The sequence below is a fragment of the Argiope bruennichi genome, chromosome 2, assembly GCF_947563725.1.
Source record: "Argiope bruennichi chromosome 2, qqArgBrue1.1, whole genome shotgun sequence".
In the NCBI taxonomy this organism is placed as follows: Eukaryota; Metazoa; Arthropoda; class Arachnida; order Araneae; family Araneidae; genus Argiope; species Argiope bruennichi.
Genome location: NC_079152.1, coordinates 83,264,539 through 83,841,254, shown reverse-complemented (window position 1 = coordinate 83,841,254; position 576,716 = coordinate 83,264,539). Strand labels below are relative to the sequence as shown.

Below are 576,716 nucleotides of genomic sequence, written 5' to 3'. Positions count from 1 at the left end.
AAAACAAAAATTCCATAACTTATAAAATATTAAGATAATGTTAACATTGTTAACAGAAATTCTCAGCTAAAATGAATCCTTAACACGTTAAAAATACAATGAAATGCGAAATTAAATTAACCCTTTTTTTTTAATGTTAGGGGCCTTATAATGCGGGCTTTCTACACCCACAGTGTACCTAAACCCGCAAATGACTAAGTTAATTTCTTAAACCAATAAGAGATATTCGTCAAAGAAAAAAATAACCAGAAAATATTAGATATTAGTATAAGTTACGATTTCAACACATTTATAACTGACGCAGCAAAAAGTTGAATTACGAATGGTCAAACAAACTATAATAAATCGAAGTTTGATTGCGATTAGCATCTTGCAACAGATTATAGCAACACCAGGTAATCAATCAATAGTGAGCTTAAAATATAATAAATACCTATGTTCTTTGTAAATAAAAACATACTTTTACCAAAGTTACTAGTATAATTTATTTATTTTAGTTAACAATAAACTTTTTTTAAGAACCAAATAAATATTGCGACGATCTCTAGAACTAACTTTATCTCTAGATTATATATATATATATATATATATACTTTTGTTTCTGGTATTGCAGTTGAATGTTTTTCCTTGATACTTTATTAGCATCTCCATGCAAATATTAAGACAGTAAAATGCATTAATGTTAATTAATGGTACAGGATAAAAAAAAACGCTTAAAAAAGGTACGTCGATTATCCATTATTTGACAGAGAGCTAAGTCTAGACGATTTCATCACATCTTAAAAACAGATATCAACTAAGATTTACCAATTCAATAGTACATAAATAAAAAACTTTTTAAAACAATAAACTTTTTTAAGAACCAAATAAATATCGCGACGATCTCTAGTACTAACTTTATCTCTAGATTATATATATATATACTTTTGTTTCTGGTATTGCAGTTGGATGTTTTTCCTTGATACTTTATTAGCATCTCCATGCAAATATTAAGACAGTAAAATGCATTAATGTTAATTAATGGTACAGGAGAAAAAAACGCTTAAAAAAGGTACGTCGATTATCCGTTATTTGACAGAGAGCTAATTCTAGACGATTTCATCACATCTTAAAAAGAGATATCAACTAAGACTTACCAATAAAGTAGTACATAAAACTTTTCCAAACATAAAAAAAAAAATTAATATCGCCTGCAATTTTTGTCATCATACCAAAAAAATGTTGTTTTATTCAACTACGACATTTGAATTTGTAAATTAAACACCACAATAACCGAATGCCAAACGATAAAAGGACGTGGTTAAAAAATTTGGAATGTAAAATAATGATTAATTTATTTCTTACTGAAGGAGAGGAAGTTTAGAGTTGTGTGCATGTACATTATAGTGACCTTTGATGACTTCCGGCAGCCATCTGTTTCGTCTTCTTAGAATAAGTTAATCCTTCGAAGAACTCAGTATAACAGCGGAGTTATTTTTATTTTTCATAAAGAGTTACGTATATCTGCATTGCTTATGTTTTGAGAATTTTTCGAATCTTTCTCAATATATATATAATAAATAATAAGGCATAGTCGCAAAAGCTTACGCGAAAAAAGTTTTAATTCAAAATTGTCTGTTAAATATATAACTTTTTTCACGTAAATGTTTGCAATTATGTCATCGAATTTCCTAAGTGTATTTGAGAATTTTTCTCTTAATATATATAAAGAAAATAGATAGAGCTATAGATAGAAGCTAGAATAGCTATCAGAATTCATCTAGTTCTAATAAAATGAAAAAAAAATCAAAGCATCATATTTAGAGCGTTTTTATTTAGAACTGTTCATGTATAAAATAAAAGCCTCTTGCAGTTAAAAAAAATATTATAGTTAAAGTAATACGCAATTTTTCTAAAAAATCGGGTTTATCGAACCTATTATTCTCTCTAAGGAATGATTTCTGAAGGAAAAGAAAAAAACTTTCAGTCTGTAATGTGGCCTCTTACCCCACTCATCCTTTCTTGCACTAGAAGACTAGAAATAGAGTGTATTGATGTGTTCTTCATTTTTAGTTATATCAGCATAATTTCAGTTGCATTATGTTCAGTATTTATTTCTGCACCGCAACCCGAAATTCTACAGTTCAATGCTCAACCCATGCAATTTTGGCTCTGTTCGACGTTAAAAAAATTATGTGATCAACAATTCTCAACATATTCCATGGTCCGAATTCTGTGCAAAAGATCCGAATTCCTAAAAAGTGTAAAAGCGTTCCCAAGAACATGTTAAGAAAACATTTCCCATTAGATGGCAAGAATGGATGCGGTCGTTTGTCAAAAGCTCTGCCGGGCTTTACACGAGGGGCAAAAATGCAATAATATTAATAACAATAAGAAATATTTGCTAACATATTCATTAAATATACCTGAATCATCAAATTCTATCTTAACTATCTCGTAGTCCGCCCTATCTTAAATTAATGAGCATCGTAATAATGCCGCCAGAAAATGTTAAGATCCTAGGGATCTTTTAGAATAGCCTATGAACATTTAGCAGCAACAAAGGTATTCTTTTCTTTTATAAACAAAATAGTTATGTAATGAATTTAAACTATGTAATACAGAGAATACCACAGAAAGAACTTATCTCCCCAGAGTTCACTTCCCACGGGGCACCTAACTGCTTACGATGGAGTCAAGCGAAGCGAAAGGCGAGTGTGAAAGATGCTGAACCGAGCCGACATGCTCTCCTAGTCACAGATGATGCATTTTTTTTCCTTGTCGCAACTCCACTTTGGAGTTAATTCTTTTTCTTTTTTTCTCATAAATAAAGTTATTCGAGTTAAAGGTTATTCACCGAACTGAAAATGTCGATAGTCCTGATTTTGGGGGATTTTCTCATCGACTTCAACCCAAAGGATAGTCCTCGCTAAAGGCCAAAAACATGGATAGAGATGCGCTTGATCGCGTGACTTATGGATTTGATAATGAAGATAAAGCATCCGTGAAAGATTTCTATAAACTCTTTATCTTGTATAATATAGGTAATATGATGGAGATGAGCAAATATTAGAAGAATTTGAAGAAAACGACAATTTAGGAAGAGCTGCATGAGTGCAGTTAATGGAATTATACCAATTAATTTATACACATGGATTATTCAAAATAGTTGTTTAATAAATTGTAAAGACGACTAGAATGTAAAAGCAAACAATTATATTAAATATGGGTCTACTAATGCAATGGTCATGGTTAGGGATTGCAATATCGGACCAAAATTTCAATACCGGTATTCGGTATTTTTTAGATCTTAATACCGGGATACCGGTTTTAATACCGGAATTATAAATTTTAGAAAAAGAAAGAAAATACAGGTGTTTCTTTGTTTTATTTGCTAATTTTATTAGAAAGGATAAATATCACAAAAAATAATTTGTAACTTATAAATCATAACAATATATAAAAAATCACAAAAAAGTAAAGGAACAACTTATTTATTTAAATCACAAAAATATCACTATTCAGTCTGTGGTAATAATACAAATTTTTGAAATGTGATCTTAAAAAACATAACGCATCAATTGTACTGTCTTTAAGCCTGAAAAGTAATTTTGTGCAAAAATTACTAGCTGTCGAAAACGCTGTTTCGGCATCTATGAAAGTTAGTGGTACTGTTAGCAATGCACGATATACTTTTTTCAAGTATTTACCTCTAAATCCCTCATCTTCAAATAAATCGATTTCTTATCGGATGGTTTTGGATATAGCTGATTTCTGTATTGTATTTTGGTTCGTTGAAATTTTCTTATTTATCGCTAATTGTAATTTTTGTTCAAGAGACAATTCCTTTTCACTATCGACATTAGTGTCATCATAATCCTCGATAACTGAACCGAATTTTTTTGAATGCGGAAAGGTTTGTGAATAAAAAATTTTAAGAAAATGTACTGTAAACTTAATCAGATTTGAATTGGTTATTTTCTTTTCTTCTTTTTCATTTTCATTTTTAAAATCATTATAATTATGTAAATACCATAAGACATTTTCTGTTTTGATATGCCTTTCTTCTGTGCGATTTTTCAATTTAATATATAATCTTCAGATAGTGATGTGTGCCTTTCTAGTGTAATGTGTGCTGTTAGGAGTAAACGGTTCCAACGTGTTTTAAAATCTAATATTAACATATATTCTGTTTTATTTTCAGTTAGTATGTATTTTATTAATATGTCATCTTTTATAGGGGAACGTTTAAATATCTTAACAATTTTTCGATCTTTATAAATTATAGGAAGCAATTCTTGATGTGTTAATATTTCATTATTATTAGCAATATCTTCTTCAACAATTACATTGTCATTATCTTCATTGTCAATATCACTATCACTCTTACTCTCTTCAAAATTGGAATTCAAAGTTTCTATATCCACAGTATTTGGATTCTTCTGTTCTTTATTTTTTTGGTATAATACATCTATTACTCCTAACTGAACTCTATGATCATAGCACAATTGCTGATTTGCACCAATCAACTTTCCAATTTTTTTCATAACTGTTGCACTGTTTCTCCATCAGTCATTATGGATACAATTTCTTCTTTCAGCGATAATCCATGTTTCGCTAATTTAGTTTTAAGCAATTAATTAAACCATTAATTAGTTAATTAATTTCGCCCGTTAGGGAGACATAAAAACAAAAACGTATACTGTTTTGCTATGTTGGCGATCCCTGAACATATAGTGGAGACAATTTTAAAAACTTCTAGTAAATACCGAAAAACCGGTATTTAAACTTGTGAATACCGGTATTACAAAATTGTACAAATGGCTCAAAATACCGGTATTCGGTATCCCGGTATACCGGTATTCGGTATCCCGGTATACCGGTATTGCAATCCCTAGTCATGGTGATTAAACTGGTGTAATGCGAGCTAAGATTTTCCAATCTACATTTGTCTGTGTCAATAAAATTACATTTTCAATGGATGCTGTGATCATTATGTTTACTTGCTACTTGTAGACACTTAAAATCCGACGAGCAATAAGATAAAAAGGTATACAACCATATTTCGGCATCTAAGTTCGAGAAACTCGTAGTTCTGTCTTTACTACTATCGACACGATTGTATAACAAATGGAACCTATCAAATAACGTTGCAGAAAATGTGCCCAAAGATATTTATGGTAGCATGATGTTTTTGCAATCACTTATTTATACATTAACCAGAAAAACTGGTCTCCCCCAAAGTTTCTCACACACTCTCCAGTAAAAATGTTATCCCTTTTTCTTCGTAAATTTTGACTTCCTATTTCTTCTAAGGCTGACTTTTAGAATTGTTTGCTAAGATTGGAGAACGCGTGAAAGCGTTGAAAAAGGCATTAAAAGTTTTTAATACAATCATCGCTTTAATGTTTGAAACTCAAAATTCGGATGAGATTAATTTTTTAAAATCAGATTTGGTGTATTCTACTTCGTAAGCGTTTTGAGAACAACGAATGCGAGGCTGTGTAGTATCTCTAATGAACGTTGAAACATAGAAAGAAGATGTCAAATAAGTGGCGGATCTTTGTTTTTAAATTTCTAAAGGAAGATTGCTTTTGCACTGTAATGAAATAAATAAGCAATTGATTAAGCAGCATTTTAGACAGCTCTAAATCCATTGGGAATTGGCAACCAGCCAAAATTTTAAAAGTTAGCTGTAATGTTTTTATTTTGAGAGCCGCAGATAAAATGGTGATTTCTAAAGTGAAAAATAAACAGTCCAAAATTTCAATTCGAGTTGATTCCATTTTCTATCGATAATCACGTTAATTAGCCAATTTTCATTACTTCCTTTTCATAAATCGAATTCATTAATCTCTCATTCTTGTTAAAATGAATTCCATAATCTATGGAGATGTCGAATTGAAAATTACGCGCCCAACTGGCAACAAAAGACAAGGAAGACGAAAAATTTTCCACTTGGATGAAATGCAATATTGTGTTTCATTTGCTGACTTCACATTCTAAAAGAATTTCGAATAAATTAAATGATCTTAGTTAGCCAAAACAAAAGAGAAATTTGAAGCGGAATTAATTCAAACACCAAGAGACGCAGAGAAAAAAATCGTATGCATTGGATTTTGTTTAATAAAAAAAAAAGAAATTTGTCTAGCATTTAAAAAACAATTTTAATTCAAATACTTAACACAAAAACATGTTATAGGCCTCTTTGGTTTAAATATATATTCTATTAGATAATCCAAAATCATTTTTTACAGGAATAAAATGAACGCAACACATTGATAAAATTTTCCTTAAATAACCAAAATGCCTAATAAATAAAATAACATTTTGAATTGAATAATAAATGCTTATAAACTATTAGTTGATATATCCGGTGCTTGTCCGCATTGAATCCGTTCATATATAATATTTTTTTTATTTTACTTAAAAGCTACCTTTGTATAAAATATTCTAATATACAAATCTTTTTATCGTCTAAAATTTTTATTACCTGCTTTTAATCTACTGATAGCTAATTTTCTCCTTAAGTTAGTAATATTTTCTATATTAAAAACTGCAAATTTTATTTCCAAATGCAGAAGAGAAAGATAAGTTGTCTTCGCTTTAATTTAATTTCAAGAATAGTTACATAACTATTCAAATATTAAGTAACTATATATATTAAAATCAAAGAAAATTTTTCAAAAATAGTGGTAAAGTAGTTCGAAATGCAAAGAAAATAATTTTTTAAAAAAGTAATAAAATTATAATTTTTATATATAAAAATATAATTTTTTAAAAATTAATAAATTTTTTTTATTAATTTTTGTATTTTGAAAAAAAATAATGTTTTTTCCCCTGTCTTATATAATAAGTGATCAAAAATTGGTTAAATTTGAACTATTTGTTTAATAGAAGATATACAGATCTCATGTGTCGTAAAAAATTATTTAGTTTTATTTATTTATTTGTCATTATTTTTACTCTACTGATCATAAAACTTTTTTTCATTTTTATTTAATTCAGTTTGAATATTTCGAGAAATATTACAAACTAGAAACATATGAAATAGAAACATTTACATGTACTGCTATATAACATCTTGTAAAAGGTTAAAACTAAAATTGTACAATAAAGGAAAAGTCAAAATTAGATTTTAGAACCTACTGTGATTTTTTAAAAGAGTCGCAGAAAGGATGAGAATTTCCGCATAAAAAAGACATACATAAAATGAAACTTTCTGTTTCATATGTTGTCTCTGAAGTCCTAAAAACTAAAATTCTTTTTTGTCTGTGCTTGTTCCCTATTACAGTAGAGACTAAACATTTTATAACTCAATAAAATTCCGATGCGTGGCATTGATAATAAACAAAGATTTCGACGTATTTTTCAAGTGTGTTTTTTTAAATTGAAAGTTTTCATTATATACTATTATTTTCACCATTTGTTTTATGTTCCGATGTGTAAAGTTTTCAAAACACTTATTCTGTTCTTAAAATAATTTCAGCGTCGAATTTTCTCCAATTGTGGTTTTTTCATATTTCCTACAGAGGAAAGACTGGCTGGCCAGTTATAATAATCCCTGTATATAAGGCTTAATTCTGTAGTAACAGGGTGACTGGCTGTAATTAAAAAAAATTGTAAAAAAAAAAATTAAGTTTGATATTTTAGTCCCAAAATAGGTTATAAAAGTAACTTATATCTGATCGATTTCACCTTCATTATATCAATAACCCACTTTAAAGCAACATACAGGTTATTTTAGAATGAAGCTCCTAATTATTAGTAATTCTCATATGATAAGATAAAGGCTGATTTGACAGGCCTCCAAGCTTTTATGCTTTAGTAATGAGAGGATGTTTTGTTTTTTCAAAAATGTTTTTTCCACCATGACAACTACATAGCGGATTTTTGGCAAGATTCGATTTCGAGCCCGGAAATTTCCTGGATCGAAGGCGGAACCTTGCCACTGTGCTATTGCAACCTTATATCAAAATGAGATCAATATACCGTAGAACATGAATTTTAAAAACAGAAATATAATTCAAGATTACATAGTTCATTGATGCTACCACAACTTTCTTTCTGACAGTGATGTGAAACCTTTTTTGTGTGTGTGTGTGTGTGTGTGTGTTGCTAGTTAGTGCGTCACTTTGCCTTGGTTCCAATTTATTCCTATTCCTTTCAATATTCAAAAAGTCGGATACACTCGATTGTATTCTTAAAACTGTAGGAAATAAGCTTTAAAGATAATCCATAGCAATTTATTAAGAATTCAAACTAGCACATTACAACAACAACAACAAAAAAAAGATTGGGGGTGAAGAGGGGGGGATAATTTTAGCAATATATAAATTTAGCAGTTTCCTTAGAGAAAAAAAGATTCATTCATTAAAAATAGTTATTTAATTTTTATTTATTGTAATGAAATCATTTAATGTATTACAATATATTCAATAAAAATAATTACATTTTACAAAATATTCAGTAATAAAATGTTTCGAAAAAATATCTTTAAATGCTCATATAAGAAGGTTATTTTTGTTATTACCATTGCATATTGTAAAAAAATCCGAGTATTTAACCCTTTAAAGGGCCATTTTTTTTCTAGTCATATTATGTTTAAATATTTTTAGGCTTGAAATTAGAATAAGAAAAGGGATTCATTTAGCTTATTAGATAAATTTAATTTGATTAATTAATTAATTTGGTTCATTAATAATTAAGTAACAAATCAAGACGCGTCATTTTGAGATAAAAAACTGAAGCATCTAAGTTTCTGACTTACTAAAAAAATTTGTCAGAACTTATGCCAACCTACATAATTTCATACAAAGATTGATAAATTTGGTGGGAAGCATACTTCCCACGGCATTAGAAAGAGTTAATATATTCAAAAATTCTCTTAATATTGCTTGAAATTATAAGGACAATAAAATTTTTATATGATACTAAATTCTTATTAGTTTTAAAACTATTGTTTATAACAATACAGTTTAACTTTATAAGAAAATTATATCATTCTATTTTACTGATTGCAATCCGAACCAAAATTCATTAGTGCGCATGCTCTTCTTAGTGCATCGTTTTGAAGCGTGTGTTTTATTTAAACTTTTTTACAGTATAAAGGAGGATAATATTGACGAAAAAATGTTTTCCATAAAAAACGTTGGCCAAGTTTTTTATCCTTAATAAATATTTGCATTTAACAAAAAAAAATTAATTAATCTAATATAATGTTGCTAAATATTTTCTAATGAAAATTCAAGTAATTTGCATGCGGAATCCTCTCCATAAACTATATTTTTTGAGAAACCAACAGAAGTAGTCTTCCTGAAACTTTCCCGTATACTCTGTAATAAATGTACTTATATGGTGGATTGAAGATCATTATGATCCGTGCAGTGGAAGCAAGAGGGTATATGTTTTCTTGAACATTTCTTTAATGATCACATTTCGCACAAAACAAACACAAAGACAAGACATTTACGCAAGCACCTCTCTAACAGAACAGAAACTCCTCTCATTTTTAATTACAACCGCAATGCACTATGGGATGCGTACCTAATCAGGCATCGCCATCTGTTATCCAAAACAGAAGATGGAATAATGCAATTGCTACACTTATGTATTATAAACGCGCGACATTCTCGAATAATAATTATAAAAAAGACTATTAAAATGTGATTTTGGCGGTTAATAGCCAGCATGTGGTTAATATACAAGCACCTAGCAACTTGTATTTTGGAACCTTTTTTTCCAATCGATTAAAATCAAAATCTGATACAGAGTTACAATTACAATCACATAACAAATTTCATTTACTTAAATTCTTGTGCTTTTGAATTATAGTGTTTACAAACTTTTAGAAGTGCTGGCAGAGGGTCAACACTTACATGGATTTGGTTCCTAATTCGTTGCAACTAGAATTTAGCTATTAAAATAACATACCAAAATTTAACTATCTAGCTGTCTTCATTTTGTAGTTATTATGTTGACATATTCAAAGAGTTGGACAGATTTACTTTGAATGTATTTCGTTCAGAATTTGATAAAAATCTACAAATTTGTTGTAAAGATTATGTACCAAATTTTATCTGTCTAGCTCAAAATGTTTTTGAATGATTGTGTATTCTTCGGTCTTGGGGAAGTCCGAAATATAATGTGTCGACATTTCGAATTCGAGTATCATATTTTCTCTTTATATATTTCATATATTAGAAAATAAAAATATCCCATTAATCGGGAAAAAAAAGTTTAAGAAACTTTCACAAATCACCAAAGGACCGCCACACTGGATTAAAAAAAAATCGCTTTATCTCACTTTAAAATTCAGTATAAACATATTTAATATTCATAACACAAGCAGAACCTTTTCTCTCTTCTTAACAGCTTCTCACTACAAAATTATTATGCAAATGTTTCCAAATTTCCTTTTTTTTCCAAATATAGGAAATAGGTATCATATTCACATACTTAGTTAAGTGTTTTAATATTTGAGTTGTCACTCACGGAACAAGCTTAATCCTCGGCTTAATCATAAAAATAATGCGGGGAACGAATTATCTGTGATTCGCTCAATTAAAAGTGAAGCAATGCGTGAAAACTACGGGGAAAAGGGCGGAAAATAACAAAAAGGTGAATTTAAAGCGTAGAAATAAAGCGAGTGAAGAAAAAAAAATTATCAGCTACTTTTCGGACGGAATGCGCTTACGCCCCACCGGTAAAGCGTAAAACAATTTATTCCTTTTTATTTATTTTTTTCTGAAACTTGTTGCACGGAAGGTTCGATGAGTATTTCATCAACGAATTAATTAGCTGCTACGAGTGGTTGAACCTGCATGGTGACATGTGACGGCCCGGGTCAAGGAAGATGTTTCTGTTTTTTTTTTTATGTGCGAGTTGGGTGCCCATAAAGGAAGGGTAGGGATGCCAAATAGAAGGACAAATTCAACATTTGTTATTCATTCATATTCTAATGACGGTAACAAAATAAATTTTATTATATAGTGAGTCATATAATCCGTTCAAATATGGTGTTTGTTAACCAATCCTGGATTTAATGAGTTAGATTTTTATGAAAACTTGATTAATCCAGTCTGGGCACACGCGCACATAAAAATAACTGTTTGGTTTACAAATTGTATATTTTTATAATAATTTACATTTATATTATTTGCGTTTGCATATACATAATACACTTATAATGTATCACTTGCTTCGCTTCTATGGGAAACAAGATTATGAACACTGAAAAGTTTAAGAACCTAAAATTTAAAAATAATCGAGTATTGGGGTTTTTTCCAAAAACTTACAGGCTTTTTTAAATAACAGAAAAGCGTGTTTCAAATTCTGATATTCGAAATCCACTGTAAGAAAGTGATTTATGCAACTGTCAGAATGTCGTTCCACAAATATTCATAAACATATTCGAATTAATATTTCTCATCTTAGATTGCTATCTTCCGTTTCGCCATGTACATTCTCTGCTGTTGCTGGCTTAGGTTACTGCATTCTCTTGCTTCTGGATCTAATTTAAAATTTTATTTCCGTCGGTTAATCAGTTCCATGATCGCAGCAATGTCTTCCCGCTGGTGTGGTGTGGAATTTTGGAAAGGCGAGTGCTAGCTCAGGTGTCTTCCGCATCATCTGACTGTGGTTCGAAATTAAGAGGTCCGTCCCAGAATAGCTATAGCGTTTCTTTGAAAACAGGACATTAAAATAACAACTAACTAACCCATGATAGTGCCAGCTCAAACCAGGGGAGTAGTTTCCCTTAAACTTTCTCGCATGCTTGCCAATAAAATCCCCCCCCCCGCTGCATAAAAATATGAATCTTAGATAAACCCGCGAATTCCTTGCATAGCATTGGCGAACAATCGTTTCGAAATACAGATCATTGGTGTGAATAAAACATTTTTACTGAATCCATCGGGGAATATGTAACTGATTGAAACCAGAATTTGATATGGAACTATGTTTGAAGTCGCAAGAACACATACCATATTTCAAAATTTTAAATTATTGCCTTTATGAGGTAACTACTTTTATATGTATGCGAAAATACCGACTGACAAATGGGCAAACTTTTAACAGATTTGGTACAAAATTTTATGAGTCTACATTTTAGATTCTGTATGTATATACCAAATTTTTTCTATATAACTCTTGATGTTTTGTAATTATCGAATTGAAATGTACTCAAACAACCAGACAGGCTTCTTCTAATGAGATTCCATACAAAATGTGATAAAAATCCACAAATTCGATTTTAAGTCCATATACTGAATTTCGTTTGTCTACCTGAAAGCGCGTTTGCATGATCAGTTAGAAAGACATAATTCCAAAAATATAGACTCAGAGAGGTCTAAAACATGAAAATTCATCAAAAATTTCGAATTTGAATTTTTTTTACTTTTGCAGTAGTTTCTCTATACTTAGTATATGAGAAAATAAAAATCCTACATCACTACATCACACGCTTCTGTTAAATATTTTTGCTTAGTAGTATTGAAAAATCTAACTTAGACAACATTTGTTAAAATTTTCTTGATTATCCAAATTTTTTTTGGAAAATTATTTTATTTCCCTCCAATAATTTATGTAGTATTACTATATAGAGAAAATTTGGCAAAATTGTGTATATGAATATGGTTGATATAAATTTTGGTACCACAGAAATGTAAGTTAAAGCTCATTAATTATTTTTTTCTAGCAATAAAAAAAATTATTTTCCCACTATGTTGAAATTATTTAATAATTAATCGCTCTTTGTAAGCTTTTTGTTTATATTTAATTATGATTTTGAGTTCATTCACTTTTTTAATTGTATTATGCATTAGAAAATATCAAATCAGTCTTTTTTTACCAAAAAAAATTTTTTTTTCTGTTACGTGATTAACTTTTTGGGCATAACGACCACTGCAGATATTGAGCATTTCCTATAATATTTTAATAGGGAAATAGGAAGTTTATGGAACGAGTCTTGAAAGTTTATGGCTACGAAATCCTTGATAATTAAAATATTATAGATTTACTAGATTCACTATTCATTAGATTCACTTTTACTAGATTCACTATTCATTAGATTCACTTTTACTAGATTCACTATTCATTAGATTCACTTTTACTAGATTCACTATTCATTAGATTCACTTTTACTAGATTCACTATTCATTAGATTCACTTTTACTTTTTTCATAATATGTTGATGCATTTAGCCTGAATATGTCAAAAATTGAAAAACTTATTTGATGAAAAATGATGACTCACAAGATCATACGAGGAGAAAAAAATACTTAAATGTCTCCTTTAGTTAAAAAAAAATTAAATCTTTGTAAAAATTATTTATTTAATTTGGAAATGGTTTATTAAATAACTAATACTCACAAATAAAGAATATTCTCATCGTGAAAATTATTCCAGATACTAGAATTATATTTATTTAACTTAACGTTAAATCTCAATATATATCGAAGAAATTACTCTCAGTAAGTACCGTTGAAAATGATTTCAACATTGTATATACGCAATATATGATTCCTGCTTTATAGCATATTTGCTGCTGCATTTCAAATCCTTACATCCAACATTGCTGCCCAATTCTACAGATTTTAATTCTCTTTGGCCCTCCTGTGCTTCCTACGGATGGAACCCATCCTCTCCGTCCATTCAGATCCCAGGCAATTAGCATAAGCAACGAGCGTTTCATTTATCACTGCAACCAAATGCAAATCTGGTGGTATCTCCCCGGCACAGAGCCCTTTCCCTCCCCTCAAGTTAACATAAACCCAGCCTTTAATGATGGCCAAAAAGACATTAAACACGCTCAAGACGGACAACCGTAAACCCTTGAGGTCAAGTATCCAGCTGATGGTGTAATATGGGGTGGGCATAGCCTTCTGGCCAGCACTTCGTGATCTCCTGATGAAAGCCCCCGCTAAATTTGACGCAATTAGCCATCGCGGTCACACGAGGTCGCACATTCCTCCGAGCAGAACGGCAAGGCACGAAATGTTGACTAGAAAGTTAATAGTCGGAACTGAATTAGCGAGACGGTTTGTTTGCGGCGGAAAAGCGTGTCCGGGCCTACCTTTTCGACATCACCTCGCTGTCCGGCCAAATGGAATTGTACTTGCCGGATTTGTTCGGTTTATTTGAGGATTAGATGATCCCTATTTGTGCACAGTTTTCGCAGGAAGACAAGGAGTTTTCTTTGGAGGGTTTAGAGTCGCATTTGTTGGCTATAAGAATTTTTCACTTTGATCGTTAATATAGAAATGATAAATTTCCGTCTATAGTAATGGGATTCCTAAAAAAAAAATGTTTCGTTATCTCCGAATGTATGAATATATTAGAAACCAAAATAAGATAAAAGAAGATTAAATATTAATTAGCATAAAAAAATTTTAATTGCTTTATTATCGAAATTTATTATTTTGAAATACTTTCAATCAAATATTTATCATTGGTCTTGCTTGTTAACACAGGAAAACATGAAGAAATATTTACTGTCAGTGATTTCTCGGTTCTGAAGTATCACTAAGCTGCGACGCAAATTTCAAAAACGTTCTGCAGTATATTTTTATCTCTTAATTTAAATGACTCTTTCCTGATAAAATTAGGCAGATAAATTTGGAGTAGAAGAGAAGTAAAGGTGCATACTTATATCGAATTTTATAAAATCGGGAACAAAATTAATTGAGTAGTCGTTTTGATTTCAATACATCTAAAAACTAAATTTCTTTATATGGGATTATATTTAAGATCCAATTTTTCTTCAAACATATGAGAAAAAAAACAAAATTTTCTGTATATAAATGGAGACCGAGAATTGGAGAAAATTAAGACCTACCCATCACAGTTTTTCAAAGATGATAATGTAAATTGCGTCATGCAACATTATGATGAAAAAAAATCGCACACAATACTCTACAAGACATAAGATTGGATCCAAAGTTGCTAAATTTTGTATATGATTAATTCTTAGATAGAAAGTGCTCATTAAAAAAGCATTTTTTTAAGTATTATTTAAGTATTTTTTTAAGTATTCCTATCCTTCTCAATACACATTTAATATAATCATTTTAGGGAATGTTATATAACAATTTTTATTAAAAAATCAAATGAAATGTTTAAGTTTTTCCTCAATAATTTCGAACGATACTATCCCTCTGAAACTCTTTTTACATCTCTTAAAAAGTCAAGAAATAAGCATTTTATTTATACCAGTATTATCTCTGGTTCTTCTGTCTTTCCTAATTTTCATAAATTTTTATAGATAATTTTGAAGATAAGTATATTTTAAAACAATACATTTCATTATTCTATTTACTGCATCTACACAACGTTGTAGTGATATTAAATGATTTTTTACGAGCACGTTATTGGTGCAATATAACTAGGAGCAAATTTTAAAAAATCAAATTTATATAAAATGGATCCAATCTATTATCATGCTGCATTGTCACATATAGAAGTTTCAATGCTGTATCTTTCCTTTCGATTCTTGTTCTAATTTTTATAAAATGAAAAGTTTCTAGAAATTTTTCATTGGCCGCTAAGTTGAAAATAAGAGATTTAATGATTGACATAAAATATTTTGTTTAGATTGGGTAAAATATCTAACGTTTTTAATCTGTAAACCAAATAGATAATTTAAACACCAAAAATTAATGCAACACAGTTTTTTTTTTTTTTCAAATTTTACAAAAAAACAAAAAATGATATTTGGCATCAATTAAGATCTTTGTCTTTTGATGATAATATTCTATTTGCTATCTAATATTCTGTAAACATTGAATATTGCTATTGTACTTTTAGATGTGCAACAGCAATATTAACAATAATTATTAATATGCAATAATTATTGAAGTACAACAGCAATAATTATTAATATAACAGCAATATACTTATTCTAGCACGGTAATTTAGGTTTATGTTTAGGAATCAAGAACAGTAAACGTATTAGTCGATTCGGCTATAATTTTCAAGTGTAATTATCCCACATTTTTCTAAACAGTCATGATTAAGTCGTTCATTAAAAAAATCTGTAAAAAATTACCTAAAAATATTTAAATTAAAAAAAAATAGAACAGTTCTGAAAAATTCAATTTCCTATCCTTCTCAATACACATTTAATATAATCATTTTAGGGAATGTTATATAACAATATATTAACATAACATTTTTAATATTATTAAGCTTTGTTATATTTTCAATCGTATTATAATTTTTGTCAATAATAAAATGACCATATAGTCTATATTAAGCAAGTCAGTTGCAATTTTTTTTTATCTTCCTCTCCTCCCCCCTTTCTTCAATATCCAGGTAGCCCGGATTAAAATTAAAAAAAGAATTATCACTTTCTATTAGATGAAATATTGAATGGGAAAATTGAATATATGGAATATATTCAATTGAGAAGAATGGGCAAAATAATTATATGGAATATAAAATAAATTTTCTACCATTTCTACTTTTCAGAATGGTGTTTTACAAGGTTGAACTCTAAGTTAATACTACAGTTGACATTTAGTAGTAGGCTGCTCTATTTTTTAGTTATATGATTACTATTTTATTTAAATATTGGAATGTTAAATGTCATCACAAAGAATAGTCATAAGCAATAAAACAGGAAAATTTTACATCAGATTTACAGTTATTATTTATATGTTATGATCAATGTAATTAATCAATTATTGTTGTTATATAATCATGGTTAATATTAATTATAATTGAACTTTTCATTGGTTATTATAAACAAAAACTGTTGTTATTATTAATAGTATATTAATCATATTGATCATAAGTGACGAGTCAATTTGACGTATACATCAAATTTAAAATTTATGAAAAGGAAATTTAATTTAATTTAAAATAAATCCTTCATTGTGTAAATTTTTATAGAAAACATTTTTAATAGACCAACTCCGTTTTTATATATTTTATGTTTATTATATTGTAGGCATTTTTATTACACTTACCATAAATGATCTTAGTTCCACATGAATATTCTCGCAACTTATAGCATTAAAGGATAATTTTATTTTCAACTAATTAAATAATTGGACAAGTTAATGCATCCGCTTTTTAAAAAATTTTATAAAATATTTCAGATTTTTATAGGTAAGACATAAATTTCCTGTATTTGAAACAACTAATTAAAAATTAAGTGTATTTCATTCGAAATTATAAAAAAGAGTAGATAGAAACATGAATTCATATTTACATATATTTAATTGCTCAATCAAAGATATGTTATTATGTAAGATAAGTTGCAACATAATGTAATTTTTTTTTTAATTTTCTACCTATATAGAATACATTCTTAAATGAGACGAAATGAAACTTTTCTTAAATCTAATGTTAAAAAAAATAATTGAAGTACCTGATGCGAAAATGTTATATCAAATGTCACAGAAAATCAAAGAAAATAATAATTTTTTTTCATATATGCTTGATACATTATATCTTCGTAAAAGAAAACTGAAAACAAGAAGAGAAAAAAAATGGGGGGGGGGGGAATTTTCGTTTACATTGAGTGGGAAAATTCATTGCTATCAAGATACGATCTTTTTTAAGATAAAAAAAAATATATATTAGTTTTTTTTTCAGCCTTGTGAAACGCAATAGCAATAGTTCGATGCGGGCGTTCTAGACCAAAAGGTGGAACAGGAAAAAAAAATAAGGTCCATTGTTGTTATTCGATGCCCAAATACTTGAATAACTAGTCCTTTATCGCCTCAAAGAGGACAATAAAAGGAATGCCATAGAAAAATTCAGAAATTTTCAAAATGCTCAGTGCTTTCTTGAGTTTAATATTTCTGTATTCAACCTATTCAAAAGCAAATTCTATCTTAGAAAGATTGAATTCAGAAAACGCTTTTGACAAAGAACATGTGCTTATGTGTATTTGATTACGTAAGAATAAAATTCGTATTCCATTCCTACCCATATATTCGTTTTCATAGCAACATTTCAAGGCCAGTTAATTTACTTCATAAAAAACAAAATTCTTTCCTTCGAGTATTCTTCCCTTGAACTAAAATATTCTCCTTTATGAGAACTCTGCTTTGTCTTAAAAGTATTTATTTATTTCTCTTAAAAGTAAAGTATTTAAAAGTATTTTATTCTTAAAAGTATTAAAAAGTATTATGGTATATGGTCAAAAATGGCCATGTTAATTCGTGAAGCAACAAAAGATCTCGATTGATAACAATTAAATTTTTTTGAAAATATCCAAAATTATGTTTTTTTGTAACAGTTTGTCGTCGTTCCTTTTAATATCGTTATCATGCGGTTCTCTAGAGATAATTTTCAGAAAAATTATCAAAAGAATCATTTTTTTGCGCCATCTTGTAGATCAAAATATTTACTTTTACAATAATGTCTCCAGTCTCATCAATAGGCAATATTTATTTTGCCTTCCTTCATAACATTAAAAATTACATTTCGTTATAACTAGTATACAGATTATAATAGAGAAACTAGTATACAGATAATAAAATATGTTATTGCCATGTAAATAAATGCAATATTTAATGAAAATACAAATAATATTTGCAATTAAAGGGGAATGATAGTATTTCCAGTCATACTAGCAGTTTGTGTTTTATTATTTAAACAATCGGTAATTGGATTTTAAATTCTGTCCAAATACATCAATCCCTCCCTCTCTTTCTCTCTCTCTCTATTATTTTTTTATTTTGGAACCAATAGTCACACAGGCCACGAAAACAAGAAAATGTTTCATTACAATTTTATTGGCTGAAGTTGTTGAGCTAGATATCCAAGACATGTCACAAATTTTATTTGTGACGGTACATGTTGCCTCATAAGGGAATGGTGAAAGATTTAACATCGATTTTCCTCGACTAAATACAAAATTATTAATTTCAAAGAGAGGGTATTAAAAATACATATATAATGAGATATAAAACTTAATAATAACTAAATCAGATCAGCAATGAATTTTACAAAGTGCTGATTTGGAAATATTTAAATTTTTTAACTTATACTCTTTTTTTGAAATGCAGCTTAAGTTTGCATTGTTTAGAAAGAAATAACTAGTAAAAATTAATATCTACATTACTTTTTGAAAACTTTTACAATGTTCTAAAATGTAAAGTTGTTGAAAATGGAAGTTAAACTGAAAAGGAAAATTAAAACTTAAAAGGAAAACTTTTTTCTTTTTGTAATGTCTGATTCTGGGAAAATGTTAAAAAGCTGGACTCTTGACCATAAGAATCTTCGGAAGAGGATTCCAGGTTTGATAATTGAGACAAAAGGCTAACTTCTTTAAAATCGAACTGATAAAAAGAAATATTTATAGGGATTTCTTGAAGGCACATCTTCTCCCCCGGTTTAATAAAGTCACTTTTAAAAAAAATAATTCAGATATTGATTTAAAATTTTTATATTAATTTTTTCTAAATAGTGCATATTTATTTAAGGTGTACGTACACACTAGAAGATTTTTTTTTGAATTTTAACTTTAAAAATTCAATTTTCTCACAGTAGGCCATTAATATATGTTTAATGTCATTTTCGTGAGAAAAAACCTTATTACTCTAATTATTAATTAATTAATTAATATTTAATGAGCTCATTAACATTTTTTTAAACATGATATCTTAAATTCTAATTTGTACAGACACACAATTCTAGTTGGAAATTATGCCTAATATTAGTCTTCATGTTGTCTGCCTCAATCAAGTTATAAAAATATATAGTTTTTTTTTAACAATTTTTTTCATCAACCATGAATAGAAAAAGCCATATTTTTTCTGCAATTTTAACTTTTAAATAGCTATTAAAAATTTATTTCTGTAAATATAACTTTCATTGAGGCACAAAACATCTATTGTTTGATACAGATGATATATAAATAATTGTATTTGGTTAATTTCTTGTTGAGTTATGATTACTTGAATGAAGCAATATAGTGGAAAAATATCATTCTTTATAAAATGAGTTTAAAAAAACCGAAACTAGAGTTTTTAGTGAAAGTACCTCAACAAAAATAATTGTAACTCGAGAAATATTCCGAATATTGACAACATCTTAGTATCGTTTAAAAGCTAAAGGATCAGAGAACATCTTCAAGCAATAAAAAAATATTCGATATTTTGAACGATTTTCGAAGTTTCAAGCGTGTACGTACACCTTAAGAGGAATTTCAAAAATTTCATTCAAATTAAAAATAAATAAAGAATATTTTCCATAATTAGAATTTTTTTTAAAAAAATTTACTCTCCATTTGATTAAATGTTCTTTAGATTCAGCTTGCTAAGCTATTATTTCTGAAATTCTTAACTGTGTGAAACACTTCTTCAGTCTGGAACAGAGACTCAAAATTCAGGATTTTGCAGGTTATTATGGAACGATATGTTGTTTTTTAATAAAACTCCACATTGAAAAATTTCGCATCTTTTAATATGATCAATCAGAAGTCAAAAATCCATCACAGTATATCAAGAAGAAAAGCAAAAAGGCATGAAAGGATCAAAAAGGTAAATTATCTGGACTGTCGAAATAAACGCAAACACCCCCACATTTTTCTTTTCGGCACAAAATATGTTGAGCTATATTGTTTTCGAAAAGAGGAGTGAAAAAAAAGAAGAGAGAGTCCACATATGGCAGAATTTTTAGCCTGGTTAAATCACAGTGATTTGTGAGTTGATGATCGTGAATGGAAGAGACACTAGATAAGGACAATGCGAGTTATTCCCGGGTCTCCCTAATTATCCGGAGACAATGTTTTAAAGTCATTTACTTTTCCTCCCGCATGCAGATTTGGGGCGATCAGGCGAATAGGGGGCGTACACAAATTTCGATCTTTTTTACAGGTACAAAAAAGATGATAAATATTTACTAATTTCTGAAATGCTCTAAAGTTTTTCTGTAAACCTAAAAGATATGTCTCGAAGTTACTGAAAACATTCTTGCTTTTGACTCTTCTTCTGAATTTTCCTTTTTTATTTAAAATGGAAATATCTCCTATCAAAGATTTTAAAAAGATATTAATTTTATCTACTTTTTAAGAAATAACCCCTGAGGAATTATTATTCCTTAATATTTTTACACATTTATTATCAAATAAACTTATTTTGATGAATAATTCCACTTTCATACATGAATTTAGTAACTCTCATGGTTATGTTTGTACTATCCTTAAGGGTAAATGGTAAATTGACCAGGTGATCTTGGATAATCCTAATTTTGACTTGTTAGCACTATTTGAAATCTCCTCTCACCTCAATGTCTTGTGCACCCTGGATTAAACAATCAAAAAATCTTGTCAACAAACATATGCCAAATAATATATGAAAATTACACAAAACTTGAATTTTTATAAATTAAAATTATTTCTATGTTATCACGAAAATTCTAATAAATTTACAATTACTTTTTTCCTTGCTTATTTCTTAAATTATAATTGTATAATGTAAAGAAAAACTTATATCATTATCAAAACTTATATCTGATTTTAACAATGAAACCCAGGCTTAACCACGAGAAATCGGTTAAAATTGCTTCAAATAAAGGGGGGGGGGCGGGAACGAAGTTTGAATTTAAAGATCATTATATTTTTTTCAGAATTAATAATTAATTTAGAAAGAATTTTTTAATTACTAAGCATATAAAGATGTTATAATAGTACCATAAAACCAAGATTTGTTATTTTTCATTTGACGCCTTACTAATTCTTCTCAGAAATATTCTTTTGGTTTGTTTTAAAATTATACAAGTTTTAAAACTTTTTCAGTAATTCTAAAGAGTAAAATTTCTATTTGAATGAATTTGAAATAAACCTGAGCCTTCAACATTCTGAAATGTTTTATTTCATTTTCAAATTCGGGAGTTTATTTACCAAAGAAAACATGATGCATTTTATCTAAATATGAATACTTGTTGTGCTTCTTGATTAAATTCTCAGCAATTCTAAATAAGAAAAAGTTTCTTCTCTAAAATGACATTTACATTTTATCACAAGTTTATTTTCCAGATCTTTTCAAGAATATTCCTGTAATTCAACATCTAGTTCTATATCATTTAATACTAAATATACTCCCTACCTTTATTTTTTCGTGTAAGTTAAGATAACCGCATTCGCTTTTTTAAATATAAATGAAGGCATGCTCTATTCATAAAACAAAAGACATTCCTATTTTATATTTGACGATGGTCCCTTCAGTACAATACCGGAACCCCAAAAGATCCATTCCGAGCAGGATATAACTTAGTAGGCTACTCGCAAACACTCAATTATATACCCTCTATCACAATAGATCCGACGCAGGTAGTTTCGTCTCTTTAGATTACTTTTGCGCAACATTTCTAGTTAGACGAATGAAGATTTTTGTTGAAGCACTTGCCCCGTCTCTCCCAAGTGGTGCTAGGAACTCAAAACGTTGTTGTTTTAGTAATGTATTTCTCTTGTATCCATTTCGTTCCAAAGTGCAATACCAGGGAATAAGAAAATAATCATGAGACAGGCAAAATATACGCTATGGAAGGTCAAAGGGAGGCAGTGCCAACAAGAAAAAAAAGCAATGCAGTTCTACCCTTGATGAGGTGGGCATGCCCGCCGCTGGATGGACGCTGTTTTTTATTGTTCTTCGGGTATTAAAAAATCATTTACATCTCTGGAGGAGGAATGGTCCGAGGTTGGCATGTAGTTATTTATCACAAAATGAACTATTAGTTGTTTTCTTTGAAACAGACAATACAGTTTGAAATCAACAAACAGTATTTTGAATGCTAAGAATACGCTGCAGAATGGCGAGGAGGGGAAAAGTTTATGTGTGGTTTCTAAAAATGTTGATGGAATATTTCAGCATGAAGAAAATAATGAAATGATTTTTTTTGTATTCATTTAACCTCTTTGCCTGTAATGGTGTCTAATTCGTGTTTGGAATTCAAGAATTTTTTATATCTGCATCTGCAACTACTGGAAGTAACAATTAATTTCAAAACAAAAATCACTTAGAGACGCTTAAGCGTCTCAGGAATTCTTTATGTCCTTATATCGATTGAAATAACAATGTCTAAAAGAAGATATAATTCATAATTTTATTAAATTTGTAGGTTAAAAGATTAGTAAAGCATCTGAAAGGCAACAGCAAAGCATGTTTATTCCTTTGAAATGAGTTTACTTTAAAATTTCGCTATTGTAAAATCTGTGGAGAATGTAAATAATTTTTGTGCTCTTTACAAATACTTATTTTTCATCATAGGAATGTTAAAAATTGATATAAAAATATTAAATTAAAATTATTAGATATTAAATTGAAAATTTCTGTTAACGACAAAGATCTACTAAGAGAAAAATTGTTACCTTCAAAGAAAAAATCTAGGCAAGGAACTAAGTGCAGATATACAATAAATTCTTTGCCGATTGCAGGAATTACGATAGTAAAACATTTGTGTTTGCAAAAACATGTTCCACGAAGTCTAATTTCTAAGAAAAATGTGTGCTGGTACACTTAATGATAAAAATAAATAAGTACGTCCTGAGTATAGCTATCATTTGAAGGAAAAAGAATTTATGGTAAGTTGCATAAAAACATGATATATTTCCATAACAGTAAAATTATGCTTTATTTCAAAGTAAAAGAAAATATTTAAAATATAAACATTTAATTTTAAAAACAAACTTAATTTAAACTTGTATGCACTTTGTGGAGAGTTGTATGTCAAAACTCTATGTATTTTGTGGACATAAAAGTATGCAATGAAAACAAAAGGAGTGAGGAAATAAAATTAACACATTTCTATAGTAAATTAACAAGGTTTCAGATAGCCTTTGACCTTAATTAAGACCTTCAATCCTGGTGACATTTAATTGATTAAATTTTGAGGAAAAAGATATACATTCTCTGCAGCTTCTGCTAAAAATACTTATTAAAATCAAGTTAAGTTTTGATGTATAGTTTTCTGATTTATTGATATAAATAATCAATAAATTGTCAATGGGGGCTATATCTGGTGGGAGATGTAGTAATTCTGAGTCTTTTCTATTTTTTTTTTTTTTTTTTTTTTTAAGAGCTGCAATTTTTGTAAAATGTAAGCAATATGTTTGGTGTCATTATTTTATTGGTCTCAAATCCTAATACGGAGACACTTTTGCGGGCATATTCTTTCAAAATATCCAGATAGATAAAAATATTAATTACTCACTTGCTTAGAATCAACCTTATTCAGGAACTATTACGCTAGCCCAAACTAAAATCAAATCACAATTGTTTCATAGTTTTTCTCATATTCATCGTTTCGAGGGCTGTTTTAGCTCGCTTTTTTTAATTTTTTTTAATATATAATCATGTAAATTTGTTCATTCAAACTCCATTCATCAATTAGATAATCTTTTTGCCTTTCCATCTCGCTATCCTAAAAGAAAAAAAAAATTACAGTATTTTAAAACTGGAAACTTATTTTGCATCAACTTCTTTTTCAAGATAAACTTTCTAAATGAATATTTTTTTTTTCAGATTTCTGATCACGATATCCTTCCTAACTTTCTTAATATATTTCAAATTATTTCAAAATTACAAGATTTCAAAAAAAAAATTCTACATGAGCCAATTTTCTATTTGTGCAATTATCCGATATTTTAGATTCGTGAAAGGGATGATCGTCCTGCCTTTTGGCTATTTTTTCGAGTATCCTCCTCGGCTCAAAATCTTTCAATGGCTTTTTGCACTGCTAGGAACCTTTCAGGGTTGTGGGAACGTTAAAACTACTACAATTATTAAATTAAAAAGTCTATTTATTTTTGCGAAAATATGAACACATTTTTATTTAATATGCTTAATGTTTGAACAGTTGTCTTTATAAACCATCCAAACTTTAGTACTAAGCCTTTTTGAAAAGTTAAACTGAGTTTTATATTTGTATTTATATACATTTGAATACTATTTTACATCTTTAAATGCTATTTTCTAAAATTCTAATCTTTGGTGGAACTTTGATATTACTTTTTTTTAATAAAAAATCTTATAATTTAAAACCTAATACATACTTTTTGTTTAAATTTCGTCGTAATTTCTCAATATGCTCAGCAATTTCTGAACTAAAATTAAATAGCCTGCTTATTTAGAAATATTCTGTAGTTGTGTTATTGCTTAAAAATGTGGAAAAAAAAAGAAAATTTCACGTTATTTATCTGTCGAACTACATTGTTTAAAGAGTGGATATAAATACAACTGATTTTTTAGTTCAGGAATTAGGCACTATATTTCTTAAGCTATGTGCAAAATTTTAAGCAAATCCTTTGATAAACCTCAAAATTAAAAGATTTTTATGCTCCTTTTTAACCAAATAAAACTACTTTTTTTTTTCTAATTTTTAAACCAGTTTTGGCGTTTAATTAGTATATTTGGGTTTCATAGATGGGTTTTTTTTTTCAATCTTTTTCCATTTTAAAAACATTTAGAATCAAAACATGATTATTTTAGAGCGTTTTTCAAAAGATTTATCCAAAACGAAGTCTATACCTTAAACAATTTTCTATTGAAATTTGTTTCCCTCATAGAGTTTTATATTAAAATCTTTCAAGTCTTACAATAATTTATTTTCACTTGCAGTCATTGATAAAAAATGAAACTTAAATTCTTAACTAGCAAAAATTCCCATTAAACTTTCTTAAAAATTCAAGAAAATACAAAAATTATCCTTTTTAATCTTTTCAGAAACTTTTGAAGTTGTGAACTCTCAGAGCGCATATATTCTTTAGTGATGCAAATTTTAGAAAAGTAAAGGGAAATAAATTAAAAAAATTATTATTTTGATATTTGCTATTTAATTTTATTCTTGAAATTCTAAGTTATAAATTAGACCTTTCTGAAAACATTTTTATATTGTTAAATGGGTGTCGCTTAGTGTGACGATTATCATTCGCTTTCTTTTGAGATAGCTGAGCAGACAAATTTCTGCATCTAACCAATAGGAAGACGTTTGCCCCACGATATTAAATTTAATGTAGCCAACGCCATACATATGGCAAATCTTTTAGTGAAGTCGTGTTTCGAGTTGTCCGGAGTCAACGTCGCGACCTTTTAATAAGTCAGTATGTCACTTACTAGACATACGAAAAAATTTGTTTTCTAAATTTTCCAAGAAAAATGCTTGTCCGTAAATAAGGAAAAGATAATTACTTCGAAAAGTGTTCCAAATTCTACTGTGAGAAATCTATCTTATTCTGATTGAGAAGGAAAAATAATCGATGTGCAAAAAATAAATTAAAATAAATATTAAACATAAGTATTTGGTGAAATTAGAACTTATGGATTTACGATCAAATCAAATAATAAATATCTTTTTAAATATTTTTTATCAAACTTGATTTATTTCATATTTGTAAAGACAAAATTTTGCAGTCGGCTTTACATACATTCCTTTATATGCAAAGAAATTGAAATTTTGAACACTTAAGTATTCTCAGTTAAAATATAGTATTTTAATACTTTCAGAATTAAACTGTCAGTTAGTCGATTGATTTAATTACTTTGTTCTATACAAGTGGCGACATCTGAAATTGAATTCAGAAAAATGAATGATGAATTAAAAAGAATGGTTTTAAAATACCGTAAAATTCATAATAACAAATTATAAATTAAAGACTAAAAAGATGGCAATAATTATAATTTTAAAAAGATTAAGTATACACACTATTAAAAATGAGGATTTAAAAATAAAAATTAGTAAATTCATTTGATAGTAAAAATAACAAAGTTTTCTTTTTTAAGAAAATATATAGAATCATACATCCAAAATATTTATTAAATGAGAATTTGCGCTGTCTTTATTACGGAAAGAAATACAAATCGTAATAAGCAATCTTCTTTTGTGCGCTAAATTAAGTTCATGTGTTTGACCACTCCCCAAGCGAAAAATACTTTTCTAAAACATGCAGGCCACGTGCCTTTACAGTATTTTCCTCTCTGGACAATGGCCTTTCTAAAGGACTGGTCATTACCTGAGCCTTAATCTTTCATGGGTGCATAATCAGATCACAAAGACAAAGGCCAAAAATTGCTTCTATCGAGATTGGTTTGCAGATAAGGAGGGAAAATGTGGTTATGCTTGACAGAGGATTGCGACAAAAATTTCTGAGCGACTTTCTAATTTTAAAAAGAAAAAAGAGCACGACTTATTTCAAAGACAATATAGGTGTTTTCAGACACGCCCCCTCCCCTGTCTTGATCGTACTATTATCTGAATACTCGATGCGTCAAACGCGAAAAATCGGTGGAGGTTGAAATGTCATAAAGGTACTAGATGACGAATTTCTGAGATTTTTCGGTTGTGCTAGTGTATTTTGATGCATTAAAAACTGGCTACAGCCGGTGCCAGTTTATATAGACTGTACATAGTGAGAACCCGATTTAATACAGCCGTTGTTATATCACAATATCGTATGTCAAAAATTCCTCACAGCACATTTTGTGAGAACATACGACAATCACCTATTATATATAGCAATTTAAGCCTATTCAAAATGTCCAGAATCAGCAAAATATTTTAGAAAATTTATTATATGACTTTTTAATATGATAGTGACGTTATATGTTCTTCCTGCATATTCCAAAATTATAGAAAACTTTGTGAATTCTAACAGTTTTCATTTACTTTTATTTAAATAACACAAGCATTTTTTATATAAATAATACAATCATTTTTTTTATATAAATAACACGATGAGAAAGTATTATAATCGTCAATACTTGTGACCTCGAAATTTTTATGGATTTCTTCTTTTTAAATCTCCTTGAAGAAGAAAATATAATGTAATTGCGTCTGAATGAAATATGGTGTATGGTGTAACATTTACACCACATTTGTATATTTATGTATAATTTTGAACTAAATTTATCACAATTCAAATTATTTGTTTATCCTTACATGTGAAGACGATAATTATCCAAACACTAAAAACGGGTAATAATGGTAAATATAAAATACAGCCGAGGAGAAGGAAAAAGATCCAATACGTATACTCGATTTTTTATTGTTAAAGTTAAAACGTACTTTATTGTTTAAATACCCAAGAAAATTCTTGGTGTCAAACACTATCGCTGGTTTTAAATATCGATTGTAATATTTATTGAAATATTGATATTATTTAAAACTAAATTCAAGTATATAAATGGGTTATATTGATGGTTATTAAATTTTTATCTATCTTAATTTAGCCCATATTAACTTCATTCTAAAATGCTCTCTTATTTCCTGATCCAATTTCTACTTTTTTTATTTAATGAATGCTACACGCGTTGTAGAAAATTGAAGACTTCAGCATTTTCTCACGCTCCAAGTGAAGGGATAAAAATCTTTAATGCTTCAATAATCTTTTAAAAGATAGCTATATTTCTCTTTCCTAAGTCTACATGTGTCAAAGAAATCCCTATCAAAATTTCATTAGAAAATCACTGAGAGAAAGATTTCGGTCCCTGGCGCTCTCTTTTTGCATTTGTATCGCGATGTGAGCGGACGTCAGTTTCATCGTCACTTCTTGTACATAATATGCCTCCCGGATGAAATAAATCGAAGTTAAAAATTCAAAAGTGTCTTCTCTTCTCAGTCACACATCTGTTAAAAATGTGTGTGTGTGTGTGTAATATGCCATTTTTGCAAGACGTTATCAACAAAAATTTTAATGTAAATTTTTTTTCAAAATTAAATACTGCCTTTTGTATATAAAATGTGTTACATTTAAAGTAAATGAGATTTGGAGGATTCAAGCGAGTGTAAAATTTTAGTATGTGAAAGTTGAAAATAAAATTTTAGGCATAATTGGTCAAAGATAGAGCATTTATTTAACTTGCGCATTCGATTTTCTTCAACAGGCTACGATGTCAGAGATAAAACATGAAATGAAGGTAAAAGACAAAGAAATAATTCTTTTGAATCTATACGTGATAAATTATTTTTAAGTTGAGCATAGTACTTCGATGTTTATTTCTCCCACTTTTTTTAAGAACGTTTTTAACGCAACGTTACATAATTTAATTTCATTCAAGTTAATGTGCTGGGTGATTCATTGAACCTTATTTCTGTTTTTGAGCATTTCTTGAAAAAGGATACTCTGCATATCAAAGACAAGAGTGATCACAAAAGATCATAGGAGACCATCCTCAGCCCACGCATACCCGAGAATTGTCCCACATGACACGTGCGACCCGTCTCTCGCATCCAACCCTATAAAAAGGGGTCGTCACCCTGCGGGCGCAAAACTTCCAATCCAGTCAACATTGTCTCGGACCGAGATGGCGAGTACCGATAGCAACCGCAATTGGCTCGCTTTTATTCCGGGTAGACACGACGGTAGTCAGCCACAGGAAGAAGTGCAATGCAAGAATAAAACTAATAGTAAGGTTGCCGATAGTAATAATAATGGGTCTGAGGAAAAACTAGTGAAAATCAGGCTATGTCAAGTAGTGCGTGAAGAATACTTGAGTTGTCAAGTGTCGTTATGGGCTTAGGAATTACTCTTCTTTTTTTGTGGAGTCTGGAATGAAAAATCATTGACTGACTCACTGTCCTGTTCTGTTTCAGGATTTCAAATTCAGATTGTACCTGGATTTAATCATTAAATTCTGAATGAAGATTTATTCTCTTGAGTTCAAATTTTGCATGCTAAAAACATTTTAAGGTTATTTCATTTATTTTGGGCGGCGTCTGTCATACACGAGATACGGTGATTCGTCGAAGAATATTCTTACATTATAGCTTATAATTGCACTTTAGATATATTTTTACTTGATCGTCGGTTAACTGACAATATGAAAGACACTTACTTCACTGGAGTAAAAAGTGTTAATAATTTTTAATATAAAATTGATGATTAATTAATATAAATTTAATTAAAAATTAATCATAAAATCTTTTTATTAAGGAACCAATTTACTTTCAACAATAGTTTATTTCTATATGAAAAATTTGCTTCTATTTCTTGTCTTTTACACCATAAATTCAGATCTCCTAACAGTGGAGATTTGCTTACATTATTTTGAAAATTATTTCTTTTTGTGCTTTCATTTGATTATTAAAACGTTGTAATCGAACTTATTCAAATGAAAAAGTTGTGTTTAAATTACTTTTGTAGCAAAATTAATAATTTGAAAGTTTTATTTTATGTTATTATATTAGTTTTCAAAAAAATACTAGAAAATTAATGCTTTATAATTTAAAAAATATATTAAAATTTTAAAATTATTAAATAAATTATTCTCATTATTTTGAGTTATCGTTTTAAAAAAAAAGGAAAGACAGTCATAATTCCAAAAAGTTTAGGGAGATCTGCAAAGTGGAGATACAAGTATTGAGGTCAAATTTTTTGACAATTACAGTATTTTAGTTTTGTATATTTAACTGACAATATACGTACACGTGAAAGTAATAAAGCCGAAGTTTATGCAGATCACAAAAATAAAAATTAGTTATAACAAAAATTAAATTTTTGTCCAAAACATTGTAAAGCAGAAGAGCCAATTAAAGTTACTGTTTTCTACTCGGCTACCATATTTCCTACATCGACAGATACATCATCCACGGTACTTTCAAAACTAAACCAAGGTGAATGTAAGTAACTTTGGATCTTTCAGGAGATTTATTTCCTTTCATAAATGATAATAATTGCTCGATAAGTGCTTTTAAGTCAGTCGCTCTATGATGCGCTTCACTTCGTTTCATTCCGCAAAAATAGTAAAATTCTAAAGGTAAAAGGCTCCTAATATTTTATTATCGGCTCTAACATATTCTCCATTGTATGGAGAGAAATGGTGCGTGGCTGTAATAAATATGATTAGTTGTCAGTTATAGGTATATGTTGAGGGTTCGTTGTAAACAATTATATATAATTAGAATACAGTAGCCTCCCGATTATCCGCGGGCGGGTTATCCACGGTGCGGATTATCCGCGCCTGCCGAACAAAGTTTTTTTTATTTTTTCTTGACTGATTTTTTCAAAAAGGCGCAGTTTTACAGTTATGCTTTTGTAATTACATAATACATTACAGTATTAAAACAGTACATATGTATTAATTTTTCTGTGTATCCTTGATGCCTCTCGTAAATACTAAGCACTTTTCTGTTTTCATTAACAAAATGCATTTCAGGTTCGTTTTGAGTGATATACTAAAATATTAAGCGTTAGTTAAACATTTCCTGCTGTTTATTTGACGTTTTATTGTACATAAAATGATTTTTCAAAGTTGGAATGACTATTTTCTTTTTTGCTATACCCGTTTTTAGCTTTTTTCGGATTATCCGCGATTTTTGTTATCCGCGGCGGCCGCGCCGGCCGCGCCACCCAATTCCGCGGATAATCGGGAGTGTACTGTATATATAATTAGGAATTTCCAAAACTAAACACAGAAACTTTTATTGAAAATCTTATTTATTATTATATTTGTTGACTAGACTTTCACACTCTTGGCTAATATTTTTTATTTGTATAGTGTGTTATATTTATGTATTGATTAATAATATGAAAATTATGCAAATTCCCCCCCCCCGGGGCAACGCAATCTGTATATAATAATTTCAATAATTTTTAGTTTTATAATAAAAAAATTTTATAAGTTTATATTTCAAAACTCTCAGAACGAATTGCATGCTTTTAAATTAGTTTACTTTGCTGTGCATAAAAGACATTGAAGCAGTCTAACTCGTCCATTCTTCTCAGGAGTGTATGTTTTTGATTTGAGCTTGGATTAAAACGCAAGCACAGGTTTAGCATATAACGTGCTAAAACTCGGATTGTTCACTGCTATTGTTCACGCATGTGATGCGGATCATCGCTCTAATCAGATGACCCCCTTCTCTATCCTTTATCTATAAAAGACAAGGAATCATTTAATTAGATGTGGATGTGAACTAATAAGATCACAGTGTGTGAATCACTGTCAAGACGTGCAATGGAACCAACGATATATGAATGCAGCTCATTCGTTGGATTATGTTCTAAAATTTAATAAGAATCTTCTTAGCTAGTGGAAGCATGGAATTTTTTTTATATAGTGATAAAAAAATATTAAAAATTTTGAATAATTAATATTTTCACTAAATTAATTTGAGAAAAAAAAATAAAGTCATCTAAAAATACGATATTCAAAACCATTTGAATGACTTAACCTCTTCGTCACCCGTAACGCGTCTAGTGCGTTCAAGTTAAACTTCTGCAGGGCGATCTTCAAGTGTTCTTCTACATTTTAAAACTTTTTAACGTTTAAAACGATTTGTAAATGTTTACTTGTTTCAGTTTTTTTTTTTTTTTATTTTTGTATGTTCTAATGTGGCGAAAAAGTTAGGAAAAACAGAAATTTTCTCTGACAAGAGAGGACGGCGAAAGGGTTAAAGCAACTGAAGTTACAACAAAAGCAATTTTTAATAAGAATAAATGAAAACGTGCTGTAAATAGGCCAGAATAAAACTAACAACATGAAGCAATAACTATAGTCTTTATTTCAGAAATCACCACCTTGAAATCAGCTTATGACAAACTTCTCTAAAGTGGACATCCTAACTGGACCCATTTCTATTTAGTTGCCGTGAGTCTTATGATACCAATTGCAAAATATTTTGTCAGGAAATCAGTAAAAAAAATTTCAGAAATGCTACAATATGGATTAAGGATATTTAAAGGATAATTTATCAAGCTTTGTTTTATATTATTTGAGAATCAGATTTCGAAATGCTCCATTTCAAATGCTTAATGCTCAACATTTAAAAATGGTAGTAATTTCAACTCTTTAAAATAGAAGAGATAGATATCAATTCTTCGTATTTGAGATTTAAAGTATGTGATTAAGTTAGAGATTAAGTTTTGAAAAATATCAAGTATTTATATTTTCGAATTTTTCAATAGATTAAATTGAAAAGAAATATATTACCTAGTTCCTAAGCTAAGAAATGAGCCATATTTCTATCCTAAAGACTAGAGGGGTTTTTTTTTCGAATTATGAAACGTAAAAACAACTGTAAAATACCTTTAAATAAACAGATAGTTTATTTTTTTAAGTTCAGAAATTATAGAATAAATTGAGGACTAATTATACCAAATTTAAACATAAAAAATAAGCCTTACATTTTATTTGTTTTTTTTTTGTAAGAATATTGTGACAAAATTTAGAATTAAGGGAAAATAGTCCTTAACTTTTTACTGACTGTGTTAATAATGCTGCTTTTCCCAACTCTAAAATCTGCTTGGTACAATGTAATCAAATAATTGCATATACTCTATAAACCATCAACTCATAATGCACAGATAAATTATTTATTATAAAAGAAACGAAAAACTTTGCAATATTTTATACATTAAATTTAAAATATTTGCAATTCAAAAATAATTATTCATGGCAGATTTATAAATGATATTACTTACTGTTAGAGGAGAAGAATAGGGCTATGTATTTGTTTCCTATGAATAAATAATCAAAGTTAGTCTTTAATGTGAATAATTTATTTTCAAGTTAAATTTTTTCTTTAAATTAAAAGTTTCTTAACACCGTCTTTCTAATTCGTTTAACATTTTAAATGTAAATTTCAGATAAAATAAAATAAAAACAGATATATATATATTCACTGATTTCTTTAATTCTCTGATGCAAACAAAAAAAATTAAACATGTAAGTTTCACAGAGAAACACCATTTGTATTAATATTATAAAATCTATTTAATCAACTAGTTAAGCCAAGTACATACGGCAAAGAAAAGGATATTTCCTAATATTTTCAAATGGACTCATGTATCTTAGAACCTTACTCAAAAGATATAGTTAACACATGAGTTTGCGTATCATCACCGAATTTTTCACTGGTTTGACTGCATTTGGCCACAATTTCATCAAATTTAACGCACACCAGTCCGTATCTGGAACAGTGTAATTGCTTGATCCGGAACTTAGTTCATTAGTAAGATAAATTTGCTATTTTGAAGCTATCTGAAGATTAATTGGAGATAAATTCTACGCTTTTTATCCATTATCTGACAACAAGGGAAGCATCTGAGGCGGCAATATTCCAAACTTCTTTCTCTTTGATCTGGAATCAGCAATTCTCTGGTCCTAAAACTAATTACTGGATTACTGTGGGCATTTCCTGCAAATTTCGAAGTTAAAACACTGCGGATGCTTCTTTTCAAATAATTAGATTGTATTTCGTAAATCAAGAATAAGGTAAATGAAGTAAATTTAAATTCTTTTCTCCAATAAATTGTAATTTAACAGACTCTCGCCATTGTATAATATATTTTGCATTTCGAAACTCAGCGATTTTTTTTTATATTGTGTTTATAGTAAAATCAACTATTTCGAAATTCAGTGAATCTTTTTTTTATATATTGTACTTATAGTAAAATTAACTATTTAGTCTGAAACATGTTTTGTAAAAGAGCCTGGATGTCTTGAGTTAACCGAAGCGGATCTGGGTTGATTCTTTTTTTAATTAAATGAACCAGATCGTCCCAATTCTTAAATAACAGTATATAGTTCTTTTTTAAAAAAATAAGAAAAAGATGCAGCTTGGTCTTTAAAAAGAAATATGCATCTAAAGAATTTATCTTTTTCACTTTAACTCTACAAATAAGAGTCCTAATATGAAGAATCAAGCAAAAGGGCAAGTATTAAATGAAATATCAACTGTATCATTTAGACTTCTTTATCTCTTCTAGTTACTTTAACCCTTAACTGGGGACGTGCGGTCTGTGAGACCACTAGCGATGGATTTTCTGTCACCCCTATTCTATTTTTAGGTCAATTGACTTGATTGACCCTGTAGCTTCCTGTTTTGTGACCTTCAATACACGTGCACTTTTTCAACCGATTTCAGCAGATGCTTTTTAAAATAATTCAGTTATTTCTTCGAGTGCGGTCTCTAAGACCGCATCTCCCTGTTAGTGTTCCAGTGATAAACAAGGCTTATCAGATGGCGCTAAAACGTGGGCCCGAAATATCATTCAGTTTACTGATCCTATTATGAAGCAGTGCTCCAGACACTTTTAAATGAAGCCGAAAGTGGTTTTAGTGATAAGAATAATTGTACAGAAGAGTTTTTTGATGAAAGTTCGCATTCAACTGATTTTGATATGTATGTTCAAACATAATTAATTTTTCTAGTGATAGTGTATTTTGAAAAATTTATAAAATATATATTAATATAACAAGAGATATATATACAGAATTTATAGGTTGATTTTTATACTAGTTCTTAACTTATATGTTTAAAATGCCCTAGAAAACCGCGCTATGAAAGTCACACAAGCCGATAAAAAAAGGGCCAATTTTACCTATTGTCAATTTTTTTTTATTTTTCATATAATTGCCGATTTTTACATTATATTGTTTTCTATATACCTTCATATACTGTAAAAATAAATGATTTAAAAAGTAAAAAATAATATACTTTTTCACGAATATTATTTATTGTAACATGTAATTTGAGAAGAAAATGTATGTTACAACGCATTTACATTTTTTAATGATGATATATTTTGAAAAATTTCTAAAACATATCTATATATCAAGAAAAATATCTGCAAAATATATTGGCAGTTTTTCATGCTAATACATTCATTAAAAAATTTAATTTGAGTGTAAATGAAATGCGGGCTCGTAGACCGCACCTCCCCAGTTAAGGGTTAAAAAAATTTTGATAGTTATATACATCAGTTTTTGAATTGTTTAAAATTATTTTGTTTATTAGCTTATAATTACTGAGGATTTACTCAATGTCTCTCTGCCACCACACACACGGATAGTGTTCTAGACTGGACAACAAAAATGCTGCCCACTTCAGTTTAAAAGACAAATCTGTCCCACTGATGCCAAGTTTAAATGGTATTGTTTAATGATGAGTGACGCTTTTTAAAAGAGGCCCATAAATAACGAATCATTTGCATTGAGTGATAAAAATTATGGCGATCTCCTTCCTCTCGCTGAGGTCAGATCGGACAAAAAAAGTGCTGTAGGCATTAACTCATGTCAGTATCAGCACGAACGGAAATGGCTCTCAAGATATCGAGGCGATTGAAGATGCGACAGAATATAAAAGCAAACAATCCTATTCGGAAGGCAATCAGTGTCTTCGAGCTGCACTACCTGAGTGAAGAAGAACAATGGAACGGATGAAAATAATACAAAAAGGAGGGGAGTTGAAGGGTAATTTCGGGCCTTTATGGGATAAAGCACCGGAGCAGATTGGGCATCGAAAGGTGCGGATGCGATTTTGTTTTCAATGTTGTTATTTTGTATGAAGTCCTTAAGGTTTGATGACCTTGAAATGATGATAAGGTCCGATTTGAGGGCGGTTTTCTTTTCTTCGAGTTTGTGGCGCATTGTTTTATGTAAATTTAAGAGAGGAAAGAAATATGTAGAATTTATGTCATTGCCTAGTTATTCCACCGAATTTGAACTCCTCTGAGAAACATTGTATCTCATTGAGAAAGATTCGATTCAAATGCTCATATTTGAAGAAAAGTGAAACAAAAGACAAGTGGCTTACTGTAATTAAACAGAAGTAACAAAACATAGAAGGTATGTAATTTTTAACTGCGCAAGAATCTAGTCTGACAATGCCGTGACAAAAAAAAAAGTGCAACATTTTAGAATAATCATTAAGTTTCATATGAATACAATTTATCAAAGCTGCAGTTCCAGAGGCTCAAGTTAATGATCTAAACGGTTTAAAATTAATAAATAATCCGATTTAATTTAAAAAGAGATAGACACATAAAATTTAAAATCCTAAACAAAACAATTGGAGATTCCAAAGGGGAAAAAATTGGGGATTAATCAGATGAGGAATTTTAACCACTAGGTCCTTGAAAAATAAAAATGCAATTATAAAAAAATATCTACAGCACAGGTTAAATACTTGGTACTCAATTGAAATACAAAATAATAAGCAATAACTAATAAATTAGTTAATAATCAGTAATATAACTAAATAATAATATAACTAATCAATAATTAATTAATTAGTTATTAGCAATATTTAATAACTAATTAATTATTAATAAAATAATAATCATAATACGCAGTTTTATTAAAATCAAAAATTAGGACAATGAGTAACGTAAAATTTAAACATTATTAGCTGCTCAACCTTTTTTCTTAGGACTCAGAATAGTTAAAGATTAAGAAAATAATATAATTTTACTACATAAAAAATAGTGAGAAAAGTTCATTTCTCACATTAAAGCTTCGTCTTACACTTTAAAATATCTAAATCAATTCTTTCTATCTGATAGATTAACTAAAAATGAACTTTTAACTAATTAAAAGCACGATAAAAAGCACGTTAAAAGCACGTTTGCTAAAAAGTTGTTAAATAGATTTTAAATAATTTTTTTAGTTAAATTATAATATAAAATCCTTAAAATTTTTATTCCTTCTAAATACTTTTTTAAAATATTTGAAAACTTTAAATGAATTTCGAAAATATTTACTTTCGTAATCTACAATTAAAGAAATAATTGAATAATTCCGATTCTAAAATAACGCTAGATTTGAACTCTTTATGAAATAGCATTCTGTTGAAAATAATGTCATTCAATCGAGTAGTTACAAATTTTTAAACTGAGATACTTTTGCCAACTGAAATTACTGAAAACGGAAATTTCGCATCATTTCAAACCAACGGAACTCGATACAGAAACTTATACACGGTGTACAAAAAAACTAAAAATATTAAACTAGACATATTTAAAAAAAAAAGTATCCATAGTGTTGAATAACTTATTAATTACAGAATACTTCAAACTTCACTGAGCACTATTTTAGCTCCCTCACTACTTCTTCCTAGGTGCACCATCTTTGAGCATGAAGACCAGCATACTTATTTCTCCAGAAATAACAAAGAGCCTTCCCGTTGCGTGGTTAAAGAATATCATCATTTGGTGTGGAAAAGCCATTACCTCATTACGTAAGGCAGCCGTTAATGGCTTGACACTGGGGTGCAGGGAGGTCCCTTTCCTGTGACGTCAGTGTCGCGCCCGGATGTTGCAAGATGGGTCGATTGGGATCGACTCCTTCCCCACCAAATATTACATTGAGTTGTCAAATTGAAGAGTGATGAACTGTATCTGCATCGGTCAGAGTTCAGAACTTGAGAGATTCTTTCCATCCCGGTCAGGAAGACTGGGTCTGCATTACTTAGCTTCTTCCCAACTGAAGTTAACAGATGTTCAATTGCAAATGGACTACTCGGCCAGGTTGAACAACATACAAACATAGCGACAGGATTAGTTTCTTTTATTCCAGCAAAATTGGAACATATTCAGCTCTCGTAATCAGATTCAGTTAGAGATGCTTGAAAATTTACCCAAAAAAATGATAGTTTAAAAATTAGTTTACTTTTTTTATAAGAACGAAATTAACCTTCTTTACATCGTGTTTTTCAACATTGTTATATGTCAGATCTAGAAACATACACAAAAAAGCTAAAAAGATCAAAATTTCTGCATCCTTATATAAGTCATAACAGGTCGCCCGCATTCTATGAATAAATATCTAGAAGACCGACTTCGCAGGGTGATTTTTTCTTTTTTAGTAAAATAGTAAAAAAATTCTTCGCTATGGCTCGTTTGAAGTTATAAGCGAAATCTTATTGAATAGCAAAAGCGGTATCGAACATGAGAAAAAGGCATAGGTGCCCAAAGCCCTATTCACTACTCCCTCTTTGATACTCATAATGCAGGTCATGTATAGACACATGTCAATATTCAGTTATAATTTTTTTTTTTCAGAAAAGACATTTATATGGATAAACTTAAAAAACAAAACCTTATCTCAATATAAAATTTGATCCAAATTCTTAGAGCCGTTTCGGAGATACAGGAAATAAATTTATATTTAAACAAGAATTGCTCGTTTAAAGTTATAAGATATAGATGAAAAGACTTTTTTCAGAAGCTGATTTGAACTTTAAACCTAGTTAATTTTTTAAATATAAACTATGAAATAAAAATCCAAACAATTCTGAACATTAAATTTAAAATCGAGAAACTTTATTTTTAATCTTTGGCAAAGTTTCGAAAGTCGGAACTTCTCCGGGATTATACTAGGCATTTAGTCATATAAATAAAACTGAATCAACCAACTAAAATATCCGCTATAGGTGCCGTGTATGCAATCCTGAATACTAGCCGAAGAGAAGTTATACTAGACAAGATCCAACTAATAAAAAGACCAGAAACAATGAAATATTTTTTAAAAAATTCAAAGGGAAATAAAGAAGCATGACAAAAGGATTTTGCTGTTTCTTTTATTCCCTGTTTTCTTCAGATTAATTCTTCTAGAAACATTGTATCTTTTTAGAATGATAATATACTATGAGAAGTAAAATTTGGAAAAGCGGCTTATTTAGAAGTTAAATATGAAAAAAAAAAATGAATTTTGAATCTTTTAATATTAATGCAGAACAATTGTAGACTGTTTCATTTTAGAAATCCCGTTGTTTTAGCATCTAACTGCCTTATCTTCAGTTTATGCTGCATCGGGTGAATACTTTGTCCCGAAATGTGTGGGAGCATAAGGTGAACAAGTAAATTTTCGACTAAATAGAAAAATTACAAAAAAGTCTTTTGAAAAATCAGGAATTTGCCAGAACATTTTTCATTTTTTTATTTTTAATAATTTTTTATCATTAATAATTTTTTTATTTAAAAAGTGAATAAAAAATTTAGCAGTCTTTCGCGTTTTTAAATCAGTTTTGGGTTTCTATATTTAGCGTATTTTCACAGAAAAGATTATAAAAAAATATCAAAGCAGTCAGCTAGGGATATATAAACCAACTGAACCCAGCAAACCAAAGATAATTTTCTTTTTTGCAACCTAATCAGCAAACCTTTCGATACTTTAAATAAAATATAAAAAGAAAAAAAAATTACATATATACAAATTAAGGTATATAAGTTCGCATATCCTTTTTGATCATCAAACACTGATTAACATCTAATATTTACAAATATTTTTGTTAAATTGAACAGTTTGCTGAGATTTGATAAACAGATGACTCTTATTCTTCATTTGCTGATTAAAGTTAACAAAAGCTGTTATTATTTTGAAACAATGGATTTAAGACATAATAAAAATATGCAAATTAGTATAACGGACTAAATAGACAAAATGTGATAAATGATTAGTAACAAATTGCTACTCTAACTAACCTGGCTATATGTTGATCTTCCTTCAGACAAAATGTAATTAGAGACAAATTTTTGCCATCTAAGTTCTCAAAGGTAGATTTGCTTAACAGAAGATATATTTCTTTATTATAAGTTCTTGATTCATGAGCACAGCTTTACACATCATTAAGTCGACCATCATCGATAGTATTAGATCCACAATCAAGAATAGGATTATAAAAAGAACTAATAAGCCACTGAGTTTTTATTGTTATTGTTTGCATGTACACTTCACAGAATGAATGTAAAAACCGTCATTTCTCGGGTTCCATCAAAAATTGTGCCACGTTTATGAATTTATGATTTTCATTATTAATCAGTACAGTTCATATATAGGTAAAAAAAAATTGGCACATTTATGTTCCACTTTACACTTTCCCATCTCATTCCAAAGCAACAGCATTAAAAATAAGTTGATTATGTTATATGATTGCATCATATTAGAGAACTTTGGAAGGAAAAGGTTCGCCGTGACAGCTGAAACATTCTAAACAATCAATGGCGTAAGCTTCAATATTTGACACCTTAGTCAAATTGTTGCAATAGGCTGTGGCGCAGCTTAACCATATTTGCGCTCTAGCACGATGAAATCTCAAAAATCATTCACTTCATCATATTCAGAGAGAAATGTAAGAACCTAAGTTTCTCTAAATTTTCAGACCATTGGTTGTCATCTCTTTCATGAGAAAAATTTTGAAATGGCAATGGTAAGCATTTCAAAATAAAAGAAAATATGTTTGAAACAGTATAACAATAAATCGCTTGAACTTGAGGAATTCATTCATAGATCTGAAGTTCAAATGCAGTATTAAGAGAAAAATGCTTATTTAAATACAATAGCTCTTAAATTAAAAATTTCATAACAGGAAAAGTTACAGAAATTTTACTTTGATCCTGTTGTTGTTGCTGTAATAATTTTTGAGAGCTTATTGAAGCTGCTCATTATGTCTTTTTAACTTTCCATATTGATTAGTTTTTCTTATAATTTTAGCATGAAAAATATAAACGACTAGAAATTTGAGACATATCAAAAAATAAACCGAATTTCTGCTCCAAATTGGGAAGAAATGGAACAGAATAGAACGGAAGTTCCTATATTTGGAGCAGGCACAAAATAAATTATTCACTTTGATAGCACTTGTATCTATTAGAAAGTCCAAATTTTTGAAATGCTATATCATTTCAAAATTTGGACCTTGAAAGGTTATTTATAAATAACCTTTCAAGTGGAACGAAAAAATATATTTCTTAAAAAAATTTGTAACTCAGGAGAAGATATATCAAAAGGGCACAAATAATGTTATTGTTGTTGTTGTTGTTTCCACGTAGATTTATTCAATTTAGTCACATTGTAGCAATTGTATTCTTTGTATAATAAAGCTGAGAAGGAACATTTTTCAGAAATTAATCTTTAGATAAATTAAATTCTAATTAACCGATATGAATGCTTTTTCTGCTGATGACCACGCTAATAATTATTATAATTCCAATAATAAAAAAAAATTGAAAGCCTTTGAAATTAGAAGAAAAAAATTTATACAGTACAAATCGGTTCACTTTATTCATTAAATGCGCATTAAAATCTTGAAAATTACTGTTCTTTCATGTTTTCCGAAATTATCAATGTAAGTTTTGTTTCCTTTTTTTATAAGCAACATAAAATTTATATATATATATATATATATATATATATATATATATATATATATATATATATATATATATATAATGTCTGACCTTCAAAAGTGAAGTAAATCATTGGGTAAGATTTCACTTAAAATTAAGATCATTCTAAAAATCCATCTATGATGATATAATCATAAATAATATATCTAGCAATTACGGTAAAGCGCAGATTTCAATGATATTTTATAAGAATGTTTTTGCCAAATTTCATGATTATTCAGTAGCAAAACTTCAGTTTCGTTTTTGCCAAATCAATACAAAGGCGAACTGATTCAGGTTAATTAGCATCTTATCGGTACTTTCAAGATTCAGTCGATCCATTTATCGATGATGTAGACGGATTGAAGGTCCATCTTTGGAGAGGGAGGACAATTATCTTTTGGGAAAGGAAACGGCCCAAAGAGAAAGGGGTTGACATCCTTCAAATCAGATAAAGCATCTACTGGACACATATTGTTCGGAGGAAGTGGTCTTGCGCTGGGGAGGGAAAGGGGGAATGGACTGACATCCGGAGATTGTTATTGCCACGTGACGATCGGTCATGACATCTGGTTAGGTATCCCGATCTTTTATCTCTATGTGATTGGGTCATTTCATTAAAAGTGAATTTATTTCATCAGTGATGATTTTTAGTTCTCAATATTTTTCTTTTAAGTTTCAGAAAACTTTTTAAAGTTTTCCAAAAGAGATAAAGCTTACGTGGTCAAACGTCTCAGATTGACGAGGGCATTTTCTGAGTTTTGATTTAGAATTGTAAAAGTTCCGGATTTGAATAAAATGTTTCTCAAATTTTTCCGTGTTTTTACTTATCAGCAAACAAGTAAACATAGGAAAGGTTTCTTATTTGCTTTTGAATTGAAATAAAAACGATTACCTAACAATAGGTGCAAAAGAAAACAAAAATTGATTTTCCGATATATAAAATTTTACCTTTTAAATTTACCTTTACCTTAAATATATATAGATTATTTTTTCTTCTTAAATTAGCTTTTAAACATTTCATTTTATTTCTTTAATAACCAGAAAATTATTTCACAAACAATGCACTACATTTTAACATTGTATAAAATCCAAAAGTTTTAGAATTGAAAAGAAAAGTTTTAGAAGTGAAAAAATTGAAGTTCCATTATGTTACAATCAAAGGCACATAGTGGTATTTTAGATTATAGAAGTTCCATCTTTCTGAAACATTCTATGACATTAGCGATATTATGCATTCTATTTAAGAATATATCATTTTGCAAATCTTACCGAATTTCAAAATTTTTATGAAGTGAGATGCAATTAGAATTCCACCGAAGCCCTTTTTAACCAAATAATATATATTATGTGTATCTAGTAAAAGATATAGTTTTAAATACGATTTTATTATTAGATTTTGGCTTTATGGATCTTAAGAACAAAGTTAATGTATTGTAGTCATCTCTGTTTTTTTTATCCGCACTTTTTTTATCCGTATATTTTATGACTACTCTAAAGCCTCTTTCAACGAGCATAGTCTATTCTCATTTTGCGAAACTACTATATTTTCTATATGAATCCATGTAAATTGAGTGCAAAAAAATTTATAATAACGTAATTTATTATTAATAATGCATTTTTTTTATTTACTATAAAGTTGTGTAAAGATATTTGTATTTGACTATGATTCAAAATTTGGCGAAAATTAGACATAGCATTATCGTTAAATGAATATGTAATACGCATATTTAGTGCATTGCTTCTCAACATATGATGCATTAATTTCCTATTCTTTCAACATTTTCCATATTCACAGAAAACCGTATTCTGCATATTTTTAAGTAAATTTTGGTATACCTGTATGTGTGTGAGTATTTTCATGTTCTTTTAAGTCTTTGTGTGTTTGAAGATTCAAGACACAATTTTTTAAAATATTTTTCCGTTAATTATCATGCAGACTCAATTTTTGCGATTTATAAAAATTCGTTACTCCAAAGATCATTTTTTTTTTCGCTCTACTCCATTATTTTACTATTTCAATGAAGAAGTAAAGGCTCAAACCAGGCTAAAATTCAGATGAATTTTATTTTTGCATGCTATTTTCAATTTATCTAATGAAATGTTTTGGAAAATATAATCATGATACTAGTCAAATGACAATGATAAAATTTGGATAGCGCAACTGAGATTTTCAATACAATATTGATAAGTTGAATACAGTTACAACGTAATCTTACATCTAATTATCGGTAAATGAAAATAATATGTTCGACTACGAGAATTGTTTGTATACTGATCATGAATTTATCATAAATTTTAATTGAAATCCATTGAATTGTTTAATAAATAGATAGGCAACTACATTTTTAAGTAATGATTAAACATTTTTGTATAATAATGTTTAGCATAGCATAAGAATTTCTATTACAATTCGTGAGTGACATGTGGCCCTTAAATTAAAAACGTAGATTTTCATAAAAGCTTGAAGGGAATTTGCAAATTTCCAGAGAAACTAAGGCTTCAAAAAATATGCTTCATTTTTATTTATTTATTATTATTTTATTTTATTTTTTACTGTTCTTTCTGTTTCTGTTCGAAACTACACATATTTAAGGAAAACCATACCATTATCTTTAAAGTACTAGATGCATATTAAAATATTGGATTTTTTTTTTTTTTTTTTTTTTTTTTTTTGTTTAGCGCTCTACTAACGTTTAAGAGAACATTGCGCTCATTTTCAAGTATTATGCTTATTCATTCAAACGCAATACCTTTGTTTAATGAAGGCTATTAATCATATTTGTATTCCAATAAGATGACTTGGTTAAAATTGAAAATGAATCTTTTTGAAGTATTGTGGAAACCAGAAAAAAATTACCCGACAGAAACTGATGCCGATGAAAATAAATATATCATTTTCATTTTTAGATGGTTTATAATTTGCTAAATTATCACCCCAAATTATTAAACTGTTAAAAAAATCAAGGCTCAATTGTCAATGAAAAACATAATTATGGATACTTTCCAAGCAATTTTATCGGTGTTAATTGCGAATGTTCATTCAACTTCCATTCAAGTAAATTTGCATTTTCTCTGAAGATGCAATGAAAAAATCTCATCATAAAAATTTTCCGTAATCATTTTTCGTCGTTTTTTCTATTTTTCCTTATAAAATATCGCTTTTCACTATGTGCATTTACAAACTCGGAAAAATGTAATAAACAATTAGGGATTGAGTACATAATTCAAAAATTATAATGAAATGAATAAAACTTCAAGTGAAGCAATAAACATTTGGTTGCATAGAATCTAATTGAAACTAATTTTAATAAATGGTTACGAAGCAGATTCTTTTGAGCAAGTATATATGAAAAAATCCAGTGAAACCATTCCTTATGCATATTTTCATATTAATATAAAAATTTTAACTAACGATTAACGCTAATTTATTGATTTGATATCAGAAAAGTGTAATACGATCTACCAAACTAGTATCGTATTACCAAAACTAGTAATACTATCTACCGCTGAGAAATAATAATGTTGAAAACTGAATCTTACTTACATGCAGATAACTCAAAATGCAGGGAAAGCATCAAAAAATAAAGAATTTATTAGTTACCAAAAGCCGAAAATGAAAATAACAGTCACAATGCTTAAAGCATCATATAATTTATGGAGCTAAAGAAAACCTCAAGCTGATGAAATAAAAAGAAAAAAAAATCCACCTGTCAAGAGAGTATATCATAAAAGATAATATACATATTTCTGACCCTAACCAGATACATTTTAGTTAATAATTTCCATCTATTCAATCTCTATGCTTTCCAGACTCCATCCACCAGCCATGGATTTACTTTTAATTCGTTGAACTTTGGACACTTAAGGTCATGTTGATATATGTTCAACCGTTCATCGCGGGCAAGAAAAAAAAAATTAAAAATAATTCACAGCATTTAATTGGGGTATGCAATGCAGTTTTTCTATCGTATTTCACTTGCAGCAGAAGCATTTTATAGGTGTAATTCCATTTAATATCGTCCCAAGGCTATGCCGTTGATTGAATTTTGCGAATACCAGCATTTAATTGATACCATATACTGTCTGCAAAGTCGTAGCATGAAGCTTGAGATTTATTGATGCCAGGTAGGCCCAGCTGATGGAAAATTATTTAGGTGTCGTGTTTAAAAGGATTTTGCAGGGATTATAAATTGTGGAACTCCGCCTACATGAAAATTGAACATTTAACAAGCTCGCATTTCGGAACTCAACAGATTGCTTGGAATTAATTACTGTCTATGTTTATGAAAAGTGTAACAAATTTGGCAATTGTCTATCAATACTTCATAAACAAGCTTAATTTGCTTCTTGCATGTATAAAAATGATCTACGTCTAATATTAACACTAAACTATCAAAAGTGAAGAATTATAATTTTTTTTTATGAAAAGAGTAATTAATTTGATAATTACCCTATAAAACATGTACAAACTACCCATTATTTTTAAGTAGCTAAAAATGTCATGTAATCAGTAAGGTGAAAGCTTTTTAATAAGTCATTTTGCTTCTGATTCGTTGCAATCTATTACAACATTTAAAAAAAATCATAACAGCGTCGCAGATATAAGATATTGCGTTGGCTAAAACAAAGTGAAAAAGTTTTAAGGATATAAATTCTATTTACTGTGTTTTCCTTAAAATTCATAAACATCCCAATTCGAAATTAAAACTTTTTGTAATTAAATTATTAATGATAAATTCCCATGCAGAATTTACTGAAATGAAAAATCAGAAGTGATCACTGCAATTACGATAAACATTTAACTCCTATCTATTGCAATGAAATTATATTAAATATAATTTGAGTATACAGTAATGCGAATTTATTAAATGGATATTAAAATTTTGTTATTATACAAATTTTATTTTACTAACTGTTAAAATTAGTATGAAATTAAGAAGACTAATTTCATTATATTGCAAGACTAAATTTAGTGGTTTAGCATTTTTTAAATCAAGTTTCAATAGAAACATCATTCGTGTTCTTTGAAGGGCTTATTAAAAAGCTATTATTACAAAACATTACTTCTCTATTAATTCCTTTTTTAAAACTAATGCAATGAAAGCAATCTGATATGCAATGAAATCTAGTTCGATGGATAATGATGCATTAGATTGATATGTTCTAGTTTTTTAAGCGTAATGAACGAGCAGACGAAATTCTAAATTGGTTTCATAATTTTGTTTTGTTTCGCTTTCTTATGCGATAGCATCCTATATTAAAAAGCAATGTTCTAATGCTATTCAATAGCTTTAGTTTTGCATGAGTTATTTGTTAGAGGAATCATGATGTTTTTTTATACGTTGCAGATATTTTTTCTGATATGCTACATCATGATTCACTTATAAAATAATGACAGAATATATTTCGATTATTTGGTTTGCTATTTCTATTACTGCTATGAGGAACTTAATTTGAAATAGAGAATCCGTTAAATAATCTTTAGAATAAATACATATTTATTTCATATTTTAATTAGGAGATTGTTGCACAATTTTCCCCCTCGTACCCCACTCTTAGATTAAAGGGGGTCACGTGACAATTTTGGTTGGAAGAATTTTAGTAAAATCAAAATGTTTATATCTTGGTAGGAAAATAAAAATTAAAAAAAAAAAATAGAAAAATCGTTCAGACTAAATGAGAAAATGTTTAAGTTCGCAAAACGAATTTCAAAGAAAATTAAAAATCATGAAAATATCACCTAAAATAATACAATATACAAGTCTTCCCGATTTAAAAATCATCCAGAATACGTATATTTTATAAATTATTTTAAAAAGAAAGCAATGTGAAAGAAGAAATTTTTGTCAAGAATAGTTATAAAAATCGCATAAATCAATTGATTAAAAATAAACTATTATGGATGTCTTGTGTCATCTCCATTGATATATTTTTATTCCTCGTGTCCATACCATCATATCTATGTTTTTGTATATATAAATAAGGATATTGGTTGCAACTCAATATAATAAAAAAACATTTTATTGCACATTAACAAGGAATTGATAACTAACATCCACGCCTGGGCGTTTTCTGTAATATATTCTGTAACATTATTCTGCAATATATAAAGTGTGGCAGAGAAATTATATAAGCATTCTTATGAATATTTACTATCTAAACAATTAATAACATCATTAAGTTTAAATAACTCAAATTAGCTTATAGAAATAAATAAAAAAATTGCCACTTAACACACAACAGCTATTGTAATATTGCAGAAAATAACATCATATTGAATTTGTGATACTCTTTTTTTTTTAAATTAATCGATCGGAATGAGATTTGAAATAATGCGATTACTGTACTATCTTTCTGTCTAATTGTAAATTCATGAGAATTTAACGAAGACAGGGCCTCAAGGTGCGATCGCAATGCTGAGGTGCTCCGTTTTGCTGGAACTGTTCTTCATTTCCAAGTATTTGCTGATGCATCGAATAACACTTTGCTATTTCATTTCCGATAAGCATAAGTGGTCACAGTATTCTCAAAGAGGAAATGAATATTTATTCCACAAATGGATAGAATATCCTCACAAACGAGGATTATCATTTGCCAAGTAATAATTATTGCTGGTTATTAAATAATTATTTATTGAAAATTATTGTTTTATTGATCAAAAAATGCAAAAAAAAAAAAAAATTATTATATTCACTGGAAGTGCCCTTTTAATCATTGTTAATCTCAGATATGATTGTTACGGATTAGCTAATAATTATTTATTAGCTAATTTATATAATTATTTATTAGATATTTAATAGAAAATATCATGCACAATGGTAGAATGCTTAAGAAATAAAAAAAAAAATCATTATTTATGCTTTGCCCTTCAGGTGTAAATAAATAATGTCATTTGAAGTTTCCTTGCTGTAGGATTTTCTCTGTCCATATTATTCACGAACAATATGGACACTAAAATATAACAATATAATCACTAAAATTGAACTGAAAGAAGTAATGATCCATTATCAGAAAAAAATGGCAAATAAAGAATGGCGAATAAAATATAAAAAAATTAACTGGAAGAAAATATAAGCAATCATTTTCAATTTCATCTGTGAAAGGAGAATATAATGCATTATTATAAATATTATTTATTCATGCTTAAGTTTATTTTCAAATAGATAAATCAATCATTTTAAACAGAACTCGCTGAGTTGCCTGATGCCAAAACAGAAGTTGGGATTTGTGCATCCGATGATGACTCAGATAAAAAAGCCGGAGATATTTTTAAACTCCTCCGAAAATTAGAGATGGCAGTGGAAGATTTCATATACTGATTAATTATTTAACTTCTGACAAGTAAAACGATTCTACATTTGTATGCTGTAGTTATATCATTATTACACTATAAAACACAAAAATTTATACTATAAAACACATGCATGTGAAAATCTGAGGATTCTTGGCATTCATGGCCTTTCCCGAGATCCGCAATTTTATGCGTTTGGAAGGAGGTTCTTTAATGGAGAATATGGTAAAAACTTTGGGAAGATCTCTCCCCCCACCACACTGCTTTTTATTTAATGTTTCACATATTCTTCTTTCATTCATATATTGGATATGCGCATTGAAGACTTTCTTTAAAAAAAAAGCATAAACAATTATCTAAGAAGAAATTAAATAATATGAGAGAAAACATGTATGATATCCTGTTCAGTGGCCATCTATAAGAGTCCAGTGAATGTAGGGTCAACTTCGAACAATAATTTTTAAAGAAGTTTATCGCAAATCAGTGCATTAAACTGTGAGCATTATTAAGGACTTATGTGAGCAATATTAAGGATGTGCAAGGAAAAAATAATCGTTGTTATATCCGTAAAAAAGGAAAAATAACAAAGTATTTGCATGATCAGATTTTAAAATAATTTTAGATATAAGAGTTGCAAATAGTATCAAGATTTATCCAATTAATTTTCATCTGAAACTAATATTTTCTGATTTCATTTTGTAACAATAGCATTTATTAATTTAATTTTCTTTCCTAATAAGAAAAGTTATTTTCTTATTACAGACTTTTTCTTTTTTATGAAGAGCATGCATTATTACTCTGTTACTATTAAAATATGGTTTCTCTTTTTTATCTGTTTTTATAGACCAACAACCGCTTTTGTTTTTCACTCCAAATCATTTTTCAGTTATTAACATGTAACTTTCTTTTTGGACGAACAAATGTTTCTAACTAGTTACTATATATTTTTAAGAAAACAAGTTTTTTTAGTTTTGATATTGTTTAACAGTTATATAGATCTAAATAATACGCAATGATATTAAAAAGTTTAATATTGTACAAAATCAAATTTCAAATTATTATATTTTTTCCCCTTGACTAAGGTATACCAAGGAATTGGATAAGATATAACACAAAGTTGTATTTTGGCAAAAAGTAAAATGTTATACATTTTTTAAATTTTACATAATTCTGTTGTCTGTAAGAGGAAAAAATTAAAGAAGGTTAAAAATTTAATAGGCTCATATTCCTAAATTATCTAAAATATTTTAGTTTTTAAATTTAAGTTCATTTATTTAAACAAAAAAAAGTCAAGGTTTGCAGCCTTTTTTTTTATGTTTGAGTAAATTTTACTTAAAATATAAATGAAAATTTGTGATAACTATTTATATCATTATAAACTGTTCATTTAAATCTACGAGTTATAGGAACGAAATTCATAACTCTATTCAAAAGAAAGAAAATAGTATGCAGGAAAAGTGACTCAGATATTATGAGGTAAATAAATCTCAGCTAATCTTTATTTTCTGGCTGAGTACACGATGAATATCGAAGTTTGTCTGTATCTGCGAAAATACGAATAAAAACTCCACACCTCGCCATCCGGCGGCAGTTAACCAACACCTGTTGACCTATCATGGTTCTTGGAGGTCAGCAACCCGTGCACAGACTTCAGAGGTCGCATTGACTAACTTATTGCTCAATCATCTGTTAGAAACTCTCTACAGGAATAACTGATATTAGAAAGTACGTTATGGACGAATAAAAGATATCGGGAAAAAGAATTACACCACACGAAAGTTAAAGTTACGGTCGTTAAGTCTGAAGATTCCGAATTTTTACAGTGCTCTGATCATGTCGAGTGCTAAAGCTGGATTTTATGACTTTGTTTTCGTTTTATGCGCGGATTTGTAATTATTTTTTTTTCTCTAGTCGGTTCCAAAGTTTTAAGTATTGAAGTCATAAAATCACCAGGAAACTTTTGAGGTGATTCTTTACATGTTCTTTGTTGCGAAATTGCCTTTCAATCTATTATAGGTTAAGGGATGATAGAGTGGAATTCTGTCGCGTTTGACTCTCTTTAAAAGTAATTGATGTGTGTCGTCGATTGAAAGGAGCTGGTTTTTCGATTTTCTTTGGCATTTCATCGTTTGATTAACCTGATATAAACGATCACTGGATAGATGTTAAGTTTAATGGACTTAAGTCCCTGGAAATAGAATTTCAGTTGGCAATATATTAAAAACTGTTATCTATTGCAACTAAATTTTATGTTTTCTTCGTGTATAGTACAATAAATTGAGATCGAATTAAATAGAATTGGGAATACAATAAATTATGATCGAATTAAATAGTATTGGTGATACAATAAATTGAGATCGAATTAAATAGCATTAGGAATTAAAATATTATCATTGGAATTATATTCTTTCGAAATATAAGTTCTGTTTGTCTTTTTGTTTCTCTCTTTCTCTCTCTCTTCAAATCTAGAATTAAATCTAGTGTTTCGACATTTTTAAAAATGAAACTGATTTATTACCGTCAATGAATTAACATCGTTTATTTACTGTAGTATCTCGAACAGTTTATCTTTAATAAATTGGATTGGAATTGGATGTTGGCTTTTAATGTACAAGAGTCCAAACTGCCCATGCTGTGCCAGATATATGGTAAATGTATGAGCATAAGATAACATAAGTTTATGGTGAAAAGTTCTAAATTATAATCCACACATTTTGACAGAAATGTCTAATGTGGTTAAAATTGTGACAGGCAAGAAAATCAGTTTATATGATGTAAAATGCCGAAATTGCAAAAATAGAAGTCATTAACCTGAGGATTTTCTACCACTATATTGTTAAGAGTTAACACTGTTGCACTAAAAGAAAAAAAAAGATTCATGTTGGAAGCTAAAACGGTTAAAGTCTTTAATAAAGATTGTCATAATAAATTATTTTTGAAATGAAAAAATATTAATATTGAAATTTGAAGACTGCTGCGTAGTTTATTTTTGTCCCAATAACTTAATATCGGATTTAAAATAATTTATCATTTTATATGATGAAATTATTACTTTTTTTATCAATTATTTTTAACACACATACAATGATTTCTGGTAAAATCCTCAAAAATATCTTGCAGTTGTTTTTATTGCGTTGTATTTATTAGATTTTTAATTACAATTACACTAGTAAAGGGCGAAAGATTGGGACCCGATTCACTCCAACATAAGGCTATAATAGCCTAAGGTCTCGGGTTTGAAACCTGTTCACGTAAAGGTTCCTCCATGTAAATAGGCAAGGTCCATTTGAAATTCGATTTGAATTTTTTAAAAATTTAATTAAATAGCCATCCATTGGTTTGGCTAAGTTTAATAACAGCATGCCACTTCAGTCGTTTCCTTCTTTATTTGACCATTGATAAAAATTGCGAAGATTTACCACGTATGCAAGCCTGGTGCACGTTAATTTGCTTGGATCAAGTAGCTTCCCTGTCGTCGCAGAAAGCTGGAGAAAATGGTGCAGGCACAGATTCGTCTTCATCATCTGATCATGGTTCAAAATTGCGCAGTCATACGCAGAATAGACCTGATATAGTTTTAAAACAAGGAGCTAAGGAAAGAAATCTAACCTAAGGAAAATTTTCTTCTTCGCCATATTCATTTGTATTCATAAGTTAAAATTTTTATATGATTAACATATCCTATCAAATATTAGACAATTTATAAATAATATATAGCTCCTCTGGTATTTTTTAATTAAATATAAGGAGACATTTAATAGCATTGAAAGTTGAGCTTTTTTTTAAAAAAAAATAACTGGTGTGATTCAAGATTTTTAATTATTGAATAGTCTAATATAACTAGGATAAACAACGAATAAAAGCAACATATGTGTGTCAGAGGTAAATAAAAATCTAATAAACAATTTATTAATAACGAAAAAATGTGTAATAATTATTTTTTATTCCATTGTCATTCCTAAAAGTAATTTAATGCTTAACTTCTCAGTTCGATTTCTTTTTCGACTTAAGGTATAATTTTTCCTTACAAATGTAATTGCATTTTATGTTTTAAAAACCCGATAATCATAAAATTGAACAACAATTACAACACGTTATTCCCGAGGAAAAATTATCACTGGCAAGCGTAAATTAAAAAAAAAATAATAATAAAGGAAATGAGAAAGCTCAACACTCTTAAATTCATTACAAGACATAAACATAATTGTTCCGTTGTTGTAACAAGACTTCTGACATCATGCATTAAGAAAAACCGACATGATAACGCGCACAATAGCGCGCGAGTAGGAACGAAAAAACAAGTAAAAAATAAAAAGAAAGTGGAAACGCGTCGAAGCTTGACCTTAAAACTCAGCTCGTTTTTGTTTATCCTTTGCTGCGAAGAAAAAAATAACAATAATAAAATCGAAACATGCTGTGTGAGACATCAAAGGAAGCACAATGAAACTTCTGTGCCTTATTTTCTGCACGACTGGTCCCACTCTGTCTGATAGGACGAGTTTTCATTCTGAGCCGTCTACGTGCAACTCAACTCAATCGCGGTCTGCTGACAGAAGGCAGCGCCACCTCACGGCAAATTACACTTTCGCAACGCTGACCTCTCTTTTTTAATTCTTCTGAAGTAGTTCCGTTTTAAGGTATTTTCCTTCTTTCTTCAATAATAGAACTCAAAAGAAAGGTCACTCACTCCCTGTGAGGTCATTGGCTACTCTTGAATTTTGAAGGGGGGGGATGGAAATAGCGGATCAGTGAAGTCAACTTTTCAGCAAAGGTTAATTACCAGGTTATTTTTTTTACAACTAAGCATGTAATTTAAATTCCAATTTTCATTTAAAAAAAACATACGAGATTTTAAAAATGCTCCACAAAGTAATTTTCGAAAAAGGGTTAAGGATCATTGATGAATTAATTATCAATATATTTGGTGAATAACGAAACGAATTAAAAACAATAATGATACAGGAAAATATAGTGAATAACCTAAATTAAAGATTAATGGTTACCGTTTTGAGAAAAACAGTTCTGGAATTCATTTTATAATTAATTACTTAAACGATGGTCAGTAAAAGAGTCAATTAGCAATTGAAACAAGTTTGAAAGATCCTTCATAAGTTATTATACTCTTTTGTTTAAAAAAAATTACCTTTTTTTAATTTCTAATTTATGTGAGAAAGATAAATGAATTTTGAAATGATGTAATAAAAATAATTTTTGAAATATGCTTTCATGTAATCATTCTAGAAGTGAGACATAAATTAAAGTTTTCTATGAAAAGAAATGGAAACTTTACAGAGCCTCATCCATTAAGTAATCTTTTACTGCGTTCATAACGCGTGTTTAGATGTTTTAATTCTATTACTTATTCAAAAAATTTTAATTTCAGGTTATGATCATGTGTTTAACTAATTTTAGTTACAGTGTTGAAGGACAGCCATTATTCATTGAATTAGTTTTGTTGTGATTGACTAAATAGGTTAAATCAATGTAGCAAGTAAACTAAATACTCAGAATGGTGGCAAAATTCAGTGGCACTGAAGTATAAACACTGAAAATTCAATGTCATATCAAGGATACGAGATGTAAAAATTCAATTGAAGAAGTACACGAAAAAAAATTTATTTTGATATTAAACTTAGGTTATGTTAGATCAATGTTTCTGAATCAGTAAGGCGGATTCATTTAAGAAAATATAGAATAATAAAATAAGGAATGGAATAAATTAGCTAAATAAACGGATCTGGGAAAGCAATATGAAAAGAAAAATTCCTTTCATTAATACAAAACAAAATGTCAAACTTCAAAGCAAGTAATTGAGTACTAAATAATTCATAAATTATTACTTATTTATTAATCATTGAAGTTACAGAAAATATTGAAATGAATAATATTATATCTGATAAGAAATTCTATGTTTCAAACATTGGGCGCCTGAAATCATTGTTTTAAAACAATCTCTCTTAAAGGATTGAATCATATGATTTTATCTCCCTATTGAGAAACAGGATGTATCTGCGATGGCATGGCAGGCTTGTTATTGTTTAAAAAAAACAACCTTAATGTAATGACTGAATCATTTTTGGATTTCGCGTTTGAGGCAATATACAATACATTGCGGTTTAAAGTATTCTCAAGATGGCCAGGGAAGTAATTTTACAGAAATATGAGCTATGGTTCAAAATCAGACATCGTTGATCATCTTATTAATGGGCATCTTTTCTATAATGTTTTTTTTTTTTTTTTTTTTTTTGGCAAATCAAATTAAACTAGGAATTGAAGAATCTGCTGTAAGGCAATTCGAAATTAGCAATTCGGCCAATACTTCAGTGCCACTGAATTTTGCCACCATTCTGAGTATTTAGTTTACTTGCTACATTGATTTAGCCTATTTAGTCAATCACAACAAAACTAATTCAATGAATAATGGCTGTTCTTCAACACTGTAACTAAAATTAGTTAAACACATGATAAGAACCAGAAATTAAAATTTTTTGAATAAGTAATAGAATTAAAACATCTAAACACGCGTTATGAACGCAGTAAAAGATTACTTAATAGATAACATGATTAAAAAAGGCAAGAAATTCAAATCTTAGTGCAATGTGTCCATGTGGATGTATGTTCAGATATAAGGTTCATGTATCATCAAGATTAAAAAAATAGAGTTTTTTATGAATCAACGATTTTTAAAAAAATCCATTAAAAAAAGCAAGGTTAGACGTTCATGAATAGCGCCGAATACAAAAAGTTCAAATCGAGTATGTAAACAATGTTTTTCTTTTAGAATCTCTCACTAAGCTTTGCTATTTATCAATACCATTGGCAACTTTAAACTAACATCTCGTGAGCATTTTCAATTCATATGGCATATCTGTTCAGTAAAACAACCAATAATGAAAAATCTTTATCTTCAACAATACAGTTAATGAATTTTAGAAGGCATTCAAACATGCATTCATCATGTACAGGCAAAATACAAATAAATATATATATGTGCGATTTTTTTTTTCCTTTTCTCATCGATCTATGTAAAACCACTTTGAGTTTCTTAATTGTTTGACCTCTGTGGAATTCTGAACTAAAAATTTAAAGACAATTTTGCTTTCTATGCCGATACTCTCTCTCTCTCTCTTTTCAGCAGCTTTCTTCTATCACCAAATGTGTGCTTTTCTTCTATTACCATCTTTGTTTTATATACAGAGAGGTAACTGTTTCGTAAAACCCTTTGTTATCCATTTGCTTTCTTTTACTCTTTTTTCTTTTAATCAGCTTAACAACATTATTTCATGATCATTCACTATAAATCAGCCAAACATCAAAAACCGTCTACAACTTATTTTTCAACTGTCTCTATCCAAAAATAAACATCGTTTTGAAGAGACGCATTTGATGACAAAATGTCACAACTGCGTTTCAACGAGGAAATCCGCATTTAAGCAGCAAGCCGAAACTTTTCAATTAAGCGAACGATCTCGCCCTGTGACACAAAGGGAAACAAGCAACTGGTAATCTTAAAGAAGGAAGCGCCAACTCGTCCATCCACACTCGGGATGTGCTTAAAACAAAACGGAATGTAAATAGGAGATTTTTTCCTGAAGAGGATTGATACTCTTTTTCAATTTCCCGCAGAAAATTTAGTGAAGAGAGCGAAGCAAGTAAATGGGCCGGTGTTTATCGGGCAACTGACTTCCTAGAGGCAGGCAACTCACCTGGAACCATTGCTCGGATTCGCTGAACCGCGACAGGTATGTCCAGCTCGCGAAGATGACTAGGAGGAAGGTGCGGCCGAAGAGGTGAAGTCACGGGTGGATGGCCTGAAACGAGATGCTGTTTAACCTCCTCCGGACTATTAATACTTACTTTTGCGAAAGGAAAAAAAAGTGTTCTTGGTATGATTCTTTTTCCTAATTTCGCACTCAGTGTAGATGAATCTTGAATGGGTCCACTTTTCAAAGAATTCGAAATGCTACCAATTATCCGATAACACAACGATATTATATAATGTTTTACGATATTGTACGATATTTATAACTAATGGGATGTTCCATTCTTGTCATTACGAAATGCGACGTGTTTTGCGTTGTCGTTATGTGAGCAGAATAGATTATGCCTTTTGGGTTGTTTCCTTTGACCATTTAATATAAATCTATAATTTTGAAGAAATTTTATTATTTTTTAAAATTTTATTTTATTTTTATGTACATACTTATTTTGCTTGCTGCGGTTCTGAATCTTCACGATCACATGCGCTCGAATAGATGGATCAATAGACAATCAATCTTTTGAAGTATTTGGTCCAAACTTAGATATACATTTTTATTAATGAAACCATACCCTGGATTTCATCTATCTTGCTCGTTTTGTGCTGATTATCATGTTTGCATGTGTATGGAAAAGAAAACTATCAGACATTGTAATCTGGACAAATTCCGTTGAAAGATTGCTAAAAATTGATCATTATGGTGTGAAGACTACACGTTTGAGTTATCACAAACAAAATGTTTTTTTCCCGCTTTTAACTGCAGGAGATCTAAAACGCGATTACTCATTAAAATCCGGAGACCAAATTTGACGACTGCAATACCTTCTTATGTGCTTCATATTATAGAAAGTAATAAGTAAATATAATACCAAGAGTCGAGTGATGTATGATCCAGTTTTTGAGGTTTGGATGTTATCATGGTGAATTTAACACATTTTCAGTTTTTTAACATCACAACGATAATATGCGGTGCTTTAAGATAGTGTACAATATTCCACGATCCAACTGTCAAAGTTTTAGGTCTCTTTCATTCTCGGAAAAGAAATATGAATTATACTTGTCTGTTCATTTAAACAAAATAATAGCCAAATTGATTAAAATTTTCATGTTTTCTCCCCAAAGAATTATATATTTATGTCGATTTTTGTATTGGATTCATCAAATGTAAAAAGGTGTCGAATCTACGGGAAAATGACAACTACAAAATGCATTGAGATAGGTAAATGAAATTTAAAGCAAGATCTTCCCACTAAAATTCTAAATTTTAAAAAATTATGAAGTAAATCTGTCGAAGTAAAGCCTATATGTGTATATATCTATACATGTGTATGGAAATACAATAAATCAAAAGTGGAACAATTTTGAAGAGCAAAGCATGTAAAAAAACATTTATTACATGCTTACAACCAAGATTGTAAGCATGTAATAAATAAGGAGAGTACACTATCCTCTCCTTATTTCTTAGTATTCTCCGATTTCTTAATATTTTAGCGCAAGAAACATGAACAATAATTATTTTCCATGTAACAATCAGGTAAAGACAACATTTGTATTTCCTATCAGCCGGATGTATGCATTAAATTTTAACTGAACAATCCTTAACGGCAAAATATGGCAGAAGCGATTATCAGAGTGAAAAACATAAATTGCAAATGGACATTTCTCTTGATGGATTCTCGCAATGGATTCTTTCTCTTCCGCAGAACTAATCAGCGACCATTTTATTTAATCGAAATAGAAACTGGCCCATAATTATTATTTTCAGAAATTTCTATATGTATAGCGTCAAATAGCTATCAATATATTTCATGCTTCTGATCATATCTCCGGCCTTGTGCCACTAGTTCTTGTCTAGCGAAAATAGGATGGGAATTCCATGTCATATATCCTTTAACCACGATATATTTTTATTTGTCCAGAGACATAACTAGAGAAATAAAACTTTCTGATGCTAATCCAGCAAACCAAAATAAATGTAATTTTCCTATTACTCGTCATTGCATTTGAGCATTTTGATATCATTATGAAGATTATCAATTAATAAAGCAATAATAAGTCTTTTAAATGAAACATTCTTTTGAATTAGAAAAAAAAAGCCACGATCGCTTGCATCGACACATCCATTAAGCAACTAATCACTTGATAGGGCACAGAAGGCTTTTGAAGAAGGAAAAAAAAAAAAGAGCGTGCCTTTTTCAACAGCTCAATTAGACAATTAGACAATGAAGCTATCGCTTTTTCACCCTCTCTTTTCTTTGTTGTGCTCGCTGGAGTGGGGTAACATTGAAACAGCCTCTTCTTGCAGATGATTGGCGGTGCGTGGGCGTGAAATGTTCTTATTGTCGTACAGGAGTGACGTTAATCACCTAATAGACACTTTCCCATAAGATCTCTAGGAAGTGCCCATGTCATTAATCTTAAGTTTGAAGCTGCTTTTTTTTGTGCTTGTGTGAGTGTTGCGAATATGACTTTTTTTTTTTTTTTCGTTTCATTGCTTAATTTTGTAATTCTAATTGGTATGATTGGTAGACATATTTTGCTTGCATCAAAACTGCCAAAATGCTGGGCATTTTATTATTTTTCTTGAATGCTTATTTGCCAGTTTATTGGAGCTTGGAAATTAATCACTGTTACTTTTATTTTAAAGAAATATTTTAACAAATGTTCAGGGAAGTTAAGCAAATCTTATTTGATTTCAATTTTATAATTTTTTTTTTCAAATATGCCTTATTTATATTACAAACGAAGATTCATTCAAAAATATTCTAAGTATCTAATTTGACAATCTGTAACCAATCTCGCGTTAAACCAGCTTTAAAATTGAAAAAAAAAAAAAAAAAAAAAAAAAAAACCTTCAGATTCTTTTTTTTTTCATAGTGTTTTCTATAAATATACAGTTCATTCTTGAAAAAAAACCCAGCTTTATGTTTAAATCGTTTAAATTTATCTGTACCTCATTGGAAACATGGCACGTTTATCAACATAACAGCATTTTTTAAAATGTAGTTGTAATAATGTCGCCAATTAAATCTCGCGTAGATGACAAAGTCAGCGTGTAATTAATCATCATCACGTCATTATGTATATTATGTGGTTCAACAAATAATTGGTGATATTTAAAGCAAGTTTATTTTAAGACGAAACGAGAATGCATAATTTTTCTTATTATAAAGTTTCAAGTACACGATGGGTGGTTGGTTTCAGGTTTAATGGCGCAAGAGCCAAAGGTAGGCTATACAGCGCCTTCAAGTACACGAAGAGCCACTAAAACTTTGACGACGATCTTTAAAGGCTATGGTTACTAATGTAATATGAAACTTATCCAACCATTTCATTTTTTTTTTCTATTTTAATTCCATCGGAATGATTGAATTTTTCCAAAGTTAGATACTACAGACATACAGAGTTAGAAAAATTTGCATAATGTTATAAATCGTAAGTAATCGTAATTGTACTATAAAATTGCATTGTACATGCAACAAATTTTCTAAACTCTGATAGCAATATTTTGAGACAGATGCATTCTGAAACTAAAGATCTCTATCCCAAATACAGTTTCATGAAAAGAGACAAAATTAATTTTAAACGTAATAATGAACATTAAAAATAATTGGAAAAGCTATCTTAAATTTATAGATGATTCCAAATTTTCCATAATTTGTTAACCAATTTATTGAAAGAAAGATATGGTTCAGAAGTCAAATTTAAAAAGCCTGTTTTGTATTTGGTTACCAGACTCGACTTCAATTACAGCCAAAAAACAATTGTTATTTAAACTTTGTTCGAAACCACTACCAAAACGGTTCCGGAAGCGGTGCGTCACATGATAGATCTCTTTAGGGCTCACATCCTCGAACTTGGCTAGGACCAAACTAAATTTAAAACAAAAACAAACCAATCAATAACGTTAAATACCCCTTTCTCACGCCCGGGTTTACAATAGATTCTGAAAAACCATTTCCTATTCAGAAGCATCCCACAATTATCTTCCTACAAAGAAAAAAAGACAATCGTCATTAGCGGGTGCCAACTCAACACTCCGATTCCCCTTTAGAATACGAGACGCATAATGATCGTCGACTGATTAAATAAATATGTACGCGAGTTGTGTATACATATCCGTCCATCGCCACTGGGAATGAAATAAATAGGAAATGTTCCGATTAACGCGATCCCATGTCTAGCTTTCCGGCCTTCGAGACTCGTGAGAATTCCTATTGATTTATGTACGCGGAGGATTTCAATGAACTTTGCGGATTTGTCTGTTTGTGGTAGTGCATTTGTTGAAATGAATGAATCACGTATGCGGAAGGTGATATGGGTGAGGTATGGTGTCAAGTCGAGATCGTGTTTTCCGAATTTTAACCCCTTTGAGGACATCAGTGCCCCCGGAAACTGGAAATTTTGTACTCGAATGCACCTTGTACTCTCCTGACATGGATGAATTGCCCTTAAACTGACCATGTTCGGCTTGTTAGGTGAACTGATATGTAGCTAATGTTGGAACAGGGTATACGTTATGTCCCTATGTTGAAAAATGCTGTAGGGCGGAATTTTGTGCTAAAAATTGTCATGGGCCAGTTCATTTCTAATAACTTCTGGAAATCCTGACAAAAGATGTGGAGATCAGTGCTATTTCCTGGTAAACTGAACTGTTAGGCTTCTCTAAAACTTGCTACATCCAATTTTAGTTGTTCTGTTTGCCATTTTCTTCTGGTCCGAAATTGGACACTTGATTTGCCGAAAATTCAAGATATGCATTGTTCAATTCGAAAAGTATGAAAACAAACAAAATTAATACATTCGTTCTGTGGTGAACATTAAAATTCATCATTCATTGTTACTATATTATGTTGCATCTTTGATGCCAGTTTTAATCACAAAATATTGCTGAAGAGAATGGGTCCTTTCCTGCAAGATTGTATTTTGCCATATGAGCAAATGATAACGATAATTTTCCTTTAATCTTTTCCTACATTTTTTCATTTTTTACTATTTACAGTACAAAAAAAATGTATCTCCAATAAATTTATTATAGAAATGAGAAAACTATATCATCTACCAAAATTCTTCAATTAGTAAACTTGGTAAATGCATGAAAAAAACGTACATACGCTGCTATTCAAACGAAGTTTTTGCTTATTTGCCTTTGCCTTTTTCTTGATTTAGTAGAAAAGTGAATCTGGCAATTAACTTTGGATGTAAGGAGCATCAGATTAGATGATACATTGTGTCGATGAAATAAGATGTCATGCTGATTCGACTGATAATCCACAAAATGCCAGAGATATTTGATTCTACGTATTATTTGTACCGAATAAAAACGCATAAGAATTATTTAATTTATGTTTAAAAGTATAATTTGATACATATATTACGTCTACTAATCCAATTAATCAGTATTATTACAATCGTCTTAACGTAAAATAACAAAAATTGATAACACCATTACAGAAAACAATTCAACTAATATTCAGTTTTCTTTATTCCTTTTTGAAGTATTTATTGTTATAAAAGGCGCTTATCCTGCAAGGTATTAGCTAGAAAGTTTGAATCCTTTGATAATACTAGGTATTTAACAATTTTTTCGGATTATTTCAATTTTTACTTCCTTGTATACTAGGAATAATTGAATAAAGACGAATAATTCGAATTCGACATTTTGACGATCTTCAAGTTTTCAAACCTCCGTGAATTCGAAAAATATGATTTAAGCATTATATCTAGCTGTCTGTGAAACGATAACTCAAAACTCTTTAAGATAGATGGAGGAAATCTGGTACAAGAACTTGAGACCAAATTCATAGATTTCGGTCATAACTTGAAAGATATCCATTCAGAAGTGTGTCTATCTAGCTGAACTCGATAATAATAAAACGTAAAGAAATAGAAAAATAAAATTTGGTACATACGTTTAACACCTAAAATATAGATTTTTATCAAATTTTGAACTAAATCTCTCAAAGAGTTTTCCATCTATTGGTCTGTATTTTTGCATGTATTTAAACGCAATAACCCATAAACACAATGACATAGATCAATGAAATGATCTATGATGATCAGTACATGATCTTATAATTACAGCTACAGTTAGTTCCATATCAGATTTTTGTCTCGGAAAAATCGGAAAACGGCTCCAAAAAGCATCTATCTATATTATTGTTCATCATAGGCGGCAAGGGCGGCTGGTTTTAAATACATTTACTTTGTGGAAATATAATAAGTACAAAACTAATCAACCGGCATGTAGATATCTCTTGTAGATATAAAAATCTATTCCGATTTATAATTTAGAAATAAACACAAATTCAAAAAAAAAACTCTTTCAATTTTAGAACCGATGTCTTAATGACATTCTTATAAAACAATTGCTTTTCTGAATCATGCACTCTTGAACTTTAGTATAGCCTGCCACAACAGCAACTGCGCACATATGAATGTCAATCCGACATCTATTGGAAAAACTGCCTCACGTACCACAAGCAAAATAGGCTAGCACAAGTCTTAAGGAACGATTCTGACTATGGCCGGTCAGTATGACACATGGAGAAAGGAAAATCTTTAAACAATTCCGTCAGAGGAACAATCAATATGGCTACTTAACTTAGTGGTGGAATGAAAATCACTATTATAGGTGCAGTGGAAACAAGAGAATCCATGTTTTAGGAAACATTTATCATATTTCACACAAAACAAACACAAAAATGAAGACAAGGCATGTACGCGCACACACCTTAACAGAAGAGCATCACATCTCATTATTTACAATCGCAATGCACTATGGGATGCGTACCTAATCAGGCATCGCCATCTATTATCCAAAAGAGAAGATAGAGTAATGCAACTGCTACGACATGCTATTTTCAAAATCGTACTCAAGGTACCAATCAAGTGAGGTCCAGAAACACATAAATAATGTGGTGTGCATTTTGTTTCATTTGTGTAAAGCCTATTCCTGATTTTTATCATGAATATCTTTCGCTAAAAAGTACGATTTAAAATTTTCAAACTGGATATTAGGGAAGTTATTTAAAAATTCATTAAATAGGTAAATAATAAACTAAATCCTGATTTTTATCATGAATATCTTTCGCTAAAAAGTACGATTTAAAATTTTCAAACTGGATATTAGGGAAGTTATTTAAAAATTCATTAAATAGGTAAATAATAAACTAAATCCTGATTTTTATCATGAATATCTTTCGCTAAAAAGTACGATTTAAAATTTTCAAATTGGATATTAGGGAAGTTATTTAAAAATTCATTAAATAGATAAATAATAAACTAATTCAAATCCCTATATACTTATTAAATATTTTATTCAATATTTTATATTATAGGTCTGATTTAATAAACATTTATTCAAGATATTCAAAGTATTACATCAATCTAACGAATCAAATGAATAATATATCACTAGTTTAAATGTATGATCTATTACTCAGAATCAATTTATTGAATCTTTTTTTTTTAAAGAAAAGTTTTAAAATAATTTTTGAGCATATATTGCCCAGTTTGTTTCTTTCTTTTAAATTTAATAATTTTAGTAATTATTGAATTATTAATTAATTAAGTCTAAGTTTCATTTTATAAATGCATGGTCTGAAAGTCAAACGTTCTGTTATGTAATTCTGTGGTTTCCACTGACTTTTTCACGATTAGAATATTAGCCATAATAAATATTTAAAAATGCTTTTATAGTGAATTAAAAAAGAAAAACCATTTTTTCATGAAGAAACAGGGAGATGAAAACAAAAATTGTGAAAGAGTGAAGCGCATAAAATAAAGATAGGGTATAAATCTGCTGCAAATATTATAAAAAAAATAAAAAAAATACCAGTCATTCATTATATAAAATTAAAATGCACTATAGATGAAAGTAAGTTTTCAATTTAAAGGTTTTTTTTTATATACTTCCCTCTTTTACGATTTTTATTTTGATCCCTAGATTTTAAAATAGGAAATTATGATTTCTTTTTAAAATACTGATAAAGGCACGTTTCTTCAAAGTTTTATATTTACTATATATGAACTTCAATGCTTAAAAATAATGCAGAAATTATAATTTTTTATAAATATTATATTAATATTTATTATTCTATGTAGCTACACTATTTTTACCGGAGATGAGGGGATATGAGATTTCAAAAATATCGACTAATGAATTTCTGGTTTAAATAACAAGTATTTCTATAGTGCTTAGTATATTGTGATTTGGAGGCATTATAATTATAGATAATGCTGAAGAAAAACCGATCTTCAAAAATCCACACTGAAAAAACTTAGACCAGCAAATGCGCTGTTGTACCCTATCCTCAATCAGAAGCTCTGATCTTTCAATGAAAAATATACTCGTTCTCTATAAATCATTTTTATGACCATTGATAAGCTATGTTTTCTCAATATGGGGAGAAATTACAATAAGCACTTCAAAGTATCTAAAGAGTGGAATCTCAAAAAGTAGAAGCTCTTTAAAATGTCATCGCAAGATAAATTTCATAAGAAGGCTGATAGATCAGAAACTGAAATGTTCTCAAGAACTCGAAACTTACAATCATTTAGGACTTCTTGCAAAAATATTTTTACAAAATGAAATAACTAAAAAGTTAAAGAAATCCCAAAAGATTATCTAAGAATAACAAGAGTAGATGTAAAGTAAGAGCAACTCTGCGTAGATAAATCATCTTTATCCAAAACTTTCTCTACTGCTACAAATCATGACTGAAATACGTAGAGCTTAATTCAACCAATGTATTAAAAAATAAACAGTACAGTTCATTTTTTTCATATTGTAACTAATATTTTTATCCTTATAATAACTACCAACAGGCTGTCTCCCTGCGAATATGATATCTCAAAAACGTATTGAGTTAGACGGATAAAATTTGGTATGAACATGATGAAGTTTCGTATCCAAATGATAAATTTCTATCAAATTTTGAACGAAATCTAGTCGCAGGTTGTCTGTCTACCCATTTACAGATAAGCATTAAAACTATAAAACGCATTGAGCAAAGTGGATAAAATTAGGTGTACAAATTTAGCCTCTCAAATGCAGATCCGTATCAGATTTTGAACCAAATCCATCAAGTGGTTTGATTATTTGTCGATATGTGTATTTGTATGCATTTGCAACGATTTACTTAAATGAAATCAAGCTTGGAAATCTGAATCTTACGAGTACAATTGCAATTCTGTGCTAAATCGTGATTTAAATAGGCTGGAAAAAAATTTTAAATGCATATTCGGATCTTCCTTTTCCTATTCTGCGAAGCACAACACTCTCATATGCGAGTCTTCGAATAAAAATCTAAACATGCATGACGTCCACGTCCATTCCCAAATTCCCCAAATTTTATGCAAGGAAGGACGGATGTACATATCAGAAAGCATGAGAGAAAGTTTCAGGGTTCATTCCCGAGGATTTAAAATTTAGAATAGAACAATGTTTTTAATTTAAGCTATCTAGGAAGTAACTTTTGTCGACTAACTTTAGAAATAGCATAAAGTTTAAAGGAGCAAAAGATTTTATTGTTAATTTAGGTTCATGTTTTGAACTCAATTTTGAAATATACTTGCCATCCCTACTAAGATACTTTTCATAACGAGGCATTATATTTTGCTTCCCAGTATCGAAGAGCGAAGATGTTAGTGAAGATAACCAGATGGTAAACAGCTTCTTTCAAATAATTTTTATTTTAGAATCTTTCTTAAGAAACGAATTGGCAACGAAATCTGAAAATCAGAGATGAGTTATAGGCTGTAAGAAGTATGAAGGAAATATTTTGCAATCGAAGTCTATAATGAGTTGTGTTGCGTTTGTCGTTTCTGGAAATAGGGTTATTAAAGATTTTCATTAACTTCAGTGTAACCCAGCACGACACATTTACATTTCTGTCTTCCCTAACAAATATGTTTCAATATTACAAACGATTTGAACTAATCGACGAATTTCACATTTTAGCGATTGTTACGGATGTTCCGAAATTAATACAAGATTTGAATTTGATCCCATTCTTGCAGTAAAGTGTTGGCAACCTTTTTTAAAAAAACTATTTGACAGCTGATAGTTTAGGGTTAGTAAAAATGGAGTGTTACAAGACAGGTCAACATGTTAACGCAAGATTTGAATTAAATAAAAAACACAATTTATTTTCCGCTTTAAATTGTTATATTTTTTTAATCGTGAAGTACGCAGGATAGGGTTATGTATGGAATAACACATAGGACAAATGGTCTCCACGGCTTTGATGGCACAACATATGCCCTTTTTAGTGGTTTTTGCATAAATGTGAATTTTGTTGATGCAGTGTTGAATTGCTTCCTTTAATTCTCGTGTGCTTGTGGACTTGTTAGCATAGACCTTTGATTTCAAATAATCCCATAAAAAGAAATCCGATGGTGTTAAATCACACGATCTAGGGGGTTAATTCTCAAATTTTCGAAATGTGGCCACCAGACTTTCATTATTTTTGAAATATTGTTCAACAATGAAAATACGTTGTTCTATCGTTAACACTCATTTTTACTGAGCCTAAACTATCAGCTGTCAAATGAATTTTTTTAATAGGTTTGCCAGCACTTTACTGCACGAATGGTGGCAAATTCAAATCTTGCTTTAATTTATTACATCCTTTAGATTATGCACCGCTGGAATGAAGGATGATTGAAAGTGAGTAAATAATTTCCTTTTACTTAAATGAATTTTATTTATTTTCATTAATTAGTACCTAACCTACTTTTTAAAGGCTACAGTTTTAAGTATTTTAACTATACACTATTTTTTTTCAAAATCGAAATATTTAAGCAATCATAATGATGGAAATCTTACATTGAAATTCCAATCCTTTTAACAATTAGAAACACCAATAATTAGTAGGAAATTCTAAATTACACATAAGTAAACTTTTATTTCATATTTCTATTTTTAATTCAACTTACTTCGTACAAATGAATGTCTCTTCAATGTGTATGCAAAATAATTGCACCGAAATGCATTTTAAATATCAACCAACGAATGAAATATTTCTTTCGTTGTAAATTTTCGTCAGTAAATTGTTCTAATAATCGTCTAATGGTTTTTTTATGCAAAACATATAAAAATAAAGAACAATTTATTTCTATAAAAACGACTACCTATTTCACGTCTAGCAAACAATATTTTTTATCAAGCTGTATAAAACGCAGGTAAATTAAACGAGGAAATACTCTTTTAATTAAATTGTGTATTTTTGATAACTTTCTTAATAAGAATAAGAATTAATACAAGAATGGTCTTTTATCTTATAATTGCACATTTTGTAAAGTTTACAAAAAATAATTAAATAAAATAAACATTACTTAATAGGCGGTTGTGATATTTCGGTATTCTTTCAGATCTACTTTGTATATATTTCTATATACATTGAAGACACTGAACTAATAAAATATAAGTACCTTCAATAAAAGTTATTTTTATAACATAAGCATTGCATTTTTAATCATTTAATTCAAAAAAAAAAAAAAAGATTTGCATCTAAGGTGAAACTAATGAATGAAAATGGTGTTTCAAGTATCTATTAAGAATTTAAAGATGAAAAGATAGCACCGAGCAACAATAAACTCTATTCTTGAATTCACGATGCATATTATTTCCCCCTATATTAAGTTTTTTGCGTTTCTTACAATTAACCTAGAAAACGTATCTCAGAATCTATTATTTAGATTACCGTAATGTTTCTTTGGCAATAACGGTTTTAGTTCATAGTTTTTTTATGCATTTAATGCTTGAGAAGATTGTAATAGCAAACTATTCAAAAGCAATTATTTATTTTTATTTTTACAGTGACGTGATTGAATTTTCTAACTGATAAAAAATTACATCAAATATTTGTTTCGGCTTTCAGTTTGGAAATTGAAAAGCATGTTATATTATCATGAAAGTCATTACCACTAAGCAATAATATAGATTCCAAAGTTTTACTATAATAGTACAATAATGGAAACTTTGGTTTCCATAGCAACAATGTTCGAAATAAAAATGTTTTAATATTACACCGCAATGATGCTCATTATTAAAGAAATAAATACGATTACATTTCAAGTCAATGCTAAAAATATAAAGGATAATTATCCATTTATTTATTTACCAAATACTAGCAATATGCATTCGCTAAGAAATAATGCTTAAAGTCTGCTCATAAGTCATATGACAATTCTTATTCGCATTTAACATAATTATAGAATGTACTTGTAAATCTCGTTCATTCGTACTCGTACAGTGTGCACTTGAAAATCTCGTTCATTCTACTCGCACAGTGTGCACTTGAAAATATCGTTCATTCGTACTCGTACAGTTTGCACTTGAAAACCTCGTTCATTCTACTCGCACAGTGTGCACTTGAAAATCTCGTTCATTCTACTCGCACAGTGTGCACTTGAAAATCTCGTTCACTCGTACTCGTACAGTGTGCACTTGAAAATCTCGTTCATTCTACTCGCACAGTGTGCACTTGAAAATCTCGTTCTTTCGTACTCGTACAGTGTGCACTTGAAAATCTCGTTCATTCTACTCGCACAGTGTGCACTTGAAAATCTCGTTCATAAATCATTTTAGTTATTGCATATAAGTAGGGATTTTGTTAGTTAAAAACGATTCAAAAAGACGTTCAAAGACAAGTTAGACAAAAAACGTTAACGCGGAAGCTATATAATTAACAATCATGTTCAAAAAGATCTTCTAATCGCATCTGAAAATGAATCGATGAATTCAAATATTTTCATAAATTTCCTTAATTATGGGATATTATATACTTATCATGATTTGTCACGTTCTATTTCGTAAATTATATCTTTGAGTTTGCTTGATTCAGACAGATGACACAGAAACAAAAATCTAAAGGAAATGTATTGTTAAACTATAAATAACATTTTTAATTTACTTCTAAACATAAAATATCGACTTTTAAAGGGAAAAAAATGTGGGGAGGTTTACAAAAAAAATTGAAAATTTTATTAAATTTTGAAAAAAATTTTAAACTGTGATAAAGAAGAAAATATGATATATTAGTATAAGAATAATATTATAAGAAAATTTTATAAATAAGTTGCATCAGTTAGATACATTTGATAGAAATTTTATGACATCCGGTATATGGTTGATATACTTTATTAAATCTTCCATTCATTAAATTACTCCACCTGAATTTCTTCTTCCATTATAGCTTTTAGTTGAATTTAATATAATAATTAAAGTTTTATAGCAAGTTCAAAGCTATTCAGAATTTGCAATTTTATCCAATTATATTACTTATTCGGGACTATGTGAAATATGAAAATTGCATCCATTTATAAAGGCAAAGATGAAACGGGAAGCATATCAAACTCGCTAAAAAAGATCAGTCTAATGATTTTTAAAGAAAAGAATATGACGACTCGAGACAGTGTGAAGCACCATAATAGATTATAATAATCGGCACTAAGTAATCATTTTTCAATGCCAACATAGGCAGTTCTTTCACTGTCATAACATCAAGTGCCATGGGGAATCATGAAAATTGTTCAAAACTTACTTTAGTCAGTCATAAAACAAATTAACAAAGAACATAATTAAAACAATCAATATTAAATTAATATATTTATTCTAGAAAAATAATAGTTGCCATTATATTTAGAAGACATCTTTTACCAAGGAAGTTGATTACTTGTCTTGGATTGTTTGGATTTTATAACTAAAGAGCCATGGAGTTTCTATTACAGCGCTAATGATGTCTTCAATAATGATATGAGTTTGTAGGTCTGATTTAAATATCAATGAATCTGTTTATTCCAGAAAGACAAAAATTTTCATGAAACAAAAATGACGTTATTTGCAAGGACCTTCAATACAACATTCTTACAAATGATGTCTTCTATCATATTCAGTGATGCCGTAAGTAACCGTAGTTTAAATATTAATTTAAATAGAATATGTTAATTCCTGAAATATAAAATGTGTCGATAACAAACTTGCTTGATAAAGAACTCTTGCAAATGAGGGCTTTCACCATGTCCAATAATGCCTGCATTGACCCATATGAATTTGTAACCATAGTTTATATATTAATGTAAATAGAACATCTTAATTTCAGAAAAATAGCATTTGTCATTGTCAAGGACGCTTATTATAGAGCTTTTAGGAATGCTGTCTTCTATCATGCACTCTGAAGCATATGAAATTGTAAACAATGGTTATTAAAACTAAGAATATGCCATTGTTTAGAAAATGGCAATATTCCAATGGCTATCAGGGCAACAAAAATTGTGATGTTTATTAAAAACTCAATGTAGTTATAAAAATATTTGTGGTGAATTACTACTTGGCAAGTAGTAGTAATAATTAAAAAGTAGACTGCACTCAACTTTATTATTGATTTTTATTCTTTCAATAAGAATACTAATGTGGAATAAAGAAGTTTCTTTTCTATTCTACTTATTTGAAACATCAATATTTATTACATATAAATCTGACTACTACTTACTTAACTTCGATGGTATTTTTTTTTCTTCTAAATTTTCTTTGTATTTTAGTATTCAGGAACCTATAATTTAAAGAAATACATAGATTTTAAGCAGCTTCAGCTTGATGAAAGCCATTATTTTCGATTTCTATATCTTCTATTGTTTTACCACTACTAAAAGCCATTATCTATGACATTCCATTCAAATTTATTCAACATCTATGTATAGTAAACATCGATGCGGAAACGGGAATAAAGAATTCACAGTCTGATGAAATGAATGTAAACTTGAAAGTGATTTCTAAAATATTTATTACGAAATTTATTGATGGATTCGTGCTTTGTTTTCAGCTGAATGCAAATAGTTATCAGATTTATGAATACATTGTCTTATTTTAATCTCAGTATGGGCTACTGTTTAGAAACTTCATTTCATGCTCAATAAACGAGATTTTCTCAACCATCTATTGATTCACTATTTTAAATGATTTTCACCTTTTGAGATAAAGACATTACCAATTTTCTCAATAGTTTTACAATACAAATCTTGTCATTAGTTTTCTATTTCCCAAGAAATTGGAATAGTCCACTGAAAACTATTTATGTGTATGCGAAATGTTTAGTCTTTCCCCTTTTCTGTTTAATCTTTATCTTCTTCTTATCGAAGTACTATGAAGAGAAAACATTGCTAAAATGTTAAAAGCCTGGAGTATGCCTTTTTTTTTTCTTCTGGTTAAGTTAGTCACATATGTTATGTATAAACTGTTATGAAAAAGCAGACCAGGTATCCTGCACAAATCTGAACTCTATCAAACTTCAATTGCTTATCTTGGATTGAAAGGTATTCCAAATCCAAAAATTCTTCTTCTAGTTTACGATAATTTTTACATGTAACTAATATATCTTTGGAGGTTTAAATAGTTTACATCCTCTTTGACTGATAATAGTGACTTTCAATTTCACAAAAACTAAAGAAGTTGATTACGTTTTAATCAATATATTGAAGCACCTCTACTATAAGATGCATTTTGTGGATGAATAGAAAAAAACAGTAGAGATAATTTGTTTTTATACTTTCTGAAGTGCAAAAGAGCAATGGACCTCGACCCCACATGGTAGACGGCATCCAATTTGGAAAGGCTGGCATTTTCATTTAGCTTGCCATATTGTTTTGCAGATCTGCCTCCCTTTAAATAAAGTCTTAGTTTTCTTTTAAAGTGCTGTCAAGGTCCTTCTTTCATATGATATCCATATAATTTCAGTAGAAAGAAAGAATACTGACTGAGGAAATAGAAAAAAATTCATATTTTTTTCCCTGTTTTCTCGTATATATAAAACTATATAGAGTGCCTAATATTTTAAGTTGTTCATTTAAGAAAAATACATCTTAGAGAAATATAAGAAAAAGAACTTTTATATTCCAAATTAAAAAAGAATACAAATAATGCATATATGTGTATTTTTGCTTTCAATACAAACGTTTTAAAAAGTCATTTTCAGAAAAAAATTAGATCCAAAATTTAAAGTTTCTCTTAAGATGGCTCACATCTATTTTTATAGAGAATTCAGTCACGACAAAAAATGGGTGTCGCTAAATCCTTTTTTTAAAAAAATTACATTTATTTTTTCAGATCCGTTGGTTGAATCTCCAAGGTTTTTCCGTTGTTCTATATAATTACGTACAGTTACATCACTAAGGAAGCTATTGGTCTTGTATCTGAAGATAAGTCTTCTGTACAAAGAAAGGCATAACTTTTGTTTGCCTCCCCGAGAGCCATACCATACCATAACCATAACCGAATACTGCGACCTGCCTAAAGGGGAATGGAAGAGCCAGACCTCTGCGACAGCCACACTGTCCAGAACTATGATTGAGTTCTAAAGGCCGTCACCGGCCACGGTATAACCCTTCCGATGGAAAGTAGCACCTTCATCGATAGGAGGTAACTGACCCCACCTCACAATTTATGTCCCCACGTAGGTAGCAAGAACCAATCATTATACCGGAAGCTGAATACCACCATTTCTGAGGTACCCCAGTATGTGCCTCCTTGAGAACAAATCATCAAAAACAGTTTAACAAAAGCATCACTTTTTTAGAGAAACCAACAAAATCATTTGGGAAGTTTATCAAATGTTGGATGCAAAAAAAAAAAAAAAAAATATTTAGAAGCAAGTCGGTTCATTTCAGCGACTCATTAAGTCATATTTTGCATCAACTTATACTGAATGTGTAAAATAAAACATCTGATCAGATATTATGGGTTTACAGAATTTGATACTTGATACTGTAAATGTACTTAATAATTAATTTAAATCAAAGAAATTATTTTAGGATATTTTGGGATTTTATTGCAGATTATTTATGAACTTTTATAATTAATTATATTTCTATTGCTTAATGACTCGAATTTTGAATTTAACAAATTTTTCATTATAAACTTATTTTCGATCATTACGCAAACAAAATGGAAAAAAGAAAGAGAAATTTATAAATTAAACTTCTTAAAAATTAACTGAAAAGGGAGATGAACGTCTAAAAAAGGAGATTCGACTGAAAAGAGAGATTGAACGTCAAATCTCACTTTGATTTTTAAAATCAAATTAAACTTTTTGAACATAATTAGTAATAAATTGTCAATATGACAGAATTAAAATTTCCTAGCATGGATATATTTGTTTGATTAATTTTAGTATTCTTGTCATGAAAGGGCGTAAGCATACGTTAAAATCTAAGATAAAATTTTTATTCCTAAAAATCATAACGACGATTTTGATGTAATTAAGATATTAAAAGGAAGATTATCGATATATTGTAATTTTGCCATTTTATAAATTTTCTGAAGATTTCGTTTGTAGATATTTATTATTGATAATATGATAAACCACAGAAGGATTAAAAAGTAAACTATGATGCAATCATTAAAGTAAACAATAAAAATCACAGCATATTATCAATAGAAAATCTTTATTGTAATTTTAATTATTTATTGCAATATTAGAATTACTTTTTTGTACATTTCGCCTTCAGAAGACTATCAATATATAATACAAAGATAACTTTTTTCAGAAAGTACATTAAAAAAAACTATAAAATTAAATATTGTAAAATAAACTTGCTCCGATTTTAATTAATTAAAATTGAAGCAACAAATTACCTCTATTTTAATTAGATAAAAATAAAGCAACTTATTTTCAGAGAACAATCATAAACAGGAAATAAATCAAAAGGAAATGCACGCAGTAGACTTATTTCGCTTTTATTGACATTGTTTTAAAACTTTTTTAATCATTCATCTTTTCAATTAGTCTCATAGACTTGTAAAAGAGGCGAATCATAGGCAACATAATTGTTACGATTTGGGAGGTAAGAGTATTAACTCTTTATGGCAGTCTATTATTAGTATTCGAGGCACAAGTCACTTTTGAATCTTTTTTTTTTATCTTATGTGTTTCTATTTTTTAAACTTTGGAAGTCTTCTCAGATTTTAATTCATTTTTTTTTTTATTAAAAGCAACATTTTTATATTTTGGTGTGGCAGTTCAATATTATAAAATCAATAAAATGAACAATTATATATATATATGTGTGTGTGTGTGTGTGTGTGTGTGTGTGTGTGTGTGTGTGTGTGTGTGTGTGTGTGTGTGTGTGTGTGTGTGTGTGTGTGTGTGGTAAATTGACCCCACGAGAGGGCGCTCTGCATTTTTCCGGTGATAGCCAGCAGTCGGAGGGCAGAGTTCAGAGTTCATTAGACTGGAGGAAAGAACGAACGTCCACCGAGAAGGGTTCGACCGGAAATCGAGAAGACATGATACTCTAAAAAAAGGCCGAAACTGGAATTCTTGCGAAGAAGAATTCCTCTGCAAATGCCAGTGTACCATGCGAAGGTGGGAAAGATCCTTTAAGCACCATCAACTGTCCATCTTCACGTAATATCTTCATCATTGAATTCTCATTTGTAAGAATCTTCATTTGTTAATCAAGAATAAAAGATTAAGCTAACCCATGACTGATGCATTCAAACCCATCACACACACACATATATATATATATACATGTAATGATATTTTAACTCTAATTTCAATTTAATTAATTTTCAAGATTTTATCTAAATTTAGCCCATAGTAACTTTTTTCTAAAATATTCTCTCATTTCGTGATCCAATTCCACTGTCTCTACTTAATTAATTCAATAGAAGCTTTGTTAAACTGCTGAATCAGCTGAAACTAACTTTCCCACACTCCGCGTGAAGAGATAAAATACCGCTGATCGGGCAAATTCTTTTTTAAAATCTCCCTGTGTTTCCCCTACCTTGTCCACACGTGTAACGAAAAACCCTATCGAAATCTCATAATAAATTAGCACTGTAAAGAAATATTTTCCCTATCAAAATCATAGGTTATATAAGACTAGGGATAAAATGTCCAAGAGCTTTTTCCTCATTCCTTTTCTGTGTCGTTCTGTGTGCTCATCGCTTGTACACATGCCTGATTCTTCAATATATATATATATATATTGAAACAGCCTAAGTTGTCGGTAGACGTAAGCAAAAATTTAAATTATAAAATACACAAATCTTTAAAGTTTTAACGGCTGTAGTGCTTTAATCTCTCTCTCTCTCTCTCTTGCTTTTCAACAACTAATTGTGTAGATCTTTAGACAAAGAGATAAATCTAACTATTTTGAGGAGGGAGGAATTGGATGGTTTACTACCCTTGAAATAAATTTTTAAATTAAAAAAAAAGCAAAATTCATTGCTTAACAAAATTACTTTTTTAAAACCAAATTGTTTGCCTTTTGCGTCAAAATTATGTCATAAAGCGTTTATCAAAATGAAATGATTTAATAGAAATACATACTTAAAAAGTTTATCAACTAAAAAGGCATCAAATTTTTAATTCGAAGCCGTGAATGATAATTATTTTCGACCAAGTGACGGAACCAAGATCGGTTTGAAGAGGCCAACTATAAATTTGTTTTCTCTCTTGCTGTTGGTTTTAAGATCGTTTGTATAATCTAGATATAAATTCAAATTTCTAGTCTTTTGATACAGTCAAATAAAGCTAAATGTCATTAAACGAAGCAAGACATTTACCACAGAGCAGATTTAATTCAAGAAACAATGGTTTGATATGAGAATTGCAGAACAAAAGTGTTTATCTTCAAAAGTGTAAATTTTTCAAAATAATAAACAGGCTTCCGCTTCAATTATAACATTTAATTTTTTAAGAGCAAAAATTCAAAATATTTATGTATTTAAAAGTTAAGTAATGTAAGTTATGTAATTTATATTTATGTAATGTAAGTTTCTTTTAGTTCTTTCTTCTAAGAATTTTTTTCTTGTTCTTGTTATCCCCTTTTTGAAAGATATTATTAGTAAGTTGAGATATAAAAGCAAGCATGTGGTCCCTAAAGTTTCTAAAAATATTTTGTAGTTAAATTATCATTTACGAATTTGAAATTTTCACATTTAATTCCTCCATCTCTTGGACATTTAAATTTAATATAATGTATATTTTTCTTACTTATAACTCTGGTACATTATGTGCTTAATATTAACATATTATACTACATGGAACGAAACTTTTTTCTTTCATTAATAATGTTTAATCACCATTCAGAACTTTTTTGATATAAAAATTCACAAGTACTGATCACAGAGAAAGTGAAAACATATTTTACATTGGGATTTACCGAGTATTTACTTTATTAATTCTTTTAGCAATCATAAGGAGCAAATTAAAGCATTCTTCTTGCATTTCTTAGCTGTGCTTTGCAGGATGCCTGACTTCTATGAATCACAAGAAATGTTAGTGCAGTCTCTATAATCAGTTAAAGATAAGTAGAGTTAACTTTACTGAATCCTCAACTTTTATTATTGTCTTTCTAGTTAATAATTTCCAAGCACGCGAACGAATTTCTATTCAAACATCAAAATATTATACCCTAGTTACAGGTTTCAAATAGAGATATAAAACTATGAATCCAGTTATCCCTCGGGTGATGTACTGATTCATAATCTGGCCTCAGGGCACTTATCCAGCACTGCCCACTGTTAAATAGGGTTAAAGCACACACCGACCTTCATATCCATAAACCGATGGCGATTAAAACCCTGGGTTAAACACCTATTCATTTCCAGGTCTGCAATAATGCATGCACTGTCCATTCCTAATAACATTTCTTATATGCCAATGGAAAGCTCGGGTTTTATTGTATGTCTTGCCCTAGGGACTTCAGGGGGAGGGGGTACCACAATCATACATATTGCAATAAAGGCCTGTATGGAAAAGTTAGGCCAAAATAACAGCATAAAAAATTGTTACGGGGAAAAGGTCTGAATGAGGGGATGCAGGGTGAAGTCCAGATAGCACGACAGATGGCTCCTCTGCGGATTCTGTCGTTTTAGCAGGGCGGAGTCCAAAAAATGCAGACCCCTGCTTAGATCGATGACTTGCATTAGCTGCCTGCTTCCCCCTCTTTGGGTCCCCAATCTCTTGTCCCTCAGCATCATCTTTCTACAGACCTCCCTTCCCCCACGTCCCCCTCCTGCCTTCATCCAGAACCAAAAAACTCATATCGGCATGATGTTGCGGGGAGTGGAATTCACCCGCATCAGTTTTGTGGTGAGTCATATTTAGGGGGTGGTTGAGGTTTCCCGCAAGAACCGAACGACTCATTAACCATTGAGCGATGGAAATGGGGGGGAGTCTTTCATTTCTGGTCCCCCACCCTTCTCCAATCGAGTCCTTCGCCCCCCTGCCGGCCAGAATCGCCCAAAAACGACTTTTTGGAGATGTAACTTCGTTGAGTTTTAATTTGCCAGCTCGGAGTTTACTGTTATTTCAATTGGGGATGTCGAAATCACGTGGTTTCTCTTTTTGGTCACGTGGCCTGTTGTGTCACAAGCAAAACGGTGTAGTTACTTTGGAGGGATGTCCATCAAATCTTTCAGCGAACGATTGCACGTCACGAGCGCTGCATTTGTACAATTTGTCAGGTGTAACTGCCAGTAAAATAGGTACCTAGTGATTCGATAAATGAGGAATAAAGCTAGCGCTACAAGATTTTTTTTTAAACGATAAGAATGCATGTTTATTGAAAAGCAATTAACATGTGTATCATTGCAAAATAAATACTACATTAGAAAAGTGATTTATAAAAACATTTCTTTTTCTAAAAAGCCTTATTTTTGTAATTTCTTTTTTAATTGGAAAGGCTTTACATAATGTAAAGTTTAAAATCCTTCTTCAGATAAAGATTTGATTAAAGGAAGAAGACTTCTATTGTTATCTTTGTTTAATTCTGATATGAATCAATACGTCAAAGAGAGTATTAATCATAAATTAAATTATATTTTGTCGCTGAAATAGAAAATATTGTGAAACTTGAAATTATAACTACCGTTATTAAATATCATGTGACTTTTCTGCAAAAAATAATAATAATAATAAATAAATAAACAAATAAATAAAGAAAAGAGAAGGAAATATATATATATATATATATGAAATTAAAAAAGTTTATTATTCGGTTTTTCTTAAATCTAAATGAACTTATATTTTAATGTTTTAAATCAATTATTTTTCATTTTCCTAGAAATTGCTATCAATTTATTTTGTATTATAATGATATATTTGTGAGCTTGTTTATATTAATGAAAAAAGAGAAGAAAGTTTCATTAAAAAAAATTAAATCTTTTTATTGAAATAAGAACACATGCTTTTGACTAATTAAATTAATCATTATATATAAATATTTTTTTAACTCTAGGATAAAACTTATTGATACACCTTAATACAAGATGCTCCAAAACCAATGTTGGCAGCTCCGTTTTATTTAAGTGCTAATTGATTATGCTGATTTTCTTTTAACTTTGCTAAAAAATTTTTGCCTAATTTTAATTTTAAATATGTTAAAAACCAAAATTTAATTAAGATGGAACAGCCATAGATTTCACAATGATGCGTAAAACTCCATATCAATTAAATAATATTCCCACAGTCAAGTAAGAAAACCATCACCGTGTGTATAATAAGCGTAATTATCTATATTATCATTGATAAAGTAGTTATATACTGATATTTAATACAACAATAAATGAATGCAATTTTCAATATTACAATTTATGAATGTAGTACTATTTTAAGTGCAAAAATGTTATTTGTATTGAGAGTACTTATAACTTACTGATTTTTTTTGGCTTAAACATCCATAAATACGTCACAGTTAATGGTATTAGTCGGTTATTGTTAATGATAACGGATTATTAATACCACATAAATGTTAAGCACAAAATTTTTGATAAATCATTTTATGAATAACATAATGGAATTCATAGATCAGAGATAACTGAATCAGGGAAAAAATGGTTTACAAAATTCTATTTTGAAAAGGCAACACATTGCAAAATTTTAAGGCTTTAATAAAGGAACAGGCAACTTTTTTTATCTTTTATTTTATTTTATTTTTATTATTAAATTGTTTTATTAGATATTTAATTTTGTTATACAGATGTCATATTCCTTGTTGCGATTCTTATGGTGAGCCAAATTTTCTGGTCAGGGGCACTCAAAGATGTTAATATAATCCTGAGTGTTACTAGCTCTGTTTTCCCTACCACCTATTTGGCAACACAGCAACGCTATAGACTTGAACTCGTCTCATCATTTGAGGTAAGCAGAGTTTTGAAATAGTTTAAATGCAGATGTTTGAATCAAGACGGAATATTTTTTCTACTAAATGAGCAAATTTACAACGATTATTCATTATCGCTTGCTTTGGAGAAGGTAAAAAAAAAAAAAAAAAAATGTGTTCAGTGCTAAAATGTAAGACAGTACTTCAAAAAGTAATCGAAATGTAAAGACAGTGGCAGAGATAGCTCATAAAATAAATTTAGGGATAAAAAAATTTTGTGATTTTTTCAAACATCTCTTCTTTCTTTCTTTCCCTTCACTGCTTCACAGCTCACTTTATCTCTAGCTAAGGAATCCATGTGTCTAAATCGTCTTTGGCTTGACATAGCGTTGTTCGAAATTCAGGTGATTAAAACGAATTATTTCTTGGACAATTTTTTTGTTTGCGACAACTTATGTAACTGCCTTAAACTTCAGCTGATTAATTGCTCACGCCTTCGAATCATATGGAGTCTAACTATTAACGCAGAAAAGCCATGATAAATAAAAGTAATTTTAAAAATGCTTTATCCTATTATTATTTTTTTCGGAAAGATTAGAGCATCCTGTTTGAACTTGAAATAATTTCCAGGAAGCAGCAAAATCTCTCTCCAAGCCGAGCATCGCGAGAAAATCCTGACTGCTTATCCCAGTATCTTCCCAACCATATGCCTGTCTTGTCGGAAGTAGATTACCCGACCAACCTGGTGCACCACCGATTACACTTTCTCTGCAAAATCCATCGGAAGTGAGACCGCTTTAACTTCGTTTGGCAGAAGTTATCCGTGCTCCGAACAAAAGGGGTTGACGAGAGGCTGGGCTGATCCTTATCCTGGCACCCTCAAACAATGATCGAGGTGGCGAACTATTGAAACCGCTGGAGATTATTACCGCTCGGCTGGAAGCTCTGAATCATGGATCACCCCCACTGTTTTTGTACGGGATAGGAGATGGGATAAAAAAAGGGGGCTGTTGGGGAGCCTGCTTAAATACTACTTGATGAGTTAAGAGAGGAGGTGCTTTCGCTTTTGGCCTTGATTTGGAGGCACTTTGGTGATAGAGAAGTCAATAGAGTATTGAATTTTTCAACCTCTTTTTATTTCATTTAATTTTAGTTAAAAGTAGTTATTAAAATTTCGTCTGATGCTGATCCCTTTAAAGCCTGAAAAAATTTACCCACCTTCATTTTTTTTACTGCTCTCCCCTTGTTTTCTAATATATATATAATATAATTGGACTGAATTAAAGAAACTAAGTTTATAATTTTTGTATGCATTACATTAAAAGATGAGGATCTTTATAATGATTTTTTTTTTAAATTAAACTCAGCATTACATAAAAAAGTCTTTTTTTCATTCAAATATATTTTTTAATAAAATCTGATAGTCTTTCTGTGCATTACCCTTGTTTAGCTCATATTAAATAGAAGATTTAAAAGTTACTCCAGATTTAAATATATACTCTAACTCTGAAAGTAAAAATAAAAGCATGTTGCTATTAACAGATTTCAAAATTTGTAAAGAATATGTGATGGGATGATATGAAAATGTAGAACTCGTGATAATTATTTCATGATTATTTCCTTCTAGTGATGTTTTTTACTCCAAAACTTGAATTGGAGAAGAATTTATATAAATTAAAAAGTTTCTTGTCATCATAATTGGTCTCCAAAACAGTTGCATAAATATATGTCAATACCTCAATGGTATTGATGGGCGGTTTTTCTCATTCATAAATAAGAGGGGGAAAAAGTAATTCAGCTTAAATAAGTTCGTGTCATGTAATTACTTTATCTCAGTTCATAATATAAACATAATCATTCTCTTTGTTAAGTTTTTATGCAGTTTTATTGTCTCATAATTATATATCAGAAATTTGCGTCAAATTTTATCACAATAAAAAGTAATAATAGTACGCAAAAAATTATTCAAAATAGAAGGGAGAAATACAAAATAATCAACATACATTCTGCTTTTTTCTCACCATTTAATTTTTATTGCAATTATAAATATAATAATATCTTAATAATTATAAACTTGTAAATATTTCTATGATTTATTCCTTTTCAAAGCTTTTAGAGTTGTAATTTTTCCCAATAAAATCATATTTGCGTGAAATTATCTAATTGAACCTTAAAAAATGAATTTCAGAAAACTGAAATTTACACATCTTGCTAAAGGAAGAGTACTTCACTTAATAGATATAACTGCTGAGATATTTTTTAGAAGTCTTGCATAACTATATTTATTATGCGACCGTCATTAAATTATTACCATCATGTCTGTGAGAGATCTATCATCTATTGTCAGTTACATTTCCAAACCAAGAGGAGTATAAAGATAGTACTCCACCTGGGAAGGAAATTATGTCAAGCATCCAACTTCTAATGCAAATAATAGTCAAATTCGTTTAGTTATTCTCTTTAAAAGTATGAATTCATGAATTCTCCCATTTGTTTTAGTTTAATTATGGCCATAAAACTTTTCTAATTGTTTCCATTAATTTCTTTCATCATGCATTTAATAAAAAGTATGAAAAATGATACCATTTGCGATTGTTTGGAGCATTATATAAGATTTGAAAATGTTTTCTAATCATTTCTTGGCAAAGGTAAACAAAAATAAAATTATTAAAAATTTGTATATTTATGTAAACAATTTAATAAAAGAATAATAATTATCAAAAGTTAGCATCCAACACTTCATATTTGTGAATGCAAATACAAATATTATTTTACTCATTTAATAAAAATAAAAATGATTGATGTCATTTCAAAATCGCAGTTTAATTGGTATTGATAATGGTGATATAATGAAAAAAAAAGTGTTCTATTTTCTATTTAAAATCGTTCTTATATTTTATTTAATAATTTTTTTGAAGTAAAACAAAATTTTTTATTTGGAGGAATAATTTTTTTGGTAATAAACTTTTTCTAATTTATTTAATATCGCTTTGTATTTGCATTGTCATCGTCCATATCCAACGAAAAGGGACAAAAGCGAAATACCGAGCAATGGACAACTCTGCTATTTTCGATAGTAAAAATGATCTTATCCATCTGTCTACATGATGGAAGGGAAACGTGTTAGAATAAACTTCTTCATCTCCTACTTTTTAATTTTCATTAGAACATTCTGGAATTGAAAGAATTCGACGTTTTTTCTGTAATGTCGTGCCCCATTTTTTATAAGACAGCACTTCTTTTTTCTAAGGAAAAAAAAACAACTTCCATCTGCAAATGTTGTGTGATCCTTGGTTTTTCAACACAACAGGCCATTTTTTTAGTCGATTAGCGTATTTTAACTAACTGGTTGAATTAAACTTGTTGAATGAAAAAATTCCGTGTAGGGCAATTCTTTACAATGTGGCAACTGGTGCGCCGAATTGCCAAGTACAAAAAATCCTTTACTTATTGGCTAGCTTCTTCATTTTATAGAAGTTTCGAAATCATACACGAAATACAAATAAAGAATCTTGTAACAGGCTCAATTAAAAACAGTTATTAAAGCTGCTTTACAAAAAGTCTGAAAAATCTGGAAAATGTCTAATTATTGAAGCTGTTTTACAGAAGGCCCGAAAAGTCAGAGAAATTTGAAACTTCTGGAATCACTAAATCTCCCTTATATGAAACAAATTTCTATAATTTAATATTTCGAAAAATCACATTAGAGGGAAGCCGGGTTTTTTTCAGTGTTCTAAGAACTCGCTCAACACGTTATTTTGTTAGCATCCGAAAATCGGTGTACAATTTTTCTGACACTAACAAACTCAAAATAATTTCAGTAAAACGAAAAATAGTCATGCTTTCTGTCCAATTCATTAAAAAAAGGAACAAATAAAAACTGCATTGAAGATTTTAATTAAGAGGAAGTCTAAAAGTTAACAAGCAATTTTAGAAAAGTACGAATTAATCGAAAAATAAATCTTGAATATAGATAAACCAACTATCAAAGGCCTGTAAAGCTTTGTAAATTTTAACTTTTTTTATCTGAATTTATTTAATAATCCTAATTATTTTTTTTCTTCATTTTAATAGAATATGCGAATTTTACATCAGAATGGATTAATAATTACAATTATGTTTATAGAATTCATAAGAAATAGTGCCTTCTGATTTACAAAATTTCAGCTCAAAGCAACACAAGCGGAATTACCCACCGTAGATGGTAATTTAGATGCAAATATGCTTTTTAGAAAATTAGTTATTTAAAAAGAGAGAGAGAGAGAGAATAGATACGAAAGGGCGTCACTTAATGAATATGAAAAATTATTGAGCGAAATATCATTACTAAATATACTATTAGAAAAATCCATTGGATGAGTGGAATTCTCCTTAATTCTCCCCAATTACATTAATTGTTCTAATTTAATTTATATTAGATAAATAATATTTTTATTTATATCATTTTAACTTTTCTTAAATTAACTCTTATATTGTTTTTTATGAGTTAGTTAGTAAATGTATATGCTAGTAAATGTATAATACATCAGCATATTATAAAGCCTTTATACCTGAAAGAACACAATATTATGTACTTTTAAGAACTTACTTTCGAATTTTCATTTTTCGGGGAGGGAAATGACGAATTGTTCGGAAAAAATGTCCTTATAAATTTTAAATATATTTGACAAATGTTTGCATTTATGTATGATAAAATATTAAGTTATTTCATTCAAATTAAAACAAGTAGAAAATGTATTTTTAGTGAAAGTTAATACCTTCGAACAAAAAAAGCCTTTTACGAATTCCAATCTTGATCAAAACTGGAAGGCAAAGGCGCCTGAAAGTCTTAAATAATTTAGATAATGTTCATAAACAAAAAAAAAAAAAGGCTTATTCACAATCATTCATTTGGTGTTGTATAAAGAAATTGTTTACATCGAAAAAGAAAAATGTTTTAGAAAATCTTCATTTATATAATGTTATATAAATATGACAACTCCTTTTGTTTCTTTTATTTGTTGGTAAGAAACAATTTAAATATCCTAGAGTTTTAAGTAGTGATAAAACTACCTAAGAGTTAAGCATTATTTCCCTGTCACAACTTTTAATTGAAATCTTTAGCTGCGTCTTTATCTACTGAAAATTTCAAAAATTTATTTTCAAAATTCATCGTAAGGGAAAATGGAATTAGTTGTCGAATTATTTGCTTTTGCTTGGAAATTTATTCATTTGTCACAAAATTATCACAAAATTTTCCTTGTTATTCATCTTTATTATTATTATTTACTAAACTAAATGCTTATTAAAAATTACAAAAAAAAGACTAAATATTTAGAATTATTTACAATCAATTATGAAAAATAAATTGTCATTTAAAAATTATTTATTTTGGTATTGTTAGAATGCATTGTATTGGAAGCTTCTGCAATAATTATAATATTCATGTCTTTGTAAGAATCATTTGACTCTTTTTTTTATCTTATTGTTGTAAATTAATTTAGAACCCTGATTGTTACAGTGGCTCACCTGATGTAAGGATAGAGTATTCGGATCGGTCATGTTGTTCAATGGAAAATAAATAAATAATGAGTATAAATTACTTCTTTATTTATATAATGTTCATAATTCTATAATTATTTGATTTTGTTCTAAAAACGGAGAAATCTTTAAAAAACTTTATTAATATGATTATTATTGGCATTATACACATTTATAGATGATTCAAATATTTTTCAAAATCTTAAAAGCCTTCCTTAACAAAAATAGAAAAAGAATAATTTATTAATTTCTACAGCAATTTCAAATAATTTAAGATTATCGAATTTTTAACCATATTAGTAAACAATTGATTATATATCCTTTATAAAAATATATTCCATGACATGTCATTGATCTCTTTTTGAAGGTGATAGTTTTCCCTTCAGCTTAAAATTTAAAAAAGATTTTTTTTTAAAAAAAAGATAATAACAAAATTTTTCTTGTGGTCTTTACCTGATTTGTTTTTAAGGACCAGTAAGTTCCAATCTTTTCTTTTTAACATCTTAGATCTTGCTACTTTCAGAAATTTTATTTGGCAACAAATATACTTATAAGCTTTAAATAAAAAGAAAAATATGAATTCTCAGAAAAACTTTGGATTGGAAAAAATAAAATCATCATTATTTTTTCTTTTTTATTTCTTTGCAAATTCATAACAATTTTTTATTATTTCTTCTAGTTAATAGAATAATTATTTCAATTAACAACTTTTTTTTTATTTTGAAGGCGAATAAATTGATTTTAAAAGTGATATAATGAATCATTTTAACTGATTTATCATATGCAATATAAATCAACAACTTAATCGCTCGGATTTGATAACAATTGCTTAAAACTATATACACACGAGCTCCGTGACAAGCCATTATTCTATAGGAAGCGCAAAAATATATATATTTAATCATACATCTGTGTGTCATTGTGTTTAAAAACTAAGTTGGAAAAAATAATATTAATCGTTTTCATTTCTCATTACTATAGATTTTTCTTTATGCTATTCTCTTTATATTGTTTATTTATATATTCTCTTTATACACCAGGTGTGCAAAATTTAAGCAACAATGTAAATTTTAAGCAGGTAGTCATGAAATTGCAGAAAAGGGGTTATTGCTATCGGTACAATGAGCTCGCACTTCAGTAGAAAGGGGATGCGTATACAAATATCAGAACAAAACATCATAGGTGACCTGAGTGTATGCGAAACGCGTACAGTCGGAGCGCGCAACTCAAGACTACAAGGAAAGAAAGAACGGAGACGCAATTAAAGACATTCGCTGCAAGTGCAATTGAGTTCTTTCGTGAAATATGGCTAGAAGAAATAACGTGGACAACTTCACAGTGGAAGAATGATCAGAAAGTTGGAGGAGGGGCACAGCTGAAGAGTTCGGAATCAACAAAAGTGTCGTTTCGCACGTTTGAAAAGCCTTCCAAACCACAGGTACAGTTATTAGAAAAGTTGGTGGTTACCGTCCTAGAAAATCAATCGCAATGGATGACCGATGTATCGTCCTGCAGGGGAAAAAAGCCCGATAAAAGTCAGCAAGCACCACTGCTCAGCAACTATGTACAGCAACAGGACGACTAGTGTCGCGGTTTACTGTGACCAGACGTCTTCACAAAGGTGGTCTATTTTCCCACCGTCCTGAACGCTGCATCCCTTTGAAAGTTGGTCATCAGAACGGTATAAGGAGCACAAAAACTGGACATCTCATCTGTGGAGTGATGTCCTCTTTACCGATGAGAGTCGTTTCAGTACCACAAGTGATTCTCAACTCCAATTGATTTAGAGAGAGGTCGGGACACGCTTTCATCCCAGTAACATCACGGAAAGAGACCGCTACGGTGGTCCTGGAGTTGTCGTCGGGAAGGCATTATGCTGAACGGGCGGACTGAGTTACACGTTTTCGACAGATGTTCTGTAACCGGAGATCGCTATTGTAAGGAGGTGATCTTTCGGATGTACCTGTGTTCCGAGTTCGTTTTTATGGATGACAATGCACGGCCATACTGGACTGCTGATGTTAGTGGCTACTGGAAAATGAAGATATCACTCGAATGGATTGGCTAGCATTCTTTTCTGATTTAAATCCAATAGAACATGTGTGGGAATGCTTTGGGGAGATGCCTTGGGACACGATTGCATCCACCGGGGAACATCCAATGATTGAAACAAATGCTGATTGAGGAATGGGAATTCTTACCACAAGAACTGTTGGACAATCTGGTGTGGCGTATGAAGAGATGGTGCGAAGCAACCATTGCAGTAAGGAGAGGGCATATCCCATACTAAGGAACATCTTGTTGCTCTTCCTCTTGGACAATCATTTGTAGTGATACTATGAATTAATAAATCTTTTTTTTTGTTTTATTCCATATTATATGAATTGTATTCATTTTTGCGCAACTATGCTTTCGTCATCGTTTAAGTACAAAATGCTGTCTCTCATTTCTGAATTTCATGTCTCTCAGATAATTTCTCGTGAAATTATGGCAAAAAAAAAAGCATCTGTTGCTTAAGTTTTGCACACCAGTGTACTATTGTTCAGCTCAGTGCTGATATCTGTTTAATATTGTGTGGAAAAGACAAAATTTTAAAAAGAATAAAAGGAAATTCAAATATCTAATCCGAACCTAGCATAGTAATGTTTTGGGCTTGATTCATTTTGCTTTATTTTGTTTATTAATTTTGCTCTTAATAATACAGCTGTGATAACTTGCGAACAAATTCTGTATTTTAATATCGTCGTAGTGGGCGTACTTTTAAATCCAGTAACTAAAGTAACGATAAGTATTGCTTTAAAATGTACTTAAAAATAAAAAAATTATAAAAATTTGAAGAAAACAAATCATATTGAAATTAGATTAATATCACTGGAAAACTTTTTAGTAAAAAAAAAAAAATGTTTTTTATGCAAAAATGTTCCGAGAAATTATAGAGGAAAAACATTAAAATTTGGATCATTTTTTAATTATATAATTAAAAATGTTAAAAAAAACCTTTTTTAGTAAACTTCTATTATCTAAGAAATAAGTAACTTCCTACCAAAATTAGTAGCTCTAGGCCTAATGATCTGTCTACAGAGCGTTTTGCGTATTTACATCACGTAGTTTACGAACAGGATGTCAGAATATAAATATTATTACGTTTAAAAAAAATCCTTGCTCGCACTATTATGTCTAATATCCATATAAATATCAAGAATGGTTTGCATTACGATTTATATATTTAAATTATATGCTAAAGAAGTTATTCGATGGTTGCTTAAACCTGAAGAAACAGATAGTAAAATATCTGAGGAAGAAAATACTTGAAGTCATTCTGTTGATGTTTTTTTAAAGTTCTTTTATCGAATAGAGGAAATAAAGAATTCAAGAAAAGGAATTTGGCAATTTTTAAACACCTTAAGGCAGCCACATTTTTACCGTCATTGCGTAATTATCAGGATTCACTGAGAAAGGTGAAAGCAATTTCGTGTTAACAAAGTTGGAAGAACTAGTTTTATCTGTTCTAACACCAATGAGGAAATAATTGGCCTTGTAGAAGAATGTACAGATTCAGCTGTTGATATACGTGATGAAAGGGCGATGTCGGATTAAGAAATGTATAGATTATTTATAGATCCTTTTGTTGAAGGTGCATTGTAACTGAAAAGGGAGGGAGGGGGTCTATAAATAGGATTGGTAATAAAAGAGTTCGATGAGAAAAATCAATAAGATTACGGGAGTGGGGGATTTCAGTTAGCTGAATATCTATCTTTTTTTCTTTTGAGAATTATGCAACTTGTAAATCACTTGTTTATCTGCCAGGTGAATGTATTATTTGAATCTTCCATTCCTAAAATTTTATGTGTTTTTAAAAATGAAAAGCAGCAAAAAATACAGTATATTCAAAAGGGGAAAAAAAAAAAAAAGGAATTTTAAATGTGATATGAAGGGGCTTTCAATCACACATTTCTTGTGTCGAAAATATTATTACCCAAATATCAGAACTTATACTAATTATTACTATTCAGTAAAAGTATGTTTATTCTTGTTTTTATGTTTAGTTATCAGTACCATTAAATGCAAAAGAAATGTTGCCGTGATTTTTCAGACTAAAAAAGTAATAAAAATGTAACATGAAATGATCATATTAAGCAACAAAACTGCAGTATTATAGAAAAAAAAACAAAAATGAAATTATTTTAAAATTCTATTTCTAAAAAAAAGTAGATGCTTATTCTGATGTATTGATTTGGCAACTGCTATGATTTGTATAGCTATATAAATATATATTTTAATTATGACGAAAAAATTTAAATACTTAATTGAGATAAAAAATTAAATATTTTTATTTTTAATCAGCGGTCTTTGGTGGTTTGCGGATTCAACTGGTTTCGTTTACAAGCATCAGATTATGACCAATATTAAAGCCAAAAGTCATTTTAATTAAGTTATATTAATTTAAAATAATTCTAAAAATTCAAATTCAAAAAAAATAATAATAATTCATTCAAAATATTTTAATTGCCTTGCAAATGTGTTTGTTTGTGTATACGAACTATCCTAACAGAATCAAGTTCCATGATTCAAATTCAAGTTTGTTGTTTGGATTCAATTCTTCGGATAATCTAATTTTTGCAATGCTGTAACTCCACTTTTTTATTCCTCAAGTAGAATCCTTCTTCCTTAGCTTTCAACAATCAAATAATAGCATGCGAATAAATATTTGACGGAACAATGAAAATTGTTTAAATTTACGCTCAAAATGAAATCGCCTGTTAAAAGATGGTAAAAGATACTTTTAAAAAAATGTCCAAAATACAGGAAAAATTTACATGGCAATTAAATTAAAATCCTTAGACAGAGATTTTTTTTTTTAATTAATGGAGCAAAAATTAATTTTGCGCTGCAATAAATTTTAAAGTAACGGCGAAAAAACGTAAAAACTTCGCTTCTTCGCTTCTTCTTCGCAATTAATTAAAATTATAATTAAGATATATTCAAAAATATTAGCCTTGTATTACACATTCTCACTTTCCACAGAATATATGTGTCCAATTTGGTAGCTGTAGGTTAAGTGACCTTGCCTCTAGAGCATCAACACACGCACAAACACACACATTTTCTTCTTTATTAATAATAGAGAAGATATTAACCACACAATTTTTTTATTTTATTTATTCTGTCTGTCTTTATATTCATTTGACTTTACTTTTCACCATTATTTTAAACGTAAAAGGATTATTTTTTTTTTTTTTTTTGTCTTTTTTAAGTTTTGAAGTGTTTCTTATTTAATTATCCTTTACGCCTAATTAATTCATCATAATTCTAACTTGACTTATTTATAATAATTCTCATTCCTACTTAATGAGTATAAAATTCTCTACAACCGTTTAAAAAACTGAGAGAAAGCAAGAGAGAGAAAATGAAAAAAAAAAAAATGACATTTAATATGTTCTAATTTTTTTCAACTTATGCCTGACGAAGATAAGCGAATTATTCAAATTAGCAATTTGGTTTACAAGAAAAAATAGAATAAAAGAAAAAAAAAAGAATGTCCCTCGTCGCATTATTAAACAATTATTTAGATCACGCACTGCATAATCTAATTATACCTGGAACACACGTAAAAGTCTATCTAATCCCTTCATGAGCCCAATGCATGCCATTTATAACAAAATGAATTTCAATTCTTTCAATTGAATCCGATATTGTTTGTGACGGTCGAAAAGGAAACAATTAAGACCGTCTTTTGGCTCGATGACGAACATGCAAGCCTGCTCGACCAATTAGCGTCATTTATGGTGCATTGTCCGCGAGCCACTAAAAGACGGAAGCCGCTGCGCGTTTTGATTGAGGAGAAGGATAGTGGACAGTGGATGGCCTTAGGCGGAGTCGGGTATTGTCCTTGTCCAGCCAAGCAAGGCCGATTGCTCTTTTTATATCGCAAGGAGTATGCCCTCAATAGCTCAAACTGATTGGTGAGTGTTAGAATGTTATAGTTTCTCGACGTTCACTTGCCCTCAGATGCAAATGGAAGAAAGCGCTTTTTGCCTCTTGCTCCTTTTCTTTCTTTTTTTTTTCAAAGTGTGCTGAAAGGATGCTTCATTTTATATAGATTTGAATTCATTTCTTAAGCAACATAAATATTCATAAAGCGTGAACCACAATGCAATACTCGAATTTTATTATCAAAACCTATCAGTCTGAACCTGTAAACATTAACGATAAGTCTTCACATAGAATTTTAAAATTATCAACAAAATGAAATAATTATATACGATTACACATATATGCGTACATATGCATTTTATAATTTTTTTTTTTATTCAACCAGGATCTATCTAGTTTGCGGGTTTTAATGCGAAGCATGGTAATTAAACAAGAATTTTTGACATGGTAATAACAAGTATTCGGTATAAAGTACCGCATTATTCTCTCTAATGTGAAGCACTGCTATTTGGAAAACCTGCTTCTTTGTGAGCTCTGAATGACATTAAATTGAATTGAGAATTTAGTTATCTAAATTAAATAAGTTTGGTTTTCCTACATCTTAAATAGGTTTTTGATTTAATGTTGTGAGTTCCTTTCTAATAATTCTTCGAGTTCATTTCTAATAATAATTATTTTATTTAATGTTCAGTTTGATCATTATCTTCACTGAAAAGAGCAAAAAACATGTATTTCTTTCAAACAAACATTTATAATATTGTTATTGTTTATAATATTGTTCTGGATATCTTTATAAGTTACTACCAAAAGAACTTATTCTTGTTATCAAATATTTTTATATTTATTAATTTTCGAAATAAGGTACATATGAAAATAAACTGTAATGAATTTATATGAAAATTAATAAAATATATATGTTTGAATCTAGGAGATATCTAGTTTAGCAGTTTTAATTCAAAAAATAGCAATAAAATTGGAATTTGTGGCAAGATAATAACAAATAATTTGTACTATGCATTGAATTATTCTCCCTTCTGTTATTTAATAACTAGTCTAATAATTCTAAAATTCCAAAAATTATCCACTTTAAACAAAAACACTTCCTGTATATGAACAGCTTAAAATTACTGAGTTTTGTAATGTTGCAAAATTTAATGCTCTTAATTTTAAGAATCTAATTAAGTTCGTTTTTTTTTTTTTTAAAGTGTTATGATTGTAATAGGAAAGATTCAATAATTCTGAAATAGATTTGAAATATATTTCATATGCATAACAGTATTTGATAGAATAGAGACCCATACTCGTATTCATTTAGTACATGTCCAATTTCTGTGCCATAGTTCTTTTTTTAACTTTAACCATCCAAGTGCTTATCCCGCGATTTCGGCGGATTTGCAAGAAATCCATTTTCTGATGTATCTCGCGTCTTTCGCAGTATAGAGTGTTTCTTTTTACGTTTACAGATTTTTATTATATCCTATTGTTATCGTGTAACATACAGTATCAGTTCACTTTGTTTAAAAAATATTTGAACTTATTTGCAAACATCGCATCTCAATAGTGATTTTAAAAAATTACAGTCAAAGGATTAATTTTAAATAAACAAAAATAAGACTTTTTAAAAATGTATTTTGTATATTTATAGTTCTTGATATTGATTACTTTAATTTGTTATTGGTTTTACCTATTATTTTATTTAGATGCTACTCTTAAATACCCACAAATTTCATGCTCAACAGTTCTAAAAAGAATTCTTCGCCGCATAAAGTGAAAGCTTATGTTTGTAATTATTTTTTTTTTTTAATTTTTCACTTAAATAAAATTAGATTTTTACAAAAAAAAAAGTCCCTTTTTTTTAGTTCAAGTCATTTAATTGTTTGAAAGTTCAAAATTTCAAATAGACGTTATCGTTTTTAAATAATAATATAGTGCATAACACTGTTACAATCTAACTGTAATTCTATTGTAATCTAGTCTGCATCATCTAGTTGCATAATTCTATCATTGTTTAAATGTTTCATTAACAATGAAAGCTCCTAATCATGAAACTGATTCATGGAAATTTATATATGAAAAAAAGATATATTGATTCATGAAAGCCAATGTCTGAAGGAAATTTTATTCCGAATATTATATTTTTATTATATTTATTGCGTATCAAAATGAAATTTCGACAAATATGTACCACTCGAATCATTCTACTTATTTGTTTCTTAATTTTGATCATGTCTTACAAGGCAGTAGTAATGTTATCCAATCGATACTTTAAAATAAATGGGTAGGGGATGGGCGTCCTCAAGGGCAAACCCGTCCCTATCTCTTCTCCTGACAACACCCATTTACTTGCGGGCCGTTCGGTAAAAAGATGAAGAAACTGCTCTCCTGGGAAAAGGGGACACTTACGGGTAGGCAGTAAAAGCTCTATCGAGATCAAAGGTGGGATTTTCTTTTATGTTTATCTCGAAGACGAGAACGCTAACAGAATGGTGTTCTTAACGACAAGTTATATATTTGTTTCTTTAGTATGCATCTAGAATAAAAATAGCAAATGTGTAAATAATATTATTAACAGACAAAGAAATGCTAAATAGTTTTGTACTGGAATTATTTTCAGTCTAAAACGTTTCTGATACTAGAAATGTAGGGATAAGTAATAAAACAACAATAACAAAAATGTATAATCAATTAATTAATTGATAAAAATTAATTCTAATTAATTTTATAATCGCTGGTGCATAAGAATCTAAAAGTAATTCGTATTGCCAAAATTTGCACCTTCCCAAATCGTTTTCCAAAAAGTACCTGATTCTATCATGATCCATGCTTTATGAACTCTATTTAAGGAAAGGTGGGTTGCATCATTTTTTCCCGAAAATTATTGATTTAGAGTTATGAAATTTTAATGAATTACATGTTACAGTAAAAATATAACAAATAACTTTTTTTTTTGTGAATACATAATTTCGAAGGTTTAAAACTATAATTTTTAAATATTGAAAATGTTTCAGGTGCTACAGCTTCTAATTTATACACTTAATTTTTCGTTACTATTACATAGAAAAAAGTAAACAAATCTAGATATTAATTTGTAATTTCGTTTAAAAATATTTCTGAAATAATTTTCATGATCAATTTTCATTTTTCATAAAAATTCTACATTTTTCCGAACTAAAATTGACTTTTAAAAATATAGGAAAATCAAAATCTAAAATGCATTTATTTTAATACGTAACAGGTGTTCTAATTATAAATTTTACGTAATTTTTTCAAAAACTAAGAATCATAGAGCATTTCAAATGCATTCAAAACCGACATTTTAACCTTTTCTAGAGCCGTGGGAAGTATGCTTCCCACCAAATTTATCAATCTTCGTATGAATTTATGTAGATTGGCATAAGTTCTCACAAATTTTTTTAGAAAGACAGAAACTTAGATGCTTTAGTTCTTTATTTTACACAAAATGATGTGTATTGATTTGATTCTTAATTATTAATTAACTAAATTAATTAATTAATCAAATTAAATTTATCTAATAAGCTAAATGAATCCCTTTTCTTATTCTAATTTCAAGCCTAAAAATATTTTAACATAATATGACTAGAAAAAAATGGCTCTTTAAAGGTTAAAACAAATTATTAATCTAATTATTGCTGTGAAATGATTCAGTATCCATTCTGTTTAACAATACATACTTTAATAAAATTTTACTTCCATACTAGTCACTTTTGGTGGCCAGTTGGCTCACCGGGATATTGGCTATATTTAATTTCAAATAAATTGCTTAGACGTAATTTCATATCATTTATTCTTTCAAATTGTCAGACATTAATTTTATTATGTTCTATTTATTGTGTACTTAAATATTCTTAACGGATTCCTCCATATTGCCATTGCGCTATTAAAAACACAATTGTTCAGTTTATCTCTCTGGTAAATTTCATAGCATTGCAATTGCACTTTTTATTCGTCTCGTAATTACACAGAATCTGTTTTTCTTAACTTTTAAATAATTCATTAGCTTTTATTTAATTATATGAATAAAATCCAGTGATTAAATATTTGAATATATAATATAAACATTTTGAATTTCAGGTCAACAATTGTTATTGTTAAAATTAGGCAAAAAGTATTTTTTTCAAAAATTCCAAAAAAAAATAATAAAAAATATACACGGGTATTAAACATTATTAAAAAGACGAAACATTGTTAAAAGAAAGTATTAGACATCATTAAAAGATCATTTACACGAGTAACACATCATTAAAAAGAAAAAAAAATTAGATTTTGAAGCGGTATTTGTTTAATTTTTTAATTGATTAAAATTCAATTAAAATTTCAATCACATTGCTCCGAGGTGAATGTTCCCACTTTCTAAGATGCATACATAGACATAGACAAATTTGGTACCTGTAGATCAAACTGTCTGACATCTGACCTGCAGAACATTAGCACGCACGCACACACACACACATCTTTATTATTAGAAGAGATAAACTTTGATGGGAGTATACGAATTTTGAGGTCCACCATCCCCTCAAAATACAATGCATTTATATAATTTACAATTTGTTGTAATCCCTAAAATTATAATAGGTGACGAAATAGATCGATAATTGGGAGAAAACTATGAATTATAACATTAATTTACACAATCCCAATAGTTCAAAATAATATATTTGAGTGTATTAGAAGTATATATTTAGGAATATGTTTCGGAACTCCGGCATTCTATGTTAAATTCAAATATTATTTAATTACATAAATATCTGCTGAGAAGAATAAGATCATGCCATTCTTCATTAATGTTGCAACCAATTACTTTCTACTGCCAACTTAAGCCTTAACTGACAATCATAAGCAGATTTTATTCATCCAGGACTTCTGACCTATAAAACATTAGCACGCACGCACACACACACGCTTAATAAACAAAATAAATAAGATAATTGAAATTAATATGACTAATATGATCAAATTTCTGCTGCAATGCCATGATAGAAGGGAAAACAATTTCAAAAGTTGGGACAATTTTACTTTCTGGAAATTATATGACACAGAGTCGTGCCCTACATTTCCATCAAAAACGAATATTTGCTTTTAGAAACGTCAAAAATTATATCTATTGTGTATGGATTAGAAATGCTCCAAATTGAAACGTTGATCAATTATCGCTCTTAAAATACTATTCACCGGTGTTCTGGCATATGAGTAGCTCGTCTTCCCTGTGATCTGGGCGCCCTGGGTTCGAGTCCTGGTTCGAGTATGGTTGTTCTTCTGTGAGGTGTGTGAATGTGCCCCTCTGTAAAAAGGGGTTGTGCAAGCGAATGTGACGTATGAAGTAGCTAAGTCGCACTCTTGGCCCTAATTGGCGCTACTGAAAAAACAAAAGACGCTCACTCTCCTTAAATCGCCGACAGATAACTGTTAGCGGGCTTGTCAAGTGCCATAAGTCACAACAAAATAATATTCAATTTATTTATCGATATAAATTTATTCAATACACTTCTTCTCAATTCTGTGGGATTAGTTTCTATTAAAATTATTCAACTATTTTCTTGTGGAATAATATTTTAAAATAGCTTCTTATTGTTTCAGACTCATTTTGCTTCTTAAATGTTGCATAAAGTAAAACACGGCACTTATTGAAAGTTCTTAACTCATTTTGAATAATTTAGCCTTTCACTACAAAACCTTCGAGAATGTTTAGTCACGCAGTTAATTATAATTCATTTAAAGTAACTACTTTCTTGTCTCTCGAGGAAAATAACAATTAGCACAAGCTAGCGAAAATAACTAAACTGATGACAGAATGCTTATTTTTAGATATTCTTATTTCGGAATTGTATATTGTATTTATTAATCGTGCTTCATTTATTTTTCAGTATACAAAACTATTGCGAGTAGTAGAAAATAAATCTTATAGCAATACGATTTATTTGAAAATTCTTCCTGCAAATAGAAAATGAGATTTTTATGTTTCGGAGTAATTCAGTTGAGAAATTTTGTTGCTATTGAATTTTTTTTCTCTTTATTAAAAGGAATCGTAATTATCGCCAAAAGATATAAACAAAAATAATTTTACATCAAATCGATCATTGTCTTACTATGATTCTATTTTGAAATTATCCTTAGAAAAGATTAATTAAACATTAGATAAAAGAAATTAGTGATTAAAGCATCAGTTAAGATTCTCTAGCTAGAAACTTAGCACAGAAGACTTGATTAAAGAAAAATTTTCCGATTCTTTTTGCTGGGATTCCTCGAAAAGAGAGTTTCTTGAATTAAATTCAAATAATCTGTTTATCGGTTTTAAAAAAAATCGACTTACTCAAATTCAGATTATCAAAGCTGCAATTCGGTGCAATCCAGTAAAATTAGAAAAGTAAAAATCTCTAATGAAAGATTTTTCGAACAGTATAATACGATGATGACTGTCTTCTTAATTTTCTGAAATATGAAAGTTTCATATTTGTTTTAATTTAGATAACATTGTATCAGATGGTCGGTTGATGTACGACAAGAAAACTGTTGTTGGAAAAATTCTTTAATTTTCTGTTTTGAAAAACCCTCTTTAGCAAATTATGCCATTCTAACATGCATAAGATGTTAGAATAACAAATCTAATTATCATAGCATAGCATGTTATACCATGATTATTAGATTTTCTTTATCATGATTATTAGATTTTGAAAATTGGGAAATATTTTTAATGTGTTGTGTTCGTGCATCAACAAAAATAAAATGCAGACAAACGTACTATAAAACTAAATATTACATATAGATAATATTATCAAATTTACATCAACTTATTTTCATTCAACATTCTAGCATCGTTTTTAAACAACAAGTTCCAAAAGTATCACTGTTGCCAATCTGAATTTTACAACTATTTACAAAATAAAATTTATAATTATTAAAATAATCGTTAGCTACTTTTAAATAAAATATTTGCGATTTATGCCGCAACAAATGCATTTCAAATCAAACAAAATTTTAATATTAAAGGCTGCATTTTATCATCATCATCAGTTAGTTCTTCCCCTCCAAAATGATATATAAAATTTTATCAATTCAGAAAATAATATTTCCAAGTATAATTATTCATTATTACCTTATGTTTCGAAGTCATGGTTATCTAATTTTTATAATTCGTTGATTCTATTTTTTAAATCACAATTATAGTATTATTTCTGTATGACAGGACTTTTACTCAGATTTATTTTCCCATAGCTAATTTCAAAATCAACTTTAACAAATTCTTTTAACGCTAATTTTTTTTTTAATTCTTATCAGCTGAAGGACTTTTCTTTTCAAAATTAAAGAAATAGAAGCCATTGTAGTAAGAGCAATATATCTATCCTTTGAAGTAAGTATTTTAAGCTATTCTCATCATAAAGTAGAATTGTAAATGAATTGAAAATGATATAGTAATCGCTTGCAATAAGTAAAAGCTATAGATGTCTTATTAAGTAAATGAAGCAAAAATGTATGTGAGTTAAAACTGCCTTATTTCAAATTTTTACGTAATTCTTATTTCGGTTCCTTATAGCCCCATAAAAGGTCAGAAAAAGGGAGTTCGAAGGCATTATGCAATTAGATAGCATTCAGGGACTCTTCAGGGACAGGATTCAAAACTCTATTAAATCTGCAGATATTCCATTCTTTTAAGCAATTTATTTTATATTTTTTGAAGTATCAGAATATATGAGATTTAATGAAAAGTAAAAAATATTTTCCCTGTCTATTCATGTTTTATTCCAAAAATACTTCTCTGCTCCCTTTATATGACCTATCACAATAAAAGTTCTATTTTCTTTCGCCTTCCCCCCCCCCAATCTGCACCGTTAAAATGTCGGCGTAATTGAAAATACCTATTATAGATTAGCATCTTTATACATTTTCCCCTCAAACACCATCAGCTTAGATTTAAAACCTACTTCTCTCAGACCGTTTTTCTTTTTATATCTTTATAGCGAAACGTGACATATTCCAACCCAAACAAAATGATCGTCTTTTCCAAGTAAAAAAAAGTACATACTACAGTTGATCCAGTGTACACTGAAGGAGATAAGAGGCATAGCCGTTTTTTCCTTCATTCCACCTGCAAAGAAAGCAGAAAAGGAGTTCCCTGTCCTCCTTTCTTGGGGGACCCTGTCTGACCCCAGACATATTTCGCTGCAGAAAGGTGTCGAATAGCTCCCGTCTGAGAATCGAGCCCCCTCCTTTTAAATTGCCGTAAACACGTCGTAGAGAAGGTCACAGGGTTCACTGAACTTGAACTCGGAGTCCTTTCTCCTAAGCCAGCACCCAAGTCTAGCCCCATTCCAATATGTTCTTTTTTTTTCTCTTTCGGGCCCTCAATACGTGCTTGTGGCGGGATTGGAATCATTACAGAAACTTTGGTGCCTGGGGATGCAATTGACGAAAATAACTTAACATCTCAATATTTGAATATCAAAGAAAAAGTATTAACTGAATAAAATAAATTAATATATTTAACGGTTTTTTTGTTTACTAAAAAGAGTACAGATAAAACCTAAATATTTTATAGATAACAGATATTTTCCAAAATTACTAAAATGAGTACAGATAAAACATGAATATTTTATAGATAATAGATATTTTCCTATATTACTAAAAAGAATATAGATAAAACCTAAATATTTTACAGATAATAGATATTTTCCTAAATTACTTAGATACAGATAAAACTTAAATTTTTTATAGATAGATATTTTATAGATAATAGATATTTTCCCAAATTACTAATAAGAATATAGATAAAACCTAAATATTTTTTACATAATAAATATTTTCTTAAATTACTAAAAACACTACAGATAAAACTTAAATATTTTATAGATAATAGATATTTTCTTGGAGATAGTTCGTGTAACCAATCTGCAAGATTAGTATAGAACAGAATATTTGTTTATAAGAAGTTCTACAAAAATCTTTCGTACTTGACAATTCAACTTACTTTCAATATTTCAAGTTTCATTTTCACTAATCGATTTTTGTTAAACTTAATAATTGAATTATATTTTCATTTGCTTGGTTTCATAACCGATATATTTCTTGCTATTTTTTAAAACAAACTAAAAAGTGTATTTAGTTTTATTTCTTAGACCAAGCATTAGTCTTAAAAAGGAATGCAATAAACTGATATACAAACAAGAAAAAGGGACGGAAAAATAGCACAACATAAAGTTTTATAGAACAATAACCAAATTTGGATATTATGTAGAGAAAATCTGAAACCATTTGTTACAGTGTATGCAATTTTTCTTTCGCCTTTTCCATCGAAATTAAAGTATTAAGTTTCAAATAATAGGGTTTGTTAAAAAAGAAATTAATTAAATGTTATCACTTCTTCTTTTTAAAACCAATGACAATCGATACATTAGCTTTCTGAATGTGAATAGTTTTTCTTTTATAAATTTGTGTATTCATGCTGTGTTTCAAAAGACATAAAAAATAAAAAAACACTTTATTTATTTTTTTTTTTTGAAATTATTTTAGGGCTTATTAACCATTTTCTGAAAAAAATAAAGCCCCAAGAAAGAATCCAGAAAAATTTAATTCAATTTAAAGAAATGTATCTATATATTTAAATAAAACATATATACAAATAAAACAGCCAGATGTCTATGATTAGAATTAACCCAGATTTTTTATATCTTGAAAAGTTGGCTCGGATTCATCCAATTTTTAATAAAATGTCCCTGATAATTATTTAAACAAATGGTAAATAAATGATAAATAAACGCTTCATATTAAAAAAATAATACGGTTGTAAACAATTCACATTTAAAGAAAAAAAAAGAGGATAATCTGGATGTAATTTCAATAATTACCTTTGGGAGAGATCTCATAATCATCTTCTAATTTCATAGATTTACGATTTCTCTATTTTAACCATAAACTGCATACTGTATCGCTAATTTCTTTCAAATATTATCAAGTTCTATTATGTGCAAACATGACATCAAAACAAAAATGACCAAGTATCTTAGTTTGAAAATTTTCCAGATTTGTTTGTTTTAATACAATTCACAAATAACAAACATAAATATTATAAATAGGTTACTGGATGGAATGAAATGTATAAAAATTCATTTGGCAGCATTATCAAATTGCATTTCTTTAACATGGCATTTTATTGATTATCAAATTCTAAAATCTGGATTCATTTTAACTTGGTCGCTGCAGAACTTCAAAAATCTCTTTTTAAAGAAAACTGTGGCAACATTTTTCTTTTCATTTTTTAATATTTATTTTTTACCACTTATTTTGAAGTTACCACAGAATTTTAGATTTATATATTAATTGGTACTGCTTCACTTTGTAATTATCAACTAAGCAATTGAATTGAAAACTGTGGCAAAAATTATAAACTTTAATGTTTTCAAACTAATTCTCTGAAATTTTCAGTTATCTTTAGAAAGAACACTGTCAGTATGTAAAGGCCATTCAATTATATAAACATCACCAACTATAGTGGAATTGTTTTTAAGGTCTAGTTAAACCTTTTCTAAAAATTGGAAAAAGTAATTATTAAAGTGTTTTAACAATCGTCGAATGCATGCAATTGCTTTGAATTTTTATTCTGAAGTCTTTCGTAACTGTCTTTCAGATGCTTTGAATCATTTTTCTTTTTCTTTTACAATCATATCATATTTCGCTATATTCTGATATTCCTTTTTTAGAAACAACGAATCATTCTTCACATTCGAGAAAAGCATATACCCCCTCCCCTCATCCCATCTTACTAACAGAACGCAATGCCTTTCAGAGCAAGCAGGCTTGTGGTTATGCACCGCAAATAGCAACTAGAGACCTTGCTAACTGTTGATACTAATGTAAATGCAGGCGGTTGCCCAAGCCCCACCGACGCAATTAGGGCATGACTGAAACGCGACCCTGCCTCCTATCTCCGCTGGCATCATCGCTCCCTCTTCCCCCGGATGGGAGAGCTGGGTTGGAAAAAATTATTCTCGGAAAGGAAGAACTTTGTAAGTTCAACCAGAATATTACTCGAATCTTGGACTTGATGGATGAGGGATGTGGGTGTCACCAGGAATGAATGAAATTGCGGAGAACGCGATGCTTTTCAGAGAATTCAGATTTTATTTATTACAGGTTACGTTTGTGGCTGTGTCCAAATCGATGGAAGTCAAGTTGATGATTTCAACCAGCGTTCCACCACCTTCTATGCTCAGCATGTCTCCTAGAATTGCAAAGGCATGGTGGTTGCAAACAGAACCGGATTAACCCTTGTAGAAACCCTTAGGCAACGCAAGATACAAGCAGATTTTTATGTATTACATATTGTGACAAACTTAAATAAACAATACTTCTAATTGTAGGTCATCATCAAGAGATTTGTTTTCATTGTCCCGCATTTAAAAAGAATATAAATTTAAAACAAAACACTAAAACAATTACAAAAGTTTTTAAACAGAATCTATATACTCTAATAAAAATTTGCTAGAACTGTAGAGTTGTAAATCAGCTACCTAACTACAAAAAACACCATAAGAAGGAGGTTATCTTTAATTCTATTTCCTAAGATTATGTACATAAATCTATCCTTAAATAAAATAAATATAATGCAGGGAATGCCATATATATTCTAAAAATACTACGCTTGCATAAAATAACTCCAAATCTGAAATTCTAATTTTTTTTTTTTCTTTCTTCCTGTGACATTTCCCTTTCTTTGAGCACATACATTATCGTTAGGGATTGCAATACCGGTATACCGGGATACCGAATACCGGTATTTTGAGATATTTGTACGATTTTGTAATACCGGTATTCACAAGTTTAAATACCGGTTTTTCGGTATTTACTAGAAATTTTTAAAATTGTCTCCACTAAATGTTCAGGAATCGCCAACATAGCAAAATAGTATACGTTTTTGCTTTTATATCTCCCTAATGGACAAAATTAATGGCTTAATTAATTGCTTAAATCTAAATTAGCGAAACATGGATTATCCCTGAAAGAAAATATTGTATCCATAACGACTGATGGAGAAACAGTTATGAACAAAGTTAGAAAGTTGATTGGTGCAAATCAGCAATTGTTTTATGCTGATGGAATTCAATTAGGAGTAATAGTTATCAAAAAATAAAGAACAGAAGAATCCAAATACTGTGGATATAGAAACTTCGGATTCCAACTTTGAAGAGAGTAAGAGTGAGAGTGAGTGATATTGACAATGAAAATAATGACAATCTCGTTGCTGAAGAAGATATTTCTAATGAGGATGAAATATTAACCCATCACGAATTGCTTCCTATAGTTTATAAAGTTCAAAAAATTGTTAAGATATTTAAACGTTCCCCTATAAAAAATGACATATTGCTAAAATATATACTAACTGAAAATAAAACAGAATATATGTTAATATTAGATTCTAAAACACGTTGAAACAGTTTACTCCTAATGATGGAACGATTTTTGAAACTGAGAAATCCAATTCAAAAAGCAATAATCGACTTCAACTCGTAAATTAATTTTTCAGATAGTGGAATTCGACTCAATATCCAGAACTGCATCAGCTCTATTTCCAATAAAACTGACTGTTGAGGCATTATGTCAGAGAGATTCTAATTTATTAACAGCTAATGCAACAATAAATTTCATTTTGCAGTCACTGAAAGAACAGCACACATCACTATCTGAAGAATTATATATTACATTGAAAAATCACACAGTTGAAAGGCATACCGAAATAGAAAATGTCTTATGGTATTTACTTAATTATAATGATTTTAAAAATGAAAATGAAAAAGAAGAAAAGAACCAATTCAAATCTGATTAAGTTTATAGTAAATTTTCTTAAATGTTTTTACCCACAAACCTATACACATTCAGAAGAATACGGTTAACTTATCGAAGATTATGATGACATCAATGTCGATTGTGAAAATGAATTGTCTCTTGAACAAAAATTAGAATTAGCGATAGATAAAAAAAAATTCAAAGAACCAAACTACAGTACAGAAATCAGCTATATCAAAAACCACCCGACGAGAAATCGATTTAGTTGAAGATGAGGGATATATAGGTAAATACTTGGAAAAAGTATATAGCGCATTGCTAACAGTACCACCAACTAGCGTAGATGCCGAAAGCGCGTTTTTGACAGCTGGTCATTTTTGCACAAAATTACTTTTCAGGCTTAATGATAGTACAATTAATGCATTGTTTTTTTATTATCAAATTTCAAAAAATTTTAATAGTACCACAGACTGAATAGTGATATTTACACTTTTTTTATGATTTAAATAAATAAGATGTTCCCTTACTTTTTTGCGACTCTTTATATACTGTTATATTTTATAAGTTACAAATTATTTTTTGTAACATTTACACTCTCTAATGAAACTGGCAAATAAAACAAAGAAACACCTGTGTTTTCTTTATTTTTCTAAAATTTCTAATACCGGTATTAAAACCGGTATCCCGGTATTAAGATCTGAAAAATACCGAATACCGGTATTGAAATTTTGGTCCGGTATTGCAATCCCTAATTATCGTTACTGATTATTCATTACAAATTTTATAGAAATCGTTTTCTTGAATATTGGCTTCATTTTAACGAAAGGTTATTGAAATTTACTGGACAGAAAACCATTTTTGATTATACTGTGCTAAAAGTATAATACAGGTTAAAGTGCCATTTTAACGGTGAATTTGGTTTTAAAAGTGCGGAAGTTAAAGATAATAATAAATACAAACACTTATTCAAATATGTGATACAGATACTAATGATTTTTCTTGTTGTAGTAAACAAACATAATTTTCCAGGAACAAATTTTACCTCTTGCATATCTTTATCATTGATTTGATACCAAATTATTTTTTCCAGTGGCTCAATAATAAATAATTAATAACATAACCATTATTTGATTTTTACAAATTAACATTTATACACTAAAACTTGGCAATTCTACAGGAATTACCAAATTCCCTTATCAATTCTACAGGGAAAATTGGTCCTAACGTTAAGACTGGAATTAAGAAATTCTACTGGAATTACCAAGTTGCCTTACCAGTTCTACAAGGAAAATTGAACCTAACATTATGATAGAAATTCATTTTGTCTATTACAGAGGCATCCAAGCCCTCACTGTGTTACACTTGAACTTTGCATCAATAATTGACCTATGAAATAGGAGAAAACATTTCTCTTCCACTTATACGATCCATATTTGTCCTGCTAATTGGTCTACTCATGAAGCGGAGAGCATATTCACAAGATTCTTTATCGGATCAAGTAATCTTTTTTCTGTCAACATAAATCATCTAGGCATTCCTATCTTAGTCATCCGAGACAACATATCCACGGACTGGGAACTCTGTTATGGACAGGGGACAACATGCCTTCCCTTCTGATCGGTTCCATATCGCTTTTAGGGTTTATTAACAACAACACATCGAACTGAAATGTTAGAACGATTTAGTTGAAAATTTTTCTTCTTTCTGTATGAATATTGATGTACATTTCTGTTTCTCCTATTATTTAAGTCATGTTGACTCTATAAATAAGAAAAAAATCAACAATTATGTTTTCCTTTGTTTGTTTGGTTCATTAATTCTTCGAAGCTGTCATTTGATTATGTACATGGAACAAACTGTGTCATCTTACTTCAGATATTAAGCATTATAGGAAAGTAATATAGGATATACAGAGTGTTCTCACTAATTGTAGTTCAAAAGCTAATTTCTCAAGCGTTAAAGATAGACTTAGAATTACAGTCAGAGACGGATCAAGCATTTTATAGGTCATTGGACGTAGCAAATTTTGAAGCCGTCGTACCCTTTAAAACTTCTAAAAACAGGTGGGGTTCTTTTTATCGTTTTTCATTTAATATATACAAGCAGTTTTTAGATATCAAACATTACATCAATCAGAAATAACAAAACATACAACATTTTATTTGATCGAGCATATTTGCTAACGTTATCTCTCTTGTAAATTTTTTTCAATTGAAAATTAAACGTAATTGTAAACTAAATTATAAAAAAGAATAAATTGAAACTTTCTTAACGCTTTCTAAATATTTTAACAAACATATTGACTCGTGCACCAGTCAGACAGATTAAAAGCAAAAAATATAGGCTATTCTGATCTGTGCTCAAATTTAGAAGTATGCAACAAAAATCTTAAAAATAATTTTCGGTGATTTAAAGGAGATTTAATTTTAACAAGAAACGTACTGCAAGCGGTCAATTGATCATTTTCCAACGGTGTTCCATCATATTGGTGAAATTTCAATACATTTAGTGTTAATTTTAATATTATAGAGTTCATGACGCTTTAAATCTCATCGAATTTAAATTTATTCGATTTTCTGAAAAAGAAAAAGCACCTAAATTTCGACGCCTTGCCCTTTTCTGAATGTTGTGGGCCTCATAAGCAATTTCCTATTTTGCCTGATTGATAATCTGGCTCTGTTTCATTTTGGAAAACTGCTTTAAATTACAAAAAGTTTAATATTTTATTGTGTTTAAATTACAAAAAGTTTAATATTTTATTGTGTTTAAAACAGTAATTGTACTTCTGAAAAAACAAGAAATATAAAAAATACGTCTACACTATTTTTTTTAGTAAATTTTATTCTTCCACGACTGGAATTTTTTTGAATAACACTATTTAGACAATTTTAGATAATTTTAGTGGCCACTTTGTAGAGGATCATTATTTTTGAAGTATATCCTCAAAGCGACTACGGATTGGGGAAAAATAATGAAATTCAAAACTTCTTAAACCGCTCAGTTTTGGTCGTTAAAAGAAGGAACTTTTTCAAAATATTTTTTAATTATAATTTATATTTTTTATATAACTATAATGAATATTTTTTATATTTCAAGAATTTTTTCAAAATATGACTGATAGGAAAAGGAAAGTGTACAAAAATTTAGTACAATACATTTTTCAGCAGGGCATTTATTGATTCAAACCAGAAAAAGAATAATTCGTTAATTTTTATGATTAGCAAAAATATATTCTTAATTTTTGAATTTTCAAAATATTAATTATTTTTGAAACTATGTGATATTTCTAAGGATACAAAAATTGGTACTGGTATTGATTAAAGAGGTTATCTTGTATAATACTCCTATAATTTTAGATTGCAATATTTATTTAATTATATTTATATAATCTTGCATTTCTTTATTTTACATTAAAAACTTTCCACTAGTGAGGAGTGGAAAAAAAATTCTAAGTGTAAATATTTGGCAAAGAAATATTACCCACAAAAAATAAAGCATACATATTTGAAACTTTCCGTTAATGATATACTATCGGTAAAAGTTATGCATAACCATAAATCACAATAATTTATTTTATTACTATAAAGAAATAATTTATAATTACTAATATAATGAAAACTGAATATCATTTACAACATTAACAATCGGGTATAAAATAACTGAAATATTATAAACAATAAAGGAAAGGAATTTCAAAATGAAAGAAGTTATAAGAATTGATAAAGAAACAATATATTATTTATGCCAACGAATAAATTATTTAAAAGGGAATTAGTAAATAAATGAAAAAAAAAACAATTATGATTATAAGATTATTGATATTTTCCAAAGTAGATCATTTTTCAAATTTCTTAATGCATTTTTTTTTTTTTTTACAAAATTTAAGTATTTTTATTTACATAATTAATATTAAGTTTCAACACGGTATCTTTGTTTCAAGTGCAATTTGCCAACTTTTCTTTAGAATTCTCCCTTCTCATTCTACGAATTATATAAACAAAGAAATGCAAAACTAAACTCATCACTTTCTTTTCAGTAAATACTCATATTTTTTTTAATTTCTTTTTATTCAATTGTGCTTCAGATAGTTAAGAAAATAGTTAAAATAATAAATTCAATAACCATAAAAAGAATTTTGATATCATCTTTTTGCATATATTGTTTATCTACTTTTGTCGTTCCCTGCCGCTATTTATCCTATTCATCTTACTATTTATCCATCTTCTCCCTATGATGTTCTCATTCATACAGAATGTTCTGTCATGGAAGTTTGGATAAGATGTCAAAAATGTAGGACATATCCATGTCTGTTAGCAATTACAAAATATTGGGATTTCCAAAATCAGCATTTGATGCGTATCGTAAATGCTCTGCGGTGTGCCAGACAGTAAGTTTCAGATAATGATTCAAGAATTTAGTCAATTTTACGCCATACGAAAGATATTTCACTTTTCTTCTTTCAAAAACTACCCTAGACTCTTAAAGAATTATTCAACTTATGTCCCAACTTAATCCCAATTCAAAGAAAATCTCTTTGCCGCTTTAAATTCTACATTCAAAAATGTTTCATCTTTCTAGGAAGATAGTTCGACTATCAACAGTCATTACAAATATAGATTATTAAACACTTTCACAAATTGTTCCTTATTTTATATTCAAATGCTGTACTTTGTTCATTACCCGATCATTTACATGGTCTCTACTTCTAAATGCATCTACATATATTCATTTTACTTATCTCAAAAGTGTCCCTGTACCGATCTCCCCCACCCCCCCACCCGAAGTCTTAGTTTAATTCAGTTTACTTTTTAATCAATTAGCGTTTTTATAACTATCTGTATTTCCTACGACTTTTTAAAAATTGTTTCAAATTAAAATTGTATCAAAATTTACTTATTGTTTAGGAAATTTTTTTAACAATAAATGAAGATCCTTGAACTTTTTAAAAATTATGTAAACTAGAAAAATATAGCGTTTTAAAAATCAGGTGAAAAACTTAAATTCTATCTCATTGTTCACAACCATATCAAAAATAAAATTAGATGATGCATGAGAAACATGGAGTTCTTAAAAAAATATTTTTTATTATTTCATGATTATAGGAAATGATCCATTTTTAAAGCACGTTTGTAAAAATTCATTGCCAGCGGTACCATGATCAGCGGATCATGGAAAGGAGGAAAAGAGACTACGTAAAAGCCTGCACAACTCAGAAATTAAAATCAAAGTGAAGCCTGAATTTAAGTGAATAGAAAATCATTATACGCAAATGGATTGAAATAACACATGCACATATCTATATAACAATTTAATTTAGTAATATTATCGTCTTGTTTTGAAGCGATACGTGGGTTGATTTGAGATGGACGTCATAATTTGAACCGTGGTCAGTGAGGTGACCGATGTCTACCATCACTTACACCAGCGATAAAACATTTTACCTCAGTCTCCTATTTCTCTTGAAAAATGAGACCTCATTACCAAACCTTTAGGTTTGATTAATAGAAAAAATTAATAAATAAAATAAAAAACGTAATAAAGTTAAATAAATAATTTATAAAATTAAAAGGCGACTTAATGCTAATATTATCAATGAAAAAAAAAAAACCCTAAAAGTTGCAATTTTGTAAATATGGTTAGTATAATGCTAAAAGTAACCAATCGAGGAAAAAAAAAAGGAAAAAATGAGCTGATGTATTATTTTTTAAACGAGACTAAAAGCGAGTTGATGTGTAATAGAAAAACATCTATTGTACTAATGTTTCATACAACACATTGTATATTAAATGACAATATAATCATACTCTGTATTTTTCCTATTACAGAAATTACATTTTAAAACAGTAAGAAAATAATATATTTCTTTTCTTTTCGACATGACTATTTTTAGCAGCATGTAATATATTGTACACCTTAAACTTTTACACTTTTTTGTCGATGAGTATGAAGGATGCATCGTTTTCACATTCTTATTAGATAATATGATAAAAATAGTATATTATTAGCTGAAACACTCATATTGATTTTTAGCAATTATAAAAAACCTTTAACTCTATTTTTGAACTTAACTCTATTAAAAGAAAACCTTAACTCTATTTTTATATTTTAGAAATGTTTAGATATTTCTTCATAATTTTGAGTGAATTATTATTAACTCCTAAAACATTTAAATGGTCAGACCCACAAATTGTGACTAGCCATAGTGGTGAAGTCTTGACTAAGGGACCGGAGATTCAGGTTCGAAATCTTTCTCGCTGAAGAACTGCAGTGCAAGCACGTACAGTGTACGTTAAATCTATCAGAATCACTTGCCCTCCCGTTGCTTGAAGTAGAAGAGAGATATGCCGATTCAGGTGTCGTCCTCGTCATCCGAGTCCAGTTCAAAATTCGTCCACAGCAACCCTTGAGATGCTTCTAAAAGGAAGTAAATATACCTAAACTATTTCGAAGCAAATTATGAGCAAGTTCGCTTTTGTTAAGAATTGTTTCAAATCTATAAATATAACTAAATTGTGCTTAACATGTCTTTTATTAAAATTGTGAATCACGAATACAAATATAAAATACTCGTGTTTATTAAATGACTCTAGCATATGAAATTTGAAAAACCATATTGCCCCAGTTGAAATAACATGCAACAGATTTATTACAAAAACGAAAAAATCGTTATTTATTACTCCCCACTAGATGTCAGCACTACAAATTTTAGTAGTTAAGTTAAAATTTGTTAAGTATGCTAAAACTTACTATCACCACAAGATTAAGATCAACGATGCAATTCTGATTATGATACATGATATGGTTCTTAGATGAGCGTGGCCGTAAGAAATCATTTTATAGTATTTTATTTGTGTATCATAAAATTTCAGTTACTTATGCTAAATAAGTTTTTAAAGAGAGTTATTTATCTATGAAGTAATCATATCATATATAGATAACAATTACATTGCTACGCAATACATTTTGAGTTTTTTTTTTTTTTTTTTGTGTATTTCTGTTAGGCTTCCAGACGGAATTAAGAAACGTATAAAATACATGCTTTCAAAATGATAATTTTAATGAAAAGAAATATATTTTTCGAAATTTTGACGATATTTTTTTTAATGATAGTAAAAAAAAATTAAATCAATATTTCCTAAAATGAACATATTTCTTCGTTCATGTTTTAAAATTTAATAATCTCAGGAACAGCGAAATCGTTTAAAAATATGTATATATACTCGACGAACAGTCAAATGTATGAGTCATTTTGCAAAGTTTCAGGAAGAAATATTCTGGAAGTCAAAACAGGTGGAATAACATTTTCTTTCGGAACGATGCTTTCGCGAGACGAAATAGCAGTGGTAAATAAAAAAAGAAACACCGCCAACCATCAACAAAGAAAACGTGGAACGCGCAAGCGAAAAGGCATGGTAGGTATCAACATAATTTTTACGAGAGGGCAGAACCTTTATCGTTTGCGCCAGTGAACACTGGGCGAAGAGGGGGAGTAAGTAAGTTAGAGCGAGTGAGGTGAACCTGTCAACAGTGGCACTCGCTGCACTGGGAGAAAAGGTTCAACCAGGTTTTCGCGCGCATCTGAGGTCGAGAGTGAGGGGGGAAGGGCAAAGTCACGTGACACGATCGCCAGGCCATACCCCACCCCTCCTCACCCAATCTCCTTTTCCCATCCGCGGTTAGTGTGCAGTCAGCTCTTTGCCAGGCGGCGGGTGGACTTGGATCTCCGAAGGGCTGACTTAAAAAAAAAAAAAAAGGAAGGACAGTGCGTGTGTGGTTGTTTGTGGTGTGTGTTGTGTTCGGACGTGAAGATGGCGGCGCTGGCCGTAACGCCCTGGCGAGACGGCGGCGCCGATTTGGCCAGCGGTCCGCCCCAGGCCGTCACCCCGTCCAGCTCGGACAAGAACAACGGTCAGCAGCAGCACATAGAGTGCGTGGTGTGCGGCGATAAGTCCAGCGGTAAGCACTACGGACAGTTCACGTGCGAAGGATGCAAGTCGTTCTTCAAAAGGAGCGTGCGGCGGAATCTGACGTACACGTGCCGGGGCAACAGAAACTGCCCCATTGACCAGCACCACCGGAACCAGTGCCAGTATTGCCGGCTCAAGAAATGCCTCAAGATGGGAATGCGAAGGGAGGGTAGGTGCACAGGTCAGCTCCGTTACCTTTATGAGAACGACCCCCCACTCCCTTGTTGTTGTTGTTTCCACGTGCCCCTAGCGTAGTCTTGTCACATGGAGTTTGGAGAGTGATGCATTTTTTGAAAGGAGGGTATTTTTACTCCCACACCTCAAGTTCACGAGATGAATTTTTCCAGGCGATATAATTTTTAAATCTTTTGTCTTTACGTTTTTAAGTTTCAGATGAAAAATATTGAGGTGACGTAATTTTAAACAAGGTTGGGAAATTTTAGTAAATTGTCAGCGTCGCAGTTTTTACTATTTTGAGAAGAGTAAGATCAGTTTATGACAAAATAAACATGACAGCTTACGGACAATTGTATTAAATACTTTTTAATTAAAGAAAAATGAATGTCTTTCTAATATGAGAGAAAAACAAAAAGTTATTTTATATCTCTTCAGGGATTTTTTTCACGAATTATTGATAAAAAAGATGATTTTAATAACAAATTTGTTTTGACATGCCGTCAAAAATCTTTTTCTCACTGAAATCTCATTAAGTTAATTATTTGATAATTATTCACCAGTAAGATGATTGGAAACATCAATATGATTGGAAGGAGTTTCATTTCAAATAAATTTATTAAGGCAAAAATTTTGATTGAAAAAAATTTTTAAATAGACATTTTCGGATTTGTCCTAATGTCAAATTTTTAAACCATCTTAAGATGAAAATGTTCAAAATTAGAAAAGTATTTGCATTTGGAAGTGCAATTATTCATATTAAGAATTAATAATCTGTTTAAAAGAATGCATTAATTTAAAATTATATATATATAATTTAGCTGACTGAATGAAATAATTTTTTAAAATTTCAGAGAAATTTATCTTTACAAATTATATCATCCCTTCTTAGATCATCATTGCCAAGCATATTTATTATAAACAAAGCATATGTTTTGATAATTTCAAACACATTGTAAACAAGCATTGAATTCTTTGTACGTGCTTTCTATTTTAAATAATTTACGTGCATAAAAGTATTAAGTATATAAAAGTATTTAAGTATTTAAAACTAAGTATATAAGAGAGTAAAATAACACGAGGAAAATATAAGACAAATGTTTTTCGAGACATATCATTCATTCTATGTGATCGTAAACATTGTAAACAAATGTGCATTTCCCTGCCTTCACAATCATATGTTTTCCTCATCCTTCTTTAACAATCAATTAAAAATTTTTATATATAGCAACATACTAAAGGTTTCCATCAAAATTTGCGAAGTAGAATAATATATTTTAGAAGTTAAATTAGATTTTTCGCGATATTAAAAATATTTACTTACTTCTTATTTCTTAATGCAAAAATGAGTTCGAAAAAAAAATTTTTAAAAGGAAAAAATTTATTAAGAAAAAAAAATATTTTGAATAAAAAATATTAAAAATGTTAAATTCAGGAATAAATAAAAATTCATAAGTTTTTCTTAACTTTTTTAGTTGCTACGCTAGTGGTCAGAATGTGCATCTTCTTTTTACCGTCCCATTTCCCCTTAATTTCTTGGATATTTATTTAGTTTGCAAATATATGTGTATTTGACATCTTTTGAATACTATATATATTAATGATCCGATTAATATTTAACGCAAGTAAGATTTTTAGGCTGTATTATACTAAGAGTTCGCAATTTCTCAAAGAGAATTGAAAAAAATATCCCAAACTTAATAATAATTATGTCGTATTGTAATTAAATTAGCTGTGTGTAAAAGTTTATATGCATGATGTTTATGATAATTACATTTTAGAAGCTTGATTTCTGTTGTATAGCATTTTTATATATACTTTCTTTTTAAAATGTTGCTACTATATGAGAGTGAGAGAATATTGAATATATATAATTTTTTCAGCTTCTTTAGTATTTTTATTAGCTTAAAATATATATAAATTAATAACCCTTTTCAAAATCTCCCTGTGATAAGATTTCTTTGACGCTGGTTTGTTCTAGTTCTTACAATGATAATACTTTCTGTGCTTTTTAATATTTTATCATTTTATTTTATGAACATTTCTCCCTGATATTGGCTTTACACAATTTTGTTCTTTATAAATCAATACCTAGCAGCCGCGTTTAATAATGAACTTAAATTTGAAATAATTCATTATTAATAATATAATAACAGAAAAATTTGAAAATAATGCTAAATAATGCGAAAGCTATTATTGGTATCTTTTCCTAACTTTTGAAAAATTGAAAAAAAATTTCATAATTAAATTATATTCATGTGCCATGATGATAAAATTAAATTATATTCATGTGTCAAGTCTTTTTAATATGTATATATTATCACTGCTAGTCATATATTAGTTGACTAAAAAATTAATTTAAATTTCTCTTAAATTTCATTTGTATTTTAAAATCTTCTGCGACTTAGAATGTAAATTTTGTAATGTTTTTGTTTTTTTTTACTTTTCATAGAACATGGGGAATCACTATAGATTCTGTTTATTGGTCATTAATACAATATAGTTGCCTTTTTATACGTCTTGAAGCAAACTGACCATTATTATAGTTCTTTTTTGTAAAGAATATCATGTATCCTGACCATCTATAGCAAGAGACGGTCTTTTATTTTAAATTTAGTCGTTTGGATCTAAAAATAATTAATTGATTGAGCACATAAACTTTTTTAATTTATTAAAATAAAATATTCATAATTAGATTTAAAACGATGTGATAAAAATAAGCAAATAATTTCAAACTAAATATTTTGTCTCTTGATTTTATGCGAGCGAACTGAAACTGTGGAAGACAAGTAAGCAAGTATTTTGAATTAAACGGCGAGCATATGTAAAAAGTTTCAGTAGGTCAGGAAATAAAGTTCAGAGAAACTGCTGTAAATGATACGAATTTGGCCTGAAGTGATCATGCACTCATGAAAAGCAATATGTTTTATTGTATTTTGTAAATTTAGTTTTTATATAATCACAGAAATCAAAAAAAGTACAAAAGTACAGAGAAATCCCGCTTATTACCTATTGAACATTTAGGAAATCGAACACATTAAATAAAATGAAGGATCTGTTTTTACAAATCGTAAATTGAACGTCATGACAGCATTAGCTTGATATCCAATAAAAACCCAATCAAACAATACTATTCTCCTAACTGTTTATTTTGTTAGGGGTCTAATCCAGTAGAGACCCGTTCACTTGCTGAACTTGACAGGAGGTCAAATGCAGGGAAGGGCAAAACGTGCCTGCTTCCCCTGTTTAGAAAGCTGAGGCCCCATGAAGGTACTGGAGGCCTCTGAGGGTCCGTACAAAAGGAATATAAAATAAACAAATTAGATATATATGGTGTAAAGGGACCAGACGTTTAGTTAGATTAGGATTAGACTTTTATAAAAGAATTATCTGCGAGTTGGAATCGAGTGTCTTTTGAGAACATCTTCAGAAATGCAGGCTTTAATTTATTTGATTATGTTCAATAGTGTTACCAGTTTGAGTAGAAACATTTATTTTAAAAAAGTACTTAAAATGTTATATTAAATTCAAATAAATTTATTTCGAAAAGAATGCGATTGATGTTCAGGCAATTAGCTTTTGGAACTCATCAAGCTTACTGGATTCCTAGAGAAATTTTGTGAAACCCACTCAGATTGAAATGAAACTCAGATTTTATGATGGATTTTTGCGTAATTTGAAAGACAAAGCTTATGGTTTTGAAAATTTCCTAAGTTTTTCCGTTTCTTCTTTTTAATCTTGAAATCCAATGGAAAAATGATTAAATATCACTATACAAACCATATTTACTGTCTAGAACGTTTATGGATTAAATAATAGTTGTCTGCGACCAGTTTCCGAAGAACTCGAAAACGTTGCACCATTGACATCCTTGGCATTTCGAGCCGTTTTAGTCATTTCAGACGATTGCTTATCGAACCATGAAAAGTTAAATAACTTACCAACGGCACCGATTGTGTTTTTGTAAAATTTTAAAATGCATCTTTCATATTCACTCATTTATAATATTCATAACAAAGCTGCAAAAGTTTTTTTTTTTTAAATTATTAATTTTTTTTTTTTTTTTTTTTTTTTTTTTGCATGCTTGTTTGAAAAATTTCTCAACTTTCTGAACTTTCGGTCAAGAACTAAGGTGGCGAGTAATTATTTTCCTTGCAAAACTTTTTAAGAATTACAGATTTATTTTTCCAATGAAAACAAATTTCCATTGAAAATACTGTTTGCATCAAAGTCTGGCTTTTAATTATTATTAATTAAATAGTTAATCAGTTGTTATTAATCAGTCAATAATTAATCAATTATTATTAATTAAGTAATTAATAACATAAAAATATTATATTAAATTTGCATGATTTACTTAGGACAGTTGTCTGCAGGAAACGTCGTTTATGCCTTGTTTCGTTTTTTAGGCGTAATTACTGAAAAATATTATATATCTGCTGAGACACTTAAAAATTATCGTTTCAGTATGAATAAAATTTTTAAAAAAATCAATCAACAAATTAAATGTTATTAAATACCGAAACAAGGGTAAAAAGATTAAAATTCTAAATAGCTCACTTTTTTCAGAGAATAAAATTTTTAACATTCTCTGAGCGTTATTATAATACACGAATAAATCATTTAAATTCAAATTTATTTAAATTACTCTTTGTTTTTAAGAACAAGTAGGTATTAAATTATAGCTAGTATACGTGATTGTTTTTTGCTGTAAGCTACGGTGACTTAATAGGTCATAATAGTGTGACAAACATGTAATGTTTTGACCCTCATGACCCGGCCATAATATTATATTCACGACTTCATTTTAAATCTGTACTCACGAAATGCGCCTTTTAGCTCACCTTTGGTTCTTAATACCGATCTCGGGTCATAACATTACATCATTTTGGCTGATCGGATCTGTAATTTTCGTTATATAGCATCACTAACTGAAACATTTTCTGCATTCTGAAAGACAACCCGCAGTTAAAAACAAAGCAGATATGGACGTAAATTAGAAAGATAATTGCATTTTTGAATTTTTCCCCCCTTAATTTTAGTTTTTCTCATAGTTTTGGATAATTGAGGAACAATTTTAACGTTGATAGGAAACAGAAAAAGATGAAAGGAAAAAATATGATAATAAATAAAGGAAAAATATTCAAAAAATCTCTAGTCTCATTTTAAAATTATCTCATTTATATGTATGTATATGTGTATATTAATTGTTGGATTTTATTGAAATCTCGTATAATTAAAAAATCAGTAAAAATTTTAATTATTTATTTTTCATATCCACCATATTCGATGCTTTATTTATATAAATACAGTAACTTAAGTTTTTATGAATTTTGTATTAAACTGCCACAAAAATTTGGTAAAATTAAAAATTCATAAATGGCAGTGCCATATTAACATTATTTATATTTTTGTTTATTAATTCCAACTAGTGTTATGCTAAAATTACTAAAAATCAATTGATTATTAAAATTCTGAGACATGATATACTTCTGAGGAAAAACGAATTTCAGCGTTTTCAGAATTAAATTTTATCTGTTGAATCGATTAATTTTTTATGCATTTATTTTTAATATCTCAAGCGCTTTTTATATCAGTTAATGTTATTGTTCAATTAAGCGTACTTAATTTACTTCTCGGTGTTTGTGTTTTGCAGAATTCAACATTTTATGAAGTTCAACATCTTTTGCTCCAAGCTTGTGCCATGTCTGAATTCTGTTATTTACTTTTTGTTTTAGCAGTTTCATTAGTTGCTTGTATGAATCGACATGCAACATTTATTTTAAATTCTAAAAGTTTATTGATAGAGGCAGAGATATAGTGATTCCTTGTAGCAGGCAATAAAAATTAACGCCAAATTTTACTCTTAAAATTACTTAGAGTGGTATTTATTGGTCATGTTTTTGTTGTATCTCTTCAATAAAGAAAATAATCATATCTGTAGATAAAGTCTAAATATCCTTTGGCATTTTTTAAGATAATGGTATGTACAAGATTCAATTGTAGGAAGGACAGCTTGAGTAATTTTTGATCGTTGAATTTCCCTATATTGTATAAGAAAGTTTTATATTACTTTTTTATGTCATCTTCAATCCTATCATTATAATGCGATCAAAAGATGAGGATGAGTATGAAGATCTAAGAACGCAATAAAAATGGATTCGTAAAATTAAGTGAAATTACAGCAATGTTACTGTATTTTTAAAAGATTGAAATGGATGCCGATATAATTAACACAAATATGACTTTGAATTGTGAATTTTAAATTGCCTATTTAGCAGTTAGTGTGATTCTAGCAGAAACTGACTGGTATTAGCTCGCATTCAAACAATTGTTTTTTTTTTCACCCCCTTTCTACTTCAAAAGAATGAAGGTCACATTCATGATATAATTTTCGCGTGCGCTGAACTTATTTTCATCTTCCTATACTAAATAGGTTAAAATATACCTGATAAAAGTCATGCATATAGTTAATGACAGATGCTTCAAATGATAATTTAAATAGAGTGCATTATCTTTATATATATTTTTTAAATGCCTAACGATTGTTTCAGGAGTGTTTTTGCATAGTAAGTGTATATAGGAACCGCATTGTGATCTATATTTAAGTATTTTGAATAGCAGATTAGTCATAAACTCGATGAAGTACATAGACTTGCAAATTCAGAATCGAATACGTACATTGTTAGGATTGGGTATTTACGTTTTCTAAGTTTTTAAAAAGAGATTATCCATAGTATCTAAGACAAAATAATGTTTTGTGTAAATAATATGGGCTATCATTAAAAAATCAGTAATATTTATCTTAAACTAAACTTTCTTTGTCTGCTATTTTTAAAAAGTTAAATGAAATTGTCCCATGCATAATTGTAAGTACATTATTTTCTCATGTTTTTTATATGCATTAATCATATAATGTTCATTTCTTTCGATTATATGTAAGTTACAGATAATTAAAAACCGGTAATTTCTTTTAATTTATCTTAAAATATTTAAACATAGTGATGCAACCAAAACTGCGACTTTATTACGTTCTTCGTTAAATTTCAAGTTTAACTATTGAATTTTAAATATTTTTTTTGAATAAATTAGGAAAATGTAAAACATGAACCAAAAGGAATAAATGATTTAAATTTTAAGTCAAAGTCAGCTCACAAAATTTAGCAAAAATATTTAAATAATCATAATTTTTTATTTTTACTTTTTTTGATTGTTTATTAATTAAAATATGACAGAAAAATAATTTTGAATGTTACCAAATAGCTATAAATAGCGACTAGTATAAAAAAGATCAAGGATAGGGTTAACGTAGACAAATTCCAGATAGTATTCTTTTTTTAATTTTTCCGATGAATACATGAAAAAAGCCTTAAATAATAGAAATTATACTCTTTATTTACCTTGATAATTCGATTTACTTCTATTCTTTCTGGTGTTTATGTTGATTGCATGTAAGTGACTAATTATCGAACTTTAAACCGCCATTGACACGTTTTCTCATTGTTAACGTTAATAATAATAATTTTTAAAAAGGAGCAGCGAACTTAATAAAAAAAAATTGAGTGTAGCGCGAAGTGTAAAGGGGGCGTCCACGGCAGCCGATGAAAAAGAACCTCCTGTCGTCCAACCCCGCAGACGGCCGTCTGCTTGAGGGGTGGAGATCGGGAAAAGCTGCGCACTCGCACACCCCATCCATACTTTTTCTCCCACTGGAAGATCTATCTTCTCCTGCAAGCCTCTCCGGAAAATCTCTCAAGAGAGGAATGCGGTTTGTTTGATTTGTTAGTTCTGGCTATTCTGTGCCGCCAATTCGGCCAGTAATATTGCCCAGGAAAAGTAGGAATGACATCATCGACGTCTTAAAAGGGCCCTTGAGCTGCTCGGCGATGAAACAGTCTTGCACTAAAACTTTTATTCCGTTTCTTTTCTTTATCGTTTGCGTGATGTTTACTCCTCCTTAAAGTAAGATAATTAGCAACTTTCAAAATATTGCTTTACTCTTCAGTGTATGGACAAGAAAATTGTAAATTTACTTCAAAGTATTTTACTCTAAAGAAATGTAGAAGATGTGTGAAATTATAAATATTGAGATTCAAAGTTTCCCTCAAACTCCTTGATTTGCTAGTTCGGCCATTTTGTGCCACTAATCTATAATACAGTTCCGAACTTAGAAAAAGAGACATACAAATTCTTGAATTATTTAGATATGAAGCCGTCTTGCTTTAATGCATTACTTTAATTCACAGTTTTTAATACAATGCGTTGTTTGAATTTTTCAATCTGTAAAAATTGCTGTATTCTTTATAAAAATTGAATCAAAATGTTGTAGGAAAAAGAGCAAAGAAATTTTCTTTAGAAGATTGTCATATGGATATGAACAATTAAAGCTCTGAAGAATTTAGTCCATAAAGAACATGAAGTATTTAGTCCATAAAGCTCTGAAGTCCATAAAGAACTATTAATAAAGACTGGAGAAGAAGCATACTTACTTCAAGTTAAATTTCGATAAATTTCTGGATGAATTTTAGGCTCCTGGTGAACATATATTGTCTGTAGGTAATCATCCAATAGCAGAGACAATGCAGACAGATTGCATGAAAATATGCATAAGACGGAATCAAGAAATATTTATTTGCTGATTATATTATTGACAGGAATTGTTTGCGGTTGTTTTTCAACTCTTAAATCTCTAATGAGTTCTAGAAGGATATATTCCTGAAATAATTCAAGAGAATATCGCAATGTAATTCTAGGAAAAAGAAATAATTGAGCTATTGATAAGATCAACTACTATTACGTTTTCTTTACTATCATTTATAAATAATTCTTCAGGCAAAATTTCATAAATAAGAGAACGAAAATTAATTTTTTTAAATTAAATTAATCCAATTTTTTTGATTGAATCATATTCGTAACTTATGTGAACGAAAAATTCTTATGGTTTTAATTCCTCTTTTAAAGGAAACTTCACGGAATTTCTACATATATTTTCATAGCATTGCAAATTAAACTATAATTTAAGACTGAAACAAAATTATTCTAATTTTAGTAAATAACTTCTATCCCAGAGCAGAAAGAACCAGAAATGAATTTTAAGTGAATAATTTAATTCTAGAAATAAAATAGATATTTTTAATTCTATAACTATGCAAGAGTGAATAATCAATCAACTGCTCATCTTTACTGCTGAGTCCGACAAATATTTTAAAACATTCTCTTTTATCATCGATAATTACTCTCCATATCTCAAAGATAGTCCCATCATTTACCAGGATAATTTTTGATTATGAAAGAAGAAAAATCTAGTCAGCTGTCGGTTACAATCATGTTTACATAGACAGATGCACTTTGACTTTTCGATAAGATGGGCATATTGCATCGTGATTACTGAGCCTTAACTCGGAGTGTGTTAATACAGTTGGCTTCTACATCTACATTTGCATCTACTGATAATATTGGTTTCGTTCCGATAAGAGTCGGGCTTTTTTTAAAGTGCTTTCTTTTTATTCGATCTCCGCTGACAATCAGAAGCTTATCTTCTCAGAAATAAGAAGCAAATATTTAGTTGCATTTCCACTTGGAACAACGCTACACTTTATATTCAGCGTTAAGCCATTCATGGACAGAAGCGAGAAATGGAATGCGTCGATAATAAGCATGTTTAAGTGAGCATATAGTCTAACAAATAATGCGAAGATTGCAGAGCAGTTTTATATTTAATTTCTTTTCCCGCAGTAATAATTAGGCAACTCGAGGCTATGTTCTTGTCACTTAGTATGCCATTTGACTATAACTTTTCAATTGACTATACAAGGAAGGATAATTTGCCTCGTTTTAGAAGAATAGAACATATATTTTGTCATTAATATTTCAGTTGAAGGTTGCAATCTGTAATTTTGGTGAGTGTAAGGAAAATGACCGCGACTTAAGAGGATTATTTTAGAATATTAGCCCAACTTACACTGCTTATAAAATAACTTGACTCTGATAACAAATCTTTGTTCTAGAATATAGTTCAAGATAAAAATTTATTTGCTAAAGAACTATCTTGGGATAAATCAATGAGACATTTAAAATAGTCCATTTCTGTGAAAAGTAGCTGCTGCAAAAAACTATAAATTCCTTGTCAAAATAATTTCTTGCTGTAAATACAATTAAGAAACTTGTCACACTATCGATTCAAATTCAATATTCTCACACCAGCTCATTAGATTTTAGCAATTTATTAATTCATTAAGAAATAACTTAAGAAATAAATAAAAAATATTTCATGTTAAATATTAAATACTTATACATATTTTATTGAGTGAATATTTAATCATTGCATATAGTATCAACTTCATTCATATAATAATGCAATTCGTATCGTGTGAAGTGTGTCGCAAATTTGGATCTACATGTTGTCTCTTGTGTCCCCCCGCAGCGGTACAGAGGGGGCGGGTCCCCCCAAGCCAGCATGGCCTCCCTGGACAGATGACTCTGACCAACGGAGATGCTCTGAATGGCACCCATTCCTCCTACCTGTCCAGCTTCATCTCACTATTGCTGAGGGCCGAGCCTTATCCGTCATCTCGGTATGCCCAGTGTATGCAACCGAATAACATTATGGGCATCGACAATATTTGTGAACTTGCAGCGAGACTGCTCTTCAGTGCCGTCGAATGGGCTCGGAACATTCCATTCTTTCCCGACCTCCAAGTGACTGACCAGGTGGCACTTCTGAGGTTGGTCTGGAGCGAACTATTCGTGCTCAACGCCTCACAGTGTTCCATGCCCTTGCATGTGGCGCCCTTGCTGGCAGCGGCGGGGCTTCATGCATCCCCTATGGCTGCGGACAGAGTGGTGGCTTTCATGGACCATATACGAATCTTCCAAGAGCAAGTCGAGAAACTGAAAGCGCTACATGTTGATGCAGCGGAATACAGTTGCCTCAAAGCCATAGTCCTCTTCACAACAGGTAAGACTATTTTTTATTTTTTTTATTTCCTATGCGATTGTAATAGAAACATACTAGAACAGCCTCCTTGAATAATTGGAATTCGTCTATCTCTGAATCATCACCTTAAGTGATTTTCGAATTTAAATGAGCAGCAGTTGTGCAACTCATTAAAATTCGACGAAGCAGATCACATCTTGGTCATCGTTTATAAAAGTTATAAGGTTCTGTATTAAGCTATAGCTTATGTGCAGCTACAAAACTATCTAATTTGCTACATTAAGCCGAATTAGTAAATTTATTATAAAAATGACAATATAATTTAGTATATTTAATTTGTTGGGTAGCAAAAAACAAATTATGAGAATGTTATAATGCAATGACCTGTTATTATTATATTAAAAAAATTCGAAAAAAATGGAACTACTTTTTTTTTTATTATTACTCCTGCATTTTTATTGCATATTTTGCTATTTGCGCTCAAATGCTTAAGTAATTTGGGAGAAAAGTGTAATGAAATGTTGAATTAAATAAATTCATTATTTTTTTGCACCGAAATTACTCTTTTTTGTCAGAAATCATTTCTTGGATTCTATTGTTTAGGCTATAAGAACATTATTTATCATAATTCTTAACAATAGTTCTTTAACTGGGAATATCAAGTTTAATTCTTTATTCGGAATAAGATTAAAAATAAAGAAAACAGCTCTAGAAAAATTATTGTATACTAAGTTAAATATTTCTTCGATAACTCAGAATGTCAAAATTTTAAATTTAAAATATTTTAATTGTTTATAAAGCAATAGCTTCAACGCTCACAATGTCCATCAATATTTTTGTACATCTATGAATACGCTAGTAGTGTCTGTATACTTTTGTATAACAAACTATTTGAATCGAATGTCAAAAACAGATCATGTAAATGTCAGAATTTAAACGCGAATAAATTTTCGAAAATGAGCATGCACGATTTACTTACTATACAGGTTCCAATATACATAAAAATAAACTGCAATTGCAATTTTATTTGAATGCAGTGCAAACAGTATGGATTTTAATCTCTCAGCAAAGTAGAATAGAACTGAAATATTTGAAATCATAGTATATATTTACTTGTATGCACACAAATCTACATTCAAATTCCATCACTTTGCAAAGCTTACAAATTCTTATCGGACTCGGAATTTATTACTTCCCCCCTCTTGACTGACTTGAATATGGAAAAAGAGCAATGCAATTGTTTCCCGGTGACTTATGCATAAAGTGTTCTGTCCATCCACCCCTTCCCCACCGATTCTTCCAATCCACCAAAGTGGAGATTTTCCCTTTAAAGCAAAAGTGGTTGAGAGCGAGAGCTGGAGGAAAAAATTTGATAGAGAGATCACAAATTCCAGAAACACCGCGAGTACTCGGGAAATAAAAATATTCTTCACCAGAAAGTCATAAATATTCCTCTTTAACATCTTCTCGAGAGGGAAGGAGGAATTTTGCATATGACGCATCACTTGATGACATCAAAGTGAGAACGGGAAGTGAGTCTGTGGTTTTCAGCCCCTTTCCTTCGGTACCATCCATTCTGCACTACAGATTAGGAGACCCGTCGCATAAAAGAAAGAAAATATATGTAGATGTGCCTGAGATCGGAGGACTTTTAATAATGAATTTTGCTCTTCTTTCTCTCTCTCTCTCCTCCCCCATTCTTTGGCCTTTTTCTTGCTTCCTAACGGCTGGGGTGGAGGAGGGTCGAGTCATAAGGGTCTCAATCAATTGAGGTCTGGTGGTTTTCGACAATTCGGCATAATCAATTCGCACTTGTTTATTAGTGTGATTTGGAGAGGTGGGCGTCTCTCTTCAGATTAACTGCTTTATTGTGGAATTTAAACCTTTTCTTTGTTTTTCACTGGAGGCAAAGGAATTATTTGATGGAATTTCCAGTAGTATCTGATCCAGATCATGTGTTTGACATATGCACAAATGCGTGTTATAATCAAAATCAAAACTATTGCACTATATATCATGACTTTGTGATTGGGTCCTTCGTAAAACTTGAGGTCTTTACTTAAAAATTTGTAAATATTATTAAAAAAGAATTTTTCTGACCTGAGAGTTCCCTTGGCGTAAATTTTAAAAACTATATTCTCAAATCTCTGCATGAATCTTTCGTTCTTTTTTGTTTTATATTATTTCATTTCTCTTCGCTTTGGAGTTTTGGAAATATAGTACTCAACTCTACAAAGGATTTTAACATTATTGCATTTTATTAGCAGTGCTTAAATAGCAATTATAATATCGCTATATCAGATAAAGTAATGTGAAAAGAAGTTTTGATAGTAATCATTTTATAGAACAAATCTTCACTGTAATTAATAACGTAAAATATCGATTATTGTAATTAATTATTTTGCACATGAATGTCTTTTAAAAGAGTTTCAGTTTTTTTTCAGAGTTCCATAAAACGAAAGGGAGTTAGTTGTTCAGTGTATCAATTTAAAAATAAGGATAATCAGTTGTACCAAAGTTTTCTCTTATTCATCTTTATATATATATATATATATATATATATATATACTATTCATTTGAGGCAACCTTATGTTTACATGTACAAAAATGATTAATGCATCATTACGTGCCTGTATGTTGTTGTTTCTTATGCTACTTGTTAGCGAAGTCAGCGATTTTAAGCCGAGAGAACGTCTCTTGTTTTCAGTAGAGCCATCTAGGGCCATGAGTGCTGCTTAGCTACTTATGCGACACAATCGCTAGCACACACCCTTTTTACAGGAGGACACATTCACTCACTTAGCAGATAAAACACAGATGAAGAACAACCATGCCGGAAGCGGGGACTCGAACCCGGGACGCACGCGGAAGACGCGCTACCCTTATGCCAGGACGCCGGCTCTCACGTGCCAGTATGTAAATGGGAGAATGTGGGGGAAGAAAAAAAAAAAAAAAGAGAGAGAGACGGATAGTTTTGATATATTGCAACAATATGTTTTATTTCGCTCTTTCATTTAAAACAATATATCTTAATTTCACTGATCTTTAATATCGGCCGGTTAAGCGAGATTAGCAGGCATTAGTCTGAAATATTTTTAATTCTAAATTATATTGCTATTTATAATAATGATAATGCATAAATGATAAATGGCAATAATTCTTGTGTATGCATTTGTCTTAGGCATCATTTAAAATTTGTCAATTGTATTATATTAAATGGACCTAGATCCATATCTTCCAATGAAACCAGTTTATATGTTGATATTGTCTAAAAGATTTACTTCTTTGTATATTGGTAATAACGTCACAGCAAAGCAGTACGACAAAATAAATTATCAAATCGTAAAATAAATTGCAATTTATTATCTTTAATTTGATTTTCTCATTTTTGTTTTCTTTATTTAAAAAAAAAAAATTTAATAAGTATATAAATGAAAAAGGAAATATTCAGCTTTTTAAAATGGGGTTGTTTATAAGATGTGGGGATCACAAGAGAAGCAAGCTCATCTACTAAATATCCTGTTCCACTTTTAATCATTTTATTTTTTGTAAATGTCGGTGGCAACTTCTCTGAAATCATAAATTGGCTAATTTAGTTATTTTATTTAGATAAATAGTGCCAAAGCAGTGATGCGTATATTATAAATTCATCAATTTCTGTGACAATCACCAGTCCTCCATGGTTGACTGATTTTGTGATAAATCTATTGAGAATAATGATTGCTAAAATTGTACGTTTTAATCATTTACATTTTATTCGTAATTTGTAAAATTTCATTCGTAATGGCAATATTTATTCAAAAAATTCAAAAGAATATTTTGTATTTTTAAGAATGTATATTTTTAGGAAATTTTTTTGTTTAATAGATATGTAGATGTCAAAATTAAAAAAATATATATATTTATATGCTTGTGACGACGATGGTTATTGACTTCAGCTAAATCTCGCGAGAACATCTAACTGAATTCATCCATTTTCTATAGAATTCCTTTGTGAATTAATATGAGTAATGTTATTTTATTCTTTGAGAAAAGAGTTTATTCATTTATGGTTGAAAAACAAATTTGACTTCAGATATTTTTTTATTTCTTCGTAATTTTCTTCCTTATATTAAATACGATTCGGGAAAAAATCACTTAGAACATCTACTTTGTATTTTCTTTATTGATAAAGGAAAATTTTTACTTATCGTTTGAATTATATTCAAAATATCTCTTTCAGAAAAATTAGTATTTGATTTATGGCAAAATTTTACTAGTTCTGTCTTATTCTAAATATGCAATATGCAATGCATTTACTATTGCTGTTAGTTAATTCTCACTTACTTATAGTTACTTATTCTCATTTAATATATCATTCTATATTTATTTAAATTAAATTAACTCTGGTCATAGAACCCTTAATTTTTCTTTTTACTTTTTTTTAATGAATTGTTAGATGATTTCAAGGGAGCGAAATAAGCTATAACAAGACCCAAATCCGTTTATATCAATTAAAGAAAGTATCGAATGACATTTTTTTCTATTTGACTTTAAAATTTCAATTCCACCAAATTAAGTTAGCATTTAGATAATTGATCTGGGCTTGCCATTTATATAATCCTATCATTATATAAATGGCGTGCATATTTAAGTTGTTCTTTCAAGTCACTTAAATGCTCGCGTCACAGAAGACTTCGTTTTTAATTTTCTCTCTTTTAAATTCAACTCATAAAACTCTAATTATTTTATTGGATTATCTTTATTATTACAAACTATAATATTAATTAATATTTTAATTTACAATATTAAACATTTTTCTTTCGTAAATATTTGTCACTTCGTTTAATAGTCTTACTTATTTATTTAATAGGGTTAAAAAGAATGCAATTGGCACATTTTGAAATATTTAAAAAAAAGTATCAAAATTTATACTTGATGGTTAATTTAGTAATCTTTAAATGAATAATGAATAATAAAGTTCTGTGTTCATAATTCGATGCATAAGTATTTTCCTTCTTTTTCTTTATAAATATTTTAAACATCTATTTTATAAAAAGAGACAAATTCCTTTTCATTAATCAGAATTATTAAATGAATTTCCATTTTTATATTAAAGTTACTAATGATATTTCTGAAAACTAAAATTAGTCATTTGACTTCTATATCATGCCATCATCTGAATGCATATATATATTCTGTTTTTACCTTGGGATGTAAGGAAATTGCTTTTGTCATGTGAAAAGACTTTTCGTATATACTACGGTAAAATTAAGATTACTCAACGTTGGAGTTCTCAGTGCTTGGAATGCGGCGAGGCGTATCTAATATCGATAATGGTTAAGCCACCAGCGGAATATAGAAACAACTTGACCTGTCGGACGTAATGGTCTGTGACTTAAAGATTCGTTCCTCTTTTGCTGAGGTTTTCGAAATCTCGCTTGTTTGAATCACTTTGTAGTAATTGTCATTCCACTGTTGCTTAGGTTAAATAATAAAATAGTTTCAGTTGCGCTCATTATTGTTATAATTTACTTGGAGTTTTAGCGAGCTTCAACTTTATTAGCGCGTACATTTTATGAGGTTATGGATGGACGGGAAAGGGGCTTTAAAATAAATGCTAATATTCTTTCAATTTTGCGAATTAAAAGTTAAATTTTTAAAATTTTTTATAATTATTTTCCCTTTGTGAAATATATACAATGATACGGCAACTTACACGGACCTGAAAGTATACGGCTTCTGATTTCCCCTCCCCTCTTTCTGTGAATATTTCACATTTTAGAATATAATATAAATGCTGATTTCTAAAGTCAATACAATAAAAAAATATTGTATATCTATTCTTTTTTTCTTTTTTTTCAAAAATGAGCTAATGTAATGCCAGAAACGAATCAAATTGCTCTAATAATAGAAGAAGCTGATACATTACAGGGAATTCCGTTTGGCAGTTGATATTAATAATGATGTCAATGCGCTGTCGGATTTGCATAACAAAAACTGATTGCCTATTTTATTATAGAAATTTGTGAGCAATTCCTTGCTTTTGAAGCCAATCTAGACTAGATATACTCGATTGTCTTGAAAAAGGATTAGAAATTTTGAAGATAAAAAATTATAATATGAAAGCTTTCTAGCAATACGGCAAGAAATTAAAAAGAAATTGCTAATTTGCTGTGAAGATATTTTATTTAAAAAACAATATTTGAAAATACTGAGAAAATTAGATTTTATACAGCTCTTGACATTGAAATAACTACATTTCGTGTTAGGATTTTAAAATGTATATAGAATCTGAGGTGTCAAAAGTCATGGAATATCTCCTAATAATGTGTCGGACATTCTATTACTCTGCGAAGGGAAACAAATTGACGTGGCATGGACTCAATAAGTCGTTGAAAGTTCCCTGTAGAAATATTAAGCCATGCTGTCTTTATAGGCGTCCATAATTGTGAGAGCGTTCGCGGTGCTGGATTTTGTGCCCACGAACTGACTTCTAAATTATGTCTCATAAATACTCGATGGGATTCATGTAAGGTACTCAAAGTGGCCAAATAATTCGCTGGATTTATCCAGAATGTTTTCCCAACCAAATCGCGAACAGTTGTGACCCGGTGACTTGACGCATTGTCATCCATAAAAATTTCATTTTTGCTTTGGTACATGAAGTCCATGAATGGCTGGCTGCAAGTGGTCTCCAAGTAGCTGAACATCATTTCCAGTTAATAATCGCTTCATATGAACCAAAGAACCTTGCCCATTCGATGTAAAAACAGCACACACCATTATGGAGCCACTACCAGCTCGCACTGCGCCCTGTTGACAACTTAGTTTCATGGCCCCGTCTGGTCTCGCCTGGTCTGCGGCAGACTATATCGAGTCTCACCATTAGTTCTTACCAACTAAAATCATGACTCATCTGATCAAGACATAGTTTTCTAGCCATCTGGGGCTCAACCGATATAGCCGCGAATCCAGAAGAAGCGCTGCAAGCGATGTCATGTTATTAATAAAGACATTCGAGTCGGTCTCCTGCTGCCATAGTCCAGTAAAGTCAAATTTCGCCGCATTGTCTTAACGGGCACGTCCGTCGTACGTCCTGCATTTATTCATGCTGTTATTTCACGTAGTATTGATAGTCTGTTAAATCTCACGATTCTACGCACACATGCTGATCATTAAGTGCAGGCGATCGGCCTTTGCGTTGTCCATAGTGAAAGGTTATGCCTAAAATTAGGTGTTTTAGACACACTCTTGTTACTGTGGATTTCAGAATGTTGAATTTCCGAAATGGAATATCCCCTGCTCCTAACTTCAACTACCATTCCGCGTTCAAAGTCTGTTATTCCCATCGTGTGGCCATAATCATGTCAGAAACATTTTCACTTCAATCACTTGAATACAAATGAAAACCCTGCCAATTTACTGCCCATTTATACATTTTTCACTCATAACTATTGTTATCTGTATATCTGCATATTGGTATCCCATGACTATGTGTATCGTATCGATGTATAAAGAATTTTTTCATTTTTTATTATGTAATTTTCTTCCATTTCGGAAATTTACATGTATTTGTATTCAGAATTAGACTCCAATTTACACAAAAGTGACTTACAGTCCCACTTATTTCAGCAACTTCGGAGTATTATAATATGCGAATGGCAAAACAGGATTTTGTCGTTTTAATCAGGATAGTGGATAAAACAGAATTTAATCCATGAAATTCTTCAAGGTAAAAGTAATTCTTCGAAATGATCAGATTCTCTTATCAAATCTTAAAGGAAAAAACTTTAAACAAGTATTTTTATGTAACAGAAATATCTGATGAGGATATTATTGCTATTATATTAAAATGCAATATGTTAGATACAGCACACAGAAAGGCATGTAAAATTTTAATTAACTGGAACCGCAACGTGTGGCATTGTATGATAACGTACAACAATCACGTATCACAAATAATGACAGATATGGCTAAATTATACAAATGTTTTAGATCAATAAAATGTTTCGTGAAAACAAACTAACGGTGTTTCCATGTAACAATAACTATACATTTTAAATCACGCACTGAAATCTAATAATAATAGTATAAACAAGGAATATAAGATAATTTTTTTAAAAAATACATTTAAATGGCGTCATCGGAAAAAATTATTTCCTCCACTTCTGTCTCTCTCTCTTTTAAAACTGATAACTTTTGAATTAGAATTTTCAGTGTAATGTGAAGCGAGCAAATTTCCCATAGCGTTTGCAAATAAAGAGTACATAGAATAAAGAAGAAAAAATATTATTTAAATTCCTTCTATTAAAATTATATTTGATGCAATTTTATTAATAGTGCCTGTGAGGCCAATTATGTCTAACTTAGTATTTGTCGTGTTTTAGAGACGTATACAAAAATAGGTTAAATTATTTATTAAAAACAAATTATATCTTTAATATTTTTTTTATCTTTTGAGATTCGTTTCTAATTAAATTTAAATATCAAATTCCATCGAATTTCGAGTGTATATGAAATAGTATATAAATTCATTCAAGTAATAATCAGTTAAATTAAAATTCTGTTTGAAGACTTTTTGTATTCAGTATTTACCTCTCTCTTCAATTCAATTAGCATTTCGTAATTTTAATGAATTTCTTAATAAATTATAATATTGGTATTTGGATTACATGATTGGATAACATAAAGAAGCTAACTACATAACAAATAAAATCGTTTGTTTGAACATATTGATAAATGCCTACTTAAAGAAAATATATTCGTATTTTTTCATATAAATTCAAAATTATTAAGGGTGCAACGTTTTAATTTTTTTTTCTATTATGATTGTGCTTATACTTCTGTATTAAATACTTTTATATGTTTTTGACTAAATCTTAATCAGTATTTATTTATATAGTTTAAAAATTATTTATAATGAATAACTATAATCATCAAGTCATTTTTAATTGATGGAACATTTCTCCTAATGTGATCAATTTAAAGTTCTTTCATTAATAATTAAAATTAATGCTCCTTTGGAAACCGAGATTGATAAAATTATTTTACAAAGAAACACATCAGCAATATTCCTGAACAATTTAATTTTTTTTAGGAATTTTCTTCTTTTTCGAACAAACTCGGGTGAAAGTTCCATTTCTACTTTCTTTTATCTAATTAAGGCAGCGGCGTCTATCGTAAGCTACCGAAACGGGACTCGCCGGCAGTGTTTCTTAGCTAATGATCTCGCTTGCTGATTTATTTCCGTATTAAATGCTGTGAAAAAGGTATACTAAGTCGACGACTGCGTGCTTCCAGTCTCACCATGGGTCCGCTATTAAAGAGATAGGGTTTTGACCTTTTAAATTTGGTTCGTAAAGAAGCGGCTTCTTTTTTTCTTTTTTGACGTCTTTTTTGCATGCTTGGTTTGTTGGGAAGTTAAATATTTCTCTTCGGAAGCGAACCGTCGTATGTGTGCTTTGGTTTGCATATTTCAAGAATTTGTATAAAACCTTTTGTTTTATTGGCGTTTTGAAAGGGAATTTACTTTTGTTTAATTGTTCTTTCATAATGACTAAGGAAAATACATTTCTTTTTTCTTATATTAAATGCATTTGTTTATTTAATTATGTGAAAGAATTGTGTCTAGTTTTTAATTTTTTTAGCTATGTCTGACTTTACAATTTTTTTGTTGTTGTCATTCTGGTACGAACTCTGTACAGATTTTCCAGTTAGTTTTAAGAATTCACATTCTGTCCGATATATCAATATGAGTTTCTTTTTCTTCTTCTTCATTCTGGCACGAACTCTGTACAGATTTTCCAGTTAGTTTTAAGAATTCACATTCTGCCCGAAATATCAATATCCTAGTTTCTTTTTCTTTTTCATTCTGGTACGAACTCTGTACAGATATTACAGTTAGTTTTTAAAATTCACATTCTGCCCGAAATATGCTAGTTCTTTCTTCTTCTTTTTTTATGCTATAGTTGTGGACAATTCTTAGGGTTATGGACAATTCTTTCCCACAGTTCCATGGAAATAGCATTAATGATAATATATTTAAATTAATGGCAAAACCTTAAAACCAGAAAACCAGCCACCCAGCTCCAACTACTACAACTTTTACCGTTTTTTATTTTATATGAAAGTAAAGTTCATAACCTCTAGATATATACAGTACACTCCCGATTATCCGCGGAATTGGGTGGCGTGGCCGCCGCGGATAACAAAAATCGCGGATAATCCGAAAAAACCTAAAAACGGGTAATAGCAAAAGAGAAAACAGTCATTCCAACTTTGAAAAATCGTTTTATGTACAATAAAACGTAAAATAAACAGCAGGAAATGTTTAACTAACGCTTAGTATTTTAGTATATCACTCAAAACTAACCTAAAATGCATTTTGTTAATGAAAACAGAAAAGAGCTTACTTACTATAGGCGTCAAGGATACACATAAAAATTAATACATATGTACTGTTTTAATACTGTAATGCATTATGTAATTACAAAAACATAACTGTAAAACTACACCTTTCTGAAGAAATCAATCATTTGTGTTTGCTTCTTGCTTTGGAAGCATTTTCTCTTTGCTTGGAAGCAAAAACAAAAACAAAAACAAAAACAAAAAAAACAAAAAACTTAGTGCGGCAGGCGCGGATAACCCGCCCGCGGATAATCGGGAGTCTACTGTAATCAGTTCTCACCTCTCTTTATCACCCACGACTTTCAAAAGAAATCACACAAAATACTATTTCACTGTATTCTGTATGGGACAAAAATTTCCAACTAGAAGCCACGCAGGCATAAACATTGTGCAGAGGTACCATGTTTCGTTTCATGCATAAGCTTCTGACACTTAGATGTATCATCAAAGGTGACTGACTTCCCGAGATATTGCAAAATAAAACTTTTAAACCTTCTAATCCAACTACTGGGTTGATTTCGCGTATAAATTCCGACACAAAACGAGTAGTTAACCAGTCAGAATGTTCTATGTTTGTTATACTTGTATAGTTTTAAAATAATACCGTCTTTTATTGAAATAGCATGTAACTCATCAAAGTTGAATAGCATGACTAATTTAATGTTATAAATATATATATCGTCAAAAGCCACTGGTAATATCTAGAAGTTAATTTTTTATATGTTCCCAGATAGTTCTTAAATACATATCAATCGGTCCTCACTGTAGATTTCCACAAAATACAGTACACTCCCGATTATCCGCAGAATTGGGTGGCGTGGCCGCCGCGGATAACAAAAATCGCGGATAATACGAAAAAAACTAAAAACGGGTGTAGCAAAAGAGAAAACAGTCATTTCAACTTTGAAAAATCGTTTTATGTACAATAAAACGTAAAATAAACAGCAGGAAATGTTTAACTAACGCTTAATATTTTAGTATATCACTCAAAACTAACCTAAAATGCATTTTGTTAATGAAAACAGAAAAGTGCTTTGTACTTACGAGAGGTGTCAAGGATACACAGAAAAATTAATACATATGTACTGTTTTAATACTGTAATGTATTATATAATTACAAAAGCATAACTGCAAAACTACACCTTTTTGAAGAAATCTGTCATTTGTGTTTGCTTCTTGCTTTGGAAGCATTTTCTCTTTGCTTGGGAAAAAAAAAAAAGAAAAAAAAGTGCAGCAGGCGCGGATAATCGGGAGTCTACTGTAGCACTTTTTGGGTTAGCGAAGTGAGAAATGTAAATTACTGTTTACATTATTAAAATTATATCTAAAATATCGATATAAAGATAATATAAATATAAATAAAATGAAAAGATGAATCCAATCTATAATTTCGTTTGTAACAAACACTCTATTTTATTTACTTATCACGAATATGACATCGACTTCCCTCGAAGAAAGGCGCAGGCGGAAAGATAGCGATTATAGTTTGCGATAGAACGTATTTAAAAGCGCTTAAGAGATTCAAGAGTTTCTGAAAGCCAGAGAGATTATGCAGCGAACTTCATACTATTGAAAGAACTTCATTTTTGCAAAAAGGATTGAAAAATTTTGATTAATGAGTATTCATTAATGAATGGGGTAAGAAGTAAGAATTCGATTTTTAGAGATAAGATGTAATTCATCTAAATTTAGCATAAAAGTAATTCAAAGCGTCAGTTAACATACTTTTAAGGTAAAATTTTTATAATTTTTATGTTGTATTTATAATATACGAAACATTCCACCAAATCACATCCGATCCTTTTTTCCTTTAAATTTTCATATTGTTATTAAAGTCGTATAATATTTCACAAGATCTCCTATAGTGGTATTTTTTAAGGTTTATGGTGAAATAAATGGCATTTTACATTTGGTAATATTGTTCTAAAAGACGGTGCTATTTCTCAGATAAAGAAATCTCTTTTTAACATAATTAGCTATAATTTTAGAATGAAAAATACATGGAAACAAAAATATTTTCTTGTATTTTTAGGCTTTATTTTTATGACATTTCTGTAGCTATAGTTCGAAATAATTTTATATTTATTTTTATATAGCATCTTTCTTAAAAAATAACGAACCCACTTCGAGAGCATTTGCCATTTTTCCCCCCTTATTTCATTTATTTTATTATTTATTTTTGTAAGAAATAAAATACTGGATTCCGAATTATTTAAACCGTAAAAAATATTGAACTAATGTTCCATGGGCAATCAAACTAAAAATTTTATGAACTGGCATTGCTATAGAGAAACAACTGTTCTCCAGATTTTTTTTTTCTATGAGTGTATCCCATTTTTGAGAATCTTAGTTGAAATCATTGCATTGGGCTGAAAAACTTTGTCCTCAATGTCCATTGGTCATCTTTATACGCATCATTTATTGCAGAATTCATTGACAAATTTTCTGCCTCACTGTTTGGTGAATTGTTGCTCATTTCTTTCCTTTTTATTTCCTTCAATGACAATGGAAGCATAAGGGATAATACTATCAAACATTTTTATGTTTTTATTCTGATTTCTGTTTAGCCGAGGCATTTTACAAATATACTTTGTATACTGATTATTTTCTCTTGCAAAATAATTTTTAAACTTTAAAAATAAATTTCTAAATAAGTAATTAAAAAAAAAGATTTTTAAAAAATCAAAATAATGTTATTTTTAATGAATTACTTCTGTTTAGAAGTATATCAATCATTGTCACTTTTTGTTTATGTAAACAATTTTATTAATTCATGAAGTTTAATAGCGCTATTTCCTCATTTTCGATCATTAGAAAAAAGTTATTGAAATGTCCATCAGACTACGTGTAATTGTGCTCTTTTTAAATATCATCATAATTCGAAAACTGTAAATTTTATCAGCAGAATTTTCAAACACGATATAGGACATGGTTCTTGAAATAGATAAATTTCATAAGCATCTCAAAACAATTTATAATGGAAATTTTCTAAACAGCACTGGCAAAATGTATATAATTTTTTAATAAACAAATTGGTACTTAGGTGGAAATGTTATCAATATTTTTTGAATTATAACATTTTTTTTAAAAAATAAAGCATTAATATTTAAATCGAATTGCTGCCTGATTCGTGAATAAATAATACTAATTTTTTTTTTAATTTTCGTTTCTTTAATTATTATATATGTTATGCTGCAAATTTTGTTTTATTTGAATGTGAAAATGTTTTACTTTTAAAACTAATATGGGAAATGGGTCCCCATGGCTAATATGAGAAAAAATAATGCATATGGTTACTTTTAAGGCTAATATAGGGAAATGGTAACTTCTTATCTAATAGAAAAAGTTTTTAAAAAGATTTTTTTAGTTATTTAATGGATGAAATTTTAATTGTAAAGTAAATTATTTTTTTCATATGTAGGGAAATCATATTTCATTTTAAAAATATGTTTCTTTTGTATGCTAAAGTTTTGTATTTTTTTAAAAACAGAACTAAAAAAAATTGATATTTAGGAAGAGATATGTTTCGTTGAAATTATAAAAATTTTCTTTGAAATTCTCATTTTTTAAACATAAAAAAATTATATCTGCAAATAGAACTGCTGTAAAATGTTTTTCGAGAGTCATAAAACAGCACAAGTTATTTAAGGTAATTTTTTAGACAGTTTGAATTTTTAGATATAGATAGAGAAATAGAAATACTTATAGATGTATATAAATTAAAATCTTCAAATTATATACAAAAATATTTCATTGTCTGGGAAAAGCAAATGACTAATTAAGTATTCTAAGAAATTTTGTTTGATAAAATCAAAATTTTTTCTTTCTTGGAACGCTGTTGAATGGTTATCTTGCTTTAAAATCGCATTCATCGCATTTATCTGCTTTTCAAAATACCGCTACGACATTTTTCCGGTGACGACTCTAAGTGTTCAAATGAATATTAAAACCATCTGTGTCATGACACATCAACTTGAATTTCATCTCACGCATTTTTTAATAGGGCAATTTATCATGACTCCGATAAGAAAAGGAGTTTCGAGTCAACTTTTATTTGAATTTTTAAAATAATACCGTAAACAAAGAAGAGAAAAGTGAAATATAAACTGCGCCTCTGGTAGATAAATGGCTTGTGTGAAGTAATTGCTATTTTTATATAATGTGATACAAATTGAATTTCTGTTTCTTTGAAATTAAAAGGAAGTTTTTGTATTTGATATTTATTGAATAAAAATTTTCTCTAAAAATCGTCTGGATGGGTCGTATCAATTCCTTACTTCTCAATAGATGTCTATGGACTGCCATAAAAAAAGTGGAAGTTATTAAATAGAATCATCATGCAGTTTTAATGATTGTTTTGTTTTTATGAACTAACTATTTTCAACTAAAATATTTCTTGAATTTTTCCCTTTCCTTTTTCATGTGTTCATGGCATATGATCATGAATGCAGTGGTGAAAACAAATGTGTGAAATCACTAAGAATTATGCATACCAGTCATAAAATGATGGTTAAATTCTTATTGCTTAAAAGAGTAGAAATTCTACAATTCCTTTAGACCCATTCAAATACTGCATATATCCGACAATTTTCTGCCTTTCAAGTAGATTAGCAGTTCTAAAAAATTATATAGGGTGTCCAGAATTTTTGGGTACATTACAGAATTATGTAAAATTATAGTTAGGAAAAATGCTTAGGATTAATTTTTTCTTTGCTAATATTTCCGATATGAGTCATAAAATTTTGTTTTTCACTGGTATTTCCTAGAATACGATAGATAGCGCTTTGAATGGTTAGGTGATTTAATGAGAAAATTTCACGTTGTAATTATATCATGCGATTTTCAAAATTAAGTTCTTTAGATTTTTTTCATGTGGAGATATGGAATGATTATTTATATCAAATGTTTTGCAGTAATTTGCAGGCTTTCAAATAGCATATCGTAGCTACTATTCAGTTTATAACTCCTTATGCGCTTTCAAATACATAGCGTAGAATTGAGTATCGCTTTGACATACTATGCACAATTAAAGAATCCAGAATTTAGTCTTAATTTTTCCGATATGCTTGCTACTTCAAGTAGATTAGCAGTTCTGATTTAAGTAATTAAAATTTTTTTGTCTGTGCGTTATAATTTTTGTTTTACATATTTTTGTAGTCGGTTAATTATTCGGCTAATTTTGTTCGGTCAATTTATGTATCTCATGAAAAAAGGCATAATCTATTACGGTTGAAAAAAATTTAATGACAGGTAACCACTCATGCTGGAAACAAATGTTCTAATTGCCTAAAAAAAAATTCGAAAAAACACGATGCTACTTCTGATCAATGAAAAGTTGTTATCGATTTTTAAACAGTCAAATAACTCACTGCCTAAAACGAATCAGATCAATCCAATGAAAAGTTAAACTAGCCCGTTTTGTTGCAGTTTTTCAAGTTTGATTAAATGCGAAAGAAACGAGGGGAAAATTTCTAATTTGAAACTTTTAAACTGCCGCATTTGTTTATAGTTTAGTAATGGAGCTTTTTATAAAACTCTTTATTTTAGAATTATTCAAGGTTTGTTTTGATGTTAAGAAGATTTGCTGATTCAAATTAGGTCAAGTTTAAGTTTATTTGGTAAATAACTTACCCAATAAAATAAGACGCCACCATTTCTGTTTCGAAGTAATTCAGCTCAGCATATTTATATTATTGTGTGTTAAATTTTAGCTTTCCATATCTTGATTTGATACAATTATTATTTAATTGAAACTAATTGTTTTTCTGTGTGAATATCAGAAACACAAAATTCCCATACATTTTTCATAGATCTAGAAATATCATAAAAGCATCTACAGTTTCAAAAAAATATGTGAAAAGTTTACATTGACCGATGAAAACTTTATGTCTAAAGTTTAAAAGTTAAAAGGAAACTATTTATGTCTAAAGTTTAAAAGTTAAAAGGAAACTATTTATGTCTAAAGTTTAAGAGTTAAAAGAAAACTATTTATTTCGTAGTTTAAAAAGCTTTATTTCCCGTATGACTATAATGAAAACTTTAATTTATTTATTTATTTATTTCAAAATTCAACTAAAAAGCAGTGTTGCTATGTTTTCCAAGTAACGATATGATAATTTATAATTACTTTGAAATTATTCAGCAGATAAATAGCTTTCAAAAAGAGAGAGGGAGACGATATAGGATTTTTTTTATAGGCCATTTTTTCAGCACCTGATTTTTTTTAAATTTTATATTTTGAAAGCAAAAAATAGCAGTTTTTAATAATCTTTAACACGAGAGGATGTTCGGCAACATTGTTTTTTCTTTAGGTTTTATAATTTTTCCTGTTCAAAAATTTTTAAAAAATCCGCTGTTGTCGTACCAGAATAAAAGCCTTTGTCTTAAGGTACCTATTCATATGTTTTTTTTTGACGTTCTCTCTAATAATACTATATTTTTATAATTTTTTTAAATCTAACCAATCATTTAGAGATACCCTATATTGTTGAGGAAATCATGCATTAAAAGTTTTGAATCATCTAACATTATTATTATGGTATCCGAACTCTCCGCTGTCCCCACTTTTGTATGGAGATTCCTTCTTTCTTTCCCTCCCAAGTATTTTTTTTCCTTTCTTATTTTTACCCTCAAAAACCGAGTAGATCACTAAAGGTAAGTAAATCCCTCACATTTCATCTGGAAACTAGTTTGAATCTATTGTTGATACGATGAAGGTCACATTTTTGTTTTTGTTGCTCTGTGGGGAACTTTGCTACCTTGTTCAATAGTAATAGTTCCTGGTATTCCAGTTATCTGCAAGGGAGGGGATATTTGACTCTTGAAAAGAACCGCCTTTTGTACTACCTTTGCTCTTTTCTTCAAAAATTACTTTCCGTCTACCCCATATAGCTTATGCGAGTGGTTGTTAAAATTAATCGTTTCTCTTTAAATAATATTGTAAACTCTGTGCAATAATATATTGCTTTTATTTGAATGTTTAAGTGATCATATTTTCTTACGTTTATTACCATATTTAAAATATTGTGTTAATTAGGTCCGGGTTATGTCCTGTAGAGATCTTGGGTTATGCAAGAGGGTTCCTTTTTTCCTTCCAAGACCAGACAAATTTAGTATATGTTTGTATAAGAAGTGTTTTTAAATAACAAATATTACAACAAACTGATGTTATAAAACAATTGTGGTTCATCATATAATTAATTACTGCAACTGGTGTATTTTAGTAATTGGACTTACCTTAGAGATGTACAGATTTAGGCCGCTAGAATTCGAAAAAATGTCAGTATAAGCGATATTTAATATACTATAATCTGAAATACAATATTCCTTTATAATGTGTATGTTAAAATAAAGCGGTTGATGTCACAAATGTTCTGAAGGTTGTACTCAATACCCACTCTCCTATACGCCTTTTTTGATTAGCACATAGTTTACTATTTGAGTAACAGGTATTCACTAAGTAAAGTTTTTCGTCAAAAGTTTAATTAAAAATCTGTCAACATTAAAAAAAATTAAAATATGTTACTACACAAAAGTTATCTCGGACCAAATTACAACAATAATAATTATAATAATAATCCTTTAAATGATATCAATTTTATATCCTTACAATTTTTCTTCAATTTTAATTATTCTATAAAAAGATTTTTAAGTATATTTTATATCAATAAGTTTCATCGTTTTAGTTATTGGATTTGCATTCACGCTCATTTAGTGTATAGTGTTCAAGTTATTTGATTAGTGCATAGTGTTCAGTTATTGGATTTGCATTCTCGATATTTAGTGCATAGTGTTCAACATTATCACTACTCTGTAATTAAGAGTGATTTATAAGAATAAATAAAAATAGTCAAGTTATTATACTCCATAAAATCACTGGATTTTGTTTTTAATTTGTTGCATTTTAATCACGTTTGAGTCTGAACTTATCGCAATAATTGTTGCGCATATAAAGTTTCTATAAGGTTTCAACCACTTAAAACAATATTTAACCCTATAAAATGACCGTGTCCATAAAATAGTCAGATCTCTCAGACAATGCAACAACATTCTGTAAATCAAATTTTATTGGTAATGGATATCATCGATTGTGTCTTTTTTTCCCCAGAAATTTTACTTATCAAATATTTATGTTTATTTCAATTGCTCTTTATGTTGCACATATTCTTGAGAAAGAAAACTAATTTAATTATCTTTTTGTTGCATATTTTCACATTTTGGACACATTCTGTTAAATCATGCTAGTAGCATAGAGAATTGTATGAAATAAAGTATTTACTCCTGATCAAATTTAATAATGCAGATCTGTAATCGAATTCTGATTTTTTTATTTACTAAGATAAATTTAAGAGATTGTTGTTAAAATGGGTAATCAAAATGCTCAAAAAAATACAATATGTTCTATTGTAAGAACAGTTGCTTTATGATATTTTGTCGCTTTACTAATTAAAACATTTGTTAAAGCAACTTTTAATAAAGAGTTGAGTAAGTAGTTTATTATCCTAAATCTTTGTTTGGAAAAAAATGAATTTGATAATGTAAATGTGAAATATTTTTTTAAAGGAATAATGGATTGGGATACGTATTTTCTGTTTGATAGAAACATCTTTTGTTTTGTTTATTGAAATGTGACTTTAATTAAGCATCGTTTTAGAAAAACTGAAATCTGGTAACGTTTTATTATTTTTTTTCTAGTATTGTTGATTTGAAATCTGTACTTAAAGTATCCAAGAATTTGTAATATTTTTTAAATTCATATTGTTAATATTTATGTCAGTATTAATAAATATGAAAATGATTAATGTAATAAATAATTCTAGGCAATTAGATTTAAAGCATGTCTATAGTTTATTTAGCGAGTAACATTACTTGACTTATAGATGCTAATGTGACATAGCATTCCTTTTTATATATTCTAGCAGCAGGTTAACGCTATTTTTAAATTATTGCCTTACGCATTCAATATATATATATTCATTTTATTGTTCAACTATTATTTACTTATTTTGTTTGTGTTTGACTTAAATGAAATTCAGCTTAAGTTCTGAAGCCCATTTTCATAATACATCTCTTTTAACTCTAGAAAAACTTAGTTTTTATAATTAATTCTTTAATACATAAAATTAAAATTTCCGATTAATCTGAATATTCGATACACATTAATTTTTAGCAGATTAGTTAAAAATTTATTAGCAGCGGATGTTAATATATTCACATATAGAAGTGTATTTTAATTCGTTGTCGGTCTTCCCAAAAGAATTTATCATATCTCTAGAGATCTAAGTGATCGACCCCTTCTCCTTTCGGCGGGGCAGATCCAAGGGCAAAAGGGCCACCCAGTTTCACCGAAATAACGCATGAGTGACGTTTAAGATCCCCTCCCAAGTCAGCGTTCTCGTGGAAAAAGCTCAAATGTTCTGGAACAGAGTGTCTGCTTGGAGATTATATTTTTTTTCTCTTCACATTTGATGATAAAATCTATTTTTATTATAAAATAATCTTTACGAAGTTTCTTTATTCGTAAATTGATGCTTGGTAGCATTTTATTACTGAGCGATTATTCTTTTCCTTTCCCATTGAAAATGTCATGCCTTGTAATAATTTAAACTAATCCTCAAAAAGTTTTAATATTTGAAAAATTTCATTGCGATATTGATCTTCTGGAAAATGTTTCCATTGGTGACCCTTATTTTGCCAGCAAATTTCATTAAACCATTGTTTCTCGAAAATATTTCCGTTGGCTACCCGCATTTTTCGCATATGAAGTATTATAATCGTCGTAAAATACGAACTCCAGATTTGATGATTCCTGAGGTTATAGACCTTCCTGAGTTTGAGAAACATGATTTTGGAATTTGTCTATCTATCTACACCAAAAATAACTCAAAAATGGTTTGAGATAGACTGATGAAAATTTGGTATATACACCAAATATGTAGACTTCTATCCAATTTTGGACAGAATCTATTCAGTAGAAATCTGTCTATCCGGCTGTTCGAATTTAAGTTGACACGACAACTACAAAACGAAGCAAGTTAAATGAGTAAAATTTGGTACTCAGATTTAACATCCATATTATAGACACCTATTAAATTTTGAACCAAATCCATCGAGGAGTGGACCGTCTGTCGGTCAGTATTTTCAGAAGTATGTAAACTCGGTTACTCAAAAAGGCAATGACTTAAATATATCAAATTTGGTATGTGATTTTGTTACTGCAATTTTAGTTCTTTGTCAAATTTTGGTTTCAATCGGTTGGGAAAATGCTTCTAAAACACAAATTCGATTTTAGGATACTATTAACCACATTTTGGCTATTCTTAAACACCAAATGACTCACCGAAGATCACACGATAGATTCAGTAAAAATGCCAAATTCACTTAACAGGTGTGGATTTATTTCGTAACTGTTGTACGCCAATGCCACGCAAGGCGTTCTTTGGGATGACTCCATTATTGGAGAGTATGCGAGAAAGTTTTGGGGAGATGACTCCCGCTAGTTTTCCTATTTACCGGAATTAAACCAATTCAGAACGTCTGTCGCGGTAACTTCATAAGCCAGATAACAACCTTCGGAAAGGTGTGTACACTTTTGTCTAGTGGCTTTGTTACTTGGTACCACATTATTATTCTCCTTATTGAATTTATTTTATGCTTAATAGCGAATTTTGTCCATTCCTTTCACATCCATTGCTATCGAATACTTAATTCGAATTTCCCAATGTTCTCTTCAGAAGACGATTGTGACAGGTCACGTCAATTCCGAATAAATCCATCTTTAGGCAGTTAGGGAAATAAGCAATTATCACAAGGGTTGTATTTGAATGGATTTTTGTTTCATAATTCTTGATTAAACGAAAAATTATGTATCCAAAAAAAAATCATTCAAATTGCTAGCATTTTTTCATTAAATTGTTCGTACCTAAATAACCGTTTAATGTTTGCTGCTATAAGAATGATTATATTTAATATATATTTTTATATAAAAAATTTCCCATCATTTGATATTTATTATATTAAAAGTGAAATCATCCATACAATTTTAATTTCTAATACAGTACACTCCCGAGTATGTGGTTCGTAACTATCCGGCCTAGTTTTCTTTTAGCGTAATTAAATCAGGAAGGCAAGGCGATGCAAAAGTAGTCATCAAAGACTTTTCCAAAAACTAAAAACTGTAAGTTTTGACTCATATCTTAGGAGTACTTTTTTTATATCTGTGCAATCATTTATCAGAGAAAAATAAAATCAGTTTACGTCAATTTTCTTAAGAATTAAACCAGCGATTTGCTTTTAACGTTTTGTTTAGGTTTCCTGCATTTAAGTTAGGCATTACAGAATTTATGCTAAAATGTGAACAATTTATATCCTTTAACTTTCTTTTTCTCTAATAAATTCTTGAAACGTGCAGTGCAATATTTAAACTACTAGTACAGAATTCTCTATTTTAATTCGACACGTTACCGGAAGTTGCTTCTATGATTCACCGAGCCGCAGCCGCGTTCACATTCTACGTGGCTTGAGATAAATGGAGGGCTTAGTACTCAATAAGAAGTGAAAAAATGTGTATTACGTAGTATGTTTAGTATAAAAATTTTGTCTTCCGGTATAGGAAGGCAAAGAAATGAGTTCATAGAACTCCGGTTTATCCGATATTTTTGTTATCCGGCCTGTCCTTCCGCCACATTAGGCGGGATACTCGGAAGTGTACAGTACTCAACTGCCGTATTCCACCGAATTTCTTGTAAAAGTTGTATTACTATGCCAATCTTCGTCAGAAAATTAATGAATATAATTTTATTTTATTATAGGAAATAGTTTTCTTTAATGCTTGCTTCTGTACTTTAAAAACGTAGACTGGACTTTAAAATATTTTGCTTGAAGTCTTTGCTGTATGCGGCATTCAATGCAAAGAACCAATTTTTTTTTTAAATCTAAAGTAAATTTTATTATAAATTAACATTAAATTAAGGAAAAGTATTTTCCCAACTACAGACTGAACGATTAATTTTTCTTCTAAATTTTGCCATTTCTGAATCAGAATAACATTTACAAACAACTCCAGGTGAACAGAAGACAGCAAAAACAACAAAAACAGTTGCTTTACCGTGATGTATAATAATTGTGTGAATACACTCTGGAGTGGAAGAAAATGCTCCGCGGTATTGACCCCGTTCATCACACCCAGAATTTACTCTCGTTTTTCTCCCACGACAAAGATTAGCATGCGAAATTTCTTTTTTGCTTGAGTGAGCAGGAGGTCAATTACTATGACTGGAAATTAAATCGATGCTCCCATCGCGCAGGTCGTTTTGTCTCGCTTTCGTGGCTTACGTGGGAATACTTGCTGTGATTGAAGAATCCTCGAAAACTTGGCTTGGAAGTGGACAGAAACCTGAATGCGCAAGGCGGAGGTAGAGATTTGCATTGGTATGCGATAGGAAAAAGGTTTGTTTAAACTAACTATGCGTTAAAAAGTTCCAATAAATTTTTCTTACTTAGTTTTTTTTTTTTTCTTTTTTTTTTCTAAAAGTATTATTTAGCAAGACTCCTCGATTGTTTCAAATAAAAATTAACTATCAAGAATTTCACGCGTTTCATTTTTTTTTTCTTGTTTGTAGCTTATTATTATGGACGTTTTTGTTTTTGTTGGTTGTATCTTTTGTACTTGTCTCTATTTGTTACTTAGACTTTATTGAATATAAAGGGAAACGATAATAAAAAGAAGCTGTTAAAAATCAATGAAAAAAGGTTCTTTACTACGATATTTCGAAATGATTATAATTTGAATTAGAAATAAAATCTCTAATTGAGTTTGCAGTGCTTTATCTTCTTTTACTTTCTAGTATAAAAAGTAGTACATGGAATAACAAGCTTGGCTCAGCCCTTTTTTTTAAAAATCGTAAATAAAATCCTATCCTATATCTGGATTAAAATTATAAGCGAAATAACAGAATTTCAAACGGGGGATCGAATATGAGAAAAAGTATGAGAATGCGAAGTCCTAACCACTACTCCATCTCTGATACCTTTATGCAGCTCATATATAGCTACATGCCAATATTCAGTTATAAAAAATAAATTTGTATAATGCGTCTTTTTTTTTTTAGAAAGAAAAACATTATCTAATTTAAAATTCGATACAAATCGTTAGAACTTTTTCCGAGATACACGAAATAAATTTGTATATATGCAAGAATCGCTGGTTTAGTTATAAGATTGAGAAAATATTGTAATCGTCAAAAAATTCGAACTCGAAATTTTGACGAATTTCCATGTTTCACACCTGTTTGAGGTCAGAAAATACATTTTTGGCATTATCTTTGGCTATCAGTCCTTCTGTCTACCTGTGAACGCCATAACCCAAAAACGCGCTTCGAGCTAGAACAGATGAAATTTGGCATATGAACTTTAGACCAAATGTGTTGATTTTAGTCAAATTTTGAACAAAATCCTTTCAAAGGAAATCTTTCTCGCTGTCTGTTCGAGTGAATGGATTTGGATAATTGCAAAACGTAATGAGCTAAGTAAATAAAATTTGGTGCACAGATTTAACACCTAAAATATACATTCTTATCAAATTTTGAATCAGATATTTCAAATATGGCCATCTGCCAGTCTATAATTTCGCAATGAAATGCAGTGATTCATAGATGCAATGAGTTGAAGTAGTGAAATTCAGTGTGATCTTAAAATAAAAACTCTAGTTCGGTTTCAATCGGCTTTGATTTCAATAAAAAAAAAAATCGCCCAAAATACGCATACGACCGATACATTCAATAAAAATGCTAGAATCATGCTAAAATCTATATTTATAAATATTGTTTTCAATTCCATGCAAAGTTTAAAGTTTATAAGTTTTAGGAAGAAGAGGGATTTTCCGGCGAGTATGAAAGAATGCTTCAGGCAGACTACTCCCGCTGATTTGTTTTCTTAGATAGTGTTATATTAATAGTTACTTCTCTTAGCAATTAAATTATGTCAGAAATATTGTGATCTTTTTTCTTTTTTTGCTGATTTTGATTTATTCCGCAGGTTTTATTTGAAAGCAAATCATAATATATGCATGGATAATCCAATATTTCAAATTTTTGACAGTACCAAACAGGTAATGACAGGCTGCCTGTATTATTACTATTATAAGACAAAGTTACGACATAGTTCAAGTTTCATCAATACTTTGCTAATTAATGCAAGTCAGTTTAAAAGGATTCATTCATTAATTACTTTTAACTAAAAAATCAAATCCTCAAAGTTTGTTGTATGAAACAAGCTGAAGTTTATTAGACCAGGACAAAGTTTACGGCAAAATAAGAGGTACTTGCCCTGCTAGTGACAACAAAACAGGTTCGATTTGGAAACATTTCTCTTTCGTAATAACGAGAAGGAACCAACCATGTGTGTAAGCGACTTTAGCCGTCAACCGTGCACAACAGGTAGGGAGAAATGGGGGAGGAAAAAAAAGTAAGAGAGCAGTTGGGGCTCCTTTCGGGTTCTGCATATTTCTTCCAACTTCCATTTTATGCTGTTGCTCTCTCTCTCTCTCTTCCAGTCCCCCCCCCATGTTTCGCTACCATCACCCCTCCTTTCACTGCGCATTCCCTTGTTGCACAGTCTTCTCTGGTGTCTCATACTTCGTATATCTGTCAGCTTGCGATCTGCTTAATGGTTGATATACCATGGTTTTATACTGCTCGATTGCCGTTTGATCAAAAACGAACTTGAAAGTGCGTGAAGATGAAACTCACGATAGAGTTTAGAGGTATTTTATTGCTGGAGTGTTCTGTACCTGTGCTTTTTCTTTTTAGATTTTAATACGTTTGGGATGTTGGAAGCATGTCATAGATATTTCCATTTTGATTCCAGAGTGAAATTTCCGCAGGGGTTCTGCAGGTGTTTTCGTTATGTTACTGTCTTTGAAAAATCTTAGATTGAATCTGACGTTTTTATTATTTAGAATCTGTGGTTATCTTTTGAGCACTGTCTGACTTAAATTTGAAGCTAAATAACGCCTTGTCTTGTATGTATTGTGTAATAAATATGCGTGAAATATTACTGTTAAAAATGCATTAGAACTATTAAATTACATGACACTATTAAAAATGATTTATTTACTGAACATTTATTTTTTAACTTTCAATCATAAATACTTATTACATGCAATCCCGTGTATCCAGCTTAATGTGGCAGAAGGGCAGGACAAATAACAAAAAGCCGGATAGGCCGGAGTTCTAGAAACTTATTTCTTTGCTCACCAATATCAGAAGACAAAAGTTTTATACCAAACTTCTCTGTTATAATACGTATTTTCTAATTTCTTATTGAGTACTTATTTCTCCATTTATTTGAAGCCATATAGAATTTGAGCGCGGCCGTTGCCCGGTGAATCATAGAAGCATTTGCCGGTAACGTGTCGAGTTAAAATGGAAGATTCTGTATTGGTAGTTTATATATGTTTTCTACACTGCATTGCACGTTTCAAGAATTTATTAGAGAAGAAGTTAGCTAAAGGGCATAAACTGTCTACATTTTAACATAAATTTTGTTATGCCTAATGTAAATGCAGGAAACAAACAAAACTTTAACGCAAATCGTAGGCCTAATTCCAGCAAAACGTTGCTCTTTTCCTATCACAACTTGTAATTTGTTCACGACACGTAGTTGAATCGTAGCAGTTGCCGTTTCCAACACCTTGGCAATTGTTACCATTGCAACGTCTTGCCTTCCTAATTTAATTACAATAAAAAAAAAAAAAAAAAAAAAAAAAAAACTAGACTGAATAGTACGAAAGCCGGATAGTCGCAGATCTTCCATTTGTGACTTAGCGAATCTCTTTTAAAGAACCTTTAATTAGTATCAGTGTCAATTTTTCCATTTAATCAAAAAAAAAAAAAAAAAAAAAAATGCTAGAAATGACTATTTCCTTGAAAATTCTGAAATTGAAAACATGAAATCTGACTTTTGATATCACTTGTTTGTTGTTCAAAAGCATAATTGAGAGTTTCTTATACGTCTGAAGACTTCACTTTTATAATCATTTTAAACTCAAAATAATAATAATAATGATAGTTCAAGGATATTAGTAGCCTTTTAATATCCAGAATGATTTTAGTTATAATTTTGTACAAAACTATATATCAGATATTCCAAATCGTTGATGCACCTAATATTTTTTTTGTCATTTATTATTTATTTAGAATGAACGATTATTTTTATTTGGAATAAACGCAGCATAACATACAATTAAAATTGAAATTTATCGAAATTTCTGGCTGATCTAACAGAGAAGTCTCGTTGTATTGGGATATCGGAATGAAGTAATGAGACTGAAGACCAACCAAATGAATCGTGCCGGACTTTCTCCGGCTGGATCGGCCCTTCCACTTCTTTAGCGGAAGATTTTGAAATCTCCTCACGTAGCTCTTGAAGCACGTATTTCGTCTTTACACGATCTCAATCTTTTTAAGATTCATGATCTTGACAGGGTCCATACTGTTTCTCAATATCCCCACCCCTCGTTTTCTATTAAAGTAACAATAAAATTTCGCCAGTCTGCTATAATGAAAACACGGTCGTGATCTATAACACCTATCTTGCCTTTTAGCATGGTGGTAGCTGCATTAAAAACAGAAATACAAACCATCTTTAATACCAGTAATTGGTTGATTCAAACCACAGCATCTGATCTAATGATTATAATTGGTCCGTTTACAGGTCACGTGGTGGAGTCAAACGATCTTAATTGGAAGTTATATGTCACGTGCTCTGTACATGAAATTCCGCTTCGCACGTTTTCCTCTCTCATACCAGTTATTATGATGTAGTATCCGCTATTAAAAATAAATTTCAAAAATGCCAAATTGGCCTAGTGGTTGCAAATGTCAGATTCTCTGCTATCTTACTTTTTTCAGCATAGGGAAATTTTTTATGGTATTTTTATACGATAATGAAACAGCTGAAGTCATAAAACAAAAAAACAAAAACAAAGTAGTGTTGTTTCTTCTAAAATTTTATCAAGAATCATCGTTTTTTGTGCTCTATTTAAAAACAGGATCTTGAAACCATTGTCTGAAAATAGCCTCATTTTGTAGAAAACTGCTTCTTTTAATGGCATTATTTTCTTTCTTCTATAGACATATCGATGAAAAGAAATCCTTTATAGAAAAATTACGTAATTATACTTCAGTAGCATGTATTAAGTATTTGAAGAAAAAAAAAAGATAGTTCTTTTAACTACTGGAATTTTTTTCTTAAATCTTTCTTGTGTTTCACATTGCTATCAGAAAAGCTAAAGTACTTAAAGTATTAATCTTCGAATAGGTGTATTATGTAACTGATCAGGTATTGAGATTCCTGTACATATTTGTATGCTGAAACTCAAAAACCTTTTTTTCCCTGGCCTAAATTTAAGAAAGTTTTCCTTCACATTGCTTATTTGATTAATTAAGTATTTGATTAATTTTAAATGAGTGTTTAATCCAGAGATTTAAATATGATTTTCTTTTTTAAGGTACCGCATTCATATTCCTGTCTTACATTACATACTAATTGCTGTGATATGACATGTGCAAACACATAAAATTATGTCAGATTAATTTCACTATTAGCGCGTTCTATACAGTGGAAAACTCCTTGAAACTGCGCCGAATATATTTATTCATAGGAAAATGTCGTTGTTAAATAAAGAAATTTATTCCGTGAAGGAACATAAGAAGTTGTAGCAGGAGACTTGTTGTAATTATCTTTATTCTATTAATATGATGGAAAGGTAATATTTTTTATTTGAATAACTCGTCATTACAAGAGTTTAAAATATCACGGTATCAGCAACTACTGTTATATACACTCTTCCAGATGCAAGATTATTCAATTTTCGAAGTATTAAATTACAGACCCTTTATATACATGCATCATTAATTATTTTCGAAGGCAAAAAGGTTTTGATCAAGCTGTGAAATTTTGTGTTATTCATGAATTGAATGCAAAATAGTGCTAAAGGTATCGAGTTATTTTTACTTTAAAAGAAAAAATTCATAATGCAAAAATTGTAATAAACTAATAGAATTAATAAAAATTTTTAAAAATCGTCTGTTGTCATTATGACTCATACATCAAAAGAACGTAGGTAATTGATTTATATTTGTAAAACTGAAATTACATCCCAGCAATGTATATTCCGCCTACCACCAGAAAAACATATGTTCAAAAAGGATGAGGGCGGCTTTAAGATGATCGAATTTACAGTTCTGGTTTTGAAATTAAAAATCTTTTTTCGCATTAAAAAAATTTAATTCATATTTTTTATTTTTTACTTCTTTATTTAATTTCCTATTAAGGATTTTTTAATATAATAATAAAATGTTTTCAAAATTTTCTCTCATTTTCATTTAGTGAAACGTTTCAGTAAATGAAAAACAAAATTTGTTTGAAGAATCCATAACTATTATTTTTATTTATTTAACCTTTTATGCAATCCATACTCAATCAGCTGTGTAGAATTTTCCTGATTTCAAAACTTAATCAAGTCTGTTTTAAATTTTTGTTTTTTCCAAATATAAATAGTTTATTTGATATTTTAACCTCGGATCGTATTTCCGATTACGATTTTTGAGAGCATATGTACAAAAACTGTTTCTTTTAATGTATTATTTAGTTAATTCGCATTTTCCTTGGATATATTGAAGTTGATTTTCGTAGTATATATTATCTTTTTGCTCTTTTAGGAAAATATTTGTATTTAGATCGACAAATAATTGATTAATTTATTTCGAAATCTAAACAGGATGTATATATTTTACAGCCTGAGAACTGGTCTTGTCTCATATAAGACGTAAAGCCTCCTTTATTTAATGAATTTCCTTATTTTCTAACGTATACCTTTTATATTATATATTTATCTTTGGCCTTTTCAATCAGTAAATTAAAGTGTACACTTTTAAAGGGTAGAAAAAAATCAAATGGAACAAATCGAAACCACCTGAAGATCAAAGAAAAGGAGCCAAATAATTAATTCTGTGAAGAAAATGCTTTCATTTCCACATAAATGAAAAGAATATAACAAAATCAAAAATGTTTTTTAGTATCTGCATGACACTCTATAAGATCTAGAACTACATGGTTGTTTATATATATATATATATATATATATATATATATATATATATATATATATATATATATATATGCAAAATGCTTTTGCAGTTCACATTTCTTTATGAAAAATCCATTTTAACATTAAATATGTTTTATTCGCAATATTTTTTGAAAGCCAGAAGGTAACCTAAACCAGGCGATGATGATTTTGCGCAAAAAGCTGTGCTTTTAACCAATGAATCAAATATTAGATGAAGCGCACTGATTCAGTTGCGAGATTTTTAAAAAAATAATTTGAAGAATAGAGTTCTTTTTCTAGTTCCATTTTAAAGTAGTTATTGAAGTTTATGGAAAACAGACAACCGATGTTACAATAGTTTTATCCGAAATGTGCTCTTTAAATAAAAAGTAATTATCACTTATGTCTGCATGAAATAAAATCCAAAGATACATGATTGCTTTCTTGTACATAAACTTAAACTTTACTTTAATAATTCAAACACTTATTAATCCTATTTTGTTCAGATTACTAAAGTTCACTGGAAATTTTCAAATCGCATTAATAGGCAAATTCAAATAAGTTAAGTACCAACTTAAGTTTAAATTTAATAATTGAAACAATCGTTAGTTCTATTTTGTTCAGATTACTAAAGTTCACTGGAAATTTTAAAATTGCATTAATATGCCAATTCAAATACCAAGCTTGCGTCATCTTTAATTGCCGATTCTATTAGCATGATATTCTGCAAAGTAATTCCATTAAAATGTGCTTTTTATTTGATTGGCCGCGACTCTTGAAGGCCGAAGAACGATGGGTACTATTTCCATCGCGCTGTTCTTCACGAATTGGCTTACACGCATGACAACACCCGCAGATGCATCAAAAGTAATGAAGGTTATGGCAGTCAAAAAAGTCGCTCGCCACAATCGGATTATGACCTAGAAATTGCAAAGAAGATGAAGCTTAGCATTAATATCCCTATCGTGAGCGGATCGCCTTCTGCAGCAGAATAAGAAAGCTGTCTACGAAAGCTATAATTAGGCTTTGTGCAGTATGATGCACAAAGAAAACAATTAGGACATCGGTGATGCGTCTTGGGAGAGGAAGGAACGGACGTAATCAGCTGTGTAGAACGTATTTAATCATCTCTCTCTTCTTATTTTGTTTTACATCTGTCTGCCGGCTATCTCATTAGGGGTGGATTGCGCTGCTCGCAACAAATCCTGGTTTTGTTGAAAACGCACTCTGATTTTAGAGGAGGTTGAAAAAAATAAGAAAGGAAGGAGGAAGAGAATACTGATTGGGAAAAAGAAGAATTAGAAGAAGAAAAATATTTAAACTTGCTTCATTGAGTCTGGACTTACTTCCTTTTCAACAATGTGAAGATGCATCACGGCACCATGTCATCGTCATTGTGATTATTGAAAAGTTTGATTCCGCATTGTGTTTTGAGTCAAAATTATAGGCAGGCTATGTAATTAATTTAGGATTTCTTTTTTTATGTCATAAAGAATTTATAAAAAATTATTTACGTGCCGGAATTAAAGATTAAAAAAAAACAGTAATAAGACGGGAAATAAATTTCCTGTACTGGTTTACTATTCAAACGTGCGGTTAAAAAAATATGTGATGGAAAAAATAATATATAATGTGGTCGTAAAATAACTTTCTTTGTTCGAAAGTCTGTACTACTAAAAAAACAATGAATGGAATGGGGCTTGATTTCATTTGTAGATTGTCAAAGGCATGATGAAATGAATTCGGGGAAAAAAAAACACAGTGAGAGGAAGAAAAGAAAAAAAAAAAAAAATGAGACAAAAATTTTCATGAAAAAAATCATAACAAAACTCACTGATAGGAGAATTCAGACTTTGCCTGAATGGAAACTCTGAAATTAATAATTATAATGAATGAAAAAAATTAAGTTATGCAAACTTTTATTTAAGTCCGAGCGCATAGAGAAATGAATGACACGTAATATGAAACTCATGAGTATTTTTTTATCATTACGAGGATTATATTTTCAGTATGCTGATCGTATCATTGTGTATAAGATATTATATTAGCAATTTTTTTCTTCGGAGTTATTTCTCTATCTTTCCACAGTCTGTCTATGGAATTATTTCATTCCGCTCATTAGTTTTAGCTGCAGATACTTTTAAGCAAATAAAATTATTTTGTGGCTATCTTTCATTACATCTGATGTACGCCATTATTTTTATATATCAAATCAATTTTTAGTAATTTACTAATAACACGTTTAATGTTGAACTAAATAATAATTTTTGTAAATGTTACGTTTCTTTTTTTTTTCTGTTACAATATTCTGTTATACAGAAATAAATAATCTGATTTGAGATATAAACTGTGCTGGTCCCTTTTTATTATTTTTTATGGGGGAGGGACTGCTTTCTTTGATTGTTAACTAGTCATACAAATTAAAAAGAAAATGCGAAATGGCATTTTTTTTCTCTGGTGATTCAACGGAATATATGTAAGGGATTTTAACTATTGTCGTGATTTAAAGAAGTTCTTTATCATTTATTTGTAACGAAACAAATAATACTACTTTATTTTTATTTATTTATTTATTTTGTTAATTCAGCGTTAATTTACTACATAAAGTTAATTTATATCATATTGTTGGCCAGAAGTATGTATTATTTTATTTTGTAAGTGAATAAATTTGAATTTAAACAACGTACTCAGCATATGGATAAAATGCATACGGCGCAAAATTAAAAATAAAGCAAACCGCAAATAATTTTAAAAAATATAAAACATGTTAAGAAAATTAATTAGATTAAAAAAAATAACGTGCTTTTTCTTGCCAAATGATGATGAGGTTTAAAAAAAAATTCCTCTTCCTCCAATGGAAATAATTATCGCTATTTTTAAACTATGAAAATCATTTTTTTAATAATATTGTTAAGAATTTTTATTCTTTATTGGAAGTTCTGCTTTACATTTTGACGCAATTAGCCATTTTAATCAATCATTTGTATTTTAATTGAATTTTCGAACCACATTTATAAAATAGAAACGAATATACAGAAGAATAACTAGCATATATAAATCGTCAACCCATTCTTCCAAAACTCTCTTTAAAAAAAACTAATTCTGAAGAATCAATAGTGGAACTAATTCTAGAAACCTTACTTTGACTTCAATTGTAAATTGAATTATCAACTAATAGATCGTTTCCTTTTATTTTTATGCATCTCGAGATTATGAAAATGAGGCACCATTGCTCATCAAGGAAATTTAATTTTCGTTCAACCACCGCGCATGTACACCTGCCACCCATAAAATTTGTGTTTTATTTCCTTGTCGAGAAACTAGCGTCCACTGAACATGACAGCAGGTGTCAAAAGACTCTACCTACCATCACACCTGCGAAGTCGAAACATTGTTATTATCAATTGTTTACGCTTGACATGTCATCCAGGTCCAAGTGACTATTTATCGTATTTCCATGTGAAAGAGTATGGCGTTTTTTTATTACATTTGCTTAATGAGTTATTATATGATTTATTGAAATGAGTTGATATCAGTATATTTTCTAAATTTTTGGCATACTTCTATTAAAATCAATTGTATTGAAAAACAATAGATTCTAAGAGCTCATAAATTTGATTTGTGTTCAGTTGTTTGAAATATATTCTAAGAAGAGCGATAATATAATTTTTTGCTAAATTCCTTCATTAGCTAAATATTATGTATTATTGTGCAAAATTTTCTATTAATATCATTTAAAATGTAAATTAAAGGTTTTTTCTTTCTGGTCGACATTAGGATAAACATGATTAATTATTTACTGATGTAAAAGAAAGATGTGAATTTTAATACTTATTATGATGTAAAGATTGAAAATCAAGTTAGAAATATGTAAATATTATTTTTTTCATCTTGGATATTACTGTAAATATAAATTAAAATATTTTTCTGTAGATCACATAATAAAAAAAAAAAAAAAATGGTTTCTTTGACGAAAAGGTCTCTTTGACCTATTCTTTGAGATATATTAATTCTGCCTTTGATTCCTGTCTTTAAAGGCCTGTGAATTAAATATTTTATGAGACAATTTCATTAAATGATAAATTTATTTATATATAAGGGTTATTTTACTCTGAACTCTCTAAATTATGCTTAGTTAATTATGTTTAAAGAATTAATATCTGGGTTTACACCTTTTGTTTGATTCTTTGGATATATTTGTACACTTCCAAGTTAAAGTTTTCTCATTTGCTTTATCGCCCTTAATTTTTTTTCATAGCTCCATATTTTTTAGCAATATCATTAAAGTACTTCGCGACAGTTCTGCAAAATATTGTAGAGACTTTTAATAAAAATAATTTCCTTTCAAAATTATCATTGGGTTCTTCTGTCTTTTTTTAAAATTTAGCTAGTCGTTTGTTGAAGAAAACGATTAATCCAAGTTAATGATCAAATAAAAATTTGATTGATTTGCTATTTTGAATAAACTAGGATTTTTTTTTTGAAAAAATTTAGTAATTATGAATTACAGCAAAACAATCCAACTTTAATTTCAGATAGAAAAAAGAATATTTTATTAAAACACATTGCGGTTGAAAAAAATTATTAAATACTGATTACTGCGTTTCTAGTACAGTATGGCATTATAATTTCTTGCTGACAAAATAATTATAAAAGAAAAGCTTGTTGCACTGTTTTTTTATACTATGGGTCAAACAAATGACGGTATCCTATCCCACCCCTGTGGGAGCACTTTGAAAAATGTTGTGTCATGAAAAGTTTCATAAAACTACTTTTTTTTACCTCAACATTTGCATATTTTTATTGTTATTTCAGTTCTACAAGTTGTAGAAATCATATTGATATTTATTTTGAAAGGTTCTTTAAAATTTATTGGATATTCCAGTTTCCTCTCTGTTATTTAATGTTTGAAAGTCCATTCTTTAAATCTATTCACATATTACATTCCAGGTTTCGAGTCTCGGTAAAATTTTTCTGATAAAAATTGGGCTTGAAAAATCTCTGTTTAATAAAGTATCACAGTTAGAAAGATCTGAGAGAATAAAGTTTATATATATTTGTCTACTTTTAATGAAAAATAATTTACCGATTGTTTCTTTATAAGTAATTTTTTCTCTCTTTCAAAAGTGGATTCTGTTTTATATCTTTAAGTTCTAAGAAGATTAATTAAAGTTATTTTTAATTAATCTTCTCCTGTGGCAATTAATTAATCTTGTCCTGTGGCAATAGTCTATTTTATTTTACCCATTCGCCTAGCTTTGTAGTCAGTCACATTTTGCTCTTTCAGTCATACTTTGTGCTCTTTTCTTTGCGCTCTTTCAAAAGAAAAGATGAAAGGATTCGCCCCCAAGAATTCTTACCAATGACATTTTGACCTTGGTCCTCCAAAATCCGGTTTGGCATTTTGACCCAACAACAATAGTAAGTGTAACATTCTTGTTTGGTTAGCACATTGGAACTAAAGTAATATTTAGTTGCAGAAAAGTGTCTTCTTTTTCCCCCGCATCTGGAGATAGTTCAAAATATTTTCTCGAATTTTCGTTTCTAATTAATCTATAATTACTTTTTAATGTTGCTTTCATTAAAATAAACTTAAATTAAAAAAAAAAGTTGACGCTCTGAAAAGTCTTTTCTTCTTTAGTGAATTTTATTTGTATTTCTGCTGTATATAAATTTTGTTTATGCCAACTAATGCAACTTTTATTTTATTTATATATTTTTTTTCTATTAAAAGGAAAAAAAAGTTTAGTTAATAGTTTATTTCTTGTATAAGTTACATTTAGAAAGCGTTAATCGTAAGTGCAATGTATGAATATATTTTTGCATTGTTCTCTTTTTTTGTTTGTCTATTAACATTATTTAATTTTGTTTCCTCTGTATTTATTTCGTACAGGACAAGAACTCATATTAAACTACAGTTGAAACTTTTATGTGAAATGAAAATAGACTGTTATTCAACATTGATAGTGAACAGTCTATTTTTTAATAGTCTAACAGCCTATTTAATAATTCATGTAAGTTATATTAGTATTAAGCATAATATCTGTATAGTTTTTGAATAATTTGTATTTATGTTGTTTATTAATTTTGTTTATGCTAACTAATACTGTAATTTATTTAATATTTTCCATTTTTTTTATTTTATTAAAAGATAAAAAATGTTTAGTTAATATTATTTTTCTTGTAGATGTTAGATTTCGAAAGCGTTAATTTTAAGTATAATGCATGAATATATTTTTCATAATTCACTTTTTTGCTTGTTTATTAAAATTTAATTACTTAATTTTGTGTTTTCTCTGTGTTTATTTCATGTATGACAAGAACTTAAATTTAATTGCAATTTAAATCTTCATATGAAATTAAAAAAAAATATATTGTTATGCAACAATCTCAGTGAACAGTCTAAATTCTAATGATCTGTTTAATAATTTATGTACAGTACACTCCCGATTATCCGCGGAATTGGGTGGCGCGGCCGCCGCGGATAACAAAAATCGCGGATAATCCGAAAAAAGCTAAAAACGGGTATAGCAAAAAAGAAAACAGTCATTCCAACTTTGAAAAATCGTTTTATGTACAATACAACGTAAAATAAACAGCAGGAAATGTTTAACTAACGCTTCATATTTTAGTATATCACTCAAAACTAACCTAAAATGCATTTTGTTAATGAAAACAGAAAAGTGCTTAGTATTTACGAGAGGCGTCAAGGATACACAGAAAAATGAATACATATGTACTGTTTTAATACTGTAATGTATTATGTAATTACAAAAGCATAGCTGTAAAACTGCACCTTTTTGAAAAAATCAGTCAAAAAAAAAAAAAAAAAACTTTGTGCGGCAGGCGCGGATAAACCGCCCGCGGATAATCGGGAGTCTACTGTAATTTATATTTAGAAAGCATTAGTCTTAAGCACAGTACATAAATAATTTTTGCATTTTTTTTTGTTTTTTTTAACATTATTTAATTTTATTTTTTCTGTATTTATTTTATACAAGGTGAAAACTTACATTAAGTTATGCAACACTGACTTTGAATAACTGATTTTCATTAAATCTTTTGTAAATAGTTTCTGCGATTTATATTAATTAATCTTAAGCATAATTTAGCAATATTTTTACATTATTCACTTGTTAATTTGTTTATTAGAATTTTTAAATTTTATTTTCGCCATATATATATATATATATATATATATATATATATATATATATATTCCGTATAGGCAAGAAGTTACTTTAAACTACAGTTAGAATCTTCAAATAAAATTAAAATAATAATTTTATGCAATATTAGCAATGCAATAAGGTATATATTTATATTAAAAAAAGTCTTTATGTGGACGCAAACACAAGCCGAATTTGTTAATCGTCATTTAGCACTGGCTCGTACATTCGAATTGTTTTAATGCTTTTATCAGCGAGGAATATTATTTTTTTGAAGTTAAATAATGTTTTTAAAAAATGAAGTCGAGCAGTTTCAATTATAAATCGAAAGCGAAACAAGAATTTAGGGTAATTGAAAGTGTTTAGTAATCATTCGTAAGAAGACCCAATCGAGGTGAATCGATGTAAAGAGTTTTTGTGTACTTGGGGCAGTTTCCAAACTACAGGAGCGTAATTGTGGGGCTATGACAGATCTCTCTCTCTTATTTTATTTATTATTATTATTTTACTTTCACATTTCTGGGAAAGAATCCGTCAAAAAAATTCCCGTGGAATATACTCGAAATGTTACCATGATAATAATAATAAAAATGTTTTGAAAAAATATGTTGAATCTGTCAGAAGTATTGAAGGATTTTTAACCACCTAATGGACGAGATAAATTACTTTGGCGACGAAAATTAGCAAAACCTTTTGGAAACCCATCACGTCTCTTAGGGAAGTTTTAAATTACAGATTTTAGATTAATGTAAATAATTTTGACTTTTACAAATATTGGAATTCTATGTATTTTCCTTTCTACCATTTACATGTATATCTTTTTAGTGCCAAAAAAAATTTATTTGTTTTGTTTTTAGTAATTGATAAAAAAATAATGTAGACAACTCATTTAATTTAAAATAATTTAAATTAATCGTTAGTAATAGATGCATTAATAATTTAGTATTATTAGCAACAATGCGTTACTGTATAGAGAGCAAGCGAATCGAATTGGGATCCTGTAATGATCCTTTTTGATTCTGTGGGCTAGTGAGCTGGATGAGCAGGGGGTGTAACCCCTTAGTTTCTATTATTTCAACTGTCTGGTGGTAATGTTATTCGTAAAATTTAGAACTGAAAAATTACTTAATTTTTGAATCAAAACTGTAGGTCTCTTCTGTTTCTTTTAATTACATTGGCACATATGTGACCAGTAAGGACCGGTACCTGGAAGCAACATTGGCAAATGCTGTAAAATTTTATTTATTTTGATGAATAAAGCAATTTTTTTATATTTATTTTGTATTCAGTTAAAAAAACTGAATATTGAAAATTAACATCTAAGCAAATTATTTTTTTCTATAAATATATTCGATACTTCCAATGATATTGCTTCTTCAGTGCTAGTTTTATAATAGTTTCTAACTGTAGGTGTCAAGACCCAGGGACAAATGAATACCTTCTCACTTTAATAATTTACTGGTACATTTCTACTAGTTCTGAAAATATGAAAAAGAATGACATATCTAAAATATTCGTCAGTCCAAATTCCTCTATTTCCCCTCCCCTCAAAAACAAAACATACCATAAAATTAAATGTCACAGTCATTTTTCCCTAAAAAGCGTTATATTTTCCTTTGCGACATATTTATTCAATAAATCTTCTAGATCAAAAACCTCTATCTATAAACTGTCTTGAATATTTTCATTTTCCAAGTAACCTTTTAAGACCTGATTCCTTAGCAGATACATTGTTTAATAGCTAATATTAATTTACATTAATTCGCAGCACGACTCAGAGTTTAATGGACAACTTAATTAAACTCTTTATTACTCGATTGATTAAAAACAAAACAAAACAAAAAAATACACGTGCATTCATCGTGAAAAATTAGATAAAAACTGTTAAATCGGACTACTAAAGAAGTAAGCTGATAATCCACGTAACTTGTCCGTCCTTATCTGTAACGTACTCTCCCTTCGCCACGTCTATCTTCTCTTAAAGAGTTGAATATAAGAAATGATGACATTTATCCTGCTTTCCATGGAAATTTTATCTCCATCGACATTCTTGCGCGCGCTGAAGTGTTTCTTCAGATTAAAGAGTCTTGACCTTTCATTGACACCTCCGTGCTCTAAGTGAAAGAGTGGTGTATGTTCTCTCTCGTTTCACTTAACTCCTCACCGTTAATGGACGAGAATTTTTAATTTTTGTTTTGTCGAGTAAAAAGTGAAAAACGAGACTGATTTATGCAGTGTCATTTTAGATAAGTTTTATATGATTTTTTTTCTTCTCCTCTTTCTTAAATGTTGTTGGTCCTTATAATTTTTTTTTTTATTTCATAGATTGAATAATCACATTTTTTTTCTTCTTTTTACTGATATGTTCAATTTAAAAAAAAAATTGAAATAAATAAAAAAAAATAGCAAAAACTAATTAAAGAAATTTGATAGCTTTTATCAGTATTATCTATCTGATGGTTCTGCGATAGACTTTTTTAAAGCTTTCCTCTGGGCTAATTGGGCTCTAGTTCAAGGGCACCACGGATCTAAGGGCGATTAAAAATTTACTACATTCATTTTAATTTTGAAATAAAGATATGATTTTCAATGTATTAAAAATATTAATATGACTAAGATGTGCCGCGAGACTGCCTATATTTATAATATAGTCTTTAGAATTTATTATGTATGTGAACCAAGGTGATGAGAATTGACTTGCAAAATCCTACTGTGGAAAGGCGTAGATTAGCAGAATTGTAGGCAGGAAACTTGATGCTTTTTTCCCTTGTATCTTAATTATTTTATTAGCGTATTTTCATTGGACTAAAAACTCTTAAGATTCCTAATTGAATCCTGACAGGCCACCAAACTGTCCTTGCCCAAGTTACTCATATTTTCTAAGACATCTTCCCAAAACTCCAGTTTATTCCACTTTTTTATTTATGATTCCAGTTTTGTTCCATTCAGTCATCGCTACATTCCAGTGATTGGCAGCTCATAGTTGTAAAAGTTCTGGTATATTAAATAGAAGAAACCTGCCTTTTTATGATATGAAATTGCAATTTTAATTTTAGTTGAGTTATATTAACATTCCATTTGAAAGCAACACTAAGACTTTTTTGGGAAGGATCTCGTCATTTTGAACCCGTTCAGATGATGAAGACGACACCTGAGCTGGCACCTCCTTTCCAAACTTTCGCGACACACTAACGAGAAAGGCCACAACATCAGAGTTAGAGTGCACCAGGCCTGCATACGAGACGGGTTTCGAGCCTGAAGCCCTCAGGCCTCGAGTCCGAGACCTTATGACTAGGCCATCAGATCGCTTATAAAACTGCAAGAATATATTGTGAAAATACTTTTATTTATGGATTGTTTAGAGTATAATAAATAAATATATATACTTTGTTCATCAAAAAGTCTAGTTTTATGAATACCGGAAATTAAAATTCAACAAATAAACCATTGTAGTGTATTTAAAGAAGTTCTTAAGTTACTTGTAGAAATAATTAGCTATTATGAAATGGGTAGATATTTTTCTTTTTAGTATAATCGTAATTTAAAGTAATCAAAAGAAACGTGTTGTTTGTGAATATGAACTGATGTGTTGTTCTGCATACGAAGATGTCTCTTTTCATAAACTGAATTTCTTAACTCTAGCAGTAGCAACGAAAAACAGGAAATTTGTGAAAAATACATCGTTTGAAAATACGAGTATTTTGTAAGATAAAGAATTGTTTATTAGAACTCTTCGTATTCCGCGTTTATAAATAACTTTATTTATTTGTGCCAGATCATGTTTTCTTAACTGCGAAGTAAAATTCCGGAATAAAAAAACAAAACAAATCTAAACATAATTGTGAAGTTTACTTAAGAATTATCGCAAAATTATTGCAGCCGCTGATTACGTTACGTTATTTGTGCGAAACTTAAACTAATAAGGAATTCTTGTTGTAGTTAAAAGGAAGGAAAAAAAATTAAACTAATGAAATGGAAATTAAAAAGATATGATCGTTGGTTCCACATCCAGTAAAAGAAAGAATGCAATTTCTGTTTGTTAGTTTAAAGATATTGACGACTTTAGATTATTTAAATTGACTCCGTTTATAATAGTATGTGGCGGTAAGTATTCTTTTTTAATGGAAAAGACTGAAAATAAATTCGAAATAATGCTTAGAAGTTTTTTTTTTCTTTCTTTTTTTTAAATCGTAAATAAGATAGATACATTAATCCAAGCACCAGTACTGTAAATCAAAATTTCGTTCTTTGTATTGCTTTTTTATGAATTATTTTGCTCTGTGACCAGCGGAACATTTCGTACATAGACAGTCAATAATAATTTTAATAGATCTATAGCTACCTCTTAAAAATATAAATTCATATATTATGGGTTCATAAAAGGGCGAACCTATTTGTAGAATCGCATACACAATATTTTTATAGTGGACCGTCATCTTCTCAAACTCCACTAATAATTCAGAAAAGTTACAATTGAAGTTTACAGGATTTTGGATGGGTGTAGAAAAGGAGAGAGAGACAACTACCGGATTTTATTTATTTATTTTTTGTTTCTGAAGAAGCTACATCAAGGTCATTATTTTCTTGAAAACTAATTATTGCAGACAAATGTCCGCGGTTACGTAATTAAGTGGAAGCAACTAGTTGGAAAAACATTCTTTAAACTGGTCACTTTTTTTTTTAATCTTTATTGCCATATTCGGAAAAACTTCTTATTAATTTAAACCACAAAAATAAATATGCGGGTATGTCTTTCTTTTTCTTTCTTTCCGTCCTATAGAAGCTCTTTGTATGTGTTTAAATTGTTTCTTACATGAAGACTGTATCTTGTTTAATATCTTTTTTGATATTGCGTCGGAAAAAAGAATCACAGCTAGAGGGTTTACCCTACGAGTTTTCCTTTAAGAGCAGTGGCTTTTTTTTTTTTTTTTTTTCCTTTCAGATTGCACATATGACGAGATATTTCTGTCTGTTTTTTTAATTCTCTTTCTCTAATAGCATATTACATATATATATCGTTAGGTCAACCTGAACTAAACGGTTAACTCATGAACTAAAAGTTTGAGTTAGATTTACAAAAAAAAAAAAAAAAAAAAAACACATTGAGAATGTCTATATTTGTAAGAAACGTGTCGCTGAGTGCAGTTCTGAAACTGGAAATCAATTACCATTTGGTAGATTTCGAGTTCACTTTGAAAATTATGACTAAGTTCTCGTTGTTTTGATATGGAATTAATAATAGTAATTAAAAAAGCCCTTCAATTTTAAATGTTCAACATCTAAGTTTTTCCTATAATTTCTTTTCAATGAATACAGCTGTAGCTTCATACGTTTTCTTTGTATTTGGCCGTTTATTGCCTAATTATATACTAACTTTTTTTTTTGGTGAGTATTTAGAAATTTTATATTTTTAGGAATAATCATTCCTAAATTTATTTTATGAATATTCGAATGTTTTTCTTGATATTAAATTTGACTTTCAAATATAGTGGACAGCATACAAATTTTATGCCATGATTATTTATATTGCCATAATTCTTGGCATTCCCTGGAGATTTTAAAGTATCAGCCAGTAAATAGTTTGCTTATATTCTGCTTTACTTTTCAAAAATATTAGCTCGCTAACATTAAGAATTTTTTTTAAAGATATTTTTTAAAAAAAATAATGGACTATAGAGTTATTTTATAAACTGAATTAAGTGTATTCAAATTTACATGGAAATTACTTTGAATATATCCTTAACGGACTTCCTTGAATTTATTTTTCTTATTCTTCCTGAAGTGATAGCACGGTTTAATAAGAACAAGAACTTTCTAACGGCTCTTAAATGCGGAGTAAAACCATTATCCAGATCAGGCAAAAATGGATCATCTGAAGGTTCCATTTTCCCTCAAGAGTTACCACTTACAGGAGGCATTAGATATTGAGCAATTAATTATGAATATGGTTTCATAGATATTTTCATCTCTTAGTGCCACTTTAGAAAGGTCAATGTTTCAACGAAGAAAAGGTTAAGAGCCTTCTGTGTAGCAAAAGGATTGAGATGACCTGGAAAAGCACCTGGGAAAGCTTATCAATGGGAAGCATTATTTTAGTTGAAGCAGTTTATTGTTATTATTGATTTAATTTATTTACAAGCAGAGACGTGGACAAGGCATGTCCGCCACAACTCGGCACAAAAGCAGAAGTGGGGAAGAAGAGAGAAATAAATTATCCCTCGTCTTATATAATATGAGATATGGATAGGGAAAATACTTTTTTTACAGAGCTAATATATTATTAAGATTCTGATAGGGATTTCTGTCGCAAGTCAATCACATGTAAAGGAAACACGGGGATCTTTTAAAAAGAATGAGCTTACTGGACAGTTTTCTATACCTTCACGCGGAGCGTGTGAATGTGTCGGCGTTTAGCCGATTCAGCAATTTTTTAAAGCTTCTCTTGAATTAATTAAGTAGAGAAAGTGGAATCGGATCACGAAATAAGAGAATATTTTAGAATGAAGTTACTATGGACTAAATTAAGACAAAACCTTGGAAATTAATTAAATTGAAATTAAAGTTTAAAATATCATTACACACACACACACACACACACACACACATATATATATATATATATATATTATCTTCAAGGATAGAAAATTAAAATACCCACAGGTTCCTTTCTGAATGATTATAGTATATTATATTACCGAAAGTTACATGATGGAAAAGATTGACGGAAATCATTCAAGTCGGGTTTTTATTTTATCTATAAACACATACGGATTTTTATTGAAAGGTAGGTCTTCAAAAACGGATATTTAGAAGAAAAGCATGTAATAAAAAACATTTGCAAAATTAAAATAAAAAGTATTCTACAGATCAAATTTATTGGATGTCGATTGAATTCAGAAAATTTAACAAATTCTTGTGACTGGACAATTTTTTTTTCTCTTGCAAAATTTCTTGATAATATTCTTATCCCTCTGATTGTATCTAGAATAAATGTTTCTCATTAGGTGCTATCATTGTTCTACCCAAAATTGGTATTTCTATTTCAACAGAGCGGATACCTTTTATCATTATTTTCTTCTCTCGAAAATCTGTGTTTCGAGATATCAGTTTCTTAAGTAGCTGTTTGCTCACTCTTTTGTATAAGTTCATCGACTATCAGATGTTTTCTACATGAGTCTAGCAGTTGATTGATACCATTGATAAATGTTGTTTTATGACAGGATTGATGACTTTGAATACATGAGTGGCGATGTTGTTCTGGCGTTTCTTCCGCCTGATTTTCAGTATTATTTCTTTTAATATTTTCATTTCCGAATTTGAACCTTCTGTAATGAAAAATATTCAAGGTTAGAAACATCGCCACTACATAACATCAAATTCACGTAGAAGTGAAGCGGAACTCGAGTTGCTGCAGTATGTTGCTTTTTGTTAGTGTGGATTGTGTCAGAAAGTTGTGACAGAACACCCAATTGCAAATTCAATGTAATTTATCCGGAATGAAAATCAATTACAAATACACATACACACACACGATAAGTACATACACACACATACACACATTTATTATTACTTCATATTGATGGAGGTCGTACCTAACGTAAAGTAATAGTGGATCTTATTTTTATTATTGGATACAAGTGATGTTATGAATGTGAGAGGATATATGGCTTAGAAATTAATGTTTTTCAATGCTAACATGCTGCATGGGTCCAAACCCAGAGTACCATATTGAATTTTAAAGGATATCGTGCAGAAGTTTTATTGCCTGTACTTGCAAGATTAATCCATGGGAAAGTTATGAGATCCACTACCCATACAATGTAAGAAAAAGGAAATATCGCAAAAAGACCATTAAAAAAAAGAAGAGAAAAATATGTAAAAAAGCTAAGCATACAAATTTAAATAGTGGTTTTCGTTATTTATTATTATGCTTGAATTCAAAAATCATGTTTAAGTTTTCATCGGGGAAGAAAACTAAGAACATGTTAGAAGTGAAGAATATTGTTATCACTTCTAGTATGCATAATATGATTATTACCAGAGATCCCATTACGTGTGTTTATTTATTTATCTTACCATCTTTTTAACATTTCAATTGTTTGCAGTGATGACTTGATTCGGTTTCCTTTTCAGCTCCGATGTTAATGACTGCAGGGTCGTGTCTGTGGTGCCTTGCCCGAGGGCATCATTGGAAATAGGATTGGGCCATAGTAGAAAGCCGCTAACAAGGTGGCTGTGGTATTGGAACGAGTCCTCTCGTTTCATGAAGGAGAAGCGTGGCGCAATTAGTTTTTAGGTTTTGGCAACAGTTTCGGAGGGATCATTTTGGCTGTAGTGTAAAGTGATTCTTCTTTTTTGTGTGCTCACTTCCTTCTGTTCTTTTTCGAGAGGTTAAGGTGAGTGACCTGTCATGTTCCTGTCGGTGTTGGGTGGTCGAATTGAGAGGTCTGCCGGACACGTGGGACCCTCAGGGGATGATTTCGAACGACTGCACTTGGTATTCACTTCCAGTCTCGTTTTGCCGCCCTTTTTCCGAAGATCTATCACGCAATTATTCTCTTCTTTATTATGGCCCATGGGATTTGGTAATTAAATCATGATTTGAAGCTTGGTATAACTAATTTGTTTACATCCTATCAGGAAATGCATCGAAGTGTTATCACATGCTAAAGAGTTGACCTGTAAAATTTTGTATTTTCTTGTACATTTTATCATTCATCTTGCACATTATCTATTCGTTAATTTAAAGTTTTAAGTCATGTAATTGAAATTAGATAAATAATTTTACTTTTCCTTATGATAAATAATTTTGTATATTTATAAAACAATTCTTACAGTTCTTGTAATCGGAATTGAAATTTTTTGAAAAAATAGATTGAATGTATTTATAAATTTTCGCTTATAATTTCGGTTATTAGGAATCAAGTTTAAAATATTTTTAAAGAATAAATTTAAAATTTAAAAATAAAACATAGCGGAAAATAATAGATATCATTGAAAAAAATATTTTTTAATAAAGAAGAGTATGTAATATTATATTGCGCAAAAATATCAGTTTTATTTAAATGTTAATTTTAATTCTAATTACGATTTTTTTAAAAAGTTGCTCCAATGTTACATTCCCACCGTCTAAAATATAGTTTTATCAAATTTGGTAGCTTTAGGTCAGGCAATCAAGCTTGTAAAGTGTCGACACAAAACCACTTCATCTTTATTTTCAATAAAGATATCTTATTTACGCAACTTATTACTAATTGGAGTCTTCTAAAGAATAAAAGTAAATTATGATGTACATTTTAAATTCTGTTACCTAATTTTTTTTTTTTTTTTTTTCGTATTCTAAAAGTTGGTGTGATGTGGCTTCTTCTTTTAATGATTCATGAGTATACAATCATAGTCATGTAGAAGTTACTTATTTTCTACGCACTGAAGACCAAAAATCGCATGAGAGAAGGTAAAATTCAGCAGAAGTCCTTTGAAATGATCATGAAATTCTAACATTATCGTAAGTTTTTTCTTTCGCATTATATACTTTTTTTTAGCAATCAGATTGGATATCGTTGAATATATATAAACTTATATGACTTCTATTGATGTACCCATTGATCTTTTACGGTTAACAGTTTGGTTGGTGTCTTCTATGGAAGGCGCACTCATGAGGTTCATTAGCTGGTGAAATTGCAGCACGGAGTGGACATTTTTATTGCCCGCTACATGTATCTTTTGCGACGATTGTATCTTTAGAATTGCTGACATCATAATGGACGGCATAAGTGTCCAAATCCGAGAATTATCGCAGCTACCACCTGTCGTTTCCATTTCTTTTGTTATTCGAAAACGCCTTCGAGTTCCCAGCAAAATATAATTGTACTCCCGATTATTTAGCAGTAAACTGTTAACTCGATGTTTTGATACAAAGTCTATACAAAGAGGGGCAGTAATGCATAAAACTTAAAAGGGTTTCACTTCATAGAAAAGTGTGAAAGGCCCGTGGGACACTATTGATTTAGTTTATCTAACCTTTTTGTGTTGATTTTTGCACATCTCAATGGTTCTTTCCTTTGAAGCGCCAAAATTTATTGGATCCCATTCTCTCATCCCATACACCTGCTCTTTCTGATCACAGGTGGCTTTTTTTGTTGGAAGAGATTCCATATTTTTTTAAAATTACAGGGTTGATTGAAGAGAGAAAAGAAAAAGAAAATTTTTGTTTGATAGGAAAATATATGGTTATATTAGATTTACTCTATCCTATGCGCATTCGGAAATATTTATACATAAAGTTTGAAAATTATAATTATAATTTAAGAATGATAATTATAAAATAATTTTAAAAAATTGAATATAAAACTAATCAAAATATTGATTTAAAAAATAAAAAAAATATCGATACGATAAAATTGAGAAAAATTGTAGTGTCTTTCAGCAATAAAATATTATTGCAAATAATAATTTAATAATCGTGCAATATTTTTCACAAATTTTGACAATTTTAAAAAAAAAATGTTTTTGCATAATTTTCCACAGTACATTTTCATTGTTGCAAAGAAATTCGGACCATTTTCATTGTTTCATTAAATATTTAATCACGCGATTATTTTCCCACTGTTGAAAATTAGCGAAGATAGATTCAGTTTACTATTCTCACTGTGTGTGAGAGAGAAATGAAAAAGGTGAAATTACAGAATTACGATAAACAGTGTGCTATTACGAGATAGATTATCCAGAAAGTCTTGTTTTTAATGCCATTATGATGTCATGGGACTCGACTTCATAGAGAAAGTTCATTTCTACAATAAACAGAAAAGGCTTAAGATTATTAAAATAACACAGATTTAATACCATTCACAATTAGATCCTTAAAAATACTATGTTGAAAAAATCATGAACATTTCGTTATGCATTTTAGGATATATATATATCTGTGTGTGTGTGTGTGTGTGTGTGTGTGTGTGTGTGTGTGTGTGTGTGTGTGTGTGTATGTGTGTGTGTGAAAATAAACATATTCAATATTACCAGCAAACTAGTTGGTCTCCAAATATTATTAGTTTCAAGTAAAAGGAATGTATTAAAATATAATTATATTTAATATCCTTTTCATATCTTCATAAAAGCTATCCTAAATTTTATTTTGCGCCATGTTTATTTAAATTATTTGCCCAGAAATTATTATAAACTAAATAAATTTTGCGAAACACAATAGAAGTCTTTTTTTTTTTTTTTTTTTTTTAAGTTTGTCGAACGTAGAAGGCAAATACATCAATCAGTAAATTTTTTATACAAATCCTTGCCGCTGCCATTTCGAATGAAGTTCCTTCGATTCCGTATATTATTTTCTACCGCTTTGAAGCTTCCTGAAACCGCAAATTCGATTTCAAAAAAACCACTTCTTTTAATAACCGCTTTCTTTGGAAGCTGGTTTTACCGTGCCGATAATTCGCAACTGAAGGCCGACCTAATCATATTCTGGCGTTCCGTGCTTCTGTGGCCTTAGGCCGCTTAACAATAAAAGTTTGTTAATAAGATAGATGAAGAGATGAAAAAAAGCGAAGAGAGAACTTGATTTCGTTTATTCCATTCGTGGTGGGTTAAGGTTGAGCGACCTTTTGAACGGCACGTTCTGTTGCTCACTATACGGGAATGGAATGTCTCTTAAGGAAATATTTGTTTACTTCGAATTTGCATGCTTTTTTAGAGCCATTTTTCTTTCTCCAGCTGTCAAGTTTTATTAATGAAAAAAAAAAATCGTTTTGTATTAAGAAATTAGATGAGATCGTTCGATTCTTGATTATTCTTCAAATTGTTTATATTTGTATCAAAAATATGAGCTTACCTGGCAGATGCTAAATTGTTTAGTTCTGACTGCTTAGCATTCAAGGGGTACCCTCTCCTGACACTCTACAATGTTATATCAGCGATCATGTTGCGATAATGTTCTCGCGAAGTACTTTTCGTGTTTTCTAAACCATAAGTTACTTTCTTTGAGTTTTATTTTCTTTTGTTAATGAATAGACACGTGAGCAGCATTCATGAAATCGTTATCATAACCCATATTGTGAACATAAAATGACTGAATTAACAAGCTGTGTATTTTTTCTTCTTTTTTGCTCTGAAGTGTGCACAGCGAAAGTATGTTACGGTTAAAAAAAAATCGAGCTCAAGATTTTTACGAATCTGCTTATTCCAGATGTTTCCGAGCCTTAAAGTAACCTATTTAGTATTATGCTTGTCCGTTTGTAGTCAAGATAATTCGAAAACACTTTGAGCTAGAGGGGTGAAATTTGGTCTTTAGACTAGATTTGTAGATTTTTAATTTTGAACGAAATCATCCACTCAGTGGAAATCTCTGTATTCGGCTGTCCAAATGCAAGTGAACGCGATTACGCCGAAACGTAAAGAACTAGGTATATATAAAATTTGGTGTACAGATTTAATCCCTAATATACAGACTCTTATCAAATTTTAAACCAAATCTGTCGTAGAATTCGCTGTCTGTCAGTCTTTATTTTTACATGCATGTCAGCTGCGTCCTGGCATAAGGGTAATAGGGTCTTCCTCGTGATCTGATATTCCCAGATTCGAGTCCCGGTTCGGGCATGGTTGTTCTTCTTCTGCGTTCTATCTTTGCACAGTATAACCGGAGGGCCCTCAGAACCATTTCACACCACAATTTAACTACGCCCCAGCCAGCGTTCACAAGCTTGACCCAACCAACTGAGAGTTCCAACTCACGAAGAATAACTCCGAAAGGTCCTTCGACCTAAGCCTTGAGACCCTTAGTCATCATTCTATCTGTGAGGTGTGTGCAAGCGGATGTGACGCATAAAGTAGCTAGTCGCACTCTTAGCCCTAATTGGCGCTACAGAAAAAACAAGAGACGCTCACTTGGCTTAAATCGCTGACAAATCTGTCAGAGGGTTTGCAAAGTGCCATAAGTAGCAACAACATGATGTCAATGCCATAATTCATAAATGCACTGGCTTAAATCAATCATCTGACTATAATTATCGTTCTTTGTCAAGTTTTGATTTCAATCGGGGTTGGGAAAAACGTGTCGAAATTATATATTCGATTTTCTGGTACTTGTGTGAGTGATTAATCTCTAATGATAGCACGGTAGATTCAGTAAAAGTGCTGAATTCACATGGCATGTTGTTATTATATAAGTGCCAGTTTTCTTTACTGTACTATGAAGTACTTAGCTTTTATGTGCTAAAATAAAAATCTGAGCACCCATGGTGTTCACGTCCTTGCTTAAAATCCACAAGTGTTTGTGGGAGAGGATAACATCGTTATTAGAAAGTAAGCAAGAAAGTTCCGTTAATACTACTCTCGCTGATTTTTTTTTATAGGATTATGATTTTTTTACGGTTTAATTCCAGAAGGTTAAGCGACTGATATAATTGTACATATAAGTGTATTAATTGCAATGTATGTATGCTGTTGTAAATATGTAAAAAGTAACTAACTCTTGTATACCCATCTGAACAAGAATGGGATATAAATCTGAGATTAAATAAAAAAATAATATTTATTTAAGATTTCAAAAGACCAGAATTAAAATAAATCGAATAAAAAATTATTTTAATGTCACTGTTTATCTGTGTAAAATAAGAATTTTTTTTTTTTTTACTTATAATTAATTATGTAATCTCAAAATCCGTAAAATTATCATAAGTTAAAAAATGATTTAACGTATAGTAAAATTCTGAAAATTTTGAAATAGTGTAAAATCATCAAAAATGCTTAAAACGTACAAAATTTGATTTAATTTGTCAACAAGTTGTACCATTTTTAAAAACGTGGAAGAAGGCAAGGTGAATGCTAAAACTTCTGTTTTGTAAAAACAGGATTTTCGAGGAATAATTTTTAAGTATCGAAAGTCAATAACTGATATAGAAGTTATTCGTCACTAATATAGAAAAAAATTTATTCAGATTTCCAGATAATTTGTTACATTTTAAAGCAATTATTTTTTAAAATTTAAAATGACGAAATGATCAGTTTTGTGTAAAATATTTTCGGGAATTATTGCGAGAAAATTCCAAAATCTCTTTTGAATTTTAATCAGTAATAATTCTAAATAAAAAAATTTAAAAAATCACGCAGAATACTCATTTTCCGTTACCTAAAGTTTATTTGTACCAAATTTTGTAGCTCTAAGTAAAACTGTCTAGCCTGTAAAGCTCCAACAAATATAGTCTCATTTATTATCAATGGAAAAGTAGCTTAATCAGTAACGTTAACCTTTGAACGTTTGATCAAAACACTGATTTCAGATTTCTTCCAAAATTTCGGCAGTGAATATGCATGCGAATTCTGTGATTAAAACTTGTCTTCAGTTTTAAATAAATAAATATTATTATTAGGTCAACTTTGTTGGAGAAAAATAGTAACCATTATTTTATTATTTAGTTTTTTAGATTCAAAGAGGCTATTTAATTCTTTGCAGGCTGCTTTTAAAATATCAATGGCGTAAATTAGGTCTTATTAAAACTATCTGCCTGAAAAGCATCAACAGACACATTCTTGTTTATTATTAATGGAAAAGTAGCTTAATTAGTAACGTTAACGTTTGAACAAAACACTGATTTCAGATTTTAATTGCAGAATTTCGACTGTGAACATATTGAAATTTCTCTTTAGTGTTAAAAAAAAATACATATTACTATTAGGTCAACTCTGTTGGGGAAAAAAATAATAACCATTATTTTTTATTTAATCTTTTAGATTCAAAGAAGCTTATTTAATTCTTTGCAGGCCTGCTTTAAAAATATCAGTGGCGTAAAAGAAGTCGCAAGTAGCCAATTAAGCGTGAAGCCGATAACGTGGTTGTATTAATCTGTAAGAGGACGCGCATACGCTGCAAGCTGCTGAATCTTCCGAAGATAAATAACGAATTAAAAGTCCAGAAAGATTTTTTTTTCTCAATATTATTCTCCGTAGGGATGAAAGGAAACTGGAAGGGAGAAGGGGAAAAAAAGTATTTTTAGACTTTAATTAAAAACTTCCGCACAATTTTTTTTAACTCCCCAGCATTCTTTAGTTCCAAGAAGGGAATGCTTAGGTTTTTTATTTATTTACTTATTATTTTTTAATTCTGTGTCCATTTTTCTCCCTGCTTATGCTTTCTTTGGAGTTCATAATTTTTGTGGGGTAAATATTGTGTAAAAGTGTTATCAAAAAATTACGCTTGAAAAAATTGTATTTTTTTTAGTTCCCTTCCCTTTCCCGCTCTCTTGAGATAGTGTGCGTCTATTTTTTATTTTTTTTTTCTACTTAATTTTATTTTCTAGCAAAAAGAAGGGATTTTTTTTAATACTACTATAAGGGCTTTTTTTTTTCATTTATATATTTATATATTAGGTAGAATACTTAAATTTTCCCCATGAACGAGTTTTCACAGAATGTCAACTTCGTGGGTTTAGTTAAATTCTTTGCCATCGAAAAATATTTTTTCAAATGTCCTAGCGTTGGATAAAGCTAGCTCTTGTAAATTATAAATTATTTTATAATTTTTTTAAAGAGTTCAGTCTATAGCATAGTAATTCCTTTCATTTGTCTTTATCAGGAAATAAACTTTCTCACTTTTTTTATTTCGTTAAAATTTTTAAAAAGTTGATTGGTAGCTAATTTTTTTTCATTGAAATTCTTAAATAAATTAATTAAAAGGATTTAAATAATTCATTTGATTTCATCTTCGATTTCATTTATCTATTCGATGTGTTGTGTAAAAAAAATAATGAATAAAAAGGAGTAAGCAGTTCACATTTATGCAATCGCTTTCAATTAAAGTTCATAAAATTTCGTATGGAGATTGTAATTTCTCCATTTCATAAACTGATTCTAGAGCTGAAATCAAATAATCAGGACAAATGAGTCTTGGCCAACATATGTTTCGGGGTCTATTGTCTCCATTCAGATTTCAAAACCATATTTATTGATCTTAATTTAATTTCTCTGTAAGCATCTTTTAAATGACACTTATTATGACAAACAGCTGTAACAAAGCATTGCCTTCCATAAAGTTGATTTCTTTATCAAATGTATAGGAGTTGAATTTAAAAATTAAATTTTAAGTTTTGTGAAATAAAATTGTAAAAGATGTTATAAAAACCTTTTAAAATATTTTGAATACTTAGATATAAAGTTTACTGAAATTCATGAAAAAAAATAACATATAAAAAATTGATCTGCAAGCGATTTTCAGAAAGAGGAGGAAAAAGAAAAACATTTAATAATTATATTCTAAAACCAAATTAGAAATAAATATTGTTTAAATGCTAAAAATGAATTAAATGTAATAAAAAGAAAGAAATGATGAATCCGGCCTGTAGACTTTATCAAGGGTCATCCACAGGCACGAATTCAAAAAATCTCAATTTCTTGGGATTTTCGGGTCACGATGGGTCAACACTTGGATGAAAGTCAAATCCCTCACAGAATAAATCTCTGGTTTGAATCCCTGCCTGAGGGTGACCCTTCATCAAGTCTTCATACCGGATTCATCATTTCCTTCTTTTTATTCGTTTTAATTCATTTTTTGCATTTAAACTTAAAATTTATTTCTAAATTGATTAAGTTCATTTGTGTTTTAGATATAGCAACATTAGTACGCTCTAAATACAATGTAGATTCCTATTAATTTGACTCTTAACTTAGGAAATATTTAGTTTTAAGTTAGTTTCATTAAAACTGCTTTTATTTTTGGTTTGATATATATATATATATATATATATATATATAATAGATTTTTATTTCCATTTGAATATCTTCAAGTGCATTATTGGGATAAATCATACGAGAGCACAAAATGAGATAACTATAAAAATACCGCAACACCCCCCCCCCCTATGTTTCATGCTTCAGAAGTTCAGGCCTCTAGGCAAATTCTACCTTTCTATCAATTGTAAATACTTCTAAATATTGAATCATTTAGCAGCTAATTTGCGTTAGACTTTTGCTTCATGTTTTCATTGGAAAATGTATATCCATTAAAATGATTTCAGAATTCGTCGCCTCTTCCAAGGTTTTACAGTACCCGCTCCCCCACCTTTCATCCTTTCTATACACTAAAGCTTTGGAAGAAAAGAAGAGGGAAAAGAAAAAGAAAATAAAAAATAACGAAGTCCGCAAAGAAGAGAGGGCCTGTGTTTAAGCAGGACCTCTGGCGCCGATCGCCATGTTGTTGACCTTCAGGACCTTTCTGCGGACCCCATGAGGAAAAAAAAATCACTGCGAAGGCTTCAGTTGCTAGGCTCCGCTGACGCTGAATTAAGAAGTTCTTAGAAAGTAGGTTTAGATGGTGGAAATAATTTTTTTTTTTCAAAAAGGACAGCTCTGTTGTACGTAGCAGTCCAGCTGCTTTTAAACAAAACGTCACTTTTTATATTATTGTTTTTTTATTTTGAATTTCAATTCGTTGACGCAATGCATGTCTTCTTTTATTTGTTGACAGAGAAATAAATGTGTAGAAGTGTGATTGGTAGTTGGCTTGGGATTGATAGAAATCAGGGAAGTTGATATAATCAACCTCATTTTAAAAATAATTTTCTTTGGGAAGCGAACAATTTAAACGTAGCATTGAAAAATAAATGAATCTTGTGTATATAGTAACTTAATGAAAATACAAATTCTAGTTATTTATAAATATTATAATAGAAAATATATCTTATTTTCAATCCTATATCTTATTGCCTATAAATAAAAAAATAATTTTTGTGCAGAAAGATATTACTAATAAAGGCATTAGATGTTAATTTATTTTAATACATCAACTACAGTATTTTTCAAATGTCTTTTAATATTCGCCAGAGGTAAAACGAGAAATGCAATAATCGCGTATTATAAACATAACTGATATTGAATTTTTTAAAAAATTTTCTAAAGATGTATTTTACTTAAATGAAACAGTTGATTGTAATTTGTTCATTATATTGTAATGTATCATTTTTCGAGCTGAAGCATTTTTAAGAACCCGTTTTGAAATTCTATTTATAATCCTGGCAAGATATCCGTAGATAATTCTACGTGTTTTTGATAAAAACTGCTAAAGTTAAAAATTTCATTTCAGTAACAACCAAATTCCTTTTTTTTTTTGTCTTTGTTTTTCAATATATTAAAATTCTATTCTTTTGAAATACATATTAGACACTTTTTTTTCGAATAATAATAGTACAAAATGGTTAAACTGGAAATCACTAAGTATTTTTCCCTTCTTATCAATAATTAGCGTAACATTTTTTATTGTAGTGCTAATGAGTTTTCAAAAAAAATTATTCATCAATTTTTAATTAAGAAATAATGTAAATGAAGAGATTTCTGATTGTTTTTGAAATATTGAATCATAGATTGCTTTAAATAAATTGAACTGAATCTCTGAATCTCGCAGGGATCTGTAGAGGGGCTTTCGAAACGTAGCAATTAAATTTGAATCGCAATCTGGTAAAGAAAAAAATTAGGAGACCGTACATGACTTATAAGTTGTCAGGTCTGAATAAAATTTATTGTCTTCTAAAGAATTATTGAATGTTTCTTGTTGTTCTTTATGTGTGTGTTAAATACATATCTAATATGTCTATAATCATAGAATTTATTACAAGACGTTTAAAGAACAACAAAACTAATTTGCGTTTTGTAATTTAAGTTCCGTTCATTAACGGTTTTAAAAAAAAATTTCTCTCAAGTTTTTTTGTAATTTTGTAGTATACATGTTCCTAGATTATTTTAATTTATTTATGTATTAATTTATTATGTATTATTATGTATTAAAGAAATTGGTATTTTTTAAATAATATTATTCTTTTAATATGAAGCCATTGGTTCAAAGCAAGCGGCTTACAGGACATTGTTTTAGAATTAAAACAGTTCGTTTTGGCACTTTCTTTTACTATAGCGTCTGTTCTGTCAATAGTTATAATAGGGCTTGTTCTGATAATTCAAAACTTGAACGAGCTGATGAGTGAAATTTTATATGTAATATTTACATCAAAAGTATAGATTTCTATTAAATTTCTGATGAAATTCTTAAAGGTAATTTTAAAGGCAAGGCTCTTTGTCCGAACGTACGTTTCTGGGCAAATATCTTTGTCAAATTTTGGGACCGACTCGGTTTAAGAGGAACGTTTCAAATTCCATACTCGATTTTTTTTGTCACTCTACTCTGAAGCTATATATAAAATGCTTTTGATTAAATTTATTTAAAGTTCATTAAAGTACGATGCATATACATACCATAAATACATATGGTATTTTCGGATTCAAATAAAAGCTTATTTCGGTAACAATCGGAAGATTTTTTTTTTTTTTTTTTTGCTAGATTAAGAAGTTATTAAGCTGCTTATAATGTATTTTCAATCAGTTCTGAGAACAATCCCTTGAAAAGCAAGCTGTGATTGATTTTCTTATCTTCCTCTATGACAGTAATTTATTTACAGATATTTATTTATAATAATGTTCTCTATGAGAAGCTTTTCAGATTTTTTTAATGGTTGTAATATTTAATTGTTCCACAATGCTTTTATGTGTAGAAACTGTCTCAAGGCTTGTAACATACATCATTATTTCATGAATTTTTAACGTGCATCATTATTTCTTGTATTTGTAGCATACAATTTTTATTTCGAGTGTCCTGAATCTTTTACGGTTTTGTTTGTGTACATACAGAATTTTCATAATCGTGGTTTCGAATTTACTGTTTATATTTTAATAAGAATGCTTGATAACAAGTTTGGATTATTTTTATCTTTTTTTAATGACAATTTTATATTTAATATGAAATAATATTATTTTAGTTATATTTTTATTACTGTAAAGAAATGTAAAATCTAAATTTATTTTGCATCAAGTAGTTTTTATAATATCCATTTAACTCTATTTCAATTAAATAATGCGCTGTCATTTTAATTAAATTTCTTCAAAATATTCATAGTATGAAACAATGAATTCTTACTTAAGTGAGAATATTTTGTTTTTATAATCACTTTTATTCGTATATAACAAAATCATCTCTTCAGATAAAAAAAATATGAGTAATATATAAAAATAAAACAGCATATAAATGTGTACTATCGAACCTTTTTATATCAAACTTGAATTGGTATAGAAAAATTCGATGTATAGAAATTTAATATATACTGAAATATATATTGCAAAATATTCATCTTTTTTTATAGAAATAACTAACTTTTTAGAACTTAATTTTTAAAAAAATATGCAGATGGCAGCAATCTTTAAAAATTGTTGCAACCTTATTTATAGAAATTTCAAAATTTTTTACTTTGTCTTTTTTTCCCAACATCTTTCAATGTCTTTATTCTGTTTGATTACCCTCTTTGAAAGCCTTCTTTCTTTTACTTGCTACCCTTTCATATTTCCAATTATGGTTATATTCATTTTAAAAATTCAGAATAGAGCAGAATTTAAAATAAATATCTCTCTTTTAATTATGAAAAAAAAAATCCTAAAACAGAAGCTAAAATTAACACACAACTGAACGGCAAAAGTTTCTTGCATTTTCTTGGCTTCCGAGAATTTCTCTTGCAATAAAAATCTCTGAAACAAAAATTTTTTCTGATTTAATTTAAATTGAACCGAAATTAGTGCTCACTTTTTAAATATGATAGTTTTGCATAACAACTTTATGTGAAAATTTTTATTCAATATGAAGAAATATTATACTATTGGATGTTAGCTATTTTTCTATAGAAAATTCGATTCTTTAAAAAAGTACTAAATAGAGATTTTTCAATCTATAGTAGTTCCCCTAAATATATAAACTTATATGGCTTAGTAATAAATAGTTGGACAATTTGCAATCCATTTAGTGTACTGATTGTCTGCCGCTTTTTAATTACCCTAGCAGTTTAAAAAACATTTTATAAAACAATCTTTACGTGTATTACGAATCAAACATACACGGATGCTTTGTCTTTCCATATTCTTTTTTTCCTTGCCTGAACTTTTTATACATATTTTTCTCCACTTTCCCCTTTTTTGTGTCCTTTTTGAAAAAAAAAAATGTTGAGCAAAAAGAGCTCATCATTTGTGCTTTGTAAAGCAAGATATTTCCCTCTTCAAATCTATCTATTCTTGCCTAAAGAGAGGCGAGGGGGAGGGCCGAGATGTGAAAAGAAAGACACCTGTAAATGAGCTCATTACGTCGTAATTAGAGCTGTGACCGCCAGGGGGCGGGTTCGTGAAAGAGCCTCTTTAAAAGCTGATGCTTTAAATGGTCTCGGAATGATTTTTTTGCAGGCTCATTATAATTTTTTTTTCTTGCCTTCTCTTCCTTCTTAGCGTCATGGGCTCACTTTTCGGGGCTTTTGAAATATTAAAATGGAATGACTGTTGCTGATGGAGAAAAGAGCAAATGCAGGGTTACTTTTTTCTTTTTCTTTTCAAGACGTACATAATAAGAGAAATATTTTACCGTGAAATGAGTGTTGTCTGTAATTAGAATTATCAGTGGCGGATTATGATTATTACGAGACTTTTTTTTGTGTGTTGCCTTCCTCTTTTTGAACTGTTTTGATAAAGACAATTTAAACTTTTCAAACTTGAACTGGACTAGTCGAGAGCATTAACAAGTCAGAATTTTTATGGGGGAAAAAAACGGAAATAATCTGAAAAAATGCATTTGAAAAATTAAAAAAAAAATAGCGTGATTAAGTGTTTAAGAGTTGAATATATAAACTTGAAATTCCCGAAGAAAAAAGTTGTTGAATTTTTATAAAAATTACCTCTGCCACATAATATAAATCTGTAACTTTTCTGAGAATTTTGAATGTACCGGAAATCGAAGAATTTATCGTTGGAAGTTAAGTTTATCTTTAGCTGTTTTAAGTTTATCTATTTTGTATGAATGAATTAAGAAATTTTTATATGAACTAGCCACTCTGCCTTTGGTAATGTGTATATTGTGTGTTAGTATAAAATTTATAATGTATTTAAATAACATTGCATGAACCATTTTGCGAACTATAATGCTGGAAAAATAAGGAAAAATCTCTTCCATTTCTCAGGTACTTTACGGGTATATACTCTATATACTTAACAATAGAAAAATAAAGACTTTGAAGCCATTGTAAAATTTTAATTATACTATTAATGTAAGAATGATTGGCAAGACCTCAATCAAAAAATTATTGTCAAGAAGGAAAATGAAATGAAGAGAGAGTAACAGTTAAGCGAGAGACAAGTCAAATATATATATATATATATATATATATATATATATATATATATTGGTAGGAGCTTCAAATGGGGTCTCCGTAATATGAATATTAAATTTAATTTTAAGAACTCTATGTAAATAAATTATCGTTATTTATTCCAGATAATACAATAAATTGGTGTTGTCAAACAAAACATTATCCCTCATGTCAACTTTTATGTCAATGATATAAAAGTAAATTCCTTACCATATTTTTTTAAAAAATGTACAACAAAATGTTTTTATTTATTTATTTACAAAACTGAATATTTCAGTTCGTGATTTGACATGAGGTTCAGCAGTGAACTTTCTATGTCAATGCCTTAAAGGTTTTGCTATAAAAGTAAATTTCTAAAATGAACTGAAAATATTTTTATTATTATTAATTTAAGATTTGTTGTGGCTATTTAATAACTAATATTTTTAAATTCAAAATATTGAACTATCTAATTTTAAGAAGAAATAGTGATCTTTTTCCATTCTTCGAGTTGTTCTTTTTAAAAATATTTTTACTTAATGTTAGGTTGGATTGACTTTTAATATTTTTTATAGGAATGCCTATCAGTTCGTGAGTAACTGACTAACCGTTACCTAATACTTAAAAACCATTGAAAACCGATCTTTGAAACGCCATCCACACCTACTCTTTTGAAAAGTGGGAGAAAAAAAAATCTTTTCTTAGACAAAGCGCTTCGATTATAAAAAGAAGGGTATGGCACAATTGTTCGAGTTATGAGGGTGGAACTAGTTTTAGATCGAATGCTATAAAGAAAGTCGAAGAAAGACTAGAAGAGGGGTCTCTAATCATATAAAGTCGAGCAGTGAAGAGTCACGGATGTAGCAAATTACCGCAGACGATTATAGAGTTCCCGCGGAAATTGCTCCCCCAACGGCCTCAAATACAATGAGAGAAATGCTGTTGCCACTAACGGCGGCTTATCTCTATCGTCTGCTGGCATCGTCCTCACAAACTCCTTTTTGCGCGCGAAATAAATAAATAAGGCACTTAATGCTGAAAGCGCATTTCTATACAGAATAACTATTTAGCAGGATCCATTCAGTTCCTGCATATAATTTTGCAAGTATTAGTATTGTTTATTTACTTGAAAATAATGAGTTTCATACAATATTGTTCTTTTATACAATATTATGAAAAGGTTTTTAAAGTTTTAGTTCTTTTCTATTTGTATAGTTTGAATTAAAGAAATTGATATAAATATTATCCTCAAAATAAAAATTTATCTTCTCAATAGAAAATAATTAGGTTAAAAAAATGGTTTTGTATATTGCTGATAGTCTGTTTTTTTCCCTCTTCTGAATTAGTTTAAAATTTTGATAATAGTTTTACGTTTCCATTCGGAACTTATTTTTCTCTTTTATCATTCACCGAATTATGTTCAGAATTTTGATCGTTATTTTGAGTTAATAAAGAATAATTTGCATCAATGAATAAAAATCTTTTTATTCACAAGATCTAAATTAAATTTATCCTGTAAGTTAAAAAGCGATTAATTTATTTTTAGAACTTTTTATATATTCTGAGACTCGTTTTTATATTGATAAAATTATATTTCTTATTTTATTTTCAAGCATTCAATTTTTTTTTTCATTACACAAAAAGTGGTGATTTTTATTAAATAGATTTTTGATCGATTAAAGATCCACTTACTTCCTCTGCAAATTATGCAAAAAATTATCATTCATTATTTGTTAATAATTTTACATTGTTCAGATATCTTCATTTTAATCTTGTCAGCTTCTCATGTGAAACTTGACTTATAACTATCGTTTGGAATTTATATGTTTAACTATTTAAATGAGGGAAAATAATATTTTTAATGTATTATTTAAATATCGGTATATGTTACTGTATAAAGAAGTTCTTTCTAAAGGAATTATTTAGGAACTTTTGAATAATGCAATCATGAAACCTTGTAAAAGTATTCAATTATATATTTCTGTTTTCAAGAACAATTTTGAGCGTAAATTATTAATATCAATATAATATGTTTTTTTATTAAATCGCATTTTGTTTGAAAAATTAACTGGTATTTAAATCAATGATTGATTAATTGATGGCAATATTTCCATGCATTCTGTTTAAAGAATATAATTGAATACTTGAAAATTCTCTAGAATATTAAAAGAAATAATAGAATTCTTTAAAAAAATCTTTAGAGTACTGGAGAATGAATCGAATATTAGAAATATACCAGAAAATATTTAAAATATCTGCGATATAATTTATATTTATTTCTATTCTCTATTGATCTGTTTCAATTTTAATGAAAAATTATGCTCTTTTTATTTACTTTTGAATAATATATGCTTTGTTATACTACGATTGCCAGAAACCAGATTGTTTACAAATAACTTAGTAGCGAGCAGTTGTTCAAATTGAAAAATAAACACAAAATTATATAAAACTTTTCTGGAGTTTCTTATTGTATGAGGCTTCATATCTTATAAACTATCACTGATACTAAACTCAGATGTTCTACCTGTAATTATAAAGTGTCTGCTAATTTCTCTACCCGGAGGTACTTCTTGAAAGCACAATGTTGTTCTGATCCATAATAGAAACCCGTTCACGAATATAGACTAATATTTCTTTACCTGGAATTATAAATTACTTATCTTAGGTTTGAGAATAATTTTGTGGTTTCCATTAGACTTCTTTCCCGATTTTACCGATCTTATCTTAAAATAATTACGCACGAAGTTACGAATTAGAAACCCACCCTAGAATCCGATGCCATCACTCCCGAGGAGTGATAGAGGAAGAATCTTCCCCTAATTAGCCTAGAAAGGCACAGTGACTGGAACCGCATCCGAACATTTCCCCCGCTATCATTAACAGCTTCACTGATGTGCGGAGTTAGCCATGCTTGACGAACTTGGCGAATATTTGGGAAGTGAGCTAGCTGTCTTCGGCAAATCCTGTTTTAGTCTTTGACACGGGCATCTTTTAAGGATGATGCCGAGTTCTGCAGCGGTCGAAGTGATTAGAGCTGAGGTATTAGGAATCACTTCGCTCATTTGGATTCTGTGCTGGAAGTGTCAAAGAAGGCTAACCGTTACTCACCAGGGCTTGACGTCAACGTCTTAACGATGCTCCAACATTGCTGATCCAACACATGAGCCTTGGAATAAATGAAATTTTCCTTCCTTTTTTTTTTTTCTTTCTCCATCCACTCCCGTCTTTATACTTTAGAACCACTCAAAAGTTTAGTTGTAAATTTCATAAGTTGAACAAGGCTCTATGTTTTTACAAAGTGAAAGATTTTGGTCGTTCGTTGTATATATATGCACAAAAAATATTAACCCAAGTTGTAATACAGTGCTCTTTCTACATTGATTTCCATGCCATGAAATAATTTTATTCATGCCCGAAACTACTTATTTTTACAGACGGTTTGTTCTAGTTTTGGGAATACAAAACTTGGTACTTACGTATTAACGCCACCGCAGCTACAAATTTGGCGGTTTTTGCGCTAATGCGCCAATTAAAAGCTTTATCTGTAGCTGCGGTGGCGTTGAATTTTGAATGATTGGCGACACTTAAAAATTGCCAAATCTGTAGCTGCGGTGGCGTTAATACGCAAGTACCCAAAACTTATGTATTCCATAAAATATTGTAGTCTTATGTACACTATGTCTCCATATTATGTTTAAAAGTTGCAGTTTATTATTGTTCAAATATCATTTAAGAAAATCTGCCAATAAACAAAATAATTTGTGGTTTTTATAGCACTATATAATACGGCCTACTATACAAATAAAACCATACTGTTTACAACCGCTATAATCAGTATTCATAGAATTTTTTCAGATAATAAATATTCCGTGTATTCTACTACCATGAAAATAGCATAAAAACTTGCTACCCTAATTCTCTGATCAATTCAAACTAAACCTAGAAATATAACTTTGAAGATATATTAAAATTAATCTCAGATTAAAAAAGATTACAATAGTGGTGATTACAATTACAATTACAATTTAGAGAAGTTTCAAAGTGTACTTTCGGCAATTCTGATCGCATATAAATGTTCATCACTAATGTACTTTACTTTTATTTTGTGTAATCTTAGAAATATTCTAACAAATTTTAATATTTATTATAAAAAAATTGGATGCATATGTAAGATTAAGAAGATATAATTTCTCACTTTAGATACGCTTCTTTTAAAATATTTAAAAGTTATACTTACGACTCATGAATCATTCGGCGATTAGAATCATAAAATGTGAGAAAAAATTTTACGCAATAATTTTTTTTTGCTACCCTCTGAAGATTATTATCAAGCATAAATGTTGCATACAAACAGTATGCTTGTTTTGAAATCTGAAGGAAAGTTAATGGCATTTGAAATTATGCAAGCCTCATTTCTTTTAGTTACTTATTACTTTCATTGATTTAAGTCGAGTTGTACTTGAAGAATATCCTTAATTCTACAAAGACATAATAATGATTTAAACAAGTTTTGTAGTGTAATCTGGGTATATTTCTGCAAGATAGGAATTTAGATGTCATTGGTAACCGGAAATAATTCTTTAGTAAAGAATTTCGGTAATACATTTCATACTTCATTCGAAACCATTCCTGAAAACTTTCGTTATCAAATATGTAAAAGTATTGCGTATGAGAAGTAGTTACTTTAACAGATTTTTTAAAGTTAATGTTAATTTTTTATGGTTCGAAATAAAATTACCTTTCGTTGAACGTAATTTGACGTGTTTCATTAAATTCTAAAAATTCCTTGTAAATTAAGTAGAATTTTAAATTTATGAATCTAGCAATGCAATTAAATCATTCTCTCATTTTTCCATTCTATTTTAATATTTGAATCTATGTTCATTTTACGAAGGACATTTACATTCTAATGCAAGATAATGTGCGATTAAATGCAGAAATATATGCGTATTTTTGAGGTTGTACGTCTGAGGACTGTACATTAATCGACGTCATTGTCATTATGTTGACTTTTGTAATAAAATAAAAATAATTGCGAGCTAAGCCTAAAATTTTTTCAAAATTTAGAACTCACAAATTTGAATTTTCTATGTTGAATAACTAACATAATACATTAATCTTCGTTTTGAAGATCGTTGCCATTCAAGAATTCCTTTAAACAAAATTCGATATTAATTTGCATAATTTTTAAAAAATGAAAATAATTTAATAGTTTTCAAATGTAAATTATTTATGTTTGAGGAATTAAAAATATGATTCCCAGACAGTCATCTACTATGTATAATAGAGTTTTATATTCGCTTTCCGAATTAAGTATCCATCAAATATAAAACGTTAGTTTTCAACTTATTTTTAGCAGAATTAAAAAACGCGAATGACGCGAATGATGTGTCTTCTCTCCCTTGCTGCTAGTCAAAACAAAATAAATGTCTAGGAAACGTCATAACAATACGACGAAGGCATTTTTTCTGCCCCCCCCCCCCAGTGAAACCTTGAGCAGCGTCGTTAATGTTGTCCTAACAACATTCGATAAGAATTTTTATCTCATTGACAGCGAGTGATAATTCGAAGACATTTTTCAAAAAAATTTTTAAAGGAAGATAAATAATTAGATTAGAATTTGTGAATAAATGGTTACCACTGCAAATGCTTTTTAAAGGATGTAAATAAATAAATAGAAGGTAAACTAAAACACTAATTTATGACATCTCCACTTTCCTGCGTTTGCTTTTCTGAATGTTTTTATGATCCGAAATTACACTATGCAAAATCTTTTAATAGATGCTTAAAATGTTTTATTAAATCTGTTATATATCTTTACATAATAAACAATGGTTAAATTGTTCTGCATGAAATCCCAGCAGAAAGGACTGAAAAAGAAATCATTAGATCTTCATTTGCAATGCTCCATTTGCTGCTCTGAAAGTGTGACACACAACAGTTTTCTGAAGATTTTTATCGACAGTTTTCCAGGCATAGAAATGTTTTACTAGGATATTTTCGCACTGTATCTGGTTATTTTTGAACATTTAATTCCAGTAAATCCTGTTGTTTGCGCGTTGAAATTCTATTAAAAATCTAAATTTGTTCATTTTCTGTAATGTTTTGTAAACTATTAGATTTCTTAAGGATACAAGTTTATTCTTTGTTTAGCCCTTAGGTCTGATTCGTGCTCAGATGTTTCTTTTTTTAAAAAGTATCCCCTGTATAACCAGTGGGTTGAGTTGACCCTCTAGAGTAATGGATGGAATGGAATCATTAATTAAGCAGACATGTGTTAGATTTCTTTCTTCCATTTATGATACACATAATTACATTCGTTACTGCTAATGATGGATCCAAAAGTTTTCTTACTCCAAAACGAGATTTTTAAAAATTATGACTTAATTCTTTCTTTCAGCTGATCAGAAACAATACTTAAAGTTTCCTAATAATCTTATGCTATTCGTTTCAAAAGATTATTATGAAGGACGAATCTCTTGTTATTTTCATTCCTAAAGGGATGTTATTACGTAAAAACTTTACCAGATACCAATGAATTTCTGATTGTTAACACTTATTTACTAAATGCAGGAATACCATGTTAATAATAAGTGCGCATGGGTATTTGATTCCTTTCCGTTCCCATCTTATCTAGTCAGATTTTCGAATCAAGAATTTTTATGAAAATAAAGACATAGGCTTTTGGTCAAAGCGACCCCTAATATATGAAGTGACAACCTGAATTTGGCTTCTATACGTATATAAAAGAGGGGAGATGTAAGTTGTTCCTGAAGGAATCTCAAGAGAAACCGCCTACATTTGGTTGCTCTTGGAGAAAAATCGCCAGCACTCTGCCAGATCATAGCCAATGATGTGATACTAAAATACGTATGAATTTACCATTATAAATGCGGAAAAGAGCCCTATAATTATCGCCTTCATATTTTATGTTTCTATCTATGACATCTCCTAACTGGTTTCAACTTCATCTCCTATGTAGGCAAACGGTTTCAATTTTCTTTCGGTTATTCATATAAGTGTACAGAACAAGAACATGGTTTAGTACTTATGAATTTGCAAAACCTTTTATGTCTTTATTTATATATTTATAGTTTGTGTTCGTTTGTTGAAAATTTACAAACTAACTTAATTTCAACAGTTATGACAACAATCATTTAACTGGATTTTTCATTAATAAATTAATTTACATCATCTTTTAATTGAAAAGATAATTTCATATATATAAAACGTGAAATTGTTTGAACAGTTTAATAATCATAAAGGAAGATAACGAAAAGGAAAAAAAAAAAAAAACTGCAATGAAACATAAATAAAGAATTATTTCGCCTTCCCTTATCATATATATCATGATATTTTGAAAAATTTAATTTAATTTTTTCAATAAAAGCATCATAAAATAAATTTTCGGAAAAGATAAATGCTGGAAGAAATTATGATTTCTTTACTTCTCTAAAAATATATTATGATACACAAAAGTAGCGAAACTACAAGAAATTGTTTTATTTCATTTTCGAAAGATGTAATATATTTTGTTATGTTACTTATAATTTTTCGTTATATAACGTTAGTATAAAAGAATGCGTAACAGTAAAATTGTTTCATTTTATTCATTCATCAAAAAGTACTGTTTATGAAACACATCAGGAATTTAACATTCGGTCTGTGTTCTTATTCATCAGTTTATTATAACTACGTCCCATTCTGACACCTCACTTTAATCACAAAGCATCCACCCACATTCCTAGATACATCTCTATACACACATCTTCTCCGAACCCTCCCATCCAGTAAAAGTGAGCATCTTGTTAATCCGAAGAGATCGGGGCTTAACTTTAATGGACATCGCTGTGACTTGGAATCCATTATCACTGATTGGTTCGCTCTCTCGTTCTCTTAGCTGTTCGCGCTTTTGCAGGCTTGCCTTGTTTGGCTAATAAGCTGACTTTTGGCGAAGAAAGTTTGGCGCATTTTTCATTTCAGTCTGCTGTTTATAGTTAATGAATTCGAGGATATCATAAACTATATTTCATTTTAGTTCTTAAGCGTATAGAACTTTGTAAGAATACCAGTTTTTTTTTTACTAGTAATTGGTTAAACGTACATACAATATTATAAAATTACTTAATATTTGTATACTGAAATAGGAAAATGATATGATATGAAGAAAATTTTCAATTAAATACGAATTGATTATGAACTTATAGATTTAAGTATTGTTCTAATTTTTCATTACGTATTTGTGTTTAACACATAGGTACAGGCAATGCAATTAACGTATAGGAATGTTCGTTTTACTTTTAATAATTACCTTCTTTTTGAAAAAATGTTCTATTTATTTACAAAAATTATATAAAGTAAAATTCATAGAATTTCAAACTGTCCTTCTGCATTTTATAAATGAAATTGATACAAAAGATGTTGCTCAAATTTTCCACTTAAAAAATTATATATTCTTTAATAGGACCTTTCTATTTTTTTATTTTATTACATATTTTACAAAACTAACTGTTGAAATAGATATAACCATTGCAAATCAGATTTTTTTTTTCTAAGTATTGCGAAAGAAAAGCTGTTGTTTGGGTTAAATAAAGTTTAACTTACAGCTACGTAATGTGTTGTTTATATATGCAATCTAATCATTCTAATTTTGTTTGCTCTTTCCGATACTTTCTCTCAATTGAGAATATTTTACAATAAACGTAGAGTAAAAAAAGATCTTAATTAAAGGAAAAATTCTGGCGAAATAAATGTCAATATTCTTCAGAATAAACAACAGTTTTTCTACAATTTTACTAAATGAAATAATAATAATAATTACTAATATACTAAAAATTACTAATACTAAATAATTTTAATACTAAAAATTACAATAATACTAAATGAAATAAGATCTTAATTAAAGGAAAAATTCTGGCAAAATAAATGTCAATATTCTTCAGAATAAACAACAGTTTTTCTACAATTTTACTAAATGAAATAATAATAATAATTACTAATATACTAAAAATTACTAATACTAAATAATTTTAATACTAAAAATTACAATAATACTAAATGAAATAAGATCTTAATTAAAGGAAAAATTCTGGCAAAATAAATGTCAATATTCTTCAGAATAAACAACAGTTTTTCTACAATTTTACTAAATGAAATAATAATAATAATTACTAATATACTAAAAATTACTAATACTAAATAATTTTAATACTAAAAATTACAATAATACTAAATGAAATAAGATCTTAATTAAAGGAAAAATTCTGGCAAAATAAATGTCAATATTCTTCAGAATAAACAACAGTTTTTCTACAATTTTACTAAATGAAATAATAATAATAATTACTAATATACTAAAAATTACTAATACTAAATAATTTTAATACTAAAAATTACAATAATACTAAATGAAATAAGATCTTAATTAAAGGAAAAATTCTGGCAAAATAAATGTCAATATTCTTCAGAATAAACAACAGTTTTTCTACAATTTTACTAAATGAAATAATAATAATAATTACTAATATACTAAAAATTACTAATACTAAATAATTTTAATACTAAAAATTACAATAATACTAAATGAAATAAGATCTTAATTAAAGGAAAAATTCTGGCAAAATAAATGTCAATATTCTTCAGAATAAACAACGGTTTTTCTACAATTTTACTAAATGAAATAAAAATTTAAAACCTTTACTCTAAAAATAATTTGTCAATTTTTCTAGGCTACTAAATAGTATGCGTTACTAATCCGTATAAAATTAAATACATACTTTGGTTTACCTCTATGATTTTAAACCTCTTTAATGATTTTTTAAACTCTGTTTACTAATTGATTAAAAATATGAATCATTGATGCTGTATAATTTTAAATTATTTTTATTTGTTATTTCATCTTTTCCCCCCCTTCTTTTACTGACTGTAATATAGTAGAAAGGCTATGTTAATATACAAGCAGTTTCATTTTCATATCTGCTTTTACAGACATGAATTGCTTTTTTTCTTACATATTTTTTTCTAATAATTAACACGTTCGCTTCCACAATGACGTCTGTGATCCAGACTATCTTTTTAATAAAAAGACTCCTTCTTTATTAATTTATAACTGGCATAAAGATGGGGTCATATAATTAGAAAATAGGTATGAATCATAGGCATTACACGCTACAGTTAAGGTATTAGTTTTTATTTCATTATTTTAAACTCAATCTCTTTTTTATCGATATTTTACGTAAATAAAATTACCTCGATTTAAGACTTCATATTCTTTTTATTCATTTAACTATTATCCAATTTTGTTTATTTATGCTGTGGAATATTAATAAAAAAAAGTATATGATGAATGAATGCATTCAAAAATCAAGATTTATATGTATAGAATGGTTTTCACAAATAAGTAATCGATTTTTAAGCATCTCAAACGAATTACTTACTGTAAGGTTGCATTTATTTGCTTCGTGCTTCTAAATGCTTTGCTGCATAATATCAAAAACTGCCAGCTGATTCATGTTGAAAGACTTTGTTTTGGCGAATCCAATTAATCAAACTCGCCAATTTTGGCGAGAAAGATTTTTTTTCTTCTTTTTTTTTTTTCATTCTCTCCCTCGAATCCACAGCACCCCTGTTCAATTGGCGCCCAACCTGCTAAAAGCGACGAGGCCGGATGAAAGGAAACAATCCTCGTTTTTCACCCACCAAATGCGACACTTCTAATTTTCCGTTCCATTTGTTATTAAGGAATGGCTGATCTCAAATGCTCCCTTTTCCCCTCTAGAGTCTCCATGGAGAGGAAGCCCGGATGCTTTTTTTTCCCTCACCCAATCTCACTTTTTCTTAATATTGTTCTAAATGTTTTTTATTTCTTTAATAAAACTTTTATTATATTCAAAAATATGAAGGAGTAAGTGTAATGCAAAATTCTGTTTTATCAAGTTTACAAACGTCTGTTTTGGTTATGAATCTGTCATCTATTTGTAGGAATATATATCCCCCCCCCAGTCCTTAGATATGGGAGGAGCAACATTGCATATTTATACTATCTTTCTTATTTTTGTGTGATTTATTTTATTTACATGAATAGGATTAGTTGCTTGTTATTAAGGTTCATACATCAAAGATTAAGAATATTTCCGTATAAAATTCTTCACATGGTGGAGACAAAAGTAATGAAAATTTTATCTAATATACTTGTAAAGCATCAATGGTTAAGCGTATTTAGATTCATACATCGAACAGATTATGAGTATTTTCAAATATATTTCTTAATATGCCGGAGACAAAACAAAAATAATGAAAGCTTTATCTAAAACACTTGTAAAGCATCGATGATTAAGCATTTCAAAGTGCGGTCTGAACTTATTGGCCTTTAATCGTCGCATTTTTCAATGCTAGAAAAGTGAATTTTGCAGCGTAGACTATGGACTCAATCTGGATATAATTAATTGCTAAAAATACAAAAATAGGTTGAACAAACGATTTTAGAAATGGGCTTCATGCATTTTAGTTAGTATGAAATAAAATTTAAAATTGCAAGCAAATAGTTTAAAATAAATAGTATGATAATGTGTTGTGTATTCATGGTTTTACCAAGTGGTTTTCTATATCGCATGTATCACGATTTGAAAAATTCTGTCTTTGAAATTAAAGTTCTTCCTAGGCAATCAACAAAGATGAAAAAATAAAAAATTATTTTCGATTGCGTATTTTAAATCATCAGTTATAGAAATTTTCGGAATAGGTTTTTATTTGAAGGTAAGAGAAACAATTATATGTATCCTCCTGTCATTGTTCACCTGATGTTTTTCCTTGAAAAGAAAGTGAAAGAAAATTTATACACTTCATAAAGTAGACGAAATGAGGACTAAAAAAAATGCCCAAGTTATTCATCCGAATTCTTCCATAGCAACCCTACAAAAGAAAAGACCCTAGAATAGACAGGAGGGGTGGAAAGGGAGGAATGAAGGGAAGAATAATTGGCCCGTGACCACCCGATCAGCCGGAATTATAATTTTCTGAACGACCTTCGAGTCAGTTTCTTCTTTCTCTCTTGATGTTCGACACCCCCTGACCATCAAAACCGCCAAACGATCTGACCTTCGAATGCGTGTGCTCTATCCAGACGGAGAAACGAGTCGGCCCCTAGTTTTTGCGGGCCCCCAGTTTACTTCTAACTTTTTTATATCATTTTCGCGATCCCTGCGGCTCTATCGAAATGTACAACACGATGGAATGCGGAACACGAGGCACTGGAGAAGCTTTTGAAGGGGGCAGACACAAATTAATTTTGCGTTAGCTTTTGGTTTGGAAGCTTGAAATGCTTAAATGTGTTAGGGTTTGCTTATCTAATCAAGTCAGCCATTGTCCAAACGTGTTTCCATGTGAAAACTTAAAGAGTTTCTTAAAATTTTAAAGCTGTTTAAGGTCAACATTTTTTTTTTTTTAACTTCTGACATTTTTTTAAAGATAAATATAAGACTTTTGTGATATGAATCTGGTTTTCTTTCCGAAAATAAAATTTAAAAATGTTAAAATTGTCATTAAATAATACGGAATATTTATGAAAGTCAATTGTTGATACTTAAAGGTTTGTTTATTTATCATAGTTTTCTAGCTGATTTAGCTTATTGTTTATATTTAAAACTTATAAAATTCAAGATAATATTTACATTTTTTTTTTTTAAATCAGCGATTCTACTTGGATTAACGTGAACACTTAATTCACAATAACCTAATTCACTGATCTAAGCAATTTAAATTAGAATTTAAGGACGAGTATTTATACCACGCAATTGGAAGCTAGAGTTTTTTTTCTTCAGTCAAATTTATCATTGATTGGTAATTTTTAGTGATTTCCGTAATGAGGGTAAAACACCAAAAATTGCGAATTAAATTTAAATAGACATGGATTAATTTTTTAATTGCTCACAATTTTGAAAAGAGCTTATTATTTTCGTCCAATTTAATGTGAGATGCATATGTTAGTTATGCCTCGTGTATAAGAAATATACAAAAACTATATATTATTATTATTTTTTACAAAAAAAAAAAAATAAACAACAACAACCCTAGTAATAATTTTTTTAAAAAAATGTACAAATTTTCCTTTTTTTTTTTTTTCCCCAGCTAGGGTGTAATAATTGTAAGTCGCAATTTATTTTGCTCGAAACGCAGGAAAAACTTAAAATACAGATGCTTGTATTGTTCTAAATTTTTAATTCCCTTCACGATGACACACAAAAGTCTATTATCTAAATATTGATATATCTAAAATAATGAATTCGTAAATGAAATTTTAAAAAAAATGTTAGAAAACTCCTTTAATACATTAAGAAATTAATACTCACTAATTTACAGCGATATTTTTTAACTTGATTACAATCCTGTATTGTAAATTAAATTCTACTCCTTGGATGGCGCTAAATTTTTTTCCTTCGGGATAACAAACCTGGCCATTTACATTATTTTAAAAATAATATCATTTTCCTTAAATGGATCATTGGAATGAAAATCTAACGCAGAAGGTTGGTGGCAATGTAACTGAAATTGCATTGCAGGTAAATAAATTTGATAAATAAATAAATTTTTATTCTCTCGTATACAAAGTATAGAGGAAGTTTTGTAAACGTCAAAAAATTCGAGCTCGTGATTTTGACGAATCTCCTTATTTTAGATCTTCCTGATTTTTTTTTTTTTAATTTTTTTTTTTATTTGCATTACATTTGTTTGTAAACACGACAATTCAAAAGCGATTTGAGAAGGAAATCTGTCAAAAAGTTGACCGTCTGTCGTTTTTCTGTATTTTCTGTAATCTGTATTTTCGCATGTAAATTACTGCAACAATTTATAAACGCAATGACTTAAAACAATGAAATTCGGTATGTTATTGTATGACTTAAACGACAATTTTGTGTCAAATTTTGGTGTTAATAGGCCGGCAAAAAAAAGGCATCCAAAATACGTAACTCACGTGATAGATTCTGGAAAAATATTATTCACGTCAAAGATCTGTATTTCGTAACTATTGTTCTGCAATGCCATTCAAGATATTTATGCCCTTACCCAAGTTCCACTATTTTATGTGGAAAAAAGATAATAAGACCTCAACTCTATTGGAGAGTATGCGAGAAAGTTTCGGTGAGACCACATCCGCTGGTTTCTCTTAATTACCATGTTCATAATAGTATTTTCATAAATAAAACTTTATTATAACCACGATAATAACATTTTGATGACAGCATATAACGGTTAAATTAATAATAAAATGGATTGACGGAAACAGATTTTCCAATAAAAAAATCCTTCAATATATATATATTTAATTTAGCATTAGACGCTAGAAAATTTAAAATAATAAAAACTGTGCGTTTCAGGATCACGGGGCTAGCTCTTTTCGACGATTGTACTTCGGTAAGGGGTTTTATGCAGAAAGATGAGTGGTTATTATGCCTCTTAATTCCATGATAATTTGAGATCGCCCTATTGCTAATTCTAAACATGTACTCCTTTTATCTTACCTGTCATCCCTTTTCTGACAAAATAAACCTCTCTGACAAATGCGTAAAAACGCGGAAACCAGCAGTAATTGGATATATCTTATTTTATAACATATAAATAGTCCTGAGGTAATCAAAACTACGAAACGCATATCATATCTAACATAAAAAATATATTTCACGACTTTAGTTTTGTATATCACAGCAATGATATTTCTTTTCTAAAACTTGGTTTGTGAAATCAGAACACTTATTAAGATATGGAATTTAAATTTTATGAAAAACTTATAGAGAAGAAACAGTTTCCGTTTTATTGAAACGAATAAGAATACTGAACAATTCAATTGTATAATTATTCATCCATAAAAATATAATAAGATTTTAAAATAATGTCATCCAATTTTTCTCTCTTGTTCTAATCTTTTATATTTTTGAAATATTTTTAGGAGGTTTTTGTTTTTAAAAGGAAATGCAAACTTTTAAACAATGCAAATAGCAACTAATACCTACAATAGCACTTTTCTTCTTCTTTTTCTTTCTGTTCTTTTTTCACCGTTTTAAAAGAAGAATGGTTAAAACAAAATTTTAGTTTAAGAATACTGATTATTCCACCTAAATGTAGTTATTTTTAGCTACATTTAAATCACGTGTAACTTCCAACGGATATCTACTATAGCGAGTTTTCAACATACAATTAACTCACTGAATAGTTAGAGTATCTATGAAGCCCTTCAATAACTTGACACATAAAGATGACTAATAAAAGCCGACTGTGTGCAATGTGTCTGTTCCATAACTGACTGCCCAAAATTGCGTAACAGATAAAATCTATTTTCTGAAGATGAAGTGTGAAAAAAAAAGTCACTGTCTAATTGTTTTTTCTCGGGGTTCAAGCATCCGGGATTCTAAGAAGGACATAGTTTACTTAATCAGCATGAAGGCTTCTTAAAGAGGTGTTTGTTCGGGTCGAACGGATGAGAACTATATCCGGCTCGTGGCAAGACTTCGTCGCGCATCGCGGGAGGTATCAGTTGTAGTAATTTGCACTCTTCTTATGCGTTTTGCAATGATCTTTTTTTATTGTTTTCCACCATTTCAATACGATCGAATTCTTTTTTTTTTCTTTCCCTCCTTCTTTCATTTGAGAAGTCTCTCTTTGTTATCACTGATATGACCATTTTGTGGAAGTTATCATTAAGTTCTCAAATGGAACATTTCCTTGGAAGATGTGTACGAAAAAAAAAAAAAAAAAAAAAAAAAACAGCATTCTTTCTTTCGTTTTTCCTTGTTTTGGGTGATATAACAAGATCAATTCTTATTCCGGTCTCTATTTTCTTACTCGCATGAAAAAAAAAAAAAAAAAAAAAAAAAAAAACATATATATATTACTTAACTATATACAAGTATATCAGAAATAAATATTAAAAAAATATTAAAACAAATGATATTATGGCTTTTATATTTTACATTATTGCTATCTTCTGATATGAAGAATGGGGGGGGGGATTCGGAAAGGGGATAATTTTATTCTTCATATCCAGTTAGGAACAATTGGAGCGAAGGCATTTTACTATGTGAAATGTTTGAATAAAGGTTTATTCCATAATTATATTATTGTTAAACACGTGATTAATAAAATACTTTTTATTTCCTTTTTTATGTACTATATATGAGTGTAATGTTGTGTGACCTATTCTTTATATTATCATTTTAAAATAAATGTTCAGTGTTATTGGTTTACTGATTTTATTAAATGCCTGTTTTTCTTCTTTGTAGGTAAGAATTTTTTACTGGTGGCAATATGAATTGATGATTGTTGACTTGAAGTAAGTTTCCTGAAAGATTGATTTAATTTAGTATTAAAAATTATACGTTCTTTTGGAAAAAAAAGTTACTGAAATCAGTATTTATTTTATTTTTTGATTGATTTATAATCATTAACAAAATTGTAACAGATGGCTGAATGGAGGCTGTTATAAAAATAATTCTTCTTCAAGTGATTCCCCCCCCCCTCTTCATGTACCCTGAATTTTGAATTTGCATTTCATTAATAGAATGCTAAATAATGAACACTATTGGTTTCATATCAAAGAGGGGTATCTTCTAAAGCGGTAAAAATTGCTGGTACAACTTATTCAATTTTGTTTACTGTTGTTTTTTCCTAGGTACTAAGTTTAAAATCAGTTTTGTTTACCATTGCTTTTCCCTAGGTACTAAGTTTAAAATCAGTTTTGTTTACCATTGCTTTTCCCTAGGTACTAAGTTTAAAATCATGTTTTTACCTAGGTACTAATTTTAAAATCAGTTTTGTTTACCGTTGTTACCTAAGTTAGTACCCTAAGTACTAACTTTAAACTGTAAATTTTCACTGATTTGAGGTAATATAATGAATAACAACGAATTTTACTGCATTATGATAAGGATAATTTTCACACAGTGTGTCAATTATCATTTTGATTCAAAAGCTAATTTCTTCAAGGAATAGGCATATATTTCCAACCGAAAAATTTTCGCCAGTGATGTAGAGAACCATATTTTATTTTCCTTAAATTAGTGAATGTACTATTGAGAAACTTACGAAAAATAAATGTTTATATAATACTCCAGTGCTATTAATTGTATTATTAAAATATTTCCAGCACTCTAACATTGAAACTGACTAAATTAAGAAGCTTTAAATATAGCTACACAACTCGACTCATTTTAGACAATTTTAATGACTTCGTTCAAAGAAGTTCATCCAATAAAGAAATTTCATTTTCCCGTGGCGATCATTGATTGATCGAAAAGAATGGAATTCATAGCTCTACATATCGATCAGATTTGATCACAGAGGAACGATAGTTTTATTATTCAAAATGTTAGATTTTTATAAAATAATTTACTGAAGTTGATTATTACGATTAGAAAACAGTATTAAAATTAAGATTTCAATTTATCAGATTATATTTATTGACTAGGACAATATAAAATATAATTAATACTCTATGCTATTTTAAACAGTTTCTCAGCTAAGCAATTTCCTCACAGCCACGATTATAATGGATATCTAATGTAATCCTCATTATTTTTGCCTCATCTTTGCCTCATCTCATCATGTATTTTTTGTATAACTAGTATACTAAATTACTTCAATGTTATAATTCCTAAATCATTTCATTGTTAAATGTTATAATTTCATTATTAAAAGTAATGCAGTTATTTTGTATTTTTTAATAACGAATTTATAGTTCCTCAATTAAAACTGAGGTGAATGTTATTCAAGATGTGACTATACCACATTACATAATTTTGATTTTATTTTCAAATAAATGAATATCTAAATTTTTCTCGAAATGATAAATTAAATTAAATATTACATGATGATTACCATTGTACTTTCAAGTGATAGGTTAGTAATAACATCTACTAGTAATAAAAACATCATGGTTTGGATTCATAATTTTACAGACCTTTTTTTTTTTTGTTAGCTACTATATTAAAACATAAAACCAGCGGCATTGGTCTCTTTGAAACTTTCTTACCTATTCGCCAGTGAAGGTCTAATCCATCCTCCCTCCACCACATAAAATTGTGGAGTTTTGATAACGCCATGGATACCTTGCATAGCATTGGAGAAAGGTGCGAAATACAGACCTTTGGCGTCAGTCTAGTATTTTTTTCTAGTATCTCACTGCTGACCGATTGACACCAAATTTTGCCACAGCACTACAGTTGTTGTCGCAAGATAATATACAGAATTTCAATGATGCAAGTCATTGCGTATGCGAGTTATACCATTTATATGTATGCAAAAGTACAGACCGACAAATAAGTGGACTACTTTTAACCGAATTTTGTGTTCTTGTAAGACACGAGAAAGAATTCTATATTTGTCCCAAAGTATAAAAATTAATTAAATATTCAATTAATTAGAAATTAAAAATTGTCGCAGTTTTTATACTTTAAACTACTCTACCACTTTTTTTAAAAAAAATTTCTCCTCTATTTTAATTCGTCTTTTGACAATGATTGTATTGATCTTAAAATAGTAATTTAACCATAATTAAAATTAAACTTCAGTCAAGCGCTCAAGCGAAAATTCTTTTCTTACATTTCAGCATTTTTGAATAAAATTTCAATGCTGACACAGCAAATATTAATATCTTACAGGGAAAATTAGCTAGCAGTGGTTTTTAAATATCATCTGGTTCATTAGAACACTCTTTTATTTGAAAGTAGATGATAAAAAATGATTTTTTATATTACATGTTATTCAAAAGTAGTGTAGTTTTTATGTTAAAACTTTTATATATTTAATTTCTGACCTATTAGGATTAAAATAATATAATACTGATAAGTTAGATACATGAATTAGTTTATTATAAGCCAAAATTCTCAAGGTTTGTTCTGTTATTTATTTCAAAATACATTATTTCGGCCCCTATTCTTATGCAAACGCTGGATTTTTTGATAAAGTCCAGATCTACAACATAATTGTGAACTTTTATTGTTTCAGTGAATAAGTCTCACATAAAAACTTAATGGTGTTATTATAATTATTACAAGTGCGCTCTGAACTACACTTGAGAATTCCTTTCATATGCTGAAATGTAATCATATAATTGAAGTGTGGTGATAGTAGGTAGGGTGCATTATTTCTTCTTTTCTAAATCATTAAAAAGAAAACGAAGGCAAAGCGAATTAAAAACTCAACTATTTTATATTTTCTTAAATCAATGTTTGCAATTTTTTACGTGATCCATTTATCTGAGCCCAGGAAAAGTGCTATCCCAATTGTGTATGTACAGAATAAATTATTGGGGTAGTAAAAATGAAGTCTTTCGCGAATAAACATAAGTTTAATGGTTAAATTGTTTTCTTAAATTTAAAACTTAAATTTTTAATTAGATAAATCATCAAACTTTAAATTAAACTTTAAGTTAAACAATAAAGTGTCTTTGTTTGACTTACTAAGACAGTTTCATCGATGCCTTTCACTTGTTTCAGAGCAAAAATGGACCATCTGTTTTCTGTCGTATAAATAAATATTAACTCTTTCTAGGGCCGTGGGAAGTATGCTTCTCGCCAAATTTATCAATCTTTGTATGAAATTTTGTAGGTTGGCATAAGTTCTGACAATTTTTTTTAGAAAGACAGAAATTCAGATGCTTCAGTTCTTTATCTCAATCAAAATGATGTGTCTCGATTTGTTATTTAATTATTAACCAAATTAATTAATCAATCAAATTAAATTTATCTAATAAGCTAAATGAATCCCTTTTCTTATTCTAATTGCAAGCCTAAAAATATTTTAACATAATATGACTAGAAAAAAATGGCCCTTTAAAGGGTTAATATATAATAATTGCAATACATTTTAAAATATGATAGTCAAAAACATTAAAGAGTTCTATTCATAATTTAGAAGAAACTGCTGAAGTTTCATCATTCTTATGATAGATTTTCTTTGTTTATTTGCATCTCTTTTTAGTCACATGAAGATCAAAATTGCTCCTGGAAGTATTATTATTCAAGCAAAAGATACTCTTTAACTTTGGAATAGAATAAACAGTTTGCCGAATAAGTTTTTTTTCCTCCCTTTAACGCTTAATATATTTTTAGAATGAATTCTTTTGAGACTAATCATTGAGATAGATGATCGACGCACACTCTACAAATGCATTTTTCAGAAAAAAATAGAAGAAAAAAATGCATAAGAGTAAAAGAAATTTCTATCTAGAAACTTTCTTCCTCGCAGACGATTTCTTGGTGCTCTGTCTTTGGAATTCTCCATCAGTTGACTTAGAAATATTTAAAGAGAGATTTAGCCAAGAGACTTAAAAGTGAGGGCGACTTTCCCCCCTTCTTTCTTTAAATGCTTGAAAGCATTTTAGCATATTATCGGAAGATGAAAACAAAAATGAGAAACGTCAGCATGTCAACATATCCGAAATACACTCGGGATTTTGCATTTAATGACACGCACGCTTTGCCTCCTAGTTTTACGCGGGAATTCCAGTTAAATGTAAGTTCAAAACATTTTTCTCATGAAAATAAAAAAAAGAAGTGTATATTTGCTTTCTACTTAGAAATTCACGATTTTTCTTTTCGTAATGGATTCTAAGTTTTTTTCGTTTGCTGTGTGTGATTTAATGGAGGAGCTATTTATGTAAAACATCCGACAAAGTCGAAAAAGAAGACCGGGTAAATATTTATAAACACAAATGTAAAATGTTACCTCCCGCTTTTGCAACAAATCGCTCGAATCGAAGCAAAACACGAGTAAGAAAATGTTTGTAAATAAATAAAATATTCCATTAACAGTACTTAGAAATGTGAAGTGAAAATGGTGCAATAGAGGATTGCGTTGTCTTTAATAATTTTTGTTACCTGCTGGGAACGGTTGAATTTTCTTCTTCGTACATTTGCGAGTATTAAATTTTTTTTCCTTTTATCTAACACTTTTATGGATCTAATATTTTTTGAGATTAATTTTACCTTTTTACCATGACCTAAACTAAATGAGCAAGTTTCTCAACTTTATTCTGGTATGACAGAGTGCGTGTGCAGTGGCGATTTTCGGCCCTAGGCCGCTGGTTTGGCCCGTTAATCAGAGAAGCGACTGCAGTCATGTCTATGGAAAACTTTATTTTCACATTTGTCGAATAAATAATTTTGTAAAAAAAAATATGAATTCTATTAATTATAAAATTTTAAGGATATATAAATACTTCATAAAGTATAATTGATTAGTCTCCGGTAAGATTCAATACATTTACTTAGTTATGACAGTACCAAACTTTACTGCGATGACATTTTATACAAAAAGGGCTGTCTTGCAGTCTTGAGTTCTGATAACTAAATAAAAAGATTCAAATAAGGAAATTAAAAAGATTAACCAAAAATATACCTTTAACATTAGTTAATATAAATCATTAATTTTCGATTAAATTAAAAATGTGTTGAAATGTGAAACTAAGCAGACTATTTTTTAACAGATGGGCATCATAATTTAATATAATACTAGATCCGCAAGATGCATAAATCTGCCACTGTTTATGTGTGATAATGGTGGTGGTTGAGTTGTGACTTTAAGCTGTTGAAATTTGAAGTCCAGTAATAAATAATTTATAAAATAATGATAATATAAATAATTCATAAAATATACGTTTAGTAAATAATAATTTATAAAATCTTTCACATGACTGAAACTAAAAGCGATATTAAGCAAAGCAGAAAAAATGTGAGAATTAATGAGTATTTTTAGAAATTTAATTAAATTTCTGACCGTAGAATTGGAATTATAATACGGTGCGAAATAAGAAACACGGGAAATAAACCTCACAGACATTTCAGTTATGAAAGAAATGTTCCTACTATTAAGACGAGTAATTACAAAGTGCATTCGTTTCAAAATTTGTATAGTCGAAGATTATTTTACAGCTATGACGTGAACATGAAATGATCCATTAAACATTATTCCTCGATATTTCAAACAGAATTCTTAATTGCTTAGTAAACATTTTAATATGGGACCAATAATTATTTCTTGGCTCAGTATTCACCTTGAGAATGTTATAATTTAAATCATACGTATATTCAAAAACGCTGCCAAACTAAGTAACACCGATTACAAGTTCACTTTTAAATAAATTTGCCCCTTTTATTATTGCATCTGCATGAATTGCTAACAATAAAATTGCTGGTTGTTTCCTCACAGTCAGATTACATCATTTGCAAAGGCAGTTGTTTTTATTTTGTTGTAAACGAAAGGAAAATTAAGTCGCCCTTTTCTTAAAAGGCTCGGTTAAAAAAGCAAACAGCTGTTGAGCACACTTACAGCAATGTTTAAGTTATTAATGAGACAGGATTCTTATTTATTTTGCTCTTTTTCCTTTTCTTTTGGCGGAAAGTCAAGAAAGCTTGAGAGATGTGTTGAAGAGGCCAACACCATTGATTTTACTCGAGTCTAGTTATTCTGTTGCTGCTGGAAATTAAGACATTATACAGCTTGATAAGATTTGCATATTATGTTTAAATGTTCTTTTATGGTAATGAGTCATTTCATAAATTTAAAATTTTAGTTATTAGATGTCATAATTTTGTGTCCGAGGTGATTATGGCTAGATATAAATGAATTCTTATACACAATAAGCTTGTTTCATTCTCTAATCTAGTACTTGAAAAGACTAATGTCTAAAATCAAGGAATTGTTAAGTTATCAAAAAAAATGAATAAAATTAAAATATACTATTGAAAAAAGGGAATTACTTACCTTTTAATTTCGAGAAATAAAAAGGTAAGTAACTTTGTGAATATCAACTAATAATAAAGGTGTGTGTGTGTCTGTCTCTGTGTGTTGGTGTTTCTCTCTCTCTCTCTCTCTCTGTCTTTGTGTGTGTGTGTGTGTGTGTGTGTGTGTGTGTGTGTGTGTGTGTGTGTGTGTGTGTGTCTGTCTGTCTGTGGGTTTTATTTATGACCTACAGCTTTATGTTTATGACCTACAACCTTGATAGATATATACCTTGGAGTGTAGAAATGTGCGCCTCGAAGCGGCGTTTTTAAAATTCTAATTAATTAAAAATTAAGCTGAATTTTGGCTTTTTCCACAATAACTTCCAAAAATATTATTGCACAAAAATGATATTTACACCGTTTGGAAAAAAATGTGTTGTTAATGATACTAATTTAAAAGTTAGGTAAATTTTTCCTAAATTTAAGCAATTTTCTAAATTTATCATTTTTTTTTGTCTAAATTTCAATAATAGATTGCATTGTTTTCTTGAAAATCATTTTATTTTCATATTTGCTTCAAATATTTAATTACAGGATTTTTTTCAATAGTTAAAAGCTAGAGAATAACTTTTGTATTTGTATAGTTTATAAAATGAATAAATATTTTATTATTATTATTAAATTTTTAAAATAATTATCTCGTAAATTAGAAGACAGAAATCAAACTTCAACGTTTTTAATAGGTTTACAATGCCACGAGGAAAACGTTCATATGTACAATCAACAAGACATATTAAATAACACAATTTTAATGCCTAATATTTGAGGGTTTCGTGGTCGTAAAGTTATATTTAAATGATTTAATTGAAATTAATTCTAACCAATATACCCATCGAACCAACTGTTCACCAAGGGAGATTAATGATCTAATAAAGGCTTGAATTATTTTTTAATTAATAAAAGTAAAATTTTTGGTTTCATTAATTTAATTATTTTAAAATTATATTTACATATATAAATCTTGTATCATATTGATACCTTAAGTTGATTTAAATTAACATATTTATTCTTAGATAGCTTTCAAAATGTCCAAACAGGGTCGCAATCACATCTAATTGTTCCGAATCCCAATTTATAACTTCTGAAAATTTAAAGTTATAATAGTGTCATTGAATAAGTATGAGATAGTGTCAACACTAAGATAGGTCTAAATAAATTGCAATTATAGCCATGGTTATAAAGTAAATTTATATTATTTTACTTTAATCGCAGCAGAACTTGCAAACCTCTTTTAATTCGAACATTTTGTGTAAAGATTTTGTTATATTTCTTGGGAACCCCTTTGATTCTAATAATTTTTTTTAATAAAATAGAGAAAGATAGAGCTAGCTCTTAACTTTCAGTGATTACATGTAAAATTATTCTTTTTTGAAAAAATGAAATTGTTTAGAAGTTAATATCTGTAAATTGGGTCATGCGCAAAGAAAATATCCCTCCTGACGTTTTATAAAGACTTCATACTGTCAAATTGCTTGGAAATAAGTCTCACTATGAAAGATTTTTAAAAAAAAATTAATGGATTTTTAAATAAAGATTAATCAAAATTTTAACGTGTTTCCTTAGTAACTTTGAAGCATATCGTAGCAACACTTTGAAGTGAAAAAAATAAGCTTTTGAATAATGCAGCTTTATTTCGTGTAACTCCTTTCCTAATCTTAATTAAATTTTTAAAAATATTGTAATTATGAATTTTTTAAAAAATTTCAATGTTTTAATTATTGAGTTTATATTCTTACGTGCTGCGATGACATTAAATATATAGTGTATGTGTGTGTCTGCTTCTGTGTGAATTTTCAATTTCCTTGATTTCTTTTATGTGTGTATATATACGTTTAAGATATTCTTAGATATTGGATTCGTTGGAGAGTATCTGCGATTTTTCAGGCAAAATGAAAATAATTCTTTTCCATTAGATTCTTTACCATCAATTGCACTTTCTGAGCTTCCTTCAGAATCGCTTTAAATCTATCGTAATGAAAAAAAAATGTGTCCGTTGGCGAGTTTTCTTAATCATATAAAATTATAAGATAAAGTGAAACATAATGCAATTATGATGAGTACGTAAAGTTCTTAAAAACAGGAAAAACTTCGTAACTTCTATTTCGCTTCTCAAAATACTTCCCTGCATAGTTTATCTTTCTTATTTATAGAACCTAGTTTTTAAATTAAACTGGTATGTTTTTATTTTGTTTAAAACAAGTATGGCTCAATGCGATGTTTTTATAAAATTACGGTAATATTTTTCTTCATGAAGTTGTTTAATATTTTCTTTTTTCTTTTTAAACAGCAGTTTTACTGAAAGAGAAGACTTGTACAAACGATTCAATAATTTGTTTACAGCTGATTACTTATGACAACATCATTCTAAATGCGCTTATTAATTTTTTAATGTTTATTGTTCTCATTTTAAAGTACGTTTTTGCAAGTTATGTGTAATTATGTGCAGCAGTTCTCAATTATTTTTTTTTATCTACACATGTTTATTTTGCCATTACATTTTTTTTTTCATTCTTAAAGATTATCTGATTTTAAAAACAACATTCTGCGAAGGATTGCTTAATTTATTTCAATTCAATCAGCTTTGAATGGTGTCATTCCAAATTTGCTCATTGTTCTCATTCACATTAGAAAACATACGCACTAGTTATTTCATGGTGGAATAAATATAATGTTATTCAGAAAGTTCCACCGTGAGGAGTCGAAAATTTAATTATGTTGAATCAATGTTCGTTATTAGGAGCTAAACAAGAACTATTTTGGGGTCGGACCTCGTAATTCTGCGAAGTGATTTGTTAATTACGAAGAAGACTTTTAAACTAGTATCCTCGTCTCCAAACTTCTATGTCACATGGAGGAATGTTTGATATAGACGAATATGATAGCCATCAGTTCGCTTACATGGCAGATACTTGGCGAAATCGAATGTCGGACACTTCTTTTTTCCAGTTATGAAGCATAAACTCTGCCCCAAACAAATGGCCAAAATCGAATTTTTCTAGCTTATCTAAGAAATTTGACCACTTTATACGTGTTTTGCTCTAGAAGAATGCATTAAAAAAAAGAGATACTACACAAAAACTAAAGGTGTTGTATTATTTCTCCCATTCCTTCCATTTCAAATCATGCAGCGTGTATACAACATAATACTTTTCTCATTTTTCTCCTCTGACACATATTTGTACGATCAGAAAGCAAAGAAGTTTTGCTGTATATTTTCTTTCCAACAAATGAGAGCTACTGTGCTCTTCATGTAATACAAGTTGGGTTGCAGAATCTTCAGAAATTAACTTTAAAAAAATAATCTTCTTAAAATTTTTGTAATGGAAAATATGGGAGAATTTTGGATACTCAATACAAATTCGAGACAATCAGAAGTGTGTACTTCATCGGCTAATCTGGGGCGTTTAGTCATCTTTAAGTAAATGCATTATTAGCAATTATCGTTATACGTGAGACTTGGATATTATGAATTTTATGGGCATTTTGAAAAAGAAATTGGGTTAGAAGTAGGGTGGATAGTGAATAAGTGAATAGATATATCAACGGAAAATGTTTTGATTAATACCGGAGGTCCGGTATAGAATGGACTAATTCTTTGTTTTAGCTAAACTGTAATACGTAGCTAAAATTTGTTACATAGTTCATAAACGTTGAAAGTGAGTCATTTAACATACGTTTACGATCCAATATAGGATAGCTAAAACTTTTTGGCTTACTTTGGTTCTAAAAAGAAATGCTTGATTTCATGTCATATCTCCATTTCAATAAAATACCTAGTGTAGTTTTTCTAAAATTATGGGTTGTCACCACTTGATTCTTATCATGTCGTATAATGATTATTGATTTGAAAAGATAGATTCAAATGATTTTCATTCCTTAACTGGGATGTTTTTTCTTCTCTTTTGGAAATATGCTAATTGTATTGATTCAATTAATAGTCCATAGTATTAGAAATGATTATAAATTACCTGTCTCCTTTGTGTACCTATCTAATTGTAACTTCTATGAATCATTTAATTTTTAAATTGTAAGTTTAAAATTTCAATAATTTAATGCATGGATCGGATTCGGGTAGTCCACTTAAAGGTTTAATTTTATATGTGTCATATTGTTTATAAGACTTAATAACAAAATTAAAGTAGTGAAAATTTAATATAACCTATTTTTAAATAAAGTTATAGTTGGTTTTGTATCATTGAATATTTACTCATTGTAACAATGAATAAAAACTATCAGTCTGATTATTTCACAAATATAATCTATTACTTTCGGATTGTTACAAAATATTTATTTCTTTAGGACATGTGAAGTAATAATCGTGTTTGTTACATTACTATCGGAGATACAAACTTCCATCCAAGCCGAAAACCTTTAGTAAAGGATACTTATGATTTAGATGTTATATTCACCTTAAAAGCTTATTTAATACTCTGTTTTCTCCTTTGAAAACTTTGAGAAATATTCAGGACTTAAAGATTGAAAAATATTTAGGTAGTATTTGTAAGTTCGATTTTTTTTAATTGCATTCTATTGAATGCCATTTATGTTTGTGTGTTAAACGGGGAAAAAGTGGAATTTAATAATGATCAGTTTCCATGTAGTAGACTCAGATTCTTTATAATTATTTTCAACTACATTATTGTTTTTATTTTTAATATGAAATTGCAATTTTAATATGCAAACTACCAAGAAATCTAAACATTAGTAAAATTCGGTGTACTGTTTATATTTTATCGTTCCATTTATAAATAGGAATCACAAATCAATAGCTATTCGAATTTCTATGAATACAATATATCAGTAATAAAATATATTAATAATTATATAAACAATATTTTATATCATTCAAATAGCGAATTATTTTGATAAAAAATAACTAATGCTAATACTTAACCTAAGTTTGAAAAAACAAATATTCACCGTTCTAATTACATTACAACCATCACTAAGCAATCTTTTGTTGTTAATATATATCCCCGGTCATTTGTTTCAATCTTATGGGCTAATCTGTAGACATCCTTCTTAATTTACTAACTGCTTACTCATCCGGAATCCTTTTAATGAATGTTTTCTTAAACAAAAACGTAACGCGGAGAAACATTATAGCTCCGAAAAATTCCTCTCCAATAGCCAGAGGACAGTTACTAACAGCAACTATAGATAAAAGTTCGGAGAAATGTAAAAAATAGCTTGAAAAAAAAAAAGAAAGGTCCCAAATGCATGACTTTAATACGTGTTATTTATGAGGATAACCTACCACAACGAATCTGGAAAAAAAGATTTTCTCGTGCAATAAAAAGAGTGGCAACCACTCAATGCACAGAGGTTAGCAAGAAATAAATAACGCGTTAATGAAAAGGAGGAAACCATTAAAAAGGGTTTCCTTCATAGACTCATAAAAGGATTAAGAGAGGGTACATCAGGATTTTGAATTTGGGTTAATGCTCTTTGATTTCGAGGTCTACCGTTCCATAAGGGCCTTTTTTTCTGTTATTTAAATGCAATTCTTGATAAGGTGGATTGTATTCTTCTTTATGACTTCACCTTGGATTAGTATGTTACTTGATATGTTTTGGACAGTTCTGCTACCTTCTCGGTTGAATGGATTGTAACATAGTTAATTTCTTTTCATCGTGAGGATCTGCTGCTGTGCTATTGTACGATTGGTGAAGTTTCTGGAATCAATAAAAGGATCATTTGGTAGCTGGTGATTTTATTTTTGTTGTGAAATAGAAATGATGTGCAATTTGTATTTTTATAAATTGACTGTTGGATAAATATAGAAAAAAAATTTATATACACGAATTGTACTATGGCGTTTAGTTTCTTTAATATCTGATAGGAAATAATAATTCAGATGGCCAATTAAAACAAAGATCATCTAAAATTTAATATATTATTCTTACTTCATGCCGTTAACCCCCGGGGGGGGCACCTCGAAATGAGGATGAGATGCTTTCGGCATGATGGTTGGATCTCACCACCCAGGAGGGTACACAAATAGGTGGGGGATCTGACTTCTCCCATTGATGACGGGACGTACTTCCTTCTGGGAGGGTTGTACCGTAGCCGGTGATGACCCTTAGGACTCAACCACAGTTCCCACCAGTGTTGCTGTTGCGGCGGTCCGGTCATTCAGTTTTATGGTTTAAATCCGTGTGCCTTCGTGGCGGGTCGAAGAGTCAGATGGCTGACTTACTTCATGCCGTTATTATCTTTTTTATTCGAATTCTTACAGGTACATGGAATTTAGAAATATTTAGATTAAACTTAAAAATTTTAATGATTTTTTTGTGTGTGTGTGTGTGTGTGTGTGTATTCAAAATAAAATCGAAGACAGATTTGTATAAAGTATTATCAAGAAAATTCTGAATGTTTTATTTTTTGGCTCTTATTCTTGTATTTTTTTTTCTTTTTGACGGTTTGATTTTTTCTTATTAAAAAAGCCTCTTTTTTTTTTTTTTTTTTTTTTTTGCAGATTTATTATGTCTATTGTTACTTTTTAAAACATTAATGTAAACGCCATTTTGCGAATCTTAGTATATTAATATATTAATTTTTCCGTAATCAGCACTTATGGCTAACCATTGAGTTCATAAAATCTAGTTTCCATTATAATTCAAACTTATTTTGTCAGAATAAATGGTGCTATTTAATACTTTCATTGTTTCATGGTAGATTCTCTTTGTTAAGTATACCCCCCCCCCACTATTAATGAATTAATCAGTTTCTTACATTCTATTTCTTTGAATCATGAGTTTCGTAACTTTATCTAGATCTTTAAGGAAAACAAACTGGACAATGTTAAAATCGTCTAGAAATCCAAATATTTCTCATTCAACAACTTTAAATTTGATTAATTATAATAAATTTTCATATTAACTTTTTCATTTTATTATTAAAATGCATTTCATAATGAAAACATTGCTATCCTCAGTACAATTTCAGTCAATAAGAAATGTTAAAGAACTTACAGACTAGGTTATTCGTTTAGATTTCAGAAATGATTTTGTGAATTTATATAAAACAAGTACTTTCCTTCTGTAGGATCGATTCTCTCTCCGTGTTAAGTTCTGTTTTATTGTCTCATGGTAGATAGTTGAAAGCACCTCAGTTCCACCAACCTCAAAGCACTTTTGAAAATAAGAAATTTAAAACTTTGTCTCCATACATTTGAGCTTAAACCAGAGCGTTCTGGATATGATCTCCGCAATCTTCCTAAATCCAAGGGTCGATCCAACTGACTGGGCTTGATGAACGGCAAGCGGAACCGGATTGAACTGAAATCCTTCACCACGTCCCTACCTCAAGCCAGATCTAGCGCATAAACGGACCATTTGTTTGGCACAGCCTCTAAATCGCCCCTAAGACTCCCGGATCAACTCTAGATCTGTCCGGCATCGCTTTCCTCGATCTTTTTTTCTCTTCATCATCTACTTTTTTCTATATGTAGGTATATAAAGCGATGGATGGATATATTCTATATATATTTCCCTTTTTTTTTTTTTTTTCTTCTCTCTTTCTCTCCTGTCTAATGCGTTGCTGATGCCTCATGGTTTGTAAGTTGATTTTTTTTCTTCTTGTTTGTAGCGAGGGAGAGGTTTGACGCGGTGTTGGAGAGAAGAAAAATGTTTTATTCTGTCTTGATGGATATTTTTTCCCTCTCTCTGTTTGTCACTTTTCTAAATCCTTGATGATACCAAGAACAAATGTGATATATCGAAAACGGTGGCGATGGATGCTGTTTTTTTTTCACTTAAGTTTTTAGTTAAGAGTATTTTATACAAAATGTTTTTTTTTTTCACTCTCGCATTGTTGATTTTGTGTCTCCTGTATTCTGTAGCGTTTGATTTTCGCATTGAATCGATTTGTTAAAAATAATAAGAAGAGACGCTCTTTATGTTGTTGTCGATAACTTAACACTATTATGTTATATTTTACTTTCTAATTTACTTAAGAGAAAATATTTCAATCGTCAAAAAATTCGAACTCACGATTTTGACGCTTCTCCACGTTTCAAACCTCTCTGAATCTGAAAAATACATTTGTGTTCGTATTTTGTACACATATTGTGTTCGTCTGTGAACGTGATAATTTAAAAACAGTTTCAGCTAGAAAAATGAAATTTGGAATTACATCGATTTGGCACTAGATTTGTAAATTCCTATTGAATTTTGGACGAAATGCATTCAAAGCAAATCTGTTCTACTGTCCGGGGGAAAGTGGATACTTACAGAACTTATAGGGCTAGATAAATAAATTTTAATACAAAAGTCAAGCATCTGAAATGTAGATTTTTATCAAATTCTGAATGAAATCTGTCCAAATATTGATTGTTTCTTGATCGGTACTTTTTTATGCATGTAAGCTTAATAACTTAAATCAATGAAATTTGGTATGTGGCAATTTGATTGTAGCTATTTGTCATTTTGCAGCTCTATGTCAAATTTTGATCGTAATTAGTTGGAAAAAGGCATCCAAACTACAAATTCTGTTCCTAGGTACTTCTGTATTAATCTTATGCCAGAGATTAATATTTCGTAACAATTGTATGTCAAAACCATGCTAAAGATTCGTGGCTTTGTCCAAGACCCAGAATTTTTATTAGTTGTAACCGTGATATGACCTGTATTAATTTAATTTATTTTACAAAACCTTATACGGATAAAATTATTATTTGGGACTTTTTACAAAGTTATATTATAGTACAAAAATAATGCTAATTAAGTATGCATTTTTAATATATTGATTGTTACATTCGAATACTGTATCATTGCATAGCATATTCATGGGACATAAAAATATTTCAGTTCATTAGTAATGCAACTTATTCGATATTTCTTCAAAAATGCGCTATTTTGCTCATTATTTAGGTTTATTTTTGGATATTAGTTACTTTATGCATTAATGCGAATTCAACATTTGTAAGTTTTATTTTAACTTTGCCTTCTCATCAGTTTAGTATTCCTTAATTTCTTTTCAAAGATTTCTTAGAAAATAACTATATATCAGATTAAAATTATTTGTATTCGTTTTAATTTTTTATCAATATTATTTTAGTCAAAAATATGATGCATGCTTTTCTCTTCCACCATTTTGTTGTTTCCCTTTAACAAGATTATATATATTATCTGAGCAATGTAATGAATGAGGTACAGCAGTTTTAATGAAGTATTCAGCGCGGATTCGAATCGTGATCGAAATAAGTTATCGTTGTTCAGCTCAACAAATGATACATAGCACTTCCTTAACCTCTGACCCGATAGAAGGAACAGATCGAAGAAACTACTTCATGTTTTCCTTCAGAACAGAATAAATAGACATCACCAACACCGCACGCTAGCAATCCATCTGAAGAGACTGGCCATTATCTATCTTTATTCATGAAAAACACTAAAAACAAATAGGAGCGCGATGGAACGCTTAGCTCGCTACAGTTTTGCCATACCGTGCCTGTCTAAAATAAGCTCAATTCCTAAGTTCAAGGATCGCACTTTCAACTCAGACATGACCAATCAATTACTAGTTCTAACCGAAACGCTACAACCAATGAGGTCCACGACCAACTCCAGTCGTTTTTCATTTCCTCTTTTAATGTTTATACCGTGCCATTTAAAATTATGGCGTACCATTTTGCGTGTTGAGCAAAACTGGTGGTGGTGAAGTTTTCAAAGCAGCTCATATTTTTCCAAAGGTGAATTTGTCGTACGAGATATAAGGGGAGGTTGTAGAGGTCATACTTAAACACTGTTTCTTAGTTGCTCATTCTTCTGAATTTTTTTTATACGTGACTTATTTTTCAGCCCTCCCCCTTCCGCCCCTTAGATGAATGAAGTTTATGTAGTGTTGTCTGACAGTTGAAAAGGCCACCAAAGTTTGGGTTTTCAGTAAAAAGAACGCGCCCATGACTTCTGAAAATTAATGCTATGGTGTAAGTTACAGTTTTCGTAGTGTTGGAACTGGTGTGAGATATCACGCAGAATAAGATATCACGCATAGTGTTGAAGTACAGGTGATAAGACAATTGCAGGTCGTACAAAACTATGCAATTTTTTTATCCTTATCATCATTTTGCATTATCATGATATTTGTTTCATAATTTATTAATTCTGATTGATAGATAACCATTTACGTCTAATATGCTTTTAAAAATGAATATTTTTGTACTGTAAAAAATATTTGTCAATTTTAACTTTAAAATATTCGTTTTAAAGTTTAAAAAATTGAAAGCGAATTCAATTACAATTACCACTTTCAACTTAATAAAAAGTGATTTTTACAAAGTTTTCTTAAAGTTGTTTACAAAATTCTCTAAAGTGCAATTTCGTAAAATTCTATTAACAAGCATTTGAATTTTCTGTCATTCGTCTCGAAAAGATAATACGAAAAGACAATTGCTATTGTTTTAAAACTTTGTTAGATATATGCCCGTGAAATGTTTCAGTTTTGGTAGAAAAAAATACTTTGCTCTTTTATTGCAAAAAAGAAAAATAAATAAAATATTTTTCAAATAAGTTGCAACTTTTTTGCTAAGTCAATGGTTTGCATTTAGTTTTAAATTAATCAAGTAATCTATAAATAAATTTGCCATTGGAAGTATATTAAAAATTTTGTAATTTTTGTATAATTATTGAATACAAAATTAATACGAACATTTATTTGTTAGATGCGAAAAATTCTCTTTACGAAATTCTTAATATAGTCCGAGCTACTTGAAAAGTAAATTATAAAGTATCACACTTTAAAGCTTAAACAAAATTAATATGAACGTTTATTTGTTAGATGCGAAAAATTCTCTTTACTAAACTCTTAATACATTCTAAGCTACTTTAAAGGTAAATTACAAAATCTTAAACATTTGATGTTTTTGAATATGATAATGCTATTTTCTGTCTATTCAGAATCAAACCTTTTACCACGAAAATTCTTTTAAAAAAATGTATTACATTTTAGTAGCAAATACTATTATGTTTTGATTGGTTTAAAAAAACCCTCATACAAGTCACCTTTTTGATCCTGAGAATGACCACTAAAGTCATCTTGAATATTTCATCACTTAATCATTGGCATCATCTATGCCATGAGAAGCTCACCTTCGTGTCGCAGTGAGCTCGCCCAACATGATTTCCTTTTAAAAAGATTCATGTTGAACCAACTCGCTCATCCATTTTTCCCATTTCTCCACGGGAATAAATGTAGCAGGCCTCGCGTCCTTTGACCCACACTGACTCCCGTTTCGAACAACCACCCCTCCCTCAGAATCCGGGGGCTCCTACGATACCCTGGAGAACGCCTATTCCCTGTTCGAAAGGAACATTAGGAATTCAAGTGTCAGGTCCGACTGATGATCTTCGTTTCAGTCCGCCAAGACCCCGACGTAATTCGTCTTAGAGTAATTAGGGAAATTGGCAATTGGTGTTGGAACTCAGTCGAGTGTTTAGTAATTTATGATCTGGTAGAGAATTAGGGTTCGCTAATTGTGCTGCCGAGCATGTTGGAGATCTCAGAAGTTAAGGATTCATCATATAGAGCCGATGATTTGTAATTGTATTAGTTGATGAGTTTTTATACTGCTTAATTTGTTGTACATACCTCTTTGGCCTACTTTAGTTTCCTGCTAGTTAATTTCAGTTTCTCAGTTCCGTGGGAGTGAAATGTAATTGGGATGTTTGGTATAATGTCGTCATTCGGTTCGTGCATAATTCACAAGTTGAAATTCAATAACGGTCCAGTTGCTGTGAAATGCAGGGAAATGAAGACTTTTCATATTTACTGAACAATTGAAACTAAAAATGTTCTCAAGTTGTTATATTTAAAAGAAACAGCAAGAAGTAGCTTCCTATGTGTGTCTATCATATTCTTACATTGCTATTGTTTTGTACAAAATAGTGGCAACGTGAATATGTCTTTCTGTATTTGAAATGCTTTTGTAAAAATGTCTTTTTCTATCCATGCGATAGAAAATATATTAATAAAATAATTATTTATAGTTTGTTAAATTACGAGAGTTGGTATAATTATTCAGGGCTTATTGTTCTCAAGAAAATCCACGAAATTAATCATCTGTAGAAAAGTGTCATTTAATTGCATTATACAAAACAGAATTATTTCTTTGACGGGTTTTTTTCCCCTTTGTTGAAAATTGCCTATAATCATTTCGTTTTTCTTTTCTTTTCATTTTTAAAAAATTAAAATACATATTTCCTTACGCAGCTGTATTTTGATCTTTTTAACCGAATATACCTGTGTTTTAGTATTAGTAAAATAATTAGTGCAAAACTTATGTGGCATAAAATTGTAATCTATTAGTTGAAATCGCTTAATTTTTTTTCCTTTAAACGATATTTCTGAAAATACATTTCTAAAAATCACGAGACAAATTTAAAAGATGGATCAGACTTATAATTAAAAAAAAAAAAAACACGCGGTAGCAAACGCAAAGTTACTACACAAGATTAGTGAAATACATATATGCAATAGTACAGCAAAGAGTTACGTGAACAACAGCATGCGAAGAAGAGTGTAGAGCTTCGAACAATAACACCTTTGAACATTTATTTTAAGCACACCAAGAATCAACTGTTTGTAATGCGTCTTACTTACCATTATGGTTACAGCATTATGATGTCTGTTAGGCTGCTTAACACTTGTAAAATTGTTTCTCAAACAACTATGCTGTTGCACTATTGTTGGTTTCCATTCATTCTGCATTTCACAATTTTTCTTGTGTACCGATTTCTTTTATTTAATTCATTGGCAAGACATACCCTATAGTGCTCCCCCCTTCCGATTTACAGTCCCATATTATTTTGTAAAAATGTATTTTTTCTGTATTCGTGGTCGAGTTTTAAAGTCAGGTCGCATGATTTTAGAAACACCCTTTATATTACAAGCAATTTTTACAATACTGCTTTGTAAAACTCGGCTTTACCTAGATGATGGTCTATTTCAAATGAAAAAAAAAATGACATTTTTTTTTAAAGCTATGTAAACGTTTTCGAATCTAAATTAAATTATTTTGTTGAGCATTGTTTGTCTATAAGACGAACGACTAGAAAAAAATATCTCATTTTGTATCATTCTACTCGAAATGTTTAAAGAATAGTAAATGGCCCATGAATATCCAATTAACCGATTCTTCACTATACTGCAAGGAAGGACCTTGACCTCAAACAAAAACTGTCGCGACATGTGTGAGATTTATTTGCATTGGCATCGTTTGATTAACGGTTTTAATTCAATGAAATGTTTGTGAAGCTTATTAAGATATTCCGTTGAGGATTTACATTAGAGTTCATTGAAATTTCTTTTCATTATCGTTTTCTTAATATGATCGTGATATTTTCTTTAATTATTGTTTTCCCTAACAATGAAAGAGAGTAGAATAAAAAACAAACCCGTAATGTACCTCTTACGTTGTTTATTGCAGATTATTGATGTGAAGTATGATGCATAAATTCATTGAATCATGAATAATAATTTTAAAAAGACCCTAAAAATGATCGATGAATTTTATTTATAATTATGAATTCAAATGAGAAAAAACATATTACTGATCTTTATCTCACTTCACGAACACCAAAGTATATTTCACCTAAGCAATTCATTCTTATCTCTTGCATGCATCTTTTCCGCACCTATTAAACTAGTAACACTCTTTTCTATAAAAGAAAAAAACAACTTGGTTGCAATATTTGTTTCGCGACCTTGGAACCAAAAGAAACCTGTTCCAAAACTGGGGTCTTATGTCGACAGCAGGAGATGGAACGAAGAAAACGAAAGAAAAAAAAATCATCCATTGTTATATTCAATTATATCTAAAGATGCATTATTATTTTGTTATTGTTTTTACTCTGAGTAAGTTTTAAAAAAAATTAAGCTTGAGTTAAATGGATATCCTACCTTGGGTGTACGGTGGAAAGCACACCTGTACTTGTCACTCAGAACTGGATGGGGTGTGAGTAAAACCATGTTTTTACTCTCGGCATGCTTTGGAATTATCATATAGATAGCAACTTTGGAAAAGACGGAGGATTAAAATTCTGAGAGCGTTGTTTTCTTCTTTATCTGGCTGCCACTTATTAGGAGGATTAGATCATTTAATGTCTGCCAAGGACTTTTTCATGGAAAGAACATTTTTCATTGTTGTTTTCATTCTTTAATGCTCATAATTTCAGTGGCCTGCAATGAAAAGAAAATATATAAGGAATAACCACAAAGTGAACATATGCTTCAATAATATTTCAGCATGACAATTTAAGAATTGTCTCCATTTTTTATTCACACGCCTCTTCACACGTTTACTGCCATGCTTTTCATTTGTGATTTAAATCATCTATGTAATTTGATAATTTTCTTGGCTATTTTATCTGTAATAGAGAAAGGTTATATAAATAGACAGTAGATATGAATCTGAGAGGAGTCATGCGACAGCCCAACTTGTTGAAACAGCTGAATTTATTGTTAGTTGCAGTGGTACCCATATTAATACATGCTTTATTTTAAAAATAAACCAGTAACCAAATAAATATTTAGAAATTTTAAAACGTATTTCATAAGTTTTTCCATTTGCGCAGAATCTATGGTAGCAAAGGTCTTATGCCATAAAGAAATTGTAATAAATTCAATTTATCCGCATTTTTATAATTAATTATTTTTAACCACTTAAATGCAAACTTGAACTTCAATTTTTTTTTTTTTTTTCAATTTATGAATGCGTTTGAACTTTTCAGTTGTTGGACTACTGCCTTTCCTTATTATTCTCAAGATCTAATCTCTACAAAAAAAGATTTTTTTTTTTTTTTAACGCAGAACAGTAAAAGATAATACAGTGATCAATTAGTACATTGATGAGTTATTTCAATTGCTCTGTGAGGGTAATTAATCGATGATCGGCAGAATAGGCTAGACTTTCGTTCAGTGCCGCCGGTCACACACTGTATTTCACTATAAAGTGACCGGCACAGTCCTTCTATATATTGCTGCTATTTGGCACGAGAATATTATTTGAAAGAAAGATAATAGTATATGTTCATATTTCATAAAAATATTTCATTAGCATCGTAACACCGCTTAAATAAGTTAAAAATACACTAAAATAATAAGACACTAATTATGTTTATGTTAGCTAACAGAATACGTCTGAAAACTAATAATTATTTTTCAGCCAAATTTTATAAAATTCTGCGGCTATCAATGATTTATTCAAATTTAGATACTTTTCGGTTAATAATAGGAGATGCAAGGCAATTATATGAAAAGTTATTAAAATTATAATCTCTTTCTGTTATTAGTCAAAAGCTATATAATGTATACTGAGAAATAAATTTATTTAATATTTTTGCTTGTTTCATTTATTGTATTTATACCCACACTCGTTGAGGAGATATTGAATGCCTTTTGAACGAGTATCTGTGCACGTTATTTTCGTTATATAATTAAAAATCAAATTTAAAACATTGCCAAGTTACGATTTTCAATCTCTTTGAAATTTTCTTTGAGTGTCAATAAGATTTTAATTAAAAGTTTAAAAAATAAGATGTCTTCCATGAGCAATTTTTACAACAACAATTAAACAATAGGAAAAAAGGGCACAGGTTTTATAAAAAATTATAGTATCCTTAAATTCATGTATGTAAACCCTACAAAATGGTGATTATATCTAGAAAAATATCTTTTAAAAGAAGGTAGCTTTATAAATGAAATCCTTATTAATGAATGCAATTATTATTTTATTAATTAATTTCATAAACTTCCATTATCTGGGGCTAGTTTTATGATTTTAACTGGGCACAATAGAATAGGAATAGACGTTAATAAAATCAAATTCATGAATTTCAAATTAATATGAGATTTGTATAATTATTATTAACTTTTTTGCTCATTTTTTTATTTCAAATATATTTGTATGCACTTTTATACTTAGTTGATTCTACTTAAAAGCAATTTTTAAAAATCAGTGTTATTTATTTGTTAAGATTCCATTTCTTTTAATATCGAAAACATGCACTAATATTTTAGCAAAAACACCTATAATTAACTTTATTAATGATTTCTTTTTTCTAAACAAAATGTGGCTGCTAATGATTCATTATCTGAATGCACTGATTAGAATAATTGTTATAATTATAATGAAGCCGCCGTCTTACGACAAAGCTTACGTTGCAGAACTGACTTGTTATCTGCTGGAAACGGTCATTAGGTTTAGTTTTAAAACTGAAATGGAGCGTTTTCTTCTGTTTTTGTAATAGCAGATAAGGCACTGATTAGCGAAACTTTGTTCCGGCTAACATTTGTTTCCTTTATTAGTAATTAAGACTTTAATTAGCAAAAGAATATCCCCTTCCCCTTTTTGCCATCTGATATTCAACAAACATCTAAACAAATCAAAACAAAAGATATAAAAAAATATTAATTAGAGATGAAGCAGCAAAAATAATTTATTCGGACAGGAAATAAAATCCCGGTCCTGAAAAAATACGTAAATAAAGAAGTAAAATGAAGGAGATAAATAAAATGAAAAAAAAATCGTTTGCCCATTGTACAAGTTGGAAAGAAAATAACTAGCGTCATTACATGAGTTTTGCCTTAAGCTACCCTAAAATGAATGCACTTCATCCAATCAGGATGCCATGCATTTGACAGCAGGGTAATTTTATTATTTTAGGCCTTCATTTACAGTAGATGCTCTGTTCTTGATTGACATTTGTTATTGAATGAAAACCCGTTTTCTAAATAAGCCTCGTTTTTAAATATTAGATACTTTTTTAACTGGGGAAGACCTTACACATTCTTCTTTTCCCCCTCTTTCTGTGTTTATTTATTTATTTTTTCTTTCTTCTTTTACATCCATGTATACAATTTTGATGTTTGATGAACCTTCAGTTGTGATTTTAGAATGATATGAGGAAAATAGTAGCAAATAAGTATGTGTTATGCGAATACGATTGAGCTAATAATTCATGTTTTTCCCAGTGACAAATTTTCCTTAAACATGATTATCAACACTTCTTTGGGGAAGAATTTGGATATTATTGGAAACTAATTTTCTATCATTACGTTTGAATACACAAAATAGTGATTATATTTAGCAAGCATTTTCCTATTTTTAAGTGCGGTTTTATGCCATTTTTTAAAGGAGAATATTTAATGAAACTTGTTGCTTTTTAATTAGTTTGTTTTGGAAAAAGTTGAAGTATTGTCAGCTTTGCTTAAGAACCATGTAAATAGAAAAAGAGAAATCTTTTCAGGAGACACTAATAACGATTTAAAATGTCCACTGTGAGCCCTGGATCGATGAATTGACTTACGATGGTACATATATATATATATATATATATATATATATATATATATATATATATATATATATATTCTATTACAATCTAAGGAAATCGTATTCATTTTATCTTTAATTTTGCAACATGTCACTGACGTGTTAATTATTCATTGCTATTAGTAAGCTTATTTTTTTTTAAAGCTGTGAAATTTTAAGAGTTAAAATTGATTTCTTTTCCTATGTTTCTTGAAGCACATTTGTAGAGTTATATTTTATAAAAAAGAAAGTAGATACATTTTTTTTATAAATCTTTTATTTTTAGAAATACAATTTAAAAAACTCTTTTCTATATTTTTTATTAAAAAATTGAAATCCATTTCTGAGAAAGGCTTCCATTAACACATTCATACTAGAATGTTTTTTTCTTTCTTTTAAAATATGTTAGTGTATGTAAATTTTTTAAGGTATAGATTTTATGGAATTTTTTTAAAACAGAACTATGTTTTCTTTTTAATGAAATTTATCAAATTCAGCTTCAGTATTAAAAGAGGAAATATTTAAATATAGTTACTTCTAAAAAACTTACATTTAAGAAAATTCACCTCAGCTAAACTCATTGTAAATTACAAGTTAATAATTTTCCTATTGTGTACCAAGTGTCTTCACTTTGAATTTATTTTCTAGAGACTTGATTTAATTATTCTGAACTATAATTCTCTGTCAGAAAGTTCCAAAAACTATAAAATCAGCTCTACTACGTTTTTTAATTAAGCTCTACGAAGCTATTTGTGAAGATTGCAATGGAATTCTTCTATTTGCATTCTTACAAGAAACATTTTTTTGAGATGCATATTTCTTTTTTTTTTTTTCGATTCTGGCGATATTTAGAAAAACAACGATTGATTTATGGTTAAAAAATGCACTTTTCTTCCACTAGAGCATCCAGCAACATCCTGATGTTATTGAAAACTAATATTTAAATTCTGAGTTAAATCATTTGAATGCTAAATCAAAGAATCCTTTTTATTCTATTTTATTACGATGTCACAGATTTTCACAATTGATGAAAATGGCTTAATTTTCAGACATAGATCTCGAATTTGATATCTGATGTTTATATGTAATTTTAGACTTATGGCTAAAAAAAGAATTTTTGCTGAATTGCATAGCCAAGATTCAAATTCGTGACCAATAGCCTACATTGCAAATTTTGATGTTACTACTTGATCTCACTTAGATCGTCTGACTGCATAATAATTGCAGAATTTTGGGGTATTTTTAAAGATGTATTTTGTTCACCTATATCATTAACTCTTATTAGATTCCTTATTTAATTTTTTTTTCTTTTTCTTACAGATGCTTGTGGATTGTCAGACGTGGCCCACATCGAAGGCCTTCAAGAGAAATCTCAGTGTGCCCTGGAAGAATACTGTCGCACCCAGTACCCTAACCAACCCACGCGGTTCGGCAAACTGTTGCTTCGCTTGCCATCTCTCAGGACTGTCTCATCCCAAGTCATAGAGCAACTATTTTTCGTCAGACTGGTGGGCAAGACACCCATAGAAACGCTCATAAGGGACATGCTTTTAAGTGGTAGTTCTTTCAATTGGCCATACATGCCCCTGCAGTGACCCAGAGATTTGCTCAACCAGGGGCCGCAGTTTTCGGTGGCGTGGACCGCCACTGGTTGGTTGTGACACTTCCTGGCCCATCTCTGGGCGAAGGAAAGCATCGACCATTCCAATCAGAGTCTCACCATTCTCGGGTCGAAGGACAATGTTCTAGAACGACCGTCTGTTAGAAAAGTTGGTTACTGGGCTGTGTGTATAAAGAACAGGAGATGATTATTTTGTTGAATGTGAATCTATTGTTTGCTCATTTACATTCAGATGTTGGTTTTCATTCATTAATTCATCGATATTTCTTTATTTCCTTTTTTTTTATTTGCTTGATACCATTTGTACAGTATTATGAGCAAAAACTTCTCAAGATCCTGTTTTAATATTATATCTGTAAATTGTTTTTTGAGAGGTTTTATTTCTCTATCTGTGTTATGTTGTCATGGTTATCTTTACGACTGAAACGGTGAAGCATCGACAAAAATTTGATGTCAGAAAATAAAATTGTCCTCTGACAATATAGTTCAATCCAATTTAACGTTTTTTACTTTTATTAACTGTACTTCATAACTTTACATATAAATTTCATATTAATTAACTTTACATGTTACCCAGTTTTATTTTAAATGTTAATTACATTTTGATATCATTTTACTGAATTTCATACATTCGTTTGCTCAAAATTTTCAATATCTGTAGCCATAAAAAGAATTAAGGTTATTATTTTTTTTTTATTTCTTAATTTGACCAAAAGGTTAGGACAATTTTCTTTTCTGACATATTAATTTGTTATTATGCCATCTTGCAGAGGTGAAAACAGCGCATCGGTCAATGGTATTAAAAATGTTTTCATGCGTACTCAATAATTTTATATTTGAAATAGCTGGGTTTTTTTTTCTTTTATTTTTCCCATTAAGTTAAAAATAATTATCATTTTTAATTAATTGCTCAAATGATTATTAATTTTTTAACTTTCATTTTAAAGCTATCTCAAATATAAATTTTTGAGTAATTGGTTCTTGCCATTGGCTGATGGATAGGTTATATAATAAACTATTCGTCAGACGAATCCAAAGACTTTAATGTCTGTTTCATTGGTTCACTTTGGCCAGTGCTTGTACGTATTTGTATATACATCAAATGTAGTTATATCAGCATTCAAAGTACCGACGCTAAAGTGATAGCATTAGTTTAATTTTGCAATTAAAGAATTTATTTTGTTTTTGCCTTTTCATACATTTTATCATAGTTTGTTCATATTACTTTTTGTGATATCTTTAAAATTATGAGCATAATTTTATGCGCAGTTGCAACTTGTAGCAGTTGAACATCGTAAAAAAATATTTTCATTCACTGTGGTATGCCATTTTATTTTATACATAGGAAAAAAATAATACCAGAAAGGTAACTATAATGCATTTGTGAGAACCAAAATGGTCTAATGATATAATTTAAAAAAATATATATATGGTTAATTGAACTTGGAAATAAGAAGTTTATTTGTTTGGCTGAACAATAGTTGAAAAATTAATAATTAATTTAATAAAAATGATTTTATGAAGGCGTATTTGTGTATGGGGAGAACAATAGTTATGTCTTCATTAATAATTATGAATCAGTGTCCCCCCAGATAAATAGCCATGACTGTAATTATTTATGCCTAAAATTTAACACCTTGTAACTAAATAACTATCAGTTTGGTAAAGTATTATAAGCATGCATATCAGTTCAAAAACATTTTCATACAAAGACAGCCAGTGAAAAAGTAGGTGGGCGCATTTTAATACCTAATAAAAATAACGAATCAGATAAAATTATAAAGCGTTATATTAAAAATATTATTGCTGTACTACACTTTGCAAACATTAAAACCGTTTATATATGAGCGTGTATAATTTTCAGAATCATTTAGCTGACTTGTGCAATTTCATTTCGTAAAAAAGGACCGATTTGCAAAATTGTAAGACTTTTAGAAAACAATTGCCACCTTTTTTTTTCTTTGACCTGAATTATTTTTATTGGGTAGGTATTTATATTGAACCATAAGCATTGGAATTCTTAGTTATGGCTCTAATGAGACTTGAAATTATGATTGTTCAAGATCTTATCAAATTCTAAAACAGCCCTGGTCCCAGTGATGTTCAATGTTTATATCCTCTCTGTCACTAAGCCACTGCCATGAATCTCATTATTTATCTGCATGTGCTCTAGAAATAATAATAACAGACACAAATAGATCTTTAAAAAGTGCCAAAGTGGCAAGCAGTTAACCTAACTAAATATAATGTAAAATTCTTGCGTTGGACCGCAATCAAATAAATAACTTATTACATCTTTTGCTTAAAAGTAAAAAAATAAATAAATAACTTCGTAAAAAGGTATTACCTAGGCAAAAAAAAAAAAAAAAAAAAAAATCATTACTATTTAGTTTTCTTGCGCAAAATAATTTTGTTCCCCCTTCCTCTTTTACAACAAACAAATCCGATTTGTTTTACTAGATTCTAAAGTGTAACACAGCGCCATCTATCGAATTCGAAGAATACGAGAAAGTTTAAAGATAAATATTTTTTTTTTTTTTAAATAGTTGTTTTCATTGATGACCAAGAAAACTTTTGATAGTACAAAACTCTTTAAACTTTTTTTTTCTATATGTACATAATTGCATCGTCGCTGATTTTAAAATAATCATATATGCGTCGGTACTTAAAATGATCTATAAATAAATATATACAAACAAATGCGTATACATTTTCAGCAGTGCATTATATAAATAATTCATCAAGTAGAAGTTATTTTTTGAAGATCTTTCCAAAATATGTATTTTAATATTTCTCGTTTCCTTTTTTCCTCATGTTTGTAAAAATAAACAAAGTGTTATTAATTTAATCTGTAAATGTCACTTGTTAGTTTTGCACTTGCAAATGCGAGTTTAAAATAAATTCCCGTATTCCAAAGAAAATATAATTTCCCCTATTGTGATAATATTAACTGAGGAAAATGAGGAGTTTTTTTTTATATGTCGTTATTTTTATAAGTGTAATTTTATTTATATAAAAAAAAATTGAAAAGTTTTTCCGAATGACTTAATTTGTGGTATTTTTGTAGTCACGGCATATGTTGTATATCATTAGTATAATAATTAATTATCTCTTACAATTAAATACAAAAAGTATTCATTTCTTATGATTTTAATTTAATTGGTATTTTTAATATACGTATGTAAAACTCTTTAAATTTTACTTAGCTTTAAATTTTAATTTCAACCTTTGAATTTCATTAAAATAAAACTTCATGATAATGATGGAAAGTTTGAAAGATCATTGACAAATAACTTTTCTACTTTGTCGTGCTGTACAGCTGTCATTCGCCATTGTATTGTGTTCAGTCACGTGGCTTTTGGTGAAATGTCACGTGGTTTATCACGAGGAACTTGATCTTACATGAGTCCTGTATGAAACTGTGTAAAAATTCTAAAGAGTTACTGGCCTACTAAAGGATCTAGTTACGAGAGTTGCTTCGACTTTTTTTTAAATACATATAATATTCGTTTCTGATTTGAAAACTCTAATTTCTATCAAAATACATGTATTCTCCTTTCTAATGGGGATATATGTTTTAACTCTTCGGTTTCATTGGTTCTCTTCGGGTTTCATTTTATTCAATAAATATCATTGATTAAATTAAATATTGTGGAATCATCAATAAATATTAAGTATCTCATCTGTTCATTCATCATTTTTTTTAATTTACTACATTAATTTGAAACTATATTATTGGAACGTAGTGCAATTTAAAAGTTTTTCTTCTGTTGAACAAGCAGATTATTCTATCACATGCAACAATTAAACATGAGTAAATATAATGATTCATATTTAATTGAATAATTATAATAACTAATAGTTATTATATAGCTATTATTTTTTATAAGTTCGACTCGAAGTAATGCAGTATAGATTTTATCATTTGTTTTCATTTTTTTAATTCTATGTGATTGAATTTAAAATTATTAATAAAAAGTTGAATGTGTAACATTTTTTTTCTCGAAAAATCAAAGAACTATGCACAACTTTTTAAAAAAATAATCACTTATATGTATCCTCTTAAATGTATATTGAATAAGTTATTTGTTAACAATTTTGCCTTTACTATATTTTTACGTTTCTTTAAAATTTATTTTATATTCAGAAACTTTTTTTTAAAAAAAATCAGATAATGAAATGGAGTTATTTTATGCTATATCATATATCATGACAGACGTAATTACCCTATTTCTAACTGCATAATTCATTTTCTTCCTGCTAGATTAAGAATGGGTTAAAAATTTTAATTGATTCGGCTGAATTTACATGCTTCAATTAAACTGAATCGACTCTATTCCTTTAGTTTCTGAATATATATATATATATATACCTTTTCTTCTTATACAAAATTGATATATGTATTTTATTCTTCAAGCATGTCAAAGTATATTACTGTTCTTGTATGTTTAATGCAAGATTTTCTAAGCTGTGTTATTTAAAAGATTACGAAAAGTAAATAATCAAAACTGTTTTCCTGAATTTGTTATTTTGATCATTCTTTTACATTTTATTTATCTGAAAAACAGTTTGTACAGGACTGCCAAGAGAGGATCATTTTGTGAATACAACACATGAGAAAATAAAAAGTATTGTTGACAAATAAGTTTTTTGCATTTTTTTAATTGTTTTCTTTATATTTTAAGTCTCTTCTAAATACTTAAGAATTATAATTTTCGTTTTGTAATAATCACATTTTACTTTACATTTCATCCTTTCGCTTTAATTTTGAATTATTTCATATTTCTTTAATACTAAAGTAGTATTAACTAAAACAAATATTGAAAACTTTTTCAATATTTATTAAAGTTCTTACTTTTTTTACTTTTTCAATAGTAATTAAATTTCACATCTAGATGTCTTTTCATTTGTAGGGTAAAAATTTATGGACTGTTTTTGAAAGATTGATATAATGAAACGGTCTCCCTTAAGTATTTATCATTAAAGTAAAATATTTGTGTTTTAATCAGTCCATGAAATAACTTAAAAAATAACATCTCTTTAAGATATTAAATTGAAATACTCAGTGTAGTGGTCTAATTGCACACTTTCTATTGCAAAGAAAATTTATTTAATCTGACATAAAACAATTATAAAAGTGAAAAGTTGATACAATACAATAAAATGTACTGTACAGTAAAATGCACAATACAATAAATATTGCTTTAAGTTTATATTATTAAGTATTTAATCATCCCCTTTTTTCAAAAAATACCAGAAAACAAACGCAGTGATTTTTTTTATTTGTTTAATGAAATTTTTAAAAAAAAATTAAAGAAAATTCATATATCGACATTTCTACGTATAAAAAAGCTTTACTATTTAATTTCATTAGAATTATGATGATTTACCTAATGGCGATATAACTAATTAAAGATAATTTATAAAAAGATGGTTTAGTGTGCGAACAAATAAGACAAAATATATTAACACCAGAAATGTATCAATAAATGTAATACAGGAATACACACTTCTGTCTGAAATTTATCCAAATCGGACTAGAAGTCTCAGAATTATTGAGACTTTGTAATTAGAATTTCGTCCCCATTCTTTTTCACTCATTAATAAGTAGATCATTAAAAATAAATAACTGATTCATTTTGAATACGCATTCATTAAAACGCATTTCGGATTGAAATTCAAAAAATTTTGTCGGTTGATTTGAGATTCTAAGAAATATTATTCATTTTGTCAAAAAAATTATTTTCTTAAGAAAAATATTCGTTCCTACTATTATCGGATGATCCACAGGCAATTCAATTTCACATTTGTTTATGTAGTTCATAAATAATTTATTTTTTAATGTCTAATTCATAACAAATAGAAGCAATAGTCGCGAATGCGGTTTTTTAAAAATGTTACAAAATTCTTTCTTTCTTTCTTTTTTTTTTTTTTTTTTTTTTTTCGAACGTGATTCTTTGGTGTGCGGTTTTCATAAAAATTTAAAGCAAAATCCATTTCCCCTTTTATTTTTTTACATTAACAATGTTCCTTCATTTTGAATGCGATAGATAGATACCATGATGACCAGGAGACATGTTTCGATTATTGATTTATGTATATTGCTATTTTATTTAGTTCTTTTGCTTTCAATGAATCATTAATAATTTTTCGATAAACGACAAATACAAAAACTGTCTATATGAAAAATATATACAAAATAAGGTGAAATAAAAGCTTTTATAATTTTTTTTTTATTGAAAATCTACTTTCACTGTCCTAATATGTAACTGACAGGAGATTAAAATATCTAAAAAAAATTATTCACACTTTTAATTTGTATGGAATAAATTATTGTTTAAAAATCTTTTATTTTGTTTTTTAAAGCTAAAAAAAACATTATGTTAACTATACTTTTCCAAACCAAATCAAAAATTTGTACCCGAATAAAACATAATAGTATAATGTCACTGGAATCACTGAATAGATCCATGTGCATTTCAAAAATATAGAAAGATCAAAATGTGGATTTTTTTCCTCTCAAAGAATTCAGATAAAGAAATTGTAGTAATTTTTTTCAAAAGTTGGAAATTAAAATGTAAAAGTTCTAAAAAGCATATTGCAAAACGTAAAATAATATGAACATAAATGATGGACTATTAAAAGAGAACAAAATAACAATTTTGTTCATCGGAAATCAAAAATAACATCTGGAAGTTTCAATTCAACGTAGTTATAAATGTTCAATGTGATTCTCTATGCAAATGAATATCCCAAATTTACAGGGTTGTTAAAAGGAAACAAAGCAAAGTACAACCTTGGTGTTCATTGGAAATCAAATATAACTAAAAAGATGTAATTCAACTGAATTATAAGTATTCAATTCATAATTTTAAATTCATCTGATTTATAAGTATTCAATGTAAGTCCCTCTAGAAACAAGAAGGATATCAGGATCACACAACAACTCATCCCACACTTTTAAAACTATATTTGATGTAAAGTGTGTTAAGTGAGCATGTGTTAAGTTCGAAAAACATAAGTTGATAATGGAGGAATAAACACTTGTTTGTACTGAACGCTTATATCCTTGCTAAATTTAAATTTTCAACTGATATTTTGGATTTCCTATAAACAATATTGCACTTTGATTTGTTTCCCTGTAATACATCTCTGTAAAGTTGACATATTCATTCTGCAGTGCGAGTATATTAGTGTTTGCTTTGTAAGCAGGAAATGGCGATACTTAATTTAATATACCATACATGTTGTCGAAGAACACCAGCTTTTCTGTTAGTAGATCAGAATTATACAGAAGGTTTGATCGCGTGGGTTTTGTTTCTTATCTAAATTCAATTGCCCCTACCACTTAGAATAAAACGATACTTTAATTTTCTTTTTTGAATCATGAAGAAGGATAGTACTTATTAGAGAAATACTTGATGATTTGGCAATTCTCTCTGTCCGATCATTACCTACTATTCCAACAGTGATGAGTTATTTCAAATGATACCAAACAAAAAAAGTATTATAAAACACCGAAAAGTGAATTTTTCTGTAAGATCTATTGCCTAAAAGCAATATGGTGTTAGAGAATTTAAAACACTTTAAAAATTTATGTCTTTTCTTTTAATCCTTACATATACGAAATATAGAAAAGATTTGTTCTATTAAAAAACTCTCGATAGTTTAGTATTTTTCGGAATCTGAAAAAAAAAAAATGAAATACGTCTGTATTTGAACTTTTTACTCAAGATCGGAACTAATAAGGTGAAAGAAATTTGGTAAATGGTGATACCAAAATCATAAATTGCTTTCAGTCTGTAATAAGGTGAAAGAAATTTGGTAAATGGTGATATCAAAATCATAAATTGCTTTCAGTCTGAATGAGAAGTATTCCTGTCTGTCCGCCCATGTACATGCGAACACAATAACCCAAAACGTAACTAGCTAAATAAATGAAAAAGGGACTTATCACTAGGAAAAAAGGTCGGTATTAAATTTAGAATCAAATGTAAAAACGGGTTGCAAATCTGTCGGTATATATTTATTGTAGAGAAAAAAATTATCTGTATAACTATCAATTGTCTGTGTAATATGTATAAAAACTATATTTATTCATATTACATACATTATATTATATATATATATATATATGGATTTTCTAGAAAGTCCATATCTATATTTATGTGTCATTCATACGCATCAATCATAGCAAATTTTAAAAACCTGATAACAAAAAAGTAAGCCAAAACATCAAGTTATCTTAAAACATTTAAGTTTCGTTTCATATTTTTAATTTAGTAATAATGACTGAAAATGTTTTTCAGTAAATCTTCAGAATTAAGGAGGCTGAGATTTTAAAATTTGCTTGCAGAAAATTGAATGATTCAATAAAAAATAATTATTATTAAACAAGTTTTTGTTCAGTTAGGAAATTTATTGTTTTGAAACCCAGATTACATTAAGTTAAATTAATAATTTAAAGTTCAAACTATTGTCTTGAGACTGAATAAAAATATCTGTGATATGCAGTTGAAAATAAAAAAATCAGAAATCTTTTGACCCAAACTTGGAGAAGTATGAATAGAGAAAAAAAAATTATTATAGCAGAGAAAAACGAATTCGTTTTCCTCAGAGTAAGTATTTTTGAATTGCGAAACAAATATTAAATTAAGATAAAGGTTGAAATGAAATTTTCTTTAAGAAATATAATCCTTCTCAGGCTCATAAATAAGATATTAAATTTTGGAGGGTTAAGAAATCTTCAATTAATACTCTACTAATTAATTCTTTTTAAAAATAAATAAAATTCTTCCAACTGTTTCTCAAAATAGGGTAAAAATATTAGACAACGTTTCGTCATTTCTTTCCGAACCTGCTCAAATAAAACCAGCAATTCTGAGTCTTTCGCAAAAAAGGCTCCTAATTTGAACGCATTTAGTAATGAAAATAGGAACGAAAGTCATTTCAAAGAAAAATTGCTTAATGGTAGACATTTTAACTCTCCAACATGTATATGCATATATGCCAAGCTTGACAGCTCAAGATCAAATCGCCTGGCCTGTAGAGCGACAACACACACACACACATATTCATCTTTATTATTAGCTTTACTTTATTATTTTCAACACTATGTATTTCAAAAATTATTTTCCAATTTTCAAGCCACCTTCGGCAACTAGTTGGTTCGCAGGGATATTAATTATATTTAATTTCAATTAAATATATTTTAGACATAACTTTTTCCGTGATTCCATCAATAATCTGTTTCTAACCATGAAATTATCAGACCCTAAAGACATGTTATTTTAATTGTTAATATGCTAACATGTTTGTTAACATGTTTTTCCCATCGTGTACGTGAACCTTTCTAATGGAGAGAAATCAAATAATATCAAAGCTCTGTTTAAAATATAGCTGTCCTGTTCATCTACCTTTTACTTTTGAAATATCGTAACTTCACTTTTATATTTGTCTTTTGAAATATGCAGATATCAAATAGAGGCCTTTTTCTTCAGATTTCGGTAATGAAAGAAAATAACATGATTAAATATCTGATGGAGCAATCAAATCGATTTGAATTTCAAGTCAACAATGCAGTCTTTATTAAAAACTATTTTTAAAAAAATTAAAAAATTTAGGAAAAATTTACATGATTATCAAACTAGCATGTTTAAGAGAATTTTTTAAATTTTGAAAGGATGAAATATTTATTTTTATATAGTCGTATTTACGGTACTTACTATGAAAAAAAAAGAGAGACGATTTCAATTAATTTTTAATAAATTAAAAATTTAATAAATATTTCTTAAAAATCTTTCGGATGTGCACATTCCCAAATAGATTCCAGTCGAATGTACCAAATTTGGTTGCTCTATGCCCCATTATTTGATATGACGAGCAACAATACACATGCAAATATATTTATTATTAGTAGAGTTAGAAATGACTTGTTTATAGGATCTTCAACAAAGATAAACATCTTCGAACAAAATTCCTAACATTGTACAAAAGGAAGATAATTGAAAATAATTCGACATTTTAATTGGTTTCTGCCTTAAAGGTATACAAAGGTGTTGATGAAAAAACACACTCATTGTTTTAAACAAATAACAATGTTTTTAATTAATGTGTTTGTAGCAACTCCATAAGATCAATGACCGACATTTTTTAAATTCTTAACGCTGAGAGAAGATTTGTTTTTAAGCTCGTAGTAATTCTTAAAAAATCGGAAACACTTGAGGAATTTTCCAAGTTGATCAAACTGCCTGGCCCAGGTGGAGCAGTCCCCGTACTTTGACTTTTGTTCCAATTTAAAGCATGGTCCAAATATTTTCCTGAATTTCAATTAAATGATCTAGGTTTTATTTATAAGAGAATATATCCCATTTAAAAAAGAGGATTTAAAAATTAATTAAAATACTGAATTTGAAAAAAAAAAATTGAAGTGAATTCTCCATTTTTCAACTTTTATTAGACTTTCCAACCTTTTATTCTTAAAGATGAGGGATTTTCACTATTTGGTCCGAAGGTTTTTGAAAATATTTTTAAGTCTATTTTTTTTTTAACTCCAAAATCTAATTTTTTTTTTTTTTTTTTAGTTTATAGAGCTTGACTAGTCTTGAGCATATAGAAGAATTTCTACATTAAAGTTTACAAATGATATTTGAACTTGCATATGCTGTTTGGAACCAGATAATCAAAAGCGGTTTTTACAAAAGAAATTAATGTATAATATTAAAACAATGCATCAATTCAAATAATAATGATAATCAACAGACATATGAATATAGCCGAAAAATTCCCAAATTCCACCCTTTGTTTCACCCAGAACAATAGTTATGGATTAAAAAAAATAAACCGCATTTGAATAAAATATCACTGATTGTCCCGCTTTATACTTGTTAATTTGTAATTCGTATTTAAAAAATTATTTGTATTAATTATTTAAGATGTGTTTCTGAAAATTAGTATTTTCGACTTTCATTATATGCAAAATAGTCTCTCATTATTATGGGCAAAACTCTTGAATTAAAAAAAATAAATACTGACCGGTTTTGGCGACCTACTTATTCGTAAAGATTATTGACTTCTGAGGCTGCTGAATATTGATTTATTGAATTATTATGAATATTGAGAGAATATGAATATTATGAATGAGAATAATATGAGAGAATATGAATATTATGAATATTGAGAGACAATATATGAGATGAATATTGAATTATTATTTTTTTTTAAAATTTCACTAAAGCATTCGTTACGCCTGAAAAATGCGAATTTAATCCACTCAAATTTACTACAAATTACAGCGCATGCAAGTTTTTTAAAAAAAGTGTGTAGACTACGAAATAAGAGCGGAAAAAAATGGCAAAAGTCGCGATTGAAAGGCTCTGAAAGATTTTTTTGAATTTCATCTTAATGTTAAGAACGCTGTTATAGATTATGTATCAAATTAAATTTTGAAAAATACTAAAAATAAGAAAAAAATTGAAACGAAATGAAATTGATATAATTAAAAAGGCTTTTTTTTTTAGTTTAAAGCTAAAGCAAAAATCATTTGTGTGAGATAATATTTCTGGGAGATATGGATATCAATGTCCAAAGGGATTGCTCATCTGGCAACGTTTAAATTTATTTTTGTGCTCGATTTAGCTCAGTTTGATTCATATTTCTATTATTTTGATTTCCTTTACATCTTCTTTCTTCTTATTAAATGAAGTTTTTTGTGACACGGCGAGCTCTCTCTGGAGCCTTTCTAATATTTTGCCGTTCCATAATTTAGTTCAGAGAAGTGTTGAATTAAGTGCAGCTATAAAAACGTTCAGTGAAATAGTCCGAAACATTCGTATGATGATTTGTTTATATTTCACTATTGCCATTCGACAAAAAGTAATGATAGTAATTTGTGTGCAGCATATGTTAACAACATCTTTATATATTTATAAGTGTTTATTAAACTCTTTTTTATTATTAATTATTTTATTGTATCTAATTTTTTTATTTAAATTTTGATCAAGACTTTCTATTCCTTCTTTTAAGTGGTATCTTCAAATTTGGGCAAAACTCTTGAATTAAAAAAAATAAATACTGACCGGTTTTGGCGACCTACTTATTCGTAAAGATTATTGACTTCTGAGGCTGCTGAATATTGATTTATTGAATTATTATGAATATTGAGAGAATATGAATATTATGAATGAGAATAATATGAGAGAATATGAATATTATGAATATTGAGAGACAATATATGAGATGAATATTGAATTATTATTTTTTTTTAAAATTTCACTAAAGCATTCGTTACGCCTGAAAAATGCGAATTTAATCCACTCAAATTTACTACAAATTACAGCGCATGCAAGTTTTTTAAAAAAAGTGTGTAGACTACGAAATAAGAGCGGAAAAAAATGGCAAAAGTCGCGATTGAAAGGCTCTGAAAGATTTTTTTGAATTTCATCTTAATGTTAAGAACGCTGTTATAGATTATGTATCAAATTAAATTTTGAAAAATACTAAAAATAAGAAAAAAATTGAAACGAAATGAAATTGATATAATTAAAAAGGCTTTTTTTTTAGTTTAAAGCTAAAGCAAAAATCATTTGTGTGAGATAATATTTCTGGGAGATATGGATATCAATGTCCAAAGGGATTGCTCATCTGGCAACGTTTAAATTTATTTTTGTGCTCGATTTAGCTCAGTTTGATTCATATTTCTATTATTTTGATTTCCTTTACATCTTCTTTCTTCTTATTAAATGAAGTTTTTTGTGACACGGCGAGCTCTCTCTGGAGCCTTTCTAATATTTTGCCGTTCCATAATTTAGTTCAGAGAAGTGTTGAATTAAGTGCAGCTATAAAAACGTTCAGTGAAATAGTCCGAAACATTCGTATGATGATTTGTTTATATTTCACTATTGCCATTCGACAAAAAGTAATGATAGTAATTTGTGTGCAGCATATGTTAACAACATCTTTATATATTTATAAGTGTTTATTAAACTCTTTTTTATTATTAATTATTTTATTGTATCTAATTTTTTTATTTAAATTTTGATCAAGACTTTCTATTCCTTCTTTTAAGTGGTATCTTCAAATTTTGCAATATTTTATTAAATTAGGAATAAAAAATAATTTCTAATAGTTTTAATTTTTCTAGCAAATTTGTACTTTCTCGTATATGTAAGAAAGTATAGTCATCGTCAAAAAATTTAAACTTGAGGTTTTGATGAATTTCCATGTTTCAGACCACCCTGAATTCAAAAAAACTGGAAAATGTCCGTCCGTCTCTAAATCTGTGGCAAAGATAATTCAAAAACCATTTGAGCTAGAAGGTTGAAATTTGATATAAGATCTTTACCCTAAATGTGCAAATTTCTATCAAATTTTGAGCAAAATTTGTTTAAAGGAAGTTCGTCTATCAAGGTGTTCGATGATAACACGATAGTTCCAAAACGAAGAGAGCTAGATAAATAAGATTCACTACACAGATTTAACATCAATAGTGTAGATATCTATCAAATTTTGAGCGAAATTGAACTACTGTTTGACTGTCTATCGGTCTGTATTTTCAGAAATAAGTAAACGCGATAATTCAAAAACTCAGAGACTTAAACATATCAAACTTGGTAGAGAATTTATGACTACAATATGACTAAAAACAAATTCGATTTTGGGCATTATTAATGCTTGCCATCGATTAATCGCCAAATAGCTCGCCAAGTATCGCACGACTGACTCAGCAAAAATGCTAAATTCAAGCCAAAACTTAATACTTCGTAACTATTGTAGGTCAATGTCATACAAGGAGTTATCTGGAATGACAATTATTAGAGAGTATGCGAGAAAGTTTTGGGGAGATTATTTCCACTGGTTGATATAATGTGACGCAACTCAGCATTAAAGACGTAATTTACTTATTATTGTGCAATTTTTGTAATGGTTTTCTTATGCCCGTAAGGGGAATAATTCTTGTTTGCGTTAAGTTACTTATTGAGCGAGACAGATTGATATATGACTAAAAATCCACCTTAAAAAATATGTTATATATATTACTAGGAAAACGTTAATATTAAATGAAGTCCCACCACGCTGCAAAGTGAATGGGTTTGACTTCCAAATCGCGTTTAGGTCACATTAACTTCACTGGAAGTTATGAGTGAACTCTATACTTTAGCGGTCTATCGAAGAGTATTGGGAGGCAACCGAACTTAAAATCACATTTCCTAAATTGTTGTGATTAAAGACAGTTCATCCGGAATGCGTTAGGCGTGCCATCCGGTTTACGGCATGTAAATACAGTTCTCGCTCTTCGTGACGTCACACGACCATCATCATCATCATCATTTTCCGAGTTGAGCCGTCTGGAGATGGATGTAGGGAATTTATTTTCCATTTCTTATTCCGAAATGCGAGATTTACATTCGCTGAGTGTTGAAATATGCATAGGAAGAGCGGAATAGGGATTTTTGTGTTCTCTCTGGTGGGTTTTAGATAGAGGGAAATTGAGTGAAAACACACGCCAGTGTTTAAGGGAAGAAATGGTCGCACGAAAACGTTATGGTACGTGAAATTTTATTCAGGCTGGCTCTCTAACCGTTTTAATTCGGAATAGTTAAGAATGGAAAGAAGTTTAGTTTTAAAAAATTATCATATTTTTATGGATTTTGAGAGATTTTCATTAAACTTGGTATTTTAGCTTTAGGGTGCATTTAATGCATTATTAAAATTATTATAAAATAAAGAATTATTTCAAGATTTTCAGTTTGAGTCAAATGCAGCTTCGTCATTAAAAACAATTGCTATGTTTTTTCTTTAAATTCATCGTGAATCTGAATGCACTTGAAAAAAAAATTTCAATAGGGTGAATTTTTGATTTTTTCCGTTTTATAACACATTCCTCGGAATCATCATAAATATTTAATTTGATATGTTTTTAGTAAATATAATGCGTTATTTGCATAAAGAATATTTAATATATTTATTTGAACAGAAAATTTTCAAATTATTCTTTAGTTTGTGTTATATGTAAACATTCAGAAAAACAGTGAGCTATAAATCTAGATTTACACAATAATAATTGCATTTGCAATTGTTTCCTGGTTTTAAGGAAGTTTCATGATCGCTCATTAATTTCATTAGAAATGAAATTCTATATTGAAATTTTAGAAGTTCACTACAATAGATTGTGAAATGTATTGGCATTTTTAAAAAGTTGAAATTTCAAAAACTAATAAATTGTAAAAATGCTGAAAATCAAAAATTGCTCTTATTGATAACTTGGCCCATTATTTTTGTTCTTAAGGAAGTAGTATTAACTTTGATTTTTTCCTCTCCTTTTTATAAATATTGTAAATAAATTTTTCAGAAATCATATATAAATTGAAATTTATGTTTTTAATTAATGAACCGATATTTGGGTCAGATAAAATTGTTAATTCATCACATTTTTCCATTTATCACATGAAATTAATAGAAAAGTATTATTTTCTAATATAAAGTTTAAAGTATATTTATGGAGTTTTATTCTTTCTTTTGACATAACATCCTTGAAAAGTCTTGTATTTTTAAGTTATGAACTTTTAAAACATAATCACAGCTTCTAAGCAACGATTTGAATTTAATAATAATTATAAATTTAGTTACTCTAATAAAAATGCTTATCCATTTTGCAGAATTGAATATTATTTTAAACCAAGCTTAAATAATAATTTTATAATTTTTGACTTTCTTTTTGTTTGTGATCTTACATTTTTAATTTTGTTAGATTAGAAAACGTATTTTAAAATCGGATTTTGTAAAAAAACAAAACTAATATAGCTGGCCGCGACTCGAGTTGTTAATATAACGTAATCTGTATAATTTATGCTTTTGGTAAAATTCACTAGAAAAAAATATTGCACCACTATTAATAATGAAGAAAATATGTGCTTATTGCGTAGGTGCTCCACGCGTCCCACAGTTTAACCTATAGCACCAAATTTCGTACAGATATGCATTGAAAGATCGGAATCTGCACAGTGGAGCAATTTTGATTTTTGAAATTTTAATTGGAATTCGAAAACTAAGCAAGGTTTTGGTGTTTACCCGTAATATCTGAAAACATTATTTTTGTACAAAACTGATTTTTAAACAATTCTAAAATTTTAAAAGATTGTATTTTTTAGATATTATTTTAATTATCTTGCAAATTTTTCCTGAATTTCGAAAATTAAAAAAAAAAAAATTCAGCAGTTGTAACAATACATTTTATTGTTGCAATGGAATTCAAAACATTTTAATTGCTTCAATAAAGTTATTTTATTCCAGCATTGAAGACTAAAGAAGAAAGATTCTGCTTAATATATGCACAGTTTCCATGATGAATAAAAAACTAATTACACTATCACAAAAAAATAACATGAAATTTGAAACAGAATACATCGATTCTGTTTCAGTTTTAATGTCATCGATTCCATTAGGATTCGGCTATATTTGAAAATAGTAAGTCTATTGAAATAAATAAATTTTAATGTCTATCACAATCTGATCATTAAAAATATTTTATTAAGGGAATCAAACATTAGATTAACATCACATCAAACTTGGTATCGCAGCAAATTTTTCATAAAATATAATTGAAATTAAGCACAACCAATCTTACAGACGAACCACTACTTGAAAAAAGGCGGCTGGTTTTAAAAATAGATATTCATCATATAAACTATCTGTATAGTTCAAAATTAATTCAGTACAAATATATAAAAATATTAAAATCATAATTACAACTTTTTACTAGGTATAAAAATATGCGGATACCGATAGTAATGACATAGACTTGGCCGTACTATCAATTTAATTATTCCTTGTATATAGTGCTTTTCATCAAAACTAGTTTACATTTGTGTTGTTTCCATTGTTTGAAGGATTTATTCTATATATTATTTTCATTATTTTTATAAACGAAACAATATAATTTCTTAATATTTGTATAGATGAATTCCATCAACAATTTTGCACTCTCCTTCTTAGATGATGAAATTCTGTACAATTCCACATCCACGTTGATAAATTATTATTATATATATTTTGATAATAGATGATATTTAAATTTTATTATAATATTTAATATGATATTGTGTATTTTAATAACTATCCCAAACGAATATTTTAATATTTTCAGAATATAACAGTGATTTAATTTTTTAATATAATTTCGTTTTTCTATGGAAGTATTTTGTAAATTTAAAATTTTATTACTGGTCAAATTAAAAAATTGAAAACGCATCAGACGTTAAAAAAAATATGATGAAGCATTTAACCACAATAAGCCAAAAAAATTTAAATTAGACTGTACACCACAACTGATGAAACTATTTATTAAAACGCACTCCATGGCATTTACGATTTTAACTTTAATCTTTTTTCAAAATCAAAAATAAAATTTCAGATTTTAAATTCATCAATAAAAATCCTTTTAAATTGTTATTTTTTTATTTTAATTAATCAAGAATTATTTTAGTTCTTTTTACCTAAATAATTTTTTGTGAGGATAGAATCTTATTTTTGCCTACTACGGATTAGAAAACGTTACAAATTCCTACATTTCTTATCTGTCGAAATATATATATATATAATAGAATAACATTAGAACAAACGAAAAATTGAGAAAAAATTAGATTTCCTTTGAAACGTTAAGATTAAAAAAAAAAAGAAATTATTTATTACATCAAAGTCTCTTTTCTCTATACTTTCTCTTCAAAAAGTAACTCTCGGCTAACAAGGAAAACCGTAACGAATTGCGAATTAAATTGTCCTTTAGTACCTGGCCGACAGGTCATCTTATTAAATCACGATTTTAAAAACAAGAGAACGGGCAATTTATTCCCATATTTATGAGAGAGGTTTGATGCCGTAGATCCAAAGGCCATTTTCAGTAACTCATGATTAGGTAGACGGACGTTGACTACGCCATATTCTTGCGCAGTTCGTGGCAAGCAAGGTTCATTTTAAAATGGCAATAAAAAAGTCTCTCTCTCTCTTTCTTCAATTTTTTTTTCTTTTTAGTTTTAAAACGTGTTTGCCGAGTAAGCTTCTATTATTTATACCTGGAGTAAGAACGGGGAAGGATTTCACTAGGGTCACGATTTAAGTCACCCGTAGATGCGATTCGTTTCGTTTTGTATTATTTTGTTTTAAAGTTTGATTTTTATGGTTTGTTTTCGACGAAGAGACAGAAAATGACTAGTTTTTTCATTACTGGTCCTTATATTTATGCGAAAGGTATCTTTTATTTGGTTTTTAACCAATGCAACTTCGTTTTAAAAGACGTATAGGCCAAAAGAAGTTTTGTAATTGTGTGACTAGGAATATATGACAAAAAAAATAATAACTCAGCTTTAATGTGAAACGGATTTGATATTTTTACTTAGAAAAACTTTTCTTATTTACTTTTATATATATATAAGTAGCAAAAATTCATGTTTAACTTTTGGATTGCTGCAAGATAAATCTTCTTTTAATATTTTTGACATAGCTATTTAACTACGAAAATTATTCATTCAATCTTAAATGTGTATATTTAAAACTCATTCAAAGCTTTATTGTTTTTAACTTAACTTAGAGGTATGTTTTTCAATTATAATATTGATGTTTAAAAATTAATATTGTCTGGATCAAACAGCCTAGTTTATTTTGTTGTGGAAGTTTGAAGAAGGTGTTATTTATTTAAAAGTCATCCATAACTTCTGAAAAGCATCAAAATTGTGAAGATTTTTTTTTCAAAATCCCATTATACTAAAAGCATTATGTTAATCTACCTGAATAGCTTATATAATATGTAAGTTATGGAATATTATATGAAGTTTTTTCATACTATCAAATATGTGTTTTACGGTATTATTAGCTACTGACGCTGTTGGTCACCAGTTTCGGATAAAAAAAGACAAAGTCTAATATCTTAATGCCATTAATAATAAATTCTAATCTTATGCTTTTGCAGATGTAGTATAAGTGTAATTTATAAAAAGAAAGAAAAAAATATATATAATTCCAAATCATGTTAGATAACTATCATGAATCAATCAAATTATATATATCAAATCGTATTAGATAACAATATATTACTTTTCTAATTTGTTAATGTCACGTAATAGCAACCCCACACAGACACACAAATCTTTCAATTATATAAAACTTTTCTTAAGATTTTTTTTCTCATCATCCAATATGTGTGATCAGATATAAAATATTGCAATAAAAAATATGTATTTAAATCAAACTTAATATCTTTTGTCAGAAATTCAGCAATAATTTCGAACTTCAAATTGTTAAAATTTTTGAAATATGAATTATACTACTGCGTTTGTTGACATATGATTAAAAATGATACGAATATTTAATAGATATTAAATTGTTTAAGCAAAGTATACTTTTGAAACTCGGGAAAATAATATGCATAAAAAAAACTAATTTTAATGTTCTGTCTTATGTACCAAGTAAAATAAGCGCATGACTTTATCATTTTACTTAAATTATAGTCCACAATAATATTTTAAAATAGATTTATGAAAATACAAAAACAACTAAATTAGAGCAACTAAAAAATTAGATTATTTTATTATAGAAATATGAAACGGATCTCAGTTATCTTATTTTTTCTAAAACTAATGAGAAATGTTTATTCGCCTCTAAAAATGCATCTGGACAAAAAGAACAAAAAAAGTATGGTAGCTTCTGAATTAATTTAGTTTTAGATTATTCAATAAATATTAATATTGACAATAATAAACCATTAGTAATATTACGAAAATAATCTTTTTTTTTTTTTTTTTTTTTTTTTTTACAATTTACATTAAAATGCATCAATAAATATCAGTTTGAAGGCGCTATATATATTATATATATACTAATCCTTTGTTACATCAAACGGAAAATTGTGTATGAAACTATTCCTTTTAAAACGAAGAGTTAAGGTTATGTTTTTATTTTATAAAAGCACATACTACTAGCTCTGGCTTTATTTTTTATAAAGTTCAAAAAGGCAATTCCAGAAAAATGCTACAACTTGGTGGCTCGGTGCGAAAGAGAGCGGAAAAAAAAAATGTGAAAGAACGTGCTTTTAAAATTTTGCGATCTCCTGGGCACTTAACAATATTTGGAGATGATACATAAAGAAAAAAAAGCTGTATTTTGAAGAAAAAAGTGAAGTTACTTGGGATTTTTATCTGACATTTCTTCGATCAAAGAAATACAAAATAATCCTTTTGAGTAGGTAATTATATTATAGAAATTCTTAATTTTGCTTTTAAGTAGGTATTATTATAAAAGAGTTGCAAGATAATATAGATATAGTTTAGGATGTTTTGTACAATGTTTTTTCTGTGTTTTCCTTTGCTAAGTTTACATACAACTATGAAAGATTAAACACCGGAGTAATCTATTTAAAATAAATGCCTTCTTTTCTCTCTGGTTTTCATTGAAACCAGCATGTCATTTAAATACAAATTTGCATATTCACACTATTAAAAATAGTGTGAATATGCAAACAAATTAGGTTTTCTTTTTAAGAAATGGCCGTATTTTTTTTTTATAATAATAAGCATTCTAATTGAATATCTTTATAAGCAAGTAATAAGAATTTAAGTATAAAGTGCGCTGTCAGAACAGATGTTTGGAAGGCATTTTTACTTAATACGTTAACTGCCATTGACGTTATTTGATTCGTGCTGGATTCACACCTACTACCTATCTAGATCCCTTTTCATATATAGTTAAGATATAGTATGAAAGGTCCCATCTAATTAAAAAGATGTTATGGAAGATAGGCATGGACTACGACAGTAAAAGTATTTTAATTTTTTTCTAGATAAAAATTATTATTTAAATGTGAATACATTCAATGAATTTTTTATCAATACACTATTTAAGATATGACAAGAATAACTCTTTAGGCAGTTTTTCTATTAATATTTAAATATTTTAGAGTTAGCTTAGAATTTAGAATATAATTAGCATAGTGGAAATTCAACAAATTTATTTTATCATGCAGTTTACCAATAACCCACTTAGTTGGTATAAGTGGTAAGCATAGTGAGAATGGGAACGGAAAAAAAAGTTAGTGGTTCTGCCCTTGTATGTGTTCTTCAGTATTCAAGGAATTAGTATGTCGATATTCACTTTATAAAAGAATCGCTCGACAGTTGCGCTAGTCAATTAAAGTTTTTTTTCCCCAAAAAGTAACGAAATGTGGGTTATTTTTTGAAAAAGAATGAAGAAACCTTTCTGTTTCAGGTGCTCATGAGGTATCCCATGATTACTTTGACTAACAGACTAATCGGATATGCTTAACCAAATGTATCATTACTACTTAATGAAATGCAAAAATTGTTTCATTATTTTCAAAACAATATCACTTGAAATATAATAAAATAAACTAAACTATTGAGTTGAGCTTTTATCTAGAATGTATTGTCTCGAACATATATAAAATGTGTACAATAAATGCTCAAAATTTTATTGAATATGCTGAAATTTATTTTATTGACCACAAATAAACAATATATTAAAAGATTTCATTTTCATACAGCACTCTACATTAAATGGAGATTATAATTTTGCTTCCATATCCACTTCAATAAAAATGAAACATGATTTTAGAAACTACGCTTCTGCATTTCGATAAAATTGCTATACGGTAATAGCACCATATATCTTTTCTCGAATATTTTTTTCCCTGTTAACACAAAGATTTTTTTTAATGTCTTTCGAAAAGTTTTCAGAAAAAACTCCTCTTTTAATATCATTGCTACTTTCGACATTAAATCAAATCACTGCACCTGCATTGCTTTGAACTACAATGTTTAAACAGGAGCTAATTTTACGATCCATTGCCATCAAGAGCAACTATAAAAATAATTACCAGTGGAATCTTTCTCCACTCGAATTTCTCGCACACTTTCACGCCATATTTTGTGATTAGCATCGTCGTATAGTGAATAACATCGGAATTCATATTGAAACCTTTTCTTGTTGATTTGTGGGGTACAAAATTTATAATTTCTATATCATAACACATAATAATTTTCATTTTCTAACTCACTATTGAATTATTCTAATCACATATCCACTGATAAACAGAGAGTCAATTATACTTCAACCGATTTGCTCGAAAATATGATAATGATCAATAATTTTGGTGAAAATATCACGTGCTGACCTTCACCCACCTGGTTTATTACGATCTTGAATTTTCACGTTCATAAACACGTCAACAAATATTTTCAAATCCGGTCACTACAACGATCGATTTACACCAAAACTAACATTTCATATGAATCTAGCGATCAAATCATATACCAGTTTTTATTAATTTAGACCACTGCGTTTTCCAATTGCAGTATGCACATATAGATTAAAATAGAAATATAATTCTAAAAATGACTTTCCAATTTTAGAGAATTTAATACCGATGTCTAATTTTTCGACGATTTAAATATCTCCCATCTTTTTATTTTGTATCAAGCGCCTCTAGAGACTAGCTGCATTGCTGGCATTAGTGTGCTTCTATTACATTTTTAATGCTTAATTTAATGTTCATGATTCCCCCAAAAGAATATTAAGAAGCTTCATACAGTGAACTATGTCAAAGCCATGTTACTTCAATTGCCTTGCACTTCTTTTTTCATAGTGCATATGAACCATCCCAAGAGAGTCAAGTGAAATCAACTTATAGTGCTATTAAAAATGTAACTACTTGAAAAATTTATTTTCTAACTTTTCTGTTACTGCAACTTGATTTTCTCACTGCTTATGTAAGCCGCTTAGATATTAAACTGATATTAACCCAGATACTAACAAAGTTGAAAATTATACGAAGAATATTTTTTTAATTGTCAAAACTCAGAAAATATATACACAATAATTGAATAGCTATATTTTAAAGGACAATTTAAAAAATTTTTTAGATGACTTAGACGATTTCGTTTTATGCAGTAAAATTTTCGAGAGTTATCGTGGGAAAATGCTGAAATTTTTCTTAATCTTTTGTTCATTCAAATTCTAATCAAAATTTTTAAAAAATTTCAACGAGGTACAACACATTTAATGTGTATATGAACTAAATTTGGTAACTATAAGTGAACTTAATAACTAGCCAGTGGATAGACATATCATACATTCATCTTTATTAGACAATATTAGAAATAGACATATTATATTAGATAGATAGATATTATTAGATAGATACATAGATAGATAGATACATAGATAGATAGATACATAGATAGATAGATATTATTAGATAGATACATAGATAGATAGATATTATTAGATAGATACATAGATAGATAGATATTATTAGATAGATACATAGATAGATAGATATTATTAGATAAATTGATATTATTAGATGGATACATAGATAGATATATTATTAAATAGATACATAGATTAGATGGAGATATATTATTAGATAGATACATAGATTAGATGGAGATATATTATTAGATAGATACATAGATTAGACAGAGATATATTATTAGGTAAATACATAGATTAGACAGAGATATATTATTAGGTAAATACATAGATTAGATAGAGATATATTATTAGATAGATACTAGAAGTAGAGATACCAGAGAAGAAAATCAGTAATTATTTAACATTATACACAAATTATAAAATCCGTTTAATTCAATTTAAACAACAAGAATTACCCACTTTTAACACACTATCCTTCTCATCTATATTTGAAATGTAATGCCCAAACAGAAGAATCCAGACATCACAAAGTCAACTATTTTATTTCTTTCTGTATTAAGATACAAAAGTTTACTAAAAGTTTCTTTTAGATAAGTTGTGTAAAGAAAAAATCAATAGGAAATCTTTACATGCCTCTAAAAAACCGAAGAAAAACTTACTATCAGCTATTTCTTCTTCTTTAAACTACTCTCCTTTAAGGAGAACAGAAGAAATAGCTTATGCATTAACCAGAGGAGAAGCGTACGAAACTCGTAAGACCACGAGAAAAGAGAAGACTGAAACATCTCAGGGGTCAGATAACCATGTCATGGCCCTTCTAAATCGGTCTGAACCTATAGGTAAAAAACCGATTTAAAAAGTAAATAAATAACGCTGTGCCATACAGCACCCATTTTAAAATGAAAGGTTGGAGAGAGATGCTCAAGTGATGCGGAGGAACATGAGGGATCATTAGAGGCAGAGATCACGATCCCGAGTTCAATCTTTCACTGCGTTCGCTGCAGGAAGGCTGCAATACTTGGCGAGAAAGCGCCCATGCGAAGAGATAGGCCTGAAATTATTATCTGAATATTTTAAATGGCTACCAATCGTAACGAATTATATAACACTCGAAAACTCTACATAGGAATTCTGACATAATAAAGTTTTTTTTTCAAACAATCTTTTTTTCATGATCTAATTTTCTATCTGAAAAAAACTTATTGTGATCCTCAAAATTAAAAAATAAATAAAAAAGGAAAACGAAACATTAATAACGATAGGTTAAAAAAAAAAAAAAAAAAAAAAAAAAGCTTTTAAACTACTGTCTAGACCGATATCAGCCAAATACTCTCAGTAATCCTTCAGATATTTGACTAGAGGGTTGTAGAATTACTGAAATCTCCGGTTTAATATTCATATAAAAATGCATTTTAATTTCAAAATTTTGGTTTATTATACATAAAATATCAAATTATAAGGAAAATTATACCATTACAAAACATCCAAAATCCTATCGTATACTGTATCACTATCATCCCAAAATAATTAAAATCAACATGAAGGGATTTATTTTTCCCTTTAGCCTTCCTTCCCCTTCAGCCTATCTCTTTTTGATTCCCTTCTGAAAACACCGGATTTTAAGAAAGGAAGCGGATTAGTAAAGCACACGGATTAATGAGAGTCTACTGCTGTTACTTAAAAAAATATGATGAAATAATTTTAGTGAAGATAACTTATCTATATTTTATTTATAAATATTGAAAAAAAGTCTGAAAAGAAATAATTATCGTTTCCTATTCGGAATTGCGATATAAAATCTAATAACACCTACTGTTGACATTTAGTGTTTTGTTTTGTATCCAAATAAGTAGTTCATGATGCATTTTCTGTACAAAATGCGCATATTTATGCGATATAGTTAATAATTGTGCAGAAAAGAGTTAAAGTACACATTGTTTTCTCATTTGATATCATAAAACAATAAAATAAATTTCATTCCAATAAAAAATCAGTATATTCAAGATCTTATGTATTTCTATTCCACTACATGCACAGTAAAACTTTCAGTACATAAATAATGGAATTAAATTGAATATGAAATGAAACTGAATATGAACGAGAGAAATTCAGATTTTTGTAATGCACTATTTTATGAAAACCTGAGATGGAATAAATTCGTAATGCAGCTTTAATTTTTATTTTATTAGCAGTTTCAATGAACTAAGCACATTTTGCACTCTTATCCATAAATTTTATTTATAATTAGAATGGACGTCTACATTTCAAATAACTTAGCTTGATCACAAGTCATGGTCTTTAATACGGCATTGCGAACATTTTGTTTAACAATAATAAACAGATAAATTATTATTATTTCGAGTTATATTTTCAACAATTGATTGTTTCCAATTATTAATAATAGTAAATATTAACACAATTGTCTCAAAATTCTGCCATAAGATATCACATACTTGCTTAAAATTTTAAACATCTCAACACCATATGTATTTAAATATTTAATTATAAAACTTATTTATCATGAGAAGATTTTGTGTCTTACTGATAATTAATTAAGTAAATAATGGAAACAGCGTGGGGCATTTTAAATCCTGATACTTTGTCTTTCTGATTCAATTAAGACTCAAAAGACATTTCTTTAGTAAAAATATATTTTTTTTTTTCTGTTATAACTTTTTCAAAAACTACTTCTTTAAAAAAAAATTTACAATTTTTGGATTTACCGAAGTTTATTTATAATTTTGCATGAGTCCATAAGGCAAATCAAAAATTTCATATAAGTATTGTGTGTATTAAATAGATATTAATGAATAGAAACATAAACAAATGCCTAAATGAAAAAAGATTTAATAACTAATATATTATCTTAAATATTTAAGCCAAATAAATTCAAAGAATTTGCACATCAGCTAAATAAATATTACTGAATGCATAGATGTAATTTTTATATTAAGTTGTCATCAAAATTTAAAGTATACATTAAGTATAGCATACACTTGCATAAAGAATGATGCCTGTGAATTTTGCATTGTAGAAATTAGGACGCATGTGTAAATAAATAGTTAGAAAATCTAAATTTTATACTTATGAATAATTAGGAAGTCTAAATTTTATGTAATATTTAAATCCCAAAGAATTATATTATTCAGTGAAATATTCTTGAACCTCTAACTTTTAAATAAAAAAAAAAAATGCTATCTTCTGCGATCAAATCTGACCGAGTTGTGAAGTTTTGAATAACACTATTTTAAAATAATAAATAATTTCATTATGCAAATCATCCATTTAATCATCCGAATTGCATGGAATGTATTCTTTATTTCATTTATACCGTCCTAGTAATGTATATGCTTAGTACTAAAAGTTTAAAACTAGGTATTGAGCCCAATCAGAGTAGATATTCTGTGTGTGTATGCATGTATGCATTCATATATATATATATATATATATATATATATATATAAACCAAGTTTGTCCCAAATACTGCAAAATTATTTAATTAAAAATATCGATTATTAAAAGTTCTAAAAAATTTTTCATGCTCATAATCTTTCTAAAAATATCAGATTTTATATTAAATTCATTTTTTGCAGGTAAAGGCTGAATATTAAGCTTTTTAAAATTTAGTTGGCAGTAAGAGTTAACTGCATTTTTTTAATTTGAGTTTTTACCAGTCTGATGGAAACACGTTAATAAAAACTAATTTTTATCATCAAGCATAACTTGCTCATACAGATTAAATATTTTTGGGGGGAAATAAATTGTAAGAAAATATGCTTAAAATATTTATTTTAATTATAAAATTCTTATGCTTAATTTATACTAGTCACCTTTGACGGTCAGCTAGTTAGCCAGGAGTAATGCTTTCTAGAAATTACAATTAAATATTTATGTATTTTGAGCATATTAAATATTTATTATCCCTGAAAAGCTTCTTCAGTAAAATATTTTTAAGTTTCATATCTATAGTCACATGACTCATATTATTATAGAAGCCTTACGATATTTTGTTCATTATATTAAATATCTAATTTGCTATCAGTTGCAGTAAGATTTAGATTTGAAGTTGAAATAGAAGAGATAAAACTTAAAAAAATACGAAAACATTTTTTGTTGAAACCAAGCATATTTTTTTTTTTTAAAATGATTACAAAAAACTTGAATCTTGCCTCATTGTAATCTTATTGTAATCAGTTCTTCGATCCTATAAATGATATTCATTAAAATGATCTTGATGATGTAACATTTTCGTCTTCTGCGATCAAGCCTGACAGAGTCATAAAGCTTTGAATAGCATGATATTAGTACAACCAATATTTTCATTATTTTAGACAATCAGTCTCGGGAAACGCCCAAGCGCTTATTGGTCATTTTCTTCAAGACGGTACATGGAAGGGTTTAAAATAGCATGTTTTTATAGACATAGAATGAATGCTTTCAAATGTTCATAACTCAATTAGCTTTAATTGCAAATAGAACTTTTTTTTATTTGAAATATTAGTGCCTCAAGAATATTTTGTTAAACAAGGCCCACAGAATAAAGGATTTGTATAAAGATTTAAAAATCTTAATTCATCAGAGCATTTAGTGTTTCAAACTGCATAAAACTTATTTCATTTTTTTATTAAATATATAGTTAGTTCCAACAGTTATTTCCAAAATTAACTATTGGGCCCTAATTAATATATACAGGATATCCGCTCTAAACTACGTATGTTTTAATTAAAACTGAATCATTGAATGAACAATATAGCTATTTTAAAACGTCTCAGAAAACTTTTTCTAACGCATCTTTTTTATAGAAAATATTACATTTCATATTTATTCCATTTCATACAAACAGGTGACGAGCATTACACTTTCCTAGATTTAGTTTGCATTAAGAGTTAAGTTAATCTTTCAATTTGAAATTTTGTCAATGTGACGACAACGAGTTGATAGAAGATAATTTTTCCCACTTACTCATAACGTGCTCGTATAGGCAAAATTTTATTTCATTTTTGTGAGAACTATATTGTTGGAGAAAATAATTAAAACATTTTTTTAAAAAATCATTCAAAATATAAACTTATTTTATAGTTTTGATTTTGGATGTCAATGCGCAAAATCACCAACATTTAGTAAAATTTTTAATTTATCAAAATTCTAATTAAAATTCAAAAAAGTGCTCCGAGGTATACATTCCCACCTCCAAGATGTACATAAGCCACATTTGGTAGCTGTAGGTCAAACGGCTATGTCTATAGAGTGCCAACACACACACAGGAAATCGAGGAAATCGAGGAAAAAACGGAAAAATTCAGCTTATTTTTAATTAATTAAAATATTTAAAAACTCGCTCCGAAATGCACATTCCAAGTTTCGTAGCTCTAGTTCAAACGTTCTTCGCTGTTGAGCAACGAAATCACACACAGACACATATTCATGTTTATTATAAATAAAGATATATATGCGAACATATAGCCAGCAAATTGATAGATTAAGTACACGAACATTTTTCAAAATTAGTCTTGTCGATAGCGTTTATATAATAATAAGAAAGATAATAATTTGAAAGAATAATAAATGTCTTGTTGATAGCCCAGATAAAACTAAAATATGTCTAACTTAGCTCTAATTTATAGGGGTTATTTAACTGGAAGGCATTTTGAGAAATCCTGTTCTCATTTGTGTTGTCCTTGAAAATAAATCTCTAACAGCCAATCTGATTGCAGAGGGTTAGTTGTAAATAAATTTTACATAGTTATATGGATATTTTAAAGGTATACTAGTATATATTTTGAAACAATTTGAAAAGCTATATATTTTATATGATATACGTCCTATAAGTTTCACTTTTCCTGGTTTTTTTTTTTTTTTCTTTTTTAAATCTCATTTGTGGTAAAGTTTCAATGTATTATAACCTCAATATGTCTTTTGGTATAGTTAAGGTGATCGATGAAGGCTTACGAGCTTTCTATAACTCATAAGTGAAGTATTTCCGAAAGCTATAAATGTTAAGGATTCGATTTAACCTCAAGTAAATATTGAATCAAGGAAGAAAACAATTCCGGCACTTCATTCCGCTGGACTCCCGCTTATTGCATTAGGTAATAAAAGAAAGTTAATAACTCGCAATATCCGAGCTAAGTCAATCGCTCTAAAAGCTTTCACCAAATCGTCACATTTTTGTAGCACCAATAAAAGATTACAATAAAAATCCTTGGCGACATCTTGGCGAGGACTTGCCCAGCCAAGCGTATCATTGAAGCGTTATACAAAATGTATGAAGACTGTTTTTTGGATGCTATGGTTGAATGTTTCCCGGCAATTTTGTGAAGTGTATAGGGTTATTTTATAGTGGTTTGACTTCTAGAATTCACTTTCAATTCCCAAATATGTGGAATAGGGAAGTTTCTTGTCTATTTTTTAAAAAGAATTTTTACCTTTTTGTATTAAAAGATTGCTTACGTGAATTTCACGTTGAAAGATTTCGCTTCAAAAAGTTCCTGATATTATTTTAAAATAAAATTTATGAAATTCAAAAAGAAAAAAAATTCCAAACTATTATTAACAAACACATTCCTTTAAAACTTGACTTTTTTTCTTTGTAATGTAAATAGAATAAGAATGGATGGATGAGTATGAGTATTACCGATTCAGTTATGGGTCGTTCATTTCATAAACAATGCGCATGCAGCAATTATAATTTGTAACCCTGATTTTTCATTTAATTTCATTTAACCGTCGTTTATTTTCTTAGAAGAAATTACTTCCTCCTGACTAGAGATTGATCTACGAATAATTCTGAAAAGGATTTTAATAAATTTATTGCATTTTGCCAATGAACTGAAATTACATACTTGAAAGTTACGCAGATAAATGGAGGTCAATTTCCCTCACGAGTTTCATATTTTACCTATGGAAAAATAAACAAATACTTTAATTTATCTATTTTATTTCTACATTCCAGCTATTTTAATTATATTAACTATTATAAGCTGCCCCATTATAAGTAGTTGATTTATTGAATTATTAAAAGTTGTTTTCGATGCAATGTTTTTAAGCATTTGGCTTTTTATGAAATATATTCTCTATATTAAGATTACTGAAATATTATTTTATTCGAGAGAAATAATAATTAAAAAAAAATATGGAACTAATGGTTCAGCTGTAGTTTTAGTGCCTAGCATTCTTAAGTTATCATCTAAATAATGCATAATGATTAAGTGTTTCGAAAGTTTGCGACGTATTATATTAATTGGATGGTATATTTTAGACATTTTACACCTGCCTTGCCGTTTTAAAATATCATTTAAAAAAAAAAGACTACTGCGTGAAAATTCAGGCATCCATTAAAATACAAAATAATGCTAATAAAATAGTTTCTTGTTGAACTATTGAGTAATTTAAGAATTGTGAATGGCAAAAATGATTTTTCATGATGGCTGTGCAGTCGACATCAAATTAAAATTCAGTATCGAATTGGAAATAAAGCTATTTATAAACTAAGAATATTCGTAATTAACTGAATTTTTAGAAATTTATTATTTTCAAAACATATTAAGTATATACAATCCAATAATTAAGTAATACAATAAAATATACAGCTATGCATAAAAAATTAACAATTTCATTCTACTGTATTTGCAGATGTCAAAAAATTATATATTATTAGGAAAATATCACATTTTATAATTTTTACTGAAATCATAATTCTTATAATGCTGAATAGTGCTTATGAAACTGAATTGCTTCCATGTTTTTCTACAAATAATAAATAGTTCTATTAAGAATAATTTTATTCATTTATCGGAATTAAGGGCATTGTCAAGTAGCAGGAATTTAAAAAATTTCAATGAGCTCATTTTTTTCCATTTAAATTTAAATTTTCCTGAAATTTCTTTCCGTATTCAGCAGATGAAGCATTATTAACTTAAAAGATAAAAACATTTTTAGGGAAGAAAATATTTTAGGCTATTCGATTGCTTGAAAAAAATCTATAATTTCAGGTTGCTGAAAAATGGAATAATAATAATTTTTCACGATAAATTAAAAAAAAACATGCATTGAAAACTGAAAATAGATTTATTTACTAAAAACAATTAAAATAAATCATCAAGCGTTTCTTAATCACTTCCATATTACAATACACATAATTTGATGCATAAAGCTCCATCCATATATTTAAAATAAGCAGGAAAAATCAAAGAACCAGTTTCGTAAACCCAACTACTGGCCGAATTCCGCCAGATTTTTTTTTTTTTTTTTTCATAATGACATTTACGATTTTTAGATATGTCAATAATAGTTTGTGCACCATCATACATTTTAGTAAAAAACATTGATAAAGCTCTCAAGCCACAATCATTGTGCCGATTTTGAAAATATTTGATTCATTTGAATGATCATGACTCCAAAAATGCATCATAAACGTTCGCATGCCCTTCTTCGTTCTAAAGTTTCCGGAGATATCACAAAATAAAATTTTGCCAGAGCTTAATAACCTTAAAGCTTAATTACCTTAATAACAAGATCTAATTCATCAGATTGATTAGAAAGTTCGGTTTTATTGTTGAAGTTTAATTTGAAATAGCATTTTTTCCATAAGATAAAATGTAGTTCATAAAAAGTAGTTGATATAATTAGATTAATACTATTAATATGATTGGCGAATAGCTGGTTGTCCTAGGCGGCTAGACTTTAATTAGTTTAGCTTTAAATATATCATTGCAGATGATGTCATAATCACATGACGAACCTTACTATTTGTGCTCACTAGTTTCAAATAAGTTTACTTTAATGTCACACACCCCCAATACGATGTCACGCTCTTTTTTCTATTGTTAGATGCGAAATGAATTCCAAAATCCAATTGGAACAGTGAATTTAAAGAGTAGAAATTTGCACTGTCCATTTACTGTAACGAAATTTTGGCAATGAATATGAATTTTTTGTTCAATATTGTTTCATTCAAAGATTTCATTAAATCTTATGACAGCTTCATCTTTAATCATACTCAAAAAATCTTATTTGTGCTATTAAAATCATCGAGAATACCAATATGCAACAGCAGTTAGAAATGATAAAATTTAGCATCTGTATTCACACAGGAAATGAGTATATTAGTATTTACGAAATGTTACAGATCCAAGTTTTCTTTCTTTTACTACAAATTTTCTTACTGGAATCACCTTCCTTGAGTATCTAAGAGCAGTGAAGAATTTCGTAATGAAGTCTGTCTTTTCAAATGTCCCCCTTTTAATTTAATACACTCTACAATTTTTAAATCAACACGACTAATTCTCAATAAAAAGATATTAACCTAACAAATTAGTTGAGTAATTAGCTACATTTAAGACTTACATTAATCAAAAGTCTTTAAATATTTGCTTAACTTTGAAGATTTTTATCTGCAGCAGATGTTAAAGTAACGAATCTCTGAAAAAAAAAGATTTTTAAATGGATGGAAGAAATGGAAAAAGAAATAAGTTTTTCAATTGCATGAAAATCTTAAGAATTATTTTCTGAAGAACATAAACTGCTAGTTACTCTTTTAATGAAAATGCACTTAAATTCTTGGGTGTGATTCTTGATAGAAAACTTTTTTTTATCATGTTTACTTAAGGAGGAAGGGGAATTCGAAAGAATTTCGTATTTTTTTAGAACACTTACTGAGGTGCTCATCCTATATTACTGCTCCGTATTTTCAGAGCGGCCATATTATCAAATATGGATTGTGGAAGCTTTATTTATGGTTGATGAGAAATATTCTTGAGAGATTAATCTACCACACAGTGGATTGTGGTTTTAGACATTTAGGATAGTTCCAATTCAAAATTTATATGTGAAATGTTATGGCATTTTTTCCCGTCCACTACTTACATTAGAAGGAAGATATCTTTTCATTTCTAATTTTAAATTTTTTTCAAGCCATCTCATTCATTTTATAAATTTAAGCAAAATAACTTTTTAAAATGTCTTCAAGTTGCTAACCTATCAACTATATATTCATATATTTTGCGAAAATGCTGTGCATTCTTCCGAAATAATACTATGGCGGGGAGAATAAGAAATACAACTCAAGAATCGTGCCCTTTTCTTTCCTCCAAATTTCATGTTACTCTTTATTTATGGCCGCTTCTATGCTTTAATAAACAAAATGCTACAGATACTGCTTTTTTAACAAATTTTTGCTGCTCATAGTGCAAAAATATCACAATTTCACCTCTATTTTGACGTATGATTCGAAATATCCTGCTCGTATCTTCTTAAATTCTACAGTTTTCCTTTAAAATTCCTTTATCCAGTATCATTTCTAAAACAGAATTTAGAGTACCTTTAAAGGTTTTCACGTTTCTTTCAGATTACAATATAGACTATTACATAATTTAGAACGACTTCTTAAGTACTGTAGGATCAATTATATCTCTGCTTGTTCGTAATTATCTGTTGTTTCTAATGTTTTAGATTATTTGCGTGACAAATTTACATGTATAAACTTCAATACCGTATCATGTCATATGTAGGCGTTTAGGAGAAATGCAATAGCAGATAGGATTGCTAGATTAGGCATTTTTTTTCTGCCTACACTAATCACCGTTTCTGACTTCAAAAAAATACGTATCATTTATATTAGACTCAGTGGCAAAATGACCTGGATGATCAAATTCATACAAAATTTCAAGCAATTAAATCTAATATAGACTTATGTCAATCTTTATCTATAGAAAGAATGACCCAATTTCTAAAAGATTGGAACGCTAGTATCAATTTCAGACAATAGCAATGGCATTGGCAATGTTATTTGACGAAGATTCGCATTCGAAGATTTTTGCGAACATAAAGCCCATAAGATTTTTTCCAAAATTTAAATTAACTTTTGTATTGTACTACCTTGTTTGCCAGTTATTACTTTATCGCATTTTACTTAAAACTGATTTTTTTTAAAACTTTGGGTAAGAGAAAGAATTTATGTAATTATTTAACTCAGTATAATCTCTCTCACACTCTCTCTATTATATATATATACAACCTTACGTCATAAAGCTCCAATCTAAACTAAAGCAAGACTGCAAATTCGACATATTCGCTTCGCCCATCAGCAATTGTCAACCTTCCAATTGTTCCGCGTCTATTTTTGCCATTTTTACAGAGTGCCCACATTTTTCTTCGCAATGCATATTATTTTTATGGTGACTTAACTTCTCTAGTTTAATCTTATCTCCAAGATTCTTCAAGCTAATATTTTTAATTTGCCCAAGAGTACAGGACGACTTTCTCACTGCCCCAGCACTCATTTCTTTATATTCATTCATGCTAACTTTAAAAAAAAGAATTCACCTACTAGAATATTTAAAGTTATGTAATGTATTCTTTCTTTATTTCATAGGCTAAATTATAATCTTCACATTTCCACTCTTGAGTATAATTTTAATTTTCTAGTTATCTTTTTTCTTTAATTCATTTGCCTTTGTATCTTATTATTGAATCTGGTGCAGCATAATCACTAGTCACTGACTTACGCGCCATAATCTCTTACAAAACAAAATCAAACTAGACACTTTTTTAATGAAAAATTTATTTATTTACATGATTTATTAAAATTACTTTCGAATTCAACAGTTGCAATAAGATTTGAAAAAGTCAAGCAAAGAATAATTTTTATCTCCCATATTTTACAAGTAATATGTCCCCAGTTTCCGAATCTCTTTGAAGTTCCTATTACCCTTTTGTTGTCCCGCGTCTGTGTTGGTCACTTACAAGCAAATAAAGCAACTTCTTCCATTGAAGGGAAAAAATCGATCGTTGGCGCTTTTTGTTGCTCTTTTTTTATGACATAACGGAAATGGTGGACCCATAAGGGCAACTTTTTGCTGACACGAGCGTTTTCATTCCTTTCATCACTGTCGCAATAAAAATAATGCAACGCCGCAGATGATGCTAACGGCCGACCCTTCGACACATCCTTGAAATGATGCCCCTCCCGTTCTTTTATATGTCGTCTTATCTATTGGAGTTTATTTTAAGGTGATTTATTTAACTTTGAACTGATATCGTTACTGCATTTCCTTTATAGTCAACTGAGGAATTAATAAATAAAAGTTAACTTATATTTTGTAGAAATTATGGCTTTTAAATAATTTTTAATAATTATTTGTCCATCTGCAAAATTTTGAATAAATTTTAAAAAGATACGAAATTTCCTGTTTAATATCGCCGCTAGTGTGTGAATACAGTAATTGAAACAATGAAAAATAGTTATCTCTCTATATATTTAAAAATATATTTCAAAATTTATTGCATTAAAGAAAAATGTGTATAGAAACGAAATTTAAAGTTTAAATTGATATCAAAAAGCATTTTTTTTTTGCAATAATATGTCTCAAAATTTTAAATGAAAAGCGTTAACACCGCGATGAATTTTTAAATATCATTAAAAAAAATTTGAAACCTTTTCTTAATGAACTCTTAACATTCAAAAAGTAGCCACTAGCCAAATTTGGTAGTTTGGACCAGCGATCTCTTATTTTTGTCTCTCACGATCATGTAGGCCATCTGTTGCAATTAACAGATAATGTCTAGATGTTACATGATTAAAAATATACAGGCAGAAGAAATGATAGTTGAACGAAAGTAGAGTGAAATGGTAGCATATAATTAAGACTGTCATGTTGGAATCATAAGCTTCATTAAACTATTTTTCATTAATTTTATATATATGCCTATAAAATAAATAAATATAATTTTATATACATTACCATCAGTAATTACAGAAATAGCATACGATTAATTAAAAGTTAATCTCTTAACATGATACTGCTGTGGCTCGGAAGTAGAATCCATTGTTAAATTTTTTTCAATCATTTAATAGATATATTTTGGTTTCACACATATTTTTTCGATCTTTTTTGTGCAAAAATTCAAAAATGGAACTATTTTAGAGCGTTTTTCAAAGAATTCATCCCGAATGTAGTCACATGTCTTAGAATATGAAAAGAAATTTTATTTATACAATTCTAATAATTATAATTACAGATAACATAAATAAAAAAAATTTTTATATTGAATACTAGAGGGCCAGCTGCCATTACAATTTGAAAGCAATTCTAAATTTTAAAAACAAACATGCAATTTATTATGATTTATGTTTTTGGTGAATAAAACTTTCGAAACTTTTCCAGATTTATTTAACACAGAAAAATGCTACTTGAAATGCACTTTATTTCGTGATACAAAAGAACTGAAGACAAATAAGGGAAAGTGAATGAAGTGTCTTCTCAAAGTACAATAACATGAACGCGATTATAATTCTCATATCTAAATAAAGTTGACTATTTGCATTACAAGAAATTGATTGTTTTTCAAAATAAAAAAAATATATATATGCATTATCTTTTTGTATATCTCTATATAATTAACATACTTGGAATTATTCCAATAAAGTTCTTAAAATATAATGATAATTACATATTTAAAGCGGATATTAATTGTCTGACATATAATAATTTATTTATACTTTTAACGCTTTTTCAATGTGTGTTCTGTATGTAATTTCTTAAAAAGATAATTATTTTTCATTATAAGAAGAAAAAAAGTTTTGTTTCATTTAAATTCGAATAAACTTATTATATTTTTTAAAAATTCGGACCGCTAAAATGCAAAATAAGGATTCATATAAATAGATGAATGGCATGATTTTTCTGGTAACTTAATAGAGAAGAAAGTTAATTCACTTTTCACTTTTTTTTTTTTTTATTATTATTATTCTATTTAACCCGGAAACCAACGACGAATAGTACTGTGAGTCCTTAATCCTTTTCGACACACAACCAAGTTTTAACATTTCAATCAAATGCAAAAAGTATATGATGTCGGAAGTGCTCAGTTTTGTTTGACATTGCATTTTAATAACCTAAAAAGGCACGAAAATCAATAAAAAATTTTTAAAAAATTAAAATATCCTGTCTTATAAAATTTTATTATAACATTCTAAAAAAGCAACAACAAATAATAACAATTCTATTCGACATGCTTGCCTTATTAAATTCATCAATATCAAAATCGATTATAAAATTCCAAACTTGAGATGCAGGTATTGAATCAAAAGGCAGATAATGAAATCTAATTTTTTCTGATGAAATTTTCCATTGTTGCTGTTTTATTAAATGAATTAATTCAAATTGCATTTTTTATTTACTTCGTTGTATTTAACAGTATAGTAACAACAAAATATATAAAAATGGTCGACCTTCCGAATGAGTAAAGCTAAGTTTACAATATCAAAATTAAGTGGTAATTAAATAATAATAATAAATTAATTTAAACTTTTAAAAAGCAAAAGTCTTTTGTTAAAAAGTTAGAGCATTGGAAACTGCCTCACTGATTTTAAAACTCTGTTGATACCTACAGAATTTTTAATGAAAATTCCTAACCATACTTTATTGCCCATAGCAGGTCTTTTTAAAGAATGTAATCTGTATTATATTGAATGAATGTTTTATTACCATTTTCGCATTTTTCTATATATTTTTCCGAATACTTTTATTTTTCCTTTCAATCAAAAATATAAAAAATGCAGAAACTCTGATCAGACAGTTATCCAATGCAATAATATTTCCTTGTTTTTCTGAAAAAGCATGTGATTGACTTATTTATGGATTATCGTGTACAAAAAAACAAAGCTTAGGAAAACTGAAATTTAGGATAAAACAGTTCCCTAATCGTTAATTTTTATTCAAACTAATTTTCAGATAATCTTTCTAATGTATACTCAATTAACGTATCAAGGTTTTATTCGCTGAATGTTATAACTGTTTAAGGAGTTTTAGCAACTAACAGATCAACTAATTAACATATGATTGATTTGAATTTTATGGATATCACTCTTGAATTTCAAAAAATTAAAGGTTGAAAAAAGATTTTGTTCTCTCTTAAAATAGTATTTATTACTTTTTCTATCCAGCAACGAATGCGATGTCGTGTCTGTACAACGCGCTTTACTGCGGATATATCTTTCTAGAAGTGAAGGAATCTATCAGTATCTTAAGAAAACCGACTTTTTAGGATTTCGGACCAAATTAAAAAAGAAAACTAATACTTCTTGTTTTTAAAGATAATTTTAATATTAATTTTTAATTTTTTTTTCTTCTCGTTATATCATATTTCAATCCTTGAATAAAAAGGTTGTGTCTATTAAACTACTTAAAATAAAAACATCCATTTGAAGTTGAATTAAATTATGTAATGTCACAATCAAAGGACAAACTTTGTATCTAGCTACACATTGTGTTACAAAGTGTAGTGAAGTGGGTACGTAGTGGCCTTATGGTATAAGACAAGTGCCTTGAATGCCTCTGTTAGTTGCTTTTAACTGAAAAAAAAGCAATTTCTTAACCGCTTAACTGTTTTGTCCGAGTGCCATACGTGCATCAATTTATCGAATTTTGATAGTTGTAAGCAAAAAATAAGCCATTCATAACGATTATAATTCAATATTAAATTAAAATTACTTCGAATACATAGATAAGTCAAGTATTCAATGAATTTCCATTTGAATTAAAATAAGAAAATATTCCCAAAATAGAAGGTTTATTTTATTAGATAGTAAAGAAAATGAAACAGTTAAAGGGTTAAACTTTTATTCTTCAGATTCTTAAAAATTAAAATGTTTCCAATCAAGTGCACATTTTTTTTCACAACTTGAATACCGATTCAAACTTAGTTTCCCAAAACAAGATAACAAATGTTGCAAACAATTATGGCCCAAATCAAATTTATTTAAGGGATAGCTCTCTAAAAGAAAATTCGTTTTCCAGAGATTTTTGTCTTAAGGGAGAAGAGGAAGGTCTGCTTGAAAATTCTCAAATCTTTTCAGAAAAGGGCTGTTTTATTAACTCCGTAAATAAACTCAGGTTTCCTCATGGTTTTACATGGAGATTAAATATTTATAATCTCGATGTTAATAATGAATAGGTACCGACCTTATCAAAAGTTTGTAACAAAAACAAATGAAAATGAAGTGTTGTTTTTATTGTAACAAAACGTATGCATGTAATCTCCACTAACTATCGTCTGTTGGTAATAAAAATTTAATTTATTGCGTTAATTATCTTTTATTTTTACTATTCAGAATTTTATATTTTAATTGCCATTTGAAGGAATATATTTTTATAGAAAGAAAAAAGAGTGACATTGAAGCGTGAGAATATTTTCTCATTAAGATACACCTCAATCTGGTGACGATTTCAACTCGAAGCTTTTTGATCTGGAGTCAGATCAAAAATTGTTCTCATGTTCAGCCAACACGTTCAAAGAGCAGAGTAAAACTCGAAAGGAAATACTTCTACTTGTTTGGTAAAGTGTAAATGTAGCCCATTTCAAGTTACAATATGAAGAGTTTCGATAGATTGAGTGAGGGATTTTTTTTCAATAGATTAATAAATTTAGAAGCAATTTATTCTAATTTAAATATATATTCGAGAGAAATTGGATAAACATTTATTTTATGCTTTTTGAGTGAATCAAACTTTTACGCAATTTCACGAAAACATTTTGCTCTTTTACATGCTCACAAAAACATTTTGCTCTTCTTTTTTTTACAAGCATTTTAGTTCTTTTTAAGAAGTTAAAATAATGCTGTATCAAATTTTCTGTCCAAATTTAGAAATTTTTTTTTTTTAGAAACTTCTGAAACTCTTAAAAAAATTTTTTATCTTTTATTTGTACTTATAATGCCTTTCCGATGAAAAAAAAAATCATCCATATTTAATACCCATTGTGCAATCATCGACATTAATAATAAAATCGAATGCGTGTTTCATCTACTTTACTGTTGGCGGATCACAAGCTGGTTTATTCATTGAATTTCCAAATTTGGTTAAGATATATTTCGGAGGATCGGAGGAAAGAACTCGGCGCGTTCTTTCCCCGAAAATTTATTAGAATTTTTATTAGTTAAAGAGCAATAGTAATGAAGATATTTTATGAATAATAAAGAAACAATTATTGCACTATTATAATATTTACTTTTATAATTTCAAATTACAAAAATTTATAGTGTTGAAAATTTCGTCTTAATGGAATATTACAGTAATATTAACAAATTTTTAAGAATATTTTTAAACATGTTTTGCAGCAGTAGGTTTCATTACTCAAATTTAAATCAAATTTTTTGTCTGAGGAATATTTTTAATATGAATGATAAGATATGTAATTTAAATTGTTTGGTTCAAATTTAAATCAAATTTGTTTCATCACTTCATCAAACTTTTAAATCACTTTTTTTTATTTATTGTTAAAGATCATTATATTTCAAACAACTTTTTTAGTCAAGAATTTTACTTTGCACTTAGCTATGAAAAGGCAGTAAGTGATTTTCCAGGATATGAATATTAGATTTTCTTTATCTTCTTCATTTTATGATTTTAGGCATGAAAATGTTCAGTTTGAATGCAATTGCATGTAATTTTTTATTAAAAGTACTTGCATTATTTAGGAAGTTTTCATAACTTCTAAAGTTGTAGATATTTTTAACACTGTATTTTATGAGAAAAAATGGCAATTCTTCTCATTTTAATGGTTAAAGTTTCTATAATTATTAATTTATGTTATTTGATTATGATATATAACATTATTTATTTATTTATGTTATATAACAAGATTAATTATGAAATTTTTGATTTACTTGATAAATGCAGTTACTATAAAAATTATTGAAACTGTGTAACTTCAATAGCTAAAAAAAGTAACGATTTATACAGCGTTTGCATTATTTCGCTAAGAATGAACATTTTTAGATATTTTGCAAATTATGAATGCTATAAGGGTGGATGAAAGGCTAAGCAAGAAACAAAGAATTCCAACTGAAAAACACTGTTCTTTACATATTCAATTATCTTGTAACTTTCTGTATTCTATTTCAGTTTTATATGTGAATTGTGTTCCTGACATGGATAATCGGATAGTAGACAGATGACAATATGTTAGATTAATAAGCAAAAACGGTTATATAAACGAATTATGTACATAATATTTGATAAAAAAAATAGATGTTCTAGCCTCATTATTTAAAGTGTGGGAAGAAAAGCACTGTGGGAAAGTTAACTTGATAAAGGGTGTCTCGAAATTAATGCAAGATCTGAATTTATCAACTTTCGTGCAGTAAATTGTTGGCAACCCTATTAAAAAAACACGTAACACCTGTTAGTTTAGGGTTAGTAAAAATAGAGAGTTACACTAGAGAACATCGTATTTTCATTGTTGAACAATATTTCAAAAAAAATGACCATAGTTTGCAAATTTGAGAATTGATCCCTAGATCGTGTAATTTAACACCATTGGATTTATTTTTATGGGGTTATTTGAAGTGCCCATAAAAAGAACAATTATTACAAGCCCACAAATAAGCTTGCATTGGAAGAGGAAATTCAACACTACAACGAAATTCACATTTATGCAAAATGGTCATTGTACGATAAAAGAGTGCGAATGTGCCAGCAAAGAACGTGGATGCCATTTGTCCTATGTATTATCCCATACATAGTCCTATCCTGTGTACTTTAGAATTCAATAAAATTATAACAGTTTAAAGAAAAAAATTGCGTTTTCTTTTTAAAATTAAAATAGGGCGTTAACACGTCGTTATATCTTGTAACGCTCTACTTTTACTGAGCCTAAACTATCAGCTGTCAAATGGTGTTTTTTTAATCGGCTTGCTAACAATTTACTGCACAAATGGTTGCAAATTCAAATTTTGCATTAGGTTTGGGACACCCTTTAGAGATCACTCAAGAGATCAATTTTATTCATTGAAAGTCCATTCAATTATTTTTTTAGTATTGCTATAAGTCACTTTTTTAAAACATTATAAATTTTTGAATTTTCCTGATTATGTTGAAATTTTAGGAAATGCGAGTGTAAACAATGAAGAGCAATTCAGAAAAACTACAAAAGTCAGGAGTCCTTATTTCCTCCGTGAAAACAAATGCCGAGTGCTCATGGTTTCAGAAACAACCCCAGCCATATCAATTTAAAATGACAACCACGTTTCCGGTGTCACAGCAACACCTCACATTTTTAAAGGTAATGATAAAAAAAGAGAAAAGAACATAACAGAGTAACTGCCCTGAGGGTTCTGGAATACGCATCACCCAAGTTCCCCTCATAATTCTTTTTGACAGTCCCTATTACACCCCGTAGTGGTTTGTTAGCTGAAACCGCAGGGTTTTGCAATACGAGACCGAATCTCCCCCCCCCAATACATGCAACCTGCCATGCACAGAAGAAGGTTGGTGTAACCCCTCGTACAGAATGTCCCTCTAGTGGCCCCGAGGTCCAAAGTTCCCTACCCTCATCTTTTTAAAATTGTTTTTTCTTTTCTTTTTTTTCAGTTTTTAGAAAAATAATGTTGGGAATCAGTGGTTTAGAGCGTACAAGGAAAGGAGAAATGGTAAGTATTCTCTTGGGGTATTGGCAGGTAATCTTCTAACAGCAGTAAGCAATACATCAGTTATCTTTAAAGCATAGCTTGGACTTGAAGATATCGATATTGATGCAGAATGGATTTGTTTATGAGCAGTACAATTATTTTTATACTTCTCCTAATTTAACAGTTGAAACATTAGAATTAACCCTTATTTGTAATACTTTATTTCTCTTATTTGTCCGTAGAGAAGAAAGTATATTTCTAATTCATTCAGGGAACTTTGATAAAAACGCAGCTATTTTAAAATTGAGATTAGAACAGTTTTTCCTAAAATTCAAAAGTTATTTAATGTTATAAAACTGATTTTCATCTGCAATGAATAAAAGAAATGATATTATTAAGATAATTAATAATATCATTTAATAATATATTATATTACTGAGAATTTTCAAATGTGGCATGATTCGAAAATGAATTATTGTATTATGAGTCTCTTACATAACTAAATGAAATTGTAAAATAGATATTTTGAATTGGATATATTGAATACTCTTAATAATGATATTATTAAGAGTATATTCGTGTATCACGAATAGTACTCGTAAGATAAAAAAAATTGTAAGTGAATCAAGAGGTTACCAACACGAATGATTTCTTTTATCACAGCAATTAGAGGGGTATTTATTCGTTTTCTTCCCCCCTTTTTTGCATATTTATTTTAAATCAGTTTGAGAAAAAAAAATCTGTTCTTGCTTTCTTTATATTATATATGCAATAATATTTTTAAAATATAATTCAAATATCAATGAATTTCCAAATTTTCATTTTAAATTAGTTCATATTAACTTCATTCTAAAATGTTTCCTTTATTTCAAGATCCACTTTTGCACTTTTCACTCACCACTTTTTGCTTAATTATTGAATTACCACTTTTTGCTGAATTATTTATAGCCCGCCCTCTAGAAAACTGGTGACATTTTTTCTTCCCGCTCGAGAGAATGGATAAAAATCTCTGATGCTTACAACATTTTTTTAAAGATACCTAAGATACCCTTTCCAAATTCTACACGTGTCATAATAAAATCCCTATCAGAATCTTATATTAAAATCACAGAGGGGGAAAATTTCGAGCATTTTGTTCTAGTATACAGACGCCAGTTTATCATCGATTCTCTCCTGTACAAATTATGATTCCGTATAAAATAAATTAAAGTTAATAAAAAGTTAAAATTTCAAAAGTTTCTTCTTCTCGGTCACCCATCTGTAAAAAATTTTTTTATATCACCATCGTTTAAAATATATAAATATTAAATCTGCTTTTCACTTAAGATTTAATTTCTTTGTTATTTCTTACCATATATTACTATTTACTTTAATATAAAAAGCCCTACTTTAGGAAAAACATAAGATATAGATTATCTGCAGGATGAGATTCTCTGCGAGGATTATTCTTTGTAGATAATAATCTTGTAAATAATGAATGAAATAAAAAGATTGATGTTAAGATCTTTTTTTTTACTATATGCAATCGATAAATTTTGATATTGTGCTGATTTTGTGTTAGTTAATAACTTTTGAACACTTTAAGAAATAAACAAATCATTTCAAAATGCTTTCTTGAACTACTATAAAGTCCTACTTAAAAATTCTTCATTACTTTGAAAATAAAAATAAAACATTAAAAGTCATCATATTTATTAATTTAAAAGTTTTCACTATTTATACTTCACTATTCACTATTTATACTATTATTTATAAAGTTTTCACTATTTATACTAAAAAGAATCAAAAGTTTCATCAAATATTATTAGGGATTCTTCGTTTCCATAATTATAATATTTTATATTTATTGCACCTTTTTTTTTTTTTTTTTCTTGTTTGTTACTGACTGTCTAAAATTTTTCTAAGTATTTAATTTTCGCTTTTCAGTTACATGTGACCTTTCTGGTAAGTAAATAATAGCTGAATCATCCAGTACATAATTTAATATTTTCCTTTTGAGAGTATGCTCGAATTCACCAAAACTTCCTTATATGTATAATCCGATTATTCTCACTTTTATAGTGAAGCTTACATTTTAAATTGGATTAAATTGGAACAAAGACAATTAATAATCGAGATTAAAAGATTAATTCTTCATGAAGCTTTCATGCCTATGTGAATTGATTACTTAGTCATTATTACTTAAACTGCTTATTATTAAGTTTATTTTTTCTTATAATTAAATAGGTCGAACTCAATAATTTGCTACAGATTTCGATTTGAACCCTATTTTAGCATTGGACAAACTATGGAATATTTATTTCCATATTCTATATTTAGTTCAATGATTCCTTTCAATCATTATTTCATGTATTGTGCAATGATAAATCTAAATTAAGAAGGCATTCATTATTAATGCATCATTCTTTGAATTTCATTTACAGAGCAATTTATAACATTTATGCACTCGAATTTCAAATGTGGTGTCAAATGAAATTTTTTTTTTTCTCTCGTGCTCTTTTGAAATTCAAACGTAGTGAATTGATGATTTATTTTCATTTGCCATTATTTTTGCATTTTCAGTATTATTGATAAGCTTTATTTCTGATAGAAACTTTTGATGTATGACTGAAAACAATTTACAGCAATCTTGTATTTCATGCAGGGTGTTTCAGTGAACCGTTTCAGAACTTCTGAGAGGGGTAGGGTATACCCTGACGAACCAAAATCATATACCCATGGGCAGTCAGAAATGCTTTCCTGACGCAGTAGATGGCATTATGCGAAAAGTCCGAGCTTTCGTGGAGGGAATCTTCATTTCGCACAAGAACGCCAAGTTAGTGGGATGGAGGATTACACGATCGCAGAGTCAGCCGCTATGCATTTGGCGTACGGGGCTGCAAATTGTAGTGGACCAGCCGCACAGCGTTTGTACGCGGAACGATATCCGACGAGGCGTATTCCCAGTCATAATTTCTTTGCAAGACTGCACCAGAGGTTAGCTGAGACAGGTTCATTAGAAAGAGCTGACAGGGACAGGGTAAGAACAACAAGGACTGCAGACGCCGAACAGAATGTGCTGCAGCATGTACAGGGGAATCCAAGAACGAGTACACGAAGTGTAGCAAACGCAGTCGGGGTTTCCCATTGCAGCGTTTGGAGGATTCTCAGAGCAGAAGACATGCATCCGTTTCACGTGCAGCGTGTCCAGACACAGAAACCAGAGGATTATGTACCTCGTATTGCTTTCGCACAGTGGTACCTGGGAAAATGGGCTACAAATCCCCTTTTTTTTTTCCTGCTGAAGTGTTGTTTTCCCATGAGGCATCCTTCTCAAGGGAAGGAATTTTCAACACGCATAACGACCATATCCGGGCGGTCAAGAACCCGCATGCAATACGACGTCGTGCAGCACAGAATCGATTTTCGGTCAATGTATGGGCCGATATTGTGGAAGATCACCTCATCGGACCTTACCTGTTACCGGGTCGTCTAACCTGACCTACGTACTTGCTCTTTCTGCAGCAAGTATTGCCACAACTTTTGAGAGATGAACAGATTTCTGCATCGACGCAACAGACAATGTGGTTCCAACACGATGGAGCCACTACCCATTATAGCGGAGATGTTCGTAACTACCTGGATGTCACATTTGGTCAACGGTGGATCGGACGTGGGGGTTCCGTGCGTTGGCCTACTCGGTCACCCGACTTATCATGTCTTGATTTTTATTTCTGGGGTCATATGAAATAGCTAGTTTATGACACCCCTGTTGACACTGCTGAGGAGCTCGTTGCAAGAATCGCAATAGCTACCGGAGAGATTCGAAATATGCCTGGAGTATTCCAGAATGTTCGGATGTCCATGCGTCGGAGATGTGAGGTGTGCATTATAGCCCGTGGAAGAAACTTCGAACACTTACTTTAATCCATGTACCTTTTGCTTCTTGTCATGTATTATTAAAACGATTTCTCATTTACGTTCTCTTTTCTCTATGGCTTTTCTGTGTACAACATCGCTTATGGGAAGCATTTCCGACCCCACATTGCTCTATGATTTCGAGTTGTCAGGATGTACCCTACCCCTCTTTAAGTTCTGAAACGGTTCACTGAAACACCCTGTATAATACGCCTATTTTAAATTTTTATTTGATTAAATGATGATTCAATAGATTTATTATCCTTTAGTTTTAAATTTCACATGACCGATTCCATAATTTTGCACTTCATATGCAGCACAATACCATTCGTTTTATTCTCAGGAAACCTATTCATTTTTTAAAAAATTGTATTCATATACTTCAAACTAAATCCATTATTTTTATTTAATATAATATTGTTGTTTACTGTCTTTTTGTTCGCATGCAAGGCAGTTTTTTTTTTCATTTATTTTTATTAATAATAAGTATAAACGTGCGTGCGGGCGTGTTTTACCCCCTACATTTATCCGGAACCATCAAACTCTGTTATGCTTTGGAACATTGGAATGCGTGTTCAGGATGATTTTTTGAAATTTTAATAAGAATTTAAATTGACTGAAAATTAAGAGAAATTTTGTCGTCGTTCTGCAAAGACTTCTGAAGATATTATGATTCAGGAAGGAATTTTATGGCTTTTCTAAAAATCTAAAAAAATCATACACTTAACAGGCAAATTAATTTTTGTTGAATTTTGACAATTTTTTAAAATATGTTTGTCTAATTTTCAATAATAAATTATATTGTTGGCTTGAATTTCAAGCCATTTTCATTGCTTCATCGGATATTTAATTCCGTGATTTCCTCCTGTTGTTCAAAGCTTAGGAGGAAGGATTTTATTTAGTTTACATAACTAATAGAAATATTCATCATGTAAATTAAATATATGAAAATATAATGAACACTATAATTACGATTTTAATAGCTCTATGATTTCTTGCTATTAGTTTCTATTAGGAAAGCTCGTGTACTCAATAAACAGAGCATATATAACCCTATTAAAATAACACGACTTTAATATCAATTTGATGCTTAAAAATAGCTTGTTGATAGTATCATAGATATGAAATTTTATCTAAGAGACTTAATTAAAGTTAAATGTAAAGAATACCCCTGGAAAACCAGCTTGTTGCCAAAGATGGCTAGTATAACATATAGTATAATGTTATCCTATATCGATTTATAAACTGAATAAGAGCCAATTAAGTTCTAAAAGGTGAGGTAGGATAGGGTTTTGAGATACTGATTTAAAACAACAATTACTGGGATGAATATCGCCTGATACTGGGTGCAACTTTCAAATGGCTCCTCTTTTTGAATAAGAGCCAATTAAGCTCTGGAGATGAGGTACTATATGGTTTAAGAAAACAACAATTACTACGATGAATGTCGCATGATATTGCATGGAACTTTACTCTGAACCATCTTTTTTGTTATAAGACTAATCTAAAAAATAAGCAGGCTTGATAACTAATACTTATTAAATAATACTTGAATGTAATTTAACAAAGTTGCAGATCGAAGTGAAATATTGGAGGAAAAGAGATGCTTTCCGCAATCAAGAGAAATAGTACGGAATTATAATGAATGCTTCCCATACGTCATGTGATGTCTATCTGTTTAATTAAATACCAATATGCAAAGGCGTTCCCTTGGAAGTTTAAACGTCATTAATCTACCTGATTAAAAAAATCACATTATCCCGCTGATTTGTAATAAACTTATACTCTTTACCACCTGCTTTAACAAGATTTCGGGTTCAAAATGTTTCCCTCTCGTTCCATTCAACCTTGCGTAATTTGACAAACAAAAGCTATTTCAACGTTGCCCTGGCAGGCCCATTAACATTCCTTTTATATAGATTTTAGATTTTTCGACCTCCTCCCCCGTTTCGCGTGGGGGTTCCTAAGGTATCTGGTTCCTGCATCACGTGTCTGGCGAACATTACTTAAACACTCCTTCTAATTACGAAAGATCGGAAAAGGGGAAAATTTAATTGATGATGGTGGCCTTGCTGGCTGCGCAGAAACGTCTACCGTAAATTAAACAGGCGGTGAGGCGAAAGGGGGGGAAGGAGAGGAATTTAATAAGAGGACGAGTGGTACAATGAAGAGAGATGCAGTTTTTTTTCATTCGAGGTGAAAGTTTCAATGCATTTGTGGAGACCTTTAGCCCGAAATCAGTGATGTGATTAAGTGATCTTGCAAAATATGTAATAATATAGAGTTATGTTAATCTGATGTCCAAACAGTCCAATCCGTCTGACAAAAATAAAATTGATTTGAACAGAAATTTACAACAAGGCTATCTGTATTAAAATTGAAAACTGAATTCTATAAAATTGAACTATATTTTCCTATATATACAATAGGTTTGGTTAATTTGTATTTGGAAATGTCGGCAGATCGAAATAGAAGAAACCTGAAGTAAATTTTTAGAAAAACTTTTCTTAGTTCATTTCTAGTTGATGAAAAAGCACAATTGGTTATGCAGCAAAGATCATTCAGAATAACAACGGACAATAGAGGATGTCTAGAAATTTTCATTTAAATATTATAATTATTAGCTTAGATTTAATGTAATAATTTGAACAATTTTGTCAACTTTTTGGAGCATATGTTTTTTTTTTTTTTTTGAATATGGGAAAAATATCTTAAAAATAATGTATATTAGCCTGAGATTACGGTTACATACTATTGATGATACACAACATTTCTAGCAAAATTCTTAAGATGAAAATTACTGCAAACTCAAGAAATGCCCAAGAGTTTCACTGCGTTGTCTTTAAATGGAAGAATAGAATGTGAGGTTTCAAAAAAAAAAATAGTTCATGATGTCTTTCTCTTCAAATACGTAAAGACAAAGATTTGCAAAATAAAAAAAACCAAGCAGAAGGCAAATTTGTACTTTGTGTATTTCCTCATCTTCAGGAATCTATTTAAAAGTGATCAGACACTTGCTCCATTTTCCCTCAGAGCGAACTGTATGGAATTAATATAGAAGGAAGGTAGGGAAGCATCGTCTAATGTGGCCCATTTTTAGAATTTCCCTCCCTCCCCTCCCCATTTTGACTGCTAACTGCACGTTAGTATTAATGAAAGGAACTCGCTCTGATGAAATAGTAGTTTTAAATACATTTGAGATGCTCTGGGATTGGCGTGATAAATGACCTTTTGGCGCAATTTGGCGGAGATTTTTAATGGAACATGAGAATCATTGGATGCTGTCATCTCTGCCGACCCTGAATGAGAGAATGAAGGATAAACGCGCGGTTAATGAACGCAATGGTTTTTCATTACTTTAGAAAGATGTGTGTGTGCGCGACGCGATCTTTCCTTCTCCACTTATGCATTCTAAGTAACATTAAATTTCATTTTTAAAAACTCAAGAACATATATTTATTTTTCAAAAAGTAATTTTTCAGATATTAATGAGGAAATTATTATTTAAAAGAATGCTTGTACCTCAGCATTTCTTAATGATGACATGGTGGTTTATAAGATAACTCTTTTCTCAGAAATTAAAATTCTAATAATTTAAATAATTAATAAGATTATTTCATAAAAAAGATTTCTGACGGATTATTGAGAAACGAATAAAAATTTTAAGTTTCAAGGAAGTATTTCGTTTGCTTTTAGAAAATAATCAAAGCCAAATAGAATTTCGTAAAAATTTTCGACATTTTAAAGGATTGTCTAATAACAAAGAACCATTTAATTCTGAATACCTATAAGGAATTCGTAACTACAATGTTTCCTTTTGTCATTTAAGTACATTTTAATATTAATTTTATTACTTTTCCGTTCGGGAAAATCATGAAAACTAATTTAAGAAAGATTTCACAATTTTGAACATTAATCAGGGAACGAAGAGGACACCTGAGCTGACTCCCTAGTCTCGAAACTGCCATACCACACAAGCATCTAGAATTTTTTTTTTCGATCTGAGATTCAATATATACCCATATACATGACTGATCTGTGGTGCAATCGGTTCTTAGAATCCTCCAATCTCGCATACTTTTATCATTAAATAGAAAATCGTTATTCAAAATCAGTCAACAAATAGAAATATATCTATACATGTGATCTAGACAGGTCATTTTAACGTATTCTTCCTTCAATGTGTTAATTTGGTCAATATTTATTCTAATTTTTAATCAGAAAAAATCCATTTAAATACTTTAAATTATTTTTCTTCGGGATTTTTAAAGTTGAACTTGTTATGGAATTGCTATTTTGTAGTCTGATATTGCTTACATGAAATTAAATTATTCTTGATTTTTTTTTCAGAGAACTGATAATTACTGCTTCCGATTTTAACTGCTGAAATTTTATACAATTTTACCTTATTCTCTGATATTTCGCTTAATTATTATTTGTATATGAAGTTGGAAAGAAATTTTCTTGATCTTTAAAAATGTCTTTTATTACTGTTGAAAATAAGTAATATTATAAAACGCTTTATTTTTAACCCGAGAGTCCTTTTAAGTAATCAGAATTTTTGAATTATGTATGAAATTATGGCAATTGAAAATACAGCATCTTTTTTACATCTTCTGAAATTCCATTATTAAATATATGTTATGAATAAAGTTTCATAAAAAAAACTTCCTAATAATATTGGAGATATTTGCTCATAGTAATCAGCTTAAAGAGGGTGGTCACATGGAGCACCTTTCTCTACATTGTCCTGAACACGATTAACAACTGCTCCTCTTTTACAATTTCGTCCTAATTTGTTCTTGTTTCTGCAAAAAGCGTGCTGTTAATTTTCCCTTACCTTTACTTAATGTGGTTCGATAACAAGGTGATCAGAAACTAGTCAATAAATGTTACTATTGTTTCTGTATTCCGTTTTGATCATTTATTGTGTTAAAATTAATGTTTTTCCGGAAACGGCACCCTCTGGTGGACATTTTGAAACTAAACCTTTGTTTTTCGAAATTTTGAGAGCGCATCTCGTGTATAGTTTGTGTACCAAATTTCGTTGCAATCCGTTCGCCCGTTTGCGTTGTAGGATGCTGTTTATAGGGGAAGTTTGATTATAACCACCCTGTATATAATTCCTGTTAACTAATAAAGAAATCTTTATGAAGATAATCATTGTTTATTATTTAACTAGTCACATTTGGCGACAGCTGGCTCGCCAAGATTAATGGCTTCTAAAACTTTCAATTAAATATTTAATGGTAGAGTGTCTTAATGGCTTCCCCAGTAAAGCAGTTTTGAACTTCAACGTTTGATAGATATGTAAATCGCACTATTTAAGAAGCCTTTTCATCCTTATATTAATCGTGTTAAGCGTTTTCCTAATATTCTGTTATCTTACTTGAAATTTGAAATGAAAATTACTAAAATTAACAAACACTAACTTTTTTGCTGAAATTAAACATGTTCATTAACATATGGATCGAAAGTAGCCATAGCAAGTTCCGTGCCTATTATAGAATATCTATCATAATTTGGGTAATAAAGTAAATTTTCAAGTTTTAAAAAAGATAATGTATTTTTATGCATTCATTTATATTGCAGAAAGGAACAACATTATTTAAAAATGGAAATTTGAGAAAACATTTGCTTGAAGTTAAATCATAATTATTAGTACAAATAAGTTTCAAAAATGTTTATTAAATGTATTTTTAAACAAAAATTATTTATTATTCCATAAGGAATAATAAATAGTACTTTTAAGCTTACATTATCAAAAATGTTAGAAGGAAATATATTGTTATAGAATCAGCATAAAAATAACGTTAAAATTAATTTTAAAAATGTACAAAATATTTACGGCAATTATACTGATATCATTGATTTTTTTTAAGATGGTATAAAATGTATTTTTTATCTCTACCAACAATAAAAACGAAATTGTGTATGTGTATGTGTTTCACTTTGCATATGTGACGGATCTCTACAAACTAGACAGCTTGAATTAAAACTACCAAGCTTGGAAAGTGAAAATGTGCACTTCTGTGTGATTTTTTAAAAATTTCAATTAATTAAAAATTAACAAAATTTTGGTATTTTCCCACAATAACTTCCGAAAATATTAAAATAAGAATAATTTTTACAGCATCTTAAAATTAAAAAAAAAAAAAAAAAAAAAACTCTTACTAATGATTCAAGATTTTTTGTCATATGATTTTCTTCTATTTTTAATTTAATAAAATATTTTAAGTTTATTTTACAACAATATATTTCATTGCAAAATAAATTCGTTTTCTCTTGCTAAAATGAAACTCAAGTGATTTGCCCTTTTGCATCTAATATTATATCCTTTCTTTTCTCATTGTTGTGATCAAGATATGAAGATCAACTTATTTTTCTATGTTGTGTAAGTAGGTTTCATTATAAGTCATGTTTTAATTTTTTTTATATTTAGTTATTCTTAAAATTAAGATTTTAGATCAGAATCAAGCAATGGTGAAGTATTAAAAAATTTGCCTATTTTTAAACACTGTTACTCTTTTCTAAGATACAATCGTTTGTATCAAAATATAGATAAAATATTACAGAAATACAAAGCACAATGAACAGAACGGTGTTAGGCTTTTGAAATACTGTGAACTAAACATCTATCAAAATTTATTAAAAAATATTTTGTAGATGTAACAATTGAAATTTTTTAGCAAACATTAATTCTGATGAGCCAACTGGTCTTGCAAAGGGGCTAAATCTGTTAATATTTTCAGCTGTTATGGAGGGAAACACTTCAGGATTTCGTGTAAATTTTAATTAAAATTCTGAATGAATTTTAAAACAATCATTTCATTTAGGAATGCATTCTAAATCATTAAAGTGTAATTGTACCAAACTTGTTTCTCTAGATCTAATAGTCAGTTCTCTGGAACATCAACATAGACACAAGTTTCTTTTATTATAAATAAGATGTTACCTAAATAACTTCCGTTTACTTTTCATTAACTGTGATTGCCGTTAAAAAGGAAGCATGTAGTTCTTGCAATAAGTCTCGAGTAGAAGTTGTTTGAAATAAACTGCTATGTGGCAGATGTGTTTTTCTTTGACCTTTTCTGAATGGCACACCACGGAACGTACAACTTAATCAAACTCTTCCGACAACAACCACTCCACACAAAATTAGAGGGATCCTCCCCGTTTGTGGCGGCAGAGTTCCTGCATAATAACATCAACCCCCGTCAGCACCTGCTAAAAACGAAGAATATGAGAAGCCGGCGATAATTGACAGCGAAGCAAGCATTCAAAATGAGAAGCACTAATGAAGAAGAACACGGGACACGCTCAGCACAAATACTACAACGAGAAACCAGAACTAATAGACAGACAGGGCCTTCATCTCATTGCAGATGGATAGACAGAAAGAAGAAGAGGCGACAGGCGCCAATGGAACGAAAGAAGAGTTCTCTGGTAAAAAAAAAAAAAGAATAATAATCAAAATATCTTGGAATTCACACCACTCTTTAGGCAACAACCCTTACAAGTGCCAGTGCATCATTCAGAAGCTATTGAAATTCGGCGGGCGCTTTTATCACCGATTTCTCATAAATTACTTTTCCAAGTTTAATGAGTCGAACAGCCAACTTGACAAAAGTCCTGTTTAATAGCGGTCACACTTCCTGCTATGTGTGTGTGTGTTCTTCAAGAATTTTTCATTTCACGCACTTCTTTGTGGAACAAAAGATCCTCCAAGGATGAAAGAAAGGGACCAGGGGGGCTGAGGAAGGGATGCTCGTGAAGTGCTTTTTAAAGAACTTCTAGTACTGGACTGGGAATTTGAATATATGGCTCGTGAGCGATGGCACTCTTTTTTTTTTTCCCCTCTCATTTTCACGTCGTTTTATTTTATATTTGTCGCCTGATTTTCTTTTCGAGATTTTTAATTTCGAACTCCTCTTGCGAAAGGATGTAATTGGTGAAATTCCGCCGTTTCATTTACACGGTGCCGGAAGGAATATGATTTTCTTATTTATTGTTCGGGAGAATCTCTGATATTGGAACTTCAGGGGTCACCGTGCACATTTAGAAAGTTCTGCTCTCGCTCCCAGCCAGCCGTCTTATTATATGAAATGAATTGGTTAATTTTGGTGGATTTCAATCCATGTCTCTTTTAAATAAAATTGTGGAATTCTAAGCAGCATAGTTTGAATAAAATATTTCTGTATAAAATGTGCAAAACTGTATGTGGTGAATATGGAAATTTAGTTATTTAAAGCTATTTTTGCACTTTTAGTTTTTGTGTCATTTTGACAAAACTGATTTGACAATGTACTTTTATTTATAAAATATAAAATAACATATTAAGATTTCTAATAAAAATATTCCATTTTTTATTCGTTTTGAGTGAACTTTAGATTTTTAAATGAATCTGCTTCATTTATTTGCTTGCTTATTCATTTTTAGAAAAATCTGCTGAGCTAAAAGAATTTTCAGTCTCAATTTATCATGCTAAAAACATTTTATCCTTAGTTGCAAGATCCAAAACAATTAGGATGATCCTTTCATTTATAGCGATGGTTTAAAGAAGTTTAATATTTTCCTAATTCTATAATCTCTAAATTAAAATAATCACGTTTGATTGTACATTTACAACAGAACTTAACAGTTAACAGAGAGCAGATCATAACAGTAATTTTTAAAAAAGAATGTGCTCTTAACTCTCGTCTAATGGGTAAGTAGCTGCCTTTGAAGACCAATTGATTCGCCCAGGTTATTACACGTGAAAAACTTCTTTAAAATCTTCCATGTGTAGCTTGATCTTAAGGCACCCTTGTAAAAGTGTCTTTAGATTTTAAATTTTGATTGATTTATAACCTGTAAAATTTTAGAAGCCTTGCACTTCTGTTCATTTTACTATGCGCATTTTCAGCTCATCCAAAATTTGGAATATGATAGTATTAAACTTAATCCAAATAAATATAGGCATTAAAATTAGAATTATTTATTGTTTTAAAACTATTAAATATTTTCATAATTAATGTAAACATCAGATAATTTCGTGTATTTGTATAATAAAAAATTCGCAGTAATAAGAAACGAAATCTAAACAAGCTATACAGTCATAAAATGATTTAAACATCCAATTATATTATCGGAAAACAGCAGTGTGCGTGCATCGATTTATCACATTTTTATGCTCTTGAAGAGCAATTTAAATACTCATAAATACAATGTACTCCAAATATTTGAATAAACTTATTAAATATTTTACGAATTTTCATTTGAAACAGAACGACAAAATATTTTTTAAATAGAAGATATAATCTAATTAGATAATAATGAAAATCAATTAAAAAGATCTTAACTAATTACCATAAAATAAAAAAAGCATTAGAAGCAAAACATGCATTTAAATAAATTTACTCAACACGTAAAAGATACCTTGAAAAATAAGTAAAATTTTTATAGTTTAGTTATGGACTATATATGGTACAACCACTTACTTGTAGAAAAAATGAAAACAATTTGAATTTTATTACAAAAGTGATATGTAATTTTATAAAATATATTTAAACCCATTTTTAAAATTTATTAAAATTGCAGAAAAATATATGTAGCATAAAGAAAGGATATGATTAAAAGTATATGCAAGATTAATGCTGGTATCACTGAAAGGGATTTTTAACATTTTTAGTCGTTTTAAAAATAATCTTTGCGGGGCAATATGTTCATTAATTCCCTTCGAGAAACTCCAAAACTTTGCTCAATTTTTAATTGATTAAAATACTAAATAAAATTTTCAAAAAAAAAAAATGATCTGGCAGGCAAATTTTTACCTTCCAAAACGTATTTATGTCGATTTGGTTCTTCTAAATCATGTGATTTTATAGAGAATCAAGAGACAAACACTTTCCCTTTATTATTAAAGACAGAGGTTCACTAAAATATTTCATATATCACAAGGAAATAATTATCTTTGGAAAAAATAATTTTGAAATCATATGAAACATGAAATTAAGATTTATCACCATATTTGCTGAAGAATAAAAATAATGTTATCAAAAATGTTAATAGATTATCCTATAAAGTTTTCGAAACCTTTTTTTTTTTTTTATTCTGCTTTAAAAAAAAAATTCGCTGTCCAAAAAAAAAGGACATTTAAAATTTTCTATTTTCAAGCCGTATGTAGTGTCATAAAAGATAAAGCAAATTAAAAATATCTATTTCTAATGAACGACAATAAGTAGAGGCACATAACATAATCTAAGTTTGCTCATTTTCTTTCTATGGATTCTGATAATCCCAGTGAAAACGGTATTTTTGTTTGTTAATGAGAACATGGCGATGCCTTAAGCAAAGTCTGTGTGCAGTAGAGGGCCGAATTAAACCTTTTAGGTAATACAACTCTTCAGGTCACCTTTTTTACTCCCTAGTCTCCTATACCAGATATTTTTTTATTAATTTAATCCTCTGTGTAAGCAGTTTGATATAGCTTCTATTCATTTTATTCTGATTAGGTACATTTACTTGTCTGCTCTTAATTATAGGAAATCCAAAAGCAGGAAAAAAAAACAGAGTTTGGAATTTCACAACCAAAAGTATGACATGCAATTAAACCTAAATACTCGTATATTTACTCCTCAAGACATGCAAGATCGAATTACTGCAGCAATGAGTTCAATCACCATAGATAAATTATTCCAAGTATGGCAGAAAATAAACTTTCGATTAAACTTTTTCCCCCATAATAAATGATACTGTCTTTGAAAGCTCTCTATTAAGCGTCATGTCTCTATTTATTATTGAAATAAATATTTTAGATCTTTCTTTTTGAGCAATCAAGTATTGAATGCAAAAGTTATTTGAGATAGTCATAGTTTGTGTCTGATTATTGCAAGAGGAAGAAATATTTAGTAATATGAAAATTTTGGAATTCTTGCCACTTTAGATAAAAACGATAATTTTAAATTAAATATCACTGTTTTGTCATTTATTTATTTATTTCATAAAAACAAATACTTAAAGCGAGATTTAAAAAACCGCTTTCCAAAAACGGCAGAAAATTCAGCTTAACTTCTCAGTTGATGTCCGAAATTTTTCACGGATTGGGATTTTATCAATTTCCTACAATAATGCTATTGTAATATTGAATTACATTATATTATCACAGCTTTGCACATAATTCACAATTGGCTTCGTTTTAATAATATTTAGACTGCGATTTTTTTTTCTTTCAAAAATTGCACTTCGGCGGTTAATATATGTAAAAATACAAAACCGCAACAATCACCCCAAGAAAAACGCTCCATACAGAAACTCCCCAGTACTTCCTATTCCGAAGCCCGCGTGCTATCAGATGCAAACGGAATAAAGCCACGTCCCTCCTTCTCCAAATATGATCCAGGGCAGACAGGATATGATAATGGTTACTCTGCCACACTCCCTCAACACATCCGGTTCGTATCAGTGTTCACCCCACAGAACACACAATCAAAGGCGATGACTCCCTTTTTCCCCCATTCGAATGCATGGTTTAAATATCATGGGCAGCCTCAATCATCCCCCTCCCCGCTTATTATCTTGGGCATCGCACAAAAGACTATCACGAGAAGAGAGAAGCCAATACGGGCAATTAGTTTGCCTCTCCATCAGGCTGTGCGCTGCGGCTCAGCCGAAATGACCTCCCTTTCCTGGTATCTCCGTAACTCTCGTTTATACCTCTTTGAATCGGGAGTCAGAATGGCTTGTTAGGTGCTGAAAGAGTTTGCATTCATTTACCAGAGGTTTCGGAAGGCTTTTATTTGGTTAAGGTGCCTGACAAGTTAAAGTGATAGCTTCGATGGAAAATTTCTATTTTTATTGTAAAAAACTTGATGTGAGTCATAAAATGAGATAATTTCTTATTTTGTGATATATTATCTTATAAATTGAATAAATTGAGAACGACTTGTTAAATTAAGAAAATTTTGAATTCAATTGAAAGGGAATATGAAAAGCTTCCATTTGATTAAGGTTTAATTATTAGGTTAAAAATGATAATTTTGATGAAAAATATCGATTTTTTTTCTTGCATTGAAAATGTGATTTGATATAAAAGTAATATACCCTTTGTTTAAACTGGAAAAATTGTTTTCGTATTTCTATTTACAACTTTTTTAATGATTTCATTATCTTCTTGCCGTCTTCAATGAAAATCTGATTCGTCGAATTTAATAGTTACTGCAATTTTCATTTAAATATTGAGTATAACTATGTCTTAATGCATTTCTCAACAAAATATATATATAAAAAAATTGAATAGATATACTATTTTAGAAGGCTTACTCTGTTCTGTTCATTAGCGCTATGTATTTCCCTATTTTTTTTTGTCTGTATTTTTATACACCCAATTATATCACAGAAAAGTGTAACAGTATTTAAAAATAGGCACTATTTAAAATTTTATACCTTTGCTTGATTCTTAAATTAAATTGTGATTGCAATTACAATAAAATTTTTAAAATCTTACTAAAATCATACCTTACTCTGAAGTCGTTGTAGCATGACAAAATAAATCGAATTTTCATATCCTGATAATCAACAATGGGAAAAAAAAACATTAATACCAATATTAAAAACGATTTGAGCTCCATTTGAACAATGAAGTATGTTGCAAAATTTCACTTTTTTTTAAAAATGTTGATTAAAAACAAGAAAAAATTATATGGCGAAAAACTAACATAATTTAAAAGATAACTTTTTAAATTTTAAGATAATATAAAAATCGTTTTATGATGTAATATTTTTCGGATTTATCGTGAAAATTTCATTAGATAAAATTCTAATTAAAATTTAAAAAAAAATCGCTTCAAGGGGCCCATCCCATTCCCCAAAGCATATATGTACCAAATTTAGAAACTCTAGGCCAATCGGTCTGAAATGTCGAGAGTTAACCCACACTTACACACATTCTCCTATGTTAGTAGCAGAGATTGGGATAGTAAATACAAAAGTAAATACATCTTAATCATAATTTTCTTTAAAGCTTTGTATATGTTTAATTTAACCTTTAATCACTTTATAGTTTATGAAAGCATATGTTTACTTGCAAGAGTATTTAAGTTATGGAAGGTCTTTTATAAATTTACTTGAAATAGATAAGTTAGTGAAAAAAATATATAATGTTTTTTCCCATGTGATTTTACATTATCTGGGCTAAGTATTTATTCTGTTGAATTAAAGAAAATTTTATTTATAAAGCTAGCAGTTTGAAAAAAATTGTTTTTTTTTTTTTTTTTTTTTTTTAGCATTTTGAAAATATTCTACTTTGCTACTTCGATTGATTAGAACAAAGGAAATTTTTTTTAAAAAAAATACGATTTCTGCGTCCACTCCAAGTAAGATTCCAAAAGTGTCAACTACAATTTTCCATCTAGTTCCGTCGTAGTAGTTAAATCTATTACGTAAGTTGATATATAACGTTTTAATAGAATTTAATGAATTTTTTTTAGTCTCTAAATAAAATTCTAGAAAAAAAAATTGCATTTTTTTTATTTAATGAACATTTCGTAAGAAGTGAGAAACAATATGACTGAATAAACCAGTGATAATTCCTATTGTCATCTTATTTTGGTGGGATTTGAACACTTCAATATCGCTAATGAGAACGTTCAATAACTCAAGTTCTTGACCTTTAATTTAAACTTAAACCCTATTTTAAGGCATATATATAATTTAGTAAATCAAGAAATTATTAACCTAGATTCATGCACTTTTGTAAACCGAAATTCAAATTTGAAAACTTTAGCCATAGTCATAGTCATATCGAAAACAACGCCAATGTAAGGACAATAGAAATTCTAAACCATTTTGTCAAGACTTTTCTCACCTCAGAGAATGCGCCATTTTCGATCAGAAACCTCCCCACTAAGAGCATCAGGCCATTCCGGAAGATTTGGGAAACTATTTGGTGCCGGGCAGGTCGTTGGTACATAAATCGCGTCTCAGACGGGGCGTTTGGCTGCCGTTGAAAAGCCTCGGCTATTAGGCGGCAAATGGGGGAACTAGGAAAAGCACTTCGCTCGCTATTTAATCTGATTTTGAGGGTCTCTTTTAGTCGCCTTTTACCTCGAGGAGGATCCAGGTACGAAGCAGAGGGGTCGCGCAAAACGCAACGTTCAGTTTTCACCAGTCGCATTCCCTCAGACATAAGCTCCGAGACGATTTTCAGTGTCATAGATAAAAATAGCTATTGAAAATAAAAAGTAAAAGGAAGCGAAAGCATTTTGTTTGGTTGACAAAAGCACCATTTTCTAAAAAATTCCTATTTGTTTAGAATTTTTTATTCATTTTTTTTTATATTTGCTGTATAGCATTGAAAATAATTGTAATATAATTTCATTCCGTTTATCTATTAATTATTATTTTTGGTAATTACTTATTCCTACTTATTTTAATGTCAGCAAATGTTTGATTTAACAGGTTAGTTGTAGTGTTTAATTAATACGAATACAGCATCCATTAGCCTTTTCAACGAATTAGTTTGATTTTTACTTATAAAATACTCATTAATGGACTAATTGTTACAATTATAAAGGGAATTATTGAAATTGGATGAACATATTAATGAATAAACTTTGTATCCACGAATTGCTTTATGGGAATCAAATTTTTATCAATGGATGGTCGAGACACTTGAGACACGGCATTTAAAAACTTCTTTCATTGGTAAGAACAAAAAATATTTTAGAATTTTATGTGCAAAATATTTAAATAAATTTATATCAAAGCATTATTATGAATCAGTAGCAATTTTATGTAGCCTGTTTCTTTTTAAATGCATTTATTTAGTAACTAACATTAATTGAATGTGTTAAGGGGGATTTATTTCTTCCCCCTTGCATTTTAGGAATTTCTTTTAATTCTCTAATTATTTGGGAATGTATTTTCTTAATGAGTAGAATTGCTGAAGGTTTTTTAAAAGTATTTTTAGTTGCAAGATTTGCATTTTCCTTATAGTAGATAATCTAGTTTTTAATATTAAAACTAAATCCAACAAATGCTGATAAAATCAGTTATTTATTACAGATATTATTTATTAGAGATATTCTTTTTTTAATAAGAAAACAAAAGTAATTTTTAAAAATTAAGTTTAAAAACGTAATTTAAAAATTAAATAATTTTTTTAGAAAACAGTAAAAACAGTCTAATTAAATTATTTTTTAGAAAACAGTAAATAAAATTTTTTATGTTAACTTTCTCTTGCTTTCTTTTCTGTTATGAAAATTAATGAAGTATTCAATTATGTTTCTCTCAAATAATTACGGCTCGGATGCACTAAAAATCAGTTTGTTCTTAATCTTATAATTAATTGTGTTTCAAATAAATTTACAGCTTTTCATCACAATACAGTTTGCATTGTTTCCTTCAAGATGACACTACGTCACAAAATATATCAACACATATATTCTTTATTCTCTGTTTGAGACAGCAGTGCTATGCATGCAATTAAAGCTAAATTAAAAACTAAAAAGAATGAAATAAATTTTAAATGCGTCTAAAGTAATCTTTAAAAACAGTTATATCAATTTCTTAGTATATTTTGGAAGTAGATGAAAGTAAATTCTGAATTTCTGGTGTATCAGGATGTAAACAACATTTTCAATAAAATGATTAAAATAATAAAAATACTGGACGATTTTCAAATAGTTAAAATTACTTAAAATGATATTAATTGATAAAATGTTGAGGACATATCACTGTTTGATTCAGGCTAATTTTCTTATACATGCACATCCTGTGCCTGTTGTTTTTTAAAATAATTGATATCATTTTTTATTTTTCTAGGAGGATTTTCTTTTTATTATTTTTATATTAAAGTGAAATAAAAAGATTATAAACTTTTTATGAGTTGAATCCATTTTAAAACAAGTTCATAGTTCACAGATGGAATTTCGAGACAAAATAATGGCAGAAGCATAGCATAATAGTCTGTAATTGATAATCGAATATCACAAAGTTTTAACAAACTAAATATTTTTGTCCTTAAATTTTAAAAAGCTTTTATTACTAATGCCATTTTTTTTTTTTTTGTTAAGCGAACTATTTAATTTTCTTTCATGATTTTTAAATACTTAATAATTCTGAATCGGCTTTGATTTGAGATAAAATGATGAAAAGCATATATTTTCGCGCAATACTGCAAAACGGGATAAATTATTTAACAGACAGTAAGATGCAATAAAAAAAACAACAGCAACAAAAAAAAGTTTGTGTCTTAAATAGTTTAATAAAAAATTAGTTCAAATCTAAATTATGCTATTTAAATTATTATATTTAAGAATACATAACTATCTGTATAATACTTGAATATCTGCAATATTATCAAGTTATTGCATGCTGTTAATTTGGGAATGAGGTTTGTGAAGTCGAAAAAAAATCTTCCATATATAAAGATCATGATTCATTGAAGATTATTGATTACGCAAACTGCTTTAAATCGATACTCTAAAAACAATAAAATATCAGAAAATCTGAATTCTAAACGTTTGTGTTTAGATTCTGATAAGATAGAATGTTAATAACCATTGTGCAATTTTTAGCAAAGAATTATAGATGTGAAGGGCATCTTAATTTTACCACAAAATTTTTTAGATTTTTTTTTATTTTTTAAATATAATGGCATTTTAATAATACAATTTATAAAAATCGTTTTCTTAAGTAATGAAACCTTCATTTCTGTAAAATAAATCGTTCAGTGAAAGTGTAATGAAAAAGTAAACGAAAAAGAATTCCCAGTCTCTACTAATAATAAAAGTGTGCGTGTGCGTGCATTGGCACTCCACAGGACCGTAGAAGATGAAAATGTGCACTTGGAATTTGAGATTTTAATAAGCATTTTAATTAATTAAAAATTAAAATTTTACCATTTTTCCACAATAAGTCCTCCGATTATTATCACACGAAACTAATTCCTATACCATTCTTAAATTTTAAAAATTAATGTCTGTTTTTTTTTTTTTTTTTTTTTTTTTTTTTTTTTTTTTTTTTTTGTTATAGCAATTTATTTTTGAGCAGATTCTTCTTGAATTTTATTAATTTTTAAAGATAATTTTGCCCAATTTCGAACAACGGAATTTCATTGTTGAACTGAAATTAGAGCCGTTTTCATTGTTTCATAAAATATGTAATCGCGTGATTTTCCTCCATTATGGAAAGTTAACGAAGAAGAATTGTTTTAAATTTCTGAGATTTACATAAGGAAAAATAAAATGGGGCTATTACAAGAACGTTAAAAGATCAATGAATCGGACAATTAAGTTTTTAATAGCTGTACGATGGCACAGGGCTGATTCCATTTGGATGGTTCATACACACAATGAATAGAACATATGTAAAACTATTAAACTAGCGCAACTTTAATATCTGCCACACTTAAATACTCAAAAACGTTTTAGTGTAATCATGAAGATCAAGCTGTGTATAAGAGATTTAATTGAAAGTAAACGCAACAATTATTCCAGGCGAATAAGACGGTTGCGAAAGCGGCTAGTATTATATCTATTTACTCTATACTTTATTTTTTCTTTGAAAGAAATTAAGTAAACAACCATTTTCGCATAAACAACCATTTTCGCATACAAGTAAATATACAGGTATTAATTTTAATATTTGTATGCATTTCATCACACCGTACTTTTAGTTATATTGTATAATATGCTTTTAAGTAAATAGCTCACACAAATTGACAAAGAATTGATTTCAAATTGACATGGTTTATCTGCCACGGATATTATTAAATTTAATATTTTGTATTTCTTTTAATATTTTGTTTACAAACAGATCTTATTTTTATCCCTACTAATAATAAAGATAAAAGTATGTGCATATCTGTGTGTTATCACTCTACAGGTCAAACCGTTTAATCTTAACACAAATACTTTGGAGAATAGAAATAAGCCGCTTGGAAAGTCTTTTTTTTTTGAAATTTTAATTAGAATTCTAATGCATTAAAAATTAAGCGACATTTTGCCATTTTTCCTCCATAATTTCCGAAACTTTTGCAGCACAGAAATTATGTTTATTTCAAAAAAAGTATCTTTCCAATGATACAAATTTAATATACTTGCAATTTTTTCCCTTCAATTTTAGCTAATTTTCCCCCTTCCCTAATTTTTAAGAACCGATTGCATTGTTTTATTTAATCGCTTGTTTTTCATCGATTGGTGAATACTAAAGAAGAAGGATTCTGTTTAAATATTATCGTGTATTACAAGAAGAATAAAAGAAAATAAAGTTACAATACCACAAGAATTAAAAGATCGATGAACCAGATATTTACGTCATAGCGCTATATTGTCATGGGTCTGGTTAAGATTAGAAAGGTTATGCATACAATGAACAGAATACATACAAGACAATTAAAATAATAAAATAAATAAAATTTACTGATAATTTTGTAAAATGATGGACAAGAAGTGATATTTAAAGGATTTGACTGAAATTAAATGCAGCCGATATTTCTAACGAATCAGCTGGTAGCCAAAGGCAATTAGTTTCTTCTAATAATAAAGATGAAAGTGTGTATGCCAATGCTCTACATGCCAGATCGTTTGGTTAGATTTAATAAATTTTGGAGGGTGGAAATATGCACCTCGGAGAATTTTTTTTTTTTTTTTTTTGAATTTTGAGTAGAATTTTAGTTAACATTTAAGCGAATTTTGGCGCTTTACTCAAAATAATTTTCAAAAATATTAACGCACTATAGCAAATTTTACATCATTTCAGAATCTTAAATATTGTCGTTTTAATGAAAGCAATTTAACAGTTATAAGATTTTTTTCTAGCACTTTGGCAATTTTTAAAACATATTTTTTCCCCTAAAATTATTATTATCTGAAATTTAAATCATTTTCATTTTTTCATCAAATACTTAACTGTGTGATTTTTCTTTCATAGTTGAACGTTAAAGAAGGATTCTGTTTAATATTTGTGCAGTTTACAAGACAACAAGACAAATGAAAACTTGAAGCTACAATATCTTGAAATTTAGAAGATAAATGAACCGAATATTTCCGTTTTTAATGGATGCTGTTATGGGACTATCTCCACGCGAAAAGCTTATGTACACAATATAACTCAAGACAGTTTAAATAATATGACGCTAATGTCAGACAATTCGACGGAATCGTAGACATTGTTATATCCAAACGATTTATCTGAAATCAAATATTACCAATATTTCCCACGAACCAGTTGGTCATCTGAGGTGACTAGTGGCCAATAAAAAAATAAGCTACGGTACCGTGAAACTTAGAAGATAGATGAACTGGATAGTTATGTTTTTATTAACACATTGGTTTCCACTACAAAGATTGATGTGCTCAACGAACTAAGCATACGTTATGAAATCACGGCTTTAATGTCCTTGGTAATCTGATGCTTAAAAATCTTTCGTTATACTCTGTTTCACCCTAACTTGGCAGTATTGTAAAAGGTAGAAAATGTGACGCTCCGCGTTGGGAAAGAGTTCCCCATCAATTCCGACTTTAAAATAGTTAAAAGGCGCAGAAATTTATCAAATAATATCATAGATTACAGAAATCCTTTTTTTATTAATATGTATTTAAAATTATTCTCAAGTTAGAAGTGCTTACATGTTAAGTATTTTGTAAATAAAGCGAACGAATAAAACTAAAACATTGACATAATGAATTCCACTTTGGCTAGAACCGGTCTTCAAGGTCAAATATTTGGCGAGGTTTTCTTTTACGTCTCCGCCAACTCAATTTCATTCAGTTCGCAACCATTATTATCCTTCTTACTTTTTTTATTCTCGCTTTTTTAGCAGCTGATATTTTTGATACTATTAATCGCATTAGTAGTTATTAGTTTTGTTTGATGAATATTTATTCGATTCGTCATTTCTATTCACTTCTAAAATGTTTGAAAAAGAGAAAGTGTTTTCACCGACTACGCTGTGCACACCCTTCAAGACAAGTGAAACCAACAAAAAGTGCAACATGTAAAAACATATTAAATGTTTATTCTCGACTCCGAGAAAACCCTTAAGATTCTATCAATCAAATCGTTGATAAAGTTTCGCATCTTACAGATGTTTCGCAATGAACAGTTTTCCTTTTGAAAAAAGAAATAAAGGCATCCTTTAAGTACCCCTGGAAAGAAGCGATCAGGCTCAGTAGATAAACATTCAGGTCTTGTAAAATAGGATGATTTTACATTATTCTGTATTTGGCGAAAAATCCATGCATTTTTTCCGCAGAAATGAGATCCCAACACTAGATAAAGTTTAAAAAGATGTGAACGATGATACAGATATCTTTTCGAAAAACATTAGCCGAACTACGCTTTACACAATATTGAAAGATAAATTGTTTTCTTTTGAGAAAAGGTGAAACGAAATGAAATAACTTTAATGATTTATTAAAATAATGTGTCAATAATATTGAAAAAATAATGAAAATAAGGAAGCAATTAATTCTCCGATAAAGTGATAATATGATAAAATAAATAAATATTTACTATTTGGCGAAAAATTTGCGAGATAAAGTTTCGCCAGCGATCTGCATTTCTAGTAACTTTGTACTTTAAAGTAACCCTGTTCCCCTGACGACGACTGCGATTCGGCATGCCTAGAATATACACTACTGCCAAGTTAGGGTGAAACAGTATAGTAAAATCATGAAAATGAAGTTACGCCTAAGAGATTTGTTTTAAATTAAGTACCACCAAACTCCCCGGGGAATCAACTGGTTGCCGATGCAGTTAGCTTTAAATTCTTTAAAACAGTAATCAGTATTCTCTTGAATCCTTTTTCATGAAAGTGAAAAACTCGGAGAAACGGCCTTGAATTGGTGAATTAATACGTAAATAATGTCACTTCTTATTTAAGTGTTTAATTTACCAATCAAAAGTAAATTTTAAAAAATTAGGAAATTCATAATGGCACTGGAATGAAATAATTTTTTTCTTTAAAAAAGATTAAATTAACCTTTCGAAGATATTATAGCAAAATTTTGGATACTTTTAAAGATAATTGAATAGTTATTCTCGATAAAGTCATGGATTTTGGACGCAGAAAAATCAGCATAACATGCAAATTTATTTGAAACAATTTGATCTGTTATTTAAAGGTGAACATTCTAAATAACAAATTAATAAGCGTTTTTCTTTCAAATAAAAGACCTTCAAATAAAATGAAACAAAAGTTTTTCTTTCCACGACTTTCGTGTATTCTTCCAAGATATGTCTCTTTTTGTTCAACTTCGTCTGTAGTGAAGAAAACCAAGCTCAGATTTCTGAACAGAACCTCATTGCATTTTTCACTTAGTTCTAAGGTTTTATCTCTAATTTTGATATAAAAAAACGACTGGCAAGTTTCTTCATCTAGCTAGTTATATTTTTATTTATATGACATACAAACACCCAGGCAGATAATCTTCTAGGAAAGAAATGTACTTTTAAATTTGATACAGTTGTAAAAAAATTAATTTTGATTGAATACTAAATCGATAATTTTGTTATAAAAATCAAACAGCAAGTTTCTTCTATCTAGCTAGTTATATATATATTTTTTTATCTATATGGCATCAAAACACCCAGGCAGATAATCTTCTAGGAAAGAAATGTACTTTTAAATTTGATACAGTTGTAAAAAAATTAATTTTGATTGAATACTAAATCGATAATTTTGTTATAAAAATCAAACTGCACGTTTCTTCTATCTAGCTAGTTATATTTTTTTTTATCTATATGGTATCAAAACACCCAGGCAGATAATCTTATAGGAAAGAAATGTACTTTTAAATTTGATACAGTTGTAAAAAAATTAATTTTGATTGAATACTAAATCGATAATTTTGTTATAAAAATCAAACAGCAAGTTTCTTCTATCTAGCTAGTTATATATATATTTTTTTATCTATATGGCATCAAAACACCCAGGCAGATAATCTTCTAGGAAAGAAATGTACTTTTAAATTTGATACAGTTGTAAAAAAATTAATTTTGATTGAATACTAAATCGATAATTTTGTTATAAAAATCAAACTGCACGTTTCTTCTATCTAGCTAGTTATATTTTTTTTTATCTATATGGTATCAAAACACCCAGGCAGATAATCTTATAGGAAAGAAATGTACTTTTAAATTTGATACAGTTGTAAAAAAATTAATTTTGATTGAATACTAAATCGATAATTTTGTTATAAAAATCAAACAGCAAGTTTCTTCTATCTAGCTAGTTATATATATATTTTTTTATCTATATGGCATCAAAACACCCAGGCAGATAATCTTCTAGGAAATAAATGTACTTTTAAATTTGATACAGTTGTAAAAAAATTAATTTTGATTGAATACTAAATCGATAATTTTGTTATAAAAATCAAACTGCACGTTTCTTCTATCTAGCTAGTTATATTTTTTTTTTTATCTATATGGCATCAAAACACCCAGGCAGATAATCTTCTAGGGAACAACTGTAATAGTTTTAGATAATAGTTTTTTCGTGTTGGAGGGGTCAAGAACGTGAAATGTGATTAAACTGCAGGCCAAATTCTTTGAAAATTATGATGTTTCGTTTTTATATTTATATGACAAAATGTTTTTGGTCTTAATTTTTCGTCGAAAAAAATCTCATTATTTCCCCCCCCCCACTCTCTTCTTCTATATGAAGTTTAAGAATGCTTGCTGTAAACAATATGTATTGACATGTTTAAAATCATTGTTAACCACATTTACACTTTACACACAGTATAATATTGTTTTCAGTTTTTTACCGAATCGAATCTTTCTATTGATACATTTTGTTTCAACAAGAAAATTCTCATTTAAGTACAATACCCCTTTTTCACTTTGCCACCGTTCCCTGCTCTCCATTTAATTACGTGAAAAGGAAAAGAAAAGATGCGCCATTGGCTAACCTCCAACGAGAATTAGTAGCAGTTCTTCTATTGGTCAGAATAGGTTTGGAGCAAAGGTTATGGCCACAGCACCGTAAAAGCTTTTCCCTCATCTTGGCGGTTTTTTAGCATCACTTCTTCACACTCCTGCCTCTAGTGACGTCATTTTGAAAGGAAGTTCCCCACTGGCAAAATATAGTTTGCAAGTAAATAATATCTCGTAAACACTTTTGTTGTAAATGTATATCGAAGTAATGTGGCATTTTACATTCGAAAACAAATGTAAAAAATAATTTTACTTTTTGTAATTAAATAATTTAACAGAAAGATTTGAAAATTTATTTGATTCACAAAACAGTAAGTATAATCAAACAAATAAGTGCGTTATCCATCAGGAGATCTTTATTTTTCTTCAACTGAAGTTGTGAATTACATCAAAATAAGACTTGTTAATTTTCATCACTTTTTTCATAATCATTTACTTTCGAAAGAAATGCTCGATAGATGTTCTCTTCTAATCAGAAACATTCTTCCGGGTATAATACGAATCAACCGTAAATACCACAGCAGGAATTATCTCCCCGATACTTTCTCTCATACACTCTATCAAATGTGCATTATTAACTGAATGGCACTGGTGAACAATAATTGCAAAAGAATCTATTTGCGCGCTGTCGTTAGAGATTTTTTTGACGATTAATCGCTGATTACGTTAATACAGCAATCGTAGGAAACCAAATACGTATTTTTGGTCATTTTTCCGACCGATTAAAACAAAATTTGACACATAACTATAATTATAGTCCCAAAATAATATATCAAATTTCATACATTTTAGCCATCGCGTTTACATGTTTGTGAAAAGACAGACCGACAGACGGTATACTCTTAGACAAATTTGTTTCAAAATTTGATACACTTTAGATTTTGAATCTTTTGTCCGTCTAGCTCTATTTTATAGTTATATTGTTAACTTCTATTCGAACAGCCAGACCAACAGATTTTCTCTTAGTGGATTTTGTTCAAAATTTGATAGAAATTTATAAATTTTGAATAGACACAATCCAACAAATTTCATGTTACTGAATTATCGCGCTTACAGATAGACCAACAGACGTACAGATAGACATAATTACAAAAATGTGTTTTTGGGACTCAGGGGAGGTCTAAAATGTGGAAATTCTTCAAAATCCGGAGTTTGAACTTTTTAGCGATTACAATACATTTCTTTGCATACATTGTAGACGCGAAAATAAGAATTTTAAAGCATTTTAAAAGTTCTCAATGCGGTATTTCTTAATTGAGTTAATTTTATTTAAAAGGAAATAATCGAATAAATTATAAAGCAAGTCATAGTAATAAATTCAACTCCAGTTTTCCAAAAAAATATTTAAAGATTGTAACTGAGTGTTTTCACAATATGGCAATGTTTTATTTATTTATAGATATTATACAAATACAGTAAAGTAACGGCTATAAAATGTCTCATGTAGTTCAGTTTTGTAGAAAAATATCTATCCACTACTACATCTAATTTTCAATAATAGTTTTTTCCTATATTAATTATTATTCATACAAGTTGAAATGTGATCAAATCTGAAAAATTAATTCCTGTAATTAAAATGTGCTGATGATATATTTTAAGAGAGTTGTATTTAAAAGAGCTTAATTTAAAAAAATTTCGTCAATGTGATTCTGAAGTTGAATCTTAATCTTTTGAATATAACAAAATTTGAAAATTTTATTAAAAGTACGTCTTATATTGCCGAAAAAATTAAGCAGGGCAAAAAGCTGAATATTTATATTTTGACCAACGACTTTCAAGCTATGAAAATAACAACCAGAATGATATATTCGAAACAAAATGGAAATAATTTGAGTTCCATCAACGAAAAAAAAAAAATTACATTAAACATTTTTTTTAAAAAAATGGATTAAAAGTAGAAAAATTATTCAGCAAAAATATTGGTTTCTTAAAAAAAAAAAGATAATTTTTTTTTTTTTTGACTTTTAGCTTGATACAGAAAAAAAAAGTTGAGCTCTAATAATTTCGAAAGTTATCACAAAAAAATGCCAAAATTTTGCCTAATTTTTAATTAAAATCACTCCGAAGTGCACATAGGCTCCCTCCAAAGTTCATATAAGCCTGGTTTAGTAACTCTAAGTCAAAAAGCTTCACCTATGGAGCGCCAACATACATACAATCGCATATTCATCTTTAATTTTGGCAGAGATAATCATTTTCTAGTTTTCAACAACATTTCGTTAATAAAATGTCAGAGCGATGCCAAATTAACACTAATGTTCATTAACATTTGAATGGTACTCTCAAATTTTAATCTACTGTAATTTCTTTTCGAAATATAGACTATTAAATTGTCGTTAGAAAGAAAATTCTACAATAAAATTTTCTCAGTGACTATTATAACTCCAGAAAAGCATAATATTCTTATGTGCCTCAAGAGTTGTCATATTCCAGAGATATTTTCTAATCAAATTTCACATCTTTCCTTCACATTAAAATATTGTGGAAGGCTATGAATTTTTAACAGATAAAAATAAATGTTCGTGAGCTTACAAAATAAATTTTGATTGCAAGTAAAACGACTGCAACAATATGCTTTTTTTTTTGTCTCCATGCAAATAAAAGAAAAGATAAAAATTGTTGTTGTATAGCAACTATTAGATACGAACGGAAAATTTATATAAATACATTCAAAAAACTGTGTTTCTTTGTTACGTAAAGATATTTTAAATAAGAAATAAGGCTTCAAATGGTTAGTAAGGAAAGATTTTAAAATAACATTTTGTTGAGATCTAATATACATCTATCAGGCTGTAACACCAGCATTTTAAAACAGGTTCAAGATTCTTTTGGATTTTAGATCAATACATCAAAAAAATTATTGTTTCTCATAAATAGTTTTGTGCTTATTTTATTTTACTATACGTATGCATTTGACATCGTGAAAAAATTTTTTACTTGAAAATGGGCTGCAGAATAAAAAACATTTTAAGATCCACTGTGTCAGACCAATCGCTCTTAAACTACGTTTTATGATCCATCGTAGAATACCATAACAAAGCTTTAGAGATCATAAAATGCATAATACAGTTTTATGAAATTTTCAATCTTAGAAGCGAAAATGACAAAGAAATTAATTCTAAATGTTCCTATTACTTTAACCATATTTAGGAAACCATTTTAAGTAATTTTGATATACCTTTTTAAACAATAATTCATTTGTGTACGCTATACATTTTTTTTTATAAATTCATATAAAAATAAATGTTTTTGATTTCTGGGTAAAAAAATTGCGAATGATTGATAAGCTCCGATTTCTTTTCTTTCCCTTGTTGAATGATAGATTTCATTCAACAAACAGATGTGTTTTTTTTAAAAATATTAATTGATAATTCAACTTGTTATTCTGTAAATGGTTTAACCAAAAGGTATTTGATAAGAAAGTTTTAAGATTGTAAGAAACTCTATAATAATGCTTATTTCACAATTTGCAAGATAGAAAAATTTGCATGATGATGTGTTTATTGTCATTAAAATTCCTTTAGGCAATAAAAAAGTTTAATAAAATTTAAAAAGTCTTAAAAATTTAAGAAAATTTTAAATTAAAAGAGTTTTTAAAAATTTGAAATTTCATCTCGTCAATTAAATGTAAAATGTGATGATGCAAGAAATTTGTTTATTCCTTCCTCTTTTACCTTAAATTCATGTATTAGATTTTATAACTAAGATTTAAAATAAATGAATCGATTAGCAACTGTTCCACTAACATTTTAATATTATCAAAGAAATTTTTAGTTCATTATAATTATTTATAATCATCTTCAATTTTTTTAAAAAAATTGAACAAAAGAATAGAGCACAAACATTTCAAAATATTTTTCTCCCAAATAAATTGAATTTCAGTTATCCCGCTCTCAAACACAACGATGCAAATATATATTGTTTCAGAGATAATTCATATATCAAATTTTGTAATCGTAGCTAAATATGAAATATATATCTGTCTAAATAAAATATTCACTTTGTTGGTCTGAAATTTAAACCATTTTCATTGTTTCATCAAATATTTAACAGCGTAATTTTCTTTCACTATTGAAAATTAAAGGAAGGATTATGTTCAATATCTGCATAATTCACAAGACAATTTAAAAAGCAAAGTTACAATACGACGAAATTTAAATGGAAAAAATAAATAAATTACATATTTTCTTATTTGATAACGCTCTGATATCATCGAACCGACCTCCATTATAAATATTCATGTAAACAATGAACAGAATATAAGGCAACTAAAATAATACTGCTTTAATATCGGACAGTTTAACAGAATTTTGACATAAAATTCTATTAAAACAATTTAACTGAAAATAAATGTAATATCTCCGACGAACCAATTGGTCATCAAAGGCAACTAAGATATTATCTTATTCAATTCAAATATATATATTTTTCTTGTAACTGTTACACTATAAAATAAAAGTATGCTTATAAACGAAAAAGCAAGCGAATTTGTCTTTTAACGGCGACATTTAACGTTTTTCTCTCCCCTTTTCGCTAAACGGACTTTTTCTTCTTTTCTGAATCGACAGAGAAATTAATTTGTTTCCCTTGTCCCTGGAACAAAGGATACAAGAAAATTGGTTTATTCTACTTAATCGTGGGTTCATCTCTTAGGGCATCTTTTCCATTTCCTTAGCAAACGAGCAAAAGTTCTTTATCAGATGCTCCTAATAACTGTTTCCCCAAACTCCATTTGTCACATTCACTTGCATTCGTCTGTGGTTCCATTTTGTGCCAGAGAAAGAAATTTTCATTCTAGCAGAAGACCTTGTAATGGTAGAAACTAGCGGCGGAGCCATCTATAAGAAGTTATTAACTTTTTAAAAGATATAAAGCAGACAAGTTTTTACTAAAAGGAAATAAGATGGGAGATTATTATTGAAAGGCATTTTCATATTTTTTCATGAATCACCAAGACGCCTCGAATGCAATCATCTCAAGAAGAAAACGTTTCTGATTCTGTATATCTATGTGATTTTTATTCCATTTCAGCTATCTATTACTACATCACGTGACCCATTTCAGAAGGTGTTTGCAATATGCATGAGGTTTCGGAAAAGAAACATCATGTCTAGTGGCAGTATATATAGAAATTCTCAATTTAATGGAAGCGTCACATTTTTTTTATTAATTATTTTATTTATAGAGTATTTTTTCTATTGATAAATAGCAGAATTGCGATTAAATTAGCGTTTGAAGTATCAAAATTTGATGCTTGAAAATAAATTTTTTTATTAGTACGGATAATATATGTTACTATTTGACCGTTGATTTTCTTCCCACAATTGGATGAACTATGGATTTGCGCCTTATAATTATTTCCAAATTTTTTCCTTTTTCAGATTATCATATAATAATCCAGAGTTAATATTCTCCTCCTTCGAATTATTATTTACTTATATACGTAGAATTTTGTAGCTAATAAGAGAATAGCGAGAATGCAGTTATTATTATTGTCTGTTTATATAATATGTAGCATTTATTATTTACTTATGTATTAATATGTAGCATTTATTATTTACTTATGTATTAATATGTAGCATTTATTATTTACTTATGTAGCAATATGTAGCTTTTAGTAGCTACTAAGAGAAGAGCAAGAATACAGTTTCCATACATCCGCTTTATCTAAAATTTGATTCTTGCAGAATGGGGGGCGATGGGATAGTTAAGTTGGTGGTTCATTTAGAAGCCCAATGGAGGTGACAACGTTTGTAACGTAGATATTATATGAGTAGAAGCCATTTTGAGTAAATTACCAGGTTACTGCAAAAAAAAAGTAATTGATTCTTTTGGATAGTTTATTTGCATCGTTACAATTTTGTGTTGAAATAAATAAACTTATTTAGTACTTATAACATCCTTTCCCAAAGTAGTAAAAAGGATTATTCTAACTGATTAATTTACGTAATATATGAAGACCATAAAAATTACTAAATATATTAAACATCTAATTAAACATAAAAGGGCCTTTATTGCTTATTAACCAATTAACTGCGGATTTTATTTTTGAAAATCAAAGGTGAGCAATCATATCAAGCGGTGATGTGCATACACGTCGAACGAAATACAAATGGCTACACAACAAATTTTGCGAAAAAATAATAAAGCAAATAAATTTTTTCTTTATTAGATAAAAAAAAATGAACGATTCATTGTTGAAAAAAGGTATTATTATTGAAAATTTAAAAATTGCTGAAGAAGCAAAAGTAAATATTGATGGTGTAACTGGCATGAAGTTAGGGATGTTTTCTGAAGAAACATGTAGGTTTTGCAACTATACTTGGTCAAAAAACGTTAACCGTTAAAACATAATTTTAAAAAAAATCCAAGAAAAGTTTTTTTTCTTTACTTGAAGCTTATTAGTAGCACGTTGTTCCTATGAACCAGAAATTACTAAATACCTTAATAGGAAGCACATTTTATTTATCTTATTACAATCGTTATCGGGGAATGCCCGATATATATATATATATATATATATATATAAATTACAAGGAAATTCCGATGTACAAGCAAAGTACGGGAAAAACACATGAGTTGGGGGGAAAATCCATTTTGTAAAAAGCAATATATTGTATGGGGAGTAGCTTCTATACCAAAGAATTTAATCTAGTTTTTTTAAATTTAAAATAGTTTTATTGATATTATAAATAAACACAACTCTAAATGACATTTGTTTCATGTTACTGAAATGTTGAGTTCTTATATTGAATAGTAATTTTGTATTTTACATGATTTGTATAGTAAAAAGTCTTCATACGTTGACCGCACCAAAATGAAGATTTTGATTTACTGTCGAACAGAATTCGTCAAACACCATTCTTAATAAGTGTAAGTTATTTTTTTTTTATGTCAATTGAGATAGTTTGGATTTATATAAAGAAAACTTATCTAGGAGACATGATCGAAATTTGATGAAAATGTTAATGCTTTTCAGTTAAATTCGGAGGTAATGCTTGAAGTCTTTGCTGTCATTATTTATATCAGTTAATTAAATAATTGATTCAATAAAGGAAATACCTAATAACACATGTGTAGATGAAAATTATGAATCATTTAATCTTTGTGAGAAGCTTAATCCCATCTTTTCTCAAATGATAAAGTAAGATGAAGTTTTATTTTCAATAAAAAAACACAGTTTTTAATTAATTAAAAATCTAAAATTACTTGATTTATGCCCCATTAAAAACATCTTTAATTAAAAATAAAATGTTTTTTTCAAAAATTTTAAAGCATAAATATTCATTTTACAAACCTAAAAACCTTAGATACCTCGCTCTGCCCACCTCTTCTCTACGGATCTAACATTTTAAATTAGATCTACTGAGATAGGTTGTCAGCAAATTTCATTTAACCGTCATTCCTATTTTTGAGTTATCCTTTTGACCGACACACGTAGAAAATTTAAGATAACCAGGCCATGCAAGGATTTGGTAATAATCCTATTTTTATCGTTATTTTAACGATAAAACTGCATACCAAATTATATTTCTTTAGCAAGTTTAATTTTGAGTTAATTAACAGATAGACTGACATAATTACAAAAATAGATTTTTTTTTGAACTTTAAAAGTTCTAACGGTGAAAAATCATCATAAACTCGGGGTGACTTTTTTTTCTTACAATTATAATATTTTCTGTTACAATTATCACTTATTTATGAAGTAAATACTCGTTTAGTAAATCTTTAAAAGTTATCAATACCAACATTTTTCTTTTTGAAACAAATATTCAGAATTCTAAATAATTCTTCTTAGTTTTGCATATATTTAAAAACATGACGAACTTTTCAAAAGAGGAAGTTTCTTAGACAACCGCGGGCTTTATTTTCATTTTTAAAACCCTTCTTATTTAGATCTGTTTGAATCTGACATAAAATTTTGTGAGGTTCGATTTCTTTACGTCGAAATGAGAGCATGAATTTTATCAGTCGTCGTTTTCATAAAATACAACACCGTGCCAGGAACCCTTTCCGTAATTAGAATAGATGAAAAGAAATCAATCTCATGTTCTCCGAGTTTTGTTTCTGATCAAACTTTTACAGAACAAACCAATGAAAAACTTAAAAATCCCCCAAAGGACGCAACGAAGAAGAAAAAAAAAAAGTTCTTACACGCAGTACTTTGTTAAAAACGTCGATACTTTGCCATTTGACAAAGTTAAAACGAGGTAAAACCGCCGAGTATTTGATAACCCCTCCGGCTGTCCAACAAGTAAAATCGAGCGAATGTATTATGGAAGGCGACAGGGCAAGGAGGCCGTATCAAATAAGCAAGGAAAAAGGATAAATAGATGCTGATAAATATTGGGAGGATATTGAAGGGGAGGTCTTCAAGGAATACAATTCAGTTTGATGCTCGATACTTGAATATGGCTCGGAGTGAAATTCGGGTTGTATTAATAAAGGAAAACCTAGCATTTGCATTAGATACCGGGATTTATGAGTAAAAGAAATTTTTACAAAGTAGCATTTCGCATATTTCTCTCAGTGACAATTCAGTATTAGAATTTTTGAGTATTAAGATAGGATTCCATCAATGGAACTTGAGAGGGAATTCAACTAACTGAAATATATTCAGTACTACTAAAAGTATTGGAGCAAGTTCACGAATTCTAATAAATTCTGCATCGCTTCTTTACAATCAATCATTTAGTGAGAAGAGATTTATTTACATATACATCTAACGATCTATTCAATATGCAAAATTCGAATTACTATATTTATGCACATTTTTAAATATTTTTTTTTGTCCTAATATGCAAAAAACTATTACCCATTAACAAGTTATCTTATATATAGAGCTCGATTTAGGAAAAAAAAAAAAAAAAAAAAAAAAAACGCTTGAAGAAAATTATATCGCTTCTTAACTTTGATCGATTTTTATGGATATAGGAAATTTAGTTAATTCATATAACTTTAAAGAGCTTGGTGGAATTTCCAGTATTATACATTCACATCCGGGAAAAAAGTTTTAAAGATGAATATTTTTATTCTGTGCTAAATTTGAATATCAGATTATGCAAAAATCTTACATTTTTTATGAAGCATTACAAAAAAAGTATGAGAACCTAGTTTCTAAATCCGATTTTTACTACTAATAATAGTGTGTGTGTGTGCGTGCGTGTGTGTGTGTTCGTTCTATTAGTCAGAATTTTTGACCTAGAATCACCAAACATGGATTATACACACTTTGGAAGGAAAATGTGCATCTCAAAGCCATTATTTAAAATATATTTTAATTTATAACATTTATTTTATAAATTAAATAAATCTTAATTTATAAAATATATTAAGCTTTCAAAAAAACTTTTTAGGGAAATTTTGACATCTCTCCCCCTCATAAATTCAGGAAGCAGCACATAAAAATTTAACATCATTTTAGAGACATCAAAAAATAGCTTTTCAATTATATTAACTTGTGTATTATAATTTTTGTCTATTTTTAGTTAATTAAAAAATATTTTAAGCATATTTTACAACAAAAAATTTCACTTCAAAAATGAAATGTAATGCTATATTAAGTTTCATTGTTTGTATCAATATTTTATTCAAGCTTTTCACACAGTATTGGTAATCAATATATTAACATTTTGCTTATTTTTCCGTGTTCAGTAGGTTTCAACTTAAGGCATTCTTCAAAAAAGTTTTTAATCATTGTTCTTAATTTAGTTTTAACCAGAAAATGAGCGTTTAAACAAGGATGAAATTTGTTTAAATGCAGCAGCTCTTTCCATTGATATAATTGAATGTATGATGATTTGGTTGGTTTGTGCGGTTTATTGGCGCAAGAGCCATATTTGGCCATGCTGCACCAATCCAATAGTAAAATATAAAAGTAAGTTTAAACGTAGATTCAAATAACAAATTTAGTTAAATAAAATAAAAAAAAACTGATAGACTAATTAAGAAAAGTATTAGTTGAATGTATGATGAATGATACTGTCAGAACGGAAAATGCACAGCACAATGAACACAGCATAAAGCTTCTAAAATAATGCGAGTTACATGTCTCTCAAAGTGTAAAATTTAAAACTAATTTGCTGACCATGATATTGGAATTTAAGTTACTCAAAATAATTTATTGAAATTTTTACCAATAACTGTTCGCCAAAAGCACCTAATCAATAAATATGGTGATATTATTTTTGGCAAATGAATGAAAAAATTCTTTTCGTTGATTAACATGGGAAATTATTAAACGAAACATTCCTTGAATAAGAAATGTATGAATGTGGAATAACAATAATATTAAAAAGGCTTGGAAGGTTTTAATGAATGTTTTGTAACAAATAATTGAATAGTTAGTTTTATAAATTCGAAATTATGTTACCAGTGCATATGAGAAGTATATGCGTATGCAAACATCATAACTGCATTAAAGATTTTTTTTTTAATAAATTGGGTATAAAACAGTCAAAACATAGGAAAGAATTGAAGGAAAAATACATTTGAGTAAGAAGTATTTTGTCTTATTAATATTTTAAAAAATACTTCTTTTAACTTGGAAGTTGTTTTGAGGCTCCTTGTTAGTAGAAAATGAGTTCAAAACTTTACTATTTGCATTTAAAGATCAATGGATCTAGTAATCACTGTTGTATGACAAAAACAATAATCCGAAAAACGTGAGATGCATATCGGAAAATTTTACTTAATTGGAATTGTTAACACTGTTATAATGTATTTTCATTCATATATAATGAATATTTGTAAGATTTTTTTTTTTGGGGGGGGGGTTGTTTCTTATGGTATTCATTGTGGCTGCATTGTCTTTTTTTTTGGTGCCCATTTTTTATGATTTTTATTTTAATTTCCAGATTTTCGATAAACGACGTTTTATACATTTATTATTTCCTAACTTTTTTCTTGTGATATTCATTGTAAAACCAAAATTGCAGAAAAGGTCTAAAAAGGCTATAATTGCATAACTCTACAACGCAAGGAAAAGTAATATAATACCATTCTTTCAAACATAAAAAGTAAAACGGTTTAAAATTAAATGTATTTTTTCATTAAAATTTTAAAACAACAAAATTTATATATTATTTTTAAAATTTGTTTGCTCTATAAATTAATCAGTGGGTCATTTATGATTATTAAACACGATGAATATTGCTAAAAATTTTGAAACTTTTGTTTAACACTCCATAGAAGTTACATTTTGTTGCGTTTCATACACATAAAAAGAAATTCGCTTAGTGGCAGATTAAAAAAAGTCTCGAGTCACTAATAAAATTTAATATATTTGTTGACGATATGCCGACTAATTTCATTAAAAAAATTCTCTTATATTAAGTAATAACGGTGCCACTCATTTATTAAAATACTTTTCTTATTCTTCCAATTTATATCTTCAAGAGACACCTCAGACTGAGGAAGAGAATTTTTCGGTATGATGGTTGATTCTTCCATCCTAGTAGGTACAAAAATGGAGTTGGGTCAGCTACTTCCAAATACATAATGTAACGTACCTCTTACATTAGAAATTGTACCGCGGCCAGTGATGGTACTTATTGACTCATCTCTAGTTCCGCCTATACTGTCTCGGCATTCAGTCATTCAATTATTTTCATGAGCGTCAAGGAGAATCGGAGTATTCGTTTGTGATTATTCTTCTAGTTTTAGTATACATAAAAAATTGATGATTTTAATTTGAAAACCAAATTCATTAATCATTTATTAATAATTATCTACTGAAAATGAAAATTATCTTTAATAGAGTAATTTATATCCGAAATGTACCACTTTATTAGTAAGCAAATTAAGAAAATAAGCATTTATTTTGCGTACTACTCATGAATACATATGCAAAAGGATGAAACTAATATTTAAATTGAAAGAAGTAGAAATTTTATGTTTAAAACTTCAACAATTTAACATATTTATAATTTTTTTAATCAGAAAAGTCTGATTAAAATTCATAATGGAAATACTGAACTTGTTCAAAATCTAATAAGCTTCTTAGACGACTATTGATTTTGAAAACACAGGCACTTATTCCCATGTATACTTCTGAACGAATTCTCCAGATTTTATTATATAATTAATATTATTAATACTTATTTTTCTAGTTAAATGTAAATCCAGGGATTCACAAATTAAATTATTTGGTCCCAAAATTCCACTGAAAAGTATAATCTTATATTTACAATAAACTTACTTATACTTACAAAAGTATTCTTGTTATATGGTTTAAAAAAATGCTATATAACAAGCAATCAAGCCGAAATCAGAAAAGTCTGATTAAAATTCATAATGGAAATACTGAACTTGTTCAAAATCTAATAAGCTTTCCAAATTCATACAAAAAATTACGTGCATAATTTAAAAAAATACTTTGATGAAATCATTTGTTTTACACAGTTATTAAAAATTGAAATTATGTCCCAATCAAATTTCATGTTATGAATATTGCTTTCAAAGATACCATTATGCTTCAAAGTTTAACGCATTCTTAGACGACTATTGATTTTGCAAACACAGGCACTTATTCCCATGTATACTTCTGAACGAATTCTCCAGATTTTTTTAGAAAATCCGAGCATAAAAACTCTTTCTTTAGCTCACATGAAATATATCTACAATACTTAACTCTTAAATGAAATACTTTTTCTTAATGTCAAATCTGATACATGTGATTCATCTCATTATTTTTATGAATTCCCAGATAAAAATCAGTGATCCAAACTGAATTTTTAACGTATTGTATAAGTTAATATCAATAGCAACTAGACAGTTTAAATAACCCTTCCATACAAACAATGAAATTATTTATAGCTTTATCTTTCTTTTGAAAATAAATACCATATTCTTTTTATCCTTAAGATAATACGTTTATTCACTTTTGTGAAAACAAATGCATCTTTGATCAAAGAGATAAAGAGCACGTAAAGCAGTTTAGAAAAAAACAATTACCGATGAAATACTTCTAATTTTATTTTTTCTAACACTTGGACGTTTAACGAAACACTTATAGAATAGAGAACATAATGAATATCAGTTCTGCATCTTAATTAAAATTCTTTCAAAACTAATTATAGAGCTTCAAAGTTAGTTTCGTCTGGTATTCTATAATCAATTTAAAAATCGCTTTCAAAATAAATAGTCATCTTTCAAAGCAATTTAAGAACGCATTAGATAAAAGCTCGTTTCTTTTCAGGATTTTCAATTTCATGAAAATGAACTTTCGTGGGTAACGCTTTTATTCGTGTTCTTTAATTCTCAGATGACAATGCGGAACACTCCTAAGTATAACTCTTCACTTCCCCACGACCTGTTAGGAGTGCCATGAAAGAGATAATTATTTATAAGGAAATATGGTTTATGGTAACCTTGAACTTCATTCACCTGTTGATTGCTATGAATAAAAAGAGCTACATGAAAGTCCTTGTAGTATAAAGGGGCTTAGTTTTTTTATGGTCTGCGTTTTGATTTGTTGCGAATGGACTGATTAACATATTGTGGAAATATAATGCAACGGAAGCTTACATAACATACCAAATGAAAAGTTTTAATTAACAAACACTCACTTTAAAAAATATTTTTCCTCAATTTAAAATCTAAATAGTTAGCATCTGTTTGTTTGGAAGAAATTTTTTTCGTTAAAATTTTTCAGTAATTCAAAAACATTTCTATGTCCTTGAAATAAATAAAATTATGGACGTGCGTTATTTGGTTGCTTAAACATTTAGTTTTTCTTCAGCTTTCAAATCTTATATTTCCCCAAATAAATATTTAGTAAAAATAGTGCCAAATTAATAATTAATAAATTTAGCTTTAATTTTGTGTAATTAAATAATTATTCTCCAACCTTTTACAAAGTTGATTCGGAACAGCATATTTGCAATATGTACAAACTTAATATAAATGTAAAATTTACAGTTTAGTTTATATTTATTAGAAAATTATTCAAGAATACCGAATTTTTAGTCGTATAGTTTTAGTTACTTTCTACATAAAAAGTGATAACAAATTGTAAAATAGAGAAATTTTTTTCGGGAATTCTATTCTATCTAGATTGAATCTATGATTCATTATCATTCGCCTTTGCGAAACAACTTTTAACTTTACAATAAGAATATATGTCGAGCAGAAATCTCGCTGTTTCTTTATTACATGCAAATCTTTCTAGTAAAAATCTTACTTAAACATGCAGTACTATTAAACCAAAAATAAATAAAATATACTAATTTTTCAGTCACTTTGTTGATATATATATATATATAGAAATTTCTTCAGATCTAATTTTTCTCTTGAAAAAGTAAACTTTAAAAAATATATTATAAAAGAAAACCAAATATTTACTTTGAAGTCTGAAAAGTCACTTTGAAATTGCAAAATGCTCCTAAACAAATGTTTTAGTTTCTTCAATAACTATTTAAATGATATTATTAGAATAATTTAGAAAGATGAAATACATGACTGAACTTACAAGTCACATGATTTTTCCTGATTCCATTTTAAACACTGGTGAGTTCCGTTGTAGACACATTTCTAAATATATAGATGCGTTTTGCTCGTTAATAATTACTTAAGTGTTAATAAATAATGCCTCAATATAATGTTTTTAGGTTGTTTTTTGTACATTTTTTAAAAATAATATATCTTATTGTTTTAAATCACTGTTGTCTAAATAACTATACAAAAGGGTGATTATACAATAATTAATATTAGAACAATAATAGGAAATGTATAGAATAGTGAAGTTAATATCAAAACAGACAAAAGTATAACAAATACTTATATACAATTTAAAAAAGGATTCAATTTACTTAGCCGGCTTTTTTATTCTACAAGTCACAATAAAACAAGTACAACAAAAAAAAATAAAGGAGGAGGAATGAAGAGAAGTCACTTAATTGGGTATGCTACATCAGAAATTAACCGAAAAACACTTACAGTATGAATATTGTCAACATATTTCGTTTGAATCAAGATGCATATGATTTTAAAAGTCGGAAGTTACGTATCATCTACTTTTCAGACGTTAATCTCTGTTAAGTTAATTTTTAATTTAGTTTGAAAGATCATTTACATTCAAAAATTTAATAATTTTTGTGTTTGTCTAAGTTATTGAGATATATTTTTGAAAATACAGAAGCGAAAAAAGAATTTCAAACTTTTAAGCCATATCTGTATCTCTTTACCATCTGAGTACAGGAGAAAAATCTGAACACATTTGTTTAGACAGACTTTCAAAAACACAATGATCCATTTTCATATTGATATTTTTGTTCCATTATTTTCTACTAATTTTACTTTATTACTAGGAATAGGGAAAATAAACCAATAACAAATAAACAAAAATTACAATAGATTGTTTTGTATATAAAACGGTACTTACCGAATTTCATTTCTTTCCAATGAAAATCCCTATAATATTCATAGAGCATTATGAATATTCTGAAAATAATAAAAATCTATAAGAAATCTTATGCATTTTCATCTAATTTTATTAAAAAGTCAGTATACACCAATTTCAATTATTATAAGTTCCGCTTCCATTCGAAATCAAAATTATAAATAATTAAATCAAACTATATTTACAAGCGAATCCCACTCGTTATTATAAAACCTTCAATAGTAGTAGATATATTTATATAGAAGACTTTCTTTTAAAAAACTAATTGATTGTTATTAATTCTTTCTTTTTTCAAATTACAAATTAGCTCATTCTATTGTATAATGAAATTGCATTAAATTTCCTTTAATTTAGCTGATACTTTTCCGTTAGCCGGGGGCAAATGTCGCCAATTGTGAACCAAACGCGAGCCAAGTCGCCAAGCGAATACAGAACGTGGCTTTAAGAAATTTGGCGGAATTCTACATTATTTGGCTATTTTCCGCTTGTACCCGGTTAATGGAAAAGTACTGAATTGTATTCTTTAATAACAACCATACGATGAATAAATGATGCAATTTATACAAAATTAGAAGCTCAGTATGAAATGGAATAAGTACCTTTTTTCATTCCTACATCATTAATACTGTGATTTAAAATTTCTTAATTTTGCACTAACATAGATGTAAAATTTTATTGCACACACAAAAATAATAAACGTTTCAAAATTTTTTATATAATAATTTTCATAGTCTGGCATATTATTTGGAAATTGAGACAAAATGATGCACAAAGGGCGCGACTGGGCCCCCATTTAAATAAGAACTTTAAAATTAGAAAAATAGTTACTTCTAGCTAGAAACTCTTTCTAAAAAACTCTTTCTAAAAAGAAAATTTCAGCTACGACTTTTAATTAAAAATTAATAATAACATGAGAACCTATGTGTAAAAAATCATTTTTTACTCTACTTTAAAATTCTATAAATAAATACATTATAATTGCTTTTTAGTGATATCAGTTTTATTTCTGTAATTTTTTCTATAATTAATATAATTTAAAAAATATTTTACAACAATACTTTTTATGTTTATGTATTGATTATACACAGTGCGTTTCAGCGCCATTAAAATCTCTCTCTCTCACTCTCACTCTCTCACTCACTCACTCACTCACTCACTCACTCTCACTCTCACTCTCACTCTGTGTGTGTGTGTGTTGACGTTTTAGGAATTAAGAAGCAAGGGTCACAACATATGCAATTAATATAGAATTGTCCATTGCCTTTAAATGCGATATGAAGTTACTCCATGAGCAATAAATACAAGATGCAAGTTGTATTCAAAACAGATTTAATGCTGCTCATTTTGCTTGAATCCTGTGAGCACGAATAGATACAATTAGTCTAAAAATCCACTCTCTACTAATACTAAAAGCGGAAATGTAATGTCTCCCTGTTAACAATCTATTAACAGACCATTCCTTCAAAATTTACCAGATTAAGCAGATGTTTTGGAAATTGAGGTAGTATCCATCGAGGCGATTTTTTAAAATTTTATTTAAGTAAAAATCAAACAAGCTTTGTGTTTTCGATGATAATTTGCTCACATATTATCAGACAAAATGATTTTTAGATTATCTTAAAATTCAAAAACTTTTCCTTTTAATGATACTAAATAAATTAATTTAAGCCCTATTCCCTCCTTAATTTTGAGAATTTTTAAAAATATTTTTGTGTGTAATTTGCAATAGCATTGATCATTGCTGCAATGAAATTTGAAATGTTTTCATCGTTTCTTCGAATATTGAACTGCATATCATTAGTCCAGAATATTAAGCTACAAAAAGAAGAAAAACAATTCTCCATATTTTTAAGGAATGCCGTGATGAAGTTTATTTTCTTATCTTTATTTCATCAATTTTTGTGCGATATCTTAACAATTTCTTGGAAGATATTGTTATGAATCTGTAATATTGCTTTCCTTGCACATTAAATGTCATAGTGAGGAAGAGAGTTTTACAAATATATCTAATAGATACAAATTCAATAACTGATGTCTTTAACCATCATTTGGCGACTTTGATGACAAAAATTAACGTTGATTCTTAACGCTCCAAAGGTAGAATTCTTGCATTATGTTTTTATCTAATTAGCGATTAAATATTTGCTAATATACTATTTTTTTTTATTTCTGCTAGTATTGTCTTATATATTACTAATTACCTTTGGCAACCAGCTGATTTCTGCGATAATTTTAGTTAAATCCTTTAGATATAACTTCATATCCTTGATACCATGAAATTGTCAGATATCAAAGATGTGTCTTCTGCATGATTCATTAGCTCTATAGATGAAACCTTCTAACAGAGACCAATTCTATGACATTAAGATGCTGTTAAAAATGCAATTGTGGGTTCATCTATCTGATAAATTTTGCGATATTGTAACTGCTTTTTTTGTAGGTCACCTAAAATTCATAGATATTTAACAGATATTAACAACTATGGAAGAAAATCACGTGATCACATTTGACGAAAATTACTGGTAGAATAATGAAAATAGTTTGAACTTCAGAACAACTAAGAAATCTGTTGCTAGAAACCAGGCAAAAAACATTTCTTAAAAATTGGACAAAATGCAGCAAAAATCCTCATCACTGTTAAATTGGTATCAGAAAAAGATAATTTAAATTTTAAAACAGCGCGAATTGTATTTTTTTTTTTTTTTTTGCAATAATATTTACAGAAGTTATCGCGGTAAAAGGCCCACAATTCAGTTTAATTAACTAAAATTCTAATGCAAATTTCAAAAAATTTCGAGGTGCATATTTTTGACATCTAAAGTATGCATGTGCTAAATTTCATAGTTGCAGGTTAAACGGTCTGGCCTGTAGGGAGCCAGCGCTCACATATACTTACTCTTTATTATTCGTATAGATAAGTGAATAAAACTTAAACGACACATTTCATCTAGTTAGTATGCGATTATAATGTTCAAATAATCCAAATGACATACAATGTATGATTTTTTTGTTGTAATATTTTATGTGATGAATAAAAAAAGTAAAGTTATAGCAGCTAAATGCATGCAGCATCATATGGCGCAGGCAATTAAGCTTTTTATGCCAGCATGATGCCGCATGACTTAATATAAATGACTCTATATATTAAGAGTTTCTTGCTTATTATTACAATAATTTATTATTACATTACATTACTGCAAAACATTCATTGCAATAACTTTTGCATAAATTTTTGAATATCTTACCCTTATCTGACAACTACATTCTGTTTAAAATTTACACATTTATGTTATATATTTCAAAGATGGTAATAAATTAGTATGCTTCATTTCTTAACTAAAACATTCTACACCTGTTTTGAAGTTTAAGTACGATCTATAAAAATATCTCATCGTACATTTATGAAATTTATTTTACGAACTTGCAATCGGAATTCATAAGAATGCTCTCAAATGCTTATCTACTCTAATCAATTTAAATTCGTTCCCAGTTATGCAATGCAACTCCATAAATCTGATTCCCAATAATCAAACCAGAAGAATTAGCACCTTACTCCCGTCTTTCAGCTTCATCGAATAGAAACCTCCTTGAAACTACTTACCTTTGAGATGACATAAGAACAATCTAAAAATTCAAACAAATAATAAAAAAAAGAACGCTCTCTTTGAGGAGAAAAGAATCCTTTTTTTTTTTTTTTTTTTTTTTTTTTTTTTTAACAAAGCGGGCATTATTGAAAGTCAGATTTTTCGACCCTATAAAAAGCGGGGCAGGAGCAAAATGGATCTTTTTTTTTTACTATTTTATCAAAGGGAAAAGCGAGGTGTAAGGGGCGGAAACGACGGGGTGGAGGAGGGTCTTTTTGAACGTTGGTGTCTCTTCGCTCTGTGAATGGTGAGGTGATGACATGTTTTAAAGAGCCACTGTTGAGCAGCTGAAAGCATCGCCCCCAGAAATCGGGGTCAATCCCTTATTGCGGATCCTTGGCAGTCTAATTTGGGAAAGGATCTCCTCTTACGGGTTTAGCAGATTGAACTATTAGTTAAATAATCAGCTAATAATCACAATGTTAAATAAATGCTGAAATTTTAAAGTACTTTTGTTAGACCTTAGAATCATTGAAACATTTGTCATGTTGAATTTCGTTTTATAAAATCATATCGTAAATAATGTTTATCATAATAAATTCAGTGGGATTTCTAAAAAAATTCTGCTGTTCATCCCATTAAAAAAGTCAATGCATATGAAATTATCCCTTGTAATGCCAATCTCTACTTATTATAAAGGTGAGTGTGTGTCTGTTAAACCTGTAAAAGTCGTATCTTTAAATCTGCAACTACCAAATTCCAAATTTGATACTCTCTACATTGCAAATTTGATGCGTGGAGGGAGAGGGAGAAAATGCACCACGGAGAGATTGTCAGGAAATTTAATTAGAATTTTAAATAATTAAAAATTAAGCTAAATTGTGGTGTATTTTTTGCTATAGACCGACCGGTCGACAGTTAACGATTTGACGGATTTGGTTCAACATTTTTTGAAATAAAGAAAAGAATTTTAGATAATAAATTTGTGTATTAAAATTTATTTACCTAGCACTTTACGTTTTATAATTATTAATTTCATTTGCCACACAGTCTGAATAATTTCGTTCAAAATTTGGCGGACAATTACAAATTTGGTGTACAGTTCATATATCAAGTTTCATCATCTGACTCAAAGAACATTTGAATAATTGCATTCATAAACAGATATAAATCCAAAAATGTGTTTTTTAAGCTAAGGGAGGCCTGAAATATGGAAATACATCAAAGTCTTGAAGTAGGATTATTTTTATTTATTTATTTTGAAGATTACAATACTTCCTCTTTGTACTCTTCGTATATGAGAAAAAGAAAGCACAGCCAAACTGATATCTGAAATATATGTGATTTTAAATAGCAGTATATAATGACAAATATTACAGATTTTTTTTATCAAATTTTGGATGAAATTCATGAATGAAAAATCTGTCCATTTGAATTGAAATTGGTAATTCGAAATCACAGCAATCTAGAAGCATAAAATAATGCTGTACATGAAATATTAATATTCTGTACATACCCGTACCGGATCAAACCCACCATTGCGTTGGTTGATTGTACATACATGCCCATTCATAAGTTGGCGAATGTGATTATTCAAAAACGCTGAAATTTGGATGCATGAATTTTAGCAAGTGATCTTCACGTCAGAATCATGGATCAGATTCAAATTTTGAACAACACTATCGAGAGGTAAAAGGTACTGTTCAAATATGCATATTCGATTTCTTGCATTATATGATGGAATTACCGTTTAACAAAAAAATATAAGGAGGTCGGAAAGAAAACACTTCAACTGATTTTGGTTGTTATTCTATATACGCTTGCAATGAATATACTTATAATATTGCAATGCGCATTAAATGAATAATTTTGTTTAGGAATCATCGGAGAGCTTTTATTACAGTTAAATATATAACAACTTTGCCCAGTTCAGTATTAAGTGGAATCAAATGTTAGCTAACATTCATATTTGCCATGCTATTTTGATGCTTGCTATGTAAAACGCATTATTTTTAGTAAAAAAATGAAAATAAATAATCTTTCTTATATGTAATATAGTTAATCATTAAAACATTTATATTTATAAGGACGTTGTTTATATTTGGGTAAACATGAAATAACTTTCCTCATTTGGGACAGTTATTTCATGCTTACCCAGTTATCAATTGTAATTAAAATTAACGATCGGAATGAAACCAGATTTCACATGCAAATTGTAAAGAGAACGAGGGAAAATTATTCAAAAAAGTATCAGAAATTAACTGTGCACTATCTTGCGCATGGTTTGGTTTTATTAACGTCCTGTTTGAAGCAACAATAGGGCTATTTTAAGACGGACCTCGTAATTTTGAACCGCTATTAGATGACCACCACGATACCTGAGCTGGCACCCCCCTCTCCACACCACACCACACAGCGGGAGGACGTTTGGTCATGACGGATTTAACGTGCAACAGACCCTCTTACACGACAGTTCTTCGGTGGAATCGGGTCACGAACCTGAAACCCTCCGGTTCCGAAGCTGAGACCTTATCACCAGGCCACCGCGGCCCCAATATCTTGCGCATGGAGAAAGACAGCGAAATGAAAATGTTACACGCAGATTAGGACGCTTTTATTCTTAATTCAAATAAAAAAATTATGTGTGTGTTTTGCCACTTTACAGGCCATACCGTTTAAACTACAAAATTTGGTGTGTATATTATATATATATCCTTTGGAGGATAGAGTCTGCATCTAGTTGCGATTCATTTAAAATTTAGTTAAAGTTTTAATTAAAAATTAAACTGGATTTAGGGGGTTTTCTTTCTCAACTTCCGAAAATATTGTTGCTCGATTTTTTTTAACACCATTTCAAAATCAGACATTTTTTTTAATTTTAACAATTTAATACTCGTGCATATTTTCCTAACTTTTGAAATTTTAAAAAAAATATTTTCTTTCTTTTGACAAAAAACTAGATGGTAAATTGAAATTCAAATCGATTTCCTGGTTTCATCAACTATTTATTCATAGGATTTTCTTTCATTGTTGAAAGATAAGGAGGAACGATTCTGTTTAATAACCGTGTACTTTATGAGATGAATAAAAAAATAAAGTTACAATATCAAGAAATTTAGAAGACAGATGAACTGTGCCATTGCATTTTTAACAGTGCTATGATGTCATAGGAACAGTCTTCGTTACAGGAGTTCATATACACAATGATCAGAACATACGAAAAACTATTAAAATATGAAATCTATAACATTTCTTCAATATTTCAACAACGACAAATCGTTTACACCTGCCATTTTATTAGATTTTTGCAGCAATCACTGGAATTAAAAAGTAAATTTGGTTATTATTAGGTTTTTTTTTTTTTTTTTTTTTTTTTTTTTTTTTGTGGGGCGAGGGGAAATAAAGCGGTGGTTTTTATTAAATTGTTTTGGTTATTTTTTCAGTCATAATCTTGGTTATTTAATTTGGTGCTAAATGAAAACATCTGGCTGAGTTTATACAATAACTTTTTAGCTGAAAGTATAAGTAGCATCTTCAAGAGAATATCGATAGAAAAGCACTCTATTATTATCATTTTACACATTTTTATATATCTTTGTTTATTTAATATTTTTTAATGAAATTTTATAATCAATTTTTTACTCTTTTCCTACTATCGTATTATTTGCGGAATCGGACTATCAGCTAATGAATCATCTTAATTTTATTCCTTACCAGTAGTACTATCTGAGTACCAATTTGAGAATAATAAAAAGAAGTTTCTATAATTATAGATAATTTAGTTCATCAAAATGAATGATTGTTAAAAATTTCAATTGTCTCCTCAGCAAAATATCATTAAAATTCAAATTTGTATAGACATATAACCTACATCATTTCAAAAGCCTTATACAGTTCTGTTCACTGTTCAATATATTTCCCTTATTTTTGTCTACATCTTGATACATCCAATTATATCACGGGAAAAAGTACCAGTATTTTTAATGGGACAGTTAAAAATTTCTCTATTGCCTGATTCCGAATTTGAATCTTAATTTTAAATACAACGAAATATATTTTTCAAATTAGTTAAAAGCATACCATATACTGAAACTTACTTAGCATGGAAAAATAAATCGGATCCATAACTTGATCCTAACAATAAGAAAAAGAAATTAAAGGAAAAATAAATATTAACAGTTAACCGTTCGCAATTTTATTCGAACCCTTTTTCACTTTAACAATTAAATATTTTGTAAAATAGGTTTAAAATATTTTTCAATTATTTAAAAGTAGAAAGAAAACTTATGCAGCAAAAACTTTGGTATTATTGAAAAGATTATATATATATATATATATATATATATATATTTAGATGCTGTAAAAATAATTTCGAATTAATGTTGGTAGTTAATGGGAAAAACTACAAAATATTGTACAAGTTTTGAATTAAAATTCTAATAAAAATTTCAAAAAAAAAAAAAAAAACATTTTCAAAAAGTTTCCTTCCCATCCTTTAAAGTATGTATATTGCAGTTTGGCAGCTCTAAGCTTGTAAATTACGTAACTTAATTATAAGTAAAGATAAATAATTATAAATTAAACACATAAATAACACACTAAAAATCTGAAAATAATTCAAATAAAAATATTTTCATTTTTTGACACAGTTTAAAAAAATATATCGCAAAGCTATTTTTATTAAATTTATTTCTGTATGCGTTTCCTTTTTTCCCTGGAAAATTTTAATCACGTATTGAATCAATTCTAAACTTTATATATAAAGGTAATATCCTGAAAACACTAAATGTTTGTGTGTTTATCTTTTTGTTTATATTACGCAAACAAATATTTATTTATGAAAATATTTTGCCTCAAATAACAAATGAATTTTTTTTCGATCTGTCAAATCAAATACTTGTTAAGTTTAGTTTGCTCAACAATTATCAGATACTTAATAGATATTACATTGAAAATATACTATTTACTTTATTCTAACTATAAGAGCTTGTATACTCATTAATGTATTGAAAAAGGACCATTTTTTGAAAATTACAGTTTAAAAGGGAAACTAGAAATAAATTCAATTGCCCTTAATACAGATTTTATTCTTGCCGATGATTTTTTTCAAACAAAATGTACATATTTTAAAGAATAATTTTGTTAAAAAAATTACATATTCATCGGTATTTTGTGAAACATGCCAAGCAATAATAATTAAACTAATATACATCTATAATATATTTATATAATATATTAGATAAATACTTTATATCTAAGCAGGAATGACATGTATCGTAATTAATAATTCAAAACTGGATTTTTGCTAATTCATTATATGATAGGTTTATTATATGGCATAGACAGCATTGTAAGGTGAAAACTATTTTTAACCCTAAGGCTATTATTTTAAAATATAGAAGATATTTTTCACTATTCAGTGGTAATTTGATTATATATCCTCAAGGGAAAGAACAATGACAAATCTTGACATAAGGTGCATCTTATTTGGAGTCCCCTAAGCAGCTTTCCCCCCCCCACTTTCATCTTCGTGGCATTGTCTTTGTGAATAAGTGAAATAAATTAATAAAAATAAATCTTATAATTGTTTGGAATATCTTAGAAAATATCAGATGCAATAATTGTGTGTGACGTTTATAATTGAATCTTATGCAAGTCAATAAAATCATTTATTATGTTGAACGTTGATTCATTTACCAGCAGATGAAAATATATTTCCATTGTTAAAAATCAAGTGAATTAAACGATTAAGAAATGTATAGAAATTCCCAATAAATTAATTGAAACGGAGTGCAGCGAGCTAAAGTACTGTAGAACATCTATTTGACTCTGAAACGACAAACACTCTATTTTTTGCGATATAATGATCTGAATACAAACTTTGAATTGAAAAGGAACTTAAAGAAGATTGTTGGATGTCATGAAATTGAAGGGGAGTCCGGATATATAATGATTTTTGTCTGCTATTTCTATAAACAGATTCAGATTATTGCTGGGTAAAGTAATGCTTATGTAATAAACAGGACCGGATGACAGACAGGTGTCAAATAAGTCTCGTACAAAATTATACATTTTAATTCAAAATGAAAATAATTTCTCATACAAATGTTTATAACATACAGCTAATAACTATTTTAATTATGATTTTTTTTAAAAACGAAAATGTATTTTAACAAATTACATTTTCATGTCCCATACAATATAAACTGTATACATAAATATTTTCAAAGTTCAAATATTGTTTAATTATATAATAAAAAATAATTACATTATTATAAATTAAATGTATGTTTATTAGATAAATTATTATTTATATTTTGTTTAAAAAACGTTTCGTAGTTTAAATGATCTTCATTGAAGAATTTTTAATTAGTCATTCTCTAATTTAACCCTTTCACTCGGATCGTGCCTCTCACTCACCATTCAAGACGATGCATCATTTTGATGTTTTATTTATTTTTCAATTTTAATTGTTAAAAACGCTACAGAATGATAAAAAAGATGTAAACTAATTTTTCAGGGAAATTCAACTTAAAAAATTATATATATTTATTTTTCGGAACAATAAACAAGCCCTTGTAGATGAATAATTTTACATCGAATTACTTTTCCAAGTGTAAAGGGTTAATACAATATCTATAGAAATAATCTCTTGAAAGTTGAAAATAGAATAGTTGACCTAGAAGCGAGTTCCGATAGGACATGTAAAAATTTCATATTACTTCTATTCCTTGTTTTCCTGTCAAACAAATAAAAAGATAAATATTGACACATGACAATATACATGTCATGGTGACACATAGAGACATACATTTTTTGATTTTTTGCTATCGATATAAAAATGTTATTTAATGCTAGCTACTTTTAACAACCAGCTGGTTCACCGGGATGAATGGTTACTAAAACTTTCAAATACACATTTTATATAAATTTCTCTTGTCAACTTTCGCAAGAAAGATTTCTAAATATAAAATTTAATAAACAGGCAATACCTCTTGCTTTTAGGAACCTTACACCATTCTCTTCATTATAGAAGGCTTCTGCCATTTTATCAAAAATGTGAATGTGAAAAATTGCAATTTTGAATGAAAGCGATTAAACTTCCATTAATGTAAGAACATTTTTGATGAAATTGTGCATTTTTTTTTTTTTGAAATATAAGGGCAGTTAGTATAATCGTTCAGCATTGATATTGTATGTGTATTGAGAATGTTTTTCATAAAATCAATTTTGACAACTTCATAGTCCACTTTTTAGATCTTAATCTATAAATGCGCATATTCATAAACTTATAGAAATTTATATTAAATGCAAGTATTTGAAAGAAAATAAACAGGTGATAACAAAAGACAAAAATGGAAGAAATTCGAACCTTCAATCAGAGGCATTGTAGCAAGATAATGTTTAAGCTTGATTTTATCAGCTGTTACATTTTGCTTCATAACGATTTTTACATCACACTATTAATAGGAAGAATATCATCATAAAAATATCGTTACGTTGAAAAGCTTTAATTTATAGTATCGTGTGCATTTATATAATAATAATAATTCTCCAACGTTACTTAATTAAATTATAAATTCATAGAATTATATTAAAATATAAAACGTAAGCAAGTCCTTGCATTAAGTTTGAAAGAGAAAAACATCAGCAAAATTAAACAAAAAAAATTAAATACATTTGAAATGTAAATTTATTAATTTTTTTAAGTTTAAAAATATTCTGTAAAAATCGATTCTGCAATTTAAATAATTACCGGACGCGGTTGAATAAAAAAATCTATTAAATAAGCCATATTGTATTAAATTTTGAATACAATTATTAAAATTAAAGAAAAAATACAAGAAAATAAATTTAATGTCATTGAAAAGCTAATTTAAATTTCGAAGAAGTTCAAAAATGGAGTGGGTGCATTATTATGCTCTAAATATATTGAAAGAAATGGCTTAAAATATTGATTAATTTGTAACGAAAATTTTCTATCTATGTATTTAAACATAAAGGCTTAAATACGTACTTTTCTATCCATGTACCTATCTATGCAGAGCTTAGAGACTTAAATATTTGCTAGATTTGGGGGCTCTAAATTTTATTGAGTTATGAAGAGTGTTTTGAACGATGTTTGCATCATATACGTTGGAAAACATATCACACAATTACAGATAGTACACTAATTATGTCATGTTAAAATCTTTCAAAGGTGCTCCTGTTTCTCTATTCTTCGTTATTAGAAAAGTTCCATTTCAAAATAAGCATTATTAGCTCTTTGGAATTTTATGTGGATGACTAGAAGGTCGAACAGGAGCTAAAAATATTCAATTTCAATTACTCTCTGCGGGGCCGAGAGCAGCGAGTTCCACTTCAGACACTACAAACTGGGCTCATCATTCGAATGCATAACACCCTCTCAACCTCCCTTTAAATGTCTTGCACTCTTAGAGAAGGAGGGGGAGTTAAAAAATCCTCTTCAGCCCCAGGGTCTTGTTTGGGGACCGTACTTGCATGCGTGACATTTGGCGCGTCGGAGCACTCCAGACTGGAAAATGGGTGTTTGCCTTCGGGCAACCGCCACGGGTTTCCCTCTTCTGTATTGAAATGATCTTTTATTTACGAATCACAGGGATGGTGGAGTGTGAAGTGTCATTAGAGGACGGTGTTCTTCGACACACAAAAGAAAAAGCGCCAGCACTTAGCTCGTGGTCGTCTGTCAGATGCTGTTGAGGATGAATAATAGATCAGTTCTGACTCTTGAAGCTAGAGAAATACAAGCATACTTGGAAAAAAAGGGGGAAAGAATATGAGACAGCATTATAAAACATTTCTATATAGACATTCATTTAATATGGCGATCTCTCATAAGCAGCTCCTATGATCAAGATTTATTTTTTCCCCTTTTTTGATTATGTATCAGGTATTCAAAAAAAAATCATGATACATTGAGACTCTTTCGACGAATTTTTGCTTATATCGCTGATACTATAGGTAAAAACATGAATACTTTTTTTTAAACATGATTTTGTCAGTGTACTATAGTCTGTATTTTCTGTAGGCGGTTCAAGGTCATATTTTCTACCTCGTTATTGTTTGTCTGGTACCAGTAACGTGGTAGAAAATGTGACCTTGAATCGCCTACAGAAAATGCACAGACTATAAAGAATTAGAAAATGCAGAACCAGAGTCTGAAGATCAAAACAAAGTCATTAGGTAATTCAGGATTTGATACATATTCTCAAAATAATTATGTCCTTGGTTTTACCTTCGTCAGCTGACAATGATTAAAAAACTAAATGACAATTCACAATATTCTTCAAATAGCTTCAAAAGAAAGTATTAATCTAAAATCGATTACAAAAATCAAACTCAGGCTTAATATTTTTCTTTTATTGAAACCAATTAAATGTTAACGAAATATCACTTGCTTTTCTATTTAACCGAAATTTTTTGCAAAAATGAATGAATGTTTTAAAGCATCTATAATGCTGTTCTGGTTAGAAAATTCAAAAGTTTTAGTACATTAAACATTCTCCTTATTATATGACCAATCCCTTGACACAAGGAATTCTTTTTACCTCTGAATAAGAAGTGACACCCAATTGGAAGTAATTGGTATAGTGATTAACAAAATCAGCTTAAAAAAAATCTTAAGATTCTTCAGTTTACACTAGATATTTGTCTTACGAAATGTCTTTTACTAATGATTTAATTACATATTTAATAACAAAGATTTCTTAAATTAATGCAAAAGTCAAACGCGTCATAATATTTAAATCTTCGAAAAACAATTTTTAAAAAATAATATTTGAATACAACTTTCCTAAACAGGTTAAAATTTTTTCCACTCTGCGGACTTTTATTTATAAGCAACGTTTGATAATATAATGAAATCCAACACTATGATAGTAATCTATGCTAATATGATAGCAATCTATGATATCCGCAACTGGATGTTTAAAATTCTCATACAGAAAGAAAGTTCTTCTCAAATTATATAACTCTCTACACTTGTATCAGAATATTCAGCAGAAAACTACTCAAATAAGTTCCAAATCGCCAAAAACGAGTTAACTGATCCCGGAAATGTGACTAAAAGAGTTATTGTTGGCACACAAAAAACCCTCGACAGAACACAGGACAGTCGCGCTGCTCAGTTTCATTTTCCGGTCCACAACAGAGAAATCCATTCCCTTTAATACATCAAACAGCAAGTCAAACATGCTGAAACCTCTGCTGCGGCACACACGCCTGTGTCGGCCATCAAGTGCAAGTGGGGGAATGCTAAATGGAGGGCCAAAGTAATGAAAAGGGCCCCAGAAAGGGGAGGGCCATTCATTAGGATCCGCCGACAGGCCATTATAAATGACCCGGCGAGAAATAACTAATTAGCCACCTGTCAGGCCATATGCACACACACTCCCCCGCTAAAACAATGTTTTAGCCCCCGACCGCGGTTTGAATGATGTTCAGTAATTCTGGCCGCGGTACAAAACTTGTTTCGTCCAATTTGCAAGAGAGCTTACTCTTGTTAAGCGTTTTAATTGGAAACGTTTTCGCGGTTCGAAAAAGAAATGATTTTTAGAACGGGGCACCTCACATATTTGGAGGAATGTCACGTGTGTGTATGAGTGAAGGTGTACATCAGAGTCTCGTAGTTTTGGCGTTTGGAATCCCAAAGTGTCTCGGGAAGTTACGAGACTCGAGATGTAGCGTCAGTAATGAAATAGACACATCTTGGATATGATGAAAAAAGAGAAAAAGTTACATTGCATTAAATTTTACTAAATTTTTAACGATGCATTTCACCGTTTTAATATATTTTTAATCTCTATTATGTTCTCTAATAACACTTTTTCTGAATTTTGCTACCTTTTCCTAAAGAATTTCGGAATTTTAAATAGAAATCCTTTTGTGTGACTTGCGTATTTATATTTTGTAGATTCGAGATCGACGGATAAATAAATAGGATTTTGTGATTTCTGGAATTATTGTAAAAATGGGGTGGGGGGTATAATTACGGTACGTACCCCTTCCTCCTCTTATGGGTTGAGCCGAAGCCGGTGATGGCCTTTAGAACTGCGTCCTTAGTTTCTGCGTTGAAGTTGGGAAAACTTATCATTCAGATTACACCAGATCATTAAAAAAAAAGTTGAAGTAACTCTTATAATTAGATGCATTGAAATGCTAAATTGAGTGAGACTACAGTAGCATCTTCGAAAAATTTAAATATCAGAAGAGTTTAATTACAGTTTCTACACTTTATGGAGGTAGATCCTGTATGAGAAAACAAGCACAATTTACAATTATACATTTAACCCTTTGCACTCTGAAAAGCAGTTAGATGCATAATTGTGCACTTACTACAAGAACTTGTTCATTGTTCCAAAAAATAAATTAATATATAATTGTTTTAAGTTGAATTTCCCCGAAAAATTAATCTACGTCTTTTTACCATTCTGTAGGCATTTTTAACAATCAAAATTGAAAAATAAATAAATAAAGCGTCAAAATGATGCACCGTCTTGAATGGTGGAGGAGGAGTCATCGGAGTGCTAAAGGTTAAGAAGTGTGTGACCTACATTATTTGTGAGTTTTCGAAATGAGAAATTTTTATAGATTCTTATTTTGAAATCAACAATTCTGAGTACTCGGCGAATTGCTTTTAGACAGGAAGGGTAACTCTTCAACAAGGGTTTTTTAAATCATTATTTAAATGTCACATTGGCAACCAGGTCCAGAAACTTCGGGAAAAACTGAGTTATTTAAATGCGCTACAACAATACGAATCAATTAGATCACGCAAGTCGCAAGGAAGTAAGCAATGTTCTGAGCAATGAGTTTTCTGAGCAATGTTCACTTTTTAAAGTGAACATTGCTCAGAAAACAGATATTGCCTTTTTTTTTAATGCGAAAAAAAATAATAGATCAAAATAGATTTATAACATTTTGAAGTATTATTTAAAGTGTGATTTGAGGATTGTTAAAACAACGATTCAATATGTTGACTGCTTTGTGCCATCTCAACTACGGGATTTTTTTTTTTTTTTTTTTTGATAAAGAATTATAATAATGAATGAATGAATTTTTAAACAAAATATTTGTTCCCTCATTCTACATTATAGATACAGTAATTTTATTTTTATGCAAATCATGTATGGTTTTTTTTTTCGTTTACAGTGGTATGTATAGTTGTAGTAAGTTTAATGTACAGTTGTTTCTTTAATCTTATTTCATTCTTATGGAAATCGCGTATGGCATATCCTTTTCTCAAAAGATATGCCGTATATGATCGTGTCTAGGACTTTAATAATATAATTTATTATTTTCGGCTAGAAAATTACGAAAGTTATTTGATCTAAAAGAAATATGGTGAGCTTTAGAGTTTGGTATAATACTGAAAAGCCTTTATCGACAAATCTTTCAAATTGGATTCAAATTGGTTTTCTTTATGTACCACTAAAAACAAGAGATAATTTCAAAAGGTGTTATTTTATTATTTTTCTTAAAAGATACAATATTTCTTGAACAATGAAATAGTTTATTGTCAATTAGAATCTTATGAGGCAATGAACATGTATGATCTAGCTGCAATATACGTTTTATGGAAGTTTAAAAAAAAATTCAGTGCATTCTCTAGATGAAACAAATCGTATGACATACGAGATTCTAAAAGATAACAAGATTGATTGGCGCAAGATTAAAAGATATATACAAGTCGAGAAAATATGTACAACTGGTGAAATCTAAAGAAAGTGAGAACAATCGATGGCTTTTAAAAGATGCGGGTGGTTTCCCACAAAACATCAAGTAATGATTAAAGGTAGTGAATGAAAAATAAAGCAATATTCCGATGATGATAAAAAAAAAAGGACTTAACTGAATCAAAAATTAACAGCTTGGCATTTTTTTTACCGTACACAATTCTTTTTAAAAAACAATTTAGACAAAGAACCGAATTATTTTGTTGCTAACTAATACCTAATTGTATATAAAAAATAGTCTTTGTTCTTTAACTATTTTCGTTTACTTGAAGTTTTTAAAACTACTCTTTTAAATAAAAGCGGATTAATCCAACTTGTGACTGCAGATGATCAAATTCAAAAGAAGTTACGAAAATACATCATACTCTGCTATTGCTATTAAATAGTGTAGAAATACTTTTAATAAATATGAAATCACATGAGAGCACTGCCGAATTAGTAAGATTCAGCAGAGTTTCCCTTTTTTTTCTTGTATATATAAGAGGAATATTGTAATCATGAAAAAATAATAAAAATTCCATCACGAGATTTTGACCTTTCAAACCGCCATTTTGGACTTGCATCTGTTTATGTGCATTGAAATACAGTTTCACCAAAATATAAACCTTTAGATGGATCAAATTTTCAGAAAAGAAAAAATACAGACCTGTATTTAAATTTTGGACCAAATCCGACTAGAAGATGTATTTACTCATTCTCCTTCCTCTCTCGAAGCAGAAATTTGCGACATGCATTACGTCATCTACACTGAGTGAAAATATTATGAACACTTATAGTTATGTTGTTGATTTCTTAAGTGTTGCCACTCAAATGCAAGACAAATATTTAGTATGTGCTTACTTATTGTGTTTATACTGTGTATCCGTTAATATCATGGCCCAGTAGCTAATTTATAAATCGTCAAGAATAGATATACAGTTCCACTAGAAAAAAATGATTTATAAAAAAGGGAATAATTATATTTTAGTTTGTTTTAATTAATAAATATATTTTTGAAAAAGTTAAGAATTCAAACTTTTTATGCAGAATTATTTGTTTTATTAATCATATTTAATAAAATATTCTAGAATATAATGCAACATTTTTAACTAACTAACAAACAAAAAAAAAATCATTCTTCAGGAACTGAAATGGATCGAATTATGAAATGTCAAAAATTGATATTTTAAATGAATTTAGTTTAGTTTAGTTATGTTAACGTCTCGTTTTAAATCTACACTAGGGCTATTTTGGGAAGGACCTCGTAATTTTGAACCGCGGTCAGATGACGAAGACGACACCTAAGCTGGCTCCTTCCTCTCCACACCACACCAGGTATTTTAAACGAATTTTAGGTTTCCAGAGAGATTTTAAGGTAACATTTGCAAATTAAAATTATGCATAGTAATTAAGCTCAAATTTTTTTGAATACTTTACATAAGCTTATATTGCTTCGAAAATATTTGCAATATATTTTTTTTTCAATCTGTTCTTTTTTATTATTTTCAAAGTCATTTTATTTAAAAAAAAAAACTTCTAATCGCAACATTTGTAATTCATAGTATAACAAAAACTTTTTCCGTTCAATTTAGGAAAAAAAAAAAAATGTACATTTTATATTTGAAACTATGAAACATTTGATATCAGTAATGAAATCTTGAGAACTCAATTAAGAGGGGGGGGGGGAGAAAAATAAAGATTTATACTGTTTATTCTCGAATTCTCAACCCTTCCTCCGCGCTTTTGCATATGCATTATCATGCTTTTATTTAATTAGTCAAAATATGGGTGAGAGTAAAGATGAAAGGAGGACTTGCTTATATTTAAACATAAGATGAACTCGGATTATATATGGACTTAGATAGTGTAAAAACTACTGGTAACTAATATAGAAAAGGATGCTAACTCACAATAAAATATTTTAGAGCAATTTTTATTTACTGTGAAATGCCTAGATATTAAATAAAGATAAATAATTAAAATGTCTGTTCTTAAAATTTGGTAATCTATTTTTTTACATAACAATTTTTTTAAGTTAAAATACTTATTTTATATTTATGATACTGAATATAATATTTTGATATTACCAACGGTAGATAATTTCAATCGCATTTAATGATATTATATAAAATATTTTTCCGTGTCAGCTCTGAAAGTGTTTTGAGACTTGAAGTAGCCATATACTCAATTTTTAATTACAATAAAATACTCCGATCAGATATGACACGACACTTACATACATGTGGAATAAAGCAGAATGAAAAAGTATCTAATACAGCGGAAATCAAAATATGAAGAATTTCGGAATTGAGCTCATATTTCTGCATCTCACCCCTTAGTGAGGCAGAATATTTGGAAAGTGATAGTCTCAGTATACTGAAATGAACAGTATTTTCAAATGCATGTGATAATTATGTCTATGAAATCACATATCAGCTGTCAACAGATAAACGGAAATTTAAATCCTATTATGATTCAAAACTTTAGCTGTTCTTAACAATGTTATTCTTAATGTTTTATAATTTCATTTATATGGAAAAAAATTCGTTCGAGGGATTATTTTTGAATTAAAAAGACGTCTGTTAGTTAACACTTTTATCATTGTTATTTTTATTTTTCATGGCTGTACACATGGTCAAGAATTAATTACAGAACTTAAATTACCATGAATGTAAATAACTTGTAAAGCTTATCGGTAAAGTAATTTTTATTTTAAATCTGTCGAATCGTTGATTATATCACATTTTAAATATTGCTTTGTTTTGCAATAAAAATTATTTAGTTTTTCCATTTTGTATTTTTAAATGAAAAACTGTTTTATATTTCTATAACTATTTATTATAAAATTTAATATCTATTTTATACTTTCTATAGAATATCTAAGTCAATAAATATTTACAGATCTTTAAAATACATTCAAATAGGCCCCCTTTCTTGTTAAACACCCATAACTCGGTCAATTTAATCATATAACAACGACTTTTACTTTTTCATATACACACAAACAGAAAATACTGTAATTGTCAAAAAATTTCGTACTCGATTATTTTAATGACTCTCCACACCAAACTCCCAAAATCGGAAAATGCATTTTTGAAATTATACCAGTCTATGAAGACGATAACTTAAAAACACTTTGAACTAGACATATGAAATTTTGTATAAGGATTTTATACTTAATTTGCATTTTTCTATCCAATTTTGAATAACATTTATTTTGACAAAAGCCAAACAGAAGAAGACCTGGCTTTCCGAATACAAGTTGTTGTTGTTTCTTATGGCACTTGCTTGGACAAGCCCGCTGTTACGAAGACAGCGATTTTAAGCCGGTGGGGGAGTGTCTCTTGTTTTTTTTTAGTAGCGCCAACTAGGGCCAAGAGTACGACTTAGTTCTCACGCATCACTCATTCGCTTGCACAACCCCTTTTTTACAGGAGGGCACATTCACACATCTCACAGATAGAACAACGGAAGAACAACCATGCCCAAACCGGGACTCGAGCCCAGGACGCCCAGATCACGGGGAGGACGCGCTACCCCTATGCCAGGACGCCGGCCCGAATACAAGCGAACACGATAACTAGAAAACGTAAAGATAGCTTAATGTAGATAACGTAATCGTAGATAAAAATTTGGTACATATATTTATTATCTAAAACACAGATCCGCAGGAAATTCGGAATCAAATCTGTCAAGAGCCATTTGTTAGTTTGTATTTTCCCGTGTATGCAAACACGATAATTCAAAAATGTAATGACTTAAATAAATGAAATTTGGTCTGTGAACTTACGACTATAAGTGTAGTTTTATATCAAATTTTGGTTTCGGTCGGTCGGAAAAAAGGCATCCAAAGTAGATTTTCTATTTTCTGTTACACGTGTATTAAGAGGATACCAGAGATTAACTAAGAAAAAGAAGGGCTGGGAGGAACCACGGGCATCATGATTGATTAGCTCCAAAGATCAATATTTCTTAAATATTCGCCAGTGCTATGTAATTAATACAAAGCATGCAATAATGCAATATATAACGAAACACATGATTTTCATGCATAGGGAAAGTTGAGGCTCTTGGCTATATGCAAGAGCACGGGAGAGGAATATCTTTACTGTGGAGTATGCCAGAAAGTTTTGGTCAAAGCACGCTTACTGTTATATTATTATTGTTTCAGAGTAACAGCATTTTTTTTTTGACCAAAAGACCATTAAGAAATTTAGAATTCATACTTTTCTGGAAATATATTAATTGTTTCAAAGAAAATAAATTATAATTTTTCCGCCATTCAACGCATTTTTCCAACTGGAATTACAAATCTATCTCTTACGGTTTATAAATTAGATATTGAACCGTAATAAGAGCAGTTACTCTACATGCTATCACTTCATCCAATGAGTACATTAAATACATTCATCTGTGCGCACCTTATGGTGACTATATTAAAAATAAGTTTTTGGAAGTGTGAATCGGAAGGAAATGAGCACAGCTGTCTAGTTGTACATTTTAATAGATAACTCTTCCGTGATAATTCTTAAGATACCATAAAAATCATGTTCTTTGATTATAACTTTCAAAATTATTGGTAGACAACGGTCCAGACATCAGAAAAAAAATTAAGAAACTCTCGGTGATAAAAGTGATTTTGGATTGCTTTTTTTAAGGAATATTTATTATTTTTGTTAAAGCAAACTGAGGAAATTGGATTCATAAGAGTTAGAACTAGTACTTTTTAATACAATGTAAATATGACTTTCTTATGCAGAAATATATAAAGCAGTCAAAGGGAAAATATTCATGATTTTTTTTCTTTTCATATTCAAGGCAGCATTTAATATCTTTCTGTATAGATTTAAATCCAAAATGCTCTAAACCATTTTGTGATATTTTCAAAGCTTATGAATATTCAACAATATTTAACTATTATAACTTTGCGAGAGAGTATTTAAAATATTACATCATTTGATTTATATATTATTTAGTACATTCACAATAGATTTTTTTTATTTAAAAGGAAACAACAAAAAATTTTGTATTTCGACAACTTTTAGCAGAATAAGCGGTCTTTTACGATAATATTTTCTTTTTTTGAAAATTTTCTCAATATAGGAAATGCCGAGTCAGTGAAATATTAATTCAAATCAATGTAAGCATTACATATAAGCTGATAGCAACAATTTTCATGCAAAGAGATAATATGTATAATTAATGAATAATTTTTACTTGTTTTTTTTCTATCGTATTTTTTTTATATCTAGAGGATATAAATGATATTCATTATCTTTCTAATTATTCAAAAGCATTTAACGTTACTTATGCATTTGATGGAGTCTAATAAAAAGCATTTTCAGCCGCAAGTCGTATAATGCAAAACTCGAGATTTTTTTTTTTTTTTGTCTTCTTTGTTTTACCGGTTGTTCTTTAATATTGATTGCCTGAGTAAAAATAATATAGATATTTAAGTAATTAATTAAAATGTTACGTTCTCTCACATTTAGCCTTTAATTAACTTGCACTTGATTCAAAATGAGAAAAATACATTTGTAGTCTCTGATTTATTATATTGCCCAGCGGTCAATGACTTGAAGGGAAAAAAATATTTGAGCAAAGGAAGAAATGAAGCCGTTATATTTTTCAAGGGATTTGATGTTTTATAATCTTTTATAAAAATATTTTCTTCTTTCATGATATTCTCTTTCAAAATTTTTTGTAAAATTGTAAATTACAAAAATATACTTCAATTTCCAAAACTTTTTCAAAATTCATAAAAAGCAAAAAATTTTATTATTATGAAATACATTATTAATAACATCGACATTTTTTTAGTTAATTTATCAAAAAATTTACCATTTATTATAATAATGATTTAAAATCTTCATTATAAGTAGTATCACATTATCTAATTCGAAACTCATTAGTATTTTCTGTCATTGAAAGATTGTTAAAACTAAACATTCCCTCAGTCCAAAATATGATCAGATTTTTAAATTTTTTGGCGAATACATAGTTTACGTATAAAAGTATTTATTTAAATACAGAAAATTTATTGATAGTATACACAAACATAATTTAAAATGAAATTATTTCGCTTGAAACACGATCTAATCTTCAACATTATGAGAAAATACTTAATTCGCTGGTAACCATTCCTTCAAGATGAAACTTTGCTTTAATGATAAGAAGATTTTTATATACATTTCATTCGGCTCATTATTTACTTACTTATTCAATGCAAAACAATTTTCGACAAATGAACATTCTGTGTATAAAGCAAATAATATTTTATTTTAGCTGAAATAAAGCATTTTTCTATTAAAAGCTCCAATATAATTATATCCAAATTCTTGTTTACGATTACATATCATTAAACGGCTACTTTTAAAATCAAACATGGCCATGTGATTGGGATTAAATGCTTTATTTTAAATGTTTTTAAAATGTATACCTTTCGTTCCTCTTTAGGGGGGAAAGAAAAAACAAGAAAAATGTCTCTTATTAATTTGCAGAAATAGTTTTCCTTTTATAATTCGGAGCTTCTATTTTTATTTCAATTTTTAGCAAAATAGTTCCAAATTACGATTAATAATTATTCTGATAAGAATTCATTTATCTGAAATAAAAAAAATTACCACGAAAAAAATCTTTTTTTTTTTTTTAAAGCCTTCTAAACTTCTGTCTAAAGCTAGAAAACTTTGATTTTCAACATGATTGAAAACTTTTAGTGTAGTATAATATAAAAGACAAACATTTCATAAAGATTAGTACCAAATTTTGAAACATTCTGATTAATCTGATACAAGAAAAAAATTCTTAAAAAATCAAAAATATTTAAAATTTTACAAAATACTATAAGTTAGATTCTAAAATTCCAATGAATATTAAAAGACAATTTCCTCTGCATAAGTTCTCTTATTTCAGGAACTCAATTACTGGTCAGAGACAAAATTTATGCAGCTGATGAAAAGTTGAGATATAATATAAAACGGGAGTAACAAAGTATGGCGCCACATAATATTAAGACTTAAATGTTTGTGATAAAAGAATAACCAATGGTTTCTTCAAAATATTTGCACTTTTACATAAGAAAAATCAAGAGAAAATTATAAGAATTAATTAAGAAAAATAACAAGAAATGCCCCATTTAAAATTCTGAAAAATAAAACTTTTCAATTCATAATCACAATTCAAAAACAAACAAACAAAGAACCAACGATGCATTAAATGATAAAACTTAAGATAAAAGGTTCATTTGTAGTTTATTGACATCAATTATAAACTCAACAGGAAATTCATGAATGTTTCTTGATTAAAAATGTAACACGCAGTAACAAAAAAACGTCTGTATTTTAACCGTTAGGAGTAGAAGTCTCTCATCTTGAAACATCTATCGCCATCTATCGGAATCCAAAGGAACAATGATACGAATGATGGAGGAAAATTGAAGAGCAGCGTAAAACAATGAGATTTTGCGCTTGTATTAACACAAGCGAAAATTTCTATGATAAAGTATATAAAAAGAAATACAATGGCTGTTAAAGATAATGCGGACGGTATTTGGATGAGAATAATGATAATCAAAGTTCATTTCCAGTGAGTGTTTTCCGGTATCTTGCATCGATGAATTCATAAACTGATGCAAAACTCATCCAAGAAGTCAAGTCATGCCTTTGAGTACCTGTGAGTGAAGAAAAAGATATATTATTATTAAAAACAAAATAAAATATATAGTTCTATCTATATTAAAAAAAAATACTACATTTGTGATAAACGTCAGTCCATTCTACCAAGCTTTCCCACACTTATTATAATGGCCTGGTTAAATAAAAAATATTTATTATATTTATATTAAATATTATAATATACATTTTAAAAATATATTATTAAAAATATTTTATAAATATTAAATGTTTATAATTTAAAAATATTTATATATTTATCATTTTATAAATATGATTAAATATTTATTTAAATCAAATATATTGAATTTAAAAATTTATAAATACAAATAAATAAACTTAATTTTTTATCTTATAATTACAAGTGATGTTTACATATTTTAAAATAATTATTTATTAAAGTAATTTTAATAACAAATCGCATTAAAATTTAAGTATTGTCAAATATAAATTTTAATAACAATTTGCAGAACCAAATGCGTAAAAATAAAAATAATCCACATAATATTCATTTATTGTTCTAGAATTATTTTGTCTAGTAAAAAAATGATCATTTATTTGTTGGAATACAGGATTGCCTATTTCTAACATAAAAATGACTAGTTTTTCAATTAATCTCAAGCATCTCAATTTAAATTTGAAATGCATTGCATATATAACAATGGGCATAATAATTCTTTTTCTGTTTGAAATAACAATTTATTATTTGCCTTATATTTTATAAGGTAAAATAATTCTAATATCCTTATATTAAAAATTTATTTCTGTTGGTTTATTTTATTAGTTCTTCGCCTTTGGATAATTTATCCAATATTGTTTTTAACTTACTTTAATCTCATTCGAGTTTGTAATTTTAACAAGTATTCAATCATATTTACTGAAAAACTTTATTTCCTTTTAAATTAGAGGGACAATCCTTATTCTTAAAAAACCACAGCATGGCGAATATTTAAAACCTTACTTCTCAAATTTTAGTTTAAGCTTTTAACAATCCAGGATTGCTATGATGGGATTTGAAAGAGTATTCACGCAAAAATCATATTTTTCTTTTATATTGTAACAGCCAAAAGTCGAGCAGAATTGTATTTTATCTTAAGAAAAATAGTGCAAAATATTAAAAGATAGGTGCGTACACAGTTAAGTTAAAGCTGTGCAAGACGTTAAGCCGAATATTCACAATCATTTTACACCACACCAATGGATTGGTGACACACCAAAATCTTTAGTTAATGAAGAAAACGGTCAGAATTAGCATGGTACGGATTGGAAGGTTACTAATACTATATCCAATTTCCTTTCTGTACAAATAGACTTTAAAGATTTGGTTTGAGTTCTAATTACGGATGGGGAGGAGAGACTTGCTGTATGTTCTAGAATGGCATTCATCATGAGGACTGGTATAAAGCTGGTGTGAAGCGTCCGTGAATGGCCAGTCTCAATGAACTGACGAAGAAACGGAATGATGTGGAGTGCCATCACTCCACTGGTGTTGTGTGGAGCGATCACGAATGATTATCGATAAAGACAGAGCTTGTATAGAAGGTCACGGATATGCAACACGCATTTACATGTTAGCTTATATGCGTAGTTACGTATGATGGGGCATGGAATTATTATATTTATTACAGAAACTAAATATACAACATGTACATGAAGGGTTAAAAAAAACTCCCACTCATGTCACTTTTAAGAGAGAGAACAAGTAAAAAAATACAACTGTGCAATAAGAGAAATTAACCCTTTTAACAAATTTTATTTTTAAAAAAATACATTCTGTTTACAGTATGACATAATTTTTTTAAATGTCTAACCTTTTACAAAACTCAAAAAAAAAAAAAAAAAAAAAAAACTGTTAAAGAAAATCATAGTGATGGAACAGGCAATAAAGCATTGAAAGAAATAATTTATAAATATTTTTATAATTTCATTTTTATATTTTTAATTTTTTAAAAATTTTTTTTTTGTAATGAGACTAAATTATGAATAAAAATTTTTACCCGATATTATGTATCCCATTTAAAACACAAAAGTTATATATGGCCACACCAATTACGCGATTTCCATTTGAAAATTGTACATTAATTTTTTAAAAATTCCTCAAAATATTTTTTCGGCTGCATAGCAGTTTTCACCCTCTAGTTTTTCTTCAAGTTCATAAATCCTATCCTTGATTTACAGTTATATTAATCATATTTACATTTCAAAAATGTCATTCGTATCTATTTTTTTAAAGTTAGGAGTATCTACCACATTATCCGAAAAAATATGAGTAAAATAATTCTTTTGAATGTCAAATTTGATTTAAGAATCCATGCTACTGAGATTTAAATTCTTAAATGTCATTTCGACTTATAGGATGCAATAAAATCTCACTAACCCCCCACTGATTATTCTACAATATCAATACAATGGCGATTTTGAAATAAACATTTAGTCCCTAAATGTGTTTATGATATATATATATAACAAAACTGTAATGAGTTAGCGAAAAGAAAATGCTGACTTGATTGAATGAAAGTTAATTTACTGGTAATACAGAACAAGTACTGAGAAAACAGATAATAAGGAGGAATTAAAGGATATAGATTAAGACAATAAAATCGAGGAAGTTAAAGAAGATTGTACAGTTTCAGAAAATATGCTGAGTAATTGCTCATTTCTTTCAGAAGATTTTAAAGAATTTTTAATGTCCTGTCACCATACTACAAAAAAAAAATCATTAAGTTTTATGTTATAATGTATGTATCGTAATTTAAAATATTAAATTGTTTTCTGATATAAAATTAAGTGCATCTGTTTTAATTTTTCAAGCACCTGTACAATTCTTTACATTATTTAACTGTCGGCATATAAACGGTAATACGCCGTCTTCCAGCTAACATTGAGAACCATCAGGCAGTTTATAAACATGGCGTTAATTAGAGCTAACTCGAGAAACTGCAAAGTTTAAAATGTTAGATCACTCTTGTCCCCTATAGAGGATTATTTATTTAGGAATTTTTATCATCTACTTAAGATAATAAAAACATAATAAAACAATAACTACGAAAATTTCATAAATCCAAAGGAATGAATAATTTTAACACACTTAGCAACTTACTTTTTTTACACGATTTCAGGATGTGATAATAAGTAATAAGCTAAGCTTAAATTTAACATATGGCATGGAAAATCAACTTAATAAACTCAGTAGAGATTTCTTTCAGATTTCAACATTGGAAATAAGAATAAATAGAAGGAAAAAAATGCAATATAGAATAAAATTGTCTGATAGTCATGGTAAGATAGCATGAAAGCAGGTACTAATATTACTTGATTTAAAAATTATCTATTTCTAAAAACTTTCGAAAAATTTGCTTTGAGGAGCATATTTTCATTCTACATAGTATATAAAGCCAAATTCGGTATCTCATGTACATACTCTTCGGTATGACATACAGTTATTTATTGTACTCTGACTCAACATATCCTGTACCCTGTAGAGTGACAATACGTAGATATATACACTTTCGCTTTTATTATTAAGACATATAAAAAGAATTAAGAAATTTATTCAGCAAAAAGCTGCATTTTATACCAATCAACTTTAATTCACCAAATAGGAGATTGCAGGAATACATTAAATCTTTAATTCAAGTATCCAGATTTATATAATAATTTTTAAGGATTGAATACTGATGTACCTCTTTAATATCAAAAGATGATGTTTAATTATATTGAAGAAGTCTCAAAATAAATGTTTAAAGAACATGCAAACAAAGCTATTCTTTTTATGATTTAAGACAACGATAAAGACACCACTATCAAAATAAAGCAATTTTTCACTGATAGACTATGGATGAAGACTTTTGAAATTAAAGTCACGAACAAATATTTTTCTTGACTTAAAAGACACGCCTCTTTATTAAAAAAACGTTTTAAAAAAATAATAGTGTACTCTGTTAGGGGAAAACATTTTTCAACACATGGTTGTAAGAAAATCAGCTACAATTTTTTGGAAATAAAAAAGAACAGCCATTGTCCCACGCTTAAAGAAGTTTCTAAAACTGGTTCAAAAGTAGAAAGAGAAAAATAAAGATAAGGAAAAAAAATGGCGTTCGGAAACTTAATCTAAAACTTATTAACTTTACATTCCACATGATGTAACAACAATAATGGGAAAAAATGCATGGACAAAACGCCAATTTCTTAAAATAAGATTGAAGGAATATTAAAAAAAAGAAAAGGAAAAGAAAAAAATATGTACTTCGGTCAAAACAAAATGTGCATAAAAAATTGCCATTAAAAAGAAATCAAGAAGAAAATTCCATTTTTTTCTTAGCTTTTTTTATTATTTTTTTCTGTTCTTCCATCTTCTCTATCCAGCACAGCACAGCGAACCCAGCATATTTGCATGAAAACATTCATTCGAGCAAGTATTTTCTCCAAAAGATTAACAATGTTTTTAAAACGAACGATGTTTTTGAAAGGTAATTTTGCAGTCATTCGGCCTGGAAGTAAGGTAAAGAGGAGGGAGGGGGGGGGGGGGAAGTAAGCGATGACGGAGAACAGGAAGAAATTCCCGATAAAAAAAAAAGACCACAGAAGCACTCAATAAAAGAACGGAAACCTCTATCATGAATAATAATATCGTACTTTATCGGCAGGCTTTCATTAATAGTGGGTACAGAGGTAATAAAGAATTTCAAGCCGAGGACATTCCATTTAGGTCGTTTTCAAATATAGACAAGGAGAATTTCTAGTCTTTCGATTTAAAAGAAAAATTCTGAAATTTCTTATTTGTTTTTCTTAAAAATTTCTACAACTTTTGATTAATTTGCAGAGTAAAGAAAATATAAGATAGATGAGATTATACTTTGTAACAAACGAGTTGTGTTCTTGTTTCTGAACATTTAAACTTAGCCTTCCAATTAAAGATGTATTTTTTGCTGAAAATTAAGTTAAACATGAGTTAAAATATTCAAAAATTCAATAGATTATCATTTTTTTTAATGCTATTGCTAAGATATGGAATTGAAAGAAAAAAAATCAAACGAAAAAGGTGGGAATACAGAAAACAAATGAATAAATATTTACGAAATATTTAAAAAAAAATCCTCGATGCCTGACATGAAATATTTTTCTGATTTCGTTTGTTAAATAAAATTATACCTATTTAAGAGAATATTCTTAATTCAACAGAAAATTATGATAAAATATCAGTTGAAACGAAATAACTCTACAACTAAACCACAAATTCAATTAAAAAAAAATTTGCTACTCAAATTTTGTTCCATTGCGAATCTTGTCTTGGATTCATTTATATCAGAAATTTTTAAATTATAAATCTTGATCCCAAGTAAGGTTATGCGTTAGCACTTTAGGGTTGATTATGAAAATACTGTTACATCAAAGAAGGAGTAGCATCAACTTCTTCAAAATTAATAAGCGAATTTCAGTTAAAGAATCATCATCATTTTTAATGTTTCAGTTAAATATGAAGCAATTTGCTACGAGCGAGGATCGAACCTGCGACGCTAGCGTCCGTAGTCGTGTAACATAACCACAAGATAAAAGTGATCACCTCTGCCCAGAAGCTGTTAACTGGTTTATGAAGCTAGCACCACAAATATGCCGAGATTTTAAATTCTTTTATACATTTACCTATAACTAATGTTTCACGTGGTTTTCTTACCCGCATGCTTATTACAAATTACAAACTAAATAAATAAATAAAAGATGAAAATTCTCCTTAGGTAGGAAAAAAAAAAAAAAAAAAAAAAGAAAAAAGACACGAGATACAAATGTTTGCATGCTGATTTGTAAATAATTTACGTGATACTCTTTTTATGTTGATAATTATTTAATTTAGCATCTTTATTCAATTTGATTCCCAGCCCTTTAATCCCTTTCTTTCTTTTTTTGTGTGTACGCATTAAATTGAAGAAATTTTGTTTGTAATGGACATCCTATTCGTTGATAATGCTTGGAACATACAAAAAAAGTTACAAAAAAGGAACTTGCTTCAAGTCGCAAATGTTTTTCCATTCATTATCTAACAAACATAAATTTCTATTTTTGTAGTATTCACAATTTTGATATTCTTTTGTTCTTGAAGATTAAATTCGTGCGAGTACTCAAAGGATATATAGATTTTTTTATTTTTGTAAAATGTTGATATTTATGCCATTGCAATGGACTGACTGCATAGTACCGACAAAGAGGATTATTTATTTATTTATATCGTATATTTACATCCCATTTCTAAGGAATACAGGAGCTATTTAGGGTCAGATTTCATAAGTTTGAGTCGCCATCGGATGACCAATACGACTTCTGGGCAGGTACCTTTTCTCCAAATATTTGCACAGCAAAAGGAGGAGGGTTTGTGACACAAGATCAGATATAAAGTGCACCAGATCCATGTAGCTTATCTTATTGGTATAGAATCTGGAACTAGAAACTTTCTACCCTAGCCGAGACCTTACCACTAAGTTACCGCGCTTCCATGAGAATAATCTAGGATGTTTGATAAAGAAGTCCCTGAGAAAAAGGGAAAATCGAAGGATAATCTGATTATCTTTGGGTTGAGTCGACCATGCTGGAAACGAAATAGTACAGGATCAGCATGGATTGGCCACAGTAATCACCTTATCTTAATCCGTGCGATTTCATTCCATGTTATCCTTTGGAAGATGTGGCGTACTGACTAGATTTCAGTTAAAATTGATTGAAACAAAAGACAAAATGTGCTGCAATTTCATTAGCGATATTAGAGAAAGCTAATGCTAAATTCATGCTTTGCTGCTTCGTATTATTGAAAGAGATGATGGACAATTCGAAAGCATTATCAAACTTATGATTTTAAGAATTTTCAGTAGAGAAACACATTTTAAGGGCTATATCAGATCTGTGGATGATATTTCATATTAAAATAAGGACATGTACTAACAAAGATCCCTAATCTCATCTCTTAATTTTTTTTGCAAAATAAATGACTGCAACAGTTTGCGTACTAATCTATTTTACAAACTATCAGAATCTTTCTGCACACTTTATAGCTGTCTTTACCATTGAAGAAAACAACAACCCAAATATTATCTCATTGCGCAAACTAGTCATGCAAGAAAAATGTAATTGTAATTTCTGCGTTACATATTTTTGAGATTTGCTTCTTTTTTGAGGGATGGGGGGGGGGGGAAAGCTTGTATTATTGAATTTGAGGAACAAAGTTTTTTCCTCACTAAACAGAAAAGTCAACCATCTAACTCTCCGACCCGCCCTAAGGCACACGGATTTAAACCATAAAACTGAATGACCGGACCGCCGCAACAGCAATTGGCGGGAACTGTGGTTGAGTCCTAAGGGCCGTCACCGGCCACGGTACAACCCTCCCCGAAGGAAGTACGTCCCGTCATCGATGGGAGAAGCCAGATCCCCCACCTATTAGTGTACCCTCCAGGGTGGCGAGATCCAACCATCATGCCGGAAGCATCTCATCCTCAATTCGAAGTGCCCCCCCGGGGGGACTGTGAGCACGATAAGTCAGAAACACGACAGTTTCATAAACTGATTAGATGAAATGTGGCAAATAGTTTTATTGCTAGGATCAAAGATGACTATTAAATTTTGATAGCAAAATCCTATCACCGGCGGATTGTCCGTCGACCTATCTACTATTGCACGTGTGAATAAGATACTCAAACTCACGTCATGGGTGAAATTTAGTGAATGATTTTACACTGAAATTAATGGTTGGATCACTAAACAGAAAAGTATACAATTCTAAGATATTAAGCGTCCTTTGTGTGTGAATTTCTATATCACTTAAGAATTTTTTTAAATATTACTTTTCTCTGACAAAATAAATAAAAATTTAATTGAAAACATTAGCCGATAATCTTTCAAATCGATATATTACCAGATATATCGATATATATTTAGATTAGCTTATATATGTTTCTTTATTTTTACTTTCAGATCTTCTATATATTATAGCAGAAAATAACTGATTTTTTTAAAAGTTACCAATAAAAAAAAAATGTTCGGCGTTTCTTAAAGTGATGCCATCTTCAGATTTCGCTACTAATTTATTTACATTTACGCTCTTATTTACTTTTAAATAATTAATCTCCCGACACAAAGAATCACGAGACTGCCAATTGTTATTTTTTTTCGAACAAACTTTCAGTTAAATTTTTTCGCACTCCTAAAATACACAACTTATGTTTACCTTCAAAAAATTTTTTTTGTACCCACTTTACAACCGCACTTTTATGAGCTGCAAGTTTTTCTTTTTTTAAAAAAATCGGTAAATATTATATAAATATTAAAATGTAATATTAAAATCAGGTTGCATTATATTAATAGGATTTTGTCACACATGCAATAGCTTCCAGAATATTCCAGTAATAACGAACTTACGATTGAATTACTTACTATTACTTCCTAGATATTTTCTACTATCGCCTCAAAAAAACAAGCGGAAGCATCTGAAACGAATCAAATCTAACGTACTGTTTTCACAAATAGACTATTCAGCGAGACACGCAGAGCAGGTTATGACTGATCTTATACAAGATGTACAAAAGAAAAAAAAAAAAAAAACGATTCAACAACCATGAGGCAACAAAGTAATGAATTCGACTGGCTGAATCACTAACGAAGAAAGTGATTCAATACCACAAGTTGATTTCTAATAAAGAGAGTCGAGATGTCCGTAGCAAATCATGTGACTACAGCTGACCGCAGTTGAAGAAAAGAAAAAGGGAACGTTTGCTCATCGCGAAACGTTACTATATGGCCGTCCTTTAATCACAAATGTAAGTCAGAACGTACAGGAAGGAATCGATGAAAATGTTAACTACTTCCATGGAAATAAACGAATTTATAAAAGGAAAAAGGCATAAGGGGGGGGGCGAAATGTTACACGTCTCGTGAAAATGAAGTTTATATGTATTTTTCTTCCTCGCATATGAAATGAAATATAGAAAAGAAAAAAAATATCTTCAACAAAAAGAATTTGAGCTTCAGACGAAAGAATTTCCAAGTTTTAGATGTTTCCGAAATCGAAAAAAACTTTTTGGAATTATGTTTGTGAATACAAAAGCTCAAAAACATAAAAAACAATTATTCAAAAATTGGCATTTTTTACGAATTTTAGTGATAATGTTATCCGTGAAATTTAAAAATATTTCTTAAAAACTTTTTATTTACATGAATAATAATAAATGATAATTTGGAAAAAATGATATCGATGAAGAAAATTGAAAAATAAAATGTTGGCAATTTTTCCTTTGGAAACAGTTATTAACTCTTAGCATTCATACCTGAATTTATGTTTTGGAACAAAATGTTGCTCAAAGATGAAAAAGGATAACTAATCAATAACGAGAAAGGAAAATATTTACTTAGCGAGTCAGTATTATAAATATTTATAATTATAACCACATCTGCACAGTGAACGGAAATGATGGTGTTTTCTATAATATTATACCAACAGCCAGAAGAACAACAATTAAAGATATTCCTTAACGAATTGTCTCATTCCCTGCCAGAATGTAATATTTTCCAGAGTTCAACAGGAAGCAGTTGACACAGTACTACCTCGTCTCATCGTTGTTTGCAACGAACTGCAGACTTCAAAGACGGAGGATGAAACAAAAAATTTCTCGGGATTTCAATTCTTGACACAAGTCCACAAGACACCCGAGAGCGACAAACAAAAGTCACAAAAGGCGGCGACCGTAATCCGATAATTATCCCGAACCCATCCCTCTTCCACAAACATGGGTCGCCAGAAGTTTTCTAAAGGCCGAAGTTATTAAATTCTCCAACCAAAACCAGCCCCGCTGTCAATCTGTGGGCTGGAGAGATAAAAGAGAGCCATTCTCAAAGCGTTGCCCCAGTCATTTGTTTGGGGCCACAGTTGTACGTAATCACACGTGGGGTGAGAAACTTGAAAGGATTTAAATGCAGGCCCGGGATAATGTGTGAGCTGAGATTGAGGAAAGGAGGCCTGCGGCAATCTAATATGCTGTTGATTAAAATTTTCCAACTTTTCTCAGAGAAGAGTTTCGCAGAGCCATGGAAAGGACGAAATGGAAGGATTATTTGCTCAAAAGAAGACATCTAGAAAACGTTACACGATTACATGAATGGTTTTGTAGAGTGAGGTGTTAGCATATTTGATGAATATCTGTTCTTGCATGCTTATCATATTACTAGATTTCAATTAAACGCTATTATATCTGAAGTTTCCAGATTATTCGCAATAGACAAAGCATCTAGCATCATAGATGGTGTTATTAATCAGAAACTTTTTTGAATTTTTTTTTCCACCGCGTCATTATTTGTATATAATTCGATCTCCAATTTCCTCTTAAAGAAGAATCCACAGACGAAAATTAGTAGACAAAGACAAAGAAAGAATTTTTCGCCATCATTGTTCAAAAGAAGAAGATACCTGAAAAACGTCAAATGATTAGATAAATAAATTCGTTGACTCTTAAGCTTGTATGTTTAGGATCTTAAGAAACTCAAAACTCCAATAGACTTTTATTGATATACTACTATTTTTATTTTATTTTATTACGAGTTATCAGCTATTGACAATAAAGCATCTAAATTCAACGTAGTGAAAGATTATTTAATTTTAGTATTATGTAATATGCAATTTTTTCTCTGTCTTTCCCACATTAATACTACTCAAAGCATTTTTTGCACACAAATTTCTTCACAGACGAAGGAGTGGATTAAAGTGATTTCATATTTTAGAAGAAGATGTTTAGAAATATCTAAAAGATTATATAAAGGTTTTACCATAATTATGGAAACAATGTCGACACATTTAAAGGACACTTGCTCTTACATACCTAAAAATAGACGATAATAATTCTGCTTTATAAATGTAGACGCCCTACAGCACCTTTGACAGATTAAATAATATGAAACTTGAAAAAGAATGTCAGAAAATCTTTTATTATTATGAAACTTTATTTCAAAATATATCACTCTAAAATATGCTTCGGTCACACTTTCGCAATCATATATGATTTTAATTTCCTTAAAATTACCAAAATTTGAAAGAATATGAAATTGTGCAAATGGATAAATCTATTGAGGTAAAAAAACGAGATTAGAGAAAAGAAGCCTGGGGCAATCTTACATGGTTTTCATTAAAAAAATTCCCAGTTTTTCTAAGACAAGTAGTCCACTGTGATTTCATTTAACAAGCTATCATCTTATAGTCATAATGAACTAACTTCTCACAAGTTATAACTGATGCCCCGCTTCCAGCACCACTGGTAAATTGTAAATTACTCTTAAAAAAGAATCATATGCAAAAAATGATGATAGACCTCCCTTCGGGAATATCACTATTTAATACACCATTTCTTATGAACGTATAAAGCTGTAGATGAAAGGAAATAATGAATTGGAGGCTTTATTCATATAGAAAATATCTAGAAATGTTTTTTAAATGGTATTTTTTGGAATATTGAAGTAAATATTGCACACATATATACATTCTGTACTTTTGCAAACTTGCTCTCTAGTTGTTCACTCTGTTTGTCATGATTAATTGGATTGGGGAAAAATTAAACGGAAAATTATTAAAATATTTAATAATTTTTCAAAGCTACGTCAAAATTCAACAAAGGTAACAGTATTTATATATTTTATGCTCATCAAAAATATTCATAATGAGAAACTATATTAAATTGCTTGCAATGTCAAAAAAAAAACAAACAAACAAAAAAAAAACACGCTTCCTATTTTGTTAATGAAGTCATTTACGAAAACATAAATTAGATGAAAACTATGATAAAATTAAAGATAAAAACTAAAATAATTAAGAAAAATAAAATTAAAAAACAAATTTCAAAATTAAAGATAATTAAAGAATTTCTGAAATTGTGAAGAAGCCCGTTCCTCCTTTTCCATCAAAATCAAATATCAAAGAAATTTGATAGAATTATAAAACCGTTTCATATTTATAATTGTTTATTAATAAATAGTGCTATTAATAAGCAAAGCAAACAATACCATAGACGAATTTTTAAATGATTTTCAAAGACTTTTTAAATGTTTTTTGAATGCCTTTATATATTTAAAATTTTTCAACATTGCATTTGTGAGTTACCTATTTAATTTTTGAAATTCGAAGTTGTGCAGGATCCTTTTACAAAGTTCTTTATCAATATTTCTTGAGCTAGTCCACTGTACTGCATGTTTTCAAGCTAAGAAGAGTTATTGTTTTGAAGTAAGGGCGATTATCAGAATTAGTAACCTATAGCCGATAGCCTATAATTTAGTCACTGCAATCGCCAGAATCACACGCCAGTACACACATCAGCCAGTATTAAGGATAGAGAAACCATAAGAGAGCAGGAGAAAAATTCGAACACACGACCTGAGGTTTCACGCCCCATAAACTCACGAACTGATCCCTCTTTCTTCCTTTTTCGCTCTTAAACCAATAACATCCCCTAACCCCATTTCGGAGAGGGGACAGAAAAAAAAAAAAAAAAGGAATCAAATAATAAAAAGTGAACAAAACTAGCAGTTTTTCATCCGTTTCCTCCCCGCTTTTAAACCAGTGATTTCTAACCCCGTGATTTATACAGCAGACGAAATTGGTGAGGACCGACATCAAAATAAGATAGGACAACATGGGAGGGGTTCACCAGGGCAATGAAAGGAGGGGAGTGAGCGAATATCTCGCTATTTAGAGACAAAATGCCATAAGGCAGCGGAGATATTTGAATTCGAAACTGGAAGCCGTGCTTCTGATACTGATAGCAAGTTAGCACATGATGGTTCTGTTCCACGCAATAAGGACACAATGCAGGAAAAAATAGATACAAATCAGAAAATATATCAAACGGTTTTTAAAACTTGTTTTCAATGCAAAAAAAAAAAAAAAATCAAAGGGAACTTTAAAAAAATTAAAATTAAAATAGACAGAAAAATTTTATTTAATTTATTAACTACAATAAAATTTAATAATAAAAATAATATTAGAAAAACAAGCATTTCTTAGTGTGCTTTAAAGAAGAATTAAAAAAAAAATCTGAAGATTTCTTTTTTTATGATATTTACCGTAATAGCTTCCTTACACTATTGCTTTCGAAGCTTCCTGATTTTATGGCTTTGTTTTAAAATTCCACAATTTCGATAATTTTATTTCTAAATTTCATTCACTAATAAAAGAGAAATTATTTTTTATTATTATCTTCTGCTTTTTAATCTTTAATATATTTTATACTTCTTAATTACGAATATCGCAGAACTGTGCAATACAATTCCTTCTCTCCCCTCAAAACCACTACCTAATGCCCTTTTCCAAATGAAATATTTAAATAAAATATTAAAATATTTCTCTGCCACTGGAATTACAAAGCTGTATAAAGTTTGAGAAATCTAATATATTAGGGAGTGACTCAAAATTCTATCTTTAAAAACATGAAAAATCACCCGTATATAAAAATACCGATAAGCAATATAACAAACTATTTACTAAAGCTAGATACAAGGAAACTTAATGAAATATGTTTTTAAAATTCTGAAGAAACGTCCAATTTAAAATGGCTCCCATTATAATTGACTACTAATATTGTCCAATGGGCAAAAGAAATCGCTAACCATGATTTATAAGCATCAAAAATTAAAGATCCATTATTTAAAAAGCTTCATTATCGAGCATGCACTGATATATGTCCCACTATATAACAGAAAATATTTTAATTACACTCACATCAACAAACATACTCTGAATTGCAGTTTTCGAATATAATTATTTCAGTTTAAATGTACAAGGGCAAAAAAGTACAAATATAAATTTAATAATTAAATATAAAAAATATATTTAAAGGACATATTTTTCAAGTGACCAATTTCATAACTTGAGTAAACAAAGCAGACAAATTCGCTTCTATCTGCGTCAGACAGCTATTTAACACAGTGCCGGCTGTCCACAAAAATGAATCCATATTGAATCAATTTATAAGAAAAAGTGCAAAATGAAACGCATTTGTACAGTATCGGCAGAATACATAAAAGACGTTGTAAAAATATTAAAAAAACAAGAACTTTTCAATAAAATTTAAATGATACGTTTATGCTAATAGAGTAAAAGTTTCAATTAAAAAATATTTAATCAAAATTTTAACGAAGAATCATCAGTCATTTAAAGGAAAAACACAGGAGCATCTTAAACTAGTTGTTTCAAGCAAGAACATTTCAAGACAAAATTATTCAATATTGCGAAAATAAAGCAAATCATATTTAGAGAACTAATTATATTTTTATGATTCCCAATGAAAAGTTGGGAACTATTAAAAGAAATAAACTGGATGAAAAAGTAAAAAGTTAGTAAAAATAAAAACCATTAGGGAGGAAAAAAGAGTAAATCGTCATTTGTTTCATTCATCTAAAGGATTCATGAAGATCTGTTCCTGATAGAAGTAAGTAAATTTTAACCATTTCAAAACAGCTTTCAAAATTGAAAATGTAGAATTTGCTAAATTTTCAAATTTGGTCATAAAAGCATTCAACATGTTGATGTTCATTTAAACTAAAAACTGAATTATTACCACAATTTCACATATTGCAAATCCATATTTAATCAACATATATGCCCATTTTTAATCCCTTTCTAAATTAAAATTATTTTAATAGAAAGGAAATATTCTTTAATTTAGATCCTCTATTTAAAAACCTCAAAGTATGATGTTTTGGATCATGGTTGATTCGACTGTATTGATTACATTCTGTGAATAATGATTTTTAAATCATGAAATTTATAGAACGAAAAACCATTTTACAAACATTGACACGTTAATAAAAGCACAAATTTTGAATCGAGGAAAACATACTTTAAAAAATAGTTTATTAATTAAATTAGGGAATGCACGCCAGAAAAAATTTGATGACACAAAATTGGTTTGATTTTCCTTACAATAGTAAAAAGTATTATTAAAAATTGCGCAAAAATTAAAAGACCAGAGAAAACAAATACAGAAAAAAATTTATATTGTTAAAAATCTATTATTATTTTAATCTTACGATATAAAAATAATTTTTGTGCAATAATAATATAATCATGACAAAACATTAAAAATTTGCTAAAAATTTTGGATATTCTTTTTAAAAGAAAATTTGTATTTTGGGAAATAAGTGACTACTTGTCATTTATTTTCTCCAATTAAATATCTTTTCATAAATTAAAATGTCCAAAAGTATGTTTCGTTGCACATTACCTTTTGCACGTTCAATATCACGCTGCACTTTGTGCGAGTTTCGCATAAAGCATTTTACAGAAAATATGTTAATCTAATTACATTATCACGTTAACATTAATTAAATCACTTGGATAAAGATTCTGAAAATCAAATTAAATTTTTTCTCATTTATAGGATTAATTGCTAATACTAAAGTTAAAGATAACTGCTAAAGTTAATAAAATACAATAAAAAGTTTTCAGTTTAATAACTTGCATGTAACTTTAAATAACAAAACAAAATGATACCATAGTTTCTATAAAAAAGACGGTTCAAGGGATGAAATACACTTAGACCACTTACGAGATGAACGACGGACCAGAATTTTTGCACAACCAACATTTTTTGCCAGCGGAGGCAAAAGTCTGTTTTATGTAGAGTCGTCAGGAACATGACTCTCAGTCTGCGTAAAATTATATTTATGTCGGAAGAACAAAATAAAATACTTTTTACTTATTCACCATCTAAAGACAGCAGGATTTGTAGCTCAGGAGAGTGGAAAGTTATTCATAGAACAATAAGAAGAGAATTCATGGATCATTTTATATGGGTAGAAAATAGAGGGGAGGGGGAAGGGAAGCAAGATGTAAGTTGGCAATAAAAGCACGGTTCTTTGCGATTTTTGCTGGTATTTTATTTATGACTTAACCGACTAAACGAAGGAAAGCAATTTCGTTAACAAACCAAATATGAAACAGAAATGAGCAATTTATCCTAAGAGATTACATATTTATTTTCATGCTATTTTAAACTCGCCTACGCAAAATAATCACTCAATTTATAAATGAATACCATACTGATATCTAGATCCATCATAGATTTTATTAAGAAAAATTTTAAATATTAAGGGGAGAAAGAGGTGAATGGATTGAAAAGTTAAATTTAAAAACTTTAAAGGATAAAATTCAACAATATTTTCATTTAAAGTATAATTTTATTTAAAGTTCTAATAGTAAACTTTTAAATTAAAAACAATATTTTCTTTAATTTAACTTTAGTTATCCGATTTGCAACTATTCTCAGCAAAATTAAAAATAATTTATAAAATCAAAAATCCATTATTTGTTTTGAAATATAAGGAAAGGTAAAAAAATGTACACTCTTACATACTGTATATTAAATCTGAAAATTAAACATTTCGTTACAATAGTTCTTTGGATCTCCGACACTAAGTCAAAATCACAAAATATTCCATCACAGAATGGAAAATTTCTTTCCAAAGTATCGTTTCTCATCAGCAGAAAATGGTAATGAATACTTCCAACAATTTTCATTGCTTCATTTATTTTTCTATATTTATCAACGTTTACACAATTATAATTTTTTTTTTTACTTGTAAATAAATGTATTTGAGAAACAAGAGGAAAAATAATATATAGAGACTTAACTTAATATTTTCAATTAGGAGACGCGGCAGTTGCTACTTAAAAAAATATATGATTATTTACTAAAACTAAATTTTGTCAAATTTTACTTAATTTAATTTGAAGGTCAAATGCAAACTGGAGAACTAAAATAATATTATGCTGTAGATGGATTTCCAGATTAGATTAAAATTTCAATAAATGATTGTTTTTTTAGATTGTTTTGCATCCAGATTGTTCTCTAAATGCAAAATTCAACAAATCTATAACTGATGTAAGGAACATGTACTAAAACCCAACCACCAAACATACAAAAATAGGAACAATAACAATGAATCCTTTGACAGATTTTTTTTTCTTTTGGCGTAGTGTAATCAAAACATGTCTCGTATGATAATTATCATGCATGGTTCTAATACCAATTAACGCACAAACAACTTTAACAGATTTGATTAAAAACTTGTTACAAATCTACATTTCATATGATAAAGAAATTTGCTAAATTTCATTTGTCTAACTAGATATACTTTGTTCTTTTTTTTTATATCTAGATATACTTTCTAAAAAAGAGTCACTGTTTTGTTTTTTATATCAATAAATAGATTGATGATAATCCCGAGGTGAATAGCAAATGATTTTTTTTAACGATAAAAGCAATTTTTATTTGAACATTGAACATATGAAAAAGTTAAATGTCGCTTTTTTTTAAAAATAATGACATCTTTAAAAAACGATTAGTAACAATGTCAATTTTTTCTTCAATTCCTACTATGAGTTCACACTCTCTCTATACATATTTATTTATATATCTTATTCAAATTTTCAATTGTTAATAAAATACTTTTTATTCATCCACTCAAATTCAAATACATTTTTTAAAACTTGTAGTGGATGAGACTTGATGCTAATACATTTTCAAATATTAATTTATTAATTAAATTTAATTAGTTTTATATAAGAGAAAAAAATAGACCAATAGATGGCAGCCCGATAGTGTCATATTGACTAATAAATCCTTTTTGTTGATAACATTATTTTAAAACTAATAATAATAATAATAAAAAAAACTTGCATCAAAGAAGGACATATCAGTGGATATGATCTTTTTACGGACTTTCCGATACAGCTTATTCAGTTCAAAAAAATTTCTCTCATATAAGATATTTAACAGGATATGAATTAAAGAATAAATACTGTCAGTGGCGAAGAGTGTAGATCGCAGGAAAAAAAATTATATAAAATATTAAAGGGTAATTATTTAATAAAAAGTAACTAAAATATAATTTTTCTTTGTTAACTTAAGTAGGAATTGACTTAAAAATTTTTTTTTGTATATATATTACTTTTTCAAATCAGAGTCACACCGAGGTTCAGAGGGAGTCATATCAGTCTATGATACATAAAAACGAGTGTGCGGGTGGAATGCTTTCCTCCAACAGCCCATCATCATCCCGCAACACGAGATGGAGAGGGCGCCAAAGAAATTCAATCACCGGGGTTGAGGAGTCTTTCCGGCCGAACGGGCACGCAAGAGGACGAAGATTCGGATGAAAAGGTTCTCGACAGCATTCCGGACCAATGATCAGCACTCCAGTGCATCATGCTGTTGTACACACCGGCTGTTTTCTCGTATATTGGCTTACTTCCTCACCGATCCCGCCTATTGACCGGCAGTTTGCACTGGGCCGCCGAAGGGCAAAATATGGTAATCCAATGCTGGGAAGAGAAGTATGCAGTACTATGATGTAAATGAAAGGGTTCGACGGCAACACGTTGATGGTGTCGTGTAAGGGTAATCGAGTAATATTTCGCTCTTTTCCATCGAACTGAGACTCGGAAGCTCTAAAACTGGACAAGAGCTTCAGAAAAAAATGAACAATTGAAATAAACTAGTTTAAGTTATAATGGTGTGAATGATACAATAAAATTGTTGCATCAATAAATCTATATACTAATCGTGCGAAGGCGAAAAAATGTATAATATATATTTAACCATTCTATTATGATCATCAGAAGCAGGACAATCCAGAGTAGATCCTGCTTCTCTTTTTGATTTGTTTTCAGCGACATTTATACAATTATAATTGATCTATTAAAATTCTTTTCGACACAATCAATTTTTCACATTCTTTCAAGTCGCTTTACTTTTGGTTATGCCATAACTATATTTTGGAGGATGAGCTTAGCTGGGACAGGAATAACACGACTTGTCAAGCTCCTTACTCGTCCTTAGGAATTTTATAAATTTAATATCAACATCCTTTAAACTCTTATATAATTAATTATAGCGTCTTAGCTGTATTCCATTCTACTCTATCCCTCCTAATAATTTTTTTTTCAAAAATAGTTAAAAGGTATTTTTATCTCTGAATCATGATCCAAGTTTAATGTATTAATCAAAACAATATACACATGTATATTGACTTTACCCAACAAAACCTTAATTTTATGCACCTAAGATTAGATTTCAGATATTTTTTAAACCACAAAACGTACGATTAGTTGCAGTTACCTTTGTTTTTTTCTGGCGTCTAAGCATCAATTTTAAGTAAAAATCGGGATCTTAAATATTAAAAGTTATTATATATTTAAAAAGGGATTGGGAAGGCTTTGTATATCTAACATTATTTAATAGCTTAAATCAAATTTAAAAAAAAACAGTGAATACTGATTCTATAAGGATTAGAGAAAATATTGCTACCAAATTTTTTACAGAGTATAAGAAATGGATGACAGTAATAACTCTTCTTGAAAGAAAGCAATCAACAAGACTTTTGAATACGTTGTGAGAAAATACAGTGAATAAACTGCAATGTCATAAACAGCATCTTTACAACGGAATGCGTGATCTGCAAGTGCAAGTAGAGTACAAGGATGCATATGTTTGAATAAGAAATTTCACTGTATTACATATATTTCATCCGAAATAGCCAATTATTTCAAATGGCTAAAAATATTATTTACTATGTGTGCTTGTGGAAGGAGGGGATTTTAAGGGACACTATTCTTTAAAGAAAATCAAATAATGCGGTTCTAATGTCATATGCTGTATTATACAACCAGTTTTTTTTTAAGTGCACCTTCTAAACAAGAATCAGAAAACGCATTCACTTTGAGAAGCACTACAATACACATACAGGAGTTATATCATAAATTAATAATTTTTCTTTCTTTCTAGAATTTGTAATATACGAAGAGAAAGTTTCAAGAAAATTTTATAAAGCTCTTGGAATTCCTCTCTCCAAATAACTGGAGTTATGCCACTTTGTCTGTTTATAGAAAAATAAGATCATTCAAAAACTAAACTCATTAAAATAATAAAATTGGGTTTGAAGGTAAATGAAATTAAATGAAAACTTGAATATGTATCAAATACCGAACAAAATTTATTAAAACAAATCTGCCAGCCTATCTAATTGCGTGCATCTTTGAATGATTTAGTAGACATATGAACATTAACTAAAAAAAACAAAAAACTATTGGTCTTTTTGATTGATATAAACCAAGAGAGTAGATTTCATTTTAAATATTTTTTTTTATCATTAACAGCAAATAATATCTTTATCTCTTTATATTTATTTACTCTAATTTACAATTTTCAATAAATTTGTTTTTCAAATTTCAGTGGCAATTGCATAAATCCTTATAACTTCGATTAAAGGATTAGTATAAATTTAATTACAAAATTTTAATTATTATCAATAAAAAATTAGCAATTTTTCAATCATAATTTCTTTATTAATTATTTTTATTCTTATCTGTTTATTAATTATTATTTTTTAATAGTTTTGTCACTTGGCCAACTTATAGTTCTAAAACGGAATAAAACTTTGTAAATTCCAACAGCGTTAAGTTGAAAGCTGAACAAATTCAAAAAAATTATACCCAATATATGCATATAGGATTTAAAGTTAAGTCCAGAATAATGAATCTCCTGGAATAACGGATCTAGTTTATCCTTCTAATACATACAGATAGATCAATAAATTTGCAATTCATGCAGTTTTTACAAAAAATCAGAATTATTACATATCGAGATGCGCTTATTCATTACAGGCGATTAAATATTTTACAATGCTGATGCAGGTCATCTTTCATAATCATGCGTTTATTATTGATTTTAGACAGGCAAGTTTAAATGAATGAAACAGTTAACAGGCAGAGACGATGAATGAACACTGTTTTATAGAAATATTTTGATAACATAGTATTTATAGTAATTTTCAGTGAATAACAAACACTTTCTCCTCCTTTGTTTTTTCACATATTTTTTATAGTAATTCCTCTTTTAAACTCTCAGAAAGTTTAAAAGATAAAGAGAAATACATGGAAGACTTAGTTCAGTTATTTTCAACATTGAGAGAATTTAAATCGCTTTTTTTAAAATATAAAACCATAAGATTTGTAATTAAAAGTCTACTAAAATTTATTTATGCAGTTTCCTAGAATTTTATCTTTCGAATTTCGGTGCAATTTACTTTGATTAATGCCCCATTTTGTAACAAATTTAAGGTTATTGTAAGATAAACCTTGCTATTTTAAATATGTAGGATCTGAACCCCTCCATCGCCAACTATATTTTACAGTATATAAACATTAATTATTCAGCTGATTTATCTCGCACCAATCTTGTGATTATAGTTGAATATTGGTGAAACCGGGTCTTTAATACGTTACCCATTAAAGAGTTTATACTCAAATCTGGAAAAAAAAATCATTTTGTTTCCTCTGCGTTTTTCATGCTTATACGCAGTATTAGAGGAAGCACGAGAATATATTGTTAGTACATAGGAATACGCGAATATATAGCGCAAGGTATAGTTACAATAATAATAATAATATTTCTTTATAATTGTCTAAAATTGCACGACAAATACGTATGTTAAGGGGAAAAAAGATATTGTTTATGTTCTCGAATTTAAAGTCTCTCAAAATTAGGAACTCAGATAAAATAAAACACAAAATAACATTTCGTTATCATAATACAAACCATTTACAGGTTACTAAATAAAAATCATTACAAACTTTTTTTTTGTTGCTAATTAATACATTTGAGCATCAATTTCTGCAGATTTTTCAGTCATCGGTTTCATTTCTTTTTTTTTTTTTTTTTTTGTAACAATTTAATTTCCAATCTTGTTTTGTTTTTGTTAAATTCTCTCTCCCCTCCTCCTAAACCTTTACCTGCTTCTTTAAAGCTTCATAATACCTCATATGTGCTAATTTTATATACTGTAACAAATATCTTGATACAGGAGCATTTAAGATCCTCCATAAAAGTTTATGTTTCAGGCACAGTTCTTAGTCTAATTAAAGAATTTTTTTTTCAGAGATTCAACAAACATATTCTTACAGATGTTAAATTTTTATAATTATAGTAACTATTATACTAACCATTTTCTATAATCGCATTACAAGAATTATTTTAATGACTTCCCAAACATTAAAAAATTCTTTGGACTTAAAAACATTACAACAGAAATCATCTAAACGAATTTCTTCATTAAAAGAATCAAGTTTTCTTATATTCACTTTTTAGTTTTTTCAAGAAAATATTAATAGGATATTTGCACTTTATGAACACATAGTAAAAACTTGTGATTTGGAATAAAGAAACAAATCAACAATTCGCTTTTTTTACACAATACTGCATTGTTTTTCAATTAACGTAGATTTAAACAGGATACAGTTTTTAATATTGTAAAATTTTTGGAATATGCATTAAAATACTTTTTTTTATTCCGATATCGGTATTTTATCTTAGCCTTGAAAATTGGACTGCTGTGTGCAGAAAAGGATGAAATTCCGAGAATGGTTATTTTTTAGATCTAGGCGACGATCTTTTATTCTCGCAATATTAAAAAAATTCAGCACTTTTTAAATACAAATACCTAAAAAATGTAGCATTTCTTATACTTTCGTGATTTTTAAAGAAAGTTTCAAAATTCCTTGCATTTTCTTTGTTTTATAGATGATTTTTTTTATTTCCTGTGCTTTCCCGATGTTCCTGGTGCCTAGCCAATCCTGTTTCAGAACTGAAGGACGCGACGGCTACCGGGACACAGAAACAATGATATGATTTTGTATCTAAACCAAGACTTTAGATACAAAACTATGTAAGTTCGATAGAACGAAGAATATTTTCATATTCTTTAGATGTCAAATATTGATCTTGGCATCATACATTTAAAAGTACTTTTCAATAATCTTAAGTGACTTAACTAAAACTTTCGGTAACTGTGCCTCTAAAATAAAATAAATAAATAAATAAAAAATGAAATAACTACTTCAACAAGTTTATTACCATATTGAAAACTGCAATAAATTAATGCATAAATACTTTGGTTTGATATTTTTTACATATTCATTCAAATGATACGAATCTAGAATAAAGAATTAGTTTTTTAAAAAAACAAGAAAAATTTCCAAAGTGTCATCTGACTCACCTGCAGAAACACACTCAACTTCGTAACTGTCAGCAGTTGAAAGGAATGTATCTAATGGTAAATTGCTGAAAACCCAATTCCGAGCAACCTAAAAGGGCAGAAAAAAATTACATGAAAAAAATTATAATAAAACTGAAATACTTAAATCATTAAAACTCTAAAGTATTTAAGAATTTCAAGAAATTAAGATAATTTAAAATTCTTAAATATTTTAGAGTTTTAATCCAAACTACTGAGCATACCTCCTTGAAATGTTGCTCATTAATGTTATGAAGTCTAAAAAGAGTTTCAGTGAGGTTTCTTAACAATTAATCAAAAAGTTAATTTTTTATTAATTAAAAAATTATGCTTGCACTGCACATGGCAAATAAACACCATTGTTGTGTCTAAGATTAGTTTAAAATAGCAAACATTGGAAACAGAGATATTTAAACATGACTTCTTAATGATGAAAAATTATCACTTTAGTCTGTAAATTGCTTTGCAATTTTCTGTTGCTTAAAATTTGATTCAAAACTAGACTACTTGCTTTTAATCATCGATTACTATTATTATTAAAATTTATAAACTGAGATTTTTAGCAACAAAAGCTATAATTCCCCCTATGTCAGAGTTAATAAATATCAAAAAACTACAGTGAATGCAGAAAAATTTGAAGAAAGCGTTTATGAAAAATAGTTTTTTGGATCAAAAATTTAAAAGAAGAAATTTTTTAGTGACTGAACGTGAGCTTGTTCCAAAAGTATGTTCTTTGAGCTGAGTACTTCAAACGGCGCACGAGAATAGGCTAAATGTCATTTTCTTGGTTACAGGAGAGACAGTCAAGGTTATTAAGAGTCCAAATTTATTCAGAGAAGCTGGGGTGATGATCATCTGGATAATTGGATGTGCTGTTATTACATCTTCTCTTCTATTTTTAAGCCATGTGGTAAGGGAGAGAATGGATGGAATATCGTCTAGAGCTTCTTGGTACTTGTTATTTTGATTACCGATCGATGGAGGTTTTATTTCATTGTTCAAAATAGTTTCCCTTCATATTTCATATCGCAAACACGTATTTAAATAATCATAATTTTTACTAAAATTATCAAATTTAGAAAAATTATTAATAAATGCATTGGGAAAAAAATTATCTCGTTGAGACTTTAAAAAAATAGTTTAAAATTTTAAAATTCTTGATGAAACAAATTTTTCTAATTTTATTCAAATATAAAATTACAGGCATTAAAAAGATTTTGTGCATTATACCATATAAAAGAAAATTTTAAATTAAAATATTATATATTTAAAATGCGTTTGTACACAATTGCGTTGCGATTTCGTCGATTGGCAATACTGACCATTTTTATTTTCACGGATTCATAGTTTGTACTAAATAGCTTTCAGCAATTAATAATTTCCATCTGTGCTACAGATATTTATTCGTTATTACTTACATTTTTATCACAAGCACTGAGAATTTTATTGAAGGCGTTTGGTGGTAATTAATGAAATTGGTGATTTATTATAATTAAAAGAAACATGAAAATAATTTTCTCTTCAGCGCCATTGGGTATATCAACCGGTATTTAAACAATATTTAAAAGAAAAGAAGTTTATACAAAGTGTAAGTTTTCATTAAATTTTTGAGAATTAGAATGCATTTAATGGTCCTAACACTTATATTTCTACAGAAGATACTCGATTATTCTTAATAATTCTTCATTCACTGTTTGAGAATTCGTGAATATTTAATGCTCCCAACGCTTATATTTCTACAGAAAATACCTCACTACAATTTATAAATACAATTTTGATAAGCTAGCGCAGAATGAAAAAAAAAAAAAAAAGATAATAATAATCGGAAAGGTTATTTAATAACTGTAAATTTAGCATGCCAGAAAGTTAACAGGAATATTTTTCATTTTTAAATATAGTTAATGAAAGCAGAGAAATTGATCAAATTAAAACACAGCACATGTTTACACATACATTATTATTAAAAGAACATTTCAGTTTAAATAATTAAAAAATAGAAAAGGGTATTGTCATGAAAATTATGTCTTAACAAAATAGCTATGCATAGCGAGATGCGGCATTTCATGATCGTCTAAGCTGTAAATTCTGGATATCCCAAAACTACAGCACGAACACAGTGAAAAAATGAACAACGAATTTTCTGAGCATCATCGATTTAGTGAAAATAGACGTAGTGTGTAAGTGGATAGGGAACATAATTGTAAAATATTTAAAACGTATGCGAAATGCAATTGTTCTAATTTCCATTCATCATGCAAAATAGCAATATTATAATATTGTGCAAGCGAAAAATTTGTTCAAAAATACAAAATTCTAATTTCTATATCCACAGCTCTGTTTGCATTTATTTGTTCTATAAACATGTAAGAAAAAACCTATAACTTTACGTTGTACAGTTTTTAAATTCTTACATTAAATCCCTTAAGATGTTTTAGAACCTTCAACGATATTTTAAACTGTAATTAATTAATATTAAGAATTTCATATATGCAATCAACCTTAGTCCCCCCCCCGGTTGTCACATATATGTAATGCTTACTTAAGAATTTCAGCTCTAGAACTTTGCAATTTATATTTGTCGATGGAGAATACAGTTGAAGTTGATAATGGCAACTTAAGAAATTAAATTTTAACTTACGAGAATATCAATTTTAAGAGAAGAAACCAAAAGTGTTCTTTGTCTTAAATATACTTCTTCTTTGTCTTAAAATACTTTTTTTTATTTAATATTTTATGTAATAATCCCATGGATCTCTTAATATTAACTCTATTTAGAATTTCAATAATTACAAAATTCAGATAAATTCAATTATATATATTTATGGAATAAGATGCAATCTTTATGCTCAATGGAATACCAATGAGCATGAAAATAATTATTTGGAAATTATGGAAATGCTATTTTCATAACTGACATTCATAATCTACAGTGAAATGAAATCTCATTCATTGAGCTCAAGCTAAAAAACAAAAATGGGAAAGGCATATTATTTGCCAAATAATTAATTTGAATGCTAAAATACGAGAAAAAATTATGGCAAATAGTAAAAAAACAACAAAAACATGCAGCAATTTCAAATGATATTATATAATGACAAACCAAGGCGTTCCGTTCATTTAAAGGTACTAAAAAATAAAATAAAAAGTGAAAATGTCTGAAGAACTTAAATATATCAAATCTGATATGAAATTTTGTGATTACAAGTGAAATTTTGTGCCGACGTTTTGTTTCAATAGATTGGGAAAAATGTGTCTAAAACCTAAATTCGATATTTTAATACTATTTACCACATGTCAGTGATTAATTCGCTGGTTAATATTTAATATTAAAATAATGGTTATATAAATAATGGTTAATATTTCGTAAAAATTGTACATCAAAGATATGCAAAGCGTTCTCTGGGATAACATCTTTATTAGAGAATATGCAGGAAAGTTTTGTGGGGACACTCCTGCTGGTTTAAACAATAATAAAATTAAAATCTATGACGAGCAACAGACATATCATAAGCATTGTCTGCTGAACAAAGTTCGCTCAAATTATTTTAGCAAAATAAGAATGGGAAACAAGACATTTATTTCAAAACATTTATCTGTTCTAAATCAAAACATTCATTCTAAGTTAAAAAAAAAATAACAAAATATTAAAATAGTTTTTCCTTAAACTTTTCGAAAAAATTTGCATTTTGTGTAAACGCATGTATTTGAGATATTTGGAGCTGCACAAGCGACAATTTATAGTATCCACGTACATAAAATGTCTCACTTATTAAATCAACACTGCTACACAACTTAATAAATTAATTTCTGAACGAATCTTTTATAATTTTAAGGATACGAAGTCTGAAATTTACCACTAGGAGCACTTTTATAGAGCCGTATGTATTTATCAGAATTCGGTATAATATTCAGCAACATTTAATATATATATGATAGAAAATACTGACTTAGGAAAATAATTCTATTAGTTCCAGTTAATACTACTTACATTAACAAGATCGTAAAAATTAAACTAATAGTAATAACCAAGGCTTTATTTCGCATAAAATCCGGGAAAGAACTCTCTGAGCAGATGTAAGTGAAGGAAGATGTTGGATAAGAAATCAATAAGAAGAGACAAAGAACGCAGGGCCTCATGTCATAAGTGATTTATAACTACTTCAGGCATCACGGTTGGGTGGATTCACTAGCGCTTGATTGGACCTTTATTTCCGATCGCACAGGGGTCAGTGGGTCGTTACGGGGCCCTGATGAGTTGCGAGACCTAATTCTCCATCTACAACAGATAGTGAGAGCTCGATTAATAGTCCGTACGAAGAAAAGGGGAAGAAATCCCAATCATAACTACAATAAATTATAGGCTAAAAATAATAGAATTTTTTTTTTTTAAACTTTTATTCTTTTTGAGAAATCAGAATAAAAATACTTGGAGAAAATGAAACAAAATCTCCGTCTATCGCAAGCATAAATAAAAATTTGAAGGGGTGCTTTATATATTAAATATTTTTTGAAAAAAATACTGCTTTCATTCATAAAAAGTAATTAAATAAAAATTATTTCAAAAATATCATTATGCGCAAAATTTGCCGACATTTCTTTACTGAGATTTTCATCATCTATTGTAATGAACGACAGAAACTATTTGTTTAGCTGTAGTTTGGTAGAAAAACTAAACTATTGCTCAGCGAAAATTTAAATCGAAACAGCGCCTCCAGTTTTCTCTTGTTGCAACTCAAATAGTTTGAAAAATTGCTTAGCGTACATGGTACTAAATAAAGAAAAATAATATAAAAATATAGAAAAAACGGCTGTATTAGCATACAAAGCTAAACATCCTCTCTATATCATATGGAATAGCAGTTTACTATTATCTATCTCTTCCCCCATTCTAAACTGTTTTCTTTGGCTTTATATATTTTAAATTTAATTCAATATTCGCATGAAGAAAACATTATCAATTTGATATGCTTTTGAGCTTTTTAAAAAATGTTCCTTTATAAATCAATCACGCTGGTTAGCAAAAATTAAAAAAAACCATGGATGTAAAATTTATATTTGTTGAAATTTCATAAAATTAGGCAAAACCATTAAACAAACAGTGATTCACAAATCGGACAGAGGGAAAAAACATCCAGCTTATTTTCTGCTTTAAAAATAGACAAAATGAAAATATAAAAGAAAAAATATATTATCTGAATTATTACTTATTGGCTTCTTATTATTACTTATTGAATAATTCATTATTGGCTTCAATACATGATATGAATCGTTTCTAAGAACCTATACAGCAACGACATCAATGTTCCAAGCTCAAAACAATGGCTCATATTTACTCAACTGGCAGCAAAGATCGCTATTGAGACAAAGCCTTTTGAAGATCCCACAGAGTTGCAGAAGTCTTAAGAGTTACAGTTAATTGCAGTAATATGTTTCTTTGAGAGATCCAATACACAATTAAGTTCATGAGTTCAGCAAACAGATCATCATATATGTATAATAAGTCTCCTCAAAAGAGAATACACACAGCTCTTCACTAAGGTCTCACCATAGGCCTACTCTTTTCCACTGTCTCCTTGCCTTAGCTGTACCCAACTGCTGCCCCACTACTATGCAACTAGCTACTCAATACACAACTCGATGTTGCTCCAATACTTGTCTCCAAGACTCGGCGCACGGCTCAATTTTCAATCCACTAGTTGCTTGAGGTCTACTCAACGCTTTCGCTTCACTGGAATGATCCAACTAATTCGTCACTGACTCAACACACATTACTGACTTCGGCTTGGATTCTGCCGGCCTTTTTTGCTTCCACAGCAGGGTACAGAAGGTTCTCGAACAATCAAGCATAACTCGACCCTTATTGGTTCTTTCTCCAAAATTCCCGAAGATTCTAGTATCATCCACTTTGTTGCCAAATGGTCGCCAAGTTTATTGTCAAACTTAGGAGTCACTGATCCAGCTTCCGATCAGTATCCAATAGAGCTGTCCGTTAAACTACCTTACCTATTAAGGAACTAACTGCGCTGGGAAGCAACATTACAGATTCGTTATAATATATATAAAACGCTAGTGCAACATTTAATTGATTTCTGTTTGCACAAATTTTAGAAGCTTTTAAAACTTGTTTTTGGCCTTGTTATAAGGATACTGAATGACAGCAGTTCATTATCTTTATTTTTAAAATTTTCATCCTTATTATTTTTTAAACTAGTGTTATAAATAAAAAAGTATTTCCTACGGAAGGTAAATTAATTTATATCTACCTTCAATACGGAGTACATTTTTAGATAGTGCCCTTGTGTTGATTGGCAACAGAACAAATCTGTAGTTATAAAAATAGTGTGTGTATACATGCATATATATGCATCCCTTATAAAGCAATTGATAGGAACACACAATTTTTGTCCAATTATAGATATGTGTGTGAGAAACATGACATGAAGAAGAATGCATGAAATTCTTTAATTCTTTTTATTGTTCATAATTTAAGAAAATAGTGTAATTTTTAGATGTTTTTGTCCAAGCCATAATGAGAACAAACAAAGTAACATACAAATAAGAGGCAGAAAGCATGAAAAAATATTTAGAGATTGTTTAGTTTCATCAAAGAGATCGTTGACTTTTGGTTCCATGGAAAAATTGATAATCTGTGCAACTCAGAAGGTAAGTTACAGTGAACTGAACATGATTAATTAAGATATTATTATAGACATACATACATTAAAGTAATGGTTGAATATGTGTTCCTCATAAAAATTCACATATTTCGTCTTATCATGGTGGAATTTAACACCTATGCTCTTAAATTGCAGAAAAAATATCAGATAATGAATTTTTGGGGCATTTTTCTGCTTTGAAAATATCTCACAAATATTATTTCCAAACCATTTTAAAATTTAAAAAATTATACTTTTGAATGACATCAATTTCAGTTTTGCATAATATTTTAAAAATTTCAATGAATTCTTTAAATTTATTTCACATACAATTAGCACTTGTAATTTCTACTGTTCTAAGCATACAGAAAAAGAAGATGCATATAATCATATGTCGAAGAATTTTTAAATTCTTATATTGATATTAATTAATTATAATCAAAAGGTTTGGGATAAATGATATTCTTAGACATATAATTTTTGGTGCACATGCATAAAGATTGTTAGGAGTTCCTACTCAAGAAGGCAAAACAATTTAGACATGGGATAAATATGAAGTTTCTAGGCAGAAACTGATTAAAAAAAAAAAAAAAAAGGTAATATTGTAGTTAACTTTTATAAAGTATGATGCAACATATACTCAAATAAATACAAAAGCATTTGAAAATTATTTTTTTTTTGTTTTAATTTTTTTCAAATTAAAAAGTTTTTAATTTCGTGTGGATTTAGTAATCTGTCCTCATATCCATTTTATTTCACAAACTGTGGTATTCAAAATCTCTTGTATGTTTAGTTAAATCTTTAAAATTCAACTTTTCGGATTTTGAACTTTGATGATACAATAAAAATGGTTAATAGGAAAGTAAATGCTTCAATTCCAGGTACTGTTGCCAAAAATCTGTCGCTAGAAAATGCAAACCTCAAATAAGAAAGAAAGAAACTATCTTTTGACACATTTTTAAAAATATGATTTTGAAGGAAGTCCAATAAAATATATAACAATTCAATAAAAATTTATATACATAATTCAATAAAGATTATACATATTATTGAAATAAAATTTTATTCACTGAGCTAAAGTTAAAGCAGCAGGAATGGTTTCATCAAAACTTTCTTGCATGCTCTCTAATAAATACACATTATTAATTGTACGCCATTGGCAAACAATAGTAATGGAAGGACTTAATAACAAGTGATCTTTAGCAACTTTTTTTTTACGACTAATCACTGGGATGTGCTAAATTCATAAGTACCAGAAAACAATATGTATCTTGGACATCATTTTTTTTTCTCATTAATTGAAACTAAAATTTGACAAAGAACCACAAATTTAAAATATTTAAGTCAAAACATTTCTCAATGATTGAAATTACTTGCTTGTGAAAGTACAAATTGACAGGTAGTTCATATCTCGATGGGTATAGTTCAAAAGTTGATATATCTGTGCTTTAGATATTAATTCTGTGTACAGAATTTTATCCACCTGGCTTCTTTGCTTTGAAGTTATCATGTTTGATATTTTTGGAAAATTGGATAAAATCTGAATCTGAGATGCAATCCGGATTGCCTCTAGGACAATTTTCTTTGAACAGATTCTGTTATCTAAAAGTTGGCAGAAACCTATACATCTAATATAAAAACCATATACCAAATTTCATTTTTCCAGCTCAAAGTGTTTTTGATTTATTGTATTCACTAACAAATAAATATAATTTTAAAAATGTGGTGTTTTTTTTTGGGGGGGGGGGACTATTGAATCATGAAGATTTATCAAAACAATGAATTCGAATTTTTTGACGATTACAATTCTTTATATACAAGAAAATAAAAAATAAAAAAAATCATTAAAATAAAATGTGGAATACTTAGAATGTGGCAACTGAGCACATTAAAAATACAAAAAATATGAGAAAACATTAAAATAATAAAACTTTTAATAAAAAAGAATAACAAAAGATAATAATAGTTTTAGACGTTAAAATGCAATCCCCTTACATGTATTTAGCGATTCTGCTAATTTTTGAATCAGTAAGTTGCCAATGAAGCTGTCACAATATAAATTTAAATTATAATAAGGGAGAAAAAAAAAAAACCCGGATACTTTCAGAAAATAAAACTTTTGACCCTATTTATTATATTTAAGTAGGGTCAGAAGATATTATAGATATTTAAGTATTAGATCCTTATTAACACAATTACACATTTAACAAAATTGAAGAGTTATAAGATGATGTGTGAAGCACCAAATCAATATGAATTTTACTATTCAAAACATGATATATACAAAATCTTTTACTAAGTATTAAATGGCATACTAAGTATTAAATGGCTTCTTTTAACTACCTGATTTTTTAAAGAAAATTTATACAATACTAAGCATACCTTAGATAATATAAGAAAGTTTTAGCATTAGCAATCCTTTCTTATATTATAAATTACTACTAGAAAATTGTCTAGATATGAATATAACAAAGTTTGAAAAAGAAGGAAAACGGTTCAAATGAAAATTTTTGCATATACATTAAAAATACTATAATAAGAATATGGTAAAAATTAATTTTTTTAAAGTTTTTATCTGAAAATATGACTACTAAATGACATGATGGTCAATCAAATAGCAGCACAAATAAAAATTTATTCAATAATATACGTTTGATAGTAAACAATAGTGTCTATGAAAAGCATAATACAATAATAATACTAATTTTTAATAAGACATTTTTAATAAAAATCTATATTTATCAAAGTTAAAGAAAGCAAAATAAAATCCATAAAACAGAACGTTTTAGTGGAACTAGAAACATATTAAATTTTAATGACATATTAAATGACAAATAAAATAAAGAATTCACACATTATTAATCAACCATAAATATGTCATTAATTTAAATATTAAATTTGAATTTATAAAAATTAAAATTGGAAAAGATATTTTGTTCCATTTTTCCAATCAGAAATGTTGCAATAGCATTTTAATGCATTCTTATACTATAATATGTACTCTAATTAAATGCCATATATTGATTAATATTTTTATTTTCCAAACTTTTTAGTCACATATGCATTACTATATAATATTTTTCGTAATTAGTAATGATATATAATTAGATAGTTGAAAACAGAAATAAAAGTTTTTTTTTTTTTTTTTTTTTTTTTACTTTAACTTTATGAAAAGGCTCTATTTTCACTCTTTTCAGAAGTTCAATCATTACTTTTATATTTTGGAATTTAAAAAAACAAAATAAAATAGTTAATAAAGTTATTTCAAACTAATATAAATCAATAATATATAAGTAACAGCAATAATAACAATAATAATATATATATATATTTTAATTTTGTAACTATTTTCTTAAAATTAAAAATTGATTTTACTGATTATTTAGAGATATATAGCATAAAAAAATTACACAATATTTTTAATAAGTTATTATTAAATTTTAATTAGTTATTATTAAATTGGACATCAGTCTTTATCTTTTCTAATAAATAATTTGGATAATACAGGACTTTTTCTTGGGTAGGGAAATTGAAATAAAATTTTGCATTCAAGTATTTATTTCTTTGGAGTTATGGAAAGTAGTTATATTTTAATTATTTGTTTACTCTACAATATGTTCATAAATTATGTTACATAGGTGAATTATATATATTTTGAATTAGTAAAAAGGTAATTTTTTGGGTTAATCAAATATTTGTAGAATTGTAGAAAGAGTATAGGATAATACATAAAAATGATGTTATGAAATCAGGAAAAGATGGCAATCTTACTGTTGAAAGTAAGAATAAAAGTATAGTATGTTATTAACTCAAACTACAGGAAAGAGAAATAATAGAATATTAAAATTATCTGAAATATCAGAGCAGAAATTATATAAAAATATTTACACCATGTACAAAGAGAATATCCACATATATATAAAGTTATTAGCAAATTTATAATTATGCTGCAAAATTTATATTGTTTAATTATTATAAATTAAAATTTAGAAATAAAAATATTTATTTTGATATTATTAAGAAAAAATGAAATAAAGCTAAACTACAAATATAACTTTTTGAAAATAAGATTTAAGTCTCTAGATTATTATTGAATTTATAAAAATTTATTTCATTCATATAATTTTAGTTGAATTAAAATGAAAACTCAGTATAGATCAATCAAAATAACCTCACCTTACGAAACCACTCAATAAGAGGTTGTGACAACCCTTGATTTATTAAACTATGTGGTGAATCTGTGAAGGCAATGGCAAAGACCCGTTTTTGGAATGATTCTGGAAATAGGCGACACTGAAAAAAAAAGAAAGAAAAAAATATCATAAAATTTTCAAAACTTAAATAAAAAAAAAAAAAAGGTTATGAATTCAAAAGGTTGAGAATTGAAATTAAAAACTGATACACTACATATATAACAAAGTTGAATAAATTATAACAATGATTATGAAACAAATGCATACGACTCAATGTTACTGATATATGTATACCCTAGGCAGTAGTTTTGCATTGAAGGAAGGTGAATGGGGCAAATAATTTGTTTAATTCTAAACATTTAGCAATTTTATCACCTTAATTAATAGAAGTGTAACTTTTTTTTTTCATTAAAAAAAATTGTCGCTCAAGAATTAGAATGGTTGGAAGGAGAAAACCCCAATCAAATATTATTTAAATAATAATATTACCTTGTTGAATGAAAATATTATACCAGTTTGATAAATACAATCCACCTCCTGCAGCTTTAGATTTAACATAAAATGCATACGAAATTGAAGTTTTCTAATAGACACCAATCCAAATAACATAAAAAGATATTAAATAATATCAGAAAATACTAACTATTAAATAGTATTTCAAATATTGAAATAATTAAATATAAATATTTTATTTCTAAATTCATCAGAATATGATTTTTTTAAATAAAAAAATAAATTTCACCATTTCACATATTTATTTATATCCAATAATAAAGGTCTTATAGTAATAACCCTATGAATTAAAACTGATTTAAATTTATAATAAAGACATCATTATAAAACAGTTATGAATTGCAAAATAAACTATTATATATGTATGGCTATTTAAAATTTAAAAAAATGATTTAATAGAATAAAATATTTCAAACTTCATATATTATTCAAGTATAAATGCATATTTAATATTAATTAAAAAACAGCATATTTACAAAAAGCTGAGAAGTTCAAGGTACACTAAATAAATTCATAGAGTGGATAATAGTCATAAATATATTCATAAAGCAATTGAAAAGGTATAATCAGTAATTCTGATATGAAAAATATTTGTAACCAGCGAGAGTGGTCTACCCAAAATTTTATATGCTTTAATAAACATGTTATCCGAGAAAATGCCTTGCACAGCATTGTGTACAATAGCTATGAAATAATGACCTTTGGCGTGAGTTTAGCATTTTTACTGCATCTATCCTATCATTCTTGGCGAGTTATTTGGCAATTAATCCCTTGTATGCAGTTAATAGCATCTGAAATTTGAATTTGTTATTTAGATGTGTTTTCCCCAACCAACTGAAACAAAAATTTGAAATCAAGCTACACTTGTATCACAAATCCCATACCATAATTGATATCTTTAAGTCATTACATTTTTGAGTTATTGCCTTTTTATATTTCTAAAAGTACAGACCTATAGATGGTCAATCCCTTATTGGATTTGACTCAAGATTTGATAGTTATCTAGCCTATAGAGGTTAATTCTATGTATCAAATTTTATCTATCTAGTTCTCTTTGTTTTGTAGTTATTATGTTAAATTATATTCGACCAACTGGACAGACAGACTTCCTCTGAGCAGATTTTGCTCACAATTTGATATAAGACAAAATACAAAATTTCATCCATCTTGATCACAGGGTTTTTGAGTTATCTTTGTCACAGACAAATATTTTCCAAAAATGTATTTTTCGAACTCAGGGAAGTCTAAAATGTGGAGATTCATTAAAATTTCTCAGTTCAAATTTTTTCACAATATGATAGTTTCTCTATACTACATATACCAAAAAGTAAAAGCTCTTGATGCTAATAGCTACCAATACCTAAGAAGTAAATCAAACTCAATATTAAGAGATAATGAGTGTTTTTTGACACTGTTTCTTCTACTTCAACTATTTTTTTTAGCAGGGTTTAAAAATTTAATAAAACAAAATATGTTTGATACTTTACAGAGCTTAGAGTTGAACTCAGAACTTCCAAGTTTTATACAGATATACTTTAGAAGATGAAAAAGTATAACTCAGATCTTTTAAAAAAATTTTAATTACAGTTTTTATAATTTAAAAATTGTTTCAATAATGTCTAAAATTATTACCATAAAGTAAAAAAATCATATCTTAAAATTAAAAAAAATATATCTTTTTATTGCCACAAATTTAATAATTCTATATTTTGCCTTGATTTTTGAATTCAAAGAGATATTTTTAGATCTATAATAATATTCATTTTGATGTCATGAAATTTAAAATGTTTATTTTTTTTCTCCTGATAAATAGAGACTGTTTACTTTTTCATAATCTTTAGCAATGCCAAAATGAATTTTACTTTCTTTATTTCCTCAAGTTATTTATTATATTTATTAACAAAGCCTTCTAAATTATAAAGTAATAGACTCATATGCTGAAAAATATCTTCTATTTTTTATTAACATAGTTCAATATAGCTAACATGCTGTTAAGAGACTCATTTGACTCAAGTAAAATACATCTCAACATTTTAATTGGAATTAACTGCACATTTTACATGACGAGTAAGAAAGCGAAATGACAATACCACAAAAGAGAATGTGCAGTTAAATGCTAGATGGCATGGTTAGATATGCTTTTTGCATGCATGACACATTTAAGAATGTCCATGTTTATAATAAACAGAATCAAGTGTAATGCTATAAATTAAATATCTATCACAACTTTATGTTTAAATGTACAGTTTTGATGGAGCTATGAATTTAAAAATATGCATAAGAAACTTAATTGAAATCAAATAACCAAATTAAACACAGCATACCCTCTGGTAAACCAAAAGGTCACCAAAGTATAACATTCTTCTTAATCCAACTAGTCACCAGAAGTGGCTAGCAATATAATAGAACTCTTATAATATGATGCCAATAGTATAAATTAGTTAAAACTCCATTCAGAAAAATTAAATTTAAATTTGGAAAAAGTTTAAGAGACTGCAATGAGTTGAAACTATGATTATTAAAAGTATTCCATAAATTTCATTCAAAAATACTGAATGGTTTTCAACATACAATTGCAATATTACAGAAAAATGACAGAATAGTGAAAACAATAATTGCTTTATAAAAAGGTAATGAAATATAATTAAATTTAAATTTCATAAAAAAAAATTTCATTACTTTTTTAAAATTCAATAATGATAATTTTTAATAATTTTACTCATGAAACTAAATATAAATTAAATATTACAATGGTAAAATATGGACAAGAACAAAAATTTGTTTGAATTTTAAATGTTCATAACATAATAAAAACTGTAACTTTACAAGATAACCTATTTTCTTTTACATCTCTGGAATTTTGTTTTACTTTTATTTTCTTTACAATCTAATTATGCATTCTTTCAATTAAAAGAAGTTCATTCTATCTATACATTAACAAAAGAGCAACTCCAAATATAATTATTAAAAAATAAAAAATAAAAATTACAAAAATAATATTTACCGTATTAACAGTAACGATTCCCCCATAACTGTGGGCAACAATAGCTATGTATTTTGCAGCAACTTTTGGAATAATAATATTTTTCCAGACATAGTTAGCATGGGCTTCTGGAGTATCACTTCCCTGAAAAGATTGGGAGAAAAAAATTATCATTAAACTCATACTAAGGATAAATATTATATTGCAAGTAACATATATGCAAACGTGTGTAATAAAAAACAAACTGAGTCACATTATGGTAATAATAATAATAGTATTTATCTGAAACGAAAAAGATTACAAGCTTTTGAAGACAGTGATAGATAGAAAGAATGATTTCCTGTTTTTTATACCAAATACAAGTTACCCAGGAAAAAACCGGCGAATTGAAAAAATGAAAATTATTAGTTAGCTAATTGTAAATAAAACAAAATATCATGAAAAAATTAATTAAACTAGGACCATTCTAATTATGTCGTATGAATTCGCAGATAAGTAACCTGGATCCAAGTAAATTCCATTTTTTACAATTTTGTTAGATAAGTAAATATGAAAGCCATTGTAGCTAGTCACTAACATAGTGCAGAATAAGACAGATCAAAGGCAGTATATAAATATATAAAAAGGAAAAGAAAATTTTAGTATTTAGTAAAAAGGTATTTTCCTTCATATTTTCAAAATACAAATCCATCAGAAAATAAAGAATAATCAATACAAGCAACATTTATAAATATATAAATCTTATTTAACTGAAGATTATATAATGTAACTTAATCTGAATAAGTGCTTGTAAATGCTGATTTAAAACTTTTAAAAAGAGAGGGGAGGTAACCCTAAATAGTAAAGAAATTGCAACATTTATAAAGTAATTCTTGAACATTTATATTTAAATTCCATAAAAAGTAAGTAACAATAAATGCATCACATGAAGTTCTATTTTATATAGTTAAAATTTAAAATTAAGAAAATCCAGATATATTACATGACTCTGGGTTTATAACTGATTGGGAAACATAACAGTTTTAAATTATAATAGATTTACTTTAGCTTTTAATTGAAAACCATATAAGATATAAACTATTTTCCATTTTAATTAGTTCCTTTCATTATTGGAATTTAATATATATATATATATATTCAAATGTTATTTTTATCCTATTTGTGATTCAATGTTAAATTTGCATGTTTTTTTTTTTTTTTCCTTTTTATATTTAAAAAAAAGAGAAGGAATCTAGATTACAGAGGAATCTCATTTAACAAAACTACTTCCCATTTGTTTATTTTTCTCATTTAAAATAATTAATTAGAAATGGAAATATTAAGCTATTTTTATTAAAAGTTTAAAAAGATACGACTGAAGTTATGATTGAAAGATATTTTTGATTCATTACAATTTTTTTAATTTAACATTTAAAAAATAAAAAAAATCAACAAAAGAAACTGCAAAAGATTTAAAACTTGATTTGAAAATATAATTAACTTGTCCAATAATATGTACATATGCAGAAGAACAGTAAAAATATTTTACAATAACTTGTATCCACAAAACTGATGAATAATTTGTCATATTTCAATTCATTTGGAATATTATGATTGTTTTTTTAATTTATACAAAAATAGAGATGCTTACTTATATTGTTTTTGTATTTAAACATATATATATATAAAATCTGGAGTAAGAATTTTTTATATAAATGTATGTAATAATATCACTTTATTTGTGCTTTTAAGTTAATTATTTTCTAACTTTATGAATTCAAACTTCATTTTAACTTCTGAATTCTGTGTGTAGCTTTTTGAAGCTTTTCAATTAACACGACATAAAATAAATGCTATCTTTCCTAAATTTAGGGAAAATTCACTTGAAAAGCTATATAAGCTACGAATACAACTTTGTGCCCTCTCTTTTATGTTTTTCTTCTTTCTGATCAGAGTGGATCATGTTAGATAGCCAATTGGAATATGAATTTAAAATGCATTGTCAAATACTTACCCGAATCCTATAAGAATAACCCTTTACTAGTTTCCTATTGTCATTTGTATTGAGTACAATAATTCCATACCCTAAGCCTTTAGCTCGTTTAATATATGGTAACTGTGTTCCACTGTTCAATGAATCATTTATGATTAACCTAAAAATATAAAATTTTTAAATCAAATACATAAAATGTGTTAAAAAGTCAAAAAATGTTCACAAGTGTTAATATAAAAATTATCAACATGTATATGGATTTTAATTATACTAATATCTTAAAATGAACTGTCACTAAGAGCCCTGCACAGTAATTCAGAATAATATAAAATAATTTTTCAAACACAGAAGAAAGAAAATACCTTCTAGCCCACTGTCCAGCTCGAACGACGCCACTCCCATGAATCAAAATTACAATTTTTTCATTTGTGAATGCATCATCGCTATGAAAAATAAATGTTGTTGGTTCATCCTCAAGTGCATCTAACTATATAAAGGAAATAAGAATATATTTTTATGTTAATATATATATTATACAGCATTATTTTCTTTTAGAAAAATCGAAGGTAAATTTTAAATTAAATAAGTTTCTATTGCTTAATAAATTTAAAACAATTTTCTACTTTAAAGAAAACTTACAGGTATTGTCATTTTCTTTAGACCACCTTCTTTTTCCAGTAAATCATATACATAGTCTGTGACAAGCTGCAATATATTAAAAAAATAAATGATGATCAGCAAATAAAATTAAAAAATAACATTCCATAAATAAATCATATGAAATACTAGAACCAAAAATAAAATAGAATTCAAAAACAAAAATAAATATATATAAACAAAAAATTACATGGCAAAATAATTTTTTACAATAGAAACATGTCCATTTCCTTTTCTTTTTTATTTTTAAATAGTCACCTTTAGTGACCAGCTGATTCACCAAGAATAATGCTCCCAAAAATATTCAATTAAATATTTATATATTCAGGTCTTTTAACTGCTTCATCAGCAAAATACTTTTGCTTTGTATTTCAATAGTCACATAACTCATATTATTATAAAAGCCATATAATATTTTGTTAATTACATTATACATTTAAAATGCTGTCCATTGCCATAAAATTTAAATTTGAATGTGAAATAGAAGAGTTAAAACTTAAATAAATACAAAATATTTTTTTGCGGAAACCAAGCACATTTCTTAAAAATGACTACAGAAACAGGCATTGGCAAAAAATTTATCTTTGGAGTGAATTTGGTAATTTACTGAATCTATTGTGTGATCTTCAGTAATATATGTTGTCGAATAATGCCTGGCATTTGGTTAATAGTACCAAAAAAAAAAAAATCGAATTTGGTGTTTCCAACTAACTGGAACCAAAATTTGACACATAACTACAAATGCAGTCACAAAATCAAGTACCAAATTTCATATAGTTAAGTTAGTGCATATGCAGTTTTTGAGTTACTGAATTTATATTCTTGTGAAGTTACAGGTTTGATAGTTATTTGCTTTTTAGATATAAAATCTATGTACCAATTTTTTTTCTATCTAGCTCTCTTCATTTCATAGTTACCATGCTACTTTACATTTGGACAGCCAAATAATTCCTCAGAATGAATTTCATTCACAATTCAATAGATATTTACAAATTTGATGTAAAAACCACATTTTAAATTTCATCTACCTAATGTAAAGCATTTTTGAGCTATTGTATTCACAAACAGACATAATATTAAAAATGTGCTTTTCAAACTTAGGGAGTTCGGAAACTTGAAGATTCATGAAACTTTTGAGTTCAAATTTTTTGATAATTACAATAATTACTCTACTATTAGCATACAAGAAAATAAAAAGTTGAAACCAAATTCAGTTCATTCAATGACTTGAAATGAAAGCGCATAAACTCTTATAAAACACATCTTCATTGCTACTTTGTTGTGCTTTGACACTTAAAATATGAGACATATATAATTTTACATATTATTTTAACACTGTAGATGGCCTGATATTCGGATATTACAAGTAAATAAATTAAATTTAAACAAGTTAACCAGAAATAATATAGCATCAATGAATGATTTTTTTACTATAATCATGCAAATAAAAATAATTATTTTTTAATATAATAATTTGTAAATATTTGTTTAAATTTATTTTTAAAACTATTTATTTTAAAAATATTTAACAATTTTAACAAATTATAATTTAATTTAAACAAATTATTATTAAACTTGTTTCCTAATTAATAACTGCTATTATAAACTGTCCATATTGGATATTAATACTTTTTATTGTTGATTAGATATAAATTTTATTGAGATGCCAAATTGATCAGAGATAAATATTAAAGGCTTTGAATAAAAAATTGGATGAATTGAAATGAAACTGAAAAAAAAAAAAAATCAGAAACAGTCATATAAAAAAATATGAAATTTCATACCAATTAAAATGGCAATGGATCAATATAATAATAAAACAATGATTTGGTAAGTTGATAACTCTATTAGCTGCCATTTATTCTTTACAAGAATGGTTTTGATGGGTTTTTTTTTTTGTTTGTTATTCAAACTTTGATCATGTTAAATAACTTTTCAACTTTATTCAAGTTTAAATAATAAAATTAAATTAAATATCAGAGATATTTTTATAAAAATTACAGATAAAATCAATTTGGTATATCATTTAACTAAATTATTACTTATTTTCTGAATTGTTTTGATTAGTAGAATTTTTGTCTTTAGAATTTGCAGAAACAGTAATATAAATGTTTCTACAAGTACTACTACTATTTTCTTTATATTACACATGACAATATGAATAATACATAATCAAATTTTTGAGAGGAAAATAAATTTACAAACATATATATGTATTTTGATTCAAAAAATATTTTTTTCCCTCTCTTCACAAAATGATCAGAAGTTTAAAAGGCATCTCAATCTAAAGGCATCTCAAAAAATTCTTAACTTGGGCAATTATGTTGTGGCAAAGGTATATGAAATTTGGAAGGAAAAAACATGACTGTATCAAGAAATGTTTATTCAAAAAATTATAGTTATGTTAATACTTTTTTCAAAAATATTCTAAATAAATAATTAGGGATTCAATTAAACAGATGAGATGCTGCTCTTTGAAAAAGGAAATGACGTTAAAAAGGTCACTATATGTTCAATTTCTAACTTTAAAAATGTTATAGTGAATACAATATATATATTAAATGCTCCACATCTCATTTTTATAACACAGCCTGCTATCTCAAAACATATTGAAATTTCAGACTTCCAAATAAATAATATAGATATCTTATCATTAATACATAAATATATGAAGGTGAGATGACCAAGTTTTCATTTTACATATTTTTTTTTTAATCTAGGTTTTTTATTATTATCATATTATAATAAAAATTTACAAAGAAACCCACATAAACCCTATGACTTATTATTTATGTAGAAGTGCAAGATGAATAGTAGTGTTGTAAATGCTTTAAAAGGAATTTGCATTATAACATATTATCAGAATGAAATAGGACCAGACACTAAAAGTCTGTAAATATGAAAGTAGCATTAAAAATTATTGGTACTTACATAAACTTCCATATTTTATGACTAGTAATCAAGGTACTGTTAAAGAAAATTCTCTAGAAAATTCTGCAAACTCAACAGGTTTACTGTAGTGGGTGTTGGAATGGCATTCATTCAATATAAAGACACAGAAGATAAAACAACTGCAACAGCACAAAGCGACCATACAGATATGTAGCAGCAGGTAAAAAGACTACACACAACTATCCACATCCCTGAAACATTTAGTCTCTTTTGTCTCCTCACTTTAGCAGTACTTAACTATCGATTCACAACTCATTTTGACTATACGACTGGCTATTCAATGTATGACTTAATATTGCTTCAGCTCCACTCGGCTGACTGAACACTCGAGTTTTACGCAATTTCTCGAAATGACTGACTCCAGCTCGGCCGCACAAAATTTCACAGCTTCAGAGACATGCTAAAGAAGATTCTAGAAAGACCGGAACAATTACCATTCTGGGATTCCTGTAGATTCAAGAATCTTTCACTTTGTCGCTAAACCCAGGTCACTAATCTGCGATCTGTTCAGCATCCACCAGAGTTGACTGTAAAACTGTCTTTCTTACTATGGAGCTAATTGCGTTGGAAAGCAGCATAACAGAATCATAACAATATATCACCAAGATGGTTAAATTATGAATAACCAACCTTGTCAATCTTGCTATAATCTGAAAATACCTAAATAAACCCGGAAGTCATATCAGATACAAATACATGAATCAGTTTGCTTACTCATTGACGCTTTTATAATAACAGGGATATAATAAGAAAATTAAATACAACATAATTTAAATATGAAAGCCAATTATAAACATAATGAATTTTGTTAAAAAAAACTTACCTCACCAAGAGCTTCATATCTTTTTTGATTATAGACTTGATCATCCTTTTTCACATTGAACTCAAATGGCTCACCAGTTGTTATATGCCTCAACTGACCAACTATATTATAAAAGATACAATCATAGATTTGAAGACAAAATTTAATTCATATAAAAAAAAAAAAAAACAAGCATTTATAGTTAAACTACAAAATGGACTGTTTCGTAACAATTATCAAGTTCTCTACTAAGTGAAATTTGAAACTACAACAAAGTAACTTAAAACAAAAACAAAAACACGAATTTGCATGTAATATATTAACATCAAATATGAATGGAGCAGCACAATAGCAGAATCTTATACGTCATATTGCGAACGACGGTCCTATTTTCCTGTAAGGTCCAATAGTTTTGAGTTAGAAAGATTGTAGTATGAGAATGGATTTAGTGATGGCATGAGAAGTAGTTTTGTGAAAATATTAGGATTAAACTGGAGTTCCTATTGAGATGCTTTATCTTTGGAATTGAAGGGTTTAATAGATAGTTGCAAAAAATTAAAAAGTAATAAGCATTATATTTTACAAACGTCAACAAGGATTTTTGATCTAGCTGGATTGACAGCACCATTTGTCAGGCAAATTAAATGCATATTACAACAAACATGGAAGAAAGGAATATAGTGGGGAGATAATTTATCAGAGTATTTGCATGAAAAGTGACTTAAATGGTGTTAAAAGATTGAAAAATTAAGGGAAATAGTAATAACAAGGAGCTGCTTATGGGATTGTGAAAATGGACAAATTGAGGTACATATCTTCTGGAATGTCTCGCCTAAGGTTTATGGAGCAGTTAGCTTATTTAAAGTACTTTGATGAAAGTAGAAAGTACGGAATGCCTTCAATTATATCAAGGAAGAGATTTGTTTCTTTAAAAAAAATTAATTTTGCCACATTTGGAGATGATGGGAGTAGTGATTGATGCAAGAATGGGAAAATATATCAAAGGTGTTTTCGATGAATTGGTTGTTAAATTTGTGGTTTGGAAAGATTCCATAATCACTCTGTATTGATTGAAGGAATGTACGAAAAGATGGAAATAGTTTGCTGCAAATCAAGTTTCGGAGATGCAAGATAATTCAGATCCAAAGTGTTGGAAATCCTGCTGTTTTCATGACCAGTGGTGTTACAGTTGATCATTTAAAAAGAAGGAAGTTATGAGGGCATGGTCCTAATAGACTTTGGAAAGACAGTGATTGCAAACAGTTGGCCTAAGCAGTTGCTAGATAAATCACAGGATATTATTGAGATGAAAGTAGAGGAAAAGTGAAGTGTTGGGAAAAGTTTTATTGTTAAAGTAAAATTGAAAAATTTTGATCCTTTTCAAGTTGGAGTAAATAGTTAAGAGGCATGATATTTTATTGATAAACTGAAAAGATTGAGAACGCAAACATCACATTCGGAAGTGAGTGAAACTGTAGAGAGTGGAGAAGCTTACAATCAAAGCTATACAAGTAGCTGAATTTGCTGACGAAATACATCAGCTGAATAAAGAAAAAATAATTGGTTCAAATAACAAATTCAGTTAGCCAAGTCCACATCTGGACAACGGTGTTTTGCCTGTTGGTGGAAGATTAGATGACACAAATTTACTTTATTGAGGAAAACACCATTACATTCTCCCAAAACCCATCCAGTGATCAGCTTGATAGTCCAATACTATTACATAAAACATTTGCATGGGGAAATTTAATTATTGAATTCAGTAATCAGACAAATTTATTGGATCATTGGTGCAAGATCCATCATCGGCAGAGCTGTGAAAGAATGAGTTATCTGTGTGGGATTTTGTAGTGAACTTTCTAGACAAAAAAATTATTTACTTACTTAACTCAGTTGCAAATTCAAAAGTGTAGAAAATCTTCTGATGATTTAAAAGTAAATGATTCAGTGCCAGTGAAAGACGATAGCTTACGATCATTTAAATAGAAAATGGAAAGAGTTTTGGACACTTTTGAGGGCGGTGAGTTATGCAAGAACAAGATAATTGAAAACTACAGCTGGAGAAATGAAAAGAACAATTTATAAATTGGTTCAGTAATCTATCGATTCTTATGCAATGTGTGCTATAATTTTGAAAATTTTTTGTGTTTTTATTACAGAAAGTATGATTGCGAGTTCCGGAATGTATATAGTCTTCTTTATACCTGTTCTAAAATCTTCCTTTTGTGCATCATTTGGATCCATTATGTTATGAATTACAGAGTCTACGAAGAAGGAGGCACCGTGCGTATTAACTTTTATTTGTATATATCATATACTCTTTTTTTATACATTGTTCACTTTTGTAAATACCCTGCACAATAAAATGTGTGTTTGAGAGCTTCGGAGCTTCTTTTAGCAAGAAGTAATTGTAAATGTTTAGTTCTCTCTCTACACATATATTCAGAAAATGAAAAAAAAAAAAAAAATCTTAAAAGACAAATTTTGAAAACAGAAAATGGTAGATTCACACTAAAAATCCTGAAGCTAAAATTACATTTACATCCAAGAGTAAGAAGTTTGTTTATTTTTAGTTTACATCCAAATTTGGAAATTTATTATTGGAAAGAACCCGAAGTATGAGATTTCTAATGATTAAAACTTGTTGGAAGAAAATCATTGATCAATCATATCTTTCTCTTAATCCTTTGTGGTGCACTAACCTTTAAATTTTAATCTCACATAAAAAAAATCGTAGATAACCTATATAGGCCTATATAAGTACACAAATTAAATTTCGCAAAGACTGTACTTATCATTTTGATTTTGGGGATGTTCCATCACCTGAAACACTGCGGTGCTAGAACTCTGGAAAGTATGACTAAGCAAGAATTGCAGTGAAGTGTGATAATCAGTATAACCTTTAGAATTTGAATAAAAAAAAGCACTATGTTATACCTGTGTACTTTTAGCACGATGCAAGGTGTACCAGAAGGAAGTATGCTTAGAATCCAATTTTTATGCAATATTTTAAGTATTTTTTGGTATTTAGTAAAAATTTAGTCGTTCCCTCTGAGTCATTAAAAAAAAATCTATAGTTATATTTAAAATAAAAATAAGCTATAGTATATATAATAAAAAATATTTACACAATTATATAAAACAAACATCAGTGAAACTTAAAATAAAAAGTAAGAAACTCTGTGCTGCTCTAAGTAAAGATTGCAAAGGCTACATATTTAAAAAAAAATAAAGCCCTAAAACTTCAGACCCATAATCAGAGTTGGTCATTTCCAAGAACTGATCCTCCCAAACACAATTCTTTGAATTTAGCTCATTTTTCATGAAAAAAGAACAGGAAATATAGACAAGTGTTCTCTTTCCTGCATAGCGTCCCGTTGAGTAACGTCCCGTCGGAGCAATGTTCCAGCTAATGGGACAATAAATTTTATTCAATGATTATAAGTATACTTTCTTGATGAAAAACTTAAAAACACATAGAATGAATAGTTTAAGATAAAGTCAACAATAACATTTTAATTATTTTTCTCAGAATTATTTTTTACTAGAAAAAAAAATTTACAAAATTAATTGAAAAAAAAATAGGTTTTTACATAGCGTGCTATATCTGTAAATTATGGATCAGCTTGATTTAAATTGTCATCTATTATTAAAAAAGAAGGTTAAAACTGATTCTTAACCTCTAACTTACGGGCGGTACAACTGTTATACTAGAATTTTTTTTTTACCTTTCCTTACAGCTCAGTATAACTGCTGTACCAGCAATGAGTTTGAATCTTGTTCCTCTAATTTAACTTTCCAGCTGAACTCTAATTAGCTCGTAAAATCTCTTCCCTTTTGTGTCACACCCCTTAGGGTCAGGAGATTTCGTCCAGCAGTTGCTAAAATCATTGCTGGTGCTAGTAAGTCTTGTAAACCCTGCTTTTGCAGCATTTTTTCTTTTAAATAACATTCCTAAGAGGTATGGAATGAGTTTGCATAATTTCATTTGTGAATAGTACTCGATTGAAAACTTTCATCTTTTCCCCTGTTTCTTAATTTCTTAACTATAAAAATTCCTTAATATTTTAACTTAATATAATTTTGTAACTTTATAATAATATATGTTTATAGTTGTGCCCATCTATTCGTCTAAATATTTGTACCAAGAATTTACTACACATTTGAACAAGAAGAATTACCTGAAGTTTCATTTCTGACGGAATGGTAATATGAAGGTAATCGGCACCCTAGATAAATTGTTACTTCTTTGCTCTCATTCGTCACAAACAATGCAGAAAAACTAAATGGAACCTCAATTTTTTTTTCACTCTGACATTATATTTTACATTGAAAAGTGACAAAGTACTTTGTTTGTCTCCATGCCCCCTCCTTACTAAAGCCTTGGGCATATATACTTCCCAGTCACTAATGTATTAGTCTAACATAGTATTAAAGAATCCACAACTTAAAACTTTTTTCAGCTTTAAATTTTATTACTTGAACTGGATATATTCCTGTTACAAATACATTTAGGTTTTGATTTTTAAGTAAGCTGCCAGTTTCACCATTATTTTTCATAATTTATGAAAACAATTGATTTAATAGTTTATAATTAATCATTCATTAAAAGTTATAATTCTAAATTTAAAATATTGAAACAGGTTGTTAAAATCTATAAAAATAATAATTAGTAGTTTTTCTATATCAGAAGAGAAATATTAAAATCTTTATACCTTCATTTCAATCTACTGAGAAGTTATTAGGCACTTAAAATATTCCAGAAATATTTGTATTGAAATAAAATAAAGCAGCTGTAGAAAAAAGTCAGGAATTCTGGATTTAATTTTAAGCATTTCTGAAAGATAATCTGAATCAGCTGCTAATAAAAAATACTTGTATTTAATAAGGAATGCTGATCATTTAGAATGCCATATATGTTGTTTTAACTTTATTGTTTAGTTTATATATTGTTTAGTTTTTTGCTAACTACTTTTCAGCATAATATTATCCCAATGTAATCTCATGTATCGAATTCTAAGTAACCATATCTAATCATAATTTTTTAAAATTAATTGTCTTAAATCTGGTGATTACCTACGTATTTATTTTTCTGCAAAATTTTAATTTTGCAGAAAAATAATTTTTTCAAAATATCTGCAGAAAAATAATTTTTTGTTACAATTCAGTTATTGATTGTCTGTAAAATTGAGCACAATTTTCAAACTGCATTGCAATGAGCAATTGAAATTATCAACCCAAAAAAAAAAATCACTATAAATTATAAGAATTGACAATTGAATAGGAAAATATTACTAGTAATTATATTAAAAACCATTTGAACAATATTAGGAATAAAAATTATATTCGACTTCTATTAGCGCAATATATTAATACTAAAACATTCAAAGATATTTTATTGACGAAACAGCAGATGGTCGTTATATGTGTTATACACAAAAAATAGTAATATATTTAAAAAGGAAATAAAAACAATTAGGATCTTTATGCATGATATATAAATCGACATATTTTATCAAAATTGATGGGTTAGAAGAATAACAAAATAAAATTCACAATGATGTGGTCAAGCTTGATAAGAATTAAATTTACAGCTTCAGTAACGCTTGAGAAATTTATTTAATTACAAATATAATTAAAAAATTGACAATATTTTGTTTAATGTGCTAAATAACAATACAACAGCTATCCTATTTACAATTTATTTAATGTCATAATATTTAATTCAATACTTTCTCATACAGAATTAGTAAACTAATATTTCAGAAAAAAATAAAACTGCGATAAAAAGCTTTTACTAGGGTTCAGACGTTGTAAAACCGCAAAAAAAGCAACCTGGTTACGGAGAGGCCAATCACTACTACGGGTGTACAAAATTGAAAGGTTATTTCCAACAATCACCTTTAAAAGAAGGGGAAAGCATCTTCTAGCTTTTTTCACTAAATGCCCGCATTCAAAGTAACGTTTCTGAGTTTGGTTTCCCGAAGCTTAAAGGTAAAACATTTTTTCCCTTTTATAGTTGAATTCAATCATTTTAGAAGCAAGTGAAGTTAGATTGTTCCATGTAGTGGAACACTGTGCCGCAAAGGGCTAAGGATTTGGAAATTATGTTTATAAAATGAAATCCTAATCATGGTTAATTACAGATCCAACATAAATCTGCAAAAGACGTGTTTTGATGTTCGATACAAAATATTTTATATTTTCTTCATGTATATATAAATTTTAGTTGGAATTTAAGATAAGTGAATTCATTGAAAATATGAAGATGAAAGATGCCAGGATAACTAAAAATTTACTCCTTTACCAATAATTTAATTTTAAATAATGTATATAGTTCCTGTAAATTTTAATAAGAATATATGGCTGATAAAGCAACTGGGAATTCCTGCAACTCTAAACATATGCAACATGGTCAATGTTACTTAAATGAAAACAGTGTAGGCATCAATTTCCTCATAAATTTTCAAATTATTATTTTCAATCAAATTTGTTCATTTTTTTTTTCATTTGAACAATATTTCCTTTGAAAAAATTATGAGTGTCAGGAAAATAACATATTGTGGTTTATAACATAAATATGATTTATTTTACTGAAAATTTTATTCATATAAACAATGAGGTCAATTGTATCCTTTATAAATAAGTGCATTATAATTATATGTTTTATTGTTATACATGTACTTCTTATATCTATAATTAACAGCAAAAACAGATAATGTAAGAAGAGCTTATGAGTCATTTGTTTGCATTTCAAGTTTACTGTGAAATCAGCATGTAAAGTAACATTAGCAAAGAATCATTTTGACTTACTTGCAGATGTAAAAAATGGTGTACAAAGGTATCAGTTTGTATATGTAAAAAAAAAAGTTACCCCCCCCCCAAAAAAAAAAACCATATTGAATTTGATATAACTATTCAAATTCCAAATCATTCTTTTTAGAATCAAATCACTATAAATATTTTCAAACACAATATTTTTTTCTTTCTTAGAGTGCTGATCACAAATCCTTCATTCACTTTTTTTTATATCTCTGACAGAGGCCAAAATGTGCACCTTATTTGTAAAAGCAGCAAAAATTTGTTTAGTATTCAATTGCAGCATATCTGATGCACATTTAGACAGAAAAAATTCATCAAATTTCTTTTTTTCATATCTGAATTCTGAGATTATTTATTTATTTATTTTCACATCCACATACAGTGGTTGACACATATAATCAAGATACAATTATTATAACAATAAACCATTTCAAATCTAGTCAAAAAGCACTTAATTTTTTTTATTTTGATTGATTTTTATAGATATATGTAAGAAACTTTCAACATTCCTTTTTACACAAGTAATAAAAAAAACTAGGGATTCTTTTAATTAATCTTTCAAGTTAAAAAAAGGTTGTTTTATTTTATACATACAGTAAACTTTTTACAGCAAAAAGTTTACTGTATGTATAAAATGGATTATTTCTAGTACTTGCATACAAATGGGTGGCCAATACCAAATGGGTACAATCACAATTAAAATTCAAACTTGTGCAAAAAAAAAAAAAATCTTAACAAATTAGTGAAATAAAAAAAGCAAGATTTTATTTTTCATGTGATAAATACATATAAGAATGATAAGTATATGTAATTTAAGCAATGTAAATAATAAATAAGAAATGAAGTAAACTTACATTCATTGAACTTATATCCAAATCCCTCAAAAGTATTGGGAAATTCATCACAGATGTTCTTATAACACAGTTCGTCATCACTATCATATGGATGTTGATCATCAGCTGAAATTAAACACTTTATTATATTTTTATTTAACTGTCACATTTCTTAAAAAATTAAACGACTTTTAAAAATTTGTTTTATTAAAGAATTGTGTTATATAAAGTTTGACAAATAAACAAATAATGAGGCATTTAATTAAAATTTATATACGAATTTTACAATCTTTTGATAATTATTATTTGAGTATATCTTACATGAGTCCTGCGCTATCTTCGCTTTTCCAGTGTCATCCATTAAGTTGGAAGTAAAGAATGGAATCTGCAATATAAGTTTGATTTAAATATGCAGAAAGGCATTAAAAAATAACTTTATAAGAGAATAACAAATCTAAAAATTTACTAGAAATTTGTAAATCCACAATGACAAAAATAGTGTTATTCCCAAACGAAACAACTTAAAGCCAATATATTATTGAGTGCTTCTAAGAGTTATTGAAGAAAAAATTATCGAAAACGATGGCTTATCGAAGCAGTACAACTTTCAACGAATCAATCCCGAAATCAAAACAGCGGTAAACAGCTGCTTCGCAGAAAATGACTCGAATGAAAATAAAAATATGAAGCAATGAAGGAAGTTATCGCACCCCTCGCTCAAGCTCTGTCAAAAATGTACACAAAATGCACGCAACATTAACATCACGCAAATTCAATCAGAACAAAACGGAAACTAACTTTGCTTAGAATTAAAGTGAATTCAAGAATGTTTTAATTGGTAGTCTTTGGTCTTTTTCAAGGACAAATTTATTTCTTCAACATTGTTCGAAATTTAACAAAGATTTTTCTCAAGATAATTTTGACGGAAACTGAAATTCAGATTTAAGATAGAAGAAATATCATATTTTAAGAATAAAAAAAAGTATAAGAGAAACCAAATTAATTTCATTTAGTTTCATTTAATTAAAGAAAAAGGAGAAGTAAATATAAATAAAGTTTTATTTCAGTATGATTTTTTTTTTGTAGAAATGTCTTTGGAATCCAATATTTGCTAACGATAAATTTAGTAACACTAAAGAAAAGAAATATAAAAAGTAACGGAAATACATTTGGCAACCTTTTCGCTTATATAAAGGTAAATAAACATGGCAGATTCCATGCCGCCGGATTCTGAAGATCATTTATTAGAAGAAGACTATTACGCTTTCCTGAATTTAAGTAAAGATGTAAGTATTGGTATCAGTTTATTCATTTATATTTAATTCATGTAGCTAAATGCATACTACACCATTCTCCACTCTACAAAATTAATTACTTTTTTTGGCTTATGAATAATCCGTATTAAATTCTTAGACAATTTTTATGGTTATTTCATTCTTAATGGCGGAAAAAAAAAAATTCTTAACTGCAGACGGATTTTTATAGTATTTAATAGAATTTTCCTGCATATATTTGCAATTTTACTGTTTAAATTTAATTGTCTTAAATTTTTTCCCCTCATTTATAGTTATCTGCAATTATTGACCCAGTTTCGTATTTTCTCTTATTATATGTCTAATTATTATTGCCGAAGGCTTTTTATAAATTATATGTTGCTATGTAAAGTAATATTAAGCATTCTTTTTATTATCTGAATGAAAGGCCATCAAAAAATATTTTAAATCCCTTTCATATCCGAAGTGTTCCAAATCACCAATCGAAAAAGCCAAGTAATTGCGAAAAATTATCTTATGAAGCAGTCGAAGTTTTAAAAAAAATTTTCAATTTTAGTACCGAATTTAAATAAAGATTCGTTCAAATTTTGAAGCTTTATGGGCAGTGATCGTGCTTACTTTTAAATTTGAAAGTAAATATTCCTTTGATTCAGCCGCACGGTTCTTGTTATGAAGAATTATAAAAGATTTAAAATCCGGCGTTGTTTCAGATGGGCACAATAATGTTTTTTTATTTTTATTTAAAAAGGATATTATTGCGTTGTTAGTTACAGCTTTAAGAATTATTAATTTGTCTTGCACATTAAAAACAAGGAGTATAAATTATTTTTAAAAACTCAAATAAAGTAAGTTAAATTGCAGCTTTGGTACTATAGCATTTTAAATAAGGAATAGGCGTAATTATATATGTAAGCGTGATTTTTTTTTAAAAGCAGAAGGCAGTTTCGAAGCCAAGGAAGACGCTTTGAAATTTTAAGTTTGCTTTAATCCATCTTGGGAAGGGATAATTTGTTTACAAGTAGGTGCAGACAAGGCACATCCACTCGCAGTGCGGCCCAAGAGCAAAAAGACAAGAAGGGAGAGAAATAAATTATCTCTCGTCTTATATAACATGAGATTTTGATAGGGAAAATATTTTTCACAGTGCTTGTGTACTATTAAGATTCTGATAGGAATTTCTCGCACATGTAAATTCTGATAAGGGAAACACAGGAATCCTTTTTTTTAAAGAGTGTGCTTACTGGACATTTTTCTATCCCTTCATGTAGACTGTATGGAAGTGCAAATGTAAGCATTTTTACTAAGCTTTAGTTGAATTAAGTAGAAAAAATGGAATGGGATCAGGAAATAAGAGACTATTTTAGAATGAAGTTACTCTGGGCTAAATTAAGATAAAACTTTGGAAATTAATTAGAATTGAAATTAAAGTTTAAAATATCATTATATATATATATATATATATATATATATATATATATAATATGTATGTAAATGTAAATGTATATGTATAATTTAAAGAAACATCTTATGATTTTGCTGAACATGAGATTAAGAAACTAGTAGCTTTGATAGGTTATTGAAAGTAAGGAATTGGAAGATATTAGTAGGGATTAAGTATAACCGAAGAAAGAAACATGAAACTGAAAGAATTTTGGTCACTTGTTTTATTTATTCACTCCTTTTGGCATTGCAAGTCCCTTAAAAAAAACAATTCCTTTTACCTTCCCATATTTTTCAACAATCAATACCATACCAAAATATTAAAATAGTATAAAGTACGACAAAAAAATTCTGATAATTCCATTGAAATGAAGATTTAATATTAAAATAAAGAAAAAAAATCAAAAGGCAAGAAGGCAGATAAATATATTATTTGATTTATTATTCTAAATAATTAGAATAATAAATCAAGAAATTTGTGCATTAAGTGAAAAAAAACTTTGAAATTTTTATCAAAAATAGTGCTTAAGTCCTTTATTATTCATTATAATCTTACTTGAAAGAAAATAGATTTATATTTAATTAATTTAATTTTGAAACCACTAATCATTTGTTAGTTATCTTTAGTTCCTTCACAATTCATATAGGTGTAGAATTCAACAATAAACAGCATAGCTGAAAGGTTATTAGCAGATTTAGTTTGCTTGATTGTTTAGGTTACTTTCCTGCTACAAATTCATAGGGCACATTAAAATAAATTTCAACTGAAAAAATAAAGAATTATTATATATTATCAAAATTTTGAAAAAGAAATGATATGCGATATTTAAAAGATATTGGAAATGAAATATTTTATGTAGGTGAGACATGCAACTTATTCTTTCATCTATGTTTCATCCATAATGATTTCAAAATACATGTAGCATTAAATTGCAAAAAGTAACTTAAATCTAACATATTTGTTTAAATTCTGAGAAATATGGCAGTTGTGAAAAATACATTTAAATTCTGTAATTTTCATTATATGGATATTGAATTATAAAGGGCAAGTAATGTTGGATTAGACTAAAAATTTAAATAAAAGAGTGCTGGCACAGATTTTCTCCTGGTTATCAGACTTCATTTAAAATTTATGAGATTTATTATAAAATATTTTTTGCATTACTTAGGAAGCAGAATGGATGCTGATTTAGATAAAATAAAGTTTTGAGATGCATGTTAATATTTCACCAAGTATTTTTTAAAAGATTAAAGCATATATGGCGCAGAAATCATAATATACTTATCATTGCATAATATCTCCTTTCTTTATTATTAGATGATTTTGATTTTTGCTTTCTTTGTTAATCAAATAGAATAATTCTGGTTACACAAAATGGAAATGAAAAGAATTATTTTTAAAAGTTTTATTATAGTATCCTTCTGATTATTCAAGTAAAAATATTTCTTTTTCTTTATATCAAAATTTTGTGGAAATATTTTGTAAAGAGATATCAAAACATATACAACATTTTGACCTACTTCATGCTTCCAATTATAAAATAAGATATACTCATTTAATAGTAAGCTAGAAAGAAGAGATAAAACTGGAAAGATAACCAAAATTTTTATTTTTAACATCCTGATTAATCATATAGTTTAAAATCATGCAATAAATATGTTAAGAATATTAAATTTAAATTAAGTTTTTCTCTTGCATGTTTCTCTCCTTTTAGATTTTTCTTATCCTTATGATTTTTCAATCTTCTATTTTCAATAATCTATAGCATTATTAAAAAATTATGTATTGGCATCTGTTTCTCAATGTGTCCAATTTAATTTTCATTTCTATAGGCAACTCCAGAAGAAATCACAAATGCCTATCGGCGGCTTAGTAAACTTTATCACCCAGATAAGCACAGAGACCCTGATCAAAAGAAAAATGCTGAAATTCTATTTAATAAAACTAAAATTGCCTATGAAGGTAACCATCTGCAATTTTTAATAATCTGACTCAAATTTTATTTGTAGAAGCAAATTTAAAAATTAAAGAATGATTATATTATTATTACTATTTTTAGTGTTAAGTGATCCTCATCAACGAGCTATATATGATACTCTAGGTGTTAAAGGTTTAGAAACAGAAGGATGGCAGGTGAGTAATATGAGCTTATAAATTTTCTAAATTAGTACATTGGTGAAGCATTATCTTTTTTGTATATAATTGTTAAAAAATGAATATGTATTTTTTATAAAAGAATTTAATTCATATTTTCAGTTTGTTTGTTTTATTCATTTCAAACTGTTAATAAATTTTTTAAATATTTTTATTACATGAAAATTATGTTTTTTTTTAAATTATTTTTAATGATAGTTTAAAAATGGCTAATATTTGAGAGCAAAATATATTTTTTAATTGCTTTTCAGTTCTGAATATAACAAATATTATTTTATAAAAATGTAAGATCATAAAAATTTATTTTTTAATTTTCATCTTAATTCATTATAGTATGTATACAAAAGCTCAGTGGAGCAGAGTTATTAAGTGATTTTTTTCAAATTTACAAAAATCGGATACAGGCGATGTAAATTGGAATTTAAGATTTGTTGTCTTTTAAACTTAATCTAAAAAGAAAGTTTATGGTCCGATTTGTACATAAAGTAGTGAATTATTGTACTTACAGTTTTCTCTTTATTTTCATCATGCTTATAATTTAGAAAATTTATTCTCAAACAATGATCTAGTTTTGCTTTGAGTTGCAATTTATTTGCATTACAAATGAACTGACATTAATTTTTTTTAAAAATTTATATTATGTATCAGATATATATATAAAGCAAAATATTAGTCTTTAAAATTTGTTCATTTTTACAGTGTAAGTGATAATTAAAAAATATAACAGAGGTATGCACAGTATATTTACTTAGATATAATTCAGTATGATTGTTTTGATATACTTTTTTTCATTCACATAGATTGTACAGCGTACAAAAACGCCTCAGGAAATAAGAGAAGAATACGAACTTTTATTAAAAGAAAAAGAAGAAAGGAGAATTCAGCAAAGGACAAATCCAAAGGTATTTTTTTAACAATTTACAAAATGTTTCACATGATTATAGTCATAGGGATATTATAGAAAAGATTTTATTCAATATTGACTAATGTAGAATTTTGTGTGTGTGTGTGTTTGCAAGTTAGCCTTAGGAGTTTTCAATCATTATTGTTTTGCTTCTTACAGTTGCTGAAATGTTTTTATAATTTCCAAAAATTGTTTAAAATGCAAACAAAAAAAAAATATTTTCAACTATATACTTCAAATTGGATGATGTTTCTTTAGGATTAAAGTAAAACTTTTTTCTATCAGTGACTGATTTCTTAAAAATTTCTTTTAATGGTCTATAAATTAAAATAACTCAATGAGTAAATTGTTCTTATGCATTTTAATGACAAAATTTACCCAAGATTATAATGTAGAATACAAACTTTGGCAAGGAAACTTTTGAAGAAGGAATACACACACACACACACATAATAAAACCTTAATAAGTTGTCACTCCATTTAAGTCATTTTACTTTAGTCCCAATGAGGTCTTATAAACAATAATGTAAAATAATCTTAATAAACATCAGATTTAACTCTATTCCAGCTAACTTATTACCCTCATAAACTGCCAAAAGCATATCTTTTTTTCTTCATTTTTCATGCCATCATGTTATCTTTTTAGTCTCACCCCTTCAGTAAGAAGGCCAAACCTTTATGGGGAATTTTCAATTGCATTTATCAATTCCGCAAAACACATGTAGGTTCCTTTAGTAGCTAAGCATATCTTTACATACAACACCTGTTTTGGGGATTTGACTTTTTTGAATTTTTTTGTGCATGTGTACTATTCTTCTCACTGCTAATCTTTCAAAGTTATAACTTGGTCAAGTGTAGACATTTTTCTTGTCAATTTTTTTTAATGGGACTTCATTTCATAATGAGTAATCATCACTATTAGAGCTATTTTTTCTCTCAGTTTGAGGGTTCAATTGCATTTTTAACATGCCAAGAAAACAGAAATTTAACCTTATTATTTTTTAAAGGAAAAAAAAAAGACCATTGGAAATATCAATTGATTTTTTTTTTAATTAACTTGACTTAAAAAATCAAACATTTTGAAAACAGCTGTTACCAAAGAACATCATATTCCTAGAACTACATTAAATGTTATTTTTTCATCAAAATGAGGTATTGAAGTAGCTGACTGCTAAGACAAAAGAAAGAGAATGTGAAAATTGTTGACTTAATCAAGGAGGTTTAAGTTTGATGACTAAATCATGCCAATTTCTACTGTGATTTTTGGGAGAGGGGGGGAGGCCATGGAAATTTCTGAGGATTTAGCATTAAAGATTTTGATTCAGCAATATTTGGCTGGATCATTTCAAAGACTGACATGTCCTTTCTTTTAAAATCATTTGCGAGCAACTGGTTGGTGATCTACAGAAGACTGGAAGAACAATGGTTTCAAGAAAATTTTATCTAGGTTTAATACATCAAATTTTTTAAATCTTGATGAAACTTGTTTATTTTATCTTCTTTTGCCTGATCTGTCATTTAAGAGTGAAATGCACTTCTGGAAAACCAAGCAAACAATGCCTAACACTTCTGATGAGTGGAATTAAGAAACTAAAACTGCTTGTGATATGTTAATGCAAAAAGTGACTCTGCTTTTAAAAGGTTAAATCTCTTCCAGTTGAAAATAAAACAAATTCAAATGCATAGATGACTATAATAATTTGAGAAGGGCATATTTGTAAACTTCTCTCAGTTTTCACATCAGAAAAGAAATGTTACCATCATTGTCTGTAACTGTACCTCTCACACCCAACTCGAAAATTTTAAAGCAATTTAAATTGTTTTCCTTCCCCCAAATGTAACTGCACTTCTTCAGCCTTTAGATCAAGGGATAATTCATGATTTTTGATGAAAGTACAAAAAATGCTTGTAGAGGATTTGATAAGAGCATTGAATAAGAACAAGAAAAAAGTCAAAAGTTTGGGTTTTAGTTGCGAATGAAGAAATGAAAACCCCTAAGGCATGCAACATTCTTTGAAAGATATCCAAGATTCCCTTTCCCAAGTCTATACGTGTTGAAGGAATTCCTATCAAAATCTCGTAATAAAATCACTGAAAGGAGAATTTTCGGTTTCTTTTGCTCTTGTGTTGTGATATAGGCTAACATATCTCTTATTGTTTTTTCTCTGTACAAATTATGACTCCCAGGACTAAAGTTTTAAAAAAAGTTTCATCTTTTCAGCCATGTACTCTTAAAATATGATTATATATATATACATATGTATATTGTGTAGATAAGTTAAAATGTATGCTTTAAGCTTGATTAGCATTTTCTAAAAATATACTTAGAAACCAATTTTTGATTCATGCTTAGTAAAACTAATAGAGTATAATGAAATGTTTAGTTGTATATATATTTTTTAAAACTTTTAGAGATGTTTTAAACTAATTATTCACTTAAAAGTAACAACAATAAAATAAATAAATAAAAAGACAGAATTTATATACTATAATTAACTCAATTTGTGTCTGTACAATAATTCACTCAATTTGTGTCTGATTAAAATCCTGTAGTGCAGCCTTTGAAAAATAAATAAAAAGTAAGAAAGAGGTAATGTAACATTTCTTAGAGGGTGCTAAATAAGCCATTGTTATGATAGATAAAAATTGATATGAATAACATTTCTTCTCAAAAAAGAAAAAAGAAGTAAAATGTATATCTATGCTCATTCCTTCAATTGTGAAAGTTTTCTAGGTTTTAAAAAAATACTTTTTTACCCATTTATCAAATTATTTTCAATTTGATACAGCTGTATTATTTAAAATTATCTTTCATTTAATAAATAAATGTTGTAATTCTTCTGTTTAAATAAATTGTAGTATCAAGATTTCAAACAGGTATAAAACTCCAACATAATTCTGCCCTACTCTTATTTTGATTCATATCTTTTTATTTTGAACTTACTATAAATGTTTCAAAAATTCCTGATTAGAAATAATTTTATTTTTTATTTTTGCAGTAATGATATTATATTTATTATCATATATTAATTTTTTTATCATATTGTCTCTCACTATGTTCTCTTTCTCTGTAGGGAACCATAACTATTGGCGTGAATGCAACAGATTTGTTTGAAACATACGATTTTGATACAGGGTATGTTTCAGACAGTTTCTAAGTTTATATTACTTTGTGTTTTTGTTAAGATAATATTCTAATTATTTTCTAATATAAAAACTAATATTCATAACAAATAGTGATTCATATAGTATTATTTATATTTCTAGGACAATAAATCTATACATTTTCTTGGGAACTACTGTATTTGAATGTGTATTTATATAACAGTCTACTTATATTATATTTGACATATTGTATGTTTGTATATATAATTAATTATATATTTGTATATACAATGTATAGTATTTTATACTATTACCCAAGAGAAATAGAAAAGAAGTGATTTATTTATTTTTAACTGTCCATTCTATGTTATATAATGATTTGATATTAAAATATTTTATTTTATTTTCTATTAATTATTACAAATACTAAAGACAAATGTGTATGTGTGCATGCATGCATGCCTTAGAACATTTTTGTTTAAAATTTTAATTAATTAGAAATTTTGACATTTTTTTCTCCCTAATTTCCGAAATCCATGTTCAAGGTTCAAATGTTTGACTTATTTTTTCTTGCTGAATAAATTCGTCTAATACATGCTTTTAATAATAATAATAAAAAAAATTAATATTTTTACAATTACAATTAATTACCATGAAGTGGTGGAAAATTTTTGTTTCAATGTTTTCAAATGCTACAGCTATATTAGTGTAGTGCAGCTTAGCCAGAGCTGGCTTTTGTGGAATAAAACACAAACTCAAAATCAAGCACTGCTGATTTTTTTTCCTGCAGTATAACTGAAAGCAGCTATAGATAGAAAAAGCTAGAAAATTAGGCAGCATAATGAAGAGAATGACTTAAGACTTCAATAATAGTATGCCCATGAAAATTTAAAGTTTGTTATTGTTTCATATCCTTGAGAACAGCAGAGCCATATCAAGTCTATGAAATTTAAAATTTAAAAATATTTTGCTGAGGAATCCATTAAAACAGTCTTCAGAAATTTGAATTAAAATTTGTAGAAATTATTAATCCTGGCATATCAACTAGTTACCATAGACGGCTAGTTTATTATTATTATTGTTCATACTTATATAATTTTCTGAATATATATAATGATTTATTGCTTGTTTTCTGGAATCATTGTCGCTGTGTTTTAAAATATTACAAAAAACATCTCTTTAAAAATTTATATAATATACAATATGATTTTTAAATCCATGTTTGCATAATTGTGATTTTTTTTGGGGGGGGGAGGATTTGCTCTTACTATGCCCTTATATATTTTCCAATCTTTTTTTAAATTGTAAATTATTTATATTAATTTATTTTTGTAAAAAAAAAAAATCGTTCTAAATGTTTTCAGTCTACATACATTCAAATATTATATTAAAAAAGTGTTATTTTAAAATCATATTATTTTTTGGTAGTTTGAAGCTAATTTGTTCTATCTATTTGCCTAGATTTAAAAAGTTGCTGGGTGATTTTTTTTTCTTTTGCTTATCATACATTAATTTATATGTAGGAAAGGGTAGGTTGATTGATATTCCAATAATTTTGAAAAATCCAAATTCATTATAAAGGATGCTATTTCTCTTGAGGGTTATTTTTAATTTATAGAAATCTTTATTTTCTTTTTGTCTCAGATTTATAGATAACCAAAAAGGTTTATGAAGTTGTATTTATGCGAATGTGTTCTGAATTTCAAGTATTCACTAACAATAAATGAAACCAGGAATTTCAACAAAATTCTACCCAAATTAATTTTTACTTTTAATATTCATTTTTTTTACAAGAATAAATGTATTTTTCCTTTCCCTATGTTTTTAGTATGTATAGAAGTATATACCTATCTTTGATAATTTAGAAATTAATGGTCTGCAAGTACAGTACACATCATTTATATATGTACTAATTTTATTTATATATGTTTTAATAATTTTTTTTTTTTTTTCCTTTTTAGCTTTCCAGTAATTGAAATTAATGCTATGTCTATATCTCAGTCAGTTGAAGCTCCCTTAGATACATCTGATACATTGACCTTAAATGGAAGCATTGCTACTCAGAATGGCACAGGTGGTGGTAATATAAATTGCTCATGGAAAAAAGTTGTTTCAGCTAAATCTTGGTTAGAAGTAAGTAAAGTTATTTATTTATTTATTTATTATTTAAGTTAAGTTATTTATTATTAAGTCATTAATTTTTTGTATTCCATTTAAAATTTTTACATTGATATTTATTAATAAATGTTTTATTCTGATATATTATTTATTTATTTATTTTATGATAATTATTATTTTTAACAGATAGTTATTAACTGATTATTTTATTTATTAATTAATTATTATTATTATAAAGTGTTTTTCATTTAAGACTTTTTTGAAGTGAGGTTTAAATGAAGGATTAATGAGGTAGCGTAAGTATGTTAATAATTAGTATATACCTGAGAATGATATATATATTGAATGAAGGTGTAATTATTAATATAAATTCTATTTTTTAATGGCATTTGTATTTTAATCAGTGTAATGTCCTTTTTTAAAAAATTCTTTTATTTGATTTCTATTTTTCATGTTTATAAGGATAAAATTTTACAATTGTCTTTTCATTCACTTTCTCAAATACTAAAGTCCTGAAATTTAGTTCAATAATTAGCTCTCAGTAACAATAGAATATTTTAATAATTTTAGAGCTTTTGATTATCAGTTAGTGTATTAATTTAGTGAAAAAATAGAATATGTTACAGAGGCGGCACTGTCTAAAAATTAATTTTAGAAATATTAATTATTGAATTTCATGATATTTGTAACTGTGAATTTTAAAATAAAGGTTAAAAAGAGAGAATCAGTAAAAATAAAAGAAATGAAAAAGTTTTAATTTTTGCTTTTATCAGCATACTAAAAAGTAGTAACTGTTATTTTTTTTAATCAAAAATTTAAACAAAACTCATGAAAGCATGAAGTGCAGAAAACAATTAGAGAAGGCCATTAGATTACTATATCATACAAAATAAAAATACTCAATTTTTAAGAATTAAAATATGTTATGAATTTTATTATTTATTATGAATTTTTCCTTGGAGCATTTCCTTTTTTAACCTTTAAATTTTATGTGTGTGTATATATATATATATATACACACACTTTATTTTTTTAAGTTCCCTGATAAAATGTTTATCTCTCATCAAGTTTGCATGTGTGTTTTTATTAATTCTTTTATCTTTGGAAATTTCTGAATTTTTATTACATCTAAGCTAAATATATAAAAATCAAACAAATCAAAATTATAAATTTACAGCTCATGAACTATGATTTAAATTAAAATAAATCTGTCAAGAGGCTCCTTCCTTTTTTTTTATTTTTTTTATTTAGCATTCAATTCTATCAGCATATGAACAAAAAAGCATTTGCTTTATCTCTTAACTAGTTTCCTGGTCTAGCTATGACTGGCTGTCCCACTTTTTTCCCATGGCACAAACTGCATAACTTCATATGTAAAAGTGTAATATGTCTAAAAATATTTTCTGATTTCAAATGAATTCAATTTTTTATTATTTGAAATTACATTTATTTGAATGAAATATTTTGTTAAAACTAATATTATTTCTCTGTAAGAAGTATTACTTCAATTCTTTGCCATTCTTATTGTCTAAAAATGATATTTTTATTCTATATGTATTTTTTTAAAATTCTTTTAATAATCAAAAATGTGAAATGATTATTTTTGTTACATTTTATTAAATCTTTTCCTTTTCAGATAAGAATAAAATATCTTATTTCTGTTTAAAAGTTCTAAAAAAAAAAAAAAAAAAATCCATTTTAGATTTACCCAATGTACTTTACTTGGGCAATATTTTTTGTTCTTCATGCTTCATTCTGCAATGCATTTGTAATCGTTTCTAGAACTGAAATGTATAGCTTTTTATTATTTTTTTTATTCCTGATGTGTGTAGTTTATATATGAATAATGTTTTATAGGGTGGAATTGGAGCTGGAAATGGTTTGGTTTTGAATTTAAAAGGCTTTCGCACCTTATCAAAATACAGGTGAGTAAGTTGTCACTTAATTTTACTGACATTTTTAATTGTTTCATTATTTTATTTAATGAAATGCATTTTCAACATTAAACTATTATTATATTATACCAATTTAGCTGATTCCATGTGTACCTGGAAAATAGGAAATTTTACGCTATGTAGCCATCTATTCTCATTTTTTATTTTCTTTTGTTTTGATGACCTGTATTCATTTGTCTAATTGCTAAATGGTAACCTACTATATTTGGGGGGGGGGTGTTTAAGGTACATGGAGTGTAAGATTTTTTTGTTGTTGTTTATTTATTAATTTTTTCGGAATTTGTGAGTAGAGGTTTCTTTTAATCCAGTTGTTTATTATCATGCCTTATATACATACTTGTGATTCTGATTTTGATGATGGCTGTTGTTTAAATATTTCGGTCAAATTTCTATTTTGAATTTTTTTCTGAAACAAAAAGCGATTCAGGTTTGAAAAGCTTGAAGACTTGTCAATGGTGTCTACTGAAAGTAGATGTGCAAAATCTAACTCGCCTCTTATTCCATAATTCAAAATCTAAATCGCCTCATATTTCTTTGTATATCTTTAGTCACAAGAAATGTAAGAATCAACTGTTTAGCTCTCATTCTCTCATTAAACAGTGTATTTGTAACAACATCATGCATATTATATTAGTGCTATTGTTTTTATTTTAGTTGAATTTTTCTTTCTGTGATTGCAGTTTAACCATAGGTATTAAATTCCTCGTATGTGGTTAATATTCTTATATTATTTCAGTTTGAATTTTGATTGCAGTTTGTCTATATGGTTTTAAATTGCATTGAATCATAAGCATTGTTAACTATTGAATGATTTGTTTATATATTTTTTCTCATTGTTTCTGATAAGACCTAAATATTAAGTTCAAAACAAATGAACTGAATATTGGCTCATTACTTCTAATCCTATTTAATCCAGAGTGAATATTTTTACCATTACAGCTTTTAATCCTAAATTCTTTGCTTAAAAATGAAATGTCAGCTAAATAGTTAGTGTGGCAATTTGTTATGTACGAGAATAGAACCTGGGACCTTATGGTTTGCAGCCGAGTAACATGGCCACAATACAAAAGCAATTGCCCACGTAGTGTAGCTGTTAACTTGCTTATAAGCTTTCACCACATTAGAAATTATGTGACACAGTTTTTTTTATATAGATTTTGAAATTTACTGTATTATTTTCTTATTAATTGGTTTTGTAGCATTTGTAAATAGAAATTAAATTAAAATTACCAATTTCTCTCTCTTTTTTTTTAATAATTTATTTTATTTTAAAAGCTTTGGTACCTTGCAAACTTCCTTCCACTTTATGGAGTCAAGTGTATCCCCTGGTTTAGAACTTAGTAAGTATGCATATTGTTTTGCTTTATGCTAAATTAAAATGAAAAATCATTGTATTATAACAATTTTTTTTGGTTTTTGTCCTTTTAGTGCTAGCTCGGCAGCTTGCAAAAAACACAGCTGGCTACTTAACTATGAAAGGTGGATCGTCTTCTTCCGTTAATACCATGATTGTACATGATACAGAAAAAGGCCATTTTGTTGCTGGCTTACAAGTATGTAACATCATTTATATAAAAAATGATAACTTTAGATTCTGCAGCTTAGTGGCTTGTTCTGTTGCCTTTGATATATAAAGGTTTATATTGAAACCATATTTTTAAATACAGCCTTTTTTGTATATAAAATTGTTCGCATATTAAAACTGATTATAAGTGAAGCAACTCCTTTTCCATGTGGTTTGAAAATTTGCCCATTGCAGCATAATCATTTATTATTGGCACAGCCTCAAAGTAAAATAATTATCTAAAGTTTTGCTTAACTACCAAATTGACATTAATGTATCGTTTCTAAGCAACAATCTGCCGTTTCTAAATTTTAACATCATTGCAGCCTGATGTGTTTAATACTGCCCAATCAGAAAAAAGATGATAAAAAACTGAATATTTATATCTTTTTCTTTAAAAATTTTAGTGATTTGCTTTTATAGTTACATATATTTATTTAAAATATTTGTTTAAATGTGTCAAATTCTGAAAAAAGCAATTTTAAATTTAAATAATGTAAAATAATAGTACCTAACTGATTTAAATAAACATGTTCTCTTGAAAGTGCTGAAAAGGCATTTTTCCATATATATTATAACTATATAAATAATAAAAAAAGCAATTTGCAGTGAAAGATAAAAAATTCCTAACAGATCTAATGTTTGAGAAGAAACCAAGTTAGATATTTACAGAATTCCTCAAAAATATAAAATCCTGAAATAGTAATAGTTTTGTCTTGTATAATATCTGTTACACTGTTGTTTTATGCATATCTCATACGATTTCTTTTGCATTAAAAAATAAAAAACCTTAGGCACAGATTTTGCTTTTTCAACTAGCAAAAAGAAACTTATAAGATAGCTAAAGGTACAATTCTTTAAATTATTTATCATTAAAAAGATTGCTAGAATTCTATAGAATTATTAGCCCTTTTATATTTATGGAAATACTTATTTAATTTTATTTATACATTACTTTAATTTTTTTGAATTAAAAAAATATTAGTTATTAGTGCCTGTAGTCAAAGGGAGGGGGCAGAAATAAATATGTTGATTTGTTTGCTTTGAATTTTTATTCTTATTTAGTGTCAGATTTATTTATTATGTAAAATGTCATTTTATTTTTCCTCATATTTGATTCTTCATTTATAGTTTGGAATACAACGAAGTTTTTTTACAATAAGCTATACAAGGAAACTAGAAGATGAAGGGAGATTGAAAGGTTCTATTAAGTAAGATGTATCCCTACATTGTGTGAAAATGGATCAGATTTTAAGGAAAATTGTATTTAATGTTGCAATTTTAATTTTATTAAGATGTGAGGATGGAAAAATGTTTTTTCATCTTTCTGCTTAAAAATTGTTGACCATCTTAACATATTTTTTTTGGGGGGGGGGGGGCATTTAAGCTTAATTTGTAATTTTATTTTTCTGTTTCATTAGTTTATATTTTATTGGATTTATTTCCAAATAAAATGTTACAATAAACATTCTATGAAAATAATTGTTCAGTATGAACAATGAAATTATTAAACAATTATTTTATGAAAATAATTGTTCAATAACTTATCAACTGGATGCAAGAATATAAATCCATTTAGAAATTTTATTTTATATATGCTTATTCTTTGAAATAAAGGTTTTAAAATCCAGAATTAAAATTAACTTTTTTTTTTCTGTTTCATTCTTGATAAATTTTGTATTCTACTATGAAATCCCAAAATTAAAAACTGTTGATATTCTTTAACAAACATTGACTTACACCAAATACATCTATAAAAGATAAAATATTTTCTTATATTCTTAGAAATTCAGACTATTAGTGGTGTTTGTCAACATTCAGTATGCACTGATGGTGAATGTTAAATAGAAGTACTTTTGTATATTAAGGTAAAGATGCAATTTTTAAATTATTAAAGTACATATAGATATAGCTCAAAATAGGAGGAAAATAAAAGAACATGCTAATAAATTGTTAAATGCAAAATTAATAATGCATACTTAATAAAGAAAAATATTAATTCTAATAATAAGTTTAAAACAAATATTGTGATTAACAACATACAATCTATACATTTAATTTAAGAAGAGAAGGACAAAGTATGGAACAATTCTTTTGTTTCAAAAAGAATTGTTCCATGATTAAATACAGTTGTAAAACAAAGGATTATTAAGAAATTCAAAGTATCTTAACAATTTCAGTTGTTGCTGCAAATTAGATTGCATTATGCAAATTATGTAATTTTTTTTGTATGTTTATTATCGGAATTATAAATTGGAAGTGTATTATTGGAAACAGTGCATTTAATATACTGTATGTTCTTGATGCAGCAATTTATTTACAAATGTTTTTACTTAAGCTTTCTGTAATTTCAACATATGTTGTATGTTTTAATGATATAGTTTGGTTTTTAAAAAATTGAATTTTTGTCTTAGTGTAACAAAATATTTTTGTTCTACATTGCCATCAGTGCATAGGGAATGATGACAATTGCTGATATGATTGAGATACTGTGTTATTTACCAATCTGGAATCACCATAATATATTTGGGATGAACTAACATTCACTATCAAAGGTTGAAAGTTTTAAAAATTGAGACATTCACAATAATATATACACACACATACACGAATCTATACTTCTCCTATGTGTCACAATATATATAGTTATATATAGTTGATCTTTAAAATCAATACTTTAATTTCATACAAAAAATTATATAAATGTGTTCAATAAAAGGCTTATGCACCCCAATTTTTTTTTCTTCTTCCAGATTTGGTTTGTTTGGTGCTATTTTAGAATATGGATGCCAGAAAAAGGTATCAAAAAACAGCACAGTAGGTGCATCTATGATTCTCGGTGTGCCATCTGGTGTTACATTAAAATTAAAGTGAGTAAAAATTTTTTTTTTTTTAAATTGACCCTAAATGTTTTTTATACTTGTACTATAAATTGTTCATCATTTCTTGTTTATATTTTAATAGCATATAATGTGTGTGTAATATTATAAAGGATAAAACAGGTATAAAATAATCTTGAATACATATTTTGTTGATATTGTTGAACTTGAAGAAAAGAGTACTATTACCACAATATAATTTTCCAAATTAATTTAAAATTATATTAATCGAAATTTACTTTTATCTGTGCATTTTATCATTAACAGAAACTCTAGCACATTGATTATTAATCATAACTGGGAGATTTCCAGAAATTTTTGTTGAAGCTTGTAACTTGGTTGCATGCCTCGAACTTTAGAAGTCTTGATTTTGTTAGAAAATTTGGGGGGGGGGCAAAATATTACATTTTTCTTGTATGTTAAATAGGTGAATAATTCTGTGAAAGCAATTTTTAGCATATTCTGGAACACAATACAGTATGTGACAAATGGTGTTTCCGCCATTAAAGTTATAAATAATTTTGAAAAGATATGTAAAAAGAAATTCATGAAATATTTAAGTTTATTTATGTTGTGTCATGGAGTGTAATATAAATTAATAATGTAATTTGTGTATGTTTTGCATTTATAAGCGAAATTGATGTTAAATCAAGTTATTTCTGTGCATCATATTACCATACATTCTAAAAATTTGATGTCAGTATTTAGCATTTGCCATTTCTTACAAAATTCATAGCAGCTTATTTAGTTTTGCTAATTAGTTAATATGTGTTTTTTCTCTCTATTTTATTAAATATGTTTAAAAAAAACTCTGACTTTTTTAGAATTACACGGGCAAATCAGACTTTCCTTTTTCCAATTATGTTGTCTGAAGAGCTAATACCTAGTGCTGTTTTTTATGGAACTGCTGCACCAGTTCTTGGATGGTTTATTTTAAAAGTACTATATATAGATCCTTATCATGAACGTCAGAAAAGAAGGTACTGCATTTATTTTCCTTTGTAAAATAACATTTTAAAATTATCACACACTAACTATTTCTATGCTATGAAATTTAATCCTGATGATCTTGAATTTAATATGCTCTTTATGATAAGTATCTCTTTACAAAATATCATTTTTTTTATCTTGATTAATTGAATTTTGTTTAGGATTGCTGTTACTGTTATGTTTATGTTTTATGTTAATGTATAAAGTGCAGTCCTTATTTTTTAAAAATAGAATGCCTATAACTTGTCTTGTGAATAAATGGGCTAGTCATAATATATGTAAGGTCAAATAAGCAGTACACTCTTTTTGTATTGTTCAGCATTTGGTTTTACAATCTTCATTCATTTAAAGTCTAAAAAACAAACATATTCAGTAACATATTTTTTCCTTTGAATATTACAGATGAATTTATTAAACTAATCACTGATTTATTAAATGCTTCTCCTGTGAAAAAATTTTCTCTTTTTTTATATTAAAAAATCGTGAACATGTTTTTCATTTGATATATGTTGGTGTAACAAATGAGTAAATATATTTGTAAATAGATTTCTCAAACAAAAGGCATGTACCACTATTTTACATAATATAATAATAGTGTAATTTTTTATCATATAATTTTTTTAAGAAAAAGTATCTAGTGTTAAGTAAAATAGTGCCCCCTTCCCCCAATTTCTCTCATTTTAACATTGTACTAGATAATATTTCAGTTCAGGAAAGAAATAGAAATCTCATGAGTAAGTTTTTTTAAAAAAAGATGAATATATTTTTGAAAAAGGGATAACATTTTCTTTGCTTTTCTATACATTATACTTGACCTTGACTTGCATTGAAGTAAATAAAGGTTAAACCCAAAGTATATAAAAAAAAATGCTTGCAATGAAACAGGCTTATTTACTGCATTAATCCTCATCAATACAAATTTTAATATTTGTTATTATGCATCGTTATATACAATTTATTACAATATATAGCGTAATTATATTTTATTGTATTGAAAAAATTTCTTTTAAGAATTGTAATGAATAATGTTTAATATACAGAGTTAGCAAGAAATAAGTTACCCACTTCAGAGGGCTCTAAAATGCATTCTATTGGTCCAAATAAGATAAAACTTGTAGTACAGGTTATTCAGATGATGCACTTTACATTTATTAATTTTTAAAAAATTAGTACAAAAATTCACCAATAAATGACGCTGTAACTCAAATGGCATATATTTGCATATATTGAAAATGTGAAACATAGTTTGCATTACAGTGAAAATTACTATTACTATTTTTCTTTGGATAAAAAAGAAGGCATATTCTCACAAACATTAGTTTCTTCTCTGTTCGTCATGCCTATGTTGCAAGAAAAAGTGCTACTGGTGAAATTGTTCTACCAGAACCAACAAAATTCTGTTGCAGCTCTATAGGAATTTCGTTGTATGAAGCAGATACGAAGGAATCCAATGTCTCCAGGTGCCCTAAACTAGATGATGCAGAAATTTGAAAAAACTGGCGTATTCTTCCAGATAGAGGACAAATCGTGTTATTTTGCCATTTGTTTCTCGTGTTCTGGATATGCCATATTCAACTGTACGAAAAACCGTACAGCAAATTTTGCATTTTTATCCATACAAAATCAAGTCTGTGCCCCTGTTTCAGGGTGGGGACTTAAAGGTCTGTAAAACTTTTGCACTTCAGTTCCTTGCTTGAATGGTGGTTGCACAACTTGGCTATGGAACATTCTGTGGAGTGATAAGGCCCACTTTTTCCTCAATGGGCAAGTTAACACCCACAACTGTCGAATTTGGGCAGAGGAAAACCCTCGCTTTATCCAGGAAAAATCCTTGCATCCTGAAAAAGTGACAGTATGGTGTGGTTTTACAGCTACCTTTATCATTGGATCATATTTCTTTGAAGAGATAACTTCAAGTGGAATCCAAACCTGTTCCGTCACAGGACAACGGTACCATAATATGCTGAGGGATTTTATAATGCCAACTCTTCTACAGTGTGGATGCCTTCAACACATCATTTTCATGCAAGATGGTGCACCACCTCATATTGATCATCCTATAAAGCGATTGTTGATACAGCATTTCACAGAAGCACAAGTTATCAGCTGTCATTTCTCAATAGCATGGCCTCTTTGCTTGCCGGACGTCACCCTTTGTGACTTTTGGTTGTGGGGTTATTTGAAGAACAATATTTACTGTCAAAGGTCATCCTCTCTACCAGATCTGAAGGAGAGCATTCAGCACTATATTTTTAATATTTCAGCAAACTCACTTTGGCCATCTAGAGAAAATATGGTTCTCTGATTAGAGTATATTGTTGAAAATGCAGAATATATTGAGCAATTTTAATTTTACTTTGTTTAACAATTATAAACCATATTATATAGTTTTATGTGTATTATGCCACCTGATGGTAAATTTTTGTACTAATAATTTTTATTTTTTATTTAATAAATGTAAAGTGCATCATCTCAATCTATAATTCAAATTTTATCTCAGTTGGATCAATAGAACGCATTTTAGATCCCTCTGAAGTGGGAAACTTATTTCTTGCTAAACCTGTACATTATTCTTTGATTATAAGGACTCTATTTATAATGCTTGATTTTTAAATGGAAAAATGTCTTTATGATTGTGCATGTATTTTTTTATTCTTATTTATCTGGTAAATGTAAAGACTTTAACTATTTCTACATTATAGGATGAAAGGCAGTTAAAATTAAAGGCACCATAGCTGTTTTGCTTCTAAAACTGAGCTTATATAAGACAATATAAAATTATTTAAAACTGAAAAAACGTTTTAATCTTCAGCACTATCAATCCACTTTGGGGAAAAAAAATTAATAGTTACTTTTAAAAGTTGTTATAAAGAATTTTTATAACATTAGAATACTTAGTTGAGTACAATGAACAATATCATTTTCAAATAACTAAAGATGTTGACTTTGATATTTTTCAGATTTCTGTTAATACATCAAATTTTATAATCATAACTGATGAATCAGAAGAATGATTCTTGAAAAAATTCAACAAAATTATTGAATTTAAAGAAAATAGTAGTGCTGAAAGTTTACTCATATAAGAATTAATCAATGCATGAACCCCACATTATTCATTTCTAATCAATGGTGATAGTTTTTGTTCTTAACAATGAAGATTTTTAAAATAATTGCTGTAATTAATTTAATTTACTTTAATTTCTTTAAATTACTTTAGTAATAATAATTGATTTAATCTTTTGTCTGTCATTTTACAGAGAAACAGAAAAATTTAAAGAAGCTAATGCTCAAAGGATAGCTGAAAGAAGAAAAGAAGCCCTTATTGCTGTAATTATTTTATCTTGAATTAATTACGTTTATTTTATTGTCTTTTTAAATATTCTGTATAAAATACAAATAGAAAGAAAGAAAGAAATAGGCAATAGATATTTTGTTATATTTATAGTATTGTTACAAATCTAATAAGGCTTCCTTGCATAACAAATCTTCTAGTAAGGAATGATTTCCAGGTTAATGTCTTAATGACCTTGATCGCAAAAATGAAGGATTGCAAATATTCGAGAATATTGGCAATATCTCTATTAGGATTCTAATTACAGAGTGTGTTTTAAAACTTTTGGTGCCTTGGGAATTGTAAAAGATGAAGTGCACAGATGAGTAAGTAAGTTAGTCAGTTGAGTGTATCTTCTCTTTGGAGTGTTTATCTCCTGCAAATTCTTTCTGTTTACTTGTGCTGTTGCACGATTTGCTGTTTGTGTTGATTTCTGCAAATGCACCTATGAACACTTCATTGTGTTTTGTTACCTGTTTTTCAGATTTTTTTGTATAATGAAACTTTATTATCCATTATTAAGTTTTATGAACTTTCCATTTTACAACCGCTGTATAGATTTTTTCATAAATATATATTTAAGGAGTTGGCATGGAGTATTAATTTACACTTTTATTTTTAGGTATCTCTCATGCAAGAAACATATCGTAGAATCAAATCTGAAGAGGAGAAAAAGAATGGATTAATCATTAAAATAGCAGTGTATGGAAGTGTAGAAAATATAACAAATCTTAATATGGAGTAAGTCTTTATTTCATTATTATAAAGAGATTAATTGAACCATTAATTAAAAAGTTACTGTAAGCTATAAACTTAGCTCAGACTTGGAAACTCCGAATAAACAGCTTTTCTGTTTTGGGGGGGGGGGAATCATATTTTTTAATCCCTCTGAATTTCTTTGCTCTTTGGAATGTAATTCTTTTAAAATTCAAAATAGCCATACGTAAAGATGATAGTAGATAAATATTTCCCTCCCTTTTTTTCAATTAAGTGTTCATTTACATCCTGTGGATACTTATATCACCATATTTCTAACATCCAAACTATTGTTGACTTATGAAGAGCCAAGTATAAATTCTGAAAGCATTTTATAATTTCAACAAAAGATTTTCTAGAAATTTAATTTGTACCAATGTAAATTACTATAACTTATTAGTTAGTGAAAGGCAAGAAACATAACTTTAAAATGGTACTTGCATAATTAAAATTAAAAATTGTTGATCTGTCATAAAATTTAATAATTTAAGAGTTCTCATTTTTTTTAAGATCCATTAATCTAGATCACTCACTAAAAACACTTATTAATAAAATTTAATAGATTTTTAATTTAACTGAACAAATTTATTTTCAAAGCAATTACATATTTGTTAGTTTTAGTATCTAAAGAGAATTCCAGTGTTCGAAAATTTATCATGATAAATGTAGGTAATAACATATTATATATTAAACCATTCTTTGTTCTTGAAGTTATTGTCAGATTTTCTACAGTACATGCCAAAATTCAAGGTATATCCTAAATGTGGAAGTTTTGTGAAATAAATTTTAGTAAAGGCTGCATTTTTTTAGAAAAAGGGAAACCATTTTCATCTCTCTTTAGTTTCAATTCCCAATTAGGTATATGAAAATAATACTTTTTAGAAATATATGTTTCTTCTTCATCTTTTTATTTTCAATTTCCAAGGTTTAGAGTTTTTGCCTAATCCATTACTTTTGGTATCTTAATTATGTTCATTGTAAATAATGCCCAAATTTCTTTTATGCATGTAATTGGATACCAGGACTAATCTTCATATCCTCATTGCTTCACACAGTATTCTGCTTACTTGTTTGTGTTCAATTGCATGTATTCATAGATTTTGTTAGTGAACTGTTTTAAATCTTGCAATGCTGAAAAACTTGACAGTAAATTATGGATTGGGCCCAAGAACTGTTCAAATTTTGGAATGAAAATATTTTGATTTTCTATTAAATTTGATTCCAATTCAATTATCTTATTTTAGCTATCATTTTGGCAAACTTCAATTTCTCCTTCGCTGCAAAAATCACTTCCTAGCAAAGCAGAAGGATTTCCATCTTGAGAAGATTTTGAAGTGTCAAATCGACTGTCTTCATCATTTAAATCTAAATCGGGTTCATCTGTATCATCAAACAATGTCTAATTAATTTCTCTTTGAACTAAAACTTTTCGATATTCTGGCATTTCAACCAGAGATTTTAGTAGTTAGCAAGCAGGAAGCTTAATATACATTAAGCTGCATTGTTAAAGAGATAAGAACACTCTGCACTGTTTTATGACTCTCTTTTAAAAAGGTGAAGGAAATAAGCACGTCACAGTTAGGCTGTTCGATTGTTGTATGGATATCTGAATGACCAACTGTTTCAACCAAATTAGAGAGCAAAAGTTTAAAAAATTAATTTCAGAATACTATCATATGTTTTTCCATAAAATGGTATCAAGGCATACTCATATTCGAGTTTTGGCCTTTCTAATGAAATATTAATGATTTCTTTCAATTATATATATGACTTTTCAACATGAAATTATATGAAACATCTCTATGCAAATTTTTTTTCTTTGCTTTTCAGATATTAATTATCATCATTAGTAGAATACCAAAATAATAAAATTAGAATTAGATCCTTTATTTAAATTTAACATTTTAAAGAAATTATCAAAATTATTCCACATATTATCTACAGTTAAAATGTATTTCTGCATTTTAAAATCTATGCATATGCAATTAAGAAGCTAAATATAGAAATAGGATGTAAAATTATATAATTCATGTTTCATTGATATCTTATCCATGTAATATCTAAATAAAAGTTTTTAATTGAATGAAAAATAACTGTGTCCTATTAACTCATGTTTTACTGAATAAAATTTCTTTTACAATGGGGATTATTTAATTTGAAGCTAAAGGATTGAAATAGAAACAAGTTTTTACAAAAAATTTAATTCAGAAAAGCTTATTTAAAAAAAAAAATTCAAAGGAAGAAAAACTTTAAAAAAAAACCCCATCTTTATTGCTATTTTTAACTAAAAATAACATTTCAAAATTGATTTTTATACTTAATTATTTTAATCGATAATGCTTCTTAATAAATAAATGTTAGTTTTAATAAATATAATATCTTTCAACATACATTATAATTATTATTTTAATAAACAAATAATATTTAGCATTCAGAATCTAAAAACTGTATTTTTAGATTTCATTACAACATTACAATTCACATATAATGTGCTCAATTATTTTTTTAAAAAGTAAGTCATTTTTATTGCTTTTTTTTTTTTTTTGAAAAAAAAATTGAATATGTTGTTTAGCAATAAAGTCCTCAAGTGAATAATATCTTTAAAAAAGTCGGAAGAAGTAGCTGTATTTAAGTAATGAAAACACTTAAGAAATTGAAAAAACTTTTTGACTTCGAAAACAAAAATAAATTTTATTATTAGTAATATTTTAATTTTAAATTAATAGAACATTCTAGAGACAAAGGAAAAGAAATTCAAAGTAGGCAAGCTCTACTGCGTCGAATTTATCATTTTTATTAATCCTTTTTAAGGATTTAATAATCTAGAATGAATGAATTTTTAATAAATTTTAAATACTTGTACATATTGTAATTTTTGCTTGTCTTTTTTAATTGCTTAGATTTAAATATTTTTAATAAATGGAAATTCTTAAAAAAAAAAAAAAAAAACTTTTAAAGAAAATTTGAGTGAAATGCACTGTTTTAAGATCATTTTTATAGAATTAATTCTTTTCTGTATGTGTATAATTTATTATTAAATTGATAAAAATTGTCTTTTTCTAGCCAAATGGATTCCCAACTTGATATTTTGGATGCAACTGTTCCAGTACAATGTTTAGTTAAAGATTCTCGATTAATACTTCCAAATAGATCAAAGGTTAGAGTTGATAAACATTTTATTTTTGATAATTTATTATGTTTTATTTAATAATTTGTGTTACTTTAATTTTATGCTTAGGCTTAAATATTATATACAATAATGAATAATATTAAGATAAAATTTTCATTTTTTGTGTGCAATTTTTATATTTTTTTGCATTATTAGAAATTTTATTGAAATTTAAATATTTTTTATATTTATTAATTTTTATTTATGATATGTGATACTAAGATTATTTAAAAAAAATTATTCAATTTAATTTATGTTTGTAACTATAGCTTCTTTCATTTCAAATTTAATATGATATAAAGAAAAATAATTTATGTACCTAAATTAAATAATTAATTGACTGCTTCTTTTAATAAACTAAAATTTTATTTGAGCTTTTTTAGGATTTAGTTCTTGTTATTTAATAAAAAAAAAAAAGCATTTCTTATCTTTGATAGAAAAATGAAAGTATACATTTATCATTAGTGTGCTCTTATTTGCATCTCTCTTAAATTCCATTCTATTTGTGCTTCACCTTAATTGCTTATATTTTTATGACTGATTTCAAGATATCAGTCTGTATTTTCTTTCTAAAAAGCAAAAAAGTAAAATAATAATAATAATAAATTACTTAGTCTAATATCCATTTAAATATCTTCAGTGAACAATAAATTCAAAACTTTAAAAGGAATTTTGAAAGTTGCTAGCTACTGAAATTTAGTCTAATCAAATTAATACTTTAGTCATCTTTTATTTTTTCATTTCAATATATTGCATTTTAAAAGTTATTTCATTTATTTCGGTATCTCATCATTGTAAGAAATGATCTATTATTTTTCCCTATTTGATTTTCCTTGTTATCTCTTTGTAAATATAGAAATCTTATTTCCATGTACATCATTATATATTCAGTTGTTAAATTATGTAATTTTTATTTGATAAAACACTTGTTTGATTTTAGAGTAATTTGCCTGGATTTTATGACCCCTGTCTTGGAGAAGAAAAATTACTTAGAATAGATTATCTTTATAAAAATATAGCTCATTCCATAACAATACCTGATCATGAAATGTTAAGAATACCTAGGATAGGAGAATAATAGATTATAAAATAAAAGGTAAATTATTGTTTCATATATTTATATTGTATCAGTATTAAATAAGGATTTTTTATCAATCTTTCTATCAAGGGGAGGGCACGGGGTTGAAATCTGAGATCTGGATGAGATTTAGTATAATGATAGTATATATTTAGAATGTTCATTCATGAAAATATTAAAACGCATTGGCCAGTCAATTTCGAGAAAATGGTCCTCAAACTTTTATAGCTTATATACTTATAAGCTTATAAACCAACCTACTTAGCTTATAAACCAAAGCTTATATACTGATAACTTGACTCCCATCCTGATGATCCCAATGGCATGGCTGTCTAGGCAACCGTCTTGTATGTGGAAGGTCAGGATTCGAACCTGGCTAGGAATTCTTTTGGTTTTTAATAACTTTTATTCAATTAAAAATATACAAATACTCTTAATTAATGTTTTTAATTTTTTTCATCCAAAATAAATATTATCAAAATGCATAATAATAAAATTAAAATTTTAAAAGAAGAAAATTAAAGAAGAAAGACAAAATAAAAGAAAGATTTAAAAGAAGAAAAACAAAATAAAATTATTTACATTTAATTAACCATTTACAGATAGTTTTAATTAATATGCTACTTATTTTTATGCAAGGATAAATGTTTATTATTTTAATACTTAATTGTAATTTAATATTTAAAAAATAGTAATAAATGTAATGTAAATGGTGATAATCATTAATTATAAATACTCACATCATAAAATTATTCAATGTTTCTAAAAAGTTATCTTATATACATTTACTTTCGATTATATACAAGAACCAGAATGGTAACTATAGTAAAACCATTGGAAACAAAATGTATTTCGACATCTTGCACAACTGATAATTGATGACTGTCCGCAAAAACAAGATTTCTTTAAGAGATCTATGGGAAAATAAACTTCATTTGCATTTAAAAATATCTCTCTTTCATTTGCATTTAAAAATATCTGTCTTTCATCATATCTCTCTTTCACCATGTATACCTTAACATCTTATTAAAAATTGGTGGTGACAATTGATGGTGTGCAATTGGTTGAATTTTTACACTAACTTTGCAAGAATTTATTTCTTGATCATGTACGTTTAAATGAGAATTTTGTGTGCTTAATATGCATTGAACCATCTGCCTACACATTCAATAAATTAACATCTGCTCTCTACTATTTCTTTTGATTCCTGCAGTGGGGATATTTGCTTACATATTTAACAAATATCAGCTGCTCCCTTCAATTTTTGATTATAAATACAGCTTCGTTGAGTTAGAATTAATAATTTGTTATTATTAAAATCCAAAAAATTGAAAATTAATTGTTTGAAAATGATGCAAGCAAGTTAAATTATCTGTAGCCATTAATATTATGTTTTTAATTATTTTTCCTTTAAAAATTAGATTATAATTTAAGTAGTAAAAGAATAAACATTCATCCTTGCATAAAAATAAATAACATATTAATTAAATTATTTTGTTTAAAAAATGCATCTGTATTTATAATTTTTTTCTTTTAAAATTTTAATTTTATTATTATGAATTTCGATAATAAATACTTATTTTGAATGAAAAAAAATTTAAACATATTAATTAAGAGTGTTTGTAAATTTTTAATAGAATAAAAGTTATTAAAAAAGGAAAAAATTCCTAGCCAGGTTCGAACCCTGCTCTTCCACATACGAGATGGTTAACTAGACAATCATGCCGGACAGGAGTCAAGTTATCAGTATATAAGCTTTACCAAAAGATTTGAGGACCATTTTCTCGAAATTGATTGGCCATTGTGTTTTAATATTTTCCTGAATGAACATTCTAAATGTATACTATCATTATACTAAATCGCATTCCAATCTCAGATTTCAACCTCGTGTCCTCCCCTTGTATGATATGATAATTGCATTTCCTTTAATGATTCCTTTAATTTTTATATGACTGATATTTATTTATAAATAAAATAAATGTGAGTGATAAGATAAATATATTTCATTTAAAAAGGTTATTGTATAATATTTTATCTTAATACTATAAATGTAACCCTCTGAATTTTATTCACATTTTTAATGAACATCTAATTTAGAGAACCAAGAATAAATATTTTAAAATTATTTTTTTAAAAAATTTGTATTTATTATCAGCTTATAAACTTAGACGCTTGTTAATTCTAAAAATTTTAGTAAATATCATTTGGATCAATGAAAAGTGATTCTAGGAGCCTTTTTATTTATTTATTTTTGTATTATTTCTTTGTGCTACTTTTGATGTTGGATTAAAATCAGTTGTTAGACAACTTGGAATTTTAAAAACGTACTATAGATTGTTTTAGTATCGAAAATCAGAATTTAAATTAAAATAGCATTTGATAATATAAAAATTGTTATATATATAGAGAGAGAGGAATTATTTTTTCAGTTATTGTTACTCAAATTAAAGATATCATAGACATTTTATGTCAATGATAGTCTTGACAATTTTAATAGCCTTGACAAATTGTTTTGAAACATTAGCTATCGAAATTTTCAAAATAATTGTTATAAATGGAATTTAACGTATAACAAATCAGTTTTTATATTGCTATTACTTTTGTATGTCACCATATTAGTTTATATAATGTTACTGTTGAATAAATTTTTATTTGGGCACTTCTTTATTTTTCTTACAGGTTATTTTCAATAGAAATATTTATTAAGCATCCTCATAGCATGAACGAAATCATTGGAAGCATAACAGTCTTTTCGAAGTGTTCACAGATCTGCATCAAATGCAAATGTAGTTTATTATAAATATTTCTTTTGTTGTTTTGTAACATAAATACACTTTATTTTGAAGGGATTCTTTTATTGTTTTATTTTATTACTATAATTTTTAAAAAATTTATTGCTTTCAGTGTTTAAGTTTGAATTCCAGTACTGTTGACAAAAATCTGGTGATTTCCAAGGAGATGCTTAGAAACATGATGATGCTAGTTTATACTAACCATTTACTTGATTGTTTTAAATGCCATATTGATAGCCTTGATTAAGTGACTGTGCCTAAAAATAGACATCTATCAATTTCTTCATAATTTTGGGAAATTAAAAAACTCTATTTTTAAGCTACTTTGAACAATTTTTTTAACTTCATAATTTTTTTTAATATATAAGTTGAAAACATATTAAAAATTAACTTCCTTTGGTGACCAACTGATTCATCAGGAATATAGATTTTATTTATATGTGCAGTTAAATCTCATATGCATAACTCATTGTTCGTGATTCTCTCATTAAGTCATGACAGGCATCAAACCTATACTATTTTAAAAGCATGAAACCTGTTCTCCTCACTGTACATGAACCATGATTTTGATGTTGGTTTTTGTTGAAGCTTGATGCATTTTTGCATCTATAAATATAATGATAGGTTCCCTCTATTATTGATTTCACTTTTAGTTTATTTTCAAAATTATCAGACATATGTGCACAATACTGTATCAATTTCATACAAAGTAATGTTGATACATAATAACTTTAATTTTTTTAATGTAAAATTCAATGTTTGCAATCTTTCACTATTTTTATATATTTTATGTTTTAAGAATCATCCAATCGAAATATCAATTTTATTTTAACTTATAAATGTTACAAATATATAACGTTTTTCCACAAAATTTCATTGTTATTTTTGAAAATGTTTATCCCTCTCAACGGTTCCTTTCCCCACCACCACCACCATGAATGAATACTGGAATTTAAATTTGTCTATTTTTTATGGTTGTCTGATGTAGATAATTAACTTTCTCTATTATGTAAGATCAACTGATTTTATGAAAGACATGGGATATAATATATAATAAGGTATGTAATTATTATATACAATGGCAAATAGAAGTTTTTGCAGGCAAAAAAGAATTCTTAAATCAAAATTTCTGAATTAAACAACAAGAATCAATATTTATAAGATCTTGATTCAATGATTTATTTTGTATATTTGTGAGTGTTGGGCACTAACCGAAGCAACAGGAAATAAATTGCTTGCATTAGAAAAAAAAATTAATCAAATTCTATGGTATAGTAAACCAAAACAACATAAGGTGAACTATATAACTTTAAACTATATAAAAAAAATTCAAAGAGTCCATCATCATTAAACTTATTAAAGCTTATAATATCAGGTGGCTCAGACTCTATTAAAGATAAGAGGACCCCAATCCAGCAAAAAAAGCTGACATTTAGCAAGCCTACAGGTGTCTGGTAAAGAAGTCAGCGACACTTTTGGTGACTTGACAACTTTGAAAAAGACTTCAACATGTTGAAAATCTTGCACTGGATAGGTTACAATGATATAAGCTGATATATTATATCATTATTATTTATTCATGCTAATGATGATTCATAAATAATTATTTTGTGTGTTTAAACAGATTTTAAAAAAGGGGGAAGGAGTTACATGATAAAAACTACTATCAGTGCCAATTTAAGTCAATAGTTTGTTTAAAAAAAAAAAAAAAAAAAAAAACGTGATAGTTGATTGCACCCAGTTGAATTTATCTGAATACGATCCTAATGTCTTTAGAGGTAATTGATTTATTTGAATAGAATTTATTTTCAAAGATCAGCATTTGGTTTTGTGTTCATTAAATCTTTATTTAAAATGAACATATTTACAGGATGCTTCTTATAAGCTCCTAAATGAATACTGTCCTTCAGCATTAATTGATTAGAATTCTAATTTCCTTCTTTTTATTATTAATTTAACTTATCTGACTATAGATTTTTGTTTTGTTTGGCGATTGCATCCATCATTTTTAGTTTCTTGTATGCAAAGAGAAAATGTTATTAAAAAAATTCGAACGAGTGATTTTGTCGAATCTTTACAATTTAGACTTTCTTGAGTTCAGGAGGAAAAATAAAAATAAATTTGGAATTATGTCTGTCCTTTGATCTGTAACAAAAATGCTTTGATCTAGACAAATGAAAGTTGTATATGGTCTTTACATCAAATTTGTAGATTTCTTTCAAATTTTGAACGAAATCCATTCAGAGAAAGTTCGGCTGTCTATATAAGTTAACATAACTACAAAACAAAGAGAACTAAATGGATAAAATTTCTCTCATAGACTCAACATATAAAGCGTTGGTACCTATCAAATTTGGAATCAAATCCATCGAAATTTTGACTTTAAACGTGATAACTCAGAAACGCAGTGACATACAAAAATATGAAATTTGATGTGTGATTTTGTGATTACAATTATAGGTCTGTATCAAATTTTACTTAAAATCGGTTAGAAAAAACGCACCAAAAATAAATTTGATTTCCGGATACTATTCATCGCTTGCCAAGGGTTAATCGCCAATTATCACACGATAGATTCAGTAAAAATGTTAAATTCACGCCAAAGATTAATATTTCGTAATTGTTATTCGCCACTAGCATGCAAGACATTCGTGACTTCCAAGATCCAAAACCTTATACGGGTTGGAAAGACTGATGCTTTTATTAGGAAGTATACGAGGAAATTTTGTGAAGACCATTTCCGTTGCTTTAAAAATGAAGTGAAAAATCTATCAAATCTGCCAGTTTAGCTTAGTTAAATTTGAGCCGAAAGAAATTTTTTTCTTTTCTTTTTTTCCTTCTCTACTCAAAATTAACTATTTCTAATGAGGATGTACCTAATCATTTAAAGAATAATATTCATACTGATCGTTTGATGAACTGTAAATCATTTGATGTTTTTGATGAGAGTATGTACATACGTTTACATCTGGCTATTCAAGTTTTCATTCCATGATATTGGGACGTTTTATCTTCATTCCTATTTAACGTGTGTACTTAACGAATTTTAATAAAATTAATCTAATAATAATAAAGCTTATCGTCATTTAAAAATTATCATTCATATGTATTTTTCTCTTTTTGTCTTAACGCAGTCTCTTTTCTTATTCGAAGTACTACTTTAGTTGAATCCGATTTTGAGATTAACGAGGCTCTGCGTTTGCTACTTGTTTCTACTTTTGTTTAAATCCAGCGATTCGATGTTTGGCTCGTGGTGCCATCTAACAGAAAAATTAGTTTTCACATTTTGAAGTGTAGTTATTTATAATTCTCTTTCCTTATTAAATAATTCAAAATAAGACTATGCTCGGCATCTGACATCGATTTGGGAGTTGATGTAATTTCATGATAAAATATCGAACGCGAAGACGTGATTTCGTGCTTGAGATCCTCAATGATCCCCTTTGAATATCAAGAACAATACCTAACGTCTTTCCCGTCAAATTTACAGAACTCGAGATTCTTAATTGGTTTTCATTTATCTTATATAAGCTGATTTTAAGTAACAAATGTTATGATGAACTGAAATAACAAAATAATTAATTACCGATTACTTTCAAGGGAATTGGTTTCAATAGGAACATACGTTTGTTTACGTTTACATAATACGTTTTTTTTTTAAACATTATATTCTTTAATTTTTCATTTTTGACATTTTTCAGTTATGAGTAAATAAACAAAATTAACTGAAATTGAAAAAAAAAAATTAATATAAGGTAGCTAATTCGGAAAAAATCATTTATAAAAATATGTCAAATATTAATTTTCTTTAGTTATCTTTGTAAATCCCTTTTAAATATCTTTTTAATCATTCCCCTCGCTTAATATTTCATACTATGTGGTCATTATAGCCATTCAGATTCTAAGATAACAATTTACAACAGCTAAAATTCCATTACAATGTATTCACTACGGAAATCAGTTTTCACAAAACATTTGTAATTTTTCCAATACTATTCATGAAATTTGAGAAATTGGACATTTAAGATATCTCGGAAAAGTACTGAAATGCCGAGCAAGAAAATAAGATTCTTTGCTCGCACTTGTGTACTTTCTAAAAAAATGATAAATCTTACTAACAATGAATGTTTGTATATGTTGACTATTTATGCCAAAACATGGCATAGATGTTTTCAAAATTTCTGCTTAAGAAGTGCTCCTAACTTGCACAGCATCTTTACATGCATCGCAGCGAATTCTTAAATATATGATATTGCTGATCATAACTTGTGACAACATTATCATCATTCTACCATTGAGTATTTAAAGTCTAAACGCCTTGAATGAAAGTTTTCTTCCAACAGTTTCTTTTTCCAGAGCATTTCAAATATGGTTTGGCCACTCTTTACATTCCTGGCCATTCCATTCAGAGAAATTTCTTATCCTCCAAATAAATTGAGTTTTTTTTTCGGCCTGGCATTATCGCGAAAGTCATTTCCAACCTTGCTCTTGATCTATCCTATGATGACAACCAATTCGAAAGGTTATACGGCCTGATGTTAAAGGAAAGTGAACCATTTTTTTATTCAACAAGCATCGCCATGAGATGTGCGAAAATAAATGAAGTAATTAATTTGATTAATAAAAACGCCCATTCTGATGCCAAAAGACTTAAATTGGAGCTTTACATTGAAAAATGGACAACACACACGCAAAGAGAGAGAGAGAGGTGTAAGAATTAATCTGTTATTCCCAACATGCGACAGATGCTGTATAACGCACAGCAAGTAATAAAAATTTAAAAGCTAATCAATTAAATAATATTTATATATGAAAGAAAGGGAACATAAGCACACAAAAATAAACAGTCACCAACATTCACAATATCAAATTTCATACATCAAATTTCCTGGTCTTATTTAAGAAAAAAGCATATAAATAAATGGAATGAAGAATACGGACAGTTAAAATTCAAATACGGTAGAGACGCGGAAGCAGTAAAAAAAATGTAAATAGGTAGGTCAATCAAAAAACGATATAATAACATTGTTATTATTATTTTAATAAACCAAGCTGTGCATAAAATACAAACAAAGTTAAAAAAGCAAATATATTGAAAAAAAGTAAACAACTGGAAATATAAAATTGTACATCAGTACCCGCAACTCTTTAAATTTCTTCACAAAAGTCTCTTGAAAATGTTCACATTTTCCTTATACTTTCCTTATCTTTCCTAATGAAGATTCTTGATCCTTATTCCTAGAACAGGGAGGAGCAAATTACAATCAGGAGTAAACAAAAAAGAAAGTTCAAAATTTCAGCAGACCAATATAATTTATTTTAAAACTCTGTATAAACTAATGCAATGAATAAAGCTGTGATTGCATTTATAAAAACTTATGCTATAAATATTGCATTTCTACTAACTAAAAAAATTCTGCACTATTGTTTTAAAATCTACAATACGCCAGATGAACTTCTAAATTTACCGCATCTTATCCGGAGATGCCTTAGTTTGCTCATCTCTGTCCTGCAATGCCGAGAGATCATAATATATGCATTCCTAACATGCAGCAGTGTACAGTCATCCTACCTGATGTCTTCCCAATACATAGATTCTTCTTTTATTAAAAGTTCCCTTTTTATGTATCTTTTTAGGTGTTTTATTCGAAGTATCAATATTCTGCAGAAATCGCAAGGTCTTGATCAGTGATGATACCTGCAGCTATGGGTCTGGGTCAATAATCTGGATCTGACCATTTCAGGCACCCTTTACTTAATGGTATCTAAAAGCTATTGAGAGATGTTCAGTTGAAACTGGCCAACTTCAAACTTATCAATGATTTTCCTCTCAATTCATCATCTAAACAATTGAAACTCATTTTAACTATAAGTCAATATTTTCATTTTCCTTGGACGTAACATAATTTTAGAAAATAAAATAATAAATTTCAATTAAATTCAAAAGAAATTCTATTTTTTTTTATAGAAACTCATATATTAAAATAAAGTATCGTAAAATTTCTTTTTTAATCGTTTCACACACAATAGATGCTTATCTCGCAAATTATAAGTAACATCAATTTTTAAAGTAGTGGTAACTGATTTAAACAATTGTAAAACTTTATTTTTGCTTATTATTAAACTATACTGTATATACTATAGCCTTACTTTTATACATATTGAAGACCGCATAATTTGCAAATAACCATTTGATGATACTTTCTTCAACTAACCAACCATCTTGTTAAATATTTACAAATGATCAAACATTTAAAAATTATGAACCTTAATATATACTACCGAAACCATCAATTTTCCAATCACTTCTCAGCGATCCTAACTAGTTAATAACTATTATTAAAGAAAATTTCTTTAAAAACTATTTTTGGATCAAACCTGCTTTATTGATTTTCATTTATTTCGCAATATATCTGTAAATCATGTTTCATTCTACCCATAGCAACTTTGCTGTAAAAACAATATTTCGAAAGAGGAATAATTGAAGACTTTTGGTTTATCATATTGGAATGTGAACTGAGAATAATACAATTTTTGAAGAGGAAAGTGTGGGAGGCAAGGAGTGTAATTTCAATAATATGAAATTACCTAATGAATTTTTGACAAACTATTCAATATTCTTAAAATTAATTTCCAAAGTAATGTTACTGGGGTTTATTTTTACAAATTTTTGCATCTCCATATATAAATACAGAATTCCTTAATCACTTCTCCTTAATTTCTTATATAACTTGGAAACAGATGTAGAGAAGAACTTGCCTAGCTTGCACAGGTGTCGTAATTTCAGTTTTGTTAAATAGTTAGACAATGAAACGGGCACTTAAAATTAAATACTATTTAAATATGGTTTATGTAATCAATTTTACTTTTTCGTATACGAAGTTTACAAAGAAAATATTGTAATTCGAACTCGAGATTTCGATAAATATCTACGTTTTTGACCTTCCTATTTTGAAATACTTAATTAGAATCACAATTTTCTCTGTGCTCTACCATCTAGCCTACCCCAAACACCTAAAATTCTTAAACAATGCAAATCTTTTCTCTTTCTCCCTCAAAACTTTCAAAATCAAATTTCTTTTATCCATTTTTAATTTAATTTCTATATAAGTAATTTTATGTGCAAATTCGGTTATACTAATATTTTAAGAAAATGCTTAATTGCAGATAATATTCTAAAAAATTGGTTTCAATATATTGCATTTAAGAGAATGTAAAATTGAAATTAAAAGGAATATTAAACAAAATGGTAAAAAATGATAATTTTTTTTTCTTAACTCAATCTAAATAATATTTAATAACTGGACCGAATATTTTTAAAACTATAAAACTTCACATTTTTTGTATGATAAAATATCCCAATATAAAACTTATAGATAGTAATTAATTAGGAATATTGCTAGAATGATACTTCGCTGTACTTGATTTTTATTTGAATATATTCAATTGCATTAGCTTTATAATTAAATAAAAGCACAAAATAATTCTCAAAACACCGAAAAAAATTTCTAAGGCCCGGAACCCCCAAAATTTGCGGGGCCCCTACGCCCACATTTTTTTTTTGTCTACTTTGCTTTTATTTAATAATTTAATTTTGCTGTGCATTCGATAACTCAAAAGCGCTTTGAGCTGACACATTAAATTTGATACGTGGCCTTTACTCCAGAAATGCAGATTTGTAATTACGAACAAAATGTGATATGTGATTTTTTTTTTATTGAAATTTTAGTTGTATGTGAAATTTTGGTTTCAATCGTTTAAAAAAATGAGTTCAAAATGCATATTCTGCTTTCTTTAGAATATTACGAAGCTCAAAACTCTCATATAAGAGACTGAAAACTTGTCTAATTCATGGCATTACTCGAAATCCACAATTTTATAGTGGTAAATCTTTTTTAGAGAGTATTTGAATGAAGAGATAACGTGAGAAAATTTTGAAGAGACACTCCCTTTGCTGTAGAAAAAAAAGACTCTACGATAAATAATAGGGCTGTTAATTATGCTGCAGTTAGCGAATAAGGGTTGATATTTTGATATCACTAAATACATATTTTGAGAAAAGATTCACATTTCTTATACCGTTTTAAAATAAGTAGCAAAATATGTCATGATAAATATACAATGAATACTTTTTTTCTTGCCGCAGATTAATAATTTTATCAAAATAGTTTTAAAAACAAAGTTTTGAGAAATTTTTTTTGTTGTTGCCCAAAAGTTTCTCAGATTGAACCACAAACAATTTCTTGAATTGAGCTGTTTAAATTAATGGAACCATCATATTGAATTAAAGGACTATTTCACATATAACAGAAATTAGAATTAGTTGTCATCATAAAGGGGATGTAGAACAACACAAACAAAAATGAAAGAAAAGACATTAAATGATAGTTAAGATAGAATAAAAACTAAGGCTTTATTGTTCTGCATCTTATGTGAAGAAATGACTGAGTTCATAGAATTTTGTACTTAAGATTCATACATGATGTGTTTGTGTGAATTTTAGAATAAAAAAATTCTTTGGTTTTAACTTTGCTTAAAGAAACAAGTGGTTCAAATTGGCAAACCAATTTCCTTAATTGGGTAAATAGCACAATTTTCTTATTCTTTTTTTTTTTTTTCTTTTTCTATTTTAAAGTGTATTTCTTGAAAAGTAAATTGCATTATTTTGAAAATTCTAGTACTTTTTTATTATTCAAATTTATTTTTCATTATTTTGCATTAAAAAATATCTAGGTAGTCCAAATTTGGGGCCTAGGTTGTACTTAGGGAAAAGGAAAAAGCATTTCACTATTATGTCAATGATGATTATTTTTTCATTAAATTTTATAGAGTTGATACTGCAAAAGCAATACATCTACTTTTATCTATATAGAAATAATTCTTAATTTAATACTTTTTGCTGAAAAATTATTCAGTGCTACTTATTTTAGCTTTATTAAAAAATATTAAATACTCTTTGCATTTAATATGCACATGTATTTTCAATTTAAACACTTCATAAAGAGGACCCACTTGTATACATCACCAGTGTGCTGCTAAAAATGAGCGAATTGAGCGAAAAGAAAAACAAGATAATGTGTTCTTGCTGTTTTAAAAAAGTATATCTGTTAGAGACATAATTCTACATCTCAATATATTGATATATTGTTTAATAATAGTGCATTGATACACATGATTTTTTTTTTCTATTACAGCATTTCTATTTCTATTTCTATTACAGCATTTCTATTATAGCATTTTAAAATAGCATGAACGCATAAATCGCTTCTATTTTATTTTTTTATTTAGTTACTTATAGTCTTCACCATATTCTTTCTTTCATATATTACCATATTCATTCTTTTGCATATTTAGCAGTATTCTAACGAAACAATATACATATGAGAAATAAAAATAAATTTAAAGTACAAATGCAGAGATAATTTTTTTTTTCTTAATTACCATTAAAAAGAAGTTTAATACCATTAATTTTTTTTGGTAACCGGCTTTTATCAATCTTATAAAGATTTACTTTTTGATTTCAGTACACTTCTATATTTAAATTTAGTGTATTTCAAATATTTAATTAACATTTCGATAACAGAAAAATAAATTAATTTTTTGCGGCAAACGATATTTTAGAAATGTTTCATGAAATGAAAATGATGGAATTCTCATTTGAAGTATTTTAGGAATTTTTTAAAAGTAAAACGATAATATTTTAAAATTAATTTTTTTTGTATGGCAATTATGTTAATTTAAAAAAAAACTGTGATTTCTGCATTTCTAAAAATATTTTAGAACGTTGAAAAGTGTTTTTATTGGGAAATAAATGTGTTTCTCGGAAAATTTTAACAACTCAAATCAAGTTTTTACTTTCCAGTTGCGATGGAAAACAAGTTTCTGTGTTAATGAACATTTGAATTGTGAATGAGACATTAAGAGAATTTTCTGACTGACTTTCTTCTTATTTCTGGATTTGTTTATATTAATTTGACTATTGTTTCCTACTTGCATTCAATTTTTTTGAAAACTTCTTTTGCATATTTCATGAAAACCTTACACATTTGTTCTTCCTTGGCTTAAAAAACATTGCAGTTGGCCTGGTAAGCTAATTTTAATTTATTCTATCTTTGTATTTGAATTTTCTTTCATTGTTCATTAATTTAACAAAATGTAGTTTTATGGTCGGATATCGCTAGTTATTAATATTATTTTCAAAGACATATAAAAAGGATTTTTCTCAGGTTTTGAACGTTAGATCGAAGCTTTTCGCTCAATATTTTTGGTTCTCACACAGTAAGAAATCAAGAATAACAATTATTAGTCATAGTTCTCTTAAAACCCATTTCTTTATATCAACATAATGTTTGGTGCAGCATGTTCTACATTAAACCTTGTGACAAAGAAAATTACCATACCTGCATGACTACCATAAAATCCATTATTATATAAAACAAAAATCAGTGATATATAAGTTAAAATTCTTTACATTTAAATAAATTTACTTATGGATTATAGTAAAAGTTGAATAAGAGACGCTCCCTTGGCTAAAAATAGCTGACTTCGTCAGCGAGCTTGTCCATGGCAAGTGCCATTATAAACAACAACAACAGTAAAGGATGAAACTTCTCAAATCAAAATCAATCAGAAGGACATTCTTTATAATTGCCTTTTTAAGAATATTACAGATACCTTTTTTTAAAATTAAAAATAATTATAACAATAGCTACAATATTAATAACACTTATAAATAGCACTGAAATTTTACAAAGAATGATATAACGAATTATATGAAAAAGCAGAAATTATATTCATATAACCATAACGAATTATATGAATGTGATACTGAGGATACTATTGCGTAATATGTAAGATAGATTCAGCATTTATGTATGAAATGAGCTTTATTATAACAAATGTTGTCCAGAAAAAAATGGATTATTTTTAGTAGAATATTCTCTTTCAGATTATAGTTGCAGTAGATATTGCTACGAAATCTATAATGGCATTACTACAAAATAACTTTTTTTCCATAAAAAATTTGTAATCAGTTTAATATTATTTTAGCTCTAAATATCACTTCCGAAGTTTGAATTATTACCATTACTTGAGTATTTTAGATTTCACTTTTATTTAATATATACTAATAATTCAATAGCAGAATAATCGTTTTATGTTTTTTTTTTTTTTTAAGTCTTTTGTAGCGAAACATCTACTTCTATTTGGATTCTATCTATTTTGGATCATCTATTTTTCAGATCAAAAATTCGTAATTCTTTTTACTCATTTGATGTGAGAAAAAAAATTTCCCAGGCTACAAAAGAGCAAAAATGCAGAGTGAAGCAAAATGCTCAAAAGAACTGATTAATTGTAAACAAAGAAAAAAAAATTAATTGAAAATATTTATTTTTGGTTATTTTAATGAAACGTTTAATGGCCTTTTTAAAGAATGCTTTATTTTTGCTTTCTGTTTTTGAATAATTCCACAAATAATTTTTTAATTTTAGTAGAATTATGATAAATTACATAATTAAAATAAAAGCTATTATGATAAATATTTCCCTAATTTTTTAGATTGAACTGGAACCAAGGGAAAATGTATAGATTTGAATTGAATTGGATACAAAACTGATTTTGGCATTTTTTTTACTATCAAATTTTAATTAATTTCTAACCAAGAATAAATAATTTATTGTAACTTTCTATTTAGTTTAGTTAGTATATATAATTATTAAATGCTTTTTAAAAATGACGAAAAATGGAAATTAAAAAAAAATTGATTTTGAAAGCGCATTTCTCAGGATATTCGAAAGTAACTGCGGTATTTTCAAACTGTTACAATTAATTATGCAATCAAATGTAATTCATGGTGCAATGATCTGTTCCATTTCTTCGCACCAATGCTTAATCTTTGGCGTATTAAGGAGTTTCAATAAGACGATTTTTGTTTTCTCTGCCTCAATAGATCTTAACGATGCCCTATTCAAGATTCAATAAAAATCACCTTGTAATATTTTTTTTTTTTTTTTGAATTCCAGATTTAAAAAAATGGCTTTCGCTTTTTCTTTCAAAAAGTTTTTAAGCTCAAAAATTTATATAACAAAAACAAACATATTTTTTCCTAAGATTTGGGAGCAATTCGATTTTCCTTCGTAAATCAAATGTCTCTAAACTTTTTTGTTATATGTAGTTTATATGCTTAATTTTCATAATGTAAAAACTGCAGAGTTTCGCCTATATGAATTTCAAACTGTATGGTTACCTGAAATTCCATTTATTCTTTTAACTATATGAATTTTTGAATCTAAAATATGTTACTTGAATCTTAGAAAACGTGTTTCTGAGTTTGAAAAAATTAATTTTTTAAACCTTTTGATCTGTATATTTATTTTATTTCATAATTAGATAGCACATCCTATTTGAATCATTTCAATCTAAGCAAGAAAATAAAAGGCAACTAAGATATTTAAAATCCTTTGAATATTTTAAATTAATTTTTATTTTGATTCTAATGAAGATTGAAATATCTTAAATTCTGTAATCTTATGCCCGATTTAAAAACATCATTTCAGGCCTAGGGAATAAGATTATTTTATTTTATTATTGTGATAAAGTAGAGAACGATATCGATTTTTACATGATTTAGAACCTCTTAGACACCCTTTTAAACTTCCAAAAAATGTTTTCAAAGAAAGGACACTCAAATGTGCTTTGTTATCCTGAGAAAAATTAAGTATCCTATACTGAAATCTGTGTTGCAGACATTCTGACACATCTTTAATATCTCAATTTAATTCAAACCTCATTTTTCACTTGTACTCAAACTTCGAAGCATCCATTTGGGATGTCTGGATTTTAAACTATCTGCAGAACTATATTCGTAACTCTTATAATATCTTCCCATCTTTCTCTATGTATTTCGATATCCAAAGTTAGCGGAGTGCCAAAACTCTCCTGCCTGTCGTGTTAGAGTATTGTAATGGAGCAGAAGTTTTCCGTCTGACGAAGCAATCTGAAGCTTTTGCGCGCAATCGTTTCAAAATTCAGGCAATATCCGCTCGGGACACGGCTTTTCGACAAGATACTAATATCTTTTCACCCCACCCCTCTATTCGCTTCGGTTCACCCTCACTAAAATGCTAATTCGAATCGAAGAGCAAGGCGCTTTGACAAATCATCGGTCGGTGCGAGCGCGGAAGCTCGGATTTTCTCGAGTGCAGACGATGTTTTGACACCACGGAAGCCCCTGGAGTCGGGGGAGAATTCCATATTCAAAAATTGAAACATACTCTCATTTGGTGGAAATTTATTGCATGCATCTAAATTATTTCCTTCAATTTTTTAAAATCAATGTATTAGAATGTGTATAGAATTTTTCTGAATGAGAAATACTTGCCTTTTTTATTTTAAAAGGAAGCTTAATTTCAATGAAAGCACTGTAAAAAAAAAATAAGCATAAAGGAACTAGGCTGATGCAAAAATAACCTAATGGAATTTTTATACTTGAATATTAAATTTCATATATTATTTAAAATTTATTTCAAATATAAATTTGTTTTATAAATCATGCTCTCGAGTTGTATATTATGGATAACAATAATACATTTACAACTTATCGTAATAACATGCAATTAAGAATTATTTTAAAAATGAAACGTATAGGTTAGGTTAGTGTGATTAATTGATTATTTTTCAAAATATCTGAGAAAATTCATAATTCTCTTTATTATTAATAATTACTAATTAATATAAATTCTAAACCATTTTATTATTAATAATAATGAATTAATTACATTGATCGTAATATATATACGATTTTCCATTCTAATTTTGAATTTATAGGCTCTGTAATCAGAATTGCCATAAAGTTGTTCAAATGTCGAAGAAGATACCTTCAGAAGGAACAATTTCTTGAAAAATTACTGAATCCTTTAATTTTTTAAAGTTAAACTTTATGAGATTTGAGGTATTTATAATCATTGTCTGCACCTCAAAAATTATAGTATTATAATCATACTTGCAATTAGTTGAAATTCGTTTATTTTATTATTTAGATACATTTATTAAAAAGATTATTATGAGGAAAATTATTTTACAGAAGGATAGTTTTAATCTGATTTTTTTAAACTGCGTTTAATCTGTTGTTTCCTATTAAAAATATGTTTTAAAATTCAAAATTAACTTAGATATCCTCTGTATAAAACTAAGATGAAACAATAATTTTCAAAAAAGTGTAAGGTGGTTTAATTACAAGATTGTGTTTCTAATATTTTTAACATGATAATACTTGTAAGTTGACTTACCATCTGTAAATTACATCATCTTATTAACATGAAAAATTAATTCGAGATGCTCTATAAGATTAAACTGTTGTATTTAAAGATACAAAATTTGGTACGTATTTACTTCTTCGGTTGTAGATGAGCAATAGGAAAAGATTATTTAGATTTTTTTATTTAAAATTGATCAAACTTTTAATATTCACCATCAACAACTTCCGGGCATATTATTACATAAAAACTGTTTTTACATCACTTTAAAATAATAATAAAAAAAAATCTCTCAGTGATACCAATTATTTTTGTAGCATAATTTCTTTCTAATTTTAATATTCTTTAAAAAATATTTTAAATGTATTTTACGACAGCTTTTTTTCATTGTTTTAGTTACCGTTTTCATACTGTAGTGCTTTCGGATGATTTAAATGTATTTTTTATAACTCCGGTCGCATTATTGCCGTTATATTATTAAGAGCAAATTTTTGAAATTCATTTAAAACAGACAAATCAAGATTACACTACTTTAATGCTTTGATTATTTCGAACTAAAAGTTGGAATGTCCTTGAAATGTTTGCTCTTTGAAAGGGTTCAAATCAGATGAACTGCTATTTTTATACTTTTTGAAACCAATTTCATATATTATTACTATAATCTTGTTTGCGAATTCCAAGACTTATTGCATTCGAATAAACAGTAAATCATTTTAATGTGATTTTATGTGATTTATAGGGGATCTAAATGCATAAATGATTTCTAAAAAAATGTATAAAATTTTTATTTAAAAGTATATAATAAAATTCTGACACTTCCTAACTTTCACCTGCTAATTTGTCTATAAGAATGGTTAAACAGCTGTATGAAAGAAATCATTTGAATATAAAGAATATTCTACAGCGTTAGATGAATTTTTGTGTTGATAATGAAAACCAGCAATGACCAAGTCATAGTAGCTTTGGCGCTTAAGTCAGGCCAAGAATCCCTGTGAAATATTTTTATTAATATAAGCTACATAAAATCTGTGAGCTTCAGAAAATTTTAACAGTAAATAATTTTCCATGATAACTCAATGAAATTTTAGCGTATTCTTTTATTTTTATATTTTAAATTAACTTTATAAAAATTAATAAATAAACGTTATCGACTAGACTTACTGGAAATGGACGACGACAAGGCTTTAATCTTAGTATTCACATCAGAATGAGGTTCAAAAATAAAATGGATCAGATAGGTAGTTGATAGTCATTTAATTATTACCTATCTCCAAATTAGAAAATAATATGATTCTATAAATTCTTTCATTACTTGGATATCTCCTGAGTTCAAATCTAGATTCTTTGGAATGCAATTTGTCACAGATCCCCGGGCTGTAATCGGCCTCTTTCACAGTCGGATGCCAACCAAATATCTGGCAAAGATGGTCTCACATAACTCTGCAGCAACAGATGCTCTTGACAACGTTCTCTCGGCAGCGGAGGATTTCATTTTTCTCTTTCGTGGACGCATTTTCTCTTCTCCGATTTCAATTTTCCAAAAATAAAAAGGAATGTTAAGCTATATTATATCTCTAGGAATTTTAAAAATGAAAATATAAGCATCCAGAGAACTATTAAAAATTTAGAGAAATTTTGTGGCAACTTTCATTTGTTAGTCACTAAATATAATACGATGTGTTGGGATATTTCAGTTATAGAAGATTTTGATGGTTGAGTTTTAAGGGTTCTGTAAAATTTAAATATTATAAAGTAATAAAGATAATTTTAGGTTATTTAATCACAGAAATATTCTGAAGTGTTTTTTTTTTTTTTAATATTTAGTCAACATCAGCAGAACTGTGCAGCTTTGCATGTAGCAAGATAAATGCTAGCAAAGTCAAAATTAGCTACAAACACAAAATAAAGCTATAAAAATAAAAATTATATCAAAGTTTTTTCGTAATAATGGTATAGCTTTGTGAATGATAAGCGATAAAAATCAAAACAAATAATTGGAAATGATGAAATCTGAAAAAGAATAGAGACAATGAAATTATATAATTTATTGCAAACGATACTATTAGAATTTAAATTATACAAAAATAACTAATAGCGAAATTATAAGTTATTTTACCCGTTTCGTTCACCAGTCTCCAAGAATCTCATTGTTAAACCAAGTCGCTTCGCTCTCTCACCATACCTTCATATATTTCTGCTACTAATAGAAATTCGTAAGTAGATTAATATTTAAAAGAAAATTTAATTATTTGAAATTACACAAACTACTATCACTAATTTTTCATGAACTACCAAAAAATAAATCCCATATCTTTCAAATTTTCTGGTAATACAGAGATATAAATGTAAATTTTAGAAAAAAAAATTGAAAGCTAAAATATACAATTCTAAGATGTTAAAAATCTAAATTATTTACATCAATTAAAAATCTTTCATATGAAACTTCTTGTAATAAGCAATCAGCAGTTTTGCTATTTATAATGACAACAGTTACGAAATAAAAACTGTTTATAACTAAAAATTGAATTGTTTATGATCAAACTAATTTTTCAAAGGTTTTTTTCCTTGTGTTTTATTTATTGTTATACTACAGGCTAAATGAATTGTAAGTTACTTTCGTTTGAATTTCACTTGCATAATGCTGCCATTAAGAATGAGAAGAATTTCTTGTATGAAAGATTTCTTGCCATTTGTAGAAGCAGTGCATTTTGTCTCTATAATTATATGTTATAATTTGATTACAATTACGAGAGTTCAGATTTTTAAAAGTGTTATAATGTATCCTGGCTTCAAATTTACTTTATTATCGAATTTGCACGACTTAAATTTTTTGACCTAGATATCCAATTACCAGAAAAAAAAAACACCTTTTGTTGTATTAGACTTTTCACCAATTCAAATTTGCGAGCTCTTGACAACCTGCTATTAATAAATTGAGTACAATTTTGCTTTCACATAAGCATTTTATGTGTATAAATTTTCTGTGATTCTCGGTTTCGTATTTTGTCCCTTTGCTAAAACAGTAAAAAAGTAACTTCTCTCCTTATATGGTTTTCAGATAAATGAAATTGTTGACGCAATTTGCTTTGGCCTATTCAATTAAATTCATGTTTTTCAATCCTGTCAAATAACAGGGTGAAATTTTATTTAAAATATATGTTGATCACCAAAGGTGGCTATATATATATGTGTGTGTGTGCGTGCGTGTGTGTGTGTGTGTGTGTGCGTGCGTGTTCGTGTGTTCTTATAAATCAGTATGGACTGCTGTCCGTTAAATTGAAATCAACAGTATCTTTAATATTTAAGTACTTTTTATAGAAACTTTAAATAGTTGAATAAATGTCTCATTTCGTGTGCAATTTTTTTACTGAAAAGTTAAAAACAAAAGCACTTGCAAAAATTTCTATTTTTTTAATGAAAATTAAAAAAAAAGAAATTTATTTTAGTTTAAGGTTATAATTTCAAAGTAATGTAGGACTCAGAAATCACTACTATTTTAGAACGCACATTTAATTACATTTAGGATATATATACATTAACATAAAAGAATTGAACATTCAGTAGATTTCGTCGAATACGTCGCGTCTCGTCTTTCGTCCAGATCCGTCTGATCTGACACGTCTTTACTCTCGTCCAGATCCGTCTGATCTGCCACGTCTTTTCTCTCGTCCAGATCCGTCTGATCTGCCACGTCTTTTCTCTCGTCCAGATCCGTCTGATCTGCTCTCCGTCTTACCAGCGTTAACTCCGTGTAACAACCAGCAGATGGCGCTCGCCAACAGGCGCTCGTCACTACATTCGGCGATCCTGACGTCTCTTTCGTCCTCGAAAGTTAAAGTAGAAAAATAATTTCTTCAACGTCGATCCACACTGCGTCAGTCCACAAGGAGTTGGTATCCAAAAGGTTTATTGTAGCACGTCAAATTGCTCTACGTCAAATTTCACTCCTGTTTGGCTCTTCATTAATATCCCGGCTGAGCCCCCATATTTTGTAGGACTCAGAAATCACTACTATTTTAGAACGCACATTTAATTACATTTAGGATATATATACATTAACATAAAAGAATTGAACATTCAGTAGATTTCGTCGAATACGTCGCGTCTCGTCTTTCGTCCAGATCCGTCTGATCTGACACGTCTTTACTCTCGTCCAGATCCGTCTGATCTGCCACGTCTTTTCTCTCGTCCAGATCCGTCTGATCTGCCACGTCTTTTCTCTCGTCCAGATCCGTCTGATCTGCTCTCCGTCTTACCAGCGTTAACTCCGTCTAACAACCAGCAGATGGCGCTCGCCAACAGGCGCTCGTCACTACAGTAATAATAATAATAATAAAAAATAATACATATAAAAAATATCAAATTTTCTTAAGAAATTTCCTTTTATTTTTGTGGAGCAATTTTCTTATTTCTTTACTTTTGTCTAGTGGGATGCATTTTTCACATTTTACTGCTTGTAATTTGTAGAAAACATGTCATTTGAATGAAATGAAATAGTATCTAATTGAAACTAAATTTATGATCGGAATTTTTTAAATCTGATTGCGCATTAATTTTTCCTGATAAAAATCTGTAAGTGTTACTTTATATAATTGAATAGGCAAGACTTTTAATGAAAATTTTATTCAAAAACCTTTATTCAATGAGCAAATAGTTACATGAAAATCTACTTCTATAGTATTGATAATCACCAAAACAAGCATATGGATTTTTTTTATTGAAGCAAAACTTGTTTATTCACTCTACTCTACATTTATAACTGTAAACACTCTAATTTTATAAAATAAAGGAGAGGATAAATGATTTAAATATTTTCATCATTATATACTAAAATAGTCATTTGAAAATGTGCAAAAACAATTAACACATTTTCTAGAACTTGAAACATCCATCAGTGAGCAATGATATAAACTGTGAATGCCATATCACTTTCACACAATCATAAATGGTGCGCTAATATATTATTTATTCAAGTCATTATGGTATCATGTGAAATATGAACAAAGAGAGGTTTGTTTTAAAGCTGTTTCACAACATTAAAAAGTTCTAAGAACACCACTCCCCAAGCTAATCTCTGGTAACTATTAGCCTTCTCCAAGGTGAAATTCTTTCCTTAAGCACCTACAGGGACATGAGCCCACTGAATCCGCTCAATTAAGATTAACCAGTCCAAGGTGAAAGCTGCCGAAACACTTTGTGCGTCCCTCGTAACCTTTTAGTTTACATTCAGAGGCAACGAACTGGGTCTAACGTGAGTCACGCTTCTGTATGTCGTGATGATGGCTGCTAGAAACATTAAAATTTTTCAGTAAGCGTGAATCTTCATTCTTTGTTTTCTACATCCTTGTGATTTGAACAGAAACTTTCATAAGTTTAACTTCTACTAGGAAGTTGATGTATTATACACTATGGCAAGACATTGTAGTATATGCCATGTTTCTTTCCTACTGAAGCACTATTGTCTTATAATCTATTTGAATTTTAACGAGGTTTTTAAGGAGAACAGAACATTCTTACATAGGTTTTCGTAATTTATTTAATAGATTCTTATGCTTCGAAATATTTAGACTTAAACGAAATATAAATATTTTTTTTTAAACATCCATAGAAGCTTTGATTTACTGAAGGCATTTTTTCCCTAAAACATTCCTGTTTCTTGGTGTGCTCATTGAAACAGTGTTAAGATTCTTCACTATTATTTTTTACAAAATCCTTTTAGTCTTCAAGCAGTAGGAAATAGGAAGGAACAGAATTCATACTTTAGGCGATAGAAACACAGGTGTCCTATTTAAATTCTTAATAAAAATGCTATGCTCTAATAAACAATCAGTATGGCACAACAGTATCATGATCACTTCTCGAGAAAAGATTGGAGAATATTCTCTGTTTGTTATAATCTTGCCTCTAGTAACTTTATCATACCTCTGAAGGGCTTAAAATGCTCACGGTGATAATTGATACTTAGTTTCTAGAGCAAATAGACAAATGTATTTTCATAGCTTAAAATATTGTCAAAAACCTACCAATAACTTCCTTGGCTAAAGGCTTTCCTTGGAACTAGTTATTCTAGGTCTTCATTAATTTTATATAATTCTTGATCGAAAAAAATCAAAAATAAGTTGAGAGGATCCACTGATAGCATAATAATTATTCGTCAATTATTTTATGCAAAACTGTTCATAGGTATGATATATTGCTAATTAGTTTCCAAATTATCTGTTTTTGCTTATATTTAGGGCAGTCTTCTTAAACTGTGGGTTAAAATCCTAAATAGGGCCACGGAGAAAAATACTGGCAAAATATTTTATAATGCAGTTTTTTTTTCTTCGGTTTTTTCAATATAAATAGTTATAAGCAAAAACAGTTGACAAAATTAAACGGATTTCACATATTTCATTGTAGAGATAAATTATGACGAAACACGTAAAGTTCATAGATTTTGTTTCTTACAATTTCAATAATTTTTTCTTATAAATTCATCAAATGTTTCTATGTATCGTGATTAATGATGTGTATCTTGATGATATCCTAATGTATAATGTTTATAATTATGTATTCCATGCTGTGTATGGATTTAAAGGAAGAAACATAGCACAATTTGTTATTTGAAAGTGAATAAGGAAAGCAACTGAAGATTTTAGAATGTAAATAAATATGAAATTATAATTTATCTATTGTATTACAAAAATAATTCGCAAAAGTATAAGAAAAAACTCTCTTTTCGATTTCATATTTCTATTGAAAAATATGAGTGTTGCTAAGAGAAAAAAAAATTATAAAAACATAGCAATATTAACTTGATAAAAGCTAATAATCCAGTTTGAATAATTTATTTTTCCAATAATGCAAAAAATTTTAAATTATTTTTCTACATACACATTTTTCATTTTAAATATATTTTTTTATTGATTCAATATTTCTCCTTTACCCCTTATTTCGAAGCAGCAAATTGACGATAGTAAAATATGTCCCCCATTTTTGAACGAAAAGATGTGACCCTCACCCGCATCTAATATGGAAAATAAATTCATTTCTTATTAGTGAATTTTTCAAAACATAATTAAAAAAAAAAATTGAATTAAAAATAGATTTGTCGTTTTGAATCTCAAAACATGCATTTAACTGTGAATTAAATAAATTAATTCATAGATAATTGCATGACATTAAATCTGATTGATTGAGCAACTGATTTGTTTTAAAATTTAAGATACGATTCCATAAATTGAACTAGTGATTGATTAAGAATCTGTAATCAATATTGAAAATATTAGTTCTTCATTTTTTATAAAAAGCTTAAATGTTTTTAATCACAAATGAATTTACCAAATAAAAATATTACTATTGAATGGAACAATTATTTATCAAATGTTATATTTTTTAAGTGTTTTTTTTTCTAGAAAAACAGAATCTGGATGATCGAATTTTGAAATTAAACGTCTGGTCAAAGATTTCAAAAAAACATTTAAAAAAAAAGAATAAAGAAGTATATATTTTCAATTATTACCAATAGAAATGAAGACTTTTTAATTTCAATGGCACTTAAATATATTACATACGGTAAATTTTTTTAGCATTGGAAATATGTTTAACCTCGTTATTAAATGCTCACATACATATAGTGCGTATAAATTAAATAGTTATTTTTACCTTGCATGAAGTGACATGCTTTAGTTTTATTTCGCTGTCTCTCAGTTGGATAAAAATTTTTAAAATCTCAAAAATCTATTTTTAAATATTTTTTTTTCTATTTTAGGATTTGTATTTCCAGATAATATTGCGATGAAAAATCACTTCGATTAAAATTAACTTTCTACGTATTAAAATGTTAAAATTGCTGTATCATGCCGGTGTCAATTTTTTCATCCTCACTGAAACAAACGCTTCTTATTCTGATATTTTTTGCTTTTATAATACGTATCTAATCTTTAAAAAAATTCTGGTTATAAAAGTAATTTTCAGATTAATTTTATAAATTTAACAATAGTAGTAAGTAGAAATTATGCAAATATAAAATGTTGCTTTGTATGTTGTGCTTTATCAAATAATTTTAGACTGTTTAATAAATGATTACAAAAAATAAAATTCTCAGTGGTGTACTTTCTGTAAAAAACATTTTTTTTTTTGGACTGCAAAATTGTTAAACTACCTTCTGTTGAGTAGTAGTTTATTGTTTATTCTTTTCTACTAAGTTTTCGATAAATGAGGAAAATTTTCACTTGGATAGTTCAAACTCTATAGTAATATTTAAGCATTGTAAGTTTCTTTGAATTATGTGCTTTGGATAGGAAACGAAACTAAACTGATTTCAATATAATTTATATTTAATTGTTACGAAAAATGATAGTTTTGATTACATGAATCTAAAACTTTATATGCGTAAGCTTATTGCTTGAGAATTCAAACAACTCCGAGATTTTAACAATTAAGTAAAATCTAACTATTATCTGACTATTTAACTGAAAACTTAACTGCTATCGTATTTACTACGGATGATAACTGGAGCTCAAATATCATGGAACATGGCTGATTCAGTGTAGATTTTTTTTCTCCTAGAAGTTCCTATTGCCAAAATGATAAATTTATGCATAATTTGAGTTCATTTTGATTAATTTGAAATCGAAATTAAAAATCTATACAAAACCTTTCGTTGGTTAAATACGTCTATTCTTATGTCAGTAGTGAGAGAGAGAACATGATTTTTTAAGATTCTTAATTCATTAATATACTGTATTTCTGCATAAAACATTCAACTAAAAAAGGCAATAAAAATTAAAAGAAAATTATGAAAGAGTTAGTTGTGAATTATGCGATTTGTTTTCAATCTTTACTTAAAAAATTTAAAATACTAAATACTGCTTTTTCATTAAAAGTAATTGTATTTTATTTATGAATTATATATTATTTATTCAAACTGCTAAATATTAAAAGTAAGCTTTTAGCACCAGTTTAAATTATTATTTCTTCTTGTTATTTTCATTTTTTTCCAATTTTTAGATAGACATTTTTCTATCGTGCTTTCGTTAACTTTAGAACTACATATTTTATCAACTCCACTATATATTTATTTATCAAATTCCACTATATATTTTAATTTTATGGATTTAGATTATTTTCACATAAGCTTTGGAGAACATTTCTGTAAAATTGGAAGATTAAAATTATTTTTAATCTCTATTTATCATACGGTATAATTTGGTCCTTTTTTAATAATTGAAATGATGCTTTTAAATTTCTAGTTTGCGGCAATGATAACTATGGTGTAGATGTACTTTGGTGGGCAAGAGATGTATTAAGAGCAATTTTTAAAAAATTTAATTAATTAAAAAGTAAGCGAAGATTTGACATTTATAGTAACTCTCGAAAATATTATTGTAGAAAACTGATTTTTGCTCCATTAAAAATTAAATAAAAATGTTTTTCTTTTAATTTTCAAAATACTGGGTGCCACATTTTACTATCATTTTGAAAATTTTATGAGTATTTTTTACAGAATTTTAAACAATCAATTTCGTTGTTGAATTAAACTTCAAATCATTTTCATTTAATTTACCGTCAAATATTTAATCATCCAACATTCTTTTTTTGTTCTAAACTAAGGAAGAAGATTTCTGATTAATATTTGTGTAGTTAACATAAGTAAGTGAAATTATAATACTGTTGACATTAAACTATAGATATTCCTCAAAGCTACATTTTAATAGCGATATGTCGTCATAGAGCTTGACTCTTTTAGAATGGTTCGTATATATGATGAACAGATCAGATAGAGGGCTATTGAAGATGCCTATCACAATTTGATGCTTAAAAACATTTTTTGGGGAATCATGAATATTACGCCATACATAAAAAATTAAATTCGAAATAGCACAAACAATTTTCCCGGCACCGGAACATTTTAAAGTAGCCTTCAAGGCCGTTACTGTAAAACACGCCTATTACATAATTTTCATCAAAAACACGCATTCTTAATATGATGAGTAGCTATACCTAATTGAAATAACTTTTTACAAATTATAACTTTATACTTTCCATGAGTAAGAATATTATTTGATCATGACAACTATCAAACAATCAAATAAATTATATCATAGTATTATGAAAAATATTAAAAAAAAAACTATGTTAATTCTTAATATATTAGGAACTATTTAAAAAACTTCGGTTTAATAAGATACGGAGGAATTACTTTGATATAAATTTGCGAAGATTGGGTCAAAATAAGGGCGAAAATATGGTGAAAATAGGCTTTTATTAATTAAAATTTATTCATAATTTTGGCATGCAATGTTTTAAAAGTAAGAGATGTTTATAAAAAGAAAAGAAAAATACGTCGGTTTTCTAATAACTACGTATTGATTCTAAACAATAAAGATGAAATAGAAAGGAAAAATGAAAGAAAAAACTTTGAAAGATCGTTTGAATAAATTTTTAAAAAAGTAAGAAATTTTCTAAAAATGTTAACAAGTAATGCAAACAATGAAATAATTATAAAAAGCTCTAAATTCCTGAGACCACTATGTTTTGTTTTAAATTTATAAGCTAAATTTAATAATATTTTCTTACCACAATTTTTGACAGATTTTTTTTAGCTTATTATTTGAATATTTTTTTAAAAGCAGCTTCTGTATCATCTGCATTTGTTATGAATAAAAGTTTCTGAGTTTCTAAATTGGAAAATTTGACTTTTTTCATTATTACGTGAATGATATTCCATTTACAGAAATTATAATTAATTTTTATTTTAATAAGTAAAAAATAAAAAAAACTAAATATTAATTTTAGTCGAAAATGAAACTGATCTGCCTGATGAAAAATAAAAACTGCAAAACGGAATCGATAGCATTAATACGATAAAAATACATAAAACGAGCATTTAAAATGTTTTAAAATTTGAATATCAGAGATTTTTAAAGTTAAAACCGTTCACTAATTATATGTTATCGGATTTATTACTGTCAACTCATGTTACTTTTTGTTGTTCGCATGTTCGATTCTTAGACGTGTTAAAATTAGTTTTTTTGTTTTTCAAGGTCTGAACTTTGCGTTTTATGAATTTCTTTTATGGAAGCCAATATATCGAGGAATAATGCCAAAATAAATAATAAAATATATTCGTCAAATCTAATTGATCTATTGAGAAGATGTTATCTAAAACTGAAGCAAAATTTTGTCATGCGTGTATCATATTATCATTAGGTTTGAAGGCTCATGTTAAGCATAGTTTTTACACAACCATTCGTATTTGAAACGGAAGTTACTTTCTTAAAATATTAATTATACTAAAAAGAATTCAAGCCTAAATCTGAGAAATTATTTATGTATCAGAAAAGAAAAATACGTTTTCTTTAATACGTTTTAAAATATTTGGTTAGACCTCGAAAAAGTAGGAAACATTTTTCTTTCTTTCTTCTGTCTACCAACAAATGAAATGCGATATTTGTAATGTAATGTTCCTGTAAATATCAGCTTTTCAACGTGGTTACCTATTATGAACTTTATTGTTTAGAAAAAAATATAAAAAATATGAATACTAGTTTTAAAAAAACACAATTGAAAATTTGATTTTCACAACTTTGAGTTTTTGTTAATTAGAAATTTTTTTTACACCTTTTTTAACTGTTGCATTTTGCTACCTGTATAAGTTATTTACTTTTAAAAAACATACATTAAAGTATTTTTATTTACATAATTGCTTTGAGTATCATTATAATTTCAACTAAATGTTACTTTTCATTTCTAATCAATATTATATAAAGAATTAATTAAATATTTTAATTCAAATGGTGTTATAATGATTAGAAATGGAAAATTTCTATTTTATTACATTTAACTTAATGCAACATTGGATAGAAGATTGTTCATATTCAGAAGAAATCTACAGGACAGGGAAGACAGTTTATTCTTAGAATATTTAGTATGTTAATTATATATTCGGCTAAATAGTTTTCTGAATATGATTGTTAAGGAAGTAATATCGTTAGAGTCCCCTGGTCCTTTTATAGCAATCTTTCATAAGTAGCAATCAAAATAAAAAATAACAAGTCAATAAAAGAACTAAATGTATTTGCATTATTTTAAAAAGTTATCTATATCTATACTTATAATAAAGCTCAATGTGTGTGTGTTGGCGCTCTACAGGCCAGACCGTTTGACATACAGCTACCAAATTTGGTACATGTATACCTTGCAGGTTGGGAATGTGCACCTGGGGTTTCTTTTTTCGAATTTTTAATTAGAATTTTAATTATTAATTAAAAACTAACTTTCCCGCCAAAAAATCTTCCATTTTCCCCACCGCCAACTTTTCGCCAAAAAAATCTTCCATTTTCCCCACCGCCAACTTTTCCGCCAAAAAAATCTTCCATTATCCCCAGCGCCAAACGAAAAAGGTTTCAGTTTTTTTTCTCCCAACAGTAATGAGGCTAGGGTTAAAATTTTTCGGCGGATTATTTCAATCGGTTCTGTTTATTTTCTTAATGTTTGATGCATTTAAAATTAAACATTGTTAATTAATCCATGTTTCAGATTCATTCTGAAGTACTTTTGAATTAAAATAACACAGAATAAAGGAAATTAAAAATGTCTAATCCGCATAGCGTTACCCCAACTGGCGTAGAAAAAATCACGTATTTGCGTTACGTAACCGGCGAAGAAAATTCACGCATGCGCATTCTGTTCTGATTGTTGCCATGACAACGTTATTAATGGGTGATTTAAATTATTTTTGGGTTAGTTGCATGCTTTTGTAAGTAAATTGTATTTATGTTAGTTATATATTTTTTGTATATGCTTATAGTTTTAAGTACATTGTTTTTTAAGTAGTTTTTTTAAAACCTGTTTTCAACCGTTTATTTTAAACGATTCGTTTTATTTTCTTAGTGTTTGATGCATTTAAATTTAAACATTTTTTAATGAATCGATCTGCTCATAATGAATCTAAGAAAATTTTGTTGACCAACTCTTGAGATATTACATAAATTTAAAAAGATATTCTTTAGTGCCCATAAAGTTTAAACGCTAAGTGATTCTATTTTCAGTAATCAGATTATAAAAAAAATGCTTTGTTTCAGTAAAAAATATTATTATATTAATTGAAGATAAATTCTTTCCACTTTAATTTAAAGCATAAATTCTACCGTTTTCAACCGTTTATTTTAAACGATTCGTTTTATTTTCTTAGTGTTTGATGCATTTAAATTTAAACATTGTTAATTAATCGATCTGCTCATAATGAATCTAAGAAAATTTTGTTGACTAACTCTTGAGATATTACATAAATTTAAAAAGATATTCTTTAGTGCCCATAAAGTTTAAACGCTGAGTGACTCTATTTTCAGTAATCAGATTATAAAAAAATGCTTTGTTTCAGTAAAAAATATTATTATATTAATTGAAGATAAATTCTTTCCACTTTAATTTAAAGCATAAATTCTACGGGTGCTAACAGAAAATGAGAGAGATACATATTACGTCATGACTGAAGGCCTTTATAATATTATGAATGAATTATATGATAATCAAAATTTGAAGTTTTAAAATATTTTGATGAAGAAGCTATTAAAGTAGAAATTGCATAAAATATTTAATTATTAAAATTTTAACGAACATTAAGATTGGCGAACCGGCTGGTCGCCAAAGGCGGCTAGTAACAAATAAAGTTATGAAATTTTCATAGCTTGGAAATTTCAGTATTTATCAGAAGATGAGAATGATGCTTGAGTTGTAGTCTCTCTCTAAATTGGTATACTGCACTAAAAAAACATTTTTCTTGGGAGAATCAACATTTACCAATAGGTATACACGACGATTCATCAGTGGAATCGTTTGGCAAATCCAAGACTCTGCCCCCAAAATACCATAGCTATATCTTGTTTCCACAGCATAAACGAAAGATAGAATCGATATCATTAAAAAAAATATTTATGCTAATACACAATCAAATTTTTTCCCAAAAGTCAAAATTTCTATTAAGACCTAATTTATATAAATAAAATCCCTCATAAACAAGTTTGTACGTTATAGAAACTCAAAATTATCGATTATAGTTTCTTCAAAATTTGAATACAAACACTACGAAGTATTTGAAAGTTTTTAGCGAAGATTCCACAGGAATTAAGTAAAATATTGGCTTTTCATTAACTAAAAATTGAATTCCCATATATAGAAATTATCCTTTTATCTTGCGTGTTACCATTTTTGTTGACTGAGAAACGGTATAAATATTTTAAATCATTTGATTTATTTGCTTCTGAGTTGCTGCTTCCAATATCGAATTGAATATTGCATCAGTTTTTAAAAATTATTAAAGAATTGAATAACGCAATAAATTAGCTTTTGATGGTGTTTTTAAAAATAATTTGGCACATTGAGATTGTTTTTGAAAAACTACGAATAAACAATCGTTTGGTGTAAATGATACTCTCATCTCAATCAAAAATAAAAATCAATGAAAGAATTTTGAGCATTATAATACTTATTGTAAAGTAATTTCAGTTTAAAAATATATATTTATTTAAAAAGGGGTGTATTTGACTGCGCATTGGCATTCCTTCGAATTCTCTCATTATACGCTTATAGATTCTAGAGTATGACGAGACTTCAGATAGCAATTACTGTTAACTGATGGGATAACAGCAATATATGTTATTCTTCGGAATTTTATATTTAAATATGCTAAAACATATGTTAATAATGTTTTTGTTAATAAAAAAAATCATGAAAATATTTTCATCTCTATCAACATTGTGTATATTAGCTAAAGCAACAACAAAGAGTGCTTTAAAAATATTTTTACATTCGACGCTGATTTTACTGCATTTATATTATTTATATCTGGATGAATAGGATGACAGACACTAGAGAGTGTGGATTGGTGGTGCGAAATGATCCTCCTACTTACTGAGAGAAATCAATAGTACCACGGGAATTGCGCAGTGTATGACAGAGACGGTGTAGGAGTGTCAAGGAAGATGTTCACTCCACTGCTGCGTTATGAGGTTGAGTCGGAGCTGGGAATGGAATATTGCGCATGAAAATGCGAGCCAATGATATTGCCATATTTCATTTGACCAATGAGCTAAAGAATACTGCTTAAGAATTCTTATTTATTAATTTTTTTAAGATTTCAACCATTTGTCTATTGAATAATTAAATAATGAATAATTAGAGGTAGGAAATTTTGAGAAGACCCAGTTTTATTTAAACTCTTAAATTCTAAAAGAATTCTTGGCCCCCCCCTAATTTTATATATTTCTCTCCATTTAAGACACTGATTGATATAGTGGAAACAATTTGTGAAATAATAAATCACTTAATTGCCTAGCAGGATCATTTCTATGAATTTTCTAGAATTATTTCAAATTTTGCATGATTGTAAAATTTTGAAGCACTAATAATAATAAAAAAATTAACTAAGAATGAATTAATTCGCAATTTTTCCTTATTATTATTAGACAAATTATTTAAAAAAAATCTTTTCCTTCTCTTTATATCTTTCTGTCTTCCTAAAAATAATCCTATAAAAATTCGATATAAGTCTCATGGCATATTGGTACGGATATCGCTTTATTTTAATAAACTTTGTAATTAGTGTATGACAATCCATTATTCAACAACAATGAAAGAAAATGCAAAACAAATATTAATGACTTTTTAAAAATATTTATGAGGAAATATCTTATAACTTTTGTATGAATTAAATTTTTTTAAGATATTTCTTCAAGAATATCTTTCGGAAATTTATTTTCTTCAAATACATAATATGTTAAAAGACCTAAAAATAAGCAGATCGGAAATTCATATTTCAAATCATTACGTTTACAAAGTGCGTGATTCTTCAAACTGCATGAAAGGAAGATTATAAATATGATAAAACAATAAAAGTGAATGTGCGGCAACCATGCTGTTTATCTAGTGGTACAGATTTTATCTTGTAACATATTTCTAAATTTAATAAAGCTTCAAAAATTAAAATTCAGTTCACTCAATGTAGATCTTTTCTGATGTAGATCTTGAGCAAATAAAACTGACTTTAGCAGTAGGGTTTAAATATTAATGAGAAAAAAAATATGAATAATGGCAGGAAATAACCTTAACTGTAACACTTTTTATTTGAGTATTCATCAGAAGTTTCAGGGAAGCAGAAGTTTTAAAAGCCGATTTATTTTGCTAACGAACAATAAAGCAATTAAAATACCTTTATCGAATATATCTGTGAAATCATGTATGCTACCAAGTGGTTTTAGTCATTACTTCCTGGGTCATCCATTTTAAAGGAGATAAGAGTTTAGCCCTTATTTTACATTCACAAACAAGCACATGCTTGAATAGTTTAAAACGTCAAAACTAGATGGCGCTGTATGCTTACAAATTTTACTAGAATTATTAAGAGACAAAGATTGGAAACGCACGAAAAAGAACACATTTCAGAGGCATAAGATTGTTTTAAGAAGGAACGACAGCATAATATAAATAGTTTAAAAGAAACAATTTTATTTTATTCATGTAGAAGCATATTTTACTGTCCATTGTATATAATTCAAAAACTTATATTATTAACATAAAAACACATTGTTAAATTTTTAAAGCATTTTTCAGAATTTATGAAGTTTAGATATTTGTAGAAAAGGAGCGGGAAAGATGGGAAGTAAAATCGGTATGTTTTCAAAAAACATTTTACACAAGTTTTGGGCCGTATTATTATTTAAAATAAGCATCTTTCATTATATGACGGATAAAGTGACATTTAAGTTAAGAAAACTATTACAAAATCTTGTTCTTAAAAATAAATTCCCATATTTCCTTTGAATTCCTTTTTCTTCTTTCCTTTTTTTTTAAATTTCAATTTATTATAAAGGAAAATTTCTTATTTCTTTATCACTGGTGTTTTATTATTATTATTTTCTCTTTTTTTGCAATAATGTTATTGTTTGTCATTCTTTTATGGAATATTTTCCTTTCTTATTATAAGTATTAATTTTTACTTCAGAACTTCCTTACATAATGGTGCTGTGCTCCAGAAATAATCACTCCTCATTATCGGTTAAGACTTCAATTCCACTTCCAATAATAATGCAAAAATGTTTTCAAAAGTATGATTAATTCACAAGCACCATCGCTCATATTAATATTTAGAATATCTTATGATGCAATTATTTTCTGTATTTTCGTATAAAATTTCTGGAGATAAGTATATGAAGAAATATTAATATTTTTCTTTGATCTAAAGATAACCATAATGTCTATCTCATTGATTAAAATAAGTATTATTTTAGCTCATTTTCAATGAAACCATTTTGAAGAATATCAGAACAACATTTCCTAAGTGCAAAATTGCCGCTGATTGTTTCAGTATTTGTCCACATAAATAAGAAAGTATACTGTTTTGGCTACTAAGTATTTTTTTACCCAAAGATTTTTCTCTTCAAAAAGATTCTTTTATTAATTATTTGAAATTTTATAGTTGCCTGATCTACAGAGTCATAAAAAGGTCCAAATTCATTATTCTAACTCCCAGATAACAGTATGAGATTTTTTAAAATTTTCATGTATACAAAGAGAAAGTAACTGAAAAACTTCGGGATTCTGACGAACAGCCACGTTTCAGATCACCCTGAACATGAAAACCGCATTTTGGAATTATATCTTTCTGCCTATCTATAGGCACAATAGTTCCGAAAAGACTAGAGGCCGAAATAAATTTTAGTGTAGGGTCTTTAAACAAAATTTTTAGATTTCTATAAAATTTTCATCGAAATTCATTCATTGTGAAGACGTCTACCTATCTTGTTGTGCGAGTACGCTAACTTAAAGAGCATGATAAATAAAATTTTGTTCACAGGTTAGACATCAAAATATAGATCCATATCAAATTCTGAACCAAATCTGACAAGAGATTGACAATATGTCGATCTGTATTTTCGCATGTTTGAAAATGCGATGGTTCAAAAATCCAATACTCTTAAATGAATAAAATATGTTATATGATCTTATGACTACTATAGTTCTGCGACAGATTTTGATTTCAATCGGTCTGCAAAAAATGTTTCCAAAGTCCACATTCGATTTCCTTTTACTTGAATATTAAGTACATGCCAGCGATTAATCACCAAAGATCAGGAGCTAAATTCAGTTTTAAAAAGTCGACTAGCAACAAAGATCGATATTTCGTAACTATTGTATGCCGGTGCCATGCCACTGGCATACACCTTGCTACACTAGGCAACATACAACTCTCATGTTTGGAACATGAATCCGACCATTCGTGGCATTTATGGTCTTGCCTAAAGTCCCCAATTTTATGCGGGGAAGGAAGGAGGAGGATAACACTTTTGTTCGATAGTATGCGAGAAAGTATTGAGGAAATCATTCGTTGGTTTTTAGATATTGACTTTCTTTTTTTGATATTTTTTGAAATAAAATATGTTTTGGGATATTGAAGAAAATCAAGCAAAATTCAAACAAAGCTATAACTATTTTTAAAATATTCAGTTGGATGAAATAAACATGAAAATGAGAAAAGTAATATATAAGGAATGAATGTTTTAAATGAATGCTAAATATTAAACCGTTATAGAAATTCAAAGAAAATACACTGAAAATATTTTCTCTTTCCATTCAAAATAGAAAATAATATGTTACATTTTTACCCGAAAGATACATTAGTCCTCCCCCCCCCCCTCATCAGTGCATTTATAATGATTTGATGTTTGAAAATACTTACGTAAGATATCCCCTATTTCAGTTATCGACATTTTAATTGCATTTTATGATATTTTTAGAATATATCATTTTTATGATATTTTTCAAAAGACTTTATTTTTAAACACATAATTAAGAAAAATTCAAGTTTTAAAAGTAGTTGAATAAAAATAGCAAATTATTTATTGAATGTTTCTTGCATCAGGTGAAAAACATTTTGTAGATTTTCTAATAAGTTCTATGTTGAAATTCGTTTCAACGAAGAAATATCTAGATTTCAGGAGAGCATTTAAAATGGATCAATTCTAGTTATGGAATAATTTGTGTCATTACAAAATATATATCATAATAAAACATATTTTATACTTTATTTTAAAATAGTTATTTAAAAATGTTGATATTAGTATATTGTTTCACAAATGAAAGTGTGATGCTAAAATTATATATATATATATATATATATAAAGTTACGAAATTTCACTTTTTATATTGTTCCTTGGTGTTATCAATTATATTCAGCAAACCATTTTTAACATTTTATCATTTTAAACTAATAGAAAAAACATTTTTTTACAACAGATCGATTTATGAAATGTTGAAAATTACTATTTCAGATCAATTTTACAGATAAGTCCAGAGGCTTCTAGAGAAATCTTAAAGGATAATTTGTAAACTGAAATTAAGCACCATTCTGTTTGTGTACAACTCATATTCAGGTTAAATAGCTGTCTCAATTTTGATCATAAAATAGTGCTATTTTTTATCATAGACATTAGAGTGTCGACAATATTTTATAGAATGTAACTATAATAGGTTCAAGAGGCCATATCAAAAGTGAGAACTCGTAACGTTTTTAGAAGTACATTAATTGACTAAAACAACGTCAAATACAAATCTTCCTGTCATATAAAGCAGTTTTTTTTAATTGGCTTTATATGTCTATCTCAAACGGTTGGGAAAATAGCTATTGAACTTGTGTTAAGAGCAGAAACTCTATATAATAATTCGTTTTAAACTAAATAATATTATTCAAAATTATTTTAAAACATTAAAAGTGTGAATGAAGTAGGTTTTGTACAATACATTGCTACTATGAGATAAAACAACCTATGCATTTAAAAAAATTAGCAAAACAGAAGAAAATTCCCGCCCTGCATCCCCAGTTACAGTTCCTATTTGACCAATTCTTATTCATTACTACATCTCCCACTTTCGAGGAAAATCTAGAAACACTACTTCATTGTACGTTCTCTGTAAAAAACGACAAAATTGTAAAAGATTGCGACAGTATTTCCCAGTCACAACTACTGTATTGATTTCGACATTTGTGATTTCAATTGAAAACTCGTAATATATGTATGCGTCATCAAATGTTGCCAACCTTACACTGTCCTGCATTTTCGACTAATATCGCAAAACAAAACCTTTACCATTTCTCACTTTCATTAACCAGACCAATTTCACCACATTACAAGAACAGTTAATCAATCAGAATGCTCTATGTTTAATTTGAAAGTTTAGTTTAAAATAATACTTTCATTTGATATGATAAGTTGCAATTCATCAACTTTTATTAATATAACTAAATAAATGATATTACTAATATGGATGAGCTGTAGGTAGCACAAAACTCTTAATGATTGTGAATGATTGATATCTTGCATCTAAAAAATTGAATAGAATATCTAATGTATTGCAATAGTTTTCTTACATTTATAATGTAGCTTTAATTTTGTAGCATAATTTTGCAAATACATGACTGAAAACAAAACAAATTTGAAATTAACTTCAATTTATTTTTCCACGGAAAGGCAAGGTTTGTACATTGAGACGAAGGGGGGAAGCGTCCATTCTTAGCAGAAAACTAGACCGGAAATGTGAGAAATTTTTCTCTTAATGTCTTTATTAAGAGATTCTTTTAGGTATTTCTTTGACACATGTCATTTAAGGAAAGGGAATCTTACGTATCTTTGGGAAGTATGCTGGAGGCAGTAATTTTTATCCCTTTGCTCAGAACATCAGAACTAATAATTTAAAAGTAAACAATTTTTAGAGCAGGTGTTAAAATAGTTAATTAAAAAAAAAGGGGGGGGGGTGATTTTGGATAAGGAAATAAGAGAAAATTTTTGAATAAAGTAACACAAATGAATTTAAGATAAAAAATAGGAAATTTTAATTAGTTAACAGATAAATTATTATCAGATTATGATTAATAGATTTAAATTAAATTAACAAATATCATTATACATACAAACACATATATATGCAGGATGGTCACTAAATCTTTCCCTGATTATAAAAAAAATTATTGTAAAAAAGGCTATTAAAATTTGGTATATGACTGTTTTGATATAGTAAAGATATTTATAAAAATTTTAATGAAATAACTTACTTGAGTAAATTTAAATGTTAGCGTTTCTCGTAATTCTAAAAATATCAAGGCAGTATTTCAATTCTCGCTGAGTATTGCCCAAACATTTCTGCTGTCGAAAAAGAACACAGCATCTATGATTGTAATTTTGAATGCATCAATATCTTCAACTGACATTGCAAATGTCATGTCCTTTACATAACCCCAAAATTGACATTGAGCACTAATGACCGATTTGAATTCATAAAACCAAATAGCACTTTCAATTTTTTCCTTCATTGACGCCATACCGATAACAATGGAATGTAAATCGCTATTTCTGCATTAGTTACGCTATCTTTAGGACTAAAAACAAGTAAGTGCACGAGTACTCCATAGAAAAAATTTTACAATATTACATTCATTAGTTCCTCTATAATTTTTTGTAATCAGGTGAAAATTTTATGACCACCCGTGTGTGTTTAAATTAAAGCTGTAAAAAAAGACCATACAACCATTTAAAAATAATTATACAGTAAAATGAACATAAAAAGGTAATATATATATTTATTTGTGTGTGTGTGTGTGTGTGCGTGCGTGCGTGCGTGTGTGTATGTGTGTGTATGTGTGTAACTAAATTAATAATATAATTAAATAAATAATTAATCTTCTAAATAAAATCTAATTGAATAAATGTAATCTAAAATATTTTTAAGATCTTGTCTTCGGTTTTGTTAGATTAATTATTAGAGAGAATTGTATTGGCATTATAAATTGAAAAAAGCAGTTTAAACATTTTTAATCAAGTTTATTTCCATTTTCAGCAATCAGATTGAGGTGCTGAAATTTGAACTTTTATTTTTAAAAAATGTAATTCTTTTTGAAGAATACAAATGTACCTCGATTATTGATTGACTATTTTACTAATATAAGTACAATTTTAGGAATTGCGATCTTGTAGGTCCTATAGAATTTTAAAGTATTTTTAAGATATTAAACAGTTTTACTTATAAATAAATATAATTTGAAATTTTGGGAAATGAATGAAACTTATTGAAATTTTGAAAATACTGAATGTTATATAGAAGGTAACAATACACTTAATTTTAAATTTAAATTTGTCCATATAATACATTAAATCAAATCCTTATTGTTTTCACAAATTTTATAAAAATTCTTAAAAATAATTATGAGTAATAATTGAAATTTCGGAAAGGAAAAGATCATAGATTATTTTTTTAATTCATAAGTAGAATGCTGAACACAAATTAGCCTTACTTCTAAATAAACGCGTTTAAAAAATGTTGCTTACTAAAAAGCATATGTTTCTTTAAGGCAAAGGTTTTGAAAGCGCGCAGTGAACTGTTGTGGGAGTACGTCATTCATTCTATTTTGCTTGTAACATCCGGATATATTTTGTCTCCAGTGTTAAATTAGGTGACTCTTAAAGGTTAATTCAATTCAATTGTAAGGTCAAACCTCGCTCGAATCACACAAAAGAATTCTTTTCAGATGTTTAAGCGCAGGACTTTATGACAGAGTAACCTCATATAAAATTCTAGGAAAAATAATATGCAGTAAAGTTTCATGTTAAAAGGGAGTGAGATGAAAAAAAAAAAATTTAAAGTGCGTATTCAAGTATTAAAAGAACTAGGTTTTCAAAGCTGTGGTGATATAATCACTACAGCTACTTATTTGGGTTATAGCTTATATTCCTATGAAATAAATATGATATATGTATTTTTATTTCTGTTGCTTTTAGAAAATTTATTATTTATTCGTCATTGTAATCTATTAACCATTTTTTTTTGTAATTTGTTTCCAATATAATAAATAAAATGTATTTTTGTATAATATTTTAATTGATCTAGGACATGTGACATGCCAGTGATCAAATAAAGGTAACTGTACATAAAGGTTTCATCTTTCATACAATTATGAGGAGTCAAATTCAGTTGCGATATCTTTTTCTTTCATAACAGATTCTTAAATTGAATTGGCTTGCAGTATTTTTAGGCGCAAAACAAACTTGCACCGATTTTATTAGATGACAAACGCATTATTTTAATTTATTATATTGCATGTAAACAGGTGCATAATCAAGCATCATTAAAATATAATTGGCTTAAATTAACAATCTGAATTTAATATCGCTATTTGGAGATTCATCAAAATCTCGAGTTCGAATTTTTGATGTCAACAATACTTTCTCTTTTTTTATACTTCAGATTCGAGAAATTAAAAATGATAAATTATTTTATAATAAAAGCTTCGTTATTTTTCCAAAAAGCTAATCATAGCAAATTTTAAATTTCAAGGACCGTGTTTTAAATTATTTCTGACAATTATTTTTGAAATTTTCTCATATTAATCTGTAAATAATTATATAGGAGAATAGGCACTATATAGGAGAATTTTTTACCAAAGAATTTCAATTTTCAATTTAACGGTATTAAACATAAAACTGTAGGTAAATTAACATTGAGTGCATTAAATAACAAATATTTTTCTCCTGAATTCAGTTTAATAAAAAGATATTTAGTAAAATAAAACATTTTAATGAGTTTTTTTTTCATATTTTATTTTGTTATTTCAACGGCTACTTCAAAATGACGTTTCTTGTTTTACAATATTTATGTTTAGAATTAATATATAAAAGAAAAACCCAAAGTTTATTAAAATGGCAATGAAATGTCATTCAAATATTCATAAAGAACGTGCGCTGCGCATTAGCATTTTAGGTGGAATTACAGTGAGAATGTAAGCGTTTCTTACTATTATTTATTTCTCTTGCAACGTACATACTTTATCATGAATTTCAAATAACCTAGCTGTCATTTTATTCATTAGTTTTGTGGGTTATTCCAATGTAAAAGATGTGTTTCTGATACATGTAAACAACAATTCAATGTATTTATCAATATTTTGCTCCCATTTTGCTTTATATAAAAATGTTTAGCTTATCAAAAATTTAACATTTTTACATAGACAAACTCATAATTTTTTCAAAATTAAAGGAAGAAAATGCCTGATGTATTTAATAACTAAATCATATACAGGCTATTATTTAATACGTCTTCATATATAAGATATAGTTAACATAATTTTTTGCAGTAAATTTATATGCATCACTCTGATGATTTCAATTATTTTTTTTTTCTTATTCTCGTAAAAAGTTTAATAAATAACTAAACTTTTAAAATAAATTTTTGTAAATAAATTATCAAAACTAATCTCTAATCTCTAGAATTCTTGTGTTTCGAAAAAAAAACTATATATGTATGAATTATAAATTGCATATATCTTATACAGTAATTGAAATCTAGTTTATGATTATCCTTCATATCTCCAAGAAGTTACTGGATTCACTCTAATTTCTTAGAGAAAATGATTAATCACGTTTAATTGTGTGCTCCTTATCATAGCTATAATTAAAAATAGATTTTTGAAAATATCATTTAAAAAGAACGGAAAAACATATAATGGAATTACATAAATAAAAATTATCATTTTTTTTTTCAAATTTAAGATGATCTAAAAATAATTCTTTCAGGTAAAAATTTCTGAAGTTTTCAAATATCAAAATTACAAATTCCTCTACATAACAATAGAAGATAATTTTTAGTAAATTAAAGCTTTTAATTGTAAGAAAATGATTTGGAGTTCTTTGTGAGAAATTTTTGTCGACATACTAATGAGAATGTTTGATTGTGTAACACCTAGGTATAATCTGTTTTAGATTACAGACTATAAGTGACGTTCTAATGTGAAAGTAAGTTGGTGAAAGTCTGAGAAAGAATGGAGAAAAAAGATAAAATCTACTTACATTAATATCCTATTTTGATGCTAATTTGGGATGAATTTATTATATTCAGTTGTGTTCAGGTGATGAGAGCGACATCTGAGTAGGTACATCCTTTATAAACTTAACTCTAGTAGCAGATCGTTTTGTCCTTGATAGCAAATTTAACCTACATCAAACTCACATGAATGGCAAACATTTGATGAGACTGCCAATTGGGAATTTTAACTATGCAGTTTACTACTGACTCGCGTGTAAAGAAAAGTACATTGGAATTGTAAAAGATTTCAGCCTCGAATATTGAGTATTCCTTTTTCATATCTTCTTAAAAAAAGACTTTGAATTTTTTTTTTTTTTTTTGTATGTCTATCTCTATACGCGTTAACAAGATAACTGAAAAACAGAAGAAGCTAGAGGGATAAAATATGGTAGGTGATATTTAATTGAAATTATACATCTGTTTCAAATTTTTTATAAAATCCTCAGCAGTAAGTCTATTATATGTCTGTGTATGTTAATATGATAAATCAAAAACATTTTGCGATTTAGAAAAATAAATATTGAATTGTGGTCTTTATATCACAACTTTAGAACTGTGTGGAATTTTAATTTAAATCAGTTAAAATGTAGAAAATTTGTCTTCTAGATGATTCAGTTCTAGTGTGACTTACATACTGAACAGCATTTATGCTCAAAGACAATTTACAATTACACTGTATTGCTGCCTCATAAATGCTTTCTACAATCTGTAGAGGTTATTGCGTAGCAAATAGATAATACGCTTGTGAATCAAAATTACTTCGCCGTTTGAAGATACTACAGCGGATCACATCAAGGCATGAAAATACTTGATTTTTCTGGAACAAATATTGTCGGAACATTTTGAAGAAGAATACATTTCTTAATTGGTATGGTTCTAGTATGATGAAACTTCCATTACTTTTGACAACATTTTGCTGTCCAGCATTGGCTTTAGCTGTCTTTTTAAGTGTCCAATTAGAACGTCGGAATTAGCTTCTGCTTCATTTGGAATCATATGAGAGGAAAAGTGTTTGAGATTCACGTTGAGTAAATTTAAGACTACATTGGGCACATCTTCATAATTATCAGTGGAAGAGGGAAAATCCGATCTGAAGCAGATCCCCCCCCCCCAAAAAAATATTAGGGATTCCATGAAACATCAAGTATGTTACCAACATTTGAAATGGTACCTACTGTTACGTTTTAAATTTTTACTAATATAAAAGTCATGATTAGAATATTTTGCTACACTTATAACTGTTTCACCCGCCCACTTCCATCTCGCAAAAAAAAAAAAAAAAAAAAAAATTAGTATTACAATACTGTGTGATTCCAAGTTTTTCTAGAAAGTGCTGATTCACCGCTATACTAGATTCGAATGTATGTGAAAATGATAATTCAAAAACTAGATGTTTATATTAAATTTGCAGATATGTTTAAAATTTTAAATCAAATCTGTCAGCAACGTGAAGCACTGACTCAAAATTCATACCTGATTATTTTTACTACACACAGAAGATGAAAATTAAACGATTCATAATGAGGAAGTAGTAATGCTAATAAAAGAATACACCCCAGATTTTTCTTCCTTGATGAGATCCAATATAGAGCTTCTTAAATTCCATCTAAGTTCAAAAATTTCTCAAACTTTTCAAATATTTTCCGAATGCAAAAGGATAAAATTGTTCCACATGGACAAGGGAAAAGAATCAATAGTCAACTAATTAAAATGGACTTCTCTCGGTTAAAATCCGTAGAATGCATGCGAGTAGCTCGTGATTACAGGCATTCAAAAATTCTCATCGCAAGTAAAAGACGTCGTATTTTCTTCGATTACGATGTTGAAGAAAAAGGATCTCTTCAATATGATAGAAAATTCCTGAAGAAGAAAACTTTAAACTGTTAAGCGTTTGCTTGATTTGAGGAAACACAAACGACAGACCTCTCGAAGGCTAAATGATCGGCGCACCATAGCTATCATACATCACAGATCTCTCCTGTGACAACTTATAGGTCAAAACATCACATTCTAATTTTTCTATTATCAACTTATTTCCTGATCTCGTCCCATATGAAATTTTATTCAGATGAAGAATTGGTTTTAGAAGCAACGATTTTTGAAGAAACTCAACAAGAAAGGATAAAGGTAACTGAAGGACATGGCAAAAATTGGCTTGCAATCCACTTTTATATCTTTGAATGGATGATTTCAGAAATGCGTAGCTGCGTAGGATAGATTACTCGAAGAAAACTCCAAATAAATACGTTTTTTCTGTATTTATTCTTCCATAATCAATTCTTGTTCCGAAACTATTTTATTATGGCAGTAGTAGTTGTTTAATAAACCTTCATCTAAACAGTATAGCTTTTCTTCATTTTCTTATCTATAGTGTTACTAACTTATTGCTCGAATGAACCAATTTCCGATAATAAGTATTCGTTTCAACATTGTGAAAAGAGACAGATGTTTACCGAATTTCTATCAGAAAGAGCGTAAACATGCATTTTGATCTTTCATTAGTAATTCCCCGTCCCATCTCCCAGAACCTACAAACTGGTGTCTTCAGACATTTTCCAAACAGGCGGAGGAAGCGGAGCTGACACTAATTGGGGGAATGAAGAAAGTTTTATATATCTACATTGTTCCGTTTAAGAAGTGATTGTCTTTGTCCGTCAGCAGTTGAGAAATCGCCGAAGTCCTTGTCTCCCGCTGGAATAATGGCTTCATTTTCACTCATTACTGCCCCAGGCTACTAATAGTAATAGCGTTCGAGAAAATGAATCCGACGTGATTAGAGTTTTGGGTTGCATAATTAATGTGTTACCGTAACGACGGTTCTGATTGTTTGGATTACTCGATTTCTTGAAGTGACTTATGCAGCGGAGGAAGTGAAATCGCTAGGAAGAAGCGAGAGTGATAACAATAGAAATTGTTCTGTATTTTGTTGCGTCTAACGAGCACGCTTTTCAACTGCTCAGTAGGTTAAATAGTATTATGATTAGAACTCTCGATACAAATAAGATTTTCAATCATTAGGGAAGAACAATAAATTCTAATTAAAAGAGTTTTATCGCGTTGAGATATAAGATTCTGTGTGTTTCAACAATGAGAAATTTAAATCGAATTTTTCAGCCCACTTTACCTTGCTGAGTTTTAATTATTTTAGTAACAGTTGGTGTAATGCTGCAGACGATATTTAAATAAAAATGTTTCTGTTAAATATTTTAAATGTTATTAGAATAAAAATGAAACATGTGAATATTTTGTATTACAGCCGAAATGCAATTGAAAAAGACTTTCACCGCAAAACAGACAAGTCACGTTATTGTCATTTCTTTTCGTTATTATTACAATCCATCTTGTTTTGTTTAGTACTCTGTTCTTGTTTCCATTGCTCTTGTTAAACTATTTCTTATTTAATAGATTACATGCAAAAAATTACTATTTATATTGTATTGTATAAGTAAAAGAATTAGATTATAAAATTTCAATAAAAGCTTTTATACCTTTATCACAAAATAAAGTACATTAAAACTCCTGCTGCATTAATATTAGTCATAGACATAAAATAAGTTTTTTAAAGGTGGCAGCATGCTTTAAATTATATCTTTTTGTTTTTATATATTGCCTAACAGCTAAATAAAAATATATAACTTTTGTTATTTGAAAGAAATTTACATAATTTTATCTAAATATCGGAATTCTACTATATGTATAACGAATGAATTGCTTACAATAAATCCAAAAATTAAAATGCTTCGAATAAGAAGTATAGATAAAGTATTGAACTTTCTCTCCCATATAGTATCGTGTAATCTCCCCCAAAATATTTAAATTCGAGATTTTGTCAAACACCACGTTTCAGACTTTCCTGAGTTCGGAAAACAAAGTTTTGATATTATGCCTACAAGTCTTTTTGAGGGCAAGATAACTTAAAACCACTCTGATCTAGACGTATGAAATACGGTAACTTGTGGATTTTTATCAAATTTTGAACAAAATCCGAAACTCTGTGGATATCTATCTGTCTGGCTGCTCTAATACAAGTGAACTTGATAATGACAAAACGTAATGAGTAGATATAAGATTTAATACACAGGTTTAGAATCTAAAATGCAGATTCTAATTAAATTTTGAACAATCTGACAAAGTACTGACTGTGCGCGATCTGTGCATTCATATGCATGTAAATGCAATGAATTAAGTCAATGAATCTGAAAAGTAATCTTATGACTACAACTGTAGTTTTCGGTGTGAAATTTTAGTTTCAATTAATCGGAAAAGAAGCGTCCAAAATACATTTTCGTGGGACAGATTCAGAAAAAGATTCCCGCTAATGATGTGTATTTTGTAGCTATTGTTCGAAAATGCTACACTAGGCATTCGCGGCCTTACTCGGTATCCAAAATTTTATTTAAGGGGAGGGGGATAAGATCGTTCTGGAGAGTAAGCGAGAAATTTCCGGAAGACTATTTGAATTTAGTATGATGATGTTTTACGCTTTCATATCATTTGTAAGTTAAAATACAACATGCAGGATGCCGAAACCTTTCAAAACCCTCTAAGAAGAAAGTCGTTGGACTTAGAGCTATTAAATTTGGCTTAAAAGTACTTGTTGAATGCTAGATGCTTTCAAAGAAAGGACTTTCAGAAATTTTAGTTAGATTTTTTTAAATTATAAATGAATCAAAACTTTCGCGATATTTTACAATGAATTCAAAATATGCGATTGTAAAAAAAAAAAAAAAAAAAAAAATCATTTTTACAATCGTTGAAAAAAAATGATAAAAATTTGAATAAATTTTTATAAATACTTTAAATTTATAAAAATAATTTTTTCATTGTTTTTTATTAACTATATTTATATACACATGTATTGCGAACGATATTAAGCTGTTTTAGCTAAGCTGTTTAATTAAGCTGTTAAGCTACATTGCTATATAATTAAGAGTAAGTTTTTAAGTTAAGTTAAAGATAGCCTAATCAAATTTTTAATAATATCATGCTACTATGTTTTAGACTTAAGATTCGAATTTTTTAATTACATTCTGATCATACATAAATTGAAGGGTAATTTTTTAAAAGAGAATGATTCCTCAGAGGAAAAAACCTCTTTGTCGACATTTTAAAACATTGCGTATAATTTAATAAATGTACCCAAACAAATTAATTCAAAGCTTTGTTTCTATCCCAAATAAAGCTCACAGAATATTTGTGAAGTTAACAGGAATACTAGATTATCCGGAAATAAAACCGTACCTTGAAGGCTCAACGATATAACTTAAAACAAATTTATCTGCCAATATGCGCATTTGTTTGTAAGTAATGCAGTCCATCATTGAATAAATATGCAATAACAAAAACTTTTCTTCCTAAAGCTGTTTTTAAAATAACGTCCACTTCAAACTATATTTGAAAAGAAAAAAAGAATAAAAAGCTTTTATTTCCCAATCGAAACCAAGGTGATGAGACCGTGACTCACGATATGAGAAAATACAGAATCCCGTTTTTTTATGCACTCCATGTATTAAAAGGGAAAAAAAATCTAACTTGTCTTGAAATAATCCAATATAGGTTCGCAGCATTTAAATGAGGTCCGGAATTCGATTTGTAACTTCTGCAAACCATTCTTTTATCTCTAAAGATTATCGATATGCGGTACCTAGAAAAAATATATTGCACGAGATTTACCACATTTAAAACAGAACCACTCTCAGCATTTTAACCATTTAAAGGCACGCGCGAATTCTGTTTTTGTTCGTGCACCTATTCCGGAGCGAACAACAAAAAGATTTCACGCACGCCCACAGATTAGAAAGCGAAGGAAGCAGACAACGGTCGATCAACAAGGCACCTTCCGATATGCAGAACGGTGTCACAGAGTTTCCATGCCCTCATTAGAAAAAAAATAAAGTCAGACGATTTTGGATGTTGATAATGGAGCCTTCAAGATAAAAGCACATAACGGATTGTTTACTGAAAAAGGAGCATAAACATTCTGGTTCATTGTATTTCTGTTTGTGAAATTGTTTGGTCTCCGGAAATAGAGAAGACAAATTTCATACATTTGAAGTGCAGACCAATAAAATATTACAGACATTCTCATATTAGATTATTCAGAATTCTCTAATAATGATTTTGTTGGACATAAATTTTACGGTGCCCTTTTAAACCAGTATACCAGGTCGCGTTTCCCCTTCTATCTACTTTCTGATATATTTTTACAATATAAACGCACTGTGTGATAATTTCATAGTAGTAGAGGGATTCGAATATTTTACCTTATTGAAATATTTGTTCAAAATTTGATACAAATCCGTGGTACCCCATACCACATTTCATCTCTTTTATTTTTGCGTTTCCAAGTTACTTCCTTCTGAATACTTAAGAATAAAGATGCCGAAAAGCTGTCAACTCCTTTTTGGATTTTCTAAAAATTGCTGCAATTTTACAACTTTGGTGTAAAACCATAAGTCAGATTTTCTCCATTTAGCTCAGTGAAATTTCGGTTTTTTGTGTTCATATATATTTGAACGAGCAGGAGATTTTTTAATGACTTGTTTTATCCTACCTTTTGTAAAGCAGAAATATAGTTTGATGTTGAAGCCATATACCAAATTTTATTTGTCTGTCTCCATTTTTCAATCGTGATGTTCATACATAGATATAATACCGATACATTCAGTGCAGATAACTTTTATCCGATAAATATATGATATAAGGAGTCTTTTTTATCTTCGAATTTGTAACTAGATGTGGCATAAAAATTTATTAAATTAATCAACTAATTGATTAATAAGTCTGAAAATAATGAAATAATATTACTGTCATCAAGAATTCTAAAATGTAAAAAGTTTGAAATCTTCAATCATTAAACGATCAGTATAAAATAAAAATTATATCTTTACGAACATGAAATATGTGATATTAAATAAAAGTGTATAAAAACAGTTTTGCTTCAACTAAGAAACTCTAAAACGTGAAAATTCATCATAAATTCGATATCGAATTTTTCAACGATATATGATGTTTTTTTTTTGTATTCTTTGTGTACGAGAAAATAATTTGTGAAAAGGATAGGTCTTACTCTATGTTAACATCAGAAATGAGGGATTTTTGGCATCTAGTTAGATTAGTGAATACAGTCTTTTCTTCCCCATTAGAATGACAGTCAATTCATGTTCGCATCAAATATGCTTTGCCGATTTATTTTTGGAGTTCAATATACAATTTTTAGAACAAAAAAAAACTTTATAGCGTAGTTTAAGACAACATGGATTTAAATACCAAATTATATGCACAGTTTGTCATTTTGCTATGGTTTCACATGTAGAATTTTCAATTTGATGACAATGATATATTTGAACACATGTAAAAAAAAAAATTCTCCAGATTTGATATATTAATTTGATTCCTCAGATTTGACATACATATATCTACTTAAAAGATGATGAAAATGATTTTAGAATTAAAGAATGAGAAACTCTTATTATGATATTAAGTTAGAAAAGAATCATTAAAAACAAAAACTTTTCAGTAAATTAGAGAGTTTTTAACAATATTATTTTCATCAATTATCTGCTTTTTTTTTGTACACCACACTATTTCATTATTTGTATACTATAATGTCCCGCATTTTTTGAAATTTCTTTTTTTAACTGAAGACTTCTTTAACACCTGAAATTGTTTTTAAAAATCAGAATTTTTTTTACGATTAAAATTTGACTGACTGCCAGACTCTTTTATCATTTAAAAAAAATGCATCTTTAAAAAAAATACTAAGTAAGTTTTACTTAGAAGATAGTTAAGTTTGCAGCAGAGCTTCACGGTAACAAAAATATAGTAAAAAGTATAATATGCAACTAATTGAGTTTTGAACATTTTTATTCAAGAGAATACATCTTTCTTTTTGTTTCTGAATGGGAGCACGCGAAATATTTATTGCAAAAATCAGCATCTTATTCTTAAAAATATTGTGTAGAACATTTTATGTAAAATAAATCGTTTGGTTACAGTCTTTGAGAATGAAACAGTTTTAAAAGTTTCAACGGTCATATCCTTTTTATTCTATAAATGATTTACAGTTTTATTTATCAACCAGTTCTCATAAACCTTGTTTATTAGAAATAGAGATTAGACACGAAATTTGGAAAGAAACTCGATAACGAGTTTATTCAATAGATAGAATCTTCTGAAAGAAAATTCTGAATTCTATAAAGGAAGCTAATTCCTTAACATTTCTAAACCTTTTCCACTCGTTTTTGTTGAAATAACATTAAACAGAAAATTACTTTTATTAAATATTGAGGAACAAATTCTTGTTTATCTAGTCAGCATGTTTAATCAAATTGGGTGCAATGATTTCAAATCATTCGGAAATTTTTAAAGAAAAAGCTAATTATGTGCAAATAATTTTTCGGGCATTGTTCGTGATGTATAAAATCGTGACACATAGATTTAGGTGTTGGTTAGAATTATTAAAACGTTTCTTTTGATATTTCGTGTGGTTCTGCATTACTTTTAATGAAGTTTCTTTCTTAACGTTAAGTGTTATCGTTATTTCGTATCATTGCTGTTGATTTGTTTTTAAATTCGATGATTTATTTAACATTTACACAGAATGAATATCAAGAAATGACCTAATTTTTGAAAAAGGCTAGTAATTAAAAATAGAACCATGAAGATTATAATAGAAATCTACTTTCTTTAGCTTCAAAAACTGAAATTATTAAGTTATCTGGAATGATATTGTCCAGAATATTTCCAAATTCTTATGAGGAAACCGATTCTGATGAAGAGCATCAGAGTAATGCTTTTTTAAAAGAAGCCATGGAAAAATCAATTGATGAGTTTCTTGAAGATCCCGAAGGAAAGCTTACAAATCTAAAGAACTGAAAGCTTAATTTTCATTATTTGAGGCAAGGAATGAAAGGAAAAAAATCTTAGATTTTTTATTTGGTTCCATGAAAACTATAAAACCAAGCTCAGTAGCTAGTGAATGAGTATTTTCAATTTCAGGCAATATTATATTCAAAATAAGAACAAGTTTTAGTCGCCGTTCAGTAGATATTTTATGTTTTTTAAAATCCTATTTTCTTAGGAGAAATTAAAATTAGTGAAACAATATAAATATTATTCAAAATTTTTGTTTAAGTTTTCGTTATTTTGCGTAAGTAATATGTATATGTAATCCTTAATTTTATATATTAACTTTGATATTGATTTCGGCTTTTTTTTGTTATTTTATATAACTTACTATAGATACTATTTTTCCCTATTCTATTTTGTTGACAAAAATTCGAAAACCGGCTAAAACCGGTTTTTTGAAAATATGGAATTTGAAAACCGGTTTTTCGAAAAGTCAGTTTTTGTATAAAGCCTAGTAAAAAACATTCATTTTACTCATTAGATATATTTGTGCGAATATATTTATTTGCATTATGTACAAATATATAATATGAACAACATCAGTTTTGATTCGTTATATTAAAAAAATACGATACATACGATATACAATATAAAACATACGATACATACGATATAATACATACGATATAAAAATACGATACAGATGCATTAAGAACTATTTAGTACTTTTTGTAGAATCATTCGTTTTTATATATAAAAAAGTATGCTTGTCTGTGTGTATACACGTGGATTTCCAAGCAAATTATAAATTGTGCCCACAAGTAATCATAAAGGTGACTCAATGCTCCTCGAAATCCGAAATTTATAATTTAATGTAGAAAAAATTGAACTTAATGTTTCGTACTTTTTTTTTATGATTTTCATTGCATGCATTTGCCCGTAATTTTGTTTCTAATAATGGTAGAAAGAAAACTATGTGTGGTTGTGTTAAAAATTGTTATTTCAAAAAAATGTTTTGAATCTTTTACGTAATTTGCTAAATTTTGAAATTTCCTAAAAAATTCATTCATTCCATGAGAAATTCTTAAGAATTAAAAGCCGAATTCCTACAACAAGTTTTTAATTTCGTTTTTTCAAATTTTTAGGCGATTTTTTAAAACATTTTTCTCTAAATTAAAGCAAAAAAAAAAAAAAAAAATCAAAATTATTTCATACATTGCTTTTATTTATTGCGTTCTAATGGCAACAGATTATTTTTGCTAACTCGCATCCTATCCGCAAGTTGAAATATTACTTCTTCACTAATTTAGCAAAAAAGTCAAATTGAAAAGTAAAAAATCAGGAAAATGTACACTTTAAAGAAAGTTTTTGGACAGAAGAAACTTTCTAACTTAAGAAATGGACAAATGCAAACTCTTATTGCATGCAAACTCTTATTACAAGTTGCAAGTTGCTGCCATTTGGCAGCAACTTGCAACTTGTTTGCATGTTTGAATCAGTGAAAAGTCTGAAATAGCGAATCTTATTCAAATGTTTAAGCAAAATGAGTCGTGTAATTGCAATCATAAATTGAATTTGAAACCAGAACACACCATAATGTTATTGCGAAATTTAATTCTATCAAAAAGTCTGTTAAACATGACTGTATTAATTGTGCCCAAGTTACAACGCAACATTGTAAAGGCCAAGTCCATTGGTTCTTCAAAAAGTGATTAATATTTTTATCACGAATTTTTTTGATTCCCTCTGCTAGCAATATGGTATTCAATTTCAAACAAAGACAGTTTCCATTTCGTTTGACTTATAGTATGACCATCAATAAACCACAAAAACAAATACTTGAAAAAATTTGTTTCTTTTGATTGATGATTTTTGATTGAACTAATTTTTAATTGATGCAAAAAATATTAAAATTACATGTTTTTGTGCTCAAATTTCTTTTCGACATTTATGTATATAATCCTTTGGTATCAGGAAATTTTAATTTGCGCAATTCATAATTTAGTTTTCTTTAATAGATAAAAACTATTAATGATATCAGTTTATGCTATTTTAAATAATTTAAATTTACTTTTAGTAGTTGCAGCGCTTATAATTCCACTTTGTATCAGAAATCCATAACTCGATGGCAGACAAGCGAAACGATCAGTTGTCATATAAAGATCTCAAAAGAAACACAATATGAATCTTGGAGATAGGTGAACAAAACGTGCAAAAGGTTATTGATTATTTTTATATAATTTAAATTCTAATATAATAACATGGTTTGCACCAAGCAGTATTTATGTCTTTTCTTTTAAGGCGACTTTTCAGTTATTTATTTCAATTTTCTTCTTCTGTAATTCGTCAAGTGATGCCATTATTAGGAATAAATAAATAAATATAAAACCATTATTAATTTTTACTATAATCTTATAACTTTATTTTATTGGTTGTGGTTTTTTAATATTCTTCATGTTTCTGGCAAATTCGTGCGGGTTCTATTAGTTTTTTTCTGATATTTTAAATGATCATTGTTAAGTTTCCCAACAACTCTATTTCTGCTTTTATTGTTGTAAGATTTTTGCGTTAGTCAAAATCTGAAATTTTTGAAAATTTTTAGTACTTTCAAATGACTAATGAACATTTCTCAGCGATTCTGCTTTCTTTCCATTTGGTTATTCTTTCCATTTATTTGGTTCCCATAAAATTTCAAGATTAATTTGTCAAAGTTGAATACATTGAATGATGTCCCTCTATTGACATCTAATGGGAACACTTTTCTAGGTGTTAACAGTCCTTGCGGCGGCCTACATGTATTATAATTTTAAAATGCATTTTCCTTCTTGACCTAAATTAAATTTACTGATTTAGCTAATTTTCTGTCTTCAACTCGATATCAATTTTAAACACAAACAAATTTTTTCAACATATTATCGCCTTTTCTTTAAATCGCTTTGAACCATTTACCTTGCATTGCATATGTCAAAACACATTCATCTATACAAATAGATGTCAGTTTACACATTCATTCATCCATATTAGAAAGAATTGCTAAATTTAGCGTTAACGCAGTGCTCCAAACACTGCATGAATCTTATGCAAAGAAGCTTAATCTGCTGGAGTGTTGTAAAAATAAGGCGTGCTGAGTCTTGTTGGCTTATATAATCCTCACCTCCGCCATCGTAGCAGTTTGATGGATTAATTCGAACTCACCCTTTTCTCTTGGTTCCCTTTGGCATGCCGGCTAAACCGGGGGAACTGTCGACCTTATTTTCCGGTAAGGCTTTCTAACCAGTTGATGAAACTGACCACACCTAGATTTCACCCTTCTTCCAGGCTTCTCAGGTTTTGCCTCCTGTATCTCTCCGTGATCTCTGTGGAAATGGGGGGTGGGGCTGTCAGGCTCAGGTCAGCAGCTATGCCCCTCCAAATGCGAATGGAGTTTTCGAAAGCGAAAGGATTAACATCTACAACAGACTGCATTTTATTGGGCGTTAACGATGTGATTTTTTTTGTTGTTATTTAGGGGGGAAATCCTTTTACTTTCTTTCAAAATGCCGAGAAATTGGTGTTTTTTAATATTTGTTTTAATCTTTCCTCTGAAAATGCTCTTTAACATTTGATCTACGTGTATTTTTTGAGGAAATTTGATATTTCATTTTAAAATAACCTAACTGTTTAGTTATGATATCAACTTAAACAAATTAAAAAAAAAAGGTGAATAAGTAACTGCATGAAAGCATATAATACATCAACATTAACATTTAATTAAGATGTAATTTAATTTCATGATATAAAATGTCTGACTAACGAGAATTTCTCTCGACTTTGTCTTATACTTGTGTTAAGATTCTTTTTGTGAATCGTAAGACCTTTTTGTGTTAAGATTCGCAGTATATATGGAAGAGAATACAATACTCCTTCTAGGGAAATATCCTTTCCTTTATGGCAGACTTGGATCAAAATTTAATTTAATCGCACAACCAAAGGCCAAAGCTAAGACTAATCATTAAATATAACTTATTTAGTTTATTCTCATACAGAGAGACAGTCTACCTACGGTTGAATTTTATCAACAATTTGATGCAAGTATGCAATTTTAGCACTTAGATCACATAACAAAACATAATCATATTTACGTATACTCGAATGGATCGACTGACGGATATCTATCTATTAATAGATTTGGAAATAAATAGGATAAGAACCTATCTAATGAAACCACATGCTATCTAGCTCATTTGAGGTTTTGAGTTAGTATTCCAGCATGCAGAGACACTTTTTGTTGATAATTTTGATTAAAATTTGGCAGATATTTACGACCCACAGGTCTATACAATTGCATTTTTTTTTCTTTTTGATACAGGAATGAATTAATTATGAAGATTCATCAAAAGTACGAGACTGATTTTTTTTGACAATTAGCGTACTTTTTGTATAATTCTTTTATAAGAAAGAAAATTTCAAAACTCTGCAGCTACAATAAAGTCAAAATTTTGTCGTTAAAATAATTTCCATGTACGCTCTTTCGACGGAATTTGAGAAAAAATCAACGAGTACAACAGATGATATTTTACTCAAATTTTAAGGGAATTTTTTTCGAATTTATGATCTTATCCTTTTTTTTTATTTTTTCCCTGTTATAAAAAATTGTTTAATATTTCATTTCTCAATGTGAAGTAGTGTAGATGGTTGTTCCATTTAAATAATCGAAGCCATTACAGTTCATGCATACAAAATCGATTCGATGGTTCAGCAGTTAATTCAATACATTTAGAGACAAGCATATGAGCAGTTTATTTTGAAAATGGGGCAAGACCATTTTTTGTTATTGCGAGATATTTAAAGGGTTGCATTTCAATAAATTTAAAAATATTGTTAAATATATGTATTTTTTTGTATTTTGTGGTACCAGATAATGCAAGTTTATAATCCAATAGTATTTACAGTGTTGACTAAAAAAATAAGAATTTTATTATAACTAAATGAACTTGCCCCACTTTCAAATTTAATGAATTATTGTAAACGTTCATTTAAAGGGGAAATATTTCAGTTGCATCAGCCTTTTTTTAATAATAAACACTAAATACTTGTTCAGTCAGTGCATGACAATTCCATTAATGACGAAGCAGGAGTTGAAACTTTCATAGGTTTTATTTTCACACATATATAGACACGGACATTTCTAAGCTACCACACAAACACATCACAACACAAAGACGGGAGAGAGAGTATGTACATGTCGCCGCGTCGGCGTCTCGAATAGATCTGGTTAGGGGAACAGAATTTCCCCTTTTCTCCACCGGAGGGAGTCAAAACTCTAACAATACTATTCAAAAATTTATAATTATTTATTCATTTGATAAAAAACGAAACAAAACAAAAAATATTCTTGTAGAAAGTATAACATAACAAAAAAAAAATCACTTTTATTAAAAATTTCAATGAAATTATACATTTTCAGTTTATGCGTATGTATAATTAAATTGAATTTTATTCAGTATTTAACATTTTAAAAGGTGCATGATGAAAAGGAGGTATATATGAAAATAAATCCATATCCTTACATTTTTTAGATGTGATAGATCTCCTTTTTTTCATACATAAAAGATAATTTGATATTCCCGAAATTACTTGGTCTTCCTCTTCGTGGTTGCCAATCGATAATTTTAAATTCAGCATCTCGTTCTATCGAAGTTTTGTAGAACATTTTGTATGGTGCATCCCTTGTAAATCTGATCCCACATGTAGTTAAACAATTCACGGTTTCTCCATCGATATTTTTATTTCTTTTTAAAACCGCTTTCTCCAGAGGTTGGGTTGAAAATAAATATCCGCATTTCATTTCATGTATTAAACATTTATTATGTTTTCGACAATTTCGTATCACTTTATAGTAATCCTGGGAAATATACAACCAATTGGTTTTCCGAATTGCCAGTTCTACCCCTCCAAAATTACGATCGTTCGGTAAAATTGAATGTCCTGACAACAAAAATTTGTGATCAATGATATTTATTTCATTGTCACTGAACTAAACAATCGGTGTCGGAAGTAAACATATTGTTATCGAAACACAAAACTAAGATATACTTTTTATTATTTATGAAATACTGAACAATCACCGATTTTCATTATCAAAGATAGATAGATAGAAACTCCCTATTTAGACATTATATCAAACTAGATAGACTAGATTTCAAACATGATATCTAACGGCCACATTTGCTTCACCATACAGTAACGGGAGCTAAATTTTGCCGTAATATATTCGGTCAAAAATAATTTCAATCTTGCTCCGCTTTCAAAATAAGCAAATTTTCAATACTGTTTAGTACTAGAATTTTTTTTTTTACATTAAATTGTTTACATTTAAATAGATCATAACAATATTTATGTGTAACTATCAATATCTCCATTTTTTTCAAAAAATAGGCTTGCCCCACTTTCAAAATAAACGGCTCATATAATTCCGTTTGAAAGAATGCATTAAATAATATATATAATTATAAATAAGTTGTTCGAATTGATAAATGTAAGATCTAAACTTTTATGTAATGATTCGATACTGCTAGTCATATTTAAATAAAATATTCCTGACACATCACTAACATTAAAAAGAAAAATTGACTTCTCGGCGGTCAATTCTGACTGAGTTAAGCAGCTTGCTCTGTATGTCGTTACTTTGAGCCAATAAACAGCTCCCTCGAATAAACTCTACAGATTGATTGGCAGAACTCCATCAAAGTGTCCGTGAAATAGTTTAAAATCTTCAGAAATAGTGATATCCAAAACTTCATTATTAAGCCTCTCTACTACAGAAACGTGGAATTTGATTTTAAATTTGATTCAGATCTACACTTTAAGAGTTAAAACTTTTACATCTAGCTCTTTGTTTTTTTAGTTATCATAATCACTTACACTCGGACAAGAAGGCAAACTTCCTTGGATTGGATAACTCAGAATTTGATAGAGATCTGCAGAATTAGTGCAAAACTACATTCCAGATTTCAAACGTCTGTTGAACTCAAAGAGTTTTTGATTTATCGTGTTCACTGACAAAAAAACAAACAGGCAGATAGACATAATTCCTAAAACGTGTATCCTAGATGGAGATTCGTCGAAATCTTCAGTGCTTTTTTTAATTTATTTTGTTACGATTGTAATACTTTCTCTTTGCAAACTGGAAAAATAAAATAAATATATAAAGGCAATATTGATTACGAATATTTCAGTTTTTCTTCTTCCTCTTGTAAAATTTAGAAAACTGAATGAATGGTGATGTTTATTAAGTGTTGATATATTATTCTAATATCCTCAACAATATATATATATATATATATATATATATATATATATATATATATATATATATATATATAATTATATATATATATATATATATATATATATATATATATATATATATATATATATATATAATTATATATATTGTTATATATATATATATATATATATATATATATATATATATATATATATATATATATATATATATATATATATATATATATATATATATATATATATATATAATTATTGTTTTCATATTGCCTTGATATCTTTAATTATAAATAAAGAAAATAAACTCTAGACATGAAGAAATTATTTTTAATAAGAATAAAAAAATATCTGTTGTTGAATAATTATAAAATTTAAGCATACAAATCAGGTTGAAATGCTGATGAATCGGCTATTGTCTTTTAAAAATGTTATATTTATTGACATCAAAATACTATCATTCTCAAAAGTAAAAATTATAAACTAATAGCTAAGATTGTATTCGAATGATATGTTTAAAATATAATATAGTACATGTAAGGACTTTTTTCTGCCATATTCATTAATTGTGATGGTTTAAATTTTGAACGCATTGTCTGTCTAACCTATTGACCATATTGTCAACTTTTTGAACAATTGTTGTTGGATACATCAACCAGATAAAAGTAAACTTTCTTTCCATCCATTATTCTATTTGGAAAATTTATCATCGCAACACGTTTAAACAGCTTTTCCTTTTAGAGCTTTTTTTTCAGAAACAAGCAGATTCTTTTCAATTTTTTTCTTTTATAATCTCAATTATTTTTCAAATTTCTTCTAAACAATTTGAGAATATGCATGAAAAATTGATTATCATCTTATTATAATTAATTAAACGTCAGCTTGTTTATAGAAACAAATTTGACATCTGAAACATATTTGAATAAAAAATTAGCTGAATTAAGTATAACAATGTGTAAGCTGAATTAAGTATAAATCTAATAATGTATTTATTTAATTATTTGATAAGAGAAATCTTAAACAATTTATCACTCTTTTATATTTTTTAAAACATATAATTATGACCTGAGTAATTGGAAGTAATCGAACTGTAACAAGTTCTGCTTCTTTTATTTTTTGAATCAGGTAATAATGCCAGTTTTTCCAATAAAATAAAATCTCAAGAAAATTAGTATATGTATTCCTAATCCACGGAATATTCAAAATCGTTATTCCATTAAAAATTATTTACTAGTGAAAAGTAAAAAGTAAAGTTATGCATATTTTAGGATTTTAAAAGATAGCAAAAGTAGAAATTATCTTACATTTATAAATTAATTCAGAGATTTAGGTAACTTCAATTTTGGAAATTGAAAACGCAAATATCATTCTTAGTAATCAATATAGACCATTGCGCATAATAATAATGTTTGTAGCTTTAATATTTCAATTGTTGCTGAGAAAACTGTACAGTCATTTTTTTTTAAAAGCGATAATTCTAACTAAACAGAAAGATAATCCCCCCTTTTTTATATCATTGCCCGCGGTGGCCTCGTTGTTAGATCTCGGCTCATGAGCCGTAGGGTTTCAGGTTCGAGCCCCAATTCCATCGTAGAACCGTCATGTAAGGGGGTCTGTTGCACGTTAAATCTGTCAGTGCCGAACGTCCTCCCGCTGGTGTGGAGAGGGAGGTGCCACCTCAGGTGTCGTCCTCGCCATCTGACCACGGTTCACAATGACGAGATCTGTCCCAAAATAGCCAGAGTGTTGTTTTACAAAGCGACGTTAATATAACTAAACTAAACTAAGCTATATCACTGTATATTAATCAGTAGAAATGCTTCTCCCTCGACTTTCTTCTGCATTTCTGTATGATTACATAATTTTACATTTAGCTTAGTCATAGAGTGAATGGAATCGAGCAGACATTTTGATTTTTTTCCTTTTGACCAATTAAGTCAAAATTTGATGCAGATCAAAATTTTGTTGTTAAGATAGTACACCAAGTTTTATTTATCTATAAAAATACAGATATCAAATGATTGTCAACAATTAGAGGCATTTGATCTAAAATTTCATATAGTTCATATTTTTTTACTTTACAAAAAAAAATTGACATTTGATAGACTTGATGATTCAAACATTATGGAAAATCTAGCTGTGTTCGTTCTTGATCATCGTTTAAATTTATTGAAATGCAAACCTTTAAATATCTCGCAATAACAAAAAATGGACTTGCCCCATTTTCAAAAGAAACGGCTCCTTTCGCAGTGTTGTCACAGTCACGAAAGATTATACTGCGAGAGTGTAAAATTCCTTTTTTTCCACGCTGCACAACTTCTGTATTAATCATTACGGGAAGGAAAAATATTTTTAAATAGAGCATCTGTAATATCATAATTTTAATATTTTCTCCTTACAGCATCTATAGAATTCATGCCCAAAAGAAAGAAACAACCTTTAGTACAGAATCAGCACCAAAGATAGAAATAATGTTAAATGATTTTGAATTCTCAGTATACTGCAGACCAATAATTGACAGAAATCGTGCTCACAAGAAGTCTTTGACAAGATAATATTGATGTATTAGATTGCATAGTCTTGGCCAATTTCGGATTTCCTAGTAGTCAGCTGTAAACGTTGCCTGATTGAGGGGAGCCATAGAAAAAATGTTAAAAAAATGTTATTAACCTAATCGCCATATAAATAAAGTTTCAAACATACAATTTCCATGAATTATAAAATATTAGCAATATTAAGACTTTGCCAGTTAATCATATTCCTGTTTGATTCATTAAATATACTTTGTTATCAAAATATTTATAAAAATACGAATATTTTACTAAATGTACTAATAATGTGTGCAAACAAGTGAGCTTTCACAATCTTGAATTATGATAAATAAATAATAACATAAATATTTTTACAAAATTATTAAAATAAAAATTATCCTAAAATAAATAATTTATATGTTGATTAAGTTAGAAATGTGTTGAAATGTGGAACTAGATTGTTCCGTTTATTAAAAAGAGTGGCAAAATGCATACATCCGTTACTGATCTTGGCCTATTAAATTAAACATAATCCTTCAAAGTAATGACCATGAATTTAATTAATTAGTAGACAGTATTACCTTATTTTCTTTGTATGGTATCTATATCAACCTAAGCGCAAAAGAAAGAAATATTTAGATATAGAATCTATAATGCTCAAATGTAAATGTTTTCTCCCTAAGGCATCCGTTGATTTCACTTTAAGAGTTGTAAAGGTTCTTCAATTACAGCATCTGTACCACCAATAAGAAAGACTTGTAATACAGATTGGAAAAGGTCAGATAGCAAAACAATCACTCATCCAACACCGTTGATAACGGATTATTAAAGTCAATCTAAAAGAAGTCTTTGCTTCATCAGTATTAATGCATTAAATTATATTGTTTTGAGCTATTAAAATCGATTTTTTAAGAACTTAATAGATAAAAATAATATCATTAGAGATATTGTCTGAATTAATTGAATTAGTTACATAATATATCGTAATAAGATAAATAGATGCTCCAAATAAGACAAATACATAAAAGATATATAACTGACGGTTTTAAAATGTATCCTGACACGACTACTTCTCACGAATTTCTAATTCCTCAAAAATTAAAAATTGATCAGTCATACTTTGCTACACCTTTCTCAACATAGAAGAAGAGAAAACATGAATTCGTGTTTTAAACTTTATTTTTCTCATATATAGTTAAATAGTAATTGATTTCACGATCAGGAAAGAAAAAGGAAGTTTAAGACTCACAGAAAATACTTCATTTTCATTTCCTAAGTCCTTTCCCATCTGGCCAAGATTGAAGTGCGGTGTGACAGGTAAATCGTCTGGATCATTTAACCTTTGGCCGCAGAGTAACCTTGGCCACGCGACCGTTCTCCAATGCCGACCGAGACCACTTGTTACTTATTATTAACTCGAAAGGTCATGAGAATCGGAGAATCTATTACTTAAAATGACTCGCGGGATGAATACAGAGGTTATGGAGAAGAAGAGTCTGGAATTAGTCATTAAAATAAAGGGAAGGGCACTGAGTACTTAGCCGTGATATCACTAGTGTTTTTAGTTACACGTTTCAGTGATGTTTAAGTTGCCTGATGAAATAATAAAGAAAATAAATGAATAATTCAGTTGTTCGTGTTTTTTTAATGTATATAATTTAGAGCAAATTAATTTAACAAATAAATTTTTGAAAAACAAATGTTATATGTTCAATATTATTATTACATTAAGCACAGGTTTTTCTCGATCTTTTTTCACTAGCTGCCTGCTCATAGCGAAGCAAATATATCCGCGTACGTATTGTTGAAAATAAAATGGTCCAATAAGATATTAATAATTTATTAGATCAATGGATGAACATGTTAAATGATATTTTATAGAAAACGTAGATTACCCAATAGAAGAATATATCATAATCAATTTCTAGCATAGAATACTCATTTATTTTGTCAAATCTTCAAATACGGTAATTCACTGTAGAGGAAAATATTTTGTACACGGCTTAGTACCGTTCCATTTACGAAAAATGATACATCAAGAGCATATGACAACCACTTCTATGCGAATTATATTCACTTTCAGTAATATTGAATTCTTCCGGTGGTATGGGTTGGTTTTTTGTGCAAGAAATAGTGTTAAATTAACAATCAATCTCGTCTCGAGTGTAACTTTTCACCATTGTAACTATGCAATAGATATTTTTATACGTAAATGTAATTTTTTTTTTGTTTTAATTACTGATATTGTATTAAAATGAATCAGCAAGAGAAAAACTATAAAGGAAATTCTTCAAAACTTTTCCAGAATTATAGGAATCAAGTAATAAATAATAATACAGACGAACATAAGTTTATATTTCTCCTTTACGGTGAAAAAGCAACTTAAAACTGACCTTGTGTGCAAAACAAATTAGACGACTATTTTTAAAATCAGTTTTCCGATGCGCAATGAATTTGAGTGATACCGAAGACGATCATCCCTGAATCTATACTTGCTTCAAATCACTGAAAGTCACGCCTTAGTCTAATGAATGTTTATGCATCCAAAATATTCTAGCAATTAATGGCACGTAACTGATTTCATTCTTTTCTGAAATTTCTGGTGTCAATATGGGTGTGACGTCAATGGAAACTCCACGCCTCAGCGTACGCCTTTTAAGAAAGACACATAGCGCCAAAATCTCCTTCAAAACGATTGTCTTACATAAGAAACAATAATAGCAGAAAAAAATCTCATTAGCCATTCGGAGGATCCATCTATTTCGCAATGAATTTCTAAGCCCATTGTTCATAATGGGCTTACTACAGGGGAGGCTCTTAATACAGGAAACGGAAACTAAGAGATGAGACGATATTCTTCTTCGAATAAAAAAATAACCCGGGGCTTTTTGCTTTTTATACTTTGTGCGAATGACGGTCGTCGTTGCCCAATAACACCTTGTCCTTCCAAGGTTAGGCGAAGAAAAAAAGTGACTGGTATCTTCTATACCTTCTCGCATAATTGAACAAGCTGATGACAAAAATGTTGCGAAATATACAGCAATTTGAATAGCTATCTACTATTTAACAGAAGTATGGGTACAGACAGATAGCTCCAAAGCATGGCGGAGGTCGATTGTTGAAATCTCAGATCCACTAAGATTAAAGAGCGTACCGTCATTCATATTTCACGCCATTAATTACATTGTCTTGATTTGTTTTAAAGTTTCGCATTGAAATGCGTGTCCTTAAAGTAATGATGATATAAAGGTAAAATTAACTTAGATGATTTTCAAGTATTATTCTTTTATCAACTTTCATTTCTGTTTTCCTTTCAGTATGTTTTAAGTTATTACTTATAATGTTTTACTTTATAAAATTTCGAAACCAAATTTTTAAAAATATTTTTACTAAAGATCTTTCTGGAACAAAAGGTAAATAAATAATAATGATAATAAAAATTCTAAATAACTTTTGTTAAAAAAAAAACCCATGACATTTTCGTATATTTAAATAAAATATGCTGCGTGAAGATGACGCTATTCTACACATTTGTGGCGGATGCTTCTCATTCTTTTTTTAAAAAACATTTTTTTTTTCTTTTACGAGCCGAAGTTATTCAGCTTCCCCAGTATTAAAATAGTTTTTCTGCGAAGTTGGCTAACAGGATATTTAAATCCTAAATTTCACATTTAAAATAATTGCAAATCAAAAAAAGATTTTATAATCACATGCCTAATATTCAGATTCATAGTATTTGAAAAATTATTTCATGTATATTTCTTCTTACAACATAATCCTCTTTTATGAGTTTTACTCTTACATATCCTAAAAGTGAATCAACTTAATTCGGAAATTTTAATTTCTACAATAATTTCAAATGTCTACATTAAATCACCATTTACCCATTTTTCTTTATAATTTATATTTTGAAAATTAAAATTCACGACTTAAGAACTTAAATAAAATTTATTTTTATTTTGCCCAAAGGCAAAAGAACATATACTTTATATTTCAAAATTTTGCCCTATTACTTGAAAACACGTGTTTAACGCGCAATATAATATTACGAGTTGTTTAATATATTAATGTTAATTATAATTTTATATTAATTAATATATTAATGTTATAATTATCATGTGTCGAAAAATATATAAAAATTTTAAGATTCAAATGCCTGTTAATAACTGCAAACCTTGGTTTGACAGTTTTAATCTTCATACAATTCTGTATTTTTTGAAGATATTATGCGTTCCGAGTTGAAAATTTAAGTGGACGAATATAGAAGTTTACGGAACAGATTTCTGCTATTTACAATCAATTCTGAATGACAAAAAAGTATTGCAAAACATTTTCTTTCCTTAGGAACTCCTTAAAAAACATTGATTCCCGCTTTCTCAGAAGAAATTCAATTACTTCAAATAGACATTCCTACTTTGCCTCATAATTTTATCTTCTAGTGGCATAATATATACATAAAAAATGTCAGAATTTCCGCCTTACTAGTTGAATTCAGTGTACCAAAAATTTCATATTTTCCAAGATTCATTTTTCCCCTCCTACATAAAAGAATTTTCAGGAATAAAGCTTTTCACTTTTTGTTTCCAAAATAGCCCAGAATAGACTATGAACGTATAAGTTTATATATATATATATATATATATATATATAATTTTCGCCTTAGTTTTTTTTTCTTTCTTTTTTTTTCTTATTTTCATTTAAGCTGTAATTTTAAATCCTTCCTAGATTGTTTTCACTGTCTATTTTTCAAGATGTTTATTGAAAATTCATTTTCTTTATGCCTATTATTAATTCTTTTTTAATTTCACTATAAAAAAATCTCGACATCTTACATGCATTTGTAATGACTTTTTAAATTTATTTTTCATAAATGTTAGAAACACGTTTTCGTTTTATTTCTAGTTTGAGGTATTTTTCAGTTCTATGCTTTTCAAAATTTTATATTCCATTCAGAGCAAAACAACCAATCATTCATAAATTTTTTCGATAAAATTTATAGAAATATAAACATGTTGCTAAATTTATTCCTGAAGCCACCTAAGAAATATGTGTAACAACAACAAATAATTCACCAAACTAAATATGTTTTTCGCAATTTGCATCTCATAAAGCTGCCGTGATGCCCTTTATTTTTCATTTTTTTTTTTGTCAATCTTTAGTCCTTTACTCGAAGACAAAAAAAAAAAAAAAAATAAATGGCATGAATTTATAACGTCTTGCTTTGTTTTTTAAAAGTTTAGTATAAGAAAGGTGGGAAGTACGTTGACCCGGAACTATTTTCCACTTCCGGTGCCTCGGCAAGAAAATGACTGAAAACGCATAAAAATATGATGATGATGACCTTGAGAAAGAGCACGTGCCCAAACGATCTTTTCCATTTCTGAAAATGGAAGGTCATCGAATAGCGTCTTCAAATTGCCATCAGCTTTAGGTAGGCTTGGCGGTGGAGGCGGGCAACCATTTTCTTTAACTCTTATGTTACTAGTATCATCATCATATTGGTAAGTAGGCGGTCTGGGCGATTGGTTTTTGGAGATGGGACTAACCAAGGGTTCTCGAGGCGCTGAAATGGTTGGGTTCGGAAAGTTTCCTTAGGGTCAGCCGCGACTTGTTGCTAATGAAAGACCAGGGTCTGTTGGATCTTCGTTCTTCCGCCGTCCAGGTCAGGTTAGGTTGTTGCTGATTTCTTTCAATAGTAATTTTCTTTTTCGAGGGGGCAATTATTTGCGCATCATCCACAAGCTATATATTTTGATGGTTCTTTACCGTTCTTTAATACTATCATCAGAGAGCGGAGTTTGATAAGAAATACCACACGCCATTCTGTTACACGTCATTTGCTATAGTGTGCATCAGGAAACAATTTTTGCATTTTTTTTTTCAGTTATCAATATTTCTTGGACTGAAGCGACGAAAAATGTGAGAAGACAATTTTCCGGTCATTCGGATAATGAATTTTTGTGATGTTTCACTACTACTGACTCAACAAATCTGTAAGGTTTTTGTCATTGAATTGAACGCAATTTGGATTTACAGAAAATAAGAAGGAGAATGATTGGAAAAAAATCTTAAATTAAGATGTAAAGTATTTTAGAATTTGCTTAGTTAAAATTATTGGCAATTATTACAAACAACGGTTGTGTGAATCAATTTCAGGAAAATATTCTTCTAAAATTTCAAAGTTTCACAAATTGTTCCAAAAAAAAGCAGCAACCTGAAAATCTAAAAAAAATTTTTAACTGTCGTTTAAATTGTTCTACAATAGAATATTTTTTAGAAATTTTCAAAAAATTTAATTTGAATATCAATTAGCAGTAGTAGTTTATAACATATTAAGAGAATCATAATCTCTGTTGTGAAAAAAAATACAATTGAAAAATTAATACAGATTTAGCTACTAAATATATAGATAAAGTCTTGTGGAGTGACTCTTTAGAAAATTTTGCATTTATTTGAATTACTTATCCTTCATTTAAACCTATATTAAGATGGTCAATAGTTATTTTTTCTATAATATAATCAATGATCAATAATTTCTTTCCCTATTCGTTGTGATTTAATAAAGGAATTCTAATTTTTATGATGACGATAGAGCATTAGAGTTACCTCTCTTCTGAAATTCCATTGTGCATCTTAATATGAAAAATCTGTGACCAATAAGTTAAAGCAACAACGCAAGATCAAATAAACTCATATAAATAGACAAATGAAATATAATAGCATCACAAGTAATCTATCAATAAAAAATGAATCAATGCTTCCTTGCGTTAGGTTCTGAAGTATCAAGTCCGGTTTCTTATAGCTTTGTCACTTTTTGCCTCGTATAAAATCATGAGATCTTCTCCATGATTGTATATTGTCAAATTTTTATATTAATGTATTAAACAAAATGGAGACAGCATTTAATATCAACTTTCTTTATTCTTATAAAGAGGTGATCATTTTTTTAAACAGGTCAGATGTTAAGATCATTATATTTCAATCATTAGCTTTGTTTTTTTAACTTTTAGGTCGGCTTTTTTTCATTTTCTTTTTGTACTGAATATGTATTTTTTTATTATCATAGACGAGACAACAAAGTAAGTATGTAGATATGATAACTGAAGTTAATGAGACGTTCAGCTATGTATCAGCAACAGAAAAAATCTGAAATTTTAATCTTTCAGATATTGTTTGACATTCTATAGGAATAAGATTATCAACTTAAACTATTCTCTCTTCCAGTTTTGCATTTGAAAATGACTAAACATAGTCTAGAAATTTTTTTTCTCTAATAAGAGATGCATCATAGGTTAATGTTCAATTTATCTGAACAAACATCCAACCATTTTTGCACTAACTGTCAATACATATTAAAAAATCATTTTTCTTTAACACTTAAAAAATAACGAAATCAGATATTAAAATTCTTTTAATAGTCATTGTGCATTTTGTTATATCAGTAGATGCAATGTTATTAATGATGAAAACATTGTTATCTATAAATAAGCTACAAAAAATTACTTTAAAAACTGTATTTTTTGCTTTAGTTTTTTTCGTTTTAAATCTTATTGGTACAAATATATGGTTTTAAAATTAAATAAAAATGTGTTGTTTTATTTGTCAATTTTGTAGTTATAATTAGAAAAATGAAATACACGTTTTTTTTATTTATAAAATAAAGAGTATGAAAAAGATTAATTGCCACTTCTTATGAAGAAGAAAAATAATTCCACTCCCCAGAAGAGTTTTATTTGGTTAAAACATAATTTGGATCTTGTAAGTTTTTATTTTCCTGCTTCAGGAGCATTAGTTTGAATAAAATAATTTAATGGTCTATGTCGGAAGAAAAGAAATTATTAAGTTTAAAACTGTAAATTAAATTTTTTAAAATTTAAAACTAAAAAAATTTTTTAACCACAAACCATTAATTTTTTTACCGTTACGGTAGTACGGTTTTTCTAATATACATATTTACATTATACGATGCATTACATTTGAAATGAAAATACATTTTATTATTTACAAAATTACTTATCTTATTCTTCTCTTAATTTAAGATTAATTGCATAGAAACTTTGAAACCTCAAATGAAAGGAGAGAGTGAAAAAAAAAAAGACATTTACGGAAACTACTTCATTAACAACAATTCTTCACAATTTTTTTTCACTCTAACCGTCACAGCCATGAAAAACGGAAGCCGATTTTTATTAAACGAGCATAAAGTTCAACGATAACCATCCGATGACAAGTGAAAGTATTTATAAAAGAAATAAGAGCTTTAGAGAAAAAAAATAAGAAATAAAATTAAAAAAACAATAATAATTGAAACATTTTCCGTGTGCTTGGAATCCGAATGAACTTGCACTGGCACTATCACCTTCACTCCGATAGGAAAAAGTGAAAAAAAAAAATGTTATAAATAAAAAAATAAATAAATAATAACAATAAGTAAAGAAGTGCTGCGAGAAGGTGGAGATTCTTCTGCAGGGGTTCTGGTTTTCTTTGAGATCAAAGGGCTGGCGACGTGAGGGCACTGTTGAATGCGCGTTTCTCAGCCTTCCACCCACTTTGATTGACGTGGGAAAAAGTGCGAAGGATGCGTGAAGGAAGGCACTGTGTGGCCAGGTTTCTAATGCACTCAGCAGACCTGTTTTGCATGTAATGAAAATTGGAATCATCCAACGGAGTTAATAGGCTATAAAATTTGCCCTTTTCTCACTTCTGCTCGCTCATTTTTAGAAAATAATAGTCGTCTCTTTTTTTATTATTAGTTATGGAGATTTTATTCAGTTGTTTCATGAATTTTAAATAGTTACGTTAATAAATAATAAGTGGTGTTTAAGCATGACAATAAATTCCAATCAACATATACTTCATTTTTATATCCGAACAATTTGTCTTGCATGATAATAAATTAAATTGGAAAAAATAAAGAGCAGATGCATTGAAGAGGAGTTAAACTTTCTCCTGAGGGATAGTATAGATGTTGTATAGTAAGATTTTTTCCTTGAGTCTATGAGTTAGTATAATTGTCGAGTAACAAAATATCTCCACTTTTAGTTTACCTATTGGTCTTAGCAATTGTTTAAAGTGCAACCCCTAATTAGTATTTTTATAATTAGCACCGCCACTAATTATAAAAATACTTTATTTTTTTAGATGCTGAATCCGTCCTTATAATCTTGTTAGTTGATTTCAAAGTATCTTATAATTTAGAAAAAGGGATTAATCCAGGTCTTGTTATTCATTTTGGGCACCTAAATCAAGGAGTCATTTTATTTTGTCGATCTACTACTCTATAGCTACGGCACTTGTGAGTGGACTTACATACCCCCCAATACTGGGGTCTAGTTTAGTTTATGTCTAAAGAGGACCCATTTTAAAGCAATATAACGAGTATTTTGGATGGACGTAATTTTAAATCGTGGTCAAATGACGATAACAACACTGATATACCGATTATAATTTAGATAACTGTTAAAGGATTAACCATTCAAAAGGTTTCGTGCACATATGAGTAAAGAACAAAGTAAGAAAAAGGCAGTCAACGAAAATGACTTATAATAAGGAAAATTAAGAACAGGAAATTCCTTGGGCTGGCGTGAGTCGAATTCTTTACCTTCGGAATTCCGAAAAAAGGAGAAATCGCAGTAATGTTTCTTCTTCGAAATCTCGATATAAGAAGATATCAAAGATTTCATCAAGTGCAAAATTAAAGAGACAAAATTTCTGCATTGTACCCTAAAGTTTTCTGAGAGGGAGTTATTTCTCATTGGTACACGAATTTTGAATACAGGGCTATAAAATCATTATGTAACAGAAAGGTCATAAGGTCTCTCTCTTTCTGTCTTTTTAACCTCAGATCTTGCGTTTAATAATTTGTTATTCAATGATGCGTATGTATGAATACTTTGGAAATGATCTTTGGTTCATGAACGAAAGTTCAGGAATTCGAACTTCTATTGAACGAAGCAATTGAAACAATTTCGAACTTATTTAGTCCCATTTAAGATTTGTCTTGCATATAAGTTTGCTGTACGCTGTTTTTTATTATTATGGAATACCTCCTCTCCATAGTTAACCATGTTTTAAGTTAGAAATATCTAGCATAAAAAGTCCAACTGGGCTTTACCTCTATGCTCCAACACATGTTGAATCGAGAGCAAACAAATCCGAAATAGAATTTCATCATTATTAAAAAGAAATGATTCCCGGCGATGCAACAGATGAAACAGTTAAAACCAGTGCTTTTCTAAAAAACCGATTAGGCTTGTTTCGATTGATTCATATACACCATCATCGTAACTATTTTCATCATATTTATATAGACTGTATGAGAATAATCTGTATTATATAGATTATATGAGAATAAATAATACTAAGACTGAAAAGTTTGAAATAATCCCTTTATTGGAGGTTATTATAGCGGTTGTATTTTATTTTTATAATAAATGCTTGGCCTCTCGGTTATCATTGGGGATATTGTATAAATTGGAGCATCAAAGATCATTAGAAAGTAAATAAATTTGATTGATGAAACATTATTATTATTATAAGTATTATTGATCAAAGTACTTTAGTAAATATTTATTTTTGATACTTTTTTTCCTTTGCTGATCAGTGACATTTTAGGCAATGAGTAGATAAATATGGCTTCCCAAATCATTGATTGGCAATGTTGTATAACATCAGGACACAATGCGAAAATGCTGTATTATTTAAATAATCAAATTAGTTTTAAATCTTATGAATGATAAATGATTGAATGAATAATATTTAAAAAAAATCGCTTGCAAAGATTGATTATGTTGACTCTGATTTCATGGTCAAACACATTAAAAAACGGTTTACGCGGCAGAACAGTAACGTTTTTAACGTTTGAGAAAAACAGTAACGTTTTTAACATGCTCATATGAAAGTTAATTGATTCACTAATCTGCTTTTAGCTTTAAAAATCAGTTTTGATTCAAACTATTTTTAGCAAGACTTATGAAAAGTTTATCATAAAAAGTGTTACCTACGATGAATGGTTTTCTTTGTGGTATTTCATCAACAGAATAAAAAAAAGATAAATTCATTCATAGGTAGATAAATTAATGTTGAAGAAAAAATTTCAAAAAGTATAGAAATTCCATTACATATACGCATTAATTCAGGTATATAATTTTCAAAAGACAATATAATTATCCAAAATTTTTTACTTAGAATTTTTTATTAAAATTTTTACCGAAAAAAAATATAGACTTAAAAATTATTAAAATTATGATGCAGATGATTTTTTTTACAGAAAAGTCTTCCTATTATGTATGAAAGAATTAAAATTCAATATTTTGGTCGAAGAATCAATATTAAACATTTCTTACAAAATTATCTGAGACGATAGTTGTATATTTCTTACAAACGTTCTCATTTAATTCCAATATGCAATGCTTATTTTAACAGTACTTTCAGTTTCATACATTTGATTTAATTCTCATAAAATTTATTGAACAAAGAAAAATAAATATTGTTCAGGATTTATAAAGCAAAATAAAAATATTCATGTTTTAATCAGATCAAATGAAAGATTAGACTTTTAAACTGCATCGAGAAGAATTCAGGTCCATATAAGATATAACATTTATATAGGAATTTTCTCTTTGAGCTGATTTGCATAGCGTGAGTTCCTAAAACGAATGCAAAATTAAGTAGCTGTTAATGATAATAATAAATAAAAAATAAATATAATTATTATCTTTAGAATTAAAATTCCCATATTTATTGACTAAACATTGGTTGAGGTTTACTATTCTTATTGAAAAATGAAAGATAAAAAGAAGGTTTTATAGGATTTCCCATTGTTTTTTTTTTGTTTTTTCATTTTTTTAAAGTGATAAGATGATAATCAGATTATTTTCAGATTATTTCTCAAAAGTTATGCTCAAAATATGTACAATCTTATATTAAATGGCTTCGAAAAGCAACCAAAATTTGAGTGTCCACTGTCCTCTTCTTCGCTGCAAATGCATTTCTGATTCATTCAAATGAAAATATTGTTTATGCACTCTTGCATACGTGACTTTTATAAAATTCAAATTCTAGTAAAAGCTTCATTTGCGAGGCGCTAATGTCATAAAATTCTATGGAAAAAACGAAAATATAATGAAAAATTTCATATAACTCATTATTGAAAGTAAAAATAAGAAGAGATTCATAATGCTTAAAACATTCAATATTTCAAATAAAATGTTAAAAATAGTTTTATATATTAATAACACAGTAGCTGTTTTACTCTTAATTACTGAAATGTCAAAAATTATTGATTTAAGTTTAAAAAAAAAATCTTATTTGAAAGTGAGAGTAACTCTATGAATATTTGTTTTCTGCATTTTGAAACTTTTCTTTATGCACCCATTTCTTTATTATTAAGTCAATATGCTTCGTCGGCATCTAGCATTGTGAATAATATCATTAACATATAACTTCCCATGCTTCAGTGGAAGCATATTATTCAACACTGTAAAATCCTAAATTATCAATGCCGTTCATTCATTCCGTTGTCGAACGGCGAATCTATTCACTTTCATCAGCAAGGCTCCAAAAGGGAAATGATTCGGAACTCGTGATTGCGTCACACTTTCTTCTCTCTTGCTCGCCGATACATCATTACGTGAGTCAGCCGTCTAGCTACTCCCTCGTATCAGCAAACAACCTGTCTCTTTGTAAAACGTGACCGTTTTTTCTCTTCGCAGAGTGTGTGTGTTTCTCTCCTTGGTGGCTACTGTACCTGAGACGCGAGAAAATAATTCTTTTGCCCTCGTACGCGTTGGCACTCCATTCATTTCTGCTTCAGTGATCGGTTAACTGTGACCCAGTTCACACGCGAAGGCTAATTAGGAAAACGCGCCTTCCTTTCTCATTAATTGGCACTCCTAAAGAAGACGATGATTATGGACGGTCGGCCGATAATATTGTGCCTGCATACAAAGATGTTGTGAGAGTGCCAGAAACTTTCACTCGAGATGTTGCTTTCTATGGGGGGATATATCGAAGTAGACCATCTGGAGCACTGCAATTGCTCAGGTTGCATTGTTCGGATCGAACTGATGGTATATTGATGAGGATGATAGGGAAAGGGAGGATTTGGAGAATAATGAGTACGAATTGTCATCTCCTTTTATGATTTATTTATAACGGTTTTGTATTTGTGTGCGTATGTTATTTTTCTTTTTATAAAGGAAAGTAAACGATTAAAAGAAAGAAAAACTTTGTTAATAAATCATAGTTCATTCTCGCCCCTTCTAAATGAACCAATCAATTGTTTAATTTCTCTGAAAAAAAGAGCTTTCTAAACTTTGGGGCCAGAATCAAATAGGGTTACGTGTATTCATTAAGGGTCCAAGGAAAAAAAAAGGGTTTTTATGTATATTTGAAAACCCCATTTCGGGATTAGAGTTTTTTTTAAATATAAAACAAATAACCTTGTCTCATTAAACGAAGTTCACTCGTATTTGAATGGAAATATACAGACCCCCTCCCACGAGTTATTTTAAATACTGTATTTACGAAATTAATTTTTAAAAAGTCCGTCAAAAATACTTGTTATTTTAAGATGAATTGTCTTTTAAAAAATAATAAAATTATGAAAAAATTTCAGTATTAATTTATTTCTCTAACAAGTGAAATTAAATAATTTTTTTAAAAAACATTTTTATTCTTGAAACAGAAAGAAAAAAAAAACTTAGAACTTATAAAGAAAGATAACCACAATTTTCTAGAGAGATGTGTGCTTTAGCCATTTCCTCCTGATAAGCTTTGGCAGTCAATACAGCAAAATTATATCTATATTTATCATCTACATTTTACCAGTTAAATTTTAAAATCTGTTGTAGATTTTATTACTAATTGGCAATTGTGAAATCTGTATTTAGTTCATCCATATTTTTATAGCAAAATACATCGATTTTGGTGTAGCTTTCAATGATGAAATCAAAAACAAATAACATAACGGTAGTTTTCTGCTGCATAACTGCTTTTGATGCTGTGAATTCATGCTCATTTGATACAGGGATGTGCGCAACGCTAACTTACACAAATATGGTATTTTTACTTTCTCGTATACGAGGTCCATAAAGAGAAAATACTGCGATTGTCAAAAAATTCATCTCCACATTTCAGAACTCCCTGGGTTAGAAAAACACATTTTCGGAATTTTGTTTATCTGTCTTTCTACGAACCCGATAACTCAAAAATGCTTCAAACTAGATGGGTGAAATTTGTTCTATGGTCTTTCCACAAAATTTGTAGATTTTTTTTTTAAAAATCAAATTTTGAAAGAAATCCCTTTTGTAGAAGGCTATCCGATTGGCTCTTCGATTGCAACACACTAACTGCAAAACGAAAAAAAAAGATAGTTAGTTATAAAGCTTTATATCCTTATTTATTTTTATAAATTTTATATCTTTATCAAATTTTGAACAAAATCTATTTAAAGGTCCGGTGTTCCGGATACAAGCGAGCATGATAACAACAAAACGTAGAGAGCTAGATAGATAAAATTTAATGTACAGCTTTAACTTCTAAAATTCATATCCCTATCAAATCTTTATACAAAATTTATAAAAGTTTTGACTTTCCTTCAGTCTATATGTTCGCATGCATGAGAACTTGATAACTCAAAAATGCGGTGACTTGTATGTGATTGAAATTTTGTATGTGATGTTATGAGCACAATAGTAGTTCTATGTCAAATTTTGGTTTAAAAAAAAATCGTTTTTGGTTTTCTGGAACTTGTACATTAGTTACAATTAACATGCTTAATAAGTACGCTAACTGGCCTTTTGTTTTATTCTGTTTTGGCACGCGGTGAATACGCAAGTTTTCTTTACAATCCTACAGAGCAAACAGCTCTCAAGCTCAGGACTCTCAAAATTAAAAATCTGAGCACACTTGGAGTTCACAACCTAAATTAAGGAAAGGAGTAGGAAAGAAATATCAGAACCTTTAATAGAAAAATTTCGAGAATGTTTAGGAGAAATCTCTCCAATTGGATCTTTTATTTTATTTTTGTTTCTCACTGTTAAAAATCAAAGTGAAAATGCAGTATTGCGAATTACACAATCTTTCGATGCAAAGTATCTCGATTATATTTATTATTCAATTATTTCTTTAAACAAAATGGCGGCATTTAATCTAAAATTTGCACTGAGGATAACGCATGCCGTGAGAGAATAACTGCATTAAAGGAAGTAAGAGGATTAACTTGAAGTTGATCAAGCAAACGTCCATACGCAATCTGGAAATTATGCTATCATCCTACTTATAAAGTAAGACATAAACAATCCCATAAATATTTGCTCTCTCACCATTTGAAGATACAATGTAGAGATTTTACTTTTTAAACAAATATGTACGATTCATATGATCCATTGATATGGTAGAAAAATAGAACTACAAAAAGCAATTATCATAGCAATTGCAATATACAAAGCAGTTACAATGTAATCAATCTACTACGCAGAGATTTATGTAATCAATCTTAGTTTTATTGCATTCAACGAAGAAGAATTTTCAAAGTATAGACTCTAACTTGCTTTACTTCTGTTTCGATTATTTACAAAAATTACAGTAATCGCTAAAAATTTAATCCAAACATTTTTACAAATCTCTAAATTTTAGAATGTTCTGCGATAGAGACAAATAATATTTGTATTATAAAAATACAGCTTAAAAATTCAGTAAGGTAAGCTAATGAATTTTGATATGTGCTCTTTAAAACATAATCGTAGATTCATATCGACTTATGAATGTGAGAACGGTAGCTCAAAACTGAAACGATTTAGGGAAAAAAACTGTTCAGCGGTTTTTTTTATTCTAAAATTGTAAACGTGTCGCAATTTCTTCTTCTTTTTTTATGTAATAATCATTTGGGAAGTGAGTTAAAATATATATTCATTCTCTTCACATTATGGTTATGCTGAGCACAAACACAAAATGCGCAACACGGGATGAGAGTACGAAAGGTACTAGTCAAAGAAAAGAATATTAGCAATTTTTTTTTCTTTAAATTTTTTCTTCATCGATCTCTTTGATCTTCTTTTTTAAAATGGAAATGAAACAATTTAAAAAGAAAAGAAACAAATGATAAAAATTGCAGTTACTTACCTTAGAATCCTTTAAGTTATATTTATTAATCGATTTGTGATTTGTACATTCATTTTATTGTTTAAACCTGGTTCTCTCTAAAATTTATACATCTACCTCTCTTAACTTATATAAAAGCGCAGCACCTCAAATATGGAGATAAGAAGTCGTGATAAACGTAAGTTGGTTCTCATTTTCCTGGTAAATATAATAATGATTTGTTCTCCTGGACTTATCATCAATAATGAATAGTATTTCTGAAAGAAAAGTTGGCGCATGTACTGTTCGTAATGAAGCTATTATGCATTGACAACATATTAAATATTGACCAAAGTATTGTTATTCGGGACGATTCGATCATTCATTTCACCCCTGACTCTAGGCATAGTTAACATTTATTTAAAAGGGGTTTTTTTTTCAGTTGTTTCGCCATATTCTGAAATATATATTTTTGAAATTTCCTTTAAAATATTTTACATATGATTATTTTAATTCTGTTTTCTTGGTACTTCAATTTTTCTTCAGATTGCAGTTTATTGACTTTGAGTTTTTCGACGCTTTTCCCCACTTTCTACGAGTGCGAACCAAATGACAGAGATGAAATATAAACAAAAGCATTAAGTATCATAACAAATAAAAACGAAACACAAGAATAATTGAATCCTGTCTTGATGATATTCATTTTTCCATTTAATTCCATCTAGAATTTTTATGTCTGACGCGATTTTCGGCCATTCCTTCCAAACTTACAATTCTCGAAATGTATCAAACCATTACTTTTGGCTGGAAGCAATTTTCTTTTTACTTGTTAATACTGTTCTTCACGGTTGGATGCCGCTCGTTTAAGAGGATGACACCGGAAACGCGGAGAGTCTGATTATAGGATGCGCCATACAGAGGTGGATAATCATCTTTATTCGCAATAAAACGAAAACATAAAGGATTTTTCAAAACTGTTTCCTTTGCATGCTTTCCATCAACATTACAACAACAATAAAAATACGAATGTTTTTTTTTTCATTGTTTGTAGTATGCTGTTTTACTAAACTAAAAAAAGGGAAGCATATTAATTTCGCTGACGAAACTTCAGGAAATACTTTACTCGAAATTCTCTTTGTTTATATTTCATACTTTTTACAGGAAAAAAATGAAATAACATATATTGAAATTGCTTCATAAGAAAATTATAATTACATGTAACCGGGATAATATTATACTTAAAGTTTAAAAAAAATGCTAGACGAGAATGATTTCCTCCTTGATTTAATCAAAAAAAAAATCATGTGATGTTATTATATGATCTTCTGTGTATAACCAAAACAATTAAAGTATAAATATTTTATCAACATAAAAGCATTGTTTGTTTGGATTTAATATTATATAAACAGAAATTATAATCTAAATTAAACAATAGATTTTAGAAGCATTTAATAAATTAGATTTATTTTATACACGAATTTATTTGCCCTATTCTATATGAAAGGTTATATGGTCTTTATGCATTATATTAGTCATAAGCTACTTAATATAACACATTCTATTATCAAACTGTTCTAATGTATGTTATTGCATTTAGCTCCGTTATTATTATTGAATCATTTATTGCATATGTTTTTATGAAGTTATGTTTGAATGCTGTCGAACTGGCAGTATTTGGGAGAGGTATTGGTCTGAGTAAGCAGTAGAAAATGAGAAAAGAAATCCTCTAAATGTACTAAAAATTACAGTTTGAAGCATGTTATTTTGTGCAAAGTTTTAACAATGTGTTTTTTTTCAACGCTTTCCTCACATTAATGATCTTCCCGGTAACTTTCCGATTACGTTCAATGCAGAGTTCGTTTATTCACTTTTATTTAATTTTTTTATTTCTTGTAAGGATTGAATTTTGTAATCGATTTTTCACTCCTTTCCTGCTATTTGTATATTTGTTGATAACAATAAACTATTTATTTTCTTTAGAATTAACTAACACTTAAATCGATTAAATTAATTTAATTTATTACATATGAAAAATCCCACCTATAAGTGAACTTGAGAAAAAATATTTCAAGATCCCGTAATATTTATAATAATGAATTAAAAAGTCAAAAGTAAAAAATAATTTCTACTTTTTAAGGCATCACTAAAAAACTGTTTATGAAAGCTGTTTCTATAAAATTTGTTTACATTTTTAAGTTTAAAGTTTAGTTTGTGCCCGTAATAATTGCTTTGACGATCCTTGATCAGACAGACAATATTCGTGCCCACACTAGTGTGATATCTGATTCATGCCAGATATCGAGAAGAATATTTGTTACCACTGACACTATTTCACTCATAATATTTACCTTCAATATCTTATTTTATCATTTCTGACCAATGGAAGATGTACATACAAAATCCAGAGTCAGCAGTAAAAATTTTCCTTTATGATCAGAAAACAAATCAAAGTAAATAAAAATGTATAAAAGTAGATAAATCCATATAATTAATATGAACATTTTCTTAGTACTCTTTGAAACTTAAATCCAAATTCATTGGGAAGAGAACTGGGAACTGGACCCAAAATATTAAAACCTTGCCTTATACATACATCTATAATCACCAAATTTGTTTACAGAAGTCGAAGGGAAAAAAAATTGTTTTCGCCATATTTCATTGATAATAATTTTTCATTCATTAAATGAATAAACTTCTGATTTATAGTCAAACGCTTCTTTTAATGTTACATAAATAAAACTAAAATTGATTTTTTTGCGAATGCGCTTCATTTCTATCACATTTGTGAAACGCCATTAATTCAAGCAATATATTTCCCACCTTTGAAATGAAGCCCGTTGGTGGCAATAATCTCCACACAATTTTCAAAACCAATTTCCGATGCACAAAACAATTTTTCGGGTGTGTCTGATCTCAAACAAATCTTCCTGAGTACATTAGGTGAGATTATAAATGCAAACCCAGTCATTTTCAAGATTCTCTCGCCTTAGGCGAGGCAAATTATCTGCGAAACAAATGCACACCTTCCGCCATCTCACCAGGTGGCGCTAGAAAATGTAGAAGAAAAAGAAATTACCCAAGAGGCTTTTCGAGTGCGAAGTGGAGGTCGAAATGATTTTTTGATTAGACGCCTTGTAAACCAAGTCCAGCGCCGCATAAGCATTATATTTTGCAGAATTAGATGATGGATTTTTGGAAAGATAGGTTGGATACAAATGAGAGATAAAAAAGGGACAGAAAGTTATTTCATTTCATTTTGTAATATTAGGGTCTTTGCTGGGTTCAGATGTTTTGTTACCACATATTTTAATTTAGTTTCTTATATCCATTTTAGTGCCCCACGAAATTAGTTTAAGAGCAAATTTAGCAATATTAAAATTAAATGAAAGTCTAATATTTTTTTTAAATTATAGCAGAACGCTTGATAAAACTCTATTTAAAAGGTGTATATGTATACATGAGTGACCATCTATGATACATGCATGTATTATCTTATAATACTAACTTTTGTCTTTCATATATTGAAAAATCAAAAAGATTTGGAAAAGCTCTGATTATCGTACTCTACCTTTAAATTTAACTTCAAGTGAAAATGAAAATAATTTCCATGAATAAACGGCATGTCGCTATTTGAGTACTTTCTTTGATGACTTGTCCATGGTGTCATTGAGGCCGTAAGAGCAAAAACACTTTTATGTTAATAAAATGTATAGAAAAAAATTAGTTGATTCTTTAATTTTTTTTTTTTTTTTTTGCTCTGGTATAAAGTTAAATTAATAATGGATAATCCAAATATAGCACAATTTAATTCACTTTATGTTGCAACTGAATTGCACGACAAGTTAGTATTAGAAATAAAAGGAAAATTTAAAACGCTCCTTTGTGTAAGTTAGAATAGAGATACAATGAGCGGAGAAAAGTAAAGAAAGCTAAATAAAATGACCTGATGAAAATGTGGAAATTTATACTACCTGTCTATCACGCTTTTTCTAAATAAAGTTTTTATTGAGAGTTGTGTTGATGTTGAAAAAAATGAGAAAGATGTGGAAATACAACTAGATTAAGGTGACCATTCGTACTGATTTTACCAGTACAGTACTGGTTTTCAGGGCATAAGTCCTGGTTAGACATTAAACAAAACCAGTACACGAAAAGTACTGGTTTTAGATTAGAAAACATTAAAACAAAAAAAGTAATAAAATAAAAATAATAAAATTAGAACTAGCAACCCTGATAACTCCATGTGATATCGTCAGGTGTCGCATGAGCAGGACCGCCACGACGTCATACAAGCCAGTGGTGGTCTGATGTACTAACTACTGTGATGTACCTACCTTATTATTATCATGGCGACAAAAGGAAGAAAGTGCGTATTTAATGATGATTTAAAATTAAAGTATACATTTATTAAAGAAAGTAATAATATTGATCCTAGTGAAGTATATTGTGAAAAATGTAGAAGTACGTTTTCTTACTTAGTTTTTATAAGTTTTTTATTTACTTAGGTATGCATGTTGGCCGTTGGGTGAATTTTTGATAAAAATTTATAAAATTTGGGCGTGGCTGGTCAAAATTCATGTTGTCCTGGTTTCAGGTTAAAAAAAAATGGTCACCTTAAACTAGATTAATAATTAAATGTACATTTTAAATAAGGTTGAAAATCAATGAAAAAGTCACACCTAAGTTTTACCTTAGCACAACATCTTTGAGCCTATTAACCATAACGGTTCAAGAATTTGCTGTTAAAGTCTAAAAATCAAATTTAAAAAATCATAAACTACTTAAGTTCTTATGGCCAGAAACTCACAAGTTATGAAATTATGCAGATAATGCCATTTGAAACCTACTGCATTTATTCAATCACTAATTTGTAAAAAGTGCAGATCTGAGAAAGTTTACATTGATTTTGTAAATGAAACAATTCCTCGCATTCTTTGAATAAATTATTAAAAAACTTTTATCATCTTGGACGACCGAAAAAGACACCTACAAAAATAACATTAAAATTCAAGCAGCTTCCTTATTTCGAGAAATTGCATGGTTATAGTGGGTGGAATTTGAAAAAGAATATGAGAAGTACTTGATGAGTACTTACTTGATTAATCTATGTTTCTGATTTTTATTCATTCAGATTTCCGTAAAGCTATATCTAATGTTGTCAAGAAAATTATGGTTCTGAGAATAAAAATTGAAGAGTAAAATACCATAGACAGTTTCTATTCCAACGTATCAGATTTTTTTGAAATATAATTTATGCTCTTTAAACAAACACAAGAATTCAACTGAAATGTGAGTAACGATTTTAGAGGAAAAAATTCTGTTTTATGTTTGATTGCAGATAAAAAATTCATCCTTCGAGAATTTTAAATGAATGGTATGTGCCTTTTATAGAAATTGATAACACTGGAATGTATGTAAAAATTGCTGTAGCTTATTGAATACCAGAAATACTTCCTTCCCATTTGAACCATTCTGAAAATATTTATTACTTCTGAATATAAATTTATTATCAGCAGAATTTTTTAAGAATGCGTATAGCAATAATTGAACCATTTAACCATAATTGAACGAATGCTTAAACTAAATCTCCATTAATAATTTGCTATAGCCCCGTTTACTTGCTTTCTTGTTTTTTTAATTTAATATCTATGATATTTAAATTAAATATCATATCTCTTATATGCATTAGTTTTTCATAGAAAAAAAACTGATAAACATGATATCAAAAACTTTTAACATAGTTATCTGTCACTGATACAGAATATCGTATGATGTTAGTCAATCGATACTTAAAAAAAGATTTATAAAATGACAAAATTGCTTTTGCTTGACTCCTCCTAATGCACCAAAATTAAAACAATTTCTTTGGCAAAAAATATTCACTACCCAATTCATTAAGAAAGTTACATAATTTTAATTTATGTTAGATCGATTGATCTAAAAACAAATGATTTTTGCTATATCTGACGATAAATTATCTCAAATTATAAAGAATATTGCTTATAACAAATATGATGGATTTTAAAAGAAAACAAGTTTCTTATTCATTAATTTACATTTGAGACGCTGCGACTAGAGTTACTCAGATTTAGAGTCCAACAAGGGCCTATTTTTTTAAAAGCAAATTCCAATTAACAATTTAAAAAAAAAAACTTTCATTTTGTTTCTATCGAATCTGAAATATTTTAGCTTGAGTCATGTTTATTGCCTTAGGCATCCTATTAAATTTGTAAATATACCAAAAGTTATAGTAAATGGAGAATAAAATATAAAAATTGTTTTATTTTCTAAATTTTAGGAAGTAATACAATAAGTTAGGAAGTTTATCACTCATTAAGTTTTCGTCCGGTCTGAGATATATATGGCAAAACCGTTGACAGACCCATATGATTTCTGGATATTACCAACCTACAAACGAAACATGCCAAAATTTCGTGACATTCTAACAATTGGTTTACAGGTTATAGTGGTTTTTGTGACTCCAGTTTTGTACTTTTCAAAGCAATGTAAAAGAATTTCGTGTGTTGATTAAACATTGTTTTCTTGATGGAAAAAAATACCGTGGAAGCCACATATTAATTTGATATACATTATGAAGACTCTGTACTTGGAAAATCAATTATTATTGGCTAGTATGCGGAATTTAAACGCAGTCGTACAAACATCGATGATGCTAAACACTATTGTCAACCAAAATCGGCTGTTGTTCCTCAAAACATTAATAAAAATCCACTAAAAAGTTTTGAAAGGCCGTAAAGTGAAGTCGCTCGAGATAGCTGAAACCTTAAAGGTATCAGAATGTCGTGTGTTTAAATTTTGCACGAAAATTTGAACATGCTTAAGTTATTTTCGAAGTGGGTACTTGCTTCTAAAACAACAACCTGTCGATTATTTAGAGCGCTGTTTGGAGTTATTCAATTGAGTTAAAAAGTATTTCTCGAGTCGGTATGTAACAATAGATGAAACATGGATCCACTACTACGCACCGGAATCAAAAAGATCCTCAGCTGAGTGAACAGCCGCAGGTAAAAGTCATCCGAAGCTACAAAACACTCAGAATCAAACTGTTCTAACCATGTAATATCAAATATTACATGGCATTATTGGATCGACTGAGTGAAGAAATCAATAAAGAAACGCCCTCACATGCAAAAGAAAAAAGTATTGTTCCTCCAAGACAATGCTCCGTGTCACAAGTCGATGAAGACGATGGTCAAATTGAATGAAATGCTTCTTCCCCCACCTTACTCTCCAGATCTGGCTCCCAGCGACCTCTGGCTTTTTACAGACATCAAAAAGATGCTTCACGAAAGGAAATTTAGCTCAAATGAAGAAGTGATTGGCGAAACTCATCCTATTTTGAGAGCAAAGGCAAATCGTTATACAAAAAAGGTATCGAAAAATTAGAGGAGAGATGGAATGAATGAATCACCCTTGAAGGAGAATGTATTGAAGAATAAAGTCGAAGTTCTAAAAAACGTTTTTCTAAGTTAGATCGTAGACTTATTGAGTGATATGTTATTTTTCTCTTAGTCTTAAGCAATTTACTTATTTTTATTAAGATAAAAATGTAAAGTCTTTAGTAACATTTATAATATTATCATTTCAACATTTTAAGATTCAAGCATTGTCATTTCTAAAATTTTCAAATGTCTATTGAGATCTAAACCAAATTTATGACAATAAGACTTAATATTTTTAGTCTTGATGTGTAACCTATTGACTATGAAATTATCGAAGAAGTAGAGAACTGTTAGAATAAGTTAAAAAAATAAAAAAACTGAGATATTTTTTTTAGAAAAAGTAATTAGTCAGGCAAAAGTATATGATTCATACCTTGCTATTCCTATCGTAGCTGGAATTTTTTTAGCTTACTTTTTTTCCAGGGCGTGATACTATGTTATTGTCTATAACTATGCAAAATGATGAATTTTCGTAATGACATTAAGTCGTCGACTAATTTGACACTTTCATGATGTCGTATTTCGAATAGATACCGAATGAATAATTCATAGTTAATTAGCAAAATAAACCAGTCTAAGACGAATAAAGTTTTTAATTTATAGATGCCTCATATATTTTGTTTACGCACATAGTTTAAGTATTGCCAAGTATTGTAAGATCTTTAAGTATTATAAAGTAATCATAAACGGTAAGTATTGCCATCAACAATGAAGACTACTAAGACAATATTCAACATTTTATAAGAAAAGGAAAAAATAAAACCCCATTTTAAGAGCCATTTTATACATTACTTAAACACGATTGGTATTATTACTTATTTAACATTACTGCTTGAACTTACTTATACTATCGTTACTTAAACTCTATTACTTGCCCTTCACTTGGTTGATTTTGGTTTAATCAACCAACAATCTAAATGAAGGTGCATGCAGTGATGTCTAAGTAATATACAAAATGGTTTTTAAAATGTTTTTTTTTATCTTTTCCTTTTTTTATAAAATTTTGTATAAGATTAAAAAAATGTGATGATGTGCAAACTTGGGAGGAAAAGTTATTTGAATATGTTAGAAAAAGCATTAAAAATATAGGGGACAGAAAGAGTTACCAGACCGTATTGAATCTTATATGAGCACAAAGAGAACCTAAGAGAAATTTGAATTAGAGTGAGCTCAGGTGTAAAAAATAGCCGAAAGAATTGTAACTACACAAGTCTACACTGCTCAACCTACTCATAAGGTATACGGATTTAATTTGAATAAGGGGTAGCCACGGTGCATTTCTTTCCATTGGAAGCACGTCCCGTTATCGGTAGGAAATAGCCTCCCCCCACCCCAACATTTCTGTACCAGCTAGGGTAATGATAACCAATCACCATGTCGGAAGCTTCTTATCTGAGGTGCCCCCCCCCCCCACCGATGGGAGCTGAAATAACAGTAAAAAGATGAAATAAAAGAATACAGAGGTCAAGAAATTAAACACATTCCGAAATAATTTTTAGATGTACATCCATAAAATATTCAACTATAAATTCGATTCACAGATACGATCAGTAAGCAGAATTACCTGATATGGTGAGATGGGGAATAGTAATTGCCTAAAAAAAATAAAAGATAAATATCCAAACAGAGATAAGATATGATCATGATTGTATTATTTCTTATCTTATTTATCTTATCTTATCTTTTTTATCAGACTATTATTTCTATCTTATTACTTTTTTGTACCTCGTGTAGTTAAATATTATTTGGAAGTATTCATATATTGACTTCAATAGTGTTTCTACTTTAAAAAGTGTGGCTTAATAAAGTCATGTATATCAAGATTCCACACAAAAAGCAAAACATTTTTTTTAAATTTTTTTATAAAAATATTTTATGAATATAAATTGCAATACGATATATCAGTGATTTTCCCAGAGATATTTAATGCATGTTTTGATCTGTTATTAATGTCAAAATAATCGAAAATAAAAACAAATCTCTTCTTTTCCATACACATCCGTTTTGAAGACATTCAAAAGTGCTACTAGCTAGAAATATACTTTTCATTATTTTTCATCTTGTTATGTTGGCACATTTTTGACTATACCACGTGTCCTCTACTCGAAGCAGCATGATATTGATTGTTCGGTTTGGGTTTTCTTCTTCTTTTTTTTTTTTTTCGTTTTCTTCTACGTTTGTGGCTAATCTTGGATTTGCTTATGTCACACACACACACACACACACACACACACACACACACACACACACACACACACACACACACACACACACACACACACACACACACACACACACACACACACACACACACAGCTTTGGGATATGTATGTATTGGATATCTTGAGGTGATTCTATTAGAATAACTTGAATGGCGTTTAACGGTCTTTATACCTTCATGCATATTAGTCAATGCTTTGGGAAATATGCATAAAGATCTCTTCAATTTAAGTCATCTTTTTGCATTTAAAATCGTGACTTGAATTTATCTTTCATCTTTAAAGAAAAAAAGTAATGTAACAGTTCATAACTCGCTTTGAAAAAAAAATATTAGCATTTAAAAGAATGGAAGGAAATCGTAACGAAAGGGCGTGGTTTACACGAAGAATGAAAATTAAATCAATAAAGATGGTGAACAACCAAAATAAAACAAATTAATGTTGTTTAGTGATAAAAGATAAATGCTGCAACGTCATTCAAAACCAGTTGTAATAAAATCTGTTTTTCTTTATGTAAATATCTAAAGTCAGAAAGTAGAGGATTTGGGAATCCAGATGTGATGTTTTTTTCTATTTGATTGATAATATAAAGCATATCACATAAAAAGTACTACGTCGCAAATTTAGATTTATCATAAATTATGTATTTAAAATGTCAGAAGGGAATAAAATTCATATTTCCGAATTATTTATTATATCTTTATATTTTGTTGTTTAATGGAGAATTTTGATCAGCTTCACCAATTTAGTTTCGTTATCCAGTGTGCGGCATGCAAGTGGAATAGAGGTAGGAATCACAAAATTGCGTTAGATAATGTTCTGTTCATTATTAAATGACATTTGTAGTTACGGTAGACACGCGAATTCTGCTAATATATGCGAAGTGTAACTATTTTTTTTTTTACTTCCATGATCTCCTTTATTTCTTTGGCAAACGCACAGTTAAAATTATCTTTACACTTTTCATAAAAGCATGACTGCGGTCCGACTTTCTTAGATTGAAATGAAGGATGAAAGGTATACACATAAAAGTAAAAACAAATAATAATTAAAAAAACAACACTCGGTTTTACAATTTGAATCAATGTCCATCAACCATCAAATGGATTTAATCATGTTTGGGTCAGAATTAATTTTGATGGATCGGGGCACAATTTAAATATATATTTATCTTTCCATAATTCGCAAAAACAGAATGTGGGCTTAAAGTCTTCATCAAACAATGTATTACAAATATTTTTTTTTGTAAAATTATATTTAACAATAAATGTTTTTTTTCTTTCACAAAAGTTTATTTATGACTTATAAAAACTCCTCCGGAAAGAAGGTAAGCAGTTCTGTATCGCAATGTTTCAAAATATGGAAAACCTTAGGTTCAGGTAAGATATTAATGAGGAATATGAATCCGAGAAACAAAAGTCATGATTTCCGATCTCAGGTGGCATTCCTTCTTCATAACTGCTATATTGTTCAGTGCAGCACAACAGCAAACGTCGCTGCAATCAAGTTAATGCTACAGGTCTCCGTAGTTTTTTTAACAAGTGAAACACAAATATAAACTAGTTTTCCATGAATGTTCTCTATAACGGATTCTGCTAATTGACCGACAAATTCAGAGGGTTGTTAGGAGGTATTAACAAAAATTACAATGGAAAATGATACCGCAAACGACTTTGGGAAAGTGACAATCGCGCAAATCGTAAGCAGGTTTTCTAAACAGAAGGTATTGTTGATGCACATAATACATATATGTAACTGATGGATGATATTCATACGGAAGTTTATTGGCGATTTATGGGCAGGAATCTTCAATAATTAACTTTTGGGGTTGTACTTATTGCTCAAATATCTGAAAGGAGAAACGTGTCATGTTTTACTGAAACAAATACTCCAGGAAATGTTGCAAAGTTTGCCGGCAGCATTGCGGCGAGGCTTACAATTCATGCATAATTTAGCCCCTGTACAATTTTCACATAAAGCGGGTGATAATCTCGATGTTCATTAAGAGATGGACTGGACGCATTGCTTGGCCGCCAAGTTCGTTGGATATCAATCCGAGTGCATTTTCCTATGAATCCCTTTAAATTAGTAAGGAAAGATGACGAGGAAGGTCAAAGGTTGACCACTTTGGGATTGGAGCCAACCGCTTCGAAAAGGATGCTAGTTTGGACAATTGGTTAATGATATGAATGGGTCATGATAAAGATAGCAATCGGCCACAACAAATTCCATCGATACTGCTTCATTCAGTGGTGTCGGAATGGCCGGCTATACACAAGAAGAAGATGAAGTTCGCTTAAATCATTCGTTTATGTGATGCCTATAGACAATCTTATTATCGTCACTGGCACAGGCATCAAAAGAGTATCTGGCATCTTCAAACATCTCCAGAAATCTTTTTTACTTCATTGTAAACTGTGCAATAGTATTAGTGACAATCTTTTCCAACAATTTTTGTAATAATTAATTAAAAAAAATTAGTATTAGTATTACACTTTTTGCCTTTATAGAGAGTCATCGAAACCTGCGTACATTTTTCGCAATTTTCACCATCTCAGAATGATTTGCGATACCATGTTCCATTGCAAATTTTATTTATCGTGATGTCTACTAATAATCCTCTAAGTCTGTAGATCCATTAACAAAAATATCCTATTATGAGGTGGAGTAAATTTTAAATTCTGCTGAATATTGAAAGATTCAAGCTTAGTGGTGTAATGATCCTTTGTCCAATGGAAGATGCTCTTTTTGTCAGTCATCATGAGTTCTTAGCCCATCCATGTAGCTATATGTTTTAAATCAAAAGGAGTTAAAATTAGTGAAATTTAAAAAAAAAGTATTTATTTCTACATATTAATTCATATTAAAACAACAAAGGAATTTTTTTGTGAAGTCTTTCTTTTTTTTTTTTTTATGGTTAATAAAATTATTATTTGCTAATAATTTTTGCTATTTCAGAAATTCAGGAACACTTACGGTTGTTCCAAATAAATTCAAACAGCATATTCCATATTAAAACCCTGACCATTTATTAATAATCACTATACATAAGTCAATATTTAAAATAAATATTAGCTTCATGTAAAATAAATGTTTGTATTATCCTAATTAAAGTTTACATTTCATGTATTCTATTTGAATTTATTTATTTAAGTTCTTCTCTTTAAATTATGTTTAAAGAAAATTAATATAATATTATTACATCAGTATTTCAAAAGAATCTTAGATTTAATTTTTCATTATTATTCAATTTTCGATCAGAATTTATTTTTGTCAAATAACGAAAATATTAACTATTAACATTTTATTTCAAAAGAACAATTGATTTGAAATTTTGGACAACGAAAAACAGATCGATTATACAAAATATTTGATAAAATTATTTCTTTAAATCGCCAAATTAAAGCGTACATAAAAAAAATATTTGTTGCTTAATTTCATTGACTTAAGTACACTATTTTACAGAGACCTAGTCATATAGTTCAAAATCAAGCAAACAGATAAAGTAAACAGGCAACAAGTCATAAAAATAAATAAAACTTAATGATTTTTATATTATTGGAATTGTAATTTTCATTGAAAGATTTTTCTCTTGTCCTTTCTATCAATTAGTTATTAAATTATACTCTGTATATTTAGTATTCTTCTATCAAGGTTTTATCATATGCAAACTATTTTCATGTAATTTATTCTTTGTCATTTTTACGTTGGGACACTCTCCAACAACTAGGGCGTGGATGTGTTACGCAAATTCGTTTCTTCTTGCAATGTGTTTTTTATAGAATACTTAGCGTGATAGCAATATTTAAATAGTGAAAGATTACTAATCTAACGGCGCCACCACAAATCTGTGACAGATGATTAAAAATTTGAAGACCTTGAATACCAGGCGTTGGTGGTCCACGGAGGAACCTCGATCATTCAAGTTACCATCGTGAAAACTCTTCCGGTTTCCCCAAAAATCTTTTTCTTCCTTTCTCGAGGACTATTGGTTTTTGTTTCTCACTATGTGCAGATCGACCTTCGAATCTCTTCCGCGTGCTTCAAAAGGAGTAAGAAGACTTATTGCCATGACATAACAAATGAGTGGTAAGATATATATATGTTAACAAACCGAATTGTTCAAAAGCTTTTTAATTTATGTGCAGGGTATAAATTAGCAGTATGGTAATGACCTTGCAAAGCTAAATTCTAGAGCTACAGACAATATCAATTACTGACTTTCGGATGTGACTCGCTTAATGTTTAATTCAGCAGATCTCAGTATCTAATGAAGAAACCAGAAGTTTTGACCTTCAGTCAGGGATGCTCCTTATTTGAGTTCTCGAGAAAGAGGATTTAAGATTAAATCCAATGAATTGAACAAAAGAGTAAAAATAAATTATATGATTACTAAGATTCCCACCCTCTCAAAAAAATTTTACTTTGATATTACTTATCCTATTTTTTCTTACGTCCGATTCATTTTTATTGGTCATATTAAGTAAATTCTATTCAATATAAAATTTGGGAGGAAAAATTGATACGAAGAAATTATTGGTTCTTAAAAGTCAATTCATCTTTATTTCCTCTATATGAGCTGTTTATTATTAATTTGCTTTAAAAAAATTGGGAAGATCTGAAATACTTACTTCACGTTTGGGAGAAGTCTTAGACCTTTTTCAATTTATTCAATCTTTTTTTTTTTTTTTTTTTTTAAATCTAACAACAGAAATTTGGATTTGACATAGTTAAAGCAGATAAGACAGATCTTCTATTTTAAGGTAAAACTATTCAAATCATAAAATATTTTGGGTTTTAGGCATTTATTGCTCCAATAAATTAAAAAAACATCAAACAATTAATATAATTCCATTTTTGTTGGCTTGCTTATATTTATTTTTAAATTAGAGATTTTATCAATATATTAACGGAATGTATAATTTTCCCCATCAATAGCGATTGCAATATTAAATTTTGTTACAATAATTCTTAATGTTTTTTTATGTTTCTGCTGCCATGTTTAAGAGAATGAATGCAAAGAAAATGAAAGGATTATCGGAACAAAACTTAGAAACTCTTCGAGCAAATTAAATTTGGAAAATATTGGGAATAATGAAGGTTAGAAGAAGGTTTAAATTTCATTAGGCGGAAACGAAGTAAAAATGTATTACATAAATACAGTATAGAGAGGGAGTGAGGGGGGGCTCTTTTAAAGCGGTAATGATTTTAAGTGCATTCTAAAAATTTTGAATGTTATTTTTCGTGTATAAAATTTGCTTTTTTAATTAAATATACATTTTAGTTAAAAGAAAAAAGTATAAACAGAGCTTTGATATTACATACTCTATTTCATGTAATCTAAAAATCATGAAAATTATTTTTAAAAAAATACCTTTTTAGTGCTATGATTATTGACTAAGTAAGTAAGTATTAATCATATTAAGAAATAAATTATAATATTTTAAATTCCCGATAAGTTTTATTTTCTTGGATTCATGCTGGCTTCATATAATATATTTAACCTATAATATTCGTCAATAAAAATAAATTCATTGCTACATACAGCCTAAAAAGTTAATCTTCTTTTCCTTCCCCTTCTAAGGTGCAAATATTCTTTTTTAGTTTTGCAAATTTCATTAATCTTATTAGGTTACATTGGCAAAATGGAACTCAATTTGTTTAATATTTTATAGAATCAGAATCTTCCATGCCTTAAAAATTATAAATAGCAAACTTTGAATGACTATTACTACTACTATGATCAGATGAGAACAGAACTGTTAAATATTAACTAGTATGGAGAGGAAAAAAATTTTTAATTGGAATTTCTGGTATCAAAATATCCGAAGACACTACATATGTAGTATCTCTTTAAACTAGTTTATCGCTAAAAATAACACTATTGTCTCCAATAGAATCTATTTGAATGCTCTTTTTTACTTTAGTGTATACGAAATAAACAAAGAGAACGTACTGTAATCTTTAAAGAATTCGAACTCGAGATATTGACGAATCTTCACGTTTCCATTTCTTCCAGTCCAAAAAAATGCATTTTTGGAATTATATCTTTCCCAACACGATAACCCAAAAATGCTGTAATCCAGACGGATGAAATTTGGCATATTGTCTCTATTCCACATTTGAAGTTAATTTAAGAGGAGGGGGTAAGAATACTTGAAAATGTATGCAACGCGTGAAATATTGAAAAGTTCTTTAGCAAACAGCAAAGCAGCAACATACATTCCATTACTGCGACCTAAATATATTTCCTTTGTCCACTAGTCAATTCAAAAATAATTGTCCACTAAATTATGAATGGAATTTCGTTCGGTAATAGTATAAAATATACAAAAATAAAAACTTATAGAATTAAAACGCATTAAAATTTATACAACTTTTTTTCTTTTGGCATAACACAGGAATTCTAATCTCGAAAAGAAATTTTCGCAAATTTTTATTTTATTTTATTGATGTTGTTTTATTTTTTTAATGAAAGAAATATCACCATTGAGCTTTTTTAATCAGTTAATGAAATTTTCTAAATAATGGTTCTCGGAATATTTCTGGTTTCTAATAATTTATAAATTCTAGTTCTAATAATTTATAAAAAAGTTAAAAGCGGCATTGAGAAAAGCTGTAACGAAAGAAATTGTTCATTGTGTTTTAAATTTGAATTTCACATAACGATTATATATGAATACACAGGATATTAATCTGATCAAAGTCCAATAGCATATGCAAGCATAGGCATTCGTTATAGATAGGAATATGGTTCCATTTGGAAAATACTAAAAATGACATAAAGAATTATGTTTCGTATTGTTTATAGCAATAAATGTGTTACTGAATGAACTGTTAAATCCAAGAGATTTTTTTAAAAATATTCTTCTAGTCCTATTAGTCATATATAGTGAAATATTCTTGCACATTAATATTTTAAAGGAAAAAAAGTTTCATTCTTCTGCCCGCAAATCTGACTGAATTATAAAACTTTGAATGGCAATTTTTAATATGATTTCAAATTATTTCATTGGCTCTTCAAGGAATATTATACAATCAATAGACACTTTTCCATCGAAGTGGACAATGGTTAGTCAAAAATAATAAAGTTATAGTTTATGATGTGTCACTACGCTCGGGATGCGTTTTTTGAAATATGTTTCCTAAATTCCTTGAATTTTTGCATAAAATAGTTTCAGGAGAAAACATATATTAAGTAAAAATATATCATATAAAAGACAAATGTGTTTTGAAATTTGAATATGTAAAAAATTTGATTAAATATGGTTTTTTCTGGCCAAGAAGTGATATAAAGAAGAAAAACTTTGTGGTTTATTAAATGTCCAAAATCTCGCAGATAACCGAAAAAGATGTTGATTTATTTCTGAACTAAGAAATAAGCTCCATTTTTATGCAATAATTTAATACTTTGTTTCAACTGATAAATGTAACATGAAAGTTTCATTTTTTCGCATTATGAAGCATTAAAATAACTCCAAAACATATCTAAATGATCAGATTGCTTATTAGGGAATCGATATCTGCAAGACATATAGAGAAGTTATAATCAAATTTGAACAAGTTTTAAGTTATGTATTGAAGTATTATTTATGAGGTGTTTCATAAATTTTTTTTTATCGAAACTTTTGGAAAAATAATATAATTGCTTCTTCTTCTTTTTAAATTTTCAATTGTTCAGAATTGCTAGTGAATATAACTTTAAATACTGTTTTCTCATAGCATTTAAAATTCCAGATTATTATTAAAACGTATAACTTTCAAATATACAAATAAATGTAGCTTCCAAAAAAATGAAAGGTAGAAACAAAATTCAAATGATTTTATGAAAAAAAAACTATTCGGAAAATAAGAATATTGAGGAGATAATCAATATTTTCTACAAAAATCAGCTTTTTATCTTAGTCATCTATCTGGAAATTTTAATGTGTTAAAAATATTTTACTAAATGTCACTAATAAACGTTATAAAATTTAAAATTGAATAACAGTATGAGTAGTATATATTGGATATCATATATATACTTATTATCATCTAGATTTTTAACATACTGATGTATTATTCAGAATAATTAATTAAAATTTTAATGCAACAAGAATATTAGTATGACTAATAAACTGTATAAAATTGCAAACTAAGGGGGGAGGCTGTATACAAATATCGATTATGCAATTCTTTCAGCGTTACATTTTTTCATTTAAACAATATACAAATAGTTTTTTAAGCAATTTTATGCCTTTTTTTACATCTGGAAGGGCATAGAGTAGACATCCTCCTGCAAACTTCACACTATATATGTTCTTCATGAAGCTAATGAACTCTATTTTAGATTGATTAATTGAGCATAAAAAGATGCATAAAATATATATCTTATTCCTTAAATTGCAATTTCGTTTTATAATAAGGTGAGTTGAACATACAAACATTGATTTAAATCTGCCGAGAAATTGAAGACAAAAAAGTATTTTCAAAATGTGTAATGAATTCATTCCGAATAAACAGCAAAGACAATTTAAGTTTTCTTAAAGTAATTGCAGAATAGAATTTCAAAAATTCTCAAACTTTTTTTAAAGATGTAATTACCTACCAAAAATAAATTCAATCATTTTGCAGTTGATGTTATTCCGGTGTTAACAATATGCTCATTTTCAATATTGTGTCTTAAAAGCATTTCCAGATCACAAATTTTTTCTCTGATTCCAAAAAAAAAAAAGAAACAATAAATATTTTAATTAAATATTAATATTCGTTGAAGAATAATAAAGAAAAGGAAAAGTATTGAAATTCCAGCAATAACATAGAAAAAAATTTCACACTTTAATCATAGATTTATCAGTCAAAAAACCTGCCAAAACAAAGAAAGAATGCAACTTCCACAAGCAAAGCGTGAAATCCAATCTCGATTAAACCGAAAATGAATTGTTCCAATTCTTATTTCGACATTCAGTGTAATAAAAAAACTGCCAGGTGAATGACAGTACAAACATCTGTTTGACATTCAGGTTTTGTCTTCATGTCACTTGAATATTATTTTTAAACCAGAATTTCGGAAAGGAATAAACCCGATTACGTCCGGTGGTGCTCAGCTAACCGGAATCCTTGGAGTTCCACGGGTGATTTCAGTGATAGAGTACGTCCTTTGGAAATCTGTTACAAAAGGTGTTTTTTCTTGCACAAGTGAAAGCATTCGATATCCCTCTTTAACCCCATTGGAGTACATGATTTTGATTTTGATCCGCTTTTCAGACTAGCGTGGTTAATGAAGCATGAGGTGTAACTGGTCTATAATTTCAAAATGCAGCGACAATAAAGAACGCAGGGATAGCTTTGCGGGCCCTCGGGCGCAATTCTTACGGACGGATCATTTCTGATCGCAAGTCCTACATATTAAGCAGGCAGACTGTTGTCGTGCAATGATGTATGAGAGCAAAGCAAATTATTTAAACTCGCAGCTTGACCAATATGTAAGTTGAGCTTGTTTCCCCCCATTCTAAATCGATGATTAAACTTGAGCCTACCTATTCCCTTAGGATAAAAGATTTTTGGAAAAACATGATAAGATTGCCCAAGACCTTTAAAGAAATTAATTACTGAAATTAAAATGCTAAATTATGCATGAAGCTGCTACAAAATAGAATGTTGTCCTTTAATTGAGTTGCAAATTTGTGCAGCACATATGTTCATAACAAGGTTTGCAAAGACAAGAACATTAAATAAATTTATCAGTGCGGTAAAAAAATTAGTTTCTAGAAGGAAAATATATGATTAAAATCAATTAAAAAATAATAGACACATGCAACAATGAAGCAAAATGACATGAAAAGATATTAATAAAAATTGGCGAAAAAGATGAAACTAAATTATAATGACATTTAGAAGTGATAGCTCCATGAACAATAAAAATGAAAGGAAACATTATTTCCTATAAAAATATACTCGGAAATGAAATATCAAATATTTTTTAAAAAGAAAGTGAGTATAAGTATATAGTGAATAACTGTTTAAAAATAATAAATAACGAAATTAAAGAAAGGCTAAAATTTATCTATAAACCAAAAGAAAGAAGAGGTAAAATATTCATTAGTATGGTTCTGCATTGATTGTATCTATTTTCTAGATTATAATAGTTCTTTTATTAATATGTATGAACAAATTTTGCACAAAAAAAAAGATAGAAGATTTCAAACAATATTATTAAAGGAAATAAGGACAATTAATGAGTTCTTTACAAAAACGTCTGTTTAAAGAAATTCTTGTAAATCTTGTCCACGCGATTACCAAAAAATAATATGTTTTGATATATGTGTTGTAATATATTGTAATATAATGAAACGAAACCACTACTAAAATTGAAGTCAAATGAAAAAACCTTCAACACTGAAAAACGTGACAAGTTAAATAGAAAATGTTCATTTTGCATACATATTCTGTGAATATTTTTTATGTTTAAATTGTGCAGTAAGTACATATATAACTATATCATAGCTATTTTATTTAAAATAACAAAATTGCTTGAATACGGATAAAAGAGATTACAAAAATTAGGATGGTCATGATTAAAATTGATACTGATGGCCACCGCTTTAAGAGGATGATGGCCTCTTGAGGAGATGGTTCTCGTATTTATTTTATCTTAAACTGTGCTTTATTTCATTTGAGTTACGAATGCCGAGGATAGAATGCTATCAAACAAGTAAAATAAAGGAAGATTTTTTCCCCTCTCAAATCAAATAGTATGTCACTTTCATAAAATATCACTTTATTGATAGAAAGCGGAAGATATGTAAACGGAATTTTCTATCTTTTCGTTTCAATTTTTTCCCTGCATTGACGAGAAAAGCCTTTGCACTGTTCTTCTCATCCACTTTGAATAATGTAAATATTATCTGTAAAAGATCTCCGCAATTCTATAACAAATACCTGAATACGTTAAATTTTTTTATCTCTTCCTTGAATCATTTATTCCAGCTGAGACGAGTTGGAGCACATTTCAAGATCTTATGCGATGGCATGAATTTCTATTGATACATATTTGAATCATCTTATATATTATTTCTGTTGTCAACATTTCTTTTTCTCATTTTATACGAATCTTACAAAAATGAATAAGGCGTCAGTGTCTATGATTTTTTACCCACTATTTAAGTAGCATACTCATTTTATTATAAAACATATTAGTTTTTTTGTAAACGTATGTTGGTCTTCTCAACTAAAGGATTTAGAATGTTATATTATTTGCTAAAAATTTAAATTTAAAGAAAATTTAAAATTTCATAGATACAGTTATTCTTATAGTCAGTACTATTTCTTGCGCCTTTTCAGGCCAACATAAATTTCATTTGCGTGAGCTAAACGAAGCAGTTATATAGTTCTTGTCGTCCATTTATGATATTTTGAAATTGAGTATTTATAGTAAAATCTGCGTTTTCCATGGAAAGCAGTTCTCTATTGTATTTCATAAGTGTCATGAATATCATGAACAAACAAGTACCACACGTCTTTTTTTTCTGTTTCACTGAGATAACTTATTAACTCACTATCAGCAAAGCATATAAACCATAATTTTTCACTTATTTAATTTTTCAGAATTCAATGAATCTAATGATATTTTTTGTACCATTTACCGAAAATGACAGGTAAAATATCTGATAGGATTGAATTCTGATATCCAAAGGGTTATTGTAAATTGTAAATCCACTTTAGTCAATAAGCTGTGCTTGCTATTTTGTGCCTACAGTCCATTGAATATTTGATTTCAACAGCTCAACAAAAGGGTAAATAATTTTTTGGAATAGTAATGATTATTTAGTTTAGTTGTATTAACGTTCTATTTTAAAACAACAATTGGGGTATTTTAGGACGAACCGAGTAATTTTGAACAGTGGTCAGATGCTGAGGATGAAACCTGAACTGCCAACGGCTCTTCTAAATTTTCGTACTACACCAATAGGGCGTTTCGCTCCAATGAATTTAACGTGAACCAGATCAACGTACACGCAAGTTCTTCGATGAAATTGGGTTAAGAAACTTGAAACCTTCCGATTTTGAAGTCGAGACTTCACTTCCAGTCCACATAGGCCTAATAATATTTATTACCTTCTCAAAATAGGAACATTTTGCATAAGAGAACTATTTAAGCATTTTGTACAGTTATCTGAATATTGACAATTTTGCATCTCAGTCTGAAATTTTCAATAAACTGACCCTCCAAATGTCGGATTTATACTGTTTCTGCTAGAAGTATTTCCTTTGATTAGAATATTCCTTTGATTTGTTCAATATTATTGAGTTTTGGGATAATCATTTCTAAGTGAGCACAAGTGGGTAAGACAAATATTTGAAAGCAATCTTTCTATGAATTTTTTTTTATATTTAATTTATGTGTTATAAGGCCTGAATACATCAGTTAAAAACAAGATTGACGAAAGCAAGTTTCGACAAAAAGCTAACGATTTATCTATTAATTTTGGAAGGAATATTCTAAAGTTCGAATTTAATATTATTGTTTAATATTGAAAAGTATAAAGTGAAATGTAAAATTAAATCAGTAAAAAATAAAAGTAAATCTCCTCTTTCTTTCATGCATCCATTTGATTAACATTCTGGTTCACCGCTGGTTTGAAAATAGCGGAATTTTTTATTTACTGTTCACCCGTTCTTGTAAACACCAGCGTCTTTTTACCCAAAGGAATGCCATATTCCGGCAAGATAAAATCGCTACATCCATAAACCAGAACAAATTATATTGTTTAAGCTCTACATGTTTTGGAATTTTTTTTCCCGAAATATATATATATATATATATATATATATATATATATATATATATATATATATATATATATATATATATATATATATATATATATATATATATATTTTAGAGGATTCCTCTTCAAAAGCTGCTGGTGAGTAAAGAAGCAGAATTTTTTTTCAGTTTCTTCAAAAGGGAGGACAGATTTTAAATTGATCTCAGTTAAGTTTTCAGATTATTCATATCTGTTTCTAATTATCAGATGACAATATCAGTTGCAGGCTTTTAAGGATTAGCTTTGTAAATACTTTATCAATTTCAAAAATCTATGCATATGGTGTTTATCGATCGAGCGATGCCAGCAGCTCTAAAATTCCCAGTTTGATTCTTTGCAAAGCCCGTTGAAGATTCTATCTTGCATTATCAATATTACAAAGAGTGCCTTGGATGTTCGTATGCTTGCTCCGAGTATATGCGGCCTTCTAAAATTGAAGGATGGATACATGCTCTCGACTAAGTGTTATCAGTGCAGAATAATTACAATAACAAGCTTTTTTTATTTTAAAGAGTCTTTGAGTTCTTATTTTGAGGAATAATCTCTCATCCACGCATATATTTGCATTTTTTTGTCAACTCATATTTACATCCTTAAAAATATTTAGTAAAATCAACATTCCATCTTTGTTTTTAAAGCATTATGAAATCCTCCAGGATAAAGATGATTTAGCAACGTCAGTTGTAAATGAATAACAAAAATGTTACAATCAACGGGAGAATGAAGATAATTTAAAAATACAATGGTACACATTTAATACTTCATATCAACAAAGAACAGGGGTAAAATTTTTTCCCCGGCTATTTATCATTGAAGGATTCACACGAACTATACTTTAGATAGAAGTGTGAGACAGTTGATAGATGTTAACATTTAGAAATCCAACCACAACCTTGGAAATGTGACAGTCAAACTTTATCAATAGACATAGACACAAGTGCAAAAACTTGCAACTGGCATTTCAGAAATTAGCTTGTAGGAGTTTTTCTTGAAGTTTTTTTATGGCTAAATTTTTTGTGGTCTGCTTTTATTATGATCACTTATAAATCGCTTAGTTTACGGTTTTCCCTCCTGGTTAGAAAAGCTCTTTTTTAGCTGGAATTCCCATCTTTTCAGTAGAATTTTTTATTTCAATTGGAAAATGGAATTATATTTCGACACAATATAATTTCCCCCTTTGAAAAACAGCTGAAATGATGAAATCGCACTTACTTTTAATAGCAAGACAAGTATGATATTGATTTATTTCTTGTAAGACAGTTGTGGTATGGTACGAAGTAATTCTCAGTTAGTTTTTCAATAGACAGAATAAAAACGTTTCACCAATTTGCTCAGCTTTCCCTTGAGTTCGTTTCATGGAACAGTAATATAGTAATTTAGAATTATAAATATCTTAAATTTTAAGATGTAATGTTACAATGCTGTTTTAAAGCCGGAAACTAATTGTTAAAAATAAAATTATGGGAATGAAAATACTTTTTTCCCTTCTATTAATTAGTTTTTTTCCTTAAAGATGTTAAAGAAAGTATAAAGAATGTGATATTTTATGAATTCATAAAATTTTCTGAAAATAAAAGTTTTGAATTAATTTTTTTCCTTATAAGATAAAGCTTTTTGTTTTATTAGTGATTTAATTTTTTTAAAAAATTCTTTATTCCTTTTTATAATTAAAATACATTTACTTTTTTCCTTACATCATTAAGTTAGTTATTGTCAGAAGAAACTGTACATCCAAAAATTACTTCAATTTTCCGAAATATGCTTGGAAATGAATTAGTTTTATTAAAATATAGCCGTCTGTGGAGACCAGCTGGTTCTCCACAATTAAGGGTGACTAAAATTTTCAATTGTCTATTCTGTGTAATTTGCTCTTAGTGGTTTCCCCAGGAAGTTATTTTTAAGCTTTCAATTTTAAATGGCATGTCATATATACTATTTTAAAAGCTTATATTGTTCGATTCATTGTGGAATACATCTCCCTACCATTCTGTTATTTCACCTAAAATTTGAATTTTAGTTTTGAAAATTAAGTTGTAAATCCTACCTAATCTAATAAAAATATAAAGGCAGAAAGAAGTATACTTCTGCATTAAAGTTTTTGGTGCGCTACAGAATATATTTCATGATTCAAGAAATGTATTAGAGAATTATCAATAAAATTTTCTTTGATTAAGGAAAATGGACATACTTTAATAAAAAAAAAGCCAAGCTAAAAGAACATTATTATAAAAGAAAGATAGCAAAGAAAAATGATTACTATTTTAAAGAATTGTAGATGTGATTATATTTTTATCATGTAATAATCTTTCATTTCATGGTACCCATAAAAAAAATAAGCACTCCTATTGATGGAAATTTTTAAAGTTTAATCGAATTATTTAGTAAATATGATTCTGTGCTAATGGATAATATAAACAGAATAAATAAATTCAAAACATAGAATTTTGCATTATTTCTCATATATATCACAAGAACAAATTATTCCTGCATTGTGAAATAAAGTCCTTAACAAAATTAAAGGCGATATAAAAGAAGCCATGTATTATACTCCTGATATTTCCCATAAGCAATAAAATTCAGCCATTATTAGATATGTAAATTTTAAAAAGAAGATTAACTATAAATGAGTCATTTATAGGGTTTATTGAAGTAATTGATGTGACTAGAGAAGGAATAGCAAAAACTCTATTGAAAAGATTAAGTGAGCTGGATTTGGATATTGTGAATTGTAGAAGACGGGCATACTATAACGGTAGTAATATGAAAGGAAAATATAAAGGTGTACAATCTAGAATAATTGCTCTCACCCCTCATGTAATTTATGTGACACTCTTGCCAATCACACTCTTTTAATTTATTAAATTGTGATACCATTTCCAGTTATATATATTGTAAATATTTATTTGAAAATTGTAAATTTTATATTGCTTATTCTCTGCATATATAAAAAGATGGGTAATTCTTCAAAAACATTTAAATATTACTCTTACGCCTGTATTATTATGTGATACTTTTAGGGAAGTCGAAATAGATTCAGTTAAAGCAGTTATACAAAGTTTGAAAAAGTTTGTTATGCCCTAAAAGAATTTATTGACGTAAATAACGATAATACAACGGTATCCAAAGCTAAAAGTCTATTGGATAAAAAAAAATACCATTTATTTTATGTTTAATTGTATGGTTTGCAATATTGTTCAAATTAACAATATCGATAAACTATTTCAAGCAAAAACAATTGTTCTTGCTTCGACTTTTAATTCAATCAATAAAATTAGAATTGAAATCGAAAGTTTAGCACATTTTTAAACGAACAAAAGTGATAGAACATAATTTGAATATTACAACACATTTTCTTGAACAACGAATTCGGAAAAGATTATGTTCCGAAATAGTATAAGATGAAGTTATAGAATACCCGGTAGAGGAATTTAGATGTTTTTTTTTAACATTGTAATTGATATTGTTATTTACAGATAGAAAATGGATTTAAAAATGTTTCAAATTAATCCTTGATATAAAAACGTTAGAAAAACATGAATTAGAAAAATGTTCCATAAACTTTGTAATGTTTTTTAACAAAGATGGAGATGAAAGCTTAATCCAAGAAATTATTTTGCTACAGGAATTTGATTTTGAATGAAAGGGATTTAAATAACGCAAAAAAACATATTGCAATACATTCTAAATAATAATTATAATATGCTATTTCTAAATGCATAAACGGTGTTAAAACTTTTCTTTACGTTGTCAGTTACCATAGCAAATGCTGAACCCTCTTTCAGCAAATTAAAACTAACAAAGAGTTGACTTTGTCCAAGCATGTGTGCAGAAAGTTTAAATGCACCTGCATGCATTAAATGTATTAACTTTAATTAAACTATACTAAGCATCGAAAAAAATTGTAATTTTTCTGAAGTAATTAATAGCAAAAACAAAATCAAGTAATAAATAAACAATCAATAGTATTATATGTTCGTGTTTATAATTTTTTTTAATTTACTAAAACTTTTGGGCCCCAAATGGTTTTTTGCACCCAGGTCCCTTTATAGAGAACGCTGGCTGTGTTCAGAAGGGAAATTATTAAACGAAATTAAGACACCAACCTCACCCTCACTCCTCACCACAACAGCAAACTACACCCTGGAAAAAGTGTCTGAACTATAATTTTAACTGATACGACAATGTGTCTTTCTTCACGGAGAAGAAAAGTTCTAAATCCGTCAGAGTTAATTTTTTTTTTTTTTTTTGCGAGACATCAAATGAATCAGCTTTGTTTGTTCCATAAATTTCCTCTTCTTCATTTCAGCGCTCAAGGAAAATAATTAATCATGTATGTAAATGATCTACAACCCATTCTTTCTGTTTCATTCTTGTTGATCATATTCCCATCACACCCTGTGCCCACAGTGTATCATCAAACCCTTTTACAGAGCACTCAACTCCGAGCATCATTAATTAACTCCTGCATTTACCAAAAACATAAGGAGAAATCAACTAATTTATTCTTAAATCGTCATTCACTTCTTTTGTTCTTGTTTTGTTTTTCACTCCGTGGATAGAGAGTATTGATACCACTTAACGAGGTCATTTCCAGGTGTCGAAAGCTACATTTTTTTCTCTTTTTAACTTTTCTTCTTTCATATAGGCATATATCTCCAAACAAACTATTCACCTTTTTGTTTGTTAGTTTCCAGTCGGGGAATATCGGCTATTGCTGGAACTCAGGACACACCTTATCCCTGGGTATCCTTGCCGAGTGGTAGGTTCAAGGCGGGGAAAAAGCTTGCCAAGGCTGCTTTGATAAAAAGAGATTATTATTATTATCATTACCGCGACTATTATCTTTCAAGAAGAAGCTGTAGCATTCAGTTCCAGGCCGGGACAAGAAAACAACAAGAATCTCTTTTTTGCGCTGCTCCAAGGCCGGGCGATTGTTTCCTAGCTGCAAATCTCGGCGAGCGGATTGCGAGATTCCTCAGCAGAATGGGGCATATTGATTGTTCCGTCATGCATGAAAGAGTAGCAACACCGTCGGTTAACGAGCTTCGGCAATGTGAAAAACTAGAAGGTTTTCAGACATTTTTCCGGGCGTCCAGTTAATGAATTTTCTCAGGTATGGGCGCGGTGTGGATGTTGTGGGATGCATAGCCCATTGGAAGAACAAACCAGGAAGTAGGACTCACGTCAATGGTTTGTGCGTCAGGGAAGACCAACTAATAGTGGAGCCAAGGACATCATGTGCAGAAATTTGTGGGGTTAATACAAGTTAAGTTGCATACATTTGTTGCATCACGTGATCACGATAATGGTTTTCTTAAGTTCGAAATCAACAATTAGCATAAGCAAAAAAATTATGCTTTTTTTTTAATCCATTTGATCATCTTTCCTTCTCAATTTTCTACAGACAAGAATGATTTTTTTCTTCTCTCAGCCTTAACTGCATACAAAAATTAATACTGATATATCTCATATTTATAAAACCTAAGATTTAAAAATTTTCCCGCAAACATAAAGGATTTTAAATATCATTTCATGTTTTCGCAAAATTTTTGTGAAACTGATTGATTAGAAACATTTTACTTTTCTATGATATTTATCCCAGGCGAGGAAGAATGAAATCATTTGTTAACGAAAAAAATATTTTTCTTAATTTAGACATATATCCCATTTAAAAATTTAAATTTCATGGGTTTCCAGGGTTTCTTTTTTTATACGATTGTGCTTTTTTTTTTTTTTAAATTCTATGTTGTACAGCCTAATCCTTCTTCAAGTTTATTAAAAATACTCTTCGATGTGATATGAAACAAAACTTTAACATGAAATTTCTCGCACATGATCTGATGTTTATCATAAATTAAAACAAGGTATTCAGACAGTCATAAATTCAGTTTATCCCTTGATTAGTTAAAAATTTTATTTAAAAAATATTTACTGTATTATTTACTTTATTTTCAGGGCTTTATATATCAGCAAAAGGACCTATAAAAAGTTATTGCTTTGGACCATAAATAATAAAAAAGTTTAAAATTTCGTAAGTTTAATAGGACGCTAAATTTTGTTTATAAATTTTAAATATTTGTTTTATTTTGCTGCCTTTAATATATTAATTTCTGATCTTAAAAGCAAAAACACCATAGAACTACAAAATAGGTAACTACAAAATATACAATATTATAATTTTATTAACTTAATAAACCATACTATATAATAATAATGATTATTATTATTACTTCAATTAAAAACTACTTGTTATGCAATCTATATAAACTGCAGTTCAATTTAGAATGTATTTTTACAACTGGTTAATTCAATGGTGCAAATTAGAAGGGTTTATAAAAATTAAAATATTTAATCTCCTCTCCAGTAATGGAGAATAAAGAAATAAAGCTATTATTTGATTGCATATCATCAAAGTGCAGTTTCGCTGAATTTATTTTTAATATTTGATTTGCTTGCATTTATATTCAATAGTTTAATCTGATGTTGAATATCCTTTTGTATATTTATCTCTTAGGAAAATTTCTTCTCATTACTTTGAAATAGTATTTCTTATTTATATATTCCGTATAATTTAGAATAATCTTTCAGTTTTAAAGAATTCATTTTGCAATACGTTCATATTATCATATTTAGCAAATTTTCTATATCTTCAAATGCGTAAAATGAATTTATTAATTTTCCTTGTTATAAGAAAATTATTTTTCCAATTAAAAGATTATTGTATTCTGGTGACGGAGGAATGGTTTTGTAATGTAGTTAAAGTTATATTAAATTTATATAAGATGTTCATCTTTATAAATATGATTATAAAGTGAGGTGAATTTCTCTGATATGTACTAGCTTAGTCTTACTTAGACTGTTAATTTGTATATGAAAAAGATAAGAAAAATAAGAAAAAGTAATTAAGCATTTTACGTTTAGTTTTGGTTGCATTTTAAATTTGAATAATGTATGAATTTATATCATTTGAGTAATGTGTGAAATTTTTTGTATATGAAATCGCTCTATAAATAAGCATTACTTTATTGAACTAACTGAATGTATTGAATTATCTGAAGCTAATATTATTAATGTACAAAATGATTTCTCTTGAAAAGATAAATTTGGCGTATATTATATATGTACATATTTATAATAAAACTAAGACACTTAAATTAGGGAATGCCAAAAAAACTTTTTTAAGATTTTGCAGTAAATCTTGATGAAAGGCTATGTTAAGCTGACTTAAAAATTGTTTTTGCACTACATAGTTATATATCAAATTGAAAAGTAGGGGTTGCTGCCTTTCACGTCCGGAGTTATTAGAAAACTTTCATCAAGATAAATCATGACGTAATAATCCATCCACATAGCTTTCTTTTTATTACATCCAATAAATAATCGATCAATACTTGGAACTAAAAAGAAGCCAGTAACAAAAAGATTTTTCAAAAGGAAAAATAAAGCGGACAGTTACGATATTAGGTGCACTGTTAATTCACCCACTTGTTATTATTCTCTTGAAGAGACGAAACTAGTTAGAAAAAAAATGCCCAAGGCCCTTTCGCTTCTTAACAATGGCTGAAAGAAGGAGAAAATGCACGAACATAACACACTTATATTACACTATTAGAATGGATAACAAAGATGGACGTTTATGAGTTTTTGAACGTAACAATGTAACATCTGATGAGAACACACTGAAAAAGTCGAGATGTATTTTTGCTTCTGTATTTCTTTCTTCTGTCATAGGTGGAACAATAAGTCATTGAATAAAATTTAGACTTTTCCCCTGCCCTCGACTTTGCATGTTTCTTATACAGCATTCACATTCTTCTAATATTAAAATCTAATTTGAAATAATAGAATAGACAAAGGCAAAATACAGGTTTTGCGGTTATAGGTAAAATCAGAATGCTTATTGATGGAACAAAAGACGACAAAATCACGAAACTAAAACAAAAAGTAGAATCCAACAACAAATTTAAAAGGAGAAATTCAAATTAAATAATTCATTAAGGCAGGGTCTAAATTGAAAATTTATAGAGTAGATGATGAATTATATTTGGAATCTCAAGGCGAAAAAAATTAAAACAGCGCGTTAAAAGAAAGCAATATTACACACGGAAACACTACGTAGATAACTAAAACAATAAAACCTGAATCATTCCACATAATTCATAAAATTTTACAAATTGCCACAACTTTTTTCTTTTTATATTCTTGGTGTTATATGATACGCTTAAATAAGAAAAAATTACAGTCGTGCCTAGTTAACGAGAACTTTCCATAACCAGTGATTCAATCTGTGCTGACTGCTTGTTTGAAAATATTTCTTATTTCTGCGTGAAGATGAAGTCGGATAGCGTTGTCGAATGCGACTCCGAGGGATTTGAGCAAGTGGCTGTAAAGGCTTAAGCAGCGAGATTGTATCTTTGACAAAGATTCTGGAATTAAATGTAGATAGCAACGCCATCAATCAGCCGGTGGCAGAACATAATCAGAACTAACTAGCAACTTTATTTTGTATCTAACAGGAAGATATATGGTTTGGAGAAATGAAAAATAATAGCTTCAGCAGAACAGTAACTTTCCAGTGAAATAAAGAAGATACCGAGAGAATGGAAAATTAGTTCATCGTACATTGAGAAGTATCACTCTAATCAGGCAATTGCTATGCTCGCTACAAATTTATTTGATGACAATGCTGCATTTCATTCCCACCAAATTTTGAAGCTCAGCCAAAGATAAATGCCTTTGAATAAACTTGTTGCAAAAAAGTACATTATAAATAATAAATTACATTATAAATTTGTTTGAATGCTATTTTCAGAATCGAATCCATTGGTCTGTTTTATCCGTATTCTATGAAAAGAATTGTATCACATTACAAGAAAATTCGAGGAACGAATTATTCTGATTGAGACTCCGCTATGCATGTAATAATTTTTTTCTGGTTTAAGCTTTTCAATATTCAAATTAAATAAAGTTTCTTTTTTTTTTCTTTACTTAATTCCACCCTTAAAACACGTTAGTAAAAAACACTTTTTTCGATAATATTCAATAAAATATTGCAATAAACTATTAATTAAGTAAGTTAAGACTATAATGTAAACTATAGAGTTTTCTCACGTAAAGTATGAGATCCTTCACTTATCTATCTTTTTGGATTTTGGAAAGATCTAGAGGTGTAATTTTTTATGCTTTTAATAATTTTTTCTATCAGGTTTGTAAATAGGGGATTTCGCAATCGATTTTTCACCGAATTTCTCATGTTCTAACTTTGTAAAGCTATATTTTTGATGAAAATATATTTTAATTTTTAAATCATGAATTAAGTGATTCATCTAAATTAAAGTTTGATTCCATACGAAAAGCATTATTAAATACATTAGGGGACCAAAAATAGGAAATAGATGTTTCTTTTAATTCGCCAGATTAAGGCTATAAAAAACAAAATTAATTTTTTTAATCAAAAAATCTGAATATCAAAACAAAATTTGGAAAAGTGCTAGGATCAGGAAAAAAAGCAGAGTAGTAGCAAGTTAAGCAAAAAATTTAGCAGGAAAAAGTTAAATTAAGGAATAAAGTAATAACATTTTAAAATTGATTATAATATTTATGTTTGCGTCTTGCGTTTTTACGATTTTCGTTTAGATCTCTAGGTTATTGATAAAAATTATGTTCAGTTCTTTTGTACACAATTAAAAGCATATTTTACACATTTTTGTTAATATTTTAATTTTATTATTATAGTCTGGATCTTCAGTGTACTTTTTTAAAAAAACAAACATGGTTGTTATATGTGCTTTTTCCAATTGAAGAAACTGTTGAATGGCAGTAAAAAATGTATAATAGAAAATTCTATATTCTGTTAACCTGAAAATCACATCTTATTTACTTATACATTTCTTTTATTTTCTGGAAAAAATAACATTCTTTAATGAGAGGAAAAAATAATTTTATTATTCATTAATATTAATTTTATCGAAATTGCCATAATGTAAAATCTCATTTTATTAATGAAACCTTGACGAAGCGTCACACACGTGAGTCATTCCCACTTTTAAGTGCTATCTACTTTCTTTTATTGTTGACACAAGCATTATTATAAAGTTGATTTCAGACAAAACACCATCTGTGAGCAGGGGTTTCGAAAACTAATAGTTTTCAACTGTTCTAACAAATAAGAAGACACACCCTGACAGTGCTAAATCTTGCATGCGCCTTCATCGAACAAACTCCCGCAATTGAGAAATTCTCACCATGACAAACTTTTCCCATACTCCATGACGAAGCTAAAAGGTCATTGTATGCATTGTCTGATGAGTCGTCCCAAAAGATTCCATAGTGAATGAATAAATGAAATTATAATTGAAAGTAAAAAACAAAACAATATTCGAGTTTTTCTCCATTAAAGGGGGTTATTTTATTTCGAAGGTTTTTCTCACGCGTTTTTCCAATTTCACGCTGCAGAAACTGATGGACAGGTAATTTTTTTTTCTTTTTAAGAAATGAGATGTGTTTGCATATTTAAAAAACAAGCTGTGTGTGGGATGTAAATGAAGAAATACGGAATGTTTGATAACATATGAAAGACAAAATCAAATAAATGTGAATAAAATCGAATATACAACTTTTAGCTAAATAAAATATTGGCTAAATAAAATATGGATCTGAAAACGCTTTTTATTTCGAACCCATTATGGTGGGTAATGAATGAAAAGATGATCATCAAATCTCATGTTACGAATATCGAATGTTTGTGCCAATTTGGTCACATGGTAAACGCCTAAACGGTAATCTAAATCTCTACATGTATTTAATAGCATAGTGATTACAGAAAAATTGTGTATTCTTTTAGTTTTCGTAATGCAGAACCATATATGTTTCCTTTTCTATATAACAATAAAAATGTTTTTGACATATAGTTTCTTACATAATATCATTATGTTAACAGTTTAAAAAGAAATACAAGAAAATTGAGCATACACTTGGCATATTCAAATATCAGAAATATATTTTATATTTATAAAAAAATTATTGTATTTTTTCTAAGGACTGCGGTCGTTTGATTTCAGAGTCGCTGGTTCGAGACTATATTTCACTGCAGTGTAGCCTTATATGATGACCTAGAGTAAGCATTTAAAGTCCTAATACTTATTAGACCATTTACCCTATTTATAAGAAAGTGGATTGGAGGTAGAAAGGTAACCTTCCAGAACGATAAAAATCATTAATGCGCGCCTTCCCTGTTTATAGAAAAGTTAAATCCCCCTGCATTTTCACTTGTCCAAATTATTGACCAGTACATCCTCTGAGTAAAAGCATCCACAATTTTTTCTAGATTAAATTAGGCTTCTTTTAGTAAGCATATAAAAAAGTTGCTCTCTGAAGGTACAATTACAAGTATTAAAGTCGGGATCTTAGTTGTTTGTTAGAGTCATCTATCAATCAGAAACAAGATATTGCTCTGCAGTTCAGACCATCTTTGATGTATCATTCATTCATTTGAGTGCAGCATCATTCAAAAATCTCAGGAAATTGCAAACCATCCAAAATAGCAAGCATGCAAAAAAGCTCTGTGCTATATAACATTAAAGACTTTCATAACGGTTTTAAAATTTGGGTTGTTTAGTATTAGTGGCACACACAAAAAAGGATCTCATTAAAATCTTCTAGAAAAATGCCTCATAATCTTAATCAATTGCTACAAAGACCAGGCTATGTTGATCCAACTAATTCTAGGATCGAAAGACCAGACAGCGATATTTCACGACGAATTTGAAAATTTGTTATGTGTTTAAAGACACAGCATATTTGTAGTCGATGTCAGTATGAACGATTAATTTTTTCTAAATTTATAGTGTTCAAGTTTTAGATAGTTACAAGCAGCCAATTACTCTTTTTCGAGAATTTTACAAAAAAATTAATTAAAGAATCTAAATAATTATCAATGGATGGTACGAGCAGAAACAATAAGAAATTTTTCTAGATCGCTTCTAACAGAGCATTTAACAATTTTTTTTCTGAAAATTACCAATAAAATCCATTATGCCTAGTTGAAATATAAACTTTTTGCGCAACGTTTTTCCTTAAAGCAAGCGTTATTACCTGAGATTGAAATTAAAGATGTGGACGTCATTAAGGGTAGCATGCATTGACAAGGGCTATATATTTAAGAAAAAGAGGAGGGGTTCGAATTGAGCTGGACTTTTAAAACGGGAAGTTCATTTTTATCCAAGAAATGCTGTGTTAGCTGTTGAGGTCGCTGGTGATTTTTGTATTAATGTAACAGAATATTAAATATTGAGCGTAATCATTAAAGAAACTGTAATTTCTGAGTTCCATTTGGCCTTATAAGACTTTGTTACACAATTAGAGTAAACGCTTAAAACTAGCTCAACAAGTCAAGATACTGAATAAGCCCTGAAAAAGGAAACAAAATGTAACTTCACTCAAGAGAAATATATAAAACTCAAAGGTAGTGCAGTAAAAGGTAAAGATGGCAGAGTAAACTATCGGCTCAAAAGTTGTTCTCTGATCACGATTCAAAATTCAAAAGTTAGTTTCAAAGCATTTTTTATATTTATTATAATCACATATGATATGTATTGATTTTGCAAGTTTATTGGCAAAAAATGCCATATATGGCTTATTGCTCCATGAAAATGGTAAAAACTTAAAGATATTTATAAAAAATCGCTTATTAAAATATAGAAGAAAAGTAGCAAAATAAAAAAGTATAAAATTAGACTAATGCAAATGATAAATGAGCAATATATTAAAAAAATTATGATGTGAAAGCAATTGTATTTAAAGCTCATATAAAAGTCAATCTTCTGATATTTGCTTTAGATAATTTTGTTACATTCAATTTCATTCTTTTTATATCAAATAAATCATAATATTTCCATCACTATGTCTTTAAAACAAATATATTTGCATTAAAATAGAAGAAAAGGAAAAAAAAAAGTCATATACTACATCAAATTCTTGTAATCCTTTCATAATTGAAAAAACAAAAAATATTCATCTTGATATTTATTAATTCAATAGCTAATAGTAATGGAATGTACTGCGTTTTTTAATCGAGTAAAAGAAAAAGGGGGATTATTTTAAACAGAACCGCAGTAAGAATCTCACGCTATTGGAATGCTTTTTACACAAATCAATCTCAGGCCGCCTTGACAACCTTCAGGCGTCAGTAATAGAAAACTAAACGATTCGTCTATTTCAATATTAGTGGCGTAAGTGATCCGTGCTTATCACTTATTCGGAAAAGAATCTTAGAAAAGAATTCTTTGTCATTAAAAGCACGACCTACTTTTTTTTTTAATTTTCAACTTCTCGACATGGCTTTGATAACTTGATCTGGAAACACAGAACCTTGAAACTAGCAACCTACTCATACCAAAAGTAAGAAAGTTAGTCGTCTTCTTTTTATGAGTGTGCATTTTAAAAAGGCTATCTGCAATGAGCCTGTACTTTTTCCATTTTTGTACGCAACGATGTATTTTTGACTCTTTCAAGTTCGAACAGATATTACACTCGAATGTAAGAATGCTCTTTTTTCACAATCGTAATATTTTAGTTTAGAAATTCGATTTATTGTATGTCACTACTTTTCAAATAAATATTTGATTCTTATTCAGAAAGCTCTATTTTAAATGTCTCCATGCTTGATAGACTGACAGTCAAAAGTAAATTCATTATAAATCTCAGTTATTATTTTCTCGTTTAAAAAGTGCAAAAAGAGAATGTATATCAATAGCCAAAAAAGTTGACCTCGAAAACACTGATGAACATCCATGTTGTAGACCTTCCGAAGTGAGAAAAATTCATTCGTAGAGTTATGTCGGTGGTTATGTTATGGTTTGGAAGTACAATATTGCAAAGAAAAAGCAAAAAATTGGTTGAAAATAAGAATATACATTTACATCAAAATTGATTCAACTAATCATTTTTCATGTACGTTCTGTCTTTACATATGTAGAAAAGGTAACTAAAAAAAGCACACACGTAAGCAAAAAGAGCTAAAGGAATGAAATTCAGCAAATGGGATTATTATAAAAAAAATGGCTATCTGTTTATTTTAAGCAAATATTTAGAATTCGTGAAAAATTTTAGTGCCTTCTGATTGCCTTTCTATGTCTATGAGAATGCAATAACTCAAAAAATGCAATAAAATAGATAAATGCATTTTAGATTTTTTTTTCAAAGCAAGTTTTTATGTTTGTACATAGTTTTGGCATAAATTATCAATGAGGATACACATGAATATCGTATACACTTTGTACATATATGAACAGAATAATATGAAACAGTAAAAAACTAGATGGATGAAATTTTTCATAAGGGTTTATTATCGGATCTTTCCCTCATATCAGTAATCCAAACTTTTAATAGTTAGAGGGACAAAATACTTACATATTTCTTTTTAATATACTGTAAAGATAAACACAAAACCTGTCGTATTATATAAGTATTGAATAAACTGGAGGGAAAATATTATCTATAGTACTTTTCAAGCGAAAATCTATTTAAATATAATTTTAATTTCTCTATGGCCAACATGCAAATCATTACAAGTAAACGTATAAATTTAGCATGAATGAATATGGAATAGATAAAATTTTCTTGAAGATAATCTCTTTGTTCATTTACAGAATGTCTTATTAAAATTATACTTTAAGGGAACTGATTTTACGAAGACAGTTTAAACTCTCAAAAATTTATTTCAGTTGTATTTTTCCTTCATGTAATGAAACCAGAGAGAGTGATCTCCCGAAACTTTCTAGCATGCTGAATAATAAAGGTGCTATTATTCTTCCCTAAATAAAGATTCGGATCCTTGGGCTGGAACATTAATGCCACGAGTGTTTAGCGGATTGCGATGAGCGAGAATAGAACCTGTGACCTTGTGGTTCACAGTCCAGTAACATGACCATGATACAAAAGCAATCGCTCGGGTAGCGTAGCTGTTAACTGGCTTATGAGCTTTCACCACAAGTGCTTAGAGTTTCATTTTCTGTCTTGTAAATAGACTTTTGTGCTTTTGTGGTATAGTGAAGAGAAATAATTATGCATATTAAACGCTTTTTTGTCGAAAGAATAAAACAAAGTTTGACACATTATCATAATTTCAGTTACAAAATAAAAACAAATTGCATACATCTAATTGAGTGCGTTTTTGAATTACCACATTGATATGCATGCGAATGGACAGAACAACGTGTGATCGACCTATTGACTCATTTTCTTCGAAATTTAACGCTGATTTGCACTTCAGACTCTAAAACTGAATTCAAATTTTACCTATTTAGTTTTATGCGTTCTGTTTCCGCAGTTAACATGTTCACTTGTACTGAGATAAATAGACGATTTTTCTCAAAATAAATAACGTGCAAAATTTAGCAGAAACCCTCACATTTGATATTGAAGATCACATATTAAATTTAATACGTCTAGCTCAAAGCGTTCAAGAGTTATTATATTCACAGACGCTGGTCATTCGAACCCCTCTTTTTCGTATAAAAGTGTGCACCTTGGGTAAGGCCTTAAATACCACGGATATTCAGATTTTCATTCTCAAAATTCTGCATATTTGCAGAAACGGAAAGAAAAGGAAAAACCAGGAAAAAACAAACAAACGAATATGCATTTTGAATGTCGTTATATCAAATCGATTGAAACCAAAGTATGGCATAGAATTAGAATTTTAATAACAAAACCGCATATGAAATTTCATTCAAGACATTACATTTTTGAATTATCACGCTTATACGCATGCGAAAATACAGGATCAACCCTTTTACAGATTTAATTCAAAATTTACTATACGTTAAAACAAAGTATCAAATTTTATTCGGCCAGCTTTTCATTGTATTTTTGAGTTATTACGTTTATTTGCAAAAATACAAACCAGCATACGGTTAACCCCCTTAATGGAAGTGGATTAAAATTTGACGCGGATGTAGATTTTAGATACTGTATGTACCAGGTTTTATCCAGAGCTTTATTATCCTGCTTCTTTAAGACTTGTAGTTAACATTTCTACATGTATTCGGACAACTAGAAATACACACTTTTTGTTGAAGAGAGTTTTGCCGAAATTATTTGTTAAGGCCACATACCAAATTTCATCTCTCTAGCTTAAAATATTTTCCAGTTATGTTCACATGTTCACAGACAGACATAATTTCAAAAATGGGGTCTTCGGTCTCAGGAAAGTTAGCCTGAAGCTGTCAGAAACTGGAGTTCATATTTTTTGAAGATTACAATAAAGTTTCTTACAACTCGTTTCTTGCAATACATACAAAAAAACAAAAACTGAGGAGAAGATATCCTATTATTTCCTTTTAGATTTTTCTATTCGTATTTATTCCCATGGAAAATAAATGTAGATGTATTCTTTAACAAAATCAATTCGTTTCATCATTAATGTCCTTTTTTTCATTCAACTCTATGCAACAATATGCATTTACAATTCCATGATCTGGAGAATCATTTTCACATTAATAACTTGTTATGATGCAACTTATTTAAATTAATTAATAATATATGAATGATTACTGCTTAGATGTATACTAATATTGTTAATGATAAATTTTTAATTAGTTTATTTATAATAATAACGAACCAAGACGATAAAATCATACATATTTTGAAATACATCAAAACTTTTTCGTGTGCTTAGTATGTAAAATGCAAGCTGTGAGTAAACTAGACTAATTTTAATTGTATTTGAATGGCAGGAAATGAAAAGATATTTTTGACGAAGTGGCGTCGATTATGGAAAAAGCGTTGTAAAATTCTTTGAAACCAGACTTCATTCATGATTGTCAATAAGAAATAACAACAGCTCATCAATGAAATTCTTTTGCGATAATTTTCTGTCAATGTATTTGAAGGAATTGACATATTAAGGGCTCAAAGCTTTCCTAATATTTAGTTCCCATTTTGGTGCCCTTTTTTATGATTATATCAAAAAGGAAATCATTGCCTTACTATTTCAAGATACTGAAATAATAAATGCTAAGATATAAATATGCTATATTTCCTAGAATGAACATTGATCAATATGTAATGTGAACTAGAAAACCATTCTAATTTTCTCAGAGCTATAAAGTGGGACGGCATTGAAATTTATAATGTTGATTGGTATCATGAAAACTTCAAAACTCTTTTAGCATTCAGAATTTACCAAAACAAACTCAATAGTTTTTGCGTAATAATGTTTTTAATCATAGAAAGACTTCGCATTCACTGGGTCATTGAGTTTTAATCAAAATAATGATTATTCCTGTTGTAAAGTTCAGAAGAACTAATATACAAGAATAAAATTTCAAATTGAAATTCCATATCCTACTCTATATATGTCAAAATTGTGCAAAACAAATATCCAAAATTAAAATTGCAAACACAAACTATGTTATAATTGAAAAAAATATTTGTTTTATTGCAATTTAAATTTTTGATTAACTTTAGGTGCATCCGTTTGATTTAAAAAAAATTGAATTTTGAAATTGAAATTGATTTACAAGTTTAAATCTTTTAAAGATGGTTATTTTTTGCTTATTTCCATAAATTTTCTGAATAATTACTCAGACTGTACTTTATAATACGACAATCAATATAATCAAATTCTTAAATACATCTGTTTCACAATAACATTAAGTTGCTGTTCATCTGTTTTGTAAGTCTCTGTGACTTTGTTTGAAATCAATCAAAAATTAATATATGCAAAGATTTTATATTTTGAAATATTTATCAGTAAAGGAAATTGCTCATACTTATAAAAGCAAATATGAAAAATTCTGAAAGTGTGAGACTACCATCGATTAATTCTGGAAGCTTTTTCTTCGAAATAAATGTCTTATAGAGTGGGAGAAACAGTATCTCATACCCAATTTGCGCTGATAATCCAAGCTATCTTTGATACTGATTAAACTTCATTTTGTAATTTTATTCAATGAACAGCAATTTAGATAGAAAATTCAACATCCACCGTTCTTCTTCATCAAGAAGATTATAGCTGCATTACAGTATGTGACTCCGATATTTAAACTTAGTAAGCGCTTCACTGTTTGGCGGAATACCATCAAAAACAGCCCAAAATTGATTGAAATTATGAAGCAGTTTTCTTATTAATCACTTGCATTATCGAGAGATGTAATGTGGCTAAACATAATTGAATATGTTTATTATTAGTTCTAGCTTTGATTGAGGAATTTCAGAGGACATTAGACTATCTTCCGCTTTGCTCCATCAACTTCGAAGAGAATGTGCCAGTGAATTTTATGATCGCGTTTATAGTATCTATTCACACTTAAGTGAACAATTCAATTGTAATTGTTTTATCAGATCTAATTACACATCATCTTACATTGTAAAGTAACATCAAGGATTAACTTCTGCAAGTCGCACAATGAATTCCAAAATTAAATTTATGCTGCGCATCTCACATGTATCATATGAGTATTAATTGATTTCATTGTATCCAACAAACCTGGGAAATTAGTTTTATTATCTACTTGTATTTCATATACATATGGACATCAAAACTAATTTAGAATTAAACCCTGAACAATCGAATCAATATTGAAGAATTTTTTTATTCCTTATAAAGATCAAGCGATGCCCTCTTATCTAATTAATTTTTAAATATTTTATTAATTTAAGTTATGGAGAAAATCTTAAAATCACTACATTTCAAATGTTTATCTTTTTTTAATCTATTATTTTCTTTTTCAACTCAATAGCTAATGTTAAACAAAATTAGACGAAATTCAAATTTGCCAATAAAACCCACTGATTTACACCGTATCTATCCTTTGAAATTTGATTTCTAGATACTATTTGCATAAGAAAAAACCAATTCATCTCTCTAATAGCGATTTAATAAAATTAATTCATTCCAATGCAATACATATCGAGCCAGTTTTATTTTAGAATCCAATGCGTGTCTTGCAAAAGGGGAAATAAAACATAATGTCACAAGCATTGTTAAGCAACCTGCAGTTTATTGTTGATGACAGAGATATAGTGGCGAAGCAAGCAGAACATAGATAATCTTAAAGGATGGTCATATTTGATAGTTAAAAATGTTGAGAGTGTAAAATATATTATAGCCCCTGTATCATACTCTCGACAAATCACTGGTGAGAGTCGAAGGAGAAATAATCATTGTATAATTCAAACGTCATTTCCCCACTTTTCAAAACCACAATGATATAAACATTTGGGATGCGATTTTAGTACATCAGAAACAAAATGAATTGGTTTGTAATCCATTTACCTTTCACCTTTAATAAGTATTGAAATATCAAATCTTCGTTATAAATACGAAATATCATTTACGCAAAAGAAAATTTTAAAATTAAACCAAAACTCTTTCGTTGTAGTTATCTTAAATTGCTTTAATATTATACCATCATCACATAAAAACAGGTCTTGAACATTTAATATCAGTAATTTCATAACAAGAAATATGCTGTGTAGATATATATTTTAAGTCAGAAATAGATAGTAATGAATAGAAGTACTGAAAAAGTAGTAATAATCAAATTAAAAGTTTGAAATTTCATTGACCTTAAGTATAAAAAAGCTCTCTTATATCTGGGATGATTGCAAAGAAACATTTTATAGATAAAAATAACCATTTGTGACCTATTTTTGTCTTCCTTTTCAAGGACAAAAAATCATGAATCAAATGTTTTTTTAATCTTTTTTACTCCATTTTGTTCTATAAAATTAATGATTGATAAACCGAACCTTCCATCATTCTGGCAATAAAAATGTAATTATGGTTAAATTTAAGAGCAAAAGTCTTTGTTATTTCCTTTTTTTAAAGAGAGAGAGAAAGAGTGAAACAATCGGATTGACCACTGATTGATTGTTTCACTCGCAATCAGTTCTCACTTTAAACTTCTAGAATCGTTTAAAAAACTAAAAATTGGCGAAATTTTTAATCAAATAAATAGTAGTTATATCATTTGATTATAGTACTTCCAATTTCTGAATATAAATTTGTACGTTACCACTTGATTTTCTACCTTATAAAATTTTTTTGCGAATCCAAATATATATAATAATGGGGAGCATAATTTACTGAAATTATGTCTGTAATATATCATTCTGAGACGCAATAAATCAGAGTGATTAAAGCTGATAAGTGATATTTATATGCCCATGGTAAGATAATCTGTCCATACCCATGTGAAAACGAAAACTCAAAAATTTACAAGAAATGATGAAATTTGGCATGTAGTTTTATCTCTGAAATTCAAAATTTCTGCAGAGTTTCAAATTTCGGTGCACAGTTCCAAATTTTGAACCAAATCTATGATTATACGTCATATGGCTCTACATCAATATGTCTATTCGTATACATGAGAAAATGCTAACTCAAAAAAAAAAGGATGCAAGCTAGCTAAATGAATTTCAATATGTATTTCTTGCAATTGCACTGTAAACCAATATGATACTTTGAAATAAATCTGTTATAGGTTCGTCTGCCTACTGTTTCTGTACGTTTACGTTTAACCAAGACAAAAAAAAATTCCATCAAACTTTAAAAAAAAAATTGTGGCCTTTATACCAGACAAGCATATCTTTGTTCAATTTTTATCCGAACAAATGAATGGGAAAATAGGCATCTAACTTCTTCACCTCTTATACGTAAAACTTGCCATATTGTGGAAACATAAATAAAAGTAGAGGGAAGGACATACATGCTGGATTTACTCACACTGGAATTTTGATAAATTCAATAGACTGTTCAATCACGTGATAAATATTGTCTCACTCAGCTGTATAAGCTGCAAATACAAGATGTCCAGTGTACTCCAGCATAATAGTGATACATCGCACTTATCGCATATCATTTGAATTTGAAAGTAACACATTACATCTCTAAATTTTTATAATTATTTTTAAACATTATTAAGAAATAACTTTATCTAAGGAAATTAAAAACACATTTCTCTTTCTAGATGAATTTTTGGTTATTTATTATGATCAATTTCAAAAGTTCATAGCTACTATTTTATTGACTTCCGAAAGAAAAATATAAGAATATTACTTCATATAATTTCAAACCATTAATGTGATTTTTAGAATTATAATAAAATGGAATTTTTTGTTTCCTGTCCAGCAGCTACAAAGGAAATTTTATTATTTCTTAAATATTATTACTACGATGAATTTGTATTTATCTGTTCTAAAAATAGCACTTTTCTAGTAACTGGGAATTTACAGATTTCGTGCTTGACATTTTTGTTGCTTTAAAATATGCTTTAAAAAAAACAAATTTCCAATTTTGTTTTTTATAAGTCTTTATTGTTGTATTTTCTGTAACATTTCAGAATTCTGAATTATTCAAGAGAATTTAGAATAGAAAAATGAAAAAAGCATAATCTATCTTTTCCACAACGTAAGGGGAAAAACAGTTTTTTTTCTAACAGTTATGGGAAGATGCCGATTCATTCAATTATTCTACATTTTTATTTGCATTAATGCATTCTCTTCATCAGAACACGTCTTACAATATAAGACTTGGGACATAATAGCGGGCTCTATTTTGATATTGCCCTATTTTGATACCTTTTTTATGTAAATAAAATTAACAAATAAAAAATGTGAATAAAAATTCAATAATACGAATAAATATTTGATGTGTGTATGTGTGTCGTGGCTGTTCTTGCGAATGTGTGAGTTTTTGAAATGGGCTAGTTTGATTGCTATAATGAATGACAGATGGTTCCTTTTATTACTCAATTCATTTACCCTCTACACTTCAAATGTACGAAATTCTCGAAAAAAATAACACTCATGTAGTACAGTATCAATTAAATAACCTTTATCGTCATCTGAATTTAATTTCAAAAATAAGTCTTTGGACGTATTTGCATAGTACTACACTGTTGTTAAAAGAAAACACTCAAACTTGTTCATTGAGTGACCGCACTGTCAAATGGCTATGTTTGCAAACCATTATCAGCGAATGAAAGTTTTGAAGACATATTAATCGGGTTACATCAGTTTGGTTTGATTTGAGGTTTTATGGCACAAGAACCAATATGAAGGTTATACTACGCCAAACAAGTTTATTTCTAATTCAAAATTTAATAAAAACAATTTTTATAAAAGTGATATTAAAAAAAACACTGGTAAAACGATGATAAATTACAAAAAAAGTCAAAACGAAGCCATAATGGTAAGTTCAAATTAAGGAATAAAAACCTATAGATTTTAAAAAAGACAAAAAGGTTCTCATGTGGATCTCTACCAAGCAACAAGGGCAAAGTCACTGCTGTTTTTTTGAAGTAAAATAAATGTTGGGCCTTAAAATAAGGGCATTCAACAAGGATATGATAAACTGTTATTCCACAGTCACAATGTGGGCACGTTGGCAATTGATCATTTAATAACAGATGTCTATGTGTGAATCTAATGTGACCGATTCTCAGACGAGTTAAAACTGTGTCATGTTTTCGATAACTCAAAGGCCAATTTCTATGATAGGCTTGCTAGTATGAAGTTTGTTTAGAGTTTCCGAATCCGACTGAGTTTACCAGTTTTTGTAAAGACAGATTTTTGCCTGTCTCTTCAAATCGCATGCAGGTATGGGTGTTTCTAAAAAATGAGTTGCGGATTTGGCACTCTTATCAGCCTGCTCATTCCCACAAATTCCCACATGGGATGGTATCCAACAGAATAGGACTGTAAAGCCACGAGAGATAATCTTATAAAATAGGTCTAAAAATCTTTAAAATATTTGGATGAGTATGATTTTGGAGCGATTTTAAAGACTGTAAAACACTTAAAAAATCAATGTAAATAATATAGCTTCCACTACGTCTATTTAAAATTTCTAATAAAGCATGCAAAACTGCAGTGGTCTCAGCAGTAAAAATGGAGCAACATGAAGGAAGTTGAAAACATGACATTTTATCTGGATGTCAGATCCACAGCAAATGAGGCATGGGTATATGTCTTAGGTTCGTCAGTGTAAACAGGAATGAAAGACTGATAATGGGACCTGTGTTCGAGAAATGATTTTTGATAAACAATATCTTCTGAGTCCGATTTGTTGAAGTTTTCAAAAGGATTAAGAAAATAAAAGGTATGGATTCTCCATGGGGGATACTGTTAAATGGATGTGGGGATAATTCTAGATGGTTCATATTGAGTTCTGATAAAATAGTGCGCACCCTGGTTAAAAATATAGGTTCAAAGTTCTTTCTAGCTTTTTGCAAACGAAGGAAAAAAGGTCGAAGTTTAAAATCGTAATATGGATGGCAAGCATGAGACTGAATTCTAAAATAATAATGTATAGAAAGCATTTTTATTCTAAGGTTTAAATCTGGTTCATAACACTCAACATATAAACTTTTAACTGGAGATTTGCGGAAAGCTCCAGAACATATTCTAAGAGCTGCATGGTGAACAGGGTCAATTTTTTTCAGTGTGCTTTTCCTAGCTGAGCCATAGATTGTGCACCCATAATCTATTTTCGAAAGGATGGTAGCTCTATAAATCCTCCGCAATGAAGTTCTGTCAGCTCCCCAAGATGTATTAGAAAGAATTTTCAAGATATTTAAAGCCCTCTCACATTTTTTCCGTAAAAAAGTTAGGTGGAATTGAATAGTCAGGATTTTGTCGAAAGTGATTCCTGAGAAACGAATTTCATTTAGAAAAGGAATTTTTTGACCATATAAAATAATTTCAGGGTCTGGAGGAAGATTTCTCTTCCGAAAAAAATGCACTCCCGCTTTTTTGCCATTGAGAAAGTGAAACCATTTAAATCTGACCATTGTTTAATTTTGTTCATAGCCGTTTGCAGTTGTCTATAAAACACATATGATTTCCCATACAAGAAATGTATAAGTCGTCTACATAAAGGAATCCTTTGACTTATGGTGGAAACTGGTTAAAAATGCTATTAATCTTTATAATGAAAAGTGTGACACTTAATACACTGCCCTGTAAAGTACCCTTAATTTTTCCCTCTTCTTGGGTAAAAATATCAGAAAATTCATGTCCTAGTTTAACTTTACAGTTAGTTATATCAGTGAAGTCAATTCGAGCGACGCGATAACCTCATAATAAATGTAATTAAACATGTCGTCTAACAAAATGTTATCTTACTCTGAGCTGTGATGCCACATCTTTCTTCCATCTGCTGCATTCATAAAACTACAAAATTAAACCGATGAGGCCCATTTGTTATATATCACACGAAAATGACTTGGCTCCATTAAATTGCAGTTTGAATTCACGCAGTTGTTTCTTATATTTGACTGTGTAGTCATGATTAGTGCCATAAGATTTGATTTTAGTAAAATCTGTTTTCAATAAATATTAGTCAATTTTAAATAACCGGCGTCCTGGCATAGGGGTAGCGCGTCTTCTCCGTGAAATAGGCGTCCCGGTTCGGGCATGGTTGTTCTTCTTCTGTGCTATATCTGTCAGGTGTGTGAATGTGCCCCTCTGTAAAAAGGCATTGTGCAAGCGAATGTGAGGCTTGAAGTAGTTAAGTCGTACTCCTGGCCCTAATTGGCGCAACTGAAAAAACAAGAGACGCTCACTCGGCTTAAATCGCTGATAGATAATTGTTAGCGGGCTTGTAAAGTACCATAAGTCACAACAACACACAAATTCTAAATCTCTCTTTGTCAACTTCAGTTGTCCAATTTGCATTTTCACTCAAATTGAGAAAAGTACATAGGAGAACTTATTTGAGATAGTTGGCTTTTCATTTTCAAAATATGTATTAGTAATCTCACGTATTCTGCTTGAAAATGATAAGTTAGATAAAAAAATTTTTTGTTTGTTTTGTTTTACAATGTTTATTTAAAAGTACGATAGATTTTATGTTTTTTCTTCGGATAAAGAAATGATTTTCTTTCATAAATCACCAATAATGTTTAAAAATATAATTAAAATTGAGGAATCCAACCAATTTATTAAATGGAGGAACAGACAATTTAGAAAAAGATTATCCTTCCAAAGATTTTTAAAAATTTTTTTGATGCTAAAGACAAACTATTCAATATTTTTAATTTTTTAGTTTAATGTGGGACATAATATTAATGAATTAAGATATTTATGTCTTGAAACCTTTCGCAATAAATACTCAAGGGATTTCTTCATTTTTTTAAGAACCAGACATTGAATCTTAGACAAGAAAAAAAATACCAAATTGGGCATCCAAAATTAAAACGGATGTACCAAAATATGTATTAAATCTCGAATGTTATTAAACCTCGAATGTTATTAAATAAACATTCAAACCATCTTGTTTTTCGGAATATATCTAACTGCTTTGCACTTGTATATCGGAAGTTTAGAATTCTTATTTTTAATAAATTTCATCAAGAAATTTCATGACTATTCAATATAAAGCAAAAAATATTTGAATTTTACTAAATTTTTTTATCTTTATAGAGATTATGTATAAACAAACTTAAAAATTTAAAAGTGTCTTTTTAAATCGCCATATAAAGATTCTCATAATGATAAATCTTGTTAAGTAAAAACATCTCAACTCAGAATTAATAATCATAATTAAGTCATTGTAATTCAAGGAGGCGATATAATTAATCCTTTATGTAGATCCTTTATGTAGTTGATATTTCTGCATTGATGAAACCACATTGTTTCGAAACTGTTATTGCTGATGCAAATAAAAAAAAACACAAAAAGATAATGTAGTTTTTGTTTCTTTGAAGGTGTGGTCAACTCTAGACATAAAAGAAAAATTTTAAAAAAAATAATACATCTATTTAGCTAAATAAATGTTGTAAAATAATTTTATCATTATTATATTTCTTTTAATTATAAGACGTATTATCATTTGTTGTTATTTGATTCATGGATTATTTTATCCTACTCTTTTATTTTTCATTCTTTTAACTATCTTCGAACATTTTTATTCAAAATTTTACAATTATACACAATTTTCTTTTAATTTCAATATCAGTAGAACTCTTCTATATTTCTTCATTTTTTAAAATTTGTTTTCAACTTAAAGTGCTTCATGTGAACTTAAAAAATTATTCGGTATTTTAAATCTTTTAAAGATAATTTTCAAAATTGCGTCCAATTATGGTTGATTAACTACATATTATTACAAAAAAAATATGATATAAGAATAGATACAGTAATATAATGATTAAGCATTCTGATTGGTTAGCTATATTTCAAAGAGATGAAATCACCAAGAGGCATGAGCATTCATATGAAGTATAATGTATTGAAATCGGTTAAGGGTTTGGAAATGGGGATTTTTCTTTCAGTATTTTCCCTAAGAAAATGCAAAGTGATTTTTTTTTTTTTACATTTTATTCCGAAAATGAGGCTATTGAAATGCAAACAACCCTTGATGATATATCTATGGGTCATAAGCTTTCACATGAAATAATTTTTTTAAAAAATTGGTTCAGATGATAAGGGTGCTGAACTCTCTCGTCAAATTTCTGTATTGAGAATGCACACCGGAATTTTGTTTTTTACCTTTCTCCTAAAAATGGAGAGTAGTGAAAGGCAAACGAATATGGATAACATATCTTGGGGTCATTAACTTTCATAGGAAATAAAACTTTTTGAAATTGGTTAAGGGATTTTGGTTGGTGAACTTTGCCGCAAGACTTTTCCTCTGAGAACGCATTACAAGGTTTTGTTTTTTTATTTATTTTAAACATGGAAGAAGGAGGTGGACAGGTAATTATTGACGACATATCTAGGAGTCATGAGCGTCCATATGAAGCCAAAATTAATAAAATCGATTCAGTGGTTTTGGTTTGTAGACTCTTTCGCAAGATTTTCTTTATTATTTTAAATATATTGATTAAAAGTGACCCAAACAGTATTTTCAATTTAAATATTTTATTTATGCATCAAAGAAGCATGATTTCAAGCACACTTCGTGGGAGTCAAAGCGAACCACATTAAAAATTTTCATTCGTAAAAAGGTCTTGCACAAAATTAAATCAACATCAGTGAGGGGAAAAAATAATCTAACCAAGAAAATTGTACGTTATTACTTCTTTCTATAGACTGATAAGCACCCTTCTTTGAAGTTAAAATATACAAATTTTTTCATTATATGCATGACAATAAGATGCTTTTCAAACCTTAATAGAAGGCCATCCAGTTCTCCTCTCTGTCATCTTTTAAAATGTTAATTACTTTATTTGCATATCTTTTTATTAATTATTTTTATGTATGTCATTTTTTAAAATTTTATTTTTACATCTTTACATTCCTGTTCCGTTTCCTGTTTCCATCTTTTGCATCTTATTTTAATCTATATATTTTCCTCGTAAATATGTTTTTGTTTATCTATTCGTTAAATCCTGTATATATGCATTTCAATTCCTTTCTTGGTTCTACCAATACTTGTTCTTCGGGAATTTGAATGATTATAGACTCAAAGGTGGTCAGTTAAAATAAATTATTTACTAACTGAGAACTTTCTCATTGATAGCTTCAAAACTGCATTACAAAATCTGATTTGAACATAACTCAAGCATGAATTATTTGCGTTAAGCGAAATACTTCAAACACAATTTTATTTTAATAACATATATATAAATAGTTTTGAATTTTTCCTATCGTTCTAAAAACAAAATAAATGAGAAGCAATGGTATGGCAATAATGGAATAAATTAGCAATGTATCTTAACAATGCAGACGATTCAAGGATAACCCCAGAAAACGAAAAAACCAAACCGTAGACTTATCTGCCTATATAATTAGCCTCATCCTACTGAAAGTTTCCCATCCTTCAGAAGCAACGGATCAAACAAACAAAACAAGTAAGCGAAAACTATCCAGAGCTCGTTAAATTCGGCGCATTTAGCAAGCGAGTGGCTGACGTAACACAACTTGCCCCGAGGACTTCTGTCTCTATCAATACAGCTTCCCTTGAGCACAAGTAAAAAACTGCAACTCACAATCATGCGAATAAAAAAAGGTTATAATAGATCACATCTCGCGATAGCCGTCAAATCCTTTCTTGATCCAACAGGTAGGGCGGTGTCCCTTTGAATATTGACCCACATGCCTGGCAAGGGGGGACATCCCTTGATGGCACGACCGCTGGTATCGCAATAGCTTCCGCTTGAAAAATCTCGATGTGGTTCGAAGTAACGAAGGTTGTTGAAGTCTCTTTTTTTCGCTTCGTTTTGAGATAGAAGCCATGTGGCCTACTGTTTTCCCAGGTAGACGCAAGGACGTCCATGGATTGGAGTTTTGGTTTTTCGCGAACGAGATTCATTTCTTGATATCTATCCAAAGGAAGGATGTTTTGGGGCTTTTCTTTTTTTAAGGCGGTATCGTAATGACTTGTCAACGTATTCACTGACTGTGAGTGCTCGTTATTTAGAGGAGATTTGGAAACTGATTATGGGATTAAGTTGAAAGGAATACATAAGAAAAGAATTAAATCGGATCAGATATTAAAGATTATTATGGAATTATTTAAAAGAAATATGCGATGAATCGAACTTCTTCGCCTTTTAAGAGGTAGTTCGTGCGTTATTGAATTTTTTATTAGCATAAATGTTTGATCCCAACAGGACCGCCTAATCCAATAGAGTAATTGAGCTGGCCTTAAAGACACCTCTGATCAAAGAGGCGATGTCACTTCCTATAGATTCACAACTTTGATTTATTTAAATTTTGAACCAGAAAATTTATTCAATTCTAATTTTGAAAATAAAAATATAATTATAGTTTGTAATTAGATAGCAACAGGGATTTCAATATCATAAAGGATAAGGAATTATTTAAAACCATCGTTAGAACAATTTAGATTGAATAATTTAAATGTCCTATTGATAGAATATGACATTTTAGGAAATACTTATGAAGCAAAATTTTTTATGTTTTGCCACAAATATATGTAATAAAATATTTAGAAATTATGATAAATATGTTTATATCAATTAAATAAATATTTGTAATGTTTATCATTAAATTTACTCATATTTTATTTTGTCTAAATATATGAAAGTAGTTCATTTGAATAAGATCCTTCTTATTTTAAAATATAAAATGCATATTTTTATATCAATTAAATAAATAAATTTTAAAAAATTTTAAAAGATATAAATAGTTTATCTTTGTTTTTACTTTGTTTATCTATAAATTTTACTTTGCTGTATCTTAGTATTAAATATACAAACAGTTTAGAATGGAAAAAAAAATTCACATTTATATTAAATTTCTTAAATATGTATTTTAAAATCACATTTTCTTATAATGTGTATATTAAATTTTATTTTGTATACCATTAAGGTTGGTAAAAACTGTCTTGTCAAATCCAATTTTGAAAATCAGCAGATTTGCTGAATTCTAAGGTTTTAATCAAACATAAGGCCATTTTTTATCCTCGTTTATTTTATTATTCATTTTTTTTTTTTTTTTTGGTTCAGAGACGTTCAAATTTTTTGTTACGATTCTGTTAGTACATGAATTGCTACTACACCACAGCGTTAAAATGTACTAAGATGACTCTGGATTTGGTTGAGATTTTAAGGATTATTTTAAACTAAATATATCAAATTTCGTAGCTTTTGGAAATGTATCTTTTTATTCTCATTTCTTTGGTATTATTTTTTCCTGCATTTCGTAATTTTCAAAATTGTTCTTAAACTATATCATTTAATTCTCAAATATATCTTTAAGTAGTCTCCATATCATGTATTGAACTTTTTCTTATTGATGCAGTATTTAATACTGGAATTAATTAGTTATTTTTCATATACTTGAAATTCAAATGTAAAAATATTTTTTATATTTTCATTGCATAGAAATATTCAGAAAAATCAAGCATCAGTCCTTCTGAATTTCAGTCCTGATAATTTTTGAATATTGAAAAAAGTCTTAAACAAAGCCTCTGCCTAATTTCAAAATATATAATCAGCTTATAGATTTTTTTTTTTTTGAAAAACACAGATTTTATACTTCTATGACGACATTCAGAGTAAATTCTTCTATTACAAAGCGAGAAATTCGATATGAAATATTATCTACTATTTTAAATGAATTTCTTTTAATATTTCTTCAGTTTTATGCAGCTGTAACATTTTTTAAATGAAATTACCCCTTTCTAAATTTTTATCTCCCCTTCTGAAATGAAATGAGGAACATAAAATTACATCTGAAATATGTAAACTATATTCCATGGCATATTAAAGTTGTAAAAAAGTTTTGTAAACGACGAATTTGAATTGTTTCATTGGATTTTGTCGAACATCTATATTTTAGTAGGATTTTTCTTAAATAATTAATTAAAGACATTGTTCTTATTAGTTCTTCTATTATGAAATAATCAAATCCCCCCCTTCATACATGTAACTGTGTCTTATATAGAAAAAGCTTAAGAAATCTTTCTAAATTTTAATGAATTTCCAATTTGGTCTCAAGAAATTCTTTTCATCATTGGATTAACTTATGATGTGCTGATATATTTCTATAAATGTTCCGCCATAAAGATTGATTTTGTATGAGAAAAAAATCTAAAATGTTTGATGGTCATTGAATATTTATTGGATTTTCATTAAAACTGTCGTGAATATCGGTGCCTGGCTGCCCGATGGTCACTGCAAAACGTCTTCATGGACATCGCACACGCTTCATGTTTACCAATCGACCGATTTCCCAATGACTCTCTGAAACACGAGTCTGCAGTGGGCAGTGTTAATGACATAATAATAAATACCTCTTTCTGACACGGTGGTCAGGAGTTGGGAAGCGCCGCTGTCAATTTAGAAATAAATCCTTGGCGGCTCGTTAAGTAGGTCATTTATGAGAGATGTGTAACCTACTTGCCCCAGTTTACCCTCGGGAAAGGGAGGGATTGCAGAGCTCTTGGGTGGGGCTGTGCTGAACGGGTTCCCTTTAAATGTTCTTTATTTGGAATCTTTGCCCAAGAGCTCTGTGGATGAGGTAGACCTTGAAGCACAGGATGAGATGGTGACCATATTGGAATAGGACCTTCTGGTTTCCGTCAAGGTTGGATCAGGAGTTAATTATTATTTTCACGTGTTTTACTCTTTTACTGAGAGGATAGGTCGTGGTAACATTGTTGGTTCTTGTTTTTAAAACATAAAATGAAAGGCAAAAAAAAAAAAAAAAAAAAGAGTGAGAGAGAGAGAGAAAGATAAGAAAAGATAACTGTGTTGGGAACTATTCTGCGTATTAGCTTGTCTGGATAATGGAAGAGAAAATGAAGTAAATTGTAGATGTGTTTGGAATCTATTAGAGGAAATAAATGGATATTAAAGAAACCGCTTTTGTCTTTATTCGAATATCTATATCATCAGTTTGTTTTATTCTGGCTATGATGCAATATGATGACGTATAAGCAGCTTCAGAATTATTCTTAAAAAACTCACCAAAAATTTAAAAAAATAATTAAATTTTGAATTTACCTAATTTATTTAAATCAATTCAAAAGAATTTTTTAACAGGATGGGTTTTTTTTTCTAATTGTAACTTATAATTATATTTATTTGCACATTAAAAGGTTGACATTCCTAAATAATACTTGTTCTAATATGCAATTAATTGACTAATACATATTGTGAGTATTTATTGCTCATTCAAGACTAGGTCATTTTCATTGGATTATTTCCAACATTATTTAAATTTGAAACTTTTCAGTATTACTCATTTTTAAACAATTTAATTTTACGTTTTTAATTCCATTAAAAAGACAATGCCTTTTAACATTCTGAACATTTAGAAAGCATCCAGAGGCGAAGATTGGTTTCGTCATTAGTAAAAACTGTTTTATAGTTTTTTCAATAAAAATAATTAGTAGAAAATTCAAGGCGAAAACATTGTTTTTTTTCAATCAAATTAAATGATAAATAGGAGAGGGTTTTTTTTCAATTATTTTCAGCTATTAATCTCGATTATGCTCTGATGTAAAGTTTTACTATTGGTCAGTGCAATCATGATCATTCTTGAATTTGAAATTCATATTATGTGTGCATAAAATTCTGTGTGTTTTTCCTTTTAAAAAAAAGAGACAGAAAGGAAGCATAAAGCATATTGATATAAAACTATATCACCTCAATTCATTACATATATTAACTTGACTAGATACATGTTTAAAAAAATTGAAAAATGTTTTTTAATGTCACTATTTTTTAGAAAATGCATTATTTATCTAGAATGATGGAAATTTCATACCATTGGTTGATAGATATTTTAAATGACATGTTGGTGTTCCAATACAGAGGAAAATTTTGCATGAATTGTCCAAACTAGTTACAATTTGATATAATCTGCAGAATTATTTGTAATTATTCACCAAGATTATAGAATGTTTTGGCTTAGCATTTGAGAGTATTTGATTCAGAAGAGTCAGATTCATCAGATATCAGTATTTGATTCATCAGATTATTTAGTCTTATCGGAATTTGCCACTATCCCTTCAAACATTTTTGAACGAATTGTACTTACAGCTTACCATTAATAGTTAACTTATTTATAATTATCTACGAAGAATATCGATATCAAATATAATTAATATTTGAAATCATCTGGATGAAGAGTCGATTATTCGAAATGACAGAGTTTCAGCAAATTATGTAGTCTGAATGAAGTTTGATGCCGTTCTATCACATTTCGATATTTTCTTTCAATTGCAACAACTATTTGACTTACTTGAATTTCAAGAAATAGGTTAAATGTCTAAAAATATTCACTTTTAAGAGACTCATTTGGCTGATTGGGCTGATAAAAGACTAGAGGTTTTGGAGAAACAATATTCGCCAAACTTTTACAGAACACCTGTAAATAGCGTGTGTCAAAGAAACGTAAACACATTTCATATTAAACAGGTGTTTATTATTTCTTTGATACTCAACAGGTGTTCATTATTTTAAGATATATAAATAAAGATTATCTAAATAGTGTGAAAAATGCACAAAATGTGGACCTACGAAATCTACCAACTATTTAATGGGTTAAGACATGATGGCATAGATTATGAAGCAAGAATAGGAAGAAGAAAGATATGAATTCTATCGAGCATTACTAAAAAAATTGTATTTATTAAGCCTTTCAGCAATAGACTGTTCGCAGCGGTCGACTGTCTGTTGAACAGTAGATTTCTTCCAAATGAAGAACAAATTTGAACTAGTTTCCTCTGAAATTCTTCCAGAGAGAAAATCTAATCCCATATTTTGAAGCTATACTAGAAATCTACCTCAAAGTTATCTAGATGCTCCAAGGTCGTTTTGCCTAGCAGAAGACGTTACTTGGATCATAGACTTGACTAGATGTATTGGCAAAGATAATCACAACTATAACTACAGTCATCATACGTTAAAAATACATTCGGTATTTCAGCAAAATTCATTTAATTTGTTAATATCATAGCTTTCATTTAGATAGTATGTCCTTATTAATAAAACTGCGATGCCTTTGTTTTTCTTCCTAACTTTTTTAATACTTGAAAAATAAATTGCTTTAACAATGTTTGATAAATATGTACTAAAAAGGTTCAAGGAGAAAGGTGGAGTGGAAGATAATAGAAAGTACATTTGTTCAAATCGTGATGCCCTCCCGATCATCATGAGCTTCGTGATTGAGCGTCCTTTCCAGAGGGCACAAAATGTTCTATCCCCACAGATCTTACCAGAGGGTAGAAATACTAGACGTCAAATAGAAATTACATCATTTGCAAAGCATTTGATTTGCTCACTTTGAAACGTGATGCTAGCCTAATATAACCTAATGAACAAAGGCTTCAGACATTAGATAGCGATTCAGAGGATGAGATCAGTTCCGTGAATTGATCAGTGCAACTTGGATCAGATAAAATCGAAGCAATAACCTTCTGTATATAAAATTCTGCAATTTCTTCTTCTCTTTCAAGAGTAACTGGAGGGTCATATTCCAAATAATCCTCAGATTTATTGGTCTTTGACTGTAAAAATGAAATAATTAAGAAATTGTAATTTCATATTAGGGTCCTCGTATTAAAAAATAATGAGTGTTCTTTGATTGAAATTTAACATCCGAATAATACTGCTATTTAAATTCAAGCAACATAGAGGAGTTTTTTTTTTTTTTTTGTCTGGAAATTTAAGACTCAGGCACATAGTTTATCTTGTTTAAAATTTAACATCTCAGCATACTAATGTTAAAATATCAAATTTTGCCTGGCTCAAAAATTAACAATTGAGGGACGATGATGTTTCAATTCAATCACTATCAAGTTTTTCCTCACTTACAGTTCTTCAATTGAACAAAAACAATACATTCAACATAATTATTTTGCACGGTATAACATTTTATTTTTCAGTAAACGTTATAAAAATCTATATAAATTAATGCAGAAAAATAATTTTGAGCAAAATTTTTAATTAAAATTAATTAATTTAAACACCTACTATTTAACTAAAATTGCTTTTCTAAAATTATTTTTTTCTAACTATAAAAATATAACTAAACCAATATTAATTAACTATTAAATTGTTTAAAATTAATTCGAAAATGCTAAAACCTTAATGATACCAGTATGAATAAATTATAAAGAATTCTATTAAAGGTAAAATTTTGTATTTATACAGAAATTTTATCTTTTTTTATTGCTATAAGCTGTTATTCTTCTTATTATTATTATTTGCTCTTTTTTTCCGTCCGCTTGTATAAATGTGTCTTGTGGATTAGCCATCACTGTTCCGATGATTTTAAAATAGTATTTTTAATGATAATTTTATTATAATAGTTATCTTAATTATTTGCATGCATTATTTATATATTATTACTTATTCAAATAAGAAGTGAACAACAATAATAATGGATAATTAAGTTATAAAGATATTTATAATTTTTATATTTTTCAAAATGATTGATCTGTGATCTATTTTGTCATTAATATTAATTATTGTTTGTCATTAATATTATCTCTCTTGCTAAATATTTTAAGGATACATGCGGACTTTTTGTCCTAACTATCAAATGCCGAATAGATTATTATAATCTATACTTATAATAAAGTTCAATGTGTGTGTGTGTGTGTGTGTGTGTGTGTGTGTGTGTGTTGGCGCTCTACAGGCCAGGTCGTTTGACATACAGCTATCAAATTTGGTACATGTATACCTTAGAGGTCGGGAATGTGCACCTGGGGTCGATTTTTTTGAAATTTTAATTAGAGTTTTAATTATTAATTAAAAACTAACTTTCACACCAAAAAAATCTTCCATTTTAACCACCGCCAACTTTTCGGCCAAAAAAATCTTCCATTTTCTCCATCGCCAAATGAGTAAGGCTTCCGTTTCTTTTTTCTCCCAACAGTAATGAGGCTAAGGTTAATATTTTTTGGCGGATTGTTTTAAACGATTCTGTTTATTTTCTTAATGTTTTATGAATTTAAAATTAAACATTGTTAATTAATCCATGTTTCAGATTCATTCTGAAGTACTTTTGAATTTAAATAACACAGAATAAAGGAAATTAATAATGTATAATCTGCATAGCGTTACCCCAACTGGCGTAGAAAAATTCACGCATTTGCGTTACCGTAAAAGGCGAAGAAAATTCACGCATGCGCTTTGTATTCTGATTGTTGGCATGGCAACCATTATCAACAGACGATTTAAATTACTTTTAGGTTAGTTGTATGCTTTTTTAAGTAAATTGTATTTATGTTAGTTATATATTTTTTGTATATGATTATAGTTTTAAGTACATCGTTTTTTAAATAGTTTTTTTTAACTTGTTTTTGACCGATTATTTTAAACGATTCATTTTATTTTCTTATTGTTTGATGCATTTAAAATTAAACATTGTTAATGAATCGATCTGTTCATGATGAATCTGAGAAAATTTTGTTGACAAATTCTTGAGATATTACATAAATTAAGAAAGATATTCTTTAGTGCCCATAAAGTTTAAACGCCCAGTGTCTCTATTATCAGTAATCATATTATTAAAAAAAATGCTTTGTTTCAGTAAAAAATATCATTATATTAATTACAGATTAATCATTTACACTTTAATTTAAAGCATAAATTCTACGAGGGGTAACAGAAAATTAGAGAGATACATATCACGTTATGACAAGGCCTTTATAATATTATGAGTGAATTATATGACTATCAAAATTTGAAGTTTTAAAATATTTTGTGAAGAATCTATTAAAGTTGGAATTGCGTAAAATATTTAATGGTACGATCGGAGTTTAACCCCCTGCTTGCGCAACTTTTAAAAATCGCCAACAATGGTCTTACGAAATGTTCAAAAGCAAAGGAGCAGATGTTCAATTATAGTGCATAATAAAGATTGCCAGCTTTGGCGCGGTATCGCAACTTGGCGAAGAAGAGGGTTAAACTCCGATTCAACCTATTTAATTATTAAAATTTAAATGAACATTAAGATTGGCGAACTGGCTGGTCGCCAAAGGCGGCTAGTAGTATATAAAGAAAAGAAAGTAAAGAGATGCAATGTTAAAAAAAAAATGTTATTTTGACAGATATTTTTTCAATTGCTCGTTTTATGATTTTTAATTTATTTCCTTAGTTTTGAAATTTTTGTTTTTCGAAAAAAAAATTTAAATTATTAGCTACCAAATAAATATATTTTTAAAGAATTGAATTAACTTGAATTACAAATATGGCCACTTTGCCCATTACAATATGTCAAGTTCTTATTTGTTTCATTACGTTCACTTTGTTATTATAGTACTTAAAATACCAACGTCTGTTTAAATAATTATGCGTAAAAATGTAGATGCTGCTCAGTCCTCAGTCATAATAAACATATTAAAAAATTTTTTTTTGAAAAGTTTTAAAAGTGAATGTTTGAACTAAAACAAATTATTAACTAAGTAGTCATATTAAAAATGTGTGGAAATGGGAAATTAACCTAGATATTTTATTAAAAGATGAATCTCATGATGTGTTATGATTAGACACAAAAATGCTTTCTTTGTTAAATGCAGCTATTTAAAAATGGATACTTTAATTATATTTGCTTGCATTTTTAAATGTTAAGAAATGAAAAGATATGCATTGGGATGAAAATCTTTTGAGACTTTAAAAATGTAACATTTGAGTAAAGAGATCTAATTTTAAAATGCCCTTAAAATAAATTTTTACATGGTAATTAAATAATTTGGGAAATCTTATTTCCTTCAGCCAAAAAATTGAAACCATTTTTCTTTAAAAACTGAAACAAAAATGCTCAGGTATGTAAAGGTGAAACTTTTTAATTTAGTCCATACTTTTGTTCTAAATATATGACCCTCCTCATTTGGAGAAGATGGATTCTTTGAGTCAGTGGCATGAATAAAAAAAACTACAAATATGGTCTCATTTTAAAAAGCTGCTACAAAATAAAAATTAGGGCCATTCAACTTGTTTCATCCTTAATTTGGCGTACAAAATTTCGCTTTCTCGCACAATAGAAGCTGTCTAAATTCATGGGTGTTATTTATTTGCTTTCTGTCAGTCCAATTACTTTCTGTCAAATGTTTGAAGCCCTAAAATGCAAATATATCTAACTGCATTCAGTTCAACTCACCCCTTTCAACAGGTCGTTTTGAGCATAAACAAAGATGGACTGTGTGTATTTGTTTTGATAAATGCACCTATGAGGATGTAGCGCTTTTTCTCGGTATTAGGTTCATGTGTGGTACATGGCACCACACCCATAATGAACCGTTCCGTAAAATGTATGTTGGGGGAAAAATAGAATATTTTTGAACAAAAATCTTGGCATATTTACGCCTTGCGGAAGTACTGGCAAAGAAGTGCGCATCTCTTCTAGGACCCAGTCACAACACCGATTTTCGCGTTCATGTGTGATTTATACCAAATCCTAAACAATGACGATACTGTTTCCTTTTCTTCTTTTTTTATTATTTCGTATCTTTTTCGTTCGGTAAGATTATGCGACGGCAAAAGAGTAGAAACAAAAAGGAAACGGGCAGGGGAGGAGGGAGTATGTGTTCTTTTCTTATTTTTCTGGGTATCGACGGGAATTTTGTGGAACGACTGATTTTCAGGTTAAAAGAGGAAAAGATCACCCCGGGGACAAAGACCTCTCAGAATTGGACTAGAAAGATTTATTTCTTTAATGGTCTGACCTCTCGCTCCAATGAGGACCCAGTGGTAACATCAAATAACGGATTGTTCTTCGCGCATAAGATATTTTTTTCTTCTTCGGTTGTTCTTCTTTTCTTGGACAAAGTTCACGTTTATTTGTTATTCAATTCATCAAAAAGAAAGCGTAATTTTCTCTCGCAGATGTGACACTTTGGTTTAAATCATAAAGAAACAAATTGGACTGGGCTTCTTTGAAGCGGACTCAGAGTGATGTTAAGATTTTTTTTTTCTATCTCCTTTCTACTTTAAAAGATGATCTGAAGGTAGTAACAAAGCTGAACTTTAAAATATTTAAGACTTAGATAGGATTCATCCTTGATGTTTTATTCACTGAAAAAGATGAGATATCTATTAATTAATATATATTTAATATTATCTCATTTAAATGATTAAATAGATTAGATATACTAGAATTTAAAAATTTCAAAGTTATAGGGAATCTTCCTAATGGTGACAAATTTACATTTAATTTTCAATCTAATTTTATTAATATGCCATAGCAAATAATATTATTTTAAGCATTATGATTTTTATATAATTCCCATATTCTGCTTTTTTTTTTCAGTTTTCGGTATGCCTGCTTCATTAGTTAACCTATCCGGTTTGATTATTTAAAAATGAGTAAATAATTTTTTTACAATTACATTATATTACGACCATTACAGTTTTAAATGATAAGTTCTGAATGAGTAACTTTAAGAATTTATCCCATTTTTATAATATAAAAAGATTATTGTTATATAAAATGATTTTAAAAAAAGAGGTTGCATTTAGGAACTTATGATTAAAAATGATTATTCTGATATAAATAAAACAAACTATGCTGTTTTATAAAAATGAAGTTAATTTTTCTTTTAAAAAGGCACCACTGCAGGTAGCAGTGTGTTACCGTTATCGCTATTTTCAATACTTTAATTTCTGAATTAGACTGTTGCCAAAAATGAAGTTTTCTCCATTTTTACGAATTTTTATTAAATTTGATTTATTTCATAAAAATGGAATTTTATTGTCAATTTTTTTCTCAATTCCTCATACATCATGGGTTTGAAATTTTCCACTTATTGAGAATTATATTAATAATATTTTAATATTAACAATAATAATACATTATTAATATTTTAAGAACTTAATTATCAGTTAATCAATTAATTTTATTTTATTTGTGTGGTAGCATTTGGTAAATAATTTGAGAAAGAAAAGGAAAGGAAATTTATTTGAAGATGTTAATAATAAATTATAAATTTAAAACTTAGATGTAAAAAATAAGTAAAATAAAAACTACTTTTTAGTACTGTAGGAAAGTGCGTCTTGAAAAACTTTTTAATAAAATTATAAAAAATAAAATTATATTAAAATTATTTATAATTGCCCTTCCTCGGTTCATTCATCTGTAACACGTGAGAAAAACTTAAGAGGAATAACATATTTCTTGGCGCATTTTTGTTTTTTTTGGCAGTGTTATAATATTGTCGTATACTAGATTCAAGTATAAAAGATATTGGTAACCAAAAGAAATAATTGAAATTCAAACTTTATGCTTCACATAATGATTAAATTAGGATTGTGAGGACTTTTTCAAGTTCGCAATATCAATTTGCAGCGCAGTATGGCACAGTGCAAATCGAAATAATCTCATATTCATGGAATGGGGAAAAGAATTTAGCAATAATATCAAATAAAAGAACAAAATAAATTTAAAAAAAATCAAAATTAAATATAAAAAAAAAGATGTATGCATTAAATGACACTTTTTTTAGAAAACTTTTATAAGAAAACTTCGGCGCGGTAAACCATACTTAGTAGGGATCCCCTCCTTAAGTTTCCCATGTCAAGTTTCTACTTTAAGTTAGAAAATGGTATTACAATGGCTAATCTGGGATGATTTTTCATTTATTATTAAGCTTCAGAATTAACTATAAATATTTAATAGTAGGAGGAGCCTGCAGGAGGATTTAAACCATATTTTATTGTACTTTAAAAATCATTCATTAGAAACAAGATGTCTTTATTTATAATAAAAAAACCAGGAGTAAAAAGCATTCATCTGTTAAATTTTAAAAATTTAGGAAGTTTGTATCTTTTTAAACAAAAATTTATCATGAATTATTTACTAAAATCAGAGAATAAAATAAATGAGTATTTTTAACAAAAAATCGGCTCAAAGGATATTTTTTTTTTGTTTAGATTTTTAAAAAAATTAATAAATGTATAACCTGATGACGACGAGCGATAATTCGTGAAATCTAGTCGTTTTAAATAAAACACATGAAATATTTTTAATACATTTTAAACCCCTTTTTTATGGACCATTCCCTTTCGTGTAAAAATCAGACTCGTACTCTTTACTTTTTCATTTGCATTATTCCTTCCAGATTCTAAATGATGCTCAACAATTACCGAAAAAAAGAAAGAAAGATTTGATTAATGGTAAATCAATCGAAAACTTTTCAGGGCAGAATACCAAAGGTCAGTCATAGATTACTTTGAAGATAAAGATTAGTTAATTCCAGGGCGTGGTCTAACTTTGGTATTTAAATTATGTATACAAAAGAGAAAAGTGTTATTGTGATGATTCATAAATTTTATTTGCTTGTGGAGTTTAAATAAAAATTCAAGGAGATTTCGTGAAATCTCCATTTCATTTCATCCAGATTTAAACAAGCTATTGTATCATTAATTTTTTTTCAGTTGTATAAAGAGCACGGTAATTATTAACGATAGCATTCATAAATAGCTTAAATGGGCTTTCTAAATCGTTATTTCCTTAAAGTAACTAATTAATATCATATCTATATCTACATCTCTCTCTCACACACTTTATTCCAGTATATATATTATCTCACTAGAAAAGCAATATTATCTTACATTATATCATAAAAATAAATTTCTCGTATTCTTTTGAATGAATTAAGATCATGCTGTTCGTCAAGCGACTATGTTAGGTTGTACAAAAGAACGAAAAATTGGGTAGCATTTTGTCAAGCAATATTTTTTTTTCAAAATTTTATTTATTTATCTTTTAAATTTGCAAAATATAAAATAATCAGAATTCCTTTAATATAATTTCAAAACTGCATATATTTCCTTGTTGCACGTTCAATCTATTAATTTTAAACGTCATATGGCGTAGTGAGAATGTTTGATTAAAGTGCGCTATTTCATTTGTAGCCACATTTATTCAATTGCAAGATTCACCTCGAAGGGTCTCAAAAGGAAACTTTGACTTATTTAGACAGCTTTGTATAGATAATTGTTTTAAATTAGTACTTCAAGCATTGCATTCACAGACAGAATGAATTCAGAAGCAATCACTGTTAACGAAAAATATTTATAGAGAATACAATGGCATAAAACAACTTTATCTTAAAATTTTCTAAGATTTTAATTGCAATTATTTATGTTCTATAATAGAAAATTATCAGAACATTCTTTTTATCGATGAGTTATAACAATAGAAACCGCTTAAGTTTTAAATTATATGTACTTCGGTACTGTAAACATGAAAATGAAATCGAAACCACAAAATGGCTAACAAAAAAAAAGCGAAAAATAAAAATCTATCTACCCTCTCCCCCAAAAAAAAGAAAAAAAAAGAAAAGTCAAGCCATATAAAACAGGTAGTAAAAAAAGGTTCAAATTCAAATAAAAAAAAACATCGCTCTTCACCTTCCGATGTATTACTTAGCTAATGAGCAATGAACGAATTTTGATATTCTGTTTGATTTCTGTGTTATTTGATTTGAATCACTATTGCATGTTATTCTTCTTTCAGATTAATTTTTATATTTTCTTTCTTTTTCTTCTTTTCTTTTTTTCTTTGTTCATTATTTTTTATTTTCTTATTCCACTAATTCTCAGTGTGCAAAAATAACCAAATAAGAATAAAGACTAAAATATTTGCTTTTAAGTCTATTAAGCTTCAGTTCTGCAATCTTAATGGACGAATTACCTCAAGAGATACTACACTAGTTCTCTGTAGCTAAAAAGAATTTATGGCCTTTTGTTCTTGACTAAACATAAAGATAAAAATATACAATTTAGAATCGTAAGAAAACTGAGGTTTCAAATCAAACAGACTTCAAAGCAATTAATAGCAATTTTTAATTAACAGCTTAAAGCAATATTACCTTAGGCAAATTAATTCTAAAAGGCATTTCATCATTTAAATAACCATAAAAGTGTTCTTTTAATCTTCCAATGATGAAATTTCTATTGTTACAGCAGAAATTTTATATCTGAATTCATAGATTCTCTGTTAAATTGTAAATTTTAATGGCAATTAAATGCAAATAGAAACTCACGATTCTATTGAATAATGACGAAAGATACACTGTTATCTTAATTCAGTTTCCTAATTTGATATGCACAAATGATTCATTTTTCCGCACCTAGTTCAAACATTAACCCATCCTTCTTTCATTTAATGAAGGCTTCTTATTGTATTGTTTCATTTAATAGCCTTTTTCAGTGTTTTTAAACAAGGTCGTAAACAAAGGAAATACATATGAATAGGCAATTTAAGCTTCATGTGTGATGGATTGTTGAGAAAATACCTATAAAATTTTGAAAAATTAATTTTATTTAAGTAAAATTGATTTGAAATCCAATTACCAGACATATCAAACTATTTTAAAGTTTTGGCCAGCGTACTGAAAGACCAAACATAAAACTATTGTTATTTTTTAATATTGTTCATTTTCTAAAGATTTATAAAAAAATTATTATCTACTAGTCGCTTCAGGCGACCAGCAGATATGACAGGAGTATTAGTTATATTTGATTTCAGATAAATCGTTTTTTTTATAAGTACATGTTCATAATTCCACTAAATTATCTGTCATTAAAGCCGTGTTGTTTTAATTATACTTACATTCTATTTATCGAGTTCGTGATATTGTAACTTCACTTTTTCATTTGTTTTATTAAGTACATTGATATTAAGCAGAATTTTTTAAATTTTTAGCAACTGAAGAAAATTATGCGATTATGTATTTGATGAAAGAATGAAAATGGTTTGATTTCAGAGCAATAATATAATCTATTGTTAGAAATCAGGCAAATTTTTTTAAATTTACATAACTATTAAATTGGCATCATTAATTTTTTTTAAAAATTTTGAAATAGTGTAAAGTTTATTTTTTGTGCAGTTATATTTTCGGAAGATATCGAGGAAAAAATCTAAAAATTAGCTTAATTGTTCTTTAATTAAAATTCAAACAATTAAATAGCTCAGAAATTCACATTCTCATCCAACAAAGTGCAAATGTGTCAAATTTGATAAATGTAAGTTAAAGTCTTACTTGCAGAGCACAAACACGCACTCAAACATTCATCTTTATTATTTGTGAAGATAAATAAAAGGTAGATTATGAAAATGAAACATAAAATAACTAACATACAAAACTAAATTTATAAAAGTGATATGTTAAGTTTATTGATATATTTCTTCTTAGATTTTCGGTCGAGGAAAACTTTGAAGTTCTACATCTTTTATTATGTAACTAACAACTGATGAAAAATTGATAATCATATATGTTTCACCTCCACTTTGTCAGATAGAGACCTAAATTTGCAATTTGATCTTCTTAGATTTTCGGTCGAGGAAAACTTTGAAGTTCTACATCTTTTATTATGTAACTAACAACTGATGAAAAATTGATAATCATATATGTTTCACCTCCACTTTGTCAGATAGAGACCTAAATTTGCAATTTGATTTTCATAAAACAACTGGACTATGTAATAATTTCTTAAAGTTAAAAAATTAATATAATAGTGTAAAGTTTTAAAAAAAAATTAATGTAATTGTATATAAAATATGGAACGCTTTTATTCAAAACTTGTGAAAAAATGTAGCTTCTTATGCAGTTCGTAAAATATAAAACTGTATGAATTCTTATGCAAATAAATATATTTTTCCTAAATGCCATTTAACAAATTCGTTTCAGGAATTCGCAAGACGTTTTTTATATTTTATATTTTACTGTTTCAACGTATCTCATTTTAGTGCCATATCTGATTCCAAAGTTCAGTATTCTCTCTGGTCGATTTATACTACTGAAAAATATTTATATAACTGGTAGACATATAAATACGATTTTGAAGTTTGAATTTATCTTTTGAATCTTTTATTTTGAAAATGTAATTGAATTTTTTCATTTTGTTTTTATTTTTTTAATTTAAATTACTTAATCTTTTTTTTATTTTTAATTTATTTATTTATATTTAAATCTTGAAAAATAAAAGTTTATCTTTTATTTTGTTACTCAGAAATAGTAAATTTTCAATAATCCAAAAAAGAATCTTATTTTCATATGAAAATGAGAGAGAAAGAAAAAATTATGGAAAAATAATGCATTTGAGATAATGATACAATTTTTTAAGCACCCTTCTTGTTCAAATTTAAATATAATTTATGCAATTTCTGTCATATGTTTATTAGAAACATATGAAAATACTTTACAAATTTTAATATTGAAAACAGAATTAAATATAAAAAATAAATCAGTTATATAATATAAAACTTCCAACCCCAGACCAACGCTGGTAAATGTTTAATTGGGTAAGATGTAAAAAAGAAATACTTTAAAACTTGTCAAGAGAGTCTCCGATTTCTATAATCCACCGTCGGAATTCCATAAATTTATGAATAATACGCCCTATAGGAAGCGGAGAGCCATGTTTCCATGAAATATGTCCCTCGGAATAAAAAGCTGGATCATTCTGTCATTTGTTGCCGTCCGTGGAGTATTGAGGTTATTTTCTTCGGATGAAGAGTTCGCCATCTTTCCCTCAAATGTGGAAATCGCTGAAATAAATAACAATCAGCCCCTGCGGAATTTCGAATGCGGGTGATGGTCCACTCCTTAGCCGATAACCCTCCTGACGAGATTTATGCGATCTTCCTCGTGTGCTGCCGATTAGAGGACAATGGGACTGCGGATAACAATTGCTTTCCGAATCTTCTTGCTGAGGCGCACGGGGAAGAAGAGTACGTTACGGTCGGAAATAACTCAATGACCTGTTATTTGAATCGGTTAAAAATTGTCTGCCGTTATGCAAGGTTTATTGTTTAGTAATGATCTTGAACAGCTCCTCGTGCACAGCCCCATATGCACAGCACGAGAGACGCAGGAGAAAAAAAAAAATGTGGAAGATGATGCAATTAATGAGAAATATAATTTTAAAAAAATTAAGATTTATACAAATTAAAATATAAAATATTTTCTTAAGTAATAAATGCAAAATCTAAATAAATAAAAGAAGTAAAAAGAATAAAATAATTTCAACATCATTAATATTAAAATTCTATTTATAATTGATGCACAAACTGTACGAATTAAAAGAAACGATACTTCGCGATAAAATACATATGGTTGTGCGAAATAAAATATATAAAGAGAATGAAAACATAAATATGATTGATAATAAAGAAAAATAATCAATAATAATATTTTTAAAAGGAAAATTCATTAAGAAGAGGCTTGCAAAAGTAGTTGCATAACAAATATATAAGAATTCTAGACTGTAAGATTAAAGATAAGAAACCAAACTATTTGTATTTCCATTTGTGAATAAATTTTGAGAATGATAAAAAAAGAAGATTTTGTATTATCAAATGAATTAAGAGTGATCGCCTGTCCCTCGTTGAAATATCAGGATTTTGTAATACAATTTTTTCTTCGTCAAGCGGCTAAAATGGTCTCCGAAAAAAGAAAATCGAGTTAATATTATTTATCTTTTTATATTACATCTCTGTAACAGAAAAAACTATGCGTATTAATTAGTAAGCAGAACATTCCAAAAAAGTGGAGCGAGCTTTTATTTCTCTAAATATTACACTTAGGATATATACTTCTAATTAAAAAGTTTCTTTAAATAAGGTGGGAAATTGTTTGAGAACATTTTCAATTCTGTAGAAGTTTATTGTAAAAAATTAAGAAAATTAAATTTTTATGCTTCTTCTATAAAGCAAAAGAATATTTTTCTTAGAGTCATCTATAAACCCACTAAGAGTCACGTTTCTATGTGCAAAATGTCTATACATATGTTTATTTTTATATTTTGAGGGACTAATCGCACATTTAAACGAAAACCTTTTTTTCTGAAGTAAAAGTTTGTTAAATACAGGAGATGTCAGATGTAAATATTTGCCTAATAGTTCGTCATTCTATCATCATGACTTCAAATTTTTTTGTTAATCATAAATAATGTTGTTCACTTTGATTGATCGATGGTTGCAACTTCGACTTTATAAAGAAGGGAGGCGGAAGTTAAGAAACTGAAAATTTAAGATGTCTTAAAGAAATACTGAAATGGCGAGAAAGAAAATTAATTTCTTTGCTTGCACTTGTATTCTTTCTAAAAAAAATGAGATATTAAATAACAAGGAATGTTTGGATATGCTGACGAATTATGTTGCATGTAATCATAATATTATCATAGTTGTAGAAGAAAGGAAACATCGTTTTAGGAATTCCTGGCATCCTTCTATGAAGTGTGTTTCCAGAGCAGCTTAGTGATTTGATTAGTTACAAGATCGTTATTTCCCAGGAGAGGAATCGGAAGGATATTACATTATACATGTGATGCAGAAAATAACATTTTGGTTTATTTTTTCAAGTTACCATCATGCTAGTGAACGAGCAGTCAATACAGAACTGAACAGTTTAAAGACGTCAGTATCAAAATTATTGCAACTTAACAACTGGCATCCATGCAATATTCTCCAATTCCATAGACTTTTATAAGAATTGCATGAACTGTTAATCTATCTAGAATCTAGAAATTTAAAATTGGTCTCTTTTTAAGGTAAAATCAAATTCTTCGTTTTTGAGAAATGCAATTCCGACGGACGAGATTGAAACGTTAATCTACAAAATTATCACTTTAGGAATGGTAAAAATTCAGTCTTCGTACGACAGGTCCACCATTAGTGGCAAAAATATGTGGTGTGATATTTTTAGAAACTCTTTGGTTGATTCAGCAAATTTTGATTGGTTTGAACTAAGAGATAATTGGTTTTGGCAGAAAACATTCTGCATATTTTTGCCGACAAATTCAAAAAAATAAGCTTAGTTTTTATTTTCTGGTTCTGGGTTTTTAGTAATATTCCGTGATAAGTATGTTATCCTTGAAAATTACAACGAAAATCTTGCTTTAACACAACGAGAAGTGTGAATAAATGGCCCGAGTCAATTAATTTGTCTTTTAATATCTCAGAAAATTTTGCAGATAGAAATATGAAGAGTTGTGTTCTTATAGAGGAGTACAAGAAAAACGTTTTACTCATTGACATTTTTTCAGTACGCATGAAAATTCAATTTTTTTATTATTTTTTTCCAGAAGCCAGAATATTTTTCTACATTTGTGTACCTTTTTTTGGTGAAAATTTGTAATTCGAATTACATGCTTAAATGCAATAGTTAAAGAAATAAATGCATATTCCACATTTTTTGGATCACTCTTTGTATATTATATATATAAGCATATAATTTTTTTAATCGGCAGGCAGTTTCAGAGACAGCGAAGAGACTTTCAATTTTTTGACGTTGTTTTATTTCATCTGAGTTTTATTTCACACATTACGTACAAGCAGGAGCACCCACCACAGAACGACACAGAAAGAAATGAGGGAAAAGCAAATAGATCTTTTATCCCTGGTCTTATATACTGTAATGTTTTAATAGGGATTTCCATCGCATGTCAATTAAAAAGCGAGGGAAACACAGAGATCTTTTAGCAGGATTTGTCAAGTCAGCGGTATTTTGTCCCTTCATTCGGGGAACGTTTAGGCTTTTAGCCGATTCAGCAATTTTACAAAGCTTCTGTTGAATTAATTAGACAGAAAAAGTGGGATGGGATCAGGAAATAAAGGAATGTTCTAGAATGAAGTTAATAAGGGCTAAATTGAGCTAAAATTTAAGAAATTAATTAGCTTATATATATATATATATGACTGATACTTATTTAAATTATAATTTAATTTTTTATCCAGAAATTTTCAAAAAATTAATATTAAAAATGTAATATTAACTTTTGAAGAAGTTTATTTCCGTTTAGAAAAGTAGAGCTTTGAAAACAGTAGAGTGCAATAAAAAATGCCATTAAATAAGTTTATATTTAAATTATGTTCGACAAGAAAAATATGATTAAATTATCTGAAATGATGTGATAAAAGAAATTGAAAAATTAAAAAAAAAATGAATATACAGTTTCATTTTTCATAGATGGATATTGGTTATCAATTTATAAATAAATTTATTAACAATTTTTTTTAAAATTTAATTAAAATCATAGAGCTCAAATTAATTGCCGATTATATTTATAGCCATCTATTCAGCGTGCTTTGATAAAAGTTGATAAATTTTTAATGTTAAATAACTTGATTATATTGATCTAATGTTTGCTAAAACCTTAATACTAAATTCAATTTATCGATTCAACCTACAAAAATATATAAAAAAAATTATAACGGGGCATTAAAAGTGTATAATGGGAGTAAATTCTACTTTGATTTTTCGTAAAGAATAGCCACAATTTCATTTAGTGAATCTAAAATGGATTTGATAAAATTCATTTTCAATATTATTTGTCAGATTTTTACTACCACCCATCATATTTAAGAAGTGATATATTCAGTTAATCAGATTCACTTATCAAAAAACATTGTTTGATCTTTTGAAATCTGGAATTGCAATTTTTCTTTTTTATGGAATATACTTCAAGAATTCAGAATGAATATGATAAAGATCTTTAGTATCACAAAATAAAATGGCTTTGAGATCTATAGGAAAATCCACATTTCTCTAAGAACAAATAAAAAGGCCGAGCTTGAATCGTAACATTGAAAACTTTGAATACTAATGTGAAAAAGAAAATTGATAGACAGTTTTAGGAAAGAATTCTGACATGCATCACGAATGATAACTCTGTCAGAACTCGGCAACACGCTTGGCTCTGAGTTACCAGTTGGCATAATTTAAGCAAACAATAAACGTGCCAAATGGATTAACTTCTATACTGAATAATTTTAGAAGCCTTGAGATAATTGATAAAGAAATCAATGCTTTAGGAGAAATGAAAACATGATGAAGATTTTCTTGCATTAGTTAAAAATTCATTTAAAATGACTACTAAAAATCTAGGTTTAATCTCACTTCGACTTTCTCGTTTATTTTAACATGGCGATTTTTGTGTTAGCTCCGTTATATATTGAATGGAATCAAGCACGCATTCTGATTTATTATTTTTTTGATTGATTAGTTCCCAATTTGAAATAAATCGATAATTTTGTTATTAAAATCACGATAATGAATCTTGCTTGTGGTATTTTTTTATTTATATTCGATTGTCTATCCGTGTGTTCGCTACTCCTGGTCGGATAATGAAATATGCAATTTATCGATTGAAGAATTTAGTCCAAAATTCAATACATATTTTATTATTTTGGTGAAAAATCATAATCTAAAATTTACCCATCCTACTTGTTTAGTTTTTGAGTTATCATCTACACGAGAGCGCAAATAAACAGATCGAAAGTTTGTCATCTTTTTCACGGATTATATTCAAAATTTATGCAAAGATGCAATTATAATAATAGAACTTTTTGAAATATCGCGTTGGTAAAGAGACAAGGAAATTTTCCAAAAATGGATTTTGTCTATGATTTGATAGAAAACTATAATTTTGATATAAAAAATGCATGCTGAATTTTATCCGTTTCATTTATTGAGATTTTGAGATATTTTTTTCACAGACAGATAAAATTCTAGAAGTGGGTGATTTATTCCGATGATTCAAGAAGATCTAGAATGTGAAAGTTCATCAAAATTTCGACGTGGAACATTCTGTCGATTTCAATATATTTTTGATGCTTTGTACCCACTAAAAAGTAATAAAAAAGAATATTTATATTTATTGTAAATAAATGATTAAAAAAAAATTATTTGTGGTATCAACCTTCTCTATGCATTGTGCACACTTGAAAGTTTAAAAAAATTAATAATGAAATATTTGTATTAGTTGCCAATGATAGATTTTAAAAAATTTATTTGGGCATCTACTTTTTATTCTCAAACCTGAAGAGAGCCAGAATATCCCCCAAGGCTTTTGCAAGGTTATTCGAAATTGTTGGCTAATTGGTTTTTATTATTCTATCAGTTTTATTTCTTAAGTCTAAATTTTATAAAGTTCTTAATATCCATTATTCATATTTAAAAAACATTTTCGAAACTCTAAAATTATAAACTAAGCAATTTTTTTATGATCAAAAGTGACCGAGTAATGAATATTTGCTTTTGAATGTTTCATACTTCTCAATAACAAATCGTGAGAAAGCAAAGATCATTGATTGGATGTTTTACTTTAGAAGGGCAAGAATTTCTTCTAAATAGGATTAATAGGACCGGGATATTTTTTCAAAAATTAGATTTTGTATTTTTTTAACAGTACATATAATAACTGAAACAACATATGCAATAATTCTTTACATCATTTGAAGTATTTTTCTAACGATCTATCATTTTTGCAAAGGAAATACATGTCGGTTTAGAAATTGGCGAATATCAGTCATTATTGGCCCGAAAAACCATTATAAAAGGAAATGTAGTAGGGTTTTTTTTTTTTTTTTTTTTTGAAATTTTGTAATTGTAACAGTAAATATGAAATGTCGATTTTCTTTTCTTCTCACTTTCTTGCGCCAGCTTTGAATTATTTGCAATCCGAACTTTTATCAACACCTTTACGACCACCGGAAGCTTCAAGAATATAAATAAATTGTAGATACTTAAACAGAAATTTTGAAACAAAAAGCAATTAATATTACCAATATGACATATAAAACTTCAAAAATATCATTTTATATATATATAAGCAAATACCACACAATATTTCATTCGAATTGATTTTACAAATTCAAAAAAAGGTTTTAAAACTTTTGAAATATTTTAATAAATATAATAAACTTTAAATCCATATATTCTGAAGAAATGGAGAGCAGATCATAATGATTATTTAATTAATATTCCATATTATGATTTTAGCCTCTATTAACCCACAATTAATTTGTGCAATAACATCTTGAATATCATTATATTTCATTAGAAGGCAGATTTCATAATATAATTCAATTCGATATGCATTATTTAACACCTGATTTACCATACAAATGTGTGGATGAATGTAATTTTCCAAGTTATACCAATTAATTCTTTCTGATACATGCCAATTGCTTTGAGGCATGGATGGATTTATCGATCAAAACTGATAAATATTTCTGATAATTCCTAGATGATGGTCGAAATGATTGTAAGATATCAGGAAAATATTCATCCCGAAGATACAAAATAGAAAACAAGTTCACACCCGATATTCAGCTGCTTGCATGTGTACTTTCAATCAAAATCTTAATGATCCCGATAATTAACCGCAGTTATAAATCAAACACTACTCGAAGAATGGGGGCAGCTATGTGATTACCTCCGAATACATCGCAGAAGCTGCGGAAATTGCTAGCTGAAATTGATAAATGAGCTGCTATTTAACCATTTAACCCGTCCGTAGAAAATGTGGACGTTTCAAGAACCTTTAGGTGTGACTACAATTCTAGGGAAGACATAATCGTGCCCTGCCCAGCCAAAGATTGACTAATCCTTTCAGAGGAGACTTCACAATTCTAAGTAGGGATAAAAATTTAAATAATAAAGGAGCGTAATTTTTAAATTCTCGTTGCAGAGCTAATGGAACTAGGTCTTTCGCTTTCGTTTCAATTTTCGCGTCTGCCAATTAACATTTTGGAATAATTAAAAAGACATTTTGCGTTTAAGAGTCTTAAAAGAGCTTGTGTTGCAATGTGTAAATCAGTTCTGTAATGATGGGCGCGGGGGACAATCTTATAATTTTAAATAAAATTTGGTATCATGAGGTTGGACCAAAATTAATTTGGCTATTTTCTTGCAAGAAAAATAAATTATGTCATTCGTTTAAATAAAATTCTATAGACATGAATAAAAATGGAGATCAATTATGGAGAGGTATGAAACAAAAAATGAAACAGTATCACCTACAGAGAAATAATGTGCATCAAGAAGTATATTTTCTTTTAACATGAGAAACGTTAATTTTCTAATATATCATGGGCACTAAATAACTATCTCGTATTTTCGAAGAAACTGCCTGTCGAATCAACAACAGTATAGACTTCTTTGACATCGTTACTGATCGAAGCACTGGCGACGCACAGGTATGTTTATTCTTGGTATTTAATGAATTGATGGTTTCTTACTCTGTTAAAGCAAGCAAGAATAGAAATGCCATGAGTCTAAAAGAAGATGTATCCGCTTTTTTGCCCTGTTAACTTATTAGCGAATAAATGACAGAGACAATGATAACAGTCTGGTACTGCCCACATAGCTCCTGCGATGCAGAAGTGTAGGATGAGTCATTGTTGATATTTTTTACAGCATTTTCTTCAGAAATCGGTTGAAAATCCGAATAAAAAAATGGAGATATGAGTAAATTATTACGCTCCATTTCCTATACATCTTGCCGCTAATCGATTTACAGAACATTCCCTGTCCTTAATGAATTATCCAGCACAATGGCGTATATATTTGATCGCATTCGCAATATTTTCTCTTGGAATTTTACAAAGAAGTCGGAGACTGGAGCTGCCATCAATGAATACATTTACGCTGCGTGTTACTTTTCTAACATTCAATTGCTAATGAATTATCCGAAAAAAATCGTAATCTAATTCGTAATTCGTAACCTAAATCTGAATGGTGAAATTTCTGTGTATTTTTCAAATATAACTTTTTATCTCTTTCTATACCTGATGTGGTGTGCAGCTAGCTCGTTCTTCAAACAAATTTTTGAACTATACCTTTCATCATTGTTCGGCTCTTTTTGGAAATGAAATTGTATGGAGCTAGCCTATGTATTTATTTTCATTACTTTAATATAATTTGAATATTCAAATCTTAAAATACATAGATAGGCTATTAAAAATAATAAAAACGATAGCAAATCCTCTATATTACATACAAACAATTTTAGCACCCCAACACTTTCCAAAAGGAGTTGATCAGTTGTTTCTAAAGCTATTGCTTCTTATATGTTGAACAGTATTACTTAATCTTTCTCAAGAAATACAGGTTAATGTTTAATGCAGTATCTATAACAGCTAATGACATTGGATATGCTATTCCCATGATGCGAAAAAGTTTATGATGTTTCCATAATGGATTGGATGTGGCTAACTAGTGACTAACTAAAGTAATTAACTAGTCTTTGGTTCCTGATCTTAAATCGCTAGATTTCTTCTTTTAGGTGCATTTCGAAACATGAGTCGAAGCACGGCTCAGTATACAATCTCGTCACAAAAATAATTGCGGCTACAACCAAGAAAAATTCTAATCCATATATCTTCACGGTGATATGACAGACTTTAGTAGACAGGGTAAATTGGCCTATCACTTTCTGGATAACATACTGAAAAATAGTTTTGGCTCTTAGAAATGAATATTTGAATTGTTTTCAGAAGAAAAAAGGGATTGAAATCCTGTTCACATGTATTAAAATGGATTTCACGAAGTAGATTTAATACCTTTTATTACATCTATAGAATTTAGGAACTTAATGCTTAAAATCACTGCATCTTTAAAAAAAATGGCGGTTTGTGTCGTCCTAAATATTAAAAAGTTGTCAAGGAAGGAGATTAATCGACATTTCAATTTTCACTGAATAAACATGACTTGATGATATAAGAATTTAAAAAAACACAGTCGCTTTAAAATTTTTGTTATAATTCCATTAACTCAGACATTTTGTTGCTGTGTGTAAATTATAGGGTAAATATAAAAAAAATATAGAATTATAATGGAAAAATTTTGAGAAGTGAATAATATTTGAACTGAATCCTTAATAATATTCTGAAAATTCATTTATTATTATATTATACAGATGCTATTAAAATCAATATAAATTTTTCTTTTAATCACTTTTCTTTTCCTTTTTAAACCAACGGGAGTGGTTTTCAAATACCTTCTCGACTCGTAAGACCGTATGCCCCTCCTTCCCCCTAAAAAATTATAGATCTTGGGTAAGACCGCATTAGCAAACAATAGTTACGAATTATAGATTTTTAACGTTACTGAATCTACATTTTTAGTAAATCTGTTGTGTGATTATGCATTTTGATCTTTTTGCTGATCGAATGAAGTAACAACATACTGAATTTCATTGATTCAAGTCATTCCATTTATGAGTTATTACGATTACATGTATACGAAAATACAGACCGATGATCAACCATTTGATAGATATGGTTTATAATTTGATAAGTATCAATATTTTAGATACTAAACCTGCGTAACAAATTTTATTTGCCTCATCTTTGCCATTTAGAATAACCAAGTTCACTTGTAATAAAACAGTAAGACAGACAGACTTTCTGCAAATGAATTAAATAGCACTTTACAAATAGATATTACTTAAAAGAAGAAGAAAATGGAGATAACGATTGATTTTCTTTCAACTGCAGATAGAAAATAAAAATAAAAATTGTTAAATTAAATTTTCCGTCCCGAACAATTGGTATTAGAAACGTTACTGTCTGGTTTATCTGTTTTCTAACTTGTACGATAATAAACAGAATCTTTCTTCCTTTGCGTTTAACGATGAAATAAAATTACTCGTCTAAATACTTCATCTAATAGTAAAAACTATTTGAATTTCAGAACAAAAATGAAATATATTTTTCGAAATTGTGCAAATATATATATATATATATATATATATTTAAAAATTTTGAATTCTTAATTTTATTTTTTAAAATTTAGCTTTAAAATAATGCAAAAGTTACTTTTGTGTAATAATTTTTTTTTCTGTAGTTATCGCGAAATGACATCAAAATCTTGGAAAATTTTCAATTGATAAACATTTTAATTGAACTTCCAAAATTGCTCCGATACGCATTTTCCCACTCTACAAAGCATAATTACATCAATTTTGTAATTCTGTTCTGTGTTTTGTAATTCTGGTCTGTAGTGTTGCAGTCTGGTCTGTGTAGACCGGCCAACAAACACATATTTTTTTTTATTAACAACTAGTCGAATTTGACGACCAGCTCGTTCACCGCTAAATGGTTCTATATAATTTTATTTAAATCATTTTGATATAAGTTTACATTCATAAATTTGTAAAACAGTCGGGCATTAGAGCCGCGTTATTTTAATTGTTTTAGTTAAGTTCTGTTCTTTATGTATCGATTTTTTTAAGAGAACAATCTCATGACATCATAATGTTATTAAAAACATAAATGCCTGGCTCATCTGAACTTTAAATTACTGTGACTTCACTTCTTTATTCGCCCTACAAACTACACAAATATCAAACATAACCTCTTCTTTTTTTAATTTTCAGTATTGGAAGGAAATCACATGATAAGATAATTGATGAAACAATAAAAATCTTAAAAGCAACAAAGCAATACATTCTTGGAAATTAGGGGAAAAAAATTGTCAACAAATTAGGGAAAATTCCCAACTATTAAATTGGTATCATTAAAAAGAAATTTAAAAAAAAGTTTTGAGACTGAACAAAATTTATTTTCTACAAAAATATTTTTTTTGAAAATTTTCGTGAAAAAACAGCAAAATTTCGCTTAATTTTTAATTAACTAAGACTCTAATAATTGTTTCAAAACAATTGCGTTGAGGTGCATATTCCCACACTGCATTGTACATGTGTGCCGAATATCGTAATTGCGGGTCAAACAGTCTAGTCTCTAAAGCGCCAACACACATACAAACACAGAGGGAGACACGCTCACGCATACACATTTATCTTTATTAGTAGCAAGCAGAGAGAGAGAAGAGAATAGTAAAAATATGAAACAATACATGACTTTATCTGTTACGACAAATAAAGGGAAATTTGACAACACAGATGATTGAAATTATCATTAATTTTAAATTTTAAATTGTCCTTGAGTTTCTTTTAAAAAGTGCAACAGAAAAAAAAATGATCCAGAACTAAAAATTGTTCGCACTATGTTCATAATGAAAGAGAAGGGACTTTGTTCTCTATAAGTGAATGGTTATTTGAATATTATAAAAATAAATTCAATGCAGATATAATTTGGATAGAATTTCAGTTTCTGTAAAATAAATCATTGATTATCGCCAGAATTAGACGGAAGTATTGTATTAATTACCTAAAGTAATAGAAAGTTTTCTCTCGGAATATATATATAATGATATTTAAAATTAATTTAATCCTAATTAACTTTCAAAGTTTTATCTTAATTCAGTCCATATTAACTTCATTCTAAAATATTCTCTTATTTCCTGATGAAATTCCACCTTTTTTACTTAATTAATTCAACAGAAGCTCTGAAAAAAGGCTTCAATCAGCAGTTTCCAAGGTCCGAGTAAAGGGATAAAAAATTGTCTAGCTAAGCGAATTCTTTTTAAAAGATACTATATTCTCCTACCTAGTATATAAGCACTCGGAAACATATTTTCCCTCTTTTTATGCTTTTATATTAAAACTTCCTATCCTTCCGTTCCTTCCTATTTATACTAAAACTATCAGTTTCACCCTTTTATTCACCGACTAGCCACCTATGTCTAACAGTTAGTTCCACGTAAAGAGTGGTCATATTTAATTTTAATTAAATCGTTTAGATGTAATTTCATGTTCATGATTCTGACAAATTGTCAGCCCATTTGATTTAAACATTGAACCCATGTTGTTTTAATTATTTTAAATGTGTTCTGTTCATATGTGCATGAGCATTCCAAATGAAGGTCAGTATTATGATATCTAAGAGCGATTAAGAACTGAATTATCCAATTCCTGTCTCTTCTATTTTTCGATGTACAGCAAATTCACTTTTTATTCATATTGTAAATTAAGCAGGTATTAAAAAAGAATCCTTCTTCCTTAGCTTTCAACAATGGAAGAAAATCGCACGAATAATTATTTGATGATATTTTAAAAACAGTTTGAATTTCAAGTCAACAGTGTAACATTGTGGGAAATTAGGCAAAAAAAATATCTTTTAAAAATGTTAAATTGGCATTACTATAAAATTAATATAATTGAAAAGACAATATTTTTTTAGATTTTGAAACAGCATAAAAACCATTTTTATACAAACATATTTGGAGAAATTACCGCAGAAAGATTTCAAAACTCAGCCCAATTTTTATTTAGTTGTAATTACAATTGAATTTTTTAAAAAATCACTCTGAGGTGTCATTCTAAAGTGTATATGTGTCTAGTTTAGTAACTTTAGGTCAAGCGATCTGGTCTGTAAAACAAAATCATACGCCCACATACACATACTGAGATATTTATTCATTTATTTTTGTTAGCAATAGAAATAGAAATGATCAAGAAGTTCTATGATTTTCACCTATGAGGCATCTAGGAAAAGTTCTTATGATTCAAACGTGTTAGGCCCAGAGGCGGATTTCCGCACAGGCGGTGGAGGCGGTCGCCTCAGGGCTTGAAACCTGGGGGGGGAGACTCAAAATCTATATCGCAATGTTGAAAAGGCAGTAATTTCTTTTCATAATAGACTTGCACACATTTTTTTCTCCTTCTTTACTCAGAAAAAAATAAGAAAATCAATGAAAATCAAACGAAAGTCAATGAATCAAACGAAACATTGGGGAGAATAACTATGCATGGAAAAACTAAAAATAAATAAATAATTTCAAAATTAGTGATATTCGAGAAATTTCAACGGTGTAAAAAAACTATAAGATATTATAAAAAAAAGCCATCGAAATATCAAAACAATTTATTCCAAATAAATTTCAACATGATTAGCAAAATCATATGATTTGAATATTATTAACTGAGGCAGATAGGGCATACTGTGACGATCTAAATGCTTTAACAAATGAGCAACTGTTTTATTTATTTATAGTCGTTTTATTTATTTGATTTGCAAGGATAATGTACTCGAATGCATTATATTTAAAATGAACTTTCTGTCAAATTTCCGAATATTTATCTAGGAATTTATTTATTTCATATTTGTTTGCAAATCCATGAGATTCATTACCCCTCCCTTTTTTTGGCTAACAACTCATGAGTCGACAATTCTCAACTAACATAAAATAAAGAAAAAAATAAAGAAAATAGGGGGAGGGACCCTCTTTTACAAGAAATGTCAATGCAATTCCCTGCACCCCAAAAGGATATGAATTTGACCTCATCCCCTCATCCTTGACCTTAAGTGGAGAGGATGACATTGTTTTGTAGAGATTTCTGTGTATTTTCGTTTCCTGTCGTTCATTTTCATTAAGCACTTTACTCTCCAAAAGATTTTATTTTTGCTGAATTTTTGAAGATACCAGTTTCAAAATACGCGAATATTTTTAAAGTGTAGAGACAAACAAATGCAGTTTTAAAAAATTAAATTTGCTTTTCTCAGCTATCATAAATATTTATTCATTACCATTTTTGAATGATTCAAAGAGAATTCATTCTATAATTTTCAGTATGTGTAAATTAAAAAAAATAACGTAATTTATAACAAAAATAATAAATAAATAATGAAATGATAATTTTAATTTTGTGGCTTGCCATTTTCTTATTAATTTGATATTTTAAATAAAAGAAGAAAGCATCCCAGAAAACTGCAAGAGAGGGTCGGGGGGGGGGGGAGCGTATCTCGTCTGTAAGACGACAGGTCGTAGGAACGCGGCTTAAGTGTTAAGTCTGCTAGGGATACGCGAAGGGTTTACTCCTTGGGCTTGGCGTTAAGGGCAGTCATTGTCCCGGGGGGTAATTCTGAGCATATAGCTTCCGGCTAGTACTAAGGTAAGCGCCTAGACTGAGAATGGCTAGAGCCGTGGCTGCCTTCCCTTATTGGTCTCCGTGGTGGGCGGTGCCATCGGGCCTAAATTTCTATCAATGTCGTATAGGGAAAAACAAACGCGTTCCCTTCAGTGAGCAACATATTGCACCGATTTCTCAAAATAACTTCCCAACTTACTTTATTATTCGCAGGAATACAGATTTTAAGGAAACTTTTCAAGGTGCGTCTCCTTTTTTTGTGGAAAAGAGTATTTCTGGAACCATAAGAGATGTGAAATCCATTAAGAAACTGAAATCTGGGGACCTTCTGGTCGAAGTTGGATCGTCGGAACAAGCTAAACAGATTGTAAACCTAAAATGTTTGTCAATTATACTCATTTCTGTTACTTCTCACCCAACCTTAAACTCAGCCAAAGGAGTTATATCCTGAGGAGAATAGTTTAACATTCCCATTGACGAAATTGCTGAAAAACTGAAAAGTCATTGAGTTACTCATGTCTGACGTATTGCAATACGAAGGGATGGCCAGCTGGTAAATACAAAAAAACCTCGTGTTGACTTTTAATAATTCAAAATTACCTGAACACATAAAAGAGGATATATGCGATTGTCTGTCAGAGTATATATACCAAATCCATTGAGATGCTTCCAGTGCCAATATTTCGGGCATTCTAAATCTTCCTGCCGCAGGACACTGACATGCGCTCGCTTTTTAAGTTTGCGAAAGTTGGGTTTCACTGGATCAATTGTATGTATCAATTGTAAAGGAGAACACACGTCATTCTCCAGAAACTGTTTTGCTTGGAAGCAGGAAAAAGAAATTATATCCACAAAAATAAAACATTTCCTATACAGAAGCCCGAAAGCATGTAAAATCAAAAACACCTAAAACTAAGTTAAGAAAGCGTCCCTTCAATATCCACTCAGTGAGATCTTGCCGATCTTTCATCTGGTTGTTTTTGTTGTTTCTTATAACACTTTGCAAGCCCGCTGAGGAACTGTCAGCTGTTTAAGCCGATTGTGCAGGAGCTTCTGAGAGCAAAGCTCCTGAGTACTAGAGGACAGAATTCTGACTTCTAGCTTATATGAAGATGGCACATACCCACTCGCTTGCACAACCTCTTTTTACGGGGGGGGGGGTCACTTTCACACACCTCACCGATAGAACTATGCCCAAACCAGGATTCGAACTCGGTGAGCCCAGATCATGGGGAAGACGCGCTATCCCTAGGCCAGGTCGCCGATTAACATCTGGTACCAGCTTAAAATATTCAGACTCTGTAACAGCATCACTGCAGAATTTTCCCACGGTATGCTGTGCGCTAATTCCTGTAGAAGCTCCCGATTCTGACTTAATTGGTTTTCAATTAGTTAAACACCGAAAAAAACTTAAAAAGGGCTCACCTGTAAAAATCAATCATGTATCTAATGCAGAAGGGGTTTCAATGTTTTATACAACTTCATCTCGTTTAGTCCCCACTTCTATAGAACAAAATAATATTTAGATATTAAAAACTGCGATGGTAGTTTCTATTAAAACTCCTGCTGTAGAATCTGTACCGCAATCTACGCCTTTAAAAGTGGTCTATATATAGGTAAAGAATAGTTTTCTTTTCTAGTTCTGATGGGAGAATTCGTGATCTAATGCTTGATAATTATGACCATAATGCCATAATTACCACCATAGAAATGCTTGATAATTATGAGATGAAGACGAATAAAAAAATTCAAAGGCAGAAGTACGGAAGATCTTGTACGAGGACGAAAGGGAAAACTAAGTGTCATGACAAAATTAAGTGCCAGACATGCTATGCCCATCACTTTTTTTAGAAATTTATATAAATAAAAACTAAACTTGTGTATTTGTCAAGAATAATTTTTCAGTTTCAAAATTTGAATGTTTGGACACTGAAATGTCCATCCCATTTAAAAAATACGCAAAGACAGAAATAAATCACCTTCACGTTATCATTTCCTATTGTCAAAAAAATTAGAATAAAAAATGAAGATGAAGGATAGCAACTTTATTAATTTGATATATAATATTACGTAAATTAAATAAGCATAAAAATGAATTTAAAAGCGCATATTTGTTCGCGTTACTTTCTAATCTATACAATTTACGTAGAAGGGAGGCCTCAGAATAATTTAGCGCCTGTGATCTCAAATTGTCAAAATCTGCCACTGGTTAGGCCTTAACAAGTGCAACGAATCTGAAGACTCAAGGAAGTATCAAAAGAAAAATGTGAGCACATCATAATAAGCATTATTAAAAAAAAATAACACACATTAACAATGATCTGAAAACATCAGAGATAGACTTGTTGTAAGTCATTTTTCCTATATAGGATAATAGCATAGCTTGGAATATACTTTAGAGCAGTGAAATTCATTTTAATACACTAGTATTGTCAAAATATACAATGAAATCAGATTGATCACCTATAATATCGGAAGAATTAAATTTGTTAGAAAATATAAATTTTCTTAGAAAGGCGATATTTGCTCTATATGGATTTCAAAAGTAGTTTAAAATATTTCATTTCAGATGGATGGCCCATTTAACTCCATAATGACGATTCTTATGGTCTATAGAGTTGAAATTACTTTCACTCAAACAAAGGGGAAATGGTTTCAACATTTGAATTTGTTTTTAAGAAAGCTAGGAATTTACAAACAGAGCATTTTTTAGAATAATAAAGGGCTTCTGATTTAATATCCATTATTAGGTGTTTTAATATGATACTTGATATATAAGCTATATAAGATTTCTTTCTACATTTTCTTATAAGAGATTTACTTTAATGCCACTTTTAAAAAAATCTCAACCATTTTATGTCAAATATTCTATTTAAATCGATTGAATCGCTCTCAAAATTTACAATACTACATATAAAATTAAATAAATACATAAGTTTATAAAGATATTAAAACTGAGAAAAATTGGTGCTATAATAATTTTTGAAGTAATGGAAAAGAAATTTAAAATATGGATATTCACTGGTGATAATTTTAAATTCATCTGCTGAATGGGTGATTAATATTTATGCAGTGAGATATTTTCTGCGAGAATTTTCCTGATACGTTTTGCACCATTTTCTTCCTTTACAAGGATTTACCATTATTTGATAATATTTATGATTCAAACTGTTATGAAAAGAGTGAAACGACTTCCTTTTTTGGTCACAAACCGAAATAATTCTTAGAATTACGTAGGCGAATTGATACGCGTAGCTCAAATGAATATCTCACTAAACCAACCTCACCCGACACCACTGATTATTCCTGAATAAGTTTGCAATATAATGGTGCAATGAATTTCTTTAATTCCACACTTTACTCTTCACGGTATTATTCTCCTTTTGTTGTGAAGATAACCATGTCTGAATGTAATCCAATCTTTAACTCGGTGAATAGAAACAAGAAACCAAAGGAGATTACGTGTTGGTGTTTTCGAACTTAAAAGACAATTTATTGAAGGTTTTCTGGGATATTCATTTGTCTGTTGCGAAAGGGTTTACGGAAAATCGTGTTTCTTGATAGCATATGTTCAGTAACAAACTTGAAATTTTTATTTAAATAAAAAGATAGTTAACTTCACTAATGGACAGTGTAATATCCACACTGCCTTTAATTCGAATACAAAGCATTTTTCTAAAAAGTATATCGCAAAAACTATTAATCTTTTTATCCTCAAATTATCAGTTCACTGTAATGAGGTAGAATTTTATTTTATATATAAAAAAAAACTCGAATGCCTATCAAAAAGAGTTTTAAGTATACTGCAATTAAGTAAGTTTCATTTCAATACTTTTTATTCTTTTACTTTTTCCACAAGTTTTATTCCAAGCGTGCTTCCAATATGTCCTACTTAGTTTTTTTTTCATTTTTAAACAATAAACAGGGTTTTCCCCCCCATTTTTAAGCAATAATATTGGAATTAAAAACAATTATTAAATTAATTATTCAAATCTCATCTTTATATTTATTTTATTCATTTTTGTTAACTTTTCAATTCATAAAGCAAAATAAATGAAAAGAAAATGTTTCCCTGCTTCTTATAACTTACATTACCCTCTTTCTATGCCTCCCCAAACCACAGTTTAGTGAAAGCAATTTCTGAGAAAGTTCTGCATTGCAATACACGTAACTTCATCAAAATTATGAGTTTAGCAAATTCTACAAAAGTGAATATTTTGATTTCTTTTTTCGTTTATCATTTTAAAAATAATGCTTTCATGTTTTATCCCTGGGTTTAGCTAATATGTGAATAACAAAGCGGGCCATCTCAGTAAATTTGAATTCCCTCCATCAAAATAATTTTACGCCCAATCAAAATAGCAACTAAGAATTTGAACACCTCAACGGAAATATTACCCAGAAATAAAATATTTAAAGAATTAAAGGAATCATCTGTTCATTGATTATAATTTTAGAATTTTCTGTCTTATTATAATCCAGTTTTCATTATCTCTAATAGTTTAATCAGATTTTTTTAACCATTATATTACCCCCCCCCTCGAAAACAATTCTTTTTTTGTATTCGATTTTATGTCTTTACTAAATATAAAAATGCATTAATAATTTTAACATTGCAATTAATATAAAAAAAACATATATAAGAATTTTGTTTTTTATATAACATTTTTCAAAATTATTTATTTGTTTGAAAATAAAAATGAACAAATATCCGAATATTCCATCCACTGATAGTCCGAAATTTCGAACACTTTTTTTCCGGTGAGCAAATAATACATGGAACTTAGGGCGCGGCCGCAAGAAGCTAGTCAAATTAAGGAAATTACGGAAATGCGATAGGCGTCTTTAGGCTGGCTACTTGATGGACAGATCGCGAAATGACCGCGATTTAACCGATGCTCGCTGATGACCGACTATAAAGCGAGAAAAACAGTGATTACGAAACCCATGATGAAATGTTGATTGAAAATTGTTGATATGCCGGTGTTACGCGGTAAAGATACTCTCTAATAATAAAGCATGTTGCGCGCAACTAATCTAGTGAGTATCTGAAGGGGGTACCATCAACAATTTTCTTACTTGTCAGATATTTCTCAAATCACCTATTCTATATGTTAATGATTGTTCACACAAGTAATAACAAGTATCTCTAGCTAAAAATAATTTAGCCGCGTACTCTTAATAAAATAAAAAAATATATATGGAAATTTATGTTGATAATTTGACATGAAATCACTTAAAGCAGTAGAAACATTTTCTAATTTAAGATAAATGTCTCAACCTTATAAGAAAAAATAAATATAAAATATCTTTTTCAAAAATCCGCTTTATTTGTGTTTTAAGAAGAAAAAATAATAATTTTATTAAAAATTAGGGAGAAAATTGCAAAAGTCTGAGGCATAAACAGAAACACTCAAAGTAAATTAAATTGCATATTTATGTGTCTTAATTTTTATATATTGATTATTTAGTAGTTCTTTTATTCAATGTGAATTTATTTCTTTTTCCTTCTACCCAGAAGTTTGCGATTTTGGTTTTATCAGCAGTTTCGATATAATTATATTCGATATATATTATTTTCCCTTTTTTAATGAAATAAAATTTACAATATATTTGATAAAAATGTTATATTTCTTTTATAAGCTGATAAAAAAATCAATATATTATAAAGTTAAAAATTATTTTCTAGTTTTTTCTTTGATATTTATTGAATATTATAAACAATTATGCCATTTTCCTTTCTGGAATACCCTAAGACAAAGTCTTAGCTAGAAATCAAGCCACTCATTTTACTCGATTAGGCGTCTTCCTTAAGGTTTATATTCCATATAAAAAGATACATTATTACGTAAATTTTCTTGAAGAAAATTACCTCTTTATATTCTTGATTTATACTAATAAATATTCTCATTCGCGCATATCTATATTTTTAATTTCCTACTTGAATGTTAAACTTACTAATTCGCATTAGTTGTCTTCATATTCTAAAAATAAACATTTTAATTCTTAATTTCTTACTTTTAATTATATTATTTATCAAAATTATGGTGATAAAATAACATTAAAATCCGAAGGCAGATCTGATGGAAAAACATTAAGTAAATTGGAATTTTAATCACTTTTACTATTAATTCTAGTTTTTAATGAATTTTTGAAATTCTTTCTCCATGTTTCCATTGTGTTTTAATTTGTGTGTTACATTGATAGATTTTCTGATAAGAAATCTCATTTCTTACTTTGCATTACACTTATAAAAGCGTATTTATAAACTTTATTATTTATAGCCTTTAACATATTTCATTTCCTAATTCATGATTATAAATATTAGAAAAATTGCTTCAAATAAGAAACAGGTTGATTTATCTTTTATTAAGAGCAGAAACCGAGTGGAAACAAGATAAAAAGTTTTCTTTTTATCATGTGAGAACATGATGTTGTTTTGAAGCTCGAAATCGCGTAGACAATGAATAAAGCATAAATGGCAATTTTCATCATCATATTTTAATCGCATATATTTTTTTACTTGTTTTTACCAGTATTGCTTTATTATTATATACGCTTCTTTGAAAGCAGATGCGTTTTTAAAAGATTGACATGCTTTTATCAGTATTGCTTTATTACGTATGCTTCTTTCACAGCAGATGCGTTTTTAAAGGTTGACGTAGAACTATGATATCATAGCTGTTATTTCCTCTCATCAGTCATCATTTCATCTCTCTCAAATCAGTCGAGCTCCAAAACTTTGTTACCCAGCTAAAAAAATTGTAAATGAAAGTTTAAAAAAAATTATCATTATAAATATATAGAGAGGGGGGGGATAGAGACCGATAGAGAAATCTCTTGATTGTTTCAAACCGGTTTAAACTGGTTAATGACTTAAATTAATTAAAACAAATAATGACAAAAACAATAATGTTCTCACAAGATAAATTGAAATTTGCGATCGTAGATTTAATTCTATTATTTTTTACCTTAATATTATATATGTTTCGCTGTAGCTTTCAAGCCTGTTTTCATAACAAACATTTTTGCGTATTTTCGGAAATACAAATTTCTCCCATCATCTTCTTGCTTATTTTCACATTTTAATTTCAATATTAGATTTGTGATATTGGTTGATTTAATACGGTACATTTTGTGATTTATTTTTGTCTATAATAATAAATCTAATTTTTGAATTTATAATTTCAAAAAAATATCAAATAAGGAAATAAAAGAGAATGTTAGAAGGTGAAAAATATGGAATACTATTGCATATTTGTCCATTACTGAAAATTTATGAGCCTTTTTCAAATTATTTGGAAATATTTCCTAAGAAATATATATCGATTGATAAATTATAAATTGTGGCTTAAGAATTCTGACTTTTATTTTTCTTTAATGCAAAATAAAAGTCATTAATGGAATGTCAAAATATGAAAAAAAATAATTGAAGGTTTTAAAAAGCTATAATAACGATTTGAAGCTATATTCAAGCAGCGAAGTAAATATATCCATTAAGTGAAGATGGAATTGCTAGTTTATAAATCTCATTTTTCACAAAAGAGGTAAATTGTACTGATAAACGAAATTAGGCTGATTTTTGTATTCTACACCACAATGTTACTGAAATGAAGATTTATTCAGTTTTTGCTTCTTGCATTTAGATGTATGAATTCGTCATTGATCCATTGAAAAAAAAGCAACAGAAAATGAGTAACTTTTCTC

General features: G+C 28.6%; 3 protein-coding genes and 1 long non-coding RNA gene across 5 annotated transcripts; 2 read left to right on the top strand and 2 right to left on the bottom strand.

Annotated features, from left to right (window-relative positions):
• The first annotated feature begins 111,891 nt into the window (after positions 1–111,891).
• LOC129991864 (nuclear receptor subfamily 2 group F member 1-A-like) lies at positions 111,892–228,505 on the top strand. Of its 2 annotated transcripts, none has more exons than XM_056098263.1 (3): positions 111,892–112,377; positions 122,794–123,327; positions 223,573–228,505. In XM_056098263.1, exons 1-3 carry the CDS (start codon positions 112,038–112,040, stop codon positions 223,845–223,847), a joined length of 1,149 nt encoding a protein of 382 aa, XP_055954238.1. In that variant the 5' UTR covers positions 111,892–112,037; the 3' UTR covers positions 223,848–228,505. The 2 variants fall into 2 exon arrangements, with proteins under 2 accessions (XP_055954238.1, XP_055954239.1); XM_056098264.1 differs by having other exon boundaries at positions 111,895–112,365.
• On the bottom strand, positions 218,854–325,802 carry LOC129991907 (uncharacterized). Its single transcript, XR_008785843.1, has 3 exons — positions 325,707–325,802; positions 308,704–308,762; positions 218,854–219,119 (listed from the first exon to the last, which is right to left on the bottom strand). It is a non-coding gene; the product is annotated as an uncharacterized LOC129991907 (long non-coding RNA).
• A 6,457-nt stretch (positions 325,803–332,259) lies between these two features.
• On the bottom strand, positions 332,260–384,985 carry LOC129991891 (cotranscriptional regulator FAM172A homolog). Its single transcript, XM_056098265.1, has 11 exons — positions 384,650–384,985; positions 384,505–384,568; positions 384,205–384,309; positions 376,550–376,650; positions 372,757–372,822; positions 372,480–372,604; positions 372,139–372,277; positions 370,167–370,289; positions 366,633–366,749; positions 355,783–355,870; positions 332,260–332,708 (listed from the first exon to the last, which is right to left on the bottom strand). Exons 2-11 carry the CDS (start codon positions 384,542–384,544, stop codon positions 332,608–332,610), a joined length of 1,005 nt encoding a protein of 334 aa, XP_055954240.1. The 5' UTR covers positions 384,545–384,568; positions 384,650–384,985; the 3' UTR covers positions 332,260–332,607.
• Positions 384,986–385,313: 328 nt separating this feature from the next.
• LOC129957947 (dnaJ homolog subfamily C member 11-like) lies at positions 385,314–413,744 on the top strand. Its single transcript, XM_056070185.1, has 17 exons — positions 385,314–385,469; positions 388,731–388,860; positions 388,958–389,031; positions 389,853–389,954; positions 393,031–393,092; positions 395,023–395,194; positions 397,037–397,104; positions 398,410–398,474; positions 398,563–398,687; positions 399,830–399,909; positions 401,452–401,568; positions 402,402–402,557; positions 405,825–405,894; positions 406,521–406,639; positions 409,718–409,811; positions 410,764–410,919; positions 413,581–413,744. Exons 1-16 carry the CDS (start codon positions 385,389–385,391, stop codon positions 410,899–410,901), a joined length of 1,653 nt encoding a protein of 550 aa, XP_055926160.1. The 5' UTR covers positions 385,314–385,388; the 3' UTR covers positions 410,902–410,919; positions 413,581–413,744.
• The last annotated feature ends 162,972 nt before the right edge of the window (positions 413,745–576,716 follow it).

What these genes read in the sequence shown, in the direction of transcription:
- LOC129991864 (XM_056098263.1), top strand. Translation starts at nt 112,038, where the DNA reads ATGGCGGCGCTGGCCGTAACGCCCTGGCGAGACGGCGGCGCCGATTTG. An exon ending in AAGGGAGGGTAGGTGCACAG is followed by an intron (nt 112,378 to 122,793) that starts GTCAGCTCCGTT and finishes GTCCCCCCGCAG; the next exon opens with CGGTACAGAGGGGGCGGGTC. An exon ending in CATAGTCCTCTTCACAACAG is followed by an intron (nt 123,328 to 223,572) that starts GTAAGACTATTT and finishes TTTTTCTTACAG; the next exon opens with ATGCTTGTGGATTGTCAGAC.
- LOC129991891 (XM_056098265.1), bottom strand. Translation starts at nt 384,544, where the DNA reads ATGGATGACACTGGAAAAGCGAAGATAGCGCAGGACTCAT. An exon ending in TGGATATAAGTTCAATGAAT is followed by an intron (nt 376,651 to 384,204) that starts GTAAGTTTACTT and finishes TTTATAATATAG; the next exon opens with TTGGTCAGTTGAGGCATATA. An exon ending in GTTATTCTTATAGGATTCGG is followed by an intron (nt 370,290 to 372,138) that starts GTAAGTATTTGA and finishes CAATCTTTTCAG; the next exon opens with GGAAGTGATACTCCAGAAGC.
- LOC129957947 (XM_056070185.1), top strand. Translation starts at nt 385,389, where the DNA reads ATGGCAGATTCCATGCCGCCGGATTCTGAAGATCATTTATTAGAAGAA. An exon ending in CAGCTAAATCTTGGTTAGAA is followed by an intron (nt 395,195 to 397,036) that starts GTAAGTAAAGTT and finishes AATGTTTTATAG; the next exon opens with GGTGGAATTGGAGCTGGAAA. An exon ending in AGATTGAAAGGTTCTATTAA is followed by an intron (nt 399,910 to 401,451) that starts GTAAGATGTATC and finishes TTCTTCTTCCAG; the next exon opens with ATTTGGTTTGTTTGGTGCTA.